Consider the following 454,799-nt stretch of genomic DNA (forward strand, 5'->3'; position numbering starts at 1 on the left):
GTGGATGAAAATTGGTCAAAAGCACTGTGGTCCTTGAGGAATGAAAGGCCTTGAAATATAAATGAAGATGAATATTCATATTTGGTTCAATAAGTGCCAACTATTAATATACATGTCTGTCAGTAAGAAAAGTCAGAACTTATTCAATTGTGCCTGGCATAATTTGGCTCCTAATTCACAATTATCCTCCTGTTCTTTGCATTACTTTGCAGTTAATTTTTTTTTCAGCTAAAAACTTGCAGGAAAATGAAAGCATTGCTATTTCCACAAAAATAAGCAATCTTTTATGTCCTTCTATTAAAAATCACCTGTGGCTTTTTCACACACAATTCTGACTGTCTTGCTCTGATTTTTCATATCTTGTTCTCTTTCAATATCAGCTTTCAAAACAGCCCATCATATATTTCATACTCTGGAAGTATACCAACTTTCTTTATAGAAATTCTCACGAGATTCCATATCCCCCTCCACTTTATTTCCAACCCAGTTCTAATTTCATATCTGTTATGATTTTTTAAGGATTTCTCAGTTTTCAAGGACTGTAGCATTAAATTGAAATAAGGTGGTTTTGTGGCTGGTTGTTTTTTTTTGTTCTGCTGGTGGTGAGGTGTTTTGCTTGTTTGGTTGGTTGGTCTGTTTTTAAAGTGTGGTATGTCTGTTTTGGGGAGGAACCTCTGAAGACACTGAAGAAATGTTGTCCTGCTTTTATTATTAGCAATAGACTGTTGATTTCTGAATCGGAAGACCAGGACTACAGAAAAATCCTGGAAGTATTCAAACTAGGCAATCCAGCTTCACAGGAGAGTGATCTCTTATTCAGTGACATTTGCGAAATTAGAGCTAAGTAATTTTCCTAATCAATATATTCCCATTTATCACTTTGCCCAAAGCCCATGTGCACAGGAACCAACATACATATTAGACATTGCTGAAATCACTTAGTTCTTAGAAGAATAAAAAGTACTGGAGGAAACACAGCAAAGCGGGATTATCATTTGATTTATGAAATTAAGATGATTTGATCAAACCAAAACCTTCTGTATATGAGGAGGAGCTATATAGATCAAATGCAAACAAACTGAAATATATTTGGAGGGGGAATGTTGGGAGGAAGCAGCGAGGACGGCATTCATTTGTTTCTTTTACCACGCTATTACAGACCATCTTACTGAAAAAGAAACCTAGAGATAAAACTACCACAAAACCTGCTACGTCACCAAAAGGTTACAGAGAGGCCACACGCTGATTTAATTCAGCTTTACGCAGGAACTCTAACAGGACCAGATCCTGCAGAGACATGCTTTGCTGAACGGCAGAGGAACATTTATTGTTTTCAACTTTACTTGGTCAGGTTCCTGCTGACTTGTAATGGGAGTCTGCCTGAGGAAGGCATAGGTAGGAATCAGAGAGGCTATAGCCTAAGGAACAGCGGCGTGAGAGAAGGCTGTGAAACACCAGAGTCATCGTGGAATGAAACCAGCACATAAGAGGAGAAAAGAGGTCCTGGGTGTTTTGACACAGGCGACCAAATTCCTCTCTCATTTATAATGGTCCCAGCCCATTAGCTTCAAGGTGGAGTGTCTGTGAAGCCTGCAAGTAAACAGCTCTCTATTCAAAGCCGTCCAGCTAGCAAACTTTGCGTCCAAATCATTCCTGCCTACATTTCATAAGGCTTATTTTTGTTGGTGTCAGTAGAATATTCTTATTCATTCTGCCTTCTAGACGCAGATTTGTTTCAGCAGATACTGGTGATCAGCTGTTTTCACTGGCAGTTTGAAAAATGGCAGAAGTAAGTTAGGACAGGTGTGGGTGCACATTAGCAAGGCAATTAGGTTTGGAAATATTAATTTATCATTTGTAATAAGGTCGTGGATTATAGATCTATATCCATGATATACCTATTATCTCAGAGGTTCCAGTTCAGAGGATCCAAAACAAATCAAGGGGAAGCTTTTTTTTTTTTTTTTTTTTTTTTAAAGTGTTTCGGTTTGCATGTTTTCAGACCACCTGTCAAAAGCTGAACTTTTCTAGGACTGGAATTTAAAAGCCATGACTCTACCTCTGCTGCCTGGTATTCCAAACGGAAGCCACAGGACAGACACAGGTTCAAAATTCACCTAGAGTGAACTGAATTATTGTGAGCATTTGAGGCTTGCAATTAAAAATTACTGCAGATCCACAAAGCCTGTATTTGTGTGCCCTTATTTGTCCGACTTGCATAGTGCTCATAAGTCACGAGCCCACCTGCAACAAGAACATGCATTTTTTTAGAATCCTTCTGAGGTTATTGGACTCTCTGGGGATTTAATATCCAGTCTATATTAGGAAAAGGTGCCTTTGCATTGCTACTACCATTGGTCAGTTTTGCACACAATATAAAGAACATAAAAAAAAAAAAAAAAAAAAAAAAAAAAAGGTAAGTAGAGAAAATAACAGAAGAAGAAGAAGAAAAAGCAAGATCCCCCCCCCCCCCCCCCATTTTCTGTGATTTCATGTAGCACATTACCAGAAAGTACCCTGAACACAGTAATTGCCATAGCAGCAGACCAAAGGTCAACTAATTCTGTCTCATTTGCAGAAATTAGCAGCATACAGCTGCTTTAGAAGACTGCTCAATAGTCACATGTGCAACTACCAAGGAATCCACCCCTTCTTCATTTCCACAACTTATCGTGCACCTACGCCAAAATAGGGGAGCAGTCTGTATTATTTAAAAATATATGTATCCTCCTGTGATAACACAGAAGCCAATAGAGAAAGGAATAAATTAATCAGCTAAGTGAAAAGTATGAAAGGAACGTAACCTATTAATTTAATGTTTGGCAAAGGCTCCGCTGATGAGGTAGGGCTGGCACGGCATGCCAGGTGTGGAGCCTTGGCTTTACCAAGCTGAGCAGAGCAGCTTGAAGGCAAGAAGCCTCGCCAAGGGCAGCCTCCTCCGGTTCTCCATGGGGCAAGCGATGGCTGCACAAGCACCCCAGCTGCGTCCTCAGCCCTGAACACACCTGAGCATAGAGGGATATAGGCAGCAAAAGCAGGGAAGAAAAGTTCAAGAGGGCTGCAAGAGTCAGCCAAGCACCAAGGATTATGGAGGCATTCAGGCTCTCTGCGCTGCTCTATGTGTTTGGATATGGAGGGTACCACAAGATTTTAATAAAGAACAGTGCTCATATTTAAAATATTTGCAAAGCAATTATCATTCATTCTGCATATTGAGAAGTTAATCTTTAGAAGTTGATCTGTTCATTTACCTTGCTTTTAAAGCTAGCTTTTTTGTTATAGAGGTACAGTGAAAGAAATCAAGGAAAAAAAAATGTTTGATTTTTTTCTTAAAGATTTTTTTTTTCAAAACTATTCTGAACACAGCAGTATTAGGTTCAGAAATTGTGTCATCAGCCACACGTGCTGCAGTAGATGAAAGTCCTGTCTCACATCAGTATGGATATCTTGGGGGGATCATTATAGGAAATGTGCACAGAAGAAATCTCTTAAGGAGGGATTTGAATTGAGACAGGGAGATCATTTGACATACAAAGCATTGGGGGAACATGGGAGACTGTGAGATTGAGAGCAAGGGAAGGATAAACAGGAGGTAGGCTTCTTTCACATAATAAAACCATCACACGTAGGAAAGAGACTATCTGTGACTAGATACCGTCACAAAAATGCACTGAAATTGGCCATAACTGCAAAGTCAATAAAATGCTCTTAATCTTTCAATAAACAATTTATTTTTAAAAGTTATTTTGGAGCTATTGAAGCTCCTGGGGTGGGGAAGTAAATGCATTTTAAATGTGCCGTACAGTATGCGCTATCGCAGGACTAAGTTTCATTTTATCAGATGCATGGTTTAGTCATTTGAACTCTGGATTAGAAGCCAAAATTCCTCCACTCTAACACCAACTCCTTTCCTGGCTTTCAACAAATCATTTAAGGTCAGATCCCAACAGCTCACCTCATGCAGGAGGGCAGGTACTCTGCCGTACAAGAGAGGAAAGCAAGTTTGCCCTTCAAATCAGCCTGCTTCTGTAACAGGTGTAAAATATTCACTTAGCTTCTTGCAAGGCAGTTACCAGAACGAATTAGCATAGTTAACATTTGGAAAGAGCTTTGGGTATGAAGAACACTAAATAGGGCAGGACAAAGGTTTGGGCTAAAAAAAGGACCTTTCCAATTTTAAGATAAAAGTCCCTTAGAAAACGGGTGCAATAAAAATTGCTTTGCAAACATGCTACTTTTCTGATTTTTCCTATCATTTTCCGTACTCCTCCATACAGAACGACTACAAAGACAGGAACAAAGAGTGAAAGAATAACAGCAAAACCATCAATATTTTGAGGTGTCAAATCCCCTTAAAGAGTTACGGCATTTAAATACAATCTTTCACTGGGCATTGGCTTTTAAACATGTTGCACAACACGCTGGGCTTAAGTAGTTCCTCAGACTGGAAATCATCCCGAGAACACAGCATTACAAGTTCTCATTTGCTAGCTTGAGCCCATCTCTGCCACTTTTATGTCTCAGCACGAGCAAGGAGGGTTTGGGGAGGTCATTCTAGCCATGGACTGTTTCATCAATTATTACTAAGCCATTTGAAAGATGCAATGACACCTGCATATATTGTCATTACACACCCAGCCTAAAACAAAGCTCACTGCCCAACCTGGAGGCAGCATTGTACAAGGCAGAAATCTTTGCTCAGCTTTCAACATCGGCCTCGTGCTTTGGAGGTGACTTCAGCCTGATTTAAAAGGGACTGCACACTTCATTAAAACATTTTACTTCCTCCTCACTGCATTCTGTACTAACCCCTTCTGACAGGCCTAGCACAAGACTTTGTAAGGTATATGCAACCAATGCAAACCAAAATACATTTATCCAAGCAAGATGCTTTAAGAAGAAAAATGAAGATATGTTATCAGGACTGGCATTACAAGCCACTTCCATGAGAGAAGTGAACTAACCTAGATTTGTATTCATTTGCAACAGCCAACCATACTGCTACAGCACATTCTGCAGCTCTTTGATTGAAAGCTGTGAAGCTGTCTAAGTCCTGAGGAGGTGCCAAAAAATTCCAAGATGTTAGGAAGTCTCTTCCCCAGGTGACAGAAGGCCCACCACTGAAGAGAAAAAATGAAGATGAGCAGATTTGCAGTTTATGAGGTCAAAGTGTCGGATGCAAGGTGGCTATCAAGAAGCGAACCCAAGACAACAGCTCCAGCTCAGAGAGTCAGTTCAGAGCAGCTGATGTATATGCACTCCTGTGCATACATAAGTGCCTGCAAAAAAGGACCTACAGGCACCAGTGAAACACATTCGAGCTTATCCTTTGCAGCACATTTATATTTCTTGGTAGCTTTGAAGAGAGACCAGGGTAAACCTGTGAAATGAGACCCAAGACATTCCATTTACGTAGCTGTTGGAATTAGAGGCCAAATCATAAACGTGCTCCGAGAGCGCCCATCCAACAGCGCGGCTCAGCACCTTCAGAGAGCTGCCCGCAGTGGGTTGCCTCGGCTGTGTAAGCACGTAGTAACGCTGCGAGTACTGAGGGTGGTCCCCAGATTACAGCCTGCCTTCATAGCTTGCAGAAACAAGCGCAGGTACCCAGGGAATATTGAGAAAAGTTACACTGGAAACATCAGGGAAAGTTAGCACACTAACTCTCGTTGACGTTACCAAGGGACTCTTCAAGTACTTCTTTCTGTCTTGAATCACAGCTTCTGCCTTTAACCATGCAGAAAGGAGACGAGGGGTGACCTAATTACTGTGAGTTCTGCCATTACAGCTCTGCTAGCATCCCAGACCTGGGAAAGAAGACACTCTTTCTTATCCTACCCCTCCACTTGCTGCACTCGGTGACCTCTGAAGTGTTCATTTCTGAAAAGAAGTATAATTTATTGCGGTGGGTAACGTGCTTTATTCTAGGGTTTAACAGATGCCCTTCAAGTTTGCCATCTGATCTGTAGCATAGAAAAGTTCTGTGGAGGACTTCCTTTCCCTCCCCTTTGCCTGAGTTAACTGAGCTGCCTTTGCAGCCCATGTCAGCCTGGAACCCCGTATGCACACACATTGTATGTACCAAAGAATATTTCCCAGCACAGCCCCACTTTTCTTCACAGATGTCCAAAAATCGTACACGAGGAGCCAGACCCCAACTTTATTCTTGTATTACTTTCTGTTTTGTACTACTTTAATATCAGTAACTTTTTTTTATGCAGATTGAGGATTTTAATAAGCTGTTCCAGCTTTCTCTGCTTCTTGGGTATGGCAAGCAACATCTCATTGTTTCACTTATCATTTAACTTCTTTCTGAACAGACCTAATACTTGCCTCATTTCGCTGGATGCAGTAGAGAAACAGTTCCCTAACGCTATGGCCAACATTTAAACATGCAGCTACTGCAAACAATGTGTTTGATTCTCAGGAAAAAAAAGAAAAAGAAAGTTACACCCAAATCCTTTCCAATTCTTGCAGGACTGGAATCCCAAACTCTGCAAACCCAACCCATGTCTTCTGCTCTTCTACTTGCAGTATCAAGACAAAACGATCCTCGATCACATAATGACTGCTGTAGCTTTACAGCTTCACACTTATCTCATTCTTAGCTACAGGTCAATGCACTGTTACACATTCCTAGGTGTAGGAATGGGTTCTGTTACAACACTGATTTCTAGATTTCCCCAAAATTTCCAATCATAAGAAGTTCACCTCAAATCCAGGATTTTTGGCTTGACCAAAGATTTCAGGGGGGTTGAAGACAGAAATAAAGAGGAGCAGTTCAGGAAAACATATAAAATTGTGATGAAACTGGTGCCTCATGTGCCAAAAGCTCCCACCTCGTCAACTACTATATACAGGCAAGCAGCTCCCCAGAGACACGGGCTATAACAATACATGTGTACATGTATCAAACTTATTACTCTGCCTTTTTCTCTAAATATTTTTACAATAAGAATCAGTTTAAATATCTTGCTCTCTTTGAAAACATGTTGTGAAACATGTATAAAGGGGGAATAAGAAGGAAGCTGGAGCCTGTTTTTTTTTTTTTTTTTTAAGAACAAGGTCACATCTCAGCAACTGAAAAGTAGCAGAGCTCCTTTCATCAAGTTTTTAACTAGAAAAATAGTATGCCCATTTCTTTGTAATACACCTCTGGGCTTTTTTATTATGACTTCATTTCCCCTTGTAATATTGGAACGTCTCTATAATTGTAAAAGTGTAATAGAATCTAATAGAATTTCATTTGGAACTCTGAATGGTCTATGCCATCTCTGCTCATTTTGAGTAAAATAATGATTTTTAATGTCCACACATGGCTTCCCATGACCTTATTCAATCTTTGGGTTGATCAGGAAATATATTGATTCAATTACATACTGATGACAAATGAACTAAAAGAAAGAGGAAAAAAAGGTCAGCATATATTTGAAAATGTAAATCTTAGCAATGTCTTTTGGGTTTGCCCAAAAAAAAAAAAAAAAAAAGTCATTTCAAAATGCCATTTGTGGCTAATAGTGTGGAGTTCCAGTTCCTATCTGTGAGCAGCAAAGAAATCATTAAAGTGTAAGAAGCGTACTCTCCCCTCCTTTTATCATTACAAAATCCTCTTTCCTTCAGAGGTTTGCATGGAATGACCTCCTTTGGCTAAAAGACCCTTTTCCCCCTCACCATGGAAAGAGTTCATCAATACACCATGCATTACACTAATTTTTCTTTTCTTCTTTTTTCTTTCTCCTCTTGCCATTTTGTTTTCCCTGTAAAACAATTACGAGTGCAAACATTTCATTATCACCCCTTCCTGCCCGCACTGCTTTCATTATCATCACACCTTTATCCCCTCATCTTCAGTCTCAGTCATATAAAGTGACAAATGGGACAGCATGCAGTCAGTGGAGTTATTTCCAGTTTAATAAGCTGTAAAGTGTCCATTTGTAGTGTTGCAGTACTTGATGGCACCTCGCACTAAAACCCTTTTAAATCTAGACTGCAACTTTACCTCTGCTTCATGAATCTGGGCTGTGAACCTTAGAAACAAAACATTTAATTGCTCTGAAGCAGTAAGACGTGAATAGAAATAAAGAGCAGTCCCCAGGTGAAGCACTCCCTGCGTCATTAGCTTACTTGGTCATGTGGATTTCACAAGGTACGTGCGCACCCACGGCTTTGGATTAGCTGTCTGGCTAGTCTTATTAACTTTTCTTTTAAGACCAAACCATGGGTCTGTGATAAAGCATCCAGCTGACAGCTAGCCAGTCTGACTTCCCAATTTTCACCCAAGCTGACAGGCCTGATTTGCCTCCCCAACATGAAAAGCCATTCTGCCCCAAACAGTTCAGACCAGGGGATGTGGTCAGGCCCCTGTGGGTCCTCTCCACATCTGATGGTAGCTTTGCAGTGCCTCAGGGTTGTTGTTTTTTTTGCTATGAAAACTGTATTCAACAGGAAGGACAACAGGACCATCATCTATCTTTGTGTATTCCACTGAAGAGCTTTTAGCAGAGAAAAGGCAGTAACTTTTATCCTGCCCTGAGACTACAGTAGAAGGGTATGCCCCTCTGTGAGCCCCCGTGAATCAGCCTCAAGCCTTTGTTGCAGGGAACAGCAGAACAGGGTACTGACCCACCACCTCATCCATGGAAATATTGGCCACACTATCTCTTTCTGCAGACAAATCTTGCTTTTTAAATATTTCCTGGTCTATCATCAGGATACACACAAATACTTTCAGACAGAAAACAAAAACAAAACAACAACAACAAAAATAATATGACTGCATAGCTGAGCATCTAAAAGGAAGAAAAAAACAACACAACAGGATATGGGCACTCCACTAAAACCACATCAGAAACAAAATTTTGTCCAAAGCCGTGTATTTTGTTAATGCAATTTTTTGGAAAACTATATGCACTAGAAAAGATCAATCAGGCATTGATTTTAAAAAGGAAAAAATGTACATGAAGAGAAGTGGCTGCTTTCTAGAGATTAGTGTTGCAAAATAAATTCAAATGTGTCACAACGAGATTTCTCAGCAATTTTTTTTCCAGACTTAGTCCAGGACAAAAACAGATACAGTTTTCAGGATCTAATCAGCTTTAGAACTGATTAGCACCACATAACATGAAAGAAGCTGACTTTGTAAGTTTAAAACACTTTTTTTTTTTTTCTCCCCACAATTTTTATTCACATACTCAAAGGGAAAAAGGTTCAAACAAACAAACAAAAATGTTTCCCAATCTTTGCTTATTTAGGGCAGAATTACCATGGGAAATATTTAGATGGCTAGGCTGTTTTGCTCTTACCATTCAGTGGAAAATACAGTTCATTCACAATAATCTCTTGAAAATGCAGGCATGCAATAACACCTTCAATCTGCAGCATTTTTTGATTGAATGAAACACTGTTGGAGGATTAGTTTTCCTACAGCAGAGGGCTGCTTTATGCTACTAGTCTTTGGAGTGCTGACTTTGGAGTACTGGAGTCCCTACAGCCTTTTAGAACAAACTTGTCAGTCTCCTGGGAAATGAACATAAATTAAGCATCTTATTTTCTGCAAAGAGCAAGGATGGCACAATACAAAAAGAATTAAAAAAAAATATTACCATTTGCTTCAGTGCCACATATTGGATAATGACATATTGGATAGTTCCATGAAAGCTCTGAAAAATAAAGTTAAAGATCTAATCCCAGAGCACCATGTGTGGCGAAATTCAGAACGAGTCCATCCTTCTGGGCTAGGTATTGCAATAAAATGGTATAGCATGTGACATCTTTGAATGTGATTAAATTCCTTCAGCTACTCAGTGAAACTAAGGCAAGCAAACACAGCATTCTTAAACACACATTTCTTTTTCTTTTTTTTTCTAAGAATTCTTTTGCTTTTCAAAATCAAATGAATACTACTCTTAGTCTAGCCATAAAATTCTGCAAGATCTTTAAACGTTCAAAGCATGACAAAGACAAGCCATTCCGATTTAAACATTTTGTATATAACTTCACAATAATCAGCATGACACAGCAAACATGCAGTTACACTGAAGTCTAGCAGAATATTGCAGATGCACATAAGACTAGCCAGGCTTCTTCATGAGTCAGCCACCACAATGAACTGTGTCCTGTCCTACTTCTCAGCAAACATTTAATGGCAAAGTGTGATAGTGAGGTCTCATATTACCATGACCTCATTAATTTCACAAAACAGACTGCAGTACATTTGCTAGCATGCTCTGAAGTATTGTAAATAATTTAAGCTAAACTACACTTGTCAAACAAAGGACTAAATTACAGCTTGTGATGCATAATCCTAGATTTTTCACTCTGGTCGTGCTTCCCAGCTTGCTAATTGTCCAAACAAAATAAATCTGCCTGTTGGACTGTTTTTATACCTGCCTACCCTGAGAGCAGTAGTCCTGAGCTGATGCCTTGTTGCACTTAAGTAGCCTCGTATACCACAAGGTCCAGACGAAAACTATATTAAAGCCCTTGGGTTGTTTAGCTCAGGTGAGGCTTGGGCAGGTTGACCTACGGTGGAGGTCAGTTTTCCACATGCAAGGAGGTCGTCCAAGCTCTCAGAAGCCAGCCTGGGGTCAGCACTGGGAAGACAAGTCGGAGGGAGAACAAGGAGACCCTTTTCCTAAAGTACTAATACATCTAAAAGAAATACTGATATACTAATAAGGTGACACTGGCATCCAGCAAGCTTTCACTGTGGCACCCTTGTGCTCACAGAATCGCCTAGGTTGGAAGAGACCTCCAAGATCACCTAGTCCAACCTCTAATACCTGCTGTTTAAGGCGTGCTCCACAACACTTTGTTATTGAGGTGATAGAACATAACAAACCAAAACTGATAAGCAAGATAAGGGGAGGTGCCAGTATCATAGTTTCTAAAGTGTCTCCATAGCCAAAGCATTCAATATTTACCATTGTCACGTTCTTACCTGCCATATTAAATTACAAAGATATTTAAAGGAAGCTGCAGTGGTCTCAACCTATCTTTGGTAACTTGATCATTCAAGTTTAGGCACACAGGAACCCACACGTAGACTACAGATGTATCTTAGTAATGAAGGGTGAATGAAAGAACTTGTTTGCTGTGTCACTCAGGGTACAGACTGAAAATGTCTTAAATTAACATCATTTGGAAGAATTGAAACTATAGGTTATTAAATATCAACTTTGTGCCAGGAAAATTAAAGACACTAATTTATTTTTATAACATTTTGAAGTATTATATGGCATTTTATTTCTTGATAACCTTTCAATGTCTAACCCCATTTAATTTACATACATAGTTACAAGCTCGTTAACAGCTCATTAGAAACACCAGGAAAAACATGCAACAATAACAAATCCAGTGCAGCAGAGGGGACCAAAAATCTATTTGGGAAATTATACAGAAATTTCTGCTTCCAAATGACAAATCTATGGTGTTTTGCCAACACTAGGCCTGCAGGGCTCACAATTATTACATGAAAATAGTAAAAATAACTCAATTTCTATTGCTGACTCTTCTCGTATTTATTTAGACAATACTAGAGGGCAATACACTGAGAGATGAGCACATGACACAAGGCAGGGAAGACAACAGAAGATAAATATCACCACAGGTAGAGTGCTGCATTAAACATGTTGCAACCTGGTAGTGCACCGAGGAGGATCTCCAGTTCACCACAAGTAAGCTTTTCTGAAATGTTATTCATTTTTAATTTTTAAATCATCTGCTTGGTTTATCACTAAAAGCAAACGTGCATAAGCTCTGCTCACAGTCGTCACAAGAATGGACATGCCAGGTCAGAACACAGCCTACATCACCCAGCAAGCTTCATCAGTGGAGAGGGGTGCACTTAAGAGAGAGCAGCATTGAGAGACATCTTGCTTTGGGTGCTCCTGGTAGCAAACACCAAGAGGCTTTCCATGCTGGATTGCAGAGTATCCAGAGTATCATGTTGAGTAATGACGGACCTTTCTTTCATGAAACTCTCTAGTCCTTGGCACAGAGTCTCCACTTATATAATGAAAATAAGGGTGCTGCTTTCATAAAGCACCATTAGACTTCAGAGGAATCCTAAAGATGAGTATTCCCAGGAAACAGTGCACACTGGAAGTGGAATATGGCAGCACAAATCTCATCAATAATCTCAGATAACACAGCAGACTAGTGACACCCATAGACTTGACTGAAGGGAAACTGAAGGTACATAGGTCACAGAGCCCACACGAGAAATTTCCACATTAGAAAATGAAGCATACATTTCCAACAGAGATGTCTACTTCCAAATGCTAGACCCCCTCAGGTTCTCTGAACCCTCTCAATTCACCTCCTAAAGTACTCTTTTAAGAACAGCATACATGTTAAATCTTTCATGGTGACCCTCCCTCTCCAGTGATTCTTCCTGAATGAGATTTGTCCCTTGCTCCTTCCTCAATCTCAGCATAATCCTTCAGCTTGCCCTCCTGTACCACATCATGGCGTTCCTTTCTGTTCTATTCATATACCAATACATTCCCTAGTTTTTTTCCTGCTGCCCAGCCCTCCCTTCTCCCACTGTACCCCTTTTCTCTTGGAAGAGAAAATAGTTTTTACTCATCTATTTTGTCATTCCCAAATCTTTCCTTCTACACTATTTCTGATTTAAATAATCATTTCTTCAAATTGAGATTGTCCACAATGCTATTGATAGAAACACAGAATGGCTCAGGTTGGAAGGGACCTTAAAGATCACCCAGTTCCAACCCCCCTGCCACAGGCAGGGATACCACCCACCAGATCAGGTTCCCACCAGGCCTCCTCCAAGCTGGTCTTGAACACCTCCACAACCTCTCTGGGCAACATGTTCCGGTGCCTCACCAGTGCGTGAAGAATTTCTTCCTAATGTCTAATCTAAATCTCCCCTCTTTTAGTTTAAAACCATTCCCCCTTGTCCTCTCATTAAATGATTGAACAAAGAGTCACTCTCCATCCTTTTTATGTCCCCTTTAAGTACCAAAAAGTTGCAATGAGGTCACCCCAGAGCCTTATCTTCTATAGGCTGAACAAGCCACAGCTATCTCAGCCTTTCTACATAGGGGAGGTGCTCCATCTCCTTGTTCATCTTCGTGGCCCTCCTCTGGACCCGTTCTAATAGATCAACATCCTTCTTGTGCTGGGGCCTCCAGACCTGGATGCAGCACTCCAAGTGGGGCCTCACAAGTGCAGAGTAGAGGGGCACAATCAGCTCCCTTCCCTGCTGGCCACTCTTCTGTTGATGCAGCCTAGGACACAGTTGGCCTTCTGGGCTGCAAGCACTCACTGCTGGCTCATGTCAAGCTTTTCATCCAGCAGAACCCCCAAGTCCTTCTCTGCAGGGCTGCTCTCAATGAGTTATTCTCGCAGTCTGTCCTCGTGCTTGTCCCTACCCAGGTGCATCTTGCACTTGGACTTGTTGAACCTCACTAGGTTCATGTGGGCCCAATTCTCAAGCTTGTTCCTTTGGATGGCATCCCTTCCTCCTGTTGTATCAACCTCACCACTCAGCTTGGTGTCATCTGCAAAACTGTTGTGGGTGCACTCTATCCCACTGTCTACATCATTGATAAACAGTACTGGTCCCAGGATAGACCCCTGAGGGACACCACTCATCACCAGCCTCCACTTGGGCATAGCACCACTCACCACTACCCTCTGGGTGCAGCCTTCAAGCCCATTCCTTATCCACTGAATGGTCCACCCACCAAATCCATCTCTCCCCAGTTTGGAGACTAGGACATCAGGTGGGACCGTGTCAAAGGCCTTATACAAGTCCAGGCAGATGACATTGGTTGGTCTTCCCTCATCAGCTGATGCAGTCACTATATGACTCCTCACGACAAAGTGTTCCCTTATGATAAGGTACTCTAAGACAGACTCTCACATGTCCCTTTTTCCTCCTTGGTATTATTTCCCCATTTCCCCATGATTCTGTTTAAAGTTTAAATAACTTCTAGCCATCACCACCTTCTGTGGCGGGCAACCAAAGCGCCTTCTTAAAACCTTGCCAGATAAAAACACCTCACGTTCCTTTCCCTGCCTTCACAGTGCCCTGTACCCTTTCTACTCTACAAGTTAGGCTTCTTCCTCTGTTCTCAATCGTATCTCTCACATTACCCGAAACTATTTCTAAAAATAGTTTCAAGTAGGAGTCTCCCCTCCTCTCTGCGGCTGGGAGGCCCGGGGCGCTGCTGCCACCTGCTGCCGGCAGCCTCCCTCCGGCCAACGCTACCTGAGGACAACGAGTGTAGAAGGGGCACTGAGCCTGCAGGAAGGTTGTTTTGCAGATGGGTACCATTAGCTGAAAAGTACTGAACGTGAGATTCTGAGGGAAATGCAGTCAGGCCTACCCTGCCTGTAGCCAGGGGGCTTACTCCCTTGTGCTGTGTCGATGAGCATCCCTGGCCAGTACGACCACGTTGATTAACGTGCAGCTGTTCGCTCACTCAGGGCTTCTAATTCCAAGTTAGTCTAAAACTCTAAGCCTACACTTAACATGATTGCAGTTCCAAGCTTAAATTTGCAATAAAACTTCTCAAGAGAGCAGGAAGGCTTTTTAATTTTAAGGTCACTTGCTTTTAAGCAACAGAGAATGAATTAAACTAGAAGATAACCACCTCTCTGTGAATTCTCCCACTACCTTAACAATTAAGGTATTTCTTACAAACCTGTGTAATTAAGAGGCATCTTAACCAAGCTGTAAACACTGAAAAGTTTTAATAGAAGCTACGCACCACTATTTAACCAGCTACCACTCTATGCTCATTGCTTACCCATTCTAAATCCTCCTCTTCTACACGTTAAGATGCATCACATCCTAAAAAGCTAATAATACTACTAGCAGCTAAGTGTTGCTTTCTCATCAGCTTCCAGTGGATCATACCCAAGGCCTTAATGACATCTCTACACCTCTTCTGTCTTAGTCCGTCAAATGCTAAAATATTAAAAACTCATCTTACAAACAAACACAACTTTTCTGCTTCAGTTTTACACTGATGGTGTTTCTTCTTTGTAGCAGCAGGAGAAAAAAAAAAAAAAAGATTGGCTCCCATGGCCAATTAATGAAAGAACAATTTTAGGTTCTTTTCTAGCAAATGTATAAGTCCATGCTGTAGCAGAAGATGACAATGTGTTGTGATAAAAGGGAAGCAAATGAATTAACTGGGAAGTTAAGCACATGCTATAATGTAAAAGAGCAGGCTGATGACTACGGTGATCTTGCAGTTCCACACTAAAATAATCATGATTGTGGAGAAGTCTCCAAATTACCTCTGCATGTAACAATTCACCGCAGTACACTCCCACGCAGGACTTTCCAAGCATCCATGATCAAAACACACAATTCTGTGGGCTGGTGCAACTCTTGGTATGGAAGTTACCTCCATGGTTTTGCATAGCTAACCTCATCTATACACTTAAATATAGCTGGTACTCTTGAATCCACTACAATCCACATTGTTTTACCCAAGACAATAAAGGCTTAAATCATTTATTCTATCAACTTTTTATCAACTAACAAATTTATTCTATCATATACTTTTTTTTTCAACTTCAACAATTGCTACCATTTGAGCATTTATCGTGAGTTTAAGTGAAACACCCTCTTAGCTACCAAGCAAGACACTTCTAACACCTTGAAACAACATCTGCAAGAAACCTAAACTGGCCATGTCTGTTTCCTTGGGTCAGAACGGCCCCAGATCATTATTACAGTGTGGAGCTCTGGTAGATTTGCATCAACTTAAAATCACAGTTGAACTCAGAATAGAAAGGAAGAAAAGTTAGTGACAGCAAGTTACCTCCAAAATTATACTGCACCCACCAAACAGGGTGTGTCTGTTCTCTGGGTAAATTTAGGATCATTTCTGCTATATGCTACCATAAAGTATAAGGTGAGGAAAAAAAGAAAAAAAAAAAAAAAAAAAGCAAGTGTGATTTCAGACATAGTACTGAGGGGAATCCTTTGAACTGGCTTGGCACAGATTCACACTCACTACTTGCCCAACTGAGTCACACTGGAGGACTCTGTTCCCATTACAAAATATACACAGTGACCATTGCTCACTGCTATCCAGCAAAATGCAGCTAGAAATGTGCCACAGCACAGGAGAAAATACAGAGCAGAAGAGACTAGAGTCCTGAGGAATAGAGAGATTTAGCACAACAGAGATAAGAAAGGACTAAACTAGTCGCACAGGCATAAGAGATCTTCATAGTTTTCATCTTCTATAGAAAAGCATTTGAAAGTAGGACGTATGCAGATGTCAGTGCTTTGAAAATAAGCCTCCCTTTTAAGATCATCCATCTGAAGTGCATACAAAAATAAGGTAAATAACGGGGATCAGATAGGTACTGAATTCAGTCCTTGTTCCCTGTTGCATATTTGTTAGGAGATTTCTTTTTATTACTTTTTAATTCATTATTGTAAGTGTAATCTCAGTCAAGTCAAATCACTTCATTAATTAAAAGGGATTGAAAAGGTCCTTAGCTACCGGATTCCACGAAGGCCCAGAAGCTCAGGCCTGTTTAGAGGAGGTCGTATTTCATTTGCTGCCGATGTCAAACCAGTACCCGTCAGGCCTTTGCCAGGCCCCAGAGACGAGCCAATCAATGTCTGCTCACTAAAGCCCCTCGCATGAATCCATTTAAGCAATGTGGATGCTTCCTGTCGAAAAAAGAAATGGTCTCTTGGTATCTCTGATAGAAATTAGCCATGAATTAAAAGAGAAGCACAGTTGTTTTGGAAGGAAGCCAGAACCAGAATTAATAGGCCATCTGAGCCTCTTGAGTGTTGAATCCCATTTGTTAGCAATTCTTTATGAAAGGCTTCCCCTCCCTCCACCAGTTCTGACCAAGCCCTGTACATTGTCTCCTGAAACTGAAATCATTCAGTTAAATCTTAACCAGCTGGAAAAATATTAAACATACTGACTTTACTTGGCATAATTTTAGAAACTTGCTTGATATTTGTACCACAGTAACCCATTTGCCCTTCATTTCCTTTCAGATATACATTTCCTCATGACTCACCACCTCCCCATACCTAGATGCAGCAGGATCACTGACACACTCACTAGACATGAGTTTGGCTCAATATAAATTCAGTAATTTTGGCAGAATCTTGTAAAGGCTTCCACTATATATTTAATGACTGTTATCCTGTGTGGATTGAACAGTCTATCTTGTTGCCAATCCTCCTAGCCTCAAAAGCTTTTCATATAAATTTAGTGGCACTGAAATTAAAGAACTTTTAGAGATCTTACTTTAAAATGCTCTAGTTTATGTCAGTTTTACAATGGACAATTTAGTTCAAGTCTAGGTTTCCAAAATTAGTCAAATTTTGTCCAACTTTTGGTGTCTAAACATAGCAGCTAGGTTTATTTTTCCACATCATGGCTTCAGGCTCTGTTGCCTAAATATCTAATTACCAAAAAGTTAAGGTTCTCTAGAGAAACAGGTGTTCTGTTCTCAGAAAAACTGGTGTGGACTTCTTGTGCAGGATGTCTCAAAAATCCTGCTCCTAATAGTTGTCCTTTGTTGCTTCTTAGTCCTTTAAACAAAATGTATGATTTGGTAGTTCCAGTGATGGGCCTCGGTATCCAGAAAATAAATAAATAAATAAATCTGTGTTCTCTTTGGCCTCTTTGTTTCTCTCAGTTTTGCTATATTCACACAAGGTATGATATTTCTCTTTCAGACTGTAATGTTTACCATGGTCTGCCTTTATTCTATTTATGTAATCCCTTGAACAGTAAAACATTAATCCAGGTTGATGGCTTGTATGCTTGGACTATGAAAATCAATCATTATTATTTCTAATACTTATAAGCATAGAATCAGGAATGCGATTAGTTTTAGAATCATCAGCTAGCTCAAACGGTCTCACTTGGAGGTACTGAATACTTGGAGCATTAAGTGTTTTTTTAATCACTTTTTCAGAACATGTTGATTTTGGTTAAACATGACCTTTACTGGCTTCACTCCTGCAGACGAGTGGGCAGGCCTACAGCTTATTCTGTCTTGCAAATTCATACACCCCATGAACTTGCAGGACAGAAGACGTTATTTGTGTAATTTATTTTTTAATGTGACTGGGAAGAATTTTCTGGTTTCTTTGAACAGAAGCAGTCAAGTGATTATTTGGCTACCTCATGACTTCTCATTTGTTCTCATTTTCAAAGGCTTTTTTTTTTTTAATTGAATATATTTTGAAGAACAAATAGCAGAATTCTAACAAATGTCTCTGCCAGTCTTAATTCTATATAATTGCAGTATCATTTCATCATTTAGTAAGTCTTGGCAAAAGTGCTCCACACATTAGAGCACACAGAAGAATCTTGTAAACAACTAGCCTGCCAGGCATCAAATCTAATTCATTTTCACTTGATTTGCATTGTCTGATTTCATTAACAACCAGAAGATACCCAGTCCACCATATAAATGCTCTTCTTCCTTTCTCTCTGAAGGAGGCCTTGTTATTTCTATGGCCTGTTCATGTTTGTCACAAAAAAAAAAATAAATAAATAAATAAAAATAAAAATAAAAAAGCACATGACAATTTACTACACATTTATGAAGAAAAAATAATCTCCCACTATTTTTTTTTCAAGCTAAACTATTTCAGATCATTTTAACTCTGACTGTAGGACATGTCTATGGACACAGTCCCATCGAAAAGGTCAAGAATAAGTCATCTTTTCGAAGCATCTTTTCCTAGTGTAAATGGAGCATCATGAAGATAACGGTTCCTCACATTGACAAGGATCAGGCTTCCTACTAGAGAGGTGGTGGATGCCCTGTGCCTGTCTGTGTTTAAGAGGCATTTGAATAACACTCTTAATGATGTGTTGTAACTTTGGGTCAGACATGAAGTAGTCTGTAAGTTGGACTCAATGACCTTTGTAGACCCCTTCCAACTGGAACTATTTTACTCTATTCTTTACATGGCCAAAGTGGCAAACAAGAACATTTAGAAAGTCCTGAAGTTTGCACTAACTTCATTTCTTGCACACGAGAAAAATAAACAAACCCCAGCCTTCTCCAATGCCTCTTCAAGGTCACTGAAGTCTCTTCAAAGATGCACTGACTGCTCTTACTTTGGGGAGAGGACTGGGCCAGACCTTTTTAAGCATCAGGCTGACACAGTTTAGGTAATGAAAAGCAACAGGACTCCCACCAAATATCACACCAGCTTGGTCAATGCATACTGTCACCCTCACCCAGAGGAGGAAGAAAGGCAAAGTGCACTCTGTACAACCACTCCAGTACGCCCAGACAGTCACAAGGAGTTCTTAAAACTGGTAAATGGAGGAAGCGGCTCGCACTTGGATTAAAGTGGTTTAATCTGTTATTTCCCAGAGCTCACCTAGAGGTGAATTAAGGAACCTACAGCAAAACAAAGTGAACCACAAAGGTTTCATGACCATTTTTCCAACATAAGACTAAGGAACAAAAAAGAAGAAATAAAGGTTTGGCTGGTTACAAGTTATACATAGCCTAGAATTCAGACCAGCTTTTAGGAATTCCAAATCCCAGCTCTCCTGCATCCTGGTTTGTCTCCATCACATGCTTGGTGGAACTTATCCACACAGCTCAGTGAAACAATGGTACACACAGCACACACATCCACAATCTCTGTAAAACACCTTGTTCTGGCCAACTGCTTTGGTTTGCTTCTGTGAACCCTGAGCCATGTCACAGGAAACCACCCGTTCTGCCTGCTTGGTGTGCAGTCACAGTCCTAGCACCATGTTCCAGCCTGACAGCTCTCCATAGCCTGCAAAATCCAGAAAAGTTGTGCTAGCCCAGTACAGTTGGTCAGCTTTTGCTGTTCATTTATCTTACAGTCTCAAGCTAATTCTTTTCAAAGAGCTACTTTTGGATTTGCTGTTCTTTCCTTCCTCTCAAGAGAATTCAAAGGAATTAATGGATTTGAAAAGGTGTTGATGCTATTAATATGGCTATTATTTCCAGTGTGGCTCTGACAATGGCATAGATCATTGTTGCAGAAAAGTATGAACCAAGCAACATTGTTTTAAAGACATCAAGAACACCAAAGTGGCTTAGAAGTCACAGCAAGCCCTGCCTTTCAGGAGTGTTTACAGAATACACGTGTAGCTAAGAAACATAGGATACTTACTACATTTCTATATTAAAAGTAAAGCGGGATGCATGCCAGAAACAAATGTCACTTGTAAATGGACACAAGTGTTATGCAAAGTAAAAATGTTTTGTGACGCAAGCCAGCAGAAACAACAGCCTGCCTTTAGTTGGATATAATCCTCTGGAAGGCAAGTAGCATGCAAGATGCATGTAGCAAGTTACTGGGATGGGGTCTTTGAAGTATTTTGATTTTAAGCCACTATTATTTCAGCCAAATACGGAGCAAATCAGAAAGCACAGAAGCTAAGCCAGTAAACGGACTGAAGAACACTCCCGAAGTCTACAGGGACTCCTCAGATTTCAGTTTTGTATCTTTTACAGGTACAAAGAGTAGAAATATTTTCTCATCTTTTTCAGAAGTAGAATTCAGGAAGATACAGAGCAGTCTCAACTTCCTTAGCCAAATCAAAGGCATCCCCAGAAAAGGCTTTTTGGCTTTTTGTACTTTCAGCAAAAGCTGAAACATTAGAGCCTTCAGTTGGATCCTATCTTTCCTGGCAATTTATGCTATGCTGAGGACAAAGCAGAAGAGTCTCTCAAGCAACTGAATATTTGCATACGTACTTTAGAGTTGGTAAACGGTGCTATTTGTCAGATCCATCTTACACCGTAAGTGCACAGGACTTCAGAACTTTTATTGCCATCAGGCTAGGCTACAGCATAAGAGCAAACATCGTAGATACAGCTGTATACTAGTTCAGTGAAGGACCTTTATAACACACTGGGAAGTCACAACATTAATTTATTCTATTTGCAATAAGCAGCACAACACTTCCCCTATCTCCAGGCAAGCAGTTCTGGAAGCAGGGGGTCAAATAAAATTTCCAAACACTTTTATCCTCCACATCTAGCAGATCACATGCCAAATACATTTCTCCTATGATTTATAAGTACTCTTGTCTTTAAGGACTCTTCAGCATGTGATGAGCATTGCACAGCAGCCTGCGTGCTTGTTAGGGCACCAGCAATGTCTGTTTTCATGAAATTTGTATTAACTTAATGTTTTGAGACCACTGTGCTTCTACAACTTAACAACTTAATTCAAAAGTTGTTGGCTGGAGATGAGGAACAAGAAGACTGATGCATAGAAAAGCCCATATCCACAAGGAAAAAAGTCCCCAGGGATTTCTTCTCTAGGAAGCCAGTGTGACTGCCATCCTTGTCCTGCTAACTACTCTCTGAACACTTCTCAGTTTTATATCTTTAAAAGGTGCAGCACATACCCTGGCATCTTTCTGCGGCTTGGGGTTTAACACATTGACTTCAGCAGTCTGTCAGCCCCATCCAAACACTGAGAATTTCATCCGCTGCAAACAAGAAATGAAATCTTCAGAGGGAGAGTCACTATTTGCAATTCCAAGCAGCACGGTGGAAGCAATGTCAGATAAAGGCATACCCACACAGGACTCTTCTCAAATTTCCTTTGGATGTCTCTTTTTCTCTGTGTTACTGCATTTTATGCTGTCCTAGGCTAAGAAAACCTGCCTGTGGTATGACTGTCATGTAAGAAAGTCTCATACCACGTGGCATTTATAGCCACTATAAGGTCCCCTTATACTTCCAGGGCAGTTGAACGGGCATGTGATATATAAGAAGCGTAAGCCCTTCATTAATATGGCAGTCCATGACAGCTGAAGCCTAAGATTCTTGATTTGCTTTGGGCACTTTTACCATTGCAGCCAGGCTGAGGTCCCAGTTCAGCAAGGCACCAGGCACGTATGAAAACTCTTTTCCACCCCTTTTCAGCAAAGCACTTACACTAGCTCTTTCCATCCCTTCAGAGTGCCAAAACTGCAAATGCTTCCTTTTCAGGTGCCAAAAACACTAACTTCCCCACATCATCACCTAAGATGCTGTTCAGGTTCATTGGGAAACCAAAATAGTTCCAGTGAACAGCTAAAAAGCAATTTTTCTTCTCATTAGATTCCTTCCCCCCCTCCTTCTCCTTATGTTTCTTTGTTTCTTTCTCCTTCATGCTATAGCAAACTTTGGCAGCAGTGCAGAATGCTGATGAGACACACACTCACTGGGTGAAATCCCAACAGCTCTTTTGGCCAATACCTGGCACGAACTGCCTCCTCTCTGAGGGCTAATGGGGTTTGCTTATCAGGCTGTCTTGAAAAACTTTAGTGCTTCATTATGACTGAAAGGCTCACAAGTTTTACAAAACTAACACCGCATTAACAAAGTCCAGCACCTCCTTCAGCTTTCCTAGCATCACCACTTAAAACAAGATTAACGCTAGATATATGAGGTCCCTCTTCATTTACTTTGTCATTGTTTTCTTTTTAAAATCTGCTGCTCATGAGTAGTTACCAAGCAATTATACAGTCTTTGTGGCATTGTATTACCGATGGCTGTCAGTCCTGACTTGTCACAGTCCTTGGAGTGCCCTGAATAAGGCCTGTTGCTCATGGCCTCCTATCCACAGGGAAAAGATAGCCATCAGCACCAAAACTGAAGACTTGAAAAGCATTTGGTAGAAGCTATTTATCTGATCTTTAATTGTGAAGGACTAATTCCAAAACATCTGAGGCTTCCTTAGGTCCGAAAATTTACAGATCAGTATTCCAAGCCCACTATGCTGTTTCTAGGTAAGACCCAAGGTAAAAGACCCTTCTGTGATGCACCTGAATGAATGGTTCAGAAAGCATTTGACTTCAATTTTAGCAGACTGCATTTTTATGCTGCCCAGTGTCCAAGTCTTATTTGAAAGAGGAAAAATTCAGAACCATTATCAAATAGGGTTTTCTAGAGGTACCATTGACTACATGAAGTTGCAGGTTGGAATGTGGGAAAACAGGCAGCTTCTATCTAATCTTTTCTGATCTCTTACCTACCCCTTTTAAATACAATTTCAGTAAGAAAAATAACTGAGAAAAAATTTGAAGGTGATTTCCAGAAACAACCATAAAGTTAGATACCATTTGCGCATCTAAAAAAAGGTTTCTAACCCATTCTCCTTGATACCCCATTCATTTGTTTGGTAGCTGCAGCAAGTCCCAGACTACTCCTGCCATGGGAAGGGTTCTTGTCGCTGTGAGCTTGGATCACATTGTTTTCACTATTTTCCTCCATTAAACTAATGAAAAACAGTGGTTTAACGTAGGGAACTACGAACAGCAGAACGTGCTACATCCTCCAGTCACCTCATTTTATGAAGTTTAGTCAGGAACTGTATCAGAGACATTTTTAATTCAAAAGGTCACAAAAGGATCTTCTTTTTTACCTTGAAAAAGATGCGTTCGCAACTTTAACTGAACTGAAAGGTTTGAATTTCATTAGGGCTTTAAAGTTGTTGGTTTTTTTCCTCCAAACATAACTAGCAGCCTTTGTTCTACACATCAATACAGCTATTTGCATAAAGTATTGATTAGAAGTCATTATAATCACAAAATGTTAATTACACCAATTAATTTCCAATCTGTTTGTACCTTAAGCTTGTTTGCCTTCAGCACAGAAGGTTAAAGCAAGACTGAACCAGTCTTGGCTTTCTCTCTGGGGACAACTTCTCATACATTGAGGACTTTCATCCTATTAATAGCAAATTCTCTGCATGACCAAGCTTATTCCTCACTTTGTTCCATATCTCCCCCTACTATTTTCATGTATCACACATGGATAGCAAACCCTTAGCCTCCTCACCACCAAGCAGGTTCCATACAGTCGTAATTACTTTGGGGTTTTGTAGATAACGGAGAACAAGAAAACGTTCTAAGGTGGCCCAGCTATCAGGTGTAGGAAGTGTTTCTGTGGGACAGGTACTAACTCAGAGTGCTGAGCATCTCTGAAATCAGATGCTGCAGTGTTACTGATCTGATCATGCTCCACTCTTCCCCTTCTACAGAAAATTTAATTTAATCATTTTGTAGACACATGTTGGTTCCTGCAACATCACAGGTTCTGCTCCCAATGATGGCACTGTGATATTCACTCCAAATACTTCAAACCAATCCCATCACATAATTTAAAAATTTTATAAGGGTGTTAGCAGTCCTCTTCCTCTTACTTCCATCAAAAAGCAAAACGCTTGTCATGTGGGCACAGATGCAAGTCCACTTTGCCATTCCTTTTCTTGAACCATCAGTTAAAAGTGATTATCTTAATAAACATTTATTGCATCAAAATATCTGGTCTGTCATATTTAAGGAAATATTATAAAGCTCTACTTAAAAGGATGTTACTCACTGAAATGAAAACAGCAAGCTGATGAAAACTTGTATTTAATCCTGATTCCTGCAGTGCCTGGTTTGGAATGGTAATATCTCCAGATGTTTAAAGATTTTGCCACTACCTGAAGAAGACAGTCACTTCAACGTAATGCAGAAGCAGCCTACGAGCCCTGTCAAACATATGGGGCGATCAGCTCACGAAGGACAACATTGCTGTATAAGGATTGCAGAATTCAGTATACAAAACCTTTCTGTTTCACTGAACACACTTTGCCTCCACCAAAAACAGAGACAGTTTTTATCAACTGCATGTAGCTTACCACTGTTTTAGCAAGATTCATTAGTAGTCCCTCAATCCTATTTTACATTTCCCTCAGACATCAGATGTCTGCACAGGTAAGTCTCCTCTATTATTCGGTATGAGAAGCTGCAAAGTTCAAAGGAAACTGCTAAAATGAAACAACCACTGAAGATATTCTAAGATACTGAGATAGACAGAGAGCTTACCTAAACTCAGACTCTGACTTCCTAGATATTTGTCAAATATGGAAAATATTTACTTGAGACATAGCCCTGGATCTTAATATACCCTTCTGAGATTATCAGAACACTGTAATATTAGCTTTACTGAGGAATAGTTTGGACTTCGTACTTGTATAACTCAACAAAGTCATAGATCAAATACCTGCCGAAGTCATTACATAAACACACATGTAAGAGTGCATGCAACAAAATAAAGATAGAGAGTGAAAGAGGAAAGACAACAGTAGAATACCCTCTAGATAACACAGTCAATGCAACCAGAAAAAAAAAGTCTCTAGAGTTTTCAAGTTTTCAAACACCTGATTAGACCTAATTGAGCGCACGAATCTTTGCACTTGTATCCATTCCCTTTCAGAACTCTAGGGTTCTGGCTGCAGGCCCAGTCAAAAGGGGAAAAGCGAGTGGATGCAACAGACACCCGCAGCCTAAAGCTGGGGTTGTGTTAACTGCTCTCTACCTCCTCTCTTATTTCTTTGAAAAGGAATGGCAGCAGCCAGTGAGAACCGTGGAGCCACAGATCAGTGGCACTGAGGCACCAGAAGAGCAGTGAGAACTCAGGCTCAAAGTGCACACCTCTGGCCCTTCACTCATCCATAGGGGCTGAAGACTTACTTGGACAGGAATGAAACATATATACTGAAGGGTTTTGCCTTGTTACATTCCCTCGTTTCTGTGGGAAGAGATGATCTGCATAAGGAGCACCCAAACCACCAGACTATTAATGTCTTCTCAACACTCGAAATCATGACCATCCATCAGGGGATTATCAAAGACAGGTTTACGAACGAGTCACACTACAGACCTAATATCATTTATGAGTTAGGGAAGACATATGGATATTTCATGCAGGTCAGACAAAAAGAGCATACGATTTCCTGTCATGATCATTTATGAGGTCCTGACCTTAATGTAACCACTCTTTACAGTGCCTGTGACTTGTTTTCTTTGGTAATTCTTGTGAATTAGCTTTTTTGCTTAGCTGTCTAAACTAATTTTTATCACATATAAAAGCCTTTTTCATGAAGTAACAGAGCAGCTTTGCTTCCTACCTTTAAAAATTTCTTCTTTTTCCCTGTGTATTGATACAATTTCATAGTGAGGACAACTTTACATAAACTATTTTCCACTCCACTGAATATTATGTCGCTCTACATGAATATATTTCTTGGTTGATGCTAAGGCAAAATATTGCTGTAAATGCTGTATTTTCATAAATGCTATTCTTTGACTTTTTAATAGATTCATTCTATGCATAGTATCAATACCAAGTGTTACTGATGGACTCGTATTAAGCTGCCAGCATAATTTCCTCTGTTATCCCCAGAGCCTTCACCTGTGAGGCAAAGGAAAAAAGAGATCACTAGCTCTTCTGTATTTCAAGGCAGTGAATTGATCAAGATGGAGAGAGAAGCTCCAATGATTTGAAAAACTCCAGTCAGTAACACAGTGACAGAAAAAGGAAATTTGAAACTCAAAAGTAGAAAATTGGAAGCTGGAAGACCCAAAAAAAAAAAAAAAAAAAAGTCAAAAAAAGCACTTGAAATAACAACAGGACAGAATGGCCAAATTCAGAGCTAACTATGGATATGGGTGTGTAAGTTAAATAGTGATAAGTAAATGCTAGGTCCAGCAAAAGTACAACAACTATAGGTTTCTGATAGCATATGGTCTATGAGAAATCCATATGATCGTAAAGCTAGCAATGCAAGGGATGAAAGACAGCATGACTTTCCCAAATTTAGACTCATCTTAAGTATTATTTGGCTCACTTTGAGACGTACATTTTGTTCTCTTTTACATTAGCTTAAATCTAAATTTTGAGTAATTGACTCCAGAGTTATATTCTTCTAAAGGAGACAAAAGATCAGTGCTGCCTAGACTTGTTTCTGGAAAAGGCCCAAGAACGCTAGCAATAGCTACATATTTTATTCTAGCTCTCCAGCATGTTGGGAGCCATTAACCAAAGTGCATTAAATCGAAATGCAGTGACTTTGATTCTTCATTAACATACCTAAACCCAATTCTTCCTTGGCCTTCTTAAATTTGTGATTACTGACATGTTCTTGTCTGACTATATCCATTTTGACCTGACCATCTATATACCTTATGAGTATACCTTCTAGACCTTATGAGTCACCTCAGCCTTTTTAGGGTTTCTGAAACATCATACTAAATTCAATCCACTTTTATAAATATATCCATTATTACAGAAGACCGAACTTCTGAGATGCCAGTTTTGTCACTTTCTGGAAATAAAAAAAAAAATAAAATAAAATCCATAAAACTGTATTTTTAAGCTATGCTATAATTGTTCTGAGCCACTGCCAAATATGAGATAGCAAAGTACACACATACTGCCTTTAATCACCTAGCCTGTAAGATTGTATAATAAATGCAAACGGAGAATAGGTTCAGAGACAGTTCTGTCCAACTTCCTATTTACTCCCCAGAATTGTCACCTTTTAAAGGCAGTGCCAAAACAGTCCTGCTGATACTATTTCATAGCAGTAGCAATGACCTTGAGAAGAGATGTTAATGAATTCCTGTTCCACTTTGCTACTAATTTCATTCAGAATGAGAAGGGTGTAAAATACATCTCTTTGCAGGAGAGTTCTGCAACAAGACTTTGTATCCACAGAGACTGCAAAGGCAACAGATTCTTGCATATTTGAGTTACTGTTAAATTCAAGTCTTTCAAAATGCATGGTTGAAATAGGAAGGAATTCAGAACTACAGCTACTTTTAGCCCGTGTTGCTCAATGGTTCATACAGGTCAACTGAAAACGTGGCCCTCTCTGGGGTTGGTAGCCAGGTATATATATAGAAGAGATGAAGTTGTCACAAAGCAGCCAAATGCATTTGATCACACCTATTCCTGAAATTGCAATCTCTTGAAGTTTATTTTGCAGTTGGTTACCACAGAAAACAGATGACCTTTCAGGAAGAGGTCTTTAGCCACTGTTATAAATAAAGTCTCAACTCAATCTGAATTTTGTAATATTTATAAAACAAATATTTCTAAAAGGTGTAAAAGGCAAGTAAACAGCGCTGGGTGTGCGGGGAGTCTACGCTCCACCAACACGCACACACGAACATCAAACATTCTAAACATATAGAACATGGCTTTTACATACTAAACCCAAGTATGCCTATACATACGTACAATCAGGAAAGAACAAACAATCCTTTAAGTTCCATGACTTACTAAACTTGACTACGCCTATACATATTCACAATCAGAAAAGGTAACAAACAATCCTTTAAGTTTAATGACTTAACAGCCTCCGTTTTCCATTCCTTTTCTTGATTACAAACAAGTCTCCATTTCCATTCCTTATGTCTCGCTTTAAGTTGTCAAGCAACTCGGTGGTCTTCGGGCCTTATGTATCCCGTTTTTCCCGGATCGAAGAGAAGCAGAGAAGCATATCCGTCTCCTTTTCAAGGCCAATAGGCCTGGGTCAAAAGGCACGTTCAGGTCAGCAGGGAGGTAACAGCAAAAGCCTTCGATGGCTGTAGCAGCAGAGGGGCCCATGGCGTAGCAGAAGGATCAGTAAAGGAGCCCGCAGCTCCCTCACTGTCTGGCAAACCACACGTTTCTGACTGTGGTCCCACAGGGCTCTTTAAGGCTTCAGAGACCGCTCGCCAGGTGCCGAGCAATCCCACTGCAACCTTGTCATTTTTAGTTGCAGAGTCCCACACCTTGACCTCAGTTTGGTCCCATATTTCAGGCTCATAAACTGTCCAATTGTTAATAAGGAGAATAAGCTGTAAAGTTACCAGGACAGTCTTTGTTCCTAAGGATGTATGATTCCCCATAACGCGCAGCTGCTTACCAGCAAGGGGCAGTTGTGTGCACGGGTCCTCTTCTCTCAGCTCGAGCTTCTCTCCAGCTCCAGTGCGCCTGTTTCCAGCGACTTTCTGTACGAGCTTCTCTGAGCAGTTTGCCGAGTTTGACCAGACCTATCTTCATGAGGCCATCAATGTGCCTGTTCCATCCTGGTCTCTGTTCTGCTAGCCTGTACCTTTTCATTCCTTCTTTCTGCTTCTTTATTGATGACACAACTTCATCACATCATGTTGCCTTTTTTCCTTTTTTTTTTTTTTTTTTTTTTTTTTAAATCTTGAGGGCAGGCTCCCCTCTTATATCCTTCTCTCCACAGCAGTTCTTTTCAAAACAACTTTTCATTGGTCAAACAATTTTGAATATAACAACAACAGCAAGCACCCAGAAACTTCCATGCCTTAATGGCTGGAGAACAAGAAACTGGAGACTGCATGGAGTCTCCTGAATCACCCTTCTTTGTTCCCTCTAAACTCTTTTATATTCCTGATGGCCTCATCGTTAAGAGTCTAATATTATCTCAACCACAGGGCTTTCCAAACCCCATGGCCACACTCCCAAATCTCCCCCTTCTTTATTAATATCAACCATTTTCTTGACACGAATTACCACTCCATATATAACACTGCCATTACACAAACTTGTTTTGTATACCCCATGTCTTTAAAGTTGTCTTAAAGATGGTGGTGTTATACAGCTTTGGAAGACCAAACAGGAAATCCTTATGGAGGGGATGCAGCTTAGAGGACCACCCATTGAGGTTTAAGTCAATCTGCATAACATTACCTTTAACGTTGTGTTATTTCTTAAGCAATATTTGATTATTTCATTTAGGAAACAGATGGTAGCTCTGAGGTGTTTGCTGACAGGGTGTTCAGTTTGAAAGTTCCCTCATGGCAACCAGTATGGCTGCTGAATTGGCCTGAAATGGAGGAGAAGGGGAGTCATTAGCAGTAACTATGCATACCAATTAGGTAGTTCCTGGCACGGAGGCAATGTATCATCACCTTGACTTAGCGCACAGGAAATTTCAGCTTCTACAGTTTAAGGTCTCCATCATCTCACTTCATATCATCTACTGCTGAAATCTTTATACCTAATTAATACCGGAGCTGCAGAGATTCTGAACAACCTGCTGCCCAGCGAACATATTTTTATGTCACTTTTAAAGCTATTAATCTAGGAACACTGTGTAGCTGTACAGGGTATGGGCTTCTCTGCTGTGGAGCACAAATTGTGACTAGGACTTCAGAGCCATTGCCAATAATCAGCTGAGCATGAATCCTAAACACAGTGATGCTGCCAAAGGGCTAATCTGATCCTCAAGTGCTTGAAGAAGGGGAATACCAAGATGAAATCAAGAATTTCCCTTAGCTTTGCATTAGGGTGATTAGTATTGGAATACAGGGTTTGATTTTAATATCCACAGTCCAGAAAGGCTATTAATAAATTGGAGATGCATAAAACATCAAGAATAATGAAAAAATGGAGGATATATATATATATATTAATCATCACTTGTGCAGCTGAATCTGAGGATTCGGGCAAGAGGACATTGAGATTGTTGTCTGTAGGGACATAAACGAGGAAGAAATTCTGGTAACAATTGTCTCAAAGGCAAAAGCGTCTGGCAACTAAAACCAAACATAGGTAGAAAAATACAAGAAATGAATCCTATTTTAGAGTTACTTTTTCCTTATTAACAATCAGATATTGAACCTGATCAGCACCTTTGGGGGTTTCTTCCTCACTAGCAATTTTTAAGCTTCTTTTCTGTGGACTGTGAAAAATATAATCAAATTCCAATGGAAATAAATTCAAGCTATCCTCTTCACACAATAATAGATTTGTATTTAGTGGTCCTCTTCTCTCTTCAAAACAAAAATATTCCATTCAGAAACAACGCGTAATCCTAATACATCCATTTCTTCCTGCCATATGCAGGTGTTCCCTTTCAACGGATTTGCACTACTTATTCTGTACATATTTTTTAGCCTAAAACCTTTTGGGAAAATGTTCTCACATCACCATTGAAGTCACCATTTCTTCCCAGTTATCCTGATGCTGGCGCGACATCTGTGAAGTGATTGATAATGAAACATTATCAAATGTGAAACACTGAGTGAATTCCAATAGTTGGAAGATTTAAGAGTTATTTGCTCAATCTATTGGCAAATTTCTATTTGACAGAATTTTGTCAAGTCAAATGAATACAAAATTATTTCAGAGGCTCTTTTCAGGACAGAACTGCACATCACAAAACCATGTTTTGTTCAGTATGTCTCCGTAATCTCACAGAAGAGCTTCTATTCCTCCAGCTAGAAACATAAGCAGTAAGTACTTCCTGTAAGAATATACATAAGCATACATTATTCATAGTAAAACTATTCCTAGAAAATAGCTAGCTATGGTTGCTTGTTGTATAATATAACTTTTGCAAAGGCAGTAATAATTTTCCTGTACAGTGGGGTTCTAGATGAGATGAGATTCTACCTTCACCTTGCGTATAAACGTTTTTGGATCCTTCTTTCGTCCTGTTCACATAATGCCTGCTGGTATCCATTTGCCTTAGTTTTACTGCAGCCACATATTGAGCTGATGTTTTCAATGTAGAAAAATCTTTTTTCTCCTTCACCTCACTATTTTATAGTTCTTCAACACTGGTACCTTCAGCAAAACGGAGATGCTTTATCCAAATAATTGATTGCACACACTTTAACTTGCTACTATATTACGATATACCACAAATGGAAAATTACTTCAGAAAAACAGAGAGCCAAGTTTTCAAACATTGGCTTTCATTTTCTTGCACATGCAATTATTTGCTGGCACAATCTACCACATACAGATGGCTAAATATATGATTTTATCTCACTATAATTTACAGAAGCACATTAGATGCAAGGCTGAAACCATAGTTCTAAAGGCTTAACCTGAGCCTCAAAAACTGGTGCATTTAGTTTAGCATATTATGACTTAGCAGTAAGAGACAACACACAAAAGTTTGTCATCCTCAAGCTCACAAAAGGATGCATTATTGTTGTAATGTCAATCTTCATTGCAGAGAATTCTTTGTCATCTCAAGATCCTTTCATTTTCCCCTTTTTGATGCTCTTGACTATTAAAAAGCCTTATCAGCTGAGAGTCCTTAGTTAAGCAGAGGGAAAGATCAGGATAAAGTTCTCTTTCTCTCTTTTTCCATTCTGCATCCAAAATTACCATAAATGCTACTGGCACAAGGATGGACTCTCATCTCTACTGTCTGTCTCTGTTGCTGGAGATGGAATTGAAGCTGCTCTGCCATTAGCATGTGTGACCAGGGGACATTTAATTCACAGTGCCACTGCTGAAGACTAAGACCAGTTCTTAGCCAAGGCTCTACAATGCAGCTGCTGCCCTTGGATACCTTTGTCCTGCATCTCCACTTAATGCCTTAGCTGGCCCAAAGAGGACAGAGTTGTACAACATATCACTCTTCCCTCAACAGCTTGAACAGCAAGTTCAACAGGACAAGAGGACTGACGTCCTATGCTGCAGCACTAACCATTAATTTTAATAGAATAAAAATTCTAAGGACTAATTTTTGAGATCTGATATACAGCCCCCTTAAGTGAATGAAAATAAAATCATCCAGTGTCCACAACAGCTCCTCAAGGGTTCAGTTGTTAGGTTGTTGGGTTTTTTTTGTTTGTTTGTTTTTGCTCGTTTGTTTTGCTGAACATCAAGGAGCAATGGAGCCACATTTTCTAAAAGCCCATAACCAACAATAATCTCAGTAAATCAATCAAAAACTTTCTTATAAGCCCATGTTCATTACTTTTTCAAAGTAAGCACCTTAGGCTTCTCCTATGTAAAATCTACAGAGCTGCTTTGTCATAGCTAACGATTTTATATTTATTTGCTACATTTTTTGTGGCCATCTTTAGACTAATGAGGTAAAAAACAAGACAGGATCAAAATTATTTCAAATTAACAAAATATCAAATCCTTTTGTGAGGAATGTTTTGTAGACATTTATTAAATTTAGTGGTGAAATCCAGTTAATCTAATTTAAGCAGAAGAGATGAGTTTTAAAGCCTGTCTTTTCTTCCCTTAGAACAATTTTATTTAGTAGGTAACAGCATAGAAAGGAATCTGAGAAGAGAGGATGCCCATGCAGTTAAATGGAATAGCACTACACCCTTGTGTTCAGCCTAAATTAGCTAAGAGCAAATATAGCACAAAAAAAGATGTGTCTAGCTGAGTAGCCTGTCTTAGCTCTGATCAACGGTGGATGAAAAAAGGAGAATGTAAAATGAGGGAAAGAATATTTGTGAGGTACTTCAGTCTCGAGCCATTACATCTCCTTAAATTTTCTGAGCCAAAAATGGTTCTTTTTATTCTTTAGTTCTAGATGGATTTTTTGATTGATGGATCTTCTGAATCACTTGGAAACTTTGTAAACTTCACCATGAACAACACCCTGCAGCAGGGAGTAGGAGCTTGCCTACACGTTTAGGAAAAAAAAATATTAAAAAAAAGTATATGATGCTCCTTAATTCTTGCACTGGAAGGAACAGATGGGGAAGGTGCATAAAGAAGAGTTTTAATATCCAGTCATTGTCATTAGGTTCTCTCACTCTCTCCCCATTTAATTAAGGCAAATAAAAGAGTCAAACAATAACAACTCGTAATTGAAGAAGAACAAAATACCCCCAACCTTCCAAAGCCATACGTGAAACTCTATTTTGACGCAGCTGTATTTGGGGGCGAAATAGTACTCTTAGGTTCCACAGTTAGATTCTTGGTGTTTCTGGACTGTAAAAATCAAACTTAAATATTATGGGCACTTGCAAACAACTATCCTTGCCACATTTGCCCTAAGTGAGATTACCTATAGTACTTATCTGCTTTGTGAGGAAGCCTGCAATGTAAGTAATTGTAAAGTGAGTTGGAAATATGACCTCCATCAATCTACAGTACATGCAAATGCTTAATTTAATTTTCCATCAATTTCCAAATGAATGAGGCCCATTGTATTGAAAAATAAAAACAGCTTGGCCTTTGACTTTCTTTGAGATTACTCTTCCACATTAATGTCCTCAACAGTTGCAAGCTTTGGAAGAATTAGATGAAAAGCATTCAGGGAACACAGATGATATCCATTTGATCTTTACACATTTCCACCCACACTTACGGCTGACAACACAGAGAAGCATTTAAAATTACACATTCAAACATCAGCACAATATGCCTCAAGGAGAACAGAAGGCATTGGTGGTAAAACCTTATTGAGATGTATTGTCAAACAAAAAGAAGAACATACACAAAGATCAAAACCTCACTTCCAGGGTGTGCAGCCTTCATAATACATTGGTAGCTTTGTCTCTTCTGCAAAGAAGTTTTTCATATTTAGCATTCCTGAAGAGACTCATTTAATTAAACTCATAGATTGAATGAGGCTGTTCACTACAATCTGAATTTCATTTTGTTTTGCATCCATTGTCAATGAGCATAAATTGTAGAGCTATTAAAGATAGTCAAAGTTTCACAGTGCTTAAGCAAAGCAAAACAGAGTTTAACTACACACATATTGACACTGCAATCAGCCAGGGCATATGATTGGAGCATAGTCATATATGCTAGTCTTAATCAAGCTAATTTAATCAACAGAAGGGAAGACGCATTAGATCAGGCTTAATGGAAGCTTAGGGTAAGCAGTAAGGCAGGGGGGTATTTGGTAAGCCTGTAGAGCTCACATCACTGCTGTCCATACCTCTCACAAGTAGTGGTTGTCAGAGAGATGGCTGCAGTCCCTCAGTCCTCAGGGAGGACTTGGGCCATACACAGACTATGTAGACAGTTGGAGGTCAGGAAGGAAGAGGGCTAAGTGCTATCAGCTGGCAAGATGTGCTTGTTGATCAGGTTGGGAAGACCACGTTCAATGCTCAGCTGCCAACATATGCCTTACATCAGAGCAAACGAGATGATGCAAGAGTCAGGTGTTTGGCTCAGCCTTAGAGCCCTCACTCTGGGAATTTCCACCTGGCCAGGTGTCAGATTTAGTCCCTTTGTGTCCATCAGGTTGTGCAAAGCGTGTCATTACATTCAATTTTTACTCCATGCAGACAAAGTGCACCGCATTTACCCAAGAGATACAGGAGAAAAAAAGCCCACATGTTAAGAGACTGATAAATGGAACGGATGCATCTTCGGCAGTGGCAGCATCTGGAACATTACTATTTTAATATTTACTTTGTCTAAAGTGTTTTATTTAAAAAGTGTAATTCTTTCTCACTTCTAGAAAAAAGCAACATGATGTAGCAAATCATTTTTACAGATCCATCACTAAGCATGTAGTTCAGAATAGTAAATGACATTCAGAAATGAGCCTGGCCCCAGTGGTGGTCAACAGCAGATGGGAGGGTAACAGATTCTACCTAAAATGTCACAACATGAAATGGAAAAGTGAATACATGTGAAAAACTAGAAGGTGTCATTAAGAGCATCCAGAGCCTTCCATTGTTGCCATGCTGAGAAGAAGAAATGCTGCAGGCTGCAAAGCTCTTGAACTTTCAGTTCCAAAGTTAAACTCAACGTTTAGAGAATCAAATAGAAATCTTTCCTCTCATGGAAAATGAACCAAATTCCAGCATAAGGAAACAAACAAAACAAGTCGGCTCTCCTAAATGAAAGCACTTGGCTTGGCCTTGGGAATTTGGCAGCCAAAGCCTCTGCCCAGTCAATTTATTCAGCTCTGAGTTTAGAGTCATTTGTAGACTCTTGTTGTCTTCCACTGCCCGTGTTTCCTTTGCTTAGAAGTAAGTAGTAACACCATTAAAATAACTTACAGAAACCACTACCATTGGGACAATACCAATGGACAACATCTTTCTAACCTTTCCAGAACATACTAGGGGGCAGCGTGTCAAATTTTGACCACAGAATAAAAATGGAAGAAATTCCACAAAGCCTTTCCATCCAAATTATTTCTCTAAGTGCATTGGTAGAGCTAGGAACTGCCTCAGATTTCATTGAGGAAATACAGCCAATCATTTTCCAGTATTTTTAAAGAAAAGAAAAAAAAAAAAGTTAAAAGTACTTTCATTTCTTCTTCTAGTATAAGTCATTCAGTTTTAGTTGCCTGCCTGGCTCCGAGACATACAGCCCCATTCTGTACATCCTGAAGTTGTGTATAAGCCTGCATACAATTACCCTTTTTTGTACTCAGACTCACTTATTCCTCTACCGTTTCCCACTGTTCTCAATAAAATTTCTCTTTCTGCTGGATGGCACAAGCCTACCCCATCATCAACACAGGATAGCACAGTTTTCACCAGACAATGACATAGTTGTATGGTGAGACCTCTTATTTGATTCTGAAACAGCACCAGGATGAAAATAAATGCCTTTCTATTCATTTCATGAATTTAGGCCCTTCAGATATAAAAGCTTAAAAAACCTTTTTAGAAATCCCTCTGCTGTTCTAGTCTCTAACTGTTCTTCATTCACTTTGGTGAGAAAGATACCTCAGTAAGCCTCCCCTCCCTTGTTGGTCGCAAGCTGGCTGCATTGCAGTAGTCATGGCAAACCAGTTCTCACAGTGCCAATCTCCAGCTTCCAGCAAAAGGTTTTTAAATCTAGAAAGCACCATTACTGCTGACCAGACCTTCTCAGATTCCCATGGATGCAAAACAAACAAACAAAAAAACAAACAAACAAAAAAAAGGTACCCTGCAACTGGGAACACCTGACAGAAAGGTGAGCGTTAGCAACAGCTGTCACTTCCACCAGCACAAGTTTTGGGGCAACTCAAAATCAGGACAGAAAGAAGCTTGTGTCTGAAGACCTGGAACAGCAAATAACGTCAAAGGACCTCTGACCTGTGCAATCATTGCAGCAGAACACTAATAAGAGTTTATCACGCTTTGAAGACTACTATGCAGGAATGAAAAAAAAAAAACAAAATATAGCAACAGCTACAAAAGCATTCAAGGGTTACAGAGACATCATTTCTCATACTAACAGTGTGTGTTAATAGCTGATATCAGGATGACGGGGAAGAAACCTGACAAGCTTTGCAACATGAAGAGGACTGACCTCTAATTTTCACTAGAGAAGACTGCATCTTCTCATGTCAGACAATTTTGGATTTTTTTTTTCCATATAAAAATCCAGCAAGAGACGTCTGCAACGGTTTTCTCCATCATTTTGCTAAAAACAGCAACCACATCTTTTTCACTGCAAAACTCTTCATTTAGAAAGACAAAGTGGAAAGTACAGAGCCCTGAGTCAAAAGAAATATCATGTAAATATTCTTCTTCCTACGATTTAATAAGACTGAATTCATAACATCACTTTACAAAATGCAATTTATTTCTTAATGAGGCAAATGGAACACTCCTAGTTTAGAAGCACATGGATGTACATAGTTACTCACGGTCTTACTTGTTTTTATTTAGTGTCTTTTTTCTGTACCTTTGCTTTGGCGAGGAAAACTCCAAAACGTTTTATACTGTTTTTTTTTTCCCCTCTTTTTTTTAGTCCCACTAAAGCAAAAGATGACAGGTAATAATATAATGTGTGGTAGAAGGAGAAATGCTGACAGACATTGTGTTACTTTGGTTCAATTAGGCTCTAATTACTTCTTCTCTTCAATTAGAAAATCACATGAACCAATTATGCCAGATAATGTGTGCTTATCCTATTCAAACTGCACAATGGGTAAGGTCTATTCACATTGATTATCTTCAATTTATGCTTTTAGCCTTTTTTTCCCCTTCTGTCTGCATGGCCCATTACAGTTTTAAAGTGGAAGCTCTTAAGCAGTTCACAGTATTATGATATCATTCATAACAATTGTTATGTTTTGATGGAAGAATAATTTTGATGCCTTGAATGCAGAGGAGAAAAATCTCTTTGGATTGAATGTATTCCAATTTTGCTATTTTGGTTAACAATATTCCCATGGTTTTTAAAATAAATATGATACAAGGTGGTCTGCCATTAATGGACAGAGCTGACTAAACAGTTGGTTCTATGGGAACAAAGACAGATTGCAAAACCAAACACATGCTATTGAATACAAGAACTGCTCGCTCATTGTCAGCACAGAGGTATCAGTCCTAAAAGCCCCATCAGGCCTCACTCACGAATGATTTGAAGAGCAGAGGGCAATCAGCAAAAGCAAAGTGGCAAGTGGAAAAAACATATGAATGTTTTCCTGCAAATGGGGAAAAAGCACAACGTGAGCCCAGTCCAATAGATCTGGATGAGCAAAAAGTACTATGAACCAAGCCTGAATACTAGAGGCAACTTGGAGAACTTCAGGATTTAAAGGATACCTCTACTGATAGAATGTTTTACATATGCTTGTGCTCAGTGGAGGAGTTAACTCCTTAATCCTTTAAGGATTAAAATACAAAATACACCCTTTTCTGTGCAGCAGTCTCTAGAGATGGCCATACACAGATAAACATCAGCTAACTCCAAATGGCACTAATTTTGGTCAATGGGAATCTTCCTTGCCTGGAAAACAAACCACTCACACTCGCTTGCTCAAGTAGAATTTATAATCAGAGGAGTCAATTTCCTGGGGAATTGAATAGATAAAACACACAAACAAAAATCCAACAAGAGGTTCTCAAAACCAGTATTCTTTTTCCTTTCACTAGAAAACCAAACCAAAACAAAGAACAACAAAGCCACCCCACCCTGAGTGCTCGGTCATGCTAGAAATGACTTCAGTGACCACCACAACATGGTGATCTCTCCACAATACACAAGCTCCAGGGCAAGCCAATTCTTCTCCTGAGTCAAGAAAATCACCTCAGAGCCTCCCATTTTAAATGTGAAATGGATTATTTGCCATGTTCCTCATCTACTGCATGTTATGTTATACTGCAATGCCCAGACACTCAGCACAGGGTGTAACTGCAATTCCTTTTAGTCACCTCCTGTCCATACCACTCTGAACAGCCTCAGCAGACCACTTCCTAATGTTTGGAGGACACATTAGCCTTAACTCTTTTTAGTCCACGACATCCTATTTCAAAATTCACAAGAACTTTGTTTTCTATTTTCTCAATTTGGACTTGATTTTTAAAGGACAACACATTTTCACTTTTTTTTTTTTTTTTTTTTTTTGCTTCTAGCAACCTTTCATCACCCTAATGTGTAGTTACCCTAAACACTTTCCATCCTTTCTCAAACCTATACACTCAGTCATTATGTATTGTCCTTGTGCTTCCAATACACTGTTATTGAGTGGCATCTAGGCTGCATGCAAGGATTTAATTCTCTTGGCTGTCCCTGTTTTAGTTTCTCTTTAATAAGCTTCCTCATTTTCACATAAATCCCTTTTTTCAAAGGGAAACACAAGCATAGTGGATTTTTTGGAATATGCACCTATGTATGTCACGGTGACTTTATCTAGTAGTTCTCCATACAAGATTTTGTACCCGTTCATAAAGGCTGCTCAAGCCCCAGTCAAGGGTGCAATCCTTAGCTGGCTGCTCCATGAAAGTCACTGACAGAGTCTGAAACTTTGATTTCTATGGTATTTCTCTGCATGATATTCATGCAGTGCTTATGGAGAGATCTGAAATTCTCATTGCCAGTATATTTCCTGCCCTCAACAGTTCTCTGATCTACAGTAGAAAACAGTATTTGTTTTTATGTTACCATCTCTGAAAAAAAAAAAAAAAAAAAAAAAAAAAAAAGTGAAATTTGAATATGAAGAAGTCTACATCTTCAGAAAATGTTATTTTAACTGGTGAGGTGAAAGAACAGAAGCTAGATGTTTATGTTTAAATTTAACATTGAGGTGTTTAACGCAAGGGCCATCATTCCCTCCCAACAAGCACTGGAGAGGAGTCAGTAGGTCAAGGTTTCTGAGATAAGTGGGACAAATCTAGCGGTATTTTTGCATACCCATGATGAGAGCCAGGAAACTAGCTTAGTCTAGGCACTTAGATTCTTGATCTGTATAATAAGTGAGACGAATCCCATTCTAAAAGTGTTCAGTTCTGTTAACATTAAAGTGGGAATTAAAGAACCAAAGACTTTGTTAAACCAACTTGAGACAGTGCAGCTGTTAAGATATTTAGACAGGCTTTCAGTCAAGTACATGTGCAATTATACCTCTGATATGTGAGTATGACAAATATGAAAACACATCGGTACAAATTTGAATTCATTTTTACATGTGGCATTTGCACATTCCCTAAAAAGAGGGCTGCTCAAGAACAGTAAAATCACGTAGTGCATCATGACATAAAATCAAGGCAGAAGCTAAAGCTGTCTGTCAAAATGTGATTACAAAGAACTCTTTATATTACATGATACAACAAATGCCATAATGGAAGCTCAAACATCACAGGGAAAATAGGTACCAACAGCAAGCACGATCATTTTTCAGTTAATTGTAACAAGGGGATCTAAACAACTACAGTATTTGAGAAACCACCTCTTCTAAGTTCGTACAGCATTCTCTACACAGTTTTAGGTAAGACAAGCCTGTAATAGTAAAAAACAAAACAAAACAAAACTGTGGCTTGGCTAACAAGACTCTCTGTGATCAAAATGTTCTGTAGAACTCGGTGTTGGAACTTCCTCCCTTCCCTCCATCCCACGTTTTTGAAGGCCAGATCTAGGTCCCACTGAAGTCAAGGTCTCTTGTTCACCTGCGTTCTCTGAGAACAGATGGGAAAGGAGCCAGGTGAGAGGGAATTTTCTCACAAAATCTTCGCAGTGGCAGAAATTAAAAAATAATAATAATAAATTATCATATGACAAAAAACTTCCAGTCCATCTGCCAGATCAAAGACCAGAACAAGTTTAAACAAGGACTGAAGCTTTTGGAAGCTGATGTAAGCAGAACACATTTCTCATCAGAATCTTCCTACTACCACTCAAAATTCGGTAAACTTCACAGTCTTTCTGAAGTTCAAAAACACTTTTTGAGTCAAAAAGTGACATAGAAACAGAAGTTAAATTTTTAAGATGCTTTTTGCACTCAAAGAATCAAACAGATTTATTTTTGAAGACTGGCCTTCCATTTCTCAATGGCTCACACCTCTTGTTTTGAAGAACATTGAACATGGCAGCTCTTGCCAATTTGATCTGTGTGACTACAAAATTTTTAGAACTGTTTTCACAGACTCGGTCTGAATTGATACAATTGCCTCATCTCATTTTAATAAAAATGATCAATTTTGTAAATTGTATTTGACGAGTCAGCTAGACAAACTTGTTTTTGTCTGAACTGGACTCATTGGTTGGAGGGAAGGTAAGGAAGGTCATTGTTTGTTTTAAATACGAAGGATGCTAAAATATGCAGAACCAGTAGACTTTTTTCCCTCATCTAATAAAAATAAAGCACCAAGAAGTAACAGTTTACAGTTTCTGTCACTATACTGGCTTCTATACAGAATAAGAAACAACAGTACCAACAGTTCTGTAAGTAGATTACTGCTTATTAAAAATAAATAAATAAATAAATAAATCCTTCTCTCTAATTCGAAGCGCTGCATTTAGTGGAGGGGTCATACAAGAAGGGTTTCTGTTGAGTTCACACATTCTCTTACCTTAATATAATCAAAATGGCTCTTTGCATCTCTTCAGCATTATTATGTGCTCTCCAGCTCATAAGAAAGAAAAAATAAAATTAGACCGTCCCTACACTTGCAATTATTTGGGCACAGGTATGCTACAGGGATAAAACAAGGCCAGACACATGAGGCAGCAATTCAGCAAAGCAGTAGTTTCCATGTATAAAAAAAAAAAAAAAAAAAGGGGGGGGGGGGGTGAGAAAACCCAGGTTTTAAAATGTATGTGTGCAAATTCATTGTCTCTTGGGTATTCATAACAGTTTAGAAGTGAAACTCAGTTTACGAGCATGAAGTATTCTCATGGTTGGTTTAAACTATCGTAAATTGCATTGCATTTACCCCCTATAAATATGACTTAAAAAACAATTACAACCTATAAGTAAATGCTTTTACTTGAAGTGTTACTTTTTATGGAAGACACTATATCTTTATCATCTGAATGCCTCAAAGTTTCTGAAATAGATTACAAGAAAGACAGAACTGAAATATTTTGCCCATGAAAAGAATTCAAGTAAGATTCTTCCCATATATTACCTGTTCTTGATAATGGTACAAGAAGAACTTTTGCATACAAATGCAAACACACAGAGAAGTCAACAGGGATCAAACAGCATAGCAGGGAAGTAGACACTCAGAGAAAGCACAAGAGATAAGACTGTTTCCTACTTTTAAATATGAAAAATAAAGACTTCGGGTTTAAAATTACAACTTAACTGAAAACTTTGTTATGCTAGAAAAATCAGCTTTGAAATAGATTATGTGAAATTAGTTTTAGCACTAAAATGAAAAGCAGGTTAAGACAACTCAGCGGGAGAAAAATAGGATTCTTCTAGGTAGACAAACTCTGCAGTGATCATTTTATCTAATGAAGTAGCAAATTTGGTTTGGAGGATTTATGTTTAATAATTATAATTATGGAGCTGTATCTGTGATGAATACTCTGTGTTGTGAATACAATAGTATTGCATTTTTAAACTACAGTATAATTCGTGGGCATACTTTGATGATTTTTCTGGCAACTTGTCCATTTTATAAATCAGCAGGAGGTTTGACAAGATGAGAAAAAAAAAAAAAAAAAAAAAAAAGGTTTCCTTCTCCCTAGATTTATATATCCTCAGTTATATTCATTGTTAGTGCTGTTCTGAACAACTTACTCATTGATTTGTGGCTTGTGCTCTTTAGAACCTTTTAAATGTTTTCATGTGCCCTGCATATATCTCTTGCTTTTAAAAGAAAAAGTTTAAGAACAGCTTCAAAAATGAGGTACAGCCCTAAATAAGTAATAAGAATTGCCTCTATTTTCATATTTTTTTAAGTTTAAAACACTTGTATGTTCCTTATGTCTCACCTCAGACAGGTAAATGAAATACCAATGTCTTACATCATGGGTCAAAAAAAAAATAAAAATAAAATAAAAAGTGAGAAAGTGACTCACTCCTTTAACAGGCCAAAAATTTTCTGTCACCTCTCATAATTTTTCATAATTTCCCCTCAGTCTCTCTCACTGAGGGCATCCCACCATCCACTGTATCTGCTCTCCCAAGGACAAATATTGAAAAAGGATGCATGTACATCACTTTGTCAAACAGGCTTTGAGTACTAAGGCCAATTAACAATATGTTTACATGCTCTAAGACCATTTGATCTCTGTCTGTTCGTTTCTGTAAATGTTAAGGGCTTCCCTCTTCTAGCCCCCTTCTCGAAGAAGGCTGTATTGGAAATAAACCAGTATAAACTTCCCTTTCTCCAAGGACAGGGTCCGATTTTTATATTCCCCAACTGCAAGGCAAAGAGAACAGAATCTAAAGGCCCTACTGGTGGTACCTTCCTTCCTTTCTGTGCTCCTCCCAGGAACAGATGGGCTGCTCAGCTGGATTACTGTCCTTTGTGTCTCAATTATTCTCCTCTCTTACCTCTGAAAAGCAGCTGAAAGTTAAATATAGGGAAGAGGAAATGCACTGTTGGTAAAAGTTGAAAGGAAATGACACTCTCTTTCTTTCTTTCATAATTATACCCATTCTAATGGATTAAAGCAGGTGCTATTGCAATATACCACTTATTTGCCTCTCAGGGCTCCCATCTAAAGTATTATTATTGGTGCCTTTCAAAAAAAAAAAAAATACACACTTTTAATTCCTTAAATAACTTTTCAATTTCTGGGCATTTAGCCCAATGAGTCCTCACTGCTATTGTAATGCAAGTAATAAATAATTATCTTCCCTCTCCACTGACTAAGAAAATGATTACTTCCATTTCACATTAAAAAAAAAAAAAAAAAAGTGACTTTCCAGATTTCTGAGAAAGTCTCCTCAAGCCTGTCAAGTGCCAAAGCCACAAAATCTCTTCTTTTTAAGGTATTGGTTGACTCTCCTATTTCCTTCAGTAACTGGGCATGCCAGAGAAGGGAAGACAGTCAGCACTAGAGAAAACGGGAAGATTTTCTGGAAGAGACTGTTCCTAGGTGCTCTCTGGCTGGGTTAGCATGCATATGGAGGGCTTTTGTAAGTTTGCACAACCAATACCTGGAGCGGAGTGGGGATGCTTCATAACAGGATAGAAAACTCTACCATAGTACTCCATGCCAGGAAATCTAAAAGGCATGAGAGCAGGAGCATTGAGGGACGTTCCATAACACAAAGTAATGCTACATGTCTAAGGTTCTTCATTATAGTAGTAGAGACAGGCACGGAGCAACCCAGACTTTCTTCCCTATAAAACACCAGTCTAAATTCAACCGCTAATTCCAATGATTCTGGGTATCTTAGCAGCTGCAAACTAGCACAAGAGAGCTGGAGCCAGAAGATAATGCTAAGAAGCAGTTGTTAGTCTGTAGGCAAGGTGGAAATACCCTTAAAGTAACACCTTTCAAAGGCACTTAGTTTATAGAAACTCAAAGTACATTTAAAAAAAAAAAAAAATGCATCAGACTTAGCACATAAAAAAAAGGGCAAGTCACTAAGTGCACTTTGGGTCCACCTCCTCAATGGAAAACAAGAGACTAATGATAACACCAACGTGACATATCCCACAGTGACAGAAAAGAACATGCTGGGAACAGCTTGTCTCAGCACGTCACGTACGGTAGACAAGGTAACACTGCACACCATGTCCGTGGCTTTGGCCACATCTCCAGGAGCCAGCACACTCCAGAGGATCTGTACTTTTCTCCATTTGGCATTCAACCTCCCTTACCTCTTGCAACCTGGCAGCTGCAATGCAGGCAGCAACACACCACTGTGCTAAAGCACTGCCCCAAGGCAGGACAGGAGAAAACCATAGCACACTCCCAGCCTGCTCCCATGCAGTCATGGCCACTGCATCAACAGCATCCCTGTGCAGTCATGCTCTCAGTGGCACCACCAAATCCAGAGACTGACCAAGCACACTCCACCACAACCCCGAGCTGCTCAGCCACCTCCCTCACAAAACAGATCTGAGAATACAAAATTGTAGACACGTTATTTTGAGAAACAGCTTAATGGGAGTTACCAAGGGATGTGAATCAGACTTCATAACAAAGAGACATGTACCAATTTAAGTTCGAGTCCAATTCCCAGAATGACATTATCTGTGTAGTGTTAATTCTTTATTATTCAAAAGATTGCTAACTGTTCGTATCTGCACAAATGTGTTCATGCTTCATTCATTTCAAGTCAATAATAATGGATTCTTACTATTGATTATACATGAGCCTTTTTGTCCCATCATAATGAAATTTTAATGTTGATGGTCCCAAAACTATTATTTCAACCTAATAACAGTGAGACTTGACAATTACCTCGCTCTGCGAATTGCAGATAGAACTAATAAGGTCATCCTTAATAACTTTTTGTTTACCTGACATTTGGTAATTCTATAGTTATTATGTATTATTTTAAAGCCAGAGGAGTGTTTTGCAAAGAAATGTTGTCTCCCCACGGAATAAAATATGATTCTGCCAGGTGGAAGCCTTTCTTGTGCCTGCTCCTTGACCCACGGTGCGGCGCTTGTTGCCATTACCTGAGCCCCACAGCCCGGGGGAGAGATGCACGGCTCCACAGCTGCAGTGCAAAAAGATAATTACAAAAAGAAAGGGACAAGAATCTTTAAATCCTCAAAACAAAACAAATCCATAAAAGAAAACTTAATTTAAGAATCAGTAAGGATAGGCTAGCAAGTGATGTGGTATTAGCTCGGTTCAGTGAACTGGCATATGTTTTCACCCTGCCATACTTTCAGCATCGCTGTGGGACTGCCCTCAGGATGTTTCCCCACTTTCCGGCCCTCAGCAACCCTGCCAGTCCTAGGATAAGAAGCACCCCACAGCATTTCAACCTCTGCCATCCCATGGCCAAGGAGCAGTCCTTTTGGTTCCTTAGGGGGAACCAAAAGGACTGCTCACCAGGTGCTGCTCACTGCCCTGGCCACCACCTCCCCCCATTTCCACCATGTCGTTAGCAAGCAGCCACTGCTCCTCCAGCCCACAGCAGGAAATTGCCCTTCTCACAGCACCAGGGGTAAACCTTGCGACTGAACCTCACCAAAGCAGACAGCATACTTCCCCCCCCCCTCTCTTTTTTATTTGAGAGCCCCAGAAGCAGCCTCAGTCACAGGTGCTAAGTAGCTGGGGCAGGACGAGCTCCCCTCAGGTGGCTGAGGGAACACCCACCCAGCCCGGGAACACCCACCCAGCCCCCAAATGGGACTTCCTCCCCCAAAAGGCAGATGGGGGGAAAACGGGGCACATGTGGTAAGAGAAGAAGGGAGAGGAAGCAGAAAGGTCTTCAAAAAAATGAACTCCAATCTCCCTAGTTTGCAAAGATAAGGATGCGTGCTTTTTTATTTAACAAAACAACAACAACAAATGCATACAACATTCCATAGCAGAAACGTTCAATTTGTCATAAAGCAGCATATCACACTTCCCATACATGCTACACCAATTTTCAGGAAGCACGTTTCTTTACTTGTATTACATGGAGAATCTTGGATTAAAAAGCTAGAAGCAAAGGGTCTTGTAGTAAAACTCCCAACTGGAGACCTGCAAGTGATTTTGCACTGAACCTGGTATGTGTATGTTATAAAAGGTGTATGGTATAAATGACATGAGACTGACAGGCCTGTAATTGCTAGGGTCTTTTCTTGCCCTTCTTGAAACTTGGCACAACATTTGCCAGCTTCCAGTCTACTGGGACCTCTCCAGATTCCCAAGACCACTGACAAATAATTGAGAGAGGTCCCACGATGACATCAGCCAGCTCTTTAAGCACCCTGGGATGGATCCCATACGGACCCATGGACTTGCATGGATCCAGGTGGAGCAGCAAATCCTGCACACGTTCAGGGTTGGCTGGGAGTTTATCACTCCCGCTGTCATGGTCCTCCAGCTCAGGGCACCATGGGTCCATAATCCGAAATCCGAAATCCGAAATCCGAAATCCGAAATCCGAAGCCCATAATCAGCACTGAAGACGGAGACAAAGAAGGTATTAAACATCTCTGCTTTTCCTATGCCCTTCTCCATGAGGTGACGTTCCCCATCAAGTAGTGGACCTATGTTTTCTTTGGTCCTCCTTTTTCTGTTCACAGATCTAAAAAAATACTTTTTATTGTCTCCGACAGACTTGACCAGCGTCAACTCTAATTTGGCTTTAGTCACACAAATTTTCTCCCTACAAATGCGAACAGTGTCCCTGTATTCCTTCCATGTAACCTGACCCTCCTTCCAGCAGCTGTAGCTGTTTTCTTTTTTCACCTAAGCTCCAGTACAAGATCCAGGGTCAGCCAGGCTGGCCTTCTGCCCCGCCTGCTTGACTTCCAATATTTTGGAATTGCCTGATCCTGTGCTTTTAGAAGGCAGTGCTTAAAGACTGACCAACAGTGGTCAGTCTTTATAATTGCCAGGTCCCCCCCAAATCCTCCCTGTTCTCCAGCATCAGATCAAGGAGGGCACCTTTCCTAGTTGTCTCCCTTAGCACCTGCACCAAGAAGTTATCATCTAGGTGCTTTAGGAACCTCCTGGACTTGCTCGTGTCGGCCTTGTGGTGATCCCAGTTGACGTCTGGCAAGTTGAAATCCCCCGTAAGGACAAGGGGAGTTGACATCGCCTTTGCTTGTCCATTAATCCTTACCCAGAGGCTCTCAACTTTGCCATCGCCTACTAGAAGTTCCACACAGTCCAGCCCATGCTTCCCATACATCGCCACCTCGCCTACCCTGCCTGTCCCTCCTGAAGAGCCTGTAACCATCTATTGCAGCACACCAGCCACAGGACTCGTCCCACCAGGTTTCGCTTATGCCAGTGATGTCGTAGCTGTGGGACTGGGCCGAGACTTCTAGCCCATCCATTTTATTCCTCATACTGTGTGTGTTTGTGTAGAAGCACTTCAAACGCAGCTCTCTGCACGCAGCACTTTGTGGAGGAGACCAAAGGACCTCACTAGCACACCATCCCTTAGCTCATCACCGGCATGCCTGCTTTTATCCCTTTCCCCCTTTGACTCTAGTTTAAAGCCCTATCTATCAGCCCCACCAACTCCTGAGCAAAAATCCTTTTCCCCCTCTAATTACCTTACGGGGTCATTAGAGAAGTGTATAAAATTAGGGACTCTTATTTATCATAGTGATCTTTGAATTTTTTAACTTGTTCTGGAAAATGGGAAATTTGGACCAGATGATTTTCTAAGGTCCTTTCCAACCTAAATCATTGATTGATTCTCAGTTTTGATGAAACCAAGAGGCAATAAACTTTTAAAGGATATTTTGGCCTGTGGAATCCATTGGCATAGCATACTGCTGAGTCCATTATATTAAATAAGTAGATGAGGCATCAGTGTAGATTAAATAAAAATCCACGGTTGGGTTGGATGGGTTACCTTTTCTCAAGGGCTGCATATTGTGAGGCCAGCACAGCTTGCAAAGCATTGTCAGAAAGTTTCTCTAATACATAAAGAGGAGTTTCCTTTCCTTTCCTTGAAGGAGCTGGTGTGGGCCATGGACAGAGCCAGCTCATCCCTTTTGTTAAAACATGCTGTATGCAGGGTGAGGTTCAGGTCTCAATTACAATAGTTCTAGTAACTGTGCCATAAGAAACTTCTTCATAAGACAGTGTTTGAGTTAAATTGCCCCTGCATTTAAAATTTGTGTTTTGCACAGATGCCAAATTTACATTCCATTGCACAGATAGAAAGAGGGTCTGATTCATTAGTATTTGTCAAGGTAGCTGTGCTAGGGTAGTATTAACTAGGGAAAAGTAGAAGTCCCTGCTTTGCAGAGGGTATAGCCAACCCTGTTACGTTGGTCTGTGATCCCTAGGGTAATGTTACCCCAAATAAAGCCAACAGCTTCCTTCCTTTTTTTTTTTCTTTTTTTTTTTTTAAATCCAAACTAGGCTGACAGATTTTTGAAGTGTTAAAAATATTTCATTGCTTTCTCAGTAAAAGCAGATTAAAGGAAGCTGGTTGGCTGTTTTCTACAATAAAACCCACCAACCTGTCCTTGTCTAGAATTTATTTCAATAACATATTAACTTCAAGAGTGGGTAATAAGATTATTTTTGAAAAGTAAGAGGAAAAGAATCTAAGCCTGAAAACCACTTTTGTTAGTGCTGCAATATGCATCTGTGGTAAGGTTAATAATAGAGTTATCTCTGTCGACAAAGGAAGGAGCCTGACAATGGAGAAGAAATCCAAATGGGTTTGAGTTCCTTGCATAATTGTTATTTTAATTGCCATGTTCAGAAAAGTCTTCAGAGGTTCACCAAACACTGCTCATCTCCAGATGAGATTTACCAGTGCACCACTCACAAGCTTTCTTTTGAAAAGTCACTTTCTTGTTTTATCATGTTTACAAAAACTGAAGTGAGAGTTAGTTATGAATCTTCTGTTATTTGAGTCGATGGCAGATGCTAGGAAGGCTTTGCTGTGTGGTAGAGCTAAACTCTCTGGGACTGATTACAAAGAAATTCCATTAGCAATATTTAAATGCCATCTTTGAAAGGCACTCAATAATATGTGTGTTGGCGCTGATCAAGAATAGTACCTTTTAAAAATGAAAAAGTAATGTGACTGTTAGTTTAACATAAAAATGTCAAACTGTGGGCAGTCTCTTGTCAATTAAAGAATCTGGGCTATTCCTAATGGGAATAAGGATGAAGGGGGTGTGTGTGGAAAGTGGGTACTAAAAATTGCAGATGTGCAGAACTACTCAGAGATAATTTGTGCTGGCATATAACACTGTCAGCCAGTTTGGAAGTAATACAGGCAGCTTGATACCTGTTCTGCCTGAGCCACCTTAGTGATTTTTTTTTTTTTAATGTATCTTCCTTAATAGCTAGCAAGGCTTTACAGTAAGCAGGGCTACGTTAATGGTGTGCTGAGTGGAGGTGGATTTGTGCAGATTTAAAGAATGTACTTTAGCAAGTTCATAAAATGTATTAAAATAGAGAAGCTGCTTGCTGCTGAATTGAGGGATATACCTGTGAGAGGGGAAGGAGGGTCCTTAAGCTCTGGAAGCTAGTGGAGCTGGTGCTCAGATAGGAGTAGAGGGATGAAGATGTGCATCTCCGTTACCTGTCAGTTCACGTCAGGGTTACAGCTCAGTATAAATAAAACACCGCAGTCAAGCATCATCTCTAGCTTCACCTGAAAGGAGCTTACAAGGAAACAAAAGTCTGGTAGAAGTTCACTTGGAGGGAACATCCTATAAGTTCTCTCTTTACCAGTTGGTACCTGGGTCCGTTGCCTGCTTTTGGGAGGTCTGTGCTTTTTTTTTTTTTTTTTTTTTAATTACCGTTACTTTCATTGTGTCATTCTCTTAAAGCATCCTATTTTTTAAATTATTTTGTTCAGCCAGATTTAAAGCAGGATGTATACCTAGTGTTCTCTTTCCCCAGCCATGTTTCAACTCTCTTCTCACTGTCCTAGCTAGTCACTTCGTGTTTGATCCACAAATGCTTCACCTAAAATGAGGCCTGTGCAGCAGCTGGTGCTGATATGTAGATGTACATAAGCAGCTGTCTTTCTCATGATTTAAATGTAAATTAGAAAGGAAGCACTAGCACCTCCATTCTGCAAGATGAGAGTTGAGTTTTACTGGGATTTGACCAAGGTCGTGCGTGTCTGTGGCAGATCTAGAAACTGAACGTTCAAGTCCCAGTATGTCGTGTTAGGTCGGAGGCATCTTTTCACTTTAATCTTTGTATTTTAGTGATAAATTCTGACTCCTTTGCCTAATCATTTACCCAGACTGAAACTGACTCTTCCTTAGTTTTCCCATGTGATCATTTTTATTTTTTTTAATCCTTTTAAATACCACATATAAATTGGATACTGTGCTTTTTCTTTTGGACACAGTATTTTGGATTTTCCTTTTTTGTTAATCTGTTGCTCTTTGCGCCTTTAATGTCTTGTTATAGTGCCTCTTTTATCCTGACTTCTTAAAAGCATTTTGTCCATAGATTTGATGCCTTTTCATGTCAGCCTAATATTTTGTACTCACTTGAGGCCACCAGTTGTTGGCTCATGGCTTTGTCACTGCTAATTGTTATACTTTGTTTTATTGCTGTGTCCTTCTGTTATCCTTTCCCAGTACTTTGCTTAAAAGTGCTATATAAATAACTAAAATATAATATAATGGGCCAAGTGGAAAGTAAATCAATAGAGAAGCTTGTGACGAGGGCAAAACTGGGGATCCCCTAGAACTGTTGCAAAAGGCCAGCTAAAATGGTGAGCACCATTTTCTCTTAGCTCCACTGCTGTCTGTCAGAGTTTCTCAGTGTTGTTAATCCCTAATACTAATTTTTTTGTTTGTTATCTAATTCAGAGACACAGAGGACAACTAGAAGATCTGATAGAAAATAGGTGCAGTAGTTACTTAGATAGGGACACAAAAGTCTTAACATACCCCTAAAAAGGGAACAAAGCCCTGGGAATGCTTACCTGCAGGGTCCCAGGGTCTGTATTTGGCCACAGGGGGTGAAAATACCCTGCTCTGGCAGAGAAGGGAAGTCAGAAGCTCTGGAGAAGGCTGCCTGGGGCAGGTAGCTTTAACTGAGAGTCCTACAGATGCTGGTATGTTCCTGTAGGCCAGTAGGTGAAATGGGGATTTCGATAACTACTAACAGTTTTTAGTACCTCTGTTGTACATCTGCGGTCAGTGCAGAGAGGTTTTACTAAACAGATTTGTTAAGACTCTGTTAGGGTAATTGGATGATCTACTGATTTATTCAGCACCTTCTAAGGAAAACATTTTCTGGAAACAGATGTGCCTTCGTCTTCAAAACGAGTTAAAATGGAGTTTGAGAAGTCTTTCGTAGAAGGAGAGGGGTTAGAGATGCACAGGATCCTGTATGCTGTCCAACTAAAGGCGGAATTGTCAACCTTTGGGGCATATGGTCTCAAATAGAGAGCAATCTTTACATCTAAAACGAGAACTTTGTAAAACTAGGAAAGCCAATACTCTGACTTTGTAAGCCATTACTGGTGAGTGTCTGTTCTTGCCTTTCTGAGTTTGCAAGCACAGTAGCTCAGAAGGCAAAAATCTATGTTTTCTCCCAACATGAATGAGACTGAAGTGCTTCGAGTCTGAATTATAATAAACCAAAGTTTGGTTTTGCAGCAGCATCTTCAGCATTGTAGAGCCGTAAATGCTGCCCTCTGATGGTTGGAGTCAATTTTTCAGGGTGAAAGTAAACTGAAATGAAGCACCTGGGCTGCACTTATGGGTTCTAAAAGATCTTTGGCACATCAAGAAATATAATAGGCCATCGTAGCACAAATTCAAGGTCATAAATGATTAAGTATGTGTGTGTAGAGACAGTTTAGCTTTGGAATTCAGTATAAGCTCCTACAGACTAATATGTTCAAAACAGTTTTCCTTTGGCTCTAGCTTTTCTTTAGGAAAAAATAAATGCTTTAGTCCAATAGAGAGGCATCTTTTTTTTTTTTTTGTCAGGCTAAAAATTGAAAATGCAGAGAATAGAATAAACCACAGGAAAAAATTGTGCTATAGTTGCTGGTATACCACTGTTGTATGCCAAGAGAGATTGAAAACCTTGTTCTGCTGTGCGAGGCTAGTGCTGCTCCAAGAAACGTCCATGCAGGAGCAGTTTTAGGGGGAACCGTGTGTGCTCCTGATTTCAGGGTCAAGGGGAGGCATCTTCAGGTGCAGTGGGAAAGCAATGTGTTGTGAACAAACTGGTCCAGTGGAACTCAGGCCTTGCTGTATACCACAGTATCGGTGAAACTGATACTGGCTGTTTTGGAAGAGCACAGAAGTGTTAGATCTGACTTTCCACTGAGTGACAGCCAGAAGTGTCCTGAAAGATGAGCAGTGCAAAGACTTGCTGGGAAACTCCAAGAGGGACCCAAATCCCTTTCTGAAACTCATCGGTAACAAGTGGTGTTGGGACCTCCAGGTGGGAGGGGAACTTCAAAGCTAGGTACAGCTAGGTTTTTAATCAGGTTTTTAAGAGGCATGGATGTATTTACAGTACCCGAAAAAGACAGGAGGTGGCATCAATTTTGCGCATTTATAGGAGCTCTGAATGCAGATGTTCAAATGCAGATGAATCTGTTCCAGTGTTTGGGAAATTGAACTCATAAATGGTTAAGAAACGGGGAGGGGTGGGTGGAAAGAGGTTAGCTGGGTGTTGCAGAGCAGTGGGAAGAAGCGGTGCGAATAAACGCAGGACAAGCAGTGGGTGGTGTAGATCTCTGTTGGACTGGAATCCTATCAAAGTCTAAGATAATGCTGTAACTTTTACAGAACCCTGTGTAATCAGTAAAGCATTTTTTTTTCACGTAGCTGAAACTTTGGGCAGCTTTTAGGACAAGCTAAACATGTCTCTTTAATTTGATGCAGGAATGCGTGAGCCTTTAATTAGGGACTCTATCGTAAGAGCAGTAACAGACTTCCCTTCGTGTAATTTCTGTGGTAGAAACATGTTCTCCTGAGTTTTATGTGTGTGCATTTTTTATTAGTGCATTTTATCTTTAAAGAGGGAATAAGTGTGTTTATTAAGGTGGTTGTATTTACCCTTAATGCAATGCATTAAGGATCTATTTATTACCAAGAAGTCTGCTTTTGTAGAGTGTGTGCTTGTAGAAAAGCAGAGCTATTGATTAGATTGCTTCTGAGGCACTTTACTCTCATTACAGTTGGAGTAGATTTGGTGTGGTGTACTCTGGTTTCTCTAAGCAGTGTACTATGCGTGTATGTTTTGTCCTCTAGATGTTTAATGGTTGCTGTTGGAAGTGATTTTCTGTCTTATATGGAATTGGTATTGTTTGAATGGTGGCATTTTCTTCTCCTTTCCATTTGCTCTGTTAATGGTAATAATTAACCAACTCTCTGCTTTCACTTTTATTAATATATTGATTACTCAAGTATAATAAATGGGGTCTCAATATATGTACTTTTGCATGAAATGACAGAATGAGCTCCTGATAGCTCTAATATTCATCCCAGGAAGCTTTAGCAACAAACTGAGCCCTGCAGCAGTAATGCTTTCAAATTATTTAGGAAAAGTTTAGAAATCTGGACACCAATATATGACAACAGGGATTTTTGTAATTCTTTTATCTGTGATGTTGAAAATACATAAAAGGCCTGGATATGATCTGTGCACATTAGGGCTTACACAGATTGCATTGAGAGTAGGGTTGAGGTTAGTGGGGTTAGTTTTGTTAATTTTATTGATATTCTTGAGGTAAGGAAGAAAAATGCTAGAAAAATAGCTTATTGTCCTCTAAATATGTTCTTGAGAGTTTGGGTCATAATATACTTTGGTTTAATTTTAGGAATACTTTGCAAAATTAGTTGTTTACCCTTTTGGGCACAGTTTCCCCTAGGATTCTACTGGACAAGATGTCCAGCTAAACAAAAACATCATCCAATTGGTGAGCAATTGGCTGACAGGCAGGGCTCAAAGGGCTGTGGTAAATGGGGCCACATCTGGCTGGCGGATGGTCACCAGTGGGGTCCCCCAAGGCTCCTTTTCAAGGCCAGTCCTCTTCAATGTCTTTATAAACGATTTGGATGTAGGACTAAAAGGTGTTCTGAGCAAATTTGCCGACAACACCAGACTTGGAGGAGTTGTGGACACAGATGAGGGTGGAAAGGCTTCGTGGAGAGACCTGGACAGATTGGAGAGCTGGGCATGAAGTTTAACAAAACAAAGCATGAGGTTTAACAAAAGCAAGTGCCAGGTCCTGCACCTGGGACGGGGCAACCTTGGCTGTACGTACAGACTGGGTGATGAGATGCTGGAGAGCAGCCCCACAGAGAGGGATCTGGGGGTCGTGGCTGACAGGAGGTTGAATATGAGCCAGCAGTGTGCCCTGGCAGCCAGGAGGGCCAACCTTACCCTGGGGTGCATCAAGCACAGCATCGCCAGTTGGTCGAGGGAGGTGATTGTCCTGCTCTGCTCTGGGCGGCCTCACCTCAAGGTGAGGTCTGGGCACCACAGCACAAGAATGACATTGAACTGTTGGAGAGTGTCCAGAGGAGAGCGACCAAGATGGTGAAGGGTCTAGAGGGGAAGACGTATGAGGAGCAGCTGAGGGCACTGGGCCTGTTCAGCCTGGAGAAGAAGAGGCTGAGGGGGGACCTCATTGTGGTCTACAGCTTCCTCGCGAGGGGGAGTGGAGAGGCAGGTGACCTGTTCTCTGTAAACACCAGTGATATGACCCAAAGGAATGGTGTTAAGCTGAGGCAGGGGAAGTTTAGGCTGGACATCAGGAAGAGGTTCTTCACCAGAGTGTGGTCGCACACTGGGACAGGCTTGCCAGGGATGTAGTCACTGCACCAAGCCTGTCTGAATTTAAGAAACGATTGGACTGTGCACTTAGGCACATGGTCTAAACTTTTAGGTAAACCTGTGTGGTGCCAGGAGTTGGACTCGATGATCCTTATGGGTCCCTTCCAACTCGGGATATTCTATGATTCTACAGTTCTATGAAATTAAATAACCTGCTTCCAGTTTCTTACAGTTAAAATGTGTCCTCAATGCTTTTTCATACCTCTAAGTACTTTTACTCTGACATACCTGATGCTTGCAGTGAGAATTGATCATTAGGAATAATCCCTTCCAAAACACACGTATGACAGCATGCAGCGCTTGACGAGCCAGAGTGCCTCTGTGATGCTTTTACAGCTATCATTTTTCTCCTCATCACTACAGCCACATTTCACTGCTTTCAATATCATCCCGGTTTGTTCTACAGGATCCTACAGGTTATGCTTTACAAAGATAACATGAGCTAGTGGCAATAATCTCCTGATACATGAAAGAACTACTTGCCAAGTCACAACCCTGGATAGCCGAACAGGTCAGACTCCACAGGCAGGGGGAGGCAGGCAGCCAGCATACACACAACGCTTGATTTCACAAAGGCTGTTTTACCTCTGTATCAGATACAGCTTGAATTTACTGCGGTCCTACTCTCATATATCAGTGACTCAGTCCATTGGCTGTGTCTTCTAAAGATTTCACATGCGTCAACTCAACTCAGCCTCTTCCTTTAGCCAAAGGCTTTTGGTGTTGCATGTCCTAACAGGGAAATTTGCAGGTGTACCTATAAAATGAACCATGAGTCATCATAAAACCATTCTTCAGATGAATTTATGTGTCTGGGATTATCTCATGCTGGAAGCACCCATACTTGCTAATACTAACAGAGTGTCTTCCAAGTTCCCTGAAATGTTCTTTTTCCGAACCAAGTCTTCCATAGTTTCTTTCCTGTTTTGTTCCATTATTAATCTGTTTCCCTCTGCAGTAAAGCAACAATTATGCAAAACTAAAAAAAAAAAAAAAAAAAAAGAGAGAGAGAAAAAGAAAAAAAGATGAGACAGATGAGACAACATTTAAGTCATTAAGTAGTAATCAGGATTTAGATTTTGATGCACCAGTTTATCTAAAAATTCCGTAGCAGAGACAACATGCAATCAACCCCTAAGACATAAAGGAACTCTGAGAGCACAGAAAGCTGACAAATAGTTTCTGAGGTCACACACAACAAATTACAATTGGGTTAAAGCTATACAGTGTACTAAAACAAACCAACCCACCAACCAACCAACAAAGTTACATTGTTTTCCATCATAAACAATAATTTTCAAGCTTTTAAAATTTTGCTAACACTAATTACATGCTTTTGAATAAGCAGAATTCCCGATTCTAATTGTATTCCTACTCAATGACTTATTCTACCAGGTTATTCCTTGGATACAAATAAAAATGTGTGGAATTTCAAACACGTCTGAATATTTTGGGTCAGCTGAAAACACAACCATTTATTTGCCACCTGAGAGAGAATATGGAATTGAGGAACAACCAAAATCACAACGTATATGCACACAGATGCACGCCTCACTGAAACATGGGCATGGTATTTCTATTGCCACACTGAATTGCCTCAATCAGAGCAGGACAAAAATCTTTTCCAATAGCCAGAAGATGGTCAGAGCCTGAAAGGTACAGAACCATAGTGACCACAGAAGTGTTGAGGACTTACAGCTAAACAGCTTCCTGGCTAACACTGTCATAATAGTTACAGAAGTACTGCCAGTATTACACCATTCCCACAGGAAGACTAATGGAAAGCTATTCAAAATGAGAATCCTTCCTGCAGGTGGGATGGCGTTTCTTCAATCTCAGGGTTAACTGCATCTCAGCTGCGACCTGGAGCACCCTTGTTATTTAAGTCTTGAGCCTCCCAAGAGCAGAGAAATCATGCTAAGTTACAGTGAATTTATACTGGGGAAAACAAGTGCTAGATGCTAGCGCTGAAACTATAGGGGTCTTAGTTGTGACAGAGAGTGCCTGAAAACAGGCTTGCTCTGATTTTTGGTTGTTTGTTTTCCCCCAAACACAAAAGGTTGATTGTGGACTCACTTCAGCCCTTTTTCTCCCCCCTCACAATTTTCCTGAGTTACGTGGCCTTTCAACCACTTAGAACCAGAAGTCATGATTTACTGCTTTTAACAGTAATTTAAGTGGAGCTCCCAGAGCCAAGGGCTGCATCCTGCTCTCAGTTACACCCAGAGATCACTGGAGTTGCATCAGGTCTCTTCGGCTGCACAAGCCCACTCTGGGTAATGGACTACCCATGCTTTAATTGTTATTTATAATATTCTTTATCCTTTATGGATATTAGCTGTCAACAAGGACATCACAGCATGAACAGAGAAGGGGAAGAGTAATAGAAATTAAATGATAGCCTGCGAGCAGGCACAGAGAGACCTGTGCTGACATTCAGACATCCCTGCATTCTTTAGGATTTTAATACTTAGCTTTTTTAAAAGTTTCTAACCCATCTGATTGCAAAGCTAACCTCACACCTGTAAATCAATACCCTGCTGCCTCCCGAGCTGTGCTGGCAGAGACCAAGAGACCACTGACTAGCAAGTTGCGCCACTCTCCTCGGCGGCCTAATGCAGGGCAAGATGTTAAAGTCAAAACTGAATTGCAACCACTTGCAGCAGCCACCACCGAAAAGCACCAAGTCGTCAGCAGGTTCCTGCTGTGCAAACACACGGACACGGACCTCCCCCTCTGTGCTCACAGCACATATGGCCTGTAGGCACAGCCCTGCCAGGCAATGATAGCTACTTTCTATACTAACACTGTTAAAAACCCTGGTGGGACAGAAACTGTGGTCTGGGTTCTAGCTCCAGCCACCCACTAGAAAGACAATTTAAGCAAGAACAAAAAGATACAATACTGTAAAGCTTGTTCATTGCCAGCTCAGTGAACCAAAGCAAATCTATGTCACAGTAATTATATTTACACTGTAAATCTAGGCAATAGCTCTTCAGGTGGTATAAATTGGCATTAGCCCATTACAGTCAAGGAAGCCTTATTGATTTACGTGAGCTACGGCTCTTATACCAATTTTCTATCAGCTTCCAACCTACAGCTACCTCCAGACCTGAATCGACCCATACACAGTACACTTCTGGAATGTCTATAATTTCTCTTCACTGTGTGATTTTTATTTCTAAGAGCTGAAAGTTTGGCCCATGGCATTCAATTTCTGATGCCTAAAACCTGTGCTAGGAACAGGTGGCCATGACTTCAGGTCTCTTCACAACAGCAGCTGTAATTATAACAGCAAATCACATGATTTCAGGCAATGCTGCATCAATGCTTTATGTCAAATTTTCAGGGATCTGAAATGTGTCCCTAAGTTTTCTTCTACAGTGGAGCCTTGCTTAGAAGCCCAAAGCTGGCATTTTGCTTACTCGTTTTGAGAAAACAAGGGCTTTTACGTGCTCCCACCCAACCAGACAGTAAACCACCAGAAACTTTTCTTCCTTTTCCACAAACTAAGAACATCTGAGACCTGAAGAGTTCATATACGGGCGCTGGATATTTTATAGCATAACAGATATTTCTAAATTTTAACTATTCAGCCGCTGGGATTGAAAACATGTGAAGGACACATAAACAATAAATCTTCTCAATCAAAATTTCACCAGGCTAAGCTCCTGAACCAGAGGTAGCTTTCCCATACTTTGAGTAGGATATTAGCTATGAAACTTCCCTGAGTAGCCAATTTATTGCACACACAGAACTTTTGCATGTATCAGATTATTCTCTCTCCTAAAAATACATTCTGAAATATTCACTTTAAATATGTATACTGCCAGACTGTGTACATGTACCCAGGGCAGAAGACATCTTTCTACTTTAGTGTACCCTGCTAATCACATACCATCTGGTAATATATTATGTATTCAAAGATACACATAATATATCAAAACACATACTGTAGGCATATTATGGTGTGAGGAAAGAAGGAATATATCAGATGTAGTCACACAAGTGTAAATAACTTCTCATCCAAGAGAGCAGAACAGCTTTAAAGTACAATGACATTTTGAAAGATCTGCATTATATCTAGAATTGAGAATTTTTTAAATGAGTCTGAGCACTCAGTGATGCGTTAATTAAAAACTTCATCTGATTCCCATAAAAGTAATTGGAAAGACCTGTCGACTTCAGCCATCTCTGAATCAGGCCCTGTAGCACACTGAGGGTAAGTTTACATCTGCAGTGAGCCTAAATTAGTTCTCAGGACAGTAAATCATGGTTTCATGCATTAAAGTCTGATGTGCAGTTAATTTTACTTCTTGAAAGATCTCAGATAAAAAGTATGCATTTCAAAGGTTCTCAATATTTAACGTTTTAACACTTAGAAATAGGAAAAACTTTATTATATTGGTTTCAGCTGCATGCATAAGCAGGCAGCAGTCCCCTGAAAGATGGATGTGGATGTTAAATTACTTCTGTCCCTAGCTAAAAAGATGAAAAGCACTATCAGTTGCTCTATTTCTCTTTAAAAAAAAAAAAAAAAAAAAAAAAAAGTTTTTATTTGTGGCATTTTAGCTCTGTTCTACTATAAATACATTTAACTCCTGTCTGCTCTGAGATCCTTACAGTAAGGTTGGACAAATGCACTCTAACACTTCTCTTCCACTGGTGTAGTTTCTGCTGATCCCATCACATCTTCATTACTATGCAAAGGACAGTATTTATTCAGGGCTGTAGGATTTTTGTTTTCAATCACATTTTCATTGCCTCTTGTTTCATCTCTTATTTAAAGAGAAAAATGATTCATGCCTACATATAAATACGGTATAACAGCTTACAAGATTCACAGAGGACTCCATCTAATTTAAAGCAAGCTATTTGGAGGTCTTAACCGGTTTTTGAAACCACACAGAGGACAGACCTTGCTCCCCAGGTCCATCTTAGCCCAACTTCCACAGCTGTGGGGTAGACACAGGTGCCCTCAGTGCACAAGGAGTTGTGCGTGAGCTATGCCAGAGGCACCTGCTGGACAAGACGAAATGGGTGATTTTCGACTGAACATTCAGAGTGACTTGAGGTTTGCTTTTCTTCTGACACTGCGGATCGCTCTGGAGTTCATTGGAACAGAAAATAACAAAAAAGATCCCCTAGGAAACTACATTTACTTCTGGAAAGGAGACAAATAGCGGTGAGAACAGAGGCAAGCATCAGTAAGTCCCAGCCACAGAAATCAGTATAAAATGGAACGTGTACAGCCTACTGGAAAAATCCTATTTCCCAGGCACTCACCTTTAACCGTCCTGCTGGGGGACAGCATTTTTCAAACAAACCAGCCCACACTTACAGTAGAGATTACTGGTGCCTGGTCTTCTCTTTAAGGGACCTCCTTGGCACCGCGTAGAGAGGGATGATATTTAGCAGTGTCTGACCAGTCCCCAGATCTCAGTCCTTTTACAGGTTTCTCACGTTGGCCTTCAAGCACCTTAAATCACTGTCACTTCGAACTATATACGCCTGTTCCTTTTTCCTTAAATCACTGTCACTTCGAACTATATACGCCTGTTCCTGTGGCTTATTACTTATAGCAGAGTTAACCCATTTCATCTTCACACCAACACCAGCAATCCCTGCAAATGCTGTCTGTAATTCCAACATCATCAGGGGTTAGAGATCACCAATTAAACAGCACAATATCGCTGTATAGGAGATTAGGGAAGAAGAGAGGTCAAAGAGCACAGCCATGCTGCGTTATTTGGGTGATATAGTGGACTAATCGAACTGCATTCATTTATGCCCAGGCTCTTCCTTTTCTTGGGTTCAATTTTAGATAAAATTTGGGTTAGAGAGATGTGGTTGCACTAACAGGTGAACCTTTAAAGGGAGGCAGCTTGAGTGCATCAGCTCCTTGAGGAATGCACTGTATTGCCATGCTTATTTCCTTCTCGCCTGCCTTCCTCATCCCATCTTCACTCTTACCTGACCACCATCTGTAGATTCAGAGATCAGACTTGGATTCCTACATATGCCAGATTTCAGCATCTCTAAGTACAAGACAGACACTCCTACACTCTGCAGGTTGCTGCTTTTCCTGGTAATTACTGTTCCATCAGTGTCCCTAAGGGGGAAAAAAAAATCTGCTGTTGCCCCATTACCAGCTGTCTTCTGATATTACTGTAACTCTTGTCTCCCTCAAGGTATTCTTGCTACTGTTGACCCTGTATTTTCTGATATAATTTGTGATCTTTTTCATATCAAAAACATCACAGACATCTATTTGTACATACAGCTCACTCATCTCTAACCCAGGTCTCTAACTTGTGTTCAGGCTGCCAGAGTCTGAAGTGTGCTTCTAATCTCCAGGCTACTTTATATTCTGCATTTCTTCCACAAATCTTTGCTAAAATAATTTTTACTGCAACTTTAACCTTATTGTCACAGCTTAAATCTTGAATGCGATGAGCCTTATATGGCTCAGAGCATGCAACATCTTCCCTGGAGCACAGGGGAACTCAGATTCTCTTAATTCTGTTTCTTCCCTCAGCTCTATTCCTGATTCTCCACCCTTGGAGAAAAACGTTTGCTACCTTTGATCTGAGGTAAGAAATACAATCCATTTCTTTTTCCATTTAAAACTGCTGTTTCTTTACTTCCAGTTTTCTCTTATCCTTCTGAGAAGACTGCCCTGATGCTAGGGCTGCTGGAGTCTGAAGCCTGAAAACGGGCCTGTCTTGGTAGCCCTGCAAGACAGCAAACATCAGTCTGGGAGTGCCAGTCATGCAGGATATTTTATGTAGGTTCTTCCATTTGTGGAACACGTCAGACAGGTGTATTTAATAAAATGAATCTAATTGAAACCAACCCTCAGCGAAGGCCCAACAGTCTTTTAACAATCTCATCTCTATACTGAGATCTATGCACAGCCATCAAGTCCAAGCTAAACCTTCTCCCTGAATGAACTTCAGCAGTGTGCAGACCCTTGGCACAGAGGCAGGCTTTTATCATTATCAAAGCTAGAACATTGCATTAATTATTTCAAGAGATCATTTTTCTTTGGATTATCCCGATGAGCTAACTGTAATGATCCTGGCTTGTACTAATTATCTTTAAAGTTGTTTCCTATCACATGCTTCATCTGGATAGTAGCCATCTACTTTCCCAACAGCAAACAGTCTTTCAAACCATGTCTGCTGAGACAGAAGTGAAGAAAAGGGGAAGGGAACGAAATTAGGTTGTTTCACCAAGCATGTTGCACCAGGCTCTTCATCTCTTCACCTTGTCATTTCTTCCTTCATATTGCACTCTTATTTGTGGTGTATTGTATTATACATTTTATACATGCAGACAGGAAGGGGCCTCTACCTAGCGTAATCCAGCAGGAGGTCTGCTGACTGCCTGAAGGACACTGTTTATTTTATTGTAGCTTCTGCTGATGGTCTCTAAACGAAAAATGTCAATTAACCTTGCATTTAGGTCAGTAGATACTATAGCACATTAGATGTGTAATGAAATATATTATGTATCACTACAAGGAGTTGGGGGTGTAGCTATAGAGAAGAGGAAGGGAAAGCAGTTGTTCGTTTTCAAGCTAATTTACCCTATTTTTCCACAAAGCAATTTATTCTTTGTGATTATCATATTCCCAGTCTCTGAAAATGAAGCATTTCTATCAATCATGCTGTTAACAAGGATGCGATTTGGTCACTTACGCTGCACAGAATTGTGTAACTTGGTCAAAATAAGATACAGGAACATTTTAAGCAGACTATTACACAAACATTTAAGACCGGGTTTTCAAATGGGTTTGAAGGGAGTAAAGAAGCAGATATCAAGTGACGTCCAGCAAAAAGCAGTGCTGTTTTCCTTGTCCCTTTGGGAAAGGGCCGTGCTAGGCTAATGGGCTAACATCCATGAAACCCCGCTGTTTGCAAGCATTTGCTGAGCAGCTTTGCTGTACTATTCACAACAAACATAGGATTCCCCAAACTTATCAGGCACTTACGACAATGTTTATATTCACGTTTATACTTCTGTAAGGATTAGTGGCTGCCTCATGGTTCCTACAGTACAGAGAGAACGTAGCTTCCAATTCTAAGCTATGCAGCCTGACTTCCTACAAATGCTTTACATACTACTACTGCAAAAGCTAGAAATATTTCCCAGCTAAAAGCTTCACTTTCTAAGAGCTAATTAAACTGCTTCAGGACTGCAGAATGTGCAATGCCAGAAAACAGGGAAATGTTAACAGTGGTGGTAAGAGGATCACACCGAATGCTGATGTAGTAAGATTCATACATAAGTCTACCCAATTTTTGAGCTGCAATATGCATTTGCTGCATATAAATTCTTCACTCAATGCAGGCAATATGCATTTAGCCCTGTTCTTTGAGAAGTCAGCTCCTTATCTGTATGCAGACTGCTTTTGTTCTGAGCCTTTCTTCATGTTCTCCCTCTCTTCTTAATTAACAGAAAACAGTTATGAATATTAAAGAAGAAATTAACAACAGTGTAAATAATTTCTGGGTGTTTGTAGATTCCACATTTAGTTTCTAATTAACCCCCACTGGTTTCAAAAAGCTGTTTAAGAGAAAGATACACTTCCAGAATTTCCCTTGTGTTTAAATAAAGAAAAAGAAGTAAGGTAAAACTGTAAAGCGGCGGTTTGGCATTGCAGACACCAGCATCATACGAGGATGTTGTTCTGACATTATTTCTCCTCCACTTAGCTCCGCTTAGGACCCAGTTTCACCAGAACAATTCACATATCGCCGCCTCCACTTCACAAGCTAACTGCAGGGCATCTGGCAAAAGGCTGCAGAACCATGATAACGCAAGCCATCTGCTATTGAGTTAAAAGTTAACTCGAACACTGGAAATAGTCAACTTCAAGGGTCAGTTAACTCCATGTTTTTACCACTGACCACAGCTAATACCAGATATTAGAGAGGAAGATGCTAAAAGCCCTGGTGTAGCTATCACAGACTCTACCCGTTCAGGGGTAGGCCCCTCTGTCACCTCAGTCCTATGGGAGGAATCGTGTAACTTCTCCCAGCAACCCTGTACATCCTTGCTAGCCATTTAAATGCCTAGTTTTACACTTAATCTGATCGATCTCTCCTCCTTCAACTCCTGTCAGCAATCAAGGTCACAGAAGAGGTTCTTCTGGACTGAAGGAAAGTTCCTCACCGGTTTTTAACGAGCTTATTTTTACAGTATTTTGGCGTTTGTGTAACCTAAAAGCACACGCCCTGAAGTGAGCCACTTCCATATACACAGGCAAGCATATGCATATCGTACCAATAAGAGCAATTTACATCTATTTCGTACCTCCTGAAAAGATACAACAAAAGGAGACCCCCCCACACCATCGACCTGCGTGTACCAAGCCCTGTTGAATCAGTGGGAGCTCTGCATGCGAGGCAACTCAAAACAGGCGGCCCCAGAAATCTAATTTAAAGAAGCCTCAGGAAAGCTTTAAATTGCATTCCCAGTGCAAGCAACAGGGTAGATCATCCTCTCCCTTGTGCATAACACCCATTAGTGTTAATTTGAGTTATCCGTGTTCACTGGTAGGAGAACATGACCTGGTGCTGCTAGAGGAATTCCTTGGTTTCTCACCTACACCACTTTTTCCCTCCGCTTCCTTGCATGGCCATCGTGCACACATGTACTAGAGAAGTGGTCTGCACTCAGCCCAAAGGCTGCACAACAGGCAGACATTTCTAACATACAGCAGCCAAAAAGGTACCTTCAGACCAACTGACAGGTACTGAGGGGTCTTGTTGTCTCTTCAACATCCAAGTGATAGTATGCTTGCATAAAGACACATAGGAAAGGAGGTGTTACCTTTAAAATAGTATGTCTAGGAACAACTATTGAGGTGTTATTGGGAAAAATGCTCATTGAGAAAAAATACTGCTGTGTGGGTACAAGTACTTTGTCAAGATGAATCAATCTGCATTCTTTGACCCACAATTAGCAAATTTTATAAAAAGTAGGGGGAGGCATTTGTTTTATTCCCTCTCTCTTACTTTTTTTTTTTTTTTTTGAGATTTCATTTTATCTAAAGAGGAAAATGATGTAGCAATATTAGTATTAAAGCTGTATGCACCTTAATAAGAAAGTGGATTAACTGCACAACTGCCAACAGAGAGATACAAATCAACAGAACCTATTGCTACAGAAGGGGGTGGAAGCTGCCATTCATCTGGCTGGGATACGTACAGGTGCTCTGCTCTGCCTCTAAGGCAGGGAAAGGGAAATGCATGAGAAAGCGGCCAGGAAATGGAGAGGAAGGGCCCTACACACAGCTTAGCGTGCTGGAGTGGTTTTCCAGAGTGAGAGCCTAGGAGCACATTTAGGGAAGAATTACAAGTAAGAGCTCCAGAAGAGTGGAGCGATCAGGAAGGCGGTCACTGATTTGGCCCCATGGCCAAACTGCACCTCCAGCAGCACAACTCTGCCCTGCCTCGCATCACGCCAGCCCCATGACCTGCTCCCACCCACTCAGGAGCCAAAGGAGCACGGAGAATTCAGCAGCAGGCCCTCAGCATAAGTAACCTAATAATGGACGGCGAGCCACCCTCCTACACGAGCTGGTTCTCATGCTAGCAAGGCCATTAGCAAACTTCAGTCCCTACACATTAGAAGTTAATCCTGCCTCAGGCAGCATCAACTTACACATTAGCTCTTTAATGTAACATCCACAGTGCTGGAAATGAGTCAGCTGGTGCAAATATCTTCCCACGTGATTCCACTCACTTCCCCAAATCCTGCACTCCCTAGTCCCTTTTGCAGGGACCTTTTATATGTAGTTTTACCTTGTGAGGTTGGACTTAATCAGGGCAATATTCCATACAAGTATTGCTTTATCCCACATACAGTAAATTTTTTTTTTTTTTTGGTGATATCTGTAATAACACTGAGTGGTGCATGGTGAGAGAACAATGTGTGACCAAACAGCAAAGACTTGAAATATTCCTAAGAAAAACCCTTCACGCAGTTTGCTATTAGCAGTCAGGTCTGAACAAAGGTGCTGTGTATTTGTGGAAGCATGCACAGATCAAAGCATACTGAATTTTTGGACAAGTGATGATTTATTAAAAAATGCATACTAAATGCCTAATTTATAAACTATTTATAACCCAGCAAGGGAGCAAAAGCTATAGTGTTTTACTTGAAGAGACTCCATGCAAAAACTGCAAAACAAGTATTTCAAGAACAAGCTGGATTGATTTCCAACCTGTGCAAAATCAAGCTAACTTCACTGCATCTAGTTTTATATATACAAATTCATCTGTGTTTAAGAATAATAAATACCTTTTTTTTCAGATAATCAGAATAAGATTACATATATTTTACTATCCTAAATAAAATAAAATAAATAAGGATGCTGTCTTAAAATAGTTTAAAAACCAGCCCTTTAAGTTGTAAGTTTAGATAACACTTAGAGAAATGTCACAAAAAGGCATTTCTAGAGATTAATGCAAGCATGTCACCAAGATAAGAACACCAAAATTGTTGTAAAAAGGCTTCTAAAACTGTTTCACAGGCAAGACACTAATAAAATCCTTGGAGAGACAAGGCAATCTTCAGTTCAACAACTCAGCTTCAGGTCGCCCCCCCTCCCCCAGAGTATTTTCTGATGTTCCCTTAGGTGCCTGTGCTGAGAATATACCCTTACAGTAAGACAAGTTCAAACAACTTAAAAGAAAATGTATTTTATGTCATTTTGATAGGGTGAGGTTATCACCTTCTTGTTCAGCAACATCCCTGGCACATCAACTGCTAAAGAAGCAAGCGGGTGTTAACCTGAAACACAGCTATCTAAGGCAAGGTGATAAAACCTCGGTTGGTTAAAGCACCCTACCTTCCAGTAAATGCCTTCTGGCACAGCCCTCCAGCTGCCAGACATTTGTAGAACACTTTTTCCACACAACCTTATCCCCACCTAAACAGGGTAGCCCCCGTCTAAGCCTCATTCCTTTAAATAACTTTGCTCCCCTTTCCTCAAAGCGCAGGAAACCAGACCTGGAGATAGCAGAAGATAACATGGCCAGTAGATCACAGTGCCAGGGCAAGATCATTACCACCATTATGTGTTTGATTGCTGTATCAGCATGGGTTTAAATGACTTCATCAGCAAGACTGCCACCACTCCCCTTGGCAGGTCATTACACATTCTGATCGACCTAAAGGACATAATTTCCCCCGTGTCTCTAATTTCTTTTTTTATTTCTTAAGTCCCATTATGAGCAGATAGGTTGATAATTCAACAGAGAATAACAGAATTAAGCACCTAGTATAACTCTTAGCTGTGATCTATGCACTGCTGAAAGGTACCGGCGTACTATGTAAGACAAGTACAGTCCATCCATCCTGCAAAGTGCTCGCACCCGCCATTATCACTGGGAAAAATCTACCCAGCTTTTAGTTAAAGAGTAATGGCACGTGTTGATGCCTTGCAATTTGATGGGATTTCCGTTCATTAGCAGTAATAAAAGAACCACTTTTTATTCATAAAATTATTCTAAGTGACAGAAAAAAGAAAAAAAAAACTTCTCCAAAAAGCATATACACAGCTGCTTTTTCCTTGTGCAGTTGGGATCACCCATCTCAGCACATTAATATTGTATTAGAGGATGTAGATCGCTTTTTCATTCTTAATTGGTACTTAAAATTTTCTCTCTAGTGAAAATACTGATTGATTTGGTGTTTAAATGAACTTGTTCATCGCAACTGCAAATATCCTGAATACTAAGTAGTTTAAAATAACTTATCATAATAAAAAGATTGATTGACCGTACCTAGGAAAAAGTGCTATTAAAAATAAAATTTTAAATTCATAGCTATTTTGTAGTATCCCTGAATAAATAACATTAGGAGGGAAACCTGGAATACGTTCACCCTAATTGTGCTGCATTTTTCTGTATCGCCAGCTTTGAGGGGTCAAAAATTATGATACCAACAGAGAAAATGCTCAGACTATTAATGACAATACGTCACACTCGTTCTTGCTTTTTCATTCCTGAGTCATTTCAGATTACATATTTTCAGGATTTTCTCTGCAACCACAAGAACTAGTTGGTTTTCTTTTTAAATGGGAAAAAGTGCAACCAATTCTGACCTCATTGCATGACCTAGGCTAACAGACAAACAAGTTTGCATTACTATTTTATTTTCACATTGCTCAGCTGACAGCACTTGCTCATCAGCCCTTACGAACGCAGGTGGGTGCTCCCAGCTTTCTAAGTGAGCACCCAAAACTGAGCATGGTCTACAGTTGCCGGTACCTTTGAAAGCGTAGGTTATATGTCAGCACTTCATTTTTATCTTCGTTTTGCAGAAATTAATTTGTTCTTAATATGGTTCATTGCTTTGCGGTGTATGTTTTTTTGTTGTTGTTTTGTTTTGTTTGTTTTGTTTTCATTTCCTATTCTGCTCAACTCTGTTGTTGATTGTTTCCTCAGGAGCGGTCACAACTCAGGAGAAGAAGGTTTTGGCAAGTCAATTAACATTGCTGTAGAGCAGAGCCCAGGAGAGGAATGGACATATGGTATGTGATGATGTGCAATTTGCTATTTTTTAATTTCTTAGTAAATAGAGTGAGCTAGAGGACATTCTTGGTCACATTAAGATGAAAGACCAACTATAGAGCTTTACTAATCCGGCCTCACTTAAAATTCATAGATGTTTTACATGTCAAGTAACCTAACCTCTTGAAAATATACAGGAATGAGATTTAAAAACCAGGATTCTTTTGCTATACCAAATATTTGCTTTCATTATACATTCATTAGACTAGGAGAAGTGCTGGAGGGCAGAATTTGGGCTGTTTAATGTTTATTAAAAAACCTTTTGTTAGACATGAAAAAGTCCTAAAAGGTCATCAAATTCATAGCATTGCACCACTACAGTCTGACCCACGTTTATTTCCTCATATGCATCTAATCAATTTTTATAGCTGCTCTGAGTAGTCAATTAACAGTTCTATTAATAGTAATGAATGCATAGCTCCAGTAGGAAGGAAATATCTGCCAGGATTTCCTTGTTGAACATTTTTCACTGAGAGAAAGAAGTGCATTCAAAAAGAAGTGTACTCACAAACACCAGCTTTAGGGGGCAGTGGCACAGGTCTGCGTCTGGCTTTGTGAGCTCGCCTTTCTGAACATTGCTGGCCATGTGTAACAGAGGTCTCCCAAGGCTCCTTCTTGCCACGAGGGGACAAAATGAGGCACACAGCCAGTTAGCAATCCCCCCTATCACCTAGACAGAGAAAATGGGATAAACTGTAGGAGCAGCCAAGCTCTGAACATTTCAGTTACCTTTAAAACCAGAATCCAGGAAACCTCCGGTGTGCAGGTTTGGCTCAGAGCAGTCCAAGGACCTCCCTCCTTTTAACAAGACGCAACAAAAAGGTTTTACATATGCACTCTCTTCTTCATCATTCTAACAAAGATGAAGAAAGAAAAAGGAGAAAGGAAAAAAAAGAAAAAAAACACTACCAGTTTTTGACCTTTCTGGGTTTACTACGCTCTCCTTCTTATGAAATTGCTCCCTCTCAGGAGCTGGCAAGGAAAGGCACCCACTGATCAGCAAGGTGCACCAGAACAGCAAGACAGGATATGACAATGGTTCTGGCAGCTGGAATGAAAAATGAATCTGTCTGTCTCTAGCTGGCCCATTCAAAACCAGGTTAACAGTACCTGAAATTCATCACTATCTAATGTCTTTGTGAGATGAGACTGATGTCAGTTTAATTTAATAGGCCAGGCTGAAAAATGCGACAGCTCAATAATTGATTCATGAGTGGATTAGACATTGCTGCCTCAGGGGTGGCAACATCCACCGAAGGGTGGGGACGATGGCTGGGGCAGTAACAGCGTTATCTGTCTCACTCAGTCCAGCCCATGCCCACATCGCTGCGGTCAGCAAGCACAGCGGGCAGACAGGCCTGTGGCTGAACACCTCTTGGAAATAAAAGCCAAGCCTTCATCCCTTCGTTAACTGGTAGGAGCGTAAGCTGGGGAAACTGGTGCTGTAGATATCTGTGCTGTATACCCTGCTGGGAATAAACCAAGGACTACGAAGTACAGAGCTGTCAACCAGGTGCTTTCTGCAAGCTCTGAAATTCACTAAATAAATAAAGGGAGAAAAGGGAGATGAGAGTCCTTTTAGCTCTTTCAAAGATGTTGTTGCTGACTTTCCTCATTCCAGACTGGTGCAGTCTTCTTTCCATATCAGATACCAGTAACAGTAGTTACCCTTGGGCTACTGTTTCTCCCTCCAACTCTTGAAGCCTTCGGTTCCCTTTTCTTTCATAGTATGTAGTGATGCACTTTTTTTTTTTCCCAAAATGTTTCCTAGTTAATGCTAAGAAGCCTCTAGCAACTCCATAGTGTATTCTTCAACAGTCACACTTCAATTGTGCCTGCCCTGTCCATGCATCTTTATAGATAATTAGCAAACTGGTTGCTCATGGGAAGAAAATAACTGTCGTTTCAATCTCCATCGTTTATTTGCACACTCTGAATTGGATAATATTTGTGCAATGCCTTTCACCCAAATTATGAACACAGGCATAAGCTATGCTGCATGATTTCACAATATCAACATGAAATATACATTCACTTTTAGAACATTTGATTAAACCTCACTGCTACTCTAAGTTTACCAGAAGGCAATATACTTATTCAGATATGCTTTGCATCACTTATGGTGTTTCTTAATACATTTAACAGGGTCAGAAAAACACATTCCACTAGTGGAAACTCCACACTGGACATAGAAAAGTAAACTATGCTGCATGTTGCAGAGCTCTCAGCAATACAGGAGTTACCACAACAAACTTCCACGTTTGGAAAGCAAGTATTTCCAAGAGGAAAAGGGCAGAAGCCTCAGGACTTAGTATTAGTTATTTCTAAAACGTAACTTCTAAGGCCACAGTTGGATCAAATGGGACAAGCATGGGAAGAGGGTGCCACCTTGAAATCCTTTCCACCTGAGCCATATTTCTTATAGTACGAAGAATCTGAACCTAATACAAGTAGATAAGAGACAGAGAGAAGAAACCAAAGAAATTCATGAGCTTATTCTGCTCTTTATTAAAGTAAGAGAACAAAGGCAATCGAAGTTGGAGACTCCTGAATCATACAGGTCCCATGTATTCAAGATAACCCAAGTGTAAAAATGATGCATAACCATTATAAAAAAAAAAAAAAAAAAAAAAAAAACACTATTCTTTTAAATTTGCCTGGGCATTATCTCAGCTGCTTTCTCCCTGGAAACAAAGCTTGGGTTAGACTCAAATATGGATTAAGCTTTAATATCCAGACAACATATAAACCACAGCCATTCATTGACCCCTCTGAATCTAATGAACCAGAGCATAGCACAGACAGACTACTAAACACAGATGCTAAATATAGAGGCCCAGAATCCATACTGGAAACAACACAGAAAGAGCACGTAGGAGTAGCTGCAAAAACTAGTTTTCTCCACGAGGCAGGAGTTAAACGGTGTTGTCCTTTTAATTTCCATCAAAGTACTACAGACAATTAGGACATACCTCCATGCCCACAAATGAAGAGCTGCTGCATCTAGACGTGTTTTTGCTGCTGTAATTGAGCCGAAGCATTTTAGAGCTGTTGCTGGCCACTACAGCTGTGATTTTATTGTCTTCAGCACTGATATTAACACCAGTGCCTTAGGCTCAGTCCAGCTCAGGTTGCAACAAGTGCTGTATAAACCTTTAGAAAATGTCTGTTCCTGCTCCCCAGAGCTCCCAGTATTAAGGCTAGCTAGGCAACACCATCGGTTTTTACAGCTTTTAGGCTCTGTTGACTATTGCTCCTTTTAAATTTGCTGGCTAATGTTTGGTCCCCTTAATTATTATTATTATTATTTTTTTTTTAAATGAAGAATCAAGACTTTTGGAGCATTTCTTTCCAGGAACACGTTCAGTTCTTTTTGCCAAACACACTGCTGAAAGAAAAACAGCCTGTACCCTAAAAAGGGAAAAAGCAAACCCAGCAGCTCTGTGCCTGAAATGAATGCAGAAATTCACTAAGTGGTGATGCAACCAAGAGACTGACACTGTCCTCTCTTTGAACAGCTAGGGACAGATCCTCACCCCACATAATCTGTCAGCATTTCACTGGAGTCCTTGGTGTAAACTGCCAGCACAGCCAAGTCAGGATCTGCCTCAAGATTAAAATATAAAACTGAACACAAATCAGATAAAGGCATTTTTGTACCTGTAATGGTGAATAAAAGTATTCACGCTTGATGATACTCTGTCAGGAGGAGTAAGAGATTAGCCTGCAGTCTTAGGTGAAACCCACTTATCTTTTGAGCAAAGTAATGATCCAGTAATGGTTGGTGGCTACAGATCTCCATTTTTAATAGTGCCACATAGAAAGTGCAAAGTTTCAGGGTGCTTCTTCCTTCATGGGTACACGTATACCACTTAGCGCTGCTCAGGACAAAGAGAATCAAACACTCGGGGAGACTCTTAACTGTGAGCCCCCTTTTTTCTCACAGCAACTGAGTACTCTGTTCATGTGTAGCACAATTTCTACTACATGCCCAGAGGTTTACTTGGGCAACAAGGACTTCATTTGGTGCAGCTGATGCCACGCATCACCACTTCCTCTCATATGAATTTATACATTGAAATTAATTCCTGTAAGATGTTTGCTGGCAATGACAAAAACGTCGTCAGACAAGAAGAAAACCAAAAAAAAAGAAAGTAAAAAAGAAAAACTGACAACATTTTTTTTATATATAATTATTTTTACAAAGCCAAAGAAGTAAATTATGGTCAGTAAAATCATGCATCCATTCTGTAAAGGAAACATTTCCTACTGTCTTGGCCCCGTTTCAATGGCCCCATCTTGTGTCCCAGTTATTTTTAAAGCAGGCTTTACATAGTAAATAAGGATGGAGGTGGGGAAGGGATGGAAAAAAAAAAACACAGGAGTCAGTCTCCTCTTAGGAAAATAAGACTTAATTAAAAAGTCTGCCATTGCTCTGCACTTAATTAGGGCTAACACAGCTGTTAATAAGTTTCTGATTGATAGTAAACCTGATGTCTGCACAGAAAACTACTTACTTGGTTCAAACATGCAGATACTTTCATACAGAAAAAAAGATTCTGTTTTGTAATTGTGCATAATGTTAATATTTGAAACATCCTTAAGGGTGATTGTACCTATTAAAATTTCATATGTGAAATGAGAAATAAATGAATTGGTGTTGCATTTTTAAAGGATCAGATTACTGTTGATTAAAGCTTTGTCTACACTTGAAATTTCCCAGTAGAACAGCTCTACTGGTGGTTGTAATAATAGCAGGACAAGCAGAGATAGGCTGCCAGCAACTACCACCATTTAAATTACAATGTCACACAGACCTGATGGGTAATGGGTTATACAAGACTGTGCTTATCATGTGGCTGTTACAGTTCATACCACCAACATAGTCACTGCTCCTGAGCATGCAACAGAAAAAAATTGAAGTAAAAGCCAATATTGATGCAGTCAGAAAGTTTGTGTTCATCAGTAAAACTGAGACACATCGGAGTATTTATCCACAACATGGAACCTGAATGCTACCACGAATTCTCACTCTACCAAAGACATTAAATATCAAGCTGTAAGTGAAGGGGAAGACAAGGTGGAAGGACAGAGCAAGAGAGGGAAAAATGAGTAAAATGATTTGGAAGTACAGGACGAAAGCATTTGAGGATGGTAAACTTCACAGAAATGGGAGGGAAGAGAAATGGGCTTCTAGAGGAAAAGGAGAAATATGAAATTCCCATGCAATCTACTTTTCATTTTTCAATAGCACTCCTCCATGTAGCAAATACAGTGAAGAGACTAAAGTAAGCTCTGAGGGTTGAAAGAGAAACACAGAGAAAAGCCACATCAAAAGAAGAAACAAGAAAGAGATTTGTGGAAGAAGAAAAGAAATCTTCTGACAAATGAAAAAAATCAACAGAGAAAATGTAGGTATTGAAAAGGAGTGAGAAAAGGCATAAAGAGAAAAGAGGATAAGGAAGAAAAAGGAAAAATGCATGGAGCTTATTGTAAGACCTCTGTTTTGTTTAACAAGAGGTTTAACGCCAGAAGTCACTGATATAATGAAAGTTTCTTCTCCAGTCTTTGGGAAGATGATCTTCCACTCTTCTGCAATTCCAACACAAGCTCGACCGCTCAGTCCCTCCCAGCCCCTCACCAAAGCCCAACCAAAGAAGTGCAACACAAACAGCCTGATGACTGCCTTCTGGATACACACAGCACATGGCCTGCTCCTCGCCCCCTTCTTTCCCTGAAACAATTCGGTGCTGGGCAGGGGGCAGGCTACCAGCTGCAGATCTGACAGACTGCTGCCTCTTTCATGTGAGCCCCGTGACGCCCCTCTGTACATGATCAAAATGCACTGGTACCTTGGGACAACACTGGACATGAATGGGATAACACAGGACATACATCTGTCTGTGGCAAAAAAAAGCGAGAGGAGTTGTGGAAATGGAAATGATGTACCTAGGCAAAAAAGAACAAGTGAAACAAATCCAGGAGTGCAGAGGAAAGGAGAATGAAGTCAGAACTGGTAAGATCAAAGTTAAATCTGTTGAGAAGCCAGCCACAAAAGGTGCACGCTAGCCAAAATATCTTAAGATTGACAGAGCTGGGAAATGATTCAATACCTCAGGATAGAAGAATGAACCCATGACAGGTAAATAGCTCACTCTTTAAAGGTAAATTATACTTACTGTGTTCTGTTAGTGCTGTAGAAATGACAAAACCCTTTGATGTGAAGTAGTATGTTTTCAAGCTTCCTTGGTTCAAAGGAGCAGTGGTGGTAGAAAATGTCAGCACATCTGCTGGGTTTCTGAAAATTTTACCTGTTTTAGAAAAAAGTGCATCTGAAAACAGAATATCAGCACCCTCAACACTGTGCCCCATCAAGGAAAGAAGTTCACCGCTATGCAGCTACTGTGATCAGGTAGGACTGCCCCGAGGTTGCTAATGATGCAGCCACTGTTTTAATAGAGGGTGTCGAGGCGTGCCCTTCAAGTGACTCTTACTAAATGAAAAGAACGAGCAGTGTCAGTTAATAGCCAAGGAGACAGTTAGTTAGGCCACAATCTGACCTAACATTTTGGTGTCAAGAGAACCAGAAAGCAGTCTGGACTTTGTAAAAGATTTGAGCCACATCAAATAAAAACAGTGTGACTATTAGAACTCTTACGTGAAGTAGACTTCACTGCTGTTTGAGTGCATAACAAAAAGAGGAAAAAAAGGACAAGTTCCTACTTAAAGTGCAATTCTTACTAAATTCTGTAAAAAAAAAAAAAAAAAAAAAAAAAAAAAGAACAGAAATCTGTGACTTTCTTCCACTTGCTGCATTTTGCAGAACATGCCTTTTGTGTCCAACGACTCAACAGACTCAATCTCATCTGAAAAACCAAAACTAAAACATGAATACTCCCCAAAAGGTGCCTCATTATACACACACACACACTCTTTAGTGAGTATGAGAGTGATATATGAACTTTTTAATATTTTAAGATGACAAAAAGTTTTTACTTACTTACTTTACTGTAAATAAGGTCTCTCCAAGTATTCAGGAAGCATGCTGGCCCTGTAACAGCATTGCTTGGCACCTAAATAAAATCGAGGCTGTTAACAACTGTAAGAGGAACTTCACAATTAGTGTAGAGAATAGAAGAGATGATGTCTCCTCAGACTGATGTTCACAGCAGAATTACTTGAATGAGCCAAAACACAGACTTTAAGGAAATGTTTTTAACCAATAAAGAGCGTGTGTATTTTACTCACATAAGGTACCACAGTACCAGTCTACTGGTGAGACCTGTTTTTAGAGAACGGTTTCGTCTGTGGAACAGTAAATCGCTTTGCAATTTACACAAACATATAATAAACCTAAGCTTAATGGTAGCTCATCCCCTTGAAAATGAAGATTAATTAACTTGTAAAGGCCATTACTCTAACACCTGTTTTATTTAAAGAATTTAATCAAAACACCAGAAATTCAGCAGTGAGAACCATAGCAATTCTGTTGTACTTAAAAATACATTTTATATTTGTCAAGCTTAAAATAAGTTCTGCTTAAAAATAAGCAATTGACAGTAACCTAAAATAGCAGTTACAAATTCCATAGACTGAAGCACTTGTGTTATAATGCCTCAAGCAAATTTATAAGCAATTTCCTAGAATATTCTCACAGTGCAAAGCCCACAGTTATCTGGAATCCCTATTACAGATTCCAGCATCATTTTTCCCCCTAAACGTTTGTGACAAAAGTAAAGAAAGTAAAGGCAAGTAAAACACAGCAAAATGGATTTGTGAAAGCAAACTGCCTACCTGGCATGGTGCCTGCTAGTACAGAACAAATAAATTACATACATTTTTAGGCAATTCTATAATTTGTTCTCTGACAAAAATACTATCAGTGGATGTCCTCTTACAGGTTAGGAGTTCACACCACTGTTAGATTTTTTCCAGTGTTAAAGGAAAGCTAAAGCTTTCTGATTAAAGGGTTCAGGAGAGTAAAGAGACAAACACTTCAGGATATATTTGTCCATCTTTATATAGTCTACTCATTTTGGCACACGTAATAGTTGTTTACACTTAAGTTGTTCAGAGCTGATGGATGTCCTATGATTTCTTTTTGGTTCTAAGTGAGACAGCATACTCCAGGATGTTTTTATTTCCCAGTTCCTGGGCTGAACACGCTGAGGACTTGTTCAGTTCTCCCTTTTTTTCTTGGCACTCATGCTTTGAATTTGATACTGGAGATACAGACCTTCCTGCAGGAAGCTATAATTTAAAACAAACAAAAAACAAACAAACAAACAAAAAACACAGTAAGGTAAAGACTACATCTTTATAAACACACTCAAAAGGTGGGAACAATGCAGATATGAACAAAGTGACACAACAATTAGAAAATACTGTTCTACTGTAACTCTACAGTACTATAATTCATAAAAAGTGTAAACGTAAGAACATACAGTAACAGAAGAGCTGCATTATAATAGATAATATTTAATTTCTCCTGTGGTACATAAAGACAAGTTTATTGCCTTTAAATTTTAAATCCAGTATTTCAAAGAGCTTTCTTGCTTTAATAACCATAGATGACTATTTTCCTGATTCTAATCGTCACTAACTAGGCTTCTAAATCAATTGCAGTTACCAACTCAACCCAATATTCAAATACAATTTTAAACAGCATCCTCAGTTCTCACAAACAAGATGCTTTGTGATTTCTTTCTTTGGTCTGCTTCATGGTCAAAATTCAGGTAACCTATCAATAGTCTTCATTGGACAAGGTCTCATTTTCTGTTATTTCTCTCTTCAGAAAACAAAAAGCTAGTAAAACAACTGAATATTCCTTGGTACAGTTCTTCAATTGATAAGAATCCATGATTTTAGTAATGATGTAATGATAATAACAATGGCTTATACCTAATGAAGAATTAAACTTTTTTCTTCAGTAAAAAAGAAGACAACCATTTCTTTACTTTCAAACCTATTATTCTGTAGTTGATCCTGCTAACACAGATAATACTTGGCACTAGGAGATGAAATTTTGTCACATTTTTAAAGCCTAAAATCATGCTCCTAAATCTCTAGGTAGAAGCCCAAGTAGCTAAACCACACTCATCTCAAAGAGAAATACTGGGTCCTCAGTATTGTGTTTCCTATCTGAATGCAGAATAGTGTTTTAACAGGAAAATATGAAGCAACATATTTAATTACACATTTCTTTATCCCTTAAGTTAAACGGTCTCCCAGTAAAATGTTAGCAAGGGCAATTGAGAAGGTACTCACCTCTCTGGTGTCTGGAGGGTCATATTATTCTTTCTGAGTGTTCCATTTGGTAAAGCAGGTGTGCCACTTTTTTCCTTGCTGGTCTGTGAAAGAAGACTGAAGGGGCTGAAGTAATAAACTGATATACTTTGGAGGCTTTAAATGGCCCTAGAGACCTTGCATCAGTGAATTAATTCTGAACATTGCTCTCTTTGGGGGAAAAGAACAGTACAGGTAAGTGTCAACATCTGTATGTTTATCACCAGTAAAAATCTTAGAGACTTAAGCTCCTGGAAATGTGCTAAGCACACTTTCACCCTTAGGTGGAATCAAGTTTCTCTTCCCTTGCAAAACACAGAGAAACAGACTTCAGAGAAGAAAAAACGGAGAATGTAAGGTAATACATTTAGGGAAAACAATCCAAAGCAGGCCTACATGATGCTTAACTCAGAATTGGTAGTTGCAGTCAGAAAACGGGAGAGATCTTGGATGCTTCACAGAGGGCATCACAGCATCACCAGCTGGACAACAAGTGGTAGCCAGAAAGCCACAATATATTTGATATTGATGAAACAACAAGACAATACATACCCTTCTCCTAATATATAACACCTTGGTGTCTCCGCATCTTTAGCACTGTATGCAGTTCTGGTCTCCACATCCCAGGAAGGATATAGTGGATTTAGAAAAGTTACAGAGAATGGCAATTAAAATAATCAATTGGGAAAGCACCCATATGTGAGAAGAGATAAAATAGTCTGGGGCTTCATTTTGGAGAGAAGTTGACTGAGAAGGGATATGACCAAAATTTTACTTAATGATGACTGTGAACTGTTCACCACATCCTTTACCTCTAGAAATAGCGTCCATCTCATGAATTGAGTAGGTCAGTTTAAAATGGGGAAAAAATTATTGCTTTACTCTCAAAAAGTACTTTTCTGGATCTGGCAGCCATGGGCAGCTGTAGAGGCAGATGGTATCAGCATATACAAAAAGGAATCAGATGTTCATTGACTACAGGTCCGCAATGAATACTAAAAGGATTAGGTTTGGGTTTACCTTCAAACAACCCAAAGGACAATTCTGGATGCCAGCACACTTCCATAGGAAAAAACGGCCAGGCTCATATATTCTGCCTAAGTACCATTTCCTGTTGTCACTGCTAGAGAAGAAGTACTGAGGTAGGTGAACTAACCCTGTAAGGCTTTTCTTACGTTCTTGGTTTTTGTCTACTTTGCTGTGGCTTCCTATTTACATGATTTAGAAGGAAATGGGCCTCTTGAGGAGTAATTTTATGCATGTCTGCTGGGAACTGTGAACAACTGACAGCTTAGTAGCTGGAGCAATTATGTCCATACAGAAGTGCTGCACTTTGGGCATGGAAAGACTTTTTTTTTTTTCCCAGTATCCTATTTTAAAATCTTTGTGAAAAGTCCTGACTTTTGTCTTGCATTGGAAAGGAAGAGGAAAAGGGAAATAGAAGCCAGTTCCCATAAGTGACTGCCTTAAAACACAGGCAGAATCACAAGTAGTTTGTATATACATAGGCCATACAGTGGAATCCAAAATGCAGCATTTGGCCTCTATCTGTGGAAGGAGCAGTAGGGTTTCCTAAGCAATAGTGACGAGTGAAGCAAAAGATATGAAATGGTAAGAAATGGAAAAAAAAAAGTCCTTCCTGAGAAAGGAACTGCCTGTAGGCATCATGCTCAGTAAGATGAAGAAATGGACATCTCCTGCAGCTCATACTCCATGTCCAGGCTAGCATAAAAAAGAGCAGTAGCTTTAGCACCACCACCTCTACCTCCTCAGAACCCATCTCTGAGAAAAAGCAATTTTCAATGTTTTATGTAAATCCTACCATATTACACCCCAGAAACGCTGCCTGACCTAGCTCTTCAGAAAGGCCTAGGCCAAAGAAGGTAACCCTACTGAGACCAGACATTTCTGGTCATGCTCAGCAGGCAAAAGCTTGATGCCTATGAAGCTTGAAAGTAAGGATGGTAGCTTCAGTATCTCCAGTTTAGGGTGACATGAAACAGAATTTCTAGAACTTTGATTTTGGCATATAAAGTATATTTAAATCTTTTTTTTTTTTTTTTTTTTAAATATAGACCCCTCACTTTCAATTCACACAAGCATATTCAGCTGTAATAAATCTGCATTAATACTCCATATCAAAGCTCATTCTTCACCAAGTAGATTCTTTGAAAGCAGAATCCACCCAATGTAACAATCATGCCTTTAGACTGCAGCACAGCAAGCTACCTTGTGACTGATAAATCTGAGAGCCTTAGAGGTCACAGCTAACGCAGAGTTCTTAGTATTTGCATTATGGTTTTTTCCTTGCTTCAGCTAAGGATCAAGAGATGCATTATGAAAGAAAACTCAGTATCTTGGGCAATGATCTGAAGAATCAAATGACTATTCTAAATGTTAAACTTCTGACTTCAATATTAATTGGGGGATTATGTTTGTTGTTTATGAAAAATTCCTTCCCTTCTTCTTCTTCCTGTAGTTAGCTGGCTACTTACACTACTTAGAAAAAATATGTACAAAAATTTGGCTGCCTTACAAAAGATTCCTCCTCCTTGCCCCTAAATAATGCTGTCTTAAGATCCTACCTTTTTTCTGCCACATTCCTGCACAACTGCACATGCTCTACCTGAAGAGAACAAACAGGAGATGTTACGTGTTACGGAACTAGTATCTGGTCAAAATGGGTTCTCATTGGGCCAATATTTACACGACAGCTGTGCAGCAGACAGTTCACATTATATCCTAGTATTTATTTCTATCTTACACTGCATTGGAATGTTTCACCAGACATCACTTTCTCCTTGCATTAGGTAATACTCAACACTTCCTTATTTACTCTCAATTCTACTTAATATTTACTTTGTTGTATGTTTTTAAAATAAGGAATACTGTCTCACCTGTTTCGCTGGTGAGGAGAATTTTTTGCCCCAATTCCCTCTTTCAACTTCTGCACCGAGTTCTGTGTCACTGTTTGGCACTGGTAGAGCTTTCTTGTGCTTCACTGGTTTCATCCTGTTGACATGCAGTAGTAGGAATATTTGATTCGTCTTCTATACTGCATCCCTCACCAATGTCCAGATTGTTGCTTCATTCCTTTATCAACTCCAAGACGTTACATCGTCTCTGGACAAAATGTGTTTCACCCTAGACATAACAGCATATTTTATTGGAGTTTGACTTCTACTCATCCACAAATTACTCCTAAAATCTTAACACCAGTGTAATGGCCCTATTTGTTCTAAGTCCTGCACTTCAATATGCAAATACAAATAAATAAATAAGATAAAAGTTTTCCAAATGCTGAACATCTCTTTTACAAGCACTACTAATATCTCCTTACTCCAGACTGGTGGGAAGTAGGACTTATCCCCACAACTTCAACTATGGATCCCAGAGATTTGCAGAGGAGTTTTAGCCCCTAAAATCTTCCAAAGCCTTTTTACAAGGGCAGTGACAACAAAACCCCAAAGCTAGAACACAGCTCAGGATTTCCCACCACTTCTGTTTCTCCCTATTTGTATATCTCCATATCTTTTTTTATTTTTTTATTTTTTAATAGAACAGAATAGAGTAGTTAATTGGAAGAGAATTATGGAGTGTCCTATCACTATCACACATTAAAAAAAAAAAAAAAAAAAAAAAAAAAAACCAGCTCTGCTGCCCTCCTCTGGATGCTTTCAAGGACCTTAAACCTTAATACCCTTTTTATATTGTGGAGCCTTACCATAGAAAGACATCAAATTACTAAATTCTGTTTCAGAGAAAATGAAGGCATCCAGACAACACTCCTATTTTACTTAGCCTAATCTGAAATGGATAGTGAAATGATCTGCAGGTCTGGAAGAAACTGTTTTGGTTGCGCTGCTCAGGTTTCTGTTCTCTCAGCTCATACCAGATGTTCCACAATAATTTTAGACTCCTTGAGCCTTTCAGTAAAGCTGGCAATTACTTATCTGAAAGTTAGAGAGAAAGGCAAGTGCATAGTATATGCAAAGTTTCTATGCAACTCAGAGAACTCGAGTTGACCCTTTAATTATTTTTAAGAGAGAATAAATTGTATTAAAATACCAATCTCCTGAAGATCTTAGAGCACTTCACTAACAGTAGGGATATATTTTCTAATATTAATGATATATAGATACCAGACCGTTTGTTATCTGCACTGTACAGACTGGTAAATTGCAGCACAGAAAACAAAGACTTTTTCTGAGGTCACACAGTTGATCCAAAAGAGGAAGGAGGCCACAGACAAGAAATTTGCTCACAGCTCTTTCCCCCATCTAATTAGACTAGTAATTCTTACTTCAAACTCCTGTTTGTCTTCTTTTACATGATGACTGGTGTTTATAAAGTATGTCCTTTGTTTGAAATAGATGGCTATGAACATCTACGTACCAAATGACCAAGGAAGAAATGCTCATATCCATTAGAAAGGTTTCAGTTTTTAAAAAACACCTCGTCTTTTGCAGATGCAAATTTACATCCGCAATTATGATCTGTGGGCATAACTGAGGACATGTTTTTAACTACCTCTTTTGCAAAAACAATTGCATAGCTATGTAGGTGCAGTGAATTGCACCCACAAAATCAGAGTCTGAGTTTATGCCTTTTTGAAAGATCTAGGCCTTACAGAACACAAGATAATTGCACACCACATAGAGGAGAAGAGGGAGTTTATTTCCTGGCAGTTTTTAAGAAAATGGAACCATTTAAGTTAATTATCTGTGTTGCCTCATTTGAGCACCTATTGGGTTTAATTCTCCAGCACCTGGTGCCAACTGTGGATAAAAGGAGTGACAGCCTATATTGTTGCAGTTTCTTTTGTTTCCATTTTAGCTTTTTTCTGCTCAATTCTTAGGAAGCAAACTTTAGCAGAATGCAAGACAAAAATGCAGAGATGTCCAACTATTTACGGAATGGAACATAGAATAATGCATTTTCTCCATGAACACATCTAATACACTTAGGAATACACAAAGTTTTGGCCTTATGAGCACCTTTATTCTGTTCTTCTCAGTAGTACTTATACCAATTTGAAAACACTAAGGACAAGGCCAGGCTGAAGCGATCAAGTTAAAGAACAGTTCGGAGAATTAGTTTGGAGTATTTTAGATGCTATATTAGAGGGCAAAACCTGAGAGCAGACAACAGAATTGTCAAGTTCTTGATTCATTTTCAGACATTAAGAATCCAAGAAGCATAACAGTGAAACAATTAAACCATTGTAAAGGTAAACAGAAGAGCCTTCAAATAAGGTGCAGTACACAGTAAATGGAAAAACAAGATGCTTAAAAATACCAGAAAAGCTTCTGATGTGAATCATGGGGAAAGTGGGCAGAGGCAAAGCAAAACCTTGATGCATACAGAAAAAAGGTCTTAGCGTTGAAAAACAAAAATACAACTACAGACAAGGCAAAACAGATCAACTATCTTGCCTGCCTCCCATTTTTTCTACACAGGAAAAAAAAAAATAGACACAATACTTTTAATTTAGCTCAGAGAAATCTTGAGCACACATCAATTGTAAAATGAGATTCTGATGCACAGAAATGGAAAATCTAAGCACAAGGTAACTAAGATGAAATACATTGACAAGGACAGCCATAAACCAACAAGTAAGTACAGATTATATAAACAAAAGGGGACTTGTATTAGAAGAATATCATGGAGTGAATCAGGCAACTGCTATTTATATAATTGAGATATGACAGCAGAACATATTATTTTGCTGGAAACAAAAATATTGAAGTGATCTCAAATTCCCTACTTTGTGCAGCTAAGGTGCATGTGCAAGATTAAATCCACTTGTGTTCTAAATATTTTAGTCCTTATCATTCTTTTCAAATATCTGCTCTACTAAAGTGCCGAAACCACTGCAGTAAAACGATCCTCTCATATGTCATCCAACCTGTACGTCATCACTTCAGTCAAGGGGAGGAAAAGCAATGCTGTGCTCTAACCCCACTCAAGCCTTTGCTTCTAGGCAAGTTTATACCGTGTATCAAGCCCAGGACCCCAACATCGTCCATAAGTTTTCTCACCACTAGGCTGCCACACAAAAGGGTCACATCTCTGCCAGTCTCTGAAAGCAAGCCACGATTTTCACTGCATTTTGTCAGGAAACTCATCCATTCTGTCGGCAGGCAGAGGAGTCTAAACGCTGGCCTTCTAAATCCTAATTTGCCTTGGCTGCAGCTCAGCTCCAAACTGCCCAGCACTGCTATGGCAGAGAGGTCAAAGTGCACAAAAATACCCAAACTCCACAGAGCTGAGAAAATTTAAAATGGGAAAGCGAGAGGCCTCCTTGTTGCTGAAAGGGCTCTAAGCAGATTTCTTTTCAGAATCATTAGGCATCCTTAGGCATTTCAGTCCTTCATTGGATCACATTTTTCAGGTCATCCTGTAACTTTGGAAACATGCTTAAATAACTTGCACAATGGGAATGCACACATATGCTTGCTGCTGAACTGGGGCTCTAAGTCAGGCACCAAGGGATCTGAGCTTTACACATTTCATTTGTTTGTAAAAGTCAATCTGTCCCCAAAAGAAACTAGAAATCTCATGCACAGTATGAGTAGATTTTATATTTAGGATCTTGTTTTTACCCTTCATTCAAGCAGACTCATGTATCTTTCACTAAAAATCAGAGCAATAAGACAGAATTCTAAGCCAGAGTTAACCTTCAACATACTCAAAAGCTCTTCCTTGAGGAAAAAAAAATCAGCAAAGAGGGAAAAAAAAAAAAAATCATTACCTGAACAGAAACACCATTTCCTGTTAAATCAGCCCTAAGAAAATACTAAAGTCTTCTACTGGGAAGCAAAGAAAAGGAGTTAGAGTATTCTTATCGTTAAAATAGATCATGGTCCATGCAATACACAGTATTATTCAGCACATATATATATATGTATATCTATATAAATGAGTATATATTATATATACAGTAAATAATATATATACAGTATATAATATATATACTATATTATTAGGTAGAAAAAAAAATGGAATAGAGCACATTCTAAAAATCTAGCTTAATGAAATAATTGGAAATTCCAGTTTCAAACCAAAATATGTGCATCCATAATAGTATTTATTGAAAAATAAGATTTAATTTTGGTTTTGATTTCCTTTGTATTTCATGAATATTACACTTAATATGTAAGTAATATACTCCTGCAGACTGCAGAAACAACACCTGGTAGAAACATGATCCTCGCCTTTCTCAAAAGCTTAAAAATGCTCTGCTATCGGGACAGCATTTTTGCTTTTACTTTTTAGCAGGTTTAAAAAGTTAAATATGTCTGGTAAAGTTTTAACTGCTACAAAGCTCAGAATAATCAAAACTAGTAACAGAATTTCATTAATTAGCAGTACTGGTAAATAATTAATCATCAACCCTTTGCATAGCCCCCGGCCAAAACTATATATGGTCTCAAACTGACAACACGTAAACCTCTAGAGGTAACCACTGACTTGATTTGAGCTTGAGGCCGTTTGTTTGGCTGTAAGTACACGGTAATTTTCAAATGGAAAATTTTATTGTTTGAGTATTGTTCTCGAATATAATATTGCCGCACCTACGTTTGAGATGACAGCTTTAGTCATACAGAATGACTCGTGACTTCATAAATTTTTGGTACAGATGGTAGGGATTTACTGGTGGGAGACTGTGGTGACAAATGCATTTACTCCGGCGCAGAAGCTCATGTGTCACTTGGCACCAAGGGGTTAATTTTTTTACACGCAGAATTCTCTACATGATAATGCACTTTCATGTTCCCCATCTGGCTATTGTAAAATCACAAAGGCTATGAAGGCACGAGCATGAAGTAGAAACTGGTGTCCTGATTTTCAACGGTAGCGAGAATCTGCAGCTCCCGCTGAAGGAAGCTGGAAGCCACAGGTGCTCAGGAGCTCTGAAAACCAGGCCATAGTAAGACATCTTAACGAGCACTCGTTAAAGAATTCTGCATAGTGTCACTGACCACTTTAAGTCCCTTCTTCTTCTTTGTATACCACTATAAACATCTAAATTCCTAGCCACAAGTAAATTTTTAGGAGTTTAAAAATATTTGGACAAATCAATGGGAAAAAAATAAAAATCAAAATCAACTGAACTTTATTACCACACTCTCCTTTGATTCAGAAAACCCTGAGCTTCAAGGGACTGAAGACTGGTATAATCTTCCAGTACTGAAAGATTTTCCTGTACCCTCTTCTCTGTGCATCTATCCTCAGTCATTGATGGCGATGTGAGATGGGCTAGAAAGACCTTTGATTTTACCCTGTTCAACCATTCTGATGTTTTTCGCTCCTTACACAACACAGACCATTTATGTAAATGAGACAAAAACATTAATAAAAATATATAAACAAATTAATTGGAGATGTCAGAACTGAACAGAGACAGTGTTAAGTTTCAGAAAGTCGGTAAAACTGCACCAGGACAGTATGCAGCCATGGGCACATGGGCAGAAAGGAGATCGCTGTCTTCAAGGTAATCAGTGTTATATACTGATTCCCTCCATTTTAATTTAAACCACAAAACAGTGCGACCGTTCCAGCAGACAGCTGTAAATTCAATATTCTCCCAGCAGCGTGTCCTGCAGCCCAGCCAGCTAGCTGGGAGCTCACAGCCTCCCCCTCCAGCCCTCCAGTTCATTTACCTTCAGAAGGGCCACGTTTCCCTGTAGCTCAATCTTACGTCTTTAAATTAAAACCAAAACACAACAAACAAAAAACTCCACGTTTATTATAGTAACAGAAGTGTTGTGAGAATTAATTAAACCTAACCTAAATCCATATGTCCATATCATGTTGAAATATATGGAAAGTCAGGTGAAGTTGGTTTGGGTAAGGAACATCATGTAAAAGGCTTTTTCTAGCTAGTGGGCTTATCAGAAGCACAAGGAATACAAATAAAACATGGTGATGGATTTGTGGGCTTTGGATATGGCCTCTACAAGTGTTCTGTTGCTTGGTGTTGTATTATTTTGTCCCCAAAAAGACTAGCGAGCCTCAACTGAGTTTATAACTGTCACAGGAACTGAACAGCCACAAGAAAAAAACATACCTCTTTCAATTTAAGCATTTAAATCCCAATCAGCTATCTTTTCAGAAAGAAAAAAAGAAAAAAAAAAAAAAAAAAAAAGATTTGGATCAACCACTAGTTGCTGACTCAGTATAAAAATTACTGTATACATTTTCTTTGCTTATATTCTTATTTTATTCCATTTTACTCTTATTTTACATAGTATAGCCATACTTATTTTATATAGTCATTCTTATTTTATATAGTTTAGTCATACAGTATGTTGCTTATGCCCCTGAAGTCAAATTTACTCTTCTTCAAAAAGTGGTAACATCTTCAAAACCTTACCGTCTAAGAAGTATGTTCACTTCTTAGTCTAAGATCAGGGTTGGGGTGGAAACAGGGGTAACAAGGAGGGATTTTTCTTCACTGGATGGCAGTAAATCGAAGTAAGTGTAATTCAGACAAAAATACAGAAGTACATAATAACCTTTTAGTACTGAAAAAAAATACTATGCTAAAACAAAATTTTTAATTAGTTGCTTTATGTTATGATATCAAGCTGTCTCCTTTAGCTTCATAGTGTGAATGTTTATTTGGCTTATTCTAAACCAAGGTGTCAGTAGAAATAGGATAATAAAAAAGCGCATGTATCAGAAACTACAGAAAAATTTAACATATACCCTTAAGTGTACATAGGTTCATTAAAATATATCTCGACTGCATTCTTGCCCTGTATTTTTTTCTTGCTATTTTGAGTAACATACTTAAATAGATGGGGCATCAGAATGTTTGTAAACTCAGGTTACTCCTGTATCATCTCCTTCCTTTATGCCAGTTATAATTTTAACAATTGATACGATAACAATTAAAAAAGGTAATATGTATGAAACTAAAACAAATGCATTCCTAAAAAAAGCTTATATTAATAACAAATTTGGTGTTTAAACTTGCTTTGTATTTGGTTTCTGAGACTGTTACTGTTACCAACAGAAGTATTAATCAGAAATATCAACTACAAATGTTTATTGGAGAATATACTTTGAAAGTAAATATTGATCTGCTCTACTAATCACATCACAAATGAAAAACCGTATCATGTAATCTGTTTTCAATCAAAACTAATAAAGACATAAAATCTAATAGAAATTTAATATCACATTCGTGCACACCTGATACGCAAGAAATACACAGCAAACACTTTCAATAGATTAATACACGTATTTGTAGCTATTTAAATCAAAGTAGCAGCTAACTTCACCAAATAAATTATTTGCATTGAATTATGTTTTTAGATCTACTCTCAAAACACAGAGGTAGCTTTGTCACATCCTACTGAAGGATGCCTGTCCATTTATACCAAAGAGAACTATCCTGGAGTTTATTTTCTAAGGCTTTAATTTTAAGGTAAGGCTTAAGTTTAAAAGCACAGTGCATTTTCCCCAAAACTTATAATCTCAAAATATCTCTTAAAAAAATTGTTGTTTTCTTTTATCCTCCAATTCTCCTTCCCAATCTCCTTCAGGACTTAAATCCACATGAAACTCAATTTAAAGAAAACTGGAAGAAAGCATTCACTTCAGGACATGGTACTGTAAGTATTGGTTGGTGACAATTCCCATTACCTTGTTATTCACAGATAGAACTACATTCTCCCCAAAATAAAGCAGTGACAAACAACAGATAACTCAGCTAAAGAAATCAAGTTAAGCAGGTGAAATGTATCACATGGAACCTTGAAAATATGTGAAGAATTCTTCCATGCCTTTAAAAAGGAGCAAAGAGTAACACATCTTTGTAATAGGTTTCTTACTGCTGCAGTGCAGGAAGTAATTTATTAGGCACCCTGGACTTCTTTAGTTGCACAAAGGTTTTTGAGAACTCTTGCGGGGGCCAGAGTCTCTGAGCACACTCAGAAGAGTAAGCAAGAAATCCAATAGCACAGATTGTACAGGAAAAAGAAGCCCCTGTCCGTTTCCTATTAGGGAGCAGCATGTGGCCCATAGTCTCAAAGTATGACAGGCAGCAGGACTCTAGCTCGTCCACTCTATCAATGTGCTAATATACTTCTGTATTTTAATGGATTTTCTTTTTTGTCCGTTACTATTGTATATGTTTCTGTTAGTATATGTTAAAATAGAAATGAAATGGAAAGTATAAAGTAGACCTCAATTTAAATTACATATAAAAATCCATCACAATGACATTGCCCCATTATGCAGAGGCAACCCTGTGCATTAACATTCATGAAAACAGAGTTCATGAGTCACCTCGGGGCTTATGCTCCCCATATAGGTAGAGACTGAGCCCGCTGTGGCAATAATACCCTTGGTACCAAGATGGAGCATGCCATCTGCACTGCAAAAAGGGTTCTGGCAGCTAGCAAATTACCAGGGAGGCATTAGCTGTAGCCCAGAAGGGTCAAAGTTGTGATGGTAGCAATAATGGCTGTAAAAGCATCTTTAAGCCCATCAGAGGAGCACCAGAAGCACAAGCTACTGTTTAGGGTAGAAAAAAAAGTAAATTGCAAAAACAGAATTAAAATCGGAATATGATCTTATGGCTTTTGTATTACTATTTTCAAATTAAGCAATAAAAAGGAGTGTGAATTATTCCATTAATTCATATGCAGTATTTTCATTCTCATGTAGACAACACAACAAGGGGAGAATTAATGTTACTTTGTTCTGACAATACTGTGATTATGAAATGCTAATTTTTAAAAATATTTATATTGCTAATTAAGAAAGAAGGTCGGAAGTTCTGAGCTCAAGCTGCAGTCAGCACAGTTCACTACTCTGAATTTTACAAGTTTTGAGCTGTGAATTGTGCTGATTGCAGGCACTGCTCTGGATTCTTATTAGCCAGTCAAACCATCCAATTTGTTGCCCAATTTATAATATATTATATTGTATTATGGTGATGCAAACATTAATACCATGAAGTACAACAATAAAACTCGTTCTGTATCAGCATAAAAAGTACACACAGATTTTAGAAATAAAAAAATAACAAAGGCAATAGAACCATGAACACTTCGTCATGCTGACACAAGAAGAAAACTGAGCTAATTGTATAGAAAAGAAACCGAGGAAGCAAAATAAAGTGGGGGAAAAAAAAAAAAAAACACATAAAATCCAGAAAAGAGAAGGCTATGAAACCGTATGCCTATGTCTGCATACTCCTGTACAGTCTGAAGTTAGAAAAGAACTTGGCCATATACAACAAAAGTAAGAGAATCACAGGACAGAAAATAATAACAACAAATGAAATGGCAAGAGTTAATGTTCTAAAACATTTGCATTAAAGCATCATCTGGAGGCAACTGACAGAAAAAAAAAAAAAAAAAAAGACTGAAAGTGGGAATAAAATCATGCAAACACACTATGAAAGAAAAAAGTCCTGGCTCACAGTATGAGATTTTAGTTGCATAATTCTCAATTTTAACTGCATCATAGGAACAATTGCTTATGTACTTTGATACAATTTATCGTTAATTACTGGGCTACCTTTTGTGGTTAGCTAGTATGGGCAGGGTAAGATTTTTCAGAAAGGAATTATTCTGTAACTACGACAAATGTTACAAATCTTGAAAGACTTCAATAAAAAGTTGTGTGTACCCCTACAAATGTAAAATTTCATTTCTTCCTCTAATAACGGCAGACTGACAAACATTCAAAGGACCCAAATAGCCTGTACAAGGAGATCTGGCAGCCCTTGAGCATCTTGGTTACAGAGTTATCACAGGCAGATGTGGAGAAGGAAAGCCCTTCCCCTGATTGCATGGTTTGTGCAATCCACTTGAGGATTTGACCAATAATCTGTAAATCAATAACTTATTTCTCACATACACCTCCAGCCAGCATATGAAAAAGACAAGCGTAGACTCTCAGCTAGTTCTAGTTACACTGTCATATTCTGTAATATTATGTTATTTCAGGATTATAAAATGTTTCATAAATAAAAGACTCAAATTTTAACACTGAGCTGTAGGTTTTACTTTCTTTTGCATAGAAATTTGTAATGTTTACATACAAGCAATTAGAGAATTTGGTCTCTTACTAGGCTTTGGCACAAAGGTTTACTTTTTATTTCAAAGCAAAATTGTAAGTGCTTGTATTATAAATGGCTCTGTACATTTTATATTACTTTTACAATCTACTTACAGCATGTACATAATGACACCTGTGCTCTAAACGTCACACTGTTGACTGTAGTCCTGGGCACTGATAACTTCAAGGGCTGCCAACCAAGCAGAAAAAATAATATTAATAATACAAAAAAAAACTTTTAAATGCTTAAACACAAAGAATGAAGAATGTGCTGATGTGGTATAATTTATTCCCATATGTAAAGAGGAACCAACAGCAGATGTTTAAATGAATAATGTACAGACCTTAACAATTCATGCTGATGTGTCCTCACTTTTATCATTTAGCTGTTAAGGAGGTGGTGACATTGTGACATTAGCTGTATGATTAAACTTAGCATTGTTTTTCCCCGCAGTAAGTTATTAAAGGGGCATTCTTAAAATGCTGACTTAAGTACTGCAAGGTACCATACGAACTTTTTTTTCTTCTCCCAGAAGTAAGAGTAGAACAAAAGAACACAGGGTTTTTGCAAGACAGAGCAGCCTCTGTTTGCACATTGGCTAGAATACATCATAAAATAAACAAAATCAATGCCAAAATACTCTAAAAATATTCAAATGGATCTATATCCTAGATTAAAAATTCACTAATTATAGTCTAATTCACTAATCACTTAATTTTGTTTCAGCTACTCAAAAAGATGCTGCTTTGGGGCCATATTTTTATCTGTTACGTCATGGGAGATGTGGTCATGAGTTCAAAGCAAGAACAATGGTCTTCAATTCCAGAATCACTGGAGATGATATATTTAGCTCTATAAAGGAAGAGAAAATAAAACCTTCATGCAACAGAAGAGCAGATGGCAGAGACTATTTTATTTGGTGCTATCCTACCACACCAAAAAGCTAGGTTAATTGTCATTTCAGTTTTTCATGATTTAGGTAGATACCAAGCTTTAGATACCTACTTCTTACATTAAAGAATTAAAAATAGGTTAACTGAATGATTTGATAATACCACAGCTGGTAAAACAAGACTTTAAAAGAAATTTTTACCATTAATACTTCCAAACTGGCCAAAACCTACTTACCCAAATATCATCTTATTTGCAATTGAGTGTTTTGAAAATATTTTAAACCAACAGTACTTCACATTATTAACATCACAGGAAAATTTACAAGTGTTTAAGTTTATACCCATATATATAGATAACATATCCAAAATAAAATGACCGAACTGGGGAACTGCTATGACTTACCATTAATAAACCAGTCTGGTTAAACCATGTATTTCCACAAGTCTCAATCACAAGGATGGAGCATACAAGAAATACAAACAAGAACAAGAGGGAAATAAAGACAGCAGGGCAAAATCGGAAAGTAAAAATGAGGAGCCACTGGCAAGGAATATAGCTAAAAACTGAAACAATCTCTTAACTATATGAGTAGTAGGAAGACAATGAATAAAGGGGCTGCTGTTGTATTCAACCCAGAATGCTACTGATAGATGATGCTCAGAAGGCAAATGTATTTAATGTCTTTTAACATCAATCTTGACCAAAATGTCAACTGCAAGCAGGGGATAGCACAATCAATATCAGTGACAAAGGGGCAAGACCTCAGTCTTTTACAGAGAAGCAAAAGGTTACCAAGTACTTTGGTTGGAAATTTTAAAATCAGCTGCAACCGATAAAATTCATTCCAGAGTACTATAAAAACTGACAAGACTTTTCAAAGCTATTAGTGTTTCAAGAACTTTGCAGAAGGCGGGCGAAGTGCTTGAAAACTGAAAAAGGTAATCATGGTATCTGTCTGTAACAAGGTGGAAATGCTGGCATCAAAGAATTACAGATGCATCCCATTAGTTTTAATTCCCAGGAAAATACTGGAAATAATAAGCATCTAGAAGAAAACAAAGAGATAAGTAAGCCATTATGCACTTGTCAGCAACAAATCTCCTTATAGCACAAGTTGACAGGCTTCAGGGTTAGAGGAGGATCACTGAGTATCATCATCTCTCTTGCTTTTAGTAGGGCTTTTGATACCATTTCATGCAACTTTTTTTTCATTTTTTCATACTGCTTGCATGAAAATATCACAGCAATAATGCATACATGCTTGTAAAAGTGTTTCTCAGTAGCTGTTATTTGTTCATTGTCAAAGTGGAAGGCTGCATCAAAGGCATGTTTTGTAGGTGTCTGTCCTAGACAAGATACCTTCGTAACTGATGACCTGGAAGATCCAAGAGAGAACAAGCTTATTAAATCTGAAGACAACATCAAGCCATGAATGACTGTAAGTATATTGAAAGACAAGCTCAGAATGCAAATACACGGAGAGCAGTTGGTTAGGCAACAGTTCCAGGACTGTAGTGAATCACAAGCTGAGGAGGAGTTAACAGGTCTGGGCTAACTTAAGAAGGGCTCTGTGAGGCAGGTTTGGTGTAGAACAGCCACTCTGGTAGAAGCCCTCTTTCCATACACCTGTCCTTACTGAGGGAGACGAAGACCAACACTCCTCCCTCTCTTCTGTCTTAGAAGTTTATTTAAACATGCTGGATGAAAAATAGGCCAGATTGCAAAAAGACAGTCATCACCTGTGTTTTGTACACAAGCAAAAGGCCTGCATTACATCCAAAACAGTCCTTCCACTCAGCCCAGCACTGGCGAGGCTTCAAACAGATGTGCTCAACTTTGGACACCCCTTTTTAACATAATAGCTACCAAATGGAGCATGGCAGGTAAATCACAAAGATCAGAAATGCAGGACAGGACTAAGAAAATTCAAGGTTTTCAGTCTAAAGAACATCAGATGGAGGGAGAAGTGTAATAGCAGATTGCTGAAAGAAAGAAGGTGGCTACCTGTTCTTCATATCCATGATGGATCGGGTGAGAAATAATAGTCTAAAAATACAAAGTGCTGTTCCACCCTTTTCCTCGGCCCCGCTCACAGGCTCCCACCACCTCCCTTAGGTCAGCTCTAGCAATTATGTGGCTGCAGGTGAGTCAACTGAAAACTTATAATGAAAAAAGTGATTAGATCGTGGCCTGTAGGTGTAAGTTTAAGCTGACTGTCAAACTGAAGGTTCAGGGCAGACAGGAGGAAAAATTTCTAGGAGGATAATGAAGCATCAGAATTGACCGCCTGGGAAGATTAGGGAGTCTCTATTACTGGAGGTCTTAAAGTACACTTTACACAAATATTCATCAGAAATGTCTCAAGTATAGCTGCTTCTTTCTTTGGACAGAGAAATAAATCAAGTGACTCAAGGTCCCTTCCAGTGTTGAGACTCTATGTTTCTGTCATGATTAGTAAATCGGAAAGTAATTTCATCCCATGCAACCCACTCACTTAAAGAAGTATTTAACACTGCTAGTATTTCATCAATCAAAATGTCAGGAGGACTAATTATCTTCTGCCAAAGAAGATTTCTTTCTTGCTTCAGTCTGTTCTAAGCAAGCTGTGAAATGCATTGCTGGTATATACCATGGAGGAAAAAAAACTTCATAGAATTAAAAAAATATATCAGATAACGGAGCGAAATGTATTACAGTGTGAAGTTTAGATCAGAGAGGGGTAAAAGCTTTATATTATTGAATACAAAGCATTCATGGTTTAAGTAGAAAAAAACACCACACCTGAAAAACATGCCTTTTGGATGGGTTATATACGTCCCAACTACCTTCTATAATGTCTTTTTCAACACTTGTTTGAACATCAGATAATAATCAGTGTCATATACTAGAAGAGACAGCATTTATATGGAAACTTTCTAAGAAAAAAACTCTTTTGTAATTTAATCTAATCGTTTAGATGGACGTTCCTGAAAGTTTCTGCAGCACGTCAGAAGTTACAAATCAATTTTATGTAAGCAGGGATGGCTCAGGTAGCACTGTCGGCTTCAAAACCAGGCAGCATTAGAGGAGAAGTTGACCTTATAACAAAGGAATGTGTTACCTGCACCAAACTTAACTTTGCAATATTGTAAGGTAGACTACGGCAGTTTGAAGACAACAACATGTAGAATGAAAATGCAAAGTGACAGTTGCTTGAATAGAGGTCATGATAAAGCTCATGAGATAATAAGTTAGTTGTGCATATCACCTAAGAGATTGCAATGAACACCTGATAGGTTAAAGGAGCAGAGAAGAAAAGGGCAAAGAAAAACAGAAGGGAAAAAAAAAAAAAAAAAAAAAAAAAAAAAAAAACAGAAAAGAAGCACCTTACATCATCATCAATGAACAGTACAGCATCACCAATACAGGTCCTCATTGTAGGGACCTGCTCATTTATTTCCTTTTTGAACCAGACAGTGAGTGGAGCAAGTATCACCTCCATTGGCTGACCCAAGTGGCGAGTGGCAGCAGTCCTCAGCTGTCTTGCAACAGTTGTACCTCTTTTTCCTGCATGGAGTTCTTCTATCTTCCCTTTGCAGAAGGAAACATGAAATGAATTAGCTACCTTCTGTTAAAAATGTCTCTTCAGATCTCTGATTACCTCTGGCTACCAGTGGTACCTCTGCAAAAATCACGTGCACTTGTTTTGAGATTCTTTGGTCAATAATGTCTGCTGCCAAATTTATCTGGGCTTGAAGTATCCATGAACTTTCCAAGAGGGGATTAAAGAATAGGACAACCTTAAATACTATTAAAGTTCTTTATCAATTAAGACTTTCAGAGGTTTTGAACGTCCATAACAGCAAGAGAAGGAAGAAACATACCCCAGAGTTAATTTAAAATAAACTATTGCTTGTTTTCTTCAGAGCCCCATTTGTCTACATTCGAGTTCACTGAACTGATGGAGGAAGACAAAGAATGCTGCTGTTCTGCTCACCTACCAGACCCAAATTAGAGAATCACAACATCAAACAACAGTCCTGGTTGGAAGGGCCTGAAAGATCCTCAGGACCAACCTTTTTTCTCATGGAAAAAGGGAGTCTAGATGAGATCATTTAGCAACCTGTCCAACTGCGTCCTGAAAAGCTCCAGTGACTGGGATTCTGTCACATCTCTGGGGAGGTTGTTCCAGTGACCAGTTGTCCTCACTATAGAAAAATTCTCTCTTTATATCAAGATAAAACCTCTTGATGGTGCAACTTGCACCTATTATCCCTTGTCTTCTCCATGTGCCTCCCTGTGAAGAGTGCACCTCTATCCTCTGTGCCCACCCTTACAGTACTGGAATGCTGTAAAGATGTCCCACCTAACCTTCTCTAGATGTTACGAAGGAGTTAATTATGCTAGATCATAGAATGGCTTGGGTTGGTAGGGAACCTAAAGATCATCATGTTTACAACACCAACCACTTTGATTTGGTCAGCCACCTTACTTTGATACCTATCAATACTTGGTGCAACCTATGGCCTCTGGATCCTCAGAAGGTCTGATCTCTCTCAGACCACAGAGAGAGACAGACAGCACAAGCAATCTGTCAGGAATCCAGCAGTTGCACCATCCTGCAAACACAACGTTAACCTATGGAATTTACTGCTCAATAGAAGATACAGCTTCATAAAATGGACACGTCAGAAACAAATACTAACATTCACATTTATATAATGCAAACTACATACATCATGTAAATTCTTATAGTGGTGGACAATTTATCCCACCAAAGCTGCCTAAGATTTGATGAACTCTGCTAAAAGGTTGTCATTCTTTACAGCTGAACCTTTCCCTGACACTGACACTTTGTGTCTCTGACACAATTGTATGGGGTTAGAAATAGAGGCAATTTTAGCTCATATGACAATTCCTCTGAGAAAAGAAGGAGGAGGAGCTTAGAAATACAATGACTTTTTATGGACTGCAAGGAACAGAGCATGACTTAGCTCTTTTAGCTCTTAAGAAGAATGAAGCACTGAACTTAGCTATGTATATAGGAGTGCCACAGGCAGACTGAAACATGCTGTCAATACCACCAGCCTTTTGTACAGCTAAACCAAAGTCAGTCATCTAACAGAAAAAAAAATACAGTATTAAAACTAAAAATAAAGATGGGCTTTTTTTTTTTTTTTTGGTCAATTATACAAGTTACTGTTTGTAGTGAAAATGCTGAAGTCAGAGAAAAATAAATACCAATGAAACTTTCATATAAGGATCTTCAGTCTCTTCTTCCCCTATTCGTCCAAGTTTGCACCAACCATCACTAATATTTATCCTGTAATTATTTTGCAGGACAATCTGCTCCACCAGCAAAGCTTTTTTTGTTGTTGTTGTTTTGGTGTAACACTTTTTTTCTTGACATTCAAGCTCACGTTGACTAGGAATCCTCCAAGGACACAAGACAAATCTGCTGAACACTTTGCATTCTCTGTGAACAAAGCAGGGCAGAAATCCCAACTACAGCAAACTGATGGTGGGGACATACATTGCTGTGGGCAAGGAGGGACAGAGACAGAACTTAGAAGATAAATAAAACCAAGTTGCTGATAAATCAGAGTGCTGCTTGTTAAGAACCTAAGTGAAAACCTGGACTGTCACATCAACATGAACAATTTCAAAACTTTGGACTACAGCATGCTCTTGGTGGATCCACTCCTCCTCACAACTGTCAGGACACACAGCAGCAGGAAAAACAAATGGCTGGAAACATGCCTCTATCATCTCTACCAGAATGAGATGATGCCTGGTGTGGCTGCAAACCCAGCTAAGCAGCATACCTTCCTCCTCTGCCTTCAGGGGCAGCTTTTCAGAGCCAGTCACTCCGTAAGTCAGCAGCTTTGGCCCAATGAAATCAACATCTCTATTATATTGTACAAATATATTTGTCCTTGTACATTAGACTTCCACTGGTTTCCACTGTCACTCAAGCTGGTCCTCAAGAAAAAGAAGATGAAAAATGATAATTTCACTTCCTGGAGGCAATTTTCTGTTTGTTGATCTGCTGGTCTGAATCAGAAAAAGTATAATACCAACTCCAACATTCACCCAAAAAGCAGTGGCTAGAAAATCTGAACTAGAAATTTTTGCTTTGGTTTGAGATTACCCCAAAAAATTCATGCTGTATGAAGCAGCTAGTGCGTGCAAATTAACTGAAGGGAAGGGCAGGGGAGAGACAGAATGAAAACTCATGTTTGGAAACTATAGCCTTTTCTTCTTGCCCAGTTACAATACCAGAATTAATTGGGACAGACATTTGTGTGTCCACCCTCTCCCAACTCTCATAAAAATCTTTCAAGGAAATTAGAAGCAAGATGTTTATACAGTGAGCAAAATTTTAATTACAAAGGGTTTTTTTGCTGCTCCTTTTCATTTTACCACGTCTTTTACTAATGTCTATGAGTGAGAAATGCTTTCTCAAGTTTATATTACAAAGGAATAATTCTATTGCATTCTGTCTCCACGTCCCTTTAAGCACCGTGTACTTTTAGATGAAAGTGAAATGAAACAGAGCCAAATTATGGTTGCCTCTAAAAGTTAACCACAAGGAGACAAAACTAAAAGTCTCTCTGTTTCAAACAACTGTCATGACATAAGCATTGAAACTCTGGGGCCAAGTAAAGATTATTTAAAATATTTTAGTCATGCTGTACACCATGATGAAGTAAGTGAGGTTTGGTCAAAAATGTAGTTTTTCTGCTTTCCAGGATATTAAAATTTAGCCACTGCACCCTTTTTGGCTATCAGGAAAAAAAAAAAAAAAAAGTGGGGTGGGGATGTTGTAATAGCTCCTATTCTTTCGTACCTTTTTTTTTTTTTTTTCAATAAAAAAAGGTGCAAGCACGTGGTATGTTGTGCTTAGGTAGTAAATATTTATTAATATGCAAAAATTCCTGTAATATATTTGTATTTCAGTCAAGGGCACAATCTAAATACGCTTTTTTTCCTAACTTACTAACAGGCACATTAAATGACAATATTTGTAATTTAGGAATTAATTACATCTTACAGTGCCTACTGATTCCCTGTAACCAACAGCTTTGTACTATTCTGATGTAAATTGGGATGAATTAAGTATGATTACTTACAGGAGTAGGGTTTTGTTTTTTGTTTTGTTTTCTGTTTTTTTGTTGTTGTTGTTTTGTTTTTCTTCTGTTTTGTTTTTTAATTGAGCTAGAAATACACATCATTTTACAAAAAGAAAAAAAAAAAAAAAAAAACACCTTTTTCAGCTGTGGCACTTTGCTTCCAAAATGTTTTTTTTTTCCCCCCAAGAACACCATTTAGCAGCTCATTTCAAGAGCTTTTAATAGGTATCAAAGTCAAGTCTCCCAGTAATAACTGGATATTAAAACCAATCCTCTAAGCAGAACACCTACAATTGTCATCTTACCTTCATGTTTAATTTCATTTCATTTGCTTCATTGATGTCACTGCTTTTAACTAAAATGTTTTCCATTTTTAAATCTCTGTGAACAAGATCTGCCAAGAAAGAGTAAGAAATAAACTGTTACCCGTTGTAGAGAATATAGCCTGACAGAAATGTTTTAAACTTTTTTGATTTAGTAATTTCTTTATGCAATTCCACTGCACTCTCCTTGGAACTACTGGAAGCCTAACCAAAATCTCTCCCACCACATGACTCCAGGGACTCATGTGAGCATTTCAAGTTCTCAAATCTCATTTCTACGCACAATCCTGTAAAGAAGGAGTTAATATTGTTTCAATTTTGAAATCAGTAAATTACTCAGTATAATTTAACAAACAAGCGGTATAATTATCAAATTTGCACATATTTTTTACCTTCAGTTCATTTGCATTTTCAAAAACAATAGATTTTTTTCGCTTTCAGTGACTACAGAGGAGAATAGACTGAGCACCATTTCACAATCCTAAATACCTCTATGGGAAAAAAAGAAAAAAAGGTAAATAAAGGATTCCTATAAGTAGTTAGCTATCACAGAGCGATCAATAATTTCTGTACAAAAAAAAAAAAAAAAAAAAAAAGTATTCTCAATCCTACCCTACCCGCCCGCCTATTCTAAATTTTTGGCTGGATAAGTTGCCTCTGTTGTGGACTATTGAGAATTTTAACATTTCCTTGTGGTGGATGAAAATGCTGATGCTTACCGAATCCCATACACAACACATACTGTTAAGAAGTACCAGAACCATTCCAATTCTGCTTTTTCTCTTCCTGTAGTTAACTACTAAACTAAATATAATGCAAAGCAGTTGCAAGTTAAGAAATAATAATCCATGTTATTATTCACAGTTGGTACAGAAAGAAATAAAAGAATATGATAGCAGTTAATGCAGTTATAGGAAAAATAAAGCTCTAAAAAAAAGCATTCACATAGCCTATGTTACTTTTTCTTTACTGGACTATATGCTATGAAAAAAAAATAATAAATAAGAATAGCAATCAGTAGCTCTTGTTAAATGTATGAAGACTTGATATCAGTGAACATATGGGTGAGACAGAGGAATTTACTTTTTTTGTGGAGACACACTAGTGCTGAAGCAAGACTGACGTGCCTTGTCTCATTTTCTGTAAAATATCCTTTACTACTAAGGGTTTTTTTTTTGTTTGTTTGTTTGGTTTAGTTCTCTGTACTCACACAGCTCCATTACAAGATACATCTGCTGATGTTAGTAAAGAGGCAACATAATGGTTTTGTTATTTCTGAGTTTAGAGTTTCTTTTAATGTAACGACAATATACATAATGGCACTGCCCCAGTTGCACTGATGACACAAACACCCAACAGCATTTTATGAACACAAACAAAAGACAATTGACCCACCCCAAATATTGCCAGTGTTTAGAGTACTACAATTCTTGAGCCTTCAAAACACATACATTCACAAACATATTAAAATACTAAAATTACAAAATCTGGACTATGTATAGATTTAGCTTAGAGCCTCTTTCATTCAATGCATCATCAATGGTTTTTATAAAAAGCCTAAAAGGGTACCAACATTTGAAAAAATAAAAAAATGCAACTTTTCAGCAATTAGGAATGAAAACTATAATACATTACACAAGCAAGACATCTAACCAATTCAGTGCCCAAAGAAAAAACATATGCTTACAGCTAATAGCAAATATCAGGTTCCATGTGTTAATTCAGTACTTATAATATATTCTGTCATTATAATGTCCTGAGATCATCTCTGTTCAGCTCAGCAGTAACACTTATGCAACAATAAGCTAAGTAAAAAACATTATAGTAATAATTTCACCTCAAAAATAAAATTTCCTTCATTCTTTAGCTTTATAACAATTTCTGAAACAGAAACGTATAAAAAATGAAAAGCCTGCTTATGGGTTATTGTTTCCCCTTGTTACAAATGCTATGGACATACAAGAGGCCCACTCCTTTATACAGCACTACAGGAAACGAGGAAAGAAACAACCCTAACTCTCACAGTAACTGTATTTAATTATTGTTGCAATAGTTCTGAAAGCACAGGGGTAAAAAATGAGAATTCAAAGAAGGTAGAAAGAAAAACCTAGGCTATAATAACCGTCTAAGCATATGAGGCAAAAAACATAGACTTACTTGACTTGAGATGGTGATAGCTTTCACTTATAAAATCAGTACAAACCTGACTGATTTGTCAGGTTTGTCAAAGCTGCTCCCCTGTCCGGCCCTGCCATGAAAGGCAGCACCCCTTGTTTCAAGAAATTCAGGCTTAAACCTCTGGAGACTACAAGGAGAGATGGCATTTTAGAGACTGTTAAATGAGATAGAAGAATGATCCAAGAAAATGGAAGAGACTGGCTTCAGAGTGTACAGCTTGTGCTTTTGTAGAAAACAAGGACCAAATTTTCAGTAGGCATTCTGCAAAATTTCCTCTGCTCCAGCACCTCTGATGCAGCACCTCAGAGAAAAGCTCTGATGTCATTTGTACGTGGCAAAGTCCCTAGGTTCCTCCCTACCCATATCTCACTTAACAGATCTAGGACTTTTCTTTTTAATGGCAGATGGTTTTGTAGCAAACAATAATACAAAATCTTTTACATGCAGGCAAGAACTACTTTAGTATATTCTCTTGTCTGATATAGTGTTTGTAGCTCTTTCTCATTAGAAAGAGCTTCTAATCTCACTCGATATCCTACAATCTGCAATTTATATGAAATGTTATTAACACCCCATTTCTACATTTAATATTCTGACACACACTAGTACTCTTTTTCCTACCACTTCAGAAAATTTTAGCCGTCATATGATACAACCATTACAATCTTTGATTCTCTGAAACTTAGCAAGAAGACGATCAGATAACTAGATCAAAGAAGAGATAAATTAGTGTTATGGAGAAATATTTTAATTCTCTTGATGATCTTCTTATATATAAGAGGTTAACATTCTGCATTTTTTAACCTTTTCTTTCTGTACAAAAATTTTGCATTCAAAAATGCTGAAATAAAGTCTTCTGTTGACCTATAAATAAAATGAACGACGTCTTTTTTTTTACATTATCAATAAGGCTACACAAGAAAAAGGAGGGACTACTTTTCCAGAAACCCTTTGTGAATGCTTGTGTCTAGCCACAAGAAAGTGTTATAGACAGGTTTTTAAATATTAGTTCAAGAAAAAAAAAAAAAAAAAAAAAAACGAAATACAGAAAAGGAGGAACCTACAGCTGCTTTAAATCAAATTACTGTCAGTAGGAAAAAAAAATATATATATATATATGTGTGTGTGTATATATTTATATACACATATATCCTACCTTGGCTTTTGGTTATGACTTCTTATTCTTGACACTTTAATCACCTTCTAAGGGTCATATGGCTTTCCTCAGACCCTCTCGAGTTTCAGTACTACGGGCAAGACATCAGGCAAACCCCACCACAACACCTGTGTGCACCTAAGAGTAATTTGCAATGCTTTATTAAACACTTAGCTAGGAACTATAACAACAGATTTAATTAACCAATCAAATAGTGAACAGACAGCATGACACGAACAGACAGCCTTATGGATAGATGAAACAGAGTGGCTGAGAGAGGAATCCAGCATACAGCAAGAATAGTGAGTACTCCAGAATATATAGTATGGTTGTTAGGTACCTTTTGGTTATAAATATCCAAAATTTCAAATGCGCCAGCGGTGAATTCTCTGCTTTAACTACTTTAACTGAGTAACTATGACAAATGTATACTTTATACAATTAAAAGCTGTACAGAAATAGCAGACAAATGTTTCCTTTCTTTTTAATAAACAGGGACTGTATAATATGCATGCAACACAAGGGAAATAGCAAAGGAGAAAATGTTACGTGACAGCTTTAGGCACCAAGAAGCACTTCCCTATCACACTTGCAGCTTGCCTTTTTTTTTCTATTGTGAATTGACAATGTGATCAAAAAGCAATGTGAAGTTATTTTTCCTTTCCAGTCCAAAAGTATTTGTAAGTGCTTTTGATCAAAGTCCCGATGGTAAGGGATGCAAAGGGAAGGTAAGCTCCCATTGATATATTTAGATGTTACTGGTCAAGGCAGATACGCTAATAGGCACGTTGTCTGTTGTGAATAAAGGATGGTCACACACTAGGAATTTCCACTTTCAACTTTCTGGTGCTGAAAGGTAGGAGCTACTTGGCCCATGTATATCTCTATTCATAATCTAACATCCTGAATCTGCTTTTATTTCAATTCTATGATTTTTAGCATCTACAATACCCAAACTTGGAAAAAAAAAGAAAAAAAAAAAAAAGAAAAAACAGAATTGTGGCCTTCAAGCCTTTCTGACTGCTCATTTCCACTTTTGGCATATCTGCTGCTAAACTGAGTCAGAAATTAAATCTTCTCTCAGGCATAATACTTCCTTTGGGATCTGACAAGTTACATCACCCTCCTGCTACAATTTTCCTTATCTGCTAAATTAAGATAATGCCACTTATAATGCTTAATGTTGTAAAAATATTAATACATGCAAAATCATTTGTACAGGAAGACAAGCACTGCAAGAGCTATGAATTAATACTGTGGCCTTCTCCTGCGATTTTAGTTATGGAAGAGTGACACCTAGAACATACAAAGGCAGGGCCAGAACCTCAGTGCAGCTGGCAATGCGTGCATGCAAAAGCAAGATGACGGTCTCTGCGTACACACAGCTTACTCTAGACTGAGCTAACAAAGCCGTGAAAATATTTTCATGTTACATAGGTTTTCCCAAAATCCGACCATGCACCAATCTTTAGAAAGGCTACAACCAATCAAAGCCTTTTGCAAAAAATTAAAGACCTCCACATTCACATAAAAACAGTTGATCTTAATAGCTAATACCTATCTATTCATAAGGAATACGTTTTTACCATCAGTTTAAATGAAGAGAATGTATTTACCTGGAAGTGAAAGGTTAATTTCAAGAAAGCATGATAAAACCCCGAAACCCTGGAGAAAAAAAAAAAAAAAAAAAAAAAAAAAAAGTAGTTCCCAAAAAATGTGGAAAATTCCTACAAAACAAAAGGAAAATGTCTTAGAAAGCAGAGGAGGAATTCCTAGAAAATATACAAGAAAACATACAGAAAGCAGAGAAAAAAATCATACAAGGACAGAGAGAAGACATACAAACTGGAGAACTTCGGTCTGGAAGGGAGAGTTCTCCAAAAGCACAAGGAAAATCCCAAAAACACAGGAGAAAAATTGCCAGAAAGGGGACAAGGGGAATTCCTGGAAAGTACAGGAAAATTCCTGGAAATGAGAAAGAATTTCTAGAAAGCACACCAGCACTTCCTGGAACATCTGGAGGAAAGTTACTGTGAAACATCAGGACAATTCCTACAAAGTAGGTGGGAAATAATCCTAGAAAGCGAATGAGAAATATACATGGAAAGCAGAAGATGAGGTTTTCTAGAAATTACAACGTAAATACCTACAAAGCTGAAGGGTGAATTCATAGAAAGCAGGGCAGGAATTTAAGGATCTAAAGCTCTCTTCCAGAATGTAAACACCTAGAAGTACCACAACATAGCATTGACTGTGAAAATACTTCGAGTATTTAGTTGATTTAGCCCTAAATATGGCAGTGTTTTGGGGCTTTAGAAATGCTTATAGACAATTCTTTTCCCGCATACATACCTTAGAAAAATCCAGGTCAGAGGTTCATTAAACTGCATTAACATGTTACACTAAACAGTTTGGTTGTTTGTATAAAAGTACAGCCCATACTTGATTTTTTTCATGCTCCTCCTCTCTTATTTGATATTTCTGTATTATCCCTTAATTATACAGAGGATGAATAAAAGTTACAGTGGACCAAATTATTAACAGAGGTAACAGAAACTAGTTACTACATACTTCCTAGTTACAAGTAATGGTTAATAGTTACTAACAAAGATATTCCTGAAGTTCATCAAGTTGTAGCTGTTATTCAAGGTTTTAAAATACTGAAATGGAAGATTTTAAGAAGCACAGGTAACAATCAGGCACAGGATTCCCATTAATTTTCATTGCTCAGTAAAACAAAGGGAGGAAAAAACACATCAGGCTCAGCACCAAATTAATTGGTCTTATCCCATTAAAGCAAAAACAAAAAAAAACAAAAACAAAAACAATCTATAAAAGGGTCTACTGTGGAGATTTGAGCTTCTAAGTCTGGAAAGCAAGCTTTCAATGTTAAGAAAAAGCCTTCACTAGCACACATTCACATCTGTGTCACTGACATCTGTGCTATAAAATCTGCTGTGAACAAGCTACGTTTCTGTTCTGTACAAGCCTAATATCTTCTTGCCTTCTATGGAGACAGAATTCCCAGTGACAACATCAGAGACGGGAAAAAAACTTGCAGGATTTAATCCTACATTTCAGTAGTTTGTTAGGGCTGCTTACCAGGAAGTACTCTCGAACATGTCCAATCACTCCACCCATCCAGATACACCAAAATGTATTACCAGTTTCATATTGACTGTAAAGTCAGCACAAAAGCTCATGAATAAAGAGCGATTCTAGTGACAAGCTGCAGTAGCTCAAACTGACTGGAAGACAATGACAAGTCAACTACCACGTGCACTTAGCGCAATGACCTTGAGTCTTCAGTGTGAGCGCGCAAAGAGGTACATGACAATGTTAACAACTGGTCAGAGACCAGTGCCATCTGAATAAGCAAGCTGTCACGAAGAGATCAAAAAAGTCATCCATACCTTTCTTTCTCTGGTGACTTCTGAAGATCCTGTAGGGGAACCGTAAGTGCAATGAAATAAATTCTGATTTCATTTACACGCTGATGGCAAATCCAGTGAAGTCAGTGATGTTACTTTGTGTTTACACCCAGGTCAGTGGGATCAGAATCAAACTCAATGTGATTAAAATCAACAGAGCACATCGTCTGCTGATATCACTGCCCCAAAAACCACAATAAGCTTCAGGCATGCTATTTGCCAGATTACACGATTTCGCTATCAGGTTGACAAGTTTGAAGAGCAACTGTGAACTGTGGAGGATTTAATTTTCACAGGCAAAGGTTCCTTTCTTTCAATTAAAAGAACAGGACTGTATCATTTTTTCCAAGTTAAAAAATAAGTTTGGTTCTTTTCTTGTAAAATGCTAGTCAGAAACTAGCATTGTGCCTTGTATTTACCGCGAGGATTGTTTTTATCTGTGGTTGGAATGTGAAGAACATGGAACTGTGATTTTGCTTAAAACTGACAAACAACGCTATCATGGCACACCACCAAAGGTTGTAGCTCTGTTTGTATTGTCATTACAGTTGAGGTAACACTGTAAAGTGTAGTGTAGTAATAGGACAAGGAGTAATGGCTTTAAACTAAACTAGGGGAGATTTAGATCAGAGATTAGGAAGAAGTTCTTCACTCAGAGGGTGGTGAGGCACTGGAACAGGCTGCCCAGAGAAGCTGTGGATGCCCCATCCCTGGAGGTGTTCAAGGCCGGGCTGGATGGGGCTTTGGGCAGCCTGGGCTGGTGGGAGGTGTCCCTGCCCAAGGCAGGGGATTGGCACTGGGTGGGCTTTAAGGTCCCTTCCAACCCAAACCATTCTGTGATAACGTGATTCTGCAAACTGCAGAAGAAGCGGCTGTGATTTTACATAGTTCCCAGTGACAATACGCTGTGAAAACACATTTGTCCTTCTAAATTCAGAGGGAAGCTTGTCTCAGTAAAGACTGATTGGACTGCAATAATCCCGACTTCAAAAACTTCTGGACATAAACCGATGTGTTAAGGTATGAACATGGTACTTCCAGATATCCCAAAAAGACCTTTCAGGTCTCTATCACCCACACAGAGATAATGACCAATTCACTCACATATGAGCCAAACATTAGAGGCTGTTTTAATATTCACTTTGTTAGCTGACTACAACAAAATTACCGGTTCAAACTGTCAGGATGCAAAGCCATTTCTGCCTTTGCCCTTCACTTCCTTTGAACTCAACCATTACCACAGCTTTGTTTTCCTTAATACAACCAACGCCTGAATTTGGTTTGTATTTTTAATCTTTTCATACTTTGACTGCAATTTTCTATCTGAAATCTTCTTAAACCCCTTCTCTTTGCATTTCAGAGTACCAGGATGCTTGCATAATTATTCTGAGTTAGTAGATACCAAACTTCGCAGCCTTCTAGCTGAAAATAATATCTGTGAATATACACTTTATTACTCACAGCTACTGGTTTGTAAAATTCAGCAAAGCAGAGGTCAAGTTAGTAGCTTTTAACAAAACAGAGTCCAGAAGCATAAACAAAAAAGGGACTTAATTTTTCACAGAGACTTAATTTTTCATAGCTCTTATTCAAGATACCTAGCTGCCATTCTGCACTCACATTGTTCTCCTCCACGTTCTGCAGGAATACAAGGTGATTATTCACACTCACCAAGTGCCAAGGCAGCCTGCGATGCTTGAAAATCAGAATTGAAAGTCTTGTCAGCTAAAGGAATTTATTCTGACTCGACCAAAACTGCATCAGCCAGTAAGACCAAATTAAGTAGCCACTATCAATACATTTGAAAAACTCAGAGAAGTATATCAGATATACGGATAAGCCCAAGGGACTGGGAAACAACTAATGAAATACATGGGGAAATCTCAATGTTTGGCAGCTAAGAACAAGAATATAACAGAACAAGAATATAACAGTTCAGACAAGCAAGATTTAATTAATCGTTGCCTGCTGAGTTGTGTTTAAAATTCCTTCCTGTACTCAGTAACTAGAATACCCAACCTGAAGCTGTGACTGAAAAATGCCTCAGTATTAATACACATATCTCAAGCAATTCTGCTTGACATTGTAACACTCATATAATCTGCTAGGCAGTTATCAGCACACAAGCATGCAAAAAGGACATGCCATTAAACAATATTTTGTTTCTACCGGCAAAGTAATGGAAGTCTTTAAATAAGGCAATCTATGTTAAGTTGTTACAGTATACAGTAACAATCAGTGTTGCAGACAGTTACAGAAAACCTAGCAATTGACACTTCTGGTATATATGAATAAAACATGATTTTTAGACAAAAAACTCCCAGGGTATCCATCAGATACACACTTACAAATTGTACAAATATGCATCTAAATATATATAATTGCACATCCAGTGTAAGTGCTGTTACATTTCAATTACATGTTGTTCTCACTTTTTTTTTTATTATTTTTTTAAGATTCTTAAAAAAGATGTGCTTTACATCTGTCATACTGCATAACTATTTGACTGTTCAAGGATTACATTAGAGGGAGGGAAATCAGAAGCTTCCACAAACCATTGCTGCAGTTTATTAGGTCCAGTTCTAACATCCAATGGAGCTGGGCACAACACTACCTGTTGATAACGTTAGATTCCTTTTAACATTTATTAGCAAGAAAACAAAAAGTTTCTCACCTATCTTCTCCTATAATTATTTTTGAAACAATTCTTCAGCTTTTTCCACAGCAAGTCAACACAGCTCTGTAACTTGAAATCTCCTCAGATGGGATCACAACCTCATGGTTCTTGTCTAGGTAGACTTTCATTTGACGTACACTGCGATGTAAGAGACAAATCCCTAAGTTCAAAGCACTGGAAACTACTTTGCCTAAAATAAACAAATGCAAAGAAAGACTTTTATTCAAGAAATATGGCTGACTGTATGCACACACACAACCTTACTAGAACATACACCAAACAATCTTTATCACCTATTTCAACTTATTATTTGATGCATATTCTTATGTTGCTATACATTAAAAATATCTAAATTACTTATATTTTTGTTCAAATATTTCACAACTTAAGCCTAACATATTACAAGATTCTTTGGGAGACTTAAATACTATTAAAATACTATCTTCAATTTAAAGTGCAAAGTACCTGGAAAATTAAGGTCACATCGTGTTAGAAAACCTAATGGAGTATGGATTTCTGCTTGAAGTTCTTCAACCAGAAACCTCAGTAATCTTAAATCTGTCTCTCCTAGACATAATAAGTTTTAAAGGTTTGAATGAGTTTCAGAGTATGTTTTGTATACCCTGTAATTTGTGAATAGTGGGCAAAGAAGTATTAAGATCAGAACACTAAGCTGTCAATAGAGAAGACAAATCTTTCATAAGAAAGGCACTCTCATAGGACTTCAGAAACAGCTCAGTAAAATCTTTTTGAACCAGTAAATAAGACAGTATTTACTTGCACTACATTACTGTTTAAATACACATAAACACCCCAGTAATAATAAGTTAAGGGGTTATACATCAAAGGGCATGGCATGCTTAAAAGATGTGCAGAACCATGCCCCAAAAAACCTGCATCTGAATGGTTATCACAAGAGTATTTACCTATGTCCTTGGCTGATCCTAGAGCGATTATTTCCCAATGGTACACAAACCAGTGAAAGTATAAGAGAACAGACTAAAACATGTTCAGACTAGAACTTTTTTTTAACATGCTGCAGTAGAGTTGTTTAAACATCTGACCTTTTATGGTCACCAGCAGCCAAGAAACCCATGACACTACTGTTCAGCCCCAAGGGGAGACCAGAGGGGAGACCTCATCCCCGCTTGGCATTTCAGGGCACGCAGGGAAGAGCTGGCACTATACTGACCCCACAGCCTGCCCAGCAGCCCACGGTGGCAACGGGTGGGAATTCTGCTACCTCTCCATCTCTGAAATAAAGGAGCTCTATTCCCATCACTTGCCTAGCAGCAAAACCAGTCCTCTATAAAATAACCTGAGAGGCCGGCCATGAGTAAAACAATTGCAAGCTATGAATTGCTCAACTGCAGAACAGAACTCCCATCCGCATTACTCCAGATGTCCATACTAAAGAAAGCAAACAAAAATTAGCCTTCACCTAACTTGATGTAAAGTTAGCCATGGAAAAGAAACCTGCTTAGGTATTTATACAGGTTTTGTTATCAGTTCTCCTGGAACCTACATGTACAGACCAATCAGCAAGAAAGACTCCAAAGCCAAAGGCACATGATGTTGCTCATAGATACTGCAAAGCAGCAGAAAGACCCAAGTACTACATTTGTTTTACATGAAGCTGGGACAGATGAAAGCAGCTTCTAACAATGGCACTTTTGTATGTGTATAGTGTTTTTTTTCCTGATTTTTTGACCCTTGCTTTACAGGCTCTTCAAGCTTAGCAACCTGGTTTCCAACAGACACCGGTGTACACGATATATTTTAAATGGAATACAGTCTTAGGCACAAAATCTCTAAGAAAAAAAAAAAAAATCTATGAAGAATCTAAAAAAAACAAAATATGTTAAACTCAGTTTTGAAAGAATGCTACCAGTAAGACCTCCTTTGAATACTCTAAGTTGAAGACCAGAATCAAAACACTACTGTCTCTTTCCAGGAAACATCTAGCCTACTCCATGGAGTAACAGGATTGCAGTCACAAGACCCCTCTTAATCACGTGCTGTGTTCATGCAGAACTTTTTTCCTTTGTGCACTGAGATTATAAACACATCAAGCTAGGGCCCTATTATCTATTTGGCACAAGTCTATTACTCTATGGTCCAGTGGAAATGTAGAGTACTTTATTTATTTCACTCTCCATTGACTAAGTCAAAAAGAATTGTATATCATATTACTGGATATCTTTCTCTCTGAAATTTGGGCAGCAGAAAACCACAAGAAAAACAGCTATGACAATAAAAACACATTTACTACTTAGACTACTAAGGCCACAGAGCCAGGGGCCACACTGAGGGATAAGCACTCTCTCCTGCATACCATGATTCTTTGGGGGACAGGGATGATTAAAAACCCTGGCACCATGGTCTGTAGACCCCTGGTTTTCCTCTGACCACTGCAAGAAATCCATGATGTGCAGCTAGGACAGGTAAATACACGTAACACATTAATCTGGATATGTAATGAGAAGAATTCCAGCACAGAAAGCCAAATGCATCATCATTCTGTCTTCATGCAAAAAAAATAGCTACAAAACCATGAATTTTGGTTGCCCATTCAGCTTAGGACATGGGAATTAAAATTGTGCTTCAGCACTTTAAGAAAAATACATTGAACCTGATGCCAAAATTATGTGGTGATTAGTACCGTGAATGAAAATACATTTAAAGATTTTTAGCAGTCATTTAACATTTAAGACCAAATGGCCTAACTGCAGTTGCTTAGATACTTCATGAAAAACTGCAGAACAAAAACCCCCCAAATAATTGTAAATGTGTAAGAAGATATAAGCTAAAATTCTAGCAACAAGTTACAAATGCACATTATCTATCTGGCAAACCAGTTCTTTCGAACTGTGCCTACTGCATCATTTATTTCACCCACAAGGTGGCATTTTTATTCTACATTTTCTTTAATAGCCTAGATGGGACTGGCCTGTCTCTTATAAAAAATACTCAGATGAAAACTGGAGGCCACTGTACAAAAGCATGTCAGAATTCATATTCTTAGATCATCAATATTTCTCCCGTAAAATCAAGCATTTACTGATTTTACCTTTTAGATACAAATCAATTTACAAGTCATGGTATCTAGTTCCACATTCTTCCAACTCCACTTATCTACTAAATATAAAAGACAAATTGCTTTAGACATGATTGCAGAAAATCACTTGGTATTCTATGTGCTAATGCTCAGTATTCTCAGTACCAACATTTTAACAAAATGAAATCTCTGAACATGTATATGGCCACCTTAACCTGCAAAGCCAGCGTTGTACCTGTCTCACGCTTATCAAAACCGCTGTCATCCAATACTTATGCCCTAAAGATTTGAATTTTAAAAGTTATATAAATTTTACCACTTTTTTTCTTTACCTCAATAATTATAGATTTTACTGTGTCTGTAAATAATGCACAGAAAGCAGGCAGCACTAATTAAAAATTAATTGTAAATTACACAAGGATTTCTTAGATGACAATAAGACACATTCTAAAGCAAAGTCACAAATGAAGTCATTATAATAAAGAGGAAAAAGATGAGCAACCAAACATGCATTTCTCTCACGAACTAATGTCAGCTCTGCTGTCTTGTTTCAATTTTACTTTATAAACGCATGCCTTAATTCTATACCTTGTTACCTTGCCTGGGAAGATACCAATTTTTCTTTTACATTAAATAAAAAGAAACTTAAAAGGAACACCCACTGCTGTGTGCACACAAACACATGCTAACTACTTTATGCAAAAAAAGTTCAAAATATCAACCGTAATTCCCAAGATTGGCTCTCTGGAGGGGGGAAAAGTCTACAGAAAACCACTCTGAGGATCTTCCAGAGTATAATATATCACACTCTTGCATTTTACTTAGATCTTTCTTGAAAATGAAAACTCAGTGGTACTAAATTAAATGTCATTCATTTTTATACTGTCATCGACATGCAATTCGAACAGTCATAAAACTAGAAACCTATCAGGATTTAAGAATACAAACAGAGGAATATGAATTATATGCACTGTTGTAAAATTGTATTTACTGAATAGAAATGTCAAGAATAAAAATTAATTCTTACAGTTACTTTACTTTGCCCAGCCAACACACCTTTCTATATTCGTTTTTAAAGACCGCCTACCAACCTTTAAATTTAATGCACTAGTTCCAAACTTCTTCAACCTGAAGACCCCTAAAAGTTTTCTGATAATGACAGAAGACATTTCAGAAATTTCACAGACTCCTATATAAAGAATACGAAATTGTTTTCTCAGTTAAAAACAAGCATAATTGAGAGAAAGGAAGGAAGGGAAAATGCACGCTCTTACATAAATAAATTTCTTAGCCACCGACCTGTGGCACTCAAACAGCCTCCAATAAACTACAAGCCCCTGGTTTATTAAGGTTTGTTCTACATTAATTTCCTACCTTTGGCAGCAGAAAAACAGCAAACAACAACAAACTGAAATCCATTTGGTTGGTCTTTCTGTACAGAAGGATTAAAGAAACACCAGCAGCCCTGTGACCTCAGTCTAAGTCTGATGAAAATTTATCCAGAAAAAATTAACACCTGCCAAACTTATAAGCTGGACTAGCATGAGAACAGAGAAGAAAGAAGGTGGTTTGGTTTTTGTTTGGTTTTATTATTATGTATGCAATTGCCCTACTGTGTCCATTTCTTTGAAAAAAGGACCTCTATCGATTTTTATTTTATGTTATTTTTACTATGCACATGAGTTACATCCCCAAAGTATTCTGAAGATGCACTTGAAAACTTTTTACTGCTATGAAGGAAGCTGAGACTTGCAATGTGAAATCTAGCTCTTGTAGACTTTGGAAAGATGAGTAATGATGTCCACTGAAAGCTGAAAGAAAACACTTTCTGCCACTGAGATAAACAAAAATATGTATAATAAGGAACCAGTCAGGACAATTATGTGGTTTCAAAAATAAACTGTGGGAACATTCTTAATACATGTTAAACGTATGTTAAATAGGAGATATTTCTAGCAAAATATTATTGACATTAAACATGAGGAAAGATAATAGTCCCATCACCTCTTCGCTGGAGCTTATACCTAGGACTATCTGATCAAACATAAAGTTCAGTTTCATGCAGTGGCATGCAACCATACAAAGGATGCTTACTTTGAAAAACGTCCACAAGACAATCTGATCCACGTGCTAAAATATACCCTGTAAGTCAGACAGTGTTTCTTAAATCCCATAACAAATAGAGCTTCTGATGCAGAAATTAACTAAATTAAGCAACACTATCAACTATAATGGACCACAGGAAAAGGGAAGCATATCCAGCACTCCTGCAACAACGAATTATTATTAAATAAAATTCCCCTTCCTACTATTCTCTGTCAAGGCTTCTACTTCCTTCATTTTTCATATTTAAAGCTATATATAAACTAATTACAGTAATCACAGCTATACGCTGTTTCAATACCCTTTATGTATACCCTTTTGGTATTTCATTGAGAGCTTCTGGGAGCAGGTGTCCCTTCTTGTTGGTGATGGGGATCCTATTGCTCTTGGAGCTCCTCGATATTCTTCAGAGTATTAATGCATAAGAGCAGCATTTTTAGCTATTGCTGATCATATGCTGCTTCTCCAGATGAAAACATTTCAACATTTAGAGAAATTAAGTAAATGAGTACAAAACTTACAGTTTTTCTCCCCAAATGTACGAAATATAAAACTATCAGGAATGACTTTCCCACACCAAAGAAAGACATACTAAATTGATTTCCTTTGTTATGAAATTCAAAGCACAGAAGTTTCCATTTCTTTTCTGTTGAAGTACTCCAATAAGTACTTCTTTCTGACAATTCCTTCCCACATAAATACAAGGAAAGAAAACCACAAGATTTTTACACGCCTCCTAGACTAAACCTAACACGCACAAAAAAAAAGTAGTTTCCAGTGTCTACAGCTTATGCAAAACATATCCTGACCATTTTCAAGGTAACAATTATCATGTGCCATAAGAATTCAGAATAATAAAAACATGGTGCATCTATTTCCCCTCCTCTCAATACTGTTAAACAACATATAAATCACATATCCTGCTGTGACTTATATTCAAGAACCATAAAACCCACTACTTTTCAATTCACCTGAGTCCCTATCAACTATCACCTTGTCTAAAGGAATCACATTCCTACCAGCAATTTTAATAAATATTTTTTACACAGAAATACGAGGCTTTTTTCCTAATTATGTTTTTTTTCCTCAGTAGATCCAAAATGATGATAAAATAAAATTAATAACAGACTATAAAAACTTTTTCCATGTTCAGCCTACTCTTTCCACATGTACACAACATAGATAGAAACTACTTCTGTAAGAAAAAGTAAGGCAGTAAACATTTCATAATATTAAGCTATTTTCATAAAACAATAATATATAAGAAACTGTTTTCTGAAGGACAACAGAATTTTCTGTTCAAAATAGATTGACTATTTTGACCAATGACATACAACAGTCCATACACATTAAATGCTTAAGAAGCTTAAATAACAAAAATACCTTTGTTCCATCATAAACTGTGTATTTATGATATTCACCAATTAAATATGTTCAAACTGGGGGGTAATGGGGAGAGCACAATGATTTCAATAATCTACTAATTTCACTAATACTTCCCCATACGATGAGCAAACACTCTCAGATTTGAGGTTGAAGAACATGATTAATCCAGTTTTTAGGAAAAGGTTTTAAGCCACTTTATTCCCTCCTTGTTTGCACAATTGCAGTGTGTTTTTGACAAACAGAAAAGGATGGGGTTGTGCAGCCCAGTTATGAGATACAGATATACTGCTCCTTTACTGCCAGGGCTACTGATAGTTTAGTAGTGCTTTTGTTTCACTTAGACCATCTTTTCTTTTCAAGTGTTTCTCTAGACGTACTCTAGAATCATTCAAAGTATTTACCAAAATAGGTATTATTTAGAGGATGTGTTTGCTCTGGAAGAGTATCAATGAACACATTCCTTCAAAAACTGTCATAAGTGCATAGTTATAGATTTTATGCCACGTGATGTTCTAGTAAAGCACGCACAGAAAACAGAAATACTTCTCAGCTGACCAAGATGAAATGAAGACCCTTTCTTTCAATCCTCATTTAGTTAAAATTTTAGTTGATAAAATAAGGTATATAGCTGTGGACATTAAGTGTCACACTATGTTACTACAATTTTATAAGAGTATTAATTTATGAAATAAATAATTTAGATATTTTCCTTTTCACTTCAGTATTAACTATCACTGTTGAAGGACTGGCTGGCACTAGTCAGATGCATTATTGTTTTATTTTTTTTTTTTAAGTTTAATAGTTAAAAGTATTGGAATATGGCAACCTAATGGACATAAAATTAAGAATTGCATTCAATATAAAAGCTGAAGCATTGAAGATAATGTTGTATATATGGAGAAAAGCATAAAATTAACAAATGGTATAATAAAGAATATTCAAGTGTCTTCAAGAAGAAAAAGCTTTATCTAATGAGAGTTTGGATTGTATGTCTTTGGATAATGACTTATCATTCAACATGTACAAGCAACTAATGGACCACCAGCCAATTTTCTGAAGTCATCAAGTATATATTACACATTCATACAGGTGAATGCCATCTGCCATTTTTCCATTTGTGCTTATAGCTTGTCAGAAAATATGAAACACATACTAAAAACATCAGGAATTCTCAGTAGTCATGGTCATCATTTTCCTTTTTCAAGGAACAAGTTACTGAAGACAATGGACCTGCTCTCTCTTCATCAATCTTTTTTGTTATATGAACTGAAATTGTTTTCCAGTGCAAGCAAAAAATAAGCCTATTACCATGACCGGTATCGCGATCATTCATGTCAAGGCCAAATTTGAGGCACACTCCCACAGAAATCTAAGAAGATCCCTTCCAAACTAGTGATATGGATGAACGCCTTTCAAATCCAACATGACAGAAATCATAGAGAATTTAAGAATAACAAGTATCTCTTGGGTTTGGGAGATTATGCTTTCTCAGGCATCCCAAGAAGGGTAATTTATACATTGTGATCTTTCAGCAAAAACAGGACACAATTTCTACTTCTACTTCGAGTAGAGAATTATTTACCTGAATACGCATTAAGATGCGAAATTACAGAATATCAAAGACAAAATTACCAATATTTTGTGGGCTTTTGCTGCATCTTGCATCTACATTTGATGCAATAAAACCTCAGTTTAGAGTGGCATATTAGCAAAGTAACATTTCTATTGCTAAGAAAGACAAAACTGTCAGAGGAGATTTTGCACAACACAAAAATATGCTTGTCCAGCACTCAAGGTTGTTCCACGGTGTACTTGGCACAGCAGGCTGGAATTACTCTAATACAAGATTCAACATCAGGAATCTCACAAACCTGTCATTTCAGCAAACTTCTCATTCGTCTGTTGACCCTCTCCCCCACAAAAAAAATAAATAAAATATTGGCATTTATTTTTAAGAAGAAATGTTAGCAGTATTCGGATAACCAACACTCTAACGTGCAGCCAAAAATAGTTATAGAAATAAGCACCACAAAAAAAAAAAAAAAAAAAAGCATAACACCAATTATTTTGAAGTGATTGGTATTTTCTGGTTTTATACATGACTGGGTAATCTAGTGCAAGAAGTAAAAAACACATACAGGAATCACAAAAGAGGCTTGTCATTTAAAAGATATCTGCATAAGGAATGGTGCTGGTAAAAACTTTACACTCCATCTCACTCACTCCTTAACTATCTTATTCTACAAAGTCTATCAGCAAAGCTGCCATGAGCAGATGCTAGTGCTGTAATTAATTCTCAGGACCCTTTTGTTTTACTATAGGGAAAGAACATGAAATACTTGGGTGAACTAAATTGAGCATCAAGTACATTCAGTTTGCTGATGGCAAATTGATTTTTTCACAGCAGGCTATCAGTACAATTTCAGACAAGCATTTCATTAAGATACAGCATACATAACTCCTTATAACTTTGAACTACCTTCAACACAACATTAGGATCAAAGAGCAATCAAGTCTTCAAGGCTATTCTTAAAACAAAAAATGGGCACTTGACACCATGTTCTCCAGACAGAGTGAAATAAAAATCAAACTCAAAAAGCTTGCTTGTACAGCATTTCATTTTACTAACAACATAACCGGCACGAACTGACTGTTGCATGGTAATTTCTGTATGAATTTCCCAGCATTTTCACTAAAACATTTCAAATACCTGAAGCCGGTTCCAGATGAAAACCTGCACAATCCCCATTACTTTGTTGTTTTTTGTTGTTGTTGTTGTTGTTTTCCCGAATGGCTTGTCACAGCAGTGCTCCTCTGGCAGTGAGGGACAGAGGACAGCTGCCTTACCAGCATAACAGACCACGCAGAAACTTTCTCCCTTGCCTCTGACAGACAAGCAGGTCATTCCCCTGTACCTTTTAGGAAGTTCCTCACAAGGACATAAGCACTACCTGAGAAATCCCAAAAAAAGACAACTTTTGATCAATGCCACTCAAGCAGTCTAAACCCTGCTGATTCTCTCCAGCATACCGCTGAAAGGTCCTCTACAACCTGTAGCACTGCCTCATTCAAAACAGGAGGCTGGAAAGACTCTGGGCAGGATAAATGTGCAGTGGGATTGACCTGGAGAATGCAGACAGCAGTACTGCCCAAAACTGATATTAAAACTATAACATTTCAATACAGTCAAACATGCTAATTATCCTCTTAGGTTCTAATTTGGGTTCAGAAGTGTCTGAAGTTGCTACAGTTTAACAAAACTTTGAAGTAACAACTCATACTGAATGCTTGTTCAAGAAAAAGAATAATCATTCAAGTCAGTACTTCCTCTAGGTTCAGCTCCATTAGCCACACTTCGAAGAAAACCAGTGGGGAAAAATGCCAGCCGGTTTACTGGTTTTCTTCTAACCTTTCAGATAGTTACTGGTCCTCACCTTAATGAGAATTTTTAGTTGAAAGCTCAGCTGTTAAATGCTTTCCAACTTGCAGCTAGAAATGACACAGAACTCTCTAAGGCAGCAAGAGGAGCTATCAGTTTGCCTTTCTCCTCTACTCTGTCCTGTCAGATACCACTAGCCCTCCCCTCGTCACTGTCCCTATCCCATGGAGCCTGATCTGGTGTGTCCCACAACACCCCTCTGTTCCCATTGAGCACCCTGCTGCACTCTCACCCTGCCTTTACTTTATCTCATTCTGCACTCACAGGTTCCAGTCTTTCCAGTTTTTTTTTTTTTCAGCTTCTTCCTTAGCTATCTCTAAACATATTTTCCTACTGCTTCATTCCTTTCACTCTCTTTTATCCTCTTAATATTCTCTCCTTAATTCTAGCAGAAGGCTGAATCTCTCTGCAAGTATCCAGAATTCAATCCCAGTAGGAAAGATAAGTTGGTCATCTTTACTGTTCCAATCTAAACTTGAACTTGCAAAGCCAACCATCCAGAATTAGGAGAGCCTACAGTTTTGCTCCAAAATGAGAGACGGGTACTAGTTAGATATAAAATGTATGTAAGAACACAGTCACCAACCTCTATTGGGAAAGTTGAAATCTGTGGCGAAGTAAAGACTCAAAGAAGTCTTGCAAGTAAAACATAAGTATTTAATTTAAGTGTTAGGATGGTTTGTTGCATTAAAACTGAACTGTAATTGAAGGAGTTTTTGATTTCTTCACAGCTGACTTTTAAAAGTTCTGTCAGCTGAAAAGAACTTTAGATGGTTTGTTTTGTTCATTTTAACTCAAGCCAATTATTCTGTATACATTTTTTTTAAAGGCAAGTTCAATACATAAAATACATATCAATATGGAGAAATACATTATTTTTTCCATGCAAAACGGTACAATGAAATACTTAACTGCATTTGAAAACTCAAAGAATAAATGTAACTAATAAATCACAAACAGAGCTTCCCTAGTTCTGCAGCACCTGCTTAAGATGATGAAACAAAACACTTTATTTAATTGGCTGTTCCTTGTTGCTTCTATACTGTGTTGCTTTCCCTGTGAGATTTGAAATGATAAGTAACTGGAAATTAGGAAGAGAATTAGTCCATTATTCTGTAGCAATGACACAATGATTAATTATATTAGTTTACTGCCCCTTCTGCTTTAAAACCCTGCAGTCATAAAATGAGTTTTGTTCAATATTCCAGAAGGGATATGAGAATTAAATTTATACAATTTAACAAATTCCTGCAGGAAAGCCGTACTCATCTAAGATAGTAGATGGATGAATCTTCTAATTTACAATAATATGCAGATGGCATACCCCGTACTGAGCAATGCACCGATAAGGAAGCTTCCCAAATGAATCAGAAAAAGACTGTGAAGAGACTTGGGTAGAAATAGATCAGGCAAGTCTGAGCTTGTGAGTCCTCCTGGAAAGCAGTTAAAAGCTTTTTACTCTAATTCTATCTACATCTAATAATTATACTTCATTTTACCTAGTTCTTTTCAAACCACCAAATATGTTGAACACCCTCTGCAACTTCTACATCTGACCCAAGATGAAATAAATTAATGGCTTCTAGGGGCTAGGGGTGGCAGATGGATGTTTAGAATCACTGCCACACCAACACAAATCCCCATATCCTCCACGTCTCTGGTAATAATGTTGGAAAACAGCCAAATACAACCTTACCTGCTCACTGTATGTCTTTTGTGTGACATCATTACAGAAATGGATGTGTTTTTCAGTAGTTTTTTTTTGTTGTTGTTGTTGTTTTTACAAAATTGTGTTGCTATGAATAGTATCAGAGCTCTGAAAAATTACATCCAATGGCTAACCCCTCTGCCAATGCCAAAATTAAAAAAACTAATTGTAAAGCATTACTTCTGTGTTTGTATGAATAATATAAAAGACAACTTCTATGTAAAGAATAGGTCATAGGATCAGGGTCTAAACAATTTTGAAGTAGATATGATCAAAGAATTTGAATGTTTGTATTGAGATATAACAAGGACATGACCATGCTATTGGGAAAGAGGAAAAAAAGCAGCAGTGAAGCTGAAGGACGTATTTATGGCTTGATTTAGTAAACTGGCATTTAGTATCACCAACAAACTCTATTTCAGTAGAATAACTCTTAAATGATTTTTTCCCTAATCTCTGGATAAACTGGAATACTGTGGGCAGACAGAGGAAGTTAACAATTATCGCTACCTAAGAATAGTTTTAATATCAAAATTAAACCATGTAATTTATGGCAAATTCAGTTTGTAATGAAAACAGACATACTGTTAAATATGGAAAAAAAATACCAGTCTCTGGCTGCTATGTCAGAAAAATCTAGACTGTGAAAATTTACTCATTTTAAAATAAATGAACTTTGTAATATTCAACTCATTTAAAATAAATTCTGCTACACGTACAGATTGGATTTGACATGTAAATAAACTCAGCGTTGTGAAAAAATGAACAAACTCCTGCACGACAAGGGGAGCTACAAGCTGTGTGTGCTTGCTCTGTGAGCCCAAGGGGCCAAAGCCCCTCAGAGGAGGCTGCCTCACCACACAGGCATGGAGGGAAAGCACAGCATGGCCCCATGCAGCCTCTCCCAGCGTGCCAGCAGCAGAACCAAGGCCCCAGCCTTCACTCAGCTGCCCGCCCATGCGCAGGGAACAAAATGGCAGAGCAGCACAAAATGGCGGGGCCTGTAGTGCCTGCACGGCAGAAGCGATGCAGTGACTGCCCCCACTGAATGCCCACGGGACCCATGTCCTCCTCACCTCACTAACGAGCTGTCCCGGCCCCCCACGAGCACCCCGCACCTCAGAGCCATCCCAGGCCAGTTATCCCATCTGCATCTCGGATGGGATGGGCTTGCTGTGAGCAGGCACTCACCTGCTGTGGGCAGCTCGTGTTCCAGGTAACTGTCACTGTGTTCCTAAATGTTGGTATTTCTAATATATATAAAGAACTATTCTTAAATGATAACATGTTGTTAAGAACATCACACGTAATCACATTTCAACCAATTACACTTGTTTCTGCAAAGTTACTAACTGTTGAAGAGCCAATAAAGCCAGTGGCTGCACAGCACCTATGCCTGCAGGTAGCTCAACTCAGGAGGCAGCACCTGTGGGAATTAGAGTATTAAAAGCTACATCCAAGCAGTAACACAATTTATTTCCTTTTCTCAGTTTCCCAATAATATACTCCTCGGAAAATAAATAAATAAATAAAAATTAAATTAACTTTAGTGGATACATACATGTATGTCTGAAGTACCTGATTGAAATGCCTTTGATTTTCCAGTAAAAAACAAAGGCAAAAGATTTTCTTTTTTAAAAGCACTTTTACTTTGTTATACATTATGAAATACACATATGAGGTTACTACAATCTACCTAAAGTACAATGATGAGGAGTCCTAGCTCATGCTGAGTGGTAGCAGCTTTCCTCAGCAGCCTCTCCTGTTGTAGTACATGATGAGGATCCATGTTGACCCAGCAAGGTAGAATGCGCCCCTGCTTGCATTTCACAAGGCAAGCAAACAAACAAGGTATAATAAGGTTGCTGGAGAAATAAAACAATTTCCTGCATTGCTAAGCAGTGTGTAACACAATGGTTTCAGTGAGGGTCTCTCAGCACAGGCAGTACGCTGTTTGAAAGCTTGAATGTCATAGCCTAACACTGGAAAAAATAAAGGGGCAGGGCAAGTAGAATGCTAAATAGCTAGGGCAGAAAGGGACTTAAGCAGATGTATAATATTAAAAGGTAGCTGAATTATAAATCAAATATAATGGAATCAAGGAGGACCTCTCAGATGCCTTTTTCTCCTTGGTACTTTTTTGAGTCTGACGCTTCCCATGGAAATAAGTATCAAGTCCTACTGACTTCAGTAAGAAGTCAGAGGAGAAACTTAAAAGCCAAGCTTGAGAATGTTCTCCACAACTGTTGCTATCACTGTATTAAATAGGCCTCTGAAATCAATATTATTCAAATAGATAGGCTGTTTAGAAAGAGTTTGATATTAGACCTCAAATATCCCCCCATTTAGTAACTGAGGTCTTAGGGACTAACATAATATATGAACCACTTACTCCACAGAAAGTAATAAACATTCCTTATTATGCCTATATAATCATTATTTTTATCCTGAATAAAAATTGCTCAGTTCCTAGACATAAAGACATGGGTATGTATTTGTCAGACAGCCCTGCAATAATCTGAAAACAAGTGGATTTGGCTTCTCTAATAACTTAGGAAGAAAGCCTTTGGGTACAATTTCAGGACATTCCCACCAAAATTGGAGCACTTCTGCTATCCTTTCTTCAGGGTGCTGAAGTTTTCCTTTCATGTAGTGAGCCTCAACATGGAATACCCAGTTACAACCTTGCTCTAAAACTTGGGCACAGTACCTCCAGTTCTCTTTCTATTTAAATTGCTAGCTATGACGAAGGGTACAAATACTTATAGACCTTTCTCAAGGGCTTATTTAATCAAAAGCAAGGCCTTCCAGACAAAACAAAACAAACAAAGAAATAGTTTAAATACATTCATTTTTTTTAAGATAATATATTTAAATTCCTCAACATCTGACAAGCCTAGGAGCTTGGGAAGACCCCAGTTACTTAAACCATCATATTCATTCTTTCAGGCATCCTATCCAGATGACTTCAGTTTCAGTCTTAGAAAAAACACATCACAACAAATGGAGCCTGATGTGAGAGAGACTTAGGTACGTCTGTGACAGTCTACTTCCAGTAGAAGAGGTCATACGTAAAATCAGCTACAGAAGAAAAATTGCCTGTTTGACACCTGTGGATTGTGAATCAAGAGCAACTCTGACTCTTCTAAGATACCTGCATTGTAGCTTTATGTTCTGATCCACAGTTGCCAAATAATCGCATTATTTCTGGCATGCTGCACCACCCCCAGGAAAGCAAGTCAAGAACAACTCAAACAGCCACCCAGCAGTCACCTGGAGTAAAGGCAGGAGGTTTTTGTTTAACGTGGGTAATAAAAAAACGTAATCTAATCTTATGCAGGGCTGTTTTGTTTTTTCTTTTCTTTTCGGCCCCATTGTCCCCAGCCAGCTGCCTGAGCGGCTAACTGCCTTTTTGGGTCAATTAGAGCAGAATTGCTCTTCTGAAGTAATTGCACACTTATAATGTGTGGACTCTTTTTATAACCAGGAGTAATCCCTCTATTCAGATCTGAGAGGTTTTAATACAACCTTTTCCAGCTCTTCTGGTGGTTGCTCCCAGCCTGCCTGTGCTGTAATTTGCCTTCATTGTGTCTGGGTTGAGCTGGCCTGGCTTGATCACAGTCTCATACGGGTCCATCATTTGTTGTTTGTTTTTTTTTTTTTTCATTTGGTAGCCTGTACAGAAGAGACACACCAAATTGTCAGCGTTCCTTCCATTGAAAGGTTCAAGTAGAAATTGTCTATGTACCTTGCCAGGAAACTCAAGACCAACACAAGTTGGCCTGACCAACTGATGCCTGTCAAATAAAGGCATCAGTTAAAATGAGATTAAGCATTCAATATTCCCGTAATATGACAACAAGGATAAAAGATAAAATAAATCAAAGTCTCACACAGAAAACAACACTTTTTCATGCTGCATTTCATCTGTTTAGTTTGAAATGTTAAATACAAGGGAGAGTCACATAAGAAGTGAGGAATCACTGTGAAAGTTGCTGTGCTCCTCTTAGTCAGGACAACACAATCTTGACCTTCATGCCATAACAGTAAGCCAAAGTTCTCAAAAGAAGGCATTGTTTCAAATGCCAGATGTTTTTTCAAGGGTGAGAAATGCCTATCAAGGACTAGATTGCAACCCCTGAGGTCAAATTATGTTTGACATGAGACATGTAAATGTCTTTATCTGAAGGGAATTTTTGAAAGCTCTCACTCCTCTGTGCTACTTAACTGGATTCTGTTCAAAGCACAGCTAAGCGTGTACTAAAGGAAAGTCCATGGGAATGCTTTAGATATAGCTTCAGATATCATTTCTATTTATCTAAATATTTATCTTGCAGTGTGTGAATATATCTGCTTGTCTCCTTAGGGCCTGCAGAAAGTTATTTTTGTCTCAGATAGGTATGGCATTACATATGCAGTAGATAAAGTAGCACCAGTCTCCCCTGTCATTAGCAGCACCAGAGGAAACAATTACAAGAGATTTAAAATGATGCAGTTTATCTTACAATAGCATGTTTCTAATAAGAGCCCGTTTCCGGATATGCAGGAATTTTACATCTTTCGCAGCAGAGAGCCTAACAAGCTTACAAAGTGCTGGTACCTTTAACTAATTGCCATAGCAGTGACAACGTGACATTTAGAGCTGCAGTGTCACTGACAATGGGTGAAATTCAGAAAGCATCATTTGGACAGAGGCACAAAGCAACGCTCATCTAATTTTTTTTAGACAACCTGATTTCTCAGATCTTACAAAGTGCTCCACTTACATTAATTTCTCCATGCACGCTAATTCAGGAGGAAAAATAAAAATGGCATAGCAGAGGGCAAACATTAGCAGCACATGAAAAAGGCAAAATTTTGGCCTGCACCTTCTATATCAATTTTACCGTCTCTTTAGTGATCGGGATCCTTTAGCTCCATCTACTGGAGCCATGTAACCTGCAGCAGCCTGCCAAGTGACAGCTGGTAGACATCACTCCCTTGAACACACAGGGCAACAGCCAGTGGCAACTGCAGGTGGAATTGTGAGTTTAATATGATGCTTTCTAGGAAACTGCAGCAAATCCGGAAGATCCCAGATGAAGTGCCCATACTGCCTAGCACTGATGCTCAACACACAGCTGGAGTGTATGCTCAGCAATTTTCATCACTGTGCAATGAGAAAGGTGCATGTAGGTACATGACACAAAAGATACATATATGAAAGACAAATGCAGGTATCTGTAGGCGAGACAGTGCATGTTACCTTCATTTTTCTGTTGAAAGTCTCAGGTACCTTCAAATGTGTTCAAAAAAATCACTCAGACTTCACAGTAACTTCCAAGTGATACTATACATGAGAACACTTCAAAAGACACTAGGAGCTTAGGTTTAAGTAACTTGGTTGTGCCCAGATTGTCAAATTATTACAAACCGCCCTTTTCAAAAGCGTTCAATATAATCTATCCTAACACTAACATGCCTAAAATGGTTATCAATCTGTGGTAAAACAAACAAACAAAAACAAGTAGACAATTTCCCTTAGTCCAGTTTCCTTTTTCACAATGTCTCACATCGGTTCCTTTTTGGGCTATAGACACGCATCAGAGTCATTGCATCGGTCCTGCCACATTGGAAAATGGTCTTTCAAAGTCCTTCACTGAATCCCCACATTTCACAGATTTACCCCAGTTGTGAATCTAGTTAAATGATCACTTAACAGCCAGATCGTAATAGTAAGGCTTATTTGCGTATCTTCTCAATGCAGTTTACAGCTCTTTAGAAAGCTGGTTTTATATCCAATAGCTTTGATGCAATTCTGTGCATTTTTAAGAAATATTGTGTGTTTATTTATTGTTAATGTCTATTTATATAGCCACAATAGCCACAGCTTTATTAAAAATGTGTCTGTTCTTTCTGTTTTCAGTGCATAAGTGTTAGAATTTTGGAAAACTCTACTATATTTTAACACTATCAATATACAAATAAAGCTCATTTAACAAACACTTTCAGCTTTGTTCTCTCATATATTTGAAGCACTATCTTTTTCTAGAAGAAAATAAAGGTGAAAATTCATTTTCCTCTTTCCCCAAAGTACCAAGCTGAGAGAGAGCTATCAAAAGATATATAAGCACTAACTGTTTTCTACAGGATACTTAAGGGAAACAGATGGGTGTAATTATAGTTTTATGTAGTTCTTACCTAAAATACTCAGCTGCCACATTACAGTTTGATTCTCTGCTATAAATACGTATATTAATCTGTGTCTGTACAGCTTTTAAGCTAGAGGGGACCATACAGCTTGGTAGCTACTTCACAGGGAAAGAAACCACATCAAAAACACAAGGCGTAACGATACTGGAACTTCTGGGACCGAAAGGAAAAGCGCCTGTTGCTTAAGACAGCTATAATCACGTAGCAAATCAGCAGAGGGAGCCAACTGCCTTGTTTTGGAAGCACCAGCTCTGATATCTGATAGTCAACCTAGCAGCCTACGTACCAGATCTGTACATCGCTTTACCACAGGGGGGTGAATCTTCCCTTACCGGAGAGGAATAGGTAGCCTCACTGTGTCTCTTGGTCCAAAGGGATTAATGAAAAAACCGCAGTTTGTTGCATCATACCAGCCTACTGATCCGTCCAGCCTGTGCTGCCACCTCTGGAAGTGACCGCTAGCTCAATGCTTTTGAGGAACCTGAGAAAACACTCACTTGGTTGCAAACAGATAACCAATGAATATTTTAAAAAAAGAAACAAACAAACATACCCAACAACAACCTTCATGAAAACCTTCATCTCCCCCCAACACTTTACATCTGCGTAAGCCTCTTAATCTTTGCATATGAGATGTGGAAGCAGATCTTATGAAAACAGAAGGGACACTCAACTTCTCTGACAAAAACAAATACAATGAAATGAATAAATAAGAATAATGCAACACCACTCCCACAGTATCCCCTTCTGTGTTTACTCACCTTTACACCCTCACACTCAAATTTTCCTTTTGTTCTCACATGGTGACAGAATGCAAACCAGCTAATTACCGTGATGTAATTTTAAATCTGAACTGCAGTTTTGACACTGTAAAGTAATAAACCACGACAGTCTGTGTGGTCTTGGGTCTCTGGTTTCAGAATCATTCTGCTTCACGGGAATTAAAAGAAAAAATACCCAAGGTTAAAAGATGCAGTCTTCCTGCCCCCAGCTCAGAGAGTCTTTCCCTCCTGAGATATGTTCCTCTCTGTTTCTCATCTTTCATAACAGTGAGTTTGAAGACTAAACTATCACTGAGTGACCTCAGTTAAATCAATCAGTCTTCAATGCATTTACACAGGTGCTCTGGAGGGAACAATTTGATCAGCCAATCATTTAATTACAGACTACTGAATTAATAATGCTGGAGGATGTAACTCAAAATAAGAAGGGTGTTACAGGACTGAAAGCTGTGAAGAGGTGATGTGATCAATGTAAATTTATTTGTAAAGCAAACATACATTATATGGAAGCAGTAAAATGCAATAAATGCAGAATCAGACTAATTTTTCAGGTATCTTCCTGTTCTCTAGCCCGAGGAGTAGAAGGTTTTGTTCTGTTGATATAAACACACTCATATTTACAGTAACTTCTGATTAGAACCAGTGAAAGGACAAAAAATGTATTCTCATACTATTAAATACCTCCTGCTGTATTAGTCATCCAGAGTGGATGAAGGGTGTGCTGGAGGGAGCTCAGGTGCTGAATGTATCCCAGGGATTACTGGCCCCACTGCGCAGGGCTCGGCTGGCATGATGCAACACACCCCAGCAGTAGCAGTCTGGGAAAAGCTTTAAACATGATGCAAGAGCTACAAACAAGTGGTGAGGTTGTCACCTCAAAAGATCATTGCTGTGATCTCCTTCTCCAGCAGACTCATGCCAACAAGTAACACTGGCACTGCAGGGGTTTTTGTGGTATTTCTAAGATCAGAAAAGAAGATGAAGACTTTCATTTTTTCTTGAATGGTAGGGAATATTACTTCTGGTAAGCCTTTATGAGGTTCATTCTCTGGAGAAAATCCATCCTGTTTGTAATAACTCTGAGATAACCTCACCTGGCCAGAGATGACAGTTATAGTACCCATATTACCCAGGCCAGTGTGGCTGTGTGCTGTTAGACAGCGGAAGGTTTGCAGCAGTGGATTGAGCACTGCCCCATTCTTTTCACTGGGTGAAACCTCCATGTAGGTAAGAAAAGGGTTGCATGATTCTCAGTACCCCTCCAGGCCTGGAGATGCTAAGAGCTGAATACCCTCCTCCATAAGGAATGGTTTTTGCCTTGGGTCTTAAGCCTGAAATGTTCCACAGTTCTTTCATGTAACACTGCTAGATGGTCTGAGATGAGACCATCTGCAATGAGGTCTGAGAGCTATATTCAATTTGCATCTTTCCCACTCACTTATTCTGTTAGCCTATCATGCTGTTTTTCACTGCTACAAATGGGTCGTATTTATAAGTACATCACAAACACGGATGGAAGGGAGTCAGTTTATAAATGTTTCTAAAGCCTTCGGAGACCACAAGGAAGAAGAAACAGAGGAGTTCCCAGTGTTTACTTAAAGCACTGAATTTTTAAATGTTATTTATCATAAACTGAATCCCACCTGAATGTGTTAATATGCTGCAGGTGCCTGAGGTATTTACAATAAGATGCAGCACAGAGTTTGAGTAGGAAGTTAGGATGAATTTTGAATTGATTTTCATTTTATCTAAGCTCTATATTGTTTCTTTCTTATATGCAGTAGAATAAAACATCCTCTAAGTTTTTTGTTTAACTTCTGTGATTTACAGAACACTTCTGCATTGTCTGCTGGTTCTATAGCTATTGTTTCATCACATTAATATTTTCATCATTAGAGATTAAGGGCGTTTTCCATTTGCTGTTCAGCTGCAGGAGAGAACTGCTTAGCTTGGCCCAGTGATCTGTAAATTCAGAAGTGTTACACCACAGAACACACAACATGTGCATAAACTCTGCTTGGCTTAAAGTGTTTTAATGCTACTGAAAGAAATATTAAAACAGTAAGAAATAGCCAAAGTGTGATTATTTATAGAATTAACTTACAAAATGCAGTACAATCCAGAAATTGCTACATAAAATATCCCATTACCCCACTTCCCTACTTTCCCAATACAACACTTTACCCTGTTCTACTTCCAATGCCTAAAGACAGCGCTTGTTTTGGTGCTTTTTCATGATTGCTCTATGCTGACATTTGCTGGGCCCAAAATAAAGGTTAAGCTCCTTGAGAGTCTACAAAAGTAATTCAGCACTTGAAACACTTAGAATGCTGTGTTTGTTTATTCAGCCAGGAGAGGAGTTCAGCCCAGTGACTTCAGGTCAGGCACTGACTGACCACAAAATGTGGCAACCAGCTAAATCTGTAACATCTATCCACAGGAGAAAATCTCACCCTCTTTCAGAGGTATGCTCCAAACTGTATATCTGGTTTTAATATCTTACCATGTTTTCACTGTATATTTCCCATAAGGGATCTTGCAAATTCCCTGTGCATCCCATATCTGTAATATCTGTACCACATCAAGATACTCTATGAAGTCTGCTGTAAAAAATGAAATGGCACCGACACAGTTTCTCAGAAGAGGATATCATGGAATAATGAGCAAATACTGAATTTATAAGAGATGTAAGAAGTACTCCTGCTCTTAGCGACTTCATCAGTAGGAAGAACAGGCTGATAAGCAAACAAGGAAAAACATTCAAGTATGCTTCATTTGCTGCCCAAACGTCAGTGTATAAGTATATATAATATATATATTAATTGAAAGTGAATACATGAATGTTAATGAGGAACATTGTCAAAAAGTCATTCTAGTGTGGCAAGCAATGCTCACCACAGAACATCGGCTAAGGGAGTGTTGGAATAAAGGGCGGATATGTTATCTCAGCACAGAACATGTAGGAACATAGCATCTGTTATGCCTAAAAGACCTAAGTGACATCTTTATCATCTGTACTGGAAACCTGGATTCCCTCACTGATGTTCACAGCAAATTTAATAATCATTGTCTCAGTATCTGACTGCTTCTAGAACACTTCTGAACTGACATAATTGTCTTGGGCATTACAATCAGGATCAAAAATAGTAACTTACAGACTACCAATCCACAGCACAGCATTGCTACTTCCATAAAACTGCTAACCATCTGAAGCACTCTCCAAGAGCAGTAAAAACACTCCCTGACCTTCAGATGCTGCCCACCCTATTTGCTCTGGGAAAAACACTTGCATGTCATTCTATCTCCTTAATCTAAAATGGGCTTTTCTACAGCAAAAATATACTGTGATATATAATTTACAGGGAACCAAGTTACAAATTACATTCTGTGCAGGAAGAAGTTCAAGAACCTCATATTCAGATACCAGGAACCAAAATGGAGCAAAGAGAGCTAAATATTTGACAACAGATTTGAATATTGTAATTTCTCATCTCCACCAGAAGTACTCTCACCACAGGTAAAACTCTTCTCACAACAAAGACATCTTTCGGTTCTATATTCCAACATAAACTTCATCCAGTTTATTAAGTGTTCTGAAAATACACATGACTACATACTAAAATGGATGTGCATGAACATTCAGTAAAGAACAGGATTTCTCAAAATTCTCAAAACTATTTCTCACCTCTCATTTCTTACTCCTGATCTACAAGATAGCTTCAAAAGGTGTGCATCCTCCATAGCTCAAAACTACCATCTATCTTTATTTTTGCTCTCATAGCTATTATCTCATTGATACCGATTAAATTTGAGAAACTCAGCTAGTATTTAGTTTTGAAGTCTACTGCCTGTATTTCACACTTGAAAAAATTGCACGCCCAAAAGTTTATCTACTTTTTCCTGTTTATATTATTTTTAAAAGTTACCTCTATTTGAAAGGAGATGTCTGTCTTAATTTCTTAATTTATCTTAATTATGTCTTTATAGCAGCACAGCTGTAACCCATCCACTGAAAGAGGGACTTCATATCCCTTAAGCCAGTAGGCCTCCAGGTTAGAATGGTGCTGCTGTTGGTTTTATACTACAATAAACCAAACTGGGAGGAACCAATTATGATGAAAAACACTTGCAACATCTGACTTTTTTTTTTTTTTTTTAAGTTACTCCATAATTCTTCAATTTCTAGCATGTTCAATTTTAGCATTTCTTTTATTATTCCTTCTGATCAAATACACTAAAATAGTTTTTTCATCTCAGTAGTAAGCGTTATGTTTCCTGGCCATTTAACATATACATAAATTTAAACTTCAAGCATTGTTTTGCTACTTTTTGATAGAGTGTTTGATTTTAACTTGTACTAATTGAAAAACAAAAAGGCAGAATACCTACTTGGCGCCAAAAATTCCAGCACAAATAGAAAGCTAATTTCTAGTGTTAGCATAACAGCTTTTGTAATCATTTTGCTTTGCCATCACTAGTTATCAACAACTTATCTGGTAAGTGATAAATGATACTATATAATCTGTGTATTACTTGAAAGCAGGTGTAGTCAGAGCAAAAATTTCAGATTGATATGCAAAAATACATTTCATGTATTTTATTGTTCAGCAAAGCACATTACATATATAAACATGCAATCATTTGATAAACTAAATTGTTAAATACCTGTTTATATTAACTCTAGTGTCATTCATTCTGCTCTAATGGTACTAGAAGTATATCTTTGAAATTGTCTGTAGGGGAATGAAAGTCAAGTGCATAGCTTGTAAATTCTTCTTCAACAGACCTCTTACTGAAGTGCAATTATTCTCTATTCCAACTGCTTAAGCATGAAGAGGATTTTCCCATTCTATATGTAACCCATTACTAAAGATAAAAGGAAAAATTATGACCTTGGTTGCATTTCCAGGAGCCTAGTGCATTTGCTGGGGGTTTCCACAGTTTTCTTGACATTTGCTTCAGCTGTGCTTCCAGTGGAATACTTCAGGGATTCCTCCTTGCTCTCCTTCCTACGCATTCTGACTTGTGAAACAGGCTGTATGACAGAAGAAAAAGTAACTACATAACCTATCACTTTGTTTGGGCTGCACGGGCTGTCTGATTTTAGAAGGGAGATCCTTCCTTTCATACCCCTTAGTGCCAGTACCAGTGTGTAATTTGACTTCAACAGAGTCTAAGAATTTATATGGCCTTGTGGTGTGGTGCCTAGCAGCAGGAACATATCAAGCCAGCAGTTTCCAGGCAAGCTCTGAAATGGATAACGTTATTCTTACAACATGCAGTGCTTTCTGAAGTTGCTTACCCACAGACTTGGGTTTGAAAGTAGGTGAAGTCAAAAAAATGAATTCAGTTTTTATTTTGCTTACCAGCATGACATAAAGACTATGAATGTTTTTAAAACTGTTGCTATGTCTTAGAGAAGTAATCACAAAAAAAACAAGTTACCCTTAAGAGTGCTCAGGCCATAGTGTCCTGCCAGAACTTACCCGAAGAATATCTTATATATGGTCATAAACTGTTATGCTTCTATTTTTAATAAAGATATGATATATCCTTGACACATTTGATTAAAACAGGCATTCTCCAAAAATAATGGTACAGTTAACAAACTTACAGCCTTTATGAAACAGAAGTAGGTTCCTGTCTCTACTTTTCCAGCAAAAGAGGAACAAGCAATTAGTTTTTTTTATTTCTACCTTTGCCCCTAGCTGAAGGCTATGCAGCATATCATTTTTGTACTATTAATGCTAAAAGATAGGACTTTGGTGAGGGAATTAATTGCCAACTGAAAGAAGCTGACACCTGTAGCAGAGATAAGCATGATTACTTCAGTTACAAACCTGCACTCATTTCCTTATGCCAAGATACCTACTGTTTTGAGAATATGAGTTTGACAGAAAGCAAACACAGAAATTAACATACAGAAAATATAAAGAGCGTCCCTTGGTCTCACAGTTTTCCAGTCGTCTTATAATATACAGAATTTTATTTTTTCAAACAAAAGAAAACGTCAGCTCACTACCAAGTTAATGGCAAACTAAGTCACAGAGATAGTAGAATATGACATTCACATCTTATTGTTTCATATATAAACTTTTACTTTAAAGTGTTATCTAAAATAACATACATGGTTACCAGACAAAATAGCCCATATAAACTATGCTGAAAATATCATCTTTATTTACAGGAAGCCAATTAAAATTAACTTTAATTGGGTATGAGATCTTCAACAACTCTTCTCTCACAAAGCCAGAAAACAGCCCAGCTTTACGCCGCTGGGCAGAGCTCAAACAAGGAAGATGCCCCTCACATACATGGCAAGAAAGCATCAGCCATGTGAAGATCTGGCTCACCTTCTTCTGGAAGAGGTAGAAAGCAGCTTGAAAACCATCACTTTGATCAGGTGTCCTGTCTTGTTACCTATCCCACCCTTCAGGCTTTAAAATTACATGCTAGCCTTTGCTCAAGTGAACTCCAAAGTTGCTCTGTCAGCCATTGGTGTTGTTTTGCCAATACATCATGGAATTTAGGAAAACAAAAGCTTAGACATCCTTTCATCCTGTATCAACTTCTACATGCACACATTATCATTATCTTTTAGCACTGCTAGTAATCACAACTACAAGAAATAAGCAGAAATAAGAGAAAATCTGGAATATATAATATTATTTTATAGGCACTTCTATAACCATGTAAATTGCTTCTTAATTACCTAGGTGCTTCATAGTTAGCTATTGGACTATTCATAGTCCAATATCTGCTTTAAAGAAAACCAACTCGCTTGGGTTGTATAAAAATGTTGCCTTTGGGACCCAAGAAATCCCACACTGCTTTACAGAGCATGAATTAGATACCAGAAGAATCATTCCTTGCAAACCCAGCATCCAGTATGCACTCAGAAACAACTCACAATGAGCCTCAAAATTAGCACTTTTAGTACTAGCTCTTTAGTGATTTAATGAAAATGCTCTGCTTCAAAAGAAACAGCTAATCAGATAATCACATTAGACTGTATCCGGTGGGCCTCGAGGAGTCAAGCTCCTAGAAAAATCATCAAATAAGACAACAGGATTATGTCTTATGACCACACATTGTATTTATCACAAAGCGCGGCCAAAATTCACTGTCATTATAAGATTTTTACATGGTTACCTGTGTTCTATAAAATAGAGATGCTATGTTGAACAGACTATAAAAACATACTGCAAAGTTAAATATTATTAGCATGTTACTTTTATTATTAATCATGATTACCTATCGCCAAAACATTAGTACTTCAGTGTAAACACTGCAAAACACATACATGATTTAACAGATGGAATATTGACAGATTGAAACACATTTGATCTGTTATCTATCCACAAGATGTAGAAATAAGGCATATGGTCAGCAGATAGGAGAGTTTCAATTAACAGCCCTAGTGCTTTGCTTTCCTCCCACACACCTTAACTCTGTCAGTTATTCTGCTGGATTCCTCATAGTTAATCTGGTATCTTCAGGAGGTCATACCTGAGGAAGGCTGTTAGCTGGCTGAAACATCATTCTTTTATTTTTTTCGCTTTCCTGTGTACAAAGGAAACAAACAATGAATAGCTAGAGAGCTTAGTCTTAAAAAAAAATAATAAAAAATAAAAAAAAATTGTCAGTTTTCTGCTAGGAAGATAACTGTGTGGCCTGAGAGACTTCACTTGTTCACTCTCACGCGTTTATACACAACTGACAATTCATTCCACTGAGACGATCTTGACATAAAACTGTAGAATTGATCACATCTCTGTGATAGAAGCTTGACAGTTTTCCCACACGGCACTGTCAAAACTTCCCATCAGTAGCTGTAAACAGAATTAGCAGGGTGGCCACTTAGCAACCAAATGCTTTTGTTTTTGCAATCTTACAGCGTGGCGCCGTCTTCTTTTAGGCTGAATGCACTCCTGTCCATACGATGGCCACTGAAAATCTTGGGGGGGCATTTTGCTATTCTGGCTCTCCACCTCTTCAGAATCAGAGTCATCCTGTTGCATCGAAGGAAAGTGCCTATCTGGATAGATCTCCTTCAGTTTGCTCTCAAAGAATACATCTAAGCATCGGCCAGCCTCAGCAACCTCTGAATCTGGCTGTAAGAGAATAAATAACCATTCAGTTATTCTACCTGCACAAGGAAATCATCAACAATCAGAAACAAATGCCTACCCTACCCTAATGTCTCACTTTGGTTCTGTCTGCTACATCTCCTTAGTTTTCTGCATTTTTTCTACAGGCCATTAGCTCCTCTGCATTTACAATGTAAGTAAAAACCAGATGCTTCTATTAAGGGAAATGATTCTGCACCTCTAAGAAAAAGAGATGTGCAGTGGACTAGAAAGAATAGCCATTGCCATTGCTTAGGAATTTCTATGCACCTGAATTTTCCTAGCTGTTTTGCTAGGTAAGCATGGCTTCTCACAGTAAACTCAGCATCATTCCAAAAAGTTGTCAGCTGAGACGTCCTCTTTGATTTGAGATCTATATATACCTCCCGTTCTCAGATCTGCACGTATCTTAATTTTGCCATTAAATGAATAAATTAAATCTATGTAACTCCAAGAGTAAAATTGATTAATCCTCCTGCTTATCCCAGTCTAATATCTGATGTTAATGAGACCAATAGAATTATGCCACTGTGACAGCCTGAAAGCGTAACCCTCCAAGAAGTTGTATCCCCTCACCCACGTATATTAGAAACGTACATAATTGAACTTTGCACAGTTCCAAAACATGAGACGCACATCAGTCACAAGTTCCTCAGGTGCAGAATAGTGGAACTTGTCCTTTTTTTGCAGCTTTTTTCGTATGATTGACAAATCCATTGGCCTTTTTATGATCTGATAATAATGTCGAGCCTGCAACAAGAATAAAATACAGGTATGTAACCTTTTTAAAACATTTCCTGTCCAGACTTCTGCTTGTAGTTTGGACAGAAGTCACTGCAGAGGATTCCTTGCAGCAAGGAAGAGAGCTCTGATGTGCTAGCTACACTTGCACATCGTCTTCCTGTATGCCTTTAGCTTTGATTAAGTACATACTTGCTTGCAATATTGGTCTTGAAAATAGCACACTTCAGGGACTACTTTGCTATTTTCACTTCCTAAAGTTTATCCCCAGATATAAATGTCATCATTAAACCACAATCAATAATATATGCAACATCGATAATTAGCTACTATTTTCCCCTAGCAGTTTTTACAATAATGTGCTGAGATACTGGCAGCTGATACTGTGGGTAGTAGTCTGCCAAGAGTGACTAAAAAAATATGCTACTACGCACTCTTTCTAAAGTTCAACAAAAGTTTTTTTCAATGGCACCAGCTACCAGGATTTCCCACACCATAAATGTTTCTAACAAGTAAATTTTGTTCCAGATAATCTGTTCTGTAAGTTCATTACAAGCTTTATTAGAACGTGTTGTTTTATATATATATAGAGAGAGAGAGAGTTATAGTTATAGTTATTTGGACTGTTTTTTCACATAAACACTCCTGTTATTCTCTCATTTTTCTCCTTCAACTCATCTCACATTGTGTTCCCCTGTTAAAATCACATGAATCTACAACTTCCATAAAACAGCCAGTTAACAGCTGAGTACATGGCTGAAACAGCAGTCAGGCTCCACACTTTCCCATGAACACAGTCACGACTGCCTTTGTGCAACAGGCCAGGAGCAGGGAGTCCAGAGTTATTTCAGAAGCAGACCACTCCTCTGGCAATAGTACAAGAATGTCAAACTAATGCAACTTCCTTTATCACTTGAACACCTTACATACCCTTAGTATTCATACCATTGTCTTAAACTGACACTCAAACCTGGCCTGAGAACATTTGCCAGCGTTTACCTGCCTCAAATCTGACACTTCAAAGTACTTGCAAGTGGGAAACAGCCACCCCCACCTAGGAAGCAATGTTAGTTAGAAAAAAAAAATGCAATTAATATATTTCAAGAAGACAAAGGAGAAACTCATGAGGTCTACCAGAGTATTCTTTGGCTTCCCTCTAATGGAGATGTGTTCGGTACTTACCAGAGGGCTGACGGGTTCATGGAATGGGAGGCTCAGACTACTGCAGAACAGGGAAAGCACCAGCTTTTCACACTTCTGGAGAAGCCAATTTTGAGAAAAAAATAAAATAATAATAATAATTCAAAACAAATGAGTTTCACTCGTGCCCTTAGCTAATCAATCATACTGACACAGGGAGTTTTTATGTAACCTGTACAGTTCTGATGCAAAATAGCATGCTTCATTCTAGGGGAACATTTTGACTCTTGTTTGTTTGTTTGTTTTTGTTTTTTATAGTTTTGAAAGTGAGGATAGTAAAAGAAATGGAAGAAAAGAAACACTTTGCAATGTATTTTGTGTGCATGTGAAATTATTCACTCAGAGGGTGGTAAGGCACTGGAACAGGCTGCCCAGAGAAGATGTGGATGCCCCATCCCTGGAAGTGTTCGAGGCCAGGCTAGATGGGGCTTTGTGCAACCTGGTCTAGTGGGAGGTGTCCCTGCCCATGGCATGCGGTTGGAACTGGATGATTTAAATTCCCTTCCAATCCAAACCATTCTGTGATCTATGATTCATACAAATGGATGTAAGCTGTTTAATCATCACTAAGTTACAAAATACTTACACTGGTCTTCCTTTGTTCCTTCCAAAATCTTCCTTTGTCCCCCCCCCCCCCCACCAAACTGATTACAAGAAATGCACTACAAAATAGTTATAAGCCACATTTTCCCCCTTAAGAAAAGAAGTCTCTAACAAATTCAATTTTCTTCATAAATCAACACCCAGATAACAGCTATTTCTGGCCAGTTGTACCCAATGCAATGAGGGATCACATAAATGTCCAGAAGTTACATCTAGCTTTTTAAGGACACAGTCGCTCAGGTCTGGAAATAGCATGGATGAATTTGTGCAGTGCTGCGGCTAGGCTCTTCAGCCTTGCCAATGAGCTGCAGTGCTCTGGGAATAATTGCTGTTTCCTTTATGTCTTATCCTAGATTTCATTTGTGTAGGGCAAGCTCAGCATCTGCACGCAGCTGTGTGAACTCACCCTCCCTGGCCAGCTGTCACTAACATACTCAGAACATCTATTTGGAGTTTCTGGCTTCCTATTACCAATCAAACTTAAGAAAAGGTATTTTTCATAAGAGATTTGGTGGAGGAAACTGGTAATGGGGATGTAAAAGGATAAACTTCCATCTAGGCTGTGTTTAACAGGGCCTACACGTCATCCTGAAGGGGATCAATTGTCCATATGAAGACAGTAAGATGATGGCAAGCCAACTGAGAGTCAGAAAGCGTCTGCATCAGCAAATATCATTACCATTAGCCTAAACAGATGGCTGAGAGGGCACATGTCTTGAAGAAGAGAGATTAAGTGGCAGAGTGCCAAGCAAAGTTGACACAGGGAAGGTCGCTCTGCTGCTGAGTGCAACTTCTCTGTTCAAAGCAGAAGAGAATTCCAGATCTGCCAGGTTCATTTTTCTATAGCATGACATTCATTTTAAATTAAACAGCGACTTTCTAGAAAGAATAGAATGATATAACTGAATATTAACATCACTTTTGGTGTATTTACTATCCTCTGAAATATTCTAGAAGGAATCAAGTCAAAACAGTCAACTTTCCAATGAAGAGGCAAAGTCTCATGTTGAGATCGTATTTCCTTTCCTACAGAGTAAGGGTATAGAGTTATTCCCACCTTCTGATCATAATCATCAAGGCCATACTGTGCATTGTAACTGTGGCCGTAGCGTGTGTTTTCACAGTCATATTCTACCTCTGGCTTCACTGGATTACGGCAAAGCGTACACACCCATTCGCCCCTGCAAAACAAACAAAAATTGAGTCAAATTTGGTGAGCTACCTTGTCAAATAACAAACTTCAGAAATTACTATTTGAAAACAATTCTCATTCTTAACTTGTATTACAACTGTAGGTAATCTTAAGCCCATTCTATTAGATGTCCTTCAAGATATTTGAATATAGTTAGAAGCGTAGTAATTCCAGATTCTACTTATTACACTTTTTCGGTTACAGAGAAAGAGAAACACAAAACATTAAGTGTTTGAAATTACATAGCAGTAAAGCGTGCAGCGATACTGACTCAAGTTCTGTTTAAATATATAAATATTTATATAAATAAAGGAAAAGAAATACAGCCAACAGTAGGGTCACAAGAAAAAAAAATAAAATAAAAAATAAACAGCTCCATTAGATGATATATCAATTATAAAATAAATTAACATTATCACAAAAGTCATAATGTGTGTGTCATGGTTTAACCCAGCCGGCAGCTAAACACCACGCAGCCGTTCACTCACCCTCCCCCCTCCCTCTCTGGGACGGGGGAGAGAAATGGAAAGTGAAGCCCGTGAGTTGAGATAAAGACGGTTTAGGAAGTTTATTTTACAAGGAAAACTATTTTTTCACAGTGTTTTAAAACAAAAAGTTAATAATGACTTAGCTCTTAGAGAAAAGAAGGAAAAGCCAAGCTATGGAACTTTCTGCTTTCTTAACAGAAAGAACAAGCCAGAACCTCCAAGCTAATATCCCACAAGGTATTTTGCTCAGCTGAGACAGTTATTTGGCCTTGGCAGAAATGAAGTCTTTGGTCCCACTTATAAGTAAAAAACTTATAACTGAATTCAGAATTATACAACACAAATAATGCACATTTTTCACACAGTCTCACTTCTTAAGTTTGCTGTGTGGACACGTACCTAGCTGGGCATCTTTGTCACATAAAATTTGTCTGCGACAAGTTGCTGCATGAGACTATATGTCTTAGGAAACCCATGTCCTAAACATTGCCAACAAAAGCCCCAGTAGTCCTAAATTTCCACCAGAACTGGCTGGAAAACTGAACATTTATATATTTATATATTTATTTATTTTTAACTGTTGAGCTCACTGATTGCTCCTGTACTTGTGCAAGTCACTGTTCTTGCAGGAAAGAGTTAACACCTATACCACCAATATTACATGAGAGTTAGAATTTTACTTTTTCTCCAGAAAGTTGTAAGATCTTAAAGCTTAGGTCTGCCACTTCCTTTGTTGTACTGGCCAGCTAACTGCAGGAAAGGCGTGGAAATGGTTGTTGTTAATACATACTTGAAACTAGATGAAAATAACACAATTCTTTCATTTGTAAGAAAATAACAAAAAAGGTAAGTAGAGATGCAGTCCTTGCCTTTGTGTTTGGCTGACACATACATCTCTGAGGAAATATTCTACCCCAAGGCAGTAAGCAGAAACAGAGAACATTAGTGAAATGTCATACATACACTGGAAAGCTGAGGAGGGCTGGAACATGGCAGGAGAGATGGAAGACCTTGGGGCAGTGATCACAACACAACAGTTCTCCTCCATTAAGACACACAGCGCAGAAATCTTCATTCTCAATTGTATTGACTTCCTGAGTGACTGGAGATTTTTTCATCGTGAGGGAGGTACCATTACTGAACTTCTGATCAGAAGGTAGAGTATCTACAGGAGGAGATTGTATCTGTCCTTCAGCCTGTGTTGTAACAAATTTTCTGTCTTCCATGCTCTCCTCTTTGCATTTCAGTCCTTCAGGTGGACCATCTTTATTTATCTTAAAGGAAGAAAAATCTGGGATCACACAGTCATCATTTTCATATCTAAGCATATAACAGCAGTACTTACCTGCAGAAAAATTAGTTTCTCTACAATGAACCCTACTGGAGAGGGCACTGAGTTTTAGCAGGCTTATGCTCAGCTCAGAATCAGACACTGGTTGGCCAGGTCATCTTGGTCAAGTCACTTCCTCCACATACCACAGTACCATAACACAGACAGAGTAGCATAGATTTCATGTCACAGAAACAAGCTTATATATGGTAACTGTATGAAGCACCTCTGCCACATGCAAGTTTTACAGGAAACAGCTCAAGAAAAAAAAAAAAAAAAAAAAAAAAGAGAGAGAGAGAGAGAGAGAGAGAGAGAGAACATTTTTTTTCTTCCCAACAGAAATTCTAATTTCATTCTGTGAAAGGAAATTCACATTTAAGACTTTGGTGAAGTGACAGAATATTAAGCTTTTTAAAAAACTGTAACAGTGTGATTTCTGGAATTGGTTCCTATCATCCAAAGATGCCATGCCTGAATATGCATTTATGTTAGATTTAAGTTATTTTCCTATGTTTGTGACTAGACAGACAATCCAGACTGTTAGAATACAAAAACAGTACAGCTATCTGATGAAACAGACTTCTCAGAAATGGAAGTAAAAGGGAACTATGCAGAAAACAAAAGCTGCCTCCTCTTACTTTGGCCCATCACAGAAGTATATGAGGGTGAAATGAATTATAAGAGTACTTATAAAGAGACCTGTTTAGTGTATAATAACTTTCAGTAACTATGAATATAAGCCAGAGAAATAATAATGAAAAAACAGGTAAAACTTCAAACAAATTCCACTCACTCTTATAGCCATACTTGAAGACTGGGTCCCACATTCAATTATCAGGAGGAAACTGCCCTCCTGCTCACTATCCTGTGGCTGGAGCTTAAAAACTGGGAGCTCCCCAGATTCTGATGCATGTATCTTCAGACGTTCCAGTCTCACATAAGGAATCTTCAGCTCTCTAGGGCCAGATCTATTAAAATGAAACATGGTTAAATTAAGTCATATTCCACAAAATTCTCCTCCCTACCCAGTTTCAACATTTTCCATGTACTATTGTTTGTTCTCTTTTTCCTTTGTGACTCTGTTGGCTAAAATCTGAAAAGTTTTTCACATGCCGATTCTTTAAGAAATTGGAATACAAGAATTTTCATTTAACGATGTGTGCAAATGCATTATTAACCTCTGTCCCAAAATCTTTCCCTGACTATCCTCAAATGTATTGGTTTTAATCATCTCAATTCAAGCCCGGTTTGATGCTTTTCAGTGTGGCTGTCTTCAAATAAGAATATCATTTTGAGCATATCATTCACCTTTGCTTTAAAATATTAGCACAGCAATAGCAAAAACCAAAATTTTATGAAATTCAAGATAACGTTAATCCTGTTAACGTTATATATGTGTATTTGTTAGGTTTAATTGGGGCTAAACAGCTCATAGTTGTTCAAATGAGATAAGTGCAAATATTTAAACATTCTGAAAAATCACAAGAGAACAGGAATGCATGAACTCACCACTTGTTTTAAATTCTTTTCAAGTTTTAAGAAAATACTTCATAACTTTCAGAATTATTATCTATAAGGAATCTTGCATTCTTTTTAAAACAAGTCTTCCATTAGCATTAAGTATGAGAAATTTTCTAAATACACGCATAAAATTTCATGGCCAGTGCTTTTCTATAAAAAAAAAAAAAAAAAGACTGTTACCTGACATCCTGATTGCTTTTCATATCCATTTCTAAATGTTCCTTTTCACAGTTATTGGAATCTGGAACAGAAGATAAGAAAATGAATAAAATATTTATAATATCAGAGTCAGATTAGTGTAGAAAGTACTTCAATATTCATGTACTTCTGACTGGTGTTTAATATGATATCATAAGTGAATTATGGAATCATTTCATCTATATGTATATCAAATGTGTGTGCTATTTTCTATTCTGGGATACAGTCTTTCTCTCTCTCTTTGCTTTCAACCACAGTTGAAAGTCCTGTATTGAATACGAGGAGCCTTTCCCAAATATTTTGTGGAAATGGTTACATTCCTATGGTATTACAGACATACACAGACATGACACATTCATCCATTTACAGGGAACAATGTAAGTAATCCTCTTTGCCATTTATTTTTCACTTGACAACAAGAGACCTGCTGAGGTCTGAATGCTTGAGGCTCAGGAAGTCTTTGCAGTCTCCTGTTCCATGCTTAGAGCTCCTGGATAATTCTAGTTACTGGAAACAGAAAAGAAATCATGCCTTCCATCTGTCTCTTAGGGACAAAAGCTATGCTATAGGATTCCTTTATACCCTCCGAAATATGTAACATATAAACATGTCAATTCAAAATTTTCCATTACATAAGCATGTTCATAACTGCAGCTCTTGACTGATACTAGACATCAGTAACAAAGCAGCTTTGGAGAGATGGAATGGGGGATAGAAATGAATGCTCCAACAGATGCCCCTGTAAATATCAGTCCACTGACAACCTCCATACTTTGTTAGGAATTACTTTGACGTAGATAATACTAACAAGAAAATAAACCATGTCTATCTAGAGATAAGCGCCATCAAAATATAATTTTTCAAAGATAACGTAGTGCAGGCCAATGGTCCCTAGCTCATTGCTTTAGAGCAATATGCCTCTGAGATATTCTCTCGTTGTTCCCAGTCATAGGAAACACAAAGCAATCGAGATTAACACGGAAAGGTGTATGTCATGTCACTCCAATGCGTTACTCGCCTGTGACTGTTGCTCAGGTGAAGGCTGGTAGTCAAGGCTCCGGACAGAATTACTAAGGTGCGACTGCACACATAGCTGAAGGAGTAGCTCTTGTACACTGTCAAACCAGACTATGTTCCAGTGGTGCTGGGGTCCTAACATTATTCGACATTTCTACCAGTAACTTGGCTCATGAAGAAAGAGTACTTACACAAGATGTGGAAGACACCAACCCAGAGGGGTTGCAAGAGCGTTGGAGAATGTTGACAATCCAAAAATTATCTTGATACATTTTTTTAAAAAATATCCTAACTCAGCATGACTGAATTGAGGCAACTCCAAGCCCTATGCTTATGAAGGAAGGATCAGATGAATGAAATCACGAAGGAAATTAACTTGACTAGGGAACTGTTCTGTAGAAGGAACTAAGGGTTAATGGTATACCCTTCACTACAAGCAAGTCAATCATGTAATGCTGCTGGAAAAGAAGGCAAATGCCATCCTGCAGCGTATTACCAGTAGTGAGGAATGTAAAACACAGGAAGCCGATACCCTGCACTGCTCAGCACCCCAGAGGCCTCTGCTGCAACACTGCATTCAGCTGTGGGCAGCACTCTAATTGCAGAGAGCCCAGAATAGCACAGAAGGAATGAGGTGGTTTAAAAAAGAAAAGCAACTGAGCCATGAGGAGAGCCTGAAATCATCAGATTTGTTTAGTCTAGGAAAGGGGTGGGAGGATCTGCGCAAACCATGATAAGAAGAAAAGAGGCTGTATGAAGAAAAATGATGAAACGATGTAAAATTTTACCACATCCCTTAGGGGTTAGGATAAGAAGTATTTTGCTCTAAATTAAGCTGCAATGTTTAGATTTGGTATTAAAAAAAAAAAAAAGGATGAGCCACTGGACATGCACACCAAAAGGAGTGGGTTAGTGGGTTTTGGCAGCACAGCACTGCCAAAGCCAGTTAGTCCTACAGAGAGCCTCCAGCAAAGATATGCTACCTCTGCAACAGAGAATCCCTCACTGATGCATGCTGCACACCTTGACGACATCTCCTTAGGTCTCCCTTCACTGCACTTCTTCAGACAGAGATCAGGATGGGTATTACTCACTACTGATCATTCCTTGGGGAAAGGGAGCAGCATTGAGGTCAACGCTCCGGTCTTTCCATCCCTGCTCAGAGCAAATCTGTAGTGTCTATCATGGATCGCGTGATTCTGCATGCTGGGACTTTCTGTGTATAGTGTCACACAACCCAAATCAGACACTACAGAACTGTTCCTTTCAAAGTGACTTAACCTGACCGAGGCACAGCTTTTTAGGGGTGCAGCTGATCCTTACTACTCCCAGCTTACAGCTGATTGTGGCATAACTGTCACAGTTTGGCATAGTACATCTAAGAGAAGACAAATACATTTCCTTGGTTCACTGAACTAGGCCTTCTTTGTACTAATTAGAATTCTCTGTATAAAAATACAGCATGAAGATAAAAATATTAATTCATCTTTTACGGAGAAAAGCAGCCAAATATTGGCATAAGTCACAGAATAACAGCTTGATCCTGAAATCCCTTGCTTGCATGAATAGTCCCATTGACTTTTAGAGTTTGCAGGAATGAGGCTTTACAGTATAGCACAAGGATGCTGGCAATTTGCCCATGAAAAGAGTTAAGTAAGGTCTAATTCTCCATTAAGACTGAAGAAATAGGCCTTGGCTGAAGGGAATGTTCCACAGTAGAAGAGCCAAGCAAAAGCACATACTGTGAAATATATTAACCTTACAAAAATTTGCTATATGACTGATGTGCAGGACTTAGCAGAAAGCACTTTATATTTTGGAAGTCCTTTTTTTTTTTTTTTCTTTTTTTCTTCCCTAAATTGAATTTGGACTCTTAAAACCAGCTCTTCAATAATCATAACAGCAGGTCTCATTAACAGGAAGTGCTTTTAAGAGAACTAAAATCCAGGTACTTCACATAGTCACACTCATTTCTTGTTCAGAGATGAAGGATATTACAAATTCAAGGCATATAATTTCCAAGCTTTCCTTCACAAATGAAATCAAACACGCTTTTCCATTGGATTAAGTACCTGATAATATTTGAAGCTTGATGGAAAAACACATTTATGAAAGTACATTAAAAAGCATACCATTTTGTAATGCACAGCGATAAGAAAAAAAACTCCCAAACCTAAAGAAAACAATGAAAAGCCTGGTACCTTCTTCATTTCTAAGTTGTCTCATTCTGTCATTCACAGGCAGGGAAGAATTGTTGCTGAGCACTTCAGAAGGAGAAGTACAACGCTGAGATTTTTTGACCGAAAGATTAATAGGTTCTTCCAGCACTTTTTGCATAGAAAGACTTAATTCATTTACTACATCTTGCCCATCAGAGGCCATGCTGTTTTCTAGAGGATGATCCACAGTATTCAAGTCTTCATTTTCCAGCTTCAGAGGAAAAAAATACCAAATTTTATAATTAATTTTCTTTGTTTCCACCTTAAGCAAACAACTTGTAACCAGTCTTCAAGTACCAGCTTGAAGACTGATTGAAGCTTGAAGCCAAACTGTACTTAACTGAAACAGGCACTTTTAACTGACTAACAATAATGTGATAAAATAACACCAATGAAATGGGGTCCTTTTCAGTAGAGGAGTTTGAGTGATTCCTACCTTGCACTTAGCGCTGCTCTGGAGTGTATCACCTGGTGCAAGGCCAGGGCTCAAGTCGCCTGGAGCTCTGCCCAGTACTAAGCTGTAGCTGGGTACTGGTTCTGGTGGAGTATCACAGTCACAACGGGTGTTCGGGGACGAACCAAGTGCTACAGCAGCCACATCTTGTATCTGTGGATCAGCGGACCTGGATAACCTTGTTGAAGGTAGTTCCATTTCTAAATCGTTTGAAAAGCCCACAATGCTTAATGATGTTGAACGCTGGGGAAAGGAATAAAAACGGTATGTTAATCAGTTTTCCGGCAGCAAAATATTGTTGTTATTTCTGTAATGGATGAGATGCTGTTTCAGCTGTAGGTAATGAAGCAGTTGAGTCATAAGGTCATGAGAGTATCTATTGCAATTGGACACCATTTCCAGAGGCTTTACAGTTTCTGTCATTAAAAGTGAAAACTGGAAAAGGAGATGCCCATGTTACTCTTCTGTGACTTAGAAAAATTGTCATCCTTTGATCACTCCCAGGGATCCTGATTTTTAACTTCCTACAATGAATGGGAAATTTAAGCAGGTAGAACACTGTCCTAAATTTATCTTTGATATCAACCCTTCTAATTTCCATTAAGCCATTCCATGAGGAATAAGATTCAGACCACAAATTTTATCATTTTATTCAGCAATCATCAGATCATTTTACTCAGGATGAAGTTTTAGAAAAAATAAGATTCAGATCTGACATAAACAGATGAAACTATTGTTACTTTATGATGCTAAACACTTTATGGTAGTGAGTCTGTTTCATTAAAACTGAAGGCACTTGCCATTTAAATATCATAGTGTAACCCCAAAACCATATTCTACGTATTAAGAAGGAAAGGATGTACATGTCTAGCTTGGAAAGAAAAGGAGAAGCCTATTTACTAAAGACTCTGAAGTAACAGTTTTAGCAATATGCATTTGCTACTATCTCGTGACTCATCACCATTAGAAATACAGAAACACTGTTATGCAAAATAAAGCAAATCCACCCATTTAAGTGGTTTCCTTAAGCTCCCTTACAGCCAGGAACTTGTGACTGAACTGAAATCACATCTCTGCTAGCATCCATATGAAGCAAATATAAGCAGCCTTAAGAAGTACAGAGATCTGTGTCATTTCAATATGTAATTTTCCATTTACTTCATCATAGTTCATTGGTGTTTCATTACCCGTGGTAATTGACTGAATAAATCCTTTCCATTTGACTACCATACAGTAGTACTCATTATAATATAAATCAAGACAAAAAGAAATGTGTTGATTGCATCTGAATTAGAGTTTAATTTCATTGTGCTGATTTTTCTGCTGGGGCCTGTGACTTAGAAGTGAATCTGAGACAGGACCCATTTTGTAGATGTAATTAATTTAATTCTCAGCTGCCACTCCATTTTGGATTTTGATAACTTTGTCCATCTTAATCTGGCAGTGGTAAAATCAGTAGTCTAGACCGAGCTGTCCAGTTGTGCCTGTGTAAATCCTATATAATGCCGAAGATATCGGTCTCAAATCCCTCTGCATGCAATACATATCACCCATGTGCTAGGAGAACATTCTGCCCACAGACATTAACTTTTGTCTAAGGATGTAATATAATTGCCTTTTCCTCAGTTTGCAATAGATTCTGCAGCATTTGAGACGAAGACATCAGTTCTTCTGCAGAGTTCAGAGTGCTCTAGTAAGGCTATTATTATTATTATTATTATTATTATTATTATTATTATTATTATTATTATTAGCAGTCCTGAAGGGTCCTTGCCATCTAGAAGGCACCCCAGATATTACTGGGTCTCTGCAGCCAGGGTATTCTCACTTCTCTTTCTGCTCACTTTTGGGGGTTACTATCCCTGAATCTAAGCTTTCTGGGCTACAACAAATTCTTGGAACCAGCTGGAAACTAGGCAAACATGTTCTTCCTACCTTACATTCGAGTTGAAAACTAGAGCACAACAAATGAGGAAATGCATTGATGGAGGCACCGTTTTCTTTACACCTCATCCAACAGAGCATTTCTAAGATTGCTTAGGTTTCAAGCCAAAGGAATATACGTAAGTCAGAAAGGAATCCAGCCTTTATGATCCCACATCCTAACGATGACCACAAAGACCAGATATGTTCATGTGCTGTCAGAATTTGCTTGTGACAGGTTGAATTGATCTTATATCTCTTACAGAAAATAAGTAAGAAACAGAATTCCTACTTGAACTGAACAGATAGAAATAAGGGGAAAAGGGAGGTCTGATTACAGTCTAAGTCCATTGTGAGCATTAATTAGTTCCCTCTGAGGTAATTAAGTATTTATTTAGTCGGGTTCTCAAAGCCATGAAGCATCCACAAATTCCTCGCTGAGTCACAAGGAGCTACCTAATGGTGTGCTCCAGTGGAAATGGGCACGCTGAGGCACACCCATGGTAAGAACATCACCCAAAGCTGTGCAGCAAGCTAACTGGAGACCTTGAGGCTAATTGCTTCTAATCACTGCACGTTTTCCTTTGCTTGTATTACAAAGGCATGCCGTCACCTATTACGTACTGAGGCCTCGTAGACCTCTCCACATGTAACTGCACACACTGCGGGTGAAACATTAGCCCTACTACGCCAACAGTAGGATTACTCTTGGCTCCAGAGAGCCAAGCTTACTTACTGGGAGCAGTCACTGGGTCTACTCATCTTGAAGGAAGAAAGAAATACATAGACGCATAAGACTTTGTTCTAACAAACATTTTTTGAAAGGTGAAAATCACTTGCACTTTATGGCTATAGCTTTTTTAGTCTTCTAGCTAGCATCAGTTTCTTAGGAGATTATTTTTTTTTTAGATTATATAAGCCAACATAAAACCTTACTCGTGTTAAAAAGAAAAAAGAATAATGAGGCCATCAAACTGCCATCTGTCTTTCCCTTGGGGCAAAAGTTAATTTTGTGGGTTTTTTAATGATGAAGCAACATTATGATCTTTCAGTACAAAATATTAAAACTCACAGTTAAGAACAGACACATTCCATTCTGATCCATGGAGCTGCTGTCAAGTGTGAAGTGAACAATGCACTGGGAACAAGGCTCATTAATAGCCTATTAATTCACTCCCTAAAATAATCATTTCTTTTGCCATTAGCAAAAATTTCTCTTTTCCCTTGACAGTTCAGCTAGTTTTTGCAGATGGGATGCCTTTAAAGGATTGATCTCTGTTTTATAAAAGCTCTACTGCTTTTACATTGCACCCTTTGAACAACAACAAGCATTAATTATGCTCTTGGGTAGAGGTGGCTTCAGCTGTAGGTTAATTTTGAAACTTTTGACATTTTAATGTACAGTCTGGCACATCCAACTATATCTGACATTAGAAATGGATTTCTCATTGTCTCATAATTAATTTTGGTCTGATGATCCCTATAATATAATGGCAGCAGCATCACCACCCCAAAATGCCTTCTACCACAAATTCCATAGCTATGGTAGTGAAAGGTAAGAATAAAGAACATGCAAAGTGCCTTCAGAGAACAAGAAATAAACATATTGTTCAGTTCAAATATTTCTTTGATCACTGTTGCATTTAAAAAGGTCCAGTGTAAACATGCAGCACTAATACAGAAGAATTCTGAGAAGCAAATACTTACCTTGAAACACTGGGATTAGGATTTGTTAGGATTGTTTTGGCAAAGTCTCAAGGCTGTTGACATTAAGTGTCACAGATAAAGAAAGCTAAAACTAGGAACCGCCAATTCTCTTTGCTATAAGAGAAATAACACGCTGCAAATGGTTGCAGAGTAATGAACGGCTGCTATTAAGTGGAGCAATCCCCCTGGCAGCTCATTATGCTAGGAGGTTAAACAAATGTACTACTCCAATCCAGTTGTTTAACTCACCACACACAGCAGCACTGATAGCACAGTCTACACATGCTTCCTATTCATACTGCCCAATTTTAGAGTAGAATCCAAAGGATTTTCTTCCCATTTTTTATGAGAAAAAGAATCTAAAGCTTCCTTACATTTTGTCTGAATAAATTGGAGCTAGCTTAAAGTGGAAGGAGGAAGAGATTGTATGGAGCAAGCAGCATCATGTTTTATTTATCCTTTTTTTCCAGGTCAAAGCAAAAGATTTTGTTAAATTAACATTCTGGGAAATGTACCTAATTTCATTAAGCATGAATACATTTGCGCAAAACTACAGAATCAAAAATGTCAAAAAAAAAAAAAAAAAAAAAAAAACACTGATACTTTCAGAATTTGCAGTACTCTAAATTCCAGAGTCTGTTATCACCCTTTCCTTCACCAAATAATCCCCCTAAAACTACTAATAATGGGGGGCAAGCTCACCCTATCCCCAAGCTCAGTTTCAAAGTCCAAGGGTCAGGTATTATATTATTATTACTTCCAATTACTAAGTAATAACACCATGTTGAAGGAAATCTAGTAAAAATGAAAACCTGTACCTTGCTCCCCAAGGCTCCCCACCACAAATTTTACATTGCTTTTGAAGGAAAAAGAACAACAACAGTAAAAACATCGTAGTTAAGCACTTGCCACTAAGATGGAGGAGTTGTCCTTAATAAAGCTTAGGATAAATGTGTTCAGGCAAAATATCTGCGAAGGCCACCTACAACAAATTAAGATTGATTGTTCTCTCTGAGAGTCCTGCAGCACTGGTGACATTGGCACAGCAAAGCCCAGGTAGTTCCCACACATCTAGTCCCAGGGGGAGGCAGAGAGAGGTTCCACAGGGAACTGCTACTATATTAGCTATGCCACCTATGCAATCCCACCAGTGGAATAAAACAGAAGTCTCTCAGAATGCTCTCAGTTGCGCTCCTTTTTGAAGGCATGGTATATTTTCTAGGATTTCCCCATTTCAAGTACTTCATGGTGCTCGAGGCAGAGTGCTTGAACTAAGACGCTGGGACTTACTGTGAGTCACAATGAAATTTGCAAAAACCAGCATTAGAGCACTATCCATGTTTCACTTGTTCTTGTATCTTGAATACTAATTCTGGTCATCCTGTCTCAAAAGGGATTTATCAAAAGAACAAAATATAGAAAAGAGGGCCAAAGATAAAAAGACCAAAGTACAGAATGGCTTCCACAAAACAAAGACACTGAGAAGACCAATAATCACTTCACAGCTTCAGAAGGAAACGACTGGGAGGAATCTGAGTAGATACAGCTCTTCAGTAATAATTTACAAATACAGCGTATGGCATATTCAGATTTATTTTAAGCAGAAGGTGAAATGACAGCTCGAGGGAAGAAACTCTCAAAGTTTGCTGAGAAACATAAACCGTAGTTTGACAGATGCTATCATGATTGCAGTTTTCAAAAGGGCAGAACCATGAGTGCCAAAGCCTGTTATGTTTTTAGGATGAGTAAGTATGGTACAGAGTGTACCACAGCCCAGGACCCAATCCAGCAGAAGGACAGGATAAGTAATCCTCCCTCCCAGAAGTACAAGCCCTGGTTCTAACTAAGGGGATGCACTTAAAGTCTAAGGAGGAGAGAGATCCAGCTAGCTCTGCAACGATGGAGTCTGTTGCAGCAGTACTTCAGCCTTAAACTATAATTTTGTTGTAGATATACAGTAATTATGATGTTTCCTCATATGCTAGGTACAGCCTTTAGACCTCTTGCTCATCACAGCCACAATGACAATTAGATACAGATATGCAAAACAAGGACCATACGCCCTTTATTACTCCTGAAAACATTATTTGGCCAAAAATAAATCTTATTATTCTTGCCTGTGCTTTAGAATAGATGATCTCTCCAGTCCTGTGTGTAAATGAATAAATCAATAGCATACTACATAAAAGCAACGGGTAGGCCATATCACTGTAGAAGGTTGGTAACCTTCACAAAATTGTGAATCTGAGAGCTCATTCCTTCATATGGCAACATAACAATTCAATGACTTGCAATTCAATATTTCTGCTAGACACTGACTACGTATCCCTGCTTTATACCACTAGAAAACCAAAATCCTGTCCATTCGATAAAGCTGGATTTAATTTTTGACAGAGGCTGAAACATAAAACCTGAGGATATTTGACAAGTGTATGAAGTGTTTCATCATTGCTTCTCGACTTTTGTTTATCAATAATCAGCTTTAACTGTGAGGGACAGAAAACTACTCATCGGAACAACTCGAACAGGCGTCTCTGAAATCAAAGGCGCTCGGGGCATATGAGTGCCTTGCCCTGTGGTGTAACGGCTGCACTAGCACTTGTCTGGGATGATCTGAATAACGCACTTGTGGTTTCCCCATTTGGGTGATGTTGTGATCCCAAGCTATTAATAGCATCTGTTCTGTATCACTTCACACATGAACGCGATCCCATATTCAGACAATTCAACTAGTTATCAGTCTGTAATACCAAATGTATGTTGTAAGCACATTTCACAGTTAAAACAGAGATGTTTATTTACAAAAGCAATCAAGCCTTTTACCTCTCCAAAATAAAGAAAATCACTGGACTAATGGAAACTTTTATTTTTTGACAGGTCTTGGCAAATACATCACTGATCAATTAATTCTGAGTGTTGCTACATTCCGGTTCACACCACTTTCTCTTAATGAAAGAATCTCATCAGCCAGGGAATTACCTGCTCCACTAGGAATGCTGCACACAATGAAGGGTGCCAGAGTTCAGCAAAAACTGCAGAACAAAGCCAAGAAGTCCAACAATGATTATTCTCCAAAACACAGAATGCAGATTTCCTCCTGGTAGCAAGAGGTTTCTTTAGCCATTTTCTCTACCATATTTTCCAAGTGTAGTATTTTTGACTTCACATTCAGATTTCTCCATGTCCTCCAAGAACATGTGAGACGAAATGTTCTGAATACAGGCCATACAAGAATAAATGGATAGACACATATATGGATTTTTTTTTTTTTTGTCTGAAGACAAGTGTGGAAACATTTAAATAGGTGAAACAGATGATAAAAAATAGCCATATTCCCTTGTTCTTAAATAAGAACCAATCTCCCATTTAAACTTAGCTTTATTCTAGTTATAAACTATTCTAGTTTATTCTAGCAAAAGCTGTCAGATACCTTTAAACAGCATTCATGGAAAAGTTATTTCAAGTTTTCCTTATTGTGGTTTTCCTTCATTATTTCTAATCAGCCATTTCCAGAGCTGTCAGGATATTGTGACTTCACCCCAAACAGCTCATTAGAAAAGATATATACAAACAAATATGGGTGGTACTGAAGCTGTTGAGTGTCCTCATTTCTTGCAGATATTCCAAGAAACCAGTAAAAACTGTACAGACCTGTGATTTCTGCACAAGAGCATGCACTTCTCAGTACCACTAGAAAAAAAAATCCATTTTTTTTCCTTTCTCTTGCTTCCTTCTTAGCTTGTACAGCAAACAATAAGCATTTCTTCCTTTTTTTTTTTAAAAAAAAAAAAAAAAAAAAAAAACTCCTTGTCCCATCAAACTACAATAGACTCTCTTGCACATGTGCTTCAATTTTCTTCCCTTTTCTGACTTTTTTCACTTCAGCTGTTGGAAGAAACCTTCCTTTGCAGGTACAGAAGACATGGATTGCTTCTTCAACATGCATGTAGAAAGAGCCTTTGAAAGTTAGTTGCTTACCATTTCCATTTATTTTCAGAAATAACTTTGAAAGTGTGTCTCTGCATTACAAGAAAAATGTGTGTTCATTTTCAGGGTCTTCCTTACACCTTAAACATCTTATACTTTCAGTCATTTCCTAAGGTAAAGGTAGGCCTTTCATTGAAAATTTGCATAGCTTTCCTCAGTCCTGTGCTCTGTCTTCAGAGGCTGAGAGAGATCTGCTCCCACATGTGAAAGTTCAGAGCCAAAGACCATCATATCGTAATGTTGTGATCCCACCAGACTGATCCAGAAATGTCATCGCATTTACAGGATTAAGTTAGAAATTGCAGATTTCATTCTGGCTTCCAAATTTGATTTGTGTGCTGCTTCCATACCTTCAGTAATCATTACCTTTCTGTCTCTACAATTCCCAAAAGGATCTCCCGCAATGTTGCATCATAAATATGTTGGATCAACAAGCTACACACAAAAACAGTATAAAATAACTTCTTTCTTTGGGTTAGGAAAGACAAGTTCTTCCACAATATTCCATGCATCAATTCCAAGAAAAAATAGTCATGAAAGACTTCGACATGGTACAAAACATGAGTCACGCACAGAAGTACCTAACAGTTTTGAGCAACCAGAACATGTTTGGGATATTTTCAGCAAGGTAAAAAGGGAGTTTCTGCCTGCCAGAAATGCACAGGTGGTACCCAGAGCCAGCAAGGATCTACTGATAAAGATGAGTTCTCCTGTTTTGGCTGATTTTTTCAATAGTTGGGGATTACCAGTGAGTGGAAGGGTCAGTAGTATGTGCTAAAATATACTAGAGATATAGAAATTTATTATTTTTCTGCTTATGCACAAGCAAAGAGAGTATAAAAAAATCATATCCCTTTCAAAACCACAATTTCAATAACAATTAGTGTTGCTATTTCCTTGCAAGTATTTTGAAGGATGCTTTTCAGGACTTCAGCGGAATCCCTGACTCCTTTTTCAAATTCAAGTGCTACTAGCATCGCACTAGCAATTACTAGCTTATAAAAACATAAAATCATGAAGGTTGGAAAAGACCTCCAAGGTCATCTGGTCATCACCCAACTACCACTGTCACCCACTACACCACGTTATAGAACAGTTGCTGATCTGCCACCTGTGTACATACAGTACGGTGCTTAGACATGTTACTGGGGGATGCACACTAGATTAGGCTATGGCTGTCTTCTAAGATTTACAAGCTATTTTGTCAACTTTTACTGTATTTTATTTTTTCACCTTAATTGCAAATTCTAATGACACATTATACTCAATATTATGAAAACATGTTTTCTATTCCAAACATTTATTTAAAAAAAATAATTCTTTATACCTTTCTCACTGGGTTGTAAGCTGATTGTTGCAATGTTGATTCGGGGGAGTGGCTGCTGACACTGGCTTCTTCATCTAATGACTGTGACAGGGAGGGAATATCACTTCTGTCAAGAGGAACTACAGGCTTCTGGACATCGAGTTCAGGGGAACTCTCACAGACCTACAAATCAAAATTAAGAATTAGTGTTTTCAAAATCTCAGTTTAAAAAAAAAAAGTGGCAAATTCACATGAACACAACATACACAATATGAAAAGTCTGGAAGGACTCTAAAGCAAAGATGTTAAAAGTAAATCCAGCTAGAGATATAAATGAAAAGAGAGATATTTATCTATCTCAAACATTCATGGAAAAAGATCAATAAAGCTACTGAAATGTACAGCTATCCCAAAAACCTGCTGTTTGCTCCTAAATCTAAGCCACTGAGAGTTATTCAGGGTGGGAACTCCACAGGACTTACAGAATGGGAAATTTCAACCACCTTTCCAAGGCAATTCTAACTGTTTTGAATGAGTCTTAAAGCCACTTTATTGTGCCACCTTATCTTCCTTACAGAGTTTGTATGCCCACCACCAAGCAATTGTTCCTTTTGCAAAGGCAGAAACTCTGGATTGGGATTCAGAAGACAGGCTTTATTCCTTCTTTGCTATAAAAGTAAAGCCAGTTACTCAATTTTTCTGTCCTTCAGTTACCTACACACAAAGGGGGAATGATGATGCTTTTATTCTCCCACCTGCTGCTTGCCTTGTCTATTTACTGATTCAAATATTTGGGATCCAGGTTGTTTATGCAGCACTTCACAGGAAATTTTGGACAGATCTCTATGAGACATGAAACTTCTGCTGATTTCTAACGTACACAAAAAGACAACAAAGTTCAATCTGCTTGAAATCTCAAAGGTGTTTGTTCCCCATTTCTGAGCTTACATTGACTAAAAGAAATAGGAAAGAACTTTCAGAGAACTTACTGGAGATTCGTCTTGGATTTGCTGCTGAACCGGGGCTGGCTGCCTCACTATGTAATTGATCTGACCAACTATGGTTTGTTGAACATGCTGAGCTGGCTTGGGTTGGTTCAGCTGGAAGCTGGACTGTCCCTGGGCCTGGAGAAGAAGCTCCAGATCCTTTTTCATTTCCTCCAGTTCAAACTGGTGGTGCATTATGTCCAGGCTCTGCTGGATGACTTGTTTGTGGGCGTTCTCATTCTGACCTGACAGTGGCGATGCTGGAGGCAGCTGCTGCTGCTGTGGTGGCTGCTGCAAGTGGTTAGACTTTATCTTCTGAAGATGGCCAAGCTGCACTTGCACAGTTGACGTTTGCAAAGCAGTCTGTGTGCGGAATGACTGTGGATGGCTTGTGTGAACTTGCTGAGCCTCATGTGATACAACAGCATAACCCAGAGGTGCAGTCTGCTGCAGCTGCTGGGGTGGTAAATGCTTTCCCATCTTCCCTGATGTATTCTCTGACTCTGGTCGTGACTGTTGCTCCAGCCTAGGCTGTGTTAACTTCAGAGGCGGGGGAACATCCCTTTGCTCTTTGTCACGCTGCTGCATGCTGTACTGCAGAGGAAACTGCTGCTGATGCAGTTCGGGATGTTGAAAATTTTGGTGGCGGTTTATGTTTTGGTGAGAAGGCTGAGCTTTGTTTGGATGAGGGACGCTGAGGCAGTGTGAGCAACACATGGGCATAGGACACTGAACTGCAGGTGGAAACTGATGTGGCTGGCTATTCACAGGCTCCGGCTGTGATGCTGGGGAATAGTGTCCGTGATACAAGGATGTCTGTAATCCTTGTACATTTCCATAGAGTAGCACATCTGAATGAGAAATGTGTCCACCTTCCATAGTGAAAGCTCCTGGAAAAGAAAACAAAACAAAACAGTAAACTTGCTCACTCCTAAAATCTTCACAAATTTATGCAATAAAAATTGTAAATGACTGCCATTCGCTTTTCTTCAATTCAAATATAAAAGGGCTCATATCCTATTCAAGCAGTCCTTCAATATACCTCCAACATAAATTTTTCAAGATTTTTCAGTGATTTAAAATAATACTAAACTCCCTCTAATGTCCATGGAACTCATGATTGAAATACCAGCAAATGCTTTGAAAAATTACCCTCAACTTACATTATTTTAACTGATGAATATTGGCTTATCCTTTCATTTTTTACTAAACTCTGAGCACATTTTCTCATCCACAAGCACAGGTACAAAAGACTGCTTTCAGGGTGAAAGTGAGCAAAATAAAAGAGATTGATGTTATATACGAGAGAATCATAAAAGCTATAAATAGAAATGACCTATGAAATAATCTTATCCACGCTTTTAGCCAAGAGAAGATTATTCCCTGCAATACCTTTGCTATTGTTTTACCCTAAAAGGGGTAAACTAAAAGGTTTTAAATAACTGAAAATGGGATGAGAACCAACCCTTTATAACATTGATCTACCTACCAAACTAAATTTACTGTAAAAACTCGCAGCAGTTGGAAAATTTATAGTTGCTCGGAAACAAGCTGAAAGTATGTGCATTCGTTACATAAATAATATTGCCATTATTACACAGAAAAAGGCTTAAAGCCATCTTTGTGCCCATTAATTGTAAGCATCTCAAGCACTGTTCAGGTCCCAGGGCCACTGAGATACTAAAAGAGTATCTGTTAGCATCGCACTCTGAGGAGCATAAGCATAGTTGAGACCAGCTGTCCCTGGGTAAGGCAGAGGAAACAGCACAAGGCTCACTGCAGGTAATCCATTTCACTCAGGATACTCCTGATGGGACTGCCATACTCACAGGGCTGTAGTTGCAGAGTTACTGCTTCCTGGGACAAAACTGCATTCAAATACATTAGGCAAAGTCAAGGTTGTTTAGTAGACAGTGATGCTATATTTTCAGTAATTTTAGTTAAAAGTTTATCCACTTAGCCTTGTACAGGGTTTTAATTAAACTAGTAGTTGTGTTCTTACATTGTGATTTTCTAAGATTATCAAAAAAGGTATTTACAGATTACATTTATAGGCAATGTTTATAGGGTAATATTTATATATTATATAAATATTATGTATTATTTATATAATATTATTATTTATTATATTATATATAATGATATATATAAATTATACATATCATTACATATAATGATGTCTTTTAGTAGGGGAAAAGCATGAAGGTTTTCAGCCACAATAGCATTGCTTTAGGGCTGTGACAGAAAGACCAAAACTAGAACTCAAATAAGAAGAGAGCACTTCAGGTACCGTATTGTCTATGTATGTCTTGCATACCTTTGGGCACTTGCATAATAAAGAACACTAGATTTTTCGTACCAAAATTGGACAGCTGTTTAGTCCAGTAGGATGGATCCCAAGTAAATCTGATCTTCAGTGGAGGGCCTACGTCTGTGTTACAATTTGTCTCTAACAAGCGCTGGATCTGAAATACAATCTGGTGACATATCAAAGGATTATGATTTTATTAACAGTTATAAGATTATAAGAAGTATTTTATTTGAGAATCATTAAATTCTTAAAACAGTTGTCACATGTACTGCGCAATTTCGCTTTATTGAGAAAGTATTTCTCTTACCAGTTCTTTACTGAAGAGAAATGGGATGCTGTTTTTACTGCACACTGCCCAACTGGTGAAGTTCTGCACATGTTCAACCTGTCTGCTTAAAACCACAACACCTTGCAGTTGCTGCTCCAATTTCTGCTTCCTTTCACTTGTGATTTTCTGTTAATAATGTGGAATAGGTAGGAGACAGTTGTCATCCTTCAGACACACATAATGCATACAATCATTGGAATTATGTTATACTCTTAGTTATAGTCTCTTTAAAGCACCAATCAGAGAGAGAAAGCAAATCCTGTTCAACAGATATATCCAAATCAAGACGAACAATGACTTCTTCAGGAATAAATTACAGCCTTCTCGCCTTGGTTTAGCAGAATAATGTAACACAGGAAAGGTGTAAACGTTTGATCAAATCTGAACCTGGACCTCTTTCTTGTCTATTACAATACACAAAGAGGAGACCTAAGGAAGAATGTCAGCAGAGGGCAAGCACACAGTGTTTGCAAGCACACAGAATGGTATTCCAGTCTCCAGCAATTCATGATTTAGGGACCACAAAGATAGAGGCTATACCACCCTCCTCAGGGTATTTTTCTATCACATATTCTTCGACTGGACATGCAAAAACTTAAGAGTCAAAACTGCAGGCTGTTTTTACAGGAAGTAGACCAGAAGATCATTTTCAAAACATATTAAATGCGGTGCTAGAGATCTTTCACAAATGAAACATTAAAATCAAAAGCTGGCTTGTTTTGCAATTACTCAAAATGTGCACATACATTCTCTGCAACTGTATTAGAAAATGTGGATAACACGATAAGCAAACATTTTGCCACTTCATCATTAATCTTTGTCAACCATTGATTTCAAATAAAATCCTGCAATAAAAAGAATATTTGAAAACATAAGCAAAGGGACAATAACATTCACAATCTATATTCTTCCATTGGCACTGGGATTTAATTTTAATTTAGTTTAATTTCCCAGGGTATAAAAGAAACTAGCCTTACTTACTTCAAGTTGTTCAAGAAGGATGTTTGTTCGTTTATTGATTTCATTTATCAAAACCATCTTGGCCATTTTTATTTGATTTTCTACTTTTTTGTATAAGTGTTTTACTTCAAGCAACCTATGAGGAAGAGATACATATCCCTGGATGAGCCAACTGGTATGTCCTTTATTCAGTGCTTGGTAGTTATTTGTTACCTAATGTTGACAAAGAACTCCAGTGAAAGCACTATTTGTAGCATTTCCTTTAAGTTCTCCCACACTTCAAATGTGATAATGCTGATTTGGGTCAGCACACCGTAAGACAGACATAATACTACTAGAGAGTGTCCAAAGGAAGGCTAAAAAGATGATGAAGGGTCTAGAGGGGAAGACGTATGAGGAGCAGCTGAGGTCCCTTGGTTTGTTCAGCCCAGAGCAGAGCAGGCTGAGGGGAGGCCTCATGGCGGCCTGCAGCTCCCTCAGGAGGGGAGCGGAGGGGCAGGTGCTGAGCTCTGCTCTCTGGGGACAGCGACAGGACCCGAGGGAATGGCATGGAGCTGGGACAGGGGAGGGTCAGGCTGGGGGTTAGGGAAAGGGTCTGCACCCAGAGAGTGGTCGGGCACAGGAATATTCATATTCATATTTCATACCCTCCAAGAAAAAAATATATAGCATCAGCTTTTTTCTCTAGTAAACTCTATTTAGGAAAAATAACACTCTTACTTGTCATTCATTTTCATGAGAAAAATACACAACAATTACCTGTCTTCAATCTGTTTAGCTGAAACCTGAATTCCATTTTTTTTCTCTTCCACTTTAGCTATGACATTTTTCAGGATAGCTCTCTGATTTTGCAAAGCTTCATCAAGATGTCTGAACCTGCAAAAGAAGGGGAAGTTTTCACACCACGTTCTTTTCTGCTGATAAGAAACTACTGAGAAGCTACATCATGACTTGTTTTTTTTTCTTTTACAGGCTCAAATAAAGCATTGCTTACATTTGCTGCTATTATAAAAGTTAGAGGGGAACTGCTGGAACTAGCGTCACTACAGCAGCATTGCACCACTAAGCAAAACTGCCGGATTTCAGCTGCTGCTCCGTTAAGTTCCTTGGGTAGAGTTTGTTTCTCTCCAGCCAGACTCCACTAAGGACTTGGCCAGATGCGCATCTCCAAAGGATCCATTCTGCCTTATCTGTAACTCCTACATCCCATGGTGAGAGGAAAGGAGACACTGGTCTACTGGACTCTTTATTGGACACAGCTCATACATGGCTTAAACATAGATCTTAGCTCTTTTTTATTCCTGGTAGAATAGTTCAAGTACAAAGGCATATATATGTACTCAAGAAATAGAAGTCACTGTAAATATCTGGTGGATTACCAGAAAGCCTAGGTTTAAATATTTTAAAAATCTGTGCTTAAAAACATTCTTTGACATCCTGAAAATGAATTATTTACATTACAGAAGGTTTGCAGTCCATGCTGATTAAGGAGTGGACAGTGCACAACTTGTTCAAAGGTGACTTAGCTAGACCTGAGCTTCCAAACCAGTACACTGAATACTCAAATGGGGTTATCCTTTATTTGTCTGTGCCTACTGCTAACTACCCAACAGCTTTGCCTATAGTACATTTGCAGTAGGAACTGGGCCCTGTAACCCAGACAATTCATTTTAACAGTCACAGGTACAGCCCTTCTCAAATTTCTCCTGCCTTCTTCCAAAAATAATTCCTGCGGATTGACTTTGGGTTCCTGTGTTTAAAAGGAGAAGCTATATGCCTGAAGCTGAAGAAATTGGTGTGTTCAAGTCAGTCAAGGGATCATGTCAGTCCGGACATGATCCCCTGCTTCTTTCCTACTGCAAATGCTGTGACAGCTATCCCAAACTTTATTGCTCTTCAAAGGGGCAGGCACATCTCACAAAAGGTCTGTCACAGTGTATAGGTAATTCCTTACATGGTTCACACACATCTGCTAACAAACTGCCAGCTAAGCTACAGTCATTATGTCTTGGATAAAGACCAACAGACGTAATTGGATTATGCTAAGTAGAGTTCAACTGGCAACTAGTTTCTCATGATCGTACTCAAGAGATACACGCATACACCACATCTGGCAGATGATACAGTTGGGAAGGGACACACCGCTGAGCCCAGTGCACGATTCTGTAAGGGCAGTAATCCACATGGTACGCTGCTTGGGCATAAGACAGCTGAACTGAGTTTGCTGAGGCTTTGAAGCTGGAACTGAGTTTGCAATTTCAGCTGACAAGAAACACAGATGGAACAGTCTTAAATCTATATTCACTATGTTTTTATATAGGACTATGAAAAAGACATTAAGCAATCAATATCTGGTACCTGTGTTCCTTATGCTCTGTCAGAAGGCAGCTGTGGCATGTAAGGATATCACAGGTCTCACAGAACAACTTGAGTGGCTCTTGAGCATGCATTGGACAAAATAAGGAAAATTCACTTGCCTCGTCTTCAGTTGCTGAGGAACATAAAACAGTGGTATCATTGATAAGAATTGACATTCAGAGTCAGTTGCCATCCTCTCACATAATTTGATTGAAAACCTTGGTGTTATCTCTAAAGACTCAGATCCTGGAACAATCTGATTATATGAAACAGTTTTTTGTTTGTTTGTTTAATTACCATTAACATTAATTATTAACATTAACATAAATTATTAAACATTAACATTAATTAATGTTTAATTAACATTACTAGCAGATAGGCATTTAGAAAGGGACAAGGAAAAAAAAGTACATGACTGCATCCTCAAAGTTTCCTTGCTAAGACAATATCCTGTTACTTTTGACCAACACATGAGAAATTAAACAAAGCATTGATCTGTAGAAAACATTTATTTATACAAACTGCAAATGAAAACATTACTTTTTTTTTTTTTTTGCTAATATAAAACAAGAAAAAAGGTTCAATTTCCCTACACCAAAGCCATTTTACTTATCTAAGTGTGAAAAAAAAAAAAAAAAAAAAGGAGGGGAAGGGGTCTTTTTTCCTAGGAACAGATAACTTGACCACAACTATCCAAATCAGTTTCTTGAGAAGAACTTCACCTGAAGCACAAGGAAACTGCAGTTGCCTCAAATTCTGAAACACCATTTGAGTCATCATTTTCTACAGCCTATATTTTCTTTATCTAGGGTGGATAATAAAAACCTTTCTTGAATAATAAACAAAGTTTTAAATCTCTCTTACTCTAACCAGTTGGTACCAACTATGGAAGTGTAACCTCATCAGAATAAAATATAAGCTTCTATTCCACAGTCAAAATAATACATTAGAAGCAGTAGGCCCCACCTGTGTTTATTCCTTGTTCTACCCTCCTTCTAAAGTTTTATAAAGTTGCAACACTCTTGTTTTAGACTACAAATTGCTTACTTCAGTTTAGGTTAGTATACTCCTCAGTGTTTACATAAAGTAAATAATGAGCAGTAATAGATGATGACCCTTCTCTGTGGATCATTAATATATAGGGATGAAACATTTTCCAGTGGGTTTCATTTGTGCTTGCTAACGGCAATACACTGATCACACTCAGGAAGCACGTTCTTCACTCCATGTTTGTGAAAGGAACATCCTATAGAGGCCACAGCCTTTTGCTGTCTGACTTCCCCTCCCACACCTTGTCCATAAAACATGGGAATTGCTTTATGGCAGTTTCCTGCTGGGCACAGAAATACCAGAAGGGCAAGGACAACTGGTCTTGCAGCCTACCAAACCATAACCCATCACTCCACAGATGGAAAAGGTACATGGAACAGACTGTGAGAAACAAATATCCAGAATTTCTCAAATAACATGGATTACTGATTGTGGCAAAGGCAAGTTCAGACACCTAATGTGATATAGAATCCCATAATCTCTGGTTTACGTGTATATACACTTTAAAGTCACACTCAGTCAGAACATGATGTCTCTAGCACAGAACCTGTGTGTGCTCCATTCTCAACTGAATAACTCATATGAGAACAAGCCTAGACTTTCAAAGCATATCTTCAGTACCTGTGCAGCCCTTCAGGGATACAGACAGGAAGCGGTCTCCAGTTTCATTGCCATGTCTGTGCTCCTCTGTACATGTGCTGCACAACCACTTATTGCAGCTTGTGCAGAGACTGTGAGCAGGTTTCTTCTCTTTACACATGGAGCAGCTCTAAGAAGAAAAAGCACAATTACATACATGGATAACAAATTAGACTGTACAAACCAACAAACTGTGATTCAGATCAGTAAGCTTAGTATTTTGCTTTGTTGGATTAGAGCAATTCAAGCGATTTTAGGAGCTCAGTTATTGTTGTAAAAGGTCCCAGAGTAAAATTACAATTTGAAGCTCTTAAAACATACTGTCTTTCTGTGCTCTAGCACAACAGTTATTTGTAGGTATGAAAACCTACAAAATCTATAGGCTATGGTATACACAATACAGGAACACCTGCATACTCCTAATAAAAAAACTTATTTCCTATACTCTAAAGAGATGACCAAAACCAAGCTCAATTCATATATTGATATCAACTGTAATGAACTGGAAACATAAGACAGACATGGGAACATCAAATAAACTGGAATTTGTAAATATCATCTCTATCGATTCAACAATTTAGGAAATGTCATTTCTTATTGACCATGTTGTCTGGAACCATCGCTAAAAGTGAAATGAATAAAGCGCCATGTAAGTGAAGAGAGTAATTTGACTCCTTTGTTATCCAGAATGACCTCAGGAGTTATTTCAAGGTGACTATAATGATACTTCTCTTAAAAAGGATTTGCATGAGGCATAAAATACCTTGTTGAAATCTCCTAACGCCAATGTTTCTAACATACTGTAGCCACAAATAGGTACTAATGGGCAGAGTGAAAATAATTATATAATTTTACCATATTCAAACCATAAAAGCTTTGCCACCAGTTTATCAAACTCAAACATTTCCTACACAGTTACAAAATATTTACTGTAGTTATGCATAGTTCTTGAATATTACTGCTGTTGTTATAGCTACTCAAGCAGCTAATAATAGATGGCAAAGTGACTTCCCTATGGTGTGCTTCCTTTCTGTTGTGCATCAGCTTATCTTCAATATGGTTTTGTTACAATTGCATCCCCACTACTCTGATGGGAAACACAAAGAGAAGTATTTGGAAGTATTCAGCATGTAGGCCCTGATGCAAGTCCCGGTGAATTTAAAAGTCAAGTTTCGCTTTGCTGAGTCCCAGATCATGATCTTAGATATCCTGAGGGAAGAACAATTACAGTTCTTTCTTTGATGGTCTTCTTAGTGTTAAATCACAGCTTTAACACTAAGTGGAATAGCCATATCCAAGCTCACTTCTGAGACTCATGTTTGGCTCAAAGGTTTCACTTCAGCACAAGAACAAAAAAATTTTTATTCCTGTTCATTTAAGTTTTACCATTCTCTTCAGTGGGCCTGGAATTTCCAAATTGATCTCTTATCAGCTCACTGTTAAGAGTTTCTAAGTATTTCCCATCTCTTTCAAAGAGATTTCTCTCTGACTGTAGGACAACAAAAGCAAATTTTTAAATGTGTTAGGTTGCCTAGGCAGGAAAGTATTCATGTAAGCCATGACACAGTTTTAGCCATTTGCTTCTCAACAACATTTTTCAAAATGTATATGTTAACACTTTAAAACAAAAAGCCTAATATAACTTATATAACCAAAATGCAAAAGTATTCTGGGAAGCAAAGCCTGTTACAAAAGAAGTGGCTAAGTTAAAATGCACTTACAAACCACCTGCATGGAAAACAAGTCACAAGTTCAGCAGTGCTCTGCCTTCTTGGCAATAACCAAAACTGCCTAATCACAGGTTTTCGTGCAACCGTTCAGCTGTCAGACAGCCTGACTAGAGCTTATGTTAGCATTATTTTTAAGTTGCAGAGCACAGAGTTCTCCCAGAGTTAGGTTATTTGTGATGTAAAAACAGCCTTTTGAGCAAGAGATTTTGAAGTGAATGTTTTTGAAATTTCTGCAGCTTGTATATAGTACTTTCTATTGTTTATGCTTCACTATTTCACACATTGAAAAACATCTGGTTTCTAAACACTTTGTTAGGAGTCTTGACAGATTCCCATTTGAAAACATTAGGTGAATTAACAAAATGATGGCTGTTCGGCTGTGCTTCAGTTGGATGTATTGGTGCTTCTCTGATATCATTCATAGCTTTGTTTTTGAGGGAAGGGTGGTTAAAAGGCAGTAAGCAAGGCTTACTCTTACATGACTGTCAATAAAAAGGAAGCACGCCCAAAACTATTAGGAGGGTTCTCAAGTCCCTCTAGAGTACTCCTGTGCTCCAGTGAGAATTCCGCTTTACTGAACTCCTCATAGGACTCCTACAAGGTTACACAAAAGAAAAAGTTTCTTTTAAAGAAGGTCTAAAAAAAATAATATAGTGCTTCTGAAGATATTAGATATCCTCATTTGATTTTGTTTCTACACCAATTGACATTGAAAGGTAAATGAAGTGAGTTATGATAATTAAGAAATCCCAACACATATATAACGATGGCAGTTCAGAGGACTGGAAAGATACAGTTTCCATCCTACATTATAGCAGAAGTGTTCCCCTCTACCCAGTGGTTCTGAAACTGAATACCTAATGCAGCTATCCAGTTTCTTTCAGAATCAACAAAAGCACACAAGAGACAGACGTCCAGGATCTGGTTCAAAAGGTGAAGTCCAACATCCCTGCCTCTTGGGTACCAGTCCTTTGCTTTGGAGCACACTTTAGCTAAAGCAGTCAGCAGATTACAGATTAGTTTTGACAAGTTTCCTACCACATTCTGCAATTTCTCTTACTCATGCAAATAATATAATACTGTACTGCAATAGATGGATCAGAGATACACACCTTCCTCTGCCTTTCTCCTGGCATCACAAAGAAGCAGCAAGTAAAGCATTGTGAGAATAGACCTGCTTGTCATCTGGGTATTTTACACAAGTAAAACCCATCTGTGTACAGTGTCAATACCTGGCCAAGATAGTAATCTTATGCTTCACAATCTTCTTTTGCATCCATTCCCCAATGAGAAACTAAAATGTGATGTAACCTTTTTTTTTTTTTTAAATGATTAAAACAGACGATCAGAAAATGATAATCCCACATAGGATCTAAAGGGTAATCTTGGTGTAACCACTAAGCCAATAGTCTTTGTTTCTGTTTACTTTGTGTAGAGAGCAGAAACAGAATAATGAGAATTCCAAGAGATCCATTATCTTCTAGATAATGTATAAACAATATAGAAACAATAGTTATAATATATAAGCAGTCAAAATCGTTCTTCAAATAAAGTTAGAAGAGTAATATGAAGGCAGTATGTCCATCCCTCGCAGTGATGCAATTAAAGTGCTGCAAAAGCAAAATGTAAGAGAGTCTGTTGTTGTAAACAATTTGTTCTGCTCATCAAACAATGTCAGTCTGGTGGTGTTTTAACGACTCACAAAGCACCCTACTTAGTGGCTTTCACTTACCTTTGCCATAGCTGAATTATCAGTGTGAAAGTCCTTGAGAAAGAAATTCTCAACTACATCTCTTGCAAAGCAGGTCTGTTTACACACAGGGCAGGAAAGGATACCTGCACTTAAAATAAATAAATAAATTAAAAAACGCACAGCAGCCATGTGAACCAGGAAATGATATAAACCACACTTAAGTATTGCTGTTTTTTTTAAAAAAAAAAAAAACATCAAACCAACACTTAGTTCCAGGAAATTAGAGGCATTCTTCAAGCCTTAAGTTACTTGTGGCTAGATCTAATTCAATACAAACGGAAGAAAAACAAAGCAACAAAATCCCTAGAAATATACTATGGTTCAGGTGACTTATCTCAGTATTTATCAAGGATATCCACGTGTCCAAATTCCCACGAATTCATCAGGGCTTGAAGCTTTGATAAAAGCTGAGGTGCACCTTAAGCTTTATACTTTTGTTACAGAGTCTTGCTATTTGTGCTTTCTGATACTAGCTACAGTTCTTCTATATCATCTTTGCATTAGCAGAGGTAAACCAAAGCATAAAATGCACATTGCCTAATATTAGTTTTCCAGCACAGCATGCTTTCCAATTGAAGTCAGAGAGAGGAGTAAAAGGATGTTAACAGAAGTAAAAAGTCAATGTAAAAGCTCAAAGTCGCCTAAGTAAAAGTCAGAATTGCAAAACATCCACTACAACAAGTCCACAAGTGACACAAAGCGATCAGACTGTGTTCCACTGACACCCCTGAAGCAAAGCAAAGCGAGCAGCATAAGCAGCAAAATCTGGCTCCATCTCTGCTATTGCATTCCTAGACTTCTGGGGCTAGAATTCACTCTGCTAGACAATCTAGTGGTTTTTTTGAAAAGGGATGTCTGTCTCTGACCACATTGCTGTAAACTAGTGCAGATGTGAATCCAAACCCTTAGAGGTGGTGGTGTCAGTCTATTTTTACCTTATCTTATCGAGTGTTTTTTATATCTAAGTCTTTCCATTTTGTTGAGAACAGAATTTTAACGCTACTCTCACCTTGTCAAGCGATCCATTCATGATAACTAATAGAAATATTTTCCATGACTAAATGATGCAAACTCACTTAAAGCAAGTTTTTAAAAAGCAAGATCAATTACAACTTTTTCCTGAACTGACACCGTTCAATATGCTCTCGCCTTAACTAAAATTATTTTGAAATAAGGAAGCTGACTTGGAGATAAAACAAATCTTAAATCACGTTAGATGGTTATCAGAGACACTCACGTTTTCCAGCTTGGTGTTACCTGCCCTTGCAACACAGCTCCTACAGTCCCTGCCCAGAAGCGCAGTTCTAACCCTGCATGCCTACCAGTTTCAGATCTGGACTACTTTTATTTTTAACAAATTGCAGAGACACATAAAGCCCTTCCTGCATTACCACTTCTGACAAAAGCACTATACAGTCAGATGCCTCAATAAGTTCATTTTCTTTCATAAATGCTTTCGGGAAAAAAAAAAAAAAAAAAGAAAAAAAAAAGAAAAAAAAAAACTTTGCATTGTTGCATCTCCTTCGAAAGAAGACATCTTAGATAGAATTGCTTCCACCAGGCGTGCAGAGAAGCAGGTGGTACCCACAGGTGGCTGTGCTACTCAGCTACAAGCCTCCCCTGGGGAAAAGGGCAACGCAAGCAGCTGCCAGGGCTTTGCTCATCTCCTGGGTGTGTAACTTGAGTCCTGTTTAAGGGTGTTCTGGTGCCAGAGTTACAAAGAGGCTAAAAAATTCATTTGATAAAGATGGCCGTGACAGCAAAAAGCTGTAGAAGTGTCTAACTTCCTTCCCTTTGAATCCTTAATATTAGGAATGCAGCTAAGAGGGTATCTTACTTACCTACAATACTTGTAGCTAATCACCTTCATCTGTTACACCCTAGGACAATGAGATGCTTTTATATTAGTCGCACTGTAACCTCCCTCTGCTTCCCCGAATTACGGTTCTGTGTCTTTTATACATTCCATTAACAGCTCGGTTCTCTAGAGAAATGTAACCACGGCAGGAGCACTGCAGTACTTAAGACGAGATGTGTTACACAGACAGAGCCCTCCTACTCCTTGCAAACGGTGCGTACTACAAGCGTCAGTGAATTGCAGTGCTAATTCCTACAAGGTGAAACCGTTTTCAAGTTTCTGTGTGAGCACCTTGCGAAGCAACTCCGTTTTAATAGCAGCAGCAGAAATACATGGATATATTTTGATTGATAATCTAGGTAGCAAAAATCCTACTTTACAGGCAGCCTCTCGAGTAAGTCTCATAGGACATGCTCTAATTCTTGGTGCAGTGATAGAAAACCATCTCCTGACTTTACAGGGATTTGCCTCTAGCCCTTTGAGACCTTTAACCAGTGTCTTACTCCCCTAACAGCACTGTCCAAGCAGTGCCAGGCCTTGATCTGGCTAATGTGAAGAGAAAACCTCCATACTGAGACTGCGCAGTACGCCACAAATTGACTGAGGAGGAAATTAGCAACAGGTTGGTCTATCAAGTAAGAAATGCATGGCTGTCACAGTGACTCCTTCACTTCGCCATAGGAGGAACAACTTCCTTGATTCCCCCACGTAAGGTTAAAAAAGTTAATATTGAAGTTACATATTTTATTACATTCCAAGACTATCCAGTTAGTGCAGAATGTTAAATCAAATTATAGCAGCTGAATGATATTTAATGTAATGCTCACAGCCTTAGGCTGGTTCGCTTGAACTTTAAATTGTACTAATCTGTTTCAAACCAGTGAAGTATGAAATACATTGTATAAAGAATACATTAATTTAAGAACAGACAATACTATCTCTTTAATTTTTTTTAAAGAAAACTTCAATACCTTTCACCTTAAGAAAACATATTTTCATGCACAGATTTCACTTGTGCACAGAATCCTCCTGAAACATACCGAGAAGCCTGGTAGTATGAGGAAGTTTAGAAAGTCACCATTTTGAGGGTACAAGACACTACTGCTGAGTAATATCTGGGGATATCTAAAAGCAACGCTCAGGATGCCAGGTTACCATTTCTCCCCCATGTTTTAGATCGTAGCTTTGCTACTGAAATCAGTGCTGTTACAAAAATATCCATGGAGCAAGTCCCACACATAGGTCAGAACATCACGTTAGAATCACTACCACAGACCATCAAATGAAGTACAGCTCTGGTTGTGTAAATGCCAAGAGCGTCTCAAATACCCAAGTAACTTTGAATTACAGGGCTATCGCCTCTGAAATTCCCTTGAAAACACACAAAGCATGTATAGCTCTCAGCTTAAAGGAATAAAATTAAAAAAAATAAATCAGAACAAACATTGTAAGTTAACAGGAAAAATAATGGGGACACCACGGCAGTACTGTATTGGAAACAGTTTCCTACTCGTACAAGCACTAATCAGCAAGCACCTTTTCACCTGTCCTAATACTGAATTGTATATTTTTTAAGGCTCCATTACAAGCACAGAAGACATTTGCATCTTGCTAGGAGAGGGATTCCTTGAATGTGGTAGCTTTGGAGATCACACTTGTTCAGCTAATTGGACTTCTCATTTCCTTCCTTTCCCATTTAATCAAAACCTGTGCTCCCTGGAAATGCCCAACCTTTTTCGATACAAATTTCCTGCAAAATCTAATGATAGTTTGGCACAATAAATACACTACAGAATGGTTTGTGAAGCAGTTGTCCTGAAATGAAGTAAATGTTACACAGACACAAATAGCCACAAGCAGCAGCTACTTCAACAACACAAAGAGAGCATGCTGCTGTGTTTGTGCTCAAGGTAAAGCACAATTTCCTAGAAACCCCTTACCTGTCCTCTGGATAAAGTGTCACTTAGCTGCCCACAACGTCACTTCTGTCAGGAAGCAGAGGGTTATTAAGCGGAACCTCACACACAACGCGCTCCCTGGAATCAGGCTTTGCCGTACTGCAGACAAAAGTGGCTGCACCTTCCACAGGGTACGCGGGGCTGCTCCCCCTCTTCAGCAAAAAATGCCGACAAATCAGCAGGTCAAAGAGATGTACTGGCCCACCATGAAGTGCATTGTATTTTTCTCTCGCCTTCCTTCTTGCTTTCACCTTTCTGAGGTTCATTCAGGCCTCTCTTAACTTGCCTTGGTTGTATTTTTCCTGATGTGGTGAAATAAAAATCCCATAGAGAGGATAAATAGCAGCATCCTACTTCCCTTCTTGCCTGGGTCTTCTCTCAGTCATCAGAATAACCTGGAGCAAGCGTGCAGAAGGGAGGAGTAGAGCTTTTCCACGCTCAGGCAGCAGCATGTCTTACACCATTCACTCCCTCAACACACTTTGCAGACCATTCCCTAAGTATTTTTCTTGCCTTACTTCCTCACTGCTACCTCTAAACAACTGTGCTAACTTGTTTTAAGAACCTGTACTTTGCAGACAGCTCATTTAAATATATCATTATTACAGCACTGTGGGTGAAGGGGAGAATAGTCAGAAGCCCCAGAGACTTGCTGTTTGTACGTATGAGAATGATGCAATTTCTGGATCTAAATAGTAATCCAACACAGAATTACAGCATTCAAACAACAGAGTTGACATATTAAGAGATCAGGAGCCAAATTCAGCTATGATGCAATCATGATGCCCAAATGAGGCCCATTATTGTTATCAAAATCTCTAGATATACAAAAAAAAACTAAGAGCTATTGACATAAAATATGTAGAGTTTGTATGTAAACAATATTGGAGGAAGGAGACAGAAATGTTTGCATAAATAATTTTTTTTATAAGTTAATTAATTTCTGCTGTTTATCCATTGAAATGATCATTTAAGACATCAGACTTCATTGCTAAAGGGGTGGGCACAAATTTAGAAAGGCCAGCAAGGATCTTAATGTTAGATTTGAGCTCTGTTTCAGTGTGATATGCAGGATAAAACCATATTGTTGAATGATATGCAGGATAAACCACAGATAAGCTGTTCTCTATGAATTTGAGTTATCAGGTAGTATTGAGCAAGCACTGAAGACCACTTTGTGCTGAACAGACTCCCAGGAAGTTTCATCACATAAGGTATGTGGAGGAGTAGTCTTACACATACATCCTTCCAGGGCTCCACTATTCCTTTCACAGTAGACCACTGCACCTGAACACCACCACAAAAAACACCAGCCCTAGAGAATAACATGCTTAGAGAAGCGTGTATGTTAAGTATGCGTGTGTTCAGTTTATATACATACACACATTGGAGCCCTGAACAGCTTCAACAGCAGACTTGTACCTTGCTGAAGTGGTCTGCAGCCCTTCATAAGGCAAGTGTTCCTTTCCACTCCTGCACTCCCAACAGCAATAGCGAATGGAGAGCAGGCTGGGGAAAACAGAAATTCAAAGGCAGTGGTCAGACACAGACACTCGGTCTGGACATTCCAGCACCATATCCAAAATCACCTTTTGGGAAAACATTAGGGTTCTGCCATCAAAGCCCACTCAAGCCCTACCGTATTGCAGGTCACATTTCTCACATACCACAGCAGTTCCTTTTCTGTTGGTGAAAGCTTCAACGCTGCACTGAACCCAAGGAATAGTAAGTGGACATCACGGCAGCGACCCCTGTACAGAGTGTTCCAGTGTAAAAGCACAAAGATGTAAATTTGCTGAGTGCCCTCAAGTTTTTAATCCACCTGTATTGCAGCAATCTAATTTGTAAGTGAAAGAGACGTAGATAATTTGCAGCAATCATCCCTGAAAGTGCAAACTAACCTCTGCACCACGTATAGAAACCGAGTACAAAGACCTTTTGAACATCAAAAGCATCACCTCACAGTTTTCTTTCAAGGTCTTATAGTCTGGTCAGGTCTAAACAGAAAGAACCCTCAAGCTGGTTGTCTGGGAAATAAATCAATGCAGATAATTAACAGGCTATTATTATCCTGAGAATTGATTAGCATAAAGAAACAAACATTGGAGCTATCATACACACCACATTTATACTTGCTGTCCACATGTTGCACCTATTCCTCTGTTCTTTTTCCTCCAACAACCATCAGAATAATTATTCTCAGAGAGCATTAGCTACAGCTCAAACTGCAGACATAATTTACACTTCCTTAGAGACCCAATTACAGGTTATAGGAAACAGTTCTGAATACAACCTCCGACTTCACATCTTCGTATTTAGCTATCCCCCCATTGTTTCACTTGCCTTTTGGATCTGGCATCTGAACAACAGTGTGAGAAGGGCTGAGTAACCTTAAATCCATTTTAGAATGACTAAATAAATACATTATGAACAGTTTCCATCCTTGGAATAACCTTTTTACTTCCCGTTTTAGAAACAAAACACATATTTTGTGTTAAGTGGACCTAATTAAAGCAAATTGGTGTTCTCCTTCAGAATTAATAGGAATGATGCATTGCGTCACTTACCATATACGATTGCATCAAAACAAGCTTATTTAGGGCCTCTAGATATGACAGTTGTAACACCAGGAAGGACAAATTGTACTCCACTCTAAGCTTCGATACAATTTAAAGAACTCTACAGAAGTGTATTTTTCTTGGTACAAGACAAGGCATTGTGTGCTGGCACCTGGAGGCTCCTCTTTATGCTAGTACACCATGCTCTTAATGCCAAAGCCTAGAGCCACGGGAGTCCAAGCTCAACCTTCTTGAAACAAACCCCTTGAAGGTAACTTTGAAGACAGTAAATGCAAGCATGACCAATGCTTGGCAGAGTTTTGGGTGTCCCTTGCTAACGAGCCATTCACAATTGGGAATCCACAGTTATACATAGCGTCTATCTTGTAGGATAAACTATACATTTTCAGCTGGAAATGACAGAATGCAGCACGTGGACGCTTGTCAGCAGTCACATTTGTTCTCTTTAATAGTCTGGGTTCAGTTTGTCTTACCAGTTCAGTTTGCATTTCTCTCCTGTCACATTTCTTGGCATTTAAGTGGGGATCTCGGACCCTTCGCTGTGCACAGAAAGCTAACAAGAAGCAAGCGTGGATGGTTTTTGACTTATGCATGGAATGTGAAAAGAAATTATGCAGCCATTTTCTACGACTTTTATTATCCAAGCTAGAGAAGCACAAAAGGGCAAAGCATGTTTTTAAAATAGTACTTCAGGAAAAAAAATAGCCCAACGTACAAATTCAATACAAAAACATAATACAATTAAATCCACCACTTCCCAAAGCAATTTATAAAGCTGGGCAACTGCTAACTTCATTTTACAACTGTGAAGCACAACGTACGGGTCAGATATAACTAATTCAGTCACAAAATGGAAATACTAGGGTTTAATCTCAGTTAGAGTAAATCTGCAAGGTTTTCTAGTACATCTGTTCTCATCTGCCTTGTTCTCAAAGGCCTAATTTGCAATTTAAACAGTGGTTGCCTGTGATTTTTTAAAAAAAAGAAATACAAAACAACAACAAAAAGCCAGCCCTCAAGCTGATACGGTCTTCCAAATCGTGATCTTTTCACAACAACAGACCTCCACTTCTCTTTCAGCTACTTCTGAAACTATTACATTGGTGATATTGAAAGTATTAAAACAACATCGATCGTCAAACGTCTAAACGAGAGAAAGAGCTGCAGATAAAGGGTAATTTATTTTTACACACACCCCCAGCTCAGAAAGAAGGCATAGGCACAGTAAACTGGATGAATTTGGTTTTGAATGTTTTCAGTCCTCATTAGGAAGGTCAGGCCCAAGAAGCCAAGGCATCACTCAAGAACCAATTGCGTGTGTTTTCATGGTGAGTGGCAATGTACACAGGCAGAATTCATGCAGTGGCCTGAGAAAATCATTTCAGGAGATTTAGGAATTTTCTGTTTTTCTCATCCCCAGTCTCACTCTTTAAAACTCTTCCTTCCCATGTACAAAGCAGACTAGAAGCAAAAATCATGCAGATCTGTAGAGAAGAATAAAATAGTGATTCTTTTTTCCAAATGAGGAGAGGAGGAAAAAAAAGGAAAGTGACACCAGCCTGCAGAAAGAGAAGTAAAAAACTGAGTAACTTAAAGTCCCCTTTATATTAGAAGCACCTGTAGAAGCCAAATTTCAAAAATTATTTTCTTGTTTCATTTAAATTGCTATCAAACTCTCTCTTCTCACAGCTTTGAATAAATTCTGACACGTATGCAGCTTTTCCATAGGAACTCAGTCTACCTCAGAGCTTTCATTCAGGGCATACCTTAAGACTGACATACAGGTATAAAAGTAAGCATCCAACATCAACTACCATCAAATATCCAGACCACTTACCTACAGCTCTTCAGCAATCTTAATACAACAACAACAAACTACTTATGTTGATATACTGCTACTTACACTATGACATATCGAAACCCACAAATTAAAGCATGCATTTGCAGCAAATCTCAGATTGACTTCGCATTCACTTTTTCTATTCTTATAGGTTGCTTGAGGAATTCATAGCAAGTGGCAAATGCATTTTACTTACAGACAATATTTCACACCTCAGCTGAAGTTGCTTAGCACTTGTTTTATTTACAATTTATCATTGACACAAATGTATAATCATACTGAAAGATAACATCGAAAATTGAGCAGGTATTGTGCCATCTGCACATGCAGATGAGATAAGCAGTGCTTAGCATCATGCCATCAGAAGATTTCACAAACTTATCCTGGCTGACCCATGGTGGTTGCGGTTTCAATCAATGATTTAAGAGACACATATGTTTTCTCTTTTTGCTGCTCTTGTTGTTCATATATTAAACAAGTCTTTGCACCTGGTGCCTCCCTTCATTTACACTGGGTCATCACTGTTCATTATTTCTTTTCTCAGTCATTTTTCTAATCTTGCTTTTTTCCATAAAAGTTCCCCACCAACAAGAGAATGAGGAAGTAAATGGAGAAACTTCAAGAATACAGAAATAAACTAGTCTTTGTTCTAATTTGCTCTAGACAAATAATTCCTGATCCCTGCTCAAGTGCTCAAACAACTATCTTATATTTTAATGACTTGTGAGAATCTGTAGCTGCATTTCATCCAATATCACCGAGTGGCAAAACTTCCCTTTTCCACTTCACAAACATAAACAAGTGGGAGAAAGGAATAGCTTACATGTCAAATGAGGATAAATGAAAGTAATGTAGTGGTTGTTTTATTATAAAGTAGGTACCTCTGTCTGGTATGACCAGGCATTTAAAATTTTGAGGCATTTAATCAAAATGACTGCCTTGCCTTCTGTCTCCTTCTCCTACCTGAATATCTTTTTCTGTCTGTACCCTGCCATGAATAGCCTTTCTCCTTTGTCATGAAGTTATCCCCTTTTCCTTTGCTAGCCTTTCAACAGTGACCTCCTAACACTGATTCCATTTTTTCTCAAACCTCAACTTACCTAGTTTATGTTCTCTTGTCAGATTATCATCACCTCAGGGAAAGTATCTTCTCTTCCTACGTGTTTCTAAAATTTGCTTTGGAAGAGATATTGAATGATGCCACTTATTCATCTGGAGTTCAAAGCCTGTGAAAATACCAGCCATCTACATGCCTTTGCTCTTCTTATAAATTAGTAATGAGTCTGGAATGTTTCCCTATGGTAATTAAGCCTCATTCATTTAAAGTGACTGCATTCTGTGATTTAAGTCCTATTCCAGAAGATGTTACATATTTTCTATGAACATCATTACAAAAACCTGTGCAAATAACTTCAAGATTTCAAGAGCCACAGTCTCAAAATGCTTCTTGTTCTCACTAGCTTTAGTCAGCTTGTTAGGGTGAGTTACAGTACGTCCTGTAGTTGTAGGTATGCAGATAGGGTGAAACCACATTTATGATGAGAAAAAAGGAAGGCACCAGGAGTTTCAGTGCACCACAAGAGTCATATTCTAAAAAAAATTACTACATGCTCCTTTAGGATTTATTCATTTTTTAAGCAAAGCAAATATCCATAATGTCACACTTGGTAAATGCAACCAAGACCATTCGGGAAAATGTAAAGGTTGCCCAAGTGTGGCATTTCTATTCAAAGCATTGCTGTTGACTGGAAAACATCCTGAAGGAGGCTTGTTCTCAACCCACCCTTTGCTCATACAAAGCTGCATTCTCCTAGTTTGTTCTTTTCAAGTAGTGCTTTAGAGGAGCAGGCTACAAGAAGTATTCCCAATACATCTATTTTCATAATACTGTTTTACAAACAGCGTAAGCCAAACACAGATTCTTAAACATTACCTTCATATAGAACTTCATATCCAGTGGGAATACAGCTATATCCTTGAATCAGACCTGGAAGACAGTCCTTACAGAAGGAATGAAGGCAAGGTAGCATTCTGGGGTCTCTCATGCCCAGATCCCGTTTGCATACCAAGCAATTCCTCAGCAGATCCAGAGTCCCCACTGCCGTTGGCTGAAATTTGACATCAAAAACGTGGAGAGTCACAAAATGGCTCATGACAACCCCTTCACTTAACAATACACTTGATCGCTCAAGCACAAACTAGAAGGCAACAGCGGGATGCACGTTCTCAGAAACAACCTTTACTTAGCCCTTTTGAAGAAAGAGGAAGTCCCTTGCAGCTGAAAATCACATACCCATCTAAAAAAAAAAAAAAAAAAAAAGAATATCTTTGCAGATTGTTGTGCAGGAAAGTGTGGTTTAAGGTTTACAAACCATGATCCCATTATCTCTCTATAGTACTTGCAACTTTTGTTTAAAAAGAAAAAAAGAAAAAAAAGAAAAAAGAATAAATAATCTATTATATTGATCTACTTACAAAGCTGTTACCAGCCTGAATTGTCACACGCTGTACATTTCCTGGCAGAAGCACTGAAACTGTGCAATAAAAATGATGCTTTTATAATTTCACCACAATATTTTATAGCTTGCAGGTAAAGAAAATAATGATAAGTATAACTGATCATTACCTCCATCGTTTCAGCAACACTCATCAGAAAGCTGCCTTGAGAAATGTAAAATATCTTCTGCTAATCTTCTTCACAGAAATGTAATAAAATGCACTTCACAGTGCTCAAATTTCACCTGTCAAGATGACCACAGATCAAATTATGGACCAAGTCAGAATTTTCTACATGCAGGACAGCATTGCCCCTGCCAGCCTAAGCTCCCCAAGGTAAATTGAGTATTTTGCAGTTCATGTTCTATCCTTGATTCTGAAATTTATAGAGATGTCAATCAGGCACAGCCTGCAAAGGGAAACTTTTGCAAGTTGCATCAAGGAAAAGTACATACAAAAAGTATGTACATACTTTTACATAAAAATACAAAAAGTTGCATTTTGCAAGGAAAAGTACATACGGTCTCATCTCTCCAGGAATCACCCTTTCAGCTGACTGAACCTCCTTCCTGGGGCCACAATCCCGTGTAGCTGCCACTCTGTTGGCACGGTGGCCTTGCCACCAGCAGTACGTTACTTGCAGCTATCTTCAGATTTCCCCATCAGAGAACAGCGACTCTAATCCTAGAGATATGTATTCTCTTGGAGGATTCCATCTCAAGGCAGATTCCAATTGAAATGTTTAACAGACAGATCTTTTTCTACAATGAAACAAAATTGTGAAGGTCTCAGAAGTTCACAACCAGTCTTCTGTGTTTGTTGCATCCTGAAGTCATTGCTATTTAAGAAAAATTGGACTTTATGTTGAGGTCACCATAATACCTCACACCCAAAGCCCACTTCTAAGAACCAATGAAAATAAGTAGATACCCATCAATTTTACTGAATTCACTTCAACAAATTCAAATATACCACTAAAACTTGTGACTGGAATTTCAAAACCACAGGTCCCTCTGGAAAACAGCTGTGGTAGTTGTACCTGTACTTTAAACAGTAAACATTATGAAAGTGTTTATCGTATGAGCTCACTTTTTACAGTTCATCTTCATCAACCATCTTTCAGAGACGAATGTGATTAGGGAAGCACAGCTTTTCAGCTTGCACCATCTCCTTTGTTTCTTGCGAGTGCCGTTGCTAAGCAAACAGACCAGAACCTGCAAAAACATGTCATGTCTGCGATAGGAAGTTGAGGTCTTAGGCTACCGCATCGTTCAGTCTGAGAAACCACAGCCCAGGACCAAAGTATCGATGCACAGAGAATCAGTGCAAACACAAAGCCAAATATTGGGAAATGCTCTATCACCATAAAGGCCAAACCTGTCTGGATGAGCCAGAAGCAGGTTACCATACATCTTAATCTATGCTTTTTGCAGAACATGTGAAACTACGTGCAAGTTTTTTGGTAGGAGGGGGAAGGATGAGGGGGAGATAAAGTGCTACTTTCCTGCTGAGACAGGTATGCAAAGCAGCAGTCAGGCAGCTACATCACTAGTGACTTGGCTGGGCTGGTGGGAAACACCAAGTCCAGCAGCTGCAATTACAAAGCAAATAACTGCATCTGGAGGGATGTGGTGAGGGTGAAGAGGCAGGACACGGGACAGAAATGGATGAAGATGAGGTTGGTGAGCAGGGGGAGGCAGCTGGCAGGCAGCCACACCTGAAACAGGGAGAAGAGCCCCTAGCATTTCGCCTATCTGCTCAAGGAGGGAAAACGAAAGGTGCTGCATAGTGTTGGGGGAGCTGCTGCAGGACCAAAAGATCAATGACAGCCCCTGGAGGGCAAGATCTTGAGGTCTCTTCCAACCTAGAAATTCTATGAAGAGCCACAGCAAACAAATCAAAGGGAAGCAGCCAGGTATCACAGGACTGAAACTCCCAGTGAAGCACCTATGCATTTCACACAGGAGGAGTTTGTAACAGGTCTATTCCCATAGCTATATTATTTTAGGGATAAAATCCCTATGCAAGACTTTCAATTTTCAGCATTCTGTTCTCTCAGACCTAATCAGGTGATTTTTTGTATCTTCTTCCTTCAATTAAACATGGACATTGCTACAGCATTTTGAAATGTTGTAACATAAACTTTGCAAGCTCCACCTAGAATTCCTTCTAGAACTACTTTATTAGCAGCAGCCCCTTTTGTCCTTTGAGGAAAAACAGAGAGTGAAGGTGCTGGACAAGCCCTCACAGCAGCTTCTTGTTGGGGGTCTCAGCCAAGGCAGCAGTGTGAGGCCAAACCTGCCTGCCTGATTAACCAGGCTCCGTGCCTCACGGGCCCAATTCCCAAAATAACTGTTTCAAAACAATAAGGGGGTGGAGGGGAATAAAAATCAGTGACAAAGCAAAACGCTGCGTGTGATTTCTGATCTTAAACCATCACCAAATCGGGGCTCCGATCCCAAACGCTTGATGACTTCGCACACAAATATGAGGCGAGCCGGTGGGCGAAATTAGCCCCGTTAACAAAAGCAGGCGGTAAATGCAGCGAAATTGCGATTTACTCGGCCCTCGGCAGCATTTCTCCAGCTCTCCGGGACCGGCTGGGAAGCGAACCCGAGCCCGGAGCGCCACAGGCGGGCACCGCCGCCCGCCCCAGCCCCTCAGCGCCGCCCAACGGCCGCGACCGAGAGCTGCGGGCGGGACCGGGGCGCCCGCCTCAGCAAAATGGCGGCGGGCACGGGCGGAGCGAGGGGGGCCGGCAAACTTCTGAGTACAGCTGCACAAAACGTCGAAGAATTACTTACAGCGTTAATATATTAGAACATTACGCTCCAAAGAGTTGAGAGCAGCGTCTGCTGTGTGCGTTAGCCACGCGGAATCGCTTGCTGATTGTGTGCACGGGGTGCTCCTGTGTGAACCAAGCTTACCACTGTCACTGGGGTCTGGTCTTTCACAGTTGTTACCCGTCTTGCAGCCCCATCCTCAGCTGCTTGAAATAACCAGAAGCTGCTTGAAATAACCAGAAGCTGGACTCTCACCTGCCACAGCCTGTAGTCCCCTTGGGAGACATTTTTCAGCTCCTCCCCACACTGTACCTGATGGAGCCTACCATGAACGTGTTAGTCTGCAGGAGTGGACCAAGGCAACTTGTAAACACCAGTGAGCACTTGCATTTCATCAGGCTTTAACCTTTGACAGCAGTTCGGTAGTGTAATACATTAGGATAAAGGCGTCCTAGCACTCACCGAGATATTGATCTTAAAAAACTCAGTATTTTACAAACTTTAATGCAATGTGTCAACTCTACCCTAAAAGCCCTGAAATAATCCATGCCAAACACTAGGTTAAGGGTTCATTAACTAGGATTGTACCAGGTGTACAAGAAGGTTAATTTGTAGCATCTAGGGATACTTTAAGACTTATAATGCTGAACATTTTATTAACAGTTTGATTTTAACCATCATATAAGGATTCTGCTTTGGCATACCTGGCCAACCCTTGCATTGGCAACCAAAGTCCTATTTTGACATTACAACAATGCAAATGTTTTATAGAATCATTTTAAATACGTACAGAAATCCATATAGTCCAGCTCTACAGCTGTGCCATTGCTTTTCATTGCATGTATACATGTTTGAAGCTACCTGGCACCATTTGTCCCACAGAAGCAACTTCAGGAATCACGTGCCCTACACTTTAAAAGATTAGTCAATTGCAAAAATGAAGTTACATGAATTGTGTCATTGAGCAAGGCAGGCTTGGTGTCACAGCCACTTCCCTGGGGAGCCTGTCCCAATGCCTGACCACTCACTCGGTGAAGAACCTTTTCCTAATACCCACCCTGAACTGCTCCTGAGGCGGCTTCATGCTGTTCCCTCAGGTCCTATCGCTGGTCACCAGAGAGCATCACCAACTGGAGCAGTTGCACAAACAGAGGAAGAACCTATGTACATTGCTACGTTGCAAAGATAAAGCAGCAAGGTATCTCCTCTTCACATGCCAGACGCAGCTGCAGCCAGGCAGTTTCAAACCATAGCAAGCACCAGCCAAACCACTGATCGGGAACAGCCAGAAATCACTAAATCACAAGACTAAAGTCAGGACAGTGTGTGAACAAGTCAAAAAATTCTATCAAGAAACACATTTTATACATTGTCTTTATTCAAAACTTCAAATAAAACAATGGTCTTTATGCCACAAGCACACAGGCACCTCCAACTTCTTTGATCTTCTCCTCCGCTCTTCTACTGAAGAACTTTGCTTTCACAATTACAGGCTGCTTGGGCAGCTTGCCCTTGCCCAGGACTTTGTAGTATCCCTAGAAAGATTAAAAAAACAAACAAAAAAAAAAAAACATCGTGTGTTTATAATCAGCTTAAAGGCTCCTACATTCACACCTGTCTTTTAGCATACACCAGTAAAAAACAAAACCATCATCACCACCGCTGACCTCACTCACTGTCCGTCTCCAATACAAGACTGGTATGAATGGAAAAAAATATCCCACGTGATCTAGTGGCGCTGCATTCACTCAGAGAAGTGGAAACTATAAAGTAAATTGAAGGTTTTGGTAACAGAATGTTGGAAGCTGTAATATTCCCAGTACTACATAAAGAAAACACCGAAGTCTTGTAAAGAAGCTGCCAACCACTTCCCACAGCACAGAGCAGCTGGCTGCATTTCTACAACAAACTACTGACTACCCACTCGCATCCGGCCCACGCTCTGTACCTGCTGGACATCCTGGTATTTCTGAAGAGAGCAGAAGGCTCTTCTGCACATCTTAAAAGTAAAACTGAAGAGTGCCAATGCACCCGTGTGGTTTATTCTACTCTGTGAGCTGTCACAGCAATAGCTCCCCTCCCCCCTCATTTCATTCCTGTCCTTTGCATAAAAAGGACAACCACAGCACAAGACCCGTTAATATTACAGCCTTTAAAGTCACAGCTTGTTAGAAGAGGTGTGACTGGCCAGCAGAGGTATTTCGCACACGAAACATACCTACTTGGTAGATTAGTTTCACTACCCACTTGACAGACTAGTTAGTGTCACTGATTTGGTGGCTGACTGAGATATGAAGCATCGCAGCCAGTGAATGTGGATCAGAAGTTTAATGTCCGAGAACGATAGCACACCAGAACAATCACAAGTGTAAAGATGTGACTCGACTCTCGGAATTAGAAGTGACTTTATATAAGTGAGAATAGCTCTATCGTGTTTTCATACCTACTTCTGGTGATATTTTGAACAAGTAATTTTTCACCACCTTTCAAAAATAAGTCATTTTTACAAGAAAAAAACATAAATTCAGTGCTAGCTTAACTACTGATATGCTAAGATAAATGAATTTGTACTGAGAAGTCTGCAAATAAGCTGCAGTGCATGAGTATCTATAGCTTACCATTTTGTTACTTGGATGTGCAAAGCTAAGTTACACTTCAAGTGAGCAGAAACTGCAGATCTGAATCTGAACAGAAACTTACTGAGCGCACAACATCGATGACTGGGGCCAGTCCAGCCTGGTTTTTTGCATAATTGAGCCTTGTCTGTTCAGTAACAAGGGTCCACAGTTTATCCAAATTGACTGTAGGACAGAACTTTTGGTTTTTCTTCAAGTGATAGTGTCTCATGCCTACTTTTCCAAAGTAGCCAGGGTGACTGTGAAAGAAAACACATTCCTTATTAGGTCACATCTCTTAATTCATCCTGAACAGGTGGGACTACAAATCAACACTGATACAACATCTTACTTACTCAAAGCAATCAAAAGTAAAATTTTATCTTACTTTCGCATTACACGTTTATTTCTTTAATACATGTGGTATCTAAGTGTAATAATCATTGCTATGCAAAGCAAGGGCCCTTTAAGCATCTGTTCTCCCTTGAACTCACAACTTAATCCTCCTCATGGTGAGTGTGGTCCAATCCTGCGTTTTCTGAGCAAAACCAACTCAGTGCAAGATTGTACTGCATGAAGAGCTTCAGAGCTCCTGTCACTAACCCGGTGACTGACTGAGTCAACAAAGGCCACAGCCAGTGAATAAAGATTAGTGGTTACTTTCCGAGTACTCTAGCACACCAGGACAACAGGCAGTGTTCAGATGTGACTCTAGTCTCGGCGGTGAAACAACCCTTGCCTCTACAGCATGCAGCTAAGTAGAACGTAGTTTTGATTTATACAACGCTTCAGATTTCCCTAACATTTTGTGGGCACATCTGTTAGTATGGACAACGGTGTAACTGGCAAGCTTGGTCAAGTTTACTGCACTGATCTCTCAAAGATGCTTGGCTTGAGAAAAAAAGGCCCCTAAGCTTAGAGAAAATGGGGACACAAGTTGATTTTAGCTATTAAGCTTTCATGTTAGAGAAAAAGATACATGGGATTGTAGGGAATTTTGATGGTTCACATAAAATTTAGTTGTTTCTGCTTCAGCAACATACACTTTGCTAGCACGTATTTAAAATGTTAGCTTACTATTTATCAAAGTTAATCCTGTGATGGTGCATACCACCAGCATTACCACGGCCTCCAGGATGTTTCCTGTGTTTGCCTAAAAAGAAGAACAAAGTTGGTTAGACTGAGAATATCACATGTAATACTTGATCTTAGGAACGCAGAGTCAACTTAAGCTAATTAATCTGACGATAGCAATCCTATCCTTCTGCATTTATATCAATTCAGCGAGCTAAGCCAACTAAAGACTAACCCTAGACGAGAAGAATTAAAAAAAAACTGCCTTTAGCACATGTAAATATGAGAAGACACCAGTGGTAGCACAAGCGAGCTGACAAGCACAGGCAGGAAGGGCCGGAGTTTAAAGCGGCACAGCATCCGCCTGCAAGCTCAAAATGTCGCCCAGCCACGTTCTCAGACGGCACCTACCGCCCAAATACTACCCGAGGTAACTCACAAACCCCGTCCGAAAGGGACGGGCAACATTTTAGAGCAGCATTTGGGGCACCCCCCGCGGTGCAGCCCCCCCCGCAGCCCTCAGGGCTGCTCGCCAGGCCCGTGCAGGCCCCGCACCCGGCCCCCCGCTTACCGATGCGGCCGTGCCCGTGGCTGACGTGTCCCCGCAGCTTCCTCGTCTTCCTCAGCCGGGAAGGCTGCGGGCAAACGGCAGAGGTGAGCGCGGCGCCACACGGCCCCCCCCCAACCCCCCCACGGCGCCACCGCTCCTCCGCGCCCCACGGCCCGCAGCGCCCGGCGAGGCCCCAGCGGCCGCTCCGAGCCGCCCTCAGCGCCCCGAGCCGGCCGCGGGGCTGGAGGAGCGCCCATCGCCGCCGCCGCCACCCCCGGTCCTGGCCCGGTCCCGGCCCGTCCCGCACCCACCATGCTGCCGCCGCGCCTCACGGAACCGAAAGGCGGCTGCGATCGCGAGAGCGGGGGAAGGCACCGCCGCCCGCGGGGAACTCTCGCGAGACTTCGCTGAGGCTCCTCCTTCCCGCCTCTTCCTGAGGGGATGTGGGGGAGGCTCGGGGGGGGGCGCTAAGCGCAGTGCCCCGAAACGCCAAAGTGACGGTTCCTGGGCGACTGGGAGCCATTGTTCCCCGCGTGGTTGTTTATTTCAATAAATCCTGCACCAAAAGATGTTAGGCAACTTGTCGCTCAACAGCTCCCTGCGGAGGTTTTTACAGTGCAGATGGAGGAAAACAGCCTCTGTGTGGGAGATGTGTTCTCCACACCGCATTCTCTGAACGCGTGCATCCTGTGTCTCGCTCTCATTCCTAACAACTCTTTTCATGTCAACACTACCATCAGCCAACGATGGCGTTTTATCAATCATTTTCTCAAAAGGAACATGTATTTACACATGTATTTACTGTTGTTTATGAAACAGCCAGCATCCACCTGTACAAGTGAAGGCTATTGCTTCTGCTTTGAAGAACTACATCTGGGAGTCATTCCGTAACTTATAACATATTACAGCATAAAACCTGTAGAAATTAACATTTGTGATTACACAAATGCTAGATGTTTAATGTAAATTGTGATTACATTTCAATTGATCAGAAGCGCTTGATATTCTATATTCTACAGATGCTTCTTTTCATGTACACTTAAGCTTTGGTATATACTCGAGTGTGAGGGAGGTAAGGTAAAAAGGAAATGACTTCACCTTTTTAGTGAAAAAACCCTCAATTTTGTTCTATGAGGCTGATAGCAAACCAGAACCACTGCCAGGTTAGGAATTGCGCAAGCCTCAATGCCAGTTCAACTACACGAAGAAGTCACGCTGCAAAGAAGAAAAATACAGTGCTCTTTTTTCTTTAAAAAAGAAAGCTCTAGGTCATTTTCATTAGTCATCAGACTTGAAAGAATATTCATGTATTTTCTATTTTCTTCTTCGGGCTAAGGAAAAGCTAATAGAATCTCTTAGCAGCATTTACGTTACCAGATTAAAGATGAATGTGGTACTTGGGTAGCGCTTGCTGCTGTGCAGAGGGCCATGGCAAGCTAATCATTCCTGCCCTGCTGAAGAGCATTCACCACCATGCAAGCACCACCTGAACCAGACCGCAGTTAATGCAAAAGAAAAGCAGATTGTCATAGACTGCAGCTGATTAGCTCATCAGAAATTTAAGCAAAATATTTGCCTGCGACAAGCTCTTCCTATTCTACTTGGATCATTTAACCAAATTAAATGTAAAAACGTATGTAGCATAAAAACAATGTGAAAATATCACAGTTCAGGATCAATTATCTATGATACAAAATTTGCTGCTAACCCGTGTGAAGAAGAAAAAAGGAAAAATGTTTTAAGAGATGCTTCTGTTAGGATAAAATTAACAAAATGGTGGTATAAAATGCCATGTCTCAGCTCTAATAAAAAGTGTTAAGTAGAAGGAAAACCAAGTTGTATCATGAAATAGTAAACCTACTGAAAGGCAGTTTCATAATAACCTTGTTTCTTTGTTGTTTTGTTTTTTGTTTTTGTTTTTGTTTTTGTATTTTAATTGCAAATTCACGTTCACAAGTTTCTTTGGTTTTTGTACCCACTCAAAATCAGAAGTCTGCAGAGGTTTGCAAAGAATATAAACAAACAGGTGTATTTACATAGTTTATTAGGAACCATACATACATACATTAGGAAAGGATGAACTGTACCTATTCGTTGCAGCTTGCATGTCAAAGAACGGAGATCTCCTCACGGTTAGCAGTCTTAGTGCAGAATGGATTACAAGTAGTTTACTGACCAGAGTTCAAACGGAGTGGAAGTTTTGTATTGTGAACCAAGTACCTCATTATCAAGTCACTTTGTTATTTCTTTCTTTTAAAATTAATTAGAAGAAAAATCAGGAAAAAAAATACCAACTCTGCCACATGAAAACAGCCCCCGCGCATACAACCTCTCCCACGTACCCCAGAGCTCATTCATTACCGCAGTACTCAGGCATCAGTGTAGTTCTCACAAACATTCCCTGAAGTCAGTGGTTCTGCTGAGACAGTCAGCTGCACATAATCAGCTATTCATTTTTGCACCAAGCATAACTCATTTCATACTAAAGAAAAAAAAGCACCTGTTATTCTCAGGAATATACAAATATTTACCACAGTTTTTCTTGCTCATTACAAAATCAGTTACAAAAGCTTACAGCACATTATTTACAAATTCCATCCAAATACATAAAGGAGTCATCGTCTGACACACTGTAACAGTATCGGTAGTCACTCAAAGCTGAGGTCAGCTTTTTTCATTCTCCTCCCACATCAAAATTTGGAGTTGCAGGGGACTCGAGGACAGTGTCATAAATAGTCTTTGGGATGATGTTTCAGCAGAAAGGGTTTAATTCTTCTTGTGAAGGAACTTCATTTTATTTCCTAAAGAAAACACACCATCAGGCACTAGAATAAACTGAAAAAGCCAAGTGCAATCAAAAATCCCATAACAAATGGGTCTGATTTATACTGTAGTTGCTATAGTGACTCTTTTACTTTATACCGGCAGAGACAGCCAACTGGCAGTCTTCGGCAGCCAACCTTCTTATTTTTTCTTCCTCCTCAATTATGCAATTATGTTTTCTATGCTTTTTCTCCCCAAATGAAGACGTTCACAGAGATCATAATTAAATCTGCTTTTTGTCAGGTTTAAGTACGTTTTCACTTTTTCCTTTTGATACTTCCTATCACCAAAACCACCAGTTGATCATCTCATTTCACCCCAGGCAAGGCTCTTTTGGATTTAAACAACCACCACCACCAGACATGCAAACCCCTTTCAGAAACACCGGTAAAGATTGTCCTCACCGAGGCCTCGCAGAAACTTGTTTACTCCGCTTTGCTCGGTGTCTGGCAGCTCTTCCAAATACTGCTCAACCCTCTGCTCGAAGAGACCTGTGGGACAGGGGGGAAGATGGGGCTGGGCAGAGCGTGGGGCAGCACAACCCGCATCCCCCCGCATCCTCCCGCATCCCCCTGCTGCTCGTCGCCCGCGCAGCTCCATGGCAGCAGCACTGCTGTGGCTCGAGCAGGTTTGCCTCTGAGTGATTTAAGGTGCTCAGCCGTGGATTCTCCTGGTTAAAGCCTTTGCGCGGTCGCTACTATTTAGCCCCGTGAGAGGCAGGTAACACACTTCTGGAGGCTTCTCAGCTACCCAGAATTTGCTAGGCTCCGACAGCAAATGCAGATGCAAACTGTTGGATCAGCGTGAAACGTGCACGATCTGTATCGCAGCAAAGGACATTGCCCTTACCTTTTGCCCTGCATTTTCTCAGCTCTCTGTCCTGGATGAAACCAGCAAACATTTGGGATTCCATGAACACTTCCAAGAAGCGCCGGATACTCTTAGAGGCCACAGATTTACGGAAAGCCTCCCTTTGGAAGACACGCTCTCCTTTTTCATTCTGGGTTAGGAACAGGGAATAATGGCCAATGGTCTCCACAAAGAATCGGATAAAAACCTCAGACACTAATCCATTCAGGGTGTTACATTCTGCAAAACAAGGCAGCAGTAAGACACCAAAATCAGCTGCTCCCAGATCTGTCAGGTTTTTTTGTCACCCCCCCCCCGAGCCAGGTACTGTCATCTAGCAGTTTACTGATGCTAATAACTGAAAGGAGTTGTACCAAATCCTTTGCGGCCATGGATATGTGTCAGATAGGGAAAAATGTAACAGCTTTATAATCAAGACTGCCAGCCTACAAAACTGGCGTTGTGTAACCAAAAATCAAGAAGAAATACAAATCCTCATGAGACAGTTCAGGAAATTAAAAATTAAGTGGGTGCCTCATCAAAATTATACCTCTTACTTTAAATCTGAATAAGTGTTTTCTTAACAAACTTCTGTATGACTGCGAATTAAAATGTTTGCTCTGGGGATAATGAACCTATACCCAATCAGATCAAAAAGGGTGTGTTATAGAATTTAGGTTTTCATCACATCTGAGATGTTAAAATAATTTTACATACATAAAGCAAAGATGAGTAGAAATACATTTCAAAAACTGAATAGAGGCCCATTGCATACCATTTAACCACAGTCAGTTAAATTCGCCCTGGGCTCTTTTTACAATTGTTGGTGGGAAATATGAACCTTCCAAGGCAATTCAGCCGCCCCTCTGGTACAGAAACCATCCCCTGGAGGTACCTGCATCCCTCCCCTGAATATATCAAGAGTCAACAGCAACGCTGAATTCAGACACGCTTCTAAACATGCATAGTTATCTGGATTGAACCAGGGCCAAGTTAACTGCAGAACTCTTTCTGAGTAAAGGCTTAAAAGTGCTCATGTGCATGTCAGTTGCAAAGAAACCAAAACAGACTGCTGATAATGTATTGCTGTGCGTTGATGTCATCAGCCCCATTCCATGTGTGCAGAGATTATCTTTGATACTGCAAAAGGTATCTGAGTACTAAAATCTTTCTTCCTCAGTCAGAATACTACCTCCATGTCTGTTAACAATGAGCCCGTTTCCAAATGAACTTACCATCATCTGAGTCACTATCTGAATCCTGATTTATCAGTTCGTTCTTTCTCTCTAGAGCCTGCTCCAGAGCAGCTTGCAGTTTTCTAGGTAACAGCGTGTCTTCATCATCCATCTGACAGAGGAAAAAAAAATCTTTAGATCACATTCATCACGTAACAGCAACTATAGTACGTACTTTTGCACAGCTTAAAATTCAGAAGAAAAGCATTTTGTATCAGCTAGCTACTGTCATGTCTACGTAAATGAAATAATAAAAACATATGTGCAGCTATCGTGTATTTCTAAACAAAATTTCTTGTTACTCTTAAAGTCAGAAAAGATCATTCAAAGAGCAAAATAATCCAAAGACCAAGGCAAACTTATATAAACTTGGAATCAGCTCTTTACATGCCAAAGAGTCCAAATAGTTGTTTTTACTAAATAAACACCATGCAAAACCTAGTTACATGTATACACAGCTGCTTGGTTCTTGATTCTACTTATATTCTAGCATATCTTGTTTTCTGGGATTTTGCCCCACTGCTCTCTTCAACGTATCTAAAGCTTATTCAGCAAAAGCAAGCGGACACGAGAATCTTAGCAGTGCACCCACTACTCACCAGTCACGTCTTCCAGAGATACAAGGAAATTTACTCACCTAACCTGCAGATAGATACTTTTGAAGTTATCTAGTGTCATATTACTACAGGAGATGGTGATCCTTCCTCTCCCTGCTTCTGCTACCACACTACTATTCTCTACCTCTCCTCTCTCTCAGAGACTTCCCTGCAATTGTTGTCCTTTTCACCCTCCAACACTGTGAGTTTTCTTGCTAACATGATATTGTTATCTTTGGATGCTTTCTTTACACTGCAAACACAGTTCTTGATTTCTTCTGACATTTACAGCCTCAATCCCTGTTGGATAAGTGAGGAGAGTAGTGCTAATTTGCAACTGACACAGAAAATGAGCATTTTTTTCCTAGTGTCTTGCCTACTGCACAGTTCCTGCCACATATCTCTAATTAATAATAATAATTAAAAACAAAGAAACAAACAGCAAATAAACCTAGTAATACAATAGGACTAAACAGGTTGCTAAGCTGTGTGGCAACACTGCAAGCTGTACTTTACCTGTCTGATGAATCGATCAGATCCCAGGTTAACCATCAAAGCCTGAGGAAATAAAACATTACAGTGAAATATGGATTAAGAGACAGAAAACATTTGTGTCTGCTTTTTAATGGAGAAAGATCATCTGAATGGTCCCAAGCCTCAACATGAATCAAATTCCTGCTATGAAAACAACAGGTTGATGAAGTTCTTTCTGTAGAGCTTAAATTCTAATTTATCATCATTATATACAACAGATCTAGTATAATGGATATGTAAATATGTAAAAAAAAAATTTTTTTAAAAAAAAAAAAGAAGTTAAAAGGATTAGGCAGTGGGTTTTTTTCCTCACACTTAATGCAAGTTATTGGTAATCATTTTTGGTATCGTATGGATGACAAGTATTTCAGAGGGCTTCAGAGAAAATGGTACTGTCTTAAGCAGCAGGACTTCTGAAGTGCAAGGGTGTGAAATGTTGATGTTAACGAAGCACTGATGCTGCAAGAAGGAGCTGGGAAGATGTGGGAGAGCAATGTTAGGAGAGTGGGAAGAAAACAACAGAGATTTACAAGGACCTGATGCACACAATATATTGAAAGTAGGCACAAAAAGATAATTTCATAGGAAAATGACAGGAAAAGAGAAGTAAGAAAGAACAGTGTGGCCTTGAGGAATTTGGTGGTATTTTACTGGAAGAACTGATGAAGCGGAGCTCTCATTTGAATTCCAATATGGTATTAGCAAATTCTTAAAATTTACCAAAAAAAAAAAAAAAAAGGGAGGGGGGCCTTAAAGGCTTTATTTTCTGTCCTGCCTATGGCTTCATGCACAACTTCCATTAGCATTAACAGGTGTCACAGCACTGGCATTTCATACTTCCTCTTGTTGTTCCAGGAACAACGAAATCAAAAGAAATGAGAATATTTACCCCACTTAATTGTTAACCAGGTTACGATTTGCTTCTCTCTGTCAAGGTGCCAGGCACAGAGAGGGGGATAAAAGAGAAGACTAAACTTACAACTGCAGTGTTACCAAAAGGCAGTTGTGCATGAGAATTTGGCAGAGAAGAAACAAAGAGGAAGATTAAAAATTACACACACATGGACTTTTGTGCCCCTCTCCAGGGCAAGGCCAGTTTTAGTCCAGACAAATAATTTTGGTGCCAGCTCCTACCTCCTCAACAGGCAGCTCCTTCAGTTTCGGCAGAGAGCTGGAGAGCAGTCCCACCAGGAAGGGCGTAGGGCAGCACACGATGTCAATCATGGACGAGGGCAGCACAGGAATGAAGGTGTGCTGCCAGGAGAAGGGGTACAGCAGAGCCACCACGGCGTGCGAGCAGCTCGAGAGGGTGCTGAAGAGAGAGGAACACCTGTGTGAGCAGAGCTTGTCCATCCAGACCATGTAACTCAGTGTGTTAAAATGCAAGTGCCCAAGGGGCTGCCCCCCTTTCCCCACAAGCCTTTCAACAGATTGCTTCTGATGTTCACCTTTAAGTGACTTGAAAATAAAGCTAAAAGACTAGAATCGGATTGTTTCATCACAGCAGTCAGGAGACTATGATCTAGAAGACGATGTTTAATGTTCCCAACAATAGCAGCCGCTTTGAATGAGTGCTTGAAATCAAAAACCAACTGCAGTTCTCAGCTGTAATGCCCACTTAAGCAGTAACAATGCCCAATATTGGTGTTCTTATGTCAAGCACTGATACACGAACAAGAGCAAATGAAAAAATAAAAAATTGATGCAAAGCATTGGAAAGAAAAACTATTAACTCAGATAAAAACAGAATAAAAATAAACCAAAAAAAAAAATAAATGCATGTTTCAAAGAAAATTAGTAAAAGCGACACATTTTTCAAAGTTTGTGTATTTTTGTGACAACAGCCTACTTTTAGTGCAGTGTATTTTGACGGACTTACTGACCAACTGTGGTGATCACGGTATTAACCCTGCTCAGAAAGGTGCTCTGAAATACCCATGTCAGCATCCCCTAAATGCTAAGGCTTAACGTCATTGGCGGAACATATACTGCACACATTCTCCTTCCACCTACTGAATCTGATTCCCTTTTACAGTCACGTGTTTTCCAAACATTAAAAATAAAGGAACCCCATTACCAAGCCAGCTTTAGCTGCAGGGGAATAAAGCCTCCGTTACAGAGCTTTGATTTGGGGCTGAATTAGTGTCTGCTTCTTGCATGCTGAGGTTGACAGAAATTTGGGATTTTACCCAGCCTAGCATGACTGGGCTAATTTTCTCACAGTGCAAAGTTCTGCTGTGCTTAATGTAGCCACAAATAACTATAAATAACCAATAACTTCAGAGCGGTTATTGCTTGAGAATGCTGGGACAGAAGGGAGCAGGAAGGGGGCATGCTGATTTCTTTAACTGCAAGACTTTTTGGAAACTTTAGGTGGCGTCAGACTTCCACTGGAATAACCCTCAGAAGCATTTTTATTTGACTGTTCCAGGGCCGGGAGAAAGGTTTCATCTGTTTGTTCCTGTCACTGATTAACTTTTGAAGTTTGGTGAATGGGAAAAGGGAGACTTAGAGGAGGAAAAGAGAAAAGTTTTGGGAAAGCTAAAAATTGTGAACACTTGTCTTCTTACTCTGTTCTTTGTTGTTTGTTGGTTTTTTGTTTGTTTGTTTGTTTTTACTTGGTACTTCCTTTAAGATCTATCAATTACAGCATATTTTTATAACACATGAAGCATTCTTGTGTTCTAACACATGAAGTATTCTTTCAACCAGTATTCTTGTAAAATTATGTGTTTCTCTAATTTTCCTTGATAGCGTGCGATGATGCTGATGTTGACTCCTGTTTTGGTCCCCAGAGTGCCTGCAGTGCCAACACAATGCTGTGTTTCGGAAGAACTGCAGGGCACGGTGCAGACTCCCAGCACAATTCTCAAGCTTGCTTTAATGATGCTGTGGCATTTTCAACTGCTACCAATTCGGTCGTCTCACATGAATGACTAAAAAAAGAGCCAGGCTAAGCTAAAAGCAGGAAGACAAACATTCTTCTAATTTTCAGTGAATATTTTTTTCCTTTCTATAGAATGCCCTTTTGTAACTCGCTGTTTTACACGCGGTGCTGTGACGTAAATCAGCCCCTGCATCCTCTTGTGTGTGCTATTCCCACGCTAGGGGAGGCTTCGGACTCCGGCCCAGGACATCGATTTCTCCTTCAGAGCTTTCCCAGAAGGCGATTAGGGCAGGGCAGCGGCTGAACACAGCACGTGGCAGCACCCTGCTTGGCCAGCATCCTGCAGGTCACACCACTGCCCTTGTCAGCCCCTCGGCCTAGGCTTTTTTTTAGGGCTCCATGCACAGGCACTGCTTGTGCAGAGGTCAGAGAGACTTGAAGGCACTCACCAGTGCCACCAAACTCTTACTTGTCCAAAGCATCTGTCTCTCTACCATGGCTGGAAAGATAATTACAAAGGATACATATCTTTCACTTTGGTGTGAGGCTTTTACATTACGTAAGGTCAACTTCAGAGAGAATAGCTGTAAAGGAACCCACAATTTAAATCTCTAAAATACAATTCAAATCCTTTCGAAAGGGTATTATTATTCATAAGAAGCATATTTTGTAAATTAGAAGAAGAAAGTCCTACCCTAGGAAAACAAGTCCTCTTTTTCCTTTCAAGTTGTGCAACCCACATGCTGTCCCGAATGTTCTTGTTGATGAGAAACGTGAAGTAAATCAGATGGTTTATTTCCTTTAAGGTGTGTGAAATAAAGCAAAATAAAGCAACGGAAAATTCACAGAACATTTTCAGAATACTTTCTCTTGTGACAGTCCTGGGTAGTTTTGACCTTACAGAGAGCAGGTCTTGAGAGTAGGCTTCTTCATCTGGTTCATGCATTTTTACAGGACCTCTGCATAATGTTTTAGCTGTCGTTCCACTGGAAAAGGCTGCGGTTATTACCTACGTGCAGGTAATTTTATCCATGGGCACAAGAAACTAAACGGTTGCGTGAGTCATGTGCTAACAAGGAGCAGAAAGCCCCACATGCTTCAGAGGGGAAGCGCTGCGGTCGCTGCAGCACAGGGCCAGCCGTGCCGGGGTGCCAGCACCAGGCTGGCGTGGGGCTTGCAAAACCAGTGAACAATTTCTAGAGAAAATAGCCAGTTCCAACTGCTTTCAAAACACAGGTGATTCACCACTTCTACTTAAAAATGTTATGCTTAATCTTATTTGGAATTTGCCCAGGTTTGGGCTCTTGCTGTCCTTCTTGTTAATTAGATTAGGAAAAAAACCACCATGACCTTCTTGCTGTGAAAGTACTAACACTAAGTACTAAGTAATAACTATCTTATTAATACGTTCTTGATAAAGAAAAAAATCTGACATTTTCTCTATAAGCCTATCAATAATTACAGGAAACAAGAGACACTTTCCCTTTACGTTTACAACTACACAACTTGATGAATCTTTCCGAAAGTGGAAAGGCTACATCATCATCAAAGAAACTTTTTAGGAAAAGGTCTTTCAGCACTTTATAGGCAAGAAATGACACTGCATCTTTCCTCCTCAAAGCTGATTTCTTCCACTGGGGTAGCTTGTTTTCCAAATCCTTTTCCCATGGTAGCACATAGAAACTTTTCCTTGTTGCATGTAGAGACGCTAAGGTCAGACAAAGAGACGCGGTACAAGAATTTCAGATACTGCCATGACTCAGCTGAACTGTAGGACTGCAGGGTTAATGCCCACATCAAAAGCAAATTCACATGATTCAACTTTATCTCTTAATAGAAGAATGGTAATCGAACCGATCCTGCCACTCTCATGGCACAGACTGCAGCACAAACACTTGTTACAGCTCATCCTGTGCACAGAAATGAGCTAAATTGCCATAATTTGGTTTTAGGACCAAAATGATAGAGATTTTGGCACACAAAGTGATACTGCTTCTTTAAGTAGTAGCTGTCGGAGCATTTCTATCCCTAAGGCTGTAGGATATACCTACTTCTCAATATACCCACTGCCTCTCAGTGAAAAAAGTGTGTAATTCTGGGAATGCTGAATTTGGTACTGGCAGACACTAGGCTATACCTTGGAGAACAGCAGAGAAGGAGATCAAGCACATTTACTACTCCATAGAGAGGCTGATGTCTGCTATCAATTTCCAGCTCACTTCACCAACAAATTACCCCAAATCTAGCCTACATTAAAAACTAATCATTGATATCTAGCATAGCACAATCACTGGGTTCTCAGAAGCACGTGCTGTGCTGTTGAACAGTGAACGGCCACTGTCCTGGCTGCAGGGAGTACTGCCCATGCAGATGCCAGTTCTGGATGTGTCTGTGTCAGAAGACCATCACTCTGTGTGTGCTGCAAGTCCTCAGCTCCCACAAAACATTAGTCATATTTGGTTACACACACCACTCACGTTGGTAATATTGCACAGATACACTCGACAACTGCCTTTTCTTCCTACTAACAGCCAAAACTTGTATTCCTTCTCACTCCTCCCTCCACCTACAGTTTCTCAGAGAGGGAGTCTCACACCTGAGAACCTCCTAAATCCACGATTGTGCCTCCTGTGCGGACAACCATGTACTGGCAGGCCTCCTGCTCCCTGCCTCGCTACCCTCTTGCCTCCCCACTGTCATTTTGGCACTTACATTGAAAAGAGGGGAAAAGACACCTGCCTCCTCCTTCTCCTCTCCCAAGGAATGGACAAGCTCAATCTGCCAGGAGGGGAGGGAGGACCACCCTTACATGTAGGTCCAAGCCACACAGCAGGTCTGTCACCCCAGGGCTGGTGCCAGCTCTAGGCGGATGCGCTGGACCACGCACAGGACTGGTCCTGCTGTTTCCTTGGATGGAGAAATGAAGCCAAAAATGTAAATTCACAAAGAAGTCTTTCCACTGCCTGTGTTTACTTTTCCACAACCTTTTCATGTTTCTCATTTCTTCCTGCTGACTTAATTATGCTACTCTGTCCACATCTGCTGAACGCCTTCAGCTGCTGTTTGAACGTGTACGTGCTCCAACCTACAACTGCTCAGTGCCCGCCTCACCTTCCTGACCCACATCCCCTCGCCTGCCTGGGAGGGCTTCCTCCCACTCGTGGTTGGAGTCTGGAGACTCTGACCTTCCCCGGTGTGATACCTTGACTCAGGTGGGTATTACACCCCCACGGGGCTGATCACAGGCCACAGCAGTGCTTTCCTGTGGTAGCTGCTGTCCTTGTGCCATGGATGAACTCTGTAGCAGGACCGGCTGCCTGGCACTTTTCTGCTGCACCCTTCAACACCTCCCCAGATCTTGGGTTACTTCCATCCAGTCTCTGAGAGAGAGGGAGAAGTCTGCAACAGCTCTGCGAGATGAAATGGTCTGAGAGATTTGCAGAGGACTGTAAAGGGTTCTGGGAAGAAACTACAAGGCTGAGAATTTGGCCAGCCTCCTTCTTCACCACACACAAACTGCAGAGGCAGAGGGGAAGGAGAAAGCAGAAACTTGGAAAGGCACCAAGTAACGGGAAAATGGCAGTGAAAATTGTGGCAGACTGCTGAAGTTTGGATGAGAAATGGAGTGTGTGTGTCGGGGGCGGATGCCGGTTGCTGCACAGGCTGGCATTTGGGTCAGAACTGCACTGCACCAGAAACAACACATACCTAAACACTGAAAAAATAAACATTTCTCTCAGTGGGTAAGACTAAATAATAGCAGCAGTTTCATTCAGGTGGGTAAGACCAAGTAACAGCATCATGGACAAGACATACATGAAAATACCACCAACTACACCCAGATAGGCCAGGGAGGAATAAAATGGGAATTTAAGAACGAGTCCTTGATACAATGAGGCAGGACATTTCCAATTCTGTGAAATTCTCAAACATGCTGGCTTTTCTACCTATGCAAAGTTATTGCTGATTGTTTCTCATTTACCACTCCAGGCTGTTTAAATAGGGAAAAAAAAATCCTGGAATTCCTCTCTTTTGACTCAAACCAAATAAATGACATGTTTTTGCAGCTTTTTAGCAAGAAGACCTACCCCGTGAAGATTTCAAAACAAAATCATGTGAGTCATTGTTGCTACAGGAAAAGAGAGCAGGGTGATGGAGCAATCGGACTGCACGGCTGCGACCAGGAGAAAAGGCCCCGAGTCAGGGAACGTGCAAACACAGGCACGCATGAACAACAGCCACGCTCAGAGGTGCAGCATCAGATGCAGAAAGGGCGGGGGGAGCATGACAGATGATGGCTGCAGGAAGTATACAGGACAACCTCCTCACCGGGAAGAACGTGAAGCAATAAATACCTTAGTGCTCGTAACTCAATACTGAAGCGAAGCTGAACTGGAGATGTTGGAGAAGCGAAGCTGCCCTGGGTAACCTCTCTGCTGATTACGGATCAAAGGATACCTCTGTGTGTTAGTGCATAAGGTCTGCAATTAACCAAGGCTCTGGGAGGTCTGCCTATTCATAGGACTGCTTTCAGATGCAGGTACGGATGCAAATCAGTAATTATCAGCATTCTTACACTTCAGCGGGTTTTGTACCACGCCCCCTCACTACACGCAAGCTGCTGATAAGCAAACACAAACAAATGCATGGTTTCTATCAGGAAAAATCTGCAAACTGAAAAGATAAGTTTCCTCTACAATGATTAAATAGATCTATAAGTGCAAGACAGAAGATTACAATCAAAATGAACACCAGAATTTGTGCGTAGCTTATTGCTGTTTGAAACAAATGCAAATTAATTCTGACACAGTAACCTACCTGGACACTGATAGAAAAATCATTTCTAATGATTACCGAATAGCAGGAATTACGGTTAGTTCATGTCTCACTTCACCAATTAAATCTCAAGCATAAGGGAACAGGCAAAATACTGTTCTAGGCTTTGATTCAGAGAAGTACTTCAGCACAATTTCGGCCTTAATTCATTTTTGTCAAGCTGAAATGACACCTAAAAGACCTTTCCTTTTTCCACTTCTGTTCTCACCAGATCAGCCCACAAGTGCACGCACAAGACACGACAGCCTCTTTTGAGCCATGAGTACCCTGCCTGCTGTGGAAGGAGTGCTGTGTGAAAAGCTGTAAAGTTAGCTGCTCTTTGTCAGCAAGGCATGTTTCGGCATCTGAAATCTGAATCCTTTTCAGTTTGTTTAGATGCCCTTCGGGGGTAAGAACAAACTACAGAGAATCCCTTCAAGCCTTTATAAGGTAATTTGGAAAGAGACACTGTAATTTTTGAATGTATTAATTATTTTTAATTTTAATATACCATTAATACATTTATTAACTCTTAATGCCTTAGTTTACTTTTAATTACATTGTTAGATTCTCTCCCCAACAGCGAATTCCCCATGGCAGAACCCCCTTACAAAGGGCCCATCCCCACAGGGGCACATGGGGACAAGGACTCTCCTGCTGCAGCCAGGGCACTTCTCACCTCCCTGGTACGGCCCCATGCTCATGGGAAACTCTGCTCCCAGGCAGCTTCTGATTTGGACTCTGCCAGATACAGGCATCCCTGCCCTCCACCTCTCCTGGGACACAAGAGAAAAGCCGTCTCTCCTCTGTCTAAGACAGCATAAAGAGCACTGCAGTAAACTCAGCCGTTTACAGCAGCCAGAATTTATTACAATTTTTTGTCCGGTCGCAGATCCTATTAGAAAGGACTGTACAGAGAGGCTGGCAGTCTCTGCAAGTTCAGCCATTATACCCGTGCTTGAATGAAAGGCAATAATTACGGAAATCATTGCCATTTTATAATGTTTACTTCCTTTTCCGGCTTAATTTCAGATTCAATCTACACTGTGATGTAATGTTTCTCTGCTGAGGATCTACTTAAAAGCAAACTAAAAATAAAGGCCTGGCTGCCATGAAAAGAAAAAAAAAAAAAAAAAGGAGAGAGAGAGAATATTCCTTAGTAATTGCTACACTTATTTGCTTCTTGCCTCTATATTCACCATAATTCTGTCCAGCCCCAACTCAGCAGCCAGGTTTGAACATTTTATATCTAATCACTACCCATACTTCAACAAATACTGCTGCAGTTGTTGCATGCAACAGCATAAAGAACTCTCTAAAAATAGGAAATGAGAGATCTCCCCTCTCTGTTGAATACAGCAGAACTGTACCACGTCCTACCCAGTATCAGCAGTGAGCTAACAACTCAGCCCAAGAAGCAGGCCAAAATCCTTCACTTATCAGAGGAGTGTAACAAAGGAAAAATGTTATCCAGGAGCTGAGCATTTCCCAGGATGAGACTGATTCAGCAAACCAGCAGCACTGCTAGTGCACTGTGCCCATCAGCCCATCAGCCTCATGGACGCTTCCTTGCTTTCCAAGCCAGGCTTCTTGCATGTGGCGGCGGCAGCCTGATGCAGAAGTTGGAGTCTAACTGTGCATTTACCACATGTGAAAGAAAGGCAGACTCAGGTCACAGTGGCTCCCCTAATTTGAGTGCTGACGTGTTTTCTGCAAGCCAGCTTTGTGATATCTCACTGAGTGCAAACAAGGCCAGAGTGATAACACTGGCAGGGAGAGGGGACACAAATCGAGTAGGAAACGCATATTTTCTACATCACATCAGCCAATTATCTGTTATCCTCCTTCACGGAATTCTTTTAACTGTGCTTACAACTCAGAGAGTGGAGCTACTTAACCCTCATGCCCCTCATATGGCATTTTCTTCCCCATGAAAACGAGCCAAACCCGAACCTTGTTTTGCTAGATGAGTCACACTTCAGGTGTTATCTAGTGTGATGCAGACTGAGAAAAGATGAGCCTGTAAAATTCTCCTAGAGGAATCATAATATGGCCTCACCTGTCTGGCTAAAGAGCAGTGCTGTGTCCTTATCAGTGGGATGCCAGCAGTACAGGTAATTCTGGGACAGATTCCAAGGAGTTGCGGAGAGCTCGAACACCGAGTCCTCCATGCTACTGAGGATACCAGGGAGGCAATTTTTATCATAAACACAGTGGTCACAAACCACTTTTTGGACTTATTTTCTCTGGCTTTATCTTGTGGAGACAGAACTTGCCACACCGCTGTGTCAACGGGTACAATTCATGCCAGAAATCCATCTGAAGGTTTGTGTCATCCTCTGTGGGCGTTGTCCGTTCCTGGTCCCTCCTCACCGTATTTTATAGAAAAATGAGTGGACAACATCTTCATCCATAAACTATTCTCTGACCACGTCTCCTTTGGTGTAAGTTTTTAACATCCTCCCCTATCATGTGTTATCCTATTGTAGTTGCACCAGCAGCCTCACTTTGCAAGTGCATGAGGCAATGTGGCACAGAAAGAGCGAGGGTCCATGCTACTGCTTGCCTGTCCTTTCATTGCTCACCCATGAAAGTTTGTTCATAAGCACATACACAGAAAAGCCTTTTTTTTTTTTCTTATGGCAAATATCCCATCTAATCAGAACAGAGAATATCATAGAACTTCAGGTGTTCGAAATACATTCTAAGAGCATTATTATTCAAATTTTAGTATTTCCTAAGATGACAACAAATTGAACAAAGTCCGTGTCTGTGATGCTCATGGCAGCCCATGGTTCAGAGTAGAGCTCCTGTGCCCAACTGTGATTTATTGTCAACAGCCTAAGGAATAAGCAGGTACATTACAGTGCCGTAGAGCAGCCAGGAGGTGATGGGAGGAACAGCCAAGGAAGATGTCTCCTAGCTAAACAGATTTGTTAATCTGCCACTGGATTTGTTAATCAGTTAAATTAATTTAGATTTCCAACGTTTTATAATTACATTCCTCATTAGAGGATGCTGCCCAAGAACAAACAAGTACAGGATTGGTTTGGACTATACAGGAAACTTTCTTTCTGTTTTGCAGAAACAGATTTTTGGCAAGAAATCATTAATCGGACACATTGACCGCTTACTTGCCCAAGCTCTGTCAGGTGGTTAAAAGAACAACCAACATTTCAAAGGAGAAAGTTATCCTTCATGCCCTAGTTACCTAGACCCTTCCTGCAGGACAGTTTCTTAGCATAAGGCCATAATGAAAGTGTTCGGGCCAGGTGCTCCAGAGGAGTGTCAGCTACTGCTTGTGCTTTACACCAGGACCCTTCATTCCCACCAGTCATTGTTAACATTCATGCTGTTGGTTTCAGATTCACAGGCAATCACTTCACTATGAACAGCATGACAGCTGTAAAGCAGGATGGAGAATTTTTCTAGATGGTGACAAAGGAGGAGAAGAACAATCCCAACAACCCTAATCCTTTTTATTCAAAAGCCATAAACAAAGAATCTGTCTAAATCCCCTTACTGGGAGCTAAAGAACAAGTTGGGAAACAGTTGCAACTTATTGACATACAGTTATTACACCAATAAACAATCCAGAAGAGAATTTTATGCCATTCTCTTTCGTGGGGAAGTGGAAGAGGGAAAGAATTTTGTTGCACAAACGAGAAGTGAGAAAATGATGATGTTTTCCCACAGTAGAGCTTTAGCCAAAGCCAAAGGTGACCTGAGTAAATATTACTGGAAAGATGGAAAAGGCAGGAGGAAAGGAGGAAAAGGAACATTATACGAGCTTATTATACCCTTCCAGTGATATGGCATATTAAAAAACACCAGCAAAGCTTATTGCATATTTAAAAGGTCATTATTACATTGCTTTTCTATGGGACTGTGTAATCTTAAACAAAACAGGGACTTAGAAAGTTCATTTTCTTTCTCAGGCTGTCTCTTCTACCTGACACATTTCCTGAGAAAATTCATTGAAATACTGTCAATGTACTGTTTCCCTGCTGGCATCAGTCATCACAGTATCTCAATGCTAGATTGGTACCACTCCAAATGGTACAATTTATAAGTTTGTCTTGAGAAAGCAGAATAAAGTGCAAAATTTCTCTCTCAAAATCTGAAGAGACACCTCTGCTAGTTACCTTAAGCTACCAATTTCACATCACATTGAACACTTTCGATTCTCGCATTCAGATGGTAAGATGAGGCACTTAGCATCTTGCAGGTCTGGGCTGCATGCAAACATCCTGCTCAAGGAAGATTACAGCTTTATTTGATAGGAAGGAAGACAGAAGACCTGCAAGCTATTACACATTTCAGCAAGTATGGTAGATTAAATCTCTAAACATCTTCGGTGCACAGATGATGATGGGGAAAAAAAGTTTTCCTTGAGACAAAGAGATGAACTTTTGGCTCAATAAAGGGCTGTGCAAGCTGTGACCAAGAGAAGACTGCAGCCTCTCCTCAGAAGTGCTATAGATCAGTTAAAGACTGAACACTGTAAAGTATACCTCAAAAATTGCTTTCTGGCATGCATTTGCTGTCAAATCGACCTCGCAGTTTTTTGTGGAGGTTTTTGTGACAGGGGAAAGTAAAGGAAATATTTATTCCTGGCCAGAGATCACCACCTGTGTACCGAGCACACTCCCTCTCCATCCCAACATTTTTACCTTTCAAGCTGCAGGTTGGCAGATCTTAGGAGTTTTATGATGTGGCAGATTCGTGGTGACAAGCAGGAAGCAGGTGAGCCTGGCCAGGCTTCATTACCAACTACCATGATTAGTTTGTGAGAATTATACCCTGATTCTATTAATAAATAATAATAAAGGAAGTAGGGGATTAGAGTCTACGGTATTAAGCTGCACAACATTGTAGCTAGCGTTGCTTTTCCACCTGACCTTGCTACAGGGCTGAAAAATAATAGTTTACTCTTACTACCAAAATGTTGCCACTTACCTCCTGTTTGAATTTGTATGTGCTAACTTGGGCTAAAAGATCATACTCTGATTTTCTCTGCTGGATGAAAAGAATCCCTAATATTGTTTTTCTAGGTAGGTACGTAGAGACTGGGACCAGCCTTGTAACTGCTAAGCGTGCTGCTTTCTAGCATAACTTCGTGGTTTCCAAAACAATAGATTCAAATACGAGGACAAGTGTCAATGCTCCCTGAACATCTCGAGCACAGCAAGGACAGCCCTAAGCTGTCTCTGTCCATGAGATTAGGAAAATGCCACCGTTTGTTCTGAAAGCCTTTGCACTTTTATACAAGTACACTCTGCTCCCTTTTTGCTCCTCAAAGTTAACAAAGACATGCCTGCGGGATGACTTCCCACAAATATTTACATATTTATGCTTCTGTCCTGTATTAGTCAGTGTTTCTGTCTGGAGCCTATAACCTTTGGTCAGGTCTGGGATCTGCCTGAACTTTCTACAGTTGTGCTGGAATAGATTTCTCCCGGCAGTCCCAAATACTTTGGGAAGGGGCAGGGTGGTTTTTATCCTTAACAGCTGTTAAGTCATCCCACCTCCGGGGTGCCTCTTGACTTTATGGGGTAAGCAGTGCAGAGAAGGGTAGCTCAGGGCCGTAGCCCACCAGGTGACAGGCAGCTTGTCTGCATTGCGCCAGGTCAACCCACATAGGCCAGGGCATGTGAGCTGGCCGAGGGGCAGAGAATCGGGAAGGAAAAAGCTCTCCTGGGGAAGACAAAGTCATCTGTGGTCATCCCTAAGGGAGGAAAACTGTCCTAGCATGAGAGCTCTCCGCTGAGAGGGCGTTCTGGCTTGGGGAGGCTCTGCAAAATGAGTAACTCCTACTGTGGCTGGGTTGGCACCACCGCCTCCTGGGTGAAGGAGGGCACGGCCCGGGGCAGGAACAAACACAAACAGGGAAGGGGACTTCCTGAGCTGGCACTGCCAGAGAAAATGCACGGCACACCTTAGCCTTGGGGTACATCTCTGAGTTCACTTACATGATTTGGAAGCATAAAACCCATTCCTGTCAGCAGAGATTTTCTCTGAGGCCCATGCTCCTGCATCACCAAGAAGTAGCTGAAGTATCTCATTAAAACAAACAAACAAAAACAGACAATGAGAAGTTACTTTGTCTTTTACAAGAGCAGGGGCTCAACAGACACCTTTTGCCTCTAAAGCTTTCCACTGAAAAAATACTCCTGGATTGAGTTCTACAGGCAGCTGACAGAAGTTGCAAAATCTTCAGCGCTTGTTCTTGTGGGGGACTTCAACTTCCCTGACATATCCTGGAAGCACAACACAGCCCTGAGAAAGCAGTCTAGAAGGTTTCTGGAGAGCGTGGAAGATAGCTTTCTGATGCAGCTGGTTAGTGAGCCTACCAGGGGTGGTGCCCCGCTAGACCTTCTCTTCACAAACAGAGAAGGACTGGTGGAGGATGTGATTGTCGGGAGCTGTCTTGGGCAGAGTGACCACGAAATGGTGGAGTTCTCTATTCTTGGCGAGGCCAGGAAGGGGACCAGTAAACTGCTGTATTGGACTTTCGGAGGGCTGACTTTGAGCTGCTCAGGACACTAGTTGGTGGAGTTCCTTGGGAGGCGGTTCTGAAGGGCAGAGGGGTCCAGGAAGGCTGGGCGCTCTTCAAGAGGGAAATCTTAATGGTGCAGGAACGGTCTGTCCCCACGTGCCCAAAGATGAGCTGGCTGGGAAGAAGACCAGCCTGGCTCAACAGAGAATTGTGGCTTGAGCTTAGGAGAAAAAAGAGGGTTTATAATCCTTGGAAAAGTGGTCAGGCCACTAGGGAGGACTATAAGGATGTTGTGAGGCTGTGCAGGGACAAAATAAGGAAGGCCAAAGCTCGTCTGGAGCTCAATCTGGCTACTGCCGTTAAAGATAACAAAAAATGTTTTTATAAATACATCAACACAAAAAGGAGGACTAAGGAGAATCTCCAACCTTTACTGGATGCCGGGGGAACTTAGTTACAAGAGATGAGGAAAAGGCGGAGGTGCTCAATGCCTTCTTTGCCTCAGTCTTCAGCGGCAATACTGGTTGTTCTCTGGATACCCAGTACCCTGAGCTGGTGGAAGGGGATGGGGAGCAGGATGTGGCCCTCACCATCCACGAAGAACTGGTTGGTGACCTGCTACGGCACTTGGATGTGCACAAGTCGATGGGGCCGGATGGGATCCACCCAAGGGTACTGAGAGAACTGGCAGAGGAGCTGGCCAAGCCCCTATCCATCATTTATCAGCAGTCCTGGCTAGCGGGGGAGGTCCCACTTGACTGGTGGCTAGCAAACATGATGCCCATCTACAAGAAGGGCCGGAGGGCAGACCCAGGGAACTATAGGCCTGTCAGTTTGACCTCAGTGCCAGGGAAGCTCATGGAGCAGATCCTCTTGAGAGTCATCATGCGGCACTTGAAGGGCAAGTAGGCGATCAGGCCCAGTCAGCATGGGTTTATGGAAGGCAGATCCTGCTTGACGAACCTGATCTCCTTCCATGACAAAGTGACAAGCTGGGTGGACGAGGGAAAGGCTGTGGATGTGGTCTGCCTTGACTTCAGCAAGGCTTTTGACACTGTTTCCCACAGCATTCTCCTCAAGAAACTGGCTGCTCTTGACTTGGACTGGCGCACGCTTCGTTGGGTTAGAAACTGGCTGGATAGCCAGGCCCAAAGAGTCATGGTGAATGGAGTCAAGTCCAGTTGGAGGCCAGTCACTAGTGGCGTTCCCCAGGGCTCGGTGCTGGGGCCGGTCCTCTTTAATATCTTCATCGATGATCTGGACGAGGGCATTGAGTGCACCCTCAGTAAGTTTGCAGATGACACCAAGTTAGATGCATGTGTCGATCTGCTCGAGGGTAGGAAGGCTCTGCAGGAGGATCTGGATAGGCTGCACCGATGGGCTGAGGCCAACTGCATGAAGTTCAACAAGGCCAAGTGCCGGGTCCTGCACCTGGGGCGCAATAACCCCAAGCAGAGCTACAGGCTGGGGGATGAGTGGTTGGAGAGCTGCCAGGCAGAGAAGGACCTGGGAGTGATGGTTGATAGTCGGCTGAATATGAGCCAGCAATGTGCTCAGGTGGCCAAGAAGGCCAACAGCATCCTGGCTTGTATCAGAAACAGTGTGACCAGCAGGGCTAGGGAGGTGATCGTCCCCCTGTACTCGGCTCTGGTGAGGCCGCACCTCGAGTACTGTGTTCAGTTTTGGGCCCCTCGCTACAAGAAGGACATCGAGGTGCTTGAGTGAGTCCAGAGAAGGGCGACGAAGCTGGTGAGGGGCCTGGAGAACAAGTCCTACGAGGAGCGGCTGAAGGAGCTGGGCTTGTTCAGCCTGGAGAAAAGGAGGTTCAGGGGCGACCTTATCGCTCTCTAGAGGTACCTTAAAGGAGGCTGTAGTGAGGTGGGGGTTGGTCTCTTCTCCCACGTGCCTGGTGACAGGACGAGGGGGAATGGGCTAAAGTTGTGCCAGGGGAGTTTTAGGCTGGATGTTAGGAAGAACTTCTTTACTGAAAGGGTTGTTAGACACTGGAACAGGCTGCCCAGGGAAGTGGTGGAGTCACCATCCCTGGAAGTCTTTAAAAGACGTTTAGATGTAGAGCTTAGGGATATGGTTTAGTGGGGACTGTTAGCGTTAGGTCAGAGGTTGGACTCGATGATCTTGAGGTCTCTTCCAACCTAGAAATTCTATGATTCTGTGATTCTGTGATTCAGTCTACAGCAAAAGACAAGCCCCATCCAAATGCTCTCACTGACTCTGGCTGGCTTTGGATTGGACCCACATGTGAAACATAAGCAAAATATGCTCAGAGTCCTTCACCATATAGCAGATTACAGCAACAGCACTTTTTATTCATAAAAAAATGGGATTATAACAAAGTGACACTGAGATGCCCAAGTCCTTCCTTTCCCCCTCTCCACACATTTAGGGGAAAAGTCAATGAGCCTGTTCTCACAGGCATGATTCAATACCCTGCCCCTCAGCAAACATGCTTGCAAAGTCATCTCCTCAGCACAAAACTAAAACAAGCAAAGAAATATTTTTCCTCCGGTGTTTGTTACCTATTTATTTTCTGTTGCTACCTTTGTGCCTGCAGTCACACCAATGTCCCCCGAGCCCAGGAACCCCCTGATTTTGCATCTGCTGCCTTGCTTTGTAAACCCCAAAGGACTGCACTAGAGCAGCTCTTCCTTTGCAGCTGGCAGAGTTGTGGGATTTTTCATAGCTGGGTTGATCAGGCAGAATACCAGGAACATAAATAAGGGCTCCCAGACGGGACAAGGATTGGAACTGGGATGGGACATACCATCTCAGCTGTGCTTTCAGCTGATATATGTTTGAAGAATCGGACCTTTAAGTGTCCTTTTTCTGACTTATTATTCCTCCAGATTTCTCTGTTTTTATCTTTATTTCTCTGTTTTCTTGACTATTCATGGAAAGCAGACTACTGAAAGGTCACTGGCAGATTCAAATGGATTTTTGAAGGTGAGCAAATAGCTGCAGGGATTTATTCACTCAATTTCAAGCAGAAAAAAAGTGTAAGCAACCTATTGGAAAACCAAAAATAAAACAGACAAAACCAAAAACAAACAAACAAACAAAACTACAACTAACTGCACGCATGGGTAACCAACCAAGGCTACCTCACAGGCTTGTCATTCCAAACCTTACTATTGCTTCCTTACTGCTGGTAGCATCACATTGTGTATTGAAAGATGGCAACGTCTTTGGAGCAAATTTTCACACTCTGGGCAATATAAGACCCATAAATAACAATTTATTGAATAAATCTCACTTCACTAGGTGTGACTTTCTGAAACTTGTATAATGTGTGAAATCATTTATTGCTTGGAGACTTGTTAAACAGGCAGCCACAAAAACCCACTGCATCTCATTGTTTGAAGCCTAAACCTCATCATTTATTTCTAAGCTGGTTTTTGGGTACATGCAGAAATCAAACCCTTGTAAAATCTTTTTAATTTCCTGCTCTGGTACTTTGGGCCCACAGACCGGACCTGTAAGATATTTCATTTCTTTTTTTTTTTTTTCCACATTACTGGTAAACTCCTTCAGTTTCAGCCATGATGCCCATAAACAAAATTCATGTCAGACAAGCCAAAGGTTCCAAGACAGACAGTTATTAGCTCAAAGCCAGAGTGTTTCATTTTAGACTTCATCCCCATTTAAATCATGAAACCCTCTGCAAGTATTGAATTTAAATCCACTTCTTACTGTCGCTTTCTTGGGGCCTTTGTCAAAGGACTCATTATTAGTTTCTCTTTTACAGTACCTCCTAGATCGCCGTGCTGTATCAAGTATAACTATGCACGCACACAGAGCAAGAAACATTCTCTGTCCTGGAGCATTTAGGATCCCAGACAGACCAAACAAAAGATAAGAAAGAAAAAAAAGAAAACGAAGAGCTACATTTCCGGCATGCATCACACAGCGGGTCAGCGGGTTCAGAAGGAGAACTCGGGATTCCCAAGTCTTTATCCAGGGCCTTATCTACCACGTCAGATTATGTCATATTCTTTTTAGAGGAAACAAAATAACCTATATAATAAAGGCTGCGTGTAGGTATATTAAAATAGATAATAAAGTACATGCATATAAACCTTTTTGTAAGGCACAGCACCATGCCCACCATCAAGATCAAGGTTCAGGGTACTCTGCCAAACCGCAACACTGAAAGAAGCAACTGGGAACTCCGAAGCAGTGCAATGGTTGGCAGCAGCACAGTATAGCCTTCATTTCCTCAGTACCATTTCAGTGAGTTTCCACTCAAATCATTGTGCCATTTGAAGGAACACAGAACTGTGTCATTCTGACTTAGAGTCAGACCTGTGGGTGCCACTAATTCTGCTACATGACCAGTAAAATAGGAACAGGCAAGATGACGTAATTAAGCATGCAGTAGAAAAACAGTCAGAAGGAGCACATCAACAGTATTTTCAAAAGCCACCTGCCCCAATATTCATGGTGTGACTCACATATCTTGTAAGGTACTGCAGAAACCCTGGACTAGCTGCACAATCCTCACCAGGAGTTTTTCTGAAATTAAGTTATCCCAAATGGTCATTCAAACTAAGGGTTACTGACAGGGGACGGGATGAAATAAAATGTTCCTGTTGTTCTAGACTACAAAAAAGACTGCTAAGGAAATAACTTTATAACCTGAGAAGGGTCTGCAGCTTTAAGAAATTCTCCCCTAAAGGTTGTAAAGCTTTTACTATGCAAAGTATTTTTGCTATTATATACACTGGCGGCCACTAAGTGCAGCTATTATTTCTGGCGGTCATTCAGAGAAGGTCAGGACTGATAAAGTGTTTAAGAGAGTTTGTTTGGGTAGATCCATCTGTGTTTTTAACCACCCATACTGTCTTTCGTGTCCTTTTAAAAGATGCTGGATATTTCTGAATCTAAGAAATTATAGTCTTTACTTTGATTTGCTATCTTTTATTATTTGCCATGCTATAGAGCAAAGAATGTCTTCTTTGCAATGCCCACACTTACATATATAGATTACACAAGCATCTAAAATGATTCTTTGCTGCAGGGAAGGGGTGCAGCCTACGTGGAGCTCCCATTTTCTTGGTAAAGGCCACATGGAGCCAAGAGCTATCCCTCTCCCCCTTCACACCTTGGGGTCAAGCACATGCCTCAGAAGGGCCAAGGACGGAGGGGTGGGGAGTTGCAATCACAGGGCAGAGAAATAAGAGGTACGTTGAGAGGGTGTAGCAAGGAGCGCAACAAAGAGTTTCAGAAACTAAATGTTTTCAGGTTCTGTGAGCACCAGGAAACATAGCCTAACCAGCTGGGAAGGACCGTGTTAGCATTCTTAACAGTCACAGTGCATGAGTTTGGTAGTGCAGGATTTCAAACCTAGCCCCATTACAAACTCTCTGTACTGCATGGAGCAAACCCAACAAACTCTCAGCACCCTGATGGGTGGCTGTATGGCCAAAGGTGAAGCACCTCAGTGATGATCTCTGCTACTGGTCATGAGTACTTTGTTCCAAAACAGAAATGAAATATTGTTAGGACTATATTACTTCAAAATGTTGTGCAAACATTTGTTGACTATGAAGCAGATATGTACTGGTATCACGATTTTACAGACAGGGAGCTGAAACAGAACAAGCAGCTCGTAGCTTGTGACAGGTAGAGAACGTGTTCCCCATTTGATGTAAATAACTTCCACTGACTTAAAAATTTTTTAAATCCTGCAGTTAGAGAATCTTCACATCTGACAGTCATTCTAGACATTTCTTTAAGCTTTTTGTGTCAAGAGCTAGCAGTGCCCTAACAGCATGAGGTTCAGGTTCCTTTGTCACTTACCTGAGCTTGTCTGCTACAAAAATCACACGCCGCTCCAACAGGAGAGAAGCAAAGATCCTGATGATCTGACGAACACTGAGGCACTTGAAAAGACATTCAAAGTCCACATGCTCCAGACGCGAGTCCATCGGCCGCCGCAGCTCAATGACCTGAACACATTTAACAAACATCAGTCAGTGTCACAAGCCAGGGCTGGCAGCACCAGAGGCACCCGGCATCCTGGCCCAGGCTTGTCTGTTGAGTGGGCACGGAGAACAGTGCCCATCCTTTGGAAACAGAGGCTGGTGGCACAGAACTCCAGAGAAATGCTGTATTACACAATTCACTATCAAGTAATTTTCTTCCCAGAATCCAGTTGTGTGCACTAAATCTGCTATCGTTTGCTGGGGATGCATAACTCTGCCTTCTAAACATCCTGTCAGAGGTGTAAAGCTTGGCCGAGTCAACAGTAGGAAGCAAGCAGCAAACTGGAAACACTGGAACTGGAAAGCTTGCAGGGTTAAAACAGCCATAAAGACAAGGTAAATTTGGTATCAACAGAGCTAGCAGTTCAAATTCACATCTAGATGGAAGTCAAGGACTGAACTTAAGTGTAGTGCAAAATTTAATAACATTTTACTTCATTTTCACTCCTTTATGACACATAAGTCACTAGCTAGTGTTTATAGCCTTTTTTTGTCACAAACATATGTACATATATATATATATACTTAACTGGGGAGTCAGGACAAGGTCTTAGATGGTGACTTGTGACATCCCTTTAAAGTCTAATTTTCATACTTCATCCATGACCTCGGGCCCTCTCCTTCCTTTTCTCAAATGCCTTTTGCTTGATTCGATTATTATATCTTCCTTTATTATATCTCTGCAATTGACATGCTCAGATGTGGAGCTTGAAGACAGAGGACAGAAAAAAGAAGACAGAAAAATAACATGAAGAAGAGAATAAGAGAAGAAGAAAAATACGAAGTGCAAGACAGCAAATGATGAACTACGGAGGAATTTGAGGAAACAGAAGGGAAAGGGGAAAAGCTGGCCAACTTAAAGCTGTGCTGAAATCTCTGTAGACATATTAGCAGGAACATATATACATCTCCTTCCCACATGTCCAAAAATCACTGTCACTTTACTGCTTTAAACCACTTCTGTGTTTTCCTGCACATGACACCACATTCCACTAGCACAGAGTATTGCTTGAGTAGCAATAAACTTGAGTAGCCCTTACAAAATTCCTCACAAACACACTGTTTTAAGGATATGATCAGCAGCAAGACCACAGGACACTGAAACTAAACCAGCTCATACCTATTAAGTTGCAAAACTGTTAGTGAACTAATGACATAGGACTCTAAAAAGTCATTCTTAGAACAGTATTTGTGTACTGTTAATTGATTTTTTAAAGAAATACATAAACATTAGAGTGACAGTATTACATAGCCATCGGTGTGCTGCTGCCCCAGACAACAGACAGAACCAAACCGTGGAATGGTGACATACCATTGATATCTCTTAGGGATATGTTGCCTGCTCACCCTTTCTCACATTCAATAAAGGTGTCCACTTCAATTCCTTAGCATTGGCTTTGGAAGCTCAGATCATATTTACGTGCCAAATCATGAGGAGTTAGTTTTGCTGCAAAACTTCCAACACTAAAATCTTGCTGGGAGTAGGATGCAACGCAAGTTACGGCAGCTCTTACAAATGCCATGGATGTTTTCTGTTGCTTGGCAAAGCCTTCTGCTTCAGTCTGCTCTTTACAAAGAAACATACTGTCTACTTCCCAATTAATCATCATATTTGTTTAGGCCAGAGGAGCCACAATGGAAGGACAAGATTCTGTTCCTAATTAAACCAATGTATTCTATTTAAACAGCAAGTTTGTACTAGCATAACAGAGAGCAAAGCTCAGCCAGAAAAAAAGAGTTGTTTGTTTGTTTGGAATCATCTCAATATTTTTCTCTGGGAGAGTTCAAATGCTTGAGCAGATCCATGGTTCCCAGATACATTCACATGAAAAAAGCACTGTCAGATCTTAACACTGTTACACCGATCAGCCTTTCAATTTCCCTTTGCTTCTCCAGGAGAAAATGCACGTGGCTTAAAAATTCCCTGCAAGTCACTGTTACACGGCACCCTTTACATTTCATCCCAAGTGACTTCCCAGGTCCACTCCACTGGCATTACACTTGGAGAAAATATGGTTCAATGTAAAAATAGAAATAGTGCTGTAGAACTAACCCTAGGGGTTGTAAAATAACCCTAAAAAGTTTATTTTTTCCCAGCTTTCACTAAGTGGGCCAAATTCTATTCTTATCTCCAGTAATATAATTGCTCTATACAGTTGCCCATCTTCATGGAGCTGCTGCATCCTAACATCAGGACATGCAGAGTTCAGAATTTGTCATGCCAAATTGCTAGTAAGCCTCAAGCTACAAAAAAACAAAACTTTAAATTACCAACACCGTCATTTCTAGTAAGGCCTATGTTTTCTAACGGTAGGTTTCTACCTACTTGAGTCAGTAAAAAAATGAAATTTTTACATGCATGCACATACACACAGAAACTTTAAATGGCCTGCTTTTCCAAATATAGAATATTGATTTGAGGCCGAGGTAAAAGGAATTTATTTCCAAGAAGATTCATTTCCAAACTTACATGTATGCTAGCTTATTATCTCTGTGATAAAACCCAAGAATGCTGTAGTTCTGTTAGATGCACTAGGCCAGGCATACTAGAACTTTTTTTTTTTACACACAACTTATTAAAAAATACAAATACATAACGATAATTTGGTTTATAATCATCAGCTGGAATAAGCTTTAATGTATTAACACTGGTGCAGCTCCTGCACTTCTCTTTTTAAGGAGTACCATCCCACGTGGCTTGCAGTATTCTGTGCCTCTCCTCCTGTTTTAATTTTGCTGTTTGTTATTGGAGTGATGGGAGGAAAGGCTTTGGTTCTTAATGTTTGCTGTTGCTTTTTACCTCATTTCCAGCTCCAGGTAGAAAGGTTTTGACTTTGATTGTCTTTCCAGGTGCAGGAAAAGGAGATTCCATCAGACTCCTCATAAATGGATAAACCAAGGCAGCAGAAATGCCCCTTCTCCTTTCAACCTCATCCAGGATCTAATCCATTGGTAAGACATAAGAGAGAAAAGAGACAGAACATGTCAGCACCACATACATTTTTAAAACAACTTCTGACCCATATGTGCCTAAACACATGGCAGATCTAAGTTTAATTCTAATTTCCGTACATTTCTTTGCTATCATTAAACTTGATCCTACTATAATGATCCATCCTCTAGTTACAAAATGAAGCCCTTTGTGAATGCAGTTGAAAAGAGAGACAAGGAAGAAATAACAAACCTGGAAAGCTGAAAGAAGACGTGGCAAAGATGGATCTACGTTGTTGGGATTTGGCCCAAACAACAGGGTGAGCTGAAGAACAGAAAGATCAAGACAAACCCCATGATCACAGGCCAGGTGAGCGTAAAACTGCAGTTGTAAACCTGATATTTGCATTAAGGAGGGCAGCTTTTCCATTGCAACTTATTGGGTAGGAAAAAGCCAGACCAGCAAGAAAAGCAGACCTGCCACACTATGATGCCAGCAGGGCTCCACCAGGAGAGCCTTGGAATAGGCCTGGCTGTGGTGACAGTCACTTTGCAGTCTGTGCCAAGCTGAAGACAGCTGTGAGCAGCCTCATGAAGCAGCGTGCCCAGCTGTTTACACTGGGTGCCTGCACGAAGGTCATTTGCTGTTTGACATGATGCAGAGCAGGCAATCTAGTTTTGAAAGAAGCAGATGGAACTTCTTACAGATAGAGAGGACTATTATTTTCTTCTCTCTTTGGTGACACAGGCCGACATAAATTAGATCAGAGCTAAGTTTTCCCACATTAGACAGACCATATAGATGATAAACCTAAAGAAGATGAGAAAGCAAGCTTCAAAGCAGTTAGTGGTTTGACCTGAAAGAGTGATTTTTTAACCACCACTCAAGAGCAAAAGGCCATACAAGCGTTAGTGGGTCTAAGCCATGCATTTTCCCTTGTTTCTCTTGGAAATGCTTTTTCACTGAAACAGAACATTAAAACATACTTAAGTGCAAGCTGGTGACTTCCAGAGGTAGCTGATGACATGAAATGCCAGCACTAGTGCATAGTTTCTCCTCCTTCTTTGCAGCACACTAAAGGCCTAACTCTAAAGCAAAGTTGCAGACAAAAATGTTTCATCCAAAACCTTCCCAAATGCATTGTTTGGAGCATGTGTTTAAGACCCATGCTAAATCCAGTCCGAATCTGGAGTCAGCGCTGGGCACTGCCAAACAACCTGCTCTCACCCTGGCACCTACCTGTACCTCCTGGAGGTGACCAGCCCTTTGCAGGACAGAATGGCTGTGTCTGGACTGCAGTGGGGATTAGGTCTTTTTGTGGCCCAGCCCCTCCCCAAACCCATAAATTGAAAAAGAGTGTAGGTGTATTACAACCTCATTCAGGGCTTCATATGTAATTCAGCGGGAGCCTTCCCTCCCGTACAAAGATCAAGACTTTGAGGGCAATTTCATCAGGGTCTGCTTGCCAGGATGCCTAGGATCAGCCCCTGATGAAACCAGTGAAATTACACTCACCAGTCAGCCTCTGGTTCACTTTGACTGGATGACCAGACACTTTTTTTCAGATTACAGATTTAACTGGGAAAGCAGATTATTTGCAGTTTTGGCTTGACCTTTCCTGCCTGCTGCAGACTTTATACCCCAACTGCAGAGATATTTGGTTGTAAGCAGGATACTTAAATTTTCATTTTTCATACCCTCTGCTTTTTTACCCTCTCCTAAAGTTTCCTTTGAAAATCAATGCCCTACCAAAATTAGACAAAAAACATAAAACCAAAGAGCCTCACAACCTCTCTGCATAGTTTCCAAGATTGTTATTTTTGTGAGCTGTGCTATCAACCCAGAACAATGCATTCTGTTTCGCTCACAGATATCTGTGTTTAGATACATATTATGTCTAAGGGTCACTGTTATAAACCCCTGGTTTCAGAGCTTTATGAAAGAAGTCAGAAGCAGAACTAATTAACTATTTCAACCCAATTGTTTTTCTCCACACAAGATTTGTGTTAATCTAAGTTTTATCTGGAAAGGCTTGAAACCAGCTTTGATGAAAGATAACATTCTGTATGATTACTAGATCATATGAACATTATAAATGCCATGATTTTTATTAACTTCAGTGGTTTACATGTTTGTTTCAACTTTATTCATTTACAAATGTACAAGCAAAATTTGTGTTTAAGTTCTGTGAGGCTTCTTGTAATGGAAGTGAAAATCTCTGGCAAATTAAAACATTTCTGTGAATACTGTATAGAAATTTGAAAAGGGGGAAGCAACCATTTGACATTAGACACATCATTGTTCTCCACAGATCACCAGTGAATCCTATATGGTTCTCTGAGGTGCTCACTGGATTTTGCAGGACTCTGTCAGAGGACCGGAGGCCCTAAACTGGCAGCCAAAGAGACATTTGAAATGTTAATCAATTGACAATTGTTTTAATAGTTTAATAACCTTTTGTCTTACAAAAGAATAATGCTTGTGGCTTTGAAGCTGACTGGCAGTTAACTGTTTCTATGGTTATTCAATCCCTATTTAGCTGCAATGCCTTGTTTATTGTCTCAACATTCTTGAGTCAGAAATTTATTACCTAGGTAAATCACATAAGCATATGATGCAAATTTGGATTCATTGATGTAGAAGCCAATTAAAAGATTATCCACACTTCCTTAGCCTCTTAGGATGAAAAATTAAAATAAAATAAAGTCATGTCTATGTTGTAAAGCACATAGACTTCACGGATCAAATTATCTTTTTTCTTAACCTCATTATTCCACAGGGTACTGGAGTAAAAGTGGTACTGGCCCATCATCCAAACTGTGGGTGCCAAGAATTACAGCTTAGCAGAGAATGGCTGCAGAAAACAATGGAAAATGCTCTAGTCATCCAGATCATACAGACACCCAGATGTTTTTTGAATCAAGTTCTGCCTCAGTCACAGAAGTAAGAAGGCATTCTTTGATGAACCCAATAATAGGGATGGACTATCCATAACAGCAACCATAAAATACAGTTATCTCCCATCAAAGGAAGAAATTCTTGTCTGGTTCATTGATGTGACTATTTCACAGTAAACATTCAAAACAATATTGAAAAAAATCCTCTCACCTTGGAAAATAGGTCAAAGCACCCCAGCCGGCTGATGACACAATAAACTTCAGGTAGGCGTGGCCCTTTTCCACTTGGCTGATAACAGTAAAAAGGAGATGGAAATTACATATTAATTTGGAGCCATAGGGAAATACGCTTATCTCTCTATTTACACAATTGACCATAATGTGACATCTTTTACTATCCATTTCTCCATCAAAATAGCTACTTTTGGAGAAGCATCATATTTCTTCCATAACACAGGAGGCTAAAAAGCATAAATACTGCTTACCCACTTTGGAAATCACAGCACATTGGAGCTGTATTCCAACATCGCGCTGACTTGCAGCCATGAAAGCACATTTAACTACGAGTGCAGCTCATGCCTACGCTATCGCTGTCCTCTACTCCTGCTGTGGCACGAGAAGTGAGGCCACCCTGGGGCCATGTGCTGGGAGATGAGAATTATAATGCTAGAAGTTATTGTGGCTTTAGTTCCCAACACGCTCTGTGGTGTTCAGAGAGAGCTTGACTTACAGAAAGCAAGCTCACAGACCTAAACAAAGGCAAGTTGCGTGAGCTAAGTCATTAACTTGTTCAGATTCATGCAAGATAAATATAAAACCCATAAATAACTTAAACCGTGGCAAGTATAAATCAACGATGCGTATCTCCTCCCTTCTAAAAACTATCAAAATGGTTCTCTATAACCATCCTATTGAAGATATTTCCTAGAGAAGCAAATGGTTTCACTGGCATGACTGAAGTGTATTCTCTCAGTATACTGGAGCTGCAACCCTGCCTATGCTGCGGCAGGGAAAGGCCCAGCAACACCATGTGTGAAAGCAGGGTACAACCACGTGCTGAATTTTGCTGATTTACAAGAAAAGAGGTACAATTAGCTGAATACCAAGCGCTTTAGAAACCCATCCTCACTGGCAAAGTTCTCGGAGCAGAGAGCTGGGCTGCCCGTGTCCTGCATACCTACAATGAGCACAGATGGCTGACACGTCCATGCACAGCAGCTTCCCACCTTATTATTAATTAACACTGTGATAAAGGATCTCAGAGTCACCACTTCCATCTGCTTCTGCCCACTTGTATATTTAGCCAAAGTGGCTGATCATCTCCTATGGATCCGCATAAAAGGCCGGTATATTTTTGTCTCATCCTTAGAGTCTGCTGATCCAGTGATTAACTTTCCCCCAGTGTGTTTGGCGTTTACACGCCACGCACATGGCAATCAAGAGAAACTGAGGGTAGCTGTGCTTTTGGAATTGGAATACTGCAATCTAGGCTTGGACAGTCAGCAGGTGCCTAGCCTGTTACAATAGAGACCACGAAAAAATACCAGGGCTAAGTGAATACAGATGAGGCTATTTCTGGATCCAAACCTGCTCACCACACGTCATGTCTCTGAAAAAGCAGAACCCTTTTTTGTCCATATTAGGTATAAAACCCTTTCCAAAGGCACTGAGTGATTATATCAAGCATGTGGGATTTTGGTTAAAATCATTGTGTCAAATCTGCAGGAATGCCGAAGCCATGCCAGGAGTCTTGGATAGCTCCCAACCAAGAGCTGTCTCACTGAGTGCCAGTAAAAACATCACATTCCTGGGTCATCTATGAGACCAGAAACAATAACTGCTCAGTGCTTACTCAAAGATTCTGCTTTATGAAATAGCATTGTTTTCAAATGTTTTAAAAGCTCCATGTCTCAGAGCTGGGACTCTTCTTCCTCCCACTCATCAGATAGGACATCCTTTTCTGCTGTTTCAGAGACTTTTCCTTGCAAACAGCACAGCTTCCCGAGTGCATATGTATCAACTGTAAGAGACAGCAAGTAAAAGCCTCAGGCAGAGCTATTCTGAGAGGCAGGATTTCTCAAATCTCTAACTCTGGCAGCTCTTCACATAGCCTCCCCCCTCAGCCATTAGTTTACACCGCAAAGACAGATCTAAAACACCTGTTCATTGTGCTGTAGATTGTTTCTTTCCCCGAAAAATAAATAAATAAATAAATAAATAAAATAATAGTTGTATCGGGTAAAGCACTAATCTTAACCTTGCTGTCAACACACCTCCTTTCTCTGCCTGGACTCACTTCCCTTCACTAGCAGAGACTTAGTAGAGGCTGCATCCAGCAACCATGCTGGTTTAACCTCTCTCCTTCTCAGAAGAGAGTGCTTCCAGCTTGCAGGCTGTGCTCTGCAAGGTAGCTACAGCCTTGCAGTCACGTCCTCCACTGCTCACTCTTCCATGCAATCAGTCAGCCCAGTTCGGGAAAGATGCGTGCTAAAGGAGCGGCAAGCTGAAAGGCATCAGACTGACTCTGCCCTCATATACTGCCTTCCCCCTAAAAGAAGAGGGATGGAGGGAATGGTGTTTTGGTTTTGATTTGTTTTTGATTTGTTTTCAGGGAGCCCAGGATATTTTAAGCCTTAGCCCATCACAAATGAAAACACTGATGAGTTTTGTTGATAACAGGAGACAGATTCCCAAGAGCATGAACATAAACTGACAAGAACTTGGCTATGAGATGGAAGAGCTGAGATTTGCATCAGGGCTGATCCACAAGTGGCCCACACCAGTCCTGTTACAGTGAGTTTAATCTGAAGTTTGCTGAAAAAAGCCCCCTCCAGAACCTGCTTTTTCCTCTGCCTTTGGTAGGAGAAACAGAAGACCTTTTTTCCCTACAAACACGCCTGTCACTTTTCTCTCTCAAAGCACACCTCTATGCCCAGGTGCTTGAAATCCAGGGGAGACCTTTAGAGATGTTGCTATTCTCAGTAAAATGGGATAGTAGAAAGATCTAATATCTCTACTATATCAGTCAATTTCCTTTTATATGAAAGCGCATGCTTCTCATATCCAGTGACCAGGAAAGATGTTAACACGAGTGCCTTGGAGGTAGCAAAATGCAACTGGAAAAAACTCCATGCGATCTATGAAAGTGCAGATTGTTTGCAGTGGTACAATAGGTCACATTCCATGAAACAAGATAATATAAATACATTTTAAAGGGATACTGCACAGGATTTGTTATACAAACAGAACATAATTGTCATTGTATCCCTTGAGGTGTTTTGGCAGGGTTTTAGACCCTGCTCCCAGAAGAGTGCGGAAGAATCTGGAATCCAAAGGTGAAAGAGGGAAAGTGGAGCTGTTTGTTCATATCACAACATGCCGAAGAAGAACAAGGCTGACAAAAAGTTCAGTAACAAACAATTGTTTTGTAAACACAGGCATCAGGACACCGAACTCTGCAAAGAGACAGAAATAGGAAGCTGGACACTACCTCACAGGGTTGGACAGATCGGTCCATCTGACCATGGAGCCTATTGCCAATGACTGCCAAGTGCTCTAGAAGGTGTGAGAAACCTCGAGCTGAACATTATGAGTGCTCCTCTCCAGGGAAGATTCTCTACAGAGTTCTCCTTGCAGCAGTTGGCTTACCTTGAAGCAGGGTGGGTTATAATGAATTCAGGATTTTCATACAGTTCTGTATTGTGCAGTATGGCCCCATCTTTCTCCTATGCAATGTTTGCTGAAAACTTCTTATAGTTCCCAAATTACGGTTAGTGTATTTGACAGAAGTTGTGGGTTGGGAATCAGACTGCTCAGAGAAGATGCTGTGTACTCCTGGGCATTAGAGCCACCCTGACTGCACTTTTCAGAAGTTGCTCAGGGAACTGCACAGACAAACACAAAAATACGCTTTAAAGCCCAAGCCTCTGGCATATGAACGGTATCTGCAGAATTCACCTGCTCCTTGTTGCCTGTGGAAATTCTGTATTTGCATAGAGAAAAAAAGAAAGTATGAACATGGCTTTAAATACAAGTATCTCACTGAGGTACACCTCCGTGAGACTGTTCCACCCGTGCACGGACATTTGCAGGGGACAAGAAATCGCTTCTCTGTGAGCGCAACTGAGCACTGTGGGGAAGGCATTTGAGGTAACAACTCCAACTCCTCTGTTTCTCCCAGCAAGGCAGAGAGATTCTGTGGGACTCAAATAACAGCAGATCTCTGCTTCTTTTGCCATTTCCTCACACAGAGAAGTGCTGAGATGTTTCTCTGCAGCTTCAAAAACCTTCTTTCTTGCTATGTCCCAGGCTGTGCCAGTTTTGGTCTCAGAGGGCAGGATTTGCCCCAGAAAGAGAACAGTTAGTATTACTCTTCTTTCCTCTGCTGGGTAGGCTGTACCAGTGAGATGAGACATATCAGCTTCTGCATATCAGGTTTTGGAACCAGATGAAACATCTTGAATTAAGTGATCTTCCAGGGCAGCAGCAGATCTGCTTTTTAACAGGCTCTATAATTAATAGATAGGTTTAGCAGAAGAGTATGTATTTTTCCCATTTTTTCAAATTATTTTTTTGCTGACTGGTTGATTGATTTTTGCCAATGGCAACAGAGGATAAAAACAATTCTCTAATGCTTTCTCAAAACACCATTTATATAGAAGGATGCAGTATTGATTTTAATTCTGAGCCTGGTATTTCCTACTGTGCTAACCTATCTTCTGCCCTATCTGAAAGTCCATGTTCTATTTTTCCCTTGCCTTTAATATAGGGTGGATTTCACAGAGCCTTAAGAGAGAAAAACATTAATCTTTCACTGAAAAACTAACTCAACATTCCTGCGTATACATCTTTTTCACTGTGGCTATTTCTTCAGTGTCAGCTTGATCGTGTTTTGCATTTCACAAACATAAGCTCTGTGAATGATTCTGAACTTGCTGACATTTCCATAAATACAAAAGCCTTAAATCACCTTGATCTGGTAGAGTGAAAACATTCCATAATTTTATTCTAGCCAACGTTTGCTGAATGCACATTATCATCCTTTTAAACGACAACACAAAAATAACTGAATTGTGCTGCTGCACTACATCTTGTTATGCTTATTTACATCAGCTAGGATATATTCTAGGTGCTCCACTTTATCTCTGAATCACCTCCTGACCAGCCCTAGATTTACTGTAACACAAGCCTTCATTGACATTTCCTTTCCACAGATCAACCCTGTTGTTTCAGCCCATGCTTACAAACTTTGTTACACAGAGTAAGCGTGTCTCTGTGATGCTACCTAAAGCAAATACCGCCCACAGAATTGATAAACAATTTTTCCATTATGTTAGTTTAAATGAAACCTCTTACAAATAGAGGACCTCCCAGACAGAGCATCTGCTCTCTGCATGACAAAACTCATTGCCACAGAGACTTGAGTAAGAGCAGGGTCATGTACCAGAAGCATGCAGAATGGAGGGTGCTGTTCTAATATCAGCGAGTTGCTCTGTCTACCTGAAACCTCTGAGAGCTATTGAAGGCAGGTGTTCCCTGCTTGGAAAGATGGGAAATTATGCCAGAGAAGGAAAGAAGGGGAAAAGGCCAGTGTCCTTTTCTCTTAGAAGGGGTATACCTATTTAACAACCTTGCAATATTGCTGCAGATACTCATTTTGCAGAGAGCATGCAAAAGTCTCTTGCAGTATTTATTATCCATGTAAGCTCTCCAGCCAAGTGCAGTCAACTGTCCTGTGACTAGTACAGGAGCTCCGACTCCCTGGCTAGTCATTCACAACCAGCTCCAAATCTATCCAACTGGTGATGAGTGTTGGCTAGTGCAGGGGTGGCCAGCTGCTGTATGCTTTGCTGCCATCCCATAAGTTCTGCAGGAATGGGCAGAGAAATGTGTGTTTAAACTGTGCTTCACATGGCTTAATAGACTTCACAAATCGTCATGTAGTTTTCTTCCCCCCATAACACACATGCACATGGCCATGCTCTCATTTTATCTGTTGACCAGCCTGTTTTCCACGTGATGAGTACAGTGACGACACAGAACTGTTGAACTGTGCCCCCTTCCCACCAACTGATTACCCCTGGTGGCAAGGACTGAAAGGGAGTCTGAGAAGCGAGACTTCCTGGCACAGGCATCATATTATTGCATGGTCCTGAAACAATGCTGATGGTGGTCTGCTCTCTGCCATCATTATGCCACCCTGGCCACTAGGAGCACATTTACCTACATCTCAGATATGCTGCAGACTGATTAGGCAGTGCTGGCAGAGCACTTTGGAGATGTAAGCAGCTGTCCAAGGAATAAACGTTACCCACAAATGTTTAGAAATACCACATTTGCCTTTGTTTGCAGTGCTGTAGTATTTCTGCTTCTGCTTGAAAGCATGTGATATAAAGAACTTAAAAGGAGGGCTCCCACACAAGAAACTTCCCACATTCTTATTGATAGCTGAAAGGACTTGGAATCTATTTGATTCAGACAGGTATTTCAAAGTCTTATTATACTTGAGCTCCTTGGGTTTCTGAATTGCAGAGTAAGCAAACCAGTTTTGTTGTAAAACAATGAGAGGCAGCCTCAAAGTTCAGACTATAGTCTTGAGATGTTGTTTACCAGAACTCTGCAGTTTGAAATGAAGGTGTGTACTTACCAACAGCCTCCTGCAATAGCCAAACCTCCGGCTCCCATCTTCCCCAGTCAGCATGAAAGAAAAGGTCTCACTAGAAGGAAGTAAATTGTCCAGATCTTACTATCAGAACTACAGCATAGCTATGAGGTAGAGCATTTTAAAAGGGATACTACCTTATCCTGTGAGAGATTCTACCCATTTGAGGGTCTTCTCTCCACCTGCCTATCATATGGGCATATGCCAGGGCCAAATTCCATCAGCATAAGAGCAAAAATGTCTTTTTTGAACAAGAAAGATGTGCTGAATTTCTTTTTTTTTCAAAATTTCATTTTTTTTTGAAATTCATTGAATTTCATTTTTTTTTTCAAAAAATGTCTTTTTTGAACAAGAAAGGTGTGCTGAATTTCAGTGACATGGCAGTCCCATTCACACTGCAGAAGGAACGCAAGAAACAGATTTTGAGAGCAGTATTCAAATGCTGCATTATCCCTTACCTTTTAGTTAGATCCTCTTTTTGGACTGTGCCTTGTTTAAAAGGGAGAACCCTAGATCTTCTCTAAGAGTAGAGAAATCATTTTCTAATCCAAAAATAACATAGATTTGTAAAATCTAGTTCATTTTATATCCTTGTCTGGGATAAGTACTATTTGTGACAGAGAAGTACAGCAACAGTTTAAGGCTATAATTACAGCACAGGCCCAGAGATGTGTTTGTGAATTTGCACATGGGCTGATAAATGTTCCTGGCTACTTTGCAAGTTTGAAATTGCTTATATTAAACACTTCTTCTTCATGCTGCAGTGCCAGGGTTTATACAATTATAGCAGAATATGCTATGGATATCTTGTTTCACAAACATTGGCTCATGGAAGTTCTGCCTAGCACAGCAGCAGCAGCAGCAGCAGAATGCTGTGTAAGCAGGGCTGCATGCTGCTCCCACCAATGTTGCTCATGCAGGTCTCTGCTTCTTCAGTGTGTTCAATACTTCACTGTTCAGGTGCTTCCAAGTATTAAATAATATAGCCAAGCAACACAGAATATGGCATGGTTGTGTTGTACGTGACATGTGTAAGCCAATAAAATGTTCCACATGCACTCTCTTCTGCAGTAATTCCTGCAGGTGAATGCTAATTCCTTGTCCTCACCAAAAGCCCATATAGACACACTCCAAATGTGCCTTATTTCACACTACACTTATCTCTCAGCATAGGAAGACAGTGCTCTTCTGCTGGCACAGAGCACGTCTCCAAAAAGTTCTTGGAACAGCATTGCTGCGAGAAAACAAAGAGGTGCCCTGAAACATTAGGTAAGCACTCTGGGGTAGATGACTAGGGCAGGTAGTGGGCAGGGCCCTGCTCTTTTTAAGATTTATTTTAAATACTTCCATTTACACTTCTGAATTTGGCCCTGAGAGGAACCTTCAAACTTCTTTTCCCTCAGCCACACAGGCCTGTAAGCCAGGCTGACTGGGGACCTTTAAAAAAAAAAAAAAAAAAAAAAAAGTAATACAGCTGCTTGAGCCTGAAGTGGCAAAGTCTCAAACTGCTGCTTCCTTAATTGGGCATCAGCAAGCCGGCAGCTGTTCCAGATGCACTCCATCAGCACTCGGAGAAGAGGAGCACCAGAAGGTTTACCTGTTGTATTCAGAGACAGGGAGCCAGTCCTTGGCGTCAGGAAAGCAGAACTGAGGGATAGCCTTGAGACGCTCCTCTGCTTCACGCATTTGCTTGGTTGGTCTTTCTAGCTGCAGGGGGGCAAAAATTGAAGTTCAATCAGTTACTGTTAGGGCCAGCTCCACAGCACCTCTCAGCAGTGTGGAGAGGGTTAATAATGAGCTCTGAAGGGCAAAGGCCCATCAGCTTGTTCCTTATTGGTGCTTTGAGAAGAGAGGCACTACCCCAGGACAAGCTTATAGATGCAAGTACAACAGAAATCGTCACTGCTGTTGTTTTTTTGTTGTTGTTGTGTGTGTGTTGTGTTTTTTTTTAATTGACTGAAACTCCCTTGTTGCACAATGTCCACTTAAAACACACTTCTATCTCAAATTCCTTTCTGCTGCAAGAACACAAGAGGAACACCATAGCTCAGCCAAAGTCTTTCCATGACTTCAGTGGGTTTTGGAACAAATCCTAATATAGCCAAACTGAGTTGAAAGTGCAATATCTAGAAACTGAATTTAAACACAATATTTAAAGCACCTACCGTTAGGCTAAACTCTCCAGCACTGGAAAAGACAATTTTGTAAATATGGAAAGCTTTCAGTCACCTTCACTTTCCTTCATAAAAAATCTGAAAGTGGAATGATTAACTCAATTTAAGAAATAGATTCTGTTAATTTTCCCACTTTACTGATCTTAGCAAAGTAATGATCTTACAAGGCATTTAGAGTAAGCTGTACATAAGATTTTTTCTTTACCTTGGGAAACTGATATGTCACTTCTGGGAGGTAAGTGTTTTTAGAGGGCTTCTTTTTCAGTGACACTACCACAAAATATTCAAATAACTCCCGTTCTTGCCATTCGATTAGCTCCAATTCCAGGGTTCGATAACTTGGAGCCCTCTTCAACATTGACTGGATGTGTACTAGACGCTGGGTATGAGCTAGCATCAAAAAAAAAAACAAAAAATGCAGATCATTACCTGGGAACGTAACGTGTATGTGTAAGCCACGGCCGTTCACAAAGGACTTTCAGTTTGCCAGTATATTATTCCAAGCATGTTCTCCTTACAAAATCAGACCTTAATACTATAGTCTCCCTCAATAATTCCACCCATAAATCAAAACTCTCTCCAAGTAGTGAAGTGATGCAACATGAAGTCACTGAAATCATTTGCAGTTCATAACTGCTGTCCTGCCAAAGGCCTGCTTTTCCTTCACATGTAAAACTACGTTATGAGCTCTTACGTGAAATTTATAATGCAAACACACTAGAGCTTCCGGCTAACACCTCTCCTCAGGCCTGGCTTGGACCTTGCTTACATTGGTGAAAAGCACTTCTATGACCTGTCCTTATACAGCACAGCTCTATGGTAAGAGCCACCAAAGGTGTACTTTCTCCTTCTCCATAGTTCCTATAAGCTGTGGAATGAGCTCCAGGGAAGGGGGAAAGAAAGGAGAGGAGAGGAAAAAAAGGTGCAAATTGCTTCTGGCAGGATTGCTTTGCTCGTGCCAATTCAGCCTGAGGAGCAGCTTTAGATTTATAGTCACATTCAGTCCTGACTGAAAGATATTCCTTGATCCAATGACTTGTCTCCAGATCTCTCTGGTGGACTAGTCAGTCATCGTTACCAATTCTGGTAGACAAGTAAGTGAAAACAACTAAGTAAAACCAGATGCCTGCATGCTTTTCCCCACCTCTTCACACCAGGATCTCTGTGCAATGGCAGACAAAATATTAGCAGTACATGTCAACCCCTTAAGACTATATTCATTGACACAGTTTGCAAAAGACAGACTCTCCCTCGTTGTAGGAAAATAAGATGTTACGAGCACCTGATCACAGCAGTAATTAACTGATAAAAATAAAAGAAAATCCCTTCATGATCAGCTGTCCTACAACCGGTTTAACAACACAAGAATTATAAATTATTTTGATACAGCACTTGGTCATGGTGTGACTTCACAAGGAAAGCCAATTCCCGAGAAAGATCCTGCTTTGTTTTCCTTGAGAGTCTCACGCGGCTGGACAGTGCTTCATATTTGCAAAAGGCAAAACCAAAGAGCCCACCCCAACAAATGAGGACCTAACAAATCCTGTTTTGTTACACATGACAACTGGATCTTTGGCTCAAGATGCCCTGAGAGCATCTGTGTAATTATAAGGTCACGTAGAAGCAGTAAGTTATAGCAACATCAGAATGAGGATCCTCCTTTCCACAACAACAAGGGGAAAAGCTTCTCAGTTTCCAGTGAAAACAGAGCATTTATAAAAGAGGCCCTGTTTTTCTTAATTGTGGGTTCTGAGTAAAAGCAACCCCCTTGACTTTTGGACACAAAGAGAAACGTAATCACAAGTGTTTTGGGGCTGGTATCTGTCTACAAAGGAGGAATAAGCTGTTTTGCAGATACTGCTGTACAATGTTGCATACAGCTTGTTTTGGGTGAGTTTCTATGTCTTACCACCACCTATTTGGAGCATATCTTTTTTCCTCAGATATTTTTTTTCCAGCCAGGTTTCCTGTATGAACAGTAAGCAGGTGATATCTGTAGCAGACAGATAAGAACACTTTCTCCTCATCTTACAACCACAGCTCTGTGCTCCTGTGGGTATTTTTTGCTCTCACTTATTAATAATACAATAGGTTTTTAGTAATAAAAGTCTGCTTTTGCTGCTTTTGACTTTCTTTTACAGTTCTGTCCATTTATCAGGACTCTTGAAAATAACAGACTAATTTACTGGCCTGGCTTAAGCAGAGTTTGTGCAGGTGCCGTGTACTGATAAAGGAATTTCTACAATTTGCAGACTGCAGACCTATAAAAGAGTATGAGAACTGCTACACTGGATCATACCCAGTATCTTGCCTCCAACAGCAGCTAGAAGCAAACACTTAAAGCAGCATATGAATAAGAAGAAAGTGTATTTATCCAACCTCATCCCTCTCAGTTTGCACCCAGTAGTTGGTCTGGAAAATACTAGCATCTGTGAAGTAGCTGACAAAGCAAATCTATCAAAGGTCCTGTTCTTCATTATCTGGCACAGTTGCCAAATCCTTGTTAGATCCTCACAGTTCATTTTGTCCTTGCTTTCCACGTTCATGCTGCTGTGTTGGAATTTTTGTGAGCTCTACAGTAATGAAGTTAGAACAGTTCAGGAAGGAAAATACAGGTCATGGACAGGAACAATGTGCAGTAGCATGAGAATGTATGTTGACAGGGTACGTGACAGTGGCTGACTAGAAGCTGTTAAAGGCTGACCCCTTACCTTTAAACCTGTCATCTGAGTCACTCTCACTCTCACTGTTCTCATCTGTAGAGGAGACAGAGGGATCAGTTAATGTAAAACCAAAGCAAACACGAACTCAGTTTATTGTGGTGAAACCGTGAAAAACACACATCTCACACTGAACCTTGTGATCACACAGGCTGTCCTCCTGAGTTTTAAAACATCTTGAAATAAACAGTGCGAGTGACTATTTAAATTATGTTTCCATTGAAATAATTTTTAATTTTGCTTGAGAACAAGAGCTTCATTTTGATGAAAATGTAGAATTCATTCTCCCTTCCAGCAAATGGTTGCACTGAACTGCCATCTATGCTAAGCTAAAGAGGTGACTGAGACATTTTAAAAATGAATTTTTACCCCACCCACTACTTTTTCAGACTTTTTGCGATTTATTTTGTTTGTTTGTTTGTTTAGAAAGGAAGTTATGTAGCACTTGAGAAGTCAAGGGAAGCCTTACCAGCTTTGTCTGGGTAACACTTTTAATCAGCAGAATTCACCAGACCAAGAGTACCATGCAAAAGTAATTTTGCAATAAGATGCATTTCTGAGGCGTACTTGTATTAAACTTCATTGTACTCCCACTACAAACACAGCCTGAATTTCTTTCAGGGCCCATGCTTTTCCAGAAGCAATCCAAAGCACAGGCTGAGTTATATTCAAATATTCATGCCAGGAAAAAGCATGAATGAATTAGAGAGTCAAATTGTAATTCTGGACAAAACTTAGAGATGCAAACTACTGAAGAAGTGAACTAAAGAACAGGCTGAGTAAGCCTAGCTGGTCACAAGATTAATTGGATAGACATCAGTGATAATATGGTTTATTTTTAGCTTATCCCCGTTTTTCTCCTTTCACAAAGTTATCATTGTTCATACCAGAAAGTTCTAAATAAAGCTGAGCCTGAGGTACATGCAAATGAAAGACAGGAACCTGTTAATTCTCTAATATTCAAACGGATCACTGAACCATGATGCACGTGTTGTACCTCGCAGGGACGCTGTCTCAATATTGGACATAGAAAGCTTCTTCAATCGTTTTTTCCCTCTTTTTGCACTGTAGATGGAATTGATTCTTTGGACAAGCTGCAAAATAGGAAAGTGAGAAAACAGTAAGGCCAAACATTTCCCTGCTATGAAACTTTTAATTAATGGATTTATCCAAACAATTTGACCATGGATTATAGGTCAGCTGGATGCCATTAAACCATTACTAGTTCAAAGTGCAACTCTCTTATTTTTAATCCCATTGTTTGAATCACTTATCTTGAATCTCACTACCTTACCTATAGATAGGTATTCGTAAAGAAAGTACTCAGAAACCAAAATCACATTTTCAAAAATGACATAGGCACTTGCAATAAAAGCACAATATGACTGAGGATTCAAACGCATCTGTTATCCTCTAACTACCTCATTTCTCTCTCAGATAGAAAAAGTTGACTGTAGCTTTTTAAAGCCTTTTTAGGTACAGAGTAACCTGCTGCTTTAAAGCCACATTATATCAGCTGAGGATCTGGCCCATATGGACTTCTCCTCCCTTCCCCTTCCAACTTGTGCTGTACTTACTGACCTTCAGAGGTTCTCTATCTATTTTCTCCTCTCTTACCCTTATCTACAAATGTGTTTTAAAATGAGCTACTAGTGCTGGCTAAAGCAAGCAGTTGCTGGAGTTTTAACTCCTGCTAATCATCTTTATGACTTCCCTCAACAAGACTAATCCATATAATAACTGCCTATCCAAAATAATTTGAGATGAAGGAAAGTATTGATGTTTAGTGACTTTAACAAGATGTTGGGATTACTAAAAATTACTAATTAAACAATATATTATTTCTGAAAAGTCACAAATATGAAGCAATTAATCTTTATAATGGTTCATAATAGCATATTTCATTCCATAGCAGCTTTACTAACAGAACTATCACACAATTTGCAAAAGCTGTTTTATTTCAGCTTGCAGAGAGAAATAAACTCAGAGAGAGAAGCGAATTTGCTATAGACACAATAGAAAGTCAGTAACAGAGCACAGACTAGTACAAAATCTCATGCAGTCCCTCCAACAGTTGAATCATGCTGACTACGTATTTTATCAGGAGTGCTATTTGAAACATATACCTATTTTTTATGGCAAATTTTACAGTTACTGCACAAATTCTCTTTATGCTTCTACTGAGCACAATAAGAACTAAATAAGGCCCCTCTCTCCGTTTCCAAATGCACACCATTATGTGGTTGGGTATTCGAGGCATAATTACCAGAAGGAGAAGCCCAAAGTAGCTGAGGAGGGGAGCCAGGACAGCAGACCAGAGGAGGTAACCAATAACTAAACCAAGATTTGTTCTGGGGAAAAACAGGAGGCAACCAGTGAGGGCCCTTACTGGGATTTTGTGCTCCCTTCGCTGGGCTGCTTAGCACTTTGTCTGCTTGAGCTGCTTCACCAAGAGTAAAACACCTGCATGGTGGTGAAGAAAGCCCTTCTTTTTATATATATTAAAAAAAAAAAAAAAAAAGCATTTAGATACTGCTTCATGAAGCATCCCTGCTATCTTCTCTTTGTGTTGTGTATCTATGCAGGCATGGGGCAGTGATGCAGGACAGGGGTTTCTCAGGTTCAAGTCTTTAATAACTAATATTATCTCAATAAAAACATGAGATTATCCACTAATACATGATTCCAGAAGTTAGAGCTGTCAAAGGCAGAAGTTATCATGAAATTTATGATAAAACCATAAACATTCATATGTTTACAGCATAATTTTGCGTGGGGAGATTGTCTGTTCCTTAAATCTGACAAAAATTAAAGTTGGGTACAAAACTAACACCCAAACTTTCAAAATTTTACTCGGAACCAAAGTACACTACTCTGTAAGCTAGAATAACTTCCTCCAAAGATGTACGCTCATTTGTGCAGTAAAATAGTATATTTCAAGAAAGTAAAAATACAGTAAATATTAAGGGCATAATGTTAATTTTCTTCTTTGCTTCTGGCTTAGGCAGAATTTCAAACTAATTGACAGGGACATAAAAATCTCTCCCCAGTCACAGTATTTACAGCCACATACTTTAAAATATACTGTTTAATAAGAAAAGGAAAGAGCTGAATACAGTAAAAATTGCCTTTGTTCATAAGCCAAAAATAAATATATTGGCAGTTCTCTCCCCTTTGTTGCTATTGTACTAGGAAAGGCCTGGGTTTTGTTTGGTATGCTTTTTTTTTTTTTTTTCCAGGGGGTTGTGTTTCTTTGTAGGTTTTTTCCACATTTCATTTTGAATTGGAAAATTTGAACTCCTTGCAAAATAGAAAATCAGTTTTTGCTTCAAATCCTTCAAGACAACAGGGTTATGAGGATGGGGTAAGCTGTGAGTAAATGCAGAGAAACATATTAAGTCAATAATAATTGTTTTCCCAAAACCAAACAAGTGATGGGAAAAAAAACACACTTCAGATGTTGCTCCACATTATAAATAATAATTGGCCATCACCCATGCAAAATCATAACGTTAGGTACACAAAATGCTCTGGCCCACAGAGCTTAAAGAAACGTATGGAAAACAGAATTGGCTTAAAATCAACTCATTGCAAAGATGGCAATCAGATGTTTGCTACTCTTGGACCAGTGGAGAGCTATCCAATTTTAGAGAAGGGATTTCACAGTAGGGATGTGTGTAAAAAAATGAATATTTTTGGCTCCCAAGAGTTACTGTTTCTGTTTTGATCTCAAATTTCCTTTAGGATGCAAAAAAAGAGCTTTTCTATGGCTAAATAAATAAATAATGGCTAAAGGTGGGATAGAAATTTGCAGGCTCCTGCAGACAGGTGACCTAACCCCAGCATAAGCCTTGTAACTGAGGCCTTGCGTTAAGTTTTATCTCCCCAGAGGACAATTTGTTAGGACCATATCATCCCGACAGTACCTTTGGGATCCTCCTGGCCCGGCGTGTAGACAGTAGCTCACTTGTGGTACTCAGGCTGTCCTCATTGAGGCTGGAGGGGGAAGAGGGAATGCCAAGCTGAGCCAGCAGCAGCATGTCATCGTGGCTGTGCCGCTTGGGTAACCGTGGTAAGCGGTGGCTCTTCCTTTCTGACCAGTTCCCAACACGCATAGACTGGCTGCTGGGCTTCGAAGGTAGCTGTGGGAACAAGAACAGCTTGAGCTCTTCCCCTCCTTGCCAATGTTTAGTGCAGAAGAAGCTCTTTGTGAGCGAGTGGTAGCTACGCAAGGACATCGCACTATTGCACCCCATGAAGTATGTGCCAAAAGAGGGTGCAAGGTCAAACTGAAGAAACAGGGGTCAATATCTAAGGCTTTCTCTAAATTTCACAGAAAACAGTAGACTGCATTTGGCTTTGGATTTCCATGCGCCCACACCACATTAACAAACACCATGAGCATTCAAACCTAACTTAAAAGTCTGATGGACATCAAAATAGTGATATGATGGGCCTCACTTGCAGTGGTGAAAATCCAGAGTGACTACACTGAGGCTGCTATTCCTCCTAGAGAAATAAAGTGGAAAATCAAGCTGGCTGAATTTCCACCATGTCAAGATGCTTTAAGATCCATCCTTATGCAGAGGCTGGGTTACAGCTTTGTTCTGCCTTCCCAAGGAATTCTCTTTAAAGGACAAATCAATTATCATTGTAGCAAGGAAGGCAAGATCTCACTGGTGGGAACAGGCATCAAGTAACGTCTATCTTAAAAAAAAATGGGGCTCTCACTCTCCTGGAACAGTCCTCAAAGCAGCTCTGCCCAGCTCTTGGGAAGGTTAATCCGCAGGCTGGCAGGGTCAGGTCTTTGGGTTCTCTTTCCAGCTTCCCTATGATGCAAGTGAAGGACAGACTGCTACCCGCAGTAGCAAATGTCCCATTTGTTTTACTGGGAGGGTTTACCTACTACAGGGCCATACAATCTGGGATTAAAAGTAGGTGTTTCTGTATGCGTGGGTTTTGCATCACAAACACATCATCATCAATAACACATTCTTTTTCTATCTGATGGCTTTAATAATTGAAAACAACAAAAGGGAAAGAAGAAGAGATTGGGATTCAAAATGACCACAAGCCAGTGTTCCTGAGGTCTCTGCTTACCACAGGTTTGCACGCCAGGAAAATCTGCAGCTGTCTAGAAATGAAAGTTCTTTTTGGAGATGATTGGTGAAAGCCTGCTGACCTTCTGATCTCTTCCATCTTGTTTATCATCATCCATGACTGAAGAGTCATGTTGCTAATCCAGCTATGTTGCTATGCTGGAAAAACTGGGTGATAAATTGTTGACAAAGCTGCCATTCTTCAGGAAATTGAGACCGTTCTATTTCTGGTCATCAGAGAACTGCCCAGGCTCAGAGCTGACCTGCTCTTAGTGTCCCTTTGCTTTATATATCAACAAAATGACAGCACAATTATGGCAGGACTGACGGAAACTCCTGGCGGCGTTTCAAAAAGAAGCTACCAGAATAAAGATAGCCGTGTTGCGTAGATACCAGAGAATACTTATTCCCTGAGAAACTTTACAGGAGCAACTTTAATCTGTATATTCTTTGATCACCCTGTGTAAAACACCAGCAGTGGACAGTATCTTACCATGGACCTGTATGGGTGCTACCTCCACGGGGACATCTTTTTGGACCATCTAAATGCTATCACGATTCCTTTTAATACACGGAGTACAGCCAAAAGTAATTGTTCTGCACAGTATGCCTCTCACTACAAAGTCATCCTCATGGCTGTAGTTTGTTTCTCCTTACTCTGCCTGACTAGTCACTTCCCACTTTTTCCCTTTTCGGTACCTGTGCTGAAAATACTCCTGTTTTACAACTGATGGGCAAGGTGTCTGCTAAGAATCCTGGTGATGCTTTTGTCTCTGGGACTGTGGTGCTCACACGTACCCAAACTGAATAAGCAAAAGAAAACATATTCAGTTTTGTTCTAGGTTACTTTACATGACAAAAACGTAGATCCTCCTGACCTTTTTTTAACTGCAAATTTTCTGTTGATTCAGTACAAAACAAAGTTCCGTTAAAAGGAGCTTTGAATCGCAAAATTAAGTATGTGATAAATTTATGTTTTTCCTTATGAACACAATGATCCCATAAACAGCATAGCAATCTAGCATTTCATAGCTTTCACAGCAAACACACTGCTTTGGAAAATTCACCACAAAATGGAAACTCTGTAGAGTTCCCGGTGTTTTATTTTATGTTGCCAACACAGCTTATACAGCCTTGTTAAATGCAGACACTCAGGTTTTTCTAATTATTTTATTATTCATTTATTTACTAGGGCAGGGGGCATACTTTGCCTTCTCCATCTGACAAGAAACCATGCCATGCTACATACTTCACGTTAGCAAGCCACGAGAGGCCTCACATCATACAGGAGCAAGATTAAGAACCTGACTTTCTCCCTCCCATCCTACTAAAAGCCCATCAAGCAAACACCGAGGAATTCACAAAGAGGTGTAACCACACAAAGGATTTAGGGCCAGACTCAGCTCCCCAAACTGGCAGAAGGATTCTGCCCATAGCCACGTGGATGCCCACAGCCAGCGCTCATCAGGGCTGTTCCAAACAGCAATCAGCTTCTGCAGTGCAGTGCTGAGCCTCTGCATTACAGCTGCCAAGAGCACCGATGTGTGGGTTTGATCACGTCCTTTTTCCAGAGACCCTTTCTCGTTCGGTGCTGCTGCTCTTCCTCCTGTGCCACAGCTGATTGTCTCGCAGCAGCTCTAAGGAAGCTGTGAGCGCAGAAAGAAACGCGACTCGCGCGCTGCGAAGCCGTGCATTACCTGGGGAGGTGATGTGTATTTCCTGTCCTGCGGAGTCCACATCCTGTGCAAAGAATCTAGGGAGTTCTCGGGGAGCTGATGGGATTTTCGGCCCGCGTGACGGCCCTTCAGCTCCACATCCTCATACGGGTTTTCCTTGGGTGACTCTCCTTCACGATTTTTTTGTGTGTTTATTTTTTTTTTTTTAAGAAAAGAAAAACAGACAGGAATGTAAAATTAAAAAAAAAAATCATGTGAACCGAGTGAAAGGCTTTAAGAAAAGCTCCTCAGCTTTCAGCATGACTCATCCCTCTCGCTGCAGCTGGAAGTATTTGGAGGAGAACTTGGCTATGAGGTCGACATTTTTTTTACTTTCCTTTTTTTTTTTTTTTTTTTAATAAAACACAAAGATTTCACAAGACGTGCTTCTGAGCATCCGCAGCTGTGCAAAATTTATTGATATATAAAAACTAAGGCACATAACTACTTTAAAGTATATCAGTAGATTTTATAAATCTATAGCAGCCACTCAGAGGGTGAAAGGAATAGCAATAAATAACTGTTCTCAACATACCACCCTTACACACGACAAGACTACTTTTATGTGATGCTACCTTCATTTTTCTCTTCCCCTGTAAGAAGGCAAAGAAAGAATAAGCAACTCAGCTCAGCAGTGCCAAGAGAGAAGATTGGAAAACGTAAAAGATGAGGGAAGAATTTCTGCACCAGCCATGCTACATCCTCAGGGTGTTCTTTAAAATATATCTCACCTTCTGACTGAGCAGCTATTCATCTCGACTTACATAAAATTTGTTTTGCCCAGAAGGGTACTCATCCTGCCGGTAATATATGGAGGCTCGAACTGCTAATCACTAAATATGAGATAAATGAAAAAATACATTGAAAAGCAGACTGCAATCTTTGTCTTCTCAGCCTTTGAAAACCAGAACCAAAGTTTACAGTATAGATCTCAATGAGCTCCAAAACCCTTTGGCAGCCATTTCCATCTAAGGACTGGTGGAGCAACTCGTCTTCGCAGAAATACTGAACTCACTAAACCTCTCACCAAGCTAAGAAGCACAAAGGGGAAGGAACTCCACCAGTAAAATGAACGTTTTGTATCCAGTTCAGACAACACATAATCAGCAGCTGGCTTAGAACTTCAGGATTTCACGCACGGGGTCCTTCCAATTTTCCGATCACCTCGCATAGGAAATCATCCCACCCAAGTCATCTACTCAAATTCTCAAATCTACTCAAAAGGTCTGCTTGATCTGTCAGTTATAGCGCTAAGAGCTTGCAATTAGCAAGATCACACATTCACACGTAACCAGTAAAACCAGGGGTCTGCTTCAGAAGTGCATCATACCAAGATTTCTAGTCAAAAGTAAGCACAAGAGTGAATGTTTTCGCATTGTTTTAATTAGCAGCCTGAATAACTGCTGCTCTTGAAGAATGTTTGAATTGGCAGTCACAAGCTATTATTTCATCCAGAGGGAATCTGATTACAGAGGTTGCACTGTCAATAGTCAGTCCGCACGCTGTATAGAAAGGATGCCTTCAGGTGCATGAAATACTTAAAAGAAAGACGCTTTGATGAACGCAATGGATGGGATAAATCTGAAGTAACAAATATTCTCAAAATAATTTACAGCTACAGATGTCCTAGGAGGACTATAGAACTGATTGACTCCTTCTGCAGGAAGAAAAATAAATAGACATTGCACAGTAAATGTTACTGTTAGATGCTACAGCTTAAGATATGACAATCACAACAATACAGCTCATTGGACGGTACTAGCATAATAAAATTTCTTGTAAGCCCAAGTCAAGTATAGGTCAAGCAAGCATTTTAGAACAGATCAGCAGATTTCAAAATACCCAACTATATTGGACAGTGGTTAAACACACACTTCCTTGAGAAAACAGATTACTAATGTTATTACATTAGTCTGCATATTATCCAAACTTCTGAGAAGAAACAAGTTCGTCAGTTGAAAAGAAACCTTTTCTAAATGGTAAAGCGTTTAAAAAGCTTAGGGTGATTCTCCTTCCCAGACACTATGTAAAACAAAATAGCTTGAATCCAGCTAAAATCAGCATTACAAATGTTGATCTAAAATATTAAGTATAGAAACGGGCCCTGAGAAGTCTTGGACGAGAGAAGAAGGAGGAGCAAGAAATAATGAGCAGAGGCTGCTTTTCTGACTCAGATTGTCTACCAAAAGAAAGCTCTGGCCAAATTCCTCTTCAGTGTAACACGGAGGTCAGTGGAGACACCACAGGGATTTTAACCCTTTCCCTAGAGCTGTGTGAGTTTCTTCAGATGACTGATTTGCCATTCAAGAGCACTTACTTATTTTCATCATTTGCATAAAAATCAATTTACTTCAGGTCCTTTTTTTTTTCATTTTGAAACAATGTCTTGAGATTAAATATGCCACTTTTTTTTCTTTTTTTTTTTTTTCTTTTTTTTTTTTGTAAGAGTAACCTCTTTCCCCAAGAAATCTCTGATAATGAAATAGTCTGATCAGTCTGAAACAACCTGTTTTTTTTACTGGTTTGACACTTGAACCAAGTGTTTTGTTCAGCCAGTGAACTAAAAGAGATAATTTATTTGTGTGGTCTTCAGCAGTTTTCAAACCTGAGACAACCACTTTTTTTTAGGATGTGTGCTCTTCTTGGTGGAAGAGACACAAAGGACCATACATGCAAAAAGAGTGCCAGGCAGCACAGACAGACTGGGTTCTGGGAGGGCAAATTACAAGAAAACCAAGACTGCACACAAGCAAAACAAATGCGTGCGGATTTCCTAAACTGCCTTAGAACAGCATTTATCCCCATCCCAGCGCACTGTGACTGCCTTCCACAGGCACATAGACCAGGAGACTGGTGGGCACCCACAGGTGTGGATCCCACACCAGAAGGAAGCTTCACGGAAGGGCTGTGGTGGCAGCAGCACGAAAATGAGGAAGATTTCCATACAGCTGGGCTGGCTCCAGAGGTTTGCAGCTTTGACCTCAGCATTTCTCCTCAACAACATCACTTCTCTAATCCCAGAGACCAAGGCAAGGAATATTTGCAATCTGCAAGCTGTAGTGCTTTTGTATTCATTTGTATTTGCTGCAAAAGGAAAACACATTTACAGTGAAAAAGCAAAGAAATGTCCTTGTTCCTTCCATACGATGTCTCTACTGGAAGCCAAGACAGATCGGAAGAAAGACAGCGTAGTGGATAGGGGCCATGCTTGTCTTAACGAGGCTGATCCAATTGCTGCAGAAGACAGGAGCAGACTATCACTGACTTCAAAGGAAGCTGAGTCAGACCCCCCCAGCGCATATGGTCACAGTGTTTGTCAAAGGTTTGCTATTTCATGTCTCTGATCACCAGCCCTGCTTCCAGATCAGCTCCCTCTACAGGCTTTTTTCTTTTTTCTTTATTTTTTCTCCACGTTTCCTATTCTCTTGAATTCTACGTACTGAAATGCTGAGTTAGCATGGGACATTTATCTCCATGACATTTATCTTCACAAGCTCTTACGGGCAATTTAAAGATTGGTCCATAGAGGAAAGAAAAAAAAAAGGATAAAATAGCCAGGGATCTTTAGAAAAGCCAGGAGGAATGTAGTGCCTTGATCTTAAGCATTGAAGAGTTTCCTCCAGCGGTTGCAGTTTCTCAGTCCGTGAGGCTCTGCGAGTCCTGAGGCAGCACACAATGTTCCTCTGCTCAGCCTCTCACACGTGGCAAATGGGAAGCAGAGGCAGGCGCAGCAAGCCTGTCTCATGCTGAGAAAGGAGTGAAAAATAAGACTGAAGGGGAAAAAAAAATACAGGCAGACACTTCTCTGTAAACGACAGAAAGCAGGGAAATGCTTAATTTTAGATGGCAGAAACAACTGTCAGAGAAACCACATGGTTCACTGAGTGTAACTACTTTCTTTTGCCCTACCAAGTAGGAAGAAACAAGTATCAGGTATATAGTAAGGAAATGGCTCGTCAAAAAGCTCCCATGCTTTTTAGACTTTGAAAGACAGGCTAGGGTCATAGAGAAAGATAGGGACACACATTTCCCTTATCAGGGCCTGCATCATCATTTTGTACCAATCATAGATTTGTCTTTTACTAACCAGTTATCCGGAGACCTACTGATAAGCATCTGACTAAAAGCCCAAAGCGTTTTCAGAGAAAGGACTAGCACAACGCTGCTGGCAGAGGTGCATTCTCTCCAAGTTTGCTTCAGCTCCACAGCAGCCCAGCAGTTCCCGTTTCCCCCAGATTCATCTAACCATTTTGATGCAAGATGATGATCTGATGGAAAAGAATGCGGTATGATAATATGACAGAGGATAATGTGGCATGTGGTGATGGGATTTTACTGGAAACATCAAGAGCCCCAGCTCACTCTTTTTCTAACCCTTTTCTATGTTTACTGGAAGAACTTTGCGAACGGTCTAATTTGAAAGCGATGTCAAGCAGGAATGTCTTCCAAATGGACCTCAGTCATCATTTCTGCAGCTCTTGGCACACTTAATGGAGGGTTCGGTAAAGCAGCTAAATCGTCCCATTTGTTACATGACATGCACTGTGTCCAGCTTACATCAGAATGCAAAAACAACTCATCTGTTTAGGAGAGACAAGGTGCTTTACCATGCTGTTTTGAGAACTGGACTCCAGAGGGAAGGTTAAATCACCCACATTCCCTACACACTCAGGATCCTGCTTGAAGGTTCACACCTGCCTATTTTAACTGCTCAGGCACCCACCTGGGTTAGGCTGCCCTGACGTTTTGCTTAATAATGCTGATTTGAGACATATTGCTCCATCTCCTCTCTTATGTGGTCTGATGTGTTGTGAAATAGCTGAGAGACCCAACTCGGGCCATTTTCAAGTCTCTGGAAAAGACTGTACTTACCCAAGTACAGCAAGAAACTGTCCTCCACTAATTTCAAGAAGAGCTGCGTATGCCAAAAGCAAGATATTTTGCTTCCTGAGTAATAACCTGAACATAAGACTTAGGGGGAAACAAATTTACTCTAAATAAATAAATAAACGAAACAAAACAACAACAAAAAAAACTTTTCTAGACCTGGTACCAATCTGACAGGTTTGGGGCTTTATAATGGTTTATATTTCACCCAGGTCCCTGACTGTGAGGAAGGCCCATGCAAACCCTTAGCTAGCTGTCCTGTTAGAGTGCAGAAGCAAATAAGAAAAACCCCAGATCTAAAGACCTGTGCTCTTTCAGAACCGAAACTCTACAGCTGAATCCCAGCTTTAACAGGAAAACATTTCAACTTTTAACTTTGCATATTAACTATGGCATTACTTAGAGGAAAGTTGTTGGTGGTTTGTTTTTGTTTTTGAAGCCCCATGGGAATCTGTGCCAGTTGCTTGACCCTAACACCTTTGACTGGCTTTCCTCTTACCTAGGTTACCTGTCCCTCTTTAACCCATCTGCCCAGGCAGAGGTCCATTTCTGCTGTTGGAGCCAGCTTGGAAAAATCACTTCCTCAGCCAGAAGGTATTTGTTAGGCTCCGTCTTCTACTGTACATCCTAAAACATCTGCTGAAAAAATACCTGCATTTAATGAACAAAAGAGCCTCATACTGCTGACTGTATCAGCCACAGAGTTAAAGGAGGGAGGCATGACTTCCATGAGAGATCTAGGCACAGCAGCGGGACCTGCCACCAAGCCGTCCTAACACAGGTTTTGATACCAATTCCCTTGGCATGCCACCAAACTCCTGGCAGAGGCCAGGCCAGGCTATACCTGGCTGCCATATCGTAGTGTGCCCAGTCTTGGTGTTCCTAGGGGCTCTGCTGCCAGGGAAACACCAAACTTCCCCAGGGCAGGGGCAGACACTTGCGCTCCTCCTCTTAGGAGTTTGATGGGCAGAAATAAACTGAAAGATAGATTTAGAGGAGATTCCCACCTGTTCTACTGTGTCCAGCACTCTGATGAGTTACATATGCAGTAAGAATGCTTCCCCTGTCAAAGCAGATTTCCTCCTCCATATTTAATTTCAAAATTGTGAATGCAATTTCTCTTGCAAACACAAACCATAATTCACATGTTTTTACTAGATTTTCTTTAGACAAACTTGATATTGTTCCCTTAACCTTGCTTTCCCTTTACTTTCCTTCAACTTTTTTTGTGCTTTCTTCTAGATGTCAGGTGAAAAATGCCTCAGAGACAGCAGAGATTAAATAACAATATTCAACTATCTCAACTGTATTTAGTGGAACAGACTGGAATACTGAAACCATATGGTACGCATGACAGGAAATACTGTTGTCCACAAACACAGCAGAAGCAACTGTCTCAGACATCTCTTAATACTATGATAGTTTCTTGAATTTGCACAAAGCCAAGTATGGTTTCCCCTACTGGATTCATAAAGCCACATCAGTTTTTGTCTGATTAAAGACTCATTCAAAACCACAAGAAGCAAAACAATGTGAAGTTTACTATGACTGCCACATTCCTGTGAAGGCTAGTACAGAAGATGAATGAAGTCCACATGGTTCCTTGCACATGGAATACAGCTCTGATTAATATTAGGAATGTGTATGCCTTTATGCCGTTGCTTTTTGATTAATGCAGAATGGATCATTATGTTCCAATCCAGTACCTCTCTTGAACTTAACATGCAGATATTTTATTTATTAAAATGTAATTAAATATTACAAAATTAAACAAAGTCTCTGGTTCATTATGTCCACAGATTTCAAAGAGCAACAATTTTTGGTTTTAAAGTACCTTAAATAAAAAGTCTTAAAGTCAGCTCTCAAAATAACAAACTACCCACAGCACTTCATCATTGTCCTCACCATTAAAGAAGGAAACAGTGTAAGGGCACCAGGAGAAAGATAAAGGTTTTGTGTGCATGTGCATCAGATGATGAGGTCATGTAATAATCCCAGAAAAAAGTTACTCCACTCCTAGTACCTATGTGCTTAAAAGCTGCATTTTGATAATTGGACTAGCCTGCGTGAGAGCATTCAGTACCCCACACAGCACCTTGTAGGTGTTTAACATTATATACACCTTTTTAGACGGTGCTCTCTGATAGATGATACCTCATTAAAAGTTTTGATTCTGTGGGTGGTGAGGGAGATTTTATTAAATTTATTGCTACAACGACAATATTTGAGCTACCTACAAGCATTTAGGGAAGGATATTCAACCAGCTATAGAAAAGAAAAAAAAAAAGAGAGAGAGAGAGAAAAAAAAACCCTACCACTTCTAGGACAACTGTTTGCAAAGAAAATACAAAGCAGCGGTGACAGAGTTCTTTCTAGCTTTGAAGCAGACATAAGTCTATAAAATAAACTCGCTCTTACAGACACCTGGTTTACATGAGTACAAGAGTGCTACTTAGAGACAGGGGTCTAGCACTAGTGGTATAAATTATGCAGATGTGATATGCAAAACTACATTGGTTTCTTTAAAGCCAGAGATCAAACTACTTTGGCTTGTCTTTAATCACATTTGACAGTTTATAAGAATTACACTGAATTTTTATTCCCCCCTCACTGCTTGTATTGAATGAAGTGCTTTGGAATGAGACTGTTAAAAAGTAATACAAAACAATGAAGTTCCGTGTTTGTCCACAGATCAGAAATTTTGCATTCTCTTCCCACTGCCCTGACAAAAAGCCCAAATTATAATTTGCAGAAAGCAAATTTAGAGTTCCTGTGAGTTGGAAGAGCCCACTGTCATTTTGTTTCATTGAACCCAAGATTTCTTCTCATTTGAAGACAGATTCTTACTAGTCCTGCACTTTTTTCTCTTTTTTTTCTCTTTTTTTTCCTTTTTTTTCTTTTTTTTTTTTTTAACAAACCAAAGCAAGGAAAGCAAACATTACACTTAAGATGTGGCAGCGTGTCGGTAGTCCCTGAGCAAAGATGAGCACTGTAACACACAATACATCGTCAAGTGTGGACTGGACAGTGGTCTGGCTGTTCATGGAGAAGGCTGATGATCATATGGAGATGCTCTCCACAGAAAAATCTTTTTAGTATCTGCATAAGCTCTCATATTTTTATAAGCAGACACTGAACAAAAGCATTTTTGGTGTTCTGATAGCATCTATTTTGAATGGCACAGAGGGAGAGTACAGCTGAAAACTGAAAGAGTAAAGTCTTGATTTCACGGAGGCTGACAAACCAGAGGCAGAATTTAGATAAGACAGACAAAGAGGCCCAAGCTGAAATTTATGTCAACTGTCCCTTGCTGTATCAACTGCCATGACCAAGAAGATTTTTGTGCTATCCTCTTTGTTTGCCCTTCAGACATTTGTAAGCAACATTAGATTGCCTCTGGGCCTCCTTTTTGCCAGACTAAGCAAGCCTAGCTCCCTCAGTATCTCTTTAGATGATGTGCTGTAGGGCCCCTGGCCACTTTGGTAGCCCTCCAGTTTGCAGTAGATAAAGATTCATTGTCCAAAGTAAAATGAAGTCCCCTTTCTACTTGTTGCAATAATACAACACTGAAAGAGTTAAAAACAGTGCAGATATTCATCACTTGTGTGGAAAAACTGTGCTCTGAAGGGCTGCCCAATTTTCAGTAATTATAACAACTTTTTTGATGTTAAAAGAATGTATGCATAGGCCATACATTTCCTTCTAAGACCAAAAGAAACATGTTTTTCTTGTGAAGCTTAATCAAAACAGTATTTTCGTTGTGCATTCCTGATGGCTCTATAGCTAAAGGAAATTAATTTTTCTTTAACCAACAACTGGGACTTAGGGGAGACCAGGAATTATGCTACATGCAACTGTTTTGGGGCAGTCCCCACAGAAGTCCTGAAAAGCTCAAGCTGACCACACAAGACCACTGAGGTTAATCTTGCTGTTGGATAGTTCTGTATCTATTTCACTTTACATTTTTACATCGCTCAAGGCTTCAGGCCAAGGCTTTGTTAAAATAAATAAATAAATAAATAAATAAATAAATAAATAAATATTTGTTTCTTGTAAAGCATGAAAAATCCTGACCAGGCTGTCTCTAATACCACTTAACAAAGTTCAAAAGAATCAAGACCTCCTGCGTGTGGACTGAGAGTTACATCTGCTCTGATACAACAGAATCATTTGCCTTTCATTTAATCTCTCTTTGCTGTCAGCATTGAATGTTCTTGCACAGGGCCTATGTTCAGCAATGCACAGCCTGACCACGACAGCTCAATAACCCAGTGTGAGTTCATATAATGCAACAGGTTCTTACCTACTATGTCTTCGTAGGCATTTTCTTCTAAAGTGCTCTTGGATCCAAATTTATGCTGGCTCTCAGTCCCATTTTCAGTTGGGGAGGGAGGGTACAAGGACTGTAGACTTGATGCATCCTCAAACTCAAAGGATTTTCTGAAGTTAAAACAATAAGTAATTAGTAACTAGAATGTAAAAATGACTCAAACACTTTGCTGAGCAATTGTTTGTTAAGAAATGCATATAAATTAACTAAAAAATAAATCACATGTCATGCTTTAAGAGGACTCGTAGAGGACCCTCAAGCCCTGTACTGACAGCAGTAGTCAGTATAAAAAACAGTGACACCTTTATGAGGTTGGAAGTATTGTTATCCCCTTTATACAGAGAAGGAGAAAATATGCAGAAGGTATGGAATATGCTTCATCAGTTACATAGTAAGTTAGCTGCACAGTCATCAGACTAGAAATTGTTTTGTGCTTGCCAGGAGAAACACAGGACCCTCTCTCCTCAAGAAAAAGGCATTTATCTGGAAAGCACTCCTCCACCAGTTGCCTTAGCAGATGTAAACTTTAGTTTGAAAATACTCATGTCTTGAACATTCAGATACATCCTAACATAAAAGGCAGTGTACAAATGCCAAAGGCAGATACAAGTGCGTAGAAGTCACCCATCTCCCTTGCACAGCTTGTGTCAAGCACTGTCACCAAGGGACAAAGCATACAGGAGATAAAGGCTGTCAGGGATGCATGAGCAACCCTGGGTGAAGGCTGGGCCCTGAAGATTTGGCCTTTCTGGCAGGAAGGTGAGGAACAGTTGGCTCAGATGGCTTCCTGGAGAGAGTCTTGGTCCCTCCTTCCTGTGCTCTCTCCTGTCACTGTGGATGGGAGGTCTGGCATCATAACTCCTCCAGCTGCATGCAGGAGAGTCCTGCAGATTGCAAGAAGCTGCTGCCCTCCCCGATCTCCAGTTTGCCCAGCTCTGGTTTCCCTGGGGCACTACCTACACTGACGTTGGTTTGCACTGTTAGCTCTACCAGGGTCAGTGTTCATCTTCATTGTATTATGAAGTTAAAATAGCCACCAGAAAAGCTGTTTTCAACCAAAATATTAAAAGAATAAATATCAACTGTCCATTCTCTTCATATTCCAGTGAGCGTAAACCACACATATGCTCCAAGCAAATAGAAACCTAACCTGCAAAATGTCAAACTGATTTGCAAGAATCTAGAGATACACACGATAGCACCGCAAATCCTAAAATTTACACTCAGCTAATCATTACCTAAACTGATAAACATTGTTTTTGCACTGAACTCATGCCTACCAACCCCATCTAGGACTGAGGCTCCACTGCCAAACGGTGCTGTCTGTACAAATTTGTTGTCTAACTCAGCAATGACAAGAGACTGAGCTTGCAGAACAGCAGGCACAAGCATGATTTGCACTTCTTCTTGAAAAGAGGTTTCAAAACTTCATCTCAAAAACTAATCATACCAAAATACTGTGGTCTTAGATGACTTGTATGGTCAAAATAAGTGTGAGCATGTACTCAGAGATGACTGACTTTGATCTCTTAGACATAGGCCACAAGGTGATTCTGTGGCAAGAATCGTCTCGTGGTTCATTCCTCTTCCCACCCACCACACAGACCTTGCCTCTTCACCCAGCCCATTTTCCTATTTGCCCCTTAGTTTTCCAATAAAGGCTACCGTTTATACCTCAACATTTAAAAATTACTGTCCAGCTTCTGTGCATTGTATATGCTGCAGTGAACAAAATGAGGTCAGGCTTATTTCACAAATTCTTGTTAAAATCTAGGTTTGTTTCCTCTAACTGAGGTTATTGCCATGACTCAAAGATAACTGTTGCTAATCAGAGCTTGGCTTTCCACATTTCTCCCCTCTCCTTCTCGGAGAAGCAATGTACACCAGCAGAGTTGTCTGACCCATTTCAGAAACAGGTGTTTCTTGAAAGAAGAGATTCTGAAGGCTCCTCTTCTCCTTTTCCTGCCCCAGAGCACTTCAGGTCAGGTTGTGCTGACATAAACTTATAATTAATTGAGCCAACATCAAACACCAGATACTGACTTCACAGCATTCACTTGAGATGTTGTTTAACAGCTACTTGCAAAGCTTGTCACTAAGTTTCAGCTGCGTGTGTATTGTACACATGCACAGATAGCTGAACAAATGTTCAAAATACAATACTTTGATTTTTTAGCAACAATTATCCCTACAATTTTCTAAATGGAGAGCAGAATAAGTTTTACCCTTTCCAAAAAGCCAATGGGAATCATGTAATTAAAACAAGTTGAACTCCACAGACTGCTGTGGAAATGTTGCCATATACTCTGCTCACCATTACCTCAGGAATATATAAAGTCCCTTCTGTGCTAAAATACGGTTTTCTCAACACTAATCCTCTACAGCTGTTGATAGCAACTTATGACCGTTTCTAAGCACTGAATTATAGAAAATTACCAATGTCACATAAAACTGACACAACTGCAGTAAGCTTTGGAAACACAAACCCTCTGCAGATACATCTTGCAGTAAACAGGCAGACAGGACTACAAGAGATGAGTTATGGTCCTGCTTCAAGAGGATAATGAAATTATGCTCCACTAAAAACCTCAAGTAAGGGCATTTGTGCCGAAAGGACCTGAAGACTTCTCCAGGGATCAAGGAATGCAGGATGGAGAACTCCAAAATTGTAGGTATGCACGGGTATTTTGCCAGTGCATCCCAACAGAGCAGTCCAGTGGAAAAAATACTTGTCTTGCAAGCAACTCCTAGCATTTCTCAGGTCAAAAGCATCCTATTAGAGGGAGAATTTGAAATATTGCTACTAAAATAATACACCACGGTTATTTATTTGAAGATCGAGCTCAAGACATTTCCTAGACTTTTACCTATTCTGGGATTTTCTGTGAAAGCGCGACTCTTTCTTCTGCCGTCTGGTCACAGGGGGTGCAGGGGTGGATGGGAGGGGGGGAGGAGCAGCAGAAGTAGGAGATGGAGGTAGGCCATTGCTTGGTTTACTTTTGTGGTTTTTGTCTGCTTCATATTCAAAGGTGCGTTTGGGCTTGGGTACAGGATTCACCACGGTGTTAGCTGGGCTTTCAAGGAGCAGTTTAGGGTCAGCAGAGGTTGCAGTAACCCCCTGTTTTGTCTTAATGCTTTTCTCAACCTCAGTGGGTGTTTCTGGTTCACCCCCCAAAATAACACTCCCTCCTTTGCTATTACTTAGGTTTTCACCCAGTCCCTCCACAGTACTCAGAGACTTTTTCCTCCCTTTGTCAACACTGTAACAGCTGCTTGGTAACTGGGGGAGGCCCCTGCCAGGCTGCTCTTTCAGTGCTTGCTCGATCTTCTGTATTCTGTTGAGCACAGCAGAGGACTCCTTCCTCACGTGGCCCTTGAGGAAAGCAGCAGCAGGAGGCTCGCTCCTGCCTGGTCTCTTTTCTACCCGATGGCAGGAATCCCTGTCCAGCAGTTCCTCCTCCTCTGTTTCCGGGTAAGAGCACTCCGAAAACGTTCGGCTCATTCTTCTATACCCTTTGAAATCAAATGTCTTCTCACTGCAGGGAGACGTCAGCACACTAGGGCAGCTCTCGCTGCCTGACCTCTCCCCAGCATCCCTCTTGTCCGCACACACGCTCATCCTGGGAGACAGCTCCCGGCGACACTCCCATTCTGTGATCTTCTGCCTGATGTCCAGCACCTGGGAGCGGACGCTCGCCCGGCTGAGGGAGAGGTTCCTCAAGTTCGCAGCAGTGCCCAAGGAAAGAGTGCTCCGGGCGAGCGGATGGCTCCCTATTGTGTCCCCATCCTGAGCCTCCTTTGGGGTCTCCTTTTGGTCCTCGGACTTGAACACAGACAACCTTTTATCCAAAGCGCCTACGCTGACGGCTTTGAGAGGGTGGCTCGGAGAGTCGGTGTCCGAAGGGCTGGTGGAGGTGCTGCGCAGCGCGGCCGGGCGGCTGCTCCAGTCCTTGAGGCGCAGCCTGGAGCTGGAAGCTTTGGTGAGCCGAGTAGAGCGGCAAGAGTCCTCGCTGTCGCTGAGGGGGTAGGCCGGGCTTCTTGGCGGGGACAAAAGAGGTGGCGGAGAGACTGACTGACACCTAGAAGCAGAAAGAAATAAAAAAATCAAGTCCTTGGGGAAACTACAGTGATTTGCCAAATTTCTTCTGGCTGCAGGCAAAGCAGAGGACGTTTGCACACCACAAAGCTACCCCAAAGCATCAGCAAGGCACCAAATACACCTCGGTCACAGAATCTGGGGAGCGGAGGGCAGTGATTAAGCCATGTCAGTGATGAACTGAGCATTCAGCATGGCCCAAGCCAGTTTTCTCACCTCTATTTGAATCTCAGCTTTTCCAAGTTTCCTGAGTCTAAACACAGCTGAGACGTTCTCATAGCAAACCATTGCCTTGAACGCATCTACCACCTCCAACAGAATAGCTCCCTGGTCTCCCAGGTTAAGGATTCCCTCTGCAGGAAAAGGGGATCTGCAGGGGGAAGATTCCTACTGCAACAGGAATTGTAAAGACTGACCAACAAGTAGGCAAGTTCACTTGCTGGCTGCAGCAACTAAAACCAGTTTAAAAAATGCCAGTTTTCAATGCATGACATCTGAAGCGGATGATCCTTGTGGTCAGCACCTACAGTATTTTAGCTACAGCATTTCAAATCCCTGATGTATACAGTAGCTTAAATAAAACTGCAAAAGGGAGACCTGTTTTGTCTTTGGTCTGATGTTGTAGCAAACAGATGAAGTCCTTATCAAAGAGAACAGAAGTAACTGTACCAAAGGGATATTACAGACTGAAAGACACAGGCTAATCTGCCCACAGTACAAGCTGAAGACTGCAAACTGTGCAGAAAGTCTCAGTGTCACCTTGGAAAAAATTCCTCAGGATAAGTTTTTGTCACGGTTTGTAAAATTAGCCATTGTTACTGGGGTGTTGTACATTCTTGTAAAGACTTAAAAACAAAAAGACAAAAGGAAATTAAACAACCTACTAATCAGCCGGCTCATCAGCGATGAGACAGCAATAACGAGACAAAACCATGACAAAAATGGGGGGTTTACAGCTCTGCCACAATGCATGAGTAAAAACCGTAGCAGAAATAATCACGGCTCCTATTTTGACCTAGCAACCTTTCTATTCCAAGAAATAAGGAAAGAAAAGGAAAGATCTAAATACAATGCCTGGCATACACAGTTAAGTTTCTGTTCTACAAAACTGTGGGCATCAAGGTTTTACTTGTTTTGTTTTTTTATAAAACATTCCGCATACATAAAATCCAAGTAGAAGAACTAGGTGACCAAAAGAAGTCACAGGAGCAAATTTCTCAGCTGTAGCAAAGGGAGGAAAGATTGGGAAGATCCCTCCTGCTATATGGCTTTCTTCTCAGCAGCCAGCTGATACCCACAGGTGCCAAGTTCTGTGGATGAATCAAAAAGTCCGGAGCACTGAGATAACCTCTGAAAAATAGACATTGAGATAGGAGGAATTTTCTTCTTCAAACACAGTCCCAAACTAAATTATTAGATTTCATCCCAGATTCTTACAGTTGATGAGACTTTGCAAGCAAAGCTCAGAAGCATTAGGAGAACAAAAAATTAAAAGCTCTGGTCACAAAAGGACAAAAATCAAATTATCACAAAATGGAACTTATCTTTTTCCAAAATCCTATGAAATCAAGTCTTTTTTTTTTTTTTTTTTTTTTTGCACAGAAGTTGCACATTTTTGTGACTTTTTGTTCTTCGTCATTTTGAAAAATAAACATGCTATAAGACAAATGTTATGTCAAAGACAATGGAAATACTTCATCAACAACTACTTAAAGCTCAGTGAAAAGTGTTCTTCATTTCCAGTCAGGAAGGATGCATGTCAGAATACATTTTTCATTTTGAGTCCTAGGAGTTACATTTACTGTTATTCTACACAGTTTCAGACAGGTGTCTTACGATACCTCAGGAGATCAAAAGCAAGTGACAGATGATGAGTGGTTTGGGCTGCTTGTCACAGCACAGAGTTTGCAGTGAATTACTTAGGATTACGTTGGCCTACAAAACTTCACAGCACCTTAAGATGCAACCTAAATCACCTCCTCAGACATGGAGGACTGTCCCGACTCTTCATTTTTCCTGTCTATCCCATGATAGAAATCTCTTCAGCTTAATACCACGATTGTAAGATTTATATTATTCTTAGCACTCCTCTAGCTTAGCCTTGAGATCATGTTCTCCTTATTCCTGTACGTCGTGCAGGCCTTCCCCAGAGCTGCACCAACATTTGTTGCAATGAAACAAGCATTTTGTAGTGGCAGTGTATGTCACGTATGAAGACCACAGCCTCCACTGAAGCCTTTGAAGCCATATTCCATTGTTTTTGCTGTCAGGAAAAGGTTTGTTGACTCACCATGAGAGGAAGAAAGGGGAAAAGCATGATTTGCATGACCTGCAGAAGTTGCACAATGTTTCTTCTCAGAAGATATGAGCCATTCTTTTAAATTCCAGGTTCCCAGTAAGGTGACTGCACTTAAAGCTCGATCATGAACCCCTGAAGTCAGTTACACAACTCCTACTCACTGCTGTACAAGTCTGGAGCTGCAGAGCAAACGGCCCTTTAGAGGTGTGTGCTGTTAAGTACTAGGGATACCATAGTTAAAACATTGATTTCCTTCATGTTGTACTGTAATTCAGGTAGAAGAGAGAGGAGAGAGTATTCAGCAACAAAGAGAAGCAAAGCCTTGGCTCTTTGGCTTTGAGCATACATTCACTAAAGGGCAGCAGCAAGTAACAGAATCAAGTCCAAAAGCTGAACAATAGATAATAAATTGTTCCTTTCCCTGAGAAACCTGCTTCTATCAGAAGAATGTTCTCTTGAAGGCACAATAATTCCAGTCTTTAAAACAAATATCACTTGACAGAGACAATTAAATAACTTGTAATCTTTCGTACAAAGACTGTAAGCAAAATGTTTTTATTGAAGTTTCCTACATACAGAATGATACATGCTGCGCCTTACAAAGCTTGCCACTACAATCACTGTTAAAATATTCCATATTATATTTATTTCATAAATAAATGCAGATTTCTTAACAAGTTCACTTGAAGAGAAGCTTTCTTAGAGCAATGACGTTTCTTTGAGATTATCACTCTTTCACAAAACACACTGGAATGAGTTGCTCCGAATCCCTCTCTGAAAAGTGCATTCTTCCAGCACCCAGTCTGAGGTGTGTGGCTCTCAAACCACGGCCAGTCAGCAGGCACAGTGCATTGCAGTGTCACGGGCAAGTTGCCCATCACACAGCCCACTGTGTGTGTAGGCAGGTCACAGACCCAGAACTACCTACCCGTGGGACTCACGGCTGCACAGTGGTGGGAGCAGACAGAACCTGAGAGATTTCCATCCCTCCAGACCCTGCTTAGCTTTGCTGTTCTGAGTTGTTCCCTGAGAAATCGGCAGGATTACCCACAACACTAGAAAACTATTAATATCAGTGATTATCTGTAGGATTTGGAGCTCTAGATACAATTGAGCTTTAAGTTCTGATTCGATCTCCTCTCTCCAGTTTCTTTATTCCTCACTTAAACACAGAGAAAGAAAAAAAAAAAAAAAAGAAAAAAAAAAAGTTAATTTACAAGAGCTGCAATTGTCCAGACGCACTCAAATAAAAATACAGTTTCCCTGGACTAGCATACATATTCGTATAATTTGCTCTAATAAAGGGTAATATCAACAGCCCTATCCTTTCCCCAGTACTAAAGAACATCCATGGATAACAGAGATGCTGCATGTCTCTCTAACTTCATTAGACAACTTTCAACAACAGGAGGCAGCCAGAATGGTGGCTAAAGAGCTGGTTTTGTACCTCTTTTCCATGTCAGAGTAAGGTGTATTATAAGAATTTGCATTTATTGAGGCGTTTGCATCCATAATTCACATATATTTTCTAAATACTAATAAAACTAATAAGTTGCATTTCAGACCAGGGATTGAATGTGACTGGAGAGCAGTTAAGTAACTTGCCTTGGAAGAGTCCCAGGATCCCTAATTCCCACTGCCCTGGCCTGACCTCTGGGCTAAGCTGCTCAGACACCTCAGCACTGCTCTAGCTCTCCTGAAGTGTCGGGAAGGACTCCACAGATCATCTGTACTGAAGAAACACAAGCTGGGAGAAGCTGCTCTGCATTCTTTCAGTTTTGCAAGTCCCATCTACCTTGCTTAAAACAACGCTTACAGAAGGAGATGACAGTTTTGGGCTCTCACTATGCCAGGTAATTTCCCATTTCAAAAAAGTCAAGCCCTTTACAAAAGAAATAGCAAGAAAACACATTGACAGAAAGGTATCGGGTCTTTCCAGGCTCCTGTTGTTGAGATCACATCAGTTCACCATAACACAGAAATTTGGTGAGCTCACAAAGTTGAACAGCACTTCTATATTTCTCAGGGCTTTCTCCCTCTCTTCCTAGGAAAATAAAGTCACTAAGGCTGCACTTGTTTCATGTAATTGAAGAAGTAGATACAAAATTCTCCGGAAATTTGTAAGAGAGAATGCTAAAAAATGCTCAATTAGCAAGTCAAGTGAAAGACTGCACAAAAATATCATTGGAGGCACTGATGTTCAGATAGCCAATGTTAGTACTGCCATCACAAGGAGCAGAAATGCCTACACCTGTTTGGCTTCTTGTTAGTTTTTTTGGCTTCTGTTTAAACAAAATGGACGCGTTCAGATTACAGGATGAAAAAACGAAATTATATTTATAACCATATGCTGAAAAAAAACTAAATCCTGAGAATTTTATTGTCTGTCCAGATGAAAGCATCTATGCCAGATTTTCAGCCAGTGTAAGCCTCCAAACACTTAGTAGACAAGTGAAATAAGCAACTCACAGAACTAGATATAATTTTTTGGATTCTTGCATTTTCAAAAGGGTATTTTCTCCCATGCCAGTATAACTTCTCAGCACACTAAAAAGCTGTAGTTGCATTTTTGTCTTCAGACTAAAAATGGATGTTTCTCATAACTTCTGTGACCTGCACACACACACACACACACACAAAAAAAAAAAAAAAAAAAAAAAAAGCCATTTTGAAAAGGTTCAGTACCAATGGCTCTCTGTAGCTGATACACTCTCACTCTGCTCTAAGGGAACTGTTGCCAGGAAATCACTGAGCAAACAAACAGAAAAGCACTCTTATTTCAGAAACACATTTGTGAAAGCTCGTGGCAATTATCCCTACTTTTACACAAATAAGAATTGAAAGAACTACTGCAGATCAAAAAGATTCCAGTCGTACCTCTTTAGGTGTAAAGCAGAAGAGTAATTCAAAGGCTAAAAAACCATCACAACCTTCAAGCAATGTTGAGGGACAACACTTTGCAAAGAATTCCTTCTTCCTCTCTGTACAAAGACAGAATAATTTCCTCTATGCTTTCCTCAGAAGAGCAACGAGAAATCTACTTTCAGCTGCAAACGCTGTGAGTCAGTGGTCTGGTTGCATTTTGAGATGAGTGATGAGGCAAAGCCATTAGACAGAGAAGCAAAGTTTCAACACCATTTGCATGTGACACTGTGCTACTTCCTTTTATTTTATCACCTCTGCCTACATCCCTGCCAGTGGATACAGATGAGTAGTGAGGCTGATTGCTGTCAAGCACTTGGTAAGGCATTACTGGAGGGCAGAAACAGCGAAGGCTCAGGGGGCAGATTCAGGCACTCAGACTGGTTTAACTGGGATACTGTGTGGTTAGCATGAAGGTTATGTGCACAACCATCACCAAAATGTGTGGCATGCGATGGCTTTGTTGATTAGCTAAGACAAGCCAAGTCGAACCCATGTAGAGATGATAGCTCAAGTTTTGACATTCTTTTCAAAAGAATTTTTTTCCAAACTAAATGATCATCTAGGTTTGTGCAATTTCTTTGTATGCTACATTAATGATAAATCCAATCATTCCTTGTATTAATCGTACTGGGAGTAGAAAGGGACTTCAGAATTAGTATTATTGCTACTCCTTGTAACTGGGGGCTGTGGGAACAGTACAACCAAACAAAAGGGACCTCCTGGTCTACTGCATCTAAACAGATCCACTTTTGTTTGACAGTAAACCTGTTACAATATATTCTGGACTTTGGCATAGTGTGCAGTCTACTGTAATTGTCTACATACCTCAAGTAGATAACTACAGCTGATATTTAGTTATTTTAAATCTAAATAAAGCTTACTGTGAGTAAAGGAGGTGAACTTTCTACACTCCATGCTAGGCACATAGCAGTAAAAGGTGGGTCTGAGCTGATTTAACCTGGTAATTAAGCAAGAAACTAAACTTGTGGCATCTTGCCTCTGGCTTGGAAAGGAAAGTGATGGTAGTGGCAACACAATAGCTGCTCTTCCACCAGACCCTTTATTATTTTTGAGCTCTCACCTGGAGCATAGCTCAAAATCCCCCAAACCCTGTATGACAGATCATTTCCTCTCCTTATTGTTGACTTTGGGATTTTGACAAAAATGAAACAGAATTTATTTTCAAAACTAAAAGGTGAATTTGTGTAACAAGACCATTTGAAACAGTTCACTTTCATGAGCATGTGCTAGTGGTGGAAAAGTCCCAGCATTTAGATAGAACGAAGCAACAAAGTCAGTCAAAGTGGATGAAGATCAAGAAATGATTAAAGTCAGAATGAAAATAGAAACACCACATACTTCTCTATGCTTCTGATGTTTTTTCCAGGAATTTTGATACTTGCCATTTAAATAAAAAATTGAAACCATATCAGAACTAATTACAAAATAATAGGACTGTCAAACAAACCAGATCAAGTGCTGTGTGCTATTTTTAGGTACTTTAATTTCTGTGTGTTCTTTAATTTCACAAGAGTGATGGTGGGCCATGTTAGAGAGGGAGTGCTGTCCTACAGCTAGACCCCTTCAAAGCTCCGAATTTTTTATGATTCAGAGCTATAAAGAAGTGCACAGAAATTTGAAGTGGCAACTCTTCTCCACAAATGTACAAAAAGCAAAAAAGAGCAAATGCATCAAAGCTTATGAGTCAGGTCCTAAATACTTGAATTAGACTGGATTTGTAAAGCAAAGATGGCAAGAAAATCCGACTGACAAATGACCATAAGACAAAATGTGATCAATCAATGGACAGCAGATATGTGCCTTTGCCAAGAAATTTCTAAGGCTGAAGAAGGAAATTGTGAAATTATGTAGACTGAGAGGGCTAGATTCCCTGCTGATCTATATTTATGACAGTCTTCTGCACTGTTAGAAGGCAAATGCAGAATTTAGTCACTGCCGTTTTTAAGGCTTTCACCCCTCCCCATTCATATACAAGTGACTGCCCCAAACACCAGCAATCAGGCACAGAAGATTCACTAGACTGCATTTGTGCCTTCCATCACAATGATCAGAAGCTGACGGCACACAGAAAAAAAAAAAAAAAAAAAAAAAAAAAAGCAAGAACTAAAATATCAGAGACAGCTATTCTTTCTTTTCTACTGAGGTACAGTGCACTGGTTTCATACCACTGTCCCTCATTTTCTCAAAATAATAAATACAAATCAAAGTTGACAATGGAGGCTTCCTTCGTATTTACTATTTTCCCCCAGCATGTTCTGAACAACAATTTTTGCAACAAATATTTCCACTGTTGTCTCCACTTTGACTGATTTTTATGTCGTGGAGGCTGTTCAGAGTGATCTAGTCTCACCTGCTTAATGATCTTGGGTTTTTTTGTTGGACTGAGAGCAGCAACACGGCAAACGATAGCACGTTCTTAAATCAGGCAGAACACGAGTTCCTCTTTGTCTCTTTAAGAACCACCGGTCTTCAAAACTTTTTCTTTAATACAAGTGTTCAAACTTTTTCAACGTGCTTTATCTGCCTGGGAATCTCAAAACATTTGAACGCTTTGGAACTAATTCTGTCAGAGCTCTGCAAGTCTTCCATGCTTACATGCACACAGTTTGGGAAAGATTGAAAATGACTTTTATGAATTGTGATGTTTATTTTTTTAACATCACTGAGGCAGTTCTGGTTCGGCGACCTCTAATTCTGGAACTCTGGTTTGGAGAAGTTGTTGTAAAATAGGTTCACACCTTTTCTGCTCTCTCAAGCCAGAAAACTTCACGAGATCATTGTATACTTTACTGAAATATTCTACACCCAAAGGGAAAAGAACTGATTTGTAAGCCAGAAAGTCACGAGCCCTGGCTGCACACTATAGCCAAGCCTCCTTTCTCTTCTTTACTTACAAATTAACTTCTAGGTCACAAAGAACCTCATTAAATAGACCTATGAATAAATATCTAGTGGAGGCAGAATAAAAGGAAGGCAGTTGAGGACTCCATCCTGTCTTTAAGAACTATTCTCAATCTCACTCCCTAAGACAAGTTGCTTTCAGAACAAACCAAATCAATTGTTTGCTTCTCTACCAGTAGCCACAATGATGCCCTGTCCTTCCAGACCCACTAGCTTACTTCTGGTCCCCAGTTTCTACTGCTGTTGATATCATGTAAGGTGTCGGTCAGCAGGTGCTAAATCCCTCTTTGCTAGCTATGTGATCTATAGGTTAAGGCAATTCATTGCCCCAAGGAGCAGAGATCTGAGTCTTGAAGTGCTGTCAATGTCCAGCAAGGCCCTTCTCTATAGATTTGCCAGTTTTCTGTTCTCATAAACTAGTTTAACACAGTGAGAAAGCTTCCTACAAAACCAGGTTATAAAACCAAAAGCCATTATCCATATGTCTGTTATGAAACAGACATTCCTAATTTCTGTCATCATTTCAACTATTAATATCACCATGCAGAAAGTTTGAGGCCTGAGACATCTGGACCCAGTAAGAAAATACGAAATGTCACAACAGGATAACACTGAAGTGATTCAAAGCTTCTGGAGTTACTGCACCGCATATGAAATAAAATACAAACAAAATAAAATTAAAACAAATAAATGCAGCACAGTGGAACCTCCTGCATTCCCTCCCTGAACGCAGAACAACCTCAGCATCAGCCCTGAGTGCAGTCTGTCTGAACCCACCTTGCCAGGCTGCCCTCCACTTGAAGCCCCTGTGCGGTGAAGGCAGTTCCCATTTAATGTAAGGCAGGGGAAAAGGAGGAGCAATTCTGTTTTTAAACTTCACCTAAGGAGTACCCAGTCCTCTGTGGGGTCTCATATCTGCAATAGCTGGGTGCCATTGGTTCATCAAGACAACTGCAGCAACTCAGTCCCACTTTGTACAAACTCTTCCTGTGTAAGCACGAAGCTGAAACAACGGCATATAATCAGCAGGCTCCTGATTACATGATTGAGAAAGCATATTTGTCTTCACAAGGGCACTTTCTAATGTTTCCTTTATAGCAATGAAGCAGTGTAGCAGCTTGCTGTTTGTTCCTATATTGCTCTCACAATAATCAGACTAGAGAAATGCAGCCTGGTTCTCCAGCTTCAGCTTAGCTTTATAAATTTTACCCTCTTTCCTTTGTGCCTTCAAAGTCTGGATTTCCACCTTCCTAGTGCTCCAAAGGTCTGTGTGCCTAACCTTTGACTATTTTTCCACCATAATAAAGGGAATTATTACTTTCCTCTCTGAACTTCCCAGCCAGTTAAGGGATCACGCCCAGACAGTGCTCTCTCCCACCCATACATTCACATTCATCGCAGTCCCTGAAGATGGCCAAAACGGTTTTTCCTAACAAGAGTTAAACTTTTTTTTTTTTTAATTAAGAAAATGATAAACATTCCTAACAAACTTTGTAGTAAGGAACAGTAGCAGTATCTGCCAGAACACATGACTTTTACGTGAACAACCTCAAGAAAAAAATTAGAAGCAGGATTTTTTTTTCAGCGCCTGAAAATGCCGAAAAGAGCGAAATAGCAAATTATATACTGAGAGTTTAGCTTGTACGTGCCAGCTGGGTAACTAGTGTGCCTCCTGGTCAGAGGAAGCTTGAAGCTTTACAGCCCTGGCCTTTCTTATCATCATAATTTTCTTCAGTGGCTCTGACCCCATGGAATGCAAAATAAATTCCAGCTATGACAGACAAACATGACCCTTGGTACATGCTACAGTGCGCGGAGATTTGTGTGGATTGAGTAATCATAGAATACTTCTCTTGCCTTTAGGAGAGAATTTTCTCTCAGCTTCAGTGATGGCCCTCTTTCATTTAATTGCTTGAATTCACAAATATTTAGGAATTGGGGTTCAATTTTCTTCTGGCTCGCATCAGCACAAATCAAGAGTTTGCAAAGATAAATTGCTAAAGATGCAAACTGATGTCAAACTCATTACTATAGGAAGATTTAAAGCATTGACCTGGAGCAAATTCACTTAACAAAAAAAAAAGTTTCAGGTCAATTTTTGGTCTATTTATTCTCCAGTTTGTTGGCAGACACAAACACACGAAAAGAGAGAAGGGAAAAAAGGGGGAAGGGAAAAAAGGGAGAAGGGAAAAAAAAGGGGAAAGGGAAAAAAAGGGGAAAGGGAAAAAAAGGGGAAAGGGAAAAAAAGGGGAAAGGGAAAAAAAGGGGAAAGGGAAAAAAGGGGGAAAGGGAAAAAAAGGGGAAAGGGAAAAAAAGGGGAGGGAGAAGCCAACCTATAATTTGCAATGCCTGTTGCTATCATACTAATCTACATAACAGTCCAGTCGAGGCCAAATATAACTTGACCCTGGCCTTAACGCAGAAGAATTTCACTGACTATCAGGCAGAAGATTGACCAGCCACTTGATCACTGTGCTTACCAACAGTCACAACCATGTTCTGAAGGAAGTTTTCCCAAAGGTTTAGACATTAGTTTCTCTCTGCTTTTTTTTTTACTGAGATTTCACTACAAATGTCAACAGGAGCAGCGCAGAGTTAGGTCAGGGAGAGACGCTCCTGACCACTCTCCTAAGCGGTCAGCATTACTCCGAAGCAACGTAAGCATGTGCATTGCTCACTAAGTCGAAATGAGCCTCCCAGACCACGTTTCATCACCACACCTACGAGAGCTGTGGGATCTGAAGCCTAAATTTGGAATTGGGATAATATCCGGGGGATTTGTATTTCCCTTATAAATATTTCATTCTCACAAGGCCTGGGCTTCTTATAAAACTGTGGATTTAGTTTTACGCTCTTCTGTTGGCCTATTAGCTTTTATAAGGAGCCGGCCGATATAATTTTACTTCTCATATCTTATATGGGAATTTGCATATACTATAGCCCTGAGGATGAAAATGGTTTGCTACCACTGCCATGCAACAGGAATGCTGCACAGTAATAAAGAACTGCAAGGTTACTTCATACACAATGCATTAGAGTGACTAAAACCAAGTACACACTTTTTCTCTCTCTCATCCTTCCCTTTTGGGACAGAGCCTAAAAAAACCCTCATGTCCCTACAGGAAGACATGGTGATAGCATCAGGCAAAGCAGCAAGAAAACTGGAATGATACAGAGCAAATGAAGCAATACCAAATGAAGCTGCATGTACGAAGGCAGCAAGAAAAAGCAACTAAATGTTTATAAGCTCATAGCAAAAATTACCGCTCTCTTAAAGACTGCACATGGGCTCTCAGCTCAGGAATTGAATATTTGGAGCAACAAACTGAAGTCCAGGTTCTGACCATAAGTTACATGACACAGTGAGCCACGGGCTTTAGTCTGCAATCCGGTGTTGCCTGAGTTCTCCTATTTATTCAGTAGGGAAAATAAATAAATAAATATATATATATATACATATATATATATAAATATATATATTTATATTTATATATATATCAGGCATCAAAGACCAACACAAAACATAGAAGTGCCCCAGCAGCACTACATTTAACACTGGCAGAAGGTGTAGGTACAAATACTGCTACATAACTTAAAAATCACCTTTAACTATTAAGGAGAAGAAAAAAAAAAAAAAAAAAGGATCCTTATTAGGCAAGGCAAGAAATCTGCATTTAGCCAGGCAGAGAAATTATATTCTGTCTGAGAGCCCGAGAGAGGTAGAGGAGAAGGAGGGGAAGAGATGGGGAGCAAAATCAAGTTTTAGCTCCACCAAGAGCCAGAGCTTCAAACTTCAAAAATAAAGCTCTTCGTATCACTGTCCTTAGTGAGCTGAGAGCTGCTGTTGAGCTCCTGCCTGTGAGTAGAAAGCCCAAACTGCAAAACTAGCAAAGATCACCAAGGAATCCACTGCGACAGCATTCCACTCTCCTTCGCTTCTGCTTTAGCTTGCTGCCTCCGCTCACAGCTCTGGCAAGCACACGGCTGTCCATCACTGCAATCACTCCGGCACACGGCTTCCAGACTTACTCAGAAGCTCTTCCCTCTGGGAAAGGTGCGGAACGAAAAGGGAGGAATTCCACGTCCAGTCCTTGTAACCTGCTCTGTCCTCTGCACTTCCCGAAAGCTCGCTACTTCGCTTCTCAGGCAGCGAATGACACATGGGCTGAGGACATTTGTCAAATCTCTGTCCCTTTGTGTACTTAAAGGGAGGAAACTGGTATTAATGGTTAACAAGACTAGCACCAGCAAAGCCTTTCTCTGCAATCTGACATGCTGCTTTTGAAGGGACAGGTGTGTGAGAAATCAGGAAAGCCAAATGTTTCCTCCTTATTGCCTACAGCTTGGAAAACTTCTGTGGCTTTGATTTGGTTTTGGTTCTGAAGTTGCACGTACCGCCGGTTTACATTTCATTCTTCAACCTGAGGCTGCTGATCGCTAACAAAATCTTAGAAGCTGTATCAGCTGCACCAAACCACACGCACACAGACCCAGCAAAGAAGCCTGCCTGCCTGCCCGCGTACACTGAAGTCAGCCCGATGGCAGTACTGTCTAGGGAGGAAAGGGAGAGGTTAAAAATCCACATGCAAACGCTTTCAAGTCTCTGCCAACAGTTTCGAAAGGACACGGGCTATCTGCCATCTCCCTTTTGCCAGTGTATTCATGGAACATAAAGCATCATTAAGAAAGCTCATGGCTTGTCTATTTGTTGGTCTATTCAGTGAGATCGCCAGTCTCCCTGGTCCAGAAGGCAATGGGATTTTCAGCCCTAAGAACAACTTCCTCCAGAAGAAATGAAACACTGGCATGATAATTTTAAAATACTATGCACACAGTTTCTACGCAGTCTCCCCTGTAGACTTCTGAATAACTTTTTATCATCGCCCCAAAAAAAAACAAATTCACGTAAGACTCCTGATCTGATTTTCTGATGCTGCACTGATAGGGACTCCCTTAAGTGCTTTAGCATATATCTTGCTTACTGCTTTACTTACTACATTTCAGTGCAGTAAAAGCACTAGAAAGACACAAGAAAAGTTTTCAAAACCACGCTATTCTAAAAATTTCCTGCAAAAAAAAAAAATTATGTAACAGGTTAGTTCAAGCCTTTGTATTACTGTGTACACTAACGTAAAAACAGAAACAATCCATGATTAAATAAATAAGGACTGCAGTGTTAGACTAAGTAGGTTTTTTACTGTAGCAGAACACAGTTGCATTAAACATGCTTTCAGCCTAACCTGCCAATTACAAACCTCTGCTTTTTAAAAGACTTGTTTCCTTTCATTTTTCAATTATTTTCCAGTGTTTTTAGAAAACGTTAACCTTGATAATAGGAAAAAGTATTTTTAATGATGACATATGATTTCCACATAGAAAAGAACAAAGCATTAAAAGTGCCATGAGAATTAAATTGCACTGGGAATTAGTTAGCCAGGCTATGTTTGTGCTGCCTTTACCTAGTAACAAAGCAAACTCGATCTGAAGCTGCATGAAAGAAAATGCAGTCTCGTTTTTCCCTCACTTTTCCCCTCCAAAACTGTTTTTTTGTTGTTGTTGTTGTTTTTTTCCCCCCTATGCATATAGGAGAGATACATTAACAGAATTTCCAACTGGAAAAAAGTGAACTGCTTGACTGACAAGTGCACTTCAAGCACATGATTATTCTTCCTTGATCTGACATCTAAAATTAAAATGAAACAAAATAGCCAGCTGCAGAATTGCTGTGGCAAAACGCCCCATCTTCAGCTTCTGCCACAAACTGAGGAAGCCTGAAAAAAGTGTCCAAAAGTAGGTCCATTTTTTCAGTTCTGTCTCTTGATCTTATTAGAAGCTGTTACAAACCACTCACGAACTACTCTTCTCTCACATCTGTAGACCACTGTGGTTGCAAGAATATTTCTGCAACCCTGCTAAAGAGATTTCAAACATACATACTCTGATCCACCTCCCTGAGGTCGCTTCTGAACAGGACAAGGAAGGGGGCACATCACACGTCTCGGAGCATCACAAATCAGCACTCCACCAACGCTCCTGACAGAGATGATGAGCAACAACGAAGTCAAAGCCTGTATTCAAGCTTTGCCCAATTCCAGGGACATTTTAATCAGTGCTCTGACGTGTTCCCACTGCCGATGTCTCTGTTCCTGATAACAGCAAGCATCCTCCCGTCTCCCACGGCCCAGTTCAGGGCTGAGCTGCCCAAGCTCTCTCTCAAAAGCATCTCCAACCTCACTGGGTAAATAACAGCTTTGTATTCTTCTCTGAACCAGAGGTAGCTTTGTGCTGCCGGGAACCGACTTTATGGAAATTTGTGAACTGCACAGCTCCAGCTGTTTCTGCTTTAAAGGAGTACAATACTTGCGAATGGATTTCACATCAGTCATTCAGTTTCCCCAGTTGCTTGACTGAAGCTGATTTGTGTTGTTTTCTAAACCTCAATGGCAAAAAGAAAAACAAAAGAAGAAAAAAAAAGTGGCTTATCATTGCATCTCCAATAATTTAATATATTGCTTACTCTTAGCAGAATTTGATGAAATAGTGATTCATCCCATTCTCAAGCTCTCTATCAAAGTTATTAAAACTTGTCTCCCTTTTAAAGCAAAAATAAATGCTTTCTATGGGTTGTGTTTCACAAATTCAAGAGCTTACAAGATTCTCACCAGTATTTCCAACTGGCAGGAGGAGGCACCTCAGCAGCTGAGGCACTTCAGCACCTTGTTGCCACAAGCCATGCACAGTGGCAGAGACAAGATCCTGGCCCTGCCAGGACTCCCCAGGAGCACACAGCCGCACTCACACCCCTGGCCCTTTGATGCTCTAACACAGTCCACACGGGTGGAGTTTTGGAGTTTTGGTGAACACGGCAGTGCTGACATGAGGCAGCAGCAAACCCACCAGCATATTTTCCCACACCACATCATTGTAACTCAAACTGCAATGGCATCCAGACATCCCGCTAAACTTTCTGTTAAGCAGGGATTTGCACATCATCTGCCCAGAAATGTTATCCAAGTACAAGGAGTTGTTCAGGTGAACATAATATCCATGGCTAATGTTTTACGGAGACTCCTTTAAACCATTTGATGAACTTGGTAGAGGATGCCCAGGTAGAGAGAGCCTTTCACCCATACTTTTTTTTTTTTTTACATGAAAGGGAAAGAAGCAGTTTTTCTATCACTCAAGCAACACCACACACATGCTTAGTAAACAAAAGAAAAGGAGATGTGAGAATACGTTATCATAATTATGCTAAGACAATGGCAATCACACAGTAAGCATTGAGAAAATTGTACACCCAGGAGTTTCAAATAAGACCAAAGCCTTGTTGTTTTGGAACAACGCAGAGAGTCTCACACTTTGAAGAACTCACTACATAAATATGTTATGGAGAAAAAAAATAGAGAGGAAAAAGTAATGTTCGCACCATTCTAGGATGGCTGAAACACACAGACTGCCTGGGAGCACGCAAAGCTCCTGTGGCATGCCCGGGAGCTGAAGATGCATCCTTTGATTTTCAAGTTACTGTTTTCTTCACAGCGCTCTCCACTCAGAAAACTTAAGACATGTAAGAAATACCCTAAGTTCTAAATTGATATTCACGTGTAAAAAAGATAAATACTAAAAAATACACTTCGCTTACCTTACTGTTTATAATAATATTTTTCCTGTGGTAAGATCAGGGCTCTATCGTGGTGGCCACAGTTACCTCCATCCACACTCTCTAGTCACAGTATGGAGACTACTTGCCCAAGGCATCGAGCCTGGCTCTGGACACAGCTCTTGTCTTTTGGCAGTACAGGCAGGCTGGTTTGCATCTGGGTAAACGTCCTGACAAGAAACATGGGCAGTGTCTACTGCATTGGCATTGCCTCTACTAGGACGACACTTCTCCCTGTACAGACAGGTTTTTCTCCTGATATGAGCTCACCTTCAAAATGAAAAAAATTACCATGGAAAGAAAGAGAATAAGCACTCCCAAGACAAGCCAGCAGAGTGAACAACTGACACGCACATTCAAGTGTCAACAGCAGCAGAGTATCAGCTAAACCTAATGCCAGACACATGTCCAATTCTTTTTATTTAAGAACTTTCAAGGTCTGAGTTCCTAAGGCAAAATATTTCTTAATCTTCTGCCCAGGCCACAGCCACATAATTCCTTCTTCAAAAGAAACAAACTATCTCTGTTGGGTTTATTAATATGTATAAAAATTAATTTTACTTAGGAAAAAAAAAAATTGCTGTAAAACTGGGTGAATTTGGCTCGACTAGGACTGAATCACCTGTGACAGCCCAAAGCAAGAAGCAAGCACCAGGTATGTGCTGTGTCCGGGGGGGGCATCAGCCTGAGGAGCCTTCCCCCTGCATTTCAGACAGTGATTTTACCTATAAGAGCAGCAAATAATCTCGGATTCATGACAAACTTGGGCATAACTTCACCCCGTGGGATCACTTGGTTGGGAAATACAAGGCATCATTTGGTGTGATAATTTAAAGAACTAGAAACAATTAAGCAGAAATGCTCTGTAGCTACCTCTGGAGAGGTATTAGTCTGGGTAGTCATTTGGATTACGTGGTGTATCTCCATCGCCTTCACTGGAGATAAGCCAGCTCCCACCAATTCTAATTAAAACCCATTAAATTAAATTCTGAAGAAGGTCTGAGCCGCAAAGCCAGTACAAGCAAATCTCAGCGTGCATTAGGCTAACGGAGCTGACAAATCGTTGGTGACAGCTGAAATGGCCTCACACACTGCTAGGAGATAAAAACCAAAGCCTATACTTAGAGGTTTGTGGCTATCCAGCTCAGTTATTTCCTGCTCTTTCCAGGCAGAGCGATGCAACTCAGAGATCAAAGATACCCGACTGGAAATCTGATTGCTATTGTGCACAGAAGTCACCGCTTCAAAGATATCAGGAAACTACAGCAGACAGAATGAACTGAAAATAAAGCTTTGTGTATCAGCATCAGGCCAGATTTCAGTTTTACTCACACAAGAGTAATTAGATTCAAAGATCCAACAAAAAGTATTTAGAAAGGGGGACTTCTATGAATGTTTTAAGACTAAGAACTTGCAACTTTGTGCTCACAGCAATTTGCAGATGTAATCCTGTGCTAGTACAAATGTCAGATGCCTTGCTCTATGACCCGCGGACATCAGCACCTGCACTTTATCAGGTCATTAAATCACAATTGCCCAGCTGGAGAGGATTCTCCAATTCAGCAAGAATCACACTGCTCCTGTGCAGGTTGGGTGGAGAGACAGCAGCCCACATCACAAATCCAACTCGTGCTGAAACTAACCTGATTATAGTGACGTAGCTGTCCCAGACTAATAGCCACACAGTCCTTTCACACAACTGGAACAAAGACTGGCTTCTGCTTTGGCTGTATTCCCAAATCAAGGCCAGTGACATTCAACTAAAAACATGTTTGTTCAAGCTGATTATGGCAGTCTTTTATATATACACTACTAAAATCACCACAATAATTTATTCAAAAAAAAAAAAAAACCTTTCCAAAGGAAAAATGCATCTTAATATTTATTCTGTTTCTCATTCAAACCCAGCTTGTATCAGGGAAACACCATCTAGCAGGAACACAGTGTTTCTATTTCCAGTTAGTTTTGTTAAGATTTTTTTTCTCTTTTTTCCCTGTTAGACTAAACAGACTACAAGTTTGAAACCTATATTTTGCTGAGCAGAGCATGAACTCATAAACATAAGTAGGTCTGTTTTAATACCACATAGTACTGGTGTGGCTTTTAAGCCAATAGAGCTGGTGGTGCCATTTCTACATTTAACTTTGCACTGGAGCAACCACAAGATCAGGACAAACACTTTATGAATGAATTTCTGAATTCAAATAAAAATTCTGCATAGATCACGAAGTCAACTCCAGACAAATATTGAATTATTTGTTAAGAAAAGCAAGCCATTGTAGGGAGATACAAACACCGTTACGCCTTTTCTTTGGCTTTTGTTCTTTTAAGGTTTCCTCAGAGTAGTAGCGATCCTCTGAAGTATGGTACAGTCAAAGAAGACATCTGGTGCAAAACAGTCACGCACCAGTTGCACACTGTGAGCTCCTTTGTCTCCCATCGAAGAGGTAATAAGATTTCACAGAGCTGCTTCTTGTCAGAATTGCTAAGTCACTTTCAGCTACACATAAGGTGCTTTCCGAACCTCGTGCTCCTTGCCTTTCTCATCAGTGACTCACAAGGAAGGATTAAAGCCGCGTCTTTGGAGTTCACTCAGAGCTACAGTTCTAGTCTCATTCGGTAATTTTAACAATTGTTTCACAAATGCTCTGGTATTTGCTTCATATAAAGGACTTTTGTTCCAACTGACATTAGAATGTTCCCACTAGGCTGGGCCAAAGAGCATCCCTAGTCCTGGCTCTGTTACTGCCCAAGACCATTATCAGGTGCCTGGAGAAGGAAGTAAGGATAAGATGAGCTGCAGTGCTACTCAGCCAGCCTAACGCTAAAGACTTGCTGCCTCGCAGATTTTGCTGCTGTGGATAAAAGACTTTGGTAGTTTTCTTCCATGAATTCGTGTAACCACGACCTCCTGCAGCAGTCAGCTTCATTGATAAAAGACATGCTGCACAGAAGGACCTTCTTTTCAACCTGACTCTTTCTGGTTTATTTAATGCCTATTAATTTTTAAATTGAAAAAGATTTTTTCCCTTCACCATCTCTGTTCCACCCATTGTTTCAAAGTCCTCTATTACCACTTCTTCCCCTCCTCTCCAATGTGAAGGTCACCAGTCAATCTACTCTTGCTTCCCAGTGAAGACTTTCCATAACTTCAACGAGATGGCAACCACTGTAACACAGCTTGCATCTCGCAGCAACACACTGCACCAAAACTAGGACTGGCAAGAAAATAACACTAAAAAGATGCGTTAGCCACCAGGGGACAAATACACCTGTGTTATGCCAGTATCGGCCCTTACTGAAATTCTACCTCCAGAAATTATACATAAAGCACATTTGCAGTGTTCCAAATCTCTAGTCAAATCCTGTACTAAAGGGAGACAATGACTGTGCAGTTTAAGTGGATCTTTGAATGTGTTTGCAATAAATCCTGCAAGCCTTTAACTTTTATTATGCCAGCACTTACTCCACTGATTTACAGTCTGACTAAAATGAAGAATCCCCACGGCTGACTCAAATATCTTCTTACAGGTTTCACAAAGACAGGTGAAGAAGATCGTATAAGGCAAAATAATGGATGGAGAACCGGTGCATGACAACCTATTCATCTCCTCACTTGTCATGAAACTCAAAGATTTTCCTCAGCTTCAGGCCCATGCTTGTACTTATAAAATCTTTTTTTTTTTTCTGATAAATTCTAATCAAAACAGATGGTGATGATAAGGAAAGACAGTTTATTTGACAGCTATTATCCAATAACTTAGTATCCTACGGTACTTTCTAAGCTATTAAGAATGGAAAAGATAAAAATAGAAGAGCAGGTCCAAGGTTTACTCAAGTCCAGATCCAAGTTCCCAGCACTGACCTGTCTGCACTGCTGGAAGGATGATTAATGACATGTGAATGCCAGATATCATTAGGGATCTGGTTTTAATATCCACATACGTATATGCCTCTAGAAATTCCTCTAGCCACCCCTTCTTTTCCCCACCCCCTTGTTATTCTATGTTTTCTACAGTTTTGAACTAAGAGATACCAAGTACACAAACTGGGAACTGTACGAGGATACCAAGCCCATTTCTGCTGAGCTTTACCACAGCTACTGTTGTATAACATGAATATCAAGAGACGCTAGGATGGATGCAGCTCATCTATTTCTTTAGTCAGCTGCATAATTTAAAAGTGAAAGAAGAATAGTACCTGGAGTAAAGGCAAAGGTAAATCAACCTAATGAAAGGTTTAGACCCTGAAAGGGTGTGTGACAACGCCACAAAGGAGGTCACCATCAGAGACTGCACCAAGGCGAGGGTTCTGCCTAAGGCAAATTATTAATTAAGGTGATTATTAATTCACCTCTACTTTGTAGGTCAACCTGTCCCTTGGTAATCAGGATGATGCCATTTCATCCAGCTCAGGAAAATTGCCTGGACCTATTGTAATTCAATACTATGTGCAGACGAGAGGGAAGGTGTGAGAGAGAGCTGAAAGAGAAATGGGTGGGTAGACACAGAAAACAACATAAAGACAGCCATATGTGCATACAATATGTAATGTTGACCAAAACTGCGAGCAAAGCCAGAGTGTTTAAACACAAAACAGGGATGTGCCATGAAAAAGAGATTTTCCTTTAAGAACAAAACAAAAAGCTGTTAAAGAAAATCCATTCCATCGCTTCCATCCTGAAAATCTCCGAATTTAATTTACATATATATACACACATGTACATACATATTTATTGTTTGTGGTTGGAAAAGTTAAGAATACAATAGTGAGTGTGCCAAACCGAGCCAGGATTTGACGTCACTTTCAAGTTGACCTGCAGCTCCCTGCTAAGATCAAAGCCAACTCTCTTTGATCTCTCTCGCCAAACCTCTCCATCTATGCTGGTTATTCTACCTGACAGCTGCCAAGATGGGGAAATTTTGCCTCCGACATTTCATTTTCAAGTGAGTAAATCAATCCGTAACTGTGCGGTCTACTCACCTGAATCACAGTCTTTCCTAATTTATTTGAAGCTGCAAAGCTCTCCTAGCACACCCCTCCTATGCAAACACAGTACTCCTGGCAGCTGGGTTTAACCTTGGTACAGCTTGCCAGGTGTGCCACCGTCACTGAAATCAGGCTGGAACTGCTGCAGCTGTGCCTAGCCAAGGTGATTGGAGCATTTCATTTACACTGGTACAACCCACACTTCCCTCCCAAAGTGTCCAAGAGATAAATGAGACCATTATTGCTTTTCCCCTCTACCACATTCATTCTGGATGCAAACCTGTTTTACTGAAGCCTACTTAACGCCTTACAAAGTTTTGAACTTCCTTAGGCAAACAGAAATGAGGCAGACATTATGTCTGAACAGAGCTTCAAAACAGAATAGGATGTTATACCTGTGCAGGAATCCCCTGGAGAGCTGCATAAAGTGCTACAGCAGGGACCAAGGTACACATCAACATTTTGTGCTTTTGAAGACGCTGAATCGTGTGTTCTGCTTTCTGCTCACTTTGCTAAGGTGGCACACTCACTCTAGCACTTTACTCCTGTGTGCAAATGGTTAATTCACACAGGTTCTTTAATGAGATGGTTGTTTAAACTTTCCTAGTCAAAGCATACCAAGGCTGTCGTAGTGGGACTGCAGATAAAAGGAAGAGTTTTGTAACTGTCAGTCCCAGACCAAGAGGAGCTGGTGGGCTTGTCCTCTGTGAAGGCCACAAGCTGAACAAGTCAGCATTATTTTGTAAAGGTTGTGGCCAAGAACAAGACTCCTTCTGACAAGGACACATGAACTTGTTGACTGCATATGAGTTGTTTGCTTGCATCCCAGAGCAATATTGCAAAGCAGAGCTGCCTAAAGGAAACTTCTTGTCCTCAAAACACTGTCTTTCATCATTGTAAAATAAAGGACAAGGGAGCATCAACTGACTTTACACTCTTTGCCATGTCATATTACTAATTCATGAGTGAAAGGTATCTGTATTTAACAGGTATCTGTGTCACTGTGTGCAGTCACATCACAGCCTTCTGCAAACCCACTGTCTTTTCTGGTCTAGTCTTAAACAGACTGATACCCTCAAGGTTGCCAGGTTTAGGGACTTAAGGTGTCCTTGGCTACAGTACTGAGTTTGGGGAAAAACGCCATATGATAATGGGATGGGCCACTTGCTTTCCCCTAGGTGTGAATAATACAGTTGATCTACTTCCTCTGTAGATGACTTAATGCTGCAGAGAGGAGCACAAATAAGAGAAAAAAAAAAAAAAAAAGGTCCCCATATTTTACCTTCAGCCCTTTCACACTTGCTGCCAGACCTGCAATGGGAGTCAATCTCTTCCCACACTGTCTATCAGTACAGATTAAATAGAGCAAATGTGACAGAAACTGATACAAAATACAAACTGGTGACTGGCAATGGAGAAAAGCATGTAGTCATACAATCCAGAAATTTAGCCCAAGCCTCCTGGGGCCTGCATGATGCCTTTAACACAGGTCCTTCCTTGCAATTGTTTTCACCACCAGCGAGCAGCAGCAGCTCAACAAATATGCCAGAAACAGATCTTCTCTTATACCTCAATCCCTCCACTTCCTACCAAAACCTTCTCCCAGCCCAACAAAGCTGTCAGAATAGTGTTTGCTTGTCTTTGAAAAAAACTTTGCTCCAAACAAACCTTTCTCAGAGTCTACACAGCCTGCAGTTCACTTACCTATCCAGAGTGTCCTGAGGCACTTTACTCCCTCCAGCTCTGCTGTTGACATTGGCATTCTTGTTGGCAGTCATGGTCATTTCTGCTTTCTAGAAATCTGGATATCTGTGAGAAGAAAAGTCAATTAAGCTTTGACAAGCCCAAACGACAATTAATTGTTCAAGACCGCTGTAAGTACTACACTCTATAAAACCAGAACTCCTGTCTCTAAAATGCAATCAGATCTAGCTATGGTCCTGAGAAACTAAACCCTACCTCTCTGCTGCTGTTGTTTCACATCCACATCCTATTCGAGTTTATCAGAGCCCAGTGCTATAGCAGGAGATAGTTTATGGACATTAGGTGCATGCTTCAGATTCTGACATGTCTGATGAATATAGCTTGATACTGAGTTCACAAAATATCACAGGCTTGGTGTGGTTCTTCCATCCATCAGGATACACTGAAAACCCACCAAGTGCACTCTGCAATACCTGCAAATAATGTAGTTATGACTGTCACTGCAGCCACACAAAAGCTTTTAAACAGGAGAAAACTTCACAATTTTAAAGTGTAGCTCTTTATATTATGGAAATATTTTTCAAACAGTGAAATAAATTCAATAATGAATAGGTTGAAAATAATTTTCAGATCTGCTTGTGACATGAAAATGTCTGCAAATGGTTTCTGGCTTATTCCCTCTATTAATCACAAGATTCTTCAAGTAAAACTGTCTTATGATGCTTTTAAGACCTCAGGTAATATAGAGAGTCATTACTGATTTCTAGCTCTATCCTAATAATACTAAGGCATGAGATTTGGTAGCACACCAAAAGCTGTAAATTAAACTTCAGCCATGATGAAAACCCTATATATTCAGTCATGTGTTGTAGAATTCCCAGTACAAGGCAATACTAGTGTCTTCCTGACTTCACAAACTCCTGACTAATGGTTTTCTTCCAAAGAGAAATTAAAATGCTGCCAGAAGCACATAAATATTGTTTGCTCGTCTATATAGCTAGGAGACAAAAAGAATACCAGATGCATGGAAGAAAGCCTAAATGGAAACGGCAGGCAGTAGGGAGAAGTCCTTGCAAGTGAATTCCCACAACAGGTATAAAAACAGACACCTCAGATTGATTCTCAACAGTAAGGGGGGTTTGGAAGAAGAGGGAAAAAAAAAAAAAAAAAAAAAAAGACATTCTGGAAGAAATTTCTCCCAGACAAGTGCAGAGAGAAGGCAATTGGCAACTCTACCTTCTTGAGGTCCCTCAAATGCATAGGAAAGGAAAGACAGTTAGTGGCCACCAAGAACACAAAAGATGGGCCTTACCATTGTAATGTTGCTGAAAATCAGCTAAGAAACAAGCCAGGACTGCAATAAATTGCCCATGCCCCACTACATCAATAGAAACGTTCTTAGCCTGAAGGGAGAATTTTACTATACGGATGCAGGCCAGGACGTGAAAGTGGCAACCTCTGCCACCATGCCTCTCTGTTGACTGCATCCCACATTTCTCTTCTGTAGGGCACTGCTCATAGTCGCAATTTCCTCTGCCACTGTAATCACTTGAGAAATATTTTGCAGGAAGAGGGAGAAATACATTTTTATGTCATGAGTCCCTCAGGAGAGAAATGAGGGAGTACTTACTCCACCTGATGCCACAAGAGCTGTTTATCAAGGGTTCTGTGGCTCTCCTGGCATGCTCTGTGGGTGATTAAAGATGTTCCTTAATTTGTAGGCTGAACTATGTACCACAATTTGAAGTACTGCCACCCAGGTTCTGACCAGAACTACCAATTTTTACAACCATTAATGGCATACTTAATGCAAAAAATAAGGAGTACTACAAACTTGTTGTTTACCCAAACCCACAGTAAGTCCAGACAGCTTGAGAAGCCAACTGTAATGTGATGCTGGAAAGCAAGCTGGGCACTGACAACACACAAAATCCTTGTACAAACAGACCCATTGCAGTGAGGAGGACATTCTCTAAACCACTTAATTCCAAACAATTCTACCACAAATTAGGTCAGAAAAGCTCCTGTGGATTGCAGCTCCAAATGCAGTTAATCGTGTTGACCACAGATTCCAGGTCTTCTTATCCTCCTCCCATTGTCCTGTGTGTATCAATCTTCCCGGACTGTGTGGAGGTTTGATTCTTTTTTCAGTTGGTAACTCTTTTATTTTATTATTTTTATGTACTGAAGCCCTCCAGATTTCCCCAGTGTCTCAGTGTTATTGTTACTGTTCTACTGTCAAGATAACAGGGCTGTAAGGAACTGCCTGTTCTGGTTGGGGAAGGACTTGCCTGGGAAAAGAAAAAAAAGCCTCTGCTGCTGGCCAAACTTTCTAGGACTGTACATTCCACAGGGAACCAACAGCTTTTTTTTTTTTTTTTTTTTTTTTTTTTTTTTTTTTTATGTTTTCCACTCACCAGTTCAATGCTTTTACTGTATTAAATCTAGATCATTTAATAGCAATCAAGGTAAGAAAAATAAGAGATGTGTGACACCAGGCAAATAACAGCATGCAGACATTACATTCATTTTTTTGCTTTTCTATTGAGGACCAGAAGAAGCTGAATAGACCTTCAAAAAGACAGGACACTGGCCCAGCACACACAAATGATATAAAACAGTAGCATAAAAGCACATTAAGAGTCAGTCATCTTCCACTTCTCTCACAATAAAAAATAATAATAAATGTGCATGCATGTACATCAAGGTGTTTGTTTTTTTATGGAAGCCTTACACTTCTCAAATTGCAGCTTCCCAACAGCTTGATAACGTCATTGTGGCCAATATATTAAAAAAAAAAAAAAAAAAAAAAAAAAAAAAGGAAGCTTTGAAATGTAGAGTTAACCTAACTTGAATACCAAATAGGCCAAATCGCAAATCGTTTTGCTTTTGGCAAAAGGGGAACTTGGTCCTAAAAGGAGATTTCACAAGATTCATCAAATTTAGTGATAATTTCCATGCAGTTGAGACTACATTATATACAGTGAAGACTTTTATATGCAGTTTTTCTTTAATGTTTATTTTTCATGAATATTTTGCTGCAGGTGATGCTAGTATCGCCCAGTATACACAAAGAAAATCTAAATATCCTAATAACTTGAAACAGAAAGTTATTTGAAAACTTGGCAGAAAACTAGTCAACAATTTACTGAAGTGCCTAGAAGCACAGTTAACAGAGCTACTCAGTAATTTAAGGTCTTAAACAAATGAACAACAACAAAAACACCTAAAAATGAAAAGGGAGACAGAGGCAATAAATAAATAAATAAATAAATAAATAAATAAATAAAACTGCATTTTATAGTCATGTTATGCCAGGGCCTTTGAATGAACTCGACAGCCCTGTAAGTTTATATGAATCATTCTATGGTGAGAATCACATCCCACGGGCTTATGCGAGAGCGTTCTCCAGCACAATATTTGCACATTATTCGGCATGAAGTAATGACAAAATCTCTCAAGAATTATGATATACTGTCAAAAACAAATCCAAAAATAGTCATGTCACACAGATTCTGCATTGCCCAGTCAACCAACTAGCTGTACTTGCCAAAAAATGCAGTATTCCGATTTATTTGTAAATATAAAGAATGACTCTGAAACCCTTACTTAGTCATCATTTGTACATCACTCCAGGAACAGCCTCACTAGTTTCACCAGAACAGTGCTCAAAGTGGTATTTTAATAAGCCAGGATGGTGGAATCTGGACCTGCTCAATTATTAAATGCACTTCATCTGAAGCTTCCACAAAAGATTTGGTAGGAATAAAGAGGGGGAAAAAATTAGTGTGATGGCAACATGAGATCTGCTCCTCAGCAGACAGCATTTCTTCTGACTGGAAACAGCTGCTGCAATGCAGATATTTTCAAACAGATTTTTATCATTGTAGTAGGTCCCCATGACAGAACATTCCCTATGGACCATGTCTCCCCTTCCTCTTCCAGAATGGTACAACTGAAAGCGTGGCCTGGAGCCTTCTTAGGCATAGATGGGACACTAAAAATCATCAAGCTTTGTGCTAGCGCACCTTATGACATCACTGAATCCTTAATTCCCCTAGTCTGTTAGCAAAGGAGGTGTTAATCCTAAACTCGCCCTGTACAGTTGGAAGTTGTCCTTCATTTCCTAAAGCATCCCAATACTTCGGAGGTACAGCTTGCAGCCCCACTGCAGCGCAGCTGTTTCTCCACTCACTCCCATCCACAGATGGTTCAGGACTAGAGCTAAGCTTGGAGCAAAACCACGTGGAAATTCCCAGCAGTCAGGGATGTTTTCTTGGTACAATTTGAGAGCCTGGGAGGTCCCAAAAAACCCTTCTACTTTCCTACACGCAATTTATCCACCAGTTCCTGCACTGCAAGAACTGATCCTCTCCTCTTCTTCTGTGTACCATTGATAACATTGGGACCAGTCACTCATATCCAGGCTCAGTTGTCTTATCCATGTCTCAGATCACAACAGGTGTCTTAGAAAAAAATACATTCATAATTTGAATGATTCCATCTTCCATTTTGTTAGTACAATGGGAGAAGAAGAGGATTTTTTGTGTAAAACTTCTTCAGTTCAACAGACATGCATGCTTTTTTGTTTGCCAAGTGTTTTTGTTAATACTCTGCTCAATCTCTCTTCTTATTCATATGGTCTTATTCCCTACCTAGACTTAAAACAGATCCCTCACGCTCCACTTTTTGCACTCATTGCTAAGGCAAATTTTCCATTAAGTACCCAGGTCCAACAAAAACTCCTTCGAGTATGTTGCAGACCGTCAAAGCCAGTTTTCTGAGTGTGAGGAACATTAGCGCTGTTTATCTGGCAGCTTAACGAAGAAGAGCCCAGATGCAGCTGTTTATGTTTGAGCGCTGAACTTGCCCAAGCAGAAGACAACAGGTATGCGGATGCAGCCCTCTGAGCCAGGCATTCGCTGTGACCCAGGCTGCAGCACAGAGCAGATGAAGTTAGGAAGGTGGCAAAGAAGAATACATATGCAGTGCTCCTGCTGACTTGAGAAGGGAGTCTTTTAAAGATAAAAATCTCAAAAATACATTAATAATATCCAATTTGATCCGCTTATTTTTCTCTTCACAGTATCTACGACTGAATGTCTTGATTTTTAAAAACATCTAATGACTAATGTGTTTTTCTGATTGCTTTTAGGAAATCTTGCTCACATTTCAAGGTGTTGTATAGCTAAACTTTTATTAAAGAGTTGCAGCTTAGTTTTGTGGCAAGTTGCCTGTTCCCTTCCAGTAAAACAATTATATCCTCCCAGAACAACGTCAGCTCTGATGAAATGGAAAGTCCAAATAAATCTTTAAAGATCCCTGCCTTGAGAGGGCTCCTGTAGAGGCTCCAAAGAACATTTGTTACAAGACCTACGTGCTTTCGTCGTGTATACCTGTTCTGTAAGCTGAGCCATCGTAAGTTAAGCTATGCAATACTGTACAAACTGACATGAAGAGCTAAATGACCAGCTCAGCAAGGGTGTGGCATGGAGGGATGCAGTAAGGGTTAATTCACCTATCACATCCCAAGTTTTCTCTTTACAGCACACAGCCAGCCTAATTACATCAACAGGCTTCTAGCAAGACATGAGAATTAACTGCCCTCAAGGCTAGCCCTAAAGGCTGGAGAAGCAGACCATATTCTCCCAACAAACCTGCGTGTCCGAGCCATATTATGCTCTAGCATAATCTCCGAGACAAATGAGATCAAGCCATTCGTACAGCTGCCTATATCCAAGTCCCTGAGAACAAGTGACAATGTTTGTGGATAACAGATACAGAGGAAGAGAGTTCCTCAAACTTCTCATCCTTGTGACACTGCAAAAGGCACAGATTTTAGTTAGCATTAAGTCCACAATCTCATCCCAAGTCTCCCTGCTTACAAGCCAGAGACAGCGTGTCCAATTGACAGTCTTTCTGCTAGGCTTTCACAGCAAGGTGACAAACTCTCCTATCCCACATTTACTGACACAAGCTGGGGCTTGCGGGGCTGGACTTGGTTGTCGTTACATACCTTGCAGTCCAAAACTTGTGTCCAAATGTAAGAGTTATGTGCTAAGCTTCTCTGATACCATTCACACTGCTGGGGCAATCACAGATACACAATGGCATAAAAACATGAAAATCAGAGTCCAGTAGCATAGAGGTTTGCCTCTTTTATGGAGGAATTTTCACTAACGCTGGTATGACGTGACCATCTTTCTTGGACTATGGAGGGCACACTGACTTCAAAAAACTTTTTGGTATAATTACGAGAACTCTCTGGCAATTAGGGTGTTTATTTTATCTTGCTTGGTTCGGTATTAAAAAGAAAAAGGTTTTGTTTGTGTTCTGCTTTCGTACGTCACTAGAATTACATTTTAGCTGAAGAAGCTGGACTGAATCCAGCTTTTGGACTGAATCTTTCTTCCTTTCTGCACAAGTGAAAGATGTATTGATTTGTGCCTCATTTGTTGCAGTCTCTGATAGCCACTTTCCAGCTAGCTTGTACGGCTATACTAGACTTCCTTACAGTTTAGATAAATCATAGCTATTGTCCTAACAGCATAGAAGTAATTTCACTGTGACTTCTACCAAGTCGTTTGTGCTAAATGAGTACTTAACTCTCACTGAATACAACAGGTTCGCATTTATTGACAAATCAAAGTGGAATAAACTGAAGGTCCCTTCAAAAGTACCGGTTCCCCAGGGAAGTGAGAAGGAGACATTAACAGAAACTATATGGCTGCTATTGAATCAGTAGCTAGTATTTACCTTTGCAGGTTGAAGGTTGTTTGTATTTAAAAAATAAAAAATAAAATAAAATACTTTGACTGGTTTGAATTTAGCTTGATTTGAAACACAAGGGTAGAAAGGATGTAAAATACTTACAATTATTTGTTACTACTATAAGCTCAGAGGAAACCTAACTCTACAGCCACACGGGAAGTAGGGCCAGTGGCAGGCACATGTCAGAGCTTTGTGAGTGAGTTAAGGAGAAGACAGAACAATTCTGGTGGCACTGTGAACTTGTATGGCCGATGCCAACCTTCAGACACCTTCACACTGCCCTTAAAACTGATCTCAGATCTGAAATGCTACCTTAGGCCTTATTTTCCGATGCCTATGCTAGCCACACATTCTCACGCTGTCACAGTCGTCTGAGTCATAAACTATCTGGTTTGGAGAACTGATCCATCTGAAAAACAGTTGTGTTTGTTTTTCTTTTGTTAAGGCTGACATTCAGCCATTCATCTGAGACATTCATTCTTCTGGACTATCTGGAATATGTACTTCAAAAATGCCTTCAAAATATGTTATTTAAAATTAACTCTGAAAGAAAGAAGCAGGGATAGTTTAAGTTGTACTCTAACAAAGGGAAAGTCGCTAGGGGTGCTTAAGAAAAAGGTTGGATGTGGTGCTTAGGGACATGGTTTAGTGGGGGACAGCTGAACCGGATGATCGTGGAGGCCTTATCCAGCCTTAATGATTCTGCTGGAGTGCAGAAGATGAATCCCAAGCAAATCGTTTCTGTGCTAATGCCAAAGGTATTTGGTATGTCTCTATGCACAGATACTGTTATTGTAAACAACATTTGCATGCTTTCTCTTTTAGGACAGAAATCTCTTTCATTGTGAACAGTACGCTAAACATTATGTTTCCATAGTGTATAAAATTGGGCCTTGAAAACGTGCAAGCTATTTTTGCTTTTAATTTTTTGAAAACAAAAAGAGAAAAAAGGATAAAAACATTCAACAAAGTATTTTCTCTCTGCTATGAATGCACCAGAAACTCATGCATTTGATGAAACATAAAACCGGTACAGATTTCACACACTAAAATTTGGTCTTAGAAGCAAAGCATCCACATTACTCTCATGGCTTCAGCGAGCAAAATATGTGCATACCTCAGATCTGAATCAGGCTTTAGTAGAGAAAAGTGACTTATTTTCTCCTGCTCTACTTGAGTATCGATCATAATTTGGTGACTCCTTTCAACAAGCCCTGTAGTAGACTTTATGAACACTGCTTTGTTGAAAGCCCTCGCTCATCACATTTGCTGCAGAAACTTTAGTACAGAGTAATCTGAGGCATGTATATTTTGGTTTTCACAACACAAACACTTCAACAACGACCAGACAACTGTATGAAAACAGGCTACTTGTCAATTGTGTCCATCATACATTCCTCAGTATTATTCTTCCTTTGTCCTTTCTCTTCATCCTCAAGATATCTGCATAAAAACATCAGTTCAAGGCTCACTAGCTCACCTGCTCCTGTTGCTTATTCTTCAATGAAATTATAATCTTCCAAGTGCAAAATCAAAACCATTTGCACGATAATTGTTTCTTTTGACACATACAAAAAAAAAAAAAAAAAACAGATTATAATTTTGCTAAGAAATGGGAGTAGATTAAGGCACAAAGGTTCTTCTTCATTAATATTTTTGTGTAACAAAAAAAATGGAGGAAAAATAGATTACAAGAAACCTTATTTCAAAATAGACTGTCCTTCAGTATTGCCACAGTATCACCAGTCCCTAAAGATATCGCAATACAATTCAAGATGTTCAGTACAGACTGCCAGAGAGCACAGGCTGCAGGGGAAACACAAAGTTAAAAAAAAAAAAAAAAAAAAAATCTGAAAAGTCTTAGTAAACCTTGAAAAGAACTTCTCTGTTGAACTGACATTGATGACTGAACCTTCCTCACCCTGAGGCTGACTGATAGAGTCTGCTGGACACCTGAGAAGCATCCTGACTTTGCAGCTACTACAAGTTTTTGATTCATTAGGGCATCGTGCCAGTCAAAACACGGGTCACAGCTATAATACAGAGCAAGCTGCTGTCTCCAGTGTTGTCAGCACACCTCCCTTCCTTCCTGCCAGACGCACATGGCTCCCACTCAGAGCACCACTGGAGTGCAAACTGCAAAATTAATAGCAGTTACATGGCTTCCCCAAGCTTTTAATAATATATGATGGAAGGAATAGGATCTTGATGCAGCTACCGAGAGATTTGAGAGAAGGATTCAGCCTTCACTTTGCCTTAAACTTCCTATGAGATGCTAGGTAAACTGCTTGAGTTGTGCTTGAAGTACACTCAGCCACACAGAGGGTAGCTTAGCAAGATACTGCACTATACTGTGCTTTAAACCTGAATTAACTTTCCCAGTACAGAGAAATACCTTTACTTTTCATTTCCCAAATCCTGCTCTATACAACAGAAACAAGTGAGAACTTGTCTGTACGTAGAGGAGAATTTACAGCATCCTCATTACTCCACACCAACTCTCCATGCAAATGCTCTTAGTGTGTTTGGGGTAGGTAACACGCTTCCCAAACTACCTTATACAAGGGTGTGCTTAGCACCAAGTACATAACCTGTGAATTATTCCATAGCAGGTGGTAAGTTATAAATGAACTTCCTAATAACTGTGCAAACAGGCCCTTGAGCTTCCTCCCCCCCAAGCCCCGTGCGACAGCAATAAAGCTTACATGTACAAAGCTTGAAAATTCTTGAAATTGTCTTTCATTTTGCAACTGACTTCTTGTGACAATGTGAGAAACAGTGACACTGAGAAAAACATGGAGACCAAGGGGTTTAAATGGCCAGCTCGGGTACAGCTTCTGGTGGCACTCACCAGCTCATTCTTTCAACAGATCATCTATTTTCAGAAGCTTGTTTTATTCTGCTTGCTTCAGACTTTTTCTGCAGAGCCCTTTCTGAGAGCAGAGAGGAGGAAAGACACAAACCAAAGGCCAGCAAGGCCACAGAGACACAGACAAATATAATCTCTACCAAGCCAGCGGCAATGCTTCTTCCTTCCCCTATCAGTGATGGCAGGGAGGGAAGAGGGACAGGCAGATTTGTAGGTGGATCTCCTTCCCTGACAGAGTAAGCAGCAAATAAAGCAAGTGGTCTGAAAAAGAAAGGAAAAATGGAAGACAGAAGTTCTGGTACTAGGAGTGGAAAAAAAAATGGCTTTAGTGGAAAAGCAAACAAAGCTGAAAAAAAAAAATACATAAAACAAGGACTGATGAAAACATTACCCTGAAATCCAGTGAGACAGGTTAGGTTGTTTGCCACACTGAATATTCAGGTTGAGGCACGCTTTGCAAAGAGATGTGGTGACCTTAGGTATGCTGGCCCAGGCTGTAAATAAACAGAGGAACAATGCAGCCACTTTGTTCAAGTCAGAGCAATAAAGTGAAAGCCCTGGATCAGCATCCAGTGTGTGTGACTATGCTCCCCCAGTGCTAAGCAGATGAGAACAGACAAGATGGCTAACGGGACTGGAAGAAAATCTGAGACCATTCAAGGATCTGAACAGCAGCATTCAGCAAAGGACAATCTGAAGATAACACTCTCCTGGCTGATGCAGGTGTCACGAGGAAAACTAACTTCAGAGGAGGGTTGCAAGGAGCATGTGGAGAGGGATGTGGAATGGATGCTGCATAGGCATCAGAAGCACTGAAAAATAGAGATCTTTTGGTAGAAGTAAGGGATGCCAACTACTATACTGAGGTGCAAAGTACTCTGACTTCTCTCTAGTACTATGCAGTAAAAGAATACCAAACTCATCAGTGCTAGCAGAAGACAGGGTGGCGTTATTACCAGTCTTAATTTCTGTTTTAAATTTAAAGCAGCAGTGGAAGATTTTGGATAACGGTGCCTCAGTAAGGTCACAAACTGATAACTGGTGTCACTAGGGACCTATTCCATTTAGATCACTGTGTCCTACTGATGATGTTAGTGTTCTGAGTCAATATCTCCAAGAAGCAGGACCTGTCTGTGATACTTCAGCTGCCAACGCCTACACTTCAAGTGAAGCAATGGTTGATTTGGATGGACTGTCCAATACACTGATATAAGAGCATCCTGGGAGGATGACAAACTGGCTAGAGACTTCATGGATATAAGTAGAAAATATTACCAAAATTGTCTTGGCTTGTACAAAGAGATGAGAACAACCTTGGGTCTGCCTCTTTTGCTCTTGGCAGTTACCCAGGGAATCTGTGGAAAGGCACAGAGAAGATTTTAATTCCCCTGCCTGCAAAGTAAATCCAGGAGTGATCCTGGACACAGGCATCAGCAACAGCAAAGGGGATGGCAAGTCTGTTGTTGGCATGGAGGATTTGTGCCAGCACCGTTCAGAAGAGTTTATCTGTTTACATTTGGAAATGGTGTTCCTCTGCTTAAAGCAATGGCTGCAGAATTCAGTTCGGAGCTTCATTTGAGCTCTGACAGGTTGCTTTTGTGGTCTTGGGGAAGATGCTTGGAGACGAGATCTTGAAATTCACTGCCAGAGATTAAGCCCACATTTGGGTGTCTGGCTGAGTGGCCCATTTTCCCAGAGCTGCTCCTTTTGGGGCTTCTCTACCTCAGCAATCTGTGCTTTGACCTCTCCAGATGTCACATCGTGGCTCTATCAGTGAACCAGGAATAACTCTACGACTTAGCTCACACACAGGCCATGAGGACATGCTCATCAGTAAGTTCAAGTTCTTCAGAGACATGGTGGGGCGCAGACATGCAGCTATCACTGATGCTGAGAGCATCAGCAACAGAGACGAGGCAGTCCCCTGCCTCTGCAGGGGCTGAAAGCCACCCCTCCTGCCTCATGCATCTGTGCTCCAGCAGGCTGACATCTCTCAGGGCACCTGCTGAGCACCTGCTTTGTCCACGGTGGCTTTCTGATTCAGATTCCCTTCGTGCTGATGAAGCTCTTGGCTAGTACCTCCCTCTCCTTCAACCTCTACAGTTTTTAAGCCAAACCAAAGAAAACCAAAACCCCTGTGCTCCCACACTGATAGACCACAGTGTGGTGTGTGCAGGCTGACAGAGAGAGGGCTTGGTGGGTCCCCTGCCTAAGCTCCAGCTCCCATCTCAGATGACCGAAGAGAGAAAAGAAATATTAAAGAGGAGCATGACCCCACTGAAAGAGACTGGAACTCCTGCTGTCCTGCAAAGAGGGTGTGACCCCATAAATGTGGGAAGTTTCCAAACTCTGCGTAGCTGCTCATTTAATATACAGCCCAAGCTCAACATCCAAACGCAAGATTAAATTCCTGTTTTTGAGACCCTCGTTCATGGGTAGAAGCCTAATCCCCCATGCACATACAACCCTCTAGTGACTGCAGGAGAACAGCAGATCCTGGTCTCCCGCAGTTTGTTCAGAGAACTGACTCAGGTAGGGGGAGACGGGAGAGAGGAAAGGATTGAGAGAATATTGGCAGCTATACCAGAATCACAATAACGTAAACTAAATGCAGCAAACTACTTCTTATCCCTTTTGTTAAGGAAAATTGTAGTAGCTATAGCAACAGAAAAGGGGAAAAATACCCAAGACTTTAAAATCCCCAAAGAACACAGCTTTCTAATATGGAAAAATCAAGATTTATTGCACCAGCAGCTCCCACAAGGCAGGGCTGTAGTAGTGCACAACGGTTTCAATTAAAAGCACGAATCATTAACCAGTGCAGCTGGGCTTAGTCGTTGGCAGCCTACACCATCTCTTCCAGCGAGCCACGAATTCTTTAGGGACTGAACTAGCTTCTCTTGCTGTGTGATGGGCCCTTCAGTCCTCTTTCTGGTGGCTTTACCTCGTATCTTCCATCAAGCCCTGTGATGGAGTGGATAATGCCACTACTCAGAGAAAAAGCAACGAAAAACCTCCTACATCTGAGTCCTGCGTCTGCACCCCGAGCCAGCCATCACACACTGATATCCCCTCGGGCCCTGCCAGCAATACTGCACTGCAGGCTCAGCGAGCACCACAGAGTGAAAAGTAGTTTGGTCCCCTGCTGCCTGTGTGCATTTTCCTTCTCAAATGCACACACACACGCTCAAAAGAGGGAAGGAATGTCTGGCACTTCTGCGGTGACTATCTGGCAGAAGCACGGCTCCATTTTCTGGCAACTCTACCAGGGTCTTAGAACAATTATTTCAGTTCCTGATTCGAGCACTGGAGACAGAAGATCAAGTTACATTTCTCTCCAGCCATCAACACTAATTCAGTTTTCACTAAGTCAGCCTTGCTGGAATTTCACTCTTCCACACTAAAACAAAAAAGGAAAGTGTGAATCAACACTGAAAAGCCATTAGAAGAAACATAAGGAATGTCAAGGGTTGCCCTTCACAAATGTAAAAAACACCAACGAGATCCAAGAGAGAAGGAGCTCTTTCTTGCTAGAAGAGATATTTTTATAAGCTTAAAGGATGATGAACTGTATCTATTGCAAAAGAAATGGTGCCACGGTCCTGTTATATCCACTGATACCCCACCTACTGTGCAAACGAGCTGTCTTCCCTTAGTACCTACAAGCCAGTTTGTGAATTTGCAGAGAGCATCTTCCCAGCTATCTGTTAGCCACAGGTACACACAGCTGTCAGAAGAGGAGGCACTTTGCTCAAGAAAGTTCAGCTCCCACAGCACAGACCTTTGTCACCTGCATGAAAGGAAAGTTTTGACAAGCTACCGCAAGCATAAGCGTTACAAATCTCCTTTCATCAGGCCTCTGGCCACAAGACGGTGGAACAACGGGAAACACTTCAACCTGTTTTAACATTCCCTGCAGTAGGAGGCAGTGAAATACCCACCCAGCCTACTGAGCTGATCACAGCCACCTAACTGCCACGGACTGTGGCTCCTGCCAGCACAGGGCTTCTGTTGAGGCTTCCTGGAGCAACATGTGCTCCAGCAGAGCAAGGAAGCTAGAACTGTGGCCACGGACACGCTAGCTCTGCTCTCGCGTACATTACATTCAGAATGGCAGAAGGGAGTGAAGGGATTTTAGAGAAAGGCAGGGCAAAAACAAACGCACAAACAAACCATGAACGATATCAAACATCTTTTCAACCTTTCCAGGCTGTGAGATGGCATTTGACGATTTAGAAGAGCTTCTCCTTTTTCCTTTTATTAAAATGATTTACATACTGCTGTGTACATGAGATGTTAGAGATCTCTCAAGAGACCAGTCGCTGTTCCAAAGAACTTACAATTCTATGATAGGAATTTCACAAATGAAGGCACTAACTATCTTCCCAGATGCAGGCTTGAATAGACCCACTGTGCTGGAGAGTTCTGCTGAGGGAACAATCTTTCCTCACAGTCCGCAGACCAGGAGTAAACCTGATGCAGAGCACTGTTACAAGACTTAACCATTTCATCCACTGGACGGGACCAAGGCCCACAGCTGTGGTTCACGAAGCACTGCATGACCCCTGTCACCGAGAGCCCTTCACACGGCCTCGTACAGCCTCTCCCACACTGCGTATGGCTCAGGTGATTCTGCCTCCTCAAATCTCACTTCTCTGCTTGCATAGGAAGTGCTAACAGCCCTACTGCCAGAGAGCACGAGAGAGTACACAGCATCAAAAACGTATCAAGAAAAAAGCACAATCCTACTCTGTTCCATTCAGCTACACGCATCCAGGAAGAGCAAGTAGCCAGTACATTAAGGAATAGGGTCCCATGGCTTGTTTTCAGATTGGCTGCCGTACTGTTATGTGCTATCACTTATGTTTAACAATATTAAAACATGCAACATGAGCTTAAAATATCTGTGTGAAATTATTAATTTCATCCAGACAACATTTGGAGCATCAGTCTGGCATCTGTATTTCTACCCAAAGTTTTAGCACCAGTGCTCATACTTTAACTCAATTCAAAACTGTGAGTAAAATATAATTTAATGGCAATTTGATTTTGCATGATCTCATTGAAAAGGCATATCCAGTGTTGCCTTTGCAACACAGAAACAGCCACGGGATAAGCCTGAGGGATGTAGATTAGTACTCAGATCAGATACAATTTCAGCCCCCTTTCCCATACAGGGAACATTTTGGCTCCTCACCAAAGTGAGAGTGTTCTGCATGCTGTAGGGTGAACTTGGTACAGCCCCCATATAGAAATACATCCTTCAAGACAAGACCATGGTCTAAAAACTGTTATCTGAATGCATGTACACTCTCCCTCTAAAAGTAAATAAGCATACAGCAAAGTTGGATGCAAGCTTTTCTTATCTCATTGGAGTCCAAACCAGAAAACACTTTCAAATGGTGCCTTTCAACATGCTTCACATGTGTCTGATGCTGAGGCTGGCATTCCTGTTCCTCTTCTTCTTTCTCATGGATTTAAGCAGAACAGTGTAGACATCGAATTTAAATTTGCTCTCTATACAGGAATAATTTTACTGTATCCATTAAAGTGTCATTACTCTAGAAAAGTAATTGCATCAGGCTGGCTTTCTGAATGACACTGTCTACTCTTAACGTATCTCTTCAACAATAAAAGCATCAAACCAGGTTCTTTATGGTCAGCCATATAATCCACCTGGCAAAAGGGCGAACTCCAACTCTGTCTTCTTCATAGCATTCATGTTTATATAGTGTTCAGCTGATGTCTAGTTTCACACTCCTTTGCTGGTGCTCACAGAGGATACCAGAAATGAAATTGTATCCCAGACTTTTCTCCTGTCTCCTGTTCTTTCCTTATTCCTCTTTCAATTCACTTGTATATATACCCAATACCAGTAAGTAGAGAATTGGAAATGTGCATCTGCAAGGAGACAAGTTATTACAGATACACACATTTGTGCAGTTATACACTACTATGTATATACTGCGGTATATAATTTGTTAATAAACTTCACAAAATTTGCCTTCCAGTAAGTAAATTAGCTAAAGTATATGCACAGATTATAAATAATGCTTTTCTGCTAAAAAAAACATCATCATAAAACAAATAAGGCTTTTGAGGCTTATAAAATCTATCATGCAAAAACTCTTCAGTTTCAACTCCATGTGAAGATATTTTTCCTGGGTTTGATTAATGAAAAAAAATCTAAACATTCTACACAGAAATGAACTAGTTTTGTCTGGCATGAAGTCTGCATTACCAAATTCCCCATGGTTTCCAGTTGATACCACAAACTTGGCCATGGCTCATTCAAAACTTAGTCCTCATCCTCCAAAAGGTACATAAAAACCTGTGATTTTTATTTTATTTTTTTTATGATGCTAAGACCATGATTTGTATTATAGAGGCAGGCAGAATCCTAACTGTACCTAGCATATAGCAGGCAGACTACCAGCAGATTTCATCCTTTCTAGAACAAAACAAATGTTACTTGTAACACCAAAAGGTAATGATTTATAAGATTATGAATACATTATAGAAATCTTTTGTGACTATCTACTCATATGATTTGGGACTCTGGTATTTTAGCTAATAACGTGCTTGGAAATTTATAGAAGATACAAAAGGCCCAGGGCTCACAGGTCCTATAGACACCCAATTCCTGCAGTTTGTTCACAGAGTAACTGCGTCTCTTTTCTGGTGTGCGTTTAATATCTGTGACGATCTGTTCTCCTCATTTTCCCTAGACAAATCCTTTCCTGTTTAACCTGAAAGAAGAATTCACAGTTGGACATCCACATACAAGGGGTTTTCCTTATCCTCTGTTGTAGATGCGGCAGTCTTGCTAAGGATCCTTTTTCTGATCTTGCAAAGTCTAGGAGCGTCAAAAACATGCAATTCAGTTTTGCTGAATCTTCACAGCAGCTATTCTCCAGCTGGGGCTCTGAAGAAAATACATGCATGAAGATGGTTTGAAGTTAGAAGGCTTTTTTTTTTTTTTTTTGTAAAAGTCTGTAGCTTAATTTTATGGCACAGATTCAAGGTATTATTTCTGCTGTTCCAGACACCTGTAGTTTCTTAACCATTTGACCAGTCTTCCTATTAAAAAGCCAGTACATTGTAGTTTCTGAGAGCAACAAGTTCTCTTACTACTGTAGCTGTACCACCAGAGCAGTCACCATCAAGTGACTGCTCTTCAGTTCTTGAAGAAGCAAGTTTTGTCTTTTTCAGTTTTAATGAGAAAACTGAAGCCACAACACAAAAATTAAAACCCTTTGGTAATGTAGCCACACCCCATGTCCTGCTCTGTGCCCAATATCCCCACCCAGCCACAGATACACAACAAAAAATACCAACTGCTGAAGTTTTGCAGATGGTAACTCCAATGTTGTGCCATTTTCTCCTCAAAGGACCACTCTACATGGCTTCTTTTATAGGGTGTGGATTTCTTGTCTTGGGGGGTTGGGGTGGGGAGATGGGTATTTGGGCATGGAAAATAGCTGTGGGCACGAACAATGGGGAAATAGCATTTATAAGCTGAAATGAAGTCTTTCAATTTGTGGAAACAGCTGGAGGGAGGAATGAATCTTATGAATAATGTAGCTGAAACTGAACAGACTCCATTGACAAAGAATTTTTTTGGGTCCTGACTATGGCTACGCTTTTACATGACAGTACTACACTTAAAACTAAAACTAAGAAGATTTATGCAGAATTCTGTATCCAGCATCTCCAATTTTACTATACTGAAATTAATCAGTCTACCCTTTCCCTACACATAATTTTCAGGGAAGAGATAGTTGTTTCTTCTGCATTTCGTGTACTTAATAATGCTATACAAGTGCTAGAATGAGCATTAAAATTAAGTGCTATGTAAGAGGTTTCACATATTTGTTCCGACATAGAGATGCTCCCTGAAAGGAAAGAGGTGGTGCTTGGCAGTGTTTGACTTGCTGACATATAAAGCACGGCCCCTACGTGGGTGCAAAAAAGACCGTTCAAAGGCAGCTTTGCAAAGCACCAAGTGGACCTTCTGTTCCACGGGCAGCTGAGCATCCCAGAGGTAAGTACAGCAGCTCTGCATCAAGGATATGCATATAGGCCTGTAACTGCCTACAGGTGAAGCAGTCGTGCTCCTACTTGTTAGAGCCTCTCATTGCTCCTGCTTTGATCTCCTCCACGCTTACTTGATTTGGTGCACAGTGTCTCTTCTTCTCCTGCCAAAACAAAACAGACTTCCACCGAACTCTGCCGTTCCAGGCAACTAGCAAACACTGCCTTCATGTTAAGTGTTAACAGAAGTGTTATTCCAATGCCTATTAAGGGCTTGTTTGCTTAGCAGCTTAAATATTATTGAAAGTCAACAGTATGCAACTGCGTGAAACTTTTAGGTGCTTTTGAAAAGATGAATCACTCTCAGGCACGGTTGATATAAACTGGATGTTACCTGCTTTAACCAGGTAATTCATTTAATGCAAGAAGCATAAAGCTAGGCAGCAAGCCTAGGGTGTACGTACAAAGACACCTTTGATGGAGGATCCGCTGAGCTTCACGTTTCTCAATGGATTTTTCACCCTTGCCTCACAGTTTGAGGCTTTCAGGCATCAGGAAGGAATTGCACTTCTTACAAGGAACAAGAGTATGACTTTAGTGTATGTCATTCACTACAGTGGCTTTTCAGAGAAACTACGCAAGTGAATGCCCAATGAAAACAGACAGAAAACAGGGAGCCAAAATTCCACAAGGAAACACCTTAGTAACCTCTTTAAATGTATTACAGAGATCTTTCAAAGGACTCTCAACAAGGTACTTTACCCATGCTAAGGACAGCACATTTATTTCAATAAAATCTTTTCTTCTTCTCAAGGAAGAAATAAAAGCTATTTGCCAGCTGAACCTTTTCTTTCAAAGCTACCCTGCTTCAGCCAAGCCCTATTACTCATTGTGCTGTTAGACAACGAGATTGTTTTGATGACAATGATCATTTGATCATCATTTGATCATGATCATCATTTTGATGATCAATGATCAGTGTGAGCAGATCTCACACTGTAATCTGTCTGAAAATTTCAGTAACAAGGTCAACAGTAAACCAAGGTAAAGAGTTTTTACACAGTTCTAATTTAGTAAGGAAGTTTACGTCCAATAAATCTAAGAAGCTTATCAACTTCTACGTGTTATTTTATCTACTACTAAACACTGCAAAATTTCAATCTGCCTGGGTCGTCCAGTCACCTAGAAACTCAAACATCTAAGGAGAAACAACGAGCAAAATCGAAATACCTTTGGAGTATTTCTGTGTATAATATAGACTATTATATACACAATATAGAATATATATAATAATGGACTGTGCAGAAAGCACCTTGCTTCTAAGGCAGTTTAGAGTGCCTGAATAACAAAGGGCCTCTATAGTTTCCACTAGGCAATGGGAGTTCAGTCATCACAACTGAAGGCCACAGGCCACTGTATTGTAGTTTGAATCTTATTTCTAAGGCTTATTTTAAATAGTACTAATGAGTTCTACATGCTACACAAACAAAAACAACAGCAACAGAAGTGAGCTGGAGAGGGGAAAAGACTTTAGCTTTGAATGAAGGGATCTACAGGCCCTGTTCAGACTGACCGAGTAATTTGAGTCTTTACCTTAGCCTACAGGTGGAGCTTTAATACCCGCCCTCATTCAGAGCTTTGTGGAGATGAATAGTTCCACGCAAATATAAAGAAGGTAAGGGAGGTAAGAAAGGGTCTTCCTAAAGATACGTTGTGAATGAAATAGGGATGGCTGCAAAGTACCAGCATGTCTGCTTCATGCGGACACAGCAGACAGACAGACGAACAAGCAGTTCATCAGGTTTTCAGCCTGAAGACTGTGCCAGAGAATTTTACACTGACTCAACCTAAAAACAAGCTCCTACTTTCTGTACAGATCTCTTTGAAAGTTCATCAGCACTGCTAGTCTCAGTTGCTTCACATTGTTCTTCTCACCAGAGTCCCCAGTGATCCCCCAGAGCACACGCAAAACGTGGGGTTTGGGGTTTGTTACGGTTGAGGAGAGGAGGTAAAACTCAAGTTCTCTTTGTGCACTATAAACAGCAACAAAAAACCCACACCTCAGAAAGCAAACAGACCCTCAAGTACAAGTTTCAGAAAAGGTTATCCTATGATTAAAAAAATCTGTTTGGAAAATAGGTATCCAAGTCAAAAGTTTACAGACAGAACAGGATAAGAAAGAAATATTTACATTGGTACTTGCATTAAGAAACCAAAAATAGAAATGTATGGACAAATAACCATTTAAACTAATGCTCTGGAAATAAAAGTATTTTAAAACACCACTTAACAAATGTATTTGACCCAGATTCCTACCGCCTGTTTTAAAAGAACATTCTTGAGAACAGTTCACAAGCATGTTTCTGGTAATTTATCTGAATTGTGTAACAATTTTCAAAGCTTCATTAAAGCTTTATTAAAAACTAACAAACAAAAAACTTGCAACATCCTTTCCAACTTTGCTGTTTGCACACCTCCTTACCAGTGAAGGCTAGTAAGAGAACCTGAACTAAAACCAGGAAAAAAAAAGTCATAACCATCAGTTGGAAGGGAAAGCTCTAAGTGACCCTTCTACATAGGATGTAGGGTCCTATTCTATTCCTCAGCTCTTCTCAGCCTTCAATTTGCTTTGTTTTCAAAGGAGTCCCTTCCTGAGAGCCAGTTCCTGTCAGTTCTACTGTCCCTAACTTCAGGGAACTCCAGACCTCCTCCGTATTTAGGTGCCTGTCCACCTCAGCCAAGCTCATGCTACGAACTAGTTGGTCCACCTCCATCACAATTTGCTCTTTGAAAAGACAGACCTTGTTACAGAGCCATTTTTCATTATCTTTCCATTTATTAAAACACACACACACAATAATGTTTTAAAAGATTACTTGACCGTTCTATTTGACCAAAGTTTCTGTATCTCCCTATTAGTAAATAAAGCCAAAGCAATGCCAGAAGTCTCTCTTGTCAGTTCAGGGATGAAGTCACTAGACATTGCTAAACCTGCAGCCCGGTATTATTAGCACTGTTTTTATCTTATCTGTCCTGCAAAGATGGTGCACGGACCACGGTCTATTAGTGTTTTCTCAGGAATCCTTCTCAACAGTATCATAATCTATGCTAAATGAGACGAGAAAAAAAAAAAAACACGAGAGGAAATTTCACTTTCCAGCTGCCTGGACTAAATACAGACCAAATCAGCTGATTCCACTATAGATAGTTTAAACTCAGTTGGTGAGACAGGATGAAACACTTGGCTCCCAGATTTCTGCTGCAGGTGAGCAACATCAGCCCTGCCATAATGAGGGGGAAACAGGAAATTCTTTACCGAGATGGGGCAGCATACGTCAATAGAGTCCAGCTTACAAGGTGGCATTTACCTCTGCTTGCCCAATACTCACAAGTTAGCAAACTGGTCAAAACGAGGTGTTTGTATTGTACCGGTCCTTCCATTTTTCTCAAGTGCAACTCAAACAGATGCTTTTGACCATCTAGCCCATGCCTCAGCTTTTAGTCTGAACTCCACACTTAGTTACTTAGAGAATATTTTTATTAGATCAATTAAAAAAATGATATTTCTATGCTTTGAAACTACAATCTAGCAGAAAGAACAAAGACAGACATAAATATAGCCTTAAAACAGAATTTACCTTTTCTCAGCCAGTTACAGGAATTCACCACCTTTAAATATCGCAGTGAGAAACATTAAAAAAAAAAGTTTCCATTTAACAGATGTAAAAAATCACACTTCAAACTTTTTGCCTAAGCTTCTCTTTTCTGTTTGGTGCTTTTCATATCATTTTTTGTTACTGTCAACATTATAACATAATCCATCTGAGAGGTTTAAAAGTAAACTGTTTTAGGCAAGGGGAGAAACCACAGTATGTTAACTGACAGGAGGTTTTGGCTCCTTCTTCGTCTTTAAGGATCTATTTCTCAGCTGCTGTTTCTCTACAGCAGGGGCTAGAAAGTTTAAACTTCATTCCAAGATTCCCAGTTTCCTAATACCTGTTACCTAAGCATATTTTACTTTGCTTATTGAATAACTAAGACATTATTGCCTTCTAGCTTGTTCATCTGAGGATAACCAATACTAAGTCACATCTACTAGAGATTGTGGCTTTCATCTAAGCTTCTAATGTGATGGCAATAAGCAATGTGCACGGCTGGGAGGCTGTCTAGCAGTTATCCCTGTCTGACAGGTGACAGAGGTGGGGCACAGCTGATGACCATAAAACAAGACACGAACAGAGAAAAATGTGACTCCTCTGAGCATCAGGCAGTTCCCCTTCAACTAAATATAGAGCCATTTTCAATAAGTACATTTCAGACAACAGTTACTAACCTGTTTATTTACAAAATTGAAGTGTTTTCCCTATGGCATATACTCCAAAGACAACAACAAATTGTACATGTGAACAGTCTTAACAGTGGAAGAATGAAAGTTTGTAAAATATGCGTCCTTGTCAATGTTGGAAATAGCACAATTCCAAACCAGAGACTAATGCTGAAATACAATCCAGGGGCTGCAGCTCCATTCATAAACTGTCCCGTTCAAATTCCAGGGTCTGGAATGAATTTCATCCTTGTGTTCAACCAGAGAGCCACAATTTATTATAGTGCTGCACTTTCCAATTTCAAAACCATATCCCTAATATTTTTCTCTGTCAATTCCAATAGAGATTAGCAAACTTCTCAACCGTGATCATCCACAAAGAGAAAACGCAGCAGAATCCAACTGCCCACAGACAGAAAGAAGCAAGTGCAGTTATGTACCACAGGACTAAAGTAAAAGGAAACCTACTGTGTGTACACAGCTCCAACCATTGAAGCTGGAAAGGCATCAGAAGGGTCCTTCTGTTACTAACAGCATTAAGTGGGAGTCGGATCTCCACTGTACTTCAGCTCTGCTTGTACCTCACCACCAGACTGTCTATACAGCACACTAACACTATTACTCCTGCACAGGATCACTGTAATGCTTCCTGACAACTTCAAAACACAAAGTAAATAACCAGTGCTTTCTATTCATCACATGGTCTGCAGCTGAGATGCGCCACGAAGATACTGGGTTATTATTATACACAAGCTAAGTTTTCAGAGCTGTCTTGAGACCTCCCTTAGGCTCTGTAGGGAGTTGCTACACTCTGATGTTCAAGATGAATTGGGATCCAACCACACTGGTCTGTATGACCATTTCAACCTACTGCATTTTGTAGGATTTGGCTCCATATTCTAATACTGTGTCTTAGAATATTTCTCTGGAAAAAAAAAAAAAAGACCAAAAATTGCAAGAGATCCAACAACATTTTAATAAAATGTTCTCTCTATGCTTCCAGATGAAAGACATATCTGATGTCAAAGCACCACAAACTAAATGCAATTTAAATAACTACACTAAAATTCTCAGGCTAACACAATTGCCACATTGGGAGAGGGAAGAAAAAAACAAAACAAAACAAAACAAAACAAAACAAACAAAAAAAAAAACTCTAAAATCAATCAGCTGGTACCCTTCAGCCCAGAAAATCCAACCTGTGATTTGACATACATTTTTAAATACTAACTTTTCTCAGCTAACTCACAACACTTACTGCACTAGAACTCCATAACTTGTTCAGAATATACCCAAAACATACCACAAAATCAGATGTCCACAGGGTATGGAGAAGTATGGACTGGACTTGAGTTGACATAAACCATTAAATGAAATCAAAGGAAATGACAAGAGCCATCAGGTATGGTTTTCTTCCACAGTGAAAGTGATTTATTTGCTAACTATAAACCAAACATTCACGTACTGGTAAAAGCTTTCCATCTGATGACTTAAAAGCATGTGTTTTGACCAGTGTAAAACCACCACTACATCTCCTTTGCTTAGTAGTGTTCTTACATTTCAGTGACTTGGTCATCTAATCACGTATAGTAACTCAGTCTAGATCCCTCTGAGTCTTCAAACTCTATTTGGCTGACTCTGGGCAACTGCTTTACAGGATGGATGACGATTTAAAGCGAACCATGCCGTGACAACAATTACTGCAGAGTATCTTTTCTAAATTAATTTCTGAGTGATTTTACTTGCGACTAAGGTAACAAGTATTTTTAATGTTTTTATGTTAACTAAAGAGCGTGGCAGCTATAACTCCATCAGAAAGAGGTTCACCTTCCATGTAAGAAAGCAATGTGCCACAAGAAGTGCCACAAGAAGCCAAAAGTGCTTTCATCACTTTTTTTTTTTTTTTATCTCTTATTCTTTTTGCTCCTGACCACTCTTTCGTTTAACAACTGCAAAAGGTATGCTGCCCAAAGACCCCAGACCCCCAGTTGGATCCTCTTTGCCCTTGCTGAAGCAGCTTTTGCACGGCTCAGGACAACTTGGTTTCAATTTCTCTTTTCATCTAAAATGAAAACTGTTTATATTTCTTGCTACAGTGGTGATGCTACATAATTGTAGACCTGAAAAGCACGCTTTTTCTATCTGAAAAAAAAAAGTAAATACAGTTTGGCCAACGTGACTTCATATCAGTTCAAAGATACATCATTTTAGCACACACTAGAACACAGAGCAAAGGTACAGGAACAGCTTGCAAAGGTGCTTAACAGAATTTGAGTTCTACCTCCAGAGCACTTCAACATTTCTGGAAGGCAGTAGGGCGTTGGGGCTTTTGAGAGCATTGTCCTTGGACCACAATAGATACCTGGAAGTCTCTTAACTGTAATGAATTTTTAGCAGAATTACCACATCTACCTACAAGTCAAATTCATTTTTATTTCAATAAAGCTTCCAACTGTTTCTTACAATTTTAAAACGTCTTAGTCCAACGGAGCACTCAAATACTTCCGAAAATTGATACTGTCTCTCTCTAGAAAGTACTTCTGAATTTGAGGAGTAATTTTGCATCCAAACTGGGTGCGTGTTCTCCAGCTACTGCAGAGTATGTTATTACAGGAACTACCAGAACTAGCATTACAACAGTCTAAATTCTCCATCTTACTCCTCATGAGTGCAACCATTTTTTGGTTTGGTTGCCACTACATCAATACAAAGAAAACCGGTTTCAGAATAACAACAGCTTTTCTCCATATATGACTTTACAATAATAAGAAAGAATAATAAGCGGTATAATATAAGCTTACAACAAATTCCTAACTATCTGGTCATCTTAGTTATTAGGCGATAGTGATCCCTCAATTCCCAAGGAAGATGACTCAGTCAGTTATATGGGAATACTGTCTGGGCTTCAAATTCGGTTTTCTTGGAAAAGATTTTAAAGTCAGAGTAAAAATCCCGAACTTGGATGCAAATAGCTAAGAAACTAAGCACTTTTGCACAGTTCTAAAAAGCCAGTTTTCCACTTCCCCTTCTGAACTGCCTGCAGGAATGTGCTGGGTACAGAAACAGAATAGAAATACAAACTTCCCATTAAGATTCTGGATGAAGAGATTTTGTGAGTACTGTATTTTTAACCACAGATTTGTGACAGGAAAGAAATGAGCAAATGGACGTACACGCTGACTGATTTATTCTTCCTACCAGAAGATAATTCTTAATCAGAAGATAATTAAAGGCTCTTCAAAACCAGTTTGTGTGTGTGAGTCTGTCTGTCTTTTGGAGAGTTAGAGGTAAAAGTAAGGCAGTAGGGCAGTTAATTCAACAGCGATGCTGTCAGGCCTCATTTTTATTAATCCAGTTATTATTATACTTGCTACCTAGGAAACTTAGCCACAGAGTAGGTCTTACCATTCTGAACACTGTACAGGAGGAGAGAAAAACACACACACACACACCATAAAGTTAGTTTCACTTGAGTAGTTTCTCTTCAAACATCCTAGCAACCTGAGCTCACTACGATGCTTTCACAATTTCTTGCTTGACCACTGCATTCCAGAAAGGTGCAATGAAAGAGGTAGCTTGCTGTGACTGCTGCTGGGAGAGGAGGAAATTTCGCAGTTAACTTCATGAATCAACTAAAGCTTAATTTTGCTGCAGCTTTGAAAAGGAATATGCAATAAAATTGGTAATGCTGTATACCGTTGCCACCAGCTGCCCTTGACCTCATAACAAGCGTTCCTCTTGCCAGGCTTGCTTCACTTAAATTTGGCTTTGCCCCACACAGTAAAAGGCAAAGACAATGCCAGACTGACTTCTTATGCCTGGGTCTGTCCTTACACTGGTGATTAGCTCCCCACAACTCTGAGTGAAGTTCTGGAAACAATCATGCTGGTGTCAGTCAGGCTAACTCACAAGGTTCATACAATACAACATTTTTATCAATCCCTTTTGACTAGCTGTCCTCAAATGATGACCATCGTATTTTCATTGTCAGAGACATAACAGAATGTCAAATCTTGTCAAGAAATACTTCATTAGTTAAGCATTACCTTCCCCTTCTTAGTAAGCCTTCTCACTCTCAAAATAGAGAGTCTGATTGAATTTGCTTAAAAAATGTAAACCAAAAGTTATTCCTTGCAGCACAAGACCCAGCTGGAAAACACCAGCCTGGGAGTTCCTCAGCACCACTGCCTGTGCACAGCCTGGATGTGGTCGAATGAGATGGTCAGTCCCAGAATGTAGTCTTGATCTAAGCAGGCTAGCCTCTACTCTCTTGGAGATCTCCACTGGGCAAATTTAGGATTTCCTGAACAAAAACGGGTTTGGAGACAAAATATTGCTGGTGACATTTTCAGTGCTGTTTATACAGCTAGCTGAGGTGAGCAGTAATTCACACGTATATACCATACACACAGATATCAGCTAGACTGCACGTGACCAGTGTGCAGTATCAGGATACAGCCTCACGACCTTCTGATACAAAGCCCAAGTGGTCTATTGCTTAAGGAAAAAAAAATCCATTACCTGCCAGTATTAGCAAAGCTGTATCCTGTTTGCAATTCCCTGTATAGATGGACTGAATGCTTATGAACAGAGCTGATTCAATTCAGGAAAGGGCAATTATATTATACTTTCCAAAGCTCTAACTCTTTTCTTTTCTTTTTTTTTTTTAAATCAGATTATCCAGTTTATTCAACTAATATCTTCCTCCTTCCTTTTACTTTCTCAGCAAAAAAAAAAAAAAAAAAAAGATCAAATACTTATATTGCAGGTCATTCTAGATTTCAAAATTGAAAGCTTGGTGATAAAAAGAGATTTCTGAATGTCCATCATTTTACTCTTTTTGCCTCATTTCATATCTGTATGCGATTTGTCATACGACATATTAATAGATGACCTACAGATAAAAAAAAAAGTTGCATATTGCTTCATCTTATAGTGTTCAGTGAGGAATTTCAAAGGGAGATAACAAGATTATGAGATAAATATAAATGAAATGCTCCTGCACTCGCTCTCAGACAACCAAAAACAAACAGCCTGCAACAGAGCAAGCCCAACTGCTTACTCCACAGCTGAACCCCAGCCAGTATTTCTCCTGGAGAAGCCAACGTACCTATCTGAACGCCCACTGCAAACCAGCCAGTTTGACCCAAAGGTGCCTCAGCCTGCCCTGTAGTTGTCAGAAACCAGTGTTTCCACTCAGTTTCCCCAAAAGTTCAGTCTGACCTTTGGTGTTTCCCTGGTTGTTGAAACAATGAATAAAACTTCTCAACAAATGATGAAAGGTATCAATTCATCACTCCCTCAGCCACATACAGGAGGTACTGCAAATTACAGAGGAATGCAACTAGTCCTAGCTGGCTGGTTCACATACAAAGAACAGAAACAGTCAGTAACGAAGAGAAGGAAGAATAATTTTCTCTTATCCATATGCTTTCCTGACTAGGGCCAGTAAGGGATTTGCTAGGGAATTTGCTGATAAAACACAGCTTTGTCACATTTGTCAGACCTGAGGCTGCCATGGAGACAAAACTGATGTGACAACTGCTAATGAATCACTGTCACAAGGGCAATCTGTCCAAGCTGATGGATTTGCTGCTCCTGTTCAGTGGTGGGCAGTAGTGAAACAGCCTAGCAGGCTCTCTGGTTCACCCAGATGCTGTGAAGGTCCTGGACTGGTTTGTTTTGGGAATACCACAACAGGTTTGTCCTTTGTGCTTAAAACAAAAAAAAAAAACAACATTATAATGTTTCCATGAGCCAGCATCTCATTTGCCACCAACACAGGCAGCAAGGGCTCGTCTTTCCCAGAGCAAGTGGTGGCTCACTCTGAAGCCTGTCTCGTCACCGTGTCCCCAGAGGTGACTTGATGCCAGGTTGCAGAAGATACTGACCTCATGTGCATTGCTGCTGTAGGCAAGGGGCATTTACCTCACCAGCAGCGCTGATGCCAACGTGATATTATGCAACTAATCGAGCAGATGCACAAGGGAACTTCAGCTAATGCGGCCTTTTTTTGCACATGAAAGTTTTAACCAGATGAACGAAGAGGCATCTGTGCGTTGCTCAGGACTGAAGGATATCACACAGACTGGCCAGAGCTGCCGTTAGCCAACAGCTGACATCTCCACACAAGCGGGCACTTTGCCATCAGCCTGCCACATCCAGAACACGTGGATTTTCCAGAAAAATTACGGAAGCCTTCAGCACAATTCCACTGGCTTCATCTTCCTCTGCCTGAAGATATGGCCTTACTTTTAGAGCAGATCTCTCCACCCACCTCACCGGAGCGATCAGTGGCACAGAAACCGTGCTGGGATCTGCCAACAAGGTGCCGCAGCTGCTGACCTCGGGCTGCCCCCCGTTCCTCCCTTCTTCCCAGATGGCCATAAATCCCCAGGAAGCGTGCTGTGCTTTTTGTAGTACACAGCACCAATTTGTGTTTACATTTGTTTTCTACTGTCCATGCACGTCAGCCAACAGTAAATAAAACGCAGCAGGGACCTTAGCTTTTGATGCGTCTCGGCAGAGCACTGGATAATGTCTCCATAGCAGAGGAAAGCAGATCTTAATGCAAATGCCAGATTTGACAGTGTATTATTCTACCCACTGGGTCTGGCACAGAAGAGATGATAACCTGCTGAGGGGATATGTGCACAAGCAGCTGGTACAGCAGCACTGCACACACAGTGCCAAGCGTGCAGACTGGCAGCAAGCATTTCTAACTGCATTAAGGTTCAATCTCTGCTGACATCCAGCCTTCGCATGCCACAGATCTATTTTATAGGGAGAATCAGCTATATGACAGAAAGGGTCTGTTAGGACCTCAGCTGCGTGTCCATTCCAGCATCACCTCCTCCATATCCCAACAGCAGCCTCTGCCTAGCCCACAGAGCCCACTGCTCACCCCATGCCATTCTTCGCTCTCACCTTTTCTAACTTCTGTGCCACGGAGTCCCAAGCAGAGGTAGAGCAAACAGTCCCAGAGAGCAGGTACATTACAGTGTCATGGCAGAGGCTCACTGCAGTTGGAGAGAGAACACCCACGCAGATCATCTTGTGCAGAACCACGATCAGGACTGGCTCTCCTTCCCTGCTGAAGACTCAGGCAAGGGAAAGAGCCTCCAGCAGGAGCTGTGCTTCAGCCGCCCATGCTGGGGAGCAGCGTCTGGCTTACAGGCAACTTGACAAGGGCAGTGCTTGCCACAGGAAAGGAGAGAAGTGGACAGACAGCTCTTTGTGCATGTCCAGAGGGTGACACCACTCAGCTTGCAACCCTACTGCAATGTGCTGTTACTAATAAAAGAGCGCTGCAAAAATATCGTTTGCCCTTTGGTCTTCATATGTTCCCAAAAGTCAATCTGCTGCCCAAAGTGTGAGCTAGCAGGGTCAGTGCAATGGTGAAAAGCAATGTGATGCTGAACAAAGCAGCTCTAATCCAGAGAGCTGATTCCACAGAGCATATCCAGTACCAAAAATGTTTTTTCACTCTTCGTTCTGAAACCAACTTGACTTTTTTCTAAAGCCAGTACCAGAATGAGTCACCTGAAATTATTTTCAGGCAACTTTATGAAGACTGTATTTTAATGTGTCCTCTTCCTACTAAGAACATCCCAGGACACCCCAGGGGAGCATTCTCAGGAAACACTGGGTGAAAAGTGCAAGAGGCTGAGCTGTGCAGCTTCTCACCTACCCCAGCACAAGTTTGAACATGCTGACAGCAGAGCAGTATGAAGATGCTTTAGTCCCCTGCAAATCTTTTGGATAAACAAGATTGTGTTCTACATCAGAGATTTTCTTTTTAACTTTAATCAATACTTCCTTGGCTTGCCACTCTTGACAACTCAGCCATAAAACAGCTCTCTGGAATACTCCATTCAAATTAATCAGCTGTCAGCTCTTCTCCTTCTAAAACTAATAATAGCAGGTCTGCATGGGCCGGGCCTGTGTGAGACTGAAACATGGGAACACGAATTGTGCAGCATGCTGTTGCAGCTCTCAACTTGCCTTTTGCTTTCTACCAAGGAGGCACAAAAGCGTATTGTATGGAGCACATTTTGCACCATCAAAATTGTCGACCTGTCCCCAGCCTGTCCCTACTGTGGTAAACGCGTAGTGATGCCTTTCCTCTTTCAAGCATGCTTCAAGGCAGGGGAGGGATGTTCTGGCCATAAACGAGCAGGCTCAGCTGGACCAGGAGCACAGGATAATTTGATGGCTTGTATCCTTTGGATGCCAGCTGCATAAAGAGTGCCAAATTGCACTTTTGCCATTGGCAGAAGTTTTAGCCTCTGATTCATCTTCTTGTCATCAAACTACACTGGGAGGTGCAGGGGGGAACACAACAAAAACAAAACCAAAAAAAAACTGTTCAAGCTGGGAACTCTGCCTCTGACTGGATGGGGAAATGGGACTCCTTTGAACACCCCTTGCATACGGCAGTTTGGCTCCAAGTAGGCTGAGAGAATTCATGCTATGGGGCTGGAACTCAGAATAAGATCTGGCACTGGAGGAAAGCCAGCTGTGCAACACTCTCCTAGCTGCTTAGTAGCCTCTGTTGTTGTCACGTGAAACTGAGGAAAACCTGGGAGGTTCTGCTCCCAACGTGCTCGGGATAGGAGCACATTTGCAAAGCCTGCTGAAGGAACGGGAAAAGCACCTGCCTCTCTCCCAGGTCTGCCAGCAGCCAGTGCTATCAGGGGACTTTGCTCTACCAACAGAAGGTTCATTTTCAGCCTGAAAAATTAAAAAGAAAAAGAAAGGGGAAAGAAAAAAAATGCTTCTCAGGCTTTTAAGAGAAAGAAGTTTAAATCCCAGACCGGAAGCCTTAATTATAATGGATTTGTGTGAAAGTTGCCAGATCTCTCCCTGCTCTGTGATCAGGGCCGTGCCAAGAGTCTGCTTTGTGTCACGCTAGCAACTGCATTAAGTTCAGAAAAGCAACTAGGTCAAAGATGCAAAGGCAGAACAGAGATCACTGATTAGCACTAATGAGCCCCTGCACTGCAGAGCAGAATGACAGTGCAATCAATTCAAGGTTCTTCCTGCAATTAAAGGTAGCCACGCTCATATCCAGCGTGTGCTGCCCAGATCAAATCATTTTGCACTTCACGCGTTACACCTTCAAAAGTCACTCAGTCACCATGGCCAGAAGACAACACACAAGAAGAAAGAACAGTGCAACTGGTTGTTCACACTGGTGGAACCGAAATTAACTTACAGAAAATGGAGGAAAGATTTGAGCATCCTCCTGAGAAGCTCTTCCAAATATGCAGCCCTGTTGTTTTCAATCCACAAATTGTATCTATGGTAAGCATAAGGTTACATAAGGAAAACACTGATCTCATGTTCAAGAATTTAATGGTACACCTGACCACATCTGTAATGGGTGATCATCCTTCAAACTGTAGAAACAGAGACAACTACATTGTTTTTATAGTGTCTTGGACTTTCAGAAGAGAAAATGAAGACTTTAGTTAGTTAGAGAATGGAGTAAGAACAGAAACACGCACTGAATGACAAAGTCAGTAAAGTATGACAAAGTCAGTCCTAGACTTCTAGATAACTTCATTCACATATCAGACTGTTTCCAGCTAATAAAGACAACCATGCACACAGCAATTAACCTGGAACTCACTGCAACTGACAACAGGGAAACATACACATCAGCCTGTGGGGTAGATGGAGCATGAGCAGTTACACAAAAGATGATCTTATCAAAGATAAAACAAGCAATTAAAACTCATTACTTGTTAGATAATCAAGGAGAGGCAAAAAAAAAAAAAAAAAAAAAAAAACATTTCTGATTTCTGCCACATCCTTTCACTTTCCCTCTAAACTGCAATGAGGCAACACAGCTAATCCTATCAAAGAACACATCCAGCTCTCTGGAAAACTCTGAGACACTCGCTATCCATGGACAGAATGAGGGCACAGAGCCCACGGAGAAAAGTGCATGGGACCAACAAGGTTCTCCTCAAGATGCACAGATGTAGGAGTACGTGCCCACAGGATCTGTGTTGCTCAGAGCCACTGCTCCTACACAAACTGCTGTGACAACTCCACACAAGTTACTGGGTACAGCAGCAGCCTTCTTGAATTGTTTACTCCCTTAATGAATGGAAAAAAAAAATATAGTGTGCCAACGCCTGTGTGCAGCTGGCTACATTTAAGACCAGCCTTCGTAGGTCAGCTAGCAGGTATCTTGTTATGAGTGCAGTTATAAATATATTATGAGTGATTAACTTTTTTAATTTCCTACTGGTAAGATCTATGTTGTATATTACATATGCAAATTTCATTTGGAGCTATTCAGAATGCTAGGACACTTGAAAGTTATATTTAAGTACTAGGGAAATGATGTCTTGTATCATTTGACAAAGTAATAGGTAAATACTACAAGACAGCCACAATGGGAAATGCCACTTGGCCAGAAACACTGCGACAGAGCTCACCCGACTCCCTGCTGCATTGCACCACAGAAAAGGTAGACTTCAAAAAGCAACTATTGCCTTCGGGATGCCCGCTTTGCAACACCTGGCAGAGACCTCTCAGGTATCAAACTGACTGTCTGCAAAACGTAAGCACTTGCAAGCAGCGGTTCAGATTTTGAACATCATCATCATCATTTCTGTCTTGGAAATTTCAGGGATGAATAGCATTTTTTCTACAAATGAGCCTTAAACTTAAGTAATCATCATGGAATTACTTCTTAAGGAGGAAGATTGTTTGAACTAATACATCAGCTCCCCAGATAATTAATTTTTGCTAAAGAATGGCACAAGGATTTCTTAATTAAAGTCCTCCCAATAATCAAACAGAGGAAAAGTTACTAATTTTTGAACCAGACTGTTCATTAATATTCAGTCACAGCAGTATTTTATTTACAGAGTCATGCTGGCCAAATCTGGTTGAAAAGGGGGACAAAGTGTTAGACTGTGCTGATTAGTGATGGTTTCACAGAAGACAGCTTGTCAGTTCTGTATGTGTGCTGCAGAAAGACTGCCTTCCCCGTGGCAGCCTCATGAGTACTCTGCTGAGGGATCACAGTGATAACAGTGTTTTCCCATGAAAGTCTTCCTGGAAGCACATCTGATTCTGCCCTTTAATCGAGGAACAATTTGCACTCACACATACACACACGTAGAAATAATAGTCTTGTGTGGGGTGTAGAAGTGGACAGGTGGATTTGATTTCCTTTCACTGCACTTTTCCCTACCTAGAATGATGGTAGCAGAAAGCAGAAATAAGCATCATCATCATCTCCAGTGTGTGCTAGCAGCCACACGGAAGCCAGTCAGCAGTGTCTGGTATTGTTTGTTGGAATACAAAAGACCCTCTGTTTGGAAAGTTCAAGAAAGGAAAGTGAGAGCCTGTGGCCTGGTCCTGCAGTCAAAAGACTAAAACAGAGGCTGAGAAGTTCACAAGCAGGCCCTTTGAAGTTGATGGGAAAACTCCCATGGACTCCAGCACACTTTGGATCACATCTGAAATGCACAGAAGGGAGCAAAGCAACATAAAAGTAGAAACAAGCATCTGCTGCAGGAGAGTTTTAAACAATGCAGGAGTGACCTAAACTTCTCATCACAATTATCAGTACAGTGTATTTTTTATGATGTTCAACAAAGTAGAACTGTATCAATTTTCTAAGTCTCTTCATTAAGACATAGTAATTTTACTTTAGTTATTACAATGCTATGAATGCCACCCCAATATTGACTGTGAACTACAGCATTTAACAAACAACTCTGATTAAAGGGGAGGAAAAAGCCTCTTTCAATTGCTAGATTTTAATTAAGGTTTTTTGCTGTATTTCCCTCCCAACCCCTCCCAAAAAGGCTAGCTTAAAACTATGAAAAAAACACTCCAGGACTGAAAGCCGTATTAAGAACAATGCTGCCAGCATCATCTATTCATAAGCAGCAGATTGAGACAGAGCCCAACCCAGAAGAAACTCTTTAGCAGCACATCCTCCAAACAATTGGTAAAGGATCCCAAGCATGTAGAGGTTCCAAATCCTCTGCTCAATTAAAATGCAATTAATTTTCTCATTAAAGATGCATATAGAAACATCCGGGGGAAAAAAAAAAAAGTTTCCTGAATTCCGTAACACTTCCATGATTATTTTCTTGCATACAGCAGTAATTTTTGCAGTGGTTTTGGTGTTTTCTAGGTCCTAATGACATTTTCAGGGAATTAAATTGTTAGAAACTTTTTTTTTTTGAACACTTCTTGCAGCCTTTGCACAAGATTCAACAAAGAGCCAAAGCATCTTTTTTTTTTTCCCCAAAAAAAAATGCAGGATGTTTCCTCTTTCACTGGCTAATAGAATCCAACTGTTGCTGCATGACATCATTCCCCAGAGCTAGGGAATCCAAGCTAGCACAGACACTCGGGCTGGGAGTAAACACCACAGAGAGGATTTAAAAAAAACATAAAGCACTCTAAAATGGTAGGAAATAACATTTAAAAAGCAGTTTTTGTTACCTGAAATTTGGAGCATTTCCCTTTCCACTCCATTCTCAGATTTGTATTTCCCAGACAAAACTCTGTCTTATTATCTGAGGCTACCAGAAAACCAGTCGTTTAGCGTCTAATACCTGCTGTGCTTCCCACAACTCCTTCATATGACCTTTCGCAGCACTGATTCCAGCTAAAATGATTGCAGAGAACACAGACTGGCCGGGCCAGTTGTCATGGAGATCTCTCTCTCTTTTTTCATACACACGCACGCGCGCGCACACACATTTAAACAATTCTGGGAGGCATCCACCAAACAGCATGCCTTTTCATCAGCTACGTTTTTGAAGCATTCCACCCCTCCTCCAAGCCCTCCCTTGAGTCAGCCCAGGAAGCTGAGCTTTGGTCATGAATCGATTGTTGAAATCAAAGATATTGCCTTTAAAAAGAAAACAACAATTCAGGATTAAAAATAAAATAAAATAAAGAAGAAGAAGAAGAAAAAAAGAAAGAGAGAGAGAGAAACAAAATGTAACACAGAACTTATACTTTTTTCCCTCAGGAAGGAAAACAGATGTTTGCTTGTCATAGCTCTGAACTAAAAGTGAATCTATCGCATTCAAGCCTGCAGGCTATTTGTCTTTGCGCAACTTGTTATGAATTTGATATCTGAAAGCACTAAGGCTTTGTTGAAACACAATCATGCAGGTTACATGAAATGCTGCTGGCATGGCCTGACTGCTTACCTTGTTCTTCTCCCAGTACCCAGCCAGTGACCTAATTAGCACAGGTATTATTCATCGTGGTCATTCAGGACTTCCTGTATCCTTTCATGTTTCTGTAATTAAGAAGAAAAATCTGGTCAGGAGCATGCAATGCTTTTTGACAATGCAAACAAAGTGATCCCCCAGCTAAACAAGAAAGAGCAGATATATTTGGAATTTCTCTCATACTGGCTATAAGTTTACATGCCTCTTACCCAAAACTCAGTATCTCCCAGTTAAAGGAGAAACCCATTTCAATATTGGAGAGTTCAAGAACAGATTGATTTACCTTATTCACTGGCAGTATTGTTGCAAAACCAAAGCTAATTCCAAACAAAGACACACAACATTTTTTCTTGGACAAAAAAAAATAAATAAATTAATCCCCAGCAATGTCATATGGGAAAGCTTGAACTGAAAAGTTGCGCGAAAAAAAATACTTTTTCTCTCTCTCTCTTTTTTTTTTTCCCTCAAAGAGTATTAAGAAAATTCAGGAAAATATTTGGACTCAGAAGAACAGCACTGTGCCCAAAGTTTTTACACTTTGACAGACAACTTGGAGACTTACTCTTCAGAGGATTTAACCGGAGTCAGTCATTCAGAGTTTTAAAGCTGCAGAAAAGATACTAAAGGGACTGCGTGACTCTGCTTTCTGCAGGGAGTAGTATAAGCAAGAGTCCCTCTAGTGGGCATAAAAATATAAAGCTGACTGTGCTGTGCGAAATAGGAAATTTATTTTTTTCTCTGTTAACCATGTCACTGTGCTGCTATGACATTTCACCCCTGCATTATATATTTAAAATAAAAGCAGCATTTGCAACCACTTATGTGTTATTTACAAGTGTTAAATAACACTTATGTATTATTTACAACATACAAAAATGTGTACGAACATTACATAACCAACACAGGTAGGTTCACACACAAGGAGACATTAAAAAGTTCCATCGTATTTCTATTCAGTTTGTGTTTGCAGCTTGATAACAAAGGTGGGATAAAAAAAAAAGACCACAGACTGTCTGAGGTAGCTGAACTGTCTTATGTGACCACTTGTCTCTACACATCACATATTATAAGATATAAGCTACACTGGAGCATAGTGTCGACTGTACTTCTGAAAACCCTACATTTCATGAATGACAGAGCTCCCAGTGGACTGTACACTCAAACCACCTCTCTTCCTACCAAAAGCACTACACAAAGGCTACACGAAGCGTATTTTACACCGTAATCAAGAACTGCATGAAGACTTTTCACAGGTAGAGGAACATCAGGACAATTACTTCAGCTGTGAAGAATCCAAAAGACACCAGAATGACATCACATTAAACAGTTTGTCTAGACATGAGTGTGGCACACGCTAAGCTTGCAAGTTCATGCTAAGTTCCCTTGACAGCACACCAGCAAAGCCCAGCAGAACCATAGGAACCAAACATGAAAAACCATTACATGTTTTTGTCTTGAAAAATTCCCTTTGGTGTGTGACTGGGTTAAACTCACTGCATGCTGCAAGTGGGCACAGTTTCAGCCGTGTAACTGGGGAAAGGGGAAGGCAGGTAACTCCTCCCAAGAAAGGAATGTTTTACCCAGCACCAATGCAAAGGGAGTGCTCAAATACATGAAAGGAATAAAAACAATATATATATTTTAAGAACAACACTATGAATTGATCAATGGGCGGGTGAAGTGATCGGGTCTTGTCCATCAATCTCAGATTTCCTACAGACCCCATTACTGGTAATGCGGGAGCATATACCAACCATCTGCATCATGTCCTACTCCAGAGTTTATCACAAGGCTCTGTAGCACTTCATTAGGAGACCACATCTGCATCCATGGCAAGTATCTCAGGGGAACATGTGCTTTAGCATTTATAAACAACTGAAAACGCTCATTGCATTCAGTGCATACACTCAGTTACAGTCAACAGCTCCAGACAAAACAAATGAAGTAGTTAAAATATATCATGCATGCACAACTATGCAAGTACAAAGTACAGTAGTAGAACTACGGCCCACAGTTTGGTCTCAGGCAGGTAACTATGACCAGAGACCCCAGACAAGCACCTTTCTGTTCCAAGCCTCACAAATACACTCCTGATTAACTCCTGGCCATGAGGCAAAATGTTTTGTTCAGGTTGGCCCATGTGAAACAAGAACCATGTCCATCTTTTTTTTTTTTTTTCTTTTTTTTTTTTTTTTTTTTCTTTTTTTCCCCCCCTGGGCTCTTCTGTGAACACATCTACACTCCAGAGCAAAAGTTAGGGTAAGGACAGAATTTAGGATTACAGACAGAGGACAAGATGAACAGCTAATACTAGGTTAGTTGCAAAATAAAGAAAGAAATGTCATGGCTACACTGTGATCAGAAAGCATTAGAATATGTATCTTCATCCCCTGCAGTAGACAAACAACCCGTTACTCACATATGGCTGATATTAAGTTTCTTATTTCCAATACACTTCCCTTTCCTCACCGGTTGGACATGCTCCTTCCTATGCTCTGTGGTCACAGGCACGAGATGCAGAAGCCACGTGGCACGCACAGGAGCAGACATGCACCAAAAAGGATGAGAGCACAGCAAGAGCCCTCACCAGGGCACACCTGGTGGCTTTGGGACGGGGAATGGAAATATGAGCTGCTTACTCCACAGGCTGCGTGGTCTCAGCTTCTTCACCGAATGCTTTTCAAATCACGCAGCCATCGTTAGCAACAAGAGAGGAAACAAACATCAGATTTGCTTCTAAATGACTCGTGACGTTTTATTATTTTCACTTGGTAAGAACATAGCATCAACTTCGGGATTTAAAAAGATGAAAATAGATAAGCTACAGACTAAGCCGCCCACAACAACAGCACAAATCGGTGGTAGGTGTATATTTCTTTGCACCTTTTTAAAAATAAAAAAATAATAAAAATAATTTAAAAGTTCCACATAACAATACTTGCATACAATGATTTGTGATTTTTCCACCCTCCTCAGATAGCTTCTTGCCTTTCACAGGGGGCTGCCTCTCCCCACCTCCAACAGAAGGTGACCACTTTATTTCTCTTCCTGCTCATGTTGTCTCTACACCACACTCCAACCTTCTTTCTAGAGACCTCAGTGAATATACATCAAATCAGACGGAGATAACCTTAAAACACAGCAGCAACAAGTTTAGCTCCGGTACCCTGTCCCAGTGTGGTTTTAACCCAATGCTACAAAAAGGCAAGTGCCCACAGCTCCTGCTGGCCTCACTGGGAGAGGCAGAGAACCAGGCAGCACTTCCTGATCACCAGGCAGTGACTTGCAAAGGGATGGAAATAAGGGAAAAGGCCCCAGCCAGCTCATAACGTACGGCATGCACATGCTAGATAAACTGTATTCTTTACTCTCTATTTAGAGGCACAGTGCTCGATACTTTGGCATAAGACACCCAGTGACTCCTATGTGTATATGGGACAAGAGGATGACATCCAGTGCAGCAGCTGCCTTATTCTTTGGAGCAGGCCCACAAGGTGAGTTCTCCTACAAATTAAGTCTGCAGCATTGGCCTTTATCTTTTATCTTTCAACATTACACCCAACAGCATGGCAACGAGGCAAATGCCACAAGATGGCACATCCGACCCCGCATTGAGGGTCTCTGCTTTGTTGGCGTGAATAAAGCTTCCCCTGACTTCAGTGACACGCTAACTTCAAACTTCACTAGATCACGCTTTGCTGGAATTGTGGTATCACAGTAAGCAGTATAAAAACATGTCACGGCCCAGCAAACAATAAAGGAGTTGACCCAACACATGCAGCCCCGTGGTTTCAGTGGCACTGCACAGGCACAGGCCTAAGATCAGTCAGCTATGAACTTGTTGTCTTCCCCAGTTTCAGTATCAGAATCATTGCTCAGAGCATTTCCACCACTCTCTCTCTTCAAGCAGAATTAAAAATTTCCATGACTTCTTTAACAGCCCAACAAGGATCATGTTTGAAGCACTGTACTGACTTCACTAACCCAGAAAAAAGTACACACGCATATATATATATATATATATACACACACACACACACACACACATACACACACACACCGTATGTATATAGGAAAGAACTAATCATAGCTGAGCACACTTTGGGATGTTGCCAGCCCCCTCATGGCTCTATATCCCAACTCAGTTTGGTCTCTTTTTGCACGTGAAAGCCTGCCATACCCGGGTCTGACTTGGACCTCTCAGCTGGGTGCAAGGTAAAAATTTGGCAAAGCTGCTGAGAGATTCAGTGAAATTAAGAGGATATCTGTACCTGGGAGGTCATGACAAGAACCTGACACACTTTCAACTCCTGTGTGAACACTCATTCAGAAATAAAGTAGATTTACATTGTGACTATTATTGTTTTAGGCCTCGGTTCAGCAAAGCACTTAAACATTGACTTCAAAAGAACTTAAAAATATGCCAAACATGTGCTACAATATTTTACTGAAGTGGTTCTTTAGTAATATTGTATGTTTTAGAAAAGACAGACAGAAATAGATTTTATTTGGCAATTAAAGCTTTAAAATGCTATTTGGTGATATAACCGGGACACACTCCCCATGCTATACATACTAACGAGGCTGAAAAACTGCTGAGCAATAAGCTGAATAATTCCTTAATAAAACAGCTTTAAATCCGAACAATGCAGAACCAACTCACGTAAATGCCTGGCCTGAGAATTACCCATACCTACAACCTGATTCATGACAGGAGACACACGTTACAGCTCACCCTGCTAGGAAAGCAGTGCGAAGCCCAACCAGCCATACGAACTGGCGCCAGGCCCGGGCAGCCAATTCAGCCAGCCCTCCACATCCCAGTGCTGCCAACTGCTTCAGGTGGCACCAGGCCAAGCCGTAGGGGTAACCAAAAGCTGGGAAGCTCATGTTAAAGAAGTCCTGCTACTCCTTAGTTCTCCCTGTCTCCAAGCCATCTGCATGCCCAACAACACCCTTCCTGTGCGAGTCTGTGCTGCATCCCAGGCGTGCCCAAAAAGGTAGAGCAGGAAGCAGTGGGACCACAACTGGTGGAGGGGAGAAGCTCCTGAAGGGACACTTTGTTCTGTCTGGACAAAACGAGACAACTTTGCTCTTTGTAGGTGTTAGCTTCTTCCTATGCCACTATTTACTGCATACATTTCCCTACTAAGCATGGATTTGTGTCCCAAGAAGAGGGACAAATGAGACAAGCAGACTTCCTCTAGGAAGTGATACCAGCAGAGATGTCAATGAGTTGCTTGAAATTCCGCAGGAATTCTGGTTTAACCCTACATGAATGCAAGATATCTCGGTTTGTCTTTGTTCACCTCTCTTTCTTTTAAGTAACAGCCAAAGGACAAGTTTCTGTTGTCCTTGATCACAACGCACATCCTGCAATGCAACATGCTACACATGGGACTGGAGGGCAAGTGAAAAAACAGATCCCCTCACACCTGGAATTGCAATGCAAGCAGTATTCATGAGTCCAACTCTGGGAGCACTGCATTTTGTGTACAGCTGAACAAGTGCTGCAAAACTCTGATTTAACGTGAAGAGGCAGAATCCTTCTCAGAGCACATAAACGATGGGAAAAGACAGACCCTTTAAGCTAAATCTCCACCTTTCAAACTGGTGTCAGGTAGCCCTTCCTGTACAAAACAACTTTCACTCAGGCCATGGGACAGAGAACAAAGATGCTGTTGGGAACAATTTCTGTTGCACTCATAAGGGGAAGAGCATCTCTTAGCCAGGAAAGCAAGGAACACAAGGACGCATCCATTCAATAATGCAGTGCTGGTTCTTAAGCAGAACATGCATGCTGGTTGGGGTGATTTTTGTATGCTTTCCCACCCTGTACAAAAGAGCTCTTAATTTAAACACAAAATGGGAAATCAGAGGGCCTAAGCCAGAGCATCCAGTATGACATCACCTTGTTTACATGAGAAAAAACACAACCGATAGCTCTGTGCTCTCTTTGAGCTTCTAAATAAAGAAATAAATAGATAAAAAACGGCAACGTGTTTTGTGATTCCTTTTGATCGCCAGCTATAAAAGTTCACAGGAAGTTTATGCAACCCCCTCTGACTGGATAGATCTTATCTTCCAAATCCTATTAGCCAAGAGACTCGAAAAAGAAAATGTCAGCCTGGCGTTCACTTGGACACAAAGGAATGACTTCTCTGTGGGATAACTTCTGCAATTGGCTTCCTTTATTTCAGTCATGACTGGAACCTTCAAGTTGGCCTGGAGATGTTGTGAAGTGCTGGTAACGTGCTGGGGGTGTCTGTGAGCCCTGCTTAGCATCTCTGGGGAGGAAGGGTACTGGGACACCAGTCCAGTGCTCCCCCAGGTCACCTACACCCCACAGAAACCAAAGCCAGCAACAGCATCTGTTTTCTTAGGCATATAATGAGTTTGTCTTCCACGCTCATAACAGCAGACAGATTTCTCAAGCCACAGACAATAAAGTTATTTTCTTCTCTATTTTGGATAGAGCATATAAACAAGATATTACTTTGAATATACACAGCTCCTTTCATTCTTTCGTTCGTGGCCCTCTGTGCGCCTTACAGGTCTGGGTAAATGCCACTGCTGTCTGGCTGCCTGGAACAAAGGCGTTAAGCGGATTTGTGCACGAGGCTGCACATCGCTCCCCTCACAAACAGCGCACAGCTGGGCTCTGCCTGCGAGGCTCTGCTGCCTCCCGTGAGGTTGTGTTTAGGCCCCGCAAGGCAGTCAGGGCCAGCCCAGCTCCAAGGGACATTGGAACGTTTTTGTTCCTAGAAAACTATTTGTTTGGGCATGGGAACTGCTGAAGTGAAGCTTGCCTTCTAGCTAGCTTCCAGTGCCGCAGAGGAAATGAAAATCAGTGACAGCAGAGTGGCTAGGACAAGCTTGTGCAAAACAAAAGTCATCCAAAACCAGACTGTGCAGACAGTTCAAAAATATTTGGTGAGCTTCGGAGAGATTTCTGAGTACCTTAGTGCTTCTTGGGTTCAGCAGTGAAGCGTAGTATGGAGATGGCCAAATGAGCCTTAGCCACAGAACTCAGAACTGAAAGCAGCACAGCCCCAACTGCACAGGGCTTGAGCTATCACAGCTGCATTTTTTCAGGAAAGAAGCCGTGTCTCCACACAGTGCCCCCCTGCGCCATGGGGCTGTGCAGAGCTCTTGGAGTCAGCCCTAGGGCTCTGTGTGCCAAGCTCCATTGTGCGGCACAGACATCCCTGAGCAACACGCTGCAGACCACAGAGGAAGCATGTCCCAGCACTGGGAATTCAGCTCCAAGTGCCTGAGCTCCAGATGAATGCCTTAAAAGCAAGGTCATTCTTCCCCCTCTGGCGCTGTGCATTTTTCCAAAAAGAGGCGGGGAAAGCTGCTGAAGACAGCCCCACATCCATGAAAGGTCTCTCCTCAAACCCTGGTTCAGTCTGCTGGGAAATCACACACCTACCGGTCTCCTCTTCCTCACTAAGAGTAGAAGTCATTATTTAAGGGAAAAATAAATATATATATATATATATATATATATATATATATATATATATATTAAAAGTAGTAATTTTACTTTATTCTCATCAAAACAGATGCTTCAGAGATAACGTTGCCACTAAAAAGCATAATTTCTTCTTTTAATTACAGTATCTCCCATTTTAGAGACAAAAGAAAGGCAAGAATCAATGCTGTGTGGGGGTTGGTTTTTCTAACATCTAACTGAAAAGGGTGGAACTTGGGAAAGTACCAGTACTTTTCTTCCAAGTCTGGGAAAACTATACAGCTTATACAGGCCAGGACACCGTTATGGATATTTTTTGTTTAAAACACTGGATAAGGTCCACGTAGTCACGTGGCGTTCCCCATTGCTATATACATTGCTTTAAGGGGACAGACAGCTCCCAGGAACTGCTGCTGCTTGCTGAGGGCTGCTGAAACCCTACAACACCAGCTGGGCACCATTCAGTGGGCAAAGACCGTGCATCAGAAAGCTTGCAAAAGATCTGGGTGCCAGTGAAGAAGTGCTGGCAAAAACCCTGCTGTAAGTCCAGATTTATGGCGCAGCCCTGGCCTGTACCACCACACCAACATCCTTAGCTCAGTGCAGGGCCAGACCTCGAAAGGCACTGACTATGCCCGATTAATAGATGAGATTGAGACAGGTAACTTACCCTCGCAGCTGGGTGTGTGCGTGCAAACACAGGTTAGTGCCCATGGTGCTGGAAGCAGCCTATGGAAAATCTGAACCATAAGATGCAAACCATTAAGAGAGTGCATCGCAGCTTGCTTCGGGGAAAATTCCCCATTCAAGAACAGACATGCTGCTTACAACTTTAGTTTTCTAATTTCCTCATGTGTGAAAGTCTCATCAGTAAATATGAGAGCCATGTGCTTACTGGAAGTACAAAGCAATGCTCTCCATTTGCCAGAAAGATCTGAAAGGGCCTTTTTGCACATATATATGGGTGAAATCCGTGCTGTGAAGGAAACAGAGAAGGGACCCAACAAGGAGTCAGAAGAATCAAATGCTGTTCTTGATTTTGACCCCATCCAGTTAACTGACTTTGGACAATGTCCTTTACCTAGTAACGCAATACCTCTTTGGCTTTCTGAACCTCTGGCAGCTCAGAAGCAAGCGTTACTGGAGCAACACAGTAAACTATAGTCTCACCACAAACTTCAAACAATATACATTGTTCTTCACATTTTACAATTCTGCACATAAATCAACCTCCAAGAAACTGTTTCCAGTTTCTTAACCTGTTCCACATCTATGCATTTTTGATACTCCCTTCAGCCTGGAAAAGGCCAAACACGTAGAAGTTTTCTTTGTCGTCCCTACCACTGAAATAGAAACTTTCCTCACAATTTACACGGTCCCGGAACACAACAGAAGTGAACGTAGTCCTGAGGGAATGAAAGATTTAGACCATGTTTTCTCCTGCCTATGCATGAAATTAAATCACAAGTTTGCACCATTTTTCTTAGACAAAGATTTCACATCTGATCACTCTCTAAAATATTAGTTAGTTACACTGCAAAATTAAAAAAAAATATGAATAATGTACTGTAGGCCATTTTAAATATCCCCTTCATCCAGTTGCATTCAGAATAAGCTGTACTACATCTGTCTTACAAGCACCTCCACAGTGGTTGAAATCACCCTACCCAGACTGGTGTTTTATCACCAATTTCATCTCTGATTTACTATGGTGTGACCTGGAGCAAATAGCAGCAACTCTAGTACCTCACCTCCTTTCGAGAGGCTCCCAAGTGTAGCTAACATGGCTTGCAAACAAACTCCAACCTAGACAATTCTGTGATTCTGTGGAAAAAAAAAAAAAAAAAAAGGTCCCGAAGGCTCTATTCTGTCATTCTGTGAAATGTTCAAAGCAGGATCTTGCATTCCCAGTTCCTAGACATCCAATGACACTCCTGGAAAGCCAGCAAACCAACAAGGTGGAAATGAAGATGTTTCTAAAGCACAAACCCATTTTACATCCATTTGGAATGGTATTTAAAATACTTTAGGAAATTTAACTCTCTGCCGCAATTCAGCATGAGCCACAGGTACCTGAATCTGTTTTCTGTCTCGGTTTTCTCATCTCTGAAGACCTGGCCATAAATGAAGTTTATTAGAAATACTGTTAGTATAAATGTATTAAACTTCGTAAGGTGGCCTAAGATTGTTGGAAGGAAAGCACTGCTGTATTAAGAAAGAGGCTGACTACACCCCCTTTTGATTTAACCACTTTCCCACTACTAACCCCATTCAGGAGGCTGTATTAAGACAATCCTCAAATATTTTCACTATACAACTATAAGATCACAAGCTGGGCTAGGGAATGGAAAAGAAATGTCATGCACAGCCAGAGAATGAAAGTCAGCTGCCTGAACACTATCTCCCAGATAAAAGAGCAAGCCTATTAACACGGGAGGGTGATAACCCCCCCCCCCCCCCCCAACATGCAGCACAGCACCTCTGAAAGCAAAAAACAACAACAGCAGGCATTTGAGATGGAGAATGGAGCAGACTGCTATGACTCATATGCTGTACGTCTAGTCAGTGAAAAATCTGGCAGAAGTGTTCTGTTTGACTATGTCTATACATTCCCAAGAGATTTATAGCTGCTTATTAAATCATCTGTTCCTGTTAAAACCAAAGAAACTGTATATGTTTCACTGGATTTTACATCTGGTAGAAAGACCTATTAACCATTAACACAGAGGAGAGGCTTTTCTATTGGATGAGCCACTCGAAAGATTTTAAGACCTTATTTGTGACAGGAAGTAAAATCTACCACGGGATGGGCTGCAGGAGGGGGGCTGAAACCTGCTGCAACAGTGGATGGGTCTCCTTTACTGGCATCTCTGCTCTGCCTCGTTCTTCAAAATCAGGAGGGTCTTTGGAGTGAAAAGTAGTTTCTAATGAGGAAATAAAAGAAAATAAGTAGTTTCTACAGAGAAAGCAGTCATGCCTTCAAGAAAGGATTTGTAGAGCAGTTTCACAGAGCACAGTGACACACACACACTGTTACAGGGCATCTGTCAAACTGCAAGGAGAGGACAGTGGTATCAACCAACTCTTCTTCACACTAAGCTCAGGAGCTGGAGGGAAAACACCTCTAGCCCTGAAGTTTCACCTTAAAACCCAGTGAAAGGGGTCAATTTCAATCCACGCTGTTAAGCTGAAGCAAGCTGTTTGTTATCTCAAAGTGCTCTGCAGAACATCTCCACCCCTACCCTTCACACACATTCTCCATTGAAAAAAACCTGCACAGACAACACGCTTTCCTTCTCCCCTCCCCAGTTCTTACTTCTTGTTCATTTTTCACCCTTGGGCACATCCACAGCTTCGCTGTCTGAGATAGCCATCTCTTAACAGTAGTGTATAAAGATATTATTAAATAGGAGCTATTTTCTGAGGTGTACATGGGCTGAACATTCAGAATGCCTAGAAGGGAGGAAAATTCTACACACTTTATATTAACTCCTTAAAAATAAACAAAAACCTAGGCACATTTGCTAAGCATCTGAGAATGCAGAAATACTGCTTCGGTGCTGAGACTGTAACAGGGATATGCTTTAAAAACGTCCTTCTGGCTCCAACAAATGGTGCATCTAGCTCAAACTCTGCCTTCAAACGCTAGTCAGAGCAAGTCCATGAACCCAGCGGCTTTCTGTCCATTTTCCTTTGTCCATTTGAGACTGCAGGCTGTGGGTAAACAGAGCTGAAAAAGCAGCAAGACTTGCAAAATTTTGCTAACAGTGCATTTGTTACTCTCGCTGTACAAATGAAACGTTATTAAGTCTGTAAAGTGAAACATGACAGAAAGCCATGTCTCAACTCCCATACTTAGCAGAAAAGTCAGCAACTTGGGAGTTTTGCAGCACAATAACACAACCAAGACCCATACCAGCTCACGCACAGAGAATGCCCAAAACCCACAAGCAAGGGAGCTGCGTACCACCGCCACTGCCCGCGGGTGCGGCTGCGGCAGATTTGCCAGCACACCCTGGATGGGGGGACACAAAACGACGGGCTTTCTGCACATTTCTCTTTCATGTTTTTGAACTGCTGCCTTGTAAAAGTCAGTTTGCTAAAAAACATGACAAGATAATGGTAGGTCCTGCTGGATCTGCACAGCCTATGCTATGCCAAACCGATTTCTGCAGTAAATCACGTGCACTCTCAAAACACGAAGGCAGGGCTGTACAGCTCTGGGAACGGCTCTATACCATACATTTATTTTTGTCCAAAATGGCAAAAAGTCTGTCTGTCCTTGTTTTTTCTCTTTCTTATCTCTCTGTTGAACTGTCTACGATTTAGCACACTGAATCAATGAAGGAGGAGCAAACACGCGTGGTAAATGCGAAATCCCAGGGCTCTATGGAAGCCTGAGTCAGCAGAGCTACTCTTGCTAGTAGCAACAACCCACAGCTGCATGGATCCCCACCATCACCGGTTACTCTGACAGGCAGGAAGCTGACCCTCTGGGGTATCAATCGGTCATTGACAAATTAAGGCTGATTTAGTATTTTTCCTTTTTAAAAAGAAAAAAAAAAAAAAAAGGAAACAGACACACAATAAAACAACACTGCGCATGGGAGAAAAACAAGCAAACACTGAATTATGTCAATATCTATAATGGGTACAACAATACCACGGCTCAGCCCACTCGGGGTGAGACACGATGACTAAGGCAAACCACCCCGGCAGCACACTGCCCGGCAAGCCTTGGGCTAGTCAGACACTACAAGTCTCAGACGGTAGTGATGGAAAATCAAGGGTGTCATTTGACCCTGAATAATCTTCCCCGTATCTTTTGAGTTGGTTCTCCTTCCTTAACGGGAAGGCAGTTAATTAGCGTAACTTAACTTTCTTGCCCTGTTTCAACTTTGCCCTCTGCCGCACACGCATTCACGCTGGAACGCACAATCAGTGAACTTCGAGCGTACGTGAGCCTGGGACAACTCATCCCCCACCAACACCACAGTATCAGTGGATGTGTCACCCCACTCCCACCCTCAGACACACGTCCCCAGTGAGCCAGCCACGTAAAAGTGCTGCCCCCTCTCACTGGGGAAAACACCATACGAGAAGAGTCATGAGAACTACTGCAGCCTTCCAGACCAGCGTGAAACCTGAGTCAGCCCTTAAGCAAGCTGCTGAAATCGGTGCTTAGCTTTCAAGCACACGGTCAAATATTTGGCTGAGCTGGGACCATTCTCAAGTGTGGGATGCAGAATCTCACTCGATGGCTGCTCCAACGAGAGGCTACAGAAGTGCTCCTGATATATAATAATGCAGTAATTTATGGGGGGGGGGGCGCATTCTCCCTTAACCAGAACCTCAGGCTCATCTGTTCTCCACAAGCAGTTGTTTCATAAGGACTGCTGCCGTGCCCCACATCTGCAAACAGCTGCCAGCCACAATAGGAAATGGTTTACACTGATTGAGTATATTTCTGAAACCCCACCAATTCTGCTCCACAAGAAGAAAAAAATACACCAGTAATAAGAAAACCCAAGAGAATTTGATCGTCTTCATTCTGTGCCTTCGCTGAGAAGCAAGGATCTTTGTTTTCTTTTTCAGACCATCCTGTTATTCATGCAGGGAATTACAGACCTAACCAATTCTATAAATGGCTCTGCCCTGAACCTCATGGTTTAAGTTTAGGTTGAAAGATCATTCACATGTGAAGCATGACTCTTAGGTGGCAAAGGAAAGCCATTCTGATTCCCAACAATTTGATGTTTAGCTTGTTTTAACTGTACTGATCTGCTGCCTCACAAGCCCTTGCTCCTCAAAGTCATTGAGTCATGAAAAAACTGCCTGTAGAAGACTTTTTCAAACAAAACACATATAAAGGCAAAACAACATTAATCTTATAACCTGAAGGTAATGCAAGGCAAGTTGTGTTAGATGTCTGCAAAGGCACTGCAACTACCAACCAGAGGCAGCTTCATTAAGTAGGCAGTAGCAAGTTTTGAAGTTACTGTTCATGCCTACGATCAGCCAAGGCTTCAGATGCTGAAATACCTGTTTGAACCTGCCAACTGGTTGCTGAAATGACTGATAAAAAACCTCTATACACACACTTGAAGACAGAAGATTGCTTCTGTCATTAATGAGTTCACAAAAATGCCATCATCATACCAGGGGCTGGGCTCCAAGGCTGGCCCACAGAGCATTCGGCCATGGAAATATAAACACAGCACACTGGTGACCTGCCCTGTTCTAAAGCTGTGATGACACAGTCAAATAACAGGCTGTTGGAAAACCACCACCGGAGTGACCAATTACACCCTTCTCATTTGGTTATTACTGATGCAAAGACCTTCTTCCTGCATGCCTGATTGTCTGAATCCACATGCAACTTTCTATGAACTTTGTATCCTGGAAGGCTTGTTTGTATGGGGGGTGGTTTTGTTGTTAGGTGTTTGTTTTGTCTCCCTCTCTCTTTTTTTTTTTTTTTTTTTTTTTGTAACAGTTCAGTGCTTTCAACTCCAGCTTGCATTCTACCAAATAAAACTGGGTATCCATCGGAAAGCACATGAAACCTCAAAACACTTTGCTCCAGTTAAAAACTTGGAAAGCAAATTGGTCTAGGCTCATGCGGGTAACTGGCATTAAAAAATAATAATAAAAATTAAAAAAATAAATAAATAAAGAGGACTCTATACACAATCACATCTGACTTCCCACAAAGTTCGACGTTAGAGATACAGTTGCAGGCAGGGAGTGCCTGGGCAGCCAACTGCCCCGATCAAATGCCCCTGCTCACCTTCATACCTCAGAGCACTTACTGGAACAGGAGCAAAGTGGAGAACATGGTCAGAAAAGATACATTAGACCGAGGCAGGAAAACACTTCCAGCCTGTGAGCTAACGCCTCATTTTAAATGGAAGACAACATCAGCGAGAAATTCTCTCTGAAAAGTTATTCCTCTCCTTTTTTTTTTTTTTCTTCCTCCCTTCTAGTAAAAGTATGCTTTAGACAAATTGTGTACAGTATGTGCATTCTTCCTGCATGGAAATCTTTGCCTGTTATTAAAATCAAATGCAAGACAAACAACAAAATATCCACTTTTGATGGGTCTGCTTGTCATGCCAAGGCCCCCAGCTTCCATTCTCAGGGATTTACTGAAATATTTGTTTAGTTACACAGAACTGGAATTTTGGACTACCAGCTTCTCCCCTGGCAGGATCTTTGGCCTTGCAAGGGGTTGGTAGCAATATTAAATGTATTTCCAGTGACATCCGTAGGAAACTAAATATGCAGTAAATAGTAAGTTATTCAAAGCTATGAGTTTGGCTGTCCCTTGTAGCTACTCATCTGTGTTAAGGACAATGAAAGACATCACCTCACTCCCCCAGGATACAAGGAAAATTATCTTAACAAATAAAAAAAAAAATAGGTACAGGTAAATGTTGATCTCCTCCTGCTAGCATTGTACATTGCAAGCCTTTGGGACTTATTGCTCTGTATAAGTACATTAAAGGAGGCTGTAGAGAGGTGGGGGTTGGCCTGTTCTCCCATGTGCCTGGTGACAGGACGAGGGGGAATGGGCTAAAGTTACGCCAGGGGAGTTTTAGGTTAGATGTTAGGAAGAACTTCTTTACTGAAAGGGTTGTGAGGCACTGGAACGGGCTGCCCAGGGAGGTGGTGGAGTCACCATCCCTGGAAGTCTTCAAAAGACGTTTAGATGTAGAGCTTAGGGATATGGTTTAGTGGGGACTGTTAGGGTTAGGTTAGAGGTTGGACTCGATGATCTTGAGGTCTCTTCCAACCTAGAAATTCTGTGATTCTGTGACTCACGTTTCCAAGTTTTTCCTCGTAGGTATAAAAGATAGAAAGGGTCAAGATTTTCTAATAATCATTGAACTCCAGGAACCTGGGCGTTAAAAGAGAAAATAAAAAAAATCACATTGAAATGAAAAAAAATTTTTCCTTCCTTATTCTTGCCAACTCCACCAATTTTATTGTGATTTTTTTTTTACATCACCTGCCATCTCCCACACAACCACACTATGTAAGAGTGCACTGTGACAGAACAATCCTCGCTTGAGCTTTAAATGTTCTTAGCCACTGTAATTATACGCAGAGCAATCATGAACTGCTTCACTTGCCAGCTAAACACAACAGCATGTGGACCACAACATGGCAGCCCTTAAAGGATGCATAAAGATGAAGAGGAGTGAAAAAACAAATCAGCCAGGCTGGTATTTGAATACTGAAAGGCCAGACCAGCACACTCCGACATCAGTGTCCACATTGCTATATTTAATGACAAAAATGAGAGACTTTTGATAACCATGTGTAGTTTCAATGACAGCTTTCTCTTCCTGACTGAAAGCTGACAACTACTTCTTGCAGGCTGCCGCCAGCATCCTGGGGGCCTGATGAAGCCACAGTCTGCCAGGAGAAACAGGCATTCAGGATGCCACAAACCCCATGTTCTGCAGAGACCCCTCATCCAAACAGCTCTTCCCTGTCCCACACCTCCTGGGTTTGAGGAAGCACAGGAATTCATACCCTAGAAATGGCATTACTGGAGATGAAAATCAAGAACTTAGAAGGTGCATGAGGTTTCACACCATCAAAACTTCCTGGTATCTTCCTGTAGCAAATATCAACATATTCATCTACACGTCAGTCTGTCCTTGATAGGTTACAGTTTTTGAGAACATCAACTTTCCAATCACTAGTTCTACTCATAGCCCACTCCACAGTCATTCCTGCCCTTATTGTTTCCAAATAAATCATTATGTGCTGCTTATAGTTCAAGCTTCACTTCCCCTAAATATCCCTCTTGACTGCCAAAATGCATGCAACTGAAAGACCTTTCTTCCAGATTAAACTGCAAGCAAGCAAGCAGCTCTATGCTCCTGAACCAAACAACCTGATCAGGACTTAAAGATAGGCACACAGAGCCCCCAGAGGTGGCACCTTCAGCCCCAGGGAAGATCCGTGTACATCTCACGATCCCGAGGGACCAGGGCACGTCTGATGTTCCCTTCTCTGGAGAGGCCCCACACTACAGCTGGTGGCTGTGTGAAAGCGCGCTGCCGAGGCACAGATCAGCCTATGAATATTTCTTTTTGGATCCATAGCTCCCTTTGAATTCTCTCATAATTGCACCAGCCTTGCACACACATGTTCGCTGCCTGAGCTGTGGGTGGGAGATGCATCTGGCGCCTGCTCTGTGCAAGCCATACAAGGCTGAATTCTCCAGACCACTGAAGACAAACGCAGGCCTTTCCACGGGCTTCTCCAAGAGTGGGACCAGACCCACGTTCCTCCATTTGAAAGAGCATCAGGACCATGCTGAATATTTCCAGTCACACACAGTCGAGCAGGCTAACGCTGCAAGCCTAGGAGAGGAGCCTGCTCAGCAGGGTTTTTCCACAGGCTCGCTAGGCAGAGTTCACTCCCTGTACTCAGCACCCATTTTATTCTGATTGACTTGAGAACAATTTAGACAGAAACTGGCCACGAGCAATCCTAGGCCAGAAATTAGAAGAATATTTCTAACTGGCAATGCTAGCAAAACACTCGAATGGCTTCCCAACAAGCAGAACTACAGGGTCAAAGCGGTGCCTGCTGCGTCATTTGTAAGGGATACATCCACCTCCCAACAGCAAGGCATCGGCCCTAATGGCCCATGAGGACCCTCCTAGGGTTGCCGACACCTGGGGCACCCCAGCAGGGCTGTAGGGCAGGCAGGTCACCTCCCCACAGCAGGAACCTGCTCCCACCACAGCCCAAGCCCTTCCTGCCAGCACAGCTTAGGAACACCACACAGCTCAACACCCATCAAGAGGAAACTGGAGCAAAGAGACTCCGTTTTCCGAGGTGTTTGAGCTCATGTTGCTTGGAAATTCCGATCCCTACTAATTTGCTACTTGCCAGTGAAGTCAGTGTTGGCACTGGAATTGGGCTGGAAAGGCTGCCCAAGGGGTGATGCTTGGGTCAGCAGAGCACGCTCCTCCCTCCCCAGCTCTCATCCACAGGCGTGCCACTGCACCTGGGCTTTCAGCAGCTCGATTTAATATTCCAAACAGAACCACATGCTGAACCAGATTTATTTTTATGCTCCTATCTCATGTAGGCAGAATGTCAACTAGCCCTAAAGAAACAGATTTGGGAAAAAAATCTTTTCCCCCACCCTTCCAAATCTTACATTCACTCAAACTCTTTGTTAACATGGCAAGAGTAATGGGATAGCAGGGACTGGTATTAGAGGTGGATTTTGGAGAAAGAAGAAGTATCAGAACATACTTTTCAGAGTCATTCAGCATGTCGCTTTTGACCCATGGAGGAGCTTAAGAAGTAGCAGCCATGCCGGCATTAGAGCAGCTTTGGGGAACTGGGTCACTGCTTTTCCTGATGATTAATTCCAGGCCAAGATACTGATCTGGTTCAGACAAAGTTCAAAACATCCCTGTTTACACAAACAGATGTAGCGAACAGGAAAGACACTCTTGCAAGCTAGCATCTTTCCTTTGAACAGCAATATTGCATCACAGAAAAGTATGATTTCCTGCTTACAAAAAGGGTTGATGGTAAATTCAATTATTCACACTTATCGAGGCTCTCAGCTATGTAGATTTTCCTAGCTAACCTGAAGTTAAAAAAAAAAAAAAAAAAGAAAAAGAAAAAAACACAGAAAACATATTTTAAGTTTGCTATCCTTGGGGAAACAATTTCCAAAATCTTCTGCCAGTTTCACTAAAAGCAACGTGCCAGGGAGGTTATCTGCAGCCCCATGGTAAAACTGGAACTGCAACAGGAAATCTTTGCACAACGGGAGCCCAGTTTGGGAGCTTTTTTATTTTGGTTTTTGAATACTCACTCTTCTTATAAACCATCCAGTTAAATGGAAAAAAAATACTTTCTTTTCTCTACATAGATAGAACGATCTAAACATTGCCATGGGTGTTAAAATGGACAAGAATATTGAAGCAAGTTGCACTGCTTTCAACGTTTTGTTCATCAAAAAGTAAAGATTTGGTGATACAAAATACATGCTGAAATATTTTACTTGTAAATAATTAAGGACACATTTTTCCACAGCATTTTCTAAAATGAAGTGTATTAATATTTCTTTTCAAAATTAAAATAGTACTTTGAAGTTTAACTGAAGCTTAATTTCAAAATAATAAAAGAGACACAATAAACCATATTATAATTCAAGAAGAAAAAAATATACAAATTACACGTTATCTTTAAATGATTCTTCTCTTTTCCAGTTCAGACAGGGAAGCCCCCAAAACATCAGTTAAGTCCTTGCCTCGTAGCAATGTACATGAGTACTAACCTCACTGCCTTTCCTGTGCTTGGCAGTAATGCACACGTGCAGAATCCAAACTCTAACTTTTAAATATAGTATCCTTCTGAAAAACAAAATACCTTATGCAAGTAACGATCTTTTACTTACTCAGTCATGTAAAGAGGCAACACCTTGACTGTTCAAATGAAAGAACTGGTCCATTTGCAGCGATCCACATCCTGCATAGCAAACACCACTTTTCAAAAAAAAGAAAAGCCAAAGAGAAAACCTTGTTCATTAAAAGAAAACAAACTATACTCCACTTCCCAGGCGGCAACATTGCTATTTCCTATGAGCTTGACCCAAAGTCTACTTATTCAAACCATTAGAACAACAGCCCCCTATCTCAGCAGACTTCAACTCAAAAGCTGCTTTCAGCATTACACACAGCTCTGCACAACGGACTCATGCGCCACCAGAGAGTTTCACTGTTGCCTGGTAAACCTGGACAATTCATATTTTCTTGCTGAAGTGTAGATAGTAAAGACTACCACTGATTGTCTTCAGAAATACGTTGTTTCTTCAAATAACCATGCAAAACGTCTTACAGTGGTACATAATAATTCAAAAGGTCTTTAATGTAATAAAGAAAATACTTTGAGCAATGCTCAGCAACAAGCCCAAGCCATATGGGACTGTAGGTGATATGGATCAGAATCCAGAAGTTTAAATCATTAGATTTCTGGATGGGGTGAAATTAGCCAGGGCCTGTCACTCAAGCAAACCTTCCCACAAGGTTCATAACACAGGAAATGTTGGGGCTAAGAACAACAACAAATGCAAGAAGATAAATATTATCTGAAACTGATCAAGCACTAACCATCTGAGAAAGATTATGTCAGCCTCCCACACGTGGGTTCTTTATCAAAAAGGGTGCAGTGCTATACTCTCAAATAACAGATGTGAGTGGCACATTGATTTGAATTTAAGATGAGAGCTCTTTGATTACTCTGCTCAGTTTCCTCAGAGGGACAGTGCAAAAGGGTTCCCAGTGCCAGAGGAACTCCTACTGAGGGCTGTTTATACATGGTCCACCTTCCGTATGTAAACAGGATCAAGTGCCTTGCTATAAGCTTTTCCAAGGAAGCAGCACCGTTCAAGAAATAAAATAACTTTTAAGAACCCACAGGTGTTCCCCTAGAGCCCTCTTGCAATCACATCCACAGCTTTGGATCACAAAGGTTGAGACATGACTTTGGCACGAAACCCAATGAGCTATAAGCACAGAGACAATGAGAATGGTGCAAGACCAGGAGCATCGACTATGAGGAAGACTGAGAGATGAGGCACACACCACCTCTGCTTTCAGACCACCTCCCTCTCAAGCAATGATTTAAGAGTGTCTGAATACATTTAGTAATACAGAAACAGCCTGCTCTACCTCAGAATATTCCACAATATTTCCCGTTGTTTTCTGCAGAAATTCTGGTTTGCTGGCTGCAACTCAGGATCTTGGGATTTTGCTCGACACTTATTCTTAAAGAAGCATCAGCTTTTCAGGTGCTCCCCTGATACCTCTCTGACGTTTCCAGTGTCTGTCGAACGCCACGTCCCTCAAGTCCCACCTGTCAAAGGTCCATTTGTGCTACAAAGCCACAGGGTGGCTCCAGTTCAGGGGAAATTTGCTGAGGCATTAGCTGTATAGCAGAAAGCTGCGCTGATTGCTTCCCAACAAGGAAATGAAGGAGTTTCCTGTCCACATGCATGGGGTTGTTGGAAGTAGTTGCTGTTGAAAGGCAAAAACTTGCGGTACAATCAGTTCGGTGCCAGTTACACGTGATCATAACTGATGGCCAGGTCCTTCAAGGAGCTTAATTTCTTCAGATCCTCCATCCTCGGGATTTCAATGGGCAATCCCCTAAAAGAACCCACAAATATCCAACCCCACTATGTTTCCTCAGACCCACAGACAAAACAGGTATTTCAGCTGTTTGAGGGCAGCTCCAAAACACTCACCAAGACAAAACTTGAACAGAATAAATACAGCTCACTGGTATGAACACAATTATTTCCAGCTTCGCTCAGCATGACACAGCTGCCTGCAGAAAAATCACTTGATTGTTGTGGGGTGCACAAGCCCTAAGGCAACCAGTAACTCCAGGAAGAAAGAAGAGCTGCCAAGCTTCTCTCCCTCTTTTTTTCTTTGTTCTAAGCAATGTAGCACATCCTTCGAATACCAGAGACTTGCCTCCTTCTGTCCAAATTAACTTACTTACCAGCTCCTCTGACTTTTGCCTGTAGTCTACCGGCTATCAGGTTCAACCTCACTAAGAACAGTCGCAATGCTCTCCTCTTCCACCCTGTATAAGCACCCCCCATGCCAAAATGTCACAATTTAAATAATGAAGACAACAGCAGTGTTCTACCTACAGCACAAAATGTCTTTCCTACATACCCAAGCATGTGAAATTTTTCTCAAGGCTCTTATTTTGCACCTTTCCTATCTATTTTACACATTTTCCAAGCAAGCATGTTTGTATTCTATCCCCTCTCCCCAATAAAATCTTCAAAATTGCTTCATTATCTTTCTTCAATTTACTGTGTTAAAAATATTCTTTCATCACGGTGATAATACCACAGCTAGAGTACCAATGTGCAGCCCAGTATTTTCCCCTTTGTGAATCTCTCCTCCCTCAATGTGATTAACTTTGTAGAGTCATCGGAGCAGGGAATGATTGCTTTACATTTTCATCAGCACCTAGAATGGCAGACTTTGAGGTGAAAACGTTTTATGAAAACAGACACAGGAAGTACACGTCTCTGTATCTTCTTGAAGCATCATCCTCTCATGAAATCAAGCATTGAGATTTTCACTGGATTCGTGTTTAAGGATAAGGATGAAAAAAAGCTATAGCAGGGTTTTGCTCTATCCTCACAGGCACTCTTAGGCCTCACACACAACAGCTGAAACACACTGGCTTTAACCTCCTGAAAACTATCGCTGTTGATGCAGTTTCTTCTGACCAGGGAGGTCAGGGATATTTTTTGGCCAAGAACCTTAATGACCTAACAGCACTAGAGACAAGCTAGAGACAAACCTTTTTCAGCTATTCGTCTGCATTCTTCAGGCATGAGGAAAGAAGAGAAAGCACTGAACTATGTAAAGCTATGAAGAAAAAACAGACATTCCAAGCTACAAAGCTATTCAGGTTAGCATCTCGTTTAAGTTCTGGGATATAAACAGTTTCTCATCCATATGTGATAAGGATTCCCATATTTAATTAGATCAATACCCTAATGCTTAGGGCCCAGTCTTCCCAAAACGTTAGAGAACTGCTATGGGGTTGTATATTGGACCACTTTTTAGCATACATGGATGAAGGTTAACATGTATTTCTCCTCCTCCTGTCCGGCTCTTATATCTGCCTTTTTCCAAAGGAAAAGGTACCTTTGTTATTGCTTCCTCCCACGCACAATTTATGCATGCAGAAAAAAAAAAACAAGAAATCTGGCTCCAAACACTAGCTGGTGCTTGTAGACAATGCTGGAATATTAATAAAGGTAATAAAAGTCAGCCAATGGAAAAGACTTCCAAAGATATTGTGGGCTTGCTAGCAAACAGCAAAGCATGGATGGTGGAGGTAGGCACAGAGACAAAATGTAAGGATAAGTAGGAGATGAGGTAAGGGGATGCCATGTCACCCAGACTCCTGTCAGTGCTCTCAGCGAGAGCGATGGGTCTAGATAGACAGCCAGGCCTGTTTCCAAGCTAAAATCCCCAAAAGTTCCCAGAAGAAGATAGGATCGCGTTTCTCTCTCTTACTCACACATACTTCACAAACCTCCGGAGACTGCTCTGCAAACTGGAACGATAAAACAAAATGTCAAGACAATAAATGGGGCATTGGATCTCTGCTGTTTGTTAGAGGAAGGCCCTTTCTGACTTGGAGGCAGTAACTTATTTTCACTTCATAAACAGCAAAGCAAGGCAGAGTAAGCTTTGTCTTTCGGAATGACCTAAAAGAAGATAAAACAGTACAGCCTTTCTTTCTTTCTTTCAATTTTTCTCTCAGTTTTCCTGCCACCTCTTCTTTAGTGTCATAGCATGTACTATCCTTACTTTTTTATAATCAGAGGAAACTCATTACAGTTCCACCTCTGCTCCCAAACTCCTATTATAATCCTAGAAAGCATGACTGTTGCAACATATCAGCAGTAAAACTGTTTATCATTTTTTTCTCATTTACAGAGTAGCATTTAGGTCTACCTTTAGCCTTATTTTCTCTTTTCTTTGAGCAGGAGAAATTCACTATTAATTATCTACAAAATTTGTTTTGTTTAGAACTGTAAGCTTAATTTCTGAAAGAAACTAACAGTACTTCTGCAAAAGCAGTAGATCAAAGGACTTGGTAAATTACAGCAAAGTTTCACAGGGGACTCAGAAATCCAGCTGCATCTTTGGCATAGTAGGCAACTCCAGTTATTATATGTCATTTTATTTCCCTCTGCTTTGATTTTTTAATCTATGAAATGGAGATACTGGCTAAAGTCATCCAAAAACCATGAAAATCTTCAAAGTTTCATTCTTTGGTTTTATGTCAAGTTTGAATGAAACAAGAACCTTTGTGTTACTTTGTGATGATATTCCACATCGAGGGATTTCAAAGTCTTTACAATTCATAACTAAGGACTTTGCGAAAACTTTGAAAAATAAATAGTGAAAAGTGGGCAGTGACACGAGTAGCTTCACCTACTGCCGAAATACAGCCATCTCTGGAGTGAAGCAGAAACCTCATTTAGCATTAAAAAGCCACAGAAGTACAGAGGGCACAAAGGAAAAAATATTATTGTCTCCATTTAGAGCAAGAGGGGAAACTTGTGGAGGCAAAAGTGCAGTTCACCAAACTGGAGTTTAAATAACACCTTGTGCTTGATGCTACATTGGTCAGAAATACCCCATGTTCCCAAATGGGGTAGTCTTCCACGGATGAGTCAAAATCGTTGCATCCAACAAGTCTCTGTAGGGGCTGGTAAGGGGAGAAGAGAGGTTTTTTTGGTTTGATTTGTGAGCTAACTTAATCTGTACTGTTTACAATTGTTTAACAGCGTTGGTGGGCTGAGCTTTTGTTATCTTTAGACGACACTTTAATGTTGCAGGGCAATCGCTATTACATTCTTGTAAGCCCAGAGTGCCTGGAGCAGTTGTTTAAATCTGAGAGCTGCAGAAAGGCAGGAGTGTTAAGGCACTTCACGTCCAGCACCTGATTCACGTCGTTTGCAGACCGTGGTCTCCAACAGAACTGCACTCTCACTGCCTGCTGTACCACTGATCGATGTCTTCTCCACCCAGGGGGCAGATGCCATCCACTGAATCACAGAACTAAGAGTGCTCTTGGGAGGTCTCCTACCCACACAGAGAGCCTTTCTCAGTGCTGTTTAGCTCATGAGAAAACACTTAGCCAGAAAGTCTTAGAGGACCTTGCAAAAACTAGTTTCACATCGCACGCCTTGCTTTGCCAAACCCACCAGGCCAAATTCAAAGCCAGATTTCACACTGCTTCACATCCTGATGAAAAATTTACATTCTTCTTTAAGCAAAGGTGAAATGCTACAAAGGCGAAGCAATACTACTGGGATTTTCTCACCCTTTTACATTCAGCAGAGTAAGAAAAGCTGCGTGAAGCAGGGGAGTTGGGTGCAGGCTACTTTCCTAAATCAGTCCCTCAAACGCTATAGCAGCAAAGGCTGAGGTTCAGCCTGACAGTCAGGAAGAGCACTGTAGGTGGTCATCCACAAATTCCATCCAGGAGCACGCTCCTCGCAGCGGAGCAATCCCCCAGGAGCGGCTTTCTAGACAAATGGAGTAGAAACCCACATCACGAAAGGCACTTACAACTGCAGTCCCAAATGACCAGCAAGCGAGCATCTCTCAGCCCTAAAGACAGATAAATAACCCTGTTCTTGTGAAGTATCAGCCATGGAGGAATGTGTGTTTGTCTCTGCTTTGCAGTTCGCTCGGTGTTACTGTTGAACATAGTACAGAAAACTATCGGTAGGTCTGATTTCCAAACAGGAAACCAAAGTCCTGGGAAGATCTAATGTCTTTGTCACCTTGTCGTTGCAGGTTTTCCCCCAACCATTACTTCACTATCCTTGTCTAAGAAGCACGATATCATTATGTTTGTGTGCACTTGCATTTTGCTGAGACAAAATAAATATTTATGCAGTCCGTGGTTTAAATTTCTATTTCCTCTATTTTAAAAAACATACATTATGAAATGAAAAAGCAAGCCTTTTTTTTTTTTTTTGACTCAAAAAACAGATGTGATTTCAGTCCCAAATATGCAGCTGGCATTTGGCCTGGTGTAAAGGATGTGCTTACACTGCCTGAGGATGGAGCAGCTGTGGGGCCAGGGGGCAGGTCACAAACTGCCTAAACCAAGGACACTTTTCAGGAGTGACCGCCTTGGGCCAGAGAACAGCTCTGAGGGAAACAAGCAGCTTATATACTAAAACCAATCTAGTTTGGTCTCACAACATGCAAGCTGAGAACACTTACAAAATTATCTATCCCTTTAGCATCCCATCTTCCCCCAGCTGAGCTAGAAACTGTCATCCATTTTTTTTTTTTTAATCCACATAGGAAAAAATATGACCCAGGTGTAATCCATTTACACTGTTAAAAAAAAAAAAAAAAAAAAAAAAAAAAAAAAAAAACAACAACAAAAACAAACATGTATTTTGCAAAAGATGCAGCTAGGTTTGCCGCAGACGTTGCTCTAGCAAGTCAGACTGGAGGCATACGTTAAAAAAAAAAAATAAACTATGAAAGTTTCTACAGAATTTAAGGGACTGAGAAAGAAGTAACGGTATGTGAGAGGTTATTACAGAGAAAGTGTTATCTAAAACCCAATTTCACCTGAAAATTTTAGAGCACAATAAATGTGCAGAAGAAACCTATTCCCTGTTCCCTATTAGGTAGCTGCCAAACAGATTTGTTACACATTTAATATAGCAGTGAAATAAAGTATTCACAGGGCATGTTCAACTATAAAGGTATCTGTACTGTTTTCTTTAAATGAAAGTGTAACCTGATAGAAGCTACAATTACTGGGCAGTGGGAAATACCATGAGAAAAAGCAAAGTCAGAACTGCTGCTGCATCACAAAAATAATATAACAGTGCCCTTGTGCAGTGCTTCTTTACTAGGCCTATAAAATCTGTGTGCTTTGAGCCTCTAAAAAGAGTGTCAAGCTGGCAGCTACTGAATTGTCAGGTGCCTTGGAGGGTCCAGAAACTGTGAGGGAATAGTCTTGAATACTCTTTGCTGGGTCATACATCATTGCTATTCCTTCCCTTCAGGGCTTCACCTCATGTTTTGGCAAAGGAGTGTGGCTGCAGCTACTTCCAACATCAACACCTTTTCTGTGCTTGGCTAAAGGTGTCAGTGCAGAACAAACACGAGGAATTGCCTGCCCAAGTTCAGAGCTCCCTCGGTCAATCACACTCCTCAGGCTCCATCTTCTGCTCCCTGAAACTTTACGGTAAAACTGAGGGCGATTTCAGGCCACCACATCTTTTCCAGCTTAGGAAAGAAATGCAACAAAATGCAAAATATGAGCATTTAGTAAGTTAAGCTGATTTAACACGCAGATCTCAAGAATATGAGGAGAGACATCAGTTATCCCTTCAAACGCACAGAAATACAGAGATTGCAGGTAATGAAATGACTGAGACAACCTCCTAGCGAGCCACTAACAAAGCAGGTGGGAGGACACAAGAGGTCTGAAAGCCAGTATCTCTTTACCTGGGGTCAGATCTTTCTACAGACATTGTACTTAATAGTAGGTGCTTCTGGAAAAGTGATCAGTCTCTTCTGAGGAAAGATGAACCCACCCTTTTATAGGTGATTATTCCCCGAGTGGGTAAAAATCAATGGGATAAGAACATAAAAACACTGACATCACAAAATAAAGCTTTAATAGCTTTTAGGAAATAGGAAAGCAGGTATTTTGGAGTAACATTGTTTTAACAGAGAGGTACTTTTCTGTTTCAGCAGACATGTATACTGGCATATATACATGGATAAGCAAATATCTTTAATACAAGGAAAACACTGAAACAGTAAGTTGCTGATTTCTGCTTGCAACACTTGATCATGCTCCTAATGCGAAGATTCCGACCGAGTTCCCTCTGAGAAGAGCATGGGGATGTTTTATTGTTAAACAATTAGGCCAAAGCCACACTGAGGATTTTGGTATCTGGTTCAAACTGACTTTAACGGGAAATGAACGTCTAATTCTCATGAGTGACTTAGCAAATCTCAGCAGGGTGGAAAAAAAGACAGAGCATTTTTTAATCTGTTTCAATCTAGCCCAGCGAAGGCTTTGTAGAGCTGAGAACCCATAATTAAAAATAGGAAATTGTGAAGATGGAAAAGATCTTTGTCCATCACCCCCCAAACCCCCCACTCAAAATAAATGTCGGGGTAGCTGAAACATCCACGTACTAACTTGCCTATCAAAGCTACCTCTGTTTACACCAGTAAAAAAGGGGTTTATACCTAATTTAGTCAGCATATAGAAAACACCGCTTGGAATATTTGTGAAATTATATGGCTAGGTTATTATCTTCGTAATAACTGTGAGAAATATAATCCGCATAAGAAGTAAGCCTGTGCTGCACATTGATGTACGTAAGCACATCTTTGCTTCTTAGTAAAGCTTTATATAGATATACTGGGGGGAGGGTGTTTACATCCAGAATCACTGCTGACTTTTAACCAGAAAGAATGGCCATGACTATCTCAAAATATCAAACATCAGAAGATACAGAACAATGCACACATTTCAAGAAAAAAAAAAAAAAAAAAAAAAAAAAAAAAACAACCAACAACAACAACAAAAAAAAACTGTTAATATCATATCTCTATATATCATTTAGTCCATTATTAAACTTTTGCGTAGACCTGTGTGGTGCCAGAAGTTGGACTTGATGATCCTTATGGGTCCCTTCCAACTTGGGATATTCTATGATTCTATGATTCTATATGCTTACTACATATCTGACATTAAGAAACATGGTATTAAAAGCCTAAACTATCCTGGCTAGTCTCATCACCTAATCAAACAGATCTTGAAATTAAGTAACCTCACTTTCTAGCTGAAAAAATGTCATTTCAATAATTGAAGGGCAACAGCGTTATTGCCATCTCCAAAGCACTATTCTGGGTACGTACATGTATTTGCAGTTCAAGATCAAAGAAGATAAGATAGCTTGCTGCACCATATACCTATAATTTTCTTTAAACTGAAAGTAGAGGGAAAAAGTTTTTTTCTGTTTCCGTTATTACCCTCCTGAACTTTCTCTTATGTATTGATACTTCCCTCATCCACCAGGGCTATGTGGGGTCTTTCATTCATTTACACAGCTAAGTGCTTTGAGATTTACAAACGAAAGATACATGCATTGTGTTTTTTAAGAGATGCATGCATTGCATATGTGAAATAGAGTATTTCATAATATTTCTGCCATTTTAAATTGTCTTGGTTTTTTATTATTATTGTCAATTGCTCTACTCCACAAACCACTAACCCTAATTTGCTTGAGAAGCCCTCATCCAGTTTTTGGAAGTTATGGAGGTTAGTCCGTTTGTTGTATATTTGGGGGGGAGAACAAAACAAAACAACAACTAAAAACTTATATATGTCAAGAAGTCTCATACTGACCACTCAACATTTAACATCGTGCTTAACCTCCATTAAAAACTTTCTTCCAAAACAGCTGACATGTACTTGCCTTTTATTATTTGGCTAAGAGGAAGGGAAAAAAAGAAAAACTGAACTCAGAAGCAATTTGAAAAGTAACAGCCAAAAGTACAGTGCCAGGTGAGCAAGAATTAAGCAGACAGTGCCTACATGCTGGGATAGCTCACCTGGTGCAAATCATACTGCTTTGTGTGGTCTCCACCCCAGCTAACCTTCTGACTACATGTTTTTCTGGGCTGGACGCGCAGACACGGTTGCCAACCTGTTCTGCTGCAAAGCATATGGGAAAGGGAAAAGGAAGTTTTGGTCCAAGACAAAGCAGTAATCCAGCCAGGATTGGATTCCTGCTGTTTTATCCATTATCTGTAGGCTCATGAATATGCATGAGCTTCAAAATTCATTACATATTTTAATTTCTCACATGAATGTGTCACTGAACTTAATCATTCTCTTTCCAGAGCACAGCTGCAGCTTGGAAGCTCAGATTCACTCCTACGGGGCAAAAACCTCTATCAACTCCCAAAATTTAAGAATAGGCCAGATGCTTTCTTCCATCATATCACAGTCTACCCACAGTAGTTCTGGGTCAACGCTAGTATGCCAAAAATTAGTCTCGTTCAACTCATACTCTGCGTTATTAAGCTGTCTGCTAAAAATAATGACACTAGGTTGAAACATTAAGCTTCAAAAGAGAAGCCAGGTTGACCCAGGGCATAAAGTAAATTCTCTTCTTTCTCCCAGGGTGTGCTGTTATGCTAGGTACTGACCTCTCCAGTGTTTCTGCTGGCAGAAATAGCACAATATATGGTGATCCACCCAACTGAAAGATGAGGCCATCACTTCCCCTCAACCATATGTCCTGGTCCCCCCGCCAGGGAGCAATCTGATCTCATGGAGGTGGAGGGATGAACAAACAATGTCTTTTTACACTCTGATGTTATTTTCTCTCTAAAAAGAGATGCTAACAAACCCCAAGCCAAAGTTTGAATGGGATCCACAAGATCTAGATCACACACCCACATACAGCCTGGATGCAGCACAACTAGAGGGTATGACACGCACAGGTTGTTAAAGCCTATCTGCTAGGTTTTGAGAGGGAGAATCAAGGAAAAAAAGGAGAAAGAAGAAAATAAACATGCTAAGAAAGCCAAATTAAAAAGGAATGGTGATTATTTTCCTAGGAGATAGCAGGCAATTTTCCCTGAAGCACAAGGTCTTTTGTATAAAATGGCAAGAGTCTGAGGGTCCTCATCTCTCCTGAATTTACCTTTTCCAGAGCGTTACCTGTGTTGTACAAGTTACATGGCCACAGGAAAAGCAGGGCAGTCCAGCGAAGATTCATCCCCAGCTCCCTGTGGTGCCGGATGAGAAGACAGCTCTGTCACCTGGCTATCTCCCTTTGCTTCCCATGCCTAAGGACATTCCCTGGAGAGAAAGAGCAATTCTTCTGCTGGCTGCTCTGCAACTAGATTACCTCAAAAAAGGTAACTTCCAAAGAAGTAGTCCAGGCTGTTATGAATAATGAACAAACACCAAAGAATTACTAAGCAGGTGAAGCACACACAGCAGTGACATGCTCTGTCTCAACAGCACAACAAAAAGCTGAAATAGTAGCACACCTTGCACTTGCACCACATATAAAATGGGTGGCTCCTCAACAGGTACAGCAAAGAACAAAAGAATCCTCTTTCATTTTTCATTTAATTTCAGGTAGCAGCACAGCGTGGCTGCCCTTGTGGGCCATCATTTATTGAGCATCCCCTATTGCCTGGGCAACAAGGGGTACAGCGATGGCTCTTCCAAGCCACCCACAATAAGCCAGAGCTACCATCGTGTCAGAGCTGTATAGCTGGGGTTTGAGTGTGAGACCAAAGATCAGAGCAAATCATGACAAATACTTATATGTGGAATCACTCCCTGCGAGGAATATTCCTTAAACATGACGAGTGGTGTGGGATGTTTTCTCAGTTCTACAGGAGAAACAGCAAAAGATGCTTCCACACCAGCTGTGGTGTGGAGCTGCTGCCCAATTTGCCACTTACCAGTGGCAGTAGTCAGAGCCTGCCATCACATCACACAGGGTTACTGGTAGGCTCTTGCACTCTGCTGATCTGCCCTACATTCAAAACCATATTCTCGGTTAATGAAGCTCATTTAAACAACACTGCCTAAGGGGATCTTGTGCGCCTAAAGCCAGGATGAAGAACTGAAACACACTGGAAGCCACGATCATTACAATCTTGTAGCATAAAGGAGCACTTTCACACGTGCTGAGTCAATAACCTCCATTTCTCGTTAGCGCACTGTGCCCACTCGGAATGCAGCGTGACACCAAGCCAAATGTATTTCCCTTTCCAGTGACCTCGAGTGAAAAAAGTTTCCACCAGGACAAAGGACCAGAATCATTCAAACTCCTCCATCATTTCATCCTGCCTTGCAGAAACTGTTTGTACTCCCTCAGAGCAGTAACGATGTTGAAAGCAAAAATGTCAAGAGGCAGATCCATCTCCTGACTTGAAGGACTTCTCAGAACAACGGAGCGAGTCCGTGTCTGGAACATCTGCTCCTCACTAAAGCAGGGTTGCGAGATCTTCCGGGGCAGCTCTCCTAAAGCACTTGGGTCTCTGCACTAATACTTAAAATAGCAGGCCGAGCAGGGCCCTTGGCACAATGCTAGTCAATCAGCATCCGTCCCCTGTGATTGTGACTGGATGTTGCATGAAGACAACTAATCCTTCTTTGAAGGGGAAAAAAAATGCAAGCCATTAACTCAGTGTGACGACCCTGTCAGAATGATTAAATGAATAATAGTATTAGAACTTTGCACAATGAGTGTTTTTAATAACATGGGAGTTAGGGAATAATGTTAAATGTTTCAGCTCAAAGACCTAGTTTCCTGTGTTGGCACCAACACTAACAATAAATGTTCATATATCAAGCATTTCTATGGCTTCATTTTAAAGAGAAATCGGGAGACTGATACACCAAGACCAAGCTGACATCCTGTTTCTGTGCGTGTGAACACAGACAAAACCTCACTGCACTGTCAGTGTGTCCTTGAGGACATTTGCACAAATTCACTCAAGTCTCAGCCCCGTTGCTGTGGCTGACAGGCCCTCAGCAGGACTAAATGGCTCCAACAAACACATCTTCAAAAAAATGCTGAAAGGTGGCATTAAAATGAATACCTCTTACCCTATTTTCCTCGACCCCAATGCGTCCCCACGGTCAGAAGCTTACAGCAGAGCACACGGACAGCACTGTCCCTGTGAAGCAGCATCCATCTCCCCGAACAGCTCCAGACGGAAAGCAAAGTTAGGTTAATCTACATATGTAATTCAGCTAAAGCAATCTCCTTCAAAGCTCAGTTGGCTACGGACACAATGTTATTGACCTCAAGTGATGAGCAGGAACTCAGACTGTAATTCCTTGCAACCCAGTCACTTCTATCTATAGTCACAAGCTTTCTGCAACTAAATTATCATTTCAAACTTCAAACCCAAACTGAGAGGCATAGCCGAGCCCAGAGGGTGGTTTGGCCATAAGGCGTTAACTTACCAGTCGATCCCTACCTCTACAGTTTGTGGTAACAAGGACTCCAGAAAGTTTAACTGATAATGCAGAGCAAAACTCAGAGGCTCAGTCCCTAGCAATTAAAAAACTTCTAATGAAGTGACAGCTGTTCAACACGTAAATGAAGGAAAAGAGGGCTTAAATCTGATTCTCCATGAGCAAACATCACCATTGTTCAAATCTAACCTTATTTGAGCCCACCTAAAAAGCGAGGACTGGGGAAATGGTGACCGTGGAGGGCAGAGTTCAACAGCAGCCCAGTAGACAAGGACTGACGGAGTCTGTGCTGCCCCTTTGGGGCAGTCCTGCCTGCTCTTCCATGACATGTTGAGTTTGATGTATCTCACTAGCATAAAACATTTCCATGTGGGGAAAAAAATAATAAAATAAAAATACACAACAAGATTTTGCAGTCAGATTAGGGGAAAGAGCGAGAAATACTAACTCTCAAGCTGAGACGCATATACCCAAAAAATACATCCGAAACCCTTCCCAGAAGCGGGAATCTCAGGTCTTGTAGGGTGTGACTCCCCAAGGCCTGCTACAGCCACTTATAACCTCACCAAAGTTCAATGTGACTATGAGTGTTTACAAGCAGAAGGCCTAGGCCAAATTGAGAATGTAAATATTTGGATTCAGTTCCCCAAACTTGCCTCTATCCACACTGCCAACTAAATCCCAACTGCAGGCAAAAAATGCGAAAAGCAGCAGTTGCATGCGCTTTACAGCATGGAGACAAAACTTACACACATGGCATTCAGCATAAAAAAAAAAAAGTAGACTAGTATAGCAGCACAGTAGAATAGTAATTCATAACCTAAACTGACCTAATGTTAAATGAGAAATCAACAAAGTTTGGACCAAAACTTGATTTGACTCAGCTATCATTTGATACATTTTGAAGTCTGATCAGTCCAGATTTTGGTTCCATTATATGAGGTCACTCACGACACGGTGGGGCCAGCACACAGTGGTAGCTTTGACCTAAGCCACGTTCTCTTAAACCATCATACTTCTACAGACTTCTTTCACCCCAATTCTTTCAGCTCTAGGTGAGGGTGGCAGCCAGGGAGGCGTTCAGGAGAGCTGTGCCCTCCCCCAGACGCAGATCCCAAGGGGTACATGCTGCTGCCAGATCCTAGCCCTTCTCAGAAAGCACTAAATGCCTTTCAGTCCCACGTCTCTTCTGCAAACATGGGTTGGGAAGAATCAGAAAGCTAAGCACGTCCCCACGACCAGGATTTTTTATTTATTTTTTTTGCATGTGTGAGGTAAGGATTCATGCCTCCTCACTCCCACTGCTGTACACTCACAAGAAGCCCATCCTCTCTCTCTTCAGCTAAGTGGGAAAAGTACAGATCTGGGTCTCTAACTTTATTCAGCTGTGGGAAACTTGGTTTTGCTCTCCAGTTAAAAGCAGGCTCTCCAGCGCACTTAGCAGTGACCTCTCCACAAGGGGCTAGTATCATTTCTTTAAATGCCCCTACACTAAAAATAGTCCTGCTTCCTAAACATGAATGTTTAGCAGTTCCAGGCATTCTGAGATCCTGCATACCACTATTTTTTTTTTTATTTTTTTTTTTTTTTTAAACTGGCCACATTTATTTAACCAGCAATTAAAAAAAGGAGGCCCAGCCGCCCCAGTGATTCTTCCCAGAGGGTCTTAGATGTTTATGAAACACAATGAAAACAATAAAGTGGATAAAATCGTGCTATTCCATCAAGCCCTTGGCAAGGCTTCCCAACCAAGAATGAATTGCCATGGTACATTACAGTCAACAGATTACACAATGGCTTGCAGGGTCACCAATAACAAGGGGTCACGCGCTCCTTTAGATGCTGCAGTATATGTTAAAAGTCAGTTGCCTACAGGGAAACTGCAAGGGTTTCTGGCAGCCGCGGCACAAAAACGCAGGATCAGAAAGGACAGGAGGTGCTTCTCCTTCCCAGCACTGGGAGAGGCAGTGGCTGTGCCGAGCAAGCTGAGGGGAAGTTCATCACCCCGAGGAGAGCAGAAGGACGCCAAGCCAAGCAGGATTCCCCTCTTTCTGCACACGAGGTGCAGGTGGGAGTTTGCCAGTCCCGCAGTACCACCCATACCATCACCCCTACCCCAAGGAGCTTCACCACCCGCTCAGGGGAAACCAGGGCCACTGCAGAAGGAAGATGGCAGCTCCCCATCAGTCTGGTGACTCCCAGGAGTGCACAGACTGCCACTGGTCCTAAAAGCATGTGCTTGGCTACATGCTTAGGTATCTTGCTAAAGTAATCATAACTGCTTAAAGGTGTTGGTTTTGCTTGGAACAACTGGTCTTAGAGCCGGAGGAAAACAAATGCCCAAAGGCACAGATCTTCTTCTCACCTGTCAGGCCGGTAACAGGTTTCTATTTTGCCACCTGCATAACCCAGTCACAAAAATTAACGTGAAATTTTGACATTCCTGAACACGCATGATTTTCTCAGATCTGATCTTAAATGTAAGATACTCACACCTCCTTTTGCTTTGTTAACTTATCCACGCACTGTATGGGCTTTTTTCACCTACTGAACACGTATCAATCACAAATCACCAAAACACCACCCAGTCCTAAAGGCTGCTTAACCCCACTCCAACCCACCCTACTCCGCACCAGCAGAGATCAGACGGCAACAATTTCACCCCTTGTTTCCCAAAAGTTTTGGTCACTCCAGGTGGCCTGTGCTGGATTGTGCAGCGCCTGGCTGAAGTTAAAGACCACCTGAATGACGTTAAGGACACTGAGAAGGAAAACCCATCACCCCAAATCAGTGCTACAGTGAAACGAGAGGGTAACAAACGCCGGGTGCCAGCCAGGACCGTCCTTGTGGCTTTACCCACCCAGCGCCCTGCTGAAGCAGCTCCCCCGGCTCCTCGCCTGGAGCTGCCCCGGGGACCCCGCAGCCTTGCACGGGAGCCCAGGCGGCTCCTCCCGCTCCCTTCAGCCTCTCACAGCCCCGCGGCTGCCCCTTCTCCCTTCAGACCGGAGCCCTGCCCGCCGGGGGCCGTGTCCCCAGCCCCCCCCCCGGCTCCCCCCGGCTCTTACCAGGCGCGCAGCGGGGCGCTCCCTCAGCCCGGGCGGCGGCTCGGAGCGGGCTGAGGAGGAGGAGGAGGAGGAGGAGGAGGAGGGAAGGGAGCGAGATGGGGATGGAGGGGGGGAGAGAGAGAAGTATGCGCAGGCAGGAAGTGGGGACGGGCAGATTAATGGGAAGCAGGCGGCCAACAAAGAGACCCGCTCCCACCGCACAGCGGCCGAGGGGAGGAGGAGGAGGAGGAGGAGGAGGATAAAGCCGGGGAAGGAGGGAAGCAAGGAAGGAAGGAGGGAGAGAGGGAGGGAGGGAAGGAAGAGCGAGCTTCCTGCGCCCAGCCCGGCTGCTGTCCCTGCAGAACAGGGGGAAGGCACCGAAACCTCGCAGCTGGCTGGACCGGGTGGCTTGGACCGGGTGGCTTGGAGGTCTCCTCCAACCCTAATTGTCTGTGGTTGTCTGATTCTCTCTGATTCTGTCTGATTTTGCACTCCTTGAGCGAAAGGCGAGCCCGCCTTCATTGCTCTGACTGAAACAGAACCAAAACGCCGCTCAGGCAAACGCCCCCCTGCACGGCGCTGCTTGCCCGCACCCTGCGCAGCGCGCTCAGCCCCAGCCATGAAACCACTCGGACACACCACCACCTTTACCAAATTTCACCTTTATTCCCCATTTACCACGCCCCCCCCACCCCCCCACCTCAGCTGCGGGCGTGGCCGCGGCGCCCCCTAGCGGCGGCGGCGGGGCCGCGTGGCGCAGGCGCGCACTGTGACGGCGGCATGGACGGGGCGCGGACGGCGGGAATGGCGCGCGCCGTGCTGGAGCGGGCGCGGCGGCGGCGGCGGGAAGAGGAGGCGCGGGAGCAGCGGGCGCGGGAGCCCCCGGCGCGCCTCAGCGCGGCCTTCGCGTCCCTGGGCGGGCTCCTGCGGCGCGCGGCGGCCGAGTGCGAGGTGCGGGGGGGGCGCAGGGCAACGCGCGGGGGGCGGGAAGTTTGCGGAGCGCTGCGGGGACTGCAGGTGGCAGCAGAGCTGCAGGGAAGGGAGCTGCACGTTGATGCACATTTAGCGAACGCAGCTCTCGCCTGAGAGGAGACTCAAGTTGTCAGCATGGCCGTGATGCTTCTCCATGTGATGTTCTCTGTTCCCGTTGCTGTCCAGGAGTACTACAGGTGTGTGCCGGCCTGGAGCTGCAACGAGCACGAAGTCAAACACATCTGCAGATACCACAGCAGACAAGCAGGGGAAGAAGAGTTCAAGCCCTCTAAAGAAGAGGTCAGTGGGAATCTGCTTTGCTTTAAATAAAGGTTATTCCTACACAATAATTCCTATTACAATCATTTCAGTCATTTTGTGCAGGGGAAAGCGTAACAGACCCCTCTCTCAGGGGCTACATTTGCATGCTATGAGGTTATCGTTACAAAGCAGCATCTTTTTCTTTCCAGAAAAATGCGTCCACAGTAGAATCCAGCCAAGCTACAACTCGCCCTCAGCGTGTAAGTTCGCAGAATACCTTGTTTTTAAATCGAGATACAGCATTTCCCGAGCATTTTGCATCCAGCTGGTTAAAACTTACAGTCAGGTGTGGAGATCTTGTGATGGCACAGATTAATCAGCAATAATCGTAATGCACGTATAGATGGGCAAAAGAATGGACAGAGCCTTACACAATTAATTGTAACCCAGATCATGACGTCCTGGCACATAACTGGTTAAATCTGTTTAATATTTTGGACTGATACAAAACGTCAGGACATTGTGAATAATCTTAGGCTGTTGCGGTTTGCATCAGCAGCAATAATCCAGCAGTCCTCCACTCTCACCTCATTTGTGCTCCCAACACATTCCCAACGCCGAAAAAAGGCAAGCAACACATGCGTGCAGCAGTTGCTTCTCCAGTTATGCTTGGCCCTGATACAGTCTTTCTGAAGACTCCTGTTTGCCCAGGAGAAGAAACCCTGATTTTTCCAAACCAAACACCTCACCAAATCAATTTGGGGAACTTCTAAGCCACAAAAGATGAGAAACACGGAAATCTATACCACAGCACAAATTGATGAGAGTATCCTGGTGTATAGATGACTTCCATGTTTATGTTCAAAATTGTTGAGGTTGACAGCTTTCAGTTTTCTGAGGGAGAAAGTATAGCATGGTGATTATTTCACAGAATCACAGAATTGTCTAGATTGGAAGAGACCTCAAGATCATTGAGTCCAACCTCTGACCTAACACTAACAAGTCCTCCACTAAACCATATCGCTAATTTTCCATTTCCATTGATTTAATCAATAGATTAAATACCTTGACATTCACTAATTTTTGTATTAATAGGAACATTTTGCAGTTTGGTCTGTGTGCTGCCTGTGCACTTTGAAAAAAGTTAATGTTTATGTAGCAGATTAAATATTTTCACCCAAATTCAAAATTTCTATTTTTATGGGAAATTCAAGATATCTAATGACATTTGTGTATTCTCCGCTCCCCACCCCTACAGACCAGGAAAGCTTCCAGAGACATCTACATTGAAGTTTCTCCTGGCACCTATTCTATCACAGCAACCTCCGAGGACATGGTGAAACAAACCCACGTGGTGGACGTCAGTGCGGGACAAAGTATTGATTTAACTTTTGTTCTATGACGTTCGCTGGCGATCATGGGAATAAAATACTAGGGTTTTTTTAAAGCATGTAATGAACTATGCATTACTTGTTCATGTTAGCACTTTAATAGTATCCTCTTCTTGAGGACTATATTTTTATGGCCTGTATATCTGTTTTCTACTTGATGCGGCTATATACAGCATACTTTGTACACTGATTTTATAAATATTTGCGCATTGCTTGCCTTAATTCCAATTATGTGACTGTGTAATTCCAGGCTCCTCCATTTTAAACAATTAAAGATACAATCAGTGGAATAAATACATACTTTAGTCTTTGTGGTGACAGTTTATATTACGGAATCACAGAATTTCTAGGTTGGAAGAGACCTCAAGATCATCGAGTCCAACCTCTGACCTAACACTAACAGTCCCCACTAAACCATATCACTAAGCTCTACATCTAAACAGATCAGATTCCACAGTTAGAATTAGTAGCGTGATTTGTACAGATCTGTTATCTTTCTGTAGCTGATGGTTTACACTGTTTCAGTTGTAAACTAGTTTCAGTTAATCTTGGAGGAGAATATCAAGTTCTGTGGCTTAAATGCCAAATCTCAGAATTTTGCTGTCTCTATCTTCATATCCTTTACTTTCTCTTCTGCTTTAATCCTGAAAAAAAATGTTTTTGGCTGTCAGCTTGTGTCGTTTCTCTATTCCTTCTGGCTTTCTACAAAGAGAATTTGCTATGCTGAATTCTTCTGGCTATCTCCAGAGGACTGTAGATAAATTGGAGGTTTAACAGACTCTTGCTTTGCATCTATTCAGGCTTTTCGTGCTAATAGTAGTTTACCTGATCTCTCCAGAACTGTAAAGATATCACATCCAAATAATTAGGGACTTAATATAATACAAGCCTAACCCTAAAGAATGAGAATGCTGAAATTCCATGTAGGCAGAAATAATTTTTCAGTTATTAAAATAATAGTTATCCATATTCTAGAGAGAAAGTGCTTAAATCAGAACTTTTATTTGCTCAATAAATGTAACACTGCTATAGTGTAAGCAGTTTACCTGAAATTTCAGCTCTTGAACTTATCAGCTGTACATTTATTTACTGGATTCTGATTTATCACGTCTCTCTCTGCTTTGTTGTAAGCAAGCTCTTTGCTGTTTTTTTCTCTGTCCTCTTCTGTATCATTGAGCTTGTCCCCTCCTGTGCAAGTTATTTTATGTTTATCATCACTCTGTCTTCTTTCTCACTCTTTTATATCTTTGTTTTCCTGATGCCACAAAACCTTCCTCCTGGAAGACAGAAAACAAATCCCTTGGTAGTCTATTTTTTAAAAAATAAGCAGCATCAGCGTGCCTGGAATAAAAGTATGCCATTATACTCTGTATTATCAAGTTGTGTCCACTATTGTGATTCATGCTGCTGGTTTGGAGCTAGAATGAAGCCGCTCTGGTTTCTTTCTGGTTTTACCAAAGGGCAAAGCATGTCACTACGGCACAAATAGGACATTTGACTAACACAGAGCATGTCGGTCTGGAGTTCTCTATTGGCATTAAAATTCCAAATTCCTAGGAAATTAATTACAAAAGTGTACAATGTGTGTATATTATGAATGTTTAAATAATAAAATATGAAAAATACAGTTAAGTAGTAGGCTTCCACTAAAAATGACTGCATAAAACATTGAGAAAACAAAATACATTCCAGTGTATCCTCTGCTCACTAAGACATGTCATTAACAGATTGATCTCCTCCTAATCATGCCAGTTTATTATGTTTAAATTACAGTAGCATTTAATTTAAGTACATTTTTTTAAGTCCTTAAGTATTTTTATTAAGTACATAAGTATTTTTTTTTTAACTTTTTTGAGTACATTTTATTTCTGATTATTTGTACCAATGGTGCTCATGTGCAGAGCAGTGTTTCTGTTCATCCTGCCATTTCTTCACCTTCCCCTTCTTCCTGAAAGCTTTTTTATTCCTCTTCTCTGCCTGCATTGTTTGTTATTCATGTCCTAACTGATTTTTTTCCAAGTTTTTCTAAAGCAGGAGGGGACCACTGTAGAAAGAAACCAAGCCTAAAAAGAAGACTGTTGGTCCTTTGTCCCTTTGTCTTAGTTGTGAAGGTCAGAACTGTCCATTTTCAGGGACACTCCCATCAGCTGGGGCAACACGGAACATGTCCACAACAGAGATGGCTCTGGAATCCAGCTTGCCCTTTGTACCTGTGCTGCTGCAGCTGGTGATTTCTGGGGGGAGTAAAATTGTATCTTAGCCTCATGAACAGTGAAACCAGAACTGAAGCTCTGAACATTCATTTAAGAAGAGAGGGAAACATACTTCACTAACCATGAAAGAATTCTTTCAGATTACCTGTTCAGGTTAAGGAACATGTTAGCATCAAAAAAGTCATAGGAAAATGCTGGGGAAGAAACTCAACGAGAGGTATCTGTGCTTCCACATGAGATTCAGTGTTCTGGTAGTTTTCCATTAGACAAGTTACCAAAAGAAGAGCAAGCGTGCAAGAGGAGGGAGAAGAAATGTTGCATAGGAGGGAATTTTGGATCAGAGGCTGATATGCAAAACATACGATCCTTATTATCAACCACAGGCTAAGTGACTGCCCATACGAAGGGGGCACAGAGCACACTGGTTATTTCCCTCCTGCTGCTTCTTCCCTTTAAGGGTGTTAAAAAGTACCTGCATTGCTGGGTTGGGACTTGCATTGGCTCCTCTTCCAGTACTTCCACTTGGGTCCTGCAGATTCGTCTAACCTGGGCTTCTGATGATGGCTGGAGTCTGTGTTAACAACACTGTTCACAACATCACTCTTAGCAGGGAACGACTCCAGATCACGCTCTGAATCGGAAGGGCAAGAAGCTGCCACAGCTGCTGATTCTCCTTGTTTCCCACCTTCCAGTTCTAAAACATGTGGAAAGGATTTGCTGCTGGGCTCCACCTCATCAGGTTTTCTCTGAAAGACCAGAGACCTGGGTGGAAGAGGCCACCAGGCATCAGAACAGGGACGGCAGCAGCAGATGCACCTGACACAGGCTGATGTACAACCACAATGATAGGGGAAAAGTGGCCAGCAGGGTGGGCAGAGCAAGCTGTGCTTAGCAAAACCATGCACAGCACAAACAGAAATCAGGGCTGTTTTAGGACTGCAGGAAAAAACACAACAACTAGTGTCAGGACTTGCTCTGGGCCTTAACCCGCTGCTGAAGGGCATGTGGATCATCTCCACGATTCTCCCACACAGGCTAGGAGGGATCCACAGAGCTACACCTAGAGGGAGTTTCACTTTCTTGTCATTCCAGAACCGGACCGTAATTTCTTCATCTTCTGAGGCTGTTGAGAGAAAAGGCAAGCGGCCGTAAGCAGCTGTTCTGCCTAGGCTGCACACACACAGCTCAGGCTTTGCAGCTTTATGCAGGCTTTCTCCTCATGCCAGTGGCAGGACCAACCATCGCCCCTTACTGTGACAACTCATCGTGACTTTGTGGCATGTAGAGTGGGCAGCTGGGGGCACCTTCAGCATGGCAAGGGGCCTGACTGCATCTTTCCTTCCAGTTTTCCATCAAAGGAGCAGGTAAATGTTGGCTGAGTTACCTTCGTTGTCGCTGCCAAAGAGAGCAGTAACACCCTGAGGACATTTTACCAGCATTTTGAGAAGTCAGCAGAGCCTGTCAGACATGGGAGAACGGCCGAGCTGTTGAAATGCCATGCTTGGGTGATAAGATCACCCTCAGGATGTACCACTCAGCGCAGGCACGAGCACTCTAGCACAGATGGATGCTTCCTGAGGGTTACCACATTTAGATCTCTCAGGAAAATGCCATTGTCCTTCACACAACAGACACAGCCTCGTCTGAGCATACAGGAAATAACCCATCAGTGGATACGGAAGGTGACATTTTTATGGGTCACAACCTCCTTCGGGTCAGAGCGGCGAGGTTACGTACAGATCCCAGCAGCTCCATCACCTCCTGGAAGCCGTAAGCAGTGCTAAACTACGGCGTGCGCTCAGTTCTCTGTCAGTAGCACCACAACAGAGTTTATCCCAACAGTCTCGCCCGTGTTCCCAAGCAAGATAAGGGCAGAATCTTTCTTACCTCGTAAGGGGTCCCTCGTCTCAATGCCCGTGAGGACAGTTCCTGGGCCATACCTCCCCGTATCTGCTTCCCAAGGCGCCAGCACTTTGTCTCCAGGGAGTAAGGAGTGCTTCATACCATTTGTGTACTCCAGGATGTCATCCTTCACTGTTTTTTGCAGGCAGACTGGAGGCCTTCCTTGTGACCGAAATGGCTCAGCAAACTCTACCAGGAACACTCCTCTTTCATTCTGTTAGCAGGAACAAAACAGTTCCTCTGAAACACACACCGAGATGCGTCAGGTCACACAACCTGCGTCAGCAGCCTTCCTGTGGCTGTGTGGCTGGGTCGGAGCACCAAGCAAGCCTGAACTTGGGCATGGTTTTAATTCTGAATTTAGACAGACACAGAAAGTGCCGGGAGGCTCACTAGAAAGCAGGCTGAGCGAAGCACATGTACAGATTCACCGCAGCTAGGACCTGTATCCCATCCCTGCCAAAAATCCTATGGAGGCAGAGCACAACTGGGTTTGACAAACCACACTCTGCACACACCAGGGCTAGAGAAGCTGCTCAGACCTGCTCCTCATGCACGCCTAAGTTATATCCATTAACTCACTGCTTCTTTGGGAAGTTGTTGGAAATTTTGATTTTCTTGTTGGCTAAGGCCTGTCAAGACACTTTCCACCAACAACGAAAGGAGGCACTTCCTTGTTCTTGAGACAGAACAGACATTTTTCTGTTCCGTTTGAAATGCTACCAAATGAAGCAAAGCTTTCACCAGCGTTTCTGGACAGACACCGTGCCACGGGTCTGTAGCTGCCTCACGCTGGCAGTGTGTACACAACACGCCAACGCTTTTCCTGCGCTGTTGATGGTTCTGTGTCTACACACAACAGCAACCTTCCCAGAAAGAAAACACTGTTCGGAATAAACCTTGGGTTTAAAGGCAAAGATCTTGTAACTGAGCTCAGCAGGTAGGAAGGGGAACAGCACCACATCCAACCCCTACGGTACCCTTGGCGTTACAGCAACACGACTTGTACAAAAGTGGGTGGGCACCCATCTTCTGTACAAGATGATGATCCCTAGCCCAAGTCTGATCACTTTTAGAAACAGGCTTGGATGCTGAGTAGCACGAGGAGCTGATCACCATCAATATTACTGATGTCTGAGGCAGTAATGCATGCAAAATGCTCAGCCAGCACACCACGAAAGCAGCAGATGAGGACAGCCTGGAATCGTGCATACTAGGAGCTTTAGGGATCAGCATAACCATGAGCATAAGCTGATCTTGTCATTTGCTCTCTAATTCACGCAGCAGCTGAGATGGAATGAGATGGCTCCCCAAAACTCAGGTGCTGTGCAAAGATCGGTCCTTGCCACACGCAGAGGGGCGTGCTGCAGTCACACTGACTTCCCCCAACTCGGCAGCAGATGACCCAGCTGCCTCCTGCAGGTGAACAGATTTGACTCTGACAACACACACCCGATTACACACACCCACATGACTGCAGCTGTCACTCACCTCTATCTCCTCTTTCACAGTACCACGATAATAAAATCCATCACGTTCCCTCCTCACCAGAACAGGGACATTCTTCTCTAAGCCCCCTGATCTCCCTGATACGCTCAGCATCCTCCACGCCGGGCCAGGGGATGGGAGGCAGTGGTTAATCCACTGGCACCTTGAATAAAAGAAAAATGGGCCAGCAGTAAGAAAACAGCTACTGTAGGTCAGGAAAAAGAAATCTTGTAAGAACCGGATCACTGCACCTCATTTTATAACACTCCCGCAGGTCCAGTAGTGTGGAAGGAAACAGAAAACTTGCCTGTGCTGGGAAAAACCCTCACTCTTGGAAAAAAAAAAAAAAGTGCCTGACCTACCCAATTCTCTTTGATTTGGGATCTAGCAATATGCTGGAATCCTAGGCTAGAAGAACCTCCACCGGCAGCTTTGCTGTTTGCACAGCAAGTCAATACAACTCTTAAGATCAGGCAAGAGAAAGGATGCATCTCCAGTGGAGGACACAGTTCAGATGTACTCAAGAGCACTGTAGCTGATGGTTTGTCCTGGGGAGTCCAAGAAACAACAGAAAAAGCAGAAAAGTAATTCTGCTGGTTGATGCCAGATTGAAGTTCAAAGCAGGAAAAATAATTCCCTGTCACGAAGCATTGGATCCATTTCACAGAAGACCACTGCTAGTGCAAAATGCTTTTATTTACCCAAATAAAAGTCTGTTTCTTTGATAGCAGTTTTACTCCAAGCTTTGCTTTCCGAAATCTCGCAGAGTAGCAAATCATTTCAGTTAATACCATCTAGAGACTGCCAGCACAAGGGAGGGGAAAACACAAATGACGGTGAAGTTGCTGATTTATTAACCTGACACATTCCAACGTGCTTAAAGATCACAACAAAAGAACAAACCATAGACTGAAACAAGAGCTTAATTTTACCTCTGGGGGGCAGGGGGCTTGGTGACCCAGGTAGGATGTGCTGCAAAAGAGCTCCTACAGCAGTGGCTGACAGGAGGGATGGCACTGAAGCACGGGAATTTGTCCAGAGCTGGCATCCCACTGCAATATCTGCGATCCATAGGCTGGAACCCTTCTGGATGAGCCACTGGTGGAAAAGCAGCTACCTGCAAGACTAAATCATGATCTGTTGGTAGCCGAGAAGAAACAATATATTTGCATTTTCCAACCCCAAGCAAACACTTGCTGGCATGCACTAAGTACTCAGTAACTTTTATGAATTATTATCACACAAAAAAAAAAAAAAAATGAATTCAAATATCTGGTCTGGTATTTGATCAGATGAACCCTTATTACTGAGCTCCGTGACATTTAGTCACCCATCAAACCCCTACCCAATAAAAGGGGCACAAACATCCAGGGGAACTAGAAATGCTGTGAAAATGGCAAGGAAAACAATGCCCTCGCCCACCTCCAGCTTTTGTTCCCCTCTGTCATTTGGCTGTTTGCTTACACCTACACCCTCCTTTAAAGCTTCCTTGTGCACAGAGGCAGCCAAACCTTCCCAAGCTAAAACAGAAACTGCAGCTGAAGCTCACATAGCCAAGCAGACGTGACAGCTTTTGAATGTAATGCTCAAATACAGTTGCCTGTTACTTGTTTTATTTATAGTGATGTATGAAGAGGAAATATTTTGATCTTTCAGCCGTCCTGTCATGTTTTATAACAGTAGGATTATGGCTTGCCATGAGGAAGAATGAGATGCTGAGATGTGACAAGTGATAACTATTCAGAGGCTGTCACAGGAAGATACATGACGTGATGCTCTCTGATAATCTGAGATTTATTAGACAAGGTTCGTTTTTGTTTTTTTTTTTTGGCTTAGAAACTTTCAGCATGCTGAGGGTAAAATCTGCAACGGAAAGTCAGGGATATGTAAACTTCGAGTGGCTAATTTCCCTTATAAAATACAGTTCAGGCTTTCATGTTAGGCACTTAGAAAAATATTTGAATGTTATTGAGAGAGATACGAACACAGAATGCTTGTTGTGAGTTTCTGCACTCTTATTATGTATCATTTCAAAACCTGCACAAAGACAATTAACTGCTGCAAAATGGGTCTCTATGAAAGCAAATCTACACGTTATACTCACATATTTCACTCACGACTACACAAACTTCCCTACTGTAAGCCAAAGCCAACTGGAGTCAGTAACATTTTCCAAAGAAACACAAATACCACTTCTACCTTAAAGCCCATTGTAACGCTTCTCAGAGCTGTCACTGCGGAGGAGAACCAGGTCCCCCATTTATGTACAAAACAGGGCTCTGACAAAGGCAATTGTGTTGTGTTCTGTGAGATCCCCTGGACAGTTCCAGGAACTTGAACCCGGCAGCGTTTCAAGCTTACCAGCTACTGATAACACAACCGTGGCAATTTGAATTTAGTCCCGATGCACAAACCTTGCCCTTTTCCCCGGTCGATGCACGAAACATTTGCTGCCAGCGTTTTCCAGTTGCTAAGAAGGTTGCCAGCACCGTTACCACCAGGAACTGACGTGCTGACCTGACCAGCTAAAAACAGCCGCAACCCAGCTACAGAGCTAACCATTTGTCTGCCACTTACTTGCTCGACTTTGTACTCATAAACGCAGTTCTGCTGATCTAGATACTGCGATGAAAGACTGCGGGGGCAGAGAAGGGATTATAAAAGGGCAAAGTGTCCTCCAGTCCTTTTGTGTACCATTATATGGCCAAAAAGTATCACATCATACAAAGCTACAGGTCAGATTCAGAGAAACCACCACAGGATATGACAAATATACTGGTTTGAAATGAGGATAGAAAGGCTGAAATTGAGACAAACTGAGATAAAATCACTTTAAAAACCCTTTCCTTTTCACAGTTAAGGGGAAGAATTTGTGAATTCTCCCCAGTTCCTGCAAAGCACACACCAAAAAACGCCAAAGTATGATGCAGAAATCTTCCTGCTCGTCTCCACTGTGATCCCTAACCTTTGTTTTCTCCTTAAGAAACATTAACACCTTGTGTATTTCCCACCATGCTCCACAGAGACATAATTAATTGCGTTTAGTAGGCATTTTTCAATTCGCTGCTATTAAAACATGAGAACAGAGGAGATGACTGCAATTAAGGGCAAGGATACTGACAGCACTTACCACGTCTGTAGCCCTTTTCTCTATGTTCTGCTGAACCCACAGACGAACTGCTCTCATGCTGCCAGCTGAATCGTTAGCATCAATACAACTGACTGATGTACAGCAAATGTTAACAACACTTTGCTAATTACAAGATAATCACCATCTTCACATAAATCTGTTCTGGACCAATTAGTTGAAACCACCAAATAATACAGAGAAAGAGACCAGGGGACAGGGAAAGACTGAGTTATTCTTTTAAAGTAAGTTATCCTTTCCAATGGCTCCTAACAATGTTCCTGGGAACCTTTAAAAGGGCCTACTTGCATTGTAACAGAAACACTAGCAATTAGAGCAAAATTCTTTCAAGGTGCCTGAGAGAGCAAACCAGTAACATCACAGAAAATGAAAGGAATCTCAGTCTCATCAGCGGAAAGATTTTATTTTATTTTAAAGCATGCAGTCTGTGACAGTACATACTGTTACTTCACATGCGTATTTTTGGATTGGTAACAATTTAGATGTGATTTCCAATTCCCATGAATTATCTCAGGCCATTCAGATGAGATTTTTCAAGTCTGAGTGCTGTTAGTGTCTACAACATTACCACTCCTTTCTGTGGGTTGATACTGATGTGTATTACGGTCTGTTCCTACATGCTCCAGGAACGTTCATTTTATTAACAATTATAGTAGCTATCAGGTCCACGACAGGGTATCTTTTGCTTGGTTAGGGACAGTTTAGATAGTCTCCAAACACTGGTTTTATTTGTTAATTGTTTTAGGCGCTTGACTTGGCTCGATGACATTCTTTTCTGCCGCCACAGCGTCACTGTACAGAACAGACTGCAGGTAGCTAATGTATTTTATTGCAGCACGGAGCGTCTCGACTTTGCTAAGCCGTTTCTCTATGTATTCCTTAGGCAGGTGATGCCTCAGTTTAGCATAACCTTCATTGACACATTTAACCCTCTGTCTTTCCCTCTCATTCCTCTTTCTGATGAACGCTGGCCCATAGGAGTACTCACTTCTGCTGTAACTGGAATGGGGCACTTGGTAGGAAAAGCCGCAGGGCTCGCTGTAGAAGTTCTCCGTGATGAGATGCTCAGACATGAAAGGGAAGAAGGACAAATCTTCAGAGCCAGCGACCTGGTTTGGTGTTTCTGGGTACACACGAAATGTGACCAATGGGTCTGCACAGAAAGGCCTAGCGAGCTGTATGCACTGAGTGTCAGCACAGATGGCCAACTTGTCCATGACGTTACAGTAGCTTTTGCCATCCATCAGGTTCTGCATTTAACCTGGAAATGCATAATTACACAACGGTTTAAACAACTCATACTGAACAAGAGAAGAAACTACTCACCTGGACTTACCATCACTTAGTAACTTTAAGAATTTAAGGAAAAAAGGCCACTTCCTAAAGGACACAGCAAACAGTCTCCTTTCCTCTCAGCTTCAGAAATCAAGACCTACCTTTATGAACCCCATATAAGTGTGGCTTGCTTCAAATCCACCAAAACTTGTATCTTTACAGACAACAGACAAACCAGGCCAACACTGAAGGTATTCTCTCCACCCAATCCTCCTTTAAAAAGTTCTGTTGATAATTCCTGTAGCAGACTCCCCACCCATACCAAAAAGCTTTCACAGACAAAATATTTTTCTTCTCCATTCAGTTGATGTCTCACTCTCTGTATTATCATGACTAGATACAAAACTTATCAGGGAAGGAGGGATCTCAATCTTAATTTTGTGTGTCATGTATTAAATCTACTCTTCATAAAAGTTTTAGAGTAAGTTTAGAGATTTATTATGATCCATCCTCACTGACTGCAAGCAGTACTTGCAAACACAAAACCCATCCAAAAATGCTTCTTATTTGCCATCCTCTTCCTCACCTATATATGGCTTTCTGAAACACTTAGGTTCTATTACACTCTCTATAACAGGAAAAGCACATGAACATGAACTAGGTTACTAGAAACACTGAGATTCCACTACTCACAAAAACCTTGCAAAGCTTCCAATGCTCAGACAGCAGTTCTGGAACATTATTTGGACTCTCTTCATCCTTCACAAGGATACAGAGATATTTTAATGTTTTCTAATAATTTCACACCTGCCATGTTTAATTGGGAATTTTTGCTCATGAACCTATTCTAACAACATACTCCATCAAAACACATCTGTATTCAGTGTCCTCTGGTTTTCTAATGAAAATGGATCTCACTACAGAAACCCTGTGAGTTAAGAATTCATTTATAGCATGCTGTTAGACAAGACAGAAAGTCACGTGCATCTTGAACAGGTATTTCTGTAGGTAAGCTGACAGCATGCACAGATTCATTTTAAATTAATAAACGTGCTGAAAGATCACAGATGAATATATACACTCATTATAAAACAAAAGTAGTCGACAGTCATCTTTCTTTTTCCTAACAAGTTGAATTACTCTTAAAATTTTGTACTGCAGCAACCTAAAAACATTGGCAGAATGAAAAAGCCTGTTACATCACAAAAAAATGTTTATAGCAAAACAACTATACAGCAAGAACACAAAATCAACACAGCCCCTCAAGATGAGATACTTTCAGCATTTATTGCTTAGTAATGACACTTGTACTGTACAATAGCATTAAATATAAAAGTTATCTGTTGCCTTACTGTCTGCACGTAGGGCAAAATTCATCTTCCAATTAGACTAGAGACTCACCAATCTTCAGATGAAAGTAAAATCCAAGGAAACAAGATGTGCTGATTTTAAGACTGATGAATAATACCTGAAAATACCTGAATATTAAAAAAAAAAAAAAAGTTAACGTTCCAGTTTTCTTCTATCTTAATGTAATAAGTGATCATACTAAACACCGCTCATTAGAAGGCTACAGAAGCACTGCTACTGACTAGCTGACAGAAGTGCTTTACAGAAACACTGAAATTCAGGGAAGACCTGTTGCTACATACAGCAATATGCAAGTCTCTTACCTGAACTACGAAGCTTGTTCCGCTGGGTCGATGACTCCTGCAATTTATAGCCAATTGACAACATGCAAAATAGCTTACAGTTAGATCTGCTCATTTCTGGTTTGTCTTTTCCACCCACACCGTAGCTATGATGACAACAAGACTTGGCATTAGGGACTAGGAATTTTGAAACTGTATTGAACAAAACAGGATCACTTGAAAAAGACAGGAGTGTACTTTGTTTACTCCCTATATGCACACTGTTGCAGTTTACTAAAGTAGCATTTTCATTTATTGGACTATCACACATTACTGTCCAATTAGAACAATCAGCTAGAATTTAGTTAATGTCCAATTAGAACAATCAGCTAGAATTTAGTTAAATACTTACCATTACAACGGACACAGCAATTTCAGTAAGAGTATGGATTAAACTAATATTACATTTTATGGTCATCTCACAAGATCTGCTTTACTTCAAGTACTTTTAAATACACTTCTGCTTTTCTATCTCAAGCCCTCAACACTAAGCCCAAGTATCAGCCCTTATTCCCACATCTTTATGCTTTCTGGGGAAAGAAACTGCTCAGATACCCTCTTGGGGGTTAAAAGGGAGGAGCAATGCGCTGCACTAGCCTTTGTTCTTACTCTCTAGGCAAAAACCAGGAGTCAGGAAGCCCAAAGATGTTTCACAGCACCTTTGCCTACAGCCCTTTCAAATGGGTATTACCTCATATTAACTTCACTAAGATTTTGATACTTAATACAAATATCACATTTTAGCTAGAATGTCAATGCATAAACACGCATTTTCTTAGCTTCCACTTCCAGTTCATAAAACAAATACTTATTTAGAAGAAATTTTTGATGAATTTGTCTCCAGATTAGAAGTAAGAACACAGTTAGCTTAACACCCTCAAATTTAACCTTCACTATACCTGCAATTTTGGGAAATTCCCTTAGTGAATCTGCCAAAGAGCTGTAGTCAATGCAAATGTTGTTACAGAGCAGTTACATTTCTACCCTTAAGTAACATATACAAGTACAGTCTATTTTTCATGCTACTCTGTCCCCATGTCTGTCAATCAAGAAAGCCAAAACTGTACAGTATTGTACATATGTAACAGTATTCCATGTTACCATTTCCTTCAACACTGGAAATGAAAATTGTTACAATACAATAGCATAACTACACATGCCTAGCTAAAATTGAGCCAGGCATTAAAAATTTTTTTCAATTAGCAATTTGGTGAGCCACTTCCCTTATCCAAGCACTGAACGATTTTATATTTCTACTCCGAAGCATTTTCAGGTAAGTGCTTTTATACGTGGAACCTACATGCAGGGTAATGAGGGAGAAAAATGATGACATACAGATAACGTGCAGCTGTTTTTCAAAAATCCATTTTAATTGTTACATTCCAAAGGGGATATATGAAAGTTAGTCATCTAGCAACTGAATACCTCTTAAGAGAAATGAGTACAGAATCACAGATAAAAAAATACACCTAACTCCCAAGATGACAGGTGCCCAAGAAAGTACGTGCCTCACACCATCAATCCAGACAAACGCATAAAGATTTTTATAATAAATATTTCATCATATATCTCCTGAGACTTTACCCATGAAAAGAAAGGGAGAAGATTGTTTTAAAGAGATATCATACACATACAATATATTAAACTATTAAAGCAAAATAGAACAAAATGCCAACACTGTCTTGATGTACACTGCATTTGAGTTTATCTACATCACAGTAATTCAAGTATGCAGCTCAACGAGTCAGTGTCCATTTAAGTTTTGCCTTAAATCTGCAAGCATCACTCGACATACAAGCATCTTGAAAGTATGAGTGCAAGAAACCAAATGATGAATACAACCAATCAGGAGTTCATTCTCTGATGTGGAAACTACACTGCAAGATTTAGATTTCTAGTACCTAGCATTAGTCAGCAGAAAAAATCCAAGTATATTTACAAAAGGTCTTTACATAAAGTGATTAGTGAGTTGTAAGCAGTTAGTGTGTTCCCAGGTACTTTTTAATCACGTAGTAGGTAAGTAGTAGAGAGAAATATATAGTTAAAAATCACCATAAAGTCACAACTGTGAATAAGGTACCACAGTGGCAAACAAAGCTACCTCACGGTTTGTTTTCTCTTCAGTTTTATCAGCAAGAGCCATTTGAAAATGCAAAGGTTTTTAGCTTCTGATTAGCTAATCTTTTTAATTGCTTCCACTCTAGAACATTCTCTCAAAGTTTAAGCACTATTTTTATTTTTTCAAATCAGTAACCAACCATTTATGAAAACTCCTCTGAAGTGGTAGGATCAGGAAGACATAAGTCAGTTCTTTCAATTAGTCTGCTGTACTTCCTTGGAGTTACTGCTGAGAGACAATTAACTCAGCACAACATGACGGTCAAAAACAGATTTGCGTTGCTCTTGGACCTGCAACTTCCAGCGCTGTTGGGCGTATTCCACTTTGTTCAATACATTGGCACGGCTCCGAGAACGAGCCAGCACATCATGGGCATTTGCAAAAGGTTGGTGATCCTGGAATGACAAAAATCAAGTTAGACCTCAGCAATTCCAACGAGCAGTGAAACTGAAGGTTTTATTTTGTTGGTGTTTTTTTTTGCTTTGGATTTTAAGGTAAAACAAGCTATTTAAAACAGCTAGTTAGCTATGATGACAAAGCAAGGTTTTGTAGTTAAAAAACTGTTCTTCAACTTCTCATTCAAAGTAACATCCACAAATTTATTCATTGCACAGTCAAGCCATCCATCATTAGCTGTTGAGGACAGAAATCTAGAATAGACGCAGATGCCAGGGACCTCCTGTTAATGTCATGAAAGCACTTTGTTTAACTTCACTTTAAGTGTGAATTTTTGGTTCACTGCCACTTCTCGGCCTGTTACTGTAAGGTGGTTCAGGATGTTCACACAAAGATCCTATGTAAAGCCAACACACTCCAATGTTTACCAAACTAAAGCCATTGTACCAAGCTGTCCAAAAGCAAAGTGTAAATACAGCTGTTTAAGTGACAGAGCTCAACAATAACTGAGGGCTTGTTTAATATTTACTCTCTCTGTTTTCCAACACTACCTGCAAAGCTGTATTTTCTACTAGTAAATAAAATAGGTTATAAATAGTAAGAGTTGGAACTGAACTTATTGGTTGTCAAGATGTTTTGGACAAAGTCATGGTTCTAAAGCTATGTCAGAAAGCATCAGGTATACAATGACTAATGAAAAAATAATGAAAAAAATAACTACGTCCCACGTTAAATAACTGATTGCCCTTTGGTGCATATAAACCTCATACAATTTTTGTTGTTGTTGTTCCAGAATGCTTTTGAAGATGTTTGCATGAATGGATACTGTATTTGTGACATGATTCTGTGCCTAGTAGCTCAATGATAATTCTTAGCAGTACAAAGATTATCCATTAAAGTAACATCTGCAAGTCCCAAAGCCACACAAAGGCCTCTCTGAGCTAGGAAATACACTAAACCAGAGCAAGAGCCGATGCCTGACCCAAGCTATGACCTTACATAAAAGATTACGCAGCTGGATATACCTAGAATGGTAAGTTTGAAGATTAGAGATCACTTTATTCACAGGGAAAAAACACCACAATAGCAACACACTTCCACCATAAAATAGACAGAGGAAGGGAGAGCATTCAATAAGCTAGAAAGCACTGGATAGTCTGATAAGGATCTCAGCTCAAAGGCTAGCTACTGTCAATTTCTGTGTTAAAAAAAAAAAAACGAGGAAAAAGAATTTAAAAGCAAAGAGGTCTCTCAAAGTGGCTTACATTTACTAGTTGCCACTGCCACCAATGGGCAGTAAGAAAAAGCACATTAGTTCAAAATTGAGCAACAAAATCGATGTAGATGATATTTCCAGAGCAAGACAAGGATGAATATTTGAAGAACTTGCAAGAGGGAAGGCAAGGAAACGGCAAAGCCATGAACGACCTTCACTTATTTCACATTCACTCTCACAGATGGGACGATGTGAAATGAGTTAACATGAACTAAGCAAGAAGATTCAGTGCTTTTTGTTCCAGGCACTGCTGCAGTAAAAATACAAGTGACTTCACAAGCACACTTAAGAGTCACGGTACATTACAGCAAAACATAAAATTGATTAAGATGGATCCAGAATTTAAGATAATTTCATTCTGCAGTTAACGTGAGCTCTGCCACTGGATTTATTTCATGTCCTCCCTCCACCTTCAGTCAGAATTCTAGCCCAGATTTGGAGGTATTAAAATAATTTAACTAAGGTATAAAATAGAAATAATTTGTTTCAGGTATAACATATAGCACGTTCATTTAACTCAACTAGGAATCTGCCCAGTTTTCTGTATGGATGCAGGCAGAAAAAGGAGTCATTCAAACCCCTCCTTTCCAAAAAATGCTAACAGCCTCTTACAAGTGACTGGGAAAATATTAAGATGTCAACACATACAAAGCATATCTCTATATAATACGTGGGGAAGTGCAGAAACAGTGGGACACAGTTTGCCTCTGTCAGAATAAGCTCTATTTCAAAAACCATTAGGTGACATTTGGGTAATCACATATTTTTGTTGTGAAATCAAAGTACGTAAAGGTGGCAGAGCTAACAAAGGCCGTTATCTTGAAGGAGTGACAAAACCATCTTTAAGGATCCTATTGTACGACACTAATAAATGCTAATCGTTCCGATTAGCTCACTTTTATTTCAACAGTACTTACTCTGAAGTGCTCGTGTCTGCTGAAGGACTTAGGTTAAGCAGATGGAAAAACTTCCTGTTTCAGAGGCTGGGTTTGGTTTCAGAAATTCTTTCTAAGGCGATGCCACACCTGATGTGTACTTTACCAGCAGAAACAGCACTGCTTAGGGGCTCAGTATAAAAAGTACATTGATGCTGAGACTTCTGCACTGTTTTAGCATTTCACATGGTTCAACACTGACATTTAACCACCAACCCCGCTGCTGTTTAGAATACATTCCCTACATCATTTTACGGCAATAACTTTCCCAAGCAAGCCGATTCAACAGCTTCATAGAACTCCGTACAGTTAGAGAGCGATAGTCTGTATTTTCATACTACTCTAATGCCCTCTTCAAGACAAAAATAACCTACTCCCACCAGTCTTCCCCATACTGAAGCATCTCACAGTTTCCAACACAAAGTTTCCTAAGTTCTTGCACTCCCTTCCTGTAGTGGTACTAAAGAAAATTTTGTTCCATTCTTATCTGACGCCAAAAACAGTGTGCTGAAGGTGGGGAAGGACAGTAAGAGACAAGAAACTACGCCCTCTCATTTGCCATGGATGGACTACTCTCCTTTTCCTCACAAGAAAGGCTGCTCTGATCTGTGAGAATCTATTTCCACATTCTGTTTTTCAGTTGTAATACAAAGTAATTGTTTCAGCATCAGTTACTATATTCCTTCATTACAATTATTCCTTCTTGAATTTCTAGCATCAGCAAATCCAAACCAGAGCAACAGAAGATGTAATCCCTCAGCATATACTTTGCTTTTGTAACCAATTTGTATAAAATTTGATCTCTAGAGAGACTGTATTGATCGGCAGCACACCAGAACTCACACCTCCTGTATGAGCTTACTTCCATTCCTCTGCTCCTTCAGTTAGGACAGAATCTGTGTATAGAGGCAGGATAATAAAAGCAGTCCTCGTGACTACTTTTTAAGCCCAGTGAAAAATGAAATAGTGGCTTCCACAGTCGTCATACAGATTCCTGACTCCTGTGAAGACCATCCTCTCCCTTCAGGGAAAGGAATTTATACTGCCATGCAAAAAAAGCTGTTCAGAACAGTTATGTAACAATTAATCATTCCAATCTTTACACTAACCCAAACATACAAGCAGTCAGGTGAACTCACCCCAATGTCTTCATCACTCTGTATGAGCTGTGAATGTCCAAAGAGACGTCTCTTCAGGATAGGTTCCACCAGTGTGAGGTACACCATGTACAGAAGAAGCAGGCCCAAAATAGACAGGTATATGATGATTGTAACCTGCACAACACAAACACAATTTATGCCAGAGTTGTGCCATTACCTCCACAATCTCTCAAAAGGCTGCAAGGACTGAAGGAACAGTACAAAGTTTGTGATGAGCCTGTTGGCTTTTACTAGTGTCACAAGACGACTTAAAACCCATGAACAGAGAAGAGCCGTCAATTTATTAAATTGGCATTACAGTTTTGGGACAGACAGATAAATGAGCTTGAAATAAAGCTTCTCTTAATGAGGCCTTGCTAAAAGCCTGCATTATCACTCTTAAAATAATTTGGCGTTACCTCACCTCAATCAGACCACTGTTCCTAAGGGGCATTAAACTAGGGTCACAAATGTAGGGGTTCCTGCATGATCTCTGTTCTCCAGCACAAATCTGCCGGGTTAGACTGCAAACAGTCACAGAGGCCAGTAAGAAAAATGGAAAGGAGAAAAAGCAACAAAATTCTAGAATACCAAAAAGAAATAATATAATAGAAGATGCACTACAAAATGTATTCACCCAGACTAAGGCTCAGTGGTTCTAACAGAATGAGAACGTGAATAAAGAAATCCCCTGCTAGAGCAAACATGATTGATTTGGCTGATTTTGCTCTCTGTAGCTTGCGGAGATGGAAAGAAAATTTGTATCAAGCAAGATAGCTGAATAATAAGAGAGCTTCTAAAACAGTAACAAAAACATCTTGACAAAATGCCCTAGAAAACTCAGAATTTCAGCAAGGTATAAAGCTTAATTTCAAAACTGGAGATCTTTGATAAAGGTTCGTGAGCCTACTCCTGCTACAGCTTGATATTATCGGTATTGCTCAAAACAAATCATGAACAGCTATCAAGAAAAATAAATAACTCTTAGACTGCTTTAGAAAAGTTCTCCCTTCATAAAGGGTTGTTTCTCTAAAAGCCCATAGATATATTTACTAATCAATTAAAGGATTTAACATATCCCAGCAGAATTACATTGTTTACCTTAATTGTGACAGAGCTCCTCTCTTCATATTTGCATTCACAACGCAAGCAATATGCTTCTACATCAGGTCCAGGGACAGGCATAGGCTCAACCACATGAAGACAATCACTGAAGAGAGACAGGAACTGCTCAGTCAGCTCTGAGATGGTTTTACCTGACTTTGCCCCTATGTAGGCAGTTCTCACATCTTCAGATGCATGCAGACCCGTTATGTTGGCTGAGAATTCACCTTTGCTTAAGTACAGCTGTTCTAAATTATAGATATTCAAGATTTTTTTTAATCATTACTCCACTATTATTTTACTTAAACAAGAAATTCAGCTATTGACAAGCTGCTCAACAAGTTTTTAAGATCCTTCTAACTAAACACAATATTTTGACTGGAAATAAAGCTGTCAGCATAACAAATCCAAGGATTAGAGTCCCAGCACACATGCATCATTTGACACTGCCATCCCAGATTGAAGTAAATTCCAACTATAATGCACTCTTTTTCTTCACACTAAAAGACCTTTACTCTGGTCTTCCAGTATCTAAAAGAAGATTAACCTCCCCTTGGTGTTCATGAAGGGAAGTTCTTTTTTCTTAACACTGGGTCTTACAGTCATTAAATACAATTCACTGTCAGATGAGTTGTTTCTTTAAGCAGTGAGATACCGAATAAACAGTGTTCCGTTTTAAGCACTGGAACTGGATGTGAAAATCTACTTTGACTTAAAGATTACAAAATGTAAGACATTCCTCATGCCAAAAAGTGGGGTTGACAATATTACTGACAATATTCTATACCACAGCACGAAAATCCAGTTGCCATGAGACAACTCCTTCCACCAATAACTTATAATTTTGATCTTTTTGATGACTCAGGTTGGTTGTTCAGTTAATATTCTAGGCTCTCAGCAGAGCACTTAGGGAACAAAAGCATGTTTCGCTTTCATCCCTGTCAACTCAATGTAGCAGAGTCAGAAGCAGGTAATGAAACCAAATGCCTGACACGACAGCAGCAGCCTCTGATTTAACACTGCACTGAGCTAAATCAAAATGCTGCAAATCCACACGGCCAGATACCAGTTCATCACTTCAGTTCTGTTTGTATTTCCTCCTCATAACTAAAACTGTTGACTGTTATGTCACAATCTCTGGAACGGAACGGAGGGATTTGTTTTTCCTTTTATTTGTCATTAGAATTACGATCTCTGTGCAGTACGTGGGATGCAAAACCACAAAATACAAGTTATGATCTCATGAGATTGAAAGCTGGCATCAATATGCTGTAGAATAAAGCCTGCATTTTGCTTAGGTACAGTAGGAAGTTTGTTACTGTAAATATATTAGCATCAGCAAGTTTTTTCTCTAGTTCAGTGTTTCAAGTGGAAAAGGCTGATCCTTTCCTTAAAGGATGTTCCCACCCAACTGCCTCTGCCTTACCACATTCTCCCCTGTACCCGCAGTAACAGCACCAAGGAGGCTAGGCTACTCAGAAGTGCAGCTTCTGCTGATTTCCAGTTGCTCCCACTAGCAGACAGGGTGTCTTCCCTCCCACTATGCTGATGACTACCACGGCAGCTCGCCTCCGGTACATGAAACGCCAACACGTTTCTTTCAACGTGGGTTATTTAACTCAATACCATGTGCTTGCCAACACATCGCTACACTTCTCTAGTGCATCATTCACCGGGACTGGACTGCCTGAAATGGTTCCATGGCTAGAATGGTGAATGCTTTTAGTGGTGTCAGAGCACCCTCAGCCCGTACTGATGTTAGCACAAGGCCCTGTTTGCTGGTCTGTGGGGTGGGAAGAGCAGACAACTCCACTGGAAGAAATGAAACACCTAAATAAGAATATCATGATGCAGGCTCCAGGTTCAACATTAAAAATTATTTTGTTATTTTATGTCTGGGCAAGCAGGCAGTAAGCAGCCATCATAATGTGCATAGTTCACAGGGACACTAAAAATTGATCTGGCTCTTGTGTCATGAGTGACAGATCTAAATGCCTCAAGGATTCTGCAGTTCCACATAATAACAAGTCACTTGCAAGATGCAGACGCCCAAGTAGAGCACTAAATTTGTCAATCTCATTGCACATGAACCAGCAATCAAGCCTTTTAAAAGCACAGAGAAGGCATCTCAAATAGAAGATCAAAACCATAAAACGTTACCAGGTGGTCTCTTAAGAAATCATCTCAACAAAATGAGATTTAAGATAAGAAAATAGATTTCTGAGATTCTGTAAGCATCATGTATCTGTCACTGTAAGATTAGTGAAGAGTTCAAAGGTAACTTCAGTCACTGCCAATCTTGATTTAAAGGGAAACGGGGTCTTTTCTGCTAGTAAGACAAACACTAACAACACCCACTGAAAAAAAAAATCTATTTCCATTTGCAGAGGAGTAATAAACAAGAAAGCCAGTAATGGTGCTGCTCTGCAATGCCTGCTGCAGATGCAGTTCTCTCGGTACGTCTCACTATTGCATCTTAATTTGTCCGCAGGCCTAACGTTTTTAAGGTAATCATATAGGACAAAATATTACTTTAGACTAGACAGTACGTTCAGTGTTCATTAGCTTGGATTGAAACTTACAGCAATGTTTCTTACGATTCTTCTGTAAGTAATTGAATAAGTTAAGGCATGGCTCTGTACAACATTTGTATCCTTAACTTTATTCCTGTAGCTATTTCAGTAGGACTACTGAGGGGCATGACAATTCCATAACGAAGTTTCTAACCCTCTGCTACTCAACAGACTGAAAAGTGGTTTATTAATTCTTAATGTTTCTGAAGAGGAGTCAACGTATCAAAACGTACCTCACGTATATATAGGCTGATCCAAGAATTCCTGAGTACGTCAGACATCAATGCAACTTCAAAATATGCTGTTATAAATGACTGTCATCCCTCTTCCTTCCCCAGCCCCTCAACCCTGGCCATGCACAACAGTCCTCAGCTCAAAGAGGTCTGGCAAATGCCATAGCTGGCCTAAACACTACAGTAGGGCACGCTGTTGTGGCAGAGTAAAGCAGTAATTCTCTTCCTCGCAGGAAGCATAGGTTATTAGATGGCTCAGGCCACCTCATATAACTGCATTCTTTGCCTGTGACTCTGAGGAACAAATCTCCAAAACAATCCCCACATAATAGTACAGGTTTCAAGAGAGAAATGAAAGAAAAAGAAATCAAAGAAGAGAGAATGCTTCTGAGTCCCAGTTCTATGCACATGCTTCCTCGCCACAATGCAACTTCGTGTCACTGAACGCACACCAAAACACCCCTTTTCCCTTCTACGATAAACAAATGAGAATGTAAACAAGCAACCCGAAACAGAAGACAGAGAAAAATTAAAGATTTCAAGCCTCGTCTCTTGCTACAGCTGAATTCTGGAATACTTTTAAATGTAAAGGCTCAATATGTTAGGCAAGAAATGTAATTTCTCCTGGCATCACGTATAAGCACAGCAGAACACACCTTGAACCACTGAGATCCCTTATAACTTCTGATTACCAACTCACCAGTCTTTCTGCGAAACATTTTTGTTGTAGATATGGCCCGAATGGTCTTTGTAGGGAGGGCAGATGCATTTACATCGCACGTCCTCGGAATTCTGCGAAGAAAACAAGGTGCTGAGAGCAAACCATCACACACAGAACAGGGCCGAACAAGGCATCATGTTTACGAAATACATGAAATGTCCAACACACAGAGTGTGCAGGTATCTTTGAACAGCCTAACTCGGGATTTCTGTCATGTTGAAGAGCTGACTTTCAACGCTACTGACACAGAAGTAACAAGCAATAATTTGTCAACACCTTTTTGATAGCAAATACTACATCCTTCGTACGAAAAACCACCCTCTTATTTTTTAAGAATTATCACACGTTTAGAAGCCACTCAGCAAGACCCTTGCTAATAAACCACGGCACTGACCGACCCTCTCGGAGCAGCCCCACAGGGCCAGCAGGAAAACCCCTCCCGCGGCGCTCCAGGCCCCCAAATACCAAAATCCCCGCTGACAAAACGCCAAACCCCGGCACGGCGCCCACCTTGGCCTGCGCGCCCAGCGCCGCCAGCGCGGCCAGCAGCCAGCACAGCCCCAGCCCCAGCCGGGCCCCGCCGCCGCCCGCCATGTCGGGCCCGGGGCCGCTCCGCCCCGCTCCGCTCCGCCACGGGCACCGGCACCGCTCAGCCCCGCCGCGCCGCCGCCATCATTTCCGCCTTCCGCACGGCCGGCGGCGGGCGGGGTCCGCTCCTGTCCCGGCCCGCCGCGGAGCTGTGGCGGCTGCCGGGGGTTCCGGGCCGAGACGGGGAGGTGGAGGGGGAGCTGGGTGTGAAACGCGTCTGAAACAAACGCGGTGGCTTCTGTAGCGAGAAGAGGGGGTTTTAGGAGTAGGAAGCACAATCAAGGCTAATATATACGAGATTTAACAAAAAGAAAAAGTATAGAATATATATAAGCTATTTTCATTTCAAACCATGAATAAACAGGCTCCCAAAAGCACTCCCCAGCGTCTGGGACGAACAATAACAGAACCTGTGTCTCCCAAGGGTGATGGGGGTGCCCAAGGGTCTGCCTTTGGCCAGCGTTTTCACAAACACCAGATAAATCACCCTCAGCACAGAACAATGTTTGAGACTTTATTTATAAAACGTGTCACAGCCTTCCTCCCTCAGTCCTTACCACACCAAACACGTGCAGGTGGCAAGGGCTGCCACATTGTACCACTTGGCTACCTAAAATGGTGGAGGTGAGGGGGAGAGTGGCCCTGATGTGCCGCCTTTTACCTAAGATTGCGGAGGTAGAAGGGCTGCCGTGTTGTGCACTTTGTTACCTAAGATGTTAGAGGTAGGGTGGTTGCCATACACAGAATCACACAGAATTTCTAGGTTGGAAGAGACCTCAAGATCATCGAGTCCAACCTCTAACCTAACACTAACAGTCCCCACTAAACCATATCCCTAAGCTCTACATCTAAACGTCTTCTAAAGACCTCCAGGGATGGTGACTCCACCACCTCCCTGGGCAGCTGCCCCATAGTACATAAGATGGTGGAGGTCGAAGGGTTGCCATATTATGCCAGTTTTTTACTTAAAATGGTATAAATGGGAGGCTGACCATGATGTGCCACATTTTACCTAAACCACATTGATACTTAAGATAGTAGAGATGGGGGGGTGGCCCTAATGTGCCACCTTCTACGTAAGATGGTGGGAGTTGCCATCTTATGCCCCTTGTTACCTAAAATGGCAGAAGTGGTAGGGTTTCCACGTTGTACTCCCTTGTTACCTAACATAGTAGAGATGAGGGGGGGTGGCCCTGATGTGCCACCTTATACCTAAGATGTTGTGAGTGGAGAGGTTGCCATGTTCTGCCCCTTGTTACCCTAGGTGGCAGAGGTGGAAGGGTTGCCATGTTATGTACCTTGTTGCCTAAGATGTTGGAGGTAGAGGGGTTGCCATTTTGTGCCACATTTTACATAAGATGGTGGAGATGGAAGGTGGCCCTCATGTGCTACATTTTTCCTAAGAGGGTGGAAAACAGGGGGTGGCCCTGAAGTGCCACGTTTTACTTGAGATGGTGGAGGTGGTGGGAGTTGCCATATTGTGCCCCTTGTTACCTAAAATGGCAGAGGTGGAGGGGCTGCCTTGTTGTACCCTATACTACTTATGATGACGGAGATTGAAAGGGGCTGCAGCGTTATGGCACTTTTTACCTAAGATGGTGGAGATGAGTGATTGGCCCAGATGTGCCACGTTTTACCTAAGATGGTGGAGGTGGTGGGAGTTCCCTTATTTTGCCCCTTGTTACCCAAAGTGGTGGAGGTGGTGGAGTTGCCATATTGTACCTCTTGTTCCTTAAGATGGTGGAGGTAGAGGTGTTGCCATATTGTGCCCCCTGTTACACAAAGAACAAAGCACACAACCCTGAGGTCTGCCTGCCTTTTGGTGTACCAACCCCAGCTGCACCCAAGATTACCCATGCTTTTGGAGCGTGGAGGGGATTTGTCTCAGTTATTGGTAGGAAACCAAACCCAAACTGTGTGTCATGCAGATGCGTGGGCCTTCCATCCGTTAGGATTTCGAGCAAATCATGATTACAAGCCTAAAATCTAAATACTGTTTATGTATTCTTAACAGGTCAAATGTCATCACCATGTAGAGTTTGACAGCGTGACAACATGCCGGCAATGTGTCAGGATAATCCCCTCCAACAAACACACTGGATGCTTTCCAGAGTAAGTGAGAAAACCATTTTGCATAGGTCAACAGACACAGGCAACGTTTTCTATAATGCCTACTGCAGGATTTTTTTTTTTTTTTCTGAATAACTTTCCCCATAGTTTCTGGAGCGGAGAGTGAGGAAACAGATCACTTGGTGACAGAGAACATATGGATTACGTGTAATATAACTCAAACCCGTTATCCTAGCTCCTTCTTCTCTTTAAACATGTAAAGCTTGTTGTATCCATGCATGCCAGTCAGTGGCACTGAGAATATTTTCCTTGTTTAAACAGCCTCTGACAAATTGCAAAACTTGCTAAATTGGTTCTGTTAAAGCTAAGCTTAAAAATAAAGCTCATGTTACTCATTCCTATAAAGCACATTATAGGGACACAAAACCACAAAAGTATTGAATTGCATTAAAAGTGATAATAAGCAGCATTCTAAATGAGACATTCAAGTTACAGATAACTATTTTTTTCCATAACTAAACGCACAACAGCAATTTATTTGAATCTTAACTTACTTTATATGTAGATACTTCTCTGAGAAAATTTTACTGAAATACAGCAATGTTCCCTATTTTTCACATGCTCGTGAATTATTTCCATCCAAGATCAGTCAGTGTTAACCTTTCTTCAGAAGGGAAATAAATGCTCTTGAGAAGCAGCATTTTTCAGCTGCGATCCCTTGAGACCTGGAGATAAAGCAATTTTGAGGTTTTCCCTGCTTGTGTAGGAAAACTCCAAAAAACACCTGATGCTGCTAGGACTGAATCCAGCTTGCCTCTTGCACAGGAGCCAGTGCTGAGCCATGGAACCCACTCACATTTATTTCAGATTCTTTGGCACATTTCACAGAGGAATAGCAGACCACGTGTTTTAGCTAATTTTCATGTCCCCATTCCCTTGCCTGTGTTTTGTATCTTTCTTACATCCATTTGCTGTCCTAAACTAAGTAGTAATACTTAGTGAAAAGTTATTCTATTTTCTCTCTCCTTCCCCAGCCTCCAGTACGTTGCTGTAATTTCATAGGAACCAAAATAATCTTTTACATAGAGTTTACTCCTCAATTGTACTATTATACTTTGTTTTACTACAGTGAAATTGTCTAATGCTAACAGTGCATCAGGCATCTTGGTAAATGAGCTTGAGTTACTGTGGAAACACAAAAAAACACCTTTATTTCAAATTCAGATAAAATTTCCCCTGAAGTTGTATAACAAGCCTACATCGGATTTCAGCATTAGCCAAACAGTTATTCTTTTTAATGATCGTATCTACAATGAAAGTGTTTTGAAGCATGAAGGTGGCTCTCTGTCTTCTTAACCACCCACGCTCATAGTCCGTGAGTGGCAAATCAACTGCTGAGCTGAAAATTATGCTGAATATTTAGAAAATCATGGATCAGGTTTTAAGCTGATGTAAATAACATGCAGCTTCAGAGGCATCAATGCAAATGGAACACCTCTAACATGCTCAAAGATTTCTAACACATAGTCAATACAAATCCTACTTTTGATGGCTGAAATAGCTTTTGGGACCTTCAAGACCTGTCTGGGAGCTTCGTCGGGCTCTCAGTGCATCAGGGAGTAAAAAGCTTTTCTTCTAGAAAAGTCTGTGCTTTCCCTAGGAAACAGTAAGAATTGAATTAGTAAGCAAAACTGCTGGACACATTATAAGAAAAAAGTACTGTAAGTTTTTGTTGTAATATTTAGATTTTTTTAATTTTTAAAAAAAAATATTTTTCAGCATACCAGTATCAGAAGCAACGCTGTTAAATCGCTGTAAAAGAAACATTAGAAATTTAAAGAAAGAGTGATTTTCAGGGGAAAAAAAATGATTGCCCTGACAGTAACAGCCCTATTTGCAGCTGCTCTTCAGCTATGTAATCTTCCAGAAGGGAGGAGGATAGGTTTCTATCTTCAAGAGAGCTCTCAAACATTTATCTGTGGAGTCTGAGCTTTAGTGGAGTGCAGTCTGCTTCCTGCACTCCTGACTGAGCCCTTTCCAGGTAAACCCTCTTCAACTTAATGGATATGAGCTCTCACATCTTTTTTTTTTTTTTAATTTTTTAACATAAAAATAATAAGATCTGTTTTGAGAGTTGCAACAACGAGCTGGCCTCTTTAAGCTAAACATTACACTTACCTATTCATACACTATGCTGAATTAGAAGTAGGCTTTTTCTAATTTGTAGCTTCTGTCATATTTGTCTTCATCATCAAGACTCCACAGCTAGCCCTCACCCCAACAGCTCCTGGCACTCTCTTTGATAATTCCAAGGCTCTGCTTCAGAGGTTTGCTCCAGGGTCATATCTTTTCTGCTCAGTCATCTTACAGAAATACTTAATGCAGAGCTTTGTGTTTCCAGGCAGTGTACGTGCAGAGTGTTTGTCTGCTCTTCCTTTCCCATTGCAGGATCATTTCCAGACCTGCATCATCCCCACAGCAAGCAATACTCTAAGCCGTGTTTTTACTCCTTACTGTGCTGCACTCATTAACATTCAAATAAGAATATTTTTAAAACTTTTACCTATAAAATAAATTTATGCATTAAGCGATAATAAAATTGGTCTCAGCTGTGCCAAGCAATGGGTGCGGTGTTTGTTTCACACTGCAAGCAAACGGACATTTAGTGTCACTGAATGTTCCTCAGGGCAGGTAGAGTAGTCAGTATTTATGTTAATTTTTATCATTTACAGTGTGATTAGTTCGTACTAATGCGAATTACCATCTTCTTATGTCAGTTCAGCCTGTTCATTTTAAGAACTGGCCTGCTTGCTTTCCTCAGCTAGGAAATCTTTTCAGCATCATCAATTATACACAAAATGAATCTGAAGGGATTATGTAAATAAGTAATTGAATCAGCACTGTTGCAGTCATTGCCAACATGAGAGCAATGTGACGTTCGCACAGAAAGAAAAATAAAATAAATACAGATTTCTTCTATTCCCTATATTCAGTTAAAAAAAAAAATAATGTCAGTACTTGTTACAGGAGCCTTTATTCAGCAAAGAAGTATGGGGAGCAATTAATTACAATGTCAGTTGCTCTAGGCTACTGAGAAATTCACCTGTCAGCAGGTTGGTCATCAGTGTCCATTTGAATATGTTCTGTCTCTGGTGCTGAGTCTCTTTAAAACACCCAGCACAAGTTTGTCTCACGGGTTTCTGACTGGGGCCAAAGCCTCGGTGACTTTGCTCAGGTTAGCTGATATTCTGGTCTAATGGTCTGTGGTCTCTGCAGAATACAGAGCGAAATCAATGCCAGTGGGTAGATGGGGCAGAAGGCTTACAATAAAAGCGAGCTTTCCAAATATAGTTCATCTCCGAGAGCCATTATGTTGCAGTAATGCAGTGTAATGGCTGGTGGCTTCCCCTCATAATGCAGGCATTATTTTGCAGTCTGCCGGTAGAAGTTACGTAAAACCTTTCACAACATAAATATATATATGCATATGGAAAGGACAGACTGGGCAAACTGTGTTTACTTCTGCATTTCTATATTTGAGCTGATATTTGTGATATGAAGCAAATGGAGGGAAGTGCTGAAAGAGCTCCGCATCTATTTTATCTTTCCGCTTCAGTGAATCCACTTGACTTTTCTGCGGGCTGTAAGAGTTCAAGGTCCTTCTCTGTTAATACAAGGTTAGTCTGTGCTCATGCACAAGAGCATTTTGTTATCAGCAGCTGGTTCCCCATATCACACACATGGGGAACGTGCAGCGTTCTGCATGTAATTTCAGTCAGTGACATAGCTCGTGCTCTTACCGATGTCATTACTGGTGCGTGGCCCTTCCTTCAGCACAGAAGTGCTGCAAAGACGAGGAATATCAGCTTGTAGGTGAGAAGGAGGCTTCAGCTGGTTAACTGCAGTCTTTGTCCATGACTCAGACATCAGCCCTTGAAGCACAAAGAAGAGCTCCTGCATTTGTTTATGTAATGCAAACTTTCTGAACAGCCTGCACCGCACCCCACATGTCGGGACTTCGGGCAACCTGCGTGGGTCGTCCATGAGAGAGCCAAGCTCAGCACCACTCCATACACTTGGTATCATTCCTCTCTTCTCCTCAGGAGAGGCATGCAGAAGAGCTTTCACCAGAGCTCTGTGTGCAGGGAGGCGACCATGCCCCAAAAATGAACCAGTTTCTTGTCCATACAGAGTAATACATTGAGATTAACCATTCTTAACCATTGCTCATCCCTAGCAACTGCAGTGTCACACAAGGTATTTCGTATAGGCATAAAGAAATTTCTAATAATTCCATATATGTAGACCTGTACAGGGGAGTGTATGTTTACTACCATTATGAGTGCCAAATTAACGGGCTGTTAAAATGCGCACAGACAGGGAAAATCAAGTGAAGTCATCCAAGTAAACAAGGGCCTCAGTAACTGCTCGTTACCACCACCTTGTTTCGATGGGTTCTTAGGTGAGGTTGTGGTTCCACTGTGTATGTTCAACGTCAGTCTTTTCCCTCTGAGGGCCACGTCTGAGCACTCGCCCAGTCGCCTTGAAGTCTGCCTTCGGTCAGCTCAACGGGAGCACCACCATTTTCACACGAATAGAGATCCTGGCCTTTGGATTTCATTCAGGGTAAATGTCTGCTAGGGAAAACCGACTAGCTGGCCCTGCTAGCCCTGCAGAGCAGCATCACTTCTGTGCTACCACGTTGCCAGAGCTCGTGCAGAAGACGCGGGTGCCCTACTTGCACCGTTCCCATGACAACGCTGCAGAGCAGCTCCCTGCCAGCCTTCCCCGACCGCTTCATTGCGTCTGGCAGCCGTGCCCAGAGAGCGACTGCCAGCCCCTGACAACCCCGCTTCTTCTGATTAACAAAAACTCTTCTACATGGAGAAAAAAAGTCCATCCGAAAGAGTGGTGTTTGGATTGTCAGAATACAAAATCTTAAGCTCGCCATCACCCAACACTGGGAGAATGGCTGGGCTTGGTCTGCTGGTTTATGCTGTGTGCTGCTTTGTACGGTAATTAGGAATGACTTCTGGTTTTGCTCAAGGGACTGAATTTGTTTTCGTTAGTCCTGGGTACAGTGTGCCTGTTTCTCCATGTATGCTGAAGTGAATTACGCTATAACAGCACTTCAAGGAGCTCCTGATTTTGTGTAGTAGGTGGCAGGGACTTGCTGGCACAAATTGTGGTGGAGAGGAAGGTCTGGTTTTGTTAGGGGCGAGCGTCACTCCAAAACCTGCGTGCGTCCTGGCAGTGCTGGGGTGAGGGCCTTTGTACGTGCAAGAGGAGCCCTAAGGGCCAACAGGCTGGTCAAGCCGGTGGTTCTCTTGTGGCTGTACAGAGGAAGCACGGTGGGGAACATACAGAGGAGTTCAGGGCACTGAATCTGGGAGGCAGCAGAGAAAAGGGAGCAATTTCCTGGCTGCCAGTCCCGTGCAGTACTATAGCGTGCTGGAAGATTATAGTTATGTTAAGTTTAATAATTTCAATATTTTAAAACAATTCTCTGGTACAGATTTTAAGGTCATTTTACTTTCCAGGTATAGTCAGAGGGCCCTGTGGCTCTGTCTGTACTCTGTTACTCGTTATTTCTTTCTACAAATGCATGCTGTAATCCCAGGAAGGCCAGGAAAGGGAACAGATTTTCCAGGCCCGATGTCCTGGAGCAGACAGTGCCTGTAACAGCCGCTGCGTCAGCAGGCCAGACCCTCCACACGCTGCCTCCCAACACAGTCCTCTGAGCGTCCTGCACCTTGCACCTCTCTGTGACCTCCTCAGGTGACTCAAAAGCCTTGCTCAACCCCAGCCGTGGAGCTGGCTTTGCCACTTGCAGCTCAGCACGAGGTGCTGGAAGGCCCCTAGGTGCCAGCACGTAACCTGTCCTGGGCATTTCACTCCACCCCCAGCATCGTGCCCTGCCTGCTGTGACTGAGTAGAGAGAAAGCAGCTTGTGTGTCCTGGGCACCCAAGCTCAAAGGCTTGGAATGATGCCTCCTGCCACTTGCTGACTACAACACACACGCTTTGATTCACCACACAGTTTTGCTCAGCCTCTAAAGCTCTCTGTGAGCTCTGCGTTAGCCTGCACAGTACCTTTCACTTCATTCAATTACTGGTTAATCTGCTATTCCATTTTATTTGATCCAAGCCTCAAAGACCAAATCATATGTACAACAAATTATGCGAGCTCCATCTTTCAGTTCAGCTGCTTCAAGCAGGTACTGAGGAGCAATTAGATCACTGTCCACAGGAGCTGCCACTTAACTAAGAAAGAAAAGACGACTTGAAATAAGACAGATGCAGAGAAAGCCCAAAGATTGTTCATGCTGATAATGAAAATTAACCAAACATCATTAGCAGTCTCCAGAGAGCACGGTACATCATGTGCTTCTTGTCTTCCTCTGCCTGACGAGAGCACCCACTTCCACTAAATCAAGGGCAGAAAGGAGCTTTGTGGCATCAAGAAAAGGACCAAAATCTGGAGCCTTTTCTGGAGGGAGTGGTGGGGCTTTTTTTGAGAGTGATTTGGGACAGGCCACAGCTTGGCAGTGCTGAACAGCACCCATGGTCTCTGGGGAAGGCAATGAACACACACAGGAGATCCTGCTAAATACACAGGCTCTTTTTTCTCCTTGTAAAGTGGAAAGTACAGAGAGGTCGTTCATTCTGAGCAAAACTCCTTGGGAGGTTTCTTATATCCACACCCCGGTACAGCTGGGATGCACTTTCTGGAAGGCACCACTCTGCACACAGCAGAGGGCACAGCTGATTGTTGACACCACTCTCAGGTAGATTGTTTTTGCACGCAGTTATTTCTTCTCAAGCCTCTTTGTCTCCTTATTTTTGCCCTCATGTTTGCCTTCTTCCCAGGGAGGTGGTGGAGTCACCATCCCTGGAAGTCTTCAAAAGACGTTTAGATGTAGAGCTTAGGGATATGGTTTAGTGGGGACTGTTAGTGTTAGGTTAGAGGTTGGACTCGATGATCTTGAGGTCTCTTCCAACCTAGAGATTCTGTGATTCTTCACTAACCCAGTTGCCCTAATTTTATCTCATCAGTCTCAAAAGCTGGAGCCTGAGTCAGTTGTGTTTGTATCACGTTTAATGTACAGGAGCCCTGACGGGAGCTTTTAGGCTTTACAGCAATTAATGTTTTATTTGTGTGTGTGTGTGCGTGTAGGTGTCTTTGGGGTTGGTTTGTTTGCTTACCCAATCACCACTTCTGTCTGTAGCTCGGTGATGTGCAAGTAGTGGGGAAACAGAGACCCTGTCAGCTGCAGACGTGTTGTTAAAAATGGAGAAAACCTGAAAGAGTGAAAGAAGTTCAAGACTGTGGACAGCACGTGAAGATCTCGTTGTGCATTGCTGCAGCCTTTCCATGGGCCCATCTCCTGCTCAGCACATCGTGGGCAGACAGAGCCCTAGGCCTTGCTCCTCGAAGCCACGCACCAAACGCCTGCGCCAGGCCTGTGGGGATAGCCCCTGACTTCAGAGTGATGTGGCAGCTCGTATCACTGCGGATCTGACTTTCAATTTCCTGTGCCTGGCCTGTCTTGCATGAGTTACCTGCGACTCTCAGGAAAACAGTAAGATGTTCTCTCCTACAGCAATAGGATGCATCTGGAGCACCTTAATTCAATTCCAGTTGGCAGTGAGCGGAAGCACAGGGAGGGCAGCTGATGTCAGCTCAAAGAAATCAGCAGACTCTAATACAATTTTTGAATGAAAGCATCCTGTTAATCCCCCCTCTGTTCAGGCTGTGGGCATGCATTACACTAGTGCTTTCCCCAAGTGGGTTTTATTCACCTGTATTCAGTTGTTCTCAGAATAGGTACCAGTGAACCCCTTCTCCCTTTTCTGTGATAACTGCTTAGACAATGCTTGGCTTTCCAATAGCACGGGAAGGAAAAGCTGCAAGGTGGCCATGCAGAGGCTGTGGCAGAGCTGTAAGCTCGGTTTCTCTCACCGAGCAGGAGCAGCCCTAACCACGCCAGTTAACCCGCTTATGCTGCTGCCCTTCACATGCCGGGTCGCGGTCCCACCTTCTCTGGCCCCGCACTGGCACCCCAATAACACCTTTGGCTTGAGTTGCCAGGACAGCGGGGCACTTGCACAGGTGTGAGATGCTCTCCACCCCTGAGAGGGGTCTCAGCCCTCACAGCTAACCCCTATGCAGGATCCTTGCTTCGCTCATCACTTAATGGGAAGGCTCTGTACAGGGCTCATGACCTTAACAGCACAGCACACAAAGCACTAGGCGGACAGGGCTGCTATGCAGAAGCTTCCTTGCATCAAAACGTGGTCTCACTTGGAACAAATTTATCTCAGGAAATGCTAAACTGTAAATATCAAGCTAATTAGCCCTCATACGTAATGTGTTCTTAAAACTCCACGGCCATCTCCTTCTGGAGGAACAAAATCTCGTTTTCGTAAGCCTGAAAAGTCAATCCTAAATATGTCAACTGAAGCCTAAACCAAGAGGCATCGTGATGCTTTCAGTGGAGAAGCTCTCTGTGAGTCAGGAGTTTAAAATCCACAGATTTATTCTTTAAACACACTGACCCAGAATGCCAAACAGGGGCACAGTGCACAGCAGCCCTACTTTACCAGAGTCACAGCCGCCTGTGCCATCAAGTCCTGTTTTCCCTGTTGTGCCAGCTTTAAGTCCTGTTTTGCCCCCTTTGAGGCATTCTCCTGTCCTCTCCATACCAACAAACTCCCCGGTGTTCCCCACGAGCCAGCGTGTTCTCCGGCTACTGAGTGCCTGGCAACTGCCCTGACTCCATCTGAGCTGCTGGTGGAGGAACAGAGGACTGGAGTTCAGAGTAACACAATTATTTTTTCCCATTGAGAACATCATTCTCAGTACTGCTGTTTCACTCCAGCAGTGCATTCCCACGTTGTCTGCATTGCCAGCGAGATGCTCTCCAGCTGGCAGCCCCTCGTGCCCGCTGTGTTGGTAGGGCACGGAGGGGTTGCGGATGCCTGGGCAATGCATGAGCAGCAGAGGTGATGTGCAGGTCTGAAAAGGACTCCTGCAGGCACAACACCGCTTTCTGGGGTGCTTGGGGGGTCACATTTAATGAGCGTGCATCTTCACACCTCTTTCTCTTGTGTGAGCCAAGGTAGTTTTCTGGAGAGGTCAGCTGCGTGTCCTGGTGGGTTGCTCTGACGGACCCCAGGTACCCATCCTGCCACATCAAAAAAAGAGAGAAAAAGAAGAAGAAAAAAAGGAAAACTCGGGAGCGTTCCAGGACTGGTTCCCCTGCTGGTGCGACATCCTGTTATTTCTGAACTCATGGTATTTTTAGGTTATTGACTGCTTTCACTCCCACTTTGAGAACGATGAAGTCTCATCCCGGGGAAGTGGCAGCACCACTCTAGTAACAAAATCATTAAATCAGTTGCCTTCTCAGCAACACCATCTCTAGTGAAATGTCACCAATACCTACAGCGTTGTCTCTAAGAGGCTCATTTTTCATCAGCAAATGAACAGAGGAGGAAGGGATCAGCACATGGCTGCAGTAGCACCAGGGCCGCACAGCCCGGGGGCTGGCTGTGAAGTCAGGAAGCAACACGGCCTGGCAGGAACCAGGAGCCAGCTTCTGAGGGAAAGGTGCAACAGCTGTTGAAAAGCCAAACAGGGACACGCAAAGTATGTGAAGCTAAAGTTAGCTGGAGTCTTTCATACTGGAATTAGAAACCAGTGTATCCCCTGTGAGCCCTGGTGCTTCAGGGCCCTTCACCTGATAGAAACCCAGTGCCATCCCTCCATCTTTTAAGCCAGCAGGTGATAAAGAACACAGACCTGAGCTGGTGCTCGCCCCATAAAGCAAACCAAGCAAAGTAAGACACGTTTGTGTTGAAATGTCACCTGGTTGTTTGCTTCTGAGGCACTCAAATCAGCTTTGTTTTCACAACGCATTGAGCATCGCATTGTCATCAGCAACACAATAATAGGAAAGCCTATAAAAAGGGCCTCCCCAGAGAACTGTTGGGTAACAGATTACCCTGCGGATAGTTGTGGAGAAACACCCCTGCAGCTTTTGGCCCGTCAGCTGTTCTGCTGGCAGAGGCTACGAAAAAATCTGTTGGTGGAGCTCAGCAGGATGTGAAATGCCTGTGAATAACGTTACTTCTGAGTCCATCTCATCCCAGGCACTGCCCTCTTCTCTGCTCCTGGCCCCTCACCACGAGGCGGCAGGGGAGAGGTTGCCCCACGGGGACTGGAGGTGAGCAGGAGCGAGCACCCAGGGAAGCTGGCGCTCTGAGAAAGGCACCGTGACTCACCTGGTGTCTTTGATCACTTCCATTTCCCAGTCTCATGAAGTTTAGGCTCGTCCATCTTCCACTAACCTGGCTCGTACTGCCCCGATGAGCTAGATAAACATGGCAGAAGCAAACTCATCCTTTCAAAGGGCAAATCTCAAACAGCACAAGCTGGCTTTCAGGCATCCCTTGGGAGGGAGAAGCACAGCAATAAAGGCTGCGATTCCAACTGCTCGCGTTTTACCACGAGCGTGCTGTGTGCCATTTAGCCTGCTTGCTTCGTGCGTCTCAGCTGCCAGTCTCTGTACAGCGTGAAATCAATTCCTGACAATCACAAAGGCACCGTAGAGCCCCATCAGGGTAAAGATTTAAATGGACTCCTATTCTCAGTAGATAAGTGCACTGAAAACAAATAATTGGCATATCCAGGATACAAGGAAATAAACAGCAATAACAATTAAACTTTATTTAGATTTAATTTGACATTTAGCACAGCAATGAGCACAGAAAGAAGTACCAAAATACCAAACTCATAGCTTATAAAATAATCAAATATATTTCATATTTAGTGAAATCTCTCTACAACACGTCAGTGGGACTGCTGTAGGCAGCTCAACCCTGTATGTATATACATACAGCTGTGTTATATAAAATACTATATGTAGAGAAAGCACTGAAACTTAACACCAAAATAGAAAAGAGCTCAAAACTCAAATACTCCAGATTTGATAGTCATATTCATTATCACAAAGAGGTTCAAGCCCGCTGCAGGAAATAAAGCTCCAGCTTTGATACCATTGCAGGCACTAGCTGCGGTACTGAGCATGGGCTGGAACTGCCACACAGGCCAGGCTCTGGGCCCTGTCCCTGCTCAGGCACACGCTGCAGGAGCTGCTCTCCCACCGCTGGCTATCGCAAACCTGGCTGATGCGGGGTTGCCAGCTGGCATCATGAGCTAGCAGTGTGCCCTCGTGGCCAAGAGGGCCAGTGGGATCCTGGTGTGCATTAAAAGGAGCGTGGCCAGCAGGTCAAGGGAGGTGATCCTGCCCCTCTACTCTGCCCTGGTCAGGCCTCACCTGGAGTACTGGGTCCAGTTCTGGGCTCCCCGGTACAAAAAAGACAGGGATCTCCTGGAAAGAGTCCAGCGGAGGGCAACAAAGGTGATACGGGGCCGGGAGCATCTTCCCTATGAAGAAAGGCTGAGAGACCTGGGGCTGTTCAGCCTGGAGAAGACTGAGAGGGGATCTCATCAATGTTTACACATATCTGAAGTGTGGGAGACAGGGATTTGGCCAACCTCTTTTCTGTGGGGACAGGACAAGGGGCAATGGCCACACAATGGAGCCCAGGCAGTTCGGCACCAACACGCGAAAGAACTTCTTCACGGTGAGGGTGACGGAGCACTGGGACAGGCTGCCCAGGGAGGTTGTGGAGTCTGCTTCTCTGGAGATATTCAAGGCCCATCTGGACACCTCCCTGGGCAGCCTGCTCTAAGGAACCTGCTTTGGCAGGGGGTTGGACCCGATGATCTCGGGAGGTCCCTTCCAACCCCCACAGTTCTGTGATTCTAAATCAGTGGGTACAGAATGTCACAAGGGTATTACTCTGAATTTCAAAGATGCCCCTTCAGCAGATGACTAATTAATTCCAATTAGCTTTTAAAAATCTAGAAAGCTGCTTTCGTACAAGGTCAGGTTCCTCCACGCAGTACCGTACGTTTGCTCTGGCCTGCAAGCAAGCAGCATGTGAAGCAGCAACCTCGCTGCTCCAGGATAGCAATGCCAAATGAGGTGCTGGTCCCAGTGAACATTCCCACTTGCCCTGAGGGTGGACAAGGTTAGCGTTGTACTTTAAATCCCTGGTGATATGGAAATAGATACAAAATTGTGGCATTCCTGACAGCATCACTAAAGTACAACCAGAGTCCAACCCCCACACGGGTACGGAGCCCCGGTGCTGCTGGTGCTGTGGGTCACGAGCTGGAGATGCAGCCGAGCCGAGGGACCAGTCGCAGCAGCAGGGGAAAAGCAAGGGTGCTCTGAGGGCACGTGATTCGCAATGAGGCTCTGTGCCTGCTCTCATACCCGACAATACCATTGTGCGCTCATTTGTTTCTTTTTGGCACGATACAGTGAGTAATTTCCCTGCCTGGTCCCTCTAGGGAGACAACCAAGAGCCCTCTGGGGACTTCCCTGGAGAGGGCGAGCCCTGGCACGGCTGCAGGGGTCAGCCCGGGAGCCCGCGCCACGCCGCCCGAGGGGGAGCCCAACCCATGAATAATTCTCTAATTGCTCCTTCTCATCAAGCCAGCCATTGCGTCCTCAATTACACAGCAACAATACTATGGCTAACAGGATGAACTATAATTCATGGCCAATATTAGCGTTGTTATTTTACTATGAGTAACTTCCTGGTAATGGCCATTTGAATGTGGCAATATCAATTAAGTGAATATAAACGCTTAGCCTCTGGAAAAATCATTAATAAAAATTTCATTCTGATAGCCTCTAATCGCAGCTAAATACAATTACTCTTATGAGGCCACTATAAAAATTGTTTTTTCTCATCAGAAGAAATTCGTAAGGTTTCCCAACTGTTCGTAATAAAGAGAACACTATATAGAAAAGTCCAGAAAATAAGCACACATTTGTTTCTCAAACCCCATAGATAAACATGACAATATCTCTAAGTTACTGGCTACCGAACAGATTTCATGTAGCTATACTTAAGCTGTAGCCTAGTATAAATGTTTTCAAAGCAGTGCGTTGCTGTTTCGTCTGGAACAGCTGCACGGAATCTCTTTGATGTCAAGCTCTTGTGGAGGGACCGCATTTCAATTCCTCTTTACGCCTCCAAAGTGCTGAAACAGGAAGGAAAATGTATTTAATCAGAACTGTTACATGGAAAAAAAAAAACAGCCTTGAATGCAGTAGCAAGAAATAATTCATAGCTGCAGTTGCGGCAGAGCTACAAGAAGCCACACTCATTTGTATTTCAAAGGAGAGAGGGAAAACAGCCCGTGTTTCACCCTGCAGCACCCCTTCCTGCGGTGCCGTGCAGGGCATCGCGTCCCTGCCATGCTGCAAACACGGCCGGCGGGTGTCATGGGCTGCCCGTGCGCTCCTGTCCCCATGGAGCGTGCTGCGGGGTACCTGAGAGGTGCCCAGCCAGCCAGCAGTGCCCATATTTGCACCCACCCACCGTGTGCCTGGTGCCTGGGTCGCCCAGGACCCCCTTTGCTCAGGAAATACCAACTGTAATAGCAATCCCGACTGGTACCCTGCCTCCCTAACCTGGTGCACACATGCCCAGTGCGCTCGCTGCCCAGATAGTTAAATACAGTCAGCGGTATTTAATGTTTAACGTCAGCAAACATTTGCCCCCAGGACACATCAGGGAGTTCTTGCATGCATTAAGGAAGTAGCAGAGCGGGCAGCACTGTCTTCCTGCGGGGACTTAAAACTGAAGAAGCAACAGCAGCCAGGTCAAAGCAGGAAGAAGAGGCAACACAGGCAGAATCTCTCTCTCCCGCACTTTGTAAAATAGTCATGTGGGTTTGTTTGCCTTGTTTTGCAAATATTTTCCAGGAAAATGTTTGTTTGGGAATGCTCTCAAAAAGCAATGCTCAAGGAGTCCTCCTAATGACCTCAGTACATTTTCTGAGGTATTTCCCTAAGTATGATTTTTGCAGACATCCCCCTTACCGTGCAACATTTACCAGAGAAAAAGCAGAAGCCGAAAAAGGCTTCTGAAAAATCCAGGGGCTCTGCTTCAAAACTCAACGAGTCAACACACACAGTTTCTGCTTGTGTTGGTGAGCTCCATCTCACCTGCAGCAAGGGTCTGCCTGCCCCCTGCCCGCCAGCCTGGACAGCCCCACGCTGCCCCGCTGCACAGCAGACTTACTGCTCTCCCGTTCCAGCGCCGATGCTGTCCACAAACGGGATTTCTTCCCTGTCTGTCTTCCCCAGAACAAGCTGGTGCTTCTCCATGTTTATGACACACTGTAAAGAATAAATGTATCCATGTAAGAGGGAAAGCTGCAATTCACAGCAGTCCCAGCTTCTCCAGCATGGGTAAAAGCCCTACTAGAAAACTTTTACCTTCAGGGATTTCAGTGTTTGCAGGCCAAAGGAGAAGGATTTCTCATTGTCTTCTGAAAAATAGAAACATTTGGATTTAAACATTCAAAATGATCTCCCACGGCTTTCTGTAAAGTATCTGCACCCTTCCTCGATGGCTCCTCTGCTAAACAAAACCCAGTCTATAAAGGGGTTGAATTACTCCAGAGGGGAGAATAGGTAAACGAGGAAATTCTATTTGAAAGTAATTCTATTTGAATTTTAATGTGTTTCCTGAAGGCTCATGCTTTCCCTCAGGGTACCCCCAGCGGAGCACTCACCCACGACGAGCGCGGCGCACTCCACGCGGACCGCTCCCACCGTCAGGACCAGATGGGCAATTTGGCCGATGACCCTCTGGTTGCGTGGTAAGGAAATTGCCTCCTCCTCACTGGGAAGCGCTTCAAGATGCTCCTTTAACCTGCACGTTGAAAACAATTCTGAGATGAAACAGCCACAGTTCAACCCATCCGGGGAGGAGCAAACTGCGTTTGAAGGGTACTCAGACTTGAAGTGCTCTTAGCTTGTTCGTGTTACCAGGCTGCTAACAGACACTGCTTTCCTGGCAGGTTTTCTGCAATGTCCTGTGTGTAGTCTGCAGCTCATACCCACTTCAGTTCACAGCACCATCCCAAGATGCAGCCATGGGGTTGAGTCAGGCCTTGTTTGAAGCGAACTCTGAATGTAACTCACGGCTTGCGAGTTCTTTTTACCTGAGGAATCTTTTGTTTTACATTTCCCCAAGCCTTAGAAAGCTTGGGGAAATGCTTTGATCTAAAATTGCTTCTAATTTAGTGTTGGAGGAAGCAAGTGATGCTCTGCGTTGACTTCCATCAGCTGAGATAACAACATTTTGTCTCCATGCCTTAAAGCTAGGGCAATGTGTGTAATGCTTGCTTATTAGCAGATCCTACTGCTGGCTGTCTTCGGAGGAAGCTGTGACATATAAATCACATTCAGCCCAAGAAAAGAAAAAAAGGTGTCACAAATATCTCAAGTACAGTAATTTCTTCTGTCTGTGCTCCAAGAACTATTCTGACAACGCTGATTAATTATTTAGCTTTAATTCGTCCTTTAAGCCGAACTAGAATCTAATAGAAAAGCAGCCAGACAGTAATGTCTCTCTCAGGTAAACGCTGCATTTATTTTTGTCCATTCAAAGAGGCAGAGATGCCAGTGCTGAGGTTAGGATTGCCCACATCATTCAGCACAAGTACAAAGACCAGGAGAGGCAGCAAAGAGAACAATCTGGATCCCCTCTGACTCTTTACTTAGAGACTGGCCTTGAAAATGCTGTCAGGAGCACATCAAGTCTATTGGCTCCTTGACCCTGAGCTGGCTTATTCTGCCCCAGAACTGCTCTGGAGCAGGCATTTCCCAGCGGCTGCTCTAGTGACTGGAGGGAAGACGTGCAGGCTTGGGTCTCTCTTCCCTTCCATAAGCCTCCAAGCACAGCCTTGCTGTTCAGTTCTACACCCAAGGAGGATTTATGGCACTGCAGTGACCTGAGAGCTAGCCTTAAAGGCAAGAGAAGGACCTCAAAAGGTACAATGACAACACACAGGTTTTTAAAAAGCCTGTGCCTCAGGCACACGCATTCTGCCCAGACCCCAGACGAGGCAGCAGGAACCCAACCCCAGCGCCCCCAAGCCTGACCTGCAGGCAGCAGCATTGGCACAGCATCCTACCAGGCCCTTCAGCCCCAGCAGGAACAAGCACGCTCAGTAAGTCGCTTCCCCACTGCTTTCCAGGGCTGAATTTAAACAAAACTCGTGTTTTATCATCGCCACGTGCACTGGACTGCTTTGAAGTGAAACGTGCTGGAGCAGTGCCTGTTGTTGCACAGGGCCTACCACAGAGAAGGCAGAACAAGCCGGGCATCAAAGCCGCGTTTTTTAAGCTGCTTGGTTAATCTGGCTTTAGCTTTTGTCACAGCAAACACAAACAGCAAGGGAGCTGCAAGAAGCTGGTGGAAAGGCAGTCCTGCTGGTGCCTGCCAGGTCAGTCCCTGGGCATGTTTCTGAAGCTGAGCAGTGCTGCAAAAAAAATAAAACATAAAAATGCACAGGACCAGCATGGGTAAGATGGGCAGCAGAGGGACTGTCACAGGCCATCAGTGTACAGCTAGGACGTGTTGAGCAGCCAGTGTAATATCTTGCAGGATGAAGCCCCTCCACATGCACTGTTATAATCCATAAACCAGGCTGCGTTGCTTCACAGCTTGCCCCAGGAAGCACTACCATGCACCACGTTTCCGCAGGACAGAGCCCGGCCCACCGGAGCACACTTACCCCAACCTGTCCAGGCAGGCGGACGACATCAGGTTGTGCTGCGAGCCCGTGTCCACCACGGCCTTCAGCTCCTTCCCAGCGCACTGTGAGGAGCAAGCAGAGAGGGGAGACAACACGTGGGGGGGGAGGAGGAATGCAGAAGCACCGGTGTTTCCTTACATCAGCCCACACCTTCCTTGTCCCCCCCAAGCTGTCTCAGGGCACGCCCTACCACATGCACAAGCCCCACAGGACCGCCAGCATTAGCACATCACCTTGTCCATCCCAGCTGTTCAACTGCTTTTTGAGAAAGCTGGGGCTATGAAATAACGTAGTGCTGGGCACTGAGGGGCTCCAGCTGCAGACACTGGCCTTGGCATCTCCTTGGCACCCTATAGCTGCTAGACCTGGTGTATGGTGCAAGACGGTGCTTTGGAGCAAGAAAAATTTGGAGCATTTCAGTGTGCTCCCCCAGCCTTGCTACTTTCTGCAGCCTGACATCCGAGAGAAGGCATCCATCAGACCAGTTTTCTCTGTGATGCTTGGGTGTTCGTGCCATGGCAGCCCCAGGGCTGTGAGGGCAGGAGCAGCGCAGCCCTGGGCAAGCCATGAGCTGCACGCAACCGCTTTTAAGGCTGCTGCAAATCTCGGGTGATGCAGAGCTGCTGTCGTTACTCACGTAGGAGGAGATGGCTGCTAAATAGCAATGGGTTTTTATTTCGCTGCTGAAAATGACTGCTTTTCTCTTCTAGAACTAAACAGGGTTTTGTCAAAATAATGCCTTAAGCTAACATCCCTAATCGAGAAACAAGGAAAGCAAGAACATCGCGTGAGGCTGTCAAAAATGAAATTTGGAGGAAAAAAAATAAAATAAAACTGAAGGCTGTGGAATATTACCTGGCAGCTCACCACTATGAACTCCTCATCCTCCACTTTCCTGGAGCTGCCCAGTTTGGTCTGATTCAACTTATTGGTCTGTGCTGAGATGTCACTCTTCGGAGTCCAGCTGCCCCGGCTGCTTCGCAGTTTTGATAAATTTGTCTCCATTAAGCGCCTCTGCAGGATATTGTGCGGTTGCTTTAAGGGAACACAAAAAGAGAGCAGGGTGAAGTCAGTGGAAAACTCCAAAGTGATACGCTGCCAGCCTGCTGCATGATCCTCCGGTGCCCCTGGGTCAGCACGGATCTCATGGGAGGGCTGCCCCAAGTCTTCTCTCACAGTGATCAGAAAATTTCCCCTGATTTCCAGACTGCATGTATTCATCCTAGGCTGCACCCATTTGTTCTTGTGCTAGCTCTGAACATGGCTTTGATTAAAGAGAACTACTTGGCGTTGGTGAGGGAATAACCCTTTTCAAAAATATTAAGCAGATTTTGGAGGCACGTCTTTCTTTCTCCAAATTCAGGATTTGGCTTCATGTAGGAGTAAAAACAAATCAGGCTTTTCAAGGTGTTGTTTCCACTCTGATTGTCGTGATCTGTTGATAAGAGTATCAGGAATTCTGCAAAACTGGGAGAAGTTAAGAGGTAACAAAATCAACTGGAAAATTATGCGTACTAGATAAGTATGGAAAAGGCTTGTGGAGGTGCTGAATGAACTCATGCTGACAGTTGGCTCAGCACTGGTGTTGCTGACATGCAAAATAGCTGAGTCCGATCTCCACCGGTCATGTTCTTTGCATGGATCAACCCAGAATTTGAGAAGATGATGTGGGTGTTTGTGTGTTGGCTCTTCCATGTGCGAGTGAACAAGGCAGAACTGCAAGGAGCAAGCTTAATTTGCTGTCTAGTGTTAGATCTGGTCTCTGGATCAGAATTTGATCAAAAATAAGCCCTGAGTCTATCTTCCCAACATGTTTCCATTTAGCAGCTGAGGTAAGTGGGACAAGCCCTCAGTGTCAAACCATGGGAGAGAAAGGAGAGGAGAGGGAGCAGTAACACCACCTGCGGTAAGTTCACCCCAACAAGTCCCCGTGCACCGTGTGGCTGCCTCTTGCTTTCCGTGTCACTTCCATTTGCTCTGCGAGAAGCACGTTGCCTCTCAGTATCTCCTCTGACTGCTTTCCCAAAAGCCTTTTTATATTTAATGCTAGTCATGGACGGATGCACACACGCTGCTGGAGGTGAAATGACTCTACTTGATTATCTGCTCATTTCTCTGCCTGGCTAAGCTTCCCTCTGCCCCCCGACCTTTTCTTGTGATTCTAATTTGTCTGCAGTAAGAGCTTTTTACTGTCTCATCCTTGAATTTCTTGCATTCGTATTAAATACACTCGTGTGTCTGCAAAGGCATCGAGAACAGCAAACCCCTAGTTCTGAAGGGATTTCGATGGGATTGGGATAATTTTGAAAACTTCGTGCTGTAGTCCTCCAAGCTAGCCAGCACGCAGCCTCGCACACAATGCCTCATCTTTAAAAATATTCTGGACGACATGTTAAATAACAGCATTTACAGCAGGCTAATGCAACTTGGCATCATCCTAAAATAACTGAGGCGGCGTTGGTGCTTCACATCCTGCTGTGGGCAGAGCCCTGGCAGTTCAGCTGGATGCGAGTGACAAAACCAGGTATATGGTGCAGATATCCGTGGCCACAGGGACACGTAGTCTCCTTTTTTCCCACACTTTTCACTGCTCTTCTGCATACAACTTGTCACTTGAAATAAAATTTCATCATCGTTTCCAGCTGCAGGTGCTGTGTCTGACACTTGAGAGCACATCCTGTGCAAAGGAGAGACCGTGGCTGTGCTCCCCGTGACAGGGAAACATCAGATCCTACGATATGCCACCTCCTTCGTGCACAAAAAGTAAGAAAGATCCATCACCACTGGTGAGCTACCATTCTCCTGACAGGATCCACAAGACTAAACTGCAGGAGCCAGCACTACTTAGCTAGCTGCCAGGTAGGCAGACTCGCTCCACTATCAGTGGTACAGACCCCATGGTGAGGGATGAAGAAATCGATTCAGAAGCAAGCACTCTTACAGGAGGTGGGAGCAATAGGTGCACAATCAGCACTATCACCACCTTGAAGGCTCCATAACCATAACAAAAAAAATACCTAGCATTCAGCAAACATTTACCAACCACATGGGACCATCTCTTGCTGATGCTCGTTCTTGTGGAAGCAGCAGCGCATCCTGCCTTCAGGGGGGGAGGGAGGAGAGGAGCGCTGGAAAATGTTGCTTACTTGTGCTCCAGCACATAAATAATCTGGCAAAAGGGGGTTGAAAGGTTCCCTGTAGCACCATTCTGTCTCAGACTATTAATTAGTTTGCTTTAGCTTGTATTTCGCGACTCTCGTGTGCAACAGAGTGAGGGATGTTAGTCACAGAGATGACTCAAGTGATGGATACATACTTGGTAAACAGATAATGTGCTAGGGGACATGTGCAAACGCACTTTTTGCTGGAAAACTGCAAGCAGACCATTTATGGAAGGGAAATGGGGAAAACCTCTTCAGCGACAGATCTGGAAACCAGCAGTGTTCTCTCCTCAGCTCAGGTTGGCAGAGCAGCCAGTACCCAGGTTATTGGGTACTGTCTTTCTACACATCACACAAAACTGATGAGAGTTTTATAAGAGAATAAGATGTTACATACCACCATGAAAGTGGGGAAAAAAATAGTCTTTCCTAGTATTAAATTGCAGTAGTAAAAAAAATATTTCCTGCTATCGTTCAGAAGAATGGATGTTCCAAACAAGCCTTTTTTTTTTTTTTCCATAAAATATCTCCATTTCCATCCCTGTGACTTCGCAAAAACCTGCAATCTTCTAAAAAAGTCAGAGTAGAAAACTGGAAGAAACAAATGGAGACATCAAGTATTGCTGAACCTATTTACCGGTGTCTGTCAAAAATACAAATTAGTCAGTCCACTCTGTTCCTCTCTGATTGATACACACGTACACACCGCAGGTCCCAGTACGCATTTCCCTGGCAGGTTTCTCACTATTTTGGCTTCTAGATGAGGGGATAACAAGACCTGTCACAACAGTCTCCCTCAGGTGAGAGCTGAAGGTCAGGGCAGATGCCAGCTCCTCCCTGCCCCTAACCAACCTCACAAGGTTTGCCCTCTCTTTTGTGCCCAGATAGTTTGGGGGGAAAAAAAAAATAAAGTTTTAAAATACCAAGAGAGCTCCTCCCGGGAAATAACCACATTCTCTCTCTTCTTTGCATCCCCCGTTCAAATTCTATCAGCAGCCTCTTCTTGAGCATCACGTCATGGGACAAGAGATGCCTTCTGCTCACCCGCACGCCCCTGCTCTCCCTAAAAGGAGGCAACTATCTGGGTCAGCTGAATGATGGTGTCCACACTTGAAATCAACTGGATCACTGCTGATGATCAGGGGGGCTCAGACACGCGCCTCACACACGGGTAGATCTGTGTGCCTGGCCCTGGGGCCTGACGGCCTCTGTGCTTTCCCCCCAAGCGAGGAGGAAGCTGCCAGCTTCTGCTAAGCTCCGTGGGAAGGCAGAAATCTCCTGCGTCAGAATTAGCTGGTGCCTCTTGGACGAAAAGCAGATGGGCTGTAAATCAGTAAATAATCTACACATGTTGAAAGGGCAGTGAGGAAAAACTCAGCCTGGTGTGGCAGCAGAATAAATTACACGAGATACTAGAAAAGCAACTTCTCCTTCCCATCATTTTCTTCTGGTGTTCCTTGCCTTTCCCTCGTCCCAGGCTGTGAGTTGCTGGGCCACCCATCCCCAGCAACTCGCTCTGCTTTGGAAGCCAAGCCTGCATCTTCAGCCTTCATTGCTTGGTGGAAAATGCAGCACGAGCTGGTGAGAGCAATGCTGAGCACATGGAGGATCTGGCGGCAGGCAGCACACCGTCCACCTCAGGCAACAGCTCACGGGTACTGCACTGGGAGGCCCAAATCCCAGCTCCTGACCACCTTGTGCCAGTCCCCTGAGCTTTGGAGAGGTGGCTGATAGCAAAGCATCAAAACAAGCCCAGTTTCTGCTCATAACCATGCGTGTTATGAGCAGAAATGAGCTGGGTTATGTGTCATAAACCAGCTGTGTGTTTGTCAAACCCAGCATGCCAACCTATGGTTTGGTCTCGTATCATATAAAGAAAATGAAATACATACAGGGAGAAAGGAGCTAGAAGAGTTTGGTTCAATCCAGAGTAAGATACTAAAACATATGGGGCTTAATACGGACAATTACAACAAGTATTTACTGGGGAACACCAAAGCTGCCCACGCAGGGCATCACCAGGAGAGCACAGGCTTCCCAAGAGTGGGAGCACAGCAGCTGGAGGCGCCCAGGCGATGTGCCCCCCTCTACACGCACAGCACCACCGGGGGGGCCAGCCCGGGATGCAGCCAAAAGGAAAAGGATTTATCCCTGAACCAAGAGGAGTCACCGCCAGCTGCCACTGAAAGCAGTCACCCTGGAGACAAGGTTCTGTCCTCACCACCCATCCCCAAACCTGAGGAGCCATTATCTCCTCTTTTCTCCTGCCGAGGCTGATGGAAAACCCCTGCAGGAAACCCTGCATTAATAATGTCAGTCACACCAAATGCTCTTCCACCCACGTCAGCACAGCTGTCACACAATTTTAAACGTGAAAAGACGCTGCTTTGTTGGGAGATGTGTGGTTTTGTGAAAAGAAGGACGTGCAGGTGTCCTGAGCAAGGACCCCTGATGCCCTGGGCCTCCTACCTGTGCTGTTCGAGGCTGTGCTGAGGTGGGGGTCCCACCTGCCCAAAGCAGCGCCAGAGCACGAAAAAAGTCACTTTGTAGCTCCCTACCAGATAACCACAGTTCGATGGTGACTTAGCAAAGCTCCTTCCAAGCCTTTCCCCAGCCGAGAGACGTGGCTGCCTAAAACTGCAAAATGTTTGGGATGGTAAAAAAAAATAATAATCATTTTTGTGCACAATGCAGAGAACGGCAAGCTCATGCCACTCATCTCACCCAGACAAAGCTGACCCTAAGCCAGCTGAGCAGGAAGGCTGTGACAATACAATTAACTCACTAAAAATAAAGATTAATATTTTTCAACAAAACTATATCAACAATTGAAAAAAGTAAATATGAAATCTTACAAGGTGCAAGAATTTTGCAAAAACTGAGGGGAAAAATAAAGAAAAGATTTCCTCAGTAAGGCATGTTTTCTAGACTTTGTTCTTACATTAGGACTTTTTCTATTACATTTAGGTATTTTTTCCCATTAAAGAAAGCTCCAACATTTGTGCACATTATTCAGAAGAGCTCTCCAGCCTTAGAAATGGAGGATATTATGTGTCAGCTGCAGGATCACATGGTTCATTACATATGTATGTATTTAAAACCTAGCATTAAGTTTCTTCGTAAAAATTACCACATATGCATAAGCCTTTATCAAAGCGTAATCGTGACAGCTTTATATTGTGAAGTCCTGCTGGCTGTACTTCACTGAACCTTTTGTGATCACGTTACGCACACATCTGCATCCCAGACAAACGTGTACATATGTATGTATTATATGAAGCCATTTTGGTTTACTCTGATTCTGAGAGGATTTTTGTATAGAAAGCCGTATCCAATTTTCTGACATCTGTATCAATGAAAAAAAAAAGCTCTTAGATCCAAGTGCCAGACATGTGAAAGCACCTCCTAGCAAACAGCAACCTCATGTGATCCATAACATCATATTTCCACTTCCTTTCCTTTACATACAAAAGCCTCATTATTATACCAATTTCTACTTAATTCCTCCAGCAGCCAACTCATTCTCTTAACAGTAAAATAGCATGAAAAAAAATAAATAAATAAAAGACACTGCCCTATCAGATTCTTAAATCTCATTATGTGCTGTCAGTAAACACGATAAACCTTACGGTGTCTTTCGAAGTCCCCAGCTTCTTCAGCCCATCCAGAGGAAGAAGATCTGCAGAATCCTTGTGAATAAACTGAACCGCCTGCTTCATCCTCCTCTGCTGGCGGAGAGACGCAGCTTCCCTTATCTCCACTTCTTTTCTACTCGGCTCTGTCAGAATACCTGAATAAAACATCTTTCTGCCTGCGCAGAGCTTGCTTCTCAAAGATGCGCCTCTTGGAGGGACAGAGCAGGGGGAAGATGCGCTGCCTGTGCTTTATAAGCGGAGCCTCGTGACGTTTGGAGACCAGCAGGTACTCCAGCCAGCGCCGCGTAGTAAAGGAGGGGTTAGGCTCATTGCAGTGCGGTGCACAAACAACGCGGGTGAGCTCAGGCACACTCGAAGGGAATAATGAGCACTGCTCCTCCTCGCTGCCTCTCCTGAAAGTGAGATTAGCCGCAGGCGCCTGCCTCCGGCACTGCTCCCGTGCCAGGAACCGATCTCGGTCAAAGAAACGTCTTGCATGGTGACTCCTATGAGCGGAACCAGTCTGATTTAAATGGGCTCGATCCAGGAAAAAGGCAGGCAGGCATCAGCCTTCAGACACACCAGTGGCTCTCAAAGCCCCCAGCAGCATCACTGGCAGAAACGAGAGTGCCAGTGCTTTGACAGGGCTGCCAGCAGCCTGAGAGCCAGCGCAGCTCTGGAGCACAGCCTTTTGGCCTGACGCCGGTGTTTGAAGCAGCCCAGCTGATGACAGCTGCCCAATACCAGTGTGGTCCTGCGCAGTGAAAGATTTCACCAGAAACATTTTAATTTATTGTGTTTTCTTCAGAAGGGCCCAGAGGCTGCAGCTCAGCAAGCAGACATTGATGTGAACCTTTCGAGCTATTTGTTGCAAAGAGAAGGCGCATGAGAAAATACAGCCCTGGCTCAGGAGATACAGCACAGCTCCGGAAACATCCCACGTGGGATTGGTTTTTGTTAAGCTAAAGGACACTTCTGATGTGATAGCAAGCATGCACAAGAAAAGCAGAGCTTAGCCCAGGATTTATGTCAAGCCTGATTCCCAGGGCACTTGGAGCCCTGAGGAGGAACCACAGCTCCTGATGGTGTCTTTCCTCTCCCCGCTGATGCAGCCCAGGCTCACGCTTGCTGCTCACGGAGACACCACCGGCGTTCGGCCGGCTTTGGCAGAACATGCAGGGGGGGCACTGACAGCGCTGCCCGGACCAGGCGGCCCCGCAGGCTGGCACACGGGAGCTGTGCTGGTGCAGAGCCATGCCTGGAGCAGGGCAGATGTGAGCACCACCCGGGCTGTGCTGATGCCAGAGCAGCCACGTGCTGCGGGCAGGCATTTCACCTGAGCTCTGCAGCCACAGCCGGCCCAGCTGCACTCAGCCCCTCCTCACACGACCTCGCAGAGAGGAAAAATCAGATGAGCGCAAAACGCACTGAAACGCAAGCCCATTATTCCACAGCCTCACAAAAAGGCCATTACGCGTGAGCCAACTCAAGCATTCACTGAGCAGCCTGTGTGCAGCAGGATAATGAGGCTGACAGACTGAAGGGGGATATCGTTTTTTCTCCCGTGCTGACTTGGTTCATTATGCAACGGGACCATTGTTCCACTATGAGCAAACATGCCTGAGAGGACAAAAGCACCTTATTTTTCACCTTGGGAACTATTTGACACTTATTCACCTGATTAAATAAAGATACATGGCTACATTTGAGCTCTCCCAAAAGGAAGGAAGCACACAAGAAAACCAAAGGACTGCCACTGAAACCAGGCGGTGACTGTAATATAAAAGCTCCCTGGTGGAGTGGCACTCTGCCTGGTTTACCAGCAAATGCCCCATCAGCTCTGGTTTATGGCAAGAAGAGTAAAGCTGCAAGAGCAGGCGGAGCATTTAAAGCAACCCACGCACTACAGCTCCAAGACCACAGGCTGGGTATTCATTTAGCAGACAAGCATTTTGTCTGAATCACACAATTTCACTTTCACTGTGTGTTAGAAATGCACCTGATACCAAAAGATAAGAAAAAAAAAACCTGCCCTGTACTTAAGGGTAATAAGCAAGATAAAGGTCCTAATTCCCATCCTGATTTTTAATCATGGGGAAGAGGAAAGTTGGAGCAGCAGTGTATCATCTGCCCACACTACTTAAGATCCACAGTACAATAGTCGTTTAGTTTGGATACCTTGAAAACAGTGGTTAACTCCTGAGCTGGTTATTCGCTTGCAACAGATTAGCCAGGGGTATTGATGGCTCCCTCCCAGTGCAACCTCTCTGAAGGAGAGCACACTCAGAAAACGCTCATCCTGCTCACTGGAGACGGGTCCGCACACAACCATTGCCTCTCACTCAAGAAAAGCCCAACAGACTAAAATGCCTTGCTTACCCTTTCCTGACTCCAGCGCAGCGTGCACGCATCTCTGCACAACACAGCATCGAGGCTGATGTCAGCAAGAGGCTTCAAAAGGCTGCAAAACCCCTCCATGCTGGGGATGCTGGCCCTGCCTTCCAGGACAGGATGGCTCTGCCACCAAGCTGTGGTACTCACCGCTGCCGGCACGGACAGACGGCATGCACTGCAGACAGCACGTGCTGGGGAGAGAAGGAGTTAGGAGAATACAGTAAAAAGAATTTACTAACTTTCTAGAAAAGGGGGGACTAAGAGAGGGAGTCAGGAGAATCTTATCAAGTATTGATAGAGCGCTGATGGCATTAAACTAGGATGCTACTTAGTGTCTTTGCTAACTATGGTGCATTGTGCAAATTAACTACAGCAAGAAGCCGTGGGCCCCTTCCCAAGGTCAGTCTCCTAATGAGAGTGTGAGCCTATCTGAAGAGACTGGCAGAAACTGGTCCTGCGGATGGACAAGAGCCAAGGAGCAATTGAGTCTGTGCAAAGACAGGAGGTCAAGGAGCGGTGACGAGGAAGAGTCATCAATCTTCATCCCTACGACCCCCAACAACCACCACCAGAATACACTGCGCAAACCCAGATGGGAGGAGTTTATGGAAATGACTCCTTGGAACTAATTTTAATACGAAGCGGGGACAGGTTATGAATATGTATACGCATATTGTGAAACTCCATGCATATGTAACTCTTTGCTGCATATAACCAAGGCAAGTTGCCGCCTCAGGTGCACATGACTTTGGTGGGACTACCCCCGTGCTGCCCAGCGCTGAATAAACACACCTACTGTACGATCCTACTGATTGGGGAGCCCGTTTTCCACAGCTCACTGGAGGCTGAAGGCAAATGGCCCCAGAGGCTACCGGCAAGGCTGCCTCACAGGCCCTCCCCTATGCCCAAGGTATCTGTTGGCCCAGCAAAGCCGAGGACAGGGGCGCTTTTGTCTTCAGCACCCAAAGCTGCTGCAAGGAGGAAGCATGAGGAAATGCTGCTCTTCCTGGCCTCTCAATATGGGCGCTGGGGACAAGAAGGTGGCGCTGAACAGCAACACAAGCCCCCTCCAAGGCAGGGCAGAGGACATGCCGCACTGGGGAGCTGATCTAACAGCCTCCCTGCAAGATGGAGCAGCACGGCTCCTGCCTGCAGACAGAATTTGCTTTACATTTGATGTAAACTCACTGAGCTAAACACCAGGAATTGTATACCCCACTTTACAGCCACGCTTTATTGGCACACTACCCAGTCACGCGTGCAGGCTAACCAGCCTAAGGAAAGAAGAGCTGCTGAGGTTGTTTACACCCTCATTTCATCTCCTGTCTCAATGGAAAACAAAGAGCAAATCAGCAAAGCGGGAAGTGGGTCAGTCAATCCTGGTCCTCCCCCCCCCCCCCTCTTTTTTTCTGATCTCTCACCTTATCTTAAAAAGAAGTGATTTTTAGTACTTGCCAACATATCCTGAAAAGATGCAGAGATGCCCCAGAAAACTCAGAATAAGAAATAGATAAAGCTGTATAATTCAACAGCAACAGAAAAGCAGACATAAATCCCAGAAAAATTAATAATAATAATAATAATATAACCCAGGACAAAGACAAAACTCTACAGGAAAGAATTTCCAGAAGACAGACTGTGGAGGGCTCAAGAAAAGGAAGCCACAATAATTACTGAAGAAAAATAAATTATGCTGTCCAATAATGCAGTCTATATAATGGTCAGCTCTAGCACTTTCAGACAAATTACTGGAATAATTTGGAGACTTAAAAATTGCCTTTTGTCAAAAGTTTGGATGCAGGTATGGCTAATGTGTCTTTCAAAAGTTTTTCGTGGAGCTGAAAACACAAGAGAACTTTCCTCACCTGCAGCTTCCAAGCAAAAGCACATTCTCATATCTTTCTCTCCCTTACTCTCCCTTGCACAGCTTTCTTCAGGAACTCTACCTGGGCAGCTGGGCAGGAAATGGTGGCTGTAGAAGGGCAGGTGACACTTCTCCCTGTTCAGTGCAATAAGATTATTCCAGCACAAAACTTTCAAAAAGGTTAGTTTTAAGAAATACCAACACATGCTAGCTCTCACCCTCTCACATATATGCTGGAGTGGAACTGCAAATATTTATTTTGAAGCAAGCTACGTATATATTTCAAAGTGCCAACCATAACTACATCATTCATACTTCCCAAATCTCAGTGGATTTCACTTCCCCTCCTGCCCTGCAAAAGGCAGCTTGTGTGCTGATGGCTTCCTCTGCTGCTGGGGCTTTCCACGCCGTAAATTTTATATTCGGGTCATTAAAGATATAGGAGGGATCTTGTCAAGGCTAAACCTGTGCAAGTCATTTCACACCATACAAACACGATATTCTCTCTCCTTCTCTGACTCACAGAGACCAAGGAGCAGCGGAGCCAGGGCACGCAGGAATGGCACTGCTGAAGATTTGCTGAAGGAGATTTCTGAGCTCTGAAACACGGGAGGAAGAGGGCGCTGCTCTTCTTCACATCAAGCCCTGTTCTGGTCTGGCAGCAACCGCTGAGATCTGAGTTTCAGCTGGGAGCCTCCCTGAAAGGAAGGGTCTGGTAGGACAAGACACTGACTCTGAGGGCCAGGAGGAGACACGCTGGGTGGCACAGTGAGGCACCTGCCACAAGCAGGCTGCAAGAGCCCAGGAGCAGCTTTGTGCACCCATTGTGGGCACAGGAGCATGTGAGGCCTAACAGCTTTTCCCCAGCAGCATCAGGAATCCTGGGAGGGTGAAAAGCACAGAAGACAGTGAAGCAACACCTTTTGTGGTGACCTTCTCAGGTGCTGCAGCCTTCTGCTTTCAGGCCTCAGGCAGTCTGCCTGCAGCACTGCGTCAGAAGGGAAAGGCATCTCCAGCTGCAGGTGAAAACGGCTGACAGCTGGGTTCATGCAATGCGTTTAAGATTCCCTGGCGCATCCTAGAGTCAACCAGAGATGTCATGCAATAGCCAGATTTAGTCTCTTCACGCAGAGCACCCGGCCAAGGCAAAGCCTGACAATACCCTGTAACAACCAGAGCTACAGACTGTACCTAAGGGGAGTGACTGGACCGAACCTCCCCACGAGTCTGCTGCATTATTTTGCTGAGTCTGCTTCTGCTGACTTCTTGACAGAATTCACAGCCACCCCAACAAAGGGGCTATGGACTCCTCTCATCAAGGGAGCCCTGGGATGCTTCCCTGCCATTAGCCATTGACACCTAAACAGCCCAGTATCTAAGATGCTGCTAAACAGCTGCTGCAAGAGCAGGAACTACAGAGAATTTTCCCCAACAGAGATGTGGCTTCTTTTCACCCCCACATATTGTCCTTGCCCAGTCAGCAGTTTTCTTGCCTTCTTCAGCCTGAGGGACAAGGGGTCTGCACAGCAGCCATTACAAAGCCCCAGTTATGCTAGCAGCCAGCAATCTGCCAGTGTGTTGTGGACACAAAGGAGTCCATTCTTGGTCTAAATACTTTGATACAGCAATCCATTTTCTACCCACCAACGCAGTTAAAGCACCTGCTTAAATACTTTGCTGAAGGGGGATTGCAAGCAGATGGCTCTCTGGGCAAAACTCCTTCCCAGCGTGGAGAAAACTCACTCCTTTGAACATGAAATATCAGCATGCACACAAAACCTCATGGGATGTTTGTTAGAGCAATGGTACTGAAGCGAAGCCTTTTCAGTGCTTAATGTATACATTACCCTGGGAAACTTATTAGATCAGTGTTTGCTTTTAGATCTGTGTGGCTAATTAGTCATAAGGCAGCTGGCCAAATTTTTCCTTGAGTCAACACCTTGAACATTAGTGGAGATACATGACGCCCCAGAATGGCATCTATGCCTAGCTACAGTCATGGAAGTAGTTTACTAAACTGATTCAAACTTGGCAGCAAGAAGTTTTAAATATTTACCCATAGATTTCTGCAAACATGGAACAACAGTTTGTCATTTTCTCCCTCTTTCTTTCTTTCCAAAGTAATATATTATTCTCAGAAACAACTGACGTGGTGGGGAGGTGACCACTCGGACCAGGAGAAGATTACCTCAAATTCATTTTCTATCGTGATCTGAAAAGTGCCTTGCTTCCTGCTAGCTGAGGTTGTTATATCTAGGGTTATCCTCCCCATAACCCTGTCTCTTCATGGGTTTGAAATGCAGGATAAAAAGTAAATAAATGTTGCTATGGAAGTGTTTGCCTGAAGTCATTGTTGAAACTTGACCTGGTGGATGTGTGTAGATAAAGGAGGTCTAAATAGAAATATCATACAAAAAGCATGGCAGCTTATATAGCAGAAGGGACCTTAAGTCTCTTGTCTTTGGGCAACTGGTTTAGAATGAGCACTGAAGTGTCTGGGCAGGGACACTTGCACAGGCTATTTGGAAGCTCCCTGCCACACGGGGGAGCTTGGTCCTGAAAGGAGCTATGCAAATCTTTTAACAGCTCTTCTCTTTTTCTTTTTTTCCCCAACTAGAGAATTTTCCTCATCTTAAGTATAAATCTACAACAAAGGTATTCTCATTCTAGGTGCTTTGGATGCTATCAATCCCAAACAGCGGTATGCAGGGAGAGGGAGGGGGAACTCCTCAGGCAAGATCTGTGAAATATGCCTCCTGGAGAATACAAATCTCAGAACATAATTTAAAAGCAAACAAGCAAAAAAAAAAAAACTTTTTTTTTTTTAAATTACTGTTTCTGGAACAGGACTAGTACAGGTCAGCTCTGAAACGGTACTGCTTTATTATTATTTTATTATTGCTTTAAAAAAAAAAAAATTCCTTTATGGCATATTTGATTTACCAGGTGACTGTGACAAAAATGACAGGGTATAAATTAAACCCAGTGATAAAATAAGCAAGTTCAACAAAATTAGATTTTCTGAGCTCTTTTGCAAAAGCCCTAAAAACAGGTGTTTGTTTCAACTGATGCCAATGTGGGATTCACCAAGGAACGTTCTTATTATATGTTTTAGACTGACTGTGAACCCCTTCTGCCTCTACCAATTAAAAAGTATTCACATAGAGACTTCATTTGACAAGCATTTCCACCTTCTTATGGAGCTCGTATCAAAGACAGCTTTGCACTCCCTTCTTCAGAAGAGAGGAAGAGGATGGGAGAGGGAGTTGTTTGTTTGTTCATATAGGTTCTTTATCAAGCCTGGTATTCCTCTAATTTCCCATCAGAGCAAAAATCAGTGAACTCTGGATTTGAGTGCTTTAATTTCTGAAAGGAAGAAATTTTATTATTACCCAAAATAAATACTTTTTAACTTCCAGATTATCTTTAAGTCCTGAGTCCATCATTTTTATCTAAACAACTTTATTTTGGAACTTCAAGACAAAAAAAAAAAAAAAAAAAAGAGCCTAAGGTATTTTACAGTATCCATTTAAGATAAAAAATACGATTTATATCAGCATTAGAGAGGAGGTCACCACAGTGTTAGTCACACACAGGATCTCTCACCTCTGTGGCGCTCTTATGTTTATTTTATGAAGCCAAGACTCCTACACTCTCAAGTGCTGCAAGTATAAGTGAGCTACCATTGTATCCCCCTCCACAGTGCCCGTGCAAAATTGCAGCAGCTCATAACTGGTAAGATTTAGTGAGACATGTTACTGCATACTCGGTGCTAATATTTGCTAACGCACAGAATCGTCAACAGTACTTCAATGTAACTCTCCTAACACAGAGGTTGTGTTTGCCATGTTGTGGTTTGGTTAAATATCTCCACCTTCAAGTCTAGCGAACTGAAAGATACTTCAGCTCACGCTGCATCGGCAAAGGAAGCCAGCTCCCTAGGAGAGCAAGAGCATGTGCACTGCTACTGATCACCAGTGCTTTGAAGTATTTCTGCCCAACCTTGGGTATCATTCACAAGATCGTCTGTCCCACCACTAACATAAGTCAAGCTGTGATCAAACTGAGCAACCTCCCCGGAAAAGAGGGATGAAATCAGTAGCTGATTATACATACAATTGTGTATTTCCAAAGACAAATGCTCAAAGTCCATTACTGACATCTGTAAGAACCGGAGGGATTTGGTTTTGCCCAGATCAGGCAGAGTGCCAGAATCTCTTACTGTTCTCAGAATTAATACAAACTGAATTTACACATTCACAGCCTATTTCCTCCAGCTTCCTCTGAGGTTTATTCTACCTGGAAATCAACAACTTGCAACCTGCACATTTTCTTGCTAGTGATTTGGAAGAGGAAAGGAATGGCTCTGACTAAGAGTTCAGTTCAGAAGAGGGTCTGCTCCCACTGCAATCTGAAGGAATGGCAATATCTGGCCCAGTGGCATGGGTCTTTCCAGGCCCCACATTTGCATTTTGTAAAACCATGAAATAATGCAAAAATACGAGCTCGCTTACAAAATCAATCCCTCTTCTGCAGAAAGTTTGGTTGCAGTGGTTGGAACCAAGAGCTGCTAAATGGAGAAAATCTAAACTGGCTGTGGGTGATAATGCCCTCAGAAGAGCTACCTGGAAGCTTCTGTTGCAGTTACTCAGAACATCATTTCATGCTTAGGGGCACGCACCTTGCAGGGAGTTTTCAGTGGATAAGGAAATAATCTTTTCGATTCCACCAAAGTCGCTAAAGCTAACCCAGGATAGCAAGATGTTTCTCCTTGTTGCACTCACAGATCTGTGCAAGAAGTCAAAAGTACACCACAAGCTGCTGTAGTAACAAAGTCCCCACGCTTCAGCTACAGAACACCTGCATCAAAAACAAGACCTATCACTGTTTGTCAGCATGGGTTTTACCTTTTTTTTTTTTTTTTTTGGGCAACATGCTGCCATCTCGTGGGGAGCATTGTGGATGGTACCACAGGGCTGGCACAGCTCTGATTCCCATGGCATGAATGGCACAAACAGGATCGATAGCACAGGGGGCTGCAGCAGGCTGGCACCCCCAGGAACAGTAGTTGCATACAGGCCACTTACAACTCATGCCTCACTCTCAGAGCTCCCCAAAAATCCTCAAAAATCTCCTTATTCTCTGGCAAGAATGGACCCATAGAAGTGTTTGAGGGAGACGTGAGGCTGTAGCTTGTTAAATGAAGGTGTGCCAGAGCACGTGCTTACAGCATCTTAAGTCAGACCTGCATCAGGATCAAATTTTTCTGCTACATTATTGCACATAGAAACACATCCTGCTAGGCAAGAGAGCTATGGGCCAAGAGCAAACGGTCAGGCTGGATGTGTGTGTGTCTGTGCAGAGCCAGGGCAGGGATTTCAGAACGGCCGTGTCCACCCAGTGCTACAGGCGCTGGCTGGGGGCTCTCTGGACTAGCCGAGAAGACAGCAATGCCTGCAGTGTTAAGCACACAGTTCCTAGACCTAAGTTTCCTTCCACTGAATGAAGTTGCTGTTCTCAGCATGGATGAGCCTTTTCAGGGTTTTATTTTTGTAAGTTTGCTGAGAGAATTAGCACCTACGGGAGCCAGGGCACAGTAGTTATGCTATGTAAGCCAGACAGGCCCCCTGAGCACTTTTCTGCCAATCCTGTTTTTTACTAACTGGTACCTCTCTGCTTTTCCACACAGCCCCTCACACCAAGCATGACACCGGTCACAGCTAACCGGGGGGTGGTGCGGGGAGAGGCACCCTAATTCATGAGCAGGGTTGTGTCTTACACAGGCTTGTCTTATGGCAAAGTCCAAATTCCCAGTTTTCTGAATTCCCACATTCAATCCCAGATATATCATGATCTCCAGTCTTACCCCAAGCTGCTGTTCATGGCTAGCTCATTTAGATCAAGCAGTTCTGGCTTTTGCTCCAGGCAGCACCTCCAGAAACAGCTGGCATTTTGTAACAGGCCTTTCAACCGGTGACAGGACATGTGTAGCTCCTGGTCATGAAGGGGGTGGGAGGTGGATGCTAGTGCCAATGCAGTGACAACTCCTAACCCTGGCTGTAAATCCAGAGCGAACTCCCTGGCTACCTTTTGTGCCACACTGACAGCTAACAGTGCATTACACAAGGACGTTCAGTACCTCCCCAAATGCAAGTGTAAGGTGTGTCTGAAATTTCTTGTGCTCTTTCATTTAACCCCAACTCTTTCCCATTTGTTGGTGGGCCAGGAAATAGTTACATAAAGAAATCGGCGAAATAATACACCCAGAGCCTTGCAGGTCCTACAGCAGCCCCTTGGGGCTGCCAGCACACCAAGGACAAGCCAGCAGGTTCTTCAGCTGCAAAACTGGCCAGCAAAAAGTGCTGCATCATGTCCTTGTCCTATGCTGCCTGCTCTCTGCCCCACGTGCCCTTTTACACACCTGTAAAGCTCCCATATTTGTCTCAGAGGCTTTACGCATTCTTGCCCAGCACACACTCCCTGCAACAAGTGCAGGGCTGTGGGGAGCCCCTCCCCTGCCCACCCTCGTGCATCACCCCAAAACAGCAGCCTGCTGCCAGGACAGGGCACGGGGGGGCTCCCACACAAAAAGCCTGCTGCACCCACCCTGACAGCAAACCATTCCTCCCAAGTTTGCAACCCCGACCAGCTTGTTGCCTTTTTTTTTTTTTTTTTTTTTTATTTTCACTCATTATTCCCTCTCATAAATTGCATTTTTGTGTGCTGCTTTCATGACAGCTGTTTCATCCATCTTATTCTCATCAAATGGATATGTACACTGCACGCACACACAAGAACACACGCTATGTGTGTGTATGTTTAACATACCTCTACATTCTTCCAACTCCTGAATTTATTTCCAGATAAAGATTCTCCATTCAATTCACGTCTCAGGCTCCTGTCCATGTTTAGTAATTTGTTCCATATCTTCCAGTGCAGCAAGCGGGAGAGAATGCACAAAACATGTTCAGGCTACCACTGCTGTATTAGATTCAGGCACAGATGAAACTTTCCCTAAACCTGGCCAAGCATAAATGCACACTATACTTAAACATCTCGTGGATATCTGTAGTGATCTTAGTATAGTATGAAATACTTGATCTAAGAAAAAACAACAAATCGCATCTCAAGTGACTGTTTCAGAATATTTCTGTTTCTAGTGTAACTTTCTCTCACCTTAAAACTATGCAGCCCTCATTTCCTGAGCCTCAGGATCACCACAGATAGGATACTTCATGGCACGTAATTAAAATCCACATCTGTAAGGCTACAGTGCCTATTGAAGAAAAACGTTCCAGCAAAAAATCAGGCTTCAGTTGTGTTCAGTCAAATATAGCAGCCAGCCAGTGTGAAGGAGTTTCCTTAATAAATTCTGTATTTGTAGACACATTCAGTTAGGAAAAAGATTTCAAGGTTGTGCTCCTAGCTTATTCTTTTACGTTGTGTGCATGTACTAAATGGGCTTTGCTACATACACCTCAAAAAAACTTTATTACTATACACAGTGTTTAATCAGAACAGCTTTAGTGACAAATGCATACCTGAAGCATTTCCCTTTTTGTTTATTCTTTGCTGTTTGTTTTTGTTTTTAAAAAAAAAAAAAAAAAACACTTTTAAACTACTTTACTAAACCACCTTCGAAGAGCAACATACAGAAAGTCACACATAATTTGCACTGATTGGAGAGAAACTGGATGAACTTACCTTCTGAAGGTGGAATCTGTCCCCTGAACACTAACTCCTGTTTTCCCCACAGCTGCTATACTTGCATCACTACTCGTAAGTGTTTTACAGCAACAGCAGAACATATGTTGTAGAAAGTAGAGCTCCACAGCAGAGCACGAAAATCTGCCCAACAAGCAAAAGAATTGTTCAAACTAAATGTGCAGCAGCAAGATCTGTTATAGGACTCTTTGGCTCCAGCGATGCCTAGAAACAAATCTACTTGTACCAGTCTTCGGTTTGGCTCAGGTTCTTTAAAAGTACTAATCTGACCCCTCTAGCAACAGCCTTGCACATGCACTTTTGCACATGCAAAGTTTGAAGGGGGCATTTTTAAAAGGACGATAGGAAGCCTATGTACATTTAAGTCGTAACAGGTTTTACATTCAGCATCTACTGCATTTACAGGATGTCATCTATATAAATGATAAAAAAGCATTTGCATTTCTAAGTTTATTTAATGCAGAAGTATTTGCAGACCACTATCCTTACATTCTCTTTCCAAGGATTATTATAATATCATTCCTTCCTGCTTACCCGCATCACACCTCTTCTGATTCCTTGGATTTAAATAAGCTTCAGATCTTGTTCTCTATGTTCCGTTATTACTTATTTCCATTATGCAAACATCCAGAGGTCCCAGTCAGAATTTCAGCTCCTCTGTTCTGAGAATTTCCTGGTGGTTCATATTGATGTTCCCTGCCCTGGTGGCTGTCTGAGCCCTCATGTATCCATCACTGCAACCTAGCATATGGCAGCATTCACAACATCATGCAGAATATTTGAATGACACTGGTTTGGGCTGTGATTAGCCTGGAGTCATCATACCATGACCTTTGTATTCTTGTATGTCATTTACTTTGCCGTCTTTTCACTTCAACTGGTGTCAGCTTCCTACAGCTAACAGCTGAAATATATAGTTCTATCTTCCAAAACTGCACCAAACAAACCCAAATAGTTACATTCATTTAAAAAAAAAAAAAAAAAGAAAAAAACAGTCCTTGTGCTGTGGGTCAAACGAAGCTGAGGATCAAACAAACAATTGAACAAATTAATGAGAAGACATTAGGATTGTTTTTTTAAAATATTTGGATAGTTTGAGTACAACTATAATCTCAATGTAATATCACAAACAAATATAGAAAAATAATATTGAACTATTATTGAACAAGTCATTTGTAATTTCATATGATCTATTTTTTAATTATAAGAACAGTGAAATTAATGAAAAGCTCTAACAAAACAAGGGTATAGTCAAAAATATTCTGGGAACTTGTGTCTTAACGCATGTTTTCACCTTTTTTATTTTTAAGTTTGAACAAGTTTTAGAAAATAATCAGATTTATCTACAAAGTAATAAAATATTGTGGCAGTTTACTCTGTCTCGATACAGATAGTCGCAACAGGACACTTGATTCCAGCTCATCATACAGGATTTGTTTTTAGTATAGTTATTAGAATTAATACCAGGATAATTCTGGGCTTACACCAGCCAGAAATAGGTGCACCACTAAATACACAAAGAATCATGTACTTGTGGGGTAAAGATGCGGGCTAATAATATGCTACAGAAAACAGAATGCTATGGTAAGCAGACGTTCCCAGGATATAAAGTCTACCTGGTATGTGATAACTTGCTGCACAACCTTTCATTTTGTTACAAAACTATTATTTAGCACAGCAAAGACAACTAAAAATATTACCCAATGTTTTCATGCAACTAAAAGGCCACTGGTTTATTTCCCTTATTAATACTAAATCTGAAACTTTTTACATTAATTTACAATGAATAAAAGATCCTTACAAATATCTCATGTAGGTGACATTAAGTCATCCGGTTAATGCTAATTATTTCAAAAAGTTAAATCCTGTTTTATAAGGTTAAACATTTGGAATTATTTCTTGCCAAAAAATAACATGTCTACAACCACACAGAAAGTAGAAACTCAGATTTCTACAGAGCCACTACCACTGCTATGAAATTACAATGCCAAGTGTTACAACATTCTGTAAGTTACCACTCTTCCCAATACTTAAGATAGCAAAAATTCCCTCTCTACTTTCTACTGCATACACAGGATCTGAAGTAAAAGGGAAAATTTTCATTTATAATGTTAGGTAACAGAAGTGCTTCCAAATCATTCACTTTTTATGTAGAAAATGAACGCAGCTGTGGAACAAAACAGATTTTTCCTCAAGAAAGGGCAGGTTCTTCTGCTCAGTCTTGGACCATATACGACATCGATATGCTCCTCTCCTTCTACATGCCTGAAGCTTCTGCAGACAGCAAAGAAAATGCCCCATGCACATGCAGGCAACAGAGAAGCAAAGCTGAGATCCTCTGTACGGACCAGAGGTGAGACACTGGTCCCAGAGCAGCTGTGCAGAGCAAAAACGTCAGTGTACCTAACAAGATGAAGTGCAGTGGAACAAACCCAGAGCTCATGTGCAGAGCAGGAAAGTCCAGTTTCACCAGTGAACAATATCTGGAAGTCTGAAAACATTTTGTTTTCTTGAAACCTTGCTGAAAGCAATCGCTCTGCTTTGCAAACCATTCAGAAACGTGAAACTGATCTGCAGCCTTCTTGTGAGGGAATTCAGCAAGAACTGGCTTGTGCCTCTTGTCAGAGAGCCCCCAAACCACAACAGAGCCACGCTGCTGTCTTGGTGAAGGTGCCCAGAAGCTGGCCTCTAACTCACCCATGCACTCAGGGCAGCACTGCAGCATTTCATGCGTGTCAAAGTGTTCTGTTAGCATATAGAGATGGTTGGTGGGTCACTGCAAGTCACTGACATACTGCATCTGGCATGCGAAGCCCTGAACAGTAAAGAAGAGGGCTTTTCAGCCAAGGGGAAGCTAGCTTGAAACGCCTCACTTCTATCTCACCTCCACAGCACACTTTTACCCCAGAGGTAGCAAGCCTTTCCCATCATCCTTCCTCTCATCTTGGCATCCCTTAGCCACTCTTCACTGACCGCACTGTCTCATAAGCACACAGACCTGCCTTCCTTTCCTCCCTTCTGCTAATCTACCCCCTGCCTCCCTACTCATCTCCCAACCTCTTTTGCTCTCCCTTTTGCAGGTCTGGCAGTCCCATTCCTGGAAAAGGCACACACAGGCAACACCTGAGCCAGGGCAGGAGCCCCAGCGCAGCCTGCAAGGGCACAGCTCTCCCTCTTTGCAGCAATTTCCCTTTGCCTCCCATGAGACCATAATAATTCCTTCTGGGCAGTACTAAGAGCAACACAGTGTCAGTGGCATAAGGCCACTGCCACTTTCCATCACGCCATGATCAAGATGTGTCCTTACCACGGGACAGGCTGTACTCTCATGTGCCACAGAATGGGGCTCTCACAGCACGACAGTTCAGCGAGGCTGTATTTGGTGGTGCTCATTTACCCCGAACAATGCAGGCAAAAGACTCAAACCCTGGATGTGCACGGGAGTTTCATCTGTCACACTGTGGATATGGTATTATTCACATACAACAGTTAAATACCACATACCAATGTAACGAAACCCAGGGAGATACAAGCCCGCATCTAAAAGAGGGAGCATTCATCCCGGCTACACTGCAAAATTTCAGTACCTTTCCTGAGGGGACACACAGAAGATGACCAGGGGCCACTGGGCCCCTCAGAGCACTGCCAGGGACCGACCCAGAAACATACGGGTCTACCTCCAAAGGAGTGGGGCTGGGGCCATCTCCCTTCAAGACAGAAGGCCCAGAAGATATTTTATGCTGAGGAAATGGTTTGCATGGCCAGAGAACAGTGACGTAACATGAATGTGGACAGAAAAGCACTAAGAAAACAAAAAACATTCTGATCAACATCGTTCTCCCTTTCAGAATATCTTTACCTCAAATGAGAAACACAACAAGAGAAAAAGGACCTAGAGTTTGGGAATCTTAAAATGGCATTTTACCATAGATGGCTTCCATGGCTACGGTCTGATTGAGGAATATCTTTGCATATCCACTTCTCTTGAACAAGAAAGAGAAAGCAGCCCTTCTCTGCCTAACATGGTCACTGCAAGGTGCTCAAACAAGATAAGGGATAGGAGGATTGGAGTTCATATAAGAACCTTATACAGTTTGAAACCATGATGTACAAGAACATAATTTGTCCAAAGCCTGCATTTAAAATGGTGCTTGCATGTTCAACTTGCAGGTGCTCAGGGGATAGAATTTTATATTACTTGGAAAAGCCAATTTGTCATGCTGTCCCAGGGCTATGCACACAGAGAGCACTGGGATTCAGCTGAGAATCTGTTCTGTTGAAGAATTTGCAGTCAGCCCACAATAGAAGCATCCAGTGGGTCAGGGTCTGCTTTCCATTTCTGTGGTGCCCTGCTATCATTCCGTTTAAAGCAGTAGGTGTCATTAGCATGAACACAGCTTGATACAGATGTAGAGTGTTCAAGCCAATATTCAGCCCTTTGCTTCTTCATCCATATGCCTCATACAACACATAGTTCAAATTAAAAATACATGTTGTACAATTCTCAGATTCTGTGGGTTGGGTTAAAACCATTTCAAACTTAGTTCTGAATTTTCTCTGCAACAAAAGTTAAGAAAGACATCAAATTTGTTCCCACTTTCAGTGAGACTGAACGTGATCCCAGTTTTGTTGAGGTAATATGCATTAACAGCAGCCCAGAGTTCAACCAAAACCACACCACTTAGCCTGTCTGTCCTCGTTAACTTTTAGAGTTACTGATGAAACAACAGGGTAGAGCTCTACAAACTTCTGCTTGGCACCGTTCAGTTAGAGAAATTATGGTTAGTCTCTAATTCACAGACCCATGAAGTATCCTTGGTACTCAAAAGGTATTATCTGGAGAGGAATCAAAATTCTGTTCACCAAAATATTTATATTAGCTAAGAAAGCCAAACTCTGCCAAGAACACAGCTGGCAAGCTTCCCCAGAGTCTCTCTGCCAGTGTGTAAAGCACAGAAAGTGGGCCCACCTCCCATAACCCCTCTGTGCATACCAATGACTTGTTAGTATTTTAAGTACAGTGCCAGCTATTTGTAAGGCCTCAAAAATCTGGAAACTTTAGAGCGCAGCAGCCGAATGAAGGATCTTGGGAACATCTCTCTTGACTCTTGGGCTGTGTACTTGAAGTAGTTTTGTGGATGCGCCAACACATCAAACAATGCTTTTATCAACTTCTTATCCTAGAAAAAGGAAAGCAGATTTTGTACAGTAATTCCACAGAGAAATTAGGGTCAGTAACACCAAAGTCTAATGACCAGTCAACTGACAAAAGGTTATGGGCATTTTACTTCTCAAGTAAAAATGTCTCAGGAGTTCAGACTAGCAGAGCAAGGCTGACATTGACATTCAGGCCCCAGGGAACTCACTGGAATTTCACATTTGTTTTTAGTAGTGCCAGGATTTCTCCCTTTCTCATACTTCCAAGAACAGCAAAGAAAAACAAAAAATAAAAAAACTAAAAAAAAAAAAAAAAAGCACAACACCCCGGAGCCAATATTCAGCAAAAGAAAAATCTGCTTGAAATGACATCCACTCATCCTGCCTATATCTCCTAGCCAAGGTAGAACCAAGTGAAATCCACCAAGAGATTTTTCACACAAGAAGAAAAAGCCCTTGCTAATCTATGGGACATGAGTAGCAGCACCAAGTACTTCTCCAACCCCACATCCCTCAGTTTGCTCACTGACTCCTGCCAGCACAGCCTACATTAGGTCCAAGGGGCTACCTTTCTAGGAAAATCTATAGTTTTTTATGATAAGGTCTGATCCACCTTTAATATCCCTGGGAAAAGGGTCTCTAATCCACTGCTCAGCACAGTCAGGATGTGCTGATTCACCAGTTCCCTGAAGTAGCATGTGTCTACTGCACCAAGGAGCAGAACAGATGCAGAGCAGGAGGCAACCTCACTAGCACATAGTAGCGTTACTTTCAATCAAAAGCAACATTTTAGTGGAAGGAATATACCTTGAGTATTTCTTGATGATTTTCAGATGCATAAAGTCTACCATCCCGAACGATGTCTTCTATTAGTTCTTGGTAATCCTCTATTGAGAATGCACAAGAGAGTCATTTGCAGGTTCATTTCACTTACATATTCAATACCTCCCTTGTTTATACATGAAAGCCCTACCCCCAGAAGAACCAATAGTATCTGTCTCTCATATTAGCAGTTGGAATGTATTCCAAATACTTTTCTGTAAATAAACTGCAAATACTGTGTACTATGAAAACAAAGTTTACTCTGCTGAGCTGTTCTGCATCTGTCAAAATCAAAAGAAATTTAAATGCACCTAGGATTGTAGCACACATTGTAAGAGAGTAACCTGCTTTAATTCAGTTGCACTACTGAAACTTCTCTGTAAATACTCACAATCCATTCTTGACTCCTTTCTACAAGAGAAAAAAAAAAAAAAGTAAGAGGAAGCCTTCTTAAAGGACAACCCCCTTGGTCAATCCAAATTTGAAAAGCTTCAAAAGGAGTGGTGTTCCCTGAAAAATTATCTGCTCTTGATGAAACTCTGCAGAACACCATGGAGGGCTATTCCTCCACAATTACCCTAGTGTGAACAAATGCTTCACATTATTTTCACGTTGCTCATGCTGAGGGGCAAAGCCTCAGCTCCAGTCTTTCCCCAGTGACTCTGACAATGACAGTTGAAAAGAAGCCAGAATGGCAAGAGTTTCGAACATACTTATATTTCTCCTCCACTACACCTGCCACTATTTCACAAACATATTTCTAAGTTAGCCTGTGAGATTCAGAAGCAAAAGACTCAATGCCAGCAAATATCCCAGATCAGTTCCTGCACTGTTGTTCCTGCTGCATCACAAGTAGCATCCTTGCTCTAAGACTGTGGAACTCTCCTCCCTTCCCCTACAGACTATTTGCAGTGGCAATGCAACCGCCAGTCTGCCTGGCCCTCAAAATACCATTCTAAAACCTGGTGGCTGGAGCTTTCCTACCTTTGTTTTAATATTAGAGGGAAATAGCTTTAAGTATATAAGCATTAATCTGCATGGTTAACACAGCTTGTAGGCATGACAGAGCACTGGCCTGCATGCACAGAATGACCTGGTAATAGTGGGTCAAATAAGCATGTTTCACAAAAGTTTTCTAGAAAGGGTCAAATGCTGTAGTGCAGGAATCACCATTTTTGAGAGGTTTTATTCTATAGTAAAGTCTCTACTCTCAACAGCTTTGCAGAGCAATTGCCAGAACTCCCATCCCACAAAGCTCTGTGGGGGTGAACACCTCCAGGGGCCTGGCCTGAACAACACAGCTCTGACACTAGATTACAGCTGGTAGCAGTCACATGGTACACCACAGAAGCACTTGGGCTCTGCCCAATTCCTAAACAGGGGTAATCTGCCACCTGAAGTAACTCAAAATTGGGAAGGCATAAAGATGCATGAAAACCAGATGCAAGCTCTGAGTTCTGCATTTTTCCTTTGCAAGTCAGAGTCCAGAATCCCAGCTGTTTGTTTAGGTCTGTGGAGGACTGGAAATATGATTACACTTAAGACTGCAGCGCAATTGAGAGATCCTTAAACTATCTATAAATGAAAACAGCTACTGGAAGCAGTCTGATAGTGACACTGCTGAGAGTGCTGGGTTACCCCGCTTCTTAGCAGGGTCAAGGAGCCCACAAGGAGTTCTGCACTGCTACAGCTGCACTAGTCCACATATGCTCAGCTGTTCACATCCACTTACCATCATATGTTACGTAAGGAACCTGGAATCCTTTGGCGCTGTTCCCTTCATTTGACTTGAACTGGATCCACAGCTTCTTAGACCTAGAAGTGAAAGCTATAGGGCGTTCGTAGGTTTGACAGGTTTCATAGGTGGTCACTGAATTGGAGGAAGCTTTCAAAGAAAACACACAATAGGCAGTTATCTGACAATGCTTCACACTAATTAATATTTAGAAAATATGTTAAACTAGTATGACAAGAAATACATGTTTTTGTTTTTTGTTTTTTGGTTTTTTTTTAAAAAAAAGCATGTTTGTGGGTTTTTTTTAAAAAAAAAAAAAAGGAAAAACTCAAAATGTGGCAGGCCATCAATAAATGGCAGGCCATCAATGACTGACTTTTCGGTCCCTGAATATTTTCCCTGACTCTAAAAAACAGTCTACTGCTTGAAAGATGTGCTTATACTAGAAACTGAAGCTGTTTATTCACAGACCAAACACCTGTAGAGACTAGCAAGCATCCCTTCTTTCCTAATCCAGGCTAGCATTGCTTCGCATAATTCATGACTAATCAGCTTGAACCATCTACCTGTTCTTAAGAACATTTCTCTCTGAGTTCACTGACACATTATAGCCTTGCAACCTTGTTTCATCTGAGCAGCACTGCCAAACAGGATTTCTCAATTTGGCATAAAAAGAAATCACTACTCTTAAGCACAGTACAGCTGTGGTACATTTAGTTTTTGCAAAGAGCAACACACATGAGAAGCCTGTGTTGAATACTGAGATAGAAACCATATGCCTCAGTAGGTATTTTTACACTTACAGCTTTTTCGCATCACCAGGTAGTCTCCACACTCATCTTCTATTGGTAGAAATATCTCAGGAACCACAATTAAAATACGGCGTTTTGGGGGCGGGTTAATATTCCAGGTACATTCAGCATTTGCAGGATAGTCCCCAGGATAGTTTGGTGATTCAATATATCCAGTGTAATCTCCCAGTTCACCTCCACACTGCCTATCTAAAAAAGCAATACAATATACAAGGTTAGGAGAAGAAAGGGTATCCTTCAGCCCTTTCTACAGGCACTGTCACAAATAGTACATGAATGACAGGCACAGAAACTTCTATTTGCATCTGAGGCAGGTACTTTACTAGTTTCAATTCACATTGAATTGAAGCATGCCTGCTTCTGCCTTTATGGTTTAATCAATGTTAAGAAATATAAATATATATTCTTCCCTGTTAACATAGCAGGTCAACCAAGCCATAGCCAAGTAGCAAAGCACTTGTAAAATGACATAAAAGTGGTCAAGCAAGGATGCTTCACTTGCTTGTACCAGACAGGATGGGTTTTGTTTTTTTTTTTGTGTGTGTGTTTTTTGTTTGTAAAAGTATCAGCTGAAGTCTAACTGGAGTCTGCTCAAGTACCATGTCTGCAGCAACACAAATAGGGAGTACAGCAGGCCTTTTCCTTTCACAGATCAGCACCCCAGCAGTTAGAGAGGGTATGCCTCATGCAGAATTCTTTTTCTGCACTCCCCAACTCTGTGTGGCCACACAGGTCTAAGCACTACAGAATCCTAACAGCAGTATGTGGGTGTGACATGCTCAAGGAGCAGAGTCTCTAAGAGACACATATGCAGCTCCCAGAAACATTTTTGTGAGTGTATATATATCTGTGTGTTTATACGTGTCTGAGGTTCTTCTGAGGAGTTGCCTTTCTGCCTCCCTTTCTAATTTACCCTCAACTTCCCATGCTACAGCTACCATAATCTAGAACAGTGGTTCTTTTTGTAATTGCCTCTTTCAGAGATTGTTATTAAGAGAAAATGCTCACTAGATGTAGTAAAGTTTTGTGAACCAACTTACATTCCTTTTATAGAAAGGAAAGAAATTAGGATGCAGAGAACACAAATTCGGTCTGCTGTATCTTTGAAAAGAAGATTTAATAGCAAGACCAGAGTGACCGAGTACCAACTGGCAAGACACAATCATCACTTACCTTAAAAAGAATGATGAAACCAGTTTGCAGAAATGGTCTCCCATGAACCTCAATAAGCCATGTGGGATGAGATGCAAGCGGGCAGCACACTGCCTTCTCTCCAAGCTCCCTGGAGCAAAGCTAAATTTTGCCCTTAAGGCCACTCAGAATATTAATGGCCCGGTCTTTTTACTTATAACAAATGATCAGAATGATCTTGCTATACTTACTTTTGCACTGTGTTATATTTGTGGACCCATCAAAATCCGTAGTGGTGTTTCCAGGGCACGAAATGCAGAAATTTTGTCCAAATTCAGGTTGATATGTCCCAACTATACAGCGAATACACCGATGAGTTGTAGTATTATAAAAATGGCCAGGTGAACACTGAACTGGAGGGTATTTAAACAGACAGCACAGTTTAAAAAAAAAAAAAAGGAATTAATATGTTACAAAGTAATTTTATGCATTTCTATAGGACCTATTCTAATTTTAATAACCGAAGTCTCATATTTCTAAACTACTAGAGCAATAAAGCAGAGGTAAATGAACAGATTTTAATTTACATGGTCGCTCTGCAAGTTCAAACATCCCAAATGCAGTAATGTAGAGCAGTTCTGTGTGGAAGCAGTAACAAAAGATATGGGAGACTGAGTATAACCAGCATGGTTTTGAAAGCATGACACTGCACAAAATAGTGTCTTACCAAATGGTCTAGCCACCAATATTTACATGTAAATGAACAGCAAGTTCATCCTTTCTTCATTGCTAGCTTATGCCAAGCAGCACTTGCACTACAGCCACATGCCAGTGTACCGCTGTGATCAGTTCACCAAAAGCAGAGGTTGAAAACTTTTGTCCTCTACAGCTGGCACATTGCATCAATAGTAGCGACTACGCTTGATTTTGCTTAGCTATCCTAAAACCATTGTCATTTGTACTGATACCTAACAGAAAGCAGTCAAGAGCAAGAGCCATATATTACCTTTGCTCTCACCTCTATCCCCACCTTGTTTCTTTGTGGGACTAACAAAAATATTTTCCTATTCCTTCTGCCTTGCTTGGCAACTTTACCATTCTCAGCTTGACTTCTGAATGATCTACTACATTACCTTTCAAATGTAGTTTTCTACGTTGTACAGTCCCTTTTTTTCCTCCTATTCCTTTCAGTGTCTGCTTACTCCCAAATAAGTACTGTTGTTAAGACTTGTATTCAACTAGCTCAGTCTGGAGTCCTTCCCTGCATGCTCCACCCCCACCACCTAATCCAAACACTTCAGATACAAATTCCAAATTGTTCTCACACCTGTGATTTCAGATCTCATTTGGCCCCTTACACAGCAAATCCCTGAGGTATTCATTCCAGTTAATACAAAAAATTCCTTGAATCTCAATTCTTATTTGAAAACTGAACCTCATTTACAGCCCTATTTTTGTTTGTGTTAAGTGAAACTGAAATCAGTTCCTCTTATTTTGATCCAAGGTATTTGACCACTTTGTGTAACTTCACAAAATTAAGTATGAAAGCATTAACTATTTGTGGATTCAGTGACTCTTTGCTGAAGAAATCTGTTAACTATCACATCGCTACCAGTAGTATTAATTCTTCAAGCATACTGCGAGATTTGTCTATTATATTGCAATTCTCAATAATAGACATACTGACACGAGAGAGATCTCTTTATCCAAATCACCACCAAATGCTTGCATCATGATCTTACTTTTATCCCTTATGTTTACTTCATGACAATAGATTTTCTATTAACATTTTACTTTCTCTGCATGGTTATTTTGATACAAGTGATATTCTTTTATCCATGCTTTAATACATTGAGTAAACCCCGATACCGATTAATACTTCCTCTCTCTCCATTGGCACATACTTTATCAGTGTTTTCAAACACAGCTTTGTAGCTCTTTCTTTTTTTTTTTCTTTTTAGATACCTAAAATGCTAACAAGAAATTTCTTCATTCATAGATGTTTCATCTCCCCTCCTGATTTTTATTTCTGTGAGGAAAACCTTGGGAACTGATTGACCGCAGATCTATTGCAGTCAAGTTTACAGGACCATCTGAGGTACTGCACAGTTAAATCAAATGATGGCTTTTTGCTCAGTGTTTTAGGCATTCAATCCATTACAAATATGAAAAAGTGATTGATTATTTTTTTCTGAGACTTTTTTTTCCCCTTGTCATTCCTTTACATAGCTCTTCACAGATCAGTCACTTCATTGAACATCTTCTATCCATCTCCAGTCCCTCCTTAAGAATTATATAAAAATCAGTTAGAAAAAGACTTAAGGTTTTATTGAGCTTCCTTGCAGCTGGGCCGGGCCAGCCAACTATTATACCCCTGGAAGGAGACCCTGGGAAGGAACACAACCATTAGAACACCCCACTTGTAGCAGCAGCAATAGCTTTTCCTTCAGAGCATTACAGTTCATCATATCTTGATCTTACCTTTGGTCTCACAGTCCTGAAACAAGGATGCACTGGTGTGTCTTGTCATTAGTCCTCCTCCACATGGAAAGCAGGTTACTCGACCAGCTTCAGGCTGGTATGTTCCAAGGGGACATGGCAGACAGGGTTTAAAGCCATCAGGGGAATATTCACCTGGTGAGCACTGATCTAGAGGAGGAAGAACACACTTGCTTCAAAGTGTACATTATATGTGAAGATATGTTAACAAGCCTGCACAGAACCCAAAACACCGTGGTGCAAATGATTTCTTCTTTATTTGGGAAGCATGGGCCAGGGTTTCAGAATTGAATGCAAACAGTAGATAAAACTCAATAAATACGCTGCACTCTGTAAACTTGAAATAGGTACAGATAATCTCTGGTGCTGGTGAGCTCTTCTGTGGACTGGAATGGATTTGACACTTTATTGCAGGGATGCACTGGACACAAAGCCTGTCAAGTACTCTGTTAATCCGTACAGAGTGGTAATGTAGTGATTAGCTCCTCTTTCTAGCTAAATATCACTTCCCTACCCTCCATCCCCCCAAAAAAAGACAAACAAACAAAAAAGTACTGAAATTAAGTCATCAAAAGTGTACTTCCAAAATTCTAAAAGTATTTTAATCTTAGTAATTGGTGAATCATCATACCATTAATGTTACTGAATTGTCCTAAGACCTCAATCACAAGGAACTGTGCAAAGACCTTTAATGCAGAAATATTATTGCCATTTCTCCGATCCCCCGTCTTGGATAACGATTATCCGTGTGCTAGATTACTGTGTTCTGTATGGTGCATGGATAGCATTAACTCAATCAGATTGGTTTCACTTGAGCACACCCTAATATTAACTAACAAACCCAGGGGTATTTATGGATATCTGAAAAAATAGCTGTTTTTCAAACTATTCACAAAAGAACTAATTTCAGTGCCAGTATTTAATAATTACCCTGCTCTGGAAGGCACAAAATAGTGTTGCAGTTGTTCAGCTGCACTGAAAAATTCTGTCCTTTTAAAGACCTGTTATGATAATAAACTGTTAGTTTTAGTTTATAGCTCCAATAAATCACCCAGTGAATAGCTGTTTTGTTAGGAAGTTAAATTGGCCTTGGCTTCATTTCAGAATATATGACTAACAACAAGCAGGGTATTAACTACCGGTCATGATCAATGATGAAGAATTTTGTTTACTGCTGATTTCACTGAGTGGAATAGTGAGTGTTCCTCCTCAACTTAAAAATAAAATAGAGCTGAATTAAGCAATGTTCTGTAGCTTATCAGTGAAAGCTAGTGAGGAGTGAGACCATCTTAGCTCTTGATTCTAACTTTTTCCACCACACATCACTTTTGCTTTCATAAGTACACACATTCGTTTGCTCCCAAGCTTTTCAAGTCTTTCTTCATTTTATAAACATTTCTACAGAACACTCATCTCTGTACTGTTTGTGCAACTTGACAAACATGACCAAATTAAAGCTTTCACTGTAACAATCCTAGTAAAGTAAGGAAAAACTATTTACAATTCTGCAACAAGGAAACACAATCAAGGTTAGTAAAGGGGATTCTGAGAGGTGGCTACCGATTTCAGAAACCTAGAAGCAACAAAAAGATAGTGCAAATCTCCTTCCCCACAAAAGAGCTATGGTCAATCCATCCTCTAAGCAGACTCACTAGGGGCTGTCTGCCCTCTGCTCTGCTCACTTAACCTTTTTCCCCATCATTTTCACCACCATTATGTGAAAATGTTACATCTGAGAATCTATGCCATCTGATCTCTTGACAACTTTACCATCTGCATCTCACTTGCCTTGAAAACTCATGTTGTAAAACTGAAAATCTCCCTGTGGAATAAAATGGAAGTGATCTAAATATTTCAGAATTATTTTTCAAAATCTGCAATTTTTGGAAACTTGCATCAAGTAGATAAGCACTAGAAGCTCTCCTTGAACATCACTGAGACACTGAACATGGGGCATCTTTTCAGGCACTGTGCAACTTAACTCTAAGAGCAAGAGAAAGAAGGGGCAGAAGCATTGGATGGTCTGTTTCTGTGCCTTACCTCCACATTGAGACACACTGTGAGCTCCAGCTAATTTTTGGTTTCCAGCATTCTGAGAACTGGGGCAAGAGTCACAAGTTATTTGTCCTTCCTCATCCTGGTAAGTTCCATTAGGGCATAAAACACAGCTTTCTCGTTCCCCATCATAGTATGATCCCACACTGCAGCTAACTAGCAACAAGAAAAAATATCAGGTCACTAACATTTTGAGTTTGTGGGCTCAAAGCCAAATTAGATGGTCAAGCAGCTAAACTACTATCTTAAGTACAAGGTGATACAAGGACTACGTTTGCATAAGCATTACAGATGACTAAGTGTCAGAACTGCAATTTGGCAGTTTCTGTGGCATGAAGAAGTCTGACATTTCATTTCAGCTTTGTTGGCGTTAACCTGATGTCCATTAAGCAGCACAGGAGCTAAACTTCAACTGCTTTCGTGCTATCTTTTACCTGCACAGGGTACCCCTGTGATGCAGGAACTGTATCTGTGACTGTGACAGTGCCCACAAAGCAACACAGGAACAAGACAGTGAAAGACAGAACTGCATAAAGTCAGCCTGAGCCAAAATAAAATGTTTCTGTTTGACCTGTACAGACAAGTTCAAGAATTTAATTTTGATTTTCCTAAAAGGTGGCAACTCCCAAAAGAAAACAGCAAGAAAAAAAGAAAAGTCTAGCTAAGGTACCCCACCAACACTGTAATGGGGTATCCAAAACCAACTTTAATAAGCTTTGTAGAGTGGTGGCCTACAGTTGTAAACTAATTGAAGAGAGAAAAGCCTGATAGCTGAAGAGTAAGGGGAGGAAAGGACAGGCTGGTCCAACGTGGAAAAAAAAAAAGCCATGTGATGTCTACCTGTCTCTTTCAGTAGGAATTACTGCTTAAAAGTAAGAATCTGTGTTCAGGCAACAGCAGCCTGCAGGAAGCAAACCAGACTAGCAGAGGAGTCCAAGTGGACAAGCAATTGGCCTGTGCGTCCATGGGCTTTTGGTTCGCAGGATACAGATTTAGTTGTTTATGGTCTAAGGAATATGTTGGTTTCTTTTACATGACTACATCACCAAGCTTTTCTTAGCAGCACAATTTGAGCCAACAACACATTCCCTGTAAACTGCTCCCAGTTCTTCTCCAGAGAGGGGACTCAGAGAAATTCCAAACACAGACCGCTCATCTACAATCCCAACTCAAGCACAGAGCAGGGGTAATGAGGAAAGCATGTTTGAAAGCTCACAGCACCCACCAGGACCCAGTTTATCATAACAAACAGACCTGGTGTTAGGCTCAACTACAGTACCAATAGGCTCAATTATAGTACTCAATTATAGGGACAGTGTAAACGCAGAAATCATCCCACAGAAATCCATAGGACTGACCGTGCATGAAATTAGGATGACACAAATGAACCCTCTCAGAAAACAAAACAACAGCTACAACATAATAAAAACAGAACAAACAAACAAAACCACCAACAACAAAATTTTAAGAGTTCAAACTTCTCCTGTCACAGCATTTGGTTAAGTGAAACTGAAAATGTTTATGGGCCTTGTTTCAAAAAACTAGAAACTGAACCGTCCTTCCTGACACATGGGAAATACCCACTCAAAACAAGATCTGAAGATTTGCAAATAATGACATTAAATCAGAATTCCACTGGCTGTCTTGGCTCTTTTTTCAGAAACCTGATTGTTTTTCTCCAAATGAACAAAAGAACCAATTGCCTCTAGTAGACTTGATTTCTGCTGCCACTGTCTTTGTTTGTCTTCAATGCCCATTAAAAAGAAGTCTTGAATCTCATGCAGCTGTTTTAGAAAAAAAGAGGGAAAAAAGTGAAAGCTTTTCTGATGCAAAAACAAGAAAAGAAAAGAAGGGGGCACAGGGAACAAGGATTAACAGTTACAAAGACACTTAAAGGCTCTTCCTCTCTTTTCAACACAGTAGCCTTTGAGTGTTTGCTCCTCTAGACAAATGCTGTAGTATCGCAGTGGCTAAGAAGGTGAACGTTATAAAGGAGGTCAAGATCCACCATTTTACCATTTTTTTTCTTAAGATTCATGCTTTGACTTTACAAGGATAATGACCAACAACTCATGCAAATCAATTCTGAAGCAGCATCCTTTAGGTTATTGTAATTTAACAGTTCACACACTTAGGTTACATGAGATGGTTACACATCTTAAGGATTTGTGTCTTAAGTCCATGGCTGCAAGCACAGTATCATACAGATAGCTCTCTCCCACATTTGATGATTTATTTCTTCTTGTCAGTTTTATAAAAACAAAAAATGTGACTTACAGTTCTCTGTTGCGTGGAAATACAACTAACTGTGAGAACTGCTAGGCAGCATTTCGATTTTCTGTTTCAGTATGTTTTTATGTGCTTTCATAATGCCAGTATCATACTATATCTAAACTTTAATAAGACTGTTTTGTATGAAATATTTATCTTTTATTTACATCCTCTAAACTAAGGGGATAACTGCTCTCCTGTTTACTGTTCTCCTAAGTGACAGCTCCATGAATGGATGAATCCATATGTAACTCTGCAGCAAGGGCATGCTTGTATGTCTTTGTATACAGCAAGTTCAGAGAATGTTATTTCTGTTTGCCTCCCTCCATGTATGAAAATATTCATGTATCTAACACAAAAATACCAAACAGAGCAAGGCATACTTTCAGCTCCTTGAGGCATGATCAATGTATGACAGTGTTTTAAGTGATGGAAAGCACAGATAACTTGCGTGTTGCTTCTCCCTCAGTGGAAAATGCCTGTGGGCAAAGGGCCCCAGTAGATACCTATTTCTTCTCTTTCAGCATTTATGTTAGTAGTAAAGCAGATTCTGAAAAGGAATTGTCAGTATTTAAACAGTTGGTCTTTGGCTGTTATACCTGCCTGAAGTCTAGCTCATACTGGAGAATGAATACCTGTAGACAAGATTAATGAATGAAATTGCATTCTCCCCAAGATAAATCTTCTCCTCTTGAAGTAGCATGTAGCTTTATATATAGTAGCATGTATATTTTTAAAGATAAGATTTACTTCAGTGTGGAAAGATCATACCCCTGCTGCAAAAATCCAGAACTCTCTGGAAAGGTTGATGAAGTTTCCATTTTGCTACATGCATTTCCTGTGATATACGTGAATAGAGACCCACTGCAGGCTGCTCCATGGAAGTCATTCTCAGGACTTCAGACAATGAAACAATGTGAGCAGATACTAAATGTAATTATTCATTTGCACAGAGCTCACACTTCACAAGGTAGATAAATACAACATTTGGACCTCAAAGGCATAAGAAAATTTCATACAGAACTGTATGTTAAATAGCAAATTTGAAATAAAATACACCAGTGCCTGGAATCCACTGTGAATTCCCTTTTACTATCAACAAATGCTTAAGGAACAGCAGACACACATGCAACCATTCAGCCTATGAAGGATGATGAACTGCCTTGGAAATCATGTCTAATCTGTTCCTGGTGCCTCTCTAGATCTTTTATTCAGCGGTGTGTCCCACTGCAGTCACTAGGAGTTAAAGCGGGGAAATCAGGCAAAGTACTACTACACCAGAAGTGCAAACCAAATGCAGTTTAGCTTCCTGCTTTGATTTCAGGCCAGTTACTTATGATAAAAGCTGTCAGAGCATGTGCAAGACTTCTCCTTTTACACTGCTAAAATGCAATTAACGTTTCAGACAGTGCTGTACCAGTAGAAGTTCACCACAGAAAAAGGGCCTGTCCAAGACTGTCTGAATCAATAAAACTATACCTAGCCTAGCAAAATTCCAAGTATTTTGCTTTAAAAAGTGAACTGAAACCTACACTTCACTTACTATCTGTATCACAGAAGATTTGTAAGTTCTTAAACTTACTTATTCCCCCTCACTGTTTTCTGCTCCTCTGGTCAGACTGAACAAAATCCTTTTGCCAAAGTTCTCTGCCTGTCCTGAGACCACATCCACCAGCTGCACTGAGTCCATCTGCTGACCTGGTATGTCTTGCTAGGGAGTCACTTTCTCACCAGAATCGTTAGCACATCTAGATAAACAAGGCCACACCTGTCCAGAAGTTTTCAGCAGTTGTGCAAAACCATCAAATCAAGACAAAAGGAAAAAATCCTGCTCTTCCACACACATCCCTGAGCTAGCTTCTTCCTCTTCTTCCACACTGTTCCCACTTCATTCTCATCTCCCCAGTCTATTTCTTAGCTCCTTCTGACTAGCAGTCAGAGCAGCAGCAGCAGCCACCCAGTGCTGCCTTTACCATACACACTGGGACAATCAGTTTTTCTAAGGAAATGAGGCGTATGTAATAGTGCTGCTTCTATGTGTACTTTTATGTGCCCTCAGCAACCAGTGAACTTTCTGTCCAGCTTCCAGCAATTTGACAAAGGATGTAGAGAAGTTTTAAAGGTATTAAGTTTCTGTAAGTTTAATGTAAATACGTGAGGAACATTAAAGTGGAGGAGAAAGATGTTAGCATCTATGCAAGTAAAAGGTGTGGTGGAATTGCTCGATCAGAGCAAACCTGCACTAGGATATAGCCTTAACAGTTCAGCTAAAAAAAATAAGCTTCATTTGGCAATTTCACCTTTTCAGCCATAAGAAAATTGAACCACAAGGCATGATACACACTGGCAATCATAGCTTTCTAGATTCACTGCTCTCACCAGTACTTGTTAAGATGTTTAGGGTCAACTGTGGCACCAATCTCAGCAAAAGAAGAATCTGGACTTTTACAAGTTCCTCTTCAAAACAGTTATCTTCATATGCTCAGTGTCTCTGATCACTTCTGCCGTACACAGGCTATTTGTGCTGACCTTAAAGTTTCCCAGGCATTCTCCAAAAGCTCTCTTTCTCTCTGAACACGACAAAAATGCCACATAAGCTGTTCATTTGTAATAAGAAAATAAATTTGCTCTGTGGCTACCTAAAAATATTTTTTGTCATTTTCTTGTTGGTCCATTTCCTAATTGCAACTCACATTAGTTGACGATGAAAGCAAATGGACCCAGAGAAAAATTTGTCTCCTTTACCTGCACTATTTTTTAGGTTACACATTGCTGTTTTTTTCAGACAAAATTACAAATGGGCTTGAAAGCATATTGTGCTCTGTACAATGGACAGAGAGAACATTTTTCAAACGATTCCTCCAGCAGCAGATACAACAGTTTGAAAATATCAGTGTAAACACAGCTTGATGAAGTCTCTGAAGTTTTGCAGACTTACTATGCCACAAAAAAAAATATCAAAACTTACAGCTTTTTCTGACAGAATTCCTGAGTAATTCCTTATGCCTGCTTGCTCGCACAGATGTTTTAAACACTAATTCATTTTTCTGTTCTATGAATCCAAGTTTCTAGAGTTAGCAAAACAAAATTTGAAAATCTATTCTAAGCCTGAATGGGTTGCAGCTGGAAGACGTACTAATTCAACCTGACAAGCATTTTAAAGGCTTGCCGATTCACAAAACCACTTACACGCTACATACCCTGTGCAGCCTGAATTAGCTGTCACGGTTGTTAGGTCCCCGTTAAGATAACATCTGACCCTTCTCCTTAACTTTTGTGATTTAGAAGCATTTATTGTGGGCTGCACTATGGTGGTGCCCTTTAGTGCCATGATAATTAAGATTTTTCTCTGTACTGGCCTAGAAAATCCCTTTTCTCCATGAAGTTCAAACTTTATCATGAAGACTCAGAGCTCAATCAATAAAGAGAATTGTGGCTGTATCAAATTCTGCTCAGCTTTTTATTTGGAACGAGCAAGATAAGAAACTTTCACAAGTTCAGAAGCACAGTGTTACACTAGATATTAAATGTGGTGTTCTATAAATAACACCGGTGATCTCAAGGCACGGATGTCTGATGCTAACACCCCAAGTTTACTCCTAGGGAAAACCCTTGGAGTTTACTGTAGACTTTGTGTCATCCCTATTAAAGTGCTTACTGAGCCCTTATTCTACACTATCATACAGCAATTGCCAACAATACATAGAGAGAGGCACATATCAGGAGCACAAACAGTTAACTTAATTACATCACACACAGCCCTCCTCTCTCCTGGAGAAGCTTCCCATGATCCCCTCCCTGCTCACCAGGCCTGGGCAAAGCCAAAACACATGTGATGGTTTGTTCCTAATTTACATTTACTTACCACATCTGTTACCCACATGTATCTGTCCTACACCACATGACTGCTGTGGCTCTGACAGCTTGAGAGATTTTCTGGCCACTTCGTGGTCCATGCCAGAGACACGAACACGGAATTGGTCCCTGTTGACTGTCTTCCGTAAAGTTCGAATGGTTTTACGAAATCTCTTTTCAGTCTTTTTTCGTGCACAGCGCACATCACATGTTTCTGAAAAGTACCAAGGATGCAATCTGCTATTAGTGACCAGACACAAAAGTCTACCCAATGCAAAATGTCAGTGCCAATCACTGAGAAAGTAATTTCTTTGAACAAGTCTGAAATCCTTAAGGACAACACCATCAGGCTTCAAGAAAATTAATCAGACCAGAAGACTTTAATCCATGGACAGCTTTTTAATCTTAGAAACTTTTCCCATCTCTCAACTTTTTTGGAAGCAGAAAAATTAACTTTCAAAACAGGAGATACTTTTTATTATAATTTTGCATAAATGAAGAAGTGGAAAAAAAAAAAACAGAAAAGAGCAAACTGTAAGAAGCTTCAAATCGCACCTTGGATTATTTTCCAACCAACCTGTTACCTCCTTTTGGTTTGTTTCAAGCTCAAAGTCCACAGTGATAAAAATCTCTCTAGTTGCTGGCAGTCTACTGACGGCTCCATGAACTTTCTTGCCAGAGCTGCATGTTAGGTTTACATAGTGCAATCTCTCCGTTAGTGAATTATGTCTTTCTGTATGAACAAAATTAAAGGAAGCAAAAGCTTGGCCAGCTACGTTATTAGATATTCACTAATATTCAGTGCATATTTTGTCACAAAAACTTCAAGGGGAGCAAGTGATTCACTCCACTTGCCAGTAAACAAATAGTTTGTCCAGTTTCTCAGCTGGTGTATCCTCACGTAGAATCGTGATTCCAGTGCACCTATGGACGTACTGTCAGGTGAAAACTCTACAGCTGCAGTGGTCAGAGGCATGATTTGCTGCTAGGATTAGAACTTGGCTGAAGTGCTCAGCCTGCTTTCCCTGGATTTTGCTAGCTGCCATTGAATTGCTTCAGCACTATCTAAAGCATCTTAAAACCATGATGCTACCTGCACCAGACAGACCATCTGAGGGAAAAAATTCTGCATTCATACAAGCCATGTTAAAAACATGTTAGCTTATAAGGGTGTTTAAACTAAGCCATGGCTGCATCTAAAGGACGTTTGAAGACCATTTGCAGGGTTTCAGTGAGGAAACAATATTTATTTGTAAAAAAAAAAAAAAAAAAAAAAAAAAAAAAGATCCAGAATAAGCTCTGGTTCTGGATCATATACTCTTTAGAGTATCTAGCATAGTTTATCACTGTTACTCTTCTAAGGACAAACAAACTGACATGCTGATTCATAGTATTATTTAGTAACTTTTTTTTTCAAGTATATATATTCCTCATTTTCTGCTGACTTTGTAAATTCTCAGACTATACTTTCTGTCTTAGAACAGACGGAAGAGCTGACCTCACCATCTGGGGCTGCTGAAGTATGAGGAAGAGAACAGAAAAGAGGAATAACCCTTTAGCAACAGAGTCATCATAAGAGGCCCAGAGACATCAGACAGTAAGCAGCAGGGAAGAAATGAATGAACTGAAAGAAGGGTTAGAGAGAGAGAGAAAAAAAATTGAAAAGAACAAAAAGTATGTTTGATTTTACTGACAATTTACTGGCAGTCATACAAAAAAAAAATAAAAAGGAGAAGGACCTTCATAGCAAACTGTTAGGTTGTCACAGGGAAGTCCTTGTCACCTGAAGCAAGTACTACAAAAACCATGGCTGGGAAGGAGTATGATTCATGAGGCTAATAAGGAGAAGAAAGTCTGCAGCTCTCTAAGCTTTATTTATGGTACACTTCACATCAGGAAAGCACTTTATAACCCCTGAGCTATGGCTCTAACCTGCTTACCTGCATTTTTATATTCATACCTGGTATCATCTGTTCCAGACCTTCTTGAAACATCTCAGTCTTTTTCAAACTACATTTTCCTTCATTTAATTTAAAGGTTACGCTTATCTTGATGGCTGAAATATCTTCAGGAAGAAACAATGAAATGTTATGTTAAAAAGGAGTAGAAAAATTGGATTACCCTAATACGACATCATAATGATGTTATCAAAAAAATGTGTATATATAAAGTGAAAAGTGGTCATCACAGAACACCTAAAGAGATGCCAGCTTCCTGCTGCTGTGAAGCTAGTTCACAATTGGAATGGGAACAAAGTGTGATAGATTTCAAATATGGACAGAGATCAAATCCAGATGTGCTTCTGTGTAAAATCAAATAAATGTTGGCTGAAATCAAAAGAGATACTTCACATCAAGAAGATTCAGAAAAGTAGCTTACGTTTATATAAAATAGTACCTTTTATCTCTTTAGCTTCAAATGCTTTCTAAACTCCATTGACCAACAACTCAACATAGAACCTGTAAGTTGCCAACACTGCCCAATTTGGATGTCTAAAATGAGGCATGACACTCCTAGTCTCACTGTTCATCTCACTACTGATCCTTTTCTCTTCCATTATTCTTAAGTTTTAGTCTGGGTGATGCTGATGAAGCAGTACAAGAGGAATTTTCTGCTGTAATCATGAAGAAGAGGAAGGAAAAATAGAGGGAGTAAAATGGAGAGGAAAAATAGAAGGAAAGCCAACAGAACACACTTATTTCAATTACCCAATGAAAGAAATCAGTCAAATCATGCAACAGTAAATCTAATTACCCAGCCAAGTGGATGCATTTGTATTTTGCTGCTTTTTCTTAAGTTGAGATGAGCTGCCACAGGTGAGGGTGTAAGCATCTTGTGTTCCTAACAGACAGACCATACAGACAGTAAAGACATAGGCTTTGTGCACAGACTGAAGACCCCCATAGTTTATAAGACATTCGTTTGATGATCTGCATCACCTTTTTCAATTATGTTATTCATAAAGTACTCCACATTCAAGTTTGTCTTTTTATAAGCAATCTAAAGGGTTCAGGAAGAAAAGAATCATCTGTCTAACAAGCACCAGATGGATCTGCAGGCTGTGTCCTGAGGGGTGGAAGGGCTGTGCAGGCAGAAGCTCAGACCCCATGCAGGGCTGGAATGCCTTCGCGCCATTCAGCAGCAGCTCTCAGGGCCAATTAAGGAATGGCCCAAGGAGCACAGAGAATTCTGCCCTGTCCTCTCCAGCTTCAAAAAGACAGTTGTCATGAGAAGGGAATCTGAGGGTAGAGTGTCTATAAAGGATATGAAAAGGGGGGCTTCCTGGAACACTGACAAGGATATGGTCCTTTATCTATAGTGCAAGAGGAATAGTCTCTGTTGATTGTCTACTTCTTGGGGCTTCCATGAGGGTTACAAGCTTTGCTACTCTTGCACTCTCTATGGAATTAAATGCTCGCAGGTTTTGTTTTGTTTTTGTGGTTTGTTGTTGGGTTTGGGATGTTGTTGTTTGTTTTGATTTTGGTTGTAGGCTGTGGTTTTTTTTGGACTTACCAGAAACTACCTGAACATCCGAAGTGCAGCTTAAGAGGCATCTATCACTCCCACCACTCTTAATACAGTGCAGCAATACCTTGGGTGACACATTAGCAGGCAAAGGCCCCTTTAATTCTAAATAGGATAAAACAAATACTCATGGGAGAAGTAAAACATCTACATATGCAATACTAAGAAAATGTCATGCAGCTTCTTATGTAGATGGTACCAGAGAACACCCATGAAATCAATATGCTCTTTAGACAGAAAAAGAAAGCAAAATCAAACCACTGGAGGATCCCACCATGATCATCAGCAAACTCTCATGCAGGGAAACAAAAGGACATAGATAAAAGCAGAGGAAAGAACATCAAAGTCCCTCAAAGTATCTCCTGTTTTTTGTTTGGTTGGTTGGTTTTGGTTTGTTTTTACCAGTTTAAACTTCAGTACCATCATGTCTGATTAAAAAGTAAAGCAGAATACAGAGAACATTGACTCATACCACTTAACTGGGCAGATCAAGGTTTCAGATTTGACTACAACCATGTGGCCTTCAAACATTTCAGGAGTGGTAACGTATCTGCTAGGCACCTTACCAACACAATCCTTTTTATTCCAGTGCAATTTGTAGTTAGAGTGACACAGGCATTCATAGTCTCCCAGTGTGTTCACACACAGCTGTTGGCAACCACCGTTGTTGATGCTACATTCATTAATGTCTATAGAGGAAAGGTAAAAATAGTTTTTTAAAATAACTTTTACCAAAGTCCTGCATTCTTACTAACACAACTAGATAAATTTGTACAAAAATACCTCTTAGTAGGGTGTAGAAAAGGTCTTTGGAATGCCATCTGGAAACCCACCCTGAAATAGTTTTGTTTTAATCAAAATCCTTCAGTGAGTGTCAAAATCTATCAAACGTTGTGGGAAAGGAGATGTCAGGTATGTCCCTGAATGACATATTAGAAAAAAAATATCTCCAGCCGCAGCAATATGTTAACAAGTTAACGAAAAGACCACCAGATCAAGTCTGCATTGCACTGCAACTAGTTAATTAATATTTCCATTTTGGAATAAAGACAGACAATGTGGACAAGATTCACAGTGGCCAACCCTCCAAAGTGCTCAGATAGATACATCTATCGTAGAACACTGATTCCAAGTGTGCAAATAACACCACTGAATCACCACAATCCCAGTTAGTCAATTTAGCCAATTTCATGGGCCTTGCCCAGCCCAGTAATGGCCAAGAGGTGGAGAAACTACCAACAACACTAACTGCCTTTGGTGCACTGTTGCTTGCTGATGCAGAATACACTTTCCATTGCATTATCCTGAGCTCTGCTGAACAGCAATAAATGGCAGTTCCTTCCCTTACTACTTCCAGGAAGACTTCTCGATCTTTGGCTGATTTTCTGGGCTGAAAGTGTTGTAAACAGTAACACAAAGTCCAGTTGCAGGCCATTCACCAGTGGTGTACCACAGGGGTCAATACTGGGGCCAAGGCTATTTATCCTCTTCATTAAACCTGGATGATGGAACAAGAGTTCACCCTCAGCAAGTCTGCAGCTGACACAAAACTGGGAGGAGTGGCTGATACACCAGATGTTTGTGCCACTATTCAGAGGGACTTCGACAGGCTGGAGAAATAGTGTGACAGGAATTGAATCAACGTCAACAAAGGGAAATGCAAAGTTTGATGTCTCTGCTTCTTGGATCCACCCTGATAGCTGCTTGTCTCCTTCAGCTTTATGACAATTACACATAAACCTACAAAGCTACCACCAACGAATCCCTTAGGAGACTCAGTGAGTCCCAGAAAGTTTGTGCAACTGAAGGTATCCAAGAGGTAATTGGAGTACTTGTCAGTGCTTTCTCCTACCACTTGTTTCCCTCTTGACACAGATAATCATTTGGAGAAAATGCTATGAAATAGATGACAAAACTGAACTGGTTTCAGGGGAAAAACGTTCTACTAGCAGAACTGAGATAGCAGGAGTAGGAACGAGCAACAGAAGAATGATGAAAAAAGAAGGGAACACCTTAAAATTGGTACTACTGCCTAGGATACTACAAAATCAGCTCAAATCCTCACTTTTAACTGACTTTTTGGTAGGATTACGCAGGCAATGGCATCCTATTATCTCCAGTATTTAGTGGCTTCTTCCATATAGCTCAGAAGGTGTACACTCAGTACACCTACCAGCTGTGACAATTGTCAGCAAATGAAGGAGTTACTGTGGTACAAGGATTAGCATCTGAACAGTTTATATGTTACGAAGAGAAAATTAGCACCCAATCTGTCAATATCTTCCTCTCTTTTCTTGAACTGTTTGTGTAGTAAAGTAATAAAACATTTAGGAATATCATTCTTGGCCAATGTAAATTAATGGTACTGCATCAGATAAAGCTCCAATCTAAGTCATATAACAATCTGCAATATGCACAAGGATAACCTGCAAAATTGTAATATTCAAAATCATCCAGAGCACCCTGTTCTTAAAAGTCCTATTCAATTCACTGTTCATTGAAGTCGATGAGACTTTTGCATATGAAAAATAGGTCGAATCATAGCTTTCACGTCTAGGTATAAAATGCATCTGTTCTAATAGTCACAGGTGCTTTCTGAATGCTGGCTGGGAAGGGAAAATAATTTGAGCACAGACAGAAGTGAACTAGGTTAGTTTTCACTTTTGCTGTGTCTCCTTATTACAGTAAAGATTTAAATTTACCTTGAATGCCTTATGTATATACATAGGCACACGTCCTACACAGACACTAACTAGACCTGTGGCAATAGCACTCTATGAGTGTGGCCTGCAGTATTCCTTTATAACTCACCTCCACAGTGTGTGAAGCCATAGAGAGCGTATCCTTTGTTACAAGTACACTCAAAAGTGCCTGGATGATTGATGCACGTGTGGTCACATGTCCGTTCAAAAGAGCATTCATCAATGTCTGCAAGTTTTAAAGGGATGCATTAGTATCTTTCAGCCTGAAAAGGAAGCACTTATGAGATAACGAAGTTGGACAGAGAGATGTGCAGATTTAAGTAAACTAAGCAAATTCTTTTGAAGTAAATAATGCAACACAAGAAATGACAACTTCTAAGAGACCAATTAGTTTGCCAAACAAGCTTTCTCTTGGCAAATATGAAAACTGTTGCTACGTTTTAACAATTATGTTTAAAAGACATTACTCCTCTGCTTTGAAGGAAAAGAAATGCTGGCAGAAACTCTTATTTTGTTAAGAAAAGTTGGCTTATCATTAAAAGCACCTAAAACTTCTGTGACAGTACATTCAGCACGCTATATAGCAATGTTCCCAGATATAAAAAAGTTCCCATCAACATTATTGGCACATAACGTCATACTTCTTTTCATTGAGGTCTTGGGTGCACTTCAAGCTACCACTTTTGAAACAATCTAGGGAAAGTAACAGGAGTGACAAACAAAAGGGAGATGTAAATCTTTAAAATAAACTCATAACCAATTCTATTTTAAAAAAATCCAGAAAATCCTTTAGTTTTATACTAAGTTTGGTATGTCCTACATCTAACCTAAAAAGGACAAGAACATGCCAAAAACACAGGTGATTTTTTTTTTTCTGTTGGTTGGTTTAGTTTTCTGAAATTAATCATTAAATGTCAAATAGTTGTCTAAGAAACAGAATTAGAAACAGAATTACTCATTTGCCCAGCTCACTGATCCACTTTATGTTGTTTCATACTGTAGCTTTGCCAAAGCCACAGACACCATTTTGATCATTACTTTTTAATGTACTTAACCAGCCTAAACAAGGTTGCTCAATCTGTATGTACACACCGTTATACAATAAAGCAAATATGTTCTGTAAATCTCACAGTAGAAATTTATGTCTTCCTAAAAATCAAATGTTTCCATAGTGGTGTAGGGAATAGTTATTCCCATCTATGTCTACAAGCCTCTCACTTCACAGATAAGATGACTTACTTTTTTTCTTTAAATAAAGAACACATAGCATTTAAATGTCCCATTAAGCAAAACATTATTTTGCTGCAATGGTGAAATAGTCTTTAGGATGGATGTAGAAATATTGGCTTCATTTCTCCCTGTAAGTTATTTTAAGATCATTAATAGAAGGGGGAAAAAAAGCATTATCTTCATCAAGAGATTTTTAATATGATGCTATGTGCACTGCTTCCAGATAATATCTCACTATGACACTAAACATACCTCCTACAATAGTATCAAAACAACAGCATTAACTTAACAGCTGCTTCAGAAATTGAAAAACACACACACACACGAAAACGCAAGGCATGGAAATTCTGGAGTCCATTATCACTTCATCATTGTGGTAGATGTCCAAGCCATGCTGATTTGTTCTACTTTTATTGCCTCTCCAGTGCACATACCTTGACAAGATTTCTCATCTGTTAATAATTTGAATCCTTTTCTGCAGCTGCAATCAAAACTGCCAACAGTGTTTTTACAGAAATGATCACAGCCTCCGTTATTAGATTGACATTCGTCAATATCTGTAAAAACAATAATAATTTTAAAAACTTCAGTGAATAAATAGAATATATTCAACATACTTTCACTGACAAAGACAGAAAATAATCATACCCAATTGGCTGGAGAATCCCAGAAACAAAACATAACAAATCTGCTACAAATCTTGAGCAAGTTCAGGTCTAGATCTTAAGAATGACCTGGCCCATTCTATTCCATGATTGTGCTAATTTGCTTTCAGCTACATTTGAGTAAATGTATTCACAAAAGACATTTTCCCTACCTTTTGTTTGGAAACATTTTGACTTAAACATTCTCTAAGAGGCTTTAGCTTTTTAAAAGTCCTCTGAGTTCCCTCTTCCTAAGCCCTGACAAAATCTCAGACAGAATAGACTTCCTGAGCTATCCTATCCTTTTCATGCCAACATTAAAATGAGTTATCTAATATTAATTGACTCAGGCATGGGGATTCCATCATTTTTGCCTAGCAGAACAGTCTGAATATTTAATTATAGGAAAATATGTCCTAATATATTACCTAAACATCCCCTTTCTCCTTGCCAGTACTCTAGTTACCCTTAGAGCTACTTGGACCAGCATAAATAATTCTACTCAGTCTTCTCTGAATTGCATTCTGTTATTTACTTACAAATATCTACAGCACCCAGTTGACTGGGGATAATATAGTCGAATATGGGACTGAATGCTTTTAAGAACCGACAAGCCTACATTTCCCAGTACTGAACTCTACTATACCACAGACCTACTTATATTGCCTCTTCTCAACCCTCAAAAATGAGGCCATCTTGGTGAGGGAATGGCAAGTGGTGAGGAGGGAGGGCAGAGCAGCAGAGACTTCTGCATGTGATACACCGGAATGTTCTCACAAGGAAGCCATGCATCTCCCATGGCTGCACCGCTTCTCAGACCACATTACTCATACCAGCTTCCCTCTGAATACTGTGTTACTTTCATTAGGAGATGAGTACCTTACAGCATGGTGCTACAACACACATGTCCAGGAGTACAAAACTCACCTTTACATGTCTTCCCATCAAACTGGAGCGTGAATCCAACAGGACAGCTGCAGTGAACTCCAGTAGATGTATCCTTACACGTACGATCACAGCCACCATTATTAACTGCACATGTTTCTAGCCAACAATAAATAAAGTTTGCTCAGAGACATTGTAATGGTAAGAAATATCACATGACGATACAAGGTACAGTTCCAAGAACACTCTTCAGCTACTTTTAGCCTGATATATATGAGCAACTGCTAAATACATGCGTTGGCAAAATGGGCCTATGCTCCCTATGCTCTTCTAGGTGTAACCCATCACTGAAGCTAAAACTCTATTTCCAGTTTCAGTTTCAGAATGCGTTTTCTTATACATTGTGGAATAATATTCTGTCCTGAAAAGGGAGTGGGGCATCTCAGGAAGGATTCAGTCCAGAACTACGATGGTTACATTAAAAAAACAATTCTTCAACATAAGAGGTTTGAGCAAACAGCCAAGTTATTTTGGATAAACACTTTTTACCCATGAGCAACCGTCGCTTCACCCTCTTGTCCACATCAGCTCCTGCTGTAGTGTTTCCCTCAGGAATTTCAACAGCAGCCTCTTCCCTCTCTGTAAGGAGCATGAAAAAAGAAATGAGCAAAAGTGCCTTGACCAGAAATCTCATCTGATATTCAGTATATACAGAAATGCAAACAGATACATCATGCACTAAATTATTGGAGACAGTTGGAGCTAACTAGGCAGAAATAAAATTTAAAAGGAAAAAAAAAAAAAAAAAAAGAGAGAAAGAAAGCCATGAAGAACCTCCAGTCAAAGCCACGAGAGTATTTTGCTTTTGTTGCTTCCTTACAACTCCCACTCGTTTCAGTATTCTCAAGATTAATAAAACAGAAAATGCACTACTGATGTGGTGAACAGTAACAAGATGAAAGAACTAATTGAATTGTCATAAACTGCTCTGTTAAGAGCACACTGTCATCATCTATCACCGACTAATGCACGGACAGGCAGTTATGCCTGAGCATTTGATTTCAATCAACAGGCAACAAAGTCTTCCAGAGACTGGAAGACTTTATAGGTCTTAAGTGCTTTCTTCACTGGATAACTGCCTTACAAAAACTGTACTCTAATTGAATTCAGAGTTCTGGTTTTAATGCATGCACAGCTTGGTTACACTCTCTGGCTCATGCTATACAAAAAAAAAGAATCTAAAATGTCCTGGAAAGAAGGAAATCTTTTTTGGTTGGTAACAAGCCTTGTGTTTCAGAGGGACCAGCACTAATTACAGGCTGCAGCAGTATGAGGTAGATACCTATATATGGAAGCATAAGTCACCTGGACCCAACAAACTCACTTGTGTACTAGCAGGTTTCTTAGTTTGGGATTCCTTGGTGTTTTCTAGCTCTGCTATTAATAGGAGTATTAGTCATACACACACAGCAATGTCAAACCACACTCAAGTTAGTCATCAACAGAAAACTACTACTCTGTGTACTGACCCAGACAGGTTTTCCCATCCATATGCATGATGTACTTGGGGTGACACCCACAAATGGGCCCATTATCAGCATCATCACATGTATGTTGACAGCCACCATTTCCATGATTACATGTTACTAGGAAGAAAATATATGTTAGATCTCACAAGCGCTTCTAGCATCTTTGAAAGAAAGTGTCCAATTTTGTCTCCATCTCCCAATACACCTTCCTATCACGCCCCCTTCCTCAGAAATTCTATGGGACTGAAACAATGCACTGCTCTCTTGGGTAGCTGAGCTTACAAATAATGGTACAACTCCTACAGTACAATTTTGTGTTTTTGTTTTTTTTTTTTTAAACAAACAGCAGATCTGTGCAGTAGTGTCCTGCAAAGTCATTGATTCTAGTTTGGCTCAAATGCTCAGAGTCTAGGCATGTCATCCCAGCTTAGTTGTAACATATCATATCCCGTATCACTGCAGACAGAACACTATTTGTTCACTTTTGGAAACCATAAGCATATGCAGAATGTTGCATACAAATGCAGCTCCTCTGGTTCTTGGACAGCTCAAATCCTGGTCGGCATTCACAGGCAACGCCTCCTTTGGGTGTTTCTCTGCAGATGTGGGCACAGCCATGATCTTTATTCATGCAGCTCATGCCTTCTGCAAAACAGGACAAGTGCAACAGCATCAGCATCCTCGGCATCTCTGTGTGCAGGCAAGAGTCAAATCAGATTAGTCCAATATACACACAGCCAACAGCCTGCTACTTCTGGGAAGGCTCCACAGCATTAGAACAAAGTGTATGAGCTTAAAGACTAGAAAGGCAGAAAGTCCAATCCTGCAAACCAGTGGCCCCCAAGGCTTCTCCAGCTATAATCTTTTGTGTGCCCACATTCTTTGATTGCAAGGTCAAAAAGCAACATCCCTAGAACATCCCTAGATTTCTACAGCATCTGCATTCTCATCCCTTGCTCTCATTTTACATCAGCATTTATAAAACCTTTTATAAAAAACACAAGCTGGCTGGTACCTGACAAGATCAAAGCTTAAAGTGACGTTAATTCTTTGCTTATCCACCAGACACTGGAATGTCTAGGATGACACAGAAAAAAAAAATGGCATCCCCATTTCAACTGCTGGTCTACCAAGCAGATTCTCAAAGCCACAACCTACCTCAGCAATGACCAAGTAATGACCACGTAAACATGCAAGTGGTATCTATGGTGTATGTCAGTTCTTTCTTGTCAACTATTTTGTTTTCATGTTTTTCAGATTTCAACTAATCTCTTTCAAAATAACCCCACTGGGAATTATCACGCTGTTCTGTACTTCTGTGCGCCTCCCAGCTGGACAGAACTTGATGCCAGAAACCAAAGGAAAAAGCAAGGTGCCACTAGTGACTTTCTTCCTTTTGGTGCACCTCACAAAAAACATTGCACCATTTCTGTCTCTGACAGTTACAAGCTGTTCACGCACTAGCTCTCGATGACTGCCATAGTGTTTTGTCTGGCCTCTGCAAAAGGTTCAAGTCAATTAAACAGGTAGGAAATGTTCCTAGAACTGTTGTAAAGGCTTTTTCACCTTAACCCCTCGCTCAGCTAAATCAATGCCAGGGCCATTGGCAAGACTGTAACACAATTCGTATGCCCACAACTTAAAACTACGTGTCAGCTGGCTGAGTTATCAGAACACCACTGAGCGTTGCTGAAATCTTCTACGTTGCTACACAGATGAGAGAAAGAAAAAAAGAATACTCTCCTTGGTTATTCTGAGAACACATTTTTGCCATCAAATGCTCTGCCTTGGTGTATTTAGCTTTTATAAGACAACACATTACACCAAAATGTTCTTTTTTCTTGGCAAGAACACTTTGAGAAGACTCAGTGTATACTTCAGCTGCAAGGGCTGATACCCCATTAACCCAGGGGACTTCTACCGACTTGAGCAAATGCACTATCAGAGAAATGAAAAGGGTGAACATGTTGCCAGAAAGGGTCAGCATGAACAATTTCACAGCCTATACATGTATATTTTTAGAATTTATGCAGCACCTTTTGAAGCCTCATACCTAAATGAAACAAGAAACACTATTGGCAGTCAGTGGCAATCAGAGGTCAGCTCCTCACCATTATTCCATTACTCTTCAGTTAGGTTCTTGCTCCAACTTGCACACAACTGTTTTGGCTATCTGAAGCACAAACTGTGGTACCCTTTCTCTGTTAAGAAAGATTTAAGCAGCAACAGAATAGATGCTGCAGAGCCTGGATTATTCTGCTCTATTGGTTTTTCTGCTCCTTTCCCACAGTGAGGGCCCTGTAGAAGTCTAACAAGACAAGGATGCTGCAGATCCTGCAGCACAGAGACACAGCCCAGGGAGCCCACATGAAAGCTGTCATCCATTATTGTGCTGTCAGTCAAGGAATGGGGCAACCCATGAGACCACAAATTAGCCTTATTAACTCGTGTTTTTGTGACTTTTCTGTTCCTAAATATGCAGTATGATTTGGTCTATTAACTCAGCATTGTTAGACAGCATTAAGGGAAACAGCAGCTTAGTTTCTGTTAAAGTTTGCTGTTTGTCTGTGTCTGTTGAGCTACCAAAGGGAAAACCATTCAAGCAGGTACTTTGGTAAAGTTCACTGACATCAGACATATGGTGTAAATGATAAGTTGGGAATTGATCAGTTCTGAACAAGCAGAGTTCAATCAGGTCTTCACAGAAAGCTAAAAATGCACTTTCCAAACGAGGGCACGTTATTAAAATAAGAGTATCCATTGTGTAACAAAGCACATGATCAAACCCACCAAAATCCAATCTTCTCCACAGTAAATGCTGGGACATCATCACCAATTTGGTAAGAACACTAAGGCTCCATTTAGGGCACTTCCAGGCAGACACTCAGTAGGACAGAGTGAGGGTGGGAGGGGAGGCAATTGCAGGAAGAACAACCCAATATTCTCAGAGGCAGTCCCCTAGGAGCCAAGTGGCAAAAAGCATCAGCACAGACAGAACAGGACCTCCCAGGAATGTTTGCGACCATTTGCATGCTTTCTACAGCTCTGCATTAAGGCAGATTTTTCCAAAAAGCTTTCTAGTTATCACTGCTGCTCCACAGAAAGAAAGAATCTTAAAGCTATAGCTAACATGGTCACTTGTGCACAAGCTTTCAGGACCATACAGCGGTTTCAGATGTGGCCTTCAAATCACAGGCCCAATTAACTCCCACTGACTCAGCACAAAAAGTAGATAGCTATGACCCTGTGAAATACCACAGGAAAAAGTGGCAAGATTCGTCATCAATAGCAACAGCAGCTACAAGATGTACTGCAAATTTACTAGTGAAAATTCTACATTTTCATTCCAATTTTCCCCATTCTCTTATATGCTGAAAATGAAACAAGATGTGCAATGCTGCCCTGTCAGCCAGATAACAGCACCCCAAAGTAAATCCGTTCTCCTACATATAGATGAAAAGTAGCTCATTCTAAGCAGACAGTCCAGGAAAGATTACGGTTGTGCACAGACAGAGTTCATGTGATTCAAGCAGAGGCTAGGCAGAACCACCAAGAACCTCAGAGGATCCCTGTGCTCCAGACCTACACAATCTTATCAGATGAAAATCAGCTTTAATTATCAAACTCTCCTCTAATAGCTACCTTACCTTGAGTCCCACATTACCGTCTTGGAATAGGTGACAGGGAACCCAGAAGATCAGAGTAAATAGACTTGGAAGGGCAGGTGAGTCAGAGACTTCCCCGTTACACTAGTCATCTGAAGGAATACAACATCCTCAAGCCTCTGCATTTTTCCAGTTTCAACTCCAGCTCACTCTTTTTGTGTGCATGTAAAGGCCAATATTGCAGACCACTAAGAAGAATGTGCCCTCTTAACTGATCTGAGAGACAGGGAAGGAAATTCTGCCTTATATTATAGATAAGAAATGAAACTGAATAGGTGGGCTAGGCAGCAATGTTTAGATCCATGCTGTGATGCCTTGCGAAAGGACTACTAAGGGATGTACAGAGAGATAAGTACATAAGGCAGAGACCTAGCAATGATCAGAAAAGAGGAGAACAAAGTGAGAGGAAAGAGACAACAATGAGATCTGGCTTAAAACAGACCTGCCCACCCAAGAAAAAAAAAAGTGGGGAATTCCATGCAGTGCTTCTTCACAGTAATGTGGGAAGGGGAGGGAGGTAAACAAACAGAGCGATGACACGAAAAAAATGGCTTTAAAAACACAAACAACACTTCTGTATTTCAGTATCAAGAATTCCAAAGGTACAATTATTAGTAACAGGATATGCTGCTGCTGTTAGTTCAGGAGAGTTTAGCATACTCAAGAAGTAGCAAATGAGAAGAGTTGGAAGCTTTTTTTCCCTTGGCATCAGACAAGACGAGAAGTTAAAACAACTGATCTTCATTCTTGGATTCATCATCCATGCACACAAACACACATCACTGCTGGCAAGGAAACACGAAGGGAAAAACCTTGCCCTGCCATTGCAGCCTGCTGCAGTAGCAAGCTGAGCAATGGCCTGAGAAATCACCATGCATCACCAGATCTCCATGAGACCAAGCACAATACCAGAGAAGCTGAGAATACAGATTCGTAATTCAAACAAAAGATCAATTCAGCTACGTCAGATGACAGCCACCTCAGTGCACTCATCTCGGGATGGCCATATATGTCTACAAATGCTGATCTCTTCAGTATGGGGAATTTTAAAGTGAGATTTGTTTATTCATGCTCAGATTCCTCTTATAGTCATGCCAACGATAAGCCTTAGATTAAAGAAAGCTTTGCAGCCTTAAATACTTCTTAGTAAGATATTCACTGTACAGTTCAATGGACAACTCCCTGATCTGAGTAACCACTTTAAAGTATTCCCCAAGGGCATCCAAAATAATTTTGTTCAACCCAATGTCTAATTAGACATCCAAGGCTCTCAGATCTTTTAAAGGTAGTTTCATAAAGGTTTCACTCAAAACAAAGAACACTATTTGAATACCTTTGGGGCTGACAAACAATAAATCTCTTAGCTGAAACCTAAACATTGTATGGGGAATCTAAAAGGTACCTAGAGGTAATGTAGCTTTTGCCTTGTAACTGAAGTCGGTGGAAACTGTCAGAACTCACGGTCCCTCAGTTTATTGCCATTTCCTGGATCAGGACACAGCTCAGCTGCACAACAGAGCATAAAGTACACTGGGAGTATAGCAGTGCAGCCTTTAAAAAGCAGAACACTGCAGACATACAGGTGGGATCAAAGGGGCAGAAGGGATGCAGACAGTCTTCAAAGTCACTTAGAAGATCCTGACACAGTGCTCCTTTTAAAAGAATTGAGGACTTCAAGATACTTCACAGCCTCAAAAAACTCAAACTAAAAATACTTTTGAATCTGCTATAGAGAGTTTGCAGTGAGCTTCTGTCAAAAACTCCTGCTTGGTGCGTGGAGGGAAGCAGCCAGTACCTTCTGAGCGGTGGATGCATGTGTGCTGGTTGTCACTTAGAAAGAATCCTTCCTTACAGCGACACTCGTAGCTCCCCACAGTGTTGACACAAATGTGCTGGCAACCACCATTGTTGAACGTGCATTCATCTGTATCTGAAAGAGAGAGAAAGAGAACAGCTTCGTACCTGCCCCATATGAAAACCACCGCTACAAGTTAACACCGAGACAGCTATTTGTGTTAGCTGCTCAATATACAGCACAGACACCAGGTCCCTAACCAGCAGGTACCCACCCAGGCAGCTCAGACAGCTGGGGCTAGCCCGTTGTTCTGTCAGCCTTGCACAAGTATATTTCTGCCCCCCACTCTTCCCGTTTGCAGTTTGGCCAGTCAGTCACAGGGCTCCCAGGAAATTCTGGCCAACTAAACAAGAAGGCAGAGCAGCTTCAGGGAAGACAGAAGCAGGGTACCTGCACTAGGCCCACACTTCATGTAGGAGAACATCCACTGCCTCAGCTCCCTACTCCACATAGGAGAATATACACTGCCTCTCCGAGCAGCCAGAGAGTACTACCACTAAGCAAACTAGCACATTTACATCTAGGTTGAGCATTCATGCCTGGTCCTATCTTGCTCCGTGATATACAGCTTTGGTTCCAAACCCAAGCAAGCAATGTATGGTGTTTTTCAGTAAGATCCCCATTCTGAAGCAAAGGTGGAAGAAAAACACCAAGTTCAAAATAAGATTGGCTTAAATATAAAACCTTCCTCTTCTTCCTCCTTGCTTTTGCTCTAGCTACAAGTCATACATCACATGTTCTGATGTTCAGTTTGGTTTATTATCCTCCTCCCTCAACTCTAGGTCATCATCACTTACCGTCAAGGCTGCTGTCATGTTGCCTGACCACAGTCAAGGACAAGAGCAGAAGTTCTGGAAATAGGTTCAATGTTGATGTTGCAATACGTAGAGCTTCAACAATACCAGAGAATATAGAAACGCTCAATTTGCAAGATAGCCAAGAGAAACAAAGAGTAGAAAAACCTTCAGATATGCCTCTGAATACAGGATGTTCATCCCAATCTCCAGTTCTTCTGAATTTCATCCTTTAATTGCTGGAGACTTCTGTAACCTCTGCCAGCAAATAATTCTCTTACCCTAATTTTCCAATTTTTCAAATGCCGGTTTGAACAGGAAGCAAAAATGCTCAGTACCTTAGAAAAAAAATTAGCAAGACAAAACATTGCTTAGGGAAAGCACTGGTCTCATTTGCAAGTTCAAATGGGACACTATATTTGCTCCCTGTTCTGTTCATTGTTCCTGTGATAATAGTACAATGTTTTTAATTTAATACTTTAACATTTCTGGCATAAAACAGCTGCCTTCCAAAAAATCGGGAAAAAGAAAGGCTTTTAGTAAAAAGCATAATGCGGCATTACACCAGATTTAATTTCTACTGAAGGCAACGAGTAAGCCAATGGGATGCAAAGGAATGTGACCTGCTCATAGCAACAAGAACGGCTGACATATCTCCATCACAGAGAATCTGAGTATTTTAGAGAGCTACAGTGCTGTGAATGTCCAAACAATCATGAATAAACAGCCACCATGAGCCTGCAGTACTACAGATTTGAACTCCAGCAGATGTTTCTGCCTTACGGAGCTTGGAAAGATTACAAAATATCATCTCTTTCCAAAAAGTAATTGTCTATTTGGCTAAAACCCAGACACACAGCTGAGATCTTCAAAAATGAGTGCGAAAGGAGAGCAACCATGGTGTAAAGACAGTAAATAAACAGATTAAGAGAAGATGTGATCCAATTTGCTGCTGCATACCAAAATATTTATTTAAAGTTTACATCATATCTCAAAAAATGGCTGGTCAGTAAAAACTTCACCGTATGTCAATGACATTTTATTTTAAAAAGTCTGCCATGCAATACTGAACAGCTTCCCAGTACTGTAACAGGTGGCAGATTTTGGTCTATGTTCTGTCTGTCTTACTGATCCCAAACAAGTCAGTGGAATTATGTTCTAGAGGGGCTACTGGCTACTAAGAGAACGTACCCTTTGGTGGCATTACAAGAGGCAATGCATTAGCTCAATTTCAGCCCTTCCTAATAACCTCAGCTGAACTCCACTGTGTGTTTACACAAAGGCAAGAGAGAAAAAATAAGATGTCCTCAATATGTTAAAGCATCAGCAAATAGTTTGCTTCCCTCTCTATTTTCTTTAGTGAAATACTTGAACTCGGTGACTTCACCGTCTCCCCTCCATTTACGCTAAAACAAGGTTAATCTGTGGGCATGCACCAGACTCACAGCCGGTAAAACTCAACACAATCCCCCACTGGAGACTCCAGAGCTTTTCTAATTTGACCCAGAAGAAGATAGAGCCCAGGGATGCACATCCACACACAAATGTGCAGCAGAAGAGAAAAAAACTGAGCTATCTCTGGAAAAGCAAATGTGACAGTTTCTGCAGCATGGGGTGGTGGGGAAAGAGAGAGAGCGTGCAGGGTCAAGGGAGTGCTGCCTGGAGTGAACATGTTTCCAGGGTTGTGTACTTTGCTTCACGTTAACTACCCAGGAAAACCCTGAGCATTTTGTTTATGCCCTCTGAACTTCAACACCCCTCTGTCATACACAGCAACTGCACAGCCCTAATTGTGTGCCCTTTCCTTATCGCTTGCATGTCAGGAAGGGCTCAGACATTGGAAGAGGGAGAAGCCCATACGTTCTAGACCTCGCAAGAGAAAAGGTTTTAGGTAAAGAAATACACGCGAGAATTGACTCTAAGCTAACTTTGGAACAGAAAAGACGATGACAACACGTGTTCTTTTAAGGAAAGCCATTACAGAAACAGAGAAGCACAACTACCCTCAAACGGTGAAAGCGCAATGCCCCACACTCAGACGGGGAAAGCACCACACTGGGACGGCGCATGGGTGCCTGGAATACCCCCTTCCATCAGTGACCTTCTCCTCCAGCCGAGCTGATGAAGCACAACAGATGACCACGCATTTCCCAGGAACGCCGCTAAAACGTTAGAGCGTTCCCACTCGCAATGCTCACAAGCACGCTTACCCAAGCAGTTGTGGCCGTCGTGAGCCAACATAAAGCCGTCGTAGCAAGTACAGCGGTAATTCCCCGGAATGTTGAAACACTCGTGGACACAGCCTCCATTGAAGTCGTTATCACATTCATCAATGTCTACGGAATAAAGCAAAAGTCAACATGATGGATGCTTGCTTGAGTGTTATAGACACTGCGCGATGAGACTGTGTAACTGTGAACAGCAACTGCTGGCCTAAATCGTCATTGTCTTGCAAATGGGCAACACTTAACGCATTACTTGCTAAATGTTTCCAAAGAGTGACAAAATACCCTGAGATTCCCACAGAGCTTAGCCTTATAGGCTAAGGTTTTTAAGGCTGCTGATTAAACAAACTAATGGTTAGACCAAGTGGTATTGCTAGGTGAAAAGCCATGCAATTGTTTCTCTTTTGATTTTGTAACTGAGAAAAATCAATCCGGTCTTTTAAGATCAGCCTGAAAAACAATTCGTCCCCTATCTTTTAAGGCATTATTATTTTTCTGCTTTGTCTTCTCAGAAATATCTCATGTTTTCGCATGTAATATCCCGTTAAATTTTAGTAACACCATCTATAAAAGGCCACCAGATGATGTGGGAGGGGGTGGCGGTAAAGCAATCAGCAGTCAGAGGTTGTTTTTTTAGGTTCTCTACAACAGACAAAAGTAAGATGACGCAATCAAAGAGTGACAGCACGAAAGCACACAAAGTAAAAATAAGAAAGTTAGTATCCACAGGTCATTGTCTGCCCTTGTCAAGGCAGAATTCAAGTTGACTAAAAGCTTATATGAACACCTTCACACAATTCTTCTGTGGAACTCCGTGCTGCATGGCATCGTGCACATCAAGATCTCTGAAGTATTCAAAAAACATCTCAGATGCATGTAACATGGGTGATCCACTTCACAACAGCAAAAAATTAAAGAAGAAAATACCCCACCATTTGGGAAATCACAGGAAATTGCTCATAAAAACCATGTTCCACCTCTCTGCTACTGGCAGGAAATTTTTCAGTGGCTATGCATTTGCATACTACAGTATTTCTTTCCCCCTCTTTAGCTTGCTAGAGGCAATTAGAAATTAAAAATAATAATAAATCACTGTTTCAACCTCATAACGTAGTCCCTGTGTTCCTCCAGCAATTACACTGTGAGCAGCTCCTAAACCTGAAGGTCAGCGCCTTCACCAGTACCTAGTATATTTGTAAAACCCAAAGTCATAAGCAGCAAGTAAGGACTACAGTAAAGCATCAAAGCCTCCTACTTCTGGGTACCAACCTAGCTGCAAACAAAAGTTGAACGAGTCCCATATACTTGGCCAAGGCCTTGTCCCACGCTGGCCAAGGTGAAGGACACTTGGTGCTGACCAGCCTATCTCATGCACAGTAGCACGTGGGACCTTCAGAACATTTTTATGCGAGATTTCAGTCCCAGTATCCCAGCCGACATTTGCTTTACAGAGAGAAGAAACTTGCTACTATGGACCTGCACTTCCCTTGCTAATTCTATCAGTTCCAAAGAACACTCCAGGACCTTGCAGGAAGGCAGAGAGGTGCAATTACTGAGACAAGGCAGAGCAGAGCAATTCCATCGTTTTACCTTCACATTTCTTCCCTTCGCCAGTGTAACCCACTTTGCACATGCACTTGTACAGCTTCGGGGTATTTTGACATATGGCATCTGGATGGCAGTCATCAAGCCCCAGGGCACATTCATCCACATCTGTGAAAAAATACCAAATTCAAAAAAGGATGCCAGAAGATGGAGAATAGGGCATAAGTCCTGTATGTTTCACAGACTAGATGAGAAAAGGCTGCAAGCATGCACATACCAATTTTAAATCCAAGACAAAAACATGCAGAGAGTATCCAGACTGAAACCTGTACCAATGGCTGTACCTGCACATGAACACACCTGCATGCAGTTCAGATAAGCTTGCACAAAGCTTTTGCGCTCACTTATAAACGCATTTACATTAATCTATTATGGGCTAGATCCCCCATGAGATTTAGCCGATGAAGTTTTACAGCAATTTGTTTACCCCAGAAGGAGCTATGACTGTATCTCTTTGCAGAACTGTTGAAAAGAGATGCTGTTCATCTTCCTGGTTAACATAAAACTAATACTGGAAGAGATCTCCATCGCAACCACAGCATCACCCTTAGGAAGCCCAATGTCTCTTAAACTAATGGGAGTTCACAGAGATAATGAAATTTCCAAGCTGCCAACCTGCAACACGTTAAAAGACTGGCTTACCATTAAACAGACGGGCAACCTATTAATAACACCTTTTTTATTGCTTAGTTTTTTTGGTTTAATACAAAGCTAGCATCTGTCGAGCAGCGCTGCCGAGTCACCTGGCCGGCCAGCGCAGAGCACAGCGCGCTGAAGCAGAATATCCGCCTGCAGCCCCAGAGCAGGGGAAGCGAGGGGAAAGAGAAACGCCAATAGGCAGCAGCCCTGCAGACGGAGGAGCGCAGACAGGAGAGGAGGGGAGAGAAGTGACGGGCGGCAGCGGGGGAGAGCTGCGAGGCAGGGGCAGGCAGACCTGCAGCCAGGAGCGGCACCCAGCGCGGAGCCCCGCCACGAGGAGCCGGCGGGGCTGTCTGTCAGCCGCTTTGTGCGGCGGGCACGGCGCTGTGCCCGGCTCCGCTCCCGGCCGCGGCCGCAGCGTTCCCCGCGCTGCGGGTCCCGGAGGCAGCGGCCGCCGCGCTGAGGCGCCCGGTGCCCGGCCCGCACCTGCCCGCCAACGGCCGCTAACGGCCGGCGCGCGCCCCGCCAACGGCTCCCCGCGCGGCCCCGCTGCCGGCCAGGTGCCGGCACTCACCGGGGAGGGGCAGGGCGGCGGCGCCCGGCGCGGGCAGCAGCAGGAGCAGCAGCGGCAGCGCCCGCGCCCCCGCCGCGCCGCGGCGGCCGCCGGACCCCATGGATGGCGCTGAGGCGGCGGCGGCGGCGGCTGCCTGCTGCTGCTGCCTGCTGCTGCTGCTGCTGCCGCCGCCGGGCGGGAGGAGGCGTCTGCGGGCCCGCCTCGCACCGACGACGGCGGGCGCGGGGCGGCCGGGGCTGGGCGGGCCTCCCCGGGCCTCCCCTGCCCTCCCCGCCGGCCGCCCCCCACCGGCAGGTGTGGAGGGGAGCGGCGCTGCCCCGGCCCCGGCCCCGCCGTACCTCAGGAGCACGCCGGGTGCCGGCGGCAACTGCCTCAGAGCCGCGGCTCCCGGCGGGGTTCATATCGTCAGTGAATCTTCAGAGCGAAACTTGCCCTCGGTCTTTGTTTCCTTAATGGTAGCTGTAAATTAGCGCTGTCTCACCGCAGCATCAGGCTTCACTGCTTTTGAAACGATCAAAGTTATCCCCTTTTAAAATCCAGTGAGAAACGACCCATTGTACGGCGGGGGCAGTTCCAGCCCCAGTCCAGCTCGTCTATAAATGCAGAAAGCTGCTCATTAAACGCTCCAAGGGCTCTCCAACCCCACAACAAACCCCAAAGCTCCCCTCACTGACAAGTAATAAAGGGATGAGGCTTTCTGCCCCATTTCCACGCTCCCACGTGCAGGCAGCCACATTCAGGATGGGAATTCACAGATCCTGAACTAACATGGGAATTCACCTCTCCCCGGGGATACCCATGAAGGTGCCTCTTCACACAATCCCCCAGATGCAGACAAGCCACTTCCCATTGAAGCACACGACTACAAGCTACCTGACAGGAAAGCTGATCCACATTTTCAGCACTTTCCACTCAAGGTTCCTCAGGGAGCCCGACTGGTATTAATTCAGCTAAAATTCATCACCAGATATGACAACATAGCATCTACATATGCGGTGTAGCAGAAAAACAGAGACCCCGAAGAGGCAAACAGCCCATACAACCAAAGCTTTCTGAGACACAGTAAAAGCAGAGCTGCTTGTTTACTTTTGTAAACTAAAAGAAAAAGTGACACAAATATTTAGGAATGCCCCAGTTAGATCAAAAGATTTCAACACACAGCTAGGAAAACACACAGGAACAAATTTATCTTAGTTAATCAAACTATGTCTTACACATAAATCTTGAAGTTCTTTGTGATGGACCTTAGCTGTAATTTAACATATAATACTCATTTGTTTATGATGAAGGGTTGCCATTAAAATATCTCTTTGAAGACACAAAACAGATTGAAGCCCAGACCTTAACTCAGATGTCTTTCTACAGCTTTCTTTAACCGTTTCTATTCAACTACAGAGTGACAGAGAGAGATGACAAGCACTGAGTATGAAGATTTTTACTGGAAGGGGGAAGCTAGAAACTGACGGAGTGCTAAGAACTTAAGTATGTTGAAAGAAAAAAAAATAAATAGCAGCAGTTTTTCAAAAAAACAGAACCCAAACAGCACCGACTGTTTTTCTTCAGCAATTAACAACATTAAATAACATCACAGATTTTTAGGAAGAAAAATAGCTACCAGTAAAACTTCACAAGAAGCATAACTAATCAGGGTATTTTCATACATTATACATACTGATCCTACAATCAATAGCAAAGTTTTTGCTCCTCTAGGTATCTGACAACATTTTAGTTTTGAGCCAAGTTTTTTCAGCTTGTGTGGACCAAAGTGCCATTCAGTTATGTTTCATGGAGGCTTTGGGGAGTTTACAAGCAAAAGCTTACTTTTGGTGAAAGGCTTGTACTTCTGAAGGCCTGCCTGCTTTTTCCGATTGTACTAATGTGCATACTGTGCTATAATCTTGCTAAAGCTAGCACTTGTTCCTGCAAACCTTGTCCGATCTCTTTGGACCACAAGGACTGCTATGACTACAACACTGTCACAAACACTGCCTGCTGCTCCAAAGAACCTTTTCCGTGCAGACAAGGATCCACGATTCCTCCTGCCCTCCACTCAAACTAAATACTGCTTGAAGCTGCTTCACACCAAAGGATATAGACTAAGCTGTCAAAGAGCAGTCTGATATTGAAACTGCTTTGGAAATTCTGCACCTTATCTCCTGAATAGAGTTGAATACACCAGAGATCTGGGATTAAAAAACAAACAAAACAAACAAACAAAAAAAAAAACCTGCTCTTATGCTTTATAATCCTTGCTAAATTTTATTATTAAATGATAAGCAAATATTTACTTAAGGACATCTAGAATGCTATTTCATTTGTACTTGAATGTAGTGAGAAGTAATGGGTCTGCTTTTGGGGTAATTTTGACCCAAAATTTAACACAACCGAATGAGTGCTTGTGACAGAAGCTGAACACGGGTGGGAGAGCAGTGAAAAAAGCGAAGAGGGCCGACATACAAGTGAAAGAATACCTTAAATATTTGATTTATTCCAAAGCCTTTCACATATGTCTCAGAGCTTTAGTTTCAAGATCTTCTCATCTCTATATGGATACTGGGTTCTGAACAACTGGAATCCTTTGAGATGAATCATTCAGTTTTGCACTTAATATTTCCATCCTAGCATCCAACAGTTTTACAAGCTACTCACCATCTTGTTGTGGAGATCTACATAAAATAACACAGCTTCAGTAGTCAGCATTCAGTTGTGCAATTTAACAGTGCCTTTCAGATTGAGAGAGACATACGTATGGCTTACCTCAGAGAGAAAATCTGGGGCACTCTGGTCACAAGTAGTCTAGAAGACCTTCTCACGGAATTTATACTCCTTGTCTAAGTCTTTTTAAGCCACTGGTAGAAAAACCTCCTCAAAATAAACATCAGATATATTGATGATATTTCAAATGTTGTAGGATCTGTCTTAAAACACCTGCCACTGAAATTATGATAAATTGTACCTTGCTCATTTCAGGGCTTAATAAAGTACATTTATTAATGAATACACATCCATGATTTAATAGTAAGAAGTCCCTTTTCCCTTATGTGAAATGATTTGTGCACAACTGCACCATGCAGTTCTTTAACTAACTCTTTTGTACTTCTTTGAGAGAACCTCCCAAGGTATCTCCACCAACAAATCATAACGCCAGCACATTTCTAAACCCAGTGTGTTTGGACTAGTTAGTCAGCAGACAATCCCTCCCTAACACTCAAATTCTCCTCACCGGCTGACATTAAGCCTCACCTTCTATAAAATCACCTCAGACCTGGCACACGGAAAAGTGCTGTGAAGGCAGCAGTTGCACAACAGGCTTTGCTCACCAAGGCCCCTGATCTTTTTGTTCCTTCCCCTTGGGAGAAGATCGGAGGCCACCCACAGTGAAGCAAATGTGCTTCTGAAGCCGTGCTTACCTCAGAGCTCCATCCAGGCCTGCCCCACAGACATCCTCACAGCACCCTGCGGAGGATTTAGGAGCAGCAGGTCTTATGAGCCCAGGGAAGGAAGATGTTAGACTCAGTTTCCAAGACAGGCAAGCTTGGCATTTTGCACAGCCGCCACTTGCTTGGCAGCACATACTGAGTTCACAACCATACCCCCGAGCCTCTCTAAGGCTCAAAACACTCCTTGGAGCATGGGGCAGGTAGAGCTCATCCTCTCAGCATCTCCCCCAGCAAGTCCACAGCACAATACCACCAGTGGTTAGTGCTGCAGTCACTGACAACTCAGGAACACCGATGTGTTTCTTCCCATAAGAGATCTTAAAACTTCTTTCACTTTGTTTAAAAAACCCTCCAACACAGATCAGGGTGTGTGGAAGAAAAACAAATTTAAAAAAAAAAAAAAAAAAAAAAAAAAAACAACACAGAGGGAGATGAAGGAATCAGACATAGCTCCAAAAAAACAGTAAAACTCCTTCCCTTCAGTGTTTCCCTGAATGGTACAGAACATTCAGTAACAATCTCAGAGTCTGACACAGATTTCAGAACAGTCCTAACTTACCTTTGTTCTCAAGCAGAGAATGTTACTTTTTGTATTTATCAGCTTCAAAACAGGTATTTGTCAAAGCAGAAGTTAGTCATTGCTATAAAGCACGTCAGAGCAATAAGCAAGTCTCGCCAGCTGTAGGTGACAAAAGAGAAGGCAGCTCCATAAAACACAGGATAAACAGTGCACCTGAAAGATGAGCTCTTCTTCTGCAGATGCTGGGCTACCAAGGAATGGCACAAATCACACCATGTGGGGCAAGTGGCATTCAGTATTCTTACCTGTTGCTGCCATTGCACATGGGGACGGACTGCAGAATCTGTGAGTGGGGTTGGAAGGTATCTGTGGAGACAGATAATTGTCCAACACTCTGCCCAAGCAGAACGCCCTGAAGACTATATTTTGGATGAAGCAGAAGATGAACATGAATAAAACTGACTTTATCTCTGCTTCTCACATAGCTGGCATAAAAACTTTCAGAACATCGGCAGCAGAAAAGTTACACAAGTGAGATACGCTCGCATTTGTTTACTGGTCAATCCAATCTAGAAACTAGATTTAATATACAGGAAAGCATACAGAACCAGTTTCTAGGTGAGATAAGCAGAGCAGTATGTAATGAACAAAGATTACACATGGCTCCACTATGTCATTATGTACTTCAAATCATTCAAAAAAAAAAAAGTGAATGAAAAGATAGAGAAGGGACCCTATTTTTACCTCTGTCCCAGCACAACCCATCCACCCAGTAATTCCAGCTCTGGTACAATCTGTCAAGTTATACCTTGCCATGGGCAAAGATAGGATAAATCAAGCAGGAAACAGACAATATAGGCAATTATGCTTGGGTACACCGTGCCACAGATGCAGCCATGGTCAGAGTCTGAGATGGGGACAATGCTGTTTTCTTGTTTAACCTTATAGCTGAAGCATCAGATAACATTTCCAATCATTTCTACTTTTCTTTATGGATCCTTACACAGAGGGAAAGGTTGAGCAAACAGTACATGGAAACTGACTGTATTTTTCCAAACTTAAAATTCTGAGACCACCTTGAAACTTCTTCAAATATGAGGATCAGAAGTTGTGCTAAGGCAGGAGAAAAGCTATTACATACAGCAGAGCACGTGTCTGTACACGTACTCAGATGCTCTCCAAGATCTACATTAGTCCCTTTGCCCTCCTGTTTTCCTCACTCCCTGATTACTGAGCAGGCATCTTTTCCACTGATGGATGTGTTTGACTGATGACTGTGCATGAGAACACTACACTGGTACAAGGAGGGAGGCAGGCATTCGGGTGAACAGATCAAATACAAAAACATTCAAAACAAAACAGAAACAAGACTGTAATGTCATAAACTTAATTGTTACAGCATAAACTGAAAATAATGGAAGTTGGGCTTCTCAATAACTTCACATGAAATCAGACATCAAATTTCCAAATGTACCTGCAATCAGGCAAAAGGGAAAAGATGATTAGCCACGTTACATTAAAAGGCTTTTGAAAATAGCACATTAATGCTATTTCTCATGTTAGAAGACAAATTTTATTGCAATTCAGCAAATGAGCTACACCTGTAAACTGTTTTGTATGTCCAATTCACATTTAATGTCCAATGGATTCAAATGTCACAGGAAAAATAGAAAAGGAAAACAGTACCTGGTTTTCTCATCATAATGTAAACTTTAACACCCACCCTTAAAAAAAAAAAAAACAAGCCAGTGATTTCCCCACGTAGTAAAATATATAGTTTATAAGGTATTGATGCTTTTTCTAACAGCCAGTCTAAAGATATTAAAAATCCTACAAAGATGAGAAGTACATGTACAATATCTTCAAGTATTTTCAAGTATCCTATAGCATCTTCCACTATGGACAACAATCTTTTGACAATATACAGAAAAAGTTAGTTCTTTGAATAATTTTACTGCAGAAACAAAACCTTAACATATTTATGAATTCAAAACACATCAAAAATATGGATCTTCCAGCTAGTAGATCTCACTTCAACAATTTGAAAAATACTCTTGATAATGGAAAAAGTTGTGGAATAGTCTTCAGTTCATTAGTGTGTTTTCAGCTACAGAATGTCAGATGTTTAATTTATGGCAGATAAAGGCTTTTTTTCTTGTATAAACTTACCATAGTATTTCAAACAAGTCTTTATTAAGTTGCATTTTATTTCTGTATAAAGTATCATATCAACTCCAATAGCATTAATCAAAGAAACAAATAATTGATAGGCAACAGCCTGTTTTTTCCTCATATCAGATATCAGCCTGTAAACATGTTTGGTCAATGTAGCATTATATTTACTGCATTATGAACTACTCAATTTTATCATTATATTTCTGTATCACCTACAGCCTGCATGTGTGCTCACATGACTCTCAGCGCTAAGTTAAAAAAACATTGTATTTTCCCAATAATTGCAATAATAATATTAATAAAAATCACTATCGCCACATTAACTCACACCTCCCAAACCTGCTTCCTTATTTTAGGACACTACCAGAAAAAAGGTTATGGTTGTCTGTAGCTCTTTTCCGAACAAAAAATGCAATGCAAATGTTGAGAAGGGAGATGGATTTTACAACGCCCTAGTTAAAGATTAAAACACTGTGACTATACCATTCCTTCTTTATATAAAAGTCATCCAATTCTGCATGATCACATGGAAGGAGTAAATGCTGGATCTGAACGCGATTCTGTGGGACTAATGCTACATCAATGAGAGAGGGAGGCTTATTTGTGGTGAACACCGAAGAGCGATAAGAATTATGGCTGTTACTACAGGCCAAACTGCACTTAAGAGATGCCAGCCAATCCTCTTCCCAAAACTTTAGCCTAGGCTACAAAGAGCTATATTCAAATGTCTGTCTTCCTTGGTGGCCTCTGAATCCAACAAAACCAGCATTTTTTTCTGCTACATTCCAGAAACTTCTACTGTTCTTCCAAGTCTGGAAGGATTTGCTTCTCTGAAGTCCATAGCTAAAAACGTGCTTGGCATTTTACTGGGATTAAGCACAGTCACCCCTGTGACGAAGTGTCTATCACGAAATGGTCCTTCCCATGGAAAATAAAGTAACTGAGGAGCCAGGAAGAAAATCTCCTTTGCATCTGGACAACCAGCACACAGGTACCACCGCTGATGGACACTTCATTCTCAGGTGCTATCCAAAGAACCCATGTGTGGGAACCACGTTAGCTAATCCTAACCCATGTGTATCCTAGGTATCTCATTGCCGTAACGAGGCCCAAAAGATACACATCAAAGCAATATTGCTGTGCCACTTAAGGTGAACAAATATGAAAAAAAAGTTAGTTCAGGGTTAACTATCTCATGTAAGATAAAGTTAATCCATACTTGCTCTAGGATAGAGATACGGTTTTAATGAGATCAACTAATTTGATAAGGTCAAAATGGTTAATCCAGCCCTCTTTTCATCAGGCATACTGAGAAACTACAAGCCTACATAGAATTATTATAAATATAGCTGAAAGCACTGTATATAAAACTACTATATAAATAAGAAATGCGGGGCAAGTGTAGAAAGATTCTCCCAAAATATTAAGTTGAATACATGAAATTCTCAGAATAAAGAATATTTTTGCTCTTCCAAGACTGAA

At 41.0% G+C, this 454,799-nt stretch overlaps 8 protein-coding genes, 2 long non-coding RNA genes and 2 other non-coding genes across 41 annotated transcripts; 1 reads left to right on the forward strand and 11 right to left on the reverse strand.

The window, feature by feature from the left end:
* Positions 1–39,491: 39,491 nt before the first annotated feature.
* On the reverse strand, positions 39,492–45,357 carry LOC106019960 (uncharacterized). Its single transcript, XR_001195229.5, has 4 exons — positions 45,315–45,357; positions 43,140–43,241; positions 41,292–41,348; positions 39,492–40,397 (listed from the first exon to the last, which is right to left on the reverse strand). It is a non-coding gene; the product is annotated as an uncharacterized lncRNA (long non-coding RNA).
* Positions 45,358–72,968: 27,611 nt separating this feature from the next.
* LOC113844209 (uncharacterized) lies at positions 72,969–108,976 on the reverse strand. Of its 3 annotated transcripts, XR_011809871.1 has the most exons (9): positions 108,840–108,976; positions 99,383–99,471; positions 97,770–97,926; positions 91,185–95,535; positions 80,885–81,131; positions 80,573–80,613; positions 77,970–78,052; positions 75,707–76,952; positions 72,969–75,013 (listed from the first exon to the last, which is right to left on the reverse strand). It is a non-coding gene; the product is annotated as an uncharacterized lncRNA (long non-coding RNA). The 3 variants fall into 3 exon arrangements; XR_011809870.1 differs by lacking the exon at positions 80,573–80,613 and having other exon boundaries at positions 91,185–91,923; XR_005266348.2 differs by lacking the exon at positions 80,573–80,613.
* A 23,116-nt stretch (positions 108,977–132,092) lies between these two features.
* On the reverse strand, positions 132,093–180,949 carry TRIM66 (tripartite motif containing 66). 13 transcript variants are annotated; one of them, XM_072039350.1, is made up of 24 exons: positions 180,933–180,949; positions 179,461–179,585; positions 178,893–179,132; positions 178,502–178,616; positions 177,809–177,983; positions 167,620–167,723; positions 164,140–164,287; positions 162,469–162,601; positions 160,870–160,986; positions 160,132–160,246; positions 159,130–159,276; positions 158,871–158,988; positions 156,515–157,401; positions 155,547–155,708; positions 146,585–146,845; positions 146,131–146,359; positions 142,895–142,955; positions 141,987–142,161; positions 140,827–141,137; positions 139,241–139,364; positions 137,563–137,637; positions 136,237–136,389; positions 135,406–135,624; positions 132,093–135,073 (listed from the first exon to the last, which is right to left on the reverse strand). In XM_072039350.1, the coding sequence occupies exons 4-24, from the start codon at positions 178,523–178,525 to the stop codon at positions 135,014–135,016; spliced, it is 3,798 nt and encodes a 1,265-aa protein (XP_071895451.1). In that variant the 5' UTR covers positions 178,526–178,616; positions 178,893–179,132; positions 179,461–179,585; positions 180,933–180,949; the 3' UTR covers positions 132,093–135,013. The 13 variants fall into 13 exon arrangements, with proteins under 13 accessions (XP_071895451.1, XP_071895450.1, XP_071895449.1 ...); XM_072039349.1 differs by having other exon boundaries at positions 180,812–180,938; XM_072039348.1 differs by having other exon boundaries at positions 180,551–180,935.
* A 1,561-nt stretch (positions 180,950–182,510) lies between these two features.
* On the reverse strand, positions 182,511–185,800 carry RPL27A (ribosomal protein L27a). Its single transcript, XM_027461914.3, has 5 exons — positions 185,705–185,800; positions 185,415–185,478; positions 184,847–184,922; positions 183,855–184,029; positions 182,511–182,689 (listed from the first exon to the last, which is right to left on the reverse strand). Exons 1-5 carry the CDS (start codon positions 185,705–185,707, stop codon positions 182,561–182,563), a joined length of 447 nt encoding a protein of 148 aa, XP_027317715.2. The 5' UTR covers positions 185,708–185,800; the 3' UTR covers positions 182,511–182,560.
* On the reverse strand, positions 183,415–183,547 carry LOC113844226 (small nucleolar RNA SNORA3/SNORA45 family). Its single transcript, XR_003498630.1, has one exon. It is a non-coding gene; the product is annotated as a small nucleolar RNA SNORA3/SNORA45 family (small nucleolar RNA).
* Positions 184,360–184,491, reverse strand: LOC113844237 (small nucleolar RNA SNORA3/SNORA45 family). The gene has a single exon (XR_003498641.2). It is a non-coding gene; the product is annotated as a small nucleolar RNA SNORA3/SNORA45 family (small nucleolar RNA).
* A 1,620-nt stretch (positions 185,801–187,420) lies between the features above and the next one.
* On the reverse strand, positions 187,421–342,502 carry DENND2B (DENN domain containing 2B). Of its 10 annotated transcripts, none has more exons than XM_038180497.2 (21): positions 342,022–342,502; positions 306,844–306,935; positions 271,644–271,748; positions 247,916–249,127; positions 245,022–245,158; positions 235,814–235,962; positions 232,944–233,159; positions 230,015–230,111; positions 229,009–229,053; positions 226,503–226,687; positions 225,721–225,830; positions 224,109–224,178; positions 217,674–217,751; positions 214,434–214,574; positions 211,449–211,597; positions 192,565–192,742; positions 191,413–191,454; positions 190,301–190,412; positions 189,066–189,305; positions 188,621–188,707; positions 187,421–188,194 (listed from the first exon to the last, which is right to left on the reverse strand). In XM_038180497.2, exons 3-21 carry the CDS (start codon positions 271,721–271,723, stop codon positions 188,160–188,162), a joined length of 3,363 nt encoding a protein of 1,120 aa, XP_038036425.2. In that variant the 5' UTR covers positions 271,724–271,748; positions 306,844–306,935; positions 342,022–342,502; the 3' UTR covers positions 187,421–188,159. The 10 variants fall into 10 exon arrangements, with proteins under 10 accessions (XP_038036425.2, XP_071895462.1, XP_038036426.2 ...); XM_072039361.1 differs by lacking the exon at positions 247,916–249,127 and adding an exon at positions 325,788–325,858 and having other exon boundaries at positions 342,022–342,498; XM_038180498.2 differs by lacking the exon at positions 342,022–342,502 and adding an exon at positions 325,788–325,813.
* Positions 342,503–342,716: 214 nt separating this feature from the next.
* AKIP1 (A-kinase interacting protein 1) lies at positions 342,717–344,922 on the forward strand. Its single transcript, XM_038180502.2, has 4 exons — positions 342,717–342,951; positions 343,159–343,272; positions 343,443–343,493; positions 344,492–344,922. Exons 1-4 carry the CDS (start codon positions 342,781–342,783, stop codon positions 344,633–344,635), a joined length of 480 nt encoding a protein of 159 aa, XP_038036430.2. The 5' UTR covers positions 342,717–342,780; the 3' UTR covers positions 344,636–344,922.
* A 685-nt stretch (positions 344,923–345,607) lies between these two features.
* C5H11orf16 (chromosome 5 C11orf16 homolog) lies at positions 345,608–357,551 on the reverse strand. The gene is given in 9 exon segments (XM_072039362.1): positions 345,608–346,858; positions 347,310–347,363; positions 347,365–347,960; positions 348,725–348,953; positions 350,231–350,390; positions 351,160–351,352; positions 354,364–354,636; positions 356,052–356,128; positions 356,324–357,551. Coding segments are annotated over 7 exon segments (1,635 nt in total). The 5' UTR covers positions 354,632–354,636; positions 356,052–356,128; positions 356,324–357,551; the 3' UTR covers positions 345,608–346,723.
* A 139-nt stretch (positions 357,552–357,690) lies between these two features.
* Positions 357,691–367,542, reverse strand: TMEM9B (TMEM9 domain family member B). Its single transcript, XM_027461575.3, has 5 exons — positions 367,348–367,542; positions 366,817–366,908; positions 363,308–363,416; positions 362,207–362,341; positions 357,691–358,855 (listed from the first exon to the last, which is right to left on the reverse strand). Exons 1-5 carry the CDS (start codon positions 367,429–367,431, stop codon positions 358,700–358,702), a joined length of 576 nt encoding a protein of 191 aa, XP_027317376.2. The 5' UTR covers positions 367,432–367,542; the 3' UTR covers positions 357,691–358,699.
* A 12,660-nt stretch (positions 367,543–380,202) lies between these two features.
* On the reverse strand, positions 380,203–397,289 carry NRIP3 (nuclear receptor interacting protein 3). 3 transcript variants are annotated; one of them, XM_072039364.1, is made up of 8 exons: positions 397,250–397,289; positions 395,532–395,575; positions 387,050–387,229; positions 386,174–386,256; positions 384,164–384,303; positions 383,865–383,917; positions 383,668–383,765; positions 380,203–382,621 (listed from the first exon to the last, which is right to left on the reverse strand). In XM_072039364.1, the coding sequence occupies exons 1-8, from the start codon at positions 397,278–397,280 to the stop codon at positions 382,606–382,608; spliced, it is 645 nt and encodes a 214-aa protein (XP_071895465.1). In that variant the 5' UTR covers positions 397,281–397,289; the 3' UTR covers positions 380,203–382,605. The 3 variants fall into 3 exon arrangements, with proteins under 3 accessions (XP_071895465.1, XP_071895466.1, XP_005024770.4); XM_072039365.1 differs by lacking the exons at positions 395,532–395,575; positions 397,250–397,289 and adding an exon at positions 395,370–395,525; XM_005024713.6 differs by lacking the exons at positions 395,532–395,575; positions 397,250–397,289 and adding an exon at positions 392,985–393,668.
* Positions 397,290–406,041: 8,752 nt separating this feature from the next.
* On the reverse strand, positions 406,042–447,423 carry SCUBE2 (signal peptide, CUB domain and EGF like domain containing 2). 5 transcript variants are annotated; one of them, XM_027461435.3, is made up of 23 exons: positions 447,183–447,423; positions 445,955–446,077; positions 444,350–444,475; positions 441,286–441,420; positions 436,345–436,470; positions 435,826–435,942; positions 434,846–434,935; positions 434,339–434,455; positions 433,202–433,324; positions 431,647–431,763; positions 429,402–429,524; positions 428,824–428,940; positions 428,065–428,151; positions 427,271–427,375; positions 425,888–426,043; positions 425,321–425,524; positions 419,170–419,340; positions 417,112–417,279; positions 414,882–415,043; positions 413,491–413,688; positions 412,685–412,837; positions 410,938–411,017; positions 406,042–410,153 (listed from the first exon to the last, which is right to left on the reverse strand). In XM_027461435.3, exons 1-23 carry the CDS (start codon positions 447,280–447,282, stop codon positions 410,001–410,003), a joined length of 3,051 nt encoding a protein of 1,016 aa, XP_027317236.3. In that variant the 5' UTR covers positions 447,283–447,423; the 3' UTR covers positions 406,042–410,000. The 5 variants fall into 5 exon arrangements, with proteins under 5 accessions (XP_027317236.3, XP_071895473.1, XP_027317237.3 ...); XM_072039372.1 differs by lacking the exon at positions 447,183–447,423 and adding an exon at positions 446,904–447,102; XM_027461436.3 differs by lacking the exon at positions 428,065–428,151.
* Between the last annotated feature and the right edge of the window lie 7,376 nt (positions 447,424–454,799).

Source organism: Anas platyrhynchos, chromosome 5 (assembly GCF_047663525.1).
Source record: "Anas platyrhynchos isolate ZD024472 breed Pekin duck chromosome 5, IASCAAS_PekinDuck_T2T, whole genome shotgun sequence".
Taxonomy (NCBI): domain Eukaryota; kingdom Metazoa; phylum Chordata; class Aves; order Anseriformes; family Anatidae; genus Anas; species Anas platyrhynchos.

Excerpts from the sequence above, each read along its gene's own strand:
- NRIP3 (XM_005024713.6), bottom strand. The coding sequence starts at position 393,158 with ATGTTTTATTCAGGTATTCTGACAGAGCCGAGTAGAAAAGAAGTGGAG. Across the intron at positions 384,304-386,173 it reads GCCTGCCTGGACAGGTTGGG|GTTAAAGGAGCATCTTGAAG; the intron begins GTAAGTGTGCTC and ends TTCAACGTGCAG. Across the intron at positions 383,766-383,864 it reads AAACACTGAAATCCCTGAAG|TGTGTCATAAACATGGAGAA; the intron begins GTAAAAGTTTTC and ends TATTCTTTACAG.
- DENND2B (XM_038180497.2), bottom strand. The coding sequence starts at position 271,723 with ATGACCATGACTGCCAACAAGAATGCCAATGTCAACAGCAGAGCTGGA. Across the intron at positions 249,128-271,643 it reads CCTCAGGACACTCTGGATAG|GTGTCAGTCAGTCTCTCCGC; the intron begins GTAAGTGAACTG and ends TTCTGCTTCTAG. Across the intron at positions 192,743-211,448 it reads TTTGTAGCAGACAAGCTCAG|CACCCTCTCGAGCTGCTCGC; the intron begins GTAAGTGACAAA and ends CTCTCTCTTCAG.
- AKIP1 (XM_038180502.2), top strand. The coding sequence starts at position 342,781 with ATGGACGGGGCGCGGACGGCGGGAATGGCGCGCGCCGTGCTGGAGCGG. Across the intron at positions 343,273-343,442 it reads TCAAGCCCTCTAAAGAAGAG|AAAAATGCGTCCACAGTAGA; the intron begins GTCAGTGGGAAT and ends TTTTCTTTCCAG. Across the intron at positions 343,494-344,491 it reads CTACAACTCGCCCTCAGCGT|ACCAGGAAAGCTTCCAGAGA; the intron begins GTAAGTTCGCAG and ends CCACCCCTACAG.
- SCUBE2 (XM_027461435.3), bottom strand. The coding sequence starts at position 447,282 with ATGGGGTCCGGCGGCCGCCGCGGCGCGGCGGGGGCGCGGGCGCTGCCG. Across the intron at positions 444,476-445,954 it reads CGAAGGGAAGAAATGTGAAG|ACATTGATGAATGTGATAAC; the intron begins GTAAAACGATGG and ends TTTATTCCGTAG. Across the intron at positions 429,525-431,646 it reads TGGCTTCACACACTGTGGAG|ACATTAATGAATGTAGCATC; the intron begins GTGAGTTATAAA and ends TTTCCTCTATAG.
- TMEM9B (XM_027461575.3), bottom strand. The coding sequence starts at position 367,431 with ATGGCGGGCGGCGGCGGGGCCCGGCTGGGGCTGGGGCTGTGCTGGCTG. Across the intron at positions 363,417-366,816 it reads AATGTTTCGCAGAAAGACTG|TGATTGTCTTCATGTGGTTG; the intron begins GTGAGTTGGTAA and ends GTCTCTCTTCAG. Across the intron at positions 362,342-363,307 it reads GGAGCTCTGTCACAATTAAG|GTTACAATCATCATATACCT; the intron begins GTAAACAATGTA and ends TGTGTTGTGCAG.
- RPL27A (XM_027461914.3), bottom strand. Across the intron at positions 184,030-184,846 it reads AGGATTAACTTTGATAAATA|TCACCCTGGCTACTTTGGAA; the intron begins GTAAGCTAACAT and ends TTTCTTTCACAG. Across the intron at positions 182,690-183,854 it reads TCATCGATGTTGTGCGCTCA|GGATACTACAAAGTCCTGGG; the intron begins GTAAGTTTCTGT and ends TAATCTTTCTAG.
- TRIM66 (XM_038180488.2), bottom strand. The coding sequence starts at position 178,028 with ATGAGCCATTTTGTGACTCTCCACGTTTTTGATGTCAAATTTCAGCCA. Across the intron at positions 164,288-167,619 it reads ATAATTCAGCTATGGCAAAG|AGCTGCTCCATGTGTAAAGA; the intron begins GTAAGTGAAAGC and ends TTTTCTTCTTAG. Across the intron at positions 135,625-136,236 it reads ACTGTGCAAAGTTCAATTAT|CCAGATTCAGAGGTTGCTGA; the intron begins GTACGTTTCTAA and ends ATTCTCTTACAG.